General features: G+C 40.5%; 5 protein-coding genes and 2 pseudogenes across 17 annotated transcripts in view; 3 read left to right on the forward strand and 4 right to left on the reverse strand.

Annotated features, from left to right (window-relative positions):
* Positions 1–62,958, forward strand: part of Cadps2 (calcium dependent secretion activator 2) — a 525,569-nt gene extending 462,611 nt beyond the window's left edge. For all 12 annotated transcript variants that reach the window (XM_032906883.1, XM_032906888.1, XM_032906885.1 and 9 more), the window contains 6 exons: positions 3,430–3,504; positions 14,051–14,134; positions 14,233–14,265; positions 36,550–36,657; positions 56,178–56,282; positions 62,029–62,958. In XM_032906883.1, coding sequence (XP_032762774.1) covers positions 3,430–3,504; positions 14,051–14,134; positions 14,233–14,265; positions 36,550–36,657; positions 56,178–56,282; positions 62,029–62,202 — 579 coding nt within the window. In that variant the 3' untranslated portion in view covers positions 62,203–62,958. The remainder of the gene's footprint in view (positions 1–3,429; positions 3,505–14,050; positions 14,135–14,232; positions 14,266–36,549; positions 36,658–56,177; positions 56,283–62,028) is intronic.
* Positions 62,959–77,332: 14,374 nt separating this feature from the next.
* Positions 77,333–80,640, forward strand: Fezf1 (FEZ family zinc finger 1). Of its 2 annotated transcripts, XM_032905257.1 has the most exons (5): positions 77,621–78,049; positions 78,200–78,421; positions 78,641–78,775; positions 79,032–79,164; positions 79,581–80,616. In XM_032905257.1, the coding sequence occupies exons 1-5, from the start codon at positions 77,621–77,623 to the stop codon at positions 79,940–79,942; spliced, it is 1,281 nt and encodes a 426-aa protein (XP_032761148.1). In that variant the 3' UTR covers positions 79,943–80,616. The 2 variants fall into 2 exon arrangements, with proteins under 2 accessions (XP_032761147.1, XP_032761148.1); XM_032905256.1 differs by having other exon boundaries at positions 77,333–78,421; positions 79,581–80,640.
* Positions 80,641–93,564: 12,924 nt separating this feature from the next.
* Positions 93,565–94,033, reverse strand: LOC116902932 (60S ribosomal protein L27-like). The gene has a single exon (XM_032905258.1). The coding sequence runs from the start codon at positions 94,004–94,006 to the stop codon at positions 93,596–93,598; it is 411 nt and encodes a 136-aa protein (XP_032761149.1). The 5' UTR covers positions 94,007–94,033; the 3' UTR covers positions 93,565–93,595.
* Positions 94,034–158,312: 64,279 nt separating this feature from the next.
* On the reverse strand, positions 158,313–159,123 carry LOC116902933 (annotated as a pseudogene).
* A 27,765-nt stretch (positions 159,124–186,888) lies between these two features.
* On the forward strand, positions 186,889–236,319 carry Aass (aminoadipate-semialdehyde synthase). Its single transcript, XM_032906898.1, has 23 exons — positions 186,889–187,099; positions 190,621–190,797; positions 193,474–193,558; positions 197,320–197,387; positions 197,488–197,634; positions 198,712–198,790; positions 198,913–199,040; positions 203,303–203,451; positions 206,117–206,239; positions 206,607–206,718; positions 216,496–216,555; positions 216,795–216,862; positions 219,593–219,714; positions 219,903–220,029; positions 221,104–221,214; positions 221,307–221,415; positions 222,404–222,544; positions 228,943–229,110; positions 231,069–231,164; positions 232,435–232,550; positions 233,317–233,405; positions 233,872–234,048; positions 235,751–236,319. Exons 1-23 carry the CDS (start codon positions 186,890–186,892, stop codon positions 235,867–235,869), a joined length of 2,781 nt encoding a protein of 926 aa, XP_032762789.1. The 5' UTR covers position 186,889; the 3' UTR covers positions 235,870–236,319.
* Positions 236,320–247,448: 11,129 nt separating this feature from the next.
* On the reverse strand, positions 247,449–428,873 carry Ptprz1 (protein tyrosine phosphatase receptor type Z1). Its single transcript, XM_032906900.1, has 30 exons — positions 428,642–428,873; positions 378,935–379,000; positions 342,349–342,528; positions 339,940–340,091; positions 336,227–336,322; positions 335,688–335,754; positions 327,692–327,849; positions 327,398–327,548; positions 316,105–316,289; positions 314,984–315,110; positions 308,136–308,182; positions 300,622–304,180; positions 296,091–296,235; positions 285,775–285,866; positions 278,574–278,659; positions 276,076–276,096; positions 275,785–275,881; positions 273,098–273,180; positions 271,712–271,846; positions 270,363–270,497; positions 267,735–267,898; positions 265,147–265,282; positions 263,338–263,484; positions 257,598–257,691; positions 257,196–257,269; positions 255,820–255,948; positions 254,338–254,484; positions 250,577–250,719; positions 249,775–249,910; positions 247,449–248,383 (listed from the first exon to the last, which is right to left on the reverse strand). Exons 1-30 carry the CDS (start codon positions 428,697–428,699, stop codon positions 248,243–248,245), a joined length of 6,951 nt encoding a protein of 2,316 aa, XP_032762791.1. The 5' UTR covers positions 428,700–428,873; the 3' UTR covers positions 247,449–248,242.
* A 97,613-nt stretch (positions 428,874–526,486) lies between these two features.
* On the reverse strand, positions 526,487–527,739 carry LOC116904429 (annotated as a pseudogene).
* Positions 527,740–576,716: the final 48,977 nt, after the last annotated feature.

Raw genomic sequence — 576,716 nt, forward strand, 5'->3', positions numbered from 1 at the left:
CCCAGACCAATGACAGGCCCCATATCAACAAACAAGGTGACCAACTGCTGTAGAATGGCCAATGTCCTCTAACCCATACATGCATGTGTACGCACACCTATACACCCAAATGCACACACATATCACACACACACACACACACACACACACACACACACACACACACACCATTTATTGAAGCTTCTATAGTTGAGGACAAAAGACACTCCAACTTTTTATCAACAATGATGTCTGTTCATTGAGGTGGAAAGCAACATACCAGCTTGAGCTTAGGCAATAAAAATAGCTTTGCAGAAATATTATGTTTGTTTCTATTGCATAATTCAGAGTGTTACTTTTTAAACTTCGGAAGCTCCCAGGTCTACTGGATAACTTACTAGCGTTCCTTTGATTATATCGGCACACTCATACAAGCTATACATATGGCCTCTGTCTTCGCAGAACGGATACATAAAATAGGGTGTTCACACTGTACCCTGGCTCATGTTCCAAGATGCTGCAATGAGTTCATAGTAACAAATTCCCATACTGTGTAAATCTAGCAACCCCCATACTTGTTTACCTCTGGAGTAATACATTAAAGATAGACACTTCGTAATCCATTTGTTTTTTTCAGTTTAACTTCATTCATGCTTACAAATCTATTTTTTGTTTCTACTCCTTTCTTTTCTGTTCCTGCCCTATGTCCAGATTGGATATCAAAGAAAGTTAACGGCCTATGACTGTACGTTATCAGAATGTCATAACTACTGAGGTCCATTGACTTTCTGAGCCTTTCAATAAAATGAATAGAAATGGCTTCTTTAGTGGCTATCACTGATTTAAAAATTGCCAGAATTAATCCAATGCAAAAAATTTAGTGTGTAGACCTCTATTGTCTGACATGTAACAGCATTCTGAGAATATTTTGTTTCCTTAGAGTTAAAATAGGGAAACTACAGAGACCACTCAGGGGTTAAGCATAGGCTGCACTTCTAGAGCAGTGGTTCTCAACCTTCCTAATGTTGCAATCCTGGAATACAGTTGCTCATGTTGTGGGACCCACCCCCACCATAAAATTTTTTTGGTTGCTGCTTTTATAACTGTAACTTTGTTATTTTATGAATCATAATGTAAATATCTGTTATTTTCTGATGGTCTTAGGCAACCCTGTAAAAGAATCATTCTATACCCAAGGGGTCATAACCCACAGGTTGAGAACTACTGTGCTAGAGGATCCATGCCTTCTATTGGCCTCTTGCAGCCCCAAGCACGGAAGTAGTGCATAGGCATGCATGTGGTATGGGTATACCCATAGGAAGAGTTCATAAAATAAAATCATTTCTTAAAGGTTTAAAGGGTTAAACTATGAGCTCTATAGCAAGCAGGGCATTGAGGCCAAGGCATGTTTAAGAACACCTTTGAGAGTCTAGATGTCTCAGTAGCACCTCCCTGATGTACAGTGCTTTCCATTTTAGTGGGGTGTAGGGAGCTGCATGCCGATCTCCTGTGTTGCTTTCCACTTGGGCTTCACAGTGGGGCCGTGACTGCCATTCCCTTCCTCTGTGCCACACAGACACGAGTCTGGAAGAGGAGATGTGAAAGGGGAGAGGCAGAGCTTCTTTGCATTAGCTCCCTCACCACCTAGTTATTTGAGCTGCTTTTGACTGGCTCTGGGAGAGCCTTATGCACGGGTTATCTGTTGGGTCTCGCCCTACATATCACATAGTCTGAATGCTGAAACTGTTCCATTGACTCTGAAGCCTGTCTATGACGCAGAGCATTAACTGTTGAAGTGGGTCTTGACTACCGACCAGTCAGCCCTTTTGACTAAACTTCACTCTTCTGCTTCAACTTGTCTTTCTTTACTCTCCCATTTTCAAGCCCAACAGCCAAAAGTCCAGCTCTCCTGCAGTATAAATATACCCACTGTGTCCATTCCCTTTGTCCTCTGGGGAACAGAACTTTGGGAGTCAGCAAGGCTTTAGGTGAACTCAACAAGCAGTGCACAACCAGAATGTCCAGTGGTTATGTGCATGCGGCTAATATGAGACCAGTGTCAATACACATGCATGCGCGCGCACACACACACACACACACACACACACACGGCTACACATAGAGAAAGGAAAGCAAGCAAGCAAAGAGAGAGAGAGAGAGAGAGAGAGAGAGAGAGAGAGAGAAAAGAAGCAAGCAAGAGAGAGGAAGGAAGGAAGAAAAAAAGAAAAGAATAAATGAGTGAATGAATGAATGAATGAATAATTTAGAAGCTCCTATTATTTACGCGAGTAAATGATTACCACTCTATTAGAGCCCTTGAGGGCGTGAAGATCATTCCCAAGTATTCCTAGGCATGAGTTGATGTTTTGTTTTGTGTGGAGACTTTGACATGTGTTTTCAGAAGAAAACCAGCTTTCAAAAACGTAGACCTTAGGGAGCTGTTGAGCCAGCAGCCGTGCAGTTGGTCTAGTGTTTACCCTGCCCTGAGTACTTTTAGTCAGTGCCTTCTGCTCCCAGTTCCTGGAAGCCTTGAATCATCGGGACAAGGTTAGTCCTTACAAGCAGTCACATTTTCTGTGAAAGTGGCCATTGGGGACAATCTGCTGTCAGATAAATGCTTCTGAGGAAAGAATTACCGTTTAAACAGATGTACCTAGATATGCCATGGAAGCCACGTCTCCTGCTAATTTAAGAACTGAACCATCTAGTGATCGCTCTGAAGAAGCAAACACAGGGCTCCTTCAGGGTTGTCTCCTTTTAAATACATCTTTTTTTTTAATATTTATTTAAAGATGTCTTGTTCATGAGGAAGCAGCAATAACACTTTGGGGAGTAATGCTGTCTCGTTATACCTCTTATGGCCTTTTAATTTGTTATCTTCTATTACCTTTTGTTGATGAAGTTTTAATTTTGCTCTTGCTTGAGCATGTTGTAAGAATTGTATACACTGCAGCTCCCGGGACGACAAAAAAAGTCCTTTCAGGGAGAACAATTAGGAGTGCATTTTATTTCTACGGCACATTGAAAATAACTTATGAATGAGCGTTGTCAGACATGAAATGCTGTATTAATTAAATCTTTTTCCAGTCTTTTTGCTTCTCTGGCTAAACCAACCCTTTAGAAAAATACAGGGCCACCTTCATTACAGAGGAGAAGACAAAAAGTACCCTTCACATTCCTTTGCCTGAATAAGGATAAGAACTCAATTCATCCCCGTAATAACCCCATTAGCTGCTTAACTCAGCGGCGCACATGGGAAAATTTTCCAACCGCAATGTAAAAAGTGTTGACGGGAGGGATCCTTGTCTCAGCTTTGTTCTTTTAATGTTCGAAATGATCATTTTTAAGTAAACTTGATATGCCGTAACTACTAGCTTTAGAGCAGTTGTGATTTCCAACAAAGAATTCATGTCTGTAACCACTGATGCATTTTTGTCTCTCAAAACCTAGCAACAGTACCATTCAAAAATAGATGATTTGATTGACAACACCGTGAAAGAAATCATTGCGCTGCTGGTTTCAAAGGTAACGTATCATTTATTCACCTTTGCGGGTACAATTAAGACATAGTCTTCAAGTGAGAATTCATAAACGTATCTCTTATATTTCTAAATATCTGAGTATGAAATTGTAGTTAAAAAAATAAATGTGAGTTGGGGTGTAATTTAGTGTCAGGGTGCCTGCGTGGTATATATAAAGCCAGCAAATAAATACATGCATGCACGCATGTACACGCATGCACGAATGCACGCATGCACACACAGTTGTTTCAGTTTTAAGAAAAACTTCAAACAAGAAAATTGGCACTCTGTCAACAATGTGGAGGTTGATTGGTTTGATTGAATATGTGAAGAATTTTGTCGTTTCTTGGAAGTGATTCCCTTTGAAAAACAGTTCTTTTCCAGAATAACGTATATCCCATCCATGCTCTTGGTTTTACTTCCAGAGAAGATTTGAGTATCCTCAGTCTTTGAACTTAGCCTGTGTGTTGGGATGACATCCCTAGAGCTGAATATCTATCCTTAAACTCAGACAGGAAGGGTTGTATCTCAACTTCACTCCAAATAATGTTCTGCACATTGTTTGGAATACCTTTGATAGAGGCAATGACACCTCATTGTATACATGAAAATAAAGAATTGACAGCTTTGCCGGTTAGCAGCTATGTGACTTATATGCAGCTGAAGCAATACAGATGGCCGTGGGTAGCATATATAAGGCCTGAGGCATGGCTACAAGCATAGATGTGTATTTAGAATCACAAGCTTACTAAGAAAGATAGCACCAAGGACTTAAAGAGGTCAAGAAGTCTGAAGGGGCTCGAGACCCATATGAACAACAATGCCAACCAACCAGAGCTTCCAGGGACTAAGCCACTACCCAAAGACTATACATGGACTGACCCTGGACTCTGACCTCATAGGTAGCAATGAATATCCTAGTAAGAGCACCAGTGGAAGGGGAAGCCCTTGGTCCTGCTAAGACTGAACCCCAGTGAACGTGATTGTTGGGGAGGGGTGGTAATGGGGGAGGATGAGGAGGAACACCGATATAGAAGGGGAGGGGAGGGGTTAGGGAGATGTTGGCCCGAAACCGGGAAAGGAATAACAATCAAATGTAAATAAGAAATGCTCAAGTTAATAAAGAAAAAAAAAAAAAAAAAGAGGTCAAGAAGTCATTTGCTAATGGGTTCAAGGTCGCAGCCAGATGAGAGAGATAAGCACTTTACACTGTTACACTAAGAACAATCACAGTTATGGTTATTTAACCATCTAACTGGAAACACCTAGAATAGATAAACGTATAATGGCCTCATCAGAAAGAACAGAAGATGGAAAAATTAAATATCTCATGTTGATAACATACAGTGAAAGAGAAAGAGTCTTTGCACCCCCTAAATTCTTTCATACTGTCCTTTGCTCTCTGATTGGATGCTGTTTTTCAGATGACTTGGGCTTTTCCTAGTTTGACAATTTTGTTTTGTCCTCTATTGACTGTTACAGATAGCTGTTGAACTTTCATTTCCGATTCAGCCTTTCTAGATCTCTATCCTAGGGTTTCTTTTTATTATTTCTGTCTCCTTATGAAACTTACTGTTTATGTGGTTTTCCTGATTCTCCTAACAGATCGCTTGAACTCAAGGCCAGTGTGGTCAACAGAGTGAGTTCTAGGGCAGACAGCACCATGCAGAGAAACCTTGTCTCAAAACAACAAACAAAACAAAACAAAACAAAACAAAAAGCAGAATCTGTCTCCGTGGTGATGCCCAGCACCAGGCATTCGGGCATGGTGATATAGCAGCAGCATAGTTTGACCACTGATAGTAGGCCCGCCCACCGTCAGATAGAGCACTGTAGAGATGATGCCAATGTCATGGGTCTCTACCATGAAGCCAGGTCGTGCTGCAGGGAGTACATGGCAGATCTCTGCACTGGCTTTCAAGCCTGTAAGACTGAGGTTGTCCTTTGACTGGGACCACTCTTGTTCCTGGGCTTTCTGGACTCTCTGGGCTAGTTTGATGCTTACAGTATAGGTCTCCTTTCTTTCCTGGGCATCTGGAGTTGGGTTTGCAACCAAACTGGTTTGCTCTCTGGTTTGCTTCCTGCTCCTCTCTGCTCATCTCTGCTCCTGGCTCTCCCAGCACTTCTCCTTGATTCTTAACGTTCCTTCCCTCTTTCCTGAGAACGGAATATCTCAGACTCCTCCCACTCACAGGAACTTGTTTCTGTTTCACTGCATACTGCAGAGCTCTCTTCCAGTATGTGTGTGATTCTCTCTGCGTGTTAGGTAAACACGGTTCACGTGTATCAGGCTTCCTTCCTTTGTGCTGCCTGACTTCAGTTCCACGTCTACATCCCCTTATCCGATGTCTTCCTGCTCTCACAGCATTGAGCACGTGTGTGTGTAGGAGAGATCCTCCTCCTTTTTGTATACTTCTCTCTGCTTAGCGACTATTGCTGGTTTCCTCGGGCTTCCTTGGTCTCCTTCTAAACTTACTCTACACATTTCTGGGACTTTCTTGCTGCATTCTTGGTGAGTCCGACTGCACTCATATGTGAAGGGCAGTATTGAGTCATGGCTAAACTCGAACCTCAGACCTGCCCTGGAATTCTGACTCCCCCTGTTAATTGTCACATCTTGACGTACACAAGCAGACTCCTCGTGGCTTGATTTCTTCAATTATAAGGTAGAAGTACTTATTAGTATATGGTAATATCCTTTACCAGAATTGCTCATATTTACTAATATGATTGGTACAGTATTATGAAGGAGCATCGTTAGTATAAATTTATGCAGATAGTCTTAGGGCAGAAGTTGGGATGCTTTAAGTGTTATTTAAATATGAATTCATGCTACTATTGTTGCTGGTAGTTTTACCTACAAGTTCACATTCCCAGTGGCCTCCTCCACATACACCTCTAACCTAAGTGTCTCTCTTCTGCATTTCCTGAGTCCATTGATATCGCTGGTTGCCCCATTGTAAAAACATCCTGATCCCAGGATCCCTACCGTCTTAGAGCCCTCTGACCCTCCTCACATGAGAGCAGACTGGTCAGTCTTCAGAACGTTCTCTCTTCTGCCACATCTGATTCCCTGCTTCCCTCTTTTCAATGCATGTTTAAGTCCACACCTTGCCAGTTGATACCATGTTTCCCCTCTGCTCAATAGATCTCCACATTGTAGCTAAAATGATCTCCACATTGTAGCTGAAGTGCCTTTCAGAACACAAGGTAGGTGATATCCTCACGTGTGTCACAGATTCGGGGTACTCCCTGTTGCTTGTGCCTTGTTGATTTGCTATCGTTTTCTAGATTGTACCTTGCACTTGATTTTAGTTTTTGTTAACGTCCCACAAGAAGTGGTTCTTGGTGCATTTGGACTAGAAGTAATATTCACGACAAATGCAGTGTGTGAGACTACATCGTCCTTATCGTGACCTGGCCCGGTATCCTTTACTACAAATTCCTAAGAATCCTTAGAAGATACTCTGGGAGAGGTACACATAGACATATGCACACATGCACACGCACATGCACATGCACACGCACACACACACACACACACACACACACACACACACACACACACACAGGCATGCACGCACGTATGCACGCACACCAGGCATTACCTCCAAGTCTGTTCACTCTAATCACTTTTGTTCCTGCAGCGCTCTTACTGACATCCCAGGGTCCTAGTGATTTCTCAGTTACCTGATGAGGCTCTGTGCCTTTTCACAAGCCAGATCCCTACTCTGAAGCTCTTTCTTCCTTTCCTTTTACAACTCTGCTGAAATAGCCTATGATCGCCCTCCTAGAGGCCATCTCACCATCCGAGGCAGATTTAATCTGTCACCCGCACTTTCCTCCGTCGCTTACCATGCGTTCATATGCAGTCTTTTGAAATCAAGAAGCTCATTGTCTCCCGTTACACTTTATGCTCTGCAGAGTGCTTCTCATAACAGTGAGTGTTCATTGAGTGAGTTAGAAGGAGTCTGTTCTGTCTATAACCCGGAACATTAAATAAATCGCCTTCCGTGAGGCCGCGTAGTGTTTTAAAAGATTTTCGTGCAAAGGGACAAGAGAAAAGGCACTGAAACTCATGACCCTGAAGCATCGCAGATTTTCACGATGCACCTGCATGCCAGGCCGCATGCTCGATGCCAGAGTTACAGTGCTAGCAAAACAGCCAAAGTCTGGTCTTTGGGGAGCTTCCTGACCCCTCGGGAGAGACGAGCTCACAAACATTAAGGTACAATCTAGACAAATGCGGGCTGTCTCGTAAACCACATGGCACCGTGCCTTGTGTAGTTGGAGGACAAGTTTTCTCAAGCAGAAGAAACGGGATTCTCAACCATGAAGGAGTCAGCCAGAAAAAGAGGGGCCTAGCGGTGAGGGAGGAGACACTGCAGGCACCGGGGCCTGGTGTAAAATGAAGCTGTAAGAGGTGAGGAGAAGCTGATGGGATGTGCTAAGGAGTTTTGAGCCTTGATCCCAAGAGCAGTAGGAAGTCACTGGAAGAAGGGAGAGGTGCAAGGCAGGGTGAAGAATTACCTGGCTCTCTATTAGGAGATTCATCTGATGGCCTGTAGCAAGCAGCCTTGACAGAGGGCTGTTACTTTGACCTCTAGGAAGCTAATCCCAAGCACTTAAGATACACCGCGAGCAGGGTTTTTAAGTCCAGCGCAGAGGCAGCAAACAGCGAGAGCGAGGGCTACCCTTAGTTCCAGGACATGAATCACAGGAAAGAATAAAGCGTCCTTCAGTGGTTCGGGTGCCCTGCAAAGAGAAACAGAGGCGGAGGGAGAGATCGTGGGGGCGTTATGCACCACAGCACGACTGAGCTTGCCTTTGAGGTAGGCAAGGTAGATGCCAGCAGAGATCCTTGGCTATCAAGGAGGGAGGGGACATATTCCGGCTGAAATTATCCACGTGATAATTTGAACTGATAGCACCCTCCGTAGCTGTTGCTCCCAGGCCTGAAGTGCTGTAACTGGAGCCCTCAGAGGAGAAGGGGGAAAGCAGGCTTAAAGGAAGAACGTGACACAGATGTGCTCCCAGCAGAGGGGAATTGAGAGCATTTTGACCAAGGGGTGAAAATGGTAGGTGGAATGGTAAATCTAAATCGAACACTAAATACTATGTTTATGGCCAATTTGAGATAGTAAGAGACGCAAAATATAACGCTCACTGAAGTTAAGCTGCTCGGACTGAAAGGGGGTCTGCAGCCCCACCTGTGTGGCTTCATCTCTCAGGATGAACCCAACACCCATATCCCAGTTTCCCCATTCACAGATGAGAAATTAGGTGGGCGAGGTTACAAGGTACATACTAGTAGACCCCTGGTGGCCACTAAACCTGTAACCCCTCCACAACACCCTACAGAAGTAACGAAGGTCATGCATTGAAAGAGTGATGAGTCCACACTCTATCCTGCCTATGGGTGTACCAGTCAGCCCAAGGGCACGCCCACTGGGTGTTTGTTCCACCGAGGCATGCATGCCATGAGACTGGTTTGGACAGTCAGCTAGAGGTAGCAAGGAGAGCGTCTGTAAGTTGAGGAGATCATGATGAATTCATTGGGTGTAGTGATGAGGATACCAAAGAAAAACTAAGGGGTGTTGGTCAGGACGAAGAATTAAGAGAGCCAATAATAAAGAAAATGAACAACTGTCGGGACATGTCCCCATTATTGAAGCACTTTTAATCTGGGTGTGAATTAAAAGAACGGCGTGATAATGCTCGACTTCCTTGATCTTCACATATGTTTGAGAAGGAAAAAAGGAGGTATTGGAGGAAAATACCCTGTCATTGTGTATAAAGTTATATAAATTCATAAAATGGTGTGTGAATGAATACATAGATATATGTATATGTGTGTGTATATATATATATATATATATTCTTTCTGAGACCATAGAGTGCTTTATCCTAAACTCCTCTGATAAATAAGGTAGGCAGAGAATAAAAACATGACCTGACTGCCTTGATGATATAATGAAACTATCTTGCCAACTCACCGTGGTAAGATTATTTCGATTAAATTTACTTCTCAGGATCAATGCCATATATGCAGAAGGTACTTGGTTAAATCTAGATGTGTGCTTAAAAGGAATGGCTTACTCGGTTAAGGGCTAAGAGAGGTGGAAAGTAAGGCCGGTCACTGCACTGGGGAGAACAAAGGAAGAGGGAACAATGGGGAAAGGCCGTCTAGGGAGTTTGATCACAGCTGGGCTAGGTGTGGCGTTTTGGATGCTTGCAGGGCAAGGTATTTACAAATGCGTTCTGTCAAGCACTAGTCATCCTTCTCACAGCTGTCTGTGATCCAGATGTTGTCAAAGTCAGAACAAAGCTGCAAGGACCTGATTCACAGTTCCTGAGAGAGGAGAGAAAACGAGCCATCATGTTAGTGGCATTCTCTTTAAAGAAGAAAGCCTATTTTCTTTTCCGGCTCTGATTATCTGGTTGCATGTGAAATTTGAATACTGGTTAGTCCCAATCTTAACAGCAAAACTTCTACTAGCTGACATCCTAAGTCTCCCTGGCTTTTATCTAGAATAGCATGCATTTCTTCCGAGATCACTCTTCCTATGAATGGCTATGCTTTCTATGGAAAGTTTTAAAGTTTGCTGTGTAAACAATGCATCCCCCACTTGTTTACTTCATGGCTGAAAAAAACAGTAACCCTGTGGGGAACCCCAGCAGTCTGTAGGCCCCATCACTTCTCAGGATCCACGGTTTTTATATCCTGCTACGAATATAGGAATCATGCAGCCTGTTGCAACAACTCTTATGTCCTTTTCACTCTTATATCCTGTTCTAACAGGATATTTAAACCACCATATCTTATGGCACTCCTCGTTCTATTCCAACAGTCATTTCAGAGTGCTTTTCGTCTTGCATTTCCTTGGGAGTAGGCATCATGAGACAAAGGCAGTAATTACCCAGACAGACTCCAAGTGTTAAATGTTACTCAAACAAACCCAGTGCATGACATCCACAATAAAGAACAGGGAAACAAAGAAATTGCAGCCTTCCATTCCAACCCATCACCCTCAGGAGAGCAGAAAGCACAAGGCAAAGCCATAAGTATTTATAATCTCCCAGCGCTGTGTAGAGAAAGTTCACAGGAAACAGTTAAAGATGCAGCAAGGAGGCGCAGCATTTAACTGCATTTCTTTGGATCCTTGCTGTTTTGTGCAATTAAAAGCCAAGGGGAAAAATATGCTGTTACTAATCTAGATTTTAATAAAGTCTGACTCGGAAGGTAGCTTTTCCACCATGTGGGCCTTGACAACAATCCTACAAAGAAAACCTTCCTGTAGGAACTGTGGGTCTCACTTAGTTGGTCCCAGGGGTGCAATCTCGGTAAGCCCTTGGAGTCTCTCCTGTGTACGTGCCTCCTTGGGGACCATTTGGGACAGAGAGGAACCCAAACAGAGGCTTCCTACTATTGTCGAAATAGAGGCAAAGAACGCCGTGTGTGACGGGGCTGAGGCCCACGCACAGGATTTACTCTGCTGTAGTCCAGCAGTGCTGTACATGCAGAGAAGACCAGGCTGGCTACCACACACCTCAAGAGAAAAACTCCTTCCCTCAATTCCTATCCAAGAGACCTCCCAAGGGTCAGTTCCATTTCTGCTGTTACACAGTCTAAACCCTACACCATGGAGTTATCTCCCTTTTTATTTTGAACTGTGAGTCCTTCGATTAGTCTTTCTCTCCTCCCACTCTGCATACTGTGTGTCCAGCCATATCAGCCACATCTGGCTAATGTCACATTCGGGCTCATGTCATTTTCTTCCGCAACTTTGTATACGCCTGAGAAGGAAAGCCTAGATCTCTTTCACGTTTGTCTTTTCTGTCTTGGGGGCTTAATGATAATAATAACAGAAATGACATCCAGCCAACGCACGTGCCGAATCATCTCAAGTCTCAGCTCTGTGGCACGCTGGTGAAGAACGAGGGCTCCTGGGCAGACCACTTATCTTCAAAGCTCTTCTCCCATGTTATCCACCCAGTGTGCTCAAAGCAGGCAGGACTCAAGAGGTCGGACAGCCTCGAATCCGTTCCCACCTTTATGGACACCCACATAGATGTCACTAACTCACACCTATCTGTGAGCCAAACCCGTTGTTATCCATTGTCACTGAACAATCCTACTTAACTTACCTAGATGTTCAGAAAACTCGCGACTATGATATAGCTAATCACAGCAGTCACGCTAACTCTCTCTGTTCAGCAGCACTTGGGAAGCAGAGGCAGGTGGATCTCTGTGAGTCTGAAGACCATCCTGGTCTACATCGTTGAGTGCTAGCGCATCCAGAGCTACACAGGGAGATCCTGTCTTGAAAACAAAACCCAAAAACTTCCTATTTAATATTTTCTAATTTTAATCTTTTCATACTAATGACCTCCACATTCTTGGTGCTATCCTTGTCAGTGAGAATCTTCATCTTCCCCATGAGGCAAGAGAAACACAATAACCTAATATCCAGACAGCGGCAGGGTTTGACTTGACTCTTCATCTTCTACATCCCTCTGTAGGATTTTTGTCTCTACCTTACCCTTAGCCCTATTCACCTGTGTGAACAGAGTGAATGCACACACCAAGGATCAGGTCTTTGATGCCTCTGGTTGTCGGTAACCATAGTAGTTGTCTCTCCTCATGGCAAATGAGATCACCTGGCAAACACTTGCTCTTACCGATTTGAGCTATAGGAGATGAGGCATTTTCCACAGAGGGCCATTAAGTCTGGAATTCCGTTCCCGTGGTCTGACAGAGCCCTGGAGGATTGGGGTTCTGAGCCTTGGCAAACCACATTAAGTTAAGCTAGGCAGTCGGTCCCACTTACTGGTCAGGAGGAACGCAGTAAGTAGACTTTGAGTCCTGAGTGATTTATAGTTTTGTAGTTTCCCTGTTTAGAACTCTCAAGGTCGCTTCGCAGCCGAGTGCAGTTCTCTTTGAGAAGCACTTTGCGCTGCGGTTTGCACGATTGTGTTTCTGCGTTCTTACATCATATCACAAAGGATGTGGTGAAGAAGCCTACAGGGAAGTTTCCGTTTCTTTTGCATAAACTATTTTGCAGTAATTGATCAGCCATAGAGAAAACATGATCTCCTGTGCACTCGACGTGAGTTCTGTGGTCACCAGAGACTAATAAGTCGTGTCCCTGGAACTATTATCACTTTGTTGCAGAAGCTGCTATGTGAACAAAAACCAGCCTTCGTTAATTTCCCTTTTCGTATTTAAAAAACCTTGTCAGTATTTTCCCTTCGGGAATATGTAATTTGTCAATAGTGCATATTATTTTAGATATACTGAGGAAAGAAGCAGGGTAATGTGTTCTTATTACTTTATTTTTTCCATTGATCTTCATGTCAAATATGTTTCTAGTCATTAGAATAAGATTTTCCAGTTTTATATTGCTGATTACTTTTTTTATATTCTAGAAATAAAAAAAAAATGGCCAGTGAGATGGGTCAGCAAGTTAGGATGCTTGCAGACAAGCAGAATGACCTGAATTGAATCCTGAATGAGACCCATGTATTAAATTAGATGGGGAGAACAGACTCCCACAAGTTGTCCTTTGACTTCCATGCACATACTATGACATACCCACACACACACCCCAACAATGAATATATGTATGTATGTAAATGTTACGTGTGTGTGTGAGAGATTGGGGGTGGGGAGGCTAGGGATGTAAGTCAGATTGGTAGAACACTTGCTTACCATGCATGCACAAAGCCTACTTTTGATCCTCAACATCAAATAAAGTAGGCATGGTGATGCATGCCTGTAATCCCAGCGTTCAAAAAGGGTAAAAGGAGGAAGATCAGATGGTAAGACATCTCTATGACATAAGGAGTTCAAGGTCAGAATGGGACATGTAGCACACTGTCATAAAAACAGAGAGGAGAGAGAGGGGGGAAGGAGAGAGAAGGAAGGAAATGAAGGAACAAAGAGGAAAAAGAAAAGTTTTAGAAATGTGAAATTTCTCTGAAGTAATTTGGCTCCCACTTCTTCTCTATCTGCCCACCAACATCCACATGTAGCTAGTAGAAGAGGTGATGTCTGCCTTGGACCGATCCTCAGGAAACAGGGGTGATACTTGAGTGTCACAATTGGAAAGTTCGATAAGTGCTTAATTTAAGGAATGCTAGATTTGTTCTAATATTGTAAAAGCCCTGAATGCCACACCTCTCTTCTACTGCTCAGTCTTCACTGCTCAGGCTCCTCTGTATATGTAGAAAAAGTTGATCTCTAGGCAAGTCATGCATGATGGATATTTGATTTATTTGCCATGGTTTATAAGCGTCTGTGTTAAAGTTGAAAGCAGTTCTTATTTATGGTTTAAATCAGAGGTGTCCAACCTCTTGGCTCCTCTTGGCCATACTTAATGAAGAACTTTCTTGGGCCACATACATGGATACCCAACTCCCAATCCGTGGGTTACAAGATTGTGTGTGTGTGTGTGTGTGTGTGTGTGTGTGTGTGTAAAAGTTGGTTTACAAATTGTCCTCCCTGCTCGTAGACTGTGTTCTCACACTCACCATGAACTCTCCTGCAGTTTGTTTCAGTACTGGAAGGGGTGCTTTCGAAGCTGTCAAGGTATGACGAAGGCACTTTCTTCTCATCCATTCTGTCCTTCACTGTAAGTATGAGTTCTCTTGTGTTTTCTTTTAACAGTTACCGTAGTACTTGTGCACCAGTTAAGAATTCCCCTAATTATTCTCTCCTTTCCCATTTAAGGTGAAAGCAGCTGCAAAATATGTCGATGTCCCTGTAAGTATTTTTAAACTCTGTTTTCCTCCCCCACCTTCCATCCATCCACCTTTCCCTTCCTTCTCTCCCTAAGCCCCTCATAATTATGAGTCAGTGCTGGTTGACTTCAGCTCTTTAAACTGGTTCCATCCCTTGGGGAGTAGCTTCCTTTCATTAAGCAAATACTAACCCTCATAATAAAATCTTGGCAGCAGCATCTCAACAGATCTCACTTTTTCTTCTATAACTTGGGAGCTGTCCGAAAGTTCGCCATGAGAACTTGGCATTAGAGCTTCAGGGAGAACTTTACAACCCTCTGGGATGGAATAGACAATGCCTGACCCTATATAGATAAAACAGTACTTGGTCTTCTTGATCTTTATGTGAAGGTTCTAACCAGTTTCTAGTAGCAATTAAAAGAACAATAAAGGTTCAGTAAACTGTTTGTAAATACAAAGGTAGCAGATCAATTGTAACTTGTTTAAACACTGGATTTTTCGAAGACCTCTTTGGAAATAATGTATGAAATCATGGAATAAAACCAAAAACCAATTTAGCATTGTGTTTTTAAGATGTATTGAGTTAACTTGGGTTTTGAATTCTATTACTATCACATTCAAATATATGGGCTATAGATAATTAAAGCATATGCTAACCTAATTATGTTTTCGAGCGTATGTTATCAATTTTTGCACAATTAGAGCGTGGCAAATGTCCTTAAACCTAGATATCCCTGTGCCTGAGCATCCTCAGAGTGGAGCACTGATGTGAGTTGTGATTGGCACGACTGCTGAGAATCCTTGAACAATGGCTATGGGTGGCTTAGTTTTAGAATGCTTACATGCATCTTGTCACCGGTATGACTGATGTCATAATCTCTTTTGAAAGTAATGTATTTATTCACTTTATATCCTGGTCGCAGCCCCCTCCCTCTTCCCCTCTCAGTCCCACCGTACAACTCCTCTATTCCTCTGACCCCTTCCCCCTCTCCTCAGAAAAGGGGCACACGCTCCCACCCCTGGTACCAGCGCTGGTCTAGCACCTCAAGTAGCATCGTTACTAAGTGCATCCTCTCCCACTGAGCAGACAAGACAGCCCAGCTAGGGGAAAGAGATCCAAAGGCATCCTCTGGGCAACGGAGTCCATGTCAGAGATGACTCTGATCCAGTCGTTACGGGACCCACATGAAGACCAAGCTCACATCTACTACGTATGTGTAAGATGCCTAGGTCCAAACTCTACATGCTCTTTGGTATTAGTTCAGCCTCTGTGAGATCCCACAGGCCCAGGTTAGTTGGCTCTGTAGGTCCTCCTGTAGTGTCTTAGACTCCTCTGGGTCCCACAATCCTTCCCATGACTCTCCTACAGGACTCCCTGAGCTCCTCCTAATGCTTGGCTGTGGTCTCTGTATCTGTTTTCATCAGCTACTGGATGAAGTACCTCAGAAGAGAGTATGCCAGGCCCCTATCTGCAAGCATAGCAGTGTATCATTAATAGAATCATGGGTTGGCTTTCTCCCATGGGGTAGGTCTCAAGTTGGGCCCATCATTGGTTGGCCATTTCCCTAGGCATCTTATAGGCAGGGCTAATTTTGGGTCAAGGAGTTTGTGGGTGGCTTGGTGTTCCCCTTGCCCCTCTGAAAGCCCTGCCTGGCTATAGCAGGTGGCCATTTCAGGCTCCATATTCCCTGTGCTAGGAGTCTTAACTAGAGTCACACCCATATCCTCCCAGGAGCCTCCCCTGTCCCAGGACTCATGCTAACTCCAGAAATTCTCCCCACTGATTTTCCTTCTCTCTACCACCCCCTCCAACCTCCTCAAGCCATTTCTCCCCATACCTGATCTTCACCCCCTCCCCCTCTTTGTCCCCTGCCCCATCCACTTCCCTTTGTCCATTCACTTCCAATGTTATTTTATGTCCCCTTCTATGTGAGAATCAAGCATCCTCCCTTGGGCCATTGTTGTAACTTAGTTTTTTGGGTCTGTGGATTATAGCATGGTTACCCTGTCCTTCATGGCTACTGTCCACTTATTAGTGAGTACATACAATACATGTCTTTCTGGGTCTAGGTTACTTCACTCAAGATGATATTTTCTAGTTCCATCCAGTTGCCTGCAGATTTTATGATGTCCTTGTTTTTAATGGCTGAGTAGTATTCCACTGTGTTGTTTCCATTTTCTGGCTACTAAAAATAAAACTGCTGTGAATGAACATAGTAGAGTTCTGGTATGGTGGAGCATCTTTTGGACATATACCCAACAATGATATAACTGGGTCTTGAGGTAGATCTATTCCCAATTTTCTAAGAACCCACCAAATACACTTCCAAAGTGGTTGTACAAGTTTGCACTCCCACCAGCAATGGAGGAGTGTTTCCATTGCTCCACATCCTCACCAGCACATGCTGTCGCCTAACATTTTGCTATTAGTCATTCTAAAGTGTATAGGTGGATTCTCCAACTCGTTTTGATTTGTGTTTCCCTGATGACTAAGAGCATTGAACATTCCTTTAGGTGCTTCTTAGCCATTAGAAAATTCTCTGCTTACCTCTGTACCCTAATTTTTTAATAAATTTTTATTTACATTTCAAATGTTATCCCCTTTCCCGATTTCCCCTCCAGAAGCCCCTAGCCAATCCCCTCTCCCCCTGCTTCTATGAGGGTATTCCCCCACACCCACCCAACCCTTCCAGGCTCCCTGCTCTGACATTCCCCTACACTGGGGCATCGAACCTTGGCAGGACCAAAGGCTTCTCCTCCCATCGATGCTCAACAAGGCCATCCTCTGCTACATATGCAGCTGGATCCAGGGGTCTGTTCATGTGTACTCTTTGGATGATGATTTAGTCCCTGGGAGCTCTGATTGGTTGGTATTGTTCTTATGAGGTTCAAACTCCTTCAGCTCCTTCAGTCCTTTCTCTAACTCCTCCATTGGGGACCCTGTTCTCAGTTCAGTGGTTGGCTGTGAGCATCCGCCTCTGTATTTGTCAGGCTCTGGCAGAGCCTCTCAGGAGACAGTTATATCAGACTCCTGTCAGCCTCCACTTCTTGGCATCTGCAATATTATCTGGGTTTGGTGGCTGTATGTATGTGGGTTGGATCCCCAGGTGGGGTAGTCTCTGGATGGCCTTTCCTTCAGTCTCTGCTCCAAACTTTATCTCTGTATTTCCCCCTGTGAATATTTTTGTTCCCACTTCTAAGAAGGACTTAAGCATCCACACTTTGTTTGTCCTACCTCTTGAGCTTCATGTAGTCTGTGGATTATATCTTGAGTAATACGAGCTTTTGGGCTAATATCCATTTATCAGTGAGTGCATACCACGTGTGTGTTTTTTTGTGATTAGGTTACCTCACTCAAGATGATATTCTCTAGTTCCATCCATTTGCCTATGAATTTCATGAAGCCATTGTTTTTAATAGCTGAGTAGTACTCCATTGTGTAAATGTACCACACTTTCTGTATCCATTCCTCTGTTGAGGGACATCTGGGTTCTTTCTAGCTCCTGGTTTTTATAAATAGGGCTGCTATGAACATAGTAGAGCATGTGTCTGTGTTATATGTTGGAGAATCTTTTGGGTACATGCCCAGGAGTGATATAGCTGGATCCTCAGGTAGTACTATGTCCAATTTTCTGAGGAACCTCCAGACTGATTTCCAGAGTGGTTGTACCAGCTTACAATCCCACCAACAATGGTGGAGTGTTCCTCTTTCTCCACATACTCGCCAGCATCTGCTGTCACCTGAGTTTTGATCTTAGCTATTCTGACTTGTGTGAGGTGGAATCACACAATGTGATTTGCATTTCCCTGATGACTAAGGATGTTGAATATTTCTTTAGGTGATTCTCAGCCATTCGATATTCCTCATTTGAGAATTCTTTGTTTAGCTCTGTACCTTATTTTTAATAGGGCTATTTGATTCTCTGGAGTCTAACTTCTTGAGTTCTTTGTATATATTAGATATTAGCCCTCTATGGAATGTAGGTATTGTAAAGATCTAATGACACTGTCCTTTGCCTTACAGAAGCTTTGCAATTTTATGAAATCCCATTTGTCAATTCTTAATCTTAGAGCATAGGCTATTGGTGTTTTGTTCAGGGAATTTTCCCTAGTGCCCATGTATTCAAGACTCTTCCCCACTTTTTCTTCTATTAGTTTAAGTGTATCTGGTTTGATGTGGAGGTCCTTGATCCACTTGGACTTGAGTTTTGTACAGGGCAATAGGGTTACTTAGCTTGTTGCTGTTTGATTTCTTGAGTTCTTTGTATATTTTGGATATTAGTCTTCTGTCTAAAATAGGGTTAGTGAAGATCTTTTCCCATTCTGTAGGCTGCCATTTTGTCCTATTAAAGTTGTCCTTAGCCTTGTAGAAGCTTTTCTGTTTCATTAGATCCCAGTTATTAACTGTTGATCTTAGTGCCTGAGCTGTTGGTGATCTATTCAGAAAGTTGGCTCCTGTACCAATTATTTCAACACTGTTCCCTACTTTCTTTTCTGTTAGATTTAGTGTATCCAGTTTTATGTTGAGGTCTTTGATCCACTTGGACCTGAGTTTTGTACAGCGTGAAAATATGGATCTATTTGCATTCTTCTACATGCAGACATCGAGTTTTACCAGCACCATTTGCTGAAGATACTTTCTCTTTTTTCATTGTATGGTTTTGGCTTCTTTGTAAAATGTCAAGTGCCCATTGGATTTATTCGTTTCCTTTGCCAGTTTAATTGTATTTTCCTGTATTTCGTTAAGGGATTCTTTCATTTCCTCTTTGAAGGCTTTTTATCATCTTTATCAGATTGTATTTTTAAGGTCACTTTCTTGTGCTTTGGCTGTGTTAGGATATCCAAGGCTTGCTGTATTAGGATAGCTGGGCCCTGGTGATGCTATATTCTTCTGTCTTTGGTTGGTTATGTTTGTGAGCTGGCCTTTAGCCATCTGGTTGTGTCTGGTGTTGGCTGGATGTTCCTGATGCCAACTGGACCCTTTAGGGAGCCAGGCAAAGCCTTGGTTCTCACAATGGATCTCAGGGCACAGCATGCTGTTCACCTATGCTTGCTGTGCTCCAGGTAGAACCAAATCTTCCTGAGGCCCCCCCCCCAGAGACCTCCTTGGAAAGGGAGGCAGAACAGTGAGCCTGTTGTTAGAGCTTGGGGACAGAGCATGGTTCACCTCTGCTGGCCACGCCCAGTCGGACATGCCATGCAGGGATAAGGCGTGGGGATGTATAACTGGGTACTCCCTCCATTTGCTGCGGCTTCTTGGAATCTTTTTGCTTACAGTATGACTCTCAAAGAAGGCTTTGCACTCTGTCCATCTGGTACTTAGAATCAGTGCTGAGAAATAAATACGTGCATAAAGGCGAGAATGGGAGAGCTAAGGGGAAGGTTTTATATTTTGTCTCCAGAAAGGCAGGCATTCATACACACGTGTGTACTTCATTGGACTACTTATGCATCTCATATCATGAATTTTTTTTTATCTTGTATTTCAGTAGAATAGGATATCATAAGTATTTGTGTCTCTGGAGCTTTTGAAGCTTTCAATTTGACTATGAACTAGATGGTCGTTACTTCATAAAATGTTAGCTGAGAGAGGCAGAAAGTGCTTAATTCATTCTCCTCAGAGCAAAAGGATCATCCTTTGACATCTTCCTCAAAGAATCTCGGAGGTCTCTTTAGCTATTTCAGAGATTGCAAACTGGCGGTTAGGCAGCCTCCTCTTCAGCATCATAAACTGACCTGCATTTCCATGAACGATGCCTATCAATCCTATTTCTGCCATTTCTTCATCAGGGAAGTCCTTAAAATACATGCTGATCTTTATCACCACTCCTCTCCCCAAGAGCATCAGTGCTATTCAAATGCACTTATTATCTGAATAATTCATATTATTAGGATTAAATCCCTTAAGTATTCACTGAAACCACTGTTAAGATTGTGTTTAGAATGAATCAGACCATGAGCATTCTTTTTCTTTTTTAATATTTAAATTTTTTAAGTTGGACATTTTATTTATTTACATTTCAAATGTAACACCCTTTTCCGGTTTCCTCTTCAGAAAAAGCCTATCCCCTACTCCTAACCCCTGACTCTATGAGAGAACTTCCTCACCCACCCACTGACTCCTTCCCACCGCCCCACCCTGACATTTCCCTACACTGGGGCATCCAGCCTTGACAGGACCAAGGTCTTCCCCTCCCATTGATGCCCAACAAGGCCATCCTCTGCTACATGTATGGAAGGAGCCATAGATCCATCCCTGTGTTCTCTTGGGATGGTGGTTTAGTCCCTGGGAGCTCTGGTTGGTTGGTATTTTTGTTTTAACGGGGTTGCAAACCCCTTCAGCTCCTTCAGTCTTTTCTCTAACTCCTTCATTGTGGATCCTGTTCTCAGTTCAATGGTTGCAAGCATCTGCCTCTGTATTTGTCAGGCTCTGGCAAAGCCTATCAGGAGACAGCTATATTAGGCTCCTGTCAGCATGCACTTCTTGGCATCTGCATTATTGTCTGGGTTTGGTGGCTATATGTTATATGGGTAGGATCCCCAGGTGGGACAGTCTCTGGGTGAACTTTCCTACAGTCTCTGTTCTACATTTTAACTCCACATTTCTTCCTGTGAGTATTTTTGTTCCCCCTTCTAAGAAGGTCTGAAGGATCCACATTTTGGTCTTCCTTCTTGAGCTTCATGTGATTTGTGAATTGTATCTTGGGTATTCCAAGGTTTGGGGCTAAAATCCACTTATCAGTGAGTATATATCATGTGTGTTAGTTTATGACTGGGTTTCCTCACTCAGGATGATATTTTATAGTTTGCCTAAGAATGTCATGATGTCATTGTATTTAATAGCTAAGTATAAATGTACCACATTTTCTATATCCGTTCCTCTGTGAAGGACATCTGGGTTCTTTCCAGCTTCAGGTTATTATAAATAAGGCTGCAATGAACATAATGGAGCATGTGTCCTTGTTATATGTTGAAGAATCTTTTGGGTATATGCCCAGGAGTGGTATAACTGGGACCTCAGATAGTGCAATGTCCAAGTTTCTGAGGAATTGCCAGACTGATTTTCAGAGTGGTTGTACCAGTTTGCAATCCCACCAACAATGGAGGAGTGTTCCTCTTTCTCCACATCCTCGCCAGCATCTACTGTCACCTAAGTTTTTGATCTTAGCCATTCTGACTGGTGTGAGGTGGAATCTCAGGGTTGTTTTGATTTGCATTTCCCTGATGACTAAGGATGTTGAACATTTCTTTAGATGTTTCTCAGCCATTCCATATCCCTCAGTTGAGAATTCTTTGTTTAGCTCTATACTCCAATTTTAATAGGGTTATTTGATTCTCTGGAGTCTAACTACTAGAATTCTTTTTATATATTGGATATTATCCCTCTATCAGATGTAGGATTGGTAAAGATCTTTTCCCATCTGTTGGTTGACATTTTGTCCTATTGACAGTGTCCTTTGCCTTACAGAAGCTTTGCAATTTTATGAGATCCCATTTGTCTATTGTCGATCTTAGAGCATAAGCCATGGAATTCTGTTCAGGAAAATTTTCCCTAGGCCCATATGTTCTAGGCTTTTCCCCATTTTCTCTTCTGTTAGTTTCATTTTATCTAGTTTTATGTGGAGGCCCTTGATCCACTTGAACTTGAGCTTTGTAGAAAGCAATAAGAATGCATCTATTTGCATTCCTCTACATACTGACTACCAACTGAACCAGCACCATTTGTTAAAAATACTGTCTTTTTTCCACTAGATGGTTTTAGCTCCTTTGTCCACAATCAGATGACCATATTGGGTTCATTTCTACATCTTCAATTTTATTCCATTGATCTACCTGCCTGTCTCTGTACAAATACAATGAAGTTTTTATCACTATTACTCTGTAATACAGCTCAAGATCAGGGATGGTGATTCCCCCAGAAGTTCTTTTATTGTTGAAAATACTTTTCACTATCATGTATTTTTGTTATTCCAAATGAATTTGCAAATTGCTCTTTCTAACTCTATGAGGAATTGAGTTGTAATTTTGATGGGGATTGCATTGAATCTGTAGATTGTTTTCAGCAGATGGCCAGTTTTACTATATTAATCCTCCCAGTCCATGAGTATGGGAGATCTTTCCATGTTCTGAGATCTTCTTCAATTTTTTACTTCAGAAACTTGAAGTTCTGTTCATACAGATTTTTCACTTGCTTGGTTAGAGTCACACTGAAGTATTTTATATTACTTTTTGCTATTGTGAAGAGTGTCGTTTCACTAATTTCTTTCCCAGTCTGTTTATCCTTTGAGTAGAGGAAGGCTACTGATTTATTTGAGTTAATTTTATACCCAGACACTTTGCTGAAGTTCTTTATCAGGTTTAGGAGTTCTCTGGTAGAATTTTGGGGAATCACATAAGTATACTATCTTATTGTCTACAAATAGTGATATTTTAACTTCTTCCTTTCAAATTTTTAGCCCTTTGATCTCCTTTTGTTCTCTAATTGCTCTGCCCAGGATTTCTAGTACTATATTGAATAAGTAGAGAGAGAGTGGGCAGCCTTGTCTAGTCCTTGATTTTAGTGCTTCAAGTTTCTCTCCATTTAGGTTGACGTTGGCTGCTGGTTTGCTGTATATTGCTTTTACTATGTTTAGGTATGGGCCTTGAATTCCTGATCTTTCCAAGGGGTGTTGTAATTTGTCAAATGCTTTCTTAGCATCTAATGAGACGATCATGTGGTTTTTACTTTGAGTTTGTTTACATAGTGGATTACAATGATGGATTTCCATGTATTGGGCCATCCCTGCATCCCTGGGATGAAGTCTATTTGATCATGGTGGATGATCGTTTTGATGTGTTTTTTTACTCAGTTTACAAGAATTTTATTGAGTATTTCTGTATTGATATTCATAAGGGTATTTGGTCTGAAGTTCTCTTTCTGTCTCTGTATCCTGTGGTTAGTCTGGCTAAGGGCTTAATTATCTTGTTGATTTTTTCAAAGAACAAGTTCCTGGTCTTTGATTTGGGTATAAGCATAATTGTAGCTTCATAGAACAAATTGGGTAGCCTTCCTTCTCTTTCTGTTCTGTGGAATACTTTGAAGAGTATTGTTATTACACCTTCTATGAAGGACTGATAGAATTCTGCACTATACCCATCTGGTTCTGGGGTGATATTTTGTTTTGTTTTGTTTTGGGGGGATTGTTTTGGGTTTTTTTTGGGGGGGGGACTTTTAGTGGAGGTTTCTATTTCTATAGGGGCTATGGGACTGGGTAGATGGTTGATATGGTCCTGATTTAACTTTGGTACCTGGTATCTGTCTAGAAAATTGTATATTTCATCCAGATTTTCCAGTTTTGTTGAGTATAGGCTTTTTGTAGTAGGATCTTATAATTTTTTTTAATTTCCCTGGTTTCTGTTGTTCTGTCTCCCCTTTCATTTCTGATTTTGTTAATTTGGATACTGTCTCTGTATCCTGTGGTTAGTCTAGCTAAGGGCTTAATTATCTTGTTGATTTTTTCAAAGAACAAGCTCCTGGTTTTGTTGATTCTTTGTATAGTTCTTTTTGTTTCTACTTGGTTGATATCAGCTCTGAGTTTGATTATTTCCTGCCACCTACTCTTCTCGGGTGTATTTGCTTCTTTTTGTTCCACAGTTTTCAGGTGTACTGTCAAACTGATAGTGTATGCTCCCTCCAGTTTTTGCAAGCACTCACAGCTATGAGTTTTTCTTTTAGCACTGCTTTCATTGTATCCCATAAGTTTGGGTATGTTGTACCTTCATTTCCATTAAATTCTTAAAAGTCTTTTAATTTCTTAATTTCTTCCTTGACCAAATTGTCATTGAATAGAGCATTGTTCAGCTTCTGGGTGTATGTGGGATTTCTGTCGTTATTGTTGTTATTGAAGAAAAGCCTTAATCTATGGCGATCTGATAGGATGCATGGGATTATTTCAATCTTCTTGTATCTGTTGAGGCCTGCTTTGGGACCAATTATATGGTCAGTTTTGGAGAAGGTACCATGAGGTGCTGAGAAGAAGGTATATTCTTTTGTTTTAGGAAGAAATGTTCTACATATATCTTTTAAATCCATTTGGTTCATAACTTACATTAGTTTCACTGTGTCTCTGTTTAGTTTCTGTTTCCATGATGTCCACTGATGAAAGTGGGTGTTGAAGTCTCCCACTATTATTGTGTGAGGTGCAATATGTACTTTGAGTTTTACTGAAGTTTCTTTTATGAATGTGGGTACCCTTGCATTTGCAGCATAGATATTCAGAATTGATTGTTCATCTTGTTAGATTTTTTATAATTATGGAATGCCCTTCCTTATCTTTTTTGATAAATTTTGATTGAAAGTTCATTTTATTCCATATTAGACTGGCTACCCCAGCTTTTTCCTTGGGACCATTTGCTTGGAAAAATTTTTTCCCAGCCTTTTGCTCTGTCTGTCTTTGTCACTGAGCTGCATTTTCTGTATGCAGCAAAATGCTAGGTCCTGTTCAGGAATCCAGTCTGTTAGTCTGTCTTTTTATTGGGGAATTGAGTCTACAGATGTTAAGAGATATTAAGAAAAAGGAATTGTGGGTTGGGGATTTAGCTCAGTGGTAGGGCGCTTGCCTAGCAAGCGCAAGGCCCTGGGTTCGGTCCCCAGCTCCGGAAAAAAAAAAAAAAAAAAAAGAAAAAGTAATTGTTTCTTTCTGTTATTTTTGTTGCTGGAGGTAGAATTATGTTTGTGTGGCTATCTTCTTTGGGTTTGTTGAAAGAAGAATACTTTCTTGCTTATTCTGGGGTGTAGTTTCCCTCCTTGTGTTAGAGTTTTCCATCTATTCTCCTTTGTAGGGCTAGCTTTGTGGAAATATATTGTATAAATTTGGTTTTGTCATGGCATATCTTGGTTTCTCCATCTATGTTATTTGAGAGTTTTGCTGGATACAGTAACCTGGGCTGGCATTTGTATTCTCTTAGGGTCTGTATGACATCTGTCCAGGATCTTCTGGCTTTCATAGTCTCTGGTGAGAAGTCTGGTGTAATTCTGATAGGTCTGCCCTTATATGTTACTTGACCTTTTTCCTTTACTGCTTTTAATATTCTTTCTTTGTTTTGTGCATTTGGTGTTTTTACTATTATGTGATGGGAGGAGTTTCTTTTCTGGTCCAATCTATTTGGAGTTCTGTAGGCTTCTTGTATGCTTATGGGTTTCTCTTTCTTTAGGTTAGGGAAGTTTTCTTCTATGATTTTGTTGACGATATTTACTAGTCCTTTGAGTTGGGAGTCTTCACTCTCTTCTATACGTATTATCCTTAGGTTTGATCTTCTCATTGTGTCCTGGATTTCCTGTATGTTTTGGGCCTGTAGCTTTTTCCACTTTACATTATCTTTGACAGTTGTGTCGATGATTTCTATGGAATCTTCTGCTCCTGAGATTCTCTCTTCCATCTCTTGTATTCTGTTGGTAATGCTTGGTAATCTACGGCTCCTTGTCTCTTCCTTTGGTTTTCTATATCTAGGGTTGTCTCCCTTTGTGCTTTCTCTATTGATTCTATTTCAATTCCTTCACCTGTTTGATTTGTTTTCCTATAATTCTTTCAGGGATTTTTGTGTTTCCTCTCTAAGAGCTTCTATGTGTTTACTTGTGTTTTCCTGCATTTCTCTAAGGGAGTTCTTTATGTCTTTCGTAAAGTCCTCTATCATCATGATCAAATGTGATTTTAAATCTAGATCTTGCCTTTCTGGTGTGTTTGGATATTCAGTGTTTGCTTTGGTGGGAGAATTGGGCTCTGATGATGCCATGTAGTCTTGGTTTCTGTTGCTTGAGTTCCTGCACTTGCCTCTTGCCTTCAGGTTGTCTCTGGTGTTACTTGTTTTGCTATTTCTGACAGTGGCTTGACCTTCCTATAGGCCTGTGTGTCAGGAGTGCTGTAGACTTGTTTTCCTGTTTTCTTTCAGCCAATTATGGGAACAGAGTGTTCTGCTTTCAGGCGTGTAGTCGTTCCTGTCCACTGGCTTTCAGCTGTCCCTGTGTGTGGGAACCAGAAGGGCCTGCCCCTACTTCTCCTAGGTCCCTGTGTGCAGGGGTCCCAGCTGGCAATAGGCCTTTTCCTCTAGAGTCAGAAATGTGGGCAGAGAGTAGTCTCCTCTGGCTTCACAGGCGTGTCTGCCCCTCTGAAGGTCTAGCTCTACCTCCCATGGGATTTGGGTGCAGGGAGCTGTTTGACCAGGTCCTTTCAGATCCGGGAGCAGTATGGACCTCAGGGCTCCTGCAGCATCAGTCTTCCCACGCCCAGAGGCACTATACAGTTTTCTCTTGGACCAAGGATGTGGGCAAAGGTGGGCAGAAGTGGCAGTCTCTCCTTCGCTGCGGTCTCAGGATTGCCAATACTTCTGGGTCATCCGCTCCCTCTTCCACAGGGTTTGAGAGCAGGGAACTGTGGGCCAGGATCAGCAAGGTCCGAGAGCCAGAGGAATTTTGCCCTTGTGTGTCCTGAGTCCACCAGGCAGGTGCCTTGGAGCAGAAAAGTTGGCCTCTGGTCTCGGGCCTGAAGTCCTTTCCTAGGTTTTCTATCTGCAGGGTTGCCTCCCTTTATGCTTTCTTTGTTGTTTCTATTTCCATTTTTAGATCCTGGATGTTTGTTTGTTTGTTTTGTTTTTCTAATTCCTTCACCTATTTGTTTGTGTTTTCCTTCAATTCTTTAAGAGATATTTGTGTTTCCTCTTTAAGTGCTTCTACATATTTACCTGTATTCTCCTGTAGTTCTGTAAGGGCGTTATATATGTCCCTCTTAAAGTCCTCTGTCATCATCATCAGATGTGATTTTAAATCCAGATCTTGGTTCTCTAATGTGTTGTGGTATCCAGTACTTGCTACGTTGGGAGAACTGGGTTCTGACGATGCCCAGTAGCCTTGTTTTCTATTGCTTATGTTCTTGTGCTTGCCTCTTACCATCTGGTTATGTATGGTGTTAACTAGTTTTACTGTCTCTGACTGGAGCTTGTCCCTCCTGTGAGCCTATGAGCCTGTTATCTTAGGTATGTCAACACTCTGAGAGGGATTTTGGTAAGAAGAGCTGTGGCACAGCCTTACCTCTGGGTAACGTAGATGGTGACTGGAATGTGACCATTGGCATTTTTTTTTTTTTTTTTCCCGGAGCTGGGGACCAAACCCAGGGCCTTGTGCTTGCTAGGCAAGCACTGTATCAACTGAGCTAAATCCCCAACCCGACCATTGGCATTCTTAATGAAACTATGCATCCCAAACCTCCATCAGCTCAGAGTCTGAGAATAAATTAGTATGTAGACATGCTAAATTAAGCAATGTTATGTGGCCATTCCCAATTTCCTCAACATACCTACCACTGTCTTAGATGATTTGCAAGTGTCATAGTCACTACCCAATCAAGTTACTCCTTGGAGCAGAGCTCTCTGTTTCATAGAGGTGTCCTGGCCAGTGGATGCATTTTTCCCTCAGATCTGGACCTTGGGATTTTATTGCAAATGCCTATTAAATTTAAAATTATGATGTTCTGCTATTATTATTATTATTTATGCTCATGATCCAGCAAGTTTATCTATCTGATTAAGAAAAATCCATAGAGAAAGGGTGGTACTCGCCCCATTTTTATAAAAAAAACCAAGACATCATAGAACCATATACAAATAACAAATGTATGTATCCTTCAAAGGAAAATATAAAAGAAAATATAAAGGGCCGTGGGTTTAGTGGCGAATATCTAAAATACAACACCAAAATCATAGTCTATGGAAGGAACTGATGAGTTAAACTTTAAAAAGTTGACAAGTGAGGGTGGAGAGATGACTTGCCACTGACCCCAAAATCCTGAATCCAGTCGCTAAAACCTACATGGAAAAAGAAAAGAACTCCCCCTGCCGTGTTTTCCTCTGACCTCAAAACACACACACACACCCGCACATGTGCATTAATGTTTTTTAAAAATCCTTTAAAAATAAAATGTATGTCAACCTATGGCATCGGTGAGATGTAGCTAAAAGCACTGTACGTTTTCAGTGGCAGGAAGGGCAACAAGGTGACTCGGTGGTTAAGGCAGCTGGCATCAAGCCAGATGACTTGAGTTTAATCCTCAGATTACACATAGTGTGGGAAAGAACCAGCTCCCAAAAGTTGTCCTCTGACCTGCACACGTGCGTGCACACACCCCGCACATATACACATAAACACATGCATACACTATAAATAAGCTAAGATGTAATAAAATGAAAATTAGAACGGGATGGGAGGCTAGGCTACACCCCAATCGGTAAAAGCACTTATTTCTCAAGTGTGGGGACTTGGGTTCCATCCGGATCCCTAGAACCAACATGAAGCCAGATATGATAGAGCTCATGTCTTATCTCAGCATTCCTACTGACCGAGATGAAAGTCCCCAGAAGAATGCAGGCTAGCTAGCCTGGCAAATCCAGCAGTGAACACCAAAAGAGGGACCAGGCCTCAAATAAGGTCGTGAGGGTGAGAACCAGTGCCCACCACTGTCCCCTGACCTCCACAGGAAGTCATGACCTCCACGGCAGTCAGCAGCCCCATTCATTCTCAGGAGCATGCACACACAGCAAACATACCAAGTTAAGTAATAAATAAAAGCCTTTGTAAAGTACCGTTTAAAGCAATAATGCAGGGAATTTTTTTTTTAATCAAATAGCGCGGTTCCTTAGGGGAGCCAGACTGCCTGTGCCTGGCTTCTCCCTCCAACACTCTGCTTATAATATCAGTGTAACCCTGGGCACCGATTTCTTTGTCTATTAAATGAAGATATAATTATACCTCTTACAGGCTTATTGTGAGTAAGTACTTCCCAGGCTTCCTCGAGTGCAATTAGTACTCAGTAAATGTTAGTTATTATCATACATTACCATTGATTAGAAAATAAAATCTAGTGGCTACATTCTACAAAATCGGTGTTCATGGGTGCTAGCTGTATGGCCAGGGACAGATACCAGAAGTCATTTACAAACAGCATACCTTTTTAACTTTCCTGTAGAAAGTGGCCATAAGAGTTAAGGGTCTCATCCAAGAAACTTGGAAACAGTAGATTGTGAGGATAAAAGGGGGCTGGGGGAGTGTGTTTATCCCGAGAGGAACTGAACATAAGAGACAAGACACCCAGTTTACTGTCAGCGTTCTCTTCAGTAGCGATTCTTTCTAACATTCCCTCTTTATGGTCATTGCCAAACGTGTGGAATCTTAAAGCTCCCCAAATGTGGTTTAAACTTAGCTCTGGATCACAAATGACATAAAGTCCAGCATCTGGTTTCAGGTTCCTCTTTAGGCCACTGTCAGTGCCGCACCTGTGGCTTCCATTTTTCTTTCTTGGCACTGAGGATACTAATGTCATCTCTGTGCCACTTTGTGGGGCCATTATGAAGATCCAAGTTGTATGCTAGCTTGCTTTGTATAGCCCAGGCTGGCCTCAAACTCGTGATCCCCCTGCCTCTGCCTTCTTCAGCAAATCCTACCAGCAGGCATCACCACAATCAGCTGCTAGCTTGCTTTGTAAATGTAGGGCATATTTGAAATATCTGCGATCAGGGGCAGGGGCAAGATCTTAGTAAACTGTTTACCATGCAAGCATGAATTCCTCAGTTTTCTTTTCCAGAACACCTATGAAAAACCCATGTACAGAGGCAGTGACTCATGACTGGAAAAAAAGATAGGTTGATAGTTCTTGAAAAAGAATACTAGAATACTAGTATTCATATGCAGTAGAACACACATGCATACACACATACAAATATATGTGTGTGTATATACATAGGTACATGCATATATACATGTACATACATATAAAAAGCTGTCAGTGTATGTGCATACATAAAATGTCAGTGCTCCATATATGTGGGTATAAAATATACATATATGTATACATACATATACATACATGCATGTATACATACATGTCTATCAAGCACTGACACTGTTCCTCTCTTTTCACATATGTGTTTCTGATAGGGTATACTATTTAGATGAGGTCACCTAAACATTAAGTCCTTTACAACAGAGGGAGAGCCAGGCAGGAGTTGGGGAACACCCCTTCCCTGGCAGGACCTGTGTGTTCACAGGTGTGTGTGTGTGTGTGTGTGTGTGTGTGTGTGTGTGTGTGTGTGTACACATATATAAAACCTTCTCTGTGTGCATGTGTTTCTAAGTATATAAATACACCCTGCTCAGTCCATATGCTGGCTGTATGTATATGATATCAGGGCTGACCAGTTGATATTGGATAATCAGTTGGTGGGCTCTTCCCTGGGAGGCCGGTTTCTCCAGCCGTCAGCATTCCTTGGTTGCTTGTAGTTCTTTGACTTTTCAACATGGCTGCCTAAACAGGATCTGAACAAGAGCCACACCAGTGAGCAGGCAGACACTGAAGGGGACGAGCTCAGGGTGCCTCAGCCAGGCTATTCCTCTAACATTTTAAATGACCTGTTCTCGGAAAGATTTTCTCCAGGAACAAATCAAAAATGCTGATGTATAAGCACACACGCATGCTCATGACTGTGTCTAGCCATGCTGGAATATAAATCGTGTCCCTCCTTAAAAGAAACGATGCAGGGCTTTCATCTGAGCGACACCAGTGTGACCACTTCCACTACAGTGGCTCTACACATAGCACATCACAGTGTCCGGTGCTCTCAGACTTTGTGGGAGGCTTTTAACTCTTATTGACAGCTAGGGAAGCACACGAAAGGCCTTCAGAGCACACGCACCCCAGTCAAAAGATGTCCTACCTCTGAAGTCCAGGACTGCCTAAAGTGCACATTCTTAATATTTTGTTATATGCTTCAAGCCTCTTCAGGTCTGGAAGAAATGTTTTAAGGTTGTGTTGTGGCATCCTTAATTCAGATTCTTTCCATTCATGTGTTGTGACGTGTGTGCGTGCGTGCGTGCGTGCGTGCGTGCGCGAGCACGTTTTGCTAGAGACGGAACCTAGGGCCTCACATATGTTAATTAGTAGAGTTTAAAAGACTAGAAAATCTATTCAAAGTCCTGAAGGAAACAGATCCTCATAAATTTTGTTATTTAAATTTCCTCCCTCTGCCCCCTTCCGCAAGCCAGTCCTCGCTCTACAGATAAACGTAGTACTTAAGTTGGCATCAATCTAGTTTGAAGGGTTTGACTTTGTTCCTTTTGGCTTTCTACACAGGTGCAATATAATCGTGCTACTTCATAAAACAATTAAGTCTCTCTTTTTTTTAATGGTATCATCTCAGGAATACTTAACTACTTGTTGTCTTGAAATTTTTGAGAACATATGTTCAAAGCTAAATGCTTTTGAAGGCTGTAGAGTGTTTTTCACTGGAATGCAAGAAACAGAAATTGATGTGTAAATACATATATTAAACAGTTAAAAGCTGGGTTTTTTTTTTAATCAATTGCCAAGACACTTATATGTCCTCTATTAATCAGTTTTGAAGTTATCCAGCCTTGCATGCCTGAACTGGGCCACAGAGAGTCCCAGCCATACTTCCACGCCTTTCACTGTCAGTGGTAGCATTGCACCAAATGTGGAGATTCCATTTACAGAACCTACAGATCGCCATACACAAGGGTAGCAGTTTCACACACGACCGGCTCTCTAAAGCGAGGTTCGTGTCGGATTTTTTTCTTTTAGGATCTGAGAAGTGCACTTTTCAATTAAGTCAATTACACTGCACTGTACCTTCTAGTTCATCTTTCAGACAGGAAGGGTACCTTTAAAACTGCGTCTCCCTGTTAAACAGACACGGTGACAGCGTTTGCATAGGGTAACCTCCAGTGGAAGGTTAAGCAGCTTCTTCGACATGTAAATCTGTTGCTGTGGAAAATGGTGGCCACGTCTTACCTACCTACCCATGAATGGGGAAGTGAATGCCTGCACCTGTGGGATTAGCTAGAGCAGCAGGAAGTAAGAGCGTTTGCAGCATATAATTAGCAAGGAATCTTTTTTCCTCTCTCTTTTTAAGTGGTGTGTTCCTCTTGTTGGGTTAACTAGTAATTAATGCTTGGGGGGCGGGGAAGTGCAGGAGTGTGCACCCTTACTCGTTCCCTCACCGATCTATTCAGCTGCTTATGCAACCGATGTCAGAACCTCATTTCTCCTCCGTGGATACGGATTTCTCCATGTTCCTGGAGGAATCTTTAGTGTCTTAATGTCCCTGTACTATAGCTTTGATGGCCAAAATTTGCCTTTCCTGATCAGAAAATTACTTTAGGAATTCTTTATGTTTGGGGAAGCTATCCTAATAAGGTGGGAAAGTGTATGTAGTGAACCAAAGGTTTCAGAGGTTTAAACTGAAAATATGATTAAAAAAATAATTTTGGTTGGGGATTTAGCTCAGTGGTAGAGCGCTTGCCTAGCAAGCGCAAGGCCCTGGGTTCGGTCCCCAGCTCCGAAAAAAAGAAAAAAAAATAATAATTTTATATTCCTGAATTATACTCAATAGAGTGCTCACCATGTGTTTTTTTAATTGTTATGTGCTCATATTCATTAAGGAGGCTATAATTTAATTACCAACACAGGAAAGATTTCTAAACATGGCTCTGTAGGATACAATATTCCTGATTTTTAGGCATGAGAGCCCATCATCACTGGAGTTTCACAGGATACTCTGCTGGTGGAATCGGAAGACACAGCTGCTTGTGGGAGAATTTGGGGCTGCCTTCTCCTCCTCCTCTTCCTCCTCCTCCTCCTCCGAATCCTCTCTCTCTTCCTCCTCTTCCTCCTCCTCCTCCTCCTCCTCCTCTTCCTCCTCCTCCCTTCCTCTTCTCCCTCCCCTCCTCCCCTCCCCCCCCCTCCTCCTCCTCCTCCCCCCTCCCCCCCTCCCCCCCCCTCCATGCAGGGCGATTCTGTAGCATTGGTTTCATCTACGTTCCAAACCATACACAAACAACGAACACGAGAGCGCTTAGCTTGCAGGCTTGTTAAAGCATTAACTCATAAGATAACAGTTAATGGTGCAACTAGAGGCAGTGACTTCCCGAATGTGTAAATTCCACCGCCACGCGCAACAAGAGCCTTGGCGCAAAGGAGCACTGAGCCAGCGATAATGTCCTCCATCCAAACACGTTTGTTACTGAAGGTAGAAACTGTTTAAAAGGAAAATTGCGTCTTTTTCAGCAACTTATCAGAGATAATTACCCTTCGTACACCAAATGAAGGATAAAGTGTTTCAGAGAACTAGAACTCTAATTGGAACGTGTCACCAGGTGCTGCAGTTACACTCTTCCTTGTGTATATTCTTTTAATGATTATAGTCTCGTGCCACAAACTGCATGAAAATATGTTCACTAGGTGTGAAATTCCCATATGTCACAGTTTCAAGAATAGGTAAACAGCGCCAAGATAAAGGAAGGAGTAATGCTAATGAGAGTGTTAAGAAGTCCAGGCTTTATTTTCCAAGCACGTGCACCTTCGTTTGCCAAAAGAGAAGACAACGCGGTTTCGAAAATGCAAACTCGGAGGAGCCTTTCTCCACACACTCAGCAAAGTTGGCGGAACTCGATTCCGGAGTTCAGATTTGAGCATTCCATTGCTGGAGTTTGCCAGGGAGGAGCCGAAACTTAGAACTCTTTTATGTTTTGAGCTGCAAAGTGTTTGCTGGTTTTAGACGATGGAAGATAAACTCTTCCCGGACAGTGCTTTATGAAGTTCGAGAACACAGGGATGTCTATGAGAGCAAACAGGCTAGCCATCACTACTCCCCGTTCTATGTGACCTGGATCTGTTGGGGGGGGGGGGGAGTGACTGATTGGATTAAACGTCTAAGCGCCATTTTCTTTTGTGAGGTGGAAATTAAGGAAAAACAAAAAAAAAGGCTTGGGTAGGGAGACATGATGTATGCAAGGCAAGCCCCACCCCACACCCCTTCAGATCCAGTGTAGCCAGCTTTGCTTGGTGACTTGCTGTTCTGGGTGGCATAGCTTCTTGTCTGCGAGCACCTACATGAAGCTCACATGCTGAGCTCCCTCAGTAGTTAAGTAAAGAAAACCTGCTTCTTGTCACTTTCATTCCTCGGGCCCCATGCCTCCTGAATGTTCTCGTTTTTCAGTGTTTTGACAAAGCTTGAGTGGCGCTGAGGAAAATACTTATCCTATGAGTCATCTGCCTCTGTGGAACCACAACGGGTAATCTCTGAGCAAATGACCCCACCTCCTCACTCCGAAAACTAATGTATAAACTTCACTTCCCCAAAATAAAAGCAACTTAGTTTTTTTTTTCATTCTCCTTGGAGTTATTTACATGTTCAAACACTGGTTTTCAGGATTATACAGGAAAACTAGGGATGGATGTGATCAGTCCCCGCCAGGTTGACAGTGCATTTGTTGCCTACACTGCTTATGGATGCTCTTGGCTTGGGATGACATTGGTCTAAGTAGTTATCTTAGACTTTAACATAATTTGGTTGTGTCAGAGTTCTGCTGTAAAAACTCGTGAGGTTTCGTTTCCGGTACTTTAAGGTGAATGTTTGTTAACAGGGATGGAGGAAGAGCCGAGTTGAAAGAATGTTTGCCCAGCAGGCATGAAACCCTGTATCCTGTTCCCAGCACCACATAAACTGTCATGGTGGTGCACAATGCTAATTCTAGCACTTGGAAAATGGAAGCAAAGAGGAACAGAAATCAGAAGTGATCCTCAATTACATAGCTGATTCAAGACCCTCTGGGCCACAGGAGACCCTGTCTCAAACAAACAAATAAAGCAAAACAACAACAACAAAAAAAAAAAAACAGTTATCTTTACAGCACAGAAAAATAATCATCTAACAAAAAGCCTGCTGTTTGTCATTGAAATTCAATAACCTGGTACCTATAAGCACAATGGTTTAAGATAGGCAGTCCATGGCATATACGATATCAATCCACCATCCTCAAAAATAGCAGAAAGCAGAAGGCTTTCTCCCTCACAAAGAGATGCTCTGCCATGTCAGTTGGTCAGAGCTTTACCGTGTGCTGCGTTTGCAGACACAGAATAGTTAAAAAGCTCATGTCCTCTCTGGCCTGATTTTCTCTCCGTGTTCACTTCTGTACGTGAGTCTGTTGGTAAAGGCTGTAAGCACATCCTATGTCCATGAGACCGTGTAAGTCTAACTTATCTTACTTGGCCTACTATTATGTTCTTACTAATGCTATATATATATATACACTAGTCAGATAATTCAATACAGGGTGAGTCAACCCCAGATGTAAGTGATGTAAATAATGCTTTCCATCAGTCAGCCTCGCTGATGAAACTTGAGAAGGAGCTAATGATAAGTGGAGAAGGAAACCTCTTTGGCAGCCATGAAGACTTTTGACCCTCATCCTAACTTTTTCTTTTAAGTCTATAGCAAGAAGGAATAATGCTAACTACCCTGCCCCTTCTAACAGGAGAAAATACAACATGCTAGATAGTATAACTAATTCATCTCTTTGGTCCTATATAAAAGGCAAATTTATTGATATCCTCACTGTACTTCTGTAATATAATAAATCTATAAAATAGTATTGGGAAGTTAATCAGTGCAAGCAACAGAAAATCCAAAAAATGGTTTGTTTTACTTTGTATTAAATGTTTCCCCATTTCTTAGTATTTTATTAACCTTAATATAAACACTGTGTATTCCTGAGCACCCACGATACTCAAAAGAGACAAATCTAGTACAATTAGTGGTTTTCATATCACCGATGAGCCAATAGCAGGTAAGGAAAAGTCACTTGTATAGCACTTACAGTTAAGAAATAGTGTTTCCATTAAGAAATTTTCTTTTGGTCACATTTATACTTCTTGACACATTGACTTTTCAAAATACTCATTCTTGAGAAAAGAAATATGCATGGAAAGCTGGAGAGATTTCTCCACAGTTAAAAGTTACGTTCTACCCTTCAGAGAACCTGAGTTTACTTGTCAACAGCCATGCTGGCCCACTCACAACTGCCTGTGATCTCCAGCATCAGATATGAGAGGACAATCCAACAGCTCTGGTATCTGAGGGCACCTCCACTCAACTGCACATACACATACCCACACACATACAAATAACTAAATGTCAGCTAAACCTCTTCTAAAACGATGTGCGTTGCCTTGCAACCATGTATTCCCAATCATCTTAACAGTAATGGCTGTGACCTTTAGTAGTAAAGATCGCTGATAAACGTTTACATGTGTTAGTCATTATTGATCTGGTCTAAACATATTTCACAGGGGTGAACAACTTCAACAGCTATCAAAATCGTTTCCTGAAAATCAAAATTCCCAAAATCATTAAAAATCAAAGTTTCGGGAATGAGAAATGACTTTTTTTTTTTTTAATTTCTGTGTGATTTTTCCCCATACAACAGAAACCAGGGATGGATCTGGCCGACACCTACATTATGTTCGTTCGGCAAAACCAGGATATCCTTCGAGAAAAAGTCAATGAAGAGATGTATATAGAAAAGCTGTTTGATGTAAGTAGCCACCACTGGTCACTGAACATTTTTATCTTGATTTAAAACATTGGTGTGTGTACAAAAAATATATGTGATTACTTCTCTTAGGACTAAGGTCTTCATTTTAGCATAACAACTAGGCATGAGGGGGTTGGTTGTAGATACCTGATCCGTTTACTGTAAAGGTAATTAAGAACGCACTCGACTTAGTATCAGTGTTGTTGGTCACTCATAACTACGAGCTCTCAGCCCAAAGGGAGCGATACCGTGCTAGGGACATAACCCTACAGCTTGCCCAAGTGCCGATTCCTTGAAGTGTATTTACACGCATCTTCTCTGCATTTTAGAAATGCTTTTCTGGCAGTTTCGTTTAATTATGCAAGTCACTGCAAATGTTTTCATAACAGCAATTCACGGGCTTCATGGTGACACTTCAGCTGTGCAGTTGCGGAAGGTCCCACTACACCATCCTCTCCGCCATGGTCTGTCGCGTCCCCGCGTGCGCCGTTTGTATGACCGGGTGGTCAAAGTGAACCTTACCTCTCTGACTTTACGTTTCCAGGCCCCTTTTTTTACCATAAAAGTATCATCTGTTTTAATAAGCTATGTGTTAATATGTGTGAAGAGAATGATTTTCTAAAAGCTTTGATGCCCTGCAGGGGTAGAAAAATTATCATCTCTCCAGCTGGCTCTTGTACAAAATACTGAAACCATATTAGCAACTTCTGCTTCCATTTGGAAGTGCTCTAAGTTGATGGGCATATGTTTTATTTCCAACTTTCTCTTTTACTTTTTTTTTTTTTGCTTTGTGGTGATTTTCAGAAATGTCTAACAGAAGAGCAGTGAGTCGATGCTACTTCTGTCACGTTTCTTCTAGCCAGAGAACATAACATATTTCATGGGGGGTGGGGGAGGGGACAAGGTAAAACCATTCTGCAAGTAGACCCTCTTAAGACGTAGGCATCGCTGGAAGGTGGGGCTGTTTTCTAAAGCTCTTCAGTGCCTTTGTCTTGGTCACCTAAGTAAATGGAGAAAGTTTTTTCACCTCAAAGCTATTCCAGACCCTGACTCCTCTGAAGACACTGAAACTCAGAAGACTTCAGTAATTATCATAGCTTGCCGAAGCAGACCCAGGAAGGCCAACATTCACATACAGCCTTAATTGCCTGTTACCTATTCTTTCCGTCTGAATCTTAAACATCTATTTTAGTCAAGAAAATCTCGTTTTTATACGTCCACAGTAGAGCATTGGACTGGTTATTTGTACAACAATTGCAATGTCCTCAAACATTCTGGTTTTTTTTTAAAGTTGCACATATGTATTACTTTAATTAAAAATGAAAATGAACCCTGACTCTATGGGTATGTCGTCGAGAATAGCATATACGAGGGGGTACTAAGAGCCCCTAATTAGCCAGGGCTGAATTTGCCTCAATTACAGTTAGTAAATGAGAGGTTATCAAGCATGTGTTGAAAGGTAAGGTTGACTGTGTAGCTTAAGCAACAGATCGTTGCTGAGAGACATTATATAATTATTGGAAATCTACTTGGCTGGAGCTTAAAATAATATTGTCAGGTGTCAAGAAACAGTTGAGAATAATGACCCAAAATGCACTGTTAGCAACCATAGCCTATTACAGATAGAAGATTGAAGAGAACAATAGTACTCTGGCATAGTGGCAAACTTTCACTCCTCCAATTAGACTACTTCCTATAAAAGTAAGTTAATGGAACCCTCTAAGTTCATGTACAGATCAACACACACACAAATTATGATGTGTTTACTCGGAGTGGTGTTATCCAACTTGGCATCCAAAATGCCACAGGCTCCATTTATGCTCAGATAAGGCCCAACACTTAAAGAATGAGAGTCTTTTACCCAAATGAAATTCACTTAGTTTAGGAACAGGCCAACACAATGCAAAACAAAACAAAAAACTATTAATCTGCGATACACACATTCATTTAAATTTGTCTCTGACACTTTAAAAGAGAACCCTTGCGTTATAGTGTATAGTTTTCTTTCGAGATGGTTCCCTAACCATGAAAAGGGCTGTCAAAGGATTTGTGGGACTTGCTAGTCTCCTTAAGATATCCTTGATCTCTGATACTTTTTCATCAGTTAAACATCTTAATTGACCCTACTTTATAGTGAAATGCCCCAGAGCTCAATTTAAACAATGGTACCACTGACTAAGGCACAGGATGACCATTGCCCTAGATTTGTACCCACGGTTCTGGGACATCCAGGAATGAGAACAGCAGCATCCCCACTATTCCTGCATGGCCATACACTGTGTTGAAATGTGTGACTTGTCTACGTTGCACTGCTATTCCTGTCCCCACCTCCATAGACAAGCAGTTTCGTTTCTTGACTTTTTAAATATATGAAGAATGAAAATGGTTTAAGTATGTATTAGCCCCAAAAACATAAATAGTATCAATTTAGATTTTTATATTAAATCTTGACATTTCAAAATTCAAAGTGCCCTGTAAAGGTCAGAAACTACTAGTACAAACATTATGCTGTTCTTTTTTATCCTGTAAGTGCTCAAGCTTACAGAACACTTTCTACTTAGAGCAGAAATGACTTCTGTAAAGTATAAATGGTGGGAATGTGCCAATAACAAACAAAACTGAGTTTAAGATACGTCTCTAATCCAGGGCTAGGAAAATGGTTAAGTTGGTAAAGTGCCTTGCAAACATGAGCACACCGGAGTTCAAATCCCAGCACAGATGGTGAGCGCCTTTGATCTTTGATTGCAGGGATGTAGAGGTAGAGACAGGACAGCCTCTGGGGCTTGCTGAGCAGCTATCCAGCCATCTAACTGAATCCATGAACTCCAGGCTTAGTGAAAAACTGTCACAAAAAAAGGGGGTGTGGGGGGAGACTGGCAAGGGGGCTCAGTGAATAAAAGCACTTGATCCCAAGCATAACATCCTGAATTCTATCCCTGGAACCCACACGGAAAGGCAGAACTGATTCCAGTAAGTTGTCCTCTGACTTCTATGTGCTCAGCATGTGGATAGAAACGCACGCGTGCGCACGTGCGCACCCCCCCCCCACACACACACACACACAGAGAGAGAGAGAGAGAGAGAGAGAGAGAGAGAGAGAGAGAGAAGAAAGGAGACAGAGAGAGACAGACAAGAGACAGAGAGACACGAGACAGAGAGACAGAGACAGGAGAGACGGGGGGGGGAGGAAGATTCCCCTATCTCTTTGAGCTTTCAGAATAGTTTTACCATTTTTATTTCTCCAACTAGACGCTCCAGCATTGTGGGTGATGTGCCTTTAGCCTATTAGATCTTTATTTTGGAATTAAAGGATCTCCTACTCAGAGAAAAATAAATGATCTGTTGGTGTCCTCAAACTCTGAACTTGTGTCCCTTTTCAAGATGTTTCCATGAAATCCCATGTTTCAACCATATCTCAGACAGACAAAATTTGAAAATAAAGTCGTGTTCTGTGACAGGCACAGATTCCAGAAATCTGAGTTCCAGCCACGGTTGTGCCATTCATTGTGTAGGGGATTTTCCAAATGTCTACCTAACGTTCAGTTTAGTGAGCCACAACAAACTGAGGATCAACCAAAATTTCAAATCATTTCTGAAAACCAGATCCTTAGTCCATCAATCGTTGGTGTTTTTAATTTGGCAGAGGTAGTAGGAATCACTTGGTTGGTGCCATCGGGAGTCTTCCTTCCTCAACGGGGTAACAATTTTTCATCCTTTTCTGTGAATCAGATGAAAACAAAGTGTCCTAGCTGAAAAGCCACATCAAGTACAGGAGATAAGTAGAAAAGAAAGTCTACGTTAAAGAATAGCTACGGATTCGTAAGATGGCTCAGTGGACACAGGTGCCTGCCCCCAAACCAGACAACCAGAATTCAGTTCCTGGGAGCCACATGGTAGATGGAGAGAACTGACTCCCGTGAGTTGTACTTTACTCCACGTGTTGGCTGTGGCACTCACACACATGCACGCGCGCGCGCGCGCGCGCACACACACACACACACACACACACACCTCTCTATAGTCTGACATTCCCTTTTTAAAGCTGCCTGTGAGTCTTCCTAGGCAAAGTGTCTACTTCCTTTCCCAGGCTTCAGGGCATGGAGCACAAGCTGCAGGTGCCTTTGTATCATGAGAGAGCATGGGGACATTCATGGAGGGTATTGGTTCTCTCGGCCAAATAATGCAGACAAGAAGTCAAGACTACATCCCCCAGTAAAAGCCACCAGGGTACTCATTTCCTAAAATCCAGCACCTAGAGTTGAGGTGGAAGGCTCACCAGTGCATATCTTATCTCCCTGGACACCAACACTACCCAGTCCTCCAAACCTTCGTGCATTTATTGGGTGTGCCCAACTGGAATTCCCTAAACAACCTTGTTCCGGTTTTCATGTTGAGGAAGGCACACCAGGGTGCAGTATCTAATTGGCAAATCATGCAGATTAAGCATTCTCCTGTGTTATAAACTGATTAAATACTTAATTGTTGAGGAGATTCATCCCTATGCGAGTTTTATTAAACATTGTTGTGATGCCTTATAAAATTAAATGAAGTTCTTTAAGTGATAGCTAGTCAGTTATACTCATCCAGCTTTGTAAAGGATTCGTTTCCAAGGACAGGGCATGAAAAGGATTTTCCCTAGTTCAACAACAACAAGAAAACAACAAACCTCAATTAAACATTTTGAGCCCAACTAACCTTTATGATATAAATAGGTTCCATAACCTATTGGTATTATCATAATAAGCAAAACATGAAAATAACGCAAGGAAATAGGATTTCCAAATGAAATTAATTTTGGTCATAGGGTCTCTTGTCTCTGGACTCCTAAATAAGGAAGGGAGGACACATAGATGCTCAGGATGTTTTTATCCAGGCTGTCACACCATTGCCTACATGTTTTGGTATAAGAGTGTATTTGTGCTCAGTAACATCAGTAGTACTGCTCCTAATTTAATTAAAGATTCAACTTGTTACTATGTGAATGTCCCAAAAACAATTTAAATCAACAAAGCATAGATAAGAATGACTTCTGAACTGGGTGTGATGGTATATGCTTGCAATTTCAGCACTCACAAGGATGAAACAGGGGGACCTAAAGTTTAATGCTACTATGGGATAGATAAATGATAGATAGACAGACAGTTAGATAGATGCACACATACATACATATGTACATACATACATACATAGGTAGATACATACATACATAGAGATACATAGATAGATAGATAGATAGATAGATAGATAGATAGATAGATAGAGATAGATAGATAGATAGATAGAGATAGAAAGAGATGAATGGGTAGATAGATGCATACATACATATGTACATACATACATAGGTAGATGCATACATACATAGAGATACATAGATAGTAGATAGAGATAGAGAGATAGAGAGAGAGAGAGATGAATGGATAGATAGATAGATGCATACATACATATGTACATACATACATAGGTAGATACATACATACATAGAGATACATAGATAGAGATAGAGAGATAGAGAGATAGAGAGATAGAGAGATAGAGAGATGAATGGATAGATAGAGATAGAGAGAGAGATAGATAGATGAATGGATAGATAGATGCATACATACATAGGTAGATACATACATACATAGAGATACATAGATAGAAAGAGATAGATAGATAGATAGATAGATAGATAGATAGATGAATGGATAGATAGATGCATACATACATATGTACATACATACATAGGTAGATACATACATACATAGAGATACATAGATAGAGATAGATAGATAGATAGATAGATAGATAGATAGATAGATAGATAGATAGATAGATAGATAGATAGATAGATAGATAGATAGATAGATAGATAGATAGATAGATAGATAGATAGATAGATGAATGGATAGATAGATAGATAGATAGATAGATAGATGAATGGATAGATAGATAGATAGATAGATAGATAGATAGATAGATAGATAGATAGATAGATAGAGACATAAATAGATAGATCATATATGGCAAGACCCTCTCTCAAGAAAGAGGAGAGAGGAACACTGCCAATAGATAAAACTTCCGTTCCATGACACCTTTGGTCAAGTATATTTAGAATTGACTGCACACATTTTAAGCCTCATCTTTCGGTGAGGGCTTTTTCTTCCTGTAAGCAGCCTTGAAAAATGGTATGGGATGAGACCGAGTCCAGTGAAAACGATCTCTGTTGCCTGACATCCAGTCTCTTACTTAAGATCTCTTCTCCGATGTGTGAGTGTCAATTTAAAGGTAGCAGCTTCCCTCATTCAGTGATCTTTTGCTTTCAGATTGACTGGGTGGTGGTTCTAGAGTTGACCTCATAGACTTCTACTGGCAAAGATCTTCTTCACTGTTATGGTTTCTCTGTAAAAGGTAGACCAATGTAAAACATTCCGTCTGGGCCCATTATGCCTGACCAGGACTTTCCTAACAACACTCTGAGATTAAGCACTCCATGACACCTGTGTCATAACTGCTCCCCCTTCTTCACCAGCAGAAAGGATGATAATTGCCAAGTGCATCGAGGTAGTTGAGGATCTCTGAAGAAATTTATTTCTATTGTTATGCTGTGCACCTTTGGTCTGCCTCGCTGTATGCCAAAAGCAGATTTTCAAGGTGCATTGTGTGGCCCTGAGAAGCAGTCTCTTGGCTCTTCTCACGCCGTGTGTCTCAGTGCCCCTCGCAGCTATTGCAAAAATTTGTTTCCCAGAGGTTGTTCTGTGTCTCCTGCCTTGTTTTGCCCACTGTATTTGAACACTTTGAGCACTTTTAAAGCACTTTTAAGTCTCCTCAGCCTCGGTAGATATGGCTCAGGGCCTGCTCCTGACCACTTTCCTCCCTCTGACTCTGTCATGCTTTAAAAGGCGTTCTCCTGTCGCAGCTGCACGGCTGTCTCCTTTCACTTGGGCGAGTAATCCTCATTTTAATGTTATTATTTGTAAGTGTAAGAATTGATGGAGAAAGCGTCCACGTTTGATGTACAGCGTATGCCAAAATAGCTTTGGCAAGCCCGGGCACTGTTCTGGGGAGGCCAAAGGCCCTCATTTGAATCTAAGCTGCGGTTGAATTAGAACGGGGGAAACTTGAGATGAGCGTGCCTAATTGCCTAAGAGAAATTCAACAAGGGAGGGGGAGAAAAAAAATGTAGCTTGTTGATCTTATTTCTTTGATAATTCAAAAGGATCTTCAGGACATACGTGGACTCCTTAAACTTCAGCTCTTGAAATGCGATCGGGGTCCACAGTTGTCACTTGGCACATGCCCAGGAACACGCATCTTCGCATGAGGCACCTGGACATCTGCGACAGAGCCGATAGAATCAGCTAATTAACAACACAGGCTTAAACAGGCACCTCATCTGGCCGTGCAGTTAGTTGCCTGATGGTGCCCAGCAGGACTTGGTAGTGCTTTTTATTTTTCCATCCTAATGGTCTGCCGCCCGCCTAATTTTACCTTTATTGTCAGTCACTACTTACCGCAGCTTGGGGCCCTCCCAGGAGGCTAAATTATTATCAAAGGATTAGGGCCATGTAGCCTTGCAGTTCTGACATTTCTGATTACTCGTCTATGCCAGAACACTAATTAGCTGTGACTAATTAAGAAAAATGCCCCCACCATAGAAAACCATTTAAAAGAACCGAGAAGGAGAAAAAGCAATTCAAAAGCTGAGCAGTGCTCCGAGTGGCTGACGCTCTGTGCATTCCCACCAGAGCCTTAACTCACCTTTAATTGTGCTCGGGCTTCCGAGGGGAGGGGGCCCTTGCAAAGGGATGGGAGGTTTTTGGTTTTTGTTTTTTTTTGTTTTTTTTTTGTTTTTTTAAGAAAAAAAAAAGAAGACGAGAAATGTTGCCGATACCTTAAGGTGTCTCAGCAGTGCTGGAACTGCCTCGGACAAACAGAAGGTGGCAAGGTTTCCGTGTTGAAGAAATGTTTCTAAACACGGTGTGCAGAGTCGTACATCTCCAGCATACCTCGAAGCTGCTAGCAGAGCCTTGATGGATCGATGGGGTGTTGAAGAAATTAAAGAGGCGTTCAGTTTATGTACCAGCGAGGGATGGGTAGCAAGCCGTATGCGGAGCCACACCAAAGTAACTTAGCGTTGGTCTCCTGCTTCTGTCACCTCAGACTTGTCTGGAGGGTCGAACCTACCTGCCCGTAGAGTCTGGTACAGACTGGCTTCTGACAGGCCGCTCGGCATGCCTGCACAGCATCCGGCCACTGGTGGCTTATTATTGAAACGCCCCGGCTCCCCTAAGACCAGCATCTCTACCAATTGGCCAGTGCGGGGGCGGGGGTTTGCGCAGAACTGATAACTACTCTCCTTCCTTTCAGTTCTAACTTCGTAAGCAAATGGCAGACATGGCTTCAAGGCCAATTTCTGTAGTCGCGTTGTGGATTCTCTCGCTGTGAGTCAGCCCCCTCGCAGGTCCTCCCGCAGCCCCCTCTGCGGGGCTGGCACCATTCACTGGCGGGCACAGCAGTGTCAGCTAGGTTGCCAATATTGACTAAATCCAAATTTGGAAGGGAAAGAAAAAAAAATCTGTGGGGCAAAGTAGCCTTTTGGTGAAAATCGTCGTTCAGTCTAGTCATTGGACGTCTTGTCAGAAATCTAATTTTAAGAATGATTCGTGAACATGCTTATGAACAGTTAACTTATCAAGAGCCTATATTTCCTAATCTCAGCCTGTGCCTCGAGAAGATAAAATTCTAAATTCTGCTATTTTAATATAGGCAAATAACTTGGTTTAAAAAAAAAGGAAAGTTCCAACACCCACATCTTCTAAATCCTGCATGCTGCATTTTAAACTTCCTCCCCCTCCCCTCTCACTGGAGAACAAAAAGCAGGTACCAGCGTCCTCTCAGCAGTAATCCTTCCTATGCATGAAGACTGTTATTAAGGCACCTGTCATACATGTCTCCTCCTGGAGAAATAATCCTTATTTGTTTAACTTCTCATCACGGGTCCCGTTCCTAGCCCTTTAATCATTGTCATGGCTGCTCTTTGAAATTTCTCAAGGTGTTCGCTGTCGTGCTTAGAGTGGAGATAAAGCGCAGTGTCTGAATGTGGCTGGGCAAGATTCCTTCAAATCTTATTCCTACATATGCACTCTGATCCTTATATACACACTCTACGGTCTCCTTGAACTTCTACTCCTATAGTTCCTTCTCTTGACTTTCCTCTTAGCCTCCTACCTGCCCTTGTTTCTTGGTAGAGAGCACTCCCTGAGATGTATGTTGTGCACACAGGGAACGAGGAGACAAACCTAGTACATTATCCGATGACTACGTGTAAAGAATGGTGGTGAACACTGCGAATCAAACGTCAGATGCTAACTTTATCTGATGTGGTTGGATTCTAAATAGAAGATGCTCCAACCTCTCTTTTGACCCGTTGTTTTTATGGAAGCCTGCATTTATTGATCACCTCTAAAAAACCATTCTGTGCAAACAGCTGGAAGCCTGATGCTACCACGTGCCCACCCTAAAGAGCACACAGATTTTCCTGAGATGTAGTTAATTTCCACATAGAATGCTCTACCGTTTCGTCATCAGAGTAGATATTCACAGGTATAGTTACAGATGGAAAGACAGTGCAGGCCAGAACTGAGTCTCTCTTCAGTCTACCAAATGGTAGTGACTTCCCTATACTTCAAGTAGATGACTAGAAAACTGCCTCAGAGTTAGTTCCAACACAATTCACACTGGGGCTGAGTGTTTCTCCACCCACTGAAGAGACCAAAAACTCATGCCACGGTCTCCCTTCTCTGACCTCCCTGGGTTCTTGGCTCAAATTCCAAGAGAGCTCTCGTGCATCCTCGAAGAGAAACCCACACTTCTACAGCTCACAAAGTCAACAGGCACAGACATTTCCCAGACATGTTGCTTTTCCAACTCCATCTTCAGAGATGCCCCAGAGCCTCAGATAACTAGAAGAACAGGTCTCCAGATATCCGTAAGCATTCTGGAGAGGCAGTCTGATGCTTGGCTGACAGTCCTAAAGCCAGTCTAGAGCTTAACACATCTTACCATGCAGTGCTAGTGTACCTCCATGTGTGAGTGCACATAGATGGGCATGGAAACTGTCTTAGTTTGCAATGCTTCCCCTTCAGTCATCAGCTAACATGAAATGACTGTCACAATCTAAACTCCACTTTACTAGTACGTACCATTTCTTTAGAGGAGCACAATTACCTCCTTGATGATTCCAACAGCTTTAATACCTATCGGATTTTTGCAGTGCAAGGGTCAAACCAAGGGCCTCACACATGCAGAACAAGCACTCTACCAATGGAGCAACTTAATATGACCCTAATAAATTCTTTTTCTACTAATAAAACATGATTCAAAACAACAGTGACTCCAACTCTGACACAATTATGTCATTTTTCTATTAAAAAAAAAGCCTCACTTCTATTTTGTATACACAAATAACATTTTATATTTCCAAAGAGGAAAAAAAAAAGAATTGAAAAAAAAAAAGAATCCACCAACAATTTTGTAATATGTGTTATGTTCCAAATACACTGCCAGGGGCTAAAGATAGCGATCAAAGTAAGGTTCTGTGAATACCTTGTGGCTACTCACACCCTGAGATAGACTTGTAACACATTGTGTATCATCATCATCATCAACATCATCAACATCATCATCAACATCATCATCATCATTATCAACATCATCATCAATATCAACATCATCAACATCATCATCATCATCAACATCATCATCATCAATATCAACATCATCAACATCATCATCATCATTATCAACATCATCATCAATATCAACATCATCATCATCATCATTATCAACATCATCATCAATATCAACATCATCAACATCATCATCATCATCAACATCATCATCATCAATATCAACATCATCATCATCAATATCATCATCATCAATATCAACATCATCATCATCATCATCATCATCATCATCAATATCAACATCATCATCATCAATATCAACATCAACAACAACAACACCCACCTAGAATGTAAGAAGCATAAGGTAGGAGGTGAGTACCCAATTCTCCCTGGTTGGAAATGGTATTGTTTTCATAGCAGACAATGATGAACCTCACCTTCAATACGAATGTGAACACATATAGCCAGAGAGAGATGGAGTTGATGATCCAATTCCAGTCCAATGATACCGGCAAGCTCTGAGAAACCAAAGGCACAGAGAAACTCGTCATAAGGCAGAGCCATTGGCTCTGTGGTTTGCTGCACACCCCCTATGGGAATTGACTGAGACCGAGGCAGAAAGGCAGCCGCTTACTGCATTCCCTGTGCACTTTGAAGACTGGATTTTGGAATGTTTCCCATTCTCTATTTAAAAAAAAAAACCAACTCAAGTAGGAAGACCCTCAAACAGCAAACTCTCAAACTTAGCTCTTATCTTGAAGCATTGTACCATTTGGTAGCAATTCCTGAAGATTACTGCATGTTTTTAGGTCTTATGTATTGATTTAAAATATATAATATTGACTAAAATTGTATATATAGTGTGTAAATTGCCATCCAACCAGAAAAAAAAAGGTTATAGTACCCAAGAAAACCATTCTTAAATGATTCGTGTGTCTGAGACTGTTACAGACACTATTATGACTAAATAACATACTGATTTATGCCAAACCATTCATTTGTTTTGTGCAAATAGTAACCAAACCAGTATGGCTCCCGTCTTTGGGTCCTAGGCAGAGAAGAGTGGAACAGCCACCTTTTACATTATAATCACTAGCCTTTTAGCATCAAGCAAGCTACAAAATAAACACACAGAGGCACCTGCCTACTTTAAGATAGTAAACAATATTAAATGATACTGATTTTGATACCCTTTATGTAGTATAGAGTGGCTTTTAGGTTGCCTGAAATGAATGAAGAGGGTCTGGGATTAATTCTAGAGCAGCGAGCTGAACAGAGCCTCTGCACCTTGCAGTGTGTGGAGCTGGTGCTCTACCCTGGGCTGATGAGGACCTAATTCAGAACTTCCTCACCTGGAGTCTTCACAGACGTTTAAAAGGAGGGACTCTGCAACTCCAGTAACAGAGAAGGTTGTTTCTGAATTTAAAAAGTGTCTAATAGATGCCAGCACTCTCTTGTTGGCACGTTTTACTTTTTTCTTCCTTAAATAAGCCCAGCATTCGGAAGGAGTAAGCAAGAAGGTCGGGGGTTCAAGGTCACCCTCAACTATAGGTGGAGTTCAAGGCCATCCTAAACTTCATGGGAACCATTCTCTAAATAAGTAAATTAGCCAAGGAAAGGCTCATGATTTGCAAAACATCAGTGTCCTGTCATACTTAAAACAAAACAAAACGAAACAAAAACCCCTGTAATCATAAAACATCAAAAAGTGTGTATCATATGTTCTGTGCTTAAAGAGAACATGCAGAAATCCCCATGTATAGAGTTCTCCTATGCAGATCGTTTTTTTTTTTTTCCTGTTCACTGTTCTCTTACAGTTTTAATTAAAAAATTAGGTTGTAGGGTTTTTGGGTTTTTTTAGTATTTGTAAACATTAGGCAATAAAAAAATTGCAAGGGGAGATGATGTCAGAGTTTTATAGCAATCATTTGATTTTTCTTTTTTTTTTTTTTTTTTTTTTTTTTTTTTCGAGCTGGGGACCGAACCCAGGGCCTTTGCACTAGGCAAACGCTCTACCACTGAGCTAAATCCCCAACCCCATTTGATTTTTTTCTAAAGGAATACGGCTCTTCAAAGAATTCCCTTAGATTGCACAGTACATTAGCAGATTTATAGATGTTTGGCATCTGACAGAGTTCCTCACCTTGCAAGAAACTGGTGGACAGCAAGTACTATGTTGCGATCAGTCGGTGGCCACCAGGAATTAAAGGAATCGTTTTCTTTTATACTATAAAAAAAACTCAAATTGCCTTAAAGGATTGGAATGTTTTGCTAACAGTACAGAAAAGCTAGCTTGTTTTCGAGAAGGAAATGCAGTAGCAATTACAAACTTAGACTTTGGAGCCAAAATGTAAATTTAAAATCTTCTATGATATATAGCTCTGAATAAATTGTTTAATCACAATCCAGTTTTCTACTTAATTAATATGTAAATATGCAAAATTGGTAATAGCATCTACTTCATCGATGTTAACAGTTGGCCTCAGTTCATTTTATTTGTACTTCATAGAAAAAGTGTTTGAGGATATAATCAAAATTATAATAACAGTATAAGGCTAGAAAAGTAGTTCGCATAATAGAGTGCTCGCCCAGCATTCACAGTTCTGGGTTCGACCCCCAGCACTATGGTGGCACAGCCTATAATTGTAGCACTCAGGAGGAATAGAAGAGAGAATCAGAAGTTCAAGTTTACCTGTGGCTACATAGCAAGCTCAAGGCCACCCTAAAAATTAGAAGACCCAGTCTCAAAATAATTAATGGTAATATAAAATTACAGCAATTAAAAGATCAATCCAGACTTCCGTAACCCTACTCACCTCTTACTACACTTCATAGTTTCATTCTTGTGTCTGTATTTTATTAAGAGAAAAAAATATTAAAACAACAACCAGTAGAAACCTCTAGAACTCAAAAGTTTCTTGTTTCTTTATTCTAAAAGAAAATAAAGCAATATCCAAGCAGCATCAAAAAGAAAAAAGAAAAGAGCCCTGAAAGAATGAGAATGTCGTGGTTTAACTTTCTCTTTAAGTTTAGTCTTTGTGCCTTTTCCCAAAACAATCAATCTGATTTCACAATATTTTTCTTCCGTCGTTGGGAACAGAGTACAGGGTCCCATGCATGCTAAGCAAGTGGTCTACCTAGAACTGTGCTCCCGGCCCCCAGATGACCAGCATTTCTACAGAGCCATTGTGTTAGATTAGTTTATACAATCTGCACCTCCTCATACAGGTGAGAAAACCGAGGCACTGACAATTCATCAGACCAGCTCACTTGAGCGAACAGATTAGGGGCTTGCACTGCCTTAGCTCTGCCCCCCTTCCTGGGGACTGTTTTCTTTTCCTCTGGTGCATGAACACCAGCCCTCAGCTACCATGCCCAGGAGATGTTCTTACTCCATCCCATCCTCCGTGACCATATCTGTGCCTGACAGCGATATGTGTGCGGGTTGGGCCGAACACATCCTCCGTTTTCAGCTGTAATACGTTGGTTTCAGTTTTCCTTAAATACAGCTCTTTGCCCTTTTCCAGGCTAACACACAACTATAAAGGGCTCTGCCTGAGACTTATAATCATGTTTTGGGATCCGTTCTGTGACCCTGGATATGATAGTTTCTGTGGGATGCCTTGAATTAGAGGTGGGGATGGGATTAACGCGTCCGGTTTACATCAATGTTACATTTGCATTTGAGTCTTTAGGAACAGGAAGTGAGTGAAATAGAGCCATAATTTAGTTATTAAGTAGAGGGGCTGCTGGCAGAAGTTACAATGGACAGCCAATAGAGCGTGCACGTTTTCAGTGTGCTGCTAAAACTGTAGGGTATCAGTGTGTATAAATGTTTGTTTCTCTGGTAGAGCCAATCAGTGGTTCTAGAGGGTGGCTTATAGTTCACTCATACCAAAGCCTTCAACATTAAATAATAATAATAATAATAATAATAATAATAATAATAATAATAATAATAATAATAATAATAATAAAATAATGTTCTTTAATTCAGTTGAGCTACTGGAGTTTAAAGATTACGTTTCCGAAAATGAGATTTTGTGAGGTTTATTCCATTTCAAGCGAGTGATTGAGCTCTTTAAAACAGCTTCTCTTGTTTAAACAAAGAAACACATGCTCAGTCCGGGAGTCTAGCCATTCCATCACTCCTTAGCGCCCTGAAAAGTGTTGGTCCTTCCTTCCTCCTTCTTCTTTCCTCCTTCTTCCTCCTTCCTTCCTCCCTCCACCCTCCTTCCTAACTCCTTCCTTCCTCCTCTTTTCCTTCTTCCTTTCTCCTTCCTTTTTTCTTTTCTGTTCTTTTTTTTTTTTAAACCTATTGAGACAAGCCTAGCTGGAGAAGGGTGAAAATATACCAACTAGTTGCGTCAATTCGTAATCAATAAGAAAATCTAAACACTTAAGCAGAAAGCACATCCCAGATCGGTGCCACGCGAAGCGGCGGTTTTTGCTCGGCCATCCCCATCAGAAGCTGCATTCTGCCAGAAATCATTTGCTTGGAGCAGCCTCACTCTGTAACCCCTATGGGGTCTTGTGATTCAGATTTAGGAATATCAGCCACAGAGGGTCTAAAGGCATTGTGCATTAGTATGTATTGAGACCTCGTTCCAGGTGGCAAGCAGCTGGAGTTTTGAAAAATAAAACTTCCAAAATAAATGTGAAGTGCTTGTTCCCAGGCTATAAGTGTTCTACTTAATGGAATCATCCTCCAAATGTTATAAATGAGGCCAAAAAAAAAAAAAAAAAAAACGGGAGGGAGGTTGTGCATATTTAATATATTTGTTTTGTATCTCCTCTAGTCAACAGAATAATGACATTCCTTAACTACTTCTCTTTAACTTGCACGAAGAAAGCACGGTATGTTGCTAAATCTCTTTTCACCAGCTCTGCGGAGAAACAACTTTAATCCTTGTTAGAAAATTGCCGAGTCTCAGGCTGACAAAGAGCTCATGCCTGTTCCATTGTTAGTGCTCCGGGGCCCCAAGAGCAGAGCCCTTTACAGCTGCGTGGATCCCGCCCGGCTCAGCTGCACTATTTAGGAGCGGAGGTTTGTCAATTTCTATTGACAATGGAGAGAGATTTTCAGGGCCTGTAGCAGTGCTGACACAGTTGGGGATCAATGCCAGCCATTCAGACTGCACCCTTTTTCATTGCTTTGGTTTGTTAATTCAAGACTAAAGGTCCACGGAGGGGGTTCAGGGTGTTTAAGAAAGCTGATGAACTGCGAGCGTTTATGGCCCCGGTGTGGCAATTTCCATAGTCAGTGGCGACTCCTGGCACGGAGGGAGCTTGCGCCCTTGTTGACCCTCTTGTTATTAAAAATGCACAAGTGCCGCGCTCCTCAATATTTCCACACTCCTTCATTGTCAATACCACCTTCTGAGCCCTTCAGCTTGGTGCTTGCTCTAAAGATCTTCTTAGATTGGGTTTGAAAACTTCACCTTAAACACTAGATTAGACTGATGTTCTGTTTTCCGTGCTCCTGTTGATTTGTTGAACCTTCCCAGGGCTGGAAAGCAAGTAGCAGCTTGATGGGGAGACGGGCTGCTAATATGATTTACCAGTCTACAGTCATGCACAATAAGTGTGAATAAATACAGGGGTCTCACAGAGTCAACCCTAGCCTTTCCTTTTCTTTTATTTTTGCTTTAAAAGAGATATCTCAAGAAGATGAAGTGAGTGGTGATGGTGCGTGCCCTTACAGGAGCTGAATGAACCACAAAAGAAAAAAGGAGCTTTTTTTTTTTTTCTCCTTTCCTTTTTTTTTTTTTAAAGCGGTAGACTGGTATCAAGGATTGCTGCAGAGAGAGAGAGAAAAAAATGTAAAATATACAGTTACTGCTTTATCCTTGGGTAGACCAAAGCGAAGGAAAACACCATTCCCTGGGCTTCCGCGTAGGCGGCTGCGCCTTCCTGTGAGTCCCTGAAGCAAAAAAAAGCAAATAGTCACAGAACTTACTTTAGAAAATTAACTTTTCGCAAGACGGGAAGGATTTTTTTCCTAACACCTAACATTCTGACTCTGCTTCGTGGTCACCCTCTCACGTTTTGGGGGTTTTGTTTTGCTTTTTTTCCTTTGTTTCAGGCAAAGGCTGGCTTGGGTTTGAGTTGGTGGGGCAAAGGAAGCTTGCCCAATTTGGATTCTTCGAAAAATGAAAAAAAAGAAAAGCCGGGGAGGGGGACCTACTGTATTCTTCCCCCTCAGGAGAGGTGTGTTAACGCCAGTACCAGAAGGACCAGACTGCAGGCAGCTCTTCCTTGGTGGCTTTGTTGGGGTGGGAAGAGGGAGGGCCCCAGTTTCCTCCCAGGCAGGAAAGTTGCAAGTGTTGTCATTAGCTTGCTCCTCCATGGCCTCTTAGCCGAAGCCCTGAGCCACCACTGTCCCTAACCATTCCCTGGATTTAGCCACAGTTACTCTCCAGTCCGCCTTGACTTAAATCGAAAGCACCCATTCTGAACAGATAGGATGACGTTTCTGAGAAACTTTGCTTCTAGGTCCGGATGTTTGCCTCCAAGGGAAGATGAGGAAAAATGGCTTAGCCTTTTCCTTAGCTGCCTGCCGCCCTCTTTGTCTCTCTGGCTCCCGTTTAGGTTATTTTTATTCCCAAGTTCATTTCCTCCCAATCTATACTTTGAGTGCTATGTTAGAAGTCTTAGAGTCACAGTAATGTCTGTGTTCTGTTAAATGCCCTTGCCATTCTGGCATCGTCGTGAGCACCGTTTATACAGGATGGGAAATGAAGTTAAAGTAACTTGAAATGGGATGAGGACTCTTTAAAACATAAAGGCACATGTCGTGTGCTTGTTAAGGGAGGACTTCATTTCTCTCAGTTTTATACAACTCAGCACATATACGTGCACACTCACGTAGTGGCTGCTGCACTGTGCTAGCCTTTTTATGACGTATAATATTTTCTCTCCTTCAAAAAATTTTCTATCCCAGACAAAGAGTAGATTTTTTTTTTAAAGTTTAGTCAGTTTTGACAGCATTTTAGGTTCCAAAATACCTGTTCAGTGTGGTATAGGAGTAGGATCTTAGTGCCCTATGCTAATTCACTGTTACCAATCATACCCAAGTGTTCAGCTACATTAAAATACAAGCAACCAAGGCTAAGTAATTGGGGGGGGGGATGAATGTAGAATTAATGTCAGAAACAAACGGTAACTTGTATCCATAAAAGACTTTGAGACGTCACTTATCAGTTGAAGCACTGAATCAACTAGTAATAAAAGAATTTATGAGTGTGGGTATCTCACTTTTTAAAACTTTCTAGTATCATTTTGACAGCACTAAAACAGTAAACAAAGTATTCACTCTGAAAGAACAATAGCTGTTTAAATCTCAGTCTACTCTGAAATGTAAAACGCAACATTTTCAGTAACTTGTTTGGTTCTATTTAGTAAATCAGATCACTTTAATTTGCTTGTCACATTTTAAGCCTGCACCTTCAATAGAGTAAAGAATTAATAGAAATAAAGTGTGTGACTAATTCATTTCATACTTAAACTACCATTTCTGACTCTGTTACATCGAGTCACCATTAAATCGTCAGTAAGTCCAAGTCTGGATGAATTGTAGACTTGTAGCACTTATGATTTCTTAGAAATTAAATTTTATTGTGTCATTATATGGAGAAAAATAAGATTTTTTTAAAAAAAATCTGTGGATACCTAAAAACAGGTACATATGTGGTGTGTTGTCATATTTATGTATAGAAGCACACACACACACACACACACACAAACTCTTTCAAAACACTTCTCTCACTTTGTAAATGCCAAATCATTGTTGATATTTCTGTTGCCCTATGAGTGGCAACATTATTACACCATTACCAACCACCTGGATCTTAAAATCACTGAATCACATAATCACCGAATCTCTTAAAATGACACAATTAATATCAGGTGCCCTTTTTGAACATAGGAGAGCAAAGTATCTTTTAATTTTTTTTCCTGCTCAGTGTGCATTACATTGTACAGAGCAGGGAATTGCTGCCAAAGAATTTCAGTTTCTTTCACCGTCAATAGAGTTGTAATAAATGGAAAAAAGATGAAGCCCCCAAGAGTACTTGCAAAGCAATGTAGATCTTTTCCTTTCCTGATCTGGGTAACAATGTGTGCTTTGTGATTCTTGCTGCATACAAGAACTCCATCTTGACAAGGCTCCTTCCTGTGATCTCAGTAAATCTTGATTTAAGTCATGTAAAGCATCTTGGCACTTGTTCCATAAGATTCCTACAAAGGCATCATGGATCACCATTTAGTAAGCGGTGGATACGTTTTGCCACCCTTCAAAACATTATATGTAGGCATAGCATCAGGACTTGGGTTCTAACACTCCTAACTGTTTGAATTCTTCATAGCATGGAGACCAATAGGAAATTTCCCTTTGAAAATGATTTACCTGGTGGGTTTTCGTTATTGTTGTTTTGGTTTGGTTTGGTTTGGTTTTTTGTTTTGTTTTGTTTTGTATTATTCCCTGCAGCCTGGCCATCCATTCAGTCCCCTAATGTGTAGTTAGTACCTATTGTTACTTACAAATTGCCAAGCAGGCCACTAGGCTGCAAAGTGCAAAACCATGATTTCCCATGAATGCATTACAGCTAAACACTGTAATGCTAATTCGTGTAAAGAACGGCCTAGGTCAGCTCAGCAGATTTGCCAGCAAAACATACAATTCCGTTAACAGGAAATTATAGCATTATTGACTTCAAGTGCTGATCTGTGGTCATTTCAGAGTGCTTCATTACCCTCTCATTACTGAATCTGTTAAACGAATACTGCAGACATTGTTTTCTTTCTCTTTTTTTTTGTCCTCCTGCCCCCCCTCCCCTTCCTTCTTTCCAGCAATGGTACAGCAATTCCATGAAAGTCATCTGTGTGTGGCTGGCTGACAGACTAGACCTCCAGCTCCATATTTACCAACTGAAGACGCTCATCAAGATTGTGAAGGTAAATGAGGTGTTGAAATGTGAGCTGCCTGGCAAACCATAAAGAGTAGTGGTAAGACACTGTCCCACCAAAAGAAAACAAGCGTCGGTGGACGTAAGTACTCATAGGGAAAGGCGGTGACACAAATCCCCCAGGCGTGTACTTGAATGTGGTAGGTCCACGGTGATTTTTACACTCATTGTCAGAAGAAAGTACATTCTTCGCGTTTGTGAGGACGATGTATTAATCATGAGGGCTTTTGAATTGGACTTGACCATAAAATAAGGGAAATGCACGATTTGCCCAGGCCCCGTTAGGAAATTATACACTGTGCCTCTTCAAACCTGTAAACGACGTCGACTGTTAGGGAGCATCCAGAACTGTTAACACAGATCTTACAGGCGTTCGACAGAACTCTTGGAGTTTTGTTCTTCAAGATAAAAAGGTACTGGCCTATTTTTATCTTTAACAGCTGGGAGCTTTAAATAATATATCTACCCAACAAATTTTTGTGGGGGGCAAAAATGTACTCTGCTTTCAAAAATCAAATTTTGTTGATATAGCTGAAAGTAAACCAAGAATCAAGCTTTTAATGCAGTAGACCTTCCATTTGGTGCTATTTATTAGTGATATATATATATATATATATGAATGTATGTGTATATGTGTACACATACTACATATGCATGTAGGATGTCAGGCATGCATGACCACACACAGTGCTTCTCAGTGTGCCATTCTAACCTAAAACTATCAGTACCCCCTTCGGATTTGTCAGAACCACAGGGTCCTTGGGCAACAGCCTAAACCGGTGGAATCAGGAAGTAATGATAAGACCCAGCGATCTACAGATTATCAGGCCTCCAGAAGAGTCTCATATGGTGCTGAAACATTCAGAGCGCCACTGAATTACATCATTAAAAGAAATCTCCATTCACATTTTAAAATTTACCGCGGAAAAACCGTTTTCCTGGTTCCTAGAGTCTAATTCACAAACCAATTGTTTGGTGCTACAGACACTCAAGTTACTACAAGTCAGAGCCACAGATGAATTGTGTTCCAAAATCAGATTAGGGCGATTTGCCTCGAAGTCGGAACTGAACGACGCTAAAATGATAGCAATGACGATCAGTGACCAATAACAAGGAGTGATTGCCACACACCCACACATTTCATATAAAAGCGAAAATGTCCTCAATCCCTCATAGGAGGAACCATTTACTTTACAAAGAACTGGAACCACACAGGGACACCCGTTCCGATGCGCCCTAGTCCACCATCATGCCTCCTTTGTTTCTGTGTAACTTGGACTGCTTTCAGTTTGTTTTGCATAAAGGACAATCAGGATGCGGCCTTTACATCACATGTGCATGTGCATAACATCCTATACTGTTATGTGAATGGGGCCACTGGCTGTCTTCTCCAGCGGCCATATTCCAAGCTTCTGTCTATCGTGTTCAATATGTCAGAAGCCATTTCAACCCTCAGTTGAAAGATAGCTAATCTCTTTGTTTGGGGAATTAAAATTTTCTCTCTCTCTCTTTTTTTTTTTACTTGCCAATCATTTGTTCTTTAAAAGTTTGAAATGCTTTCAACTTACTGAGATGTGGCTTCCAAAAATAGTCTACAATCAAGTGTAAACATAAGGACAGCTAACGACATTCTATGCATAGACTGTGCTAAGAGACCACATCTTCTCATTGACTATGTTCACATGAAAGAAGAGTTAATAAGTTTGTAAATATTGCAGCAGCTTTTTCCTATTGCTCTAGTCCAGTGTCCCCTTCTTTTAAGATAATCTCCTCTCATGGCCATGAATAATGAACACCAATAAGTGTGCAATTAAGTTTCATAACATTTGACTTGTTTCATTTTTACTTTTTTCTCTGGGCCAAAAACAGTGTGCTAGGCACTCCATCACTGAGCTATGTCCCCAATTCATCTTCTGCATTTCTTACCCTGAAACGTGCTGTTGCTGAGTTTCCTAGGGTGACCTCAGACCCTCTCTGTCACCCAGACAGATCTTGAACACCCAGGAATCATCCTGTCTCAGCTTCCCAAATACCAGAAATGACAGGCCTGTGTCAACAGCCACAGCTCTCCATGAGCTCTTCTGGCTAATACGTCTAATCAAGTATTAGTAAAATTATCGTGTTCGTGGTGAATATCAAGGGGAAGTATTGATTGAACATTCTAACATTTCCAACTTTGACCATAAACAAACTTAAACCAGCTTCATGCAATGAATCATCAGATCCTTAAAACTGATTTTGGTTTTGTTCATAAAAATCATTTTTACTCATAATTGTGGTTTTGTTTTTAGTAACCATTTTCCACTGAGTTTTTTTTTCTTTTAAGTCCAGAATAGAGTTTATTCAGGCATGGGGAGGGAAGTTGAGACAAAGGCAGAGACAGACAGACAGACACAGAGAGATAGAGAGCGGGAGCAGAAGAGTAGAGGCTGGTGGTGAGCATGTGGAGAGACTGGGGAGGGGAATGAGGAGAGAGGGGGAAGAGGGGAAGGGAGCAAGAGGAGGAGAGAAGGGCTAAGTCTGCTGAGTTTCTTTCTAACAAGGTCTAAACATCATGCATGTAGAATTGTGAAGACTGCTAGGTGCCCCTTCCTTCTACCTAGATCATTTGGATTTGGCCTGCCTGTTACAGCTGATCCCAGCATTCGATCCAGGATCCTCTCAACCTGACTAGACTCAGTCTACTTCCTCTCTAACTACGCATAAGCATGGCCATTATTCCAAGCTCAGAAAGACCTGAGAGTTATCTGTGTGAAAGTCAACAATGTTCATTAACAGTACACAGAAATCCATTCAGTTGTTTTAAGAAAGAGAAGGAAGGAAGGAAGGAAGGAAGGAAGGAAGGAAGGAAGGAAGGGAGGAAGGGAGGGACCAGTAAGGTCAGTAAGTCTGGCATTAAAAAAAAAAATCAAAGTCTGTGAAATTATGTATGAAGATTTAACATCAGAACGACTTCTTCAAGAAGGAGAAAAGTAAGATCCCCAAATAATCGAAATGGTTGTTGATTTATGTTCTCCCCGGTGGCCATAAAACATATTAAAGCAGGTAATATAAATGAGCTGCTTGTTTTGCCAGGAGAAAAGAAGCAAGCAGCACCCTGTGGCAGGTCCTTGTCTTAATGAAAAGCCAACCTTGCCAATGTGGGCGCCCGAGAAGGTCCCAGGTGTTGGCAACATTTTATGAATTGGAGTTTGTAAGGATCTGCCCTGCACCTCACCTGCTGATTGTTATTTGCTCACAGAATAAGGAAACGGGTCTTAAGTATATTTAAATGTGAAAGCCTTTGGGACTTTGAATCCATGGTTTAAGCCCAGTCAGAGCTAACTTAGTAATCACTGAACTAAGACTGAAGGAAGTCATTTCAACCAAACCCAAAGGGCAAACGTAGAACTTAGTAAGTAATTGTGGCACGATACAGTGTTCCATTATTCATCTGTAAGTGAGGGGTTTGTGTGTCGTGTGCTTAATACAATTTTAACCTAACTAAAACGACAACTATAGGATGTAACTTAAATGTTTGTGGCCATAATGCCATGTATATTCATTATCACATTTTCTAGGCAAAAGTCACATTTCAGAGTTCCTTCCCTGGTTGTCAATGTTAACGATGACTTTTGGTACCTCGAAGCAGTGTCGCCTTCATGGTACTTGTGAATAACTTATGAATCAGAAGGCAACTAAGGAGTGCATCATAGTAAGTTTATTCCAGTTAGGGAATATGAGGGTGGTAGACTGTATATGATTTAGGATAAACTACTGAAATGGTAGTGGAAATAGATTTAATCATCTAAGAGAAGTACTCTCTGAATTTAGATCAGATTTGCTGTGGAGACGCTGACCCTAGATGCCATGCCATGATTATCAGGCTTCAGCTCATTTGTAGACAGTGGCGTTGGTTTTTAACATGAAGTTTATTCCTGTCAAGTGATCAAATGAGAAAGAGTACGTTGTCCTCCACCCTGACATCTACATGTCACTTCTAGAGACACCATGGGCACAACTCAAGGAAAGAGGGCAGGAGGGTAAACTGAAACAGGTCCAGAGCTTCCAGGAGTTTCCATTACTGTCAGTGCTCCTGCTTTTCCCAGAAAGCACATGTGCTGAATGGGGAGACGAGTATGCACTTCCTGACCCATGTGATAGGTGTCTTTAGTGCCAGTGTTGGAGTTTGTGGGATTGTCTGTACGTTCTGATAGAATTGTTTTGACAATGTCTGCTGTATTGAACAGAACCAAGCTTCTCCTCACTGTGTTTCCATCTACTGGGGTTATGATGTTGCACAGTGTGATACAATATTCCTCCTGATTTGACTCTTTTTTTTCACCTATTACTTATTAAAAAAAAAAAAAAAACAAAGCAAACAAAACCTACCCGTTAGCAATCACTTAACAAAATGGTATATTGGCATCAACTGACACTTTGAGAAATCCACTGCAGTCTGTCTGCTTCTGATTCTAAATTCTGCAACCAGCAGAATTGTGAAAGGCGCCTATTTAAAAGGCCTTTCAAAGTTCCCCCGTGGAATGAAGAATCTCTATGAGTTCTTGGTTTCTCCATACGAATAAGTAGACATTCTTCTCCCCCTGCCAAAGTACTATACTAGTAAGCAGTCTTATTGAGTCGTGAAAACAATCACACTTTAAGCATAAGAGAAGCTTTATAGGTTAGATATTTTAAATCCTACAGGGAGAAAAAAATTTGAAGAATTGCTATAAATTGGCCAATGTGATGGCTCAGTGTATAAAAGGTGCTTGCTCTAAAGTCTGACAGCCTTGAGTTGATCCCGAAAGATCCGTATGGTTGAAGGAAAGAGCCAACTCAAACTAGTTGTCCTCTGATAGTCACACATGCACACAGACAAACTAGACACACACACACACACACACACACACACACACACACACACACGAAACAAATAAATGTAATTATAATTTTAAAGAAGAACCACTATAGAAAGAAACAGTAACATTGAACTACATTGAGATACTAAACACTGAATTCTATTCATAGGTAGTCCATAAAGCACAGCTCTAACATGTTATATGATGCCTTATTATCTTACCAAAAGATATGTTCATTTTACTTTTCCTAATTATGGAAAACCTTCCCCAGAATTGTGACACTTACCGTTCTAGGAGCATTGCAAAGGAAAAAGGTAAAACTCTTATAGGCATAATATAAACATAACTTTCCAGTAGCATACCATGAGTAAATACATTTTGTAATTCATAAGTGCATAAAATGTGAACTTCTTTTACTCGTGATTTTCTCCTCCAATGCCTGCCCCCAACACTAACATATTATATAAAATTAAGTATATTTTTTCAGTATTAAAGGAAAAACTTCCTTATTGAAAACCTAAGAAGTTCTTCCTATTGCAAATGCACATAAACATCCTGTTACCTTTGATTCGGACTCTTCAGTACTAAACTCAGTGCAGTTAGTAATGTTTGGAGCAGGGGAGTTAATTCGTCATCTGGTAGTCACAACATTTTGATCTATCCATGGGATGGGAGTTTGAGTAGCACCATCCCAACTCCCTCATTCTGTTTTCTCCCCAGAAATACACTGTCAAGATGATCGGTATGAGCAGCCACAGTTAGAATCTATTCGTGCATTCCTCCCATATTTCTAAAATGCCCTTTAAGAACCCAAACATACCATCTGCACACATAGGCCCATGTGTATGCGCGCATGTCTCACTAATCGAAGCAAATACTCTCTTTTTCTTCTAGAAAACCTACAGGGATTTCCGATTGCAGGGTGTGTTGGAGGGAACGCTGAACAGTAAGACGTATGATACTCTGCACAGACGTTTAACCGTGGAGGAGGCCACAGCCTCTGTCTCAGAAGGAGGAGGACTTCAGGGCATTACCATGAAGGATAGTGATGAGGAAGAAGAAGGCTGAGGACACACAGTTCCTCAAGAGGAAGGAAGGCCTCTGCATCGTTTTGCGCACCTTGTCTTTGTAGCTGTATTTACTGTCTTGACCAAATAAAAATGCTCTAATTTCTTTAGAAAGCGAACTTGGAGATAAAGAGAGAAATGCCATGTATTTTTGGAAAGAAAACCATATTCATATGTATAGCTTCACCTAGAACTTGGCTGTGCTCGTGACTGGGCTATGAGCTACTTTTGTTGTTTTGTTTTTTAATTCTGTTTTCTTTTGTTTGTTGTTGTTAGTATATCTGACTTTGCTTTTCAATAGTCATATCAACATAACGTCCTATGTGGTCCTATGAGAGAAGCACCTCCCATGACACAGCATTGTGAAGAGAAGCCATTTCTGGTCACAGCGCCAACCCTATTGTACTTCCGTCAAAGTGGTGTGCCTCCCAGTTACCATTCATGTACAAAGTTTGTTCTGTAGTTTGCCCGTGTTGTGATGTGGAGAAAACTTGGTTTTCATAACTCTGAATTTGTCTGCAGGTGTAATCCTGGACTTCAGAGAGTATCATACCCAAATGTAGACTAGATTATTCACAGACTTACATCCTGTTTCTGAACATTTTTTTTCCATGCGTACGACATCGCCAGGTGTGCTTCTGACAACAAGTGTGACAGCTTGCTGGCAATAAAAATCCATTCAGTCAGAGCAACTTCTATGTTCATTAAATAGATTAAATGCAGTAAAAGATGTTTGCAGTATCTCAAACATCCCAGCTACCTGGCTCTGTGTTTTGGTTTTACTCCGTGATACTTTGTTTTCAAGCAAAAGTTATGAACAGCTCGCTCTGTGCTATCAGGCCCACAATCTGATAAAAGAATTATCACAAGAACATACATTCACAGCAAAAAAAAATGTTAAGGACCTACTCAAGTACTATATATTAATGGTAGTAACTATCAATAGCTGGTAATATTAGTAACATCCTAATGTTAATTATTAGTTGGCACTACTGCGAGTAATTCTCCCAATGTTTTCTTGGGAGATTGGAAGGATATAGTGTTATGATTTGTAATTTCCCTGAGTCTTTATGTTGCATTTTTCCTAAGATAGACATTTTTATTTATATTTACTAATTTACTAATATTATTATACTGATAGATAATATATTAATATGTACTTACTGGCATACTATTCTACTGCACTTATTCACAAGTAAAGGTTTGTTTGATGTGGGGTTTTGATATGTTGCCCAAACCGGTCTGGAGCCCTTAGGTTCCCATAATCCTTCTCTCTCAGCCTCTCAAGTAGCTGTTACTATAGGCATATACCAACCACATCTGCCCATACTGACAAGTAATTTCTTCAGTGTTAGAAAAAAAATGAGTGTATCAAGAGTGATGTGATGAAATACCGGAAATGCCTTGAACTTCCAAACTCCTTTCTCCACTCATGTGTCACGCAAGCCGTGATTAGGGCACTCAAAGTAGTACACAAAATCTGATTTATCCACAATTACTACATAGCAATCGTTGGGCGTGATATTTAGGTCCTAAATGTAAGATAGCAAGATAAACAAAAGACCGTTCCCTCCCTTGTCCTTGATGAGAGAATATGGACTCACTGGTTTGGGAAGCAGTTTGCCCACAGACACCTTCCTTCTTTTCTCCATCATCAGTGCCCTCCGCCTTAAATCCCTAAGTATCCAGACATGTGACCCTTAACCCTCCAGAGGCACTTCCTCCTCAACACAAAGATGGTCTCTATGTGGAAGCCAGCGTGTGCACGCACATACATAGACAGTGGGACACTTACTTGGTCTTATGAGTTCTGATGGCATACTGAACTACTGACCTATTCCGAACACCCCCTTTTCTACAGTGAATATCCATTTTTTCTTAATGGTGTATCAGTGTAATTGACTCTGGTTGTTCTATGTCCTAACTGAAGGCTGCTGTCCCCTTAACTCTTTGGGAACTCTTTAAAACAGTGTTCGAAGGGAAGGTCTTGTTGGCAGGACTCACAAACAAGGAGGAAAGCAGTTGATGCAGGGGCATTGTGTAGGGCACTTACCTATAGCAGCCTGGGTCTCTCTGCCAAAGGTGACACTTTCTGCTGTTATCTAATCCTCCGTTCCCTCCTTCCTACCCAATATGCCCACAGGTGGGACAACAGCAAACCAAGTTATGACCTTGCTCAAATTTTGTCTACTCACCCTGACCTTTGAGTCACAAAACTGTGCTAAAATCTTTAACGAAGTAACCGAAAAGGAGAGAAAAGTGCTTCTGTGCACTTTTGACCAGAATTTCTCTTTACCCTGTATAACTTCATGGTTCACTGATGTGCAGAATCCTTGGTTTGGACACCCAAGAAACTATGAAAGCAAACCTAGTTTTAGATGGTATTATTCTTTCAAAAGTACTTTTAGGAGGGAAAAACAGAAGCAAGGATTTGAAAACCCTATCAAGTCTGAACATTTTTGAAGTGGGATTACACACATTGTGAACTAGGCAAGAGTAGAGAGTTATAAGGCCCATCGGAGAAGGGTTATAAACCCATCTGCGGAGAACGTTCGTTCAAACATTTATTGAAGAAAGCATGTCGATGTTCTTTCCAACAAGAAACAGTGCTACACAGCCCAGAGGAACCCTCTGTGCGCTGGCTGTAGGTAGTCCCGTGCATTTGCTAATTTTTCCACTTGAATTCCCTTTAGCCTGAGCTCATTGTCCCTGGCTCAGGAGAAGAGATTTCCTGCTAGTTCTCTAAATGCCCGTGCAAAGAGGTTTGGGGGCCCCTACTCTTCTCCCCACCAGGTCGCAGCCTGGCCTGGGGCCGTCCTCCTTCGCCCTCTATGACCGGGTCTACCGTTTCTTCCAGGTGTCTAGAGGAGCAAAGAGTTTAGGAAATCTCTCTCTTAAGAACGTCCTTTGCCTCTCAAAAGGGCCTCGCAGGGCTGCGGGGAGTCCAGGCTGCCACGGTGACTGCGGCAGGGTGCAGAGTGCGCTGGGAAATCACAGCTCCAGCCTTCCTCACAGAATCTGGGAGAAATGTCTCATGGAGAAGGCGATCAGAGGAAGATCCGAGTCAACTTTATTTCTTATTCTCAACACAGAAAATGGAAATTTGCCAGTCTGGATCTCTGAAGGGAATTGACGGATCTGTGATCCTGAAAAAAAAAAAAAAAAAAAAACGTGCTCTAGCTCAGTCACCGCAGCCCAGTAGGTCTCTGGCTCCGTGCCTTAGCTCACTCAAGCTTCTAGCCCACATCACGCACCCGGGAACACTCATACACACACACACTCACACACACACACACACACACACACACACACACACACACACACACACCTCCCCAAAACCCTAGAGGGAAGACAGGTTCTCCGCCCCAAGCCCCAATTCAGGATGAGGTTATCCCTGGGCTGGCTACCCCACTGTTAGCTGGAGATGGGATGTGGGCCTGCCTTAAAGGAATCCAGATATTGAAGGGAACAGAAGCCATCTATCTATATAGGCTGGCTTGGAAGTGGGGATCACAATCAGAAGAGCCTCAACCACGGACTTTACCTCCATAAACTATTTGATGATTGTTTTCAGGGAAAACGTGCAGGCACACTAAGAGTCGGTGAAGGAAGGTGTGTGCCTAGAGCCACAGCTACTTAGGAAGCTGACCCTGGAGGAGTAGCAGCTGAGGGCTAGCCCTGGCTACTTACCAAAAAAAAAATGTGATTATACACATACATACATATACATATACATATATATACATATACATACATATACATATGTACGTACACACATATGTATATATAATCACAATATATATGCATATATATATATATGAATGTATATATAATTAATTAGTGGCAAAGCAATATCTTAGTGTGTGTGAAGCCCTGGATTCAACCCTTTATAAGGCATAGGGAGGAAGGTTCCAACTATTCCTGTCCCCCACCCCAGGGTCTCACTATGTAGCTCTGACTTCTGGAACTGACTCTGTAGACCAGACTGGCCTGAACTCAGAGATCAGCCTGCCTCTACCTTGTAAGTTCTAAGATTAAAGGTGTGCATCACTATGCCTACCACTTACTAATCTAAAGGGCAGTGAAAAAGTACACCAGGAATCAGCTTAAACCCCTGCAAAAAAAAGCCCAACTTTACAGTCAGAAAAACCAGTCTGAGTCTGAATAGGGTGGACAACACCTTCTTCTCACATCTAAATTCTGCAACCTTGAACAGTGAAATAAGGAAGGTTATTCTAAGGATTGGAGTCATGTTAAGAAGTCCTGCCTGTTATTCACTATTTCTTGATAGAGCGATGGATTCCCAAAACATGGTGGGAAGCCAGTCTGGACCAACAGGCACCACCAGTTTCACAAGTCATTCGTTCTGCCCTAGGCTGGCACAGATTCCATTTGGCTGCTACTCAGCTCTGAACCTCCAACCGCCCCTGGGATGAACTGGGTAGGACGTCAGCTTCCAGCTTTGCAAAGGAATCGGGAAGTGGAAAGAAGTCCCAGCTTTTGAAGGGGCTGCTGCCACAGCAGCCCCTGAAGCTGAGGCTGTGAAAGGAGCCCGGGGGCACTCTGGGGCTACACTTGCAAGGGTGGTAGTCACAGAAAGAGGGAAAGGGACGATCAATCTATGCTGGACTGTAAAACTGGAGACCCCAGGACCGTGGTCCATGCAGTTAAGTTCAAGGAATGTCAGGAGTGAAACTGGAGGTGCTTAACATTTCTAAGGGTAAGAGATGAGCACTTCTGAATCCCTAGAGCACAGTTGCAACAGGAGCGACTACTTGGAAACTGAGAAGCCGCAGAATAAAAAAGAAGGAAGGGATGAGGGGGAGGGGAGGGGGGGGGGAGGGGAGGGGAGGGGGAGGAGAGAGACCCTTTGCAGTCCCCACCTCCAGCACACGCACTGTGGACTCCGGCTTAGAGAAAGAACAACAGATAGTGTCAGGGTGAGGCAGCATCTAGCCCTAATGTGTTGCTAAACAAAGCATTTCTAGGACATAGGAAACTCAAACATCATTGAGGCTCAACACAAGGTAGAGGATATCCCCACTGTGAATCCTTTACTCTGATAAGACTGGGACACAGACACAGAGTAACCATGCAGAAACACATGCTCCTGACCCACCAAAGGGAAAAGCAGGCTTGGGATGAGAGCAGTTTTACCTGAGGATTGTTCCCCAACCCACCCATCCCTTTTTAAGCTAACCTATAACCTTCTGAATCCCAGTAGTGGGGTCTGAACAACATGATGTTTTCAGTCTCCCATGTACTTTGCAACATGAAAATGAAGGGTCTTGTGTTTGTGTACTTGTTTGTGAGTAACAGGAATAGTCTAAACAATGACAAACATAAAAATCTTTTAGTCCTGTCCCCTATTTCTGTCTCTATTGAATGTTCCTAGAAGTGATTCTTACTTCCAAGAGGATGCACAGTTATTTCAACTGAACAGTTGACGTCAAACAGCTTTAGACACAGGCAGTGCAGTGCAGCCTGGCCTATATGTTTACAGTACCCATAGCACAGATGCCACCAGTATGTTCCCATGTAAAAATTGAGGGCACGGCATCAAGCTATTTTAGTGTCTACTCGCATGGAGTCTGGTGGACTTTTTAGCACCAGCTCCCATCCTCAGCCCTTCTCCCATAAGGAACTCTTGAGTGTAACTGAAAGAAAGGAAAAAGTGTTGCAATTCTGAAGTTTACTTTCCTGGCCTTTTCTTTTGCACAGCATTAGACAGTGCTAGGTGTAGTCTTTTCAGGAGAGGGTGGTAGGGAAGAAGGGAAGAAGTTTTAGTAAGGAGTGTCACACAGCAAAAAGACAAAGCCCAGTGAGAATGTATCTCAAAAACAAACCAGGAATGGCCAGGTAAGAAAGTACTGTGCGTTGCTTTTGTTAGGTCTTCCTGGCTGAATAACCTGCTAATAATTTTTTTCCAGCTGCCTCAAAGTTATTCTACAGGAGAAGTTCATTCATTTTCATTTATTCAAACACTGTAGTTTTTTTGTTCTTGTCACATTGTATGATTACAAGATGTGTTCTTTCATAAATGAGACTAGTCTGTGGAAGGTTGATTAACTTTGGGAACGTGCTATGGCGCTGTAAGAAGTGAAATCTGCTGTAACTAAACCTGCATCGTTTTTAAAAGGTGGTTGTGAGTTAATTCTGAAGATATAGAAGAGGGTTCCCTGGGGAATCAGGAGCTAAAGATGGGAGAGGATGTCCCTAAGGACAAGAAAAATCCTTGAAGTTGTGAAAAAAATTTATAAATGCCATTCTTGTGTCTGTTTTTAACACTTCCACGCATTTGACCTAAAATCTACCTCTGAGATGAGAGGTCATTTTTAAATTCATTTGTTTAACAATTTAGAAAAATTCCTTAGTTTTGAAACCGTGGTAATAGTTTTTCATACATAAAATTATCTTACTTTGAGGTCTCTTTTCAATCTCGGTGTCTCTTGAGAATAAAGAGAACTTAACAAAAAAAGACAGTAACCCCATTTTACAGGGGAAAAGTTCAAAGTAAGGAAAAAAAAACACTCATCTCCATTCTATACCAGGTGTCCAACCAATGGTTCTGTGTTGTCTGGCTAAGCAGGAGCACTTGAATGAGGACTCCAAAGAGGGGTGTGTGTGTGTGTGTGTGTGTGTGTGTGTGTGTGTGTGTGTGTGTGTGTGTGTGTGTGTGTGTGTCCCAAAGACAAATTGGTTTGTGGAAATGTATGTATGAAGAATATTTTAAAAAGGAAATGTTGGCTTTTGCTTTGCTGTGAAGTGGAAGAGTCTAAGCTTCTAGAAGGAGAATTACAGGATCTATTCTGCTAAGTAGAGGCCCAGGATGAAGGCAGCGGCAACTGGGGGTGAGCAGTTTTTCTAGTAAAATTTCCATTCCTACAATTCTCATCAGAGCCTTGGAAACTAAAATATAACTGCGAACTCTACATGGATTACATGCTAGAGAATGCTGCCTATCTGCAGATAGAGCTTTCAGAGAAGAGCACAGCAGTAAAATATGAGATGTCAGGGAAACCATCACCGGTTCCAGGCTCCAGGGATCAGAACTCCACATCTAAGCAGAGAAAGGAAGACTCGGTAATTTACCCAAGGCTGTGGTCTTGTGCTTTCCAGGTGACTACAGACCCTAGACATAGTTGGAAGGTACAAGGCAGCTCTTTCCTGGCTGAAATGCAGGAATCCCTTGTCCAGCTTTTCCTTCTGGGTATTCTATGGGGAACCATTAAGGAGGTACTCCAACAGGGCTCTACAGTTTATGTTCCCTGTGTCACCTAAGTCAAATTCAGAATGAACACACACATACACACACACACACACACACACACAGACAGACAAAGACAGAGACAGAGAGACAGAGACCGGGGTGGGGGGGTGCGCTTCAGCAATCCCACACGTTTTTTGTACCTGCCCTGCCCTGCTTACTGTTTCTCTATCCTGTATTAAGTCTGAGCCCTTTTGACACTCAGTTCTCTTGGTAAGAGTTGAGATCTTCACTTCCTTGGGGAAAGGATAAACTGGAACTTTCTGTTCATATTAAAGGCTGTGTTGCTTGAAATAAAGCATCAGCCAAATAAAATGACACGAGGTCCCTGAAAGGAAAAGACCCAATTATTACCATTCTTGTCTTTTTGTATGCAGCAAATTCTTTAATTTATAGGGGAGGGGGCAGTCTTTGCAGTGGAGAAATCTAGACCAGCACTGTGAAAGCCACTTCTCTTCCTCTTCCTCTTCCTCTGTTTCAGCAGTGGTGTATAAAGGTTCAGCTACTCAGCGTGGCGAATAAAGAGCCCCAAGAAGCAGCGATGTGCCAACACCGGGAACACATCCAGGTCGGCGGTGCGAAAATGAAATATGTGCCGTTGAATTATTATTTTTGTCCTTTAGGTTTACAACTACGCCCTTGTATTATGTAAATTTCTGAGAAGCTGTGAATCACAGGGTTAGGTAGAGCCCCCCCCCACACACACACATACACATGCGCTTCCTTCACAAGCAACAGGAGCCGACCTCATTCAGTCTTTGAATGATTCACACACCCTTGCCAAGCTCTTTGAGCTTTTTACTCTAAACGCAACTTCCCTTCCAACTCTTGACCCAGACAGCCTTCTGAAGCCACAGGCTGCTGCCCGCACTGGGGCTCTGGCACAGTCTTTTGTGGCACAAAGAAGCCACAAGCTGCCAGCCCTTCCAGGTCATTCAGGGCCAACAAGATACCCGAGGTTCTACATGTTTCCAGAACCCCGGTCCTCTGGGAGACTAGTGGCCAGGTTTAACCGAAGGGAGTTCAGGGAGATTTCTAGAAAGACAATGAAAAACTTCTAAATCTAAAATACTGCTAAATTCAGACTAGAAGGCTATTTTTTTTTTTTTCAAATTTTGAGGCTGGATCTCTGTGGCCCAGGCTGACGTCGAACTTGTAGTGAACCTCCTGCCTCGGGCTCTCCAGTGTCGGGTTTACAGGCAACAAACACGGCCATCCAGCTAGATGGATGATCCAAACTGATGTTTGAAAAAGTAGTAAGAGCCCTTTAGAAAGCACCAAGCTTCGTTCTTCTAGGAATTTTCCTGGAGTTGTTAAACTCAAGTAACACACCCACTCTGGAGGGTGGAGCGAGGGGCACAGGGACGTCAAAGAGAGGCCACCGCTTTCCTGGGAAAGGAACCGCGCCTGCAGCTGAGCACCTTCTGCCCACGGGAGCTGTGGGGATGAGGTCTGGAACCACTGCGGCTCAGTATTAGTGGAGGTCTGGGGAATGACTTATTGGAGTGTGTAACTAAGATAGTAAGATGTAAAAGAGATCTCTTATTAGGAACATTTCTCCCTTTCGCGAGGATCCTAAGTACCATAGACCAAGTCAATTACTTTTAACTACCAACCAATCGGTTTCAAAAGAAGGAATCCCCAGGAACCCAGACAAGAGTGGGGAAAACACACACACACACACACACACACACACACACACACACACACACACACACACACACACACACTTCGGGACAACGGGTCTGGAAAAAAAATGTTGGAGCATGTAACTGAGAAGTGCTAAGGTACTTTAAAACAATTTAAGAAAGTGACCAACAAAACTAACAAGAACAAGAACAACAACAACAACAAAACAAAACAACAACAAAAGCTTTCTTTCCTCCTGAGGCCTGTCCTCGAGCAAGGTCTGTTTCTGTCCGCCTGACTTGGAGATTGACCCTTCACGCACACCCTGAGTGGTCAAAGCCAAGCTATTAGCGAAGGTTCCGTTCACAAACTTTTCAAAGGAGCTCTCTGCCATCTGTTTCTGAGTCTCCTCAACGCCATCCTGCGCCCCCTCCCGAAATTTACGAGCCTCCCCCTCCCTCCTCCAGCCTTGTGGGCCAGTGGAGCGGGGAGGGAGGAGCGGGATTGAGCCAGGGAGGGGCTGCAGGGCTAGTGACAGTCCACGGGCCGGAGTTCGGAACCAGTTCCGCCTCAGTCCCGCTGGCCGACTGGGAGCCATGCCCTGGGGAGGCCCTGTGGCGGCTCAGACAGGGCGGGACACACGCAGTGCTACGGGGCAAGCAAGAAGGTCCGGCCCCTGGCCGCAGGATACCAGCCCCAGCTCGCCAGCCCGCTCCAAGCTCCACAAGCGGCACTCCCCAGCAGTTGCACCAGCTCCATCTCTCCCAGCCTTGGAGGCTTCGTTTTAGAAGGGCTTTGTGAACGGGAACCACGCAGAGCAGAACTCGGCGGGAACCAACTTTCAGCTTTCGAGCTTCTTCTATTCAAGGGCTGGGCTCTGGCGACCGAAGCGTGGCTGTGGCGGGTCGCCTCTGTCCCTACCGCAGGCAGCGGGAACACAGGTCCCCTGGGCAGCTGGGGCTCAGGGCCAACCAGGCCGAGCGGTAGTGGATGGAGACTGGAGCAGCCTAGGTCTGCGGGGCTGAGCAGGGCATTCCCGAACCCAAGCAGCTGTGGACCGGAATCCAGGAGGTAACTGACATCCTAAAAGGCTCTAGAGATTTCGGGCTCAAGGATGTTGATTTACCTCTATTGCTTCCCTGTTGCTGTAAGCTGTGTTATTTCAAATTCTAGCATCGCCTTTCATTTCACGAGATCACTTATGGAAGAAAGTTTGAACTTAGCACCGAGACTGCTTTAAAACCTTGGCCAACGTCAAGGAAGAGTCGCTCTTTATGTTGGATATGTTTCTTTTTATTGGCCAGACAATGACTTTAAAAATTGGGAACTTCTGCTAAATGCTAATCAGCCAACTTCATTAACCAGCTTTTGTACCACGGTAGACACGTTGTCGGTGTGGAAGAAAAAAAAATACTTTTGGCAGGTCCTCCTTTACGTGTTTGCCTCTCAACTTTCAACAACACCGTTGCAAATTACAAGCTAAACTTGGCTGGGTTTGATTGCTTGACTTTCAAGCTGCTCCGCGAAAAGATTGGGAAAGTTGAGTTTGTGAACTTCTTCCCACCAAGTCCAGGCCTGAGTCATAGCCTTGCAGTGGAGAGGGACACGCCTCACGGGCCTGTAAGGAACGGGTGAGAGAAATCCTTAGGGTAGGGGTAGGCACCAACCAGAGGCGGCTGACCGTGCTACCTGCCGCTGTTCTGGCCGCAAAGTCAGAACACTTCACTTCCGTCTATAAACCGATTTAACATGCAAATACTGTTTTGAGAAGAAGGATTGCATTGCATTTGAACGAAATCCTAATATGAAAGAAATACTAACAACAAAAACTCTAGAGACAAATAACAGAGAGTTTTTAGACCTCTCCATTCATCTTTAATTCACAGGGTCTTAATCAGGGACACTACCCTTCACGTGCTGCACAAAATCATCAAAAAATCCTTTTTTAAATATAATACTTTTATTCATTATGTGAGATTTATTACAATGTCGCTTGACCATATTCGTCTCCCAGGTTTTCCTACCCGCCCCCCAATCCACCCCCCCCAAGAATTCTTTATTTGCCATCAGATCAACTAAAAGCCATACTAGCAGCCTGAACCTGTGACGACATACATGTTAATGTGCAGCAAAGTTAGTCCCGCTGTGTATTCGTGGAGTAAGTTTGAAGCACGCAAGAAGTCTCTTTCCTTGAACCATAAAGAACCGATCTGTGTCCTAAGTGACTATCACACACCGGAAGAAACTACAAACCATCAACCAGAAACAAAGATTGTAGAGGAATTTAAATGCCTTTCTTCTTCCAAAAACAATTTGTATTGACTTTGGTGTTGTTTTGTTAGACAGAAAACGCTGCAAATGAGCCTAAATATCTAGACTGTAATAATAATGATAATAATAATAATAATAATAATAATAATAATAACAACAACAACAACAATAACAATAAAACACCAGTAATGCCTCCTGCTTCTTATTAGCTCACCGCAGCTCATACACTACAAGCTTGCTGTAGCTAAAGAATATTGACTGTGGGAAGTCAGGGATGTTTGTTGGGCCTGAAAACCCTAAAATTTAAATCAAGGTACTGGCTATAGATCTGTTATGTTACAATATTTTCCAATTCATTTTTAAATTAAAATAAGAAATGTCAACAGTACTTTGTGATACCTTAAAGAAATAGAGATTACAGAATACGTAATTTACAACTCTCTTCTAGCTCTTTTTAATTTCAGATGGCAATAATCTTTACCCCAAAATCCCTTACTTATGACAGGAGATAAGTACAAAGTCTGGGAAATGTGAAGAGCAGCAGTTACATTGTACAGAAATTTGTAACTTTCAATTGATATGTAGCAAGTCTCTTCTCAGTATTTGATCTGGCTTTGTTGTCAGGCCTCTTCATATCAAGAACTGTTCTGGTTTCTTGAGATACCTCCTGCTCCCCAACCCAAACACTTAAAGTCAACTTGCATCAGGGTTTAAGGCGGATGGATAGGTCAACTAAAATGTGCTTTAAACAAACAGAAGGCAGACTATAGGATTCTCCAAGAAATTCCAATGAATCTGTACATTTTTATTTTGCTATAACTAAACAAACAAAGCTCTTTTACGTTCTTGTAAGGAAATCAAACATTTGGAAGCTTTTAGAAGCTTCTAAATTTTCCAAATTTATTCTCTGTGTTGGTAACTTTTTTTCTGTAATTTCAAATGTTTGTAGTTAAATGAAGTTTTAGTTTCTGACATTAAGAAACTGCTTCCTAGATACATTTTGTATTTTAAGACTATCTTTACCTTATGGCGTGCATATTAAATGTTAATATATGTTTTGGTTATATACTGAGTGGAGAATATGAGCAAACATTGGCATATCAAGACTTGGATTTGTAAAATACATCTTTGGACTTTGAGAGTAGCAAGATCAGGGCTAGCTTCAAAAAAAGGTTGGGGGAGGAATAATTGATGCTTTGCTGTGTATTTACTCAAATGACATTTTCAAACACTTGGCAGAAAAGGAAAATCCCAAAAAGACCAGTGAAAAGCGAACTATTGAAATGTTAACTATAAAAGGCCCTTAGCTAATAGCTAATATTTGCCTTGTAGAAAGTTAGTGTCCACCAAAGAGGCAAATAAAAACCTTTTTTTTTTTTTTTTTTTTTTTTTTGCCGTTAAGGAGGGGGAGGGGAAGGGGAAGAAGAAGAGGGAGGGACACGCTACGTAAAAGAAACTGGTGGCGCTCAATCAAGAAGGCAGGTAACATTCCAGAGGCCGGTGAGTTGTTCAAGTCAGCTGGGGTCTCCAAACCTTTCCGAAAACCGAGCAGTTTCTCGTCTCTCTGCTTTCTTCTTTAAACTTGTTCCGGCGAGGGAGGAGTGCAACAAGAAGGGAGATTTTTCGCTGTTGGGAAGGCAGGTAGGAAAGGGAATCTGATCCGCCCCAAAAGGCAGCAATTAAAGTCTTAACCTCTACCCATCTGTCTTGGGACAGGGACACTCCCGCCCCCGCCTTTCCTAAGCAGTCCGGGTCGCCCGCACAGCACCCTTTGTCTGATCAGGGTGAAGGACTAAAGTCCAAAGCGAATCGAACGAACATTTCCAGTTGGTGGAAAACTGAGGCCCCAAAGGGTTCCAGAATGCCTCTGGATTTTTGCGTTGCCTCCTTCCCCTCTCCCCGGGTACCCTGCCCTCTCTCCCACTCTTCTCTGCTTCTCTGGTCTTCCGTGCTGCCTGGACACCTGAAAGGAGACACTCCCAGGCCTAGCCACTAAGGCGGGCCTCTAACAGCCAGACTTTTCCACCATCTGGCTAAGCCGCTGCAACTTTCAAAAAGACTTCTGTTGGCCCTTAGTTTTTCAGCAATTATTTCTCCAGAATCCATTCGACTGTCCCGCCTTGCTGACAGGCCTCAACAACTGGGTGTCTTCCTTTCCAACCCACTGGACTTCCCTGGCTGTATCCAAACTGGCTCTCACAGTCCGCGTGGGGCGGGGGAGCCTGGATCCCTGAATTGGTATGAACTAGAAAGGGTCTTTGGAGAAGGAAATAACTTGAAAGACAGTTGCCGCCATTTGAACCCCAATTTGGCACCTTTGAATACATAAGCTTTAGGCTCAACAATCCTAGGCTCCCACATCACCTCCCATTGCTGGCCCTTTCCAGGGTTCTCACCAGAGGACAGCACATCACACTCTTGGCCAGATACCTGGCACCGGCTCCACACGCCTTAGAGTTAACTCACTAGGAGGATGGTACTTCCAGTTTGCAGGCAGCTGCTTACCGCGGCCTCCAGACGGTGCGGTTCAGGGCTCCTCGCTCAGCTTCCTCCCGGAGCTGGCCCGAGAACAGCAGGGCTTTCCTCGGACCCGCAGCCCCAGGAGCGCGCCTAGCCCCAGGACTCTGCTTCTCGCGACCGCAGGCTCCGCGCTGACTGCTCCGGGGAAGGTGCGCGCCGCTGCTTGGGCGGGAGCCGCGGGAACCCGCGCAGTGGGAGCCTCAGCTTCTGGCATTTTAGTGGAAAGCTCGCCCAGCTCGGGAAACTTTGCCCCAGGAATTTGGGCCCAGGCGACACAACAGGAGGGCGCTGGGTGCACGCGGGGTGGGGGAAGGGTGGGGGGATAGGGAGCTCTCAGGGTCGCCAAACGCTCTTGGGGGGAGGGGGGCAGAAATGTGTCTGTGATCTGTGGCCACCACAGTTGCTTCGTCTGAGCGCACAGACACAGGGTGTCGGGTGCACGGGCTGCTACTGAGTGGCACGCAGACGCTGGCTGCCAGGGTAGAGATCGATAGATTCCATTCCCCTTCTCCGCTCCACATTCAACACGCTTTGCTCGGAGAGGGCAGTGGACGCGAGTTCTTTGGAGAAGTGCCCTTTCGGGGTTCCCTCTGTTAACTCGAGGAAGCGCGCTCTCGCGTGTGTTTGTGTGTGAGTCCAATCCGCGCCTAGGTTTCTTGCGGTGTGGCACCCGCTTATTCTTTGCAACTCAACTTTGTGGTGCTAGTGCGTCTTTCCCAGGCCTATTGCCATGGGCATCGCTCTGACAAAACCACAAACGCATAACAAGTCTCCCAAGGCCTTTACATCTCAGGGGCATTTTGGGAGGCCAGTTACCTGCTGGTGTCTTCCAAACGGTCCAGACGCGGCTCGAGCTGTGGAGACTCCTGGATTCAGGGAACGAGCATCACCTCTTACCTTCCCAGCCCCCACCCCACACCCCCACCCCAGTCCTAGAGGAAGAAAGGGTGCCGCGTAGGAGGCGGCTGGGACCGAACTGAGCTCAGGCAAGCCAAGCAAAGAAACCTCGGATTTTGTCAGAGGCTTCCTGGTCAAGGCTTTCTAGCGCCTGGCGTTTGATAAATATAGTCTGGCATTTGCCCCTGAATTAGACTCTGTTTCCTTATTTAGCCCTAGCACAATGATTTTAGATGATGTCACTTAGAGCTAAACGAGAAAATTGATCTCAGATTTGCTTGGCCTCTAAAGCCTGGTTAAGCAGATTGAGAATTAAAAAGACAGAGGAAGCTAGGGGGAGGGGCAGCTGAAGGGTAGAGGAGTGTGTGCGGGCGAGTGCTTGCGCGTCGGGGAGGGCTCGGCGCAGTGCGGAGAGCGCCCCCGCCTCTTCTGGGCGGGGGAACCTCTCTCACCAATGAAAAGTAGTCCCCGACTGCAGAGAAAAAAAAGTTTTCCTGTTGACTGTTGGAAGCGAATTGAGCAATTATCTAGTTTACCTTCTCCTCTTGGAAGTTAACGATTGGCGAGATCTTGGCTGCGTTATTGACACAACACTTTCTATTGATAGAAATAAGTAGTGATTGTCCCCGAGTCATTGGTGCGCCAAGAACTCTGCGATGGGCTGGCAGGAGTCCATTGGGCTGGGCAGGCAGGTTCGGCTGGTGATGCTGGGGAGGAGGAGGAGGAGGCTGCTGGTGGTGACGGTGCCTGTCCTCTCCGCAGGTCTGTGACAAGCCGGGGACAAGGCAACGATCGTGCGACTCAACCCCGGCGGACCGACGCTGGCGACTCAGACATGGACAGTAGCTGCCTCAACGCGACCACCAAAATGCTAGCGACTGCTCCAGCTCGGGGCAACGTGATGAGCACATCCAAACCCTTGGCTTTCTCCATCGAACGAATCATGGCGCGTACCCCTGAGCCTAAGGCCCTGCCGGTCCCCCACTTCCTGCAGGGAGCCGTGCCCAAAGGGGACCCCAAGCACTCTCTGCATCTCAACTCGTCGATCCCCTGCATGATCCCTTTCGTTCCCGTGGCGTACGACACGAACTCCAAAGCAGGAGTGAATGGCTCAGAGCCCCGCAAAGCGAGTTTGGAGGTTCCGGCGCCGCCCGCGGTGGCGCCCTCCGCGCCCGCGTTCAGCTGCAGCGACCTGCTCAACTGCGCTCTAAGTCTCAAGGGCGACCTGGCCCGCGACGCGCTGCCACTACAGCAGTACAAGCTGGTAAGGCCGCGTGTGGTGAACCACTCATCGTTCCACGCCATGGGCGCCCTGTGCTACCTGAACCGAGGTGACGGCCCGTGCCACCCGGCTGCGGGCGTGAACATCCACCCGGTGGCCTCCTACTTCCTCAGTTCCCCTTTGCACCCACAGCCCAAAACATACTTAGCCGAAAGGAATAAACTGGTCGTCCCGGCGGTGGAGAAGCTACCTTCGGGAGTAGCTTTCAAAGACCTGTCCCAGGCTCAGCTACACAATTACATGAAAGAAAGCGCCCAACTTTTGTCGGAAAAAATCGCTTTCAAAACCTCGGATTTCAGCCGCGGCTCTCCTAACGCCAAACCCAAAGTTTTCACTTGCGAAGTCTGCGGAAAGGTAAGTCTTATGCTAAAGGGAGTTTCTTCTTTCCTTCCTTCCTTCCTTCCTTCCTTCCTTCCTTCCTTCCTTCCTTCCTTCCTTCCTTCCTCCCTCGCTTCCGTTTTAGTATTTGGGGAGTTGGGGTATAAGACTTGTTTTGCCCCCTCCCTCCCTCTAAACACTTTGACTTCAAATCTGCAGTTCCGTTAACCTGTTTCCCGTGTGTTTAATTTTAAGGTCTTTAATGCGCACTATAACTTAACCCGTCACATGCCGGTGCACACAGGAGCCAGACCCTTCGTGTGCAAAGTATGTGGGAAAGGTTTCCGGCAAGCCAGCACCCTTTGCCGGCATAAGATCATTCACACCCAGGTATGTTCCTCGGTCCTAAGTTTACCCGGAAGGCTTCGGAACTCTTTGGGGTGAGGAGAAGGGGTCGATAGAGCCTCACTCTTCAGCATAAGGTCTGGTGGGCCGTGGTGGCTGAACCGAGAGGCCTTGTGCTGTTATCTTTGTTCTGATTAAAAGCTTCGAAGTGTTAGTGTATTGTGCTGATAGGATTCCGCATCACAATAACAAAGTACCTTAAATGAAGTTCTCTAATCTTCTCTTTCTCTCTGCTGTTTAGGAAAAACCCCACAAATGCAACCAGTGCGGGAAAGCGTTTAATAGAAGTTCCACGTTAAACACACACACCCGAATTCACGCGGGCTACAAACCATTCGTGTGTGAATTCTGTGGCAAAGGATTTCATCAAAAAGGTATTGGGCCCAGGAGAAGGCTTCTCAGTGTGGTCGCACGAAAGCCATACTGAATATTCTCAGGATGCTTTTAAAAAGTGATCTGTAAAGTGTACCTGCTTACCCGGGCGACTGTCACTTTTATTCCCTACTCTCAGGTCTCAGCAGTGTTAGAGAAGGCAGCCACGTTTGTTATGTCAAAGGATATTTCTTTGTCGCCTCCAGTTTTCATTTAGTATGACTGGATAAATAACGTGTATTAATATGTAGAAGAAATAAATTCAGTGCTTAAAAACAAACGTAGGGGAATCAATGCCCTGAACCCTGGGTCAAAACTGGGGCGGGTCTTCAGCCTGCCTCCTTATTTTTTTACACACCGGTCTCTCTTCTTTTCAAGCTTTGTTCAGAACCTTATCCGGGCCATTTTTCTGTTTCAGGGAATTACAAAAATCACAAGCTGACCCACAGCGGGGAGAAGCAGTTCAAGTGCAATATCTGCAACAAGGCTTTCCACCAGGTGTACAACCTCACCTTCCACATGCACACTCACAACGACAAGAAGCCTTTCACCTGCCCCACGTGTGGCAAGGGCTTCTGTAGGAACTTTGACCTCAAGAAGCACGTCCGCAAGCTACACGACAGCAGCCTGGGGCTGACCCGCACTCCGACTGGGGAGCCAGGCAGCGATCCGCCGCCCCAGCTGCAACAGTCGCCGCCCGCGCCGCTGCCGCCGCCGCTGCAACCTACCTTGCCGCCTCCCGGGCCTCTGCAATCCGGGCTTCACCAAGGCCACCAGTGACGGCGGCCAAAGATCTCCCTAACCCCAACCGGAGGGCCCTCACTGCGGAAGTCCGCAGACTAGAGCGGACCTCTTGGTCCAAGCTCGCCTACAAAACCCGGGGCACCGGGCGCATAAGGGCCCCGCACTTTCGGGAGGACCCCATGCCTCTACATCCCTTGGCCTTTCGCCTCTTGCATGCACCTGCTAAATGGTTTTGTGTATTATATTCTATATAGGCACTAACAATTATGATATATTTGGAGGGACTTATTTCAATTTTTTTTTTTTGAGTTGAGAAGACTTTTCATCTCGGGTGGAGAGATGGTGTTTGTTTTGTTTTGTTTTTAAACGAATATCTGCTGTATTTATTGAGATCTGTATTATTCTACCGGGGAATGCTGCATCGTTTTAATTTTATTATTGTATATATTTCCATTGTGTCGATTCTGCCATCTCAAAATGCCTGCTGACCGTTTATAATTTTCTCCTTCCCCGAAGCAACAAAACGCGGTGTGTATGTTCTATATACACACAGAGGTGTGTACTTGTGAGGATGCGTTCACCATTTGTGAGCCCATACATAACACACACACACATACATATTAGATAAGAGTGGCTCATTACGAATGAATTTCAAATTTTGCTTTTGATCCTTGCACGTCGGAGTTGATTCATTGACTGTTGGAAATAAAAACTTGGAACATGCTTATTTAATCAACAAACCTGAAGACTTACTATTATTCAGCTAAAAATCCCTGTCAACAACTTTCTCACCCATACTCTTGTTTTTTGTTGTTTGTTTGTTTGTTGTTATTTTGTTATTTTTTGAACCAGCCTTTGATTAATAATGTCTACTGATTTGATCAGAACATTTACCACAGGCGAATAGTCTGTCCCCATGCTTGTTCCTTTGGGCAAGGTTATGAAATATGGTTCATCTCTGAGACAGAAGATGTGTGTCTAACAGAAATACAACGTTGACATGGGTCTTCTGGTAGATCTGTGTGGTCCGAAAGGCAGGGACCTTCTATCTAGAGCCTGTGGTATGTGGACTGCCACCATTCCAAAGACACATACTGACTTGTGCATAGCTGGCAAAGAGGGCCTCGTGTTTTTAGATGTGTACAAATGTTTATAGCCGAATATACTTCCATTCAAGGAGGAGACATGGATGAAAACCAAACCGTGACGAGTGCCAGGTCCTTGAAATGCTTTAAGTGTTAATCAGCAGCTCCACTGTGCGCTGGAGCTCGGCTGTTTTCTAACTGCAAGTCTCTCCTGTTTTCTTGCCAAAACAGTGAAACAACTGCTAAAGACTTTAATTAAGAGGGGTAATTAGTTCAGATTTATCAAAGCCGGGTTGTTATACTATTAGCTGCTCAGTAGAAGCTGCCAGACAAACTCACAGCCCTGCACAGAAGTCTCGCGTTAGCGGTCCATGTCCTGGGGGTGAGGCTGCTGGGGGCCGGGAGTAGGATGGCTACAGGGGTTCCTGAACAGAGGTCACAGTCCCCACTGCCTTGCCCCCTCCCCCAATGGGTGCGTGAGTCTGGGCTCCTCCTGGGGTATGTGTCCCAAGAACACACCCAGGTTCCAGACAGTAGACTCGAGTCTCCTGAGAGCCAAGTAGTCTCTTCTTGGAGCAGGGTGACCTTGCCAGTCTAGGATCACCCAGCAGACACTGGGTAGACTCGTGCCCCACTTTCGACCGGCCATGGGGCACATAAGAAAAAAATGGCCGGTGGGGCATTAGGGAGACTGGCTGGGAGTGTGCAGATAGGGGGTGAGCAGAGAGCAGCTCAGAGGCACATCCACTTTCTAGGTAACTGGAATTCCCACTTCAATCAAGGCCACAAAGGGCACAGGATACCAAGAATTGGCTATGAGCTGAAATGTGGCAAGGGAGCCCTTGGGCATTCTCAGCGAAGGTGGTGTTGGAGCTCCTCTGGGACCCTCAGACGACACCCTGCCTGAAAGAGAGATGGGGGGAGGTGGGAGTGCTGGGGTGAGTGCTAAACTGAACTGAACTCTCAGGGTTTCGCAGAAGGGCACTAAGGTTTTAAGGTTTAGTCTGAGTTTCCAGGGCTTGCCCCAATGGGCACATTCAATGTAAGTGCAAACAAGCAACACCATAGATCAAACCCGGACGTCTACACACCCCCATTTCGTTTGGACGTCTACACACCCCCATTTCATTTGGACGTTTACACACCCCCATTTCGTTCTCGGTTGCCACACATTCGACCCACGTTAGGTTTGACTTCAGAAGGCATGAGAAAGTCTAGTTAGATTCCATGCCTTTATGAATACGCCATCGGACTCTATCTTCTCGACTCCATCGTTCTGAACATTGGCTGCATTCCCTCATGGTTGCTAGTGCAGCGAAGAGTATATTGAGAAATGTCTCCTAGGTGACCGGCGACAGCCTTTTCCAAGTAGCCTCCTCGGATTCTGAAAGCATTTGTTCCTTTGAGGAAGAAGAATGAGATCAGAGGTCGTTATAACTTGCAACGTATATATTTTAAGTTCAAGGGCAGAATGCAGCCTTTGCTTCTTGAACTTATCCTCAATTAGTATTTGGACTTCCTCTCAAAACTTGGGGTGAAATGTCCTTTAGACTTTCGGGTGATGCTATTGTTCTGTGGCGGAAAACCAAATGAACATTGTTGGGGAAAGTGTCTAAACCGCAGGATACTTCTTGTCAGGAGATATTTCTCTGTGCATTTTCATCTCCTAGCCCACACCAGCATGCTTTGGCATAGGAAATAGAGATGTGTCTCACCAAAGAAATGAATATGTTTGTGATGTTGAAGGAAGACAGGGGAGAGGAAGGAAGGGGGTGGGGATGAGAGGGGGTAAGGGGGAGAGAGGGGGAAGGGAGAGGGAGAGGGAGACAGAGAGGGAGAGAGAGGGGGAGAGGAAGAGGGAGAGGGAGGGAACAAATAGACGCTAGGTTCAGTAGCATGGAATAGTTTAAGGTTGCTCGTAGATGCTGCAGTATTTCTGGTGAGGTTTGAAGGGGGAAATGGTCATCTGTCAGCTTATAGGTTTGAGCAGCCTGGAGCGTTGGTGATGACACAGAGACCAAAAGGAAATTCTCTAAAATCAAGTACTCAAGAGAGGCCTTGCCAGAAGATCGGCGAACTTTGCTTTCTGACAAAGCTCTGTGAGGTTGCTATGATGGAAGAGTATCCATTATTGGGGGGGGGCTTAGTAAGGTGGGACACTTAACCAATAGTCATTGGAAGGCCTCACCATTCTGTTTCTGGTAAATATTGAAAGATGACCTCTGTCCACGTGGGCTTACAAAGACTTTAATTCCTACTCATAGAAAACAAGTCCCAAAACGTGTGTACAGCAACATTTGGCTTTGTTGAATCTCATCTTCACCAGGCTACATGTTAGCTAGCAATTTTTTTCATGTTTCCTGGGGGGCTGAGGCCAGTGTTTAGATTAGGTACTAGAAAAAGAATGGCTTCTCTTCATCTTGGTCCAGAGAAAGATAGTTTAGACAAGTACTGGGATGAATTGTTGAAAGTTCTGACCCTCTGGGGCTAAATGTTTTTCTTCGTTCAGGTTTTGGAAAGCAAAATATTATAAAGCAGAATTAACCATGTAAGTGGTGAAGTCCCATCTCCTTAATACAGAACCCAAACAGAGGTTTCCAAAGATCTCTTTCTAAAGATAATTTCTCCAGGCTCCCAAAAGTATAAATTATGAGCAAGTTCTTCTGCAAAACTGGGACTAAGTTGTCACACTTGGCAGTGAGCAGAAACACTGCTTGAGCCCTTATCAAAGCCATTGCTTGTTAGTGAGGCCTGAAACTTAACTTCTTACAGATCATTTCTTCCCAAATGTGGAGAGAAAGCAGGGCATGGTGATGATGAACCCTTGGGCATTCTCATCGAATGCTAGGCAGGCAGAGGAAGATAGATTTCTTCTATGTGCGTTCTAGTCCAGCCTGGTCTATTTAGAGAGTTCAAGGCTGGCCAGGGCTACAGAGTAAAGACCCTGTCACATAAAGCAAACAGACAAATAGAAAAAGTGGGAAACACTGACCAACCAGGAAGTAGAGTCTTCACTTCTAGAATCTGGGCATCTTGCTTGACAGATTCCTCCCTTATGTTAGCAGCAGTTACGTAAAGCATCTTTAAAAATGACTGACAACAGTTTAAAGACCTGACTAGCACATAGCTGGACCGGGCCTGTCCCATATTTATAAAAAGTGTCACAAAACCTGCAATTATAAGATAGAGGTGATCTCAAAATTCAAAATAAGATTTTCGTTCTCACTCTTATTAGATCTTCTATTTAGGTAAATTCTGATGTGTGTGTGTGTGTGTGTGTGTGTGTGTGTGTGTGTGTGTGTGTGTGTGTGGTTGTGGTTTGCTTTAAAACAACATTGCTTGCAGTTTTACCAGAGTGCATTGTGAAGAGTGCATGAGCCGAAAACCTGAATCCTCAATCCTGAGGGGTTGACCACAATAAAATATCTTCCAGTTTTTGTTTTTGTTTTTTTTTCCTGTGTTGCTGTTCCTTGTTTGTTTTTTGTTTTGTTTTGTTTTGTTTTTTTGCTGTGCTATGCTAAAATGAGGTTGCTTTCTATGCTGGATACTCAGCTTGACACAAGGTCAAGTCCTCTGAGAGGAGGGAACTCCAATCAAGGAAACGCCTCCATAAGATCTAGCTGCAGGCAAGTCTATAGGGCATTTTCTTATTTGGTGATTGATGGGGGAAGGCCCAGTTCATGGCGGGTGGTGCCACTCCTATGCTGGTGTTCTGATCAAGCCATGGGGAGCAAGCCAGTAAGCAACACTCTACCATGGCCTCTGCCTCAGCTCTTGCTTCCAAGTTCCTGCCCTGACTTCCTTCAGTGATGAACAACAATATGGAAGTGTAAGTCTGAGAAACCCTTTCTTCTCCAACTTGCCTTTTGGTCATGATGTCTCATCACAGCAATAGAAAACCTAACTAAGTCACTTACCCATAAGAAGTTATTTGATTTTATTAGATTAGCTAAAAACTGAAAAGTAGACTATTTATAAGTAGGAGATATTTTGCTATTAATTTCATTGCCTTTTGGCAATGCATATCTCTATTGCAGCTCCAGAACAGAGCAAAAATAAATAACAAAATGCTGATAGATACACCGGGTAGCTGGACTTGTGATGATTCCAAAATCATTAATTTAAGCATGTGTAGGGCATCTCACTTCATTCCATGGGGGGGCGGGAGTCTGATATCTTTATGACCTTGCTAGGGGAGAAAATAAATCCTTCTATTGTTATATTTATCTTCAATTTTATGGCATGTTATAATGGAGTCTGAGGAAAAGTCAAAACCCATCATGGCACAACACAGGCACAAAGTGATCTCAAATAGCTCGATACAATTTTTTGTTCAAGACTGGGGCAGTATTCATGTCAAATGGAAGCTCATTGCTATTGATCTTAATGAGTTTAAATTACTAAGTAAAGTTGAACAAAATTCTTCTGATGCAAGTTTCCTGCGTTACTTTGCTGTCAAACAAACACGTGTTATTCATGTGCACTAAGTTGTAGGAGCAGGGGCAGTGAGCACCCAGCATCCTAACAGGATCTAGAAATGTATCACAAATGGAAGAGGGCACATCAAACTTCTTTTAAGTCTGTTCTTGATAGGAATCGTAGACTATGTTTCCTCTCAGAGAAATTTGAAAGTTCAGGCCAGTGTGTGGTCCTCTAGTCATAGTAACAAATAAGACAATATATTTTGGTGACTCAAAATAGAAATGTAGTTGGTTAGTAAAATGGGAACCAAATCTGGAGTGTATGCACTTGTCATTTTGGGAGGCAGAGGTGGATGTATATCTCTGAGTTTGAGGCCAGCCCCGTCTTACAGGGTGAGTTCCAGAACAGCTAGAGCAAGACAGAGAAACCTAGTCTCTGAAACAAACAAAACAAACAAAAACAAACGAAAATCTCTTCTGTAACCTGGTTTTGTGTCTTCAAATTCCATCATTTCAAGTCTGGTCTGTTGCTGTAAAATTATTTAAAAAAAAAGCTTTCTTTTATCCCACACTAGATCTGGCATCGTAGTGCCCCAAGATATCTGGTAGATATCCTCATCTCAGTCAGCAAAGCGTCTCACCCACTCTGCTCCATCCCATATCACACTGCCGATGGCTTCTCTCTGAGCCTGGCAACAATCTGTCTACCCATCTAGTTCCCAAGGCAGGTTGCCACCATGCCAGACATATGCATCCCAATTCCGTGGAGGCCTAGTGTCTACAGCGTCTACGTACTCTCTTGAACTTACATCGCCACATGAAAGAACACACAACACAATAACCTCTGATCTAATTGATAAGATATAATTGACCACCTAGACATACAAAGCCCTGTATATAGCCGTACCTTAAGAATATTCATAACCTATAAATGTGCAGAGAGGAATCTTAACATCAGCTTCCATGTTCTCTCCCCTGCTTCTTCTGTCTCCTCTACTCTCCCCCTCTCTCTAAAACTTTTCCCCTGCCCATCCCTCCTTCTCGTCCAATGACAGGCCTCGTTCTATCTTGTACCTGCCTTCACCTGTATGACATCCTACACTGGTCAAACAGTCCAAGGCCTCTTCATCTTCCTCCCCAAACAGGAACACTAGTGGATGGTTGGCAAATGTTGTTAGCCAAAAGTTTGGAATTTTGATGATCAATTATGACCTCTTCTGATAAAAAAAAATTGTCAGTGGAGTTTGTTACATTTTTGTTCTACTTTCAAAATTTCCTCACTGGCTTCTTCAACAAGTGTTTTTCATTCTGTACCTCATCCAAAAGTTCAGTTGCTTCTTGCTGTTCATAGTCTCCCTTCAACCGGCAGGGGGAGCCTGATGTGTACTGGAGCTTTGAGGCAGGAACATCAAGGCAGGGTCCCCAGTCTTCGATTCTTCAACTGATTCAGGAATGCAGATTGCTGTTTCAGGGCCACGGCAAGAGGGAAGTGGCCAGAAGCCAGAGGTGTGTGTGTGTGTGTGTGTGTGTGTGTGTGTGTGTGTGTGTGTGTGTTCGTGTGTGTGACATCAAGTGTTGGGCATCCCATGTTCACAGCAGGGAGAAACTCACAGGAACTCACAATTGACTGTTTTGAGATTTGTAAAACAAAAAAAGGGTTTCACAAGATTTATTTATTTAATGTGTATGAGTGATTTTTTTTTGGCTTGCATGTATGTGCACCACACGTGTGCCTAGTTCTTAGTGTTCCGAAAAGATTCTCAAATCCCCTGGATCTGGAGTTGTAGATGATTGTGAGCCGATATGTGGGTACCAGGAGTGGAATCTGGGTCCTCTGCAAAAGCAACGAATGCTCTTCACCACTGAGCTGTCTCTCCAGACCAAGGGGTTATGAGGATTTGACTCCAGTCCAACTAAGCCAACTCCGCAGCTCAAGGGCTTTCCTTCTGGTTGGCCTAAGACTTTCTTTTAACTTAAAATGCTTAAAATATAGTATTTCCTTGAGTTTTGAGAACACCATACGCTGTATCCTGATCCTGTTCACACCCTGCTCCTTTCAGATACACCTCTCCACCTCTCCCAACTTTGTATCCTCCATTTTCAGTTTATTTAAGTTTTTGTCATACAATGCATTATGATCACATGACCACCTTTATGGGGCAGAGTCAGAAGGAAGAGAGCAAGCTTTCCTTTGTCTCTTATGGAACACAAATCCCATCAGGACAGAGTTCTTTCCTCGTGGTCTCATCCATCCGTAATTAGCTTCCAAAGACACCATCTCTAAGGACCATCATACTTAAGGCTAGGACCTCAACATATGTTTTGAGGGGACATAAGCATGAGAACATACTAGTGGATGCAACATTCTAAAAGTGTGCTTTATTTATACAAATCTTTCATAAAACATGGATTTATGTTTTTTTTTTGTTTTTTTTTTCCTGTTTTGTTTGAGTTTTCAAGACAGGGTTTCACGGTATGCCTCTGGCTATGCTATCACTCTCTCTGTAGATCAGGCTAGCCTTGAACTCACGGAGATCTGCCTGCCTATGTCCCCCAACTGTTGAGATTAAAGGTGTGCACTACCACCACCTGATTGATTTTGTGTGTTTTTTCTTAATTGCAAAATAGAATTCAGAGAGCAGCATATGCAAAGCTTCAACCCAGTTTGACCAACAAAGAAACTGTAGGGAGGTAGGTAGAGAGATAGGAAGAGAGACAAGTAGAAGCTGGTGGAGGGAGAGGCCCTAACGGTTGAGAGTTTTAAAACACGTTTCAATTCACCGTATGCATCTTCTATCACTTCTAATTCCATCAATACACTGTGAAGCAGAAGTAATTTGTGATATCCAGTACCACAGGAGTGAGCTTTGGCTGGATACTTAATAAAAACCTTTTCAAATAGGAGAAAGTGTCACCGTCTTACTAGAAGAGTGTATGCATTAGAGGCATCTAGTCAGCACTTTCAGGTGAGGTGGTAACACGTATAGGATTTACTCAAAAGTTATATTAGAACAAGAGTGTGGCTATCAATAAGAGACAGGTAGAACTGGCCATGAATTGGTGATTATTGAAATTGGGCGACCGTATACCAGATCATATACATACTCAATTCTTTCCAGCTTCATAATTGAAGTTGAAAACGTGAAGGCATATCTCTGTTCCTTATTACTCCATTGTTGTAGGAGATAAACATTTAGTAATTTTCTTTCAGCTTATTTGCTGTAAAACATGTGGGGCGTGTGCAGATTGTATAGATTGTGTTCTTCAGGAAAGGTCTGCCATAAGGCAGGCAGATGATGACTTCAGGTTACTTAGCCCCCAGATGTAAGTACCTTTAATGGGTGACTTAATTCTTCCTCTTTGAGGAACACTTACCTCTTCATTTGGGGCCTTTTCGTCTTGCTTGACTAGTACTCTGCGACTGTAGGAGCGTTCTTTCACACCAGGAAGTTAAGTACAGCTGAACATTTACCAGATCAGCACACACCGAAAATGAATGGGAGGAGAGAATGAAACCAGTTTTGAGAAAGAAAGAGTTTTAAGATATTTAACTAAAAAAAAAACTTTTTATGCTGCTCTATATTTTAAGGCTTTTGTTTGTATGTTCTTGGTTGATTCTCCACAGACACTTGCGAATTAGGAAGTCTAAGTTTAACAGCATTTACAGGTGAGAAGTTTTAGGACCTCTCTGCCATCCCCTGTACTGTAAGAGAGAAGTGGAGGTAGGTAGGGAGGGAGGGAGAGGATGAGAGATGGAAGAAATAATAGAGAAAGGAAAGGAAGGAGGGAGAAGAAGAGGGAGGAGAAGACACACAAAGAGAGACAGAGACAAAGACAGAGAGACAGAGACAGAATAGAGAAAGGCAAGAGTCAGGCTGGGGTGATTATTCTTAAGTGTAAATGGAGTATTAAAGGTTTATATGATAGGAATATTTTCCGGTTAGTATGAATTTCAACAAGTTCTTTGCCTTTTATTTACTTGGGCCAGTGATTTTTCAATTAGATAGTGAGACTCCATTTCCCCAGTAGCCTTGTGGCAAAGACTAGAGATTTTTAGTCATCTCACTGAAAGAGTTGAAACTACTATTTACAAGAGATCAAGGATAATGCCGAGATTGCTAAGTGGGAGTAGGACTTTCTCTTTAGCAGAGACTATCTGGACTTCAATATCGGCGGGTCCTTTATGTAGTGGTTCTGGTTACTGAAATAGGTTCTGATCCAGTGAGTTCTTGGTCTGTTCTGCTCATCTCAGTAGTAGTTTATGTACTAAGCTGTGATTAGATTGTCTGTTTAGGTCTCTCTTGAGTACTTGTCTTAAAATTTGCTGACCTCTTCCTCTGCAGTGTCAACATATTGTCTAACTAATTGCAACATTGTTGCCATTGGGGTTTGTTTCTGCTGTTTGTTTACTCTCCCAGTTGTGTGCTATGGCTTCTTTCTTTTCTGCATGTCTATTAATTTTATATGACACATTAGGTATTATAGATTTTAGGTTTCTGGGAGTCTAGATGTTTATGATGATAACTTTGCATAGTTTTGTCAGTGAACAAATGGATATTTCCTCTGTTTTCCCTAGCTTTATAATTACAGTTTAAAATGTGACAACATGTCTCTGTTCCTTATTACTCCATTGTTGTAGGAGATAAACATTTAGTAATTTTCTTCCAACTTATTTGCTGTAAAACATGTGGGGTGTGTGCAGAAAGTATTGTATAGATTGTGTTCTTCAGGAAATGTCTTCGATAAGGCAGGCAGTTGATGACTTCAGGTTACTTAGCCCCCAAATGTAAGTACCTTTAACAGGTGACTTAATTCTTCCTCTTGGAGGAACACTTACCTCTTCATTTGGGGCCTTTTCGTCTTGCTTGACTAGTACTCTGCGACTGTAGGAGGGTTCTTTCACAGCAGGAAGTTAAGTACAGCTGAACATTTACCAGATCAGCACACACCGAAAATGAATGGGAGGAGAGAATGAAACCAAACAGTTTTGAGAAAGAAAGAGTTTTAAGATATTTAACTAAAATATAACTTTTTATGCTGTTCTATATTTTTAAGGCTTTTGTTTGTATGTTCTTGGTTGATTCTCCACAGACACTTGAGAATTGGGAAGTCCAAATTTAACAGCACTTAAAGGTGAGACGTTTTAGGACCTCTGAATTGGTTTATTCAGGCTCGCCCCATTAGGAAAGAGCAGGAAAAAAAAGATTAGACCATTGGCTTAGTCTTCTAACTTCAAGGTCATTGCAACACACTCTAAGACAAATAAATACTGGGATCAGCAAATCCCAATAATGAGAGCTATAAGATATTAAAAGAATAGTGGATTTTAGACCCCCACCTAGACTCTGACGTAATATCGCCCTAATCAGAGACAAAATAGTACTCTTAAACCCCCAAATTTAATGAAATATGATGTTGTACCTCTTGATTCTACATGGGCATAATTAAGGAAGTATAGGGTTTCTGCTGATAATAGCAGATGGTTGAACAGGATGTAATTTTGTTAGTTAGGTAATCTTCACCTTTGAGATAATGTTTACTAATTAGTTTATGTGTTGTAGTCCCCTTTGAGGTGTGTGCTTTCACCTTGCATGCTGGAAGTTGTCTATGATAAGAGAGGGTCTGAAATAGTACGTGGAAAATTCCAGAAGCCAGTAACTCATGTTTTAAACTGCACACAACTTCGCGTACATAAAATTATTTTTACAACTTTAAAATAGGCACAAGACACGAATCATTCTTTGTCCGCAGCATCCATGATGTGTGCAGTACCTGTTAGTCACCTAGTAGCTCTCTCAGTTATCCTAAAGGACCACAGTATGGCAGTGCCTGAATGCTAGTAGACCTTATATTTAACCCTGAACTAAATGCTGTATGACTGTGGTGTAGGGCACAGGAGAAAATGCATAGCCTATGTTGAGGTTGGTACTATTTGCTGTTTCAGGAGTCCAGAGGGAGGCCTTGAAACATGAAGGGAAGGCTACCATAGATTTAATATGGTGTAGAAAAATCAGAAATGGGTTATCAATAAAAATAAGTAGATCAGAAGTCAGGAGTACTAATGTCAGACTGTTTTATCCTTCCAGACAAGGAGTGAGGTTAGAATATAAGAAATTAAATACATTTGGAGTAGACAAGGGTTGTCTCAGATTCTTTTCTTAAAAATCTGATAGGACTTTTAGATTAGAAGCTTGAGGGGAAAGAGGAAGTGCTGTGTGTGTGTTAAATCAACTGATTTCATGTGTGCTCGGCAGAGGACAAGAACGCTCTGTCAATGGTGAGGAAACAGGGGGCATTGCTCAAGCCTTGGAAGATTCCAGTTACAAAATGTGTGTTATGAATACTTAATAATTGTAAGTTCAAAACTGCTGTTCAAGAGAACCAGGCCTTCAACAGAAAAGCACAGCAAAGCTCTGGACTAAAGAAATGGTTTGGAAACCTCTTCCTAAGGACGTTACTCTAAGGGGGAATATCTTTAATTGCCTTCTTTATGTTTGTTGTCAATAAACTAGATTTTTCCCCAGCATGGGGCTTAATCCTTGCAAAGAGAAGAATGTAAAATTCTTGAGTCAGGGTCGACTTTTAGAGCTATGTCCTAAAATCTGGGCTTACATTGGTTTTTTTTTTTTTTTTTTTTATTAACTTGAGTATTTCTTATTTACATTTCGAGTGTTATTCCTTTCCCAGTTTCTGGGCAAACATCCCCCTAATCCCTCCCCCCCCTTCTTTATGGGTGTTCCCCTCCCCATCCTCCCCCCATTGCCACCCTCCCCCCAACAATCTAGTTCACTGGGGGTTCAGTCTTAGCAGGACCCAGGGCTTCCCCTTCCACTGGTGCTCTTACTAGAATATTCATTGCTACCTATGAGGTCAGAGTCCAGGGTCAGTCCATGTATAGTCTTTTGGTAGTGGCTTAGTCCCTGGAAGCTCTGGTTGCTTTGCATTGTTGTACATATGGGGTCTCGAGCCCCTTCAAGCTCTTTGAGTTCTTTCTCTGATTCCTTCAACGGGGGTCCCATTCTCAGTTCAGTGGTTTGCTGCTGGCATTCGCCTCTGTATTTGCTGTATTCTGGCTGTGTCTCTCAGGAGCAATCTACATCCGGCTCCTGTCGGCCTGCACTTCTTTGCTTCATCCATCTTGTCTAATTGGATGGCTGTATATGTATGGGCCACATGTGGGGCAGGCTCTCAATGGGTGTTCCTTCTGTCTCTGTTTTAATCCTTGCCTCTCTATTCCCTGCCAAGGGTATTCTTGTTCCCCTTTTAAAGAAGGAGTGAAGCATTCACATTTGATCATCTGTCTTGAGTTTCATTTGTTAAGCATTTGGGCTAATAGCCACTTATCAATGAGTGCATACCATGTGTGTTTTTCTGTGATTGGGTTACCTCACTCAGGATGATATTTTCCAGTTCCAACCATTTGCCTACGAATTTCATAAAGTCATTGTTTTTGATAGCTGAGTAGTATTACATTGTGTAGATGTACCACATTTTCTGTATCCATTCCTCTGTTGAAGGGCATCTGGGTTCTTTCCAGCTTCTGGCTATTATAAATAAGGCTGCGATGAACATAGTGGAGCACGTGTCTTTTTTATATGTTGGGGCATCTTTTGGGTATATGCCCAAGAGAGGTATAGCTGGATCCTCAGGCAGTTCATGTCCAATTTTCTGAGGAGCCTCCAGACTGATTTCCAGAATGGTTGTACCAGTCTGCAATCCCACCAACAATGGAGGAGTGTTCCTCTTTCTCCGCATCCTCGCCAGCATTTGCTGTCACCTGAGTTTTTGATCTTAGCCATTCTCACTGGTGTGAGGTGAAATCTCAGGGTTGTTTTGATTTGCATTTCCCTGATGACTAAAGATGTTGAACATTTCTTTAGGTGTTTCTCAGCCATTCGGCATTCCTCAGCTGTGATTACATTATTATCTATCAAAAATAATAATAATTTTTTTCTAAATTCAAAAGATATTTCTTAAGAAAATGCCCTATGTAGCTATAAAACATAAGTAAAACTATAATTATTTTTGTGGATTTACCTGCTGGTTGTACTAAAGATGAGTTGACCTGGGAGAAGACGCTTAAGTCATGAAAACGTATTCCTGGGAGATTTTAATTGTAACTCTTGTCACGGTCAGGGCTTTTTATTTTTTAATTTTTTTAATGACGAAAACAAAAAATACATCTAAAAGCGAAGCTTCTGGAAAAACCATTTGTTCTTCCCTGTCTTGTATTGCTCCTCAAAGTTGACCTTGGCCTCCTGCCTGGCCTTGCGTTTCAGTGCTGGGTCTCTGAACACATCCTTGTTGACAACAGTTTTGTCCAAGGGGATATCCACAGAGTACCTTGTGGGCGTGAGGTGGCTGTAGTTATAAACTTTCACAAAGGACTTGATCTTGGATCGCTTGGCGATCTTCTTCTTTCTCATGGCAGCTGTCACTTTTCTGGGATAGCGGTCAAGTCCAGCCACCAGAGCATGGCTGTAAGGGCGGTCGGAGGTGCCATCATCAATGTTCTTCACGATGACGGCTTTGCGTCCGGAGTAGCGTCCAGCCAGGACCAGCACCATTTTCCCGGGTTTCATAAACTTGCCCATTTCGACAGCAAGCAGCCGGCACCCTGCAAAAAGGCCGGTCAGGGCTTTTTAAATCTAGCCCTTGGGCTGAGCATACGCCCATCTAGAAATGTTCTTTTCTCCTGTGATGATGAACAAAGGCTGTCTGAAGCCGTTCGTCCTCCTTGGCAAAGGCAGCAGACTATTTCCTCTTCCTCCTTCCAAGGTGAGTGACTTCTCCCGTCCTATGAATGATCTAAACCACAGAAAGCCATGTTGACCTACTAAATGAATTACCATCGCCTAGAAATATTTAAAGCATTTTTTCCCGTTGGGAACAACACAATGAAAGAAGTAGAAAAGACAAAAAAAAAAAAAATGCCGCAGAAAATTATTCCATCAGCCAAATGATTAAAAATAAGTGTAAAAACATTAATCCAGCCAAGAAATGTTGTTAACCCAAAGGGTTTCTGAATTCTTCTTAGCTTGCATAAACTCTTAGAATATGATCTCAAAGTGGGAAGAAAAAGCCACCACCTACGATTCTCCGAGTCTATAAGCAAGTGCGCTGCGTGTCGTTTAACCTGCCACAGAGGCGGTTCTACTGGGTGGTTTTTCTAGCTGCAAAGAAAATGTGTTTGCAGCTCTACGGCCATGATCCTGGCTTCTTACCATTCAGCATCTAAGTCGCTTATATTCATCTCACAGTCGTGCCACAGATGTGCCTAACGCCAAAGTTAGCTGCAATTTCATTATCAGTTGAAGTAGATACATTTGATCAATAAATATCACCCCCAAATCTGTAATAACCAAAATGCAATAAGCTTGTCTGAAATCCAAAATAAGAACAAAGTAAAGGTCTCAGTAAAGGCTCCTGATAGGTCAGTAGCTTAAACACGGGCAGTAAATGAAGGAGCTCTCGCTGCATGCCGTGTCGCCTGTCATCTGCCCAGTAAGCACACGGTTTCCTGGTGGAATACTTGCTTATCAAAACTGCTCAGTAGGAATGAAACACCGAGTTTCACTTGAAATTTTTTTTTATTCTTCTATGACTGAAGACAACACCTACCTGTCTCACCGAACATGGAGAAGTTGAACTGTAAAAGTTAATAGTTATTGTCGGTCATGTTTATGCAAGTAATTTAAATTTATGCAAGCTCAATTTAAATTAAGTAGTTCGCCAAAGTTTTTTGTTCCGTGTTTCATGATATTCATAAATGTTGATTGTAATTGCCCATAAGCATTCCTAAAACTTACTTTGGAAATATGTGGACAATGCCGATTGCCAATCTTTAGCTATTTTCTGTTTTTCTGGGCTAAAAATGGCTTGATATGGACAAGGTGTTTATGTTTTACTTATAATTCAGAGGTATTTTGCTTAATTTATGTTTCTGTGCTTCGTTTCTCTTGCCAGAGGGAAGAGGTGGTGTGTGTGTGTTGATAAATGTTTAACGACTGGCTCTCAGAAAACAAAAGCCAAGAAGCCCTGATGGGTAGTATTTAGCAATACCCTGGTGTAAATAATCCCACTGTGCCCAATTCAGACCACCACTGTGACATCAACTGGGTCACAGGATTCCTGGAAATGGAGTAATTGGCTTTTGCTAGCCAGTTTGAGGGTGGACATCTGTCGGAGTCCCTGCCACTGCACAGCGAGGTCAGTCTTGTTGGAGCAAAGTGTCATTACTCACCGAAGGCAACTCGGGACAGTAAACCAAAGTTCCTTTTGTCCCCTCCAACATTTTGTTATAAATTATTCAATATATTGGAAGTTATTTCATGGCAAATGCATATGCCCATCACCTACGTTCAACTATTTTTTTTTCTTTATAGCAGAACACATATCCATCAATCCATTTGGCCAAATAATCCATCTTCTTTCACAATACATTGCTAAGTGAACTTCAGACATCAATATTCTTCCTATTAGATACCACACCATGTGTAGCATTAGCTAGGATTCACTGTATGTTTAAGGCCGTCTGAAGTAAAAGCTAAATAAACTAAACATAACCATGTAAGAGGCACATGCTCAAATTCCCACTGTCCTTGTTTGTCCTTGTTCATGTCCATGAACGACATGACCGCGAACAGGTTAAGGAAGGACAGACAGGTTTCATTTCATCTTACAGCTCCAAACTCACAGGCTAGCATTGAAGAAACACAGGCCAGGAACTCAAGGCAGAAACCTGGGGGCAGGAACTGAAGCAGAGTTCATGGCAAACACTGCTTTGGGGCTTGCTCCCCATGACTGGCTTACAACCCAGAGATGGCACTGCTTAGAGTAAACCCTGAAGGGAGGGTCCTTTGTAATCCCAGCTCTCAAGAGACTGAGATAGGAGGGCTTCAAGCTTAACACACACACACACACACACACACACACACACACACACACACACACAGAGAGAGAGAGGGAAAGGGAGGGAAGGGGAGAGAGAGGGAGAAAGAGAGGGAGAGAAAGAGAGACAGAGAGAGACAGAGAGAGAGAGACAGAGAGGGAGAGAGAGAGGGGGGGACAGACAGACAGAGAGAGAGAGACACACACACACAGAGAGGGAGAGAGAGGGAGAGAGAGGGAGAGAGAGAGAGACAGAGACAGAGAGACAGAGAGACAGAGAGAGACAGAGAGACAGACAGACAGAGAGACAGAGACAGAGAGACAGAGAGACAGAAGAGTTACAATTGCTTTGTATTTGGCTAGGATTTGTGCTTCTAGTCACTTTGACCTTAGCTCCTATGAAGGGTTTGATAGCCAACAATGTTGAGCAGTTTTGCATGGGACTGTTGACCATTCATGTGTTACTTTTAATGAAGTGTTTGTTCAAAGATTTAACCTATTTCTACTGGACCGTTTATCTTTATATTGAGCTGTAAGACTAACCACCCATATATTCTAGATAATATAAACCCAGTCTCTTATCACAAATGGGTTGTTTTATTGTTAATATTTTCTTCAGTCTAGTTCACCAATTCATTTTCTTCTTGGGGAGGCTTGGGAAACAGCTCTTAATACTGAGGAAGTTTACTCATCTTTGCTCTTTTAGTCTCCTCACTGAGAACTTTGTTCTTACTGCTCAAATGTAATAAGTATTGACTGCACATTGAGGTCTATAATCCATCTTAATAAACTCTGGTGTAGGATGAGGCTAATTTTTTACCCCATACATCCAGTTTTTCCACTACCATCTGTTGAAAATTTCTGATTTCTGAGGGTTGCTTTGGTGCTTTTGTTGAGGATCAAATAACCATATAATTGTGGGCGTGTTCTAGGTTCCATCTACTGCTCTACTGATGGGATTGGCTCCCTTCATTCTAAAGGTGAGCTGTTCTGATCCCGGTAATGGTAGCATTATAATAAACCGTTGCTTAGTTCTTTTGTAAATCACTATGAACATTGTAGCAGCTTTATATTTCCATACTCACTATCGAGCTTTTCCCTAGTAAGCCTGTAAGTATACAATTGAGTTGGACAGATAGGTGACCTATTATAGATGACAGTTATGTTGCATTGTGTTTGAGATCGTCTTAGACTGTAGCCCTGGCTGCCCTGGGACTCACCATGTAGATTAGGCTAGCTTTGAACTTGTGGAAATCCTTCTTCAAGAGCCACTTTGACAGCTTTTTTTTTTTTTTTTTTAATTTCTTTTGTCGTTTTTTGTTTGTTTCTGAGAACAACTGCTTATTGGGGCTGGTTTTTTTTTTTCTTCTTGTAACCAATCACTAGAGTATAAGGGTAAGAATAATATTCTTCCCAGAATACCCACTACCTCACGGTTGTCTCCTGTCATCTGGGCTTATCCTGGAGTTTAGATCTGAATTGGTATTTATGAGAGTCTGTGCAGATTGTAGCTTGATGGCTTCCATGTATTTAAAATATGAGGAAAGATAAAAACCCAGAGTATATAAGAGTGGTAGCTAGGGCAGGAGCCAAGACTCTAATGTTATAGATTCTCTCTGTAATAAGCACTAATTGGGAAACTTTCTTTGGGAAGTTTTCCTTTGCAAGCCTTAAAGAACAACTTCCGGGAACTTTAATAAGGACATGTGCGGCTTTAGAATGCGCTTATACATTCAATTCACTGTAACTTACAACCATGTTAAAGTTGTGTTTTCAATTTTTTACCAGCTAAATAATTGGCTTTCTAAGGAATGGGTGCCTCTGACCTTGATTTCATTGGGAAGCCCTCAGCTTCATTCTGCTTTATTATCTCTTTAGATGGTTCAAGATGGAGATATTTTTAGGGCGTTCAAGATGGGAAAAACTCTCTGTTTTCACTCTTCTCAGGATGGCATGCTCTGGGCTTCTTGACCATGAAGACACACATAATTCATATGAGCCCCCCCTTCTCTCCTTAGAGAGTCTGCCTGTTCTGACTTCAGCAACCACCTCTCCCTCCTAAGACCTTCAAACTACTTCTCCTTGAATTTTATCTTTTGAATCTCCTATTAAATAACAATACTCCAATGAATGAAATGTTTTGGCTTATTAACACTGTAGTGTTACTTCTTTATGATTTTACAACACCCAATGGTTTCATTCCATAGCACATCCTATCACAAAGTGAGCCAGGTAGTGGTGATGTACGCCTTTGACCTCAGCACTCCAGAGGCAAGGGGCAGGGGCAGGGACAGGGGGACAGAGATGCAGAGAGGCAGAGGGGCAGAGGGGCAGAGAGGCAGAGAGTCAGAGAGACAGAGAGAGAGGCAGAGAGAGAGACAGAGAGGCAGAGAGGCAGAGAGGCAGAGGCAGAGGCAGAGGCAGGCAAATTTCTGAGATAGAGGCCAGCCTGGTCTACCAAGCAAGTTTCAGGTCATCCAGGACTGTGCAGCGAAACCCTGTCTCAAAACAAGAACAAGATCACCTTGCCTCTGCCTCTGCCTCTGCCTCTGCCTCTGCCTCTGCCTCTGCCTCTGCCTCTGCCTCTGCCTCTGCCTCTGCCTCTGCCTCTGCCTCTGCCTCTGCCTCTGCCTCTGCCTCTGCCTCTGCCTCCCACGTTCTGGGACTGAGTGCAAACTTCAAATCTGGTAAATTGCTTGCTTTCTGGATATTTGCCAGACTTGGGGTTTTGCTAGTTTCTTGATTGCCGCTGGCATCCATAACTTCTGCACATCTTCACTGAATAACCCTCTCACTATCTGTTCTTCCCCTAAACTTCTCAGTTCCTTTTCAACGGTTGACTGCCATGAATAGCGCTAGAAACTGGTCATTTGGTGGTGCTCGGCCTGAAGCCCACAGCAGAGGAAGTAACACTACACCCTCATAATGGAGTGCCCTAGCAAGAACAACACGCAAAAGCTCTTGGAGAAGTATAGCCAGGAGTGATATTTTACACACATATATGTGTACGATGAAAAGGAAACCATGAATTTGAAAGGAAGGAAGAGGTATATGGGAGGGCTTGAAGGGAGAAAGAAAAGGGAAAGGTGAAAGGATGTACCTATAATCTCAAAAATAAAAGAAATAAACAAAGAGTAATACTTTGCTTAACAGTAATCTGATTAATGTTAACCAATATTAATTCCATTAAAATGGTCTCTCATAGGCTCAGGACAGAAATTATAATGCGAATGAGACGAATTGCTCCTGATTGCCTGGCCCCCTTCTTTTTAATTTTAATTTTTTTATCCTGTTTTAAGGGTATGGGTGTTTTGACTGCATGAATGTTTTTGTATCATTGGTATGCCTGGTGCCCATTGAGGCCAGAAGAGGGCATCAGATACCCTGGAACTGAGTTACAAGCCTTGTAAGCTGTGGTGTGGGTGTTGAGAATTGATTCTGGGTCTTCTGGAAGAGCAGCTAGTGCTCTGAACTGCTAAGCCATCTCCTCAGCCCCTGTCAGACCCTCTTCTACGTGTGTGTTTATGGGATATGCACATATGTGCATGTGGGTGTGCATATGAGTGGACGTATATGCATAAGCATTGGTGAGTCTGTAGAGGCCAGAGGCCAAAGCTGAATGTCTTTTTCAAACACTCTCTGCCTTATTGTTTGAGGCAGTCTCTTGACGAACCTGGGGTTCATCAATTAAGCTACACTGGTTGGCCAGCAAAACCTGTGGGATCCTTCTGTCTGTCTCGTCAGTACTGCATTGCAGATCCCTTTCACCCCACCACATCTTTGTATGTGGATTATTGGCAATTTAACTCAGGTCCTCACCCTCTCATGACAAGTACTTAGCTGATCATGCTATCCCTCCAATACACAGGCTCTGTTACTCTCAATTATTCCCTATCTGTGGAAAATTTAAATTGGTGGATGTGGCCCCAGGCAACAATCTGAAATTCTCCTGCTTTTGGACTTAGGTTATATGACTCCCCTTTGAATTATGGTCCTTAACTAGTCATTATGACTAATAATCTCATCTTTCAATACGCACCCCTCAAATTGATGATGACTTCAATCTGCCTCCTCCTCATCAATTCTGTGTCATTCCTAATACTTCCTCTAAATTGATAGCTGACAGATATCAGACCCCTAATTGATACCAGAACCTTTTAAAACAATATGGATCGTATGGTTCTACAGCCTCTGTGCTCTGGGAGAAATGGACAAACATTTTAAATCCTCAATCCCTTTATTCTGTATCTCCATGGTAGGCGCTGGAAACAGGTGGGGTGCTAAAAGTGCATAGAGCTCTTCCAGTGAACTCAAGTTTGACTCTTAGCACCCACATCTACTGATGCACAATTACCTGTAACTCCAGCTCCAGTGGATCTGCCACCTCTAGTCTCTGTGGGAACCGGCACTCACACGTATGCACTCTCCCAGCATACACTCATAATTAAAAATAATGAAAATAAGCCTTTCACATATATATGCATATATAGTTAGTAAACATTTATTATATAAAAATTGAGCAAAGTAAAAATAGCAAAAACTGAGTTTTGCATTTATGGGAGCCATTGTTTAATATTGATTTGCTAAAAATCTTGAGAGCCAAGGAGATGACCCAATGGGTAGGACTGCCATGAAAGAAAGAGATGTGAAAGCAAGAAGTCCTCGTGACACATGTGAAAACCTGGGTTTGGTCACACAGACCTATAACTCCAGCATTTAAAAGCAGATACCAGAGGATTTCAGGAGCTCACTGGCCAGTAGTTCTAGCCAAAAGGGCAAGCTTCATATTCCGTGAGAGATGCTTACTCAAAAAATTAAGGTGGACAATGACAGAGGAAGAAACATGATGCCCTTCTCTTGCATCTGTATGCAAGCAACACACCCACAAAAACACATGTGTATGAGTGCACCACCACATGCACATACACACATCATACATACCCTGTAACAGCAACAGCAACAGTAACGAAAATAGCCGAGAATGGTGGCACATGCTTGGGATCCCAGCATACGAGAGCCAGTGACAGGAGCCTGGGAGTGCAAAGCTGGCCTGAACTGTGTAAGGAAAATGTGTTCCAGGAATCCAAAGGTTTAAACAGCTGTTTGAAAAGGAAGAAGACAAGAATGCTTAAAGTTTTATTTTAGTCTTTTAAACAACAGCCAAAAAAAAAAAAAAAAAAAAAAAAGGAGTATAAACTGTGTGCTGGAAGTACCATCAAAGGCTTCATTCATTAATTCGATAAATGATATTGATTACCCGCCACAGGGTATGGATACTGCTGGAAGTAAATAATTGAATAGTTCTGTACCCCTACAGCAGTACTTATGCGTCAAATGCTCCTAAAAATTTTGAACAAACAACAAAAAAAAGTTCCGTTCATAAGTAAGAGTAAAGGGGAAGAGGTTTGTGTTTTCAAAAGGAAGAACCATCACCTAAGAGGGGAACTCAAGAGCTAAGTAAAGACCAAGTTAGATTGATCCATGTTGTCATGAGATTCATGTGAAGGAAATACAAACAGCATGGAGATTGAATAGGCCAAAAATGTTCATACACATGCGCACATGCCCATACACACAGATGGGCGCGCACACACACAAACACACACACACACACACACACACTCACACACACACACACACACACACACACACACGAGCTGAGACATTTTCAACTGGACTCAAGGTCAGAGAATAGGGAGGATGCAGAAAAATCTAAGAGCATTAGGGACAAGGTACAGGAGCCTTATTTCTCATCTACCCTTCCCTCCATCTACCCACCCACCTGAAGTGACATTCCCGTTGGTGAAATTCAGACAGAAAAGTAGCAGAAGAATAGATTTTGTTATAGAATAAGCAGAATGCCTTTGAGAATATCAACTGAACTGTATTTAGCTGAACATGGCAAGTTTTCCGAGGTGTCGAGAGATGGTTTGCCTTTCCTACTTCAAGGGATAGCCACTTAAAAGAGGATCTTCTTAAAGTGAGGCTTCAGACCCACAGGCAGTGCTCACTGCTGCTGGTGTGTTTGAGAAACAACAACAACAACAACAACAACAACAACAACAACAACAACAACAACAGCAGCAGCAGCAGCAGCAGCAGCAGCAGCAGCAGCAGCAGCAGCAGCAACAAAGTAGCTTCTCATGGAGGTGTATTTGGGCACTCTCATCAGATTCGATGGTGCCCACGTGTAATTCCAGCACTTGTGAAAGTTGAGGCACATAGAGCTCTGTGGGTTCTAGGCCAGGTTTGTATAGAAGTTCAAAATCAGCCATGGCCACTTAGTGAGGCCCTGCCTCAACAAACACACAAACACGTGAGGTGGGGCAACTCCAATTGCAGCTCCGCAGAAGCAGACACATTGTCCCTCCCGTCTTTTAATTTGTCTTCTCAAAACACCAGAGGCATATGCTTGGGATCCAGGCTGAGGAGAGAACAGAGGCTGATATCAGGCCTTTAGAGCCTCTAGTAAACTTTCTGAAGTTCTCAGACTCAAAAGCACCCAGTTGTGCTGACTTCTTACATTTCCATCCTTGTTGCACTCAAAATGTCATTTTGCTCTTTCACTGAGTCAGCCTCCCAGGCTCCGAGTTCCATTTTCAGCCTCCACTGCATTCCCTTCTTTGGGAAGGACTCGTCCTTCCTTTCTTTTTTTTTTCTTTTTTCTTTTTTTCGTAGCTGGGGACCGAACCCAGGGCCTTGCGCTTGTTAGGCAAGGGCTCTACCACTGAGCTAAATCCCCAACCCCGTCCTTCCTTTCTTTATGTAGGTCCCGGGGAGTTTTGCGTGGTGTTCACTTTCCCAGGTCAGCCATAGTTCCACAGGTTCAGCATCTAATACCCTTTCTCATTCAATTGTATCCTCAGTTCAAACCTCGTTCTTTCTTGCTGAATCTGTATTCTTGCTCTCTCTCTTTCTATCCACTGACTGTCAAAGCACAGATGTTAGTGAAGTGCAGAATAGAATGCGCTAATTCTGAAGCTTGGGCCTAGTTTCTAACCTTAGCTGAGGATCTCACCTTTTCAAAGACAAGATATTTATATACATTACTTGTAATTCTTCTTTGTTTTGTTTTTTGAACTTGCAATTTTTTTTTTACCCAAGAGCTTTAGCTCCCCCTCCACCATCCCTTTCTTTATTCAGTTATTATTTATAACAACATAGATTTACAGATGTTTACTTTATAACTTGAGCTATTGTAGCTTTGGCCCTGGGTAAAGGAATTTGTTCAACATCCCTTTGGCATATGCCCTTGATTGCATCCTATATAATTTATATAACTTCATATGTGCATATATTTGAGTGATCCCTTACATACCAACCTTATAAATTGTTTAGATTCATTTGCATATTTTCTTCCTTACTTTTTATGTTGGCTAGCTTCTGTCAGGTTTATATAAACCGAAGTCATTCGGGAAGAGGGAACATCAACTGAGAAAATACATCCAGCAAATTGTCTGCTTCTGGGTCATTTTCTTGATTAGTGATTGCTATGGGAGTTGCCAACCCACCATGGGCAGTACCGCCCCTGGGGTAAGTAGTCTTGGCTTGTAAGAAGAAAACCAACCAACCAATCAAACAAACAAACAAAAACAAGCTGAGCAAGACTGAGCATCGATACTCCATGGCTTCTGGTTCAGTTCCTGCCTTGGAGTTCTGTCCCGACTTCCCTTCACTATAGAATGTAGGACAAAATAAGCTCTTTCTCGCCAAGTTGCTTTGGGTCATGGTGCTTGTTACAGCAATGGGAACTGAACTAAAACACTCCTAGATTCAACTGCTATTTTTCAAGCTCTCATTTTCCTCCTCCTCCTCCTCCTCCTCCTCCTCCTCCTCCTCCTCCTCCTCCTCCTCCTCCTCCTCCTCCTTTCCTCCTCCTCCTCCTCTTCTTCCTCCTCCTCCTCTTCCTCCTCCTCCTCCGAAATGATATTACTGGGCTGTGCCTACTTTTAGTTTTTTAAGTCCAGAAAGCAAAAATAGACATGTATGCATAGTAACTGATACATGGAAACCATGGAACAGTTCCTAATCAATGGACACACATTACCTTCAATCATGTTAGGTTTCTTTAATTTCTGTCATCAATGTTCCAAAATTGTATACACATGACACACACACACACACACACACACACACACACACACATATGACAAAAAATTAAGTTCTGATGGCATTGCAAGTTGTATGTTAGGTACTTCTTAAAAATTTCAGATAGCTCTGTAATGTTCTGTTAAAATTAATCTATTTTCAATGTATGGACCTTGTATCATGTGGTTTTGCTACCATAGTGTATTAAGTCTAGAAAGTTTTTGTTTACTTGTTTTGTTTTGTTTTTCATTTAGTTCTAGTAGATCCGTTTTCTCACTAGATTATTTATGACATCTGTGGATAATGAGATTCATTTCTACTTTCCCATCTTTTAAGAAATAGTATATTTTGGGTCTTATTGAACTAGCTAAAGAAACAATAGCGCGTTGAATAAGAGTAACACATAAGAATGTCTTAGTTTTGTTGCAGATCTTCAGAAATTTCAACATGAAGTTGATGTAAGCTGGAATATTTAATTTTTAGATGTTACTTAGCGAGTTGAAGAAGTTCTTTGTCCTGTTTGCTGAGCATCTTGTTATAAGTGGATGTTAGATATTGTTGAATGCTTTTTCTGTGTCAGTTGATAGAATTAAGTGATTTTTCCTTTGTAATCTACAAATGAAGTAAATCATGTTATTTTTTTGAATATTCAGTCATTTTTCTATACTTGGGATACGTCCCAACTGACTGTAATATGCTATTATTTTTAATACATTTTTGGATCACAGTGAATTGCTAAATGATTTTGGAGATACATATACAAATAAAAATGATACTTCAAGGGGTATTATACACTACTTCAAATGAAAACATAACATAGTCTCAAACGGAGGGAAATGTTATGGGTTTCTAATGAGGGAAAAGACTTTATGTTAGTGGGAGGAGCTAAGAAATGCATAGATAAAATACGGCTAATGTGGACAAGGATTCAAGATCTCGAAAGGAACTGAACCATCTAATCGAACCTTTCCTGCCTTTGTAAAATATTTTCAATTTATTCTTTCTCTTTCCATAAACAAAGAGCTAGGGTTTGATCTTGGCTCCATCATCGTTGTGTTGTAAGTGTGCCTCACACAGTCACCCACTTAACTAAGTAATATAAATTTGCCTTACCTGACTTTTAAGTTTCTTATTTAGAAAACGAGCAAGCCCTTTTCATTGAATTTCCTCATTCCTTCGATAGAAAGAAAAACTGCCATACAACGTGGGTATGGAGTTGCCTAATTCTGCAATTGAGTAACTCTATCCTGCTCTTGTGCTTCAGCCCTGTAAAGGCAAACAAAGAAAACTTAATCCCCATCTGCTACAATCTGGAGCTGCCCCACTCCTCCCTGGGGGAGGCAATTCCCGGTTGATACAGCCATTACTGTGTGTTCTGTGCATAGACTTGCCTTTCACATGTGAGTTAAGTCTCTTTTCTTGATCTGGGCCAATTTTTTTTTCTCCTCCCACAGAAAATTTGCAGGGAAACTTAAGGTGAAGTTTGCCCGTGTTTATTCTTGGCAATTTCAGTAGATAAAGTTCACTTTGCCCTAGGGATATTCTAAGTTGGTACAAGGCTTACTCTAAGAAGGGCACAACTTTTAATGGCATTTGGAATGAAAACAGTACATGGCTCTGCTGCGTTGTGTCATTGCTGATAATGTCTTTCTGTTATGCTGAGGATCAAACCCAGGGCCTTTTGTGTCAGGTAACTACTTTGCCACGGAGCTTCAACCTCGCCCCATAACCAGGTCCTCATATTACAACCTTGTGCAAGAGTAATGGATATTTTCATTAATCTAATAGAGAGAATGAATCTAGAGAGGTGATGATTATGCCATGATGATAGTAACGATGATGATGACAGTGGCTAATCGTTACATTTACAACATGCCCAGTACTGTATACATGCTTTATCTCATCGTTTCAACCACACCGGTAGAGTAGGGATTTCTCTTCTCTCTCTCTCTCTCTCTCTCTCTCTCTCTCTCTCTCTCTCTCTCTCTCTCTCTCTCTTGTTTTCTTTTTTTCAGATAAAGTGTTATGTAAATCAGGCTGCCTTTGAACTTGAACTCTTGGAAATCCTCCTGCCTCTGCCTCCTGAGTACCAGGATTACAGGAAAGTGCTGATATGGCCAGCTTTAGGGGTTATTAATATCTACATTTTAGAGAGAATAAGGTTATCTTATACAATATTTCCTGATGTTAGTAGGGGCAGTGTCTTGGCTGCAGTCCTTCTGATACTGGTACTTCAGTTATTGCCTCTTCCTGGTTATGCTTGGTTATCCTGAATCCTTGAACAGCACCCACCCACTATTCTCTCTCTGTCTCTCTGTCTCTGTCCCTGTCTCTGTCTCTCTCTCTCTGACACACACACACACACACACACACACACACACACACACACACACCCTGCTTTTGCAGCTTTCAGTTTTCCAGACATACAAATACTTCCAGAAGAGTCTGCCTCTTCTATAACCATTTCCCTCCTTGGATATTTAAATACTCCCCATTAAAAACCTAACCTTTACCGAAGCAACATCCTTCAGCCCACCGTCCACCCCCACCTCCCCATCAACTATCTACACTCTGGCTGGGTCAGCTCAAAAGAAAAACTTCCAAGGATGAAGGGAAGATAGGCAGTGGGTGGCTGAGCCCAAGGTGAAATAAAATAATGTTTTCCTTTATTGATTTACCAATGTTTGTTTTTTTTTAATTTCTAGAGAGCCTCTACTGCATGCAAAATGTTAATAGGAGTTGAAGGTCTTTTGTTCATACAGTTCCAATCTATTCTGCAAATAAAAAGCAGGGAAAATGATTCATACACGAATAATTCCCCCAAACCTTTGCTTATTGAAATGGATCAGAGATAATTACCAGGTTGGAGAATTCGCATCCACACAATTTCCTAGTCTAACAAACATAATTTTCTTTAGAGCGAATAGAAAATATTTGCTCTTTTAAAAGCTGTCCTGAATGGTGGACGGCGCTCTGGCTCTGTGGCAGGGTGGCTGCACTATCCGTTTGCTTCTGCCCCTCAGAGCTGGGGGCTTCCTCTCCAGTTCATTTGCTTTGCTATTTCCATGTACATCTGTCTCCGTGCAGCATCTGAGTATTCATCAGCCATTACCTCCACCAAGGAGTCGGTGCAATCTTAATATTTTGGAGTGTTTTTAATTTTCTTCCCAAAAGGTGCACTCGCATTCACATGCAAATTTGGCGATAAAGGGCACCCCGGACGCATGGCAGTGACATTCACCCGCTTAACTTTTAGTATTTAGCTGGAAGTCCTAGGAAATTTTAATCAGAGTTGCTTTGAGAAGGGGGGAGGTGGGGCGGGGATGGGTGCTTTTTGTCTACGATCCTTCAGAACCATCTGGAACACACATGAGATTCATTTTCTGCCATTGTCTCCTGAAAGCATCGGGATGATGTTCCAGGTGTGTGAAGTGTCTGTGTGGCCGAGGTTTAACACTTGCTTTTCATTATGCCCAACAGCTTGGTCCTTTATTCTCTGAGGGATGTGTTTTCAATACCACAGGAGAGTTCTTTATGCCCAAGCAAATGAATCTTTACAAACAGCTCAACTGGTGTAAGGTCTCAGGTGGGCTTAAGGGAGACACGAGAACAAGGTTTGTGTGTAGGACAGGGGTTATTCAAATGTGGCATTGTTATCGAAGGCACTTTGAATGTCTCTGTTCTGGTTTTATAGAAAAACAAGCGCTGCCCCGTCCTGTGACTAAACACATGATTCCAGGGTTCCTTGAAACTGCTGGAAAAAGAAAAGGCAAGGCATGTACCTGCACAAGGCTAAGTAAAGTGCGTGAAGACGTCGCGGGATAAGCGGGGAAGAAAGATCTTGTTTCAATTAAGAAACCGATAAGGGGGTGGCGGCTGTAGATAAATATTCAGAAGTGCTTGGAATGTTTGTATTGCTTAGAGTTAACGCCTTTTCCTTAAAATATACAAATAAATAAATATGCAAATAAATAAGCAAAAAGAAACAAACCATTTTCTTCCCAAAAGGTGCACTCCCATTCACTTGCAAATTTGGTGATAAAGGGCACCCCAGACGCACGGCGGTGACATTCGCCCGCTTAACATAGGGCAATATGACACAGGGCAATATGAATAAATCTTAAGGGTTTTAAGTTAAAACGTCCCAAGAGATGACATCGTGCTCGAAATCTACCCATAATCCATTTTATTAGAGTATTCAATACACAATGGGTAAAACGTACCCTATGAACTTTAAGACAACCTCAAATGTGCGCTGTTAATAAATACACGCAAGTAGAAGAGAATTGTTTCAAAAGGAAAGAAGGCAACAACGAAATCACCAATCTAAGCTTCAAGATGGGAAGAAGGGGAATAGATGAGCGGTGCCAGGGAAAAGCATATGTTACTGTCGTCGTCGTCGTTTTAATTTTCTATAAGTCAGTGATTTCGTGATTGTTTATTTTAGTATTAAAATCAACAAGTGGCCAGGTATAGTGGTGCATACCTAAAATCCCAGTACTCAAAAGGCAGAGGCAGGTGTATTTGTAAGTTCAAAGTTCAAAGGCCTGCAGAGCAAGTTACAGGCCAGGGAGAAGGACATAGTGAAGCTCTCGTTCTCACTGAACAAGAAGTGTGTATCACTCATCAAAACACAGCCTTTTCTGCACAAGCGGTAAGAGCTAGTCACTGTTTTACTATCCAGTTGGGAAGTGATTTCACAGTGGCTTATCTTAACATTGAAGCCAGCAAGTACACAAGGAAGGAGTCTAAAAGCAGCCTTTTCTCATAGATGCTGAAAGTGCTGACTTGAATTTAAGGTTATGATTGCTGTCCTCCTGTGCAACTGAGGTCCAATAAAAATTCTAAGGAAAATGGAAAAGAAATGTTGGCCCTTTGAGAACGGCCTTGTAGAATGACTCTTCCTATGTTGTGTGTGGCTCTCCACCCCACCCCCATCCCCTGCTCTAGTATTCAGTGTTAATTACCCTCCTTGCCTTTAAGTATAGATATATGTTTGCTAAGTAGATCTCTAGAGAACCGCCAGTTCCTCCAGCAAGCATTAGCCTTTTGGGAGCTGCTCTCTCCTGCCTGCAGAAAAACACTGAAAGCCATTTGTTCTCCCGTGTTCCAGACTAAAGCGCCCTCTGCTTTCTGGTAATGGAGTGGCTGTCCCATTAGTACAGGAAGCCTAGACTAGAACTCCCCATTTTCAGAGAGTAAATATAGTAAAACGAGTAGCTTGCATTTCTAAGAAGGACTATATCCTTCCCTCAGAAACCTCACAAGTTTCAGAATCTTTTTAACAGATGCATGTTGTTTTGTTTTTATTTTCTTTTATGTGTTCGCGCGTTTTGCCTGTATGCAAATCTGTGCGTCATGCGTATGTCTTGTGCCCTTAGAGAACAGAAGAGGGCATTGGGTCTTCTGGAGCTAGGGTTCCAAAAGGTTGGGCGCTTCCATGTGGGTGCTCTGGAAGATCCTAAGATAACACCACCACTTAACTTGACTGCAAAGAAGCAGTACTGGGCAAAGGAGAGGTCAAGCTGCCATATAGCCGCGACAAGAGGCCGAGGCCCATTTCACAGGATGAGACAGCGAGGCAGAGTGCAGGTGCTCTCTCCGATCCACCGCTGCTTTTGCAAATGATTTTCCTGTAACCATTCCCCTTTTGTTCTCCTAAGAGAGGATGCAGTGCCTCACACACTGAGACAGCCCATATATGAAGCAAGCCTGGCCTTTCCTCACCTTCGTAACCTGGGCGTAGGCGACCACTGACTGTAGGTGAAAGCTGAGGGGGCGGGGTGTCTGAAGCATTGAAGGCCAACATCTACTGGCGTAGCTTGCCGTGTCTGTCTTTTTGCCCAGGAGTCATATCCTCTGTACCACTTCCATCGTCTGGATACTTATTTTCTGCTGGCGCATGACCTTCCTCTAGATACCTAAGCTTCTACCGCTCTGATTCTCCCGTTGCCATGATGTCCACACAACCATCGCACTATAGATTCCTTTAGTCCCAGAAGATCTTCCGAGTTAAATGGCCCAACTGTCAGGGCCGCTTGCATGATAGCCCAAGCCTGCGGCAGACCCCGTCCCTTCTCTGATCTCCTGGAAAGTGTTTGGCTTTCCACTTCACTTAGTGAATGGCTTTCTTGTTCTAACTGTGAATCATGCTGCCACCCAGAACATAATAATGATAATTCTGGCATGCTCCAGACCGTTGAAATCCAAAAGATAAAACAACACTCCCCTGAAACAAAAACAAAAACAAAAACAAAACAAATCTTGCTGATGCGGACAACCTTTGCATCTTTGTATTTATCTCAAATCCTCTAAAACCTGTTATTCCAGAAAAGATTCCCACATACAAGGTACTTTTTCTTATGTGGTCTAATTATCATGTAGTAGCCTAGAATCATTGTTGTCATTGTCGTGTCGTCATCATCATCATGGTCACCACCATCATCACCACCATCATCGTCACCACCATCATCACCTTCCTCTTCCTCTTCCTCTTCTCTTTCTCCTTCTCCTTCTCCTTCTTCTTCTTTCTTCTTCCTCTCCCCCCTTCCTCCTCCTCCTCTTGATTTTCTTCTTCTTTTTCTTCAAGATTTACTTGTTTATTTTATGTGCATAAGTATACTGTCACTGTCTTCAGACACACCAGAAGAGGGCATCAGATCCAATTACAGATGGTTGTGAGCCACCATGTGACTGCTGAGATTTGGACTCAGGACTTCTAGGAACAGGAGTGTGTTAGTGCACTGAGAGTGTACACTTTTGTAAGTGCTCTCAATTGCTAAGCCATCTCTCCAGACCCCTAGAATCTTCTTAAAGGACGTGTGTGTTAAAGATGTAGACTCCAGTGGTCACAGTTAGCTTCGGCTGTGAACGTAACACAGACCTAGACTCACCTGGGAAAAGCAAAGCTCAACAGAAGAGACGTTTAAATAAGATTGACTTGTGGCCATGCCTTCCACTATACTGATTTTTCACTCTGTAACACCCAGTTCTCAGTCAAGCCTACAGATTTAACCCCTAACTTTAATATGCTTTTCATGTCTATCCATTTTATTTATAGTTTCCACCTCTCTTTTAAAGTTCTTCACATATCTATACATGTCTTCTTATTACTTTCCCCTTGAAACATTTTTTTCATGATATTTACTTCAAAATCTCTTATTTAGTTACAAGACTTTTGGGGTATGTATGAGGAGTTACAAAAGAGTCTTTTGTAGATTACTCCTGACTCTCCTGACTCCAGCATCCATACGTGGCCCTGCTGTGAAGTATGTTATAATATGAATTTACTGTTCTCCTCAAATCAGGTGCCATGTTTTTCTGTTTTTCTCCTATGCCTCACAATGGCTGCACGCCCAGAAATTACATGTAAAAGCAGAGTAAACATTAAGCTAACAATCGTGACGATGTTTCTTCTATCGGACCATCAATACCGGGTACTGGGTACCCTAATTTTAGCTGAACTCCACTTGGACTCTTTGCAGCCTTGGTTCAATTCAGCTCACTTCCGCATTCAGACAGTTTTCCATCAGCATCACGCCTTCAGCAGCCCTTAGTTCGGAGCTAGGCCAAGGGTCCTGAGGTGTCTGTGCTTCTCATCTCGATTGCCAGTTACTGGGGTGTAGATAGCAGCCTGTGCCAGACTGGAAGATATTACTTGCTCTTGAAGAAAAGGTTGTCAGCCTTTCCTTTGGTGTAGCTCCCCACAAACTTGGTAGAGTATGCAGAGAAAACAGTAGATCTGGAAATTCACCCTCTTTACTTAAAAAGTGCTATATATTTTTGTTATATGTTTGCATCTGAGGGCTTTACCTGTATGTAAGTGCGCTGAGAGTGTGCATGTGTGTAAGTGCACTGAGAATGTGGATGTGTGTGAGTGCACTGAGAGTGTGCATGTGTGTAAGTGCACTGAGAGTGTGGATGTGTGTAAGTGCACTGAGAGAGTTGATGTGTGTAAGTGCACTGGGAGTGTGGATGTGTGTAAGTGCACTGGGAGTGTGGATGTGTGTAAGTGCACTGAGACTGAGAGTGTGCATGTGTGTAAGTGCACTGAGAGTGTGCATGTGTGTAAGTGCACTGAGAGTGTGCATGTGTGTAAGTGCACTGAGAGTGTGGATGTGTGTAAGTGCACTGGGAGTGTGGATGTGTGTAAGTGCACTGAGAGTGTGGATGTGTGTAAGTGCACTGGGAGTGTGGATGTGTGTAAGTGCACTGAGAGTGTGGATGTGTGTAAGTGCACTGAGAGTGTGCATGTGTGTAAGTGCACTGAGAGTGTGGATATGTGTAAGTGCACTGGGAGTGTGGGTGTGTGTAAGTACACTGAGAGTACATGTGTGTAAGTGCACTGAGAGTGTGCATGTGTGTAAGTGCACTGAGAGTGTGGATGTGTGTAAGTGCACTGGGAGTGTGGATGTGTGTAAGTGCACTGAGAGTGTGGATGTGTGTAAGTGTACTGAGAGTGTGCATGTGTGTAAGTGCACTGGGAGTGTGGATGTGTGTAAGTGCACTGAGAGTGTGCATGTGTGTAAGTGCACTGGGAGTGTGCATGTGTGTAAGTGCACTGAGAGTGTGGATATGTGTAAGTGCACTGAGAGTGTGGATGTGTGTAAGTACACTGAGAGTACATGTGTGTAAGTGCACTGAGAGTGCATGTGTGTAAGTGCACTGAGAGTGTGGATATGTGTAAGTGCACTGGGAGTGTGGATGTGTGTAAGTGCACTGGGAGTGTGCATGTGTGTAAGTGCACTGGGAGTGTGCATGTGTGTAAGTGCACCGGGAGTGTGCATATGTGTAAGTACACTGAGAGTGCATGTGTGTAAGTGCAGTGAGAGTGCATGTGTGTAAGTGCACTGAGAGTGTGCATGTGTGTAAGTGCACTGGGAGTGTGGATGTGTGTAAGTGTACTGAGACTGAGAGTGTGGATGTGTGTAAGTGCACTGAGAGTGTGGATGTGTGTAAGTGCACTGAGAGTGTGGATATGTGTAAGTGCACTGGGAGTGTGGATGTGTGTAAGTGCACTGGGAGTGTGGATGTGTGTAAGTGCACTGGGAGTGTGGATGTGTGCAAGTGTACTGGGAGTGTGGATGTGTGCAAGTGCACCGAGAGTGTGCATATGTGTAAGTACACTGAGAGTACATGTGTGTAAGTGCAGTGAGAGTGCATGTGTGTAAGTGCACTGAGAGTGTGCATGTGTGTAAGTGCACTGATGTGTGTAAGTGCACTGAGAGTGTGGATGTGTGTAAGTGCACTGAGAGTGTGCATGTGTGTAAGTGCACTGAGAGTGTGGATGTGTGTAAGTGCACTGGGAGTGTGGATGTGTGTAAGTGCACTGGGAGTGTGGATGTGTGTAAGTGCACTGGGAGAGTGCATGTGTGTAAGTGCACTGAGAGTGTGGATGTGTGCAAGTGTACTGAGAGTGCATGTGTGTAAGTGCACTGGGAGTGTGGATGTGTGTAAGTGCACTGAGAGTGTGGATGTGTGTAAGTGCACTGAGAGTGTGCATGTGTGTAAGTGCACTGGGAGTGTGGATGTGTGTAAGTGCACTGAGAGTGTGGATGTGTGCAAGTGTACTGAGAGTGTGCATGTGTGTAAGTGTACTGAGAGTACATGTGTGTAAGTGCAGTGAGAGTGCATGTGTGTAAGTGCAGTGAGAGTGTGCATGTGTGTAAGTGCACTGAGAGTGTGCATGTGTGTAACTGCACTGAGAGTACATGTGTGTAAGTTCACTGAGAGTGTGGATGTGTGTAAGTGCACTGAGAGTGTGGATGTGTGCAAGTGTACTGAGAGTGTGCATGTGTGTAAGTGCACTGAGAGTGTGCATGTGTGTAAGTGCACTGAGAGTGTACACTTTTGTTAGTGCCCTAAATGTGTGCCTGGTGCCTGCTGAGATCAGAAGAAGGTATCAGATCTCTTGGCACTGGAGTTAAAGGTGGCTGTGAGCTGCCATGCGAGTACTGGGAAATCAAACCTAAGTTCTCTTCAGGAACAGCCAGTGCTCTTAACCTCTGAGCCATCGCCTCAGAGTCCACACTCACTCTCAACTCCTCAGGAATCCAGTCCACATACGCTGCTACTAGACCCACATTAAAGCTCTGACAATCTGCCATGCGGCTGCCCAGGGTGGGTTTTTTTTTTTTTTAATTTTTTTATTTTTATTTTTTGTTTTTTTTGTGCTCTGTCCAAGTTTGGAAACTGCTTAAAGCGTTACATAGGCTTTATGACGACTTAAACAAATAAATCCATGATTTATTATATTATTGTTTATTTCATGTTGTGAGACAAGGTCTTGCCAACCAACCCAGGCAGGTTTGCAACTGAGAACCTCACGCTGGCCTCATACTCAGGATCGTCCTGGCTTTCCCTCTCTAGGGCTGGGGTTATAAGTATGAGAATCATGCCCAGGAAAAGCCTAATTTAAGTGTTCCTTGGCTTGTCTTGGCACCAGGATAGCAGCAATGGCCTGTTCTTCCTTTCTGTAACATGACCGGAAATACAAATCTTGCCTTGGTTCACTCTCTTGGCTTAAGGAAGGTATTAACGTCTTCACTTGCTTTTCCTTTCTCCAACAGCTCTTCTCTCCCTGCAACTAATGTGGTGTTAGCTATGTGCAGTATCAAGTCGGTACGTTCAGAAATCAGAAAAATAGTCAATGGTGGGAGTGTGAACAAAATGGACTCAAGTTGAGTCAAACTCAGGAGAGGACTCTTATTTCATTTTCAAATGTTTCCATTCTCACGACGGGCTCTAAATGACATAAGAATAGGAATATCAACAAGACGAAACGGGATGTATCTGTTTGCCAAGGCATGGTGACCAGCGATTGGCTGTTTGCCAAGGCATGGTGACCTGTGATTGGCTGCAGGACTCTACAGGGAAGGGGCCGTATTTTATTCTCTTGCTGGAATCTGAACGACTTTCTCCAGCCTGTATTATTCTTTGACCCTTCAAGTTGTGATGAATGGAAACTTAAAGGCTACCCAGGAATAGAATATGCTAAAGAGATGTTAAGTCAGTTTATCCCCTCATCAAACAGAATAATGGGACACATTTCTTTCAACTTTTACCCAAGGTAGGACTCTTCAGGTATTTGGGCTATGAAGCGGTGTGACTTTGTCAGGTTTGGGAATAATCTACACACTTGAGATTCTTGAAGTTGCTATTTACATCTCTGACGAAATGCTACCACTGATTGGAGATCGGTTATTTTCCATGTTTGTTGATTTGGGGGGGGCAATTTTAACAAATGATTTGTGTGACAATGACTACAGATAATTCCCATTAAACATGACAACGGAACAAGCTTATAGAGTCCCCCAGAAGAAACCAAAAGACTAGGATTGCAAAAAAAAAAAAAAAAAAAAAAAAAAACCTCTGTAAAAAGGGCACATAATAGAAATTTCATAATTGTTATGTGCTTCTTCTTCTTTTGGTTTTAATACTTAGCACAGCTTCTGGAAAACTGATCCTAGTCCTGATCAATCTACTGATCCCATCTCCACAGGAGTGCCATGATAGCTATATGAGTTTCGAAAGATGTCTACTGATGAACAAGCACACACTGAGAGTCAAGTCGCCTGGGCAAAGCTTTAAGAGCTGAGATACCTTTTTCCCAGTTAAATTCGGGCTCTCCTGGAGACTGCATTCAGGTAAAGGGGGCAGCCAATGGGTAAACACATCTGTACAATAGTGAGTGGCAAATGCTTTAGCATCGAGCACTAGGGAAAGAGATTTCTAGATTCCGGTTAGTGGTGGTTTTGGTTTTGTATAATAGAGTCAAGAAGTGGTTAATATCAACAGCGAGATGACACTGAATATTCTCTGAGGGAGCATCTCAGACAAGGGAGTCCTGCTGAGCGTCTCCTTTAACATCTAAGCAGCAAACTGAGACCAAACTCTAGGTATTAGGATCCTCTGCTCCATGATTTTTCCTTCAGGTGACACTATTTATAAGGGTTTGTAGAGGATTCGAGAAGCAGCAGCTCAAGCAATTGCCGTGTAGCTGGGAGCTGTTGGCAAACAGAGTGGCAAACAAATTAAGCCCAACACGTCCTTATTGATTGCCTACTACTCAGAGAAGATCACTAGCCCCCCAGGGACCAGGCAAATACACACCGGATTCCCCGCCTCTAAGAAGCTGACAACATGGGAAGAGACCCGGAGGAAGGCGAGGGTGGGGAAAGCAGATGCCTCAAGACGCCATCTGAACGGTGCGGAGTCAGAGATGCGACCAGGGATGCTGTTAGGGTAGCGCCTTTTGCCAAAACCCAAATGACATTCTCCGCAGGCTTGCCGAGTGACAGAGAAGTCTGCTCGCTCACCTTCCTTCCAGCCTTGACCACACACGTGGATTGTCACACCGGCAACCGCATAATCTAATAAGAAAGATGGCAATGCATTGTCTTTTGTGAGCTGGCGGAAGCCCAAGGACAGTGCTGTCGAACACAGAAGGGCAGACAGATGGAAGTTTCACGCTGTCCCGTAATTGCAAAGTAGCCTTGCCTCGGAGAGTCCTTTGCAGAACAACGTCTATTACCCGTGGATAAGTTGGGATGGTACATTTAAAACAATATGGAGTGGACTTGTTGGTGGGATTTAATTGTTACCAATTAGATCTAGCTGAGGGAGACCGTGTATCAGGCACTGTGGCTAACCTAATTAGGCCGTAGAGCAAAGCTCCATTGCATTCAGGAACACTGAGGCAGCTACCGGGTTGAAGGGAGGGTTTGTTTCAAATACCAGTTTTTACACTGCCAAAACAGCTGGGGCTAGAATCATGGCATTGTTTTGCCTGCCAGTGTTGTTGACTACAGTGCTAGAAGGAACAAAAAGACAATTGAAAAGGTGTTAAAAGGTACCTCCAGTTTACAAAAGAAAGCAAATCAGAAAGCCCCAGATATCGCTGTTTTGTGGACGACTGGGCTGTGCATTTGATCAAAGAACTCCATTAAGGAAATATTCAGCCGGATCAACTCTTTGTCCTTGGGTTATCGCAAAAAGTCTAGAGTTAAGACTTTCTGCTTTTGCCTTTGATACTTTAAAAAGAATCAGTCTTAGTTTTAAAAATATCTAGTGTTTTGTCCTCTACTTGGAAATTTTATTGCTTCCCTGTCAGTTTAAAAAAAACACGTATTTACGAGAGTCTAGGGGTGTATGGAACATTTAACCTCTCCTCTCATCATATTTCCTGTTCATGGGAATTATGAAGGGCAAGTCTGATGGGCATATTCTAGCTTCATCAAGCATTTGTGGAGAAGCAATAAGCACCTAGTATTTGGCATGTTAAGTGTAACCGCACCCCTAATTTGGGGTTTTTCTCTTTTTTTCTTCAATGAACATACAGTAAGTACTATATGGAGTCCTACTTGGAACCTACATATAACTTTATATACACAGATAGATAAGTTTGCATATATTATGAATGTGATTCCCCCTCCCACTCTGTCACATATTTCTCAATTGGGGGGGGGTCAGGATGTGCAAGGTTTCCCCATTACCGATCTGTTAAGTGCCCACACCTTGAACTTTGGGCTGTCTGTTAGTTAAAAGTCTTCACTTTTGTCTTTCAAGATTTATTTTACTTTAAATTATGTGTACGTGTGTTCTTCTGTGGGTAGGCACGTACACATGACCACAGATGCCTCCAAAGGCCAGCAGGGGCGTTGGGTCCTCTGGAGTTACAAGCAGTTGTGAGCTTCCTAATGTGGGCACTGGGAAATGAACTCAGGTCCACTATGAGAGCGGCAAATGCTCTTTACCACCGAGTCCGCTCTCCAGCCGTTTTGTCTTTTATTTTATTCATTTACTTTTGTGAAGTCCTGGGATTTGAATCCTTTTGCATACGCTAGGTAAATACTCAACTACTGAGCTCCGTCCCTAGTCATTGCTATTGTGTGTGTACGTATGTGTATGATATACATATGTGTATATATTTCATGTATATGTATGTGTGTCTACTCGTGCAGATGCACATGCATGTACATGTATGTGAAAGCCAGAGATCAATGTTGGGTATCTTTCTGCATTCCTCTTTACCTTGTTTTTTATGACAGAGTCTCTCACTGAACCAACAGCTCACTGATTTGACTAGACTGGCCGGCCAGTAATCCTCAGTGACCTGCCTGTCTCTATCTGCCCAGTGCTGGCCTCACCAATGTACTCCACTACTCCTGGCCCTTTATGCGAGTACTGAAAGCCAGAGCAGATGCTATGTGACAGACAGTTCACCTACTCAGCCATCTTCCCAAACCCGTGGTCATTTTCATACCGTCTTACTTTATAGCTTGGACTGGCCTTGACCTCACTGTCCAGTCTCAGTTAGTCATGGACCTATTTCTACCTCCTAGGTTCTAGGATTTGCAGGCCTGTGACATCACACCCTGAAAGTCTCTGAAGTTCCTAGAAACCGATAACCAAAGGTTTATTTGTCTATAGCACCAGAGAGTTATTTAAACTCTTTCAAAGGAGCCCATAGCATGTCTCAGGAAAAGCAGCTTCTGCCTGACTTTAGATAAGATTAGATCCAGAAAAGCTTTCACCTGTGATTTATGGGATCTGGCACCACTACCCCTGACATTAGTTCCTTCCAACTCTGTAGAAGCTTAGAATGTGCCAGAAGTTAATTTGCTTTTCCTACCACTGCTCACTGCTTTAATGAATCCTGGTGCACTGGAATCAGTGCACAGAAAGACCTTTTGATGTCGCCCTTGAAATGTCTCTCAAGGAGAGAGAAATAGCTTGGTTACCCACCCAGGCACTAGTTAGAGGTACAATTAGCTTGTGTTGCTGTGTCACAACTAAAAGATTGTGATCAGACAAATTCATCTACGGCAAAGTGCCCATGGTGAATGCCGTCCATTTTGAAAGAACTGTTAAATGTGGTGGTGGTGTTGGGGGGTCTATGATTCTCTTGAGAGTAGACAGTCTAGAAGATCCCGTGAGTCTCCCTGTTATGGGTGCATGGATAAGAGTGTGGGTAGGTGCATTGTTGGAAAAGAGAAGTGGAAAGTAGACAGGCATTAAATAAAGGATTAGAGAAGTGGGCTAACGAGACGAGTGTAGGCTTTGCATAATAAATGCTAGGCTACTTGTTACCGTTCATTTAAAAATAACAATGTCCTATAAAATACAGTGTTGTTGTAAAAATATAAAAATAAAAAAAAGTATGGTTGTCTTTTACCTCGCTGGGTCCATACTGTGGTGTCCCAAGATATCTGCTAGATATCTTGGCAGAAACACATCCCAACTCCGGGGCAGCCCAGTGTCTCCTGCCGCTGCACACTTTCCTACACTCAAACTGTCACATAAAAGAACACACAACACAATAATCTTAGATGCAATTGGTAAGATATAATTGCCCACTTAAACATGCAAAGCCCGGTACCATCCATCCCTTAGGAACATTGATAACAACCTGTAAATACACAGAGCAGAATCTTAACATCACCTGCCATGGCTTCTCACCCTCTCCTCTCCTGTCTCCTCTCTTTCTGTTCCAGTCTCCTCCTCTTCCTTCAAACTTCTCTCCTGCCCATCCTTCCTTCTCCTCCAATGACAGGCCTCCTTCTATCCTGTACCTGCCCCTCACCTGTACTTTACAAATTCAATGGGGAGGTGGTTCTGGTGAAGTTACCTGATTCCTGAGTACATGACTAGGCAGCTGTCCTTGGGGCAGTGGAATTAGCGTAAAAATACAGATAACTTCAGGGCAAACCACAACAATACAGTATGGCAGATATGGTTGCTCTCTAGTACCCATATACCAAAAGAGGTATAGAGAAAGTCAATAGCTTGTTCAAGATCTCATAAGCCATAGTGATGAGGACCAAGGATTAGGAAGCAGGAAATCTGTTTCCACCGCCATATTTGCAGTCATTCTCCATACTGCAATGCAGCAGCAAGCCACAGATGTGGATAAAAGTGGTGCTACCCTGGCAGGAAGCAACTGGGATCCATCAGAAAGGAGCGCATAGGCAGTGGTGCACACCAATCCTCAAGGTTCTCATACATTGTGTTCTTGCCTGGTAGACCAACTGTATCAAAGGGCATCCAGAATCCTTCTGAGTGCAAGATTCCATGTCCTTATCATGGACCAGTGAAGGAGAAATTAAATATACACAAATGGAAGTAGACAGAAATACAGTGAACAGGGGATTCTCATGTGGGTGGGAAGCATGTACAGGAGGGGTCAGCATGTTTCTTAAAGGAACGTGTGTTCACAGGAGTATTTCCTGACTTTTTGTAAGTCTCAACCACACTGGCTAAGGGGTTAAAAGACCCCACTGAAGGACTGGGAAGATGGCTCAGAGTGCAAGAGTACTTGTTGTACAACCATAGCACTGGACCTCAAATCCCATCAACCATGTAAAAGCTGGGCATAACTACATAGGTACCTGTAATTCTAGCACCACGAGGAAGTGGAGATAGGGAGATCACTAGGTCTTGCTGCCATCAATTTAACTCTAAAGTTAGTGAGAGACCCTGTCTCAAAGGAGCATGGTGGAAGGTGACAGAGCAGGACATCTTCCTCTGACTTCAGTGTATATCATGTACAGGACCATATTTCTGTTATACACACAGATACATACAACAACAACAACAACAACAACACACACACACATACACATACACACACATGGGGGCGGGGAGGAGTCAGACAGACACAAAGATATACAAACACATGTAGAGGAATGTTAATCTAGCAACTTGGCTGCTCTGGTAAGTGATCATATATCCAAAGACCTTCTAGGTCAATGTAATCCAGCTAGAATGCCAAAAACCTTTAATCTCTTTGTCTGGAATACAGACATGCCCTTAGTACACACCTTTAATCTCTAACAATGAAAGTAGGATTAGTTTGTGAAGATACTAGTGATGTTTGAATGTGATGTTTCATTGAGAAGCAGACAAAGTGATGAATCAGAGAAAGATTTGACAGAACGAGTCAGAGATAGGATATGCCCAACTCTCATGAGAACAGACAAGAAAGAGAGAGTACTTAGGAGCAGCAAAGATAGAAGTGGAGAGCAGTTCAGTGAGTGCAGTTCAGTTGAGTTCCTTCAGGGGTTCACACAGTTCAGTGCAGGTTAACAGAGGGAGTTGAAGCCAGAGAATAAGGAGGAGTCAGCATTAGCTTGAGGCCAAGCAGAGCAATTCAATGAAAAACTGAGAGAAGCCACATTGACTCTGTCAGCTTGGTGAGGAGTTTGAGCCCCAACAGCTGAGTTGAACCAGCCATCCAGAGTTCAAAAAAGAACTAGAAAGGATTAGCTTATTCAGCAGTAAGTCTCTGAGATGACAATTATATCAGGAAAATAAATGTTACTTTTATAGACAGACACACACATATTCACACATAGACATGTACATGCACACAAACATACAAATACAAACAGGCACACATGCATACACAGAGAGAAACATGCGGATATGCACACATATAGACACCATACATAGACACACACATATACTCAGACACACATGTACAGACTCACAGAGACATAAACACACACACACACACATATATATATATACACAAAAATATGCACCACACAGACTCACAGACACATACATACATACATACATACATACATACATACATACATACACAAACACTCAAGGACAACACAGACATATACTTAAATTAACAACTTTAGAGGAAACTCATGGCTCTTGGGATATTCATATCTTTTGCTGTCTTTGAAATCTTCTGGCTTTGGGTGTGTTATTCAGGATTATTCAAAACAAGCCAAGAAACCCACAACAGGGTTTTCAGCCTGTTCTGACTCTTCTGGTAAATCTTTGTCAGTTTTTTCAGTGTTTTCCCCCAGGTGAAACTGTGTAAGGTCTTTGTCATATGATAATTTTCTTCAGAGTAGCCCCTACTTCCTCAGGGATCTTGGGAATGCAATCCCTGGATCACACTTGGCTTACCCATGGTTCAACCTGCGTGAAAGAGAGTGAGATCATCAACTCTTCCCATTTAGACTTAGTAAGTGGACCCAAGATCACCTTACATCCAGGGCAGTCTCTGCACAGTAGTCTCAGAATAAGCTTGCAGTCAACGAGAAGCCATGAGGTACTTTTACCAATGCATTTCTCAACTGTTCTCGAACTTACTTTAAACCAAGGGCACAGCATCACATTCCCGTGTGTTTCATCCTTTGGGGTTAGCATATTCGGTAGTCTGGTTTGAATCTTATTACAACCTTCCAAGATAGGTAGGCTCTAAGCAAATGTTAGTTGGTCTGAAATCTATGCCCTGCCTATATTATTGAAGCAAGCATTGCCAAGACAGGTTGGGACCTTGTGCTTTGACCCAGGGTACTTTCATCAGAAGTACCTTTCATAGATGTAAGATCTGCTGATAATTTAAAAATTTCTGGTTGACGCTTTTCAAAGAAGACATAAACGAAGCATGGTGGCTCATGCCTGTAATTCCAGTTCTTGTGCGGCTGAGGCCAGAAATTTGCCATGAATCTGAGCAGTCTAGCTATAGAGTGAGAAATTCACATTAATAATGCATTGTATTTATTTCAGATACAAAATATCCACATTTATCCCTCATATATTAATATATTATAATTTGTCGCGCCCAACCTCGACCGGCAAGGAAGACACGACCAGCAAGATCTTCTTCAAGCAGTTTTACTCAGGAACCTTAATACAATCTTCTGACCCCGGGAAATCCCTGCACCACACTTAAATAGCTAGCACTAGCCAATCCCAGCAAGCCATGTGGGATAGGTTGTACTTTGGAAACGACCAGGCCAAGCAGGAACAGCCAATAAGGACTTGTTTTTCAAGGACTTGTTTTTTCTCAATGAGCAGATGGCAGGAACCGGACTTGTTTTTCTTAATGAGGGAAGGCGGAATCGGCGCCCTCCCAGGGGCCCGGGACCTCGCAGCCCTCTACAGTTCCCCCTTTTTTGTTTTATTGGCACCCAGGCGACACTGGCATATACTGAGCGCGGTGACCCCCTGCCTTAGGATCGTCCTTTGTGTACCGTCATTGAGGATTACCTTGTCGTCCTCAAGGCTCCATGTCTTAGGTGAGAAGGGAAGTTGCCCGTCACTGAGTAGGGTCACTCGATATGCTCAGGGACGATGGAATATGCCAGGGGAAACAGGGGCCCAGTAGAGCAAGGGTGGCTATATATCTTATATGACTGTTAGCAACGCCTGGGGGGGACTGTCCTGCCTCAATGACTGCAAATGCCTGCACGACCATGGCCGCATGCCGCCTCTGTACGAACCTCATCCTGAACAAACACCACAGGCTCACTAGGGAGACCAGCAGCAAGAGTCCAGCTAGGGCTCCCATACCCGCCCACTCCCTAGATGATTCACAGCAGCAGCAATCCAAGATGACAATCCCGAAGCCAGTCCAGCATCCGTACGCGTGGAATTCACGGTCACGATGGCTACACGTAGCTGATGCTTTAAAAAATCGAATTCTCCAGTCCAATTACCCAAAAGATAACTTAACAACTGCTTAGACAAATTAAAGGAGTGGGCTTAACGGTCATGACGTATCAGCATGGGTCTCGGGAACATCGATAGTATCCCCCACCGGGGCTCTGTTTGGACTAGCACTTGGGTCACCCCGAGAGAAGTGTCAGCAACAGCAGGATCTTCATTCTTGTTGCACCTCCTGGTCAATCTTTCAGGGACCCACAACGGATCTTGCCGGTCCTGAGGAAACACACAAACAGACCCTCTCGCCCACGCCAGAACGGGATCTGGCCCATGCCATAAGCCAGTGATCACATCTTTCCATTTCACATAACCTTTCAACATGTCCGCCCGACATTGATGTCGGGCAGCGGCAGAAAGGCCATCATTATTCATTTGTAAATCTTGTAACAATCTTCACCTGTTTAAATTAAATTTTTTTTTTTTTTTTCAAATATGTGCGAGTTAGAATCTTGAGCCTGTCTGTGATCAAACTGTAAACTGTAGCCAGTGCAAAACTGGCAATCTTTAACCACAATCTTTAAGCTTCCCTTTTACACCAGAGCACAACCATAACTTTGGAAAACAAAACTTCAACCTCCAACAAACCATCTGTTCTCCAAAATCCAGTCCCTACAAAACCAAGTCACTTCCCCATGCTTTAAAGTTTGAACGCCAATTCTTGCATATGAATGGATGATGGTGCAGGCCCTACTTTCTCAACAAAGAGAAATTGTACTAAATTTTTATAAGCCTGGTTTATAGGATAAGAATTATATTAAAATATTATTCCAATTAAGACCTGTTTCCCTGGATTGGCTCATGCCACGTGTTGTCTAAAATTACTCTATCATGGGGTTTAAGCCAACTTTATGTTACCAATGTTATAACTTTTAACCATACTCATTAACTTAAAAGCCAGTAACCTTTTAACCAAGACAATGTAGAGGTATTATACACTTAAAACCAATCAGAAACAAAAATGAAGTGGCTACACATATCTTTAATATTTAAACCAATCACCATTTTTACTTTTTCTAGTTATAGTTTTGAGAGAAACACCTTGTCACCTGTTGAGTCCAATAATCCCAGTCAAAAATTTTACTAAGAGAAAAATTCAGTTCCATTACCCATAGAAGCTCCTAGTGCCTTTAGGATTGGCCAGTGTAAACATTTAGCCAGCCCCCTGGGGAGCTTCCTCAGCGGACTTAGGCTTCTAGCTACAGATGCAGGCTCCAAAAGCCAATTGAAACTTTGTATTTGTTCCTTTCTTGAAAGGAGTTAAAACTACATCAATGGGTGAATCAACCAGCATTTAAAGTTTTAACCATTTTTTTTTCTTTCAAACATGAAACACAAAACATTCAAGCAACGAGAAGCAAAACCCAGACATAAATTGACATACATGGACAACTTGGTGCACCAAGGACAAACAATAGACATAGAGGAAAAGAATTAGATGGTGTTCAACCAAAGGGACCCAGACATCCTAAAGGACCCAGAACCAGAAATAAGCACTTCTCCAAGAGGAGCCAGCAAGGAGGCAAGACGTCTCCCACCTCCTTCTGTTCCCAGGAGAGCTCCAAAAGGCTTAAGCTCATTTCCTTCTTTTGCCAAAACATCTGTGGAGAATCCGGGAGGACTGTTTCTCTCAACCCCATTCTCTCTCTGGTCTAGGGTGTAAACTGTCTCCAGTCAGGGTCCAAAGACTAAAAGCATCTATGAGAATTGACTTTGCTTCTCTAGATTTTAGCATGACTCTAAGAGAACACATACACAAAAACATTTTACCATTATTACCTTGCCCTCTTTTGACAAGGCTTACTCACCACTACCCCAAATCTTTATCTTTGTACATGCTTTTAATTTCTGTGATCCTTCTGAATTCTGTTTACTGGGGCCTTTCCTGGCCCATTTTCTCCCAATTTCTCAATCTCCCTTTCCAATCCGGAATATTCAAACCACCACTAGCTATAAACCAAGGACTGACTTGTTCTATTAATTCCTGTAACTCATCCTCAGTATCTGTCCCCTCTGTCTCTCTGTCTGTATCTGATCTTTCCATATCTGTTTCTTTCTCACTTCCTTGCTTTTCCGATCTTTCTTCCTGGAGCATTTCAAGAGCTGCACGTCCCTTTTCTAACACTTCCTGACAGCACCTCTGATCCTCCAAGCAACTTTCAACTAGACGCCAAACTTGGCGAACTCCTGGTTTTAAGGTTCCTTGGGACCATGCAAAGTCTAAGTCTTCACCTAGCTTGTCCCAACAAGCAACAGAAAGATTACCTGAGACTGTGAACCAGGGTGCAATGGCTTTACATTCACTCAGAAACCTCTCTATGGTGCTCCTTTTATCTTTAACTTTCTTGATTCAAACAGCTCCTGAAGAGCCAGAAAATCGGGTGGGATTGCGAAATCCTCTCACAGCTATATAGGCAAAAATGATTCCCAAATGAAAAAAGAGTTTTAGAAGCAGCCACAAAATAAAGAAGATGAACAAATCCATCGACTACAAGGCTGTCTGTGTTTACCTTCGTTTCTCTACTACCGCGAACTTTACCTTCGGTTCTCTACTACTGCGAACTTTCTTGCTTACTACCCTTAAACTTTATAGCCGCTAATTTCCCGCTTGGTCCTTATCGTCCCACCTTACCTTGGGAACTTTTCCAGCGCTGCCCTGACTGCAAGAAGTTCTGATCTCCATCCCCGTATGGGCCACCACTTGTCGCACCCAACCTCGACCGGCAAGGAAGACACGACCAGCGAAGATCTTCTTCAAGCAGTTTTACTCAGGAACCTTGATACAATCTTCTGACCCCGGGAAATCCCTGCACCACACTTAAATAGCTAGCACTAGCCAATCCCAGCAAGCCATGTGGGATAGGTTGTACTTTGTGGAAACGACCAGGCCAAGCAGGAACAGCCAAATAAGGACTTGTTTTTCTCAAGGACTTGTTTTTCTCAATGAGCAGATGGCAGGAACCGGACTTGTTTTTCTTAATGAGGGGAAGGCAGAATTCGGCGCCCTCCCCAGGGCCCGGGACCTCGCAGCCCTCTACAATAATTAATAATTATAATAATGAAGGATTGTTATTATCATTAATAATTATTTTATATAATTATTAATGTTATAATTAATAACTATAATAAGTATTATTAAGACACTTTGCATGATCTTTTAAACATCAAGTCATCAAATTTAGAGTGCACTGTATGTCTATGACAGATCTCAATCTGATCACCAGTCACATTTCAGGCAACCAGAAGTCACTGGTAGCCATAACCTACCATCTTGGACGATATAGCTTTACACTATGTCTGATTTGGTTTATAACTAAGCTCTATATAAATGAAATTCGAGAAAAATAATCTACAGAGTTCTACAACACCATACTTTTTTCTTTTCTCCTATATCTTAGAACTAATTTTCAGAACTCCATCATTGTTCCAGAGTGTGTATACAGTCATATCTTTTTATGCTCATTACCATACTTTGCCTTTTCTCATTTGTGGATCCTTTACAAATAATGTAGATTCTTTCACTGCTGTCTACAAATTAAAAAAAAAAAAAACAGCCATCTTTAGGCTGGGGAGATCGCTAAGGGGATAAAGTGCTCGCTGAGCAAACATTAAGGGAAAAACCAGGCATGGTGGCACAGAACTCATAACCCCAGTGCAGGTGGAACAGAAATAGATTCCAAGAACTTGATAGCTAGCTGATATAGCCAAAACGTCATGCTCCAGGTTCAGAGAGAAACCCTGACTCAAAAAATAAGTTATAGAAGAAAACATATAGATGCTTAAAGCACATACAACTCATACGTACATACATAGAAACACACACATACATATGCAGAGAGAGAGGGAGAGGGAGAGAGAGAGGGAGATGGGTTACTACTTCCAGAAATATTAGTTTTCACATCTGATATAATAAAATGCTGCAAATGACTGCATAAATAGAAATGTATGACCATATAAATATGTGAGATGAAGGGCTTTCTAAAGGTTATGAGGAAGAATCTGTTACATGCCTGCTCCCTCCTGTCTAGTGGTTTCCTGTAGTCTACTGCAATCATTTCTGTAGGAAAGTATCATCCACTCTCTGCCTACATCTTTACATACCTTTCTTCCTGCATATACCTGTTTGAAATCTCCCATTTTTATAAAACTGCGTCATCTTGAATTAAAGGCCACCTTACTTCGCCATGACTGTATGTAGATCTGCATTGATCCCATTTCCAAAGGAGTACTCTTCTGATGTCCTGAGAATTAAGCCCTTAATGTACTAGTGTGGGGAGAATGCAATCCAATACATATCATATATGAACCATGGACATACTGACTAGGCCCCTTGGAGATCCTGCAAATAGTGCTAGGTGATTCTGCAACAGCCATGTCTTTGGGAGTGCCCCAGCTGAATAGAACTGCCTTGCTCAAACTATGTGCTTCTTTAACAGTATGCTAACCAGTGAGCACACATTCCTGACCTGTCTGTCCCAACTTGGGTTAATTTGCAAGGTCCACACCAGCTACCGAGCTCCCTGGGTAGTGAAATGAACCTTTGTTGGGACCGTATCACAGCACAACCTTCCCTCTACCTGCTCTGGCTTGCACTACCTTTCTCCCACAGGTATTGATCCCAAGAGCATTGCCCAGGAACGTTATGTGTGTCATTCCTGTCCCAGAGTCAGCTTCTGATCTGTAACATTTTAACCTTTATGAGGGATCCTAGAATATCAAAGTATCTTGTTATGAAATGCTGTCTGATCACAACCAGCTTTGGTCATGAGCACGTTTTTTGTTTTTTTTTTTGTTTTTTTTTTTTAATTGTTACTTTTACCATTATTTTCCACTGAAAATAAGGCAGCTCGGCGGTTAGAAGCACTTGTTGCTCCTGCAGGAGACAGGAGCTTCCTTTCCAGTAGGCAGATGTGTGCAGCTCACAATCTCCTGTACCTCTAGCCTCAGGACATCCAATGCTCTCTTCTGGTCTACAAGAGCCCATGTACAGAGCCCCACTAGCGTACTCAGAAACAAGAATAAAGAAAACTAAATCTTAAAAAAAAATATTATCCGTGACGTGAAATAATAGTTTCTCTTTAAATTATATACAGTAATATTTTAGATTAACTTCTAACGCAGATGAGAAACCAAGATTTACACACGAGCAGATGCGTGGGTTATTAGAAAGATACGGTTGTGGCAATCAGGGTCGGAAGCTGGGGCTACCATTTTGTGTCATTGTGCAGTTCAATAATTCTGGTTTTTTATTTCCTCGTGAGGACTGTAGTAGGTCTCTATGTGGATAAGAATACTGCAGGAAGCACTTAGTATGTTCGGCTCACAGTAGGCAGCTTACCTATACGATGGCAGCATAATAAACGACATTTATCTTACCTGGAAGTATAAAGATTAAGGTTTTTCATACAGTCCCTATGTCATTCAAAATGCATTCCAAGGAACGTGCGGGTGGTCCACAAGCAAGGCGTGTGGTGGCTCTGGTTTCTAAGGTCCTCTAGCTGCAGCCACATCAGCACAGGCAGTGCGAGGAATACGCAAGGACTGGAGTGTTTCTTTATTATTTTTTTATTCTTTGTTTTTGTAGTGTTCCCAACAGCATCTTCACATCCAATTTCCTGAATTATCATTTAAACCGTTTGCAGTAAAGGAAGTAAAACCATCACTTGAGAAGACTCTATTATATAAAACCGTATTTCTAAAGAATGTGAATTTATTTAAAAAGTTCTGTTAAACTGACAAAACATTATTTCCAGTAAGTAGCTGTCGCGGGGATGGAAACTTCTCTTTTTAAGTGCTAAAAGATTCTGCACGGCACCAGATTATTGAGAAATGGGTTTTGAGAGAATACCTAAAAGTGCCAACGACGCGGCTTGTTCCGCGTTTGTGTTCAGAGTTAGAATGAGCCTTTTGAAGATGCTGTCAATGTGCTGACTTTATTATTAAAGGTCCTTAACCTTTTTATGGAGCGGTTGAACAATACTTTTTTTTGTGCGACTCAGAATCAAGTAGGAGAGATTTTTATGTGTCAAGGTTTTCAGGTGCTTTTTTTCTTTAAACCGAAAATGATGTTGACAAAGATAAAGGGGGGGAGTGATAAAAACAGACGGTCCCTGCGAGTTCTCCTGTGAGCGTTAGTGGTGAGAGGAGTCTCCAGCCATGGAACATTTAGTATACACTTTATTCTTAAGCAAAACACTCGCACAAAGTTCCCCTCTTCCTCTTAGAATTCTTACACTCTTCTTGAAGCTTTGAAATAGCCTGCTCCATGAACTAACAATAGACACTTCAGTAGTATCTCTTATTTCCTGGGGTTTAGTAGGTTTAGCCAAGGGCATCACTTCACCTGACGAGTCATGTTTTTGCAGGGGGCTGAGACTCAGAATCAATGCAGCTTTCAGAAAGTAATATTTCAGTCCATCCCCCAGTTACTTTTGGTTCTTTTTCTTTCTGAAACAGGGTCTCTATTATGAAGTTCTGGAACTTGCTATGTAGACAAGGCTAGTCTTAAACTCAACGATCCACCTGCCTCTGCTTTTCCAGAGCTGGAACGAAAGGCATGTGCCACCATCTCAGGCCTTACTTTTGATTCCTTTCTAATATTTAGAAATGAAAAAGACCCAAAAATGCTACAGTTGTAACAGTCAAATGAAAATTTTCGTCTAGAATAATCTGTAGTGGTAGCTGTATTTGAAATGAATGTGGTGTTCCAAGACAAGTGATTCACACGGTTTATGTTTTTGTTTTGTGTCAAAATATACTCAGTGTTGCATATATCTTTGTATGCATCTAATATTACATGATTAACTATCATTAGATTCTCCCACATCAAATAAATAACCAGAAATTAAAAGAAATAGAAGGCAAAGACCTTTTTCTCATTTATGTATATTCTCTTAGAGGCCACTGATATTTTATAACTTCTAATCTTTTATGAAAAATGTTCTGTGATGCAAATACATTTTTGAATATATATTAATTCTATAATCATCTACATTTGTGTCTAAACTATAAGAATAACATGCTGTTATCAGTCAGGCCTTAGCTAGAAACTTGGGTGGAAATTGATTTTCTCAGATGGCCACTTATGCAATTTCAGATACATTTAAAAATCTATCTAAACTTCAACTGCTTTATCTGTATACTGACACTAATCAGCTACAGAGGGTTATACATAAAGTTGAATATCTTTCATGCAAAATACGCTTTTAGCCTATAGTACTCAGTAAATATAAAGTATTATTTTTTATAAAAAGAAGTAATGCCCATTTTCAGTTGACTTTGTATAATAACCTTATGTATTTTTATTTTTAAAAGGTTTATTTTATGTTTACTTATATATATGTATGTGCATCCATGTGTATATTCATGTGAGTATGGGTACCTGTACAGGAGAGAAGAGGGCATCAGATTCCCAGGAACTGGAATTACAGGCAGTTGTTAGCTGCAGGATGTGGGTGTGGGGAACTGAGTCCTTTGGAAGACCAACAAGAACTCTTAGGTCTTGATCCATCTCCTCAGCCTCTAGTTTAAATTTTAAACTATTTCTGGATCATATTATTTTATAATCTCTTACACAAACTTTGTAAAATTAAAATTTTACCTAGGGGGCTGGAAGGATGGCTCAGTGGTTAAGAATTGACTGCTCTTCCAGAGGTCCTGAGTTCAATTCTCAGCAGCCACATGGTGACTCACCACCATCTGTAATAGGATCTGATATCCTCTTCTGATGTGTCTGAGACAGCATTACGTAAATAAATAAATAAATACATGTATAAATTTACTCAGTATGAGAGGGTTTTTAGTAGATGATTTTATGCCATTTATATTTATTGTTATATTTTTAATTTCTTGCTTTTCTAATTTTAAATTGGGAGTTTTACTAAAACTTTTAGAAGAAAATAATCAGTAATTTGTACCTGTCTCACTCTTTCCTTATCTTCTACTTTTCTAATGTTAGCTACGTTAATTTTATGAACATACATATGTGCTTTACATATATGTTTATGTGTGAATGTATACATACGTACAAGTTCCTGTGTATGGAGACCAAATGTCAAGAGTCTCCTGTGATTACTTTTCATTTTACTTTTAGGGACAAGACCTCTCACTGAGTCTGGAGCTCACCAATTTGTCAAGATGGGCTGGCCAGTGAACTTCAAGGATCCACTCATTTCTTTCTCTAGTCTGGAGTTTGCCATCACATACAGCTTTTATATGAGTTCTAGAGATTTGAATTCAACTCCTTATGCTTGTGCAGCAGGCACTTTACCAACTGAGCCATTCCTCAGCCCCTCTCCACCCTATGTTAACTACATTCTTATTTTAAATCTCTTTCCATAACTGCTTTGCTCTCTTTTTCATAGATATCTTGATTCCTTAAAATTATTATTGTCTTATTTACTGAGAAAGCTGCTAAAATTGTAGAATTAATATACTTCATTTCCTTTCTGAAAATTTGCCTTTATATATAGTTTTTAATTGAGCCAGTGTTTAAACTTCCTTCTCTGCAATCATATTTCTCCCTCTTGTTTATATTACTGATATATAAACAAATATATATATATATATGAAGACTTTCTTTGTTTATTAGAGTTATTTTTGTGTTTATTATATTCAAATCTTTTGTGTTATATTCTAATGATTTTCTATCTTTTGAGTTTGCTTTATAATCCTTATCAAATGTCTATTATTATATATTGATCCAAAGATGAATCATTTTTAATTGATTAATGCATTTTAATTGTTAGTATTATGGTTCTTAGATTTAGTAATAATTTTCCAGGGGTTTGATATATTTTTTTTCTTCTTCTTTTTTTAGGAGCTGGGGACCGAACCCAGGGCCTTCAAAGCGCTCTACCACTGAGCTAAATCCCCAACCCCCGGTTTGATATATTTTTAAGATTAAAAAATGGTTGTAATTGGGCATATGGCTATTTTGAGCTTTGAGCCAAGAGCTATGACTAGACAAATTTAGCATATATAATTTCCAATAAAAGGCTTCAAATAACCTCAGATATTTTTTTAAAGATTTATTTATTTATTTTATGTATGTAAGTGCTCTATTTTTATGTATACCTGCAGCTCAGAAGAGGGCATCAGATTCACTACAGGTGGTTGTAAGCCTCTATGTGATTGCTGGGAATTGAACTCAGGACCTCTGGAAGATCAGCCAGTGCTCTTAACCACTGAACCATCTCTCTCCAGCCTCCAACATCAGATACTTTAAAAACTTTTTTTTCTCACTTAAAATACCTATGTTTATTTTGAAGAATTTCTAATTGAGTATTATGAGTCTTAATAAAAAGAAATCATGGTAATCAAAATAAAAGACATCAGATGCCATCACATACTTGATACAATGGTGAACATAAGAATGATTAGTAACGTCAAATATTAACAGACGTATGCAGTGCCAATAGATGCCCCTGAAAGCATAAAATGGCGTTACATTGTAAAAATACTGGCCACGCCAATGGAAACAAACTTATGCTTACCTTATGACCCTGCAATCTCACTCCCAACATAAATGCCTCCTCATACACTTAACATTTATAGATTCTTTGTAGTGCCATTATCCCACATTACCACTATGTTAAAAATGTTTACAAGAACTCATCAACATTAGAATAGAAACATTAATCATGGTTTAGTCACACAGTAAAGTAAGAGCAATTGCAATGAGAAACATGATTAATCTTGGGATGCAACCTTTAAAGGACAGAAGCTCAACGAGATACTAAGTACTAGGAATTTCATTTATATCAAGTTAAAGAATGGACACAAATAGTCTGTGGGGTTAAAAATTAAAGCATAGATTACCTTTAATAAAAGTGGCTGTAAGATATAAGATTGTGAAACAGAGTAGACCTTTTGGAATACTGGTAATGTTCTATTTCTTGACTTTTGGTGCATAGGTATATATCTTTTAGCGGCCAGCTAACATTATGTCTGTCATATGTATGCATATGTGGTTCAACAGAATAAAATCAACACACTTGAAATTCATTTTCAATTTTAATGGGGGCTCAAACTGCCTTTATGGGTTGTACTCATCCAACATTTAACATTTACCCAGTAGAACACTAAGTGTGCTGTGTTTACTGTCCCATCTTCATAATCACCAGGGAAGATAGCAGTTGGGTCTATTTTGTACATCACAGATTAAGGGTTGAAGAACTAAGTTATTTTTCCAGGGTCACACATAATTATGGTACACTGCCCCGACAATGTTTAAAGTTCCCAATTAATTCGAAATGTCTGGAACTTCAGGTTTTGCCTTGTGCCATTTTGGAATAAATGGAAAGAGAAAAAAAATGCAGATCACAAATCACAATTTTATAGACAGGAAGCCAGAGGCGAGTTCTTTTGTATGGGCATTTATTTACTAGCTGTACCCAAAATTACTGTGACAAACACAGTGATGTGTTTTCCCCCTAATTTTTTGGAACTTCATTGAATGAGGGGAAAAAAATCTCAAATCACTGATAGCACTAAATATTTTGCGTAAAGGCATCTACCTATTGTTGACCAAAGAATTCCACCTGCTAACTGGGCTACCTCAGAAGCCCCGCTGTGATAAATAGTTGCTACTGTGTCTTTTGATGCCTTATGCAGAGAGGCAAATGCCTAACACGCCAAAAGGGTTCTCTTTCTACTCTGAAACATATTGTCTGACATTACATTAAGTAGCTTGAAAATACTGTAACCATTGATGCATAGTTGTTATTAAAGTATCTTCAAATCAATGAAAGAAATTAATAAACAGAAAACTCAGTCTTAGGCGAGATCTTCTCATGGTTTTCTAGTTAAGAAAAAATAAATTAGCACTCTCAGCAGGGGGAAAGCCACAGATTATGTGGGACTCTTTTGTCAAAGAAAGACTTTGCTCTCAATGTTAATTTAATTTGCATGCATTTCTGAAGAAATCGTTTATCACTTTACTTCGCATATACCTTGGATAATATTTATGCTTCCATATACGTTTTAATAAAATATGCTACTTTTCTCTGGAAGACTAATTTAGCATGAGCTAATACAGGAAATAACCAAAGGAAAATTTGATAATTTTATGTAAACCCATCACACATTATCTCAGAGACTATTTTTTTTTTCATTGTTATGATCAAAGTTTGAGACCAAGCAGCTTCTGGTGCATCTTTCCGTCTCCTTGTATTATTTATGATGCCCCCAGCTTCTCTTTGATTCCTCGGAGGCATGCTGTTTTCAGTCTGTTGCCTCCATTTTCAGCAGTCATGCGTTTGGGGAGCTCAGATAACATAAAAAGATGACGAGAGCTGATTAGCCTTGCAGAATGCGAGCAGTATTTCTGATGCTGCATGGACAAAGGCGTGGGCGTAAATACCCTTAGCTCTCAGATGGTCGCCTGGAACAGACAACTCAATCAGGAAATGAGATGCGCTCTGAACTTGCCACCAACTTTCCACCCTGGCTGAAATCATCGCTCAGAGGTCTCCACCCATCTTGCTCCCTTTACCTCAGCTGAGCTCTGCACTGCTCTCTGTGGACGCACGGAAGGGTGTAGTTTTTACTAGATATCTGAGTGGTTTTGTCTCTTTTTCTGCATAAATTGTGTCCATTGCAATTTTATTTTGTTGGGCAAGTGACTAGGGTGGGTTAACGCTTTAATTTCCCCATCCCATGCAGGTCTGGCTTGCCATTGTTACTTTTTTTTGAGACAGAGTCCCACTATGTAATTGCTCAGGTCTCAGTAACTCATGGCATGTATCACCATGTCCATATAGATATGAAACTTTATAAAGCCATGGCATGCTATTGAGTATGGATGGTTCAAATCGGAACCAAGTGTAGTTCCTTTGGGGTTTTCAGTTTTTATTTATCTGATGTAGCAAATCTCAAATGGTAGAAGGCTAAGCAGACTGACAACAGAGGAGGGCATGGCTGATCCCTTTCACTGGAAAAAGCCTGCTCTTCTTGTCTGCTATTGTCGCCAGCCACCGGGCTACAGAAAACTCGCCTCTTTGATTCACCATAGGATCATTTAGGTTGAAGTGTTCTGCTTCATAATTAACTAGAGAGCATTGTTTTGATTTTATCTGTCATTCATGAGTTTTTATTTCCTTGCTTAAGTGTTAAGCGAAAATGTGAACTCTAATGACAGTCTTCCGAGCCAGTGTGTGGTAATGCCGTCTGACTAATTGCCTTACGTGAAGAATCTGGAGTCTTCAAACATTTTCTCATGTCCATTTTCACCTGATGGCTCTCCTCCATCCAAGCTCAGTGCTCAGGTCTTGATTCCGAGAATAACACTTCCAGAAAACCTGCTCTCCCCGGGATACGCCTGGAGGGTGACATTTAGTAGTTATGATTTTGTTCTTTAACTAGTTTTCTGTTGCAGTCACACCCATGAGGGGTCATTGGTCATTCTAATATCTGGTCCATTCATAGTTTCTCCTCTCCACATGACAGAAAGCTGCCTGTATCAGAAAATGCTGCAAGGAACAGTGGGTTCTGTGCTACCTGCTGCCTTTTGAGTAAATAATGCTTTTTTTTAAATGAAAAGATTCGGAGATTTAAAGGTCACACTCTAACGACTCACTTTAGTCTTTAATGTGACCAGCCATTACAGACGGAACTAGCAGTGAGCTCTGGATGAGAAAGAACTGCACTTCTGATTTTCACCTGTTCTCCTTGGCAACCCTTCCTGAGAACAGTGTGAACAAAATTCCAAGACTAAGTAGTCAGTGCTATAATATGCTTTCCAGCACGCTGAGAACTAGCGAGCGAAGCAAATTAAAGCTCTGATGGTTTCCTATGAAATATTTAATAAATTATTTCCTGGAACAAAACTGAAGTTGAGAACAGCTGCCATGACTTAAAAAAAATAACTACTTGTACCAGGTTTAGACTCGAACAAAAATCCAAAATTATGATGTCCAAAATTATGATGTCCCTCACACTGACACTATAACTTACCTGTTTCTGATTATATGTATATGTATAGTATGTATGTATTTTTTGTTTTGGTTTTGACTTAGGAACTTGCCATGTAGCCCAGGCTATTCTTGAATTCAGGATCCCCTGCCTCAACTTCTCAAGCACTGGAATGGATAGACTTGGGTTACACACAATCATGCATGATGCATAGGACTTGTGTCCCGCCTTGGAGACAGGGAAGGGCGCCTTCCTGGAGTTAGCTCATTCTGTTCTCATGATGGTGCAAGTAGGTCTTCTGAGGTCCACTTCGCAGATGAGAAACTGTAGCAGAAGACTCAGAGCTTTAGCTGAAAAGAGTACACATGGAAGGACCCATGGCTCCAGCTGCATATGTAGCAGAGGATGACCTTATCCGGCATCAGTGGGAGGAGAGGCCCTTGGTCCTGTGAAGGCTTGATGCCCCAGTGTAGGGGAATGCCAAGGCGGGGAGGCAGGAGTGAGTGGGTGGGTAGGGGAGCTCCCTCATAGAAGCAGGGGAAAGGGGGATGGGATGGGGGTTTGCGGAGGGGAAACTGGGAAAGGTGGATAACATTTGAAATGTAAATAAATAAAATATCCAATAAAAACAAAAGAATGAGAGCTTTAGCCCAGTTCTTTTGACCACAGAGACTTGGCTGTTGGTGATGCTGTTCAGTTTCTTTTCCTTTTCTTTGTACATATCCACAAATGTTCTGCTTCCCACAAGTAAGCACACACTTTCTCTATTGTTCTATACATGTACACATTTAATTTTATTGTTTGACCTTCGGGAGGAAGTACTTACAGATTGGAAAGATGTCCCATCTAAACTAGATACGGAGACACTACAGTAAAGGACCTGTCCTTTACCTGGCTCCTGTCAATAGTACCACCCAATGCAGCAAGAGGAAATGACATCATTACTTCCATGCATATGTGACTAAACCAGTTTTACAAGCACTCTGCTTAGTTTGTGATAGGCTTGTGACCCTTCCTACAAATGGAAGCCAAATATATATATATATATGTGTGTGTGTGTGTGTGTGTGTGTGTGTGTGTGTGTGTGTGTGCATTATATATATTTATGACTCTCATGACATACTTGCAAAGACTTTTCCATACTCAAGTTATTAAAATTTTTTGATGATTTCTCTTAGTATCTATTTCTTTGGAATACATATTGGAATACATATTTTTATATTTGATGAGGTGGATTCTAATTTACTATTCCTGTTCCCCAAATGTATGGTTACTGAGATAGCTATGCACTAACAGTTAGTCCTCACCTACTGGTTAGATTATCTTATTGTCACATAACTTCACTTGTATTTTTTTTTTGGTTTTTTTTTTGTTTTACTCTAGTTTATTCTTTCTCCCTTTTAGTTTCTTTCTGATATGTGACCAAGATCGTGGAATTTAGATATAATTTCTAAAACTGTAACTATCACACATGTGATGTGGAGAAGACTTGAGTATAAGGTCCTAAAAACATGAATAGGTTTCCTTTCTCCAAGTACATCATGCTCCTGTGTGAGACCCTCACTGAAGGGCCTCTGCGTATCAGACATATCATAAACATGATAAAGCTGGTGGATTGATCCTTGGAGGGGTGAATATATGTCTCTCCTGAAGGTGTCTCCACTGGGGTTTTCAACACACCTTTCTGCCCCAAAACTTGTATGTCCTCCAAATGTTGACCTCTGGTCAAGTAAAAAGAACTTCTGCAAGAACATCCACATGCTTCATCATTTACTTGCTGTGACGCTTGGAGAAATTATTTTTCTTCAATTGTTTTCTTTATTCTTAAAAGGACGTGGCATTTACCTGCTGGGTTAAACACTATTACATGAAACAATGTATATAAAATATGATACTCTGTATCTTTTTTGATACTCTGTATCTTATATGTGCCTTTTATTTATTGGATGTTAGTGGATTTGGGAGGGTGGGATCAGGGTCTTTCTACATAGCTCTGGTTGTTCTGCAGCTCACCGGGTAGAGCACAGACTGGTCTCCTCTCACAGATCTACCTGCCTCTACCTCCTGAGAGCTAGGATGAGAAGCGTACACAACAGTGCTTGATTTTGCTAGTGGATTGTAGAGCAGTGATTTAATAAGGGAGAGAAGCATAACTTTTGTTTAAAAAAGGAGGACTTATATAACACATTACATCAAGGCATCTAGAAAACTGACACATTTATTTATAAACACTCACATTTAGCAGTTTTGAGGTATTATTTGGTAGATATAACTAACCATTAGATTTTTCTTTCTAAAGCTCTATTTATCTTATGTATGTGAGTATAGTCTCTTTCTTCAGACTCACCAGAAGAGGGCATTAGATCCCAATATAGACGGATGGTCCTGAGCCAGAGGTTGCTGGAAATTGAACTCAGGACCTGTGGAAGAGCAGGCAGTGCTCTTAACTGCTGAGCCATTTCCCCAGCCCCCAGATGCAGTTCTCATTCTTGATCAATGTGCGATCAGATAAGAACAGACATTATAGAATACGAGATATCTTTTTCTTCTTGCCTTGCAGTATTTGCACTCTCCACTCTCAGTCCTTATGTTGAACTGATATGCACCCAAGGTGAGCATTTATGTCATGGACCTGGCTTTTGAACTCTTACCAGTTCTTGGGACATGAACTGGACATGGAACCCAAATCAAATAAATGAATTCTGATCTTTTCCATAGAATCATTAAGAAAAAAACTTATAAATTATTATTTTGGTAAAACAAACCCAAAGGTGATCATGAGTCATGACCCACCCTCCTCAAAATCAAAACAAAATGCTTGAGGAGAAAATCCCAGAAAGTCCAGTTGGGACTGAGGGACAGGCCATGGCTGTTACCATCTGGGACTCCCCGAGTTCAGATGTGTCTGGCTGTCATTTGAACGTGTGGTCCCCTTCTTGATTTAAGTTATCTTGTGCTCTACTTAAGCTACTTTAAGCAAGCATCTGGATATATGCTAAGATTGCAGAGAGATTTAAAACACAACACAAGGGAGCTTAGGAAGCAACAGAAATAGTCCATTCTTAAGACATGAGGAAGTCCATTTATCTTTCTTAGCAGAACTCTTGTAGATCTGACTTAAAATCACATGTGTGTGTGTGTGTGTGTGTGTGTGTGTGTGTGTGTGTGTGTGTGTGTTTCAGATGGTGGCCAGAACTTAAATATGCTTTTTCTGATACCTCAGGCTTCCTTATGCTTTTTCCAAAGCCTGCCTCTCCAACACATGGTTGTCTGCCACTGTGTGGTGGGTCTCCATGCTGGTAGCTCAAATGGTTCTTGTCCTTTTCCTTCTCCTCCATTCGCCTCCCCTGGGTGGTTGCATCGACTTACAGATTGCCTGCCCTAGGGTCTATTTTTTTTTCTCTCTCTCTTAAATGTTAATAAAGTTATCCTCGAGAGTGAAAAAAAGAGAACGCATTAGGAAAAAATATTTCTGTCTGAGAGACTTAACCAATAAAATTTCCAAGTCTAGAGGTAAAATTTGTCAAGCCGTGACTTGGTGACATGGACAGAGATAAGGCGGCTAAAACATACCGAATGGCAAGCTCTTGTGGACTCCAGCCTCTCTGTGGCAACGCAAGAAGACACTTAGAATTAATCATGACCCTGCGTTTACCTCGCAGATTAATAAAGACTTAGTATTTTTCGCTACAAAACGGAGTGATAATAATATTAGCGATTATGATGCCAGTAGTCTCAAATTCTTTGTCTGGCCTAAATAAGCACACATTTCTGTCGCTTGGGTTTTCTTCTCCCTTACTAATGCTGTCATAAGCAAAAGCACCTCACTGCAAGCGCTGTCTGTGCCCTGACACTTTCTGATGTCTCCGCGGTTCTCAATTATCAATAAAATGCGAAGCACGCAGTCTGTGCTTCACCGCGGAATCCAAATGCTTCCTCTGTGGAAGGACTCCTGTGCTTCAACCTTTGTTTTATAGAGGATTCAGCGGGACAACCGAAATCTAGATCTGAGGTGACATTTAGAATCGATTAGTTCCCATCTTCGCAGAAACACTATTTATATTTGTGCAATTTACATGTGACACTACAGCACAAGATAACGATTGTAGTTTCTGGAGTCAAGGGGACTTAGGTCCAAATTTCATATGTACTTCTTAAGCATGTCCAATCGGCCAGGTTTCCATAACTCTTGAGATGAATTTGTCCAATTTGTAAGACAGAAATAACCTCTGCTGTGACCAGGGGACACGCAGATCATGTCAAAGCATGGTCACATTGGGGCATGATGGTGTTCCTCACAAGAAGAGTAGAAGCCAGACAAGGTAACTACGAAGCCGGAAGCAACAACTAACCTATGTCTCTTACCTTCTGTAGTGCCTAGCAATTCTACTTCAAGAGCTTTACCCAGGGGCTGGAGAGATGGCTCAGTGGTTAAGAGCACTGACTGCTCTTCCTGAGGTCCTGAGTTCAATTCCCAGCAACCACGTGGTGGCTCACAACCATCTGTAATGGGATCTGCTGCCCTCTTCTGGTGTGTCTGAAGACAGCTACAATGTACTTATATAAATAAAAATTTAAAAAAGAGCTTTACCTATATACATACACCCACATGCATGCAAATATACATAGGTAATGATCACCAAAGTATTATTTTAATATTTTCTGAAACAAACTCTATAAGCTTATTTTGGGTATTTAGATATTTTCAGAGAACTGCGGTGCTAATTTTAAAAGCAAAGTGAGTCCTTGTATAGTGAGCTGGGCTAAAGCGAAGGCGAAAGGTAAGCCAAGCGAGTAATTTACAGAAGTCCGTGGTGTTGTGATGACATCTGTGGAAGTGGCCCATTCACACCCCGCTCTCAGTAAGAGTTGCCACTGTAAAAAGGAAGTTGGTTTCCTACCAATTCTACTAACGTATCCATTTGGACAGGATGGAATTAATTACTTTGAGCCTGGACACATTTGGCAACAAGAAACCACGTGGATTTAACCTAAAATGTCACAAATCTCCCCAGTACTAGAGGCCTTTGAACAGCGGTGATGTATCACGCTGACTAAGAATGCTTTTCAGCTCTTCTGAGAGAAGATTGAAGACAGTAAGGTAGTAGGGGTAAGAAGAGTTACGAGGCCACCGATGAAAGCATAAAGGCTTACGAAGAGCTACTGCAGGGGATTGGGAAACGAATGACGGGATAATGTGTCTACGTTCAAGGTAAAGTCAGTGAGGCCCGACAGTGGACACCTCCTCAGCGTGAGGAAATCAGAAACCTCAATGATAACTCCAAGTATCTTTGGTCTGATCTCTCGCCTACATGTTTTTGATGCCCTCCCCCACCCCCCTTTCTCCCGTGCTCTCACTTGTTTGGTACACGAGGAGACAGCAATCTACGAACAGCCGGGTTATAAAATACAGTTGGGACTGCATGTGCAAATTGCCGTCAGAGAGAAGAGGAAGCCCGAGCCAAGGACGACCGCGTCTTAGATGTTCACTACCTTTGATATGAAGATCAAAAGCTAGCTTCGTAGCCCTGGGAAAGCCCGCAGAAAACCGTCAAGCGCATAGAACCTCCGTGTGAACACCCGGAGCAGATTATCCAAGAAAGCGTGTGGCTTCCGTAAGCTTCAGATCTTCTTCAAATGGATGCATGTAACTGGAACCCATGTGCGTTATGTTTGGTATCTGCGTTATGGGTTCCTAGTGTTCGTTGTGCCGTAGCGTATTTGAACAGTTTCTTTTGGATTAATCGAATTTCAGATTTAAGTACCCTATCGATGTTGCACACAACTTGAGTAAGCTCTTTTGAATTGTAGTAAACCCTTATGGTGCGTCAGCTGTTTCTTCAGTTACAAATACATGGTGCAAGGGTGGGTTTTTTTTTTTTTAAAGCATTGACATAGGGATTAGCGTACAGCTTTACCCGATTAAAGTATTTAATTCTTGACTAACTCCTGCCATTTAAATATTTACTTTACAACTGTGTGCCAAGTTCAAAGGAAAAAACGAAAAGGTAAAATCTGGTGCCACCCAGTGGCAAATTCGTAAATTGCAGCCAGGTCCGCTGGAAGGAAAAGAAAAAAGATTTTCAAATAGAAACTAATTACAATCCACAGACACAATTATAAGTGATTATACTTAACTGAAATGAGGAATTACAAAGTGAGTTACGGAATCTAGAGCATTAAGAGCTGGAAGGATGGCTCGGCAGTTGCAAACACTTGCTGCTCTTGTAGAGAACCTGGATTCGGATGCCAGCGCCAAGATGAGTCAGTCCGCTCACTGCTAACGCGGTCTGTGGCTCCAGAGCTCCGAGGGATTCCGTGACTTCTGCTAGCTTCTGCTCGGTCCTACATGCATGTAGTACATAAATACACATGCGTATAAATAAAATAAAATAAACCACAAAAGAAAGGTGACTTGCTATGGAATTCTCCAATGAAGTAGCAGCATGCTATACACATTATGAGCATGAAGCTGGAGAAAATTTTAATGTTTTAAGATGCAAACACCAAACACATTATAAGTGATTTGAAGTCACATTTAACTGAAGTACAGAATTACAAAATGAATTAAAAGATGGACTCAGGGAGCATTAAGGGTTGGAAAGATCCGGCAACTTCTACGGCAGATAAATACTATTTCACATTAGATTAAATATTTGTCTGTACTTACAGAACGTTGTGAATTTTGAGTTACTTAGAGAGAAAACTATGAAACATGCCTCCAGTTCTGAATAAGATGTGAAAATCTCCAGTAAGTAGAATGGAGACATTGGAATTTAGCTTCCCCAGTCGGACACTTTATCCAAGCACCAGGAAGTCTTTATCTTCTGGGGAGAGGAGTGACCGTATGAATTAGAGAATGCCTTTAGCAAGACTTCGAATTCAGGACTTGAATTTGTTTGGGTACAGCCTTGGTTGTTGAATGAGACAGCTAAAGGATAGCTCTGGTTTCGACCGTGTGTGTGTGGGAGGGAGGGGGCGTTCTCTCGTGCTGAAGTCTGGGCAGGCAGTGCAGGCCTGCAGTGGTAGAGCCCCAGTGCCGTCTGGGACCCAGGCTCCTCTGTCTGTGGCTCTGTGGCCTTGAACATGAAGCTTTCCCTCTGGATGTATGGTGGCTGCCCAGTTTCTCAACATACTCACAAATTTCTCTACACGCACCCACTTTGTTTTGTTTTGTTTGAGACGAGGCTTCTCTGCCCTACGCTTTTGCCTCTTCTCTATGAGAACTGTTGCTTCCGATGGCATACAAGACCAAGATACACCACAAACACTGTATCAATATTGTTTAATTTATTCACATTTATGTTTATGCTTATTTATATTGAGATAGAAAGAAGCTAATATGATTGCCCTCATCTTAGCAGTGGTTTAGAAGGCAGCAGTGCCTTGACTGAACACTGTGATGGTCTCCTAAGGAGCTTGAAGAGAATCCCACAGTCCAACCTTCTGTGTTCCTGGATCTAGGCTGTGGTGGGGACTTTGGTTTTTCTCAGGCTATTCGAATCGCAGCAAGACTTGGAATCATTGTCCTGGTCACTTGTAGACATCAGGACCACCCAGGGCCCTTCTAAAAGAATGTCAGTGCTCACTCTCCACTCTCCACCCTACCCCATTTCACTATGGCACAGAAAGTCTCCAGTGAAGTGTGGCTCTGTTCTCATTGTTCTCACCCAATGCCTTCCACACACGTGCACACACACATAAACACTCACACACATACACACACATTCATGTGCACATACACACTAACATACACATACACATATGTGCACACACATACACACACAGGCAAACATGTGTACATACACATCCATGTATATATACACACACACATACACATGCATACACAATGCACACTTATACACACACATAAACACACGTGTGCACACACATGCACACACACAGGCAGACAAATGTGCATACACACACTCACACACATACACCCTCACACATGCATACACACATGTGCACACACATGCATGCACACACATATGCAAACACATGCACACACATATACACATGCATGTGCACACATGCACAAACATAAACACGTATGTGTTCACACACATGCATATATACATACATACTCCTAGAATGATTCTAGTTATATAATTGTAGGTAAGAACAACTGTGCATTAAAGAGATTTTTTTTCTGGTGATTGTACATATACTGAGTTATACTTGAAATTGCACAACTATTCTGATTTATAAATTAAAATTTTGATATAGAAAAACTACAACTCTATTGCATCTATATTAAATTGAGCCCTTCCCACATGAGCATGTCTCTTAAAATCTTCAATTTCCTCCAAGTTCAGCTGGGATGGCAAAGTAGTTTCTAAAGTAAAGCTATCATTAATTCTTAAAAATAAAAAATAATTATTGTTTTATATATCATGTTTAAATGTCGTTTCCTAATGTTTTCTGTCATTAGGTATGTTTGAACTACATGGTCACTTTTAAATAGTAAACACTTCTCGTTTTGTCATTCAAAGATTGCAGAGACAGTTTGATCAGAGGACAGGCTCTTCAGAACCACAGATATCTCTATTCTTACCGATTTTAGACTAGTATGAAGGTTTTTTATTTTGTTTTTACACATTTTATTCCCTCTGTATACAGCATTATGCCCCTGACAGCCTGTGCTCACTATCCTAAGGCCACGGGGAACCTGGGAATTTGATCTGACAAGAGTTCAGCCATGAAGTCATGAGTATCCTTTTTGCTGTACCTAATGGTATTTTCTTACAGGGCTGTGCTTCCCAATCATGCAAACATCTTGACTCGTGGATGGTTAGGGACATTTTCACTTTAGAGACATTTAATCACAGACTCACTAAGTCCCATTTCACTCCGGTTCCACCTGCATGTGGTAGCATTTTATTTAGGAGGGAGGTTGACAAGGTCCATGAGGTCAGAAATCTGGACGCCGAAAGGGACATGGGGATGTATGTACCCACTGCTAATGACTTGAACTAGGTAACACACACACGCACTCGCACACACACACACACACACACTTGTACGCACACACACATGTGTGTTTGTGTGTGTGTGTGTTTGTATGTTATAATATTTCCCATCATTTCCCATCTCACAAAACCTGTCTTGATCCCACGTCTCCCAACAGTTTCTATTTCTTGGCTTTTTTTTTCCTTCTCAATGTAACATTTATTGGTTTCTAACCTTAGAAGAAATAGCCTTTTAAGACATTGAATACTACTTTTTTTCTTCCATCTTTATTAAATTGGGTATTTCTTATTTACATTTCAAATGTTATACCTTTTCCCGGTTTCCAGGCCAACATCCCCCTACCCCTCCCCTTCTATACGTGTTCCCCTCCCCATCCTCCCACCATTACCACCCTCCGCCAACAATCCCATTCACTGGGGGTCCAGCCTTGGCAGGACCAAGGGCTTCCTCTTCCACTGGTGCTCTTACTAGGATATTCATTGCTACCTATGAGGTCGGAGCCCAGGGTCAGTCCATGTATAGTCTTTAGGTAGTGGCTTAGTCCCTGGAAGCTCTGGTTGCTTGGCATTGTTGTTCATATGGGGTCTCAAGCCCCTTCAAGCTCTTCCAGACCTTTCTCTGATTCCTTCAACGGGGGTCCCATTCTCAGTTCAGTGCTTTGCTGCTGGCATTCGCCTCTGTATTTGCCGTATTCTGGCTGTGTCTCTCAGGAGAGATCTACATCCGGTTCCTGTCAGTCTGCACTTCTTAGCTTCATCCATCTTATCTAGTTTGGTAGCTGTATATGTATGGTTCTCGGCTCTTTTGTGATTTCTCTCAGTGGATTGCGGTGTGAGTCTTTGCCTCTCTCTCCCTGTGTTTTCATCTGTCTGCTTTGCCAGGCTCTCATTTCCCTCAGTTAATTTGTTCTCATCAAAGAGAGGCATGACCTCTCCATTCTTAAAGCCAATGGGATATTTCAAACCTTCACCTATGCTTTAAGAAATATTTTATTTTCATTAACTGGTTGACCACATGAGTGATAGTCTCTTGCTAATAAGGCGAGACACATGAGTCTCCTGCTTCAGCCTCCTGCATGGTAACATTGTAGGTTTGTGCCAACATGACCACCTCAATGAGATGCTTTGATTTATATAAATATTCTACAAAGGTTCACTCAGCTGGTTGTCTTAGTTTGGGTTTCTATTACTGTGCTAAAATACTATGTCCAAAAGCAACTTGGGCAGGGAAGGATTTATTTCATTTTACAGTTTTAGTTCAGCATGAAGGGAAGTCAGGGCAGGAACTCAAGGCAGGAACCTGAAGTCAGGGCCTGAAGTAAAGATTATGGAAGAATGCTGTTTATTGAATCACTCACGGTTTACTCAGACTACTTTCTAAAGTATCCAGGACACCCAGTCAGAGTGGCACTGCCCACAGTGAGCTAGTCCTTCCCGCAGCCATCATCAGTCAAGAAAAGGCTCCAGTCTTGTCCAGAGGACAATGTCAACCGAGGTTCACTCTTTCTAAACGACTCTACCCTAGCTGATACCCACGACCTCATCTATTGGCAGGTGTGGTGATGGTGAGGACAGTAAAAGTAAACTTTATCAAATTTGTAAAATACCGTAGTTAACTGAGGTCACTCCTCAGTGCAATAGATCAATAAATCTTACTCCTCCAGTTTGTTTTTATTTTTAAATACAATTTTTATTTTATGTATATGAGCATGTTGCTTGCATGAGCAGAGGAGGTCAGACGAGAGCACTGGATCCTCTGAAACTTGAGTTCCTGAGAGTTGTGAGAACTCGTGCCGCTTGGGTGCTGAGAACTAAACATTTGGGTTCTGCAAAAGCAGTAAGCACTCTTAAGTATTGAGCTGTCTTTCCAGCGCCCATGTTATTTCAGCTTAAATGGAACATTTGGCATTTAACCAATTCATTCCTTTTTTCTAACGCTCTCTCTCTTCCTTAGAAGTACTTGGCATGGTTGGATGATATGTTCAGTACCTCATTGGATGCTCTGATTGGATGATCTGATTGGATGCCCTCATTGGATGCTCTGATTGGATGCTGACTGGATGCCCTCATTGGATGCTCTGATTGGATGCTCCCTCTCAGTCTCATGGTGGATCCTATTGTGTTTCTGACTCTGCTTACTGTTTTCATTTTTCTACTCTCAAATGCTCTTTTTCTCCTTGTGCACTCAGTCCCTAAGTGAGTTTGGTGTTCAAGGCTTACACACTATCCCAAGCTCTTTCCCACTAGTCAAACCTTTATACCTGAACATCAGACTTATAAAATCAGGTACTCACCACGTCTGGAAGACATTTCAAATGCAACATTGTTACAGATACATTTTCATGTTCTCTTTTAGTTCTGTTTAATGTCAGCCTCTTCCTTCATCAAAGATAAAAGTCCCATTTTACTAGTTTTTCAACTCGAACACTTAGGAGACATTTTCAACTCATCCCTTTGTATCCCAAATTCAACACAATAAAAAAAAATCTGTTGTTTTTATATTGAATCATACTGTATCCACCGGAGAAGCCGAATCACTAGGACATGCCCTAGTTCTAAAAGGGCTTGTTGTAGTGATTTGACCTGACGTGATTATGGTGGGAACTGGTTAAAGCACTATGAGCCTGTTGGTGCTGGATCACATAATCCAATGTCAGGTGGCTATGGAGAGAAAACACACACACACACACACACACATGCACACACACACACATGAACACACACGCACATGCACACACATGCACACATGCATGTATGCATGTACACAAATGCATGCACACATGCATGTACACACATGCATACACACATGGATATATATACATATATGTTTATATGTATATATATATATATATACTCTCAGACATCTAGTTATCTAATATATATCATCTATCTGTTGCCTCTATCTACAGACAAATGTATAAATATATTCTGCCTCCCTAATTGTTTTTTACAAGAGTTTCTTCTGACCTACTTATGGTGAAACTGATGTGAAATGGAGTTTGGAAAACGTAATTCAGCCTAGCCAAGTAGACAGATCCTCCAGTCCTCCAGTCCAGTCCTCGGATCATGAGGCAGGATACTCACATGGGTTCTCTGACACCCAGACTGAATGAGGATAAGCAGGGGAAAGGGCAAGTAGAAGCAAGCACATAGCCTCACTGCGTTCCCTTCTAACCACGCCCATTCTTGCCGCCTAGTCTGACTTAGACTGTGGTAATACTTGACTCCCTGCTGCAACCCTTACCTGCAGAGGCCAGAATGACATTTTTAAAGTATAAATCAGTCCATGTCATTTCCCCTTCCTAATGCTCCAATGACCATTAGCTAAATTTAAGCCTCTATTTCTCACACCGTGTACTTATTGGTTCATGCAACTACATAAAGGTAGTGAGTTTGACTTTCACTGTTAAATTCTAAGCTTTTAACTATGTCCTTAGTAGACGTTAAACAGTTGTTTGTTGAAGGAATGAATAAGTGTTTCTGTGGGAAAGTGCCATACTTTTCTTTCATTGTTTATTGGTAAATTTAATCCGGGGCAAGTGTTAGAAAATTCATAGAGTACAAACATTTAAGTTACACACCCCATTCCAACTTCTATTAATCATAAGGTCTATGGTTTGATGTCTGTACAATGCCTACATCTATTGAGGAAAGAGAGGGAAGACAGGTTATTATTTTCAGAATTCATTTATGGATAGACACATTATTTTTAGTTCTTATCTACTGAGAAAAGTGCTGCTATGAACATAAAATGAAGAGGTTTTTTTTTTTTTTTTGGAAAGACTTTATTTCCCCAGATTACACACCCCATAGTGGAGTTGCTACATGCATGTTGTATGTTTAGGTTTTTAATTAATTTCTATAATGGTTATGGCAATATTGGGCACTTAAAATGGCCAATGTTGACATTTCTGTCTTTTCTTGGAAAGTATGACTAAACTCCCAAGTAGAATTCAAACATGTACAGGAGATTTCTGAAAACTTAGGGAGTGAGGTTTTTAATCAGAGAGAGGAGACAGACAGAAGAGAGCCAAGGCTGTGTTTTAGGGAGGAACATAGCTAAATGCCCCTGAAGCAGCTATGTCAATGATTGTGGGCTTTTATAGTTAAAATGTTGAAAGGAGGTAATTTCCAACTAATGTTGAGGAAGGAGAGAAAAATGTGCTGGTCTATTCATTTCAGTATTAAAAGATTTTTTTATTTAAATAAATGCAACCATAAAGTAATTTCTGAAGGTGTCAGATAGGCTTACAAATAAGGGGAAAAATGTAATTAAGACAAAAACAATGTAGATTAAAAATTTAAAAAAGGGGTTGGGATTTAGCTCAGTGGTAGAGCGCTTGCCTAGGAAGCATAAAGGCCCTGGGTTCGGTCTCCAGCTCCAAAAAAAAAAAAAAAAAAAAAAAAAAAAAAAAAAAAAAAAAAAAAAATCAAACTAAGTTTTTGTACATAGGTCACATGACATTAAAACATGGTTTCTAACCTGAGTATTATTCACTAGATATCTTAATAATGTTGCTTGGGAAAGGAATATAATTCTGAACACTCTTTTTTAGTGTAAAGACATTTCCCGTCAGTTGTGTAGAAACACCTCTCGGTCAACAAGAGACGCAAGGAAGATCCAGGTAGCAGATGATGGAGGCCTCCTTTCCTTACCCATTTATTCTCTCATGACTTCATCCTGCACGGTTGTGTGAAATGTGTGTCACGAGAGGGCTAACCACAACCCCAGCTTTCTGGCTTGAATGAAGAGTATGGCCCAGGGGGGTTGGAAAATATGAGGAAAATCACTGAAAGACGAAAATACTAATCCAGCTGCAGAGAACGGTTTATGAATTGCTGGGCTCAGATCTGAGGTACCTGTGAGTAAATCTATTCTGAAGTAACATACCAGATGTTGTCAGTTGGACTAAATGTGTGCCAGGCCGGCCACTGGGGGGCACACGTGTGACTTTGAAAATAGAATCATCCAAACTTGCAGCTTAAACCTATAGGGATCATTTGACAGATTAAAAAAAGAAATACGTGGGAGCCGGAGAGATGGCTCAGTGGTTTAAGAGCACTGGTTGCTCTTCCAGAGGTCCTGAGTTCAACTCCTAGCACCCAAATGGTCGCTCATAACCATTTGTAATGAGAACTGATGCCCTCTTCTGGCGTGCCTGTACTCACATACATAAAATAAATCTTTAAAAAAAAAAAAAAACGCCCTCTTCCAGGAATTAGACAAGACTTACGTTGTCATAACTTAGTATTGTCTACCTAATAGTATAAAAATATTTGTCCTACAAAGAACTGGGAAAGTCTCAAATTGCAGGATAAAAAACAAGAAACAAGACCAACTAATATTAACGCTGAGAGGACTCAGATATTGAAATTATCTGTCAAACATTTAAAATAACTGTTACAAAAAGCTTTGAGAGGTGGTGGGCAAAGTCTCTTAGAACAGAGTGAGAAGGTTGGAAGGCCACAAAACAACTCTCATCCCACAGAAGAACTGAATGGAAACGGTATGGAAAGAAAGAGAACCAAGTGTACATGGAGGAATGAATACCCCAGCTCCATCAGGTCATCTCTGGACAGCAGCAGAGAAGTAACCACAGCAAAGCTGAAGGGTCCCGTGGAGTAAACCCAAATGCCTCACTTTGCATGACCACTGTTACAGAGGTAAAGAGAGAAGTGTGAGGTACGGTGGAATATTTGAAAAAGATAATGGCCAAAACCTTCCCAAATCGACAAGATGAACAAACCCGTACGTAGAGTCAAGAGAGACACCGAGTTAACCCAAACAGAAAAGCTTAACAAAGCCCAAATCTCAGAGTCTTAGTCACTGTGGTTGTGAAGAGACACCACAGCTGGGGCAATGCTTATCAAAGAAAATCTTTAATTAGGGCTGGCTTACCGTTTGGTTTCAGAAGGTGGTTCATTGTCATCGTGGTGGGGAGCATGGTGGCATGCAGACAGGTGTTGGAGCATTAGCAGAGGGCTACATCCTGATCTGTAGGCTGAGAGGAGACCTCAAAGCCCACCCTCAGTGACATTTCCCCCAACAAGGTCACACCGCCTAATACTTCTAACTAGAGTAGGGCCACCCACTGATGGCTAAGCATTCAAATATGTGAGCATATGGGAGCCATTCCTTATGTTCTCACTCAAACCACTGTACCCTGCATAGAAGAAGGAGCTGGAAAGTCAACACAAAGGAAAAAGATCCTCTCTCTCTCTCCTCCCCCCCCCACTCTCTCTTCCTCCCTCCCCTCCCCCCTCTCTGCCTGCCTCTTTCTCACTATTTAGACCAGGCTGGCCTCAAACGCACAGAGGTCCTCTTGCCTCTTCTCAAGTACTAGAATAAAAGGTACACACCACAACACACAGGGAGGAAAAACTCTTGAAGACCTTTAGAGGAAAACACTACTATTTCTGGAAGCACTGGTATCAGGGACTATCAGAAATTCTGGAATGAAGAAAGGAAAATGGCCCAGCATCTTTTTTTTTCTTTCTCCCATCTCTCTTTCTCTTTCCCCTCTTCCCGCTTTCTCTCTCTCCTACCCATCTCCTTTTTTGAGACAGTATTTTACTGTGTAGTCCAGGTTGGCCTTAAATTCAACACTGCCTCTGCCTCTAGATCCCTGGCATCATATCCTTGTACTAGTGTGCTGTGCTTAGCAAGAACTGAAAGACAAAATTGTCAAGCCCGTGGGAATTAAGGTGACGTCAAGACATTCTTAGATGAGTGGTTACTAAGAACAATGTCATGAGAAAACCTCCAGAATGATAGAAAAAGCAGGGTTTTCAAATCAGAGAGAGAGGGAGGGAGAGAGGAGAGAGAGAGAGAGAGAGAGAGAAAGAAAGACAGAAAGAGACAGAGACAGAGAGGGAGAAAGAGAGAGAGAGAGAGGGAAAGAGGAGAGAGAGAGAGAAAGGGAGAGAGAGAGACAGAGAGAGACAGAGAGAGAGAGAGGCATGTGGGCATTTATGTCACAGTGACTGTGTACGTGTCAGAGGATGACATGCTGGCATCAGTTTCCTTTCCACAATTAGGGTCCCATGTTTCAAACCCAGCCCCTCAGGTTTGTCAGCAAGTGCCCCTCCGTATTCACTCAGCCATCCTCCTAGCCTTCGCTTTCTTCTAAATTCTGTAAAACACGTTTGATAGTTGAAAGCAAGACAAAGGGCAATGTACAAAATCTGTCATGTTTCTATGTATCAGCAATAAAAAGTTAAAAAAATATCTTTAGTAACTTCCTTTTTAAAACTGTGAAGCTAACAAATCACTTATTAAAATCTATAAGTGCTGGTCAAGAAAAAAGTTTTATTTTGTTTTTAATTTACAGCTCTTTTAAGTCTTTTTATTTTTTTAAAAAACAATAGATTCTTTTTCATACACTATATCCTGACTACAGTTTCTCCTCCCTCTATTCCTCTCAGTTCCTTCCCACTTCCTTTCCCATCTAGATCCACTCCCTCTCTGTCTTTCATTGGAAGAGGGCAGGCTTCTAGGAGATAATGACAAAATGTAATACAATAGAATATAATAAGCTAAAACAAAAACCATCACATTGAGATTGGACGAAGCAAATCAACAGAAGGACCCACGGATAGGCCCAGAAATCACTCTCAGGAGTCCCATCACAACACTAAATTGAAATCTGTCGCATACGTGCAGAGGGCATGGTGTGTGGTCCCTTGATCCCTGGTGCAGAGGACCCATGCAGGCCTTGTGCTTTGTTCTCCAGTCTCTGTGAGGGCATATCTATCACCTCTGCTCAGTGGATTTACAGGGAGTGCTTCTCTCGGTGTCCTCCGTCCCCTCTGGATCACTCACTCTTTGTGTCTTGAGTTCTGAGGGGTGGGATTTAATGGTGACATGCCATTTAAAGGTGTATGTTTCAAGATCTGTCTGTCTCTCTGTCTATCTCTGTCTCTGTCTCTCTCTGTCTCTGTCTCTGTCTCTGCCTCTCTCTCTCTCCTGTGTGTGTGTGTGTGTGTGTGTGTGTGTGTGTGTGTGTGTGTGTGTGTAATATCTGACTGTGAACCTCTGTATTTTTTCCCATCTGCTGTAGGAGGAAGGTTCTCTGTATAACTGAATAAGGCACTGATCTCTGTATATAACAGATTATCATTAATAGTCATTTTATTGTTTTATTTTCTAATAATTAGTTAATCAATTAATCAATCAATTAATTAATTTTTATACTCCAGACCCTGAACAATAAAAGAACTGGTAGAGATCTCACCATTCCTGATTTCAAGCTGTACTACAAAGCCATAGTAATAAAAACAGCATGATATTCACATAAAAATAGGTACATTGACCCATGGAATCAAATGGAAGACTCAGACATAAATCTATATACCTATGGACACATAATTTTTGATAAAGAAGCCAGAAATCCACACTGGACAAAAGACATCTTTAACAAATGGTGCTTGTCAGACTGGACATCTGCATGTAGAGGAATACAAACAAAGGAACTAAGTGTATAGAGAAATGCTTTTAAAGGAGGGGGCATAATGACAGATACATCAAGCCAGAACTTTGATCTACAGATTTGATACAGTTCGAGTCACAATCAGGGCAGATTTTTTTTTGAGATGTTTTCATTTGTATGTAAAGGGTGGAAGATTAAATAAACTGTTTTGAAAAGCAGGGGTTGATAAGAAATAGACCCACATATCAGCAGAATCAATTAATACAAAAATAAGTGCATCTAAGTGGTGTCATTTTATTTTTGACAATTGAGAAATCTCCATTAAAAACATCAGGGCTGAAGAGGTAGCTCAGTGGTTAAGGACACTTATTGCCCTTACATAGGGGACTTGGGTTCAATACCCACATAGTGGCTCATTAACTCCAGTTCCAGGGGATCCCACACTTTTTCTGTCTCCCACAGGTACCAGGCAGGCACGTGGTACACAGATGTATATGCAGGCAAAGCCCTTGTACACATAAAATAAATTTAAAGTAATCTATTTTTAATTAAAAAAAAACCTTTCTCTCTTTGAAAGTTGATTATCACAGTTTCTCTTAATATTTCAATATTAATGATCTTAATATTTCAATATTATCACAGTAGTCAGAGGAGAGACTATAATCAGGAAACTAACTCATTTAAACTAACAGTGCAACAGAAAAGAAGCTATTGGTTGCCAGAAATTAGGAATGCAAGCAGTATATTATTCAGATGAAAGTTTTGTGAGACACATAACTGTATTGCATTTTTACAAATTATGGTATAGGTTACATAAACCCATATATGTTTTAAAATTCATAGACTTGGAATAAAAAGAAGTCAAAATTAACTGTATATTTTTTTAAAAAATAAAATTGGGGTGGATTTTTTTTTAAGTCAGGTGACAGATCAGGTCTATTGGATTTATTTTCTTTGCTGACAAGCTACTCCAATGAATATTGGACACCAGAAGTTCCCAAACTGGTTTATTCAGAGACTCTGTTCCAAGAGGAATAGTTTTGATGAGGAAAATAAAAAGTCTCAGCTCAGTTCAGTTAACCAAGTTTCAACTGCTCTGTCTCTGTCTCTGTCTCTGTCTCTGTCTCTGTCTCTGTCTCTGTCTGTCTCTCTGTCTCTGTCTCTCTGTCTCTCGCTCTCTCTGTCTCTCTGTCTCTCTCTCTCTCTCTTCCTCCCTCTTAACCAGCTACTACCCATCTTTTTCCGCATGCTCTGTTCATCGTGGAGCTCCCTGAGAAAAATCTCATGTACAGGATTACCCAAGTTTCTGTGACCATATTGCCTGTTGTTCTTAGAGTATTAACATCTCCCGAGGTACAAATTAATAGTTCTACAGTTATACAAAATGGCACAGACTGGGTAAACAGCAAACGTTAATTTCTTATGGGTCCTGAGGGCATGGTCAAGGTACCAGTATGCTAACATCTCTTCCTAGCTTGAAGTCCGTGCCTTCTCCCTGACTGCAGAGCCTTTCCTCAATGTTTGCGGGCTCACATCTCACTCTTCCTTTGAAAGGGCACCAATACCATATACAACCAATCATACCTCAGACTGTACTTCCAAAAGCATCACGAGGAAATCTGGAACTTGAGGATATGACTCTTAAGGAAACATAAACACCTGGTCCATGACACCCCAACTTCAGACCATAACTGGGAAAGAGCTTCTGATTATTGGTTTGGAAGTTATCCTTATTGGAATGTAACTTAAAAATGATTATATGAAGCTAAGGAATCAGATATCAATACAGATGGTTGTGAGCCACCATGTGGTTGCTGGGAATTGAACTCAGGACCCATCAGTCTGGTGGTTCCTCAGAAAAATTGGACATAATACTACTTGAGGTCCCAGCTATAACACTCCTGGGCATACACCCGAAAGATGCTCCAACATATAACAAGGACACACGTTCCACTATGTTCATAGCAGCCTTATTTATAATTGCCAGATGTCCTTCAACAGAGGAATGAATACAGAAAGTATGGTATATTTACACAATGGAGTACTACTTGGTTTTTAAAAACAATGACTACACGAAATTCTTAGGCAAATGGATAGAACTAGAAAATATCATCCTGAGTGAGGTAACCCAGTCACAAAAGAACACAAATGGTATGCACTTACTGTTAAGTGGCTATTAGCCCAAAAGCTTGACTACCTAAGAAAAGATTCACAGGTCATATGAAGCCCAAGAAGAAAGAAGACCAAATTGTGGATGCTTCATTCCTTCTTAGAAGGGAGAACAAAAGACTCACTGGAGGAAAAGAGTAGAGGAAGGACTGAAGAAAAGGTTATCCAGAGACTGCCCCACCTGGGGATCCATCCTATATGCAGCCACCAAACCCCATCACTATTGCTGATGCCAAGAAGTGCTTGCTGACAGGAGCCAGATATGGGTGTGTCCTGAGAGGCTCTGCCAGAGCCCAAGTGATACAGATGAGGATGCTTGCAGCTAACCATTGGACTGAACAAGGGGACTCCAATGGAGGAGTTAGAGAAAAGAATGAAAGAACTGAAGGGGTTTGCAACACCATAGGAAGAAAAACAATATCAACCAACCAAACCCCACCCAAGCTCCCAAGGACTAAACCACCAACCAATGACTACACATGGAGGGACCCATGATTCCAGCCACATATGTAGCAGAGGATGGCATTGTCCAGCATTAATGGGAGGAAAAGTCCTTGGTCCTGTGAAGGCTTGTTTCCCCAATGTAGGGTAATGGCAGGGCATTGAGGTTGGAGTGGGTGAGTGGGCGTGGGAGCATCCTCCTAGAAGCTGGGGGAGCGGAGAGCATGGGAGAGGGGGAAAAGAAGATAACATTTGAAATGTAAATACATAAAATATCCAAGAAAAAGAAAATTATTTTTAAAAAAGCTAAGGAGATGACTCAGCGGGGAAGTATGAGACCCTATTTGGAATCTAGAACCCACATAGAACTAATTGTTTGCAGCAAACACAGCATTCCCATACATGGGAGACAGATGGGAGAATCTCCTGAAACTTGCTGGCTTAGTTAGCCTGGCCACAGAGGTGAACAAGGCACCTGGGCTCAGGGTGGAAGACGAGGGTTGACGCCTGAGGTCATCCTTTGACAGCCACATGTGGACTGTGACACATGTACACAAACAGTCATAGTCACACACACACACACACACACACACACACACACACACACACACACACACTCACACACATGAGAAAAGATTGTAAGACTGAGAGCCTTAGTAAAATGGCCACCAGTGTATGAGATTATGGAACCACAACCCAAATCAAAATACGAACTAGTTCTGTCAACCCATAATGCTTCCTGATGCTGCGGACAGTCAGTCACCGTTTACCTAAACTCTGGACACACTAGTTTGCTTCCTGACTCTGTAACTTCTCCTTACCAGAACTCTCTTTTAGTAGAATTTTTACCAGATGTAGCTTTTTAGGCTTCTCTTCTTTTCCTTGCTGTAATGCTTTTGGGATTCACAATGCTGTGTGGTTCAGGATTCCTTGTGCTTGGTGTTTTTGTTTGTTTTGCATTTTCAGTTCCTACATTGTAGTTCACTGACTCATTCAGAGATCAGCTGTTTCTAAGTTTTGGCTCTCGGGAGTGAATTTCCCAGGGACACTTACTTCTGAGGATGACCACAGGTCTTTGTTTTTCTTGGTTACTTAGAGGTGCGAATTCTAGCTTGTATGCTTTATTTCATCAGAAACCACAGCACTGTTTTCTAAAGTTGTTTTATAGTACGGTATTCTGGCCAGGAATGTTTGAGAGTAACAACAGTTCTACGTCTTGATCAATGCTTGGTACTGTAGTTATTCTGGGATGTATACTGGTACCTCTAGGCTTTATTTCCCCATTGACTTCTGATATTAAATGGATATTCATGCTCTTGTCCAACAGTAATGTACCGTGTGTGTGTGTGTGTGTGTGTGTGTGTGTGTGTGTGTGATGTTTGTTTAAATCTCTTATTCATTTTAAAGCATGGGTAGTTTTATTATTTATTAACTGTAAGAGACATTTGTTTATTTGTTGATTTATTTATTTATTTATTTATTTATTTATTTATTTATTTAGTGTGTGTGTGTGTGTGTGTGTGTGTGTGTGTGTCTTTGCTCGAGATTTTATTAAACGTCTTTACAAGACAACATCCAGCTTCCAGATGCAGCTGCCAAGACCCTGTTATGCTGTAGGCACCGGCTGAGGCATGGCGGGTGCCTCTGGCTTCCCACTCTCTGTTCTGAGATGGGGTGGTGGGCAAGATTTCATCTTCAGGTTCCACAATGCTCACACGATCAGGCAGAGGCTTCTTGGGACCAGTCTTACCACTTGGGTCCCAGGGTAGCATGATCATCACTTTGATGCCCAGCACAGCCTGTCTGAGGAGCACATGGGGCACAGCGGTGTCAACATAGCAGTTAACAGGGTCTCCGCTGTGAATCATCAGACCATTCACAAATTCATGGACTTGGCCCTCTGTCCTCGGAGCTTCCCAGACACCACAACCCTGCTGTCCTTGGCCCCGCTCTCCATAACGAACCAAAGCACACCATAGCAGGCCCTTCGAACTGCAAGCCCTCCTAGGAGTTTGTAGCTAGAGACTGCCTGGGCAATGGCACACAGACAGACAGACCTCGTGTGGCCACTTTTTCTGCATAAATCTCTACGCTGCCTTCCGGGAAGCTGAATTGCTTCTGGACAACTGCAGTCAACTCTGTGATCCGACGACCCTTCTCCCCAAGAACATTCTGTGTTCTGGGGGCTAAAATAATGATTTCTGTTCTGGTCGGCGTAACTCGGACTTCAACTCCAGAGCTGCCATCTTCAGCCATCTCCCGAGTGAGACGCTCATTCAGTTCAGCTTTGAAGATGCCATCAGCTGCAAACTTCCTCTTCTTGGAAATCTGTACCACCATCTTGCTGCCTGGTGCTGCTGAAAGGAAAGGCAAGAGCCCTTCATATACGATAGATTTGAGACTTTTATTAGACACGTGATGTGAAAACATCGTCTAGTCTATGCTTTGGATTTTTATTTTCTTGAAAGTTTGCCAGAGAATAGGAGTTTTTAATAGTTTGATATTTAGTTTATTGTTTTTATGATTTAAACTCTTTTTAATCCTACAAAAATTGGGTCAAAATCACAGACTTAACATGCTGACATTTAAACTTATCAGTTTACCACTGGGTTGTTATGCTGTTTATGCTTATATTTTTGACATTTCAAGATTTTATTCACTCGTAATTTTAAAGTTCATTAAAACTTGGAAAACAACACGTGGCATTCTTAGCTCCTGGCCCACCAGGTCTTTGCCTTTTGCTATCCCAGTTCCGGGCAGACAGTTTTCTCACTGCGCATGCGATCCTCAGCAACCTGATTTAACCAGACTCTATGATCATTTGTAGCCTGCTGTCCACTGTGGCTCCTTAGAAAACTTCCAGGAACTCATTAATGTATTATATTTTTATAAACACAATTTGTATAGTTTTTAAGAAATGTAAGAATGCTTTTAAAAGTGTCGACACAAGCTGACGTGGTGGTGAATACCTGTAATCTGGAGGCTTGGGAGACTGGAACATGCTGCCATCAGGCCAAAGCTAGCTCGAGCTACAGAGTACTCTGCCTCTAAGAACCAAACGACCAAAACAAACCACCACCACCATCATCACTACCAACAGGACATTAGCAAATAAATCAGTCTATCTCATGAAATAAAATGTTAACCAGTTATCAAAATATTATTACTAACTGTTGCAGTAAATGTTTAAAAACTGTCGGAATGGTTTTAACTCGGGTTAGCGCAGGCACCCGTAGGACCACACGGCACTGTGGGGTATCTTTATCTCAGCGGCTCCACGCTGCCCCCACGTACTCCAGGTGATCCACGAACCGTGCCAGCGTGGCCCCTTGCCATCCTGGTCCTTAGAGTTAGTTCCGACACCCGTGGGGCATGTGGAACTAACCATAATTTATCTCTGGTTAGTATCTCTCCCGGCAGTTCTCTGCTAGCCGTGAACTCTGGTTCCAGTAAAATCAGGGCTCAACAAACTGCAATCCAACAAACAGGCCTCGTTTTCTCTCGTGTCTGCATTCACCTGCATAACGACATCAACCTACCGCTCACCCTATGCCAACAAGGAAAACAGAGTAGGGTCGACCCTCAGCCTCTACTGAGTGTCTCTGCACGCTGACAGCCCTTTCATATTGAAATCTCCAGAACCAGAACACAAAGGCAAGCTGAGTCTCCATGTAGTCGTCTGTACAAAGCCTCCTAGTGCCGAAGGGTTGGCTCAGTGTTTAAGCTCACTTGCTGATCTTGCAGACGACAGCGGCTCAATCCTCAGCACCCATATGGCTGCTCACCGCCATCTATCTTTTGTAACTCTAGACCAGTGGCTCTAAACCTTCCAATGTGGGACCCTTTAATACAGTTCCTCGTGTCGTGGTGACTCCCAGTCATAACATTATTTAATCGCTACTGCATAACTGAAATTTGGTTATGAATTGCAATGTAAATATCTGATACGCAGGATTTCTGATATGCGACCCTCAGAGGGGTCATAATCCATACCTTGAGAACCACTGCGACCTCGGAAATCTGATGCCCCCTCCATGGGTACCAGACACACTCACGTAATACAGATATATATATATATATATATATATATATATATATATATATATATATATAGACAAAGGCATCAACTTTAAAGCCCTGTATTTGAAAGGGTTGTGAATAGGCAGCATGCTGAGCTCACCGAAGCCCTATCACGGTGTTTACACAACTCCTCCCACTCTAGTGCCTCCTTTTCTATCCCTAAGCTCTACGACTCTGTCTTCCTCTATCCTTGTTCTATACACCATCGAACAGTTTAAAGTTTAATTTCTACCTGTTAATAATGTAAGTCTATCATAAACATCACAGCTCCACAGATAGAGCATGCTAGCATCCATAAACACTCTTTAAAATTTATTAGTTTGTATGCATGTGTGTACATGTGTATAATGTGCGCGTATCAGTGCCTATGCACACGCCATGGTGTTCACACGGATGTCAGAAGACAACTTCTAGAAGTCAGTTTTCTCCTTACACCATAGGTTCTGGTGACTGAATTCAGGCTGTCAGGCAAGCACTACAAGCATTTACCCTGCTGCTTCTTCCCACCAGCACATAAGCACGCCCACAGTTAGTCCCATCCTTCCTTCCTTCCTTCATTCCTTCCTTCCTTCCTTCCTTCCTTCCACCCTTCCCTCCTTCCCGCCTGCCCCCCCACCTCCACCTTTCTCAATGCTTCTAATCAGTTCTAAGGCTTTCTACATGTTAGTCAAGTTCTGTACTGCTGAGTTACATCACCCAACCAAAAAATTTTTCCGTGTTAATTACATTGTATTTTCATTCTGTCTGTATTGTTTCTGTGTTCCCTGTGGTTTTTGGTCTTGCATACAGTCATGCAGGCCCTCCAAATCCACTAGAACTTTCTGTCTGTATTGTTTCTGTGTTCCCTGTGGTTTTTGGTCTTGCATACAGCCATGCAGGCCCTCCAAATCCACTAGAACTTTCTGTCTGTATTGTTTCTGTGTTCCCTGTAGCTCTTGGTCTTGCATACAATCATGTAGGTCCTCCAAATTCACTAAACCCTTTGTAGGGTTTTTGGAAGAGGAAAATGGAGCACTTCTATCACATGAGCAAGAAATTTCAGTAAAGGGATGCAAATAAATGCTAGAGGTCTACAGAACAACTTTCTGACCTATAGGCAACAATCATTTACTGCACACTAAAAGTCTCCTAGAGAGTAGATGCTATAGTGAACAGGGAGCAGTCTTACAAAACCAAAGAGTCATGAAAAATGCAAGAAGGCAAGAAAAAAGAAATTAGAAAGTGGACCGGGGAGCTGGGTCAGTGGGAAAGCGTTTGTTGCACAACGATAAGAATCTGGGTTTGATTTGCATCCATGTAAAAACAGGGCATTCCAGAGCTGACAGCATAGAAGAAATGAGGGTGGGCCACCCACTATAGGTAAAATGGTGAGCTTCAGGTTCAGCAAGTGTCCAATTTAAATAAGTACTGCTATTGAGGCCAGAGAGATGGCTCAGAGGTTAAGAGCTCTGGCTGCTCTTCCAGAGATCCTGAGTTCAATTCCCAGCACATGGTGGCTCAGAATCATCTGTAATGAGGTCTGGTGCCCTCTTCTGGTGTGCAGTCACACATGCAAGCAGAACACTGTATACATAATAAATAAACCTTAAATAATAAATAAATAAATCTTACTGATGAATGGATTTAGCACTAAACTGACTCCTAGTGGCTAATTGTTATATCTATAAGTTAATGCATCTCTCAACTCTCGTCTGCAATAGATCATAATTAACACAGAAACCCACAACTGGCCAAGGAGCGGAGAATAAGAATTCAGAATGCTCAGTCCTAAAGAAAACACACACACACACACACACACACACACACACACACACACACACACACACACACACACACACTTCCCTGCTTCCCATTATTTTGGAAGAGAATGTATAAAGAGTGTAAGGGCTAGAGGTTGTTGATGACTACAGGAAGCATCTTCCTGACACAGGTGCACATACAAATTCACAGTGGTTGTGACAGCATGCACAAAACCCATGCAACCCATGCAGCCGAAGCCCAGTCTAGAGAGGGCAATGGAGTAATTGGTCATCGTTAGCTGTTAAGAAAGGAAGAGTCAGTTTTCTCTAAGACTAGTAATTGACCTTATTCCAGAGAAAGACCACAACCACCTATATTTTGGAGAGTGCGAATTTGTTTTTAAAGTTTTTAATATAAAACTGTATGATAGAGAAGGAGAGTGGATATGGGAAGAGTTGGGCGGGGTGAGCATGGTCAAAACACATTGTACTAATCTCTCAGTGAACTAATTAAGGTGGAGAATGGTAGAGGACCTAGCATGGGCCTCTGGCTTTTATATGTGCACACATGGGTGAGTGCATCTGCATACGTGTGTATACATACACACACACACACACACACACACACACACACACACACACACTTCACACAGAGAGAAATAAAGAGTAAAAATCTTTTAAAGGAGCCAGATTAAATTTTCCAGTGTAGGACTAAAATGTAAGCATTCATCAGAGTCAGGAAATTACACATGTCCACATGTGATCCAGTAATTTTGCTTTCTCCTAAGGACATTAGCAAAGTTGTGTAGTATTATTGAAGGTTAATTATATAAAACATAATTTATAATAAATTGTATTTGAAAGCTGATAAATTCCATTTTAACAGAATTGCATTCACAAATTATCTGAACTCATTAAATCCCATCAAGGAAACACAAAGTAAAACATTTAGAAGGCGTATTAGTAGTGGCTGAGTAATCTTTGTGGTTGGAAGAGAATTTTAGTGAGTGGGGTCTCAGGTCTCTATGGTAGAGATTCATCCACATACATGTCCATGCTGTCTTTTTATTTATTTCAACAGTTAAATATTGCTATCCTTACTCTGTAAAGAACATTTAAGTTTTCTCAGCCTTAAATAAATAATTCCAGAGCATAACTTTTAAAAATGGCAGTGTGACCTTGTAAGCTGATTCACGTCTAGTTTTCCTATTGTTCCTGTGCCCCCAAAAGATGACTTTTATGAATAATATCTTTAGAGGATTCTCCTGAGTTAGGATACCAATGGATCATTAAGAGGCCTAAATTGTGAAATCAATGGATCAATAGGATTTCCTGCTGGGAATTGGTGAGATCTTCTAGTTAAAGTGTGGAGTAAGAGAAAGAAGAGCTGCTGTAGGACCCACGGAGTGAGTCATCTTGGTTCCACTGAGACCCTGACTCATAACGACCCCTGTAGAGGCTTTGGCAGGCAGCTGCTCAAAGTGAGGTCATGGTCAGGATGCTCACATATTTGAGTATATGGTTAACATCCTTGTGAAGAGGAAATGGGATGCTACATATTTGGAAATCATCATTCGCACTGATCAAACTACTGTGGAGGGTGGCGGGCAGTCATGTTCAAGGAGAGACTGTAGTGCTGAGACGAATTAGCTGGGGACACTTGGCTGTTACAATGCTGAGGTAGATTGTAAAGTTGGCTGGACAGTTCAGACTACTGCGGGGAAGATACCTAAAGAAAAGGGTAAGTTTACAACCTTGATCTCTAAGCTCAAAGCACCAAGCAAAGGAAAAGTCTAGTAGCTTTAGAAAGTTGAAGACACTGAGGACCGAGATTTCAAAGAAAACAAATCCTTGGCCACAGAATTCTGCTCCAAGTGCATGAAACTGATGTTGAAGGGAAGTTACTGTTGGGTCATTTCAGGCTTCGTGAGCATTTATGGGACAGCTACTTTAAAGTTAACTAGCTGTCTCCACTTGCCACCAGACATTTTCATAAAGACAAGTAGCGGCGGGTAGAGTATTTTATATTTCAGGGGGAAGTAAAACAGAACAGACATGACTCAGTTAGGATACAGCGGCTGCTGAGACCGCATTTTTTTCCTGTGCTAAGGTTGAAAGTTCTTTATCCAGGCAAGGGTTAAAGTGGATGCTGATTGAAAAAAAAAGAGGTGAGCTATGCTGGTTAGTCTGTTTGCTGCCCCATACCCTTGCTTCGATCCAGACCATGCCCTTTACCCTGTGTGCCCCAGAAGACTCACCTCTATGAATCCCATAACTACAATTCTTTGGCCCTTTGGCTTCCGGGTGTTTAGTCAAAGGGAGTCAGCTACAAACATAGTAAGGTGGGGGCAGGAAGAATGTCATGCCACTGTCCTCCTTCCTTACCTTTGGTTGGTAACAGTGTCAGCAATGACTGTATTGTATGTTTATAGTTTCTACCCAACAACTATTTGTCAATAGCTCCCAACTCTTTTCAGGTTTTGGAGAAACTGTTGTCCAGTCTTTGCCCCTTCGATTCCCAGCTGTAACTAATCCTTGAGCAGATCAGCAAGTCATTTTTGTTCCCCTAACCTTGCCGATAACTCTTTGGCTAATGCTTCTTTAAACATGGAAACAGGCTTATCTGGGTTTGGTTCTTAGCATATGGTAGCACACAACTGTCTTCGCCCTCACTTCGAGGGGATCTGACACCTTCTTTTGACCACTGAGGGTCATGTCCTCATACGGAGTAGGCAAAATACTCATACACCTAAAATAAATATATCTTTTAAAAAATTAACAAGGGCTGGAGAGATGGCTTAACAGTTAAATTAAATCTCAACTGGAAACAAGAGTTATGGCATGGAAGCTCCTTTCTCACGCCACCTACAGAGTTGGCTCCCTAGCTCGACAGGCACACACACCACCGCCCCTCCCTGTTACTCTACAATGCTCATCTATGGCTATTCGTTGCTGCCTGTGCCTACATTAGCTGACTTCCATGTTTGGCCTCCCTAGATGACCCTTTGTTAATTTTTAAAAAAGATTTATTTATTATATATAAGTACACTGTAGCTGTCTTCAGACACATCAGAAGAGGGCATCAGATCCCATTTATAGATGGTTGCCAGCCACCATGTGGTTGCTGGGATTTGAACTCAGAACCTCTGGAAGAGCAGTCAGTGCTCTTAACCACTGAGCAATCTCTCCAGCCCTCTGGTTGAGATTTTTTTTTAAAGATTTATTTATTTATTCATTTATTTAATGTATATGAGTACACTGTAGCTGTCTTCAGACACACCAGACCTCATTACAGATGGTTGTGAGCCACCATGTGGTTGCTAGGAATTGAACTCAGGACCTCTGGAAGAGCAGTTGGAGCTCTTAACCACTGAGCCATCCCTCCAGCCCTCTGGTTGAGATTTTAAACGCACAAGGAAAAGCATCAGTTCGTGTAGTTTAGTTTTTACATAGCTACCAAAACATGAGTTTATATACTCCATACTTTTGCTTGTTCATCATTCATCGTATGTTTGTTAGAGTTATTTATAGCATAGGCTAGGAACTACCATATTGTTATAAATTTATCCTAATTTGAGGTCAGAATTGGTTTTTATACAACAGAATGAGTTATCTCCAGTGGTGATAGTAATTAGTGTCTGTATGAAGAAAGAATTAAGTATTTCTTCATATTTTTTCACATGTATTTTTCAATATATTATTCATATATATTTCCAGGTTCCTTTTATTGGACATGTTAAAAACACAGGATGACTAGTTGAGTAACTCTTCTGGTGCTACTCAACTTTACATTTTTTTTTCTTTTTTTTTCGGAGCTGGGGACCGAACCCAGGGCCTTGCGCTTGCTAGGCAAGCGCTCTACCACTGAGCTAAACCCCCAATCCCTCAACTTTACTCTTATTAAATTGTAGGGTTCTTAGGGGCTGACCATGTAGAACTCAAAAGAAATAGTTTAGAGAGAGAGACAGAGAAAGAGAGAGACAGAGAAAGAGAGAGAGACAGAGAAAGAGAGAGAGACAGAGACACAGAGAGAGACACAGAGAGAGACAGAAACAGACTGACCACATTAAATGTTAGTGTATTAATTTGTAATAGTAATTACACACCACTGCCTTCAGTATAGTTCGTTTGTTTTGCCATATCATCTCTCTATATACATAGAAATGAGGGGGAAAACATCTTTAAATTTAGCCCTACTTCTTTAAATTTAAATCTTTTGAGGAGCTCGTCCATGAGTATTGTATTTACATCATTTCAACCCTCTTTCCCCAGTTTCTCCCATGACTCCCTCTACAATTATTATTGTCATGTATATTCTGCATGAGTCCTGAGGGTCCTGAGACTAGAATCCATGGAATATTCTAAAGGGTTAAAGGAAACCAGAATTGCAGCCAGGAAGGACTTCTATGTCAAGCATTTCTTGTTAATTGTCTAATATGAAGAGGATGGAGCATAAATTTTAAAATCGGCAACAAGTAATTTTCATTTATTTTTTGTAATTAATTTTGAAATTTTAAGTTTTACTATTTTGTAAGAGAAAATAGTCTAGAATCCAGAGACTATTTCAGGGTCCTCCAGTCTGGACCTGTGCTTGTATCTCTATGTGAGGATATGGATGCGTTACTGACCTGGCCAAGAATTCCCTTGTCTGGGCAGGACCCTTTTTTTGTCTTTTGAAAGATGGCATGCATTTCTCACCATCTCATTGCTTTGAGGAGAAAGCAAGCAACTAAAGTGTAGTTCTTTATGCTAAAAAAAAAAGAAAAATCCTTTAGATCACTCATTGAGAAGGCATTCATGGCTTCTCAGAAAACTGGGAGATTCCTGAGTGTTTTCCATAGTTAAATAAAAAAAAAAAACCTATCCAAGTTGGCTGCCCCTCGCTGCTGTCCATCGGTGTCATGTGACACTGGCATTTCCGTGACCTTTTCTCACATCTTAGGCGTCACTATGCCCTGTGTATCCTTGAACAGTAACAATGATGTCTTTCATGAGGTACAGTTCAGCAACTCTCTATAGCTTTTATCTGTCTTTCTCCTCAATTATAGCTGACTTGTCAGGAATTGGGGCAGCTTAAAACATGTTCTTACCAGTTTCTTTTCCTATAATTTTGACAGTGAGATATTCTTTCTAAGTAGATCTTTAGACATGAAAGGCTCTTTCTCCAAAACCATAGCCATGGTTATAAGAAGCCACAGTCCGGCACCAAGGTCTGGAAAAGTAGACAGTGACAGCTGTGGTATACCTGAATTTACAACTGATTTTGGAGCTAACAGCCAGCGCTCTACTCCAGCTTTGCTTTCTCTGGTTGTTGAAAGCAAGCAGAGATCAGTGTAGCAAAGGGATCTTGACTTTGAGTTCCTCCTCGTCTAGAACTTGCATGTGTTCCCCTCTCTCCTTTGCCCACTGAATGTTTTAATTTGGTCTTCAGATAACGGAGCATGAATTACATACAGTTCCTGGTTTCTCAGTGTTTAAAGATAAGATGAAGGCCTTAGAGACGCTGTACTAACTGGGTGGCTTGAAATAATAAAACTTATTTCTGAATACCGGACGTGTAAAGCCAAGGGACAGGTAGAGCTACATTGTTTCCAAAGCCACCACGGGAGAACCCTTGCTTGCCTCTTCCAGCTTCTCAGTGCTTGTGCAGCTCATTGGCTTTTGGCACCATAGCAGCAATTCTGCCTCCTTTTGAATCTGGCCTTCTTCTTTGTGTCTTATTTGGAAATTTTCAGTGGACTCGGTGTTCGTTGAAATCCAATGTAATCTTGGTTTACATCAACATTTGTGGGACAAATCTCAGGTCAGGATGGCCTTGAACTCATAGAGATGCCTCTGCTTCCCAAGTGCCAGCCTTGGTAACTCCTGATTTAAAAAAAAAATTCTCTTGTATGTAGCAGCAAGACAAGGCATGGCATGGGGAACCCTCACTTAAAAGCTGTGGGGCATCCCAGACCCATAGTCTATTTTCCTAATCAGCTGGACTCTGTACTCTCTGGATGGCCAGAGTGTTTATGAGATCACAATTAGAACAACGCTAGTGGATGAGGCAATTAAACTCACTCTGGGACACTGGTTCGAGGTCCTAACCCCTCACCAAGTTCAAAATGTCATCGGAATCAAAGGGCACCAATGGTTAACTAGGGGACAACTATCTAAATCCTAAGTCCTCTTCCTGGAATCAGCAGAAATTGTCCTTAAGTTGCCACACACTAAGCCCAGCAACTTTGCTCTTGTTTCTGAAGCAAACAAATGAACTCGCTTCTATGTGGGTCATAGAGAAAGTCTGCTGTAGCAAGCTTGCCTTGAAGGATAAGCCCTTGCAAACCCTCATGTATTATAGTTAAGCATGGGAACAGGTACATGAACAAAGGAATCTGAAGAGCAGGATATGTGCTAGTCAGCCTTCACAAGACAATAGAGGCTAAGCCTCTTCTAATACCTCAGCTCGCCAAGCTGAACTTTACAAATGGGAAACAGTAAGTGGATGCTGACACTGACTCTACATGTGCTCGAATAGTCCTTCATGATCACACAGCTAGATGGAAAGAAGAGGGCTTTTACCAGGAACAAAGTCTCTAATTAAATATGACCCTGAAACTGTATCTCCTCCAGGAGCTGTCTGGTGATGCATGCAGATAGCAGTTATGTACTGCAAAGGACATCAGAAATCCATCCCAGTATCACCCAGAGAAGTGAACCAACAGTTCATATGCCAACCAGGGGGCAACAAGGGATGGTTCAGCTATCTCTTCCTCCAGAGCTAAACTTTATACAGAAGCAAGGAAAGAAGCCAGCAAAGAGATAGGCTGACTAAAAGTGACTGGTAAGATTTTGTTGTCTCAAGCACATCAGTGAAGAACTATTAAGAGATTCTATGACCTGTGCAACTTGGGAAGTGAAGCACAGACTTCTCTGGTTACTTGTGCTTTGAGGGGAAAAAAGACTAAAGTCCACAAGTCCACAAGCAGGGCTTGTTTCCTCCGTGTCTATGGTAACCCAGGAGGTGGAGTCAAGCAGCTTCCTCATACCCAGGAGAAGGAGTCTTGGAGAAGAGTGGGAATTATATTTTATTCAGATGCCCTCTTATTGAGGAAAAACACTTTCTAATGTGTGCTGATATCTTTCTTCATGGGTTGGATGGAGACCTACAATGTGCAGATTGAAAAGCTCAAGAAGTTACTCAGGGATCTAATAAACAAAGTCATTCCTCATGTGGGTTCCCAGAATAACTTCAAAGTGACAATGGACCTTCTTTTATCTCTAAAATAACTCACAGACACTGAGCATAGCCTACGTTTGCCACAGCTCTTACCTTCTATTAATATTCTTACTCGCTCTCAATGACAAAGTGTCAGCACAAAACACAACTCAAAGATTAGGACCATGGCCCAGGCACACAGATTAAAGCCGAATTCCATGGTCCAATATGGTAGCACTTTCATAAAATTGTTACAGTAATAGAGCAAAGAAGTTCATAAATCAACACATTTTCAAATGTTTTGCTGTATACATTAGGTAGGTGAGATTTGACAAAACAGGAACCCCTTAGATGCTCTCTCACGCCACTGTTAAGTTTTGGATGAGTGGGAGCTAGGAGTCTATTTACATATTTCAAAAGATTTACCTAAGGATCACAGAATGTTAGATCACATTCAGAGGTGGCTACTAAGGGGGCTAAATCCGATCTAAGATAACCTGCAGTAATCTAGTTTCTCCCTGCCCTTGTTGTTCTAATCAGTGAATCAGAAATTGTAGTCACAGCTTTAATCCATGAACTTCTGCTCGCAGTTCTCCTGGTTGTCCAAGCATCACTTTATGCCCTTATATGGAACCAAACATTATTTTGGTGACCTTGGATCTTCTCTTATTTTCCTTATATAGGCTTAGATTTTTCAAAACCCATTTTAATAAGAGTTCTTAAATGCTTCAACATCCCTCCTAGCCCGTGACCAAATGTAGGGGAGAAAGATGATTAATAGGACAAGGGGGGGGTGAGGACCTGCTTAGAAGTAGTCTTTTTATATACCAATTATTTTGTATAAGAGTGGTAAAATGCAGCAAATTATTCCTATAGCCTAAGTATATATGAGCTTGAAAATTACCATTGTACCTTCCCAGCTGTAAAACTAACTTTCTGGGACTCTCAACACAAACACCACTTGCAGTGAATGGCATGTTTTAATCGTCTCATGCAACCTTTATGATTCTCGAGGAAGAAAGCCTGGGTCTTTTCTCCACAATCTGTCCTGTTGACTCTTCCCAATCTAATCCCTTAAAAGATTACACATGCTTTTTTGTTTTGTTTTGTTTTGTTTTTTAACCATCCCTCCATTTTAATCTTTGACCAACATTTCAAAGTATCTTCTTTCTTGAGACCTTTGTCATTATGGGTGGTTTAGAAAAACACTGGGTGTTCCTTTTTGATTTGAATACCTTATTGATTTGAATACATGGGATCTATTACATATCAGTGACACTATATGTCAAGTCAACTTCACCAGGTTTGGTCTGATAATACACAGCTCTTACACAACTCATTAAACACACATATATATTTAAAATTAAATTGAGACATACCTGGTTCATGTGTGAGAGCACTTACACTTACTAAATCTCACATGGTGTGAAAATGTAGTGAGTCTATTTCTTTGCACAGGTGACTGTCAAGGGATATGGAGGCTCCTGGTAAGAGTTTTTTAAACATTGGTGTGTTTTTCTTTTAAAACATTAGAAACCCATTGATAAGAACAGGAAAGAGAAAGTGATCAGAAGTTTTAGAGGCAGAAACCCTGAAAAGGAACAGTTCTAATAAAAAAAAAGGGAGTTCTTGTCTCACGTTTCTTCTCTCTTCTAAATGAGCACCTCTGATTGGAAGCTATAGGTGACAGTGTGACTAAAACTACAGACAGACACCCATTGCTTCTTGGGAAGACCTCTCTAGATTTCTCTAGCAGAAACGGGGCACATCCGTTATAATCTTTTTTTTTTCTTTTTTCTTTTTTTTTTTTCCGGAGCTGGGGACAGAACCCAGGGCCTCGTGCTTGCTAGGCAAGCACTCTACCACTGAGCTAAATCCCCAACCCTTTTTTTTTTTAAAGATTTATTTATTATATATAAGTACACTGTAGTTGTCTTCAAATGCACCAGAAGAGGGCATCAGATCTCATTACAGATGGTTGTGAGCTACCATGTGGTTGCTGGGAATTGAACTCAGGACCTCTAGAAGAGCAGTCAATGCTCTTAACCACTGAGCCATCTCTCCAGCCCCCGTTATAATCTTAATAGAGATACTATGAGTTTGGGCTCATAGTCTCCATTGTGTCTCCTCTTATTTACAACTGGTCAGCACTCAATCGGATGGTCCTGTGCATTCCAATTCAAATTGAGATCCCTGGATTGCCCTCCAAGTCTTAAATTTTCAAGAGTGGAAAACTCTTAAGTTGTTCTACATCTCAATTTCAGCCTATCTCCTAATTGGGTCTCAACTACTGAGGAGGGTATGTTATAGCGAAGACTAGGCTTAGAGAACACTTATGATAAAGCCCTTCCTCGTCATCTGTCTTGGACCCTACCTCCTGTTTCTCTGGTAATACTAGAAAGATAAGCCTCACCTTTGCCACTCCTTAAGACTTAAATTACCAGGGCTTTTTTTGAGGCCCATTAAGAGAAAGCTATTTTTTTTCCTTGTCGATCAAATAGAATCAACCCGTGACCTTGGGTAGAGACATGCCATTGTCATGTGTCCCAAATATTAGCATATCACATGCTACTGTCTCTTAATCCAGACTGCCTGTTGATTAGCTCACCAGGAGACCACCTTACTGGACATCTACTTTACTTGAAGACATACTAAGGAGATGGGAGGAGTAAGCATTTCCTTGGTGATATGACATGCTCATCTTGTCTAGAGGCCTTTCTCTGGGTGCAGCCCTCTGAAATTCCCATCCCAGCAACCCCGCTGGGTCTGCCGACTTCTCTGGAAGGTATGGGTTACCTTTTCTTTTTTTCTTTTTCTATCTTTTTCCTTGACATATTGGCCCAAAGCCTAAGCACGTTTTCCCTAACACTCTGGGATTTCTCACTCTTTTCCTGAGGCTCCTTTTGTTCTGCCCTGGAGCTGTTTGTCAGTCTTTATGAAGTAGGCCAGCTTTCCTGGACCCTGGACTCCGAAGACGTGGCTTCCCACCTCTTACCCAACCGTCTTATTTTGGCATCGGCCAAGATTTACAGTGCGACTGCTCTGATGTTTTCTCTCACACTCTAGGAAAGCGATCCTTACACTTCCATCTAAGTCTAAAAGAGTCTAGGAACTCTTTTACTAACAAATTTGTCTTTTTCACAAGGCAAGTGGGCTTCCCTCGTTTGTCCATTTGTACAAACGTTGTTCAAATGTGCAAAGCTGGTTCATACATTTGAACAATGCCAGTTGACCTTGGACACAGTAAGAGGTTTAGAATCTTCTTGTGTGTTTTCCAGGCAGGGGAGGTGGAGACTAATGTTCTCGGCTTCTTTCATCTAAGTGTGGTGGGTGGTAGAACATTCAGGATCTCCACCCACAGCTGGATCGGAAGATTCCAAACCAGATTTACCTGTGAGTAGTTCTGCTCCTGTCTCACCTGAAGGGATTCTTGAAGGTAGAGAAGGCAGGCTTTATTCTCAAGATAAACTGGGAGTTAGGGGCAATAATAATTGTCACTCAAAATTTGTAACTAATAAACTTCTTTTAAAAATTATACTTGAAACTTTTCTTTGAGTTAGAAGAATGACTCTCAACCTACTGGTTGTTAACTCTTTTGGGAGGTGGGTCACATATTAGTTACCCTGCATATCAAATGTCTACATTATGATTCATAAAAGCAGCAAAATTACAGTTATAAAGTAGCAACAAAATATTTCTATGGTTGGGGGTCATTACAACAGGCAAGCTCTGCTAAAGGGTCTGAGCATTAGGAAGTTGGAGAACTACTGTGTTATGACAGTCTACTTATCATAAGATAATAATTTACTCTTGCACATAGGTTATATGTGGTGCTGGAAAATTGCTGTTCACATAAGAATTTCAAAGGAGAATACATTTAGGGACATGTTAGATTCCCTTCTGTTTATCTCAATTACCTACCTCTTCCCTCAAAGAAGGAAACAGGGGTGAAATGAAAAACTAAGCCCATATATTAGCTCACATATACTGATTCTTTTTTTCTTTTTTTCAGAGCTGGGGACCGAACCCAGGGCCTTGCGCTTGCTAGGCAAGCGCTCTACCACTGAGCTAAATCCCCAACCCCAGCTCACATATACTGAGAACATGCAATATTTGATCTTTTTAAAAAGTTATTTATTTTTATTTTATATATGAGTGTTTGTTTGTATGTATGTATGAATGTATGTATGTATGTATACCATATGTGTACCTAGTATCCTCAGAGGTCAGAGAGGATGCCAGGTACCCTAGAACTTGACCAACAGATGGCCATAAGCTATGCTGTAGGTGCTGGGAACTGAACCTGGGTCCTGTGCAAGAGCAGCAAATGTTGTTAACTACTGAGTCATCTCTCTACCCCTGCACATGGTTTAGTTTTAGAGAGGTGAACCTGGTTAGTGTAGAAAGTGAGATATGTGGGGGAAATCAATAATTTACCATTTCTTAAGCTAGTTACTTGCGAGAACACTTGGGCTAGTATGACCCCCCTCCCCCCAAAATCAGGAGTCCATGAAACAGCTCTTATTATTATCCTGTTCTCACACAAGAGAACAAGAGGTTAAAACAAACAAACAACTAAAAATGAAACAACCGTTTCATGATTCACAACAGAACAAGAAAAGGTAAGGATTGTTTACCACACTGCGTAACTTATCAGATATCTTACATATCAGGTATTTTTCATTACAATTTATAGCAGTAGCAAAATTATAGTTATGACGTAGCAATCAAATAATTTTACAATTGGGGGGTTGCCACCTCATGAGGAACTGTATTAAACGGTCACAGGATTAGAAAGGTTGAGAATCACTGGTCTAAAACGTAGACAGGAGAGCTAATAGCTAAATGTATCTGAAGAAGATATGAGAAAAGAAGCAAGATAGAGTTCTCACCTCAGTGGGAGTAAAGGACAGTTTCTGTTGGGACCAGATATGAGTGACCATGCCCAGGAACACAGATTCAGGTTATCACCAATTCCATGTTCCAACATGGCAGCCATTTCTGGTAGAACAGAACAACCACCATAACAAAATGCACACATCAACATGCTTTTCACACACTCTGGTGGAAACATTAGCTGAGTTGTTTACAATGAGTCAGGGGACTCTCTGTAATAAATCTCGGGTGCTGTCTGGCTGCATTCTTTACGTGAGTGGTGAAGTTTTACCTATTAGTCACAGGCTGCCAGGTCAGAGCAGGCTAAGGAATGGCTTTTTAAGGGGGTGAAGACAGTAAGAGATAAACAGTTACTGGGCTGTGGACATGCAACACTGCAGTTGCCTCACAATCACAGCAGTCCTAACCACTTAGCCTGAAGAATGCTGAAGGTTTCTATTGCCGTGATGAAGCACCATGGCCAAAAGCAGTAAGGGGAGGAAAGGGGTTAACCTGCCCACAGTTCACTACCAAAAGCAGCAAGGGCAGAAACTCAATCAGGGCAGAAACTTGGGGGCAGGAGCTATGGAGAGGCCATGGAGGGGTGCTGCCTACTGGCTTGCTTTTCGTGGCTTTCTGGGCCTGCTCTTTTATAGAGCCCAGGACCATCAGCCCAGAGATGGCTTCATGTACAATGGGCTAGGTCCTCCCCTATGAGTCACTAAGTCAAAACATTCCCTACAAGCTTGACTATAGCCTGATGTGAAGGAGATATTTTCCTGATTGATGCTCCCTCCTCTCTGATAATTCTAGTTTCTGTCAAGTTGACATAAATTATCCAGTTCAGTTGACCCCTTGCCAATCCACACATGCGCACACACACACACACACACACACACACACACACACACACACACACACACACGCCCCACTATTAAGCCACATCTTTCCTTTCTCATTCATCCCTAAGACCTCACATTGAAAACAAAGAACTTTAAAAGTCCTCCAGTCTTCAAAAATTCAAACACATTAAAAGCTCGGCCCCTTTAAAACATATACTCTATTTTTTTTAAGAAAAAAAAAATCCCAAATCTCTTTTTAAAGTTCCAAGTCTTTCAGATGGGAGCTCCTGTAAAAATTAAAATTAAGTTAAAAAATATTTTCTTCAAGAGGGAAGAACCAGGGCACAGTCACAATCAGAACAAAGCAAAAATAAACCCCCAACAGCGTAAATAACTCAATGTCCAATAATCTTAGATTCATTCATGACCCTCTGGGCTTCTCCAAGGGGGATCGGGTCACTTCTCCAGCTCTGCTCTCTGCAGCACATGCAACATGTCTTCAAGGCTGTGTCTGGCTCTTCCCCATTGCTGCTTCCGTTCTCGTTGGTCCTCTCATGGTACCCGCATCTCCGAAAGTCTGGGAGTTTTTGCTGCACCTGGGCTGCACTTTCACCAGCGATCTCACCTGGGCTCTCTTCAGGGAGTCTAACCCAGCCACAAAGTGCCAAACCTCCGCTCCGTTCTCTTCATGAACACCTTCAAAACCAGCAGCCCCTGGGTGACTCTTGTACTACCGAGTTTGGCTGTCGGCGCAAGGTACAACCTCCGCCATGTCTGGAACGCATCATCTGTATGCCGACTCCAAGGAAACACTTTACAGAAGACTTCACCTCAGCGATGCTGGCCCCTTCTTAACCACTGCTAAGTTCTCAGCTCCAAGCTGACCAGCATCGAATATTCCAGCAAAGTAAAGGTTTCACTTTAATAGTTCTGGTATCTTGTTAGTTATGGTTGATTCTTCAACCCGAGCTAGCAAGAACCAGAGAATCTTATCTCAAAATAAGAAATGGCTCTGATAGAGTTTTTAAATTTCTCTGAAATGTCACAGCCAGATCTCCACTGTCTGCATTGTCTGCAGTGTTCTTATTTTCCAAGTTCCTACCAAACAGCCCACTGAGATCGCAACACTCAATGGCTTTTTTTAAAAAAATAGATTTATTTTATTTTATGTGTATTTTGCCTACATGGCCATGTATGTGCCTGCGTGGTACCATGGATCCTCTCGAACTAGAGTTACAGACTGCTGTGAACCCTCATGTGGGTGCTGGGAATTGAACCTGGGTCTTTGGACTAGCTGTCAATGCTCTTAGCCACTGACCCATTTTCCAGCCCCCTCAGTGGCTTTCTAGGTCAAAGTTCCAAAGTCTTTCCACAATCCTCCCTAAAACACATGGTGGGGTCGCTCACAGCAATACCCCACTATTCTGGGGCCAGTTTGTCTTAGTCAGGGTTCCTATCACCGTGCTGAAACACCATGATCAAAAACCAACGAGGAGAAAAGGGTTCAGTTTGCTTACACTTCCATATAACAGCTCATCATCAAAAGTACCGAAGACAGGAAGTCAATCAGGGCAGAAACCTGGAGGTAGGAGCTGATGCAGAAGCCATGGAGGGGTGCAGCTTCCTGGCTAGCTTCCCGTGGCTTGCCCAGCCTACTTTCTTACAGAACCCAGGACCATCAGGGTAACATTAACCACAAAGGGCTCTCCTCCATGAATCACTAATTAAGGAAATGCCCACCCACAGGCTTGCCTATAGCAGGATCCTACGGGGATATTTTTCTTGCCTGAGGCTCCCTCTCTGACTGATGACTTTAGCCTGTGTCAAATTGATACAAACTATTCAGCACTTGAGGCTTATTTCCAGAAACTTGCCTTCACAAGTCTAAATAGAGGGGAAACTCGTGAAAACAGAAAAGAATAACACCCTCTGGCTATGACGCGGAGGCTCCGAGGTCACCGCCGCTAGTCTTTACGAAACCCGCCTTTCAGCAATATTGGAATTTGTAATACCTTCGTCATCCCTAAACTTCTGTTCCTTGGATGGAGGTTACTCTACACTGTGCTTCTCAGGACCTCGGCTATCAGGATCCTTAAAACACGCTAGAACTCGCCTCGCGCTGAGCTTCCTAGGCTGTGAAAAGGCTGTGTAAAGTGCGGTTCGTAAAACAAACACGACACACGCGCGCTTGCTACTTTTTCCAGGAGATACGCAAATCTATTTAGTAGACACTGTCCAGACATTTTTTTTTTCCGTGCTTTTTTTTTCTGCCCTCGTAGGCTTACTGCCACGGGCAATTACAAACCTGATCAATAACCGTCTAGGGAGAACCAGATGCCATGAGCTAAGCTCTCTAGGGTCAGAGATCTTTAGAGCAGATGAACTTTAGGGTAGAGCAGGGGCAGGGCATGACCTAGTACCTGTCAGCACCGCTGATTGGTAGAAGAGAAGGTTGTTCCTTCGAGGCTGCCGCTGATTGGCTGCAGGAAGGAAGACTTGTGACGTACTTAAAAGTTGAGCAAACACCTCCCCCTTCTTCTGGCCCCCCGCCCCCTCCTAGCCAATTTTTGGCAGAGAAATCAAAGTCTCTAGGGTCCAGATTCAGAAGCTCTGGGAGGCTGGGGACTGATCCATAACCTACAAGGTGAGAGGGGGGCCCGGAGGGCGACTCCGGTGCAAGCGCAACCTCTGCCTGCAGGATGCACTTGGAGCTCCCAGCTCAACCGCGGGACTCCAGCTGTTAGCTGAGAGATCGGCCTCCCGCCCCTAAACCGCCGGGCCACCTCAAGGCTCACTGTGACAGAACTAGGGAGGTGGGACAAGCATTAGGTTTCGCTGCCCAGCTTTGCTGGGGATGGGGGGTGGGGTTGGTGGGGAGGAAAGGCTGCGAGCTTAGCTCCTTGGCTTCTGAATAGGAAGGGGTAGCAGGGATGCACTTTTTGGCGGGTGGGCGCTGGTGGTTGTGGGGAATATGGGTCAGTGTTAAAGTTGCAGAGTGAATAACTTATTTATTTTTGGACTGAAAGCTTCTTTGCCGGTGGTGGTTGATGGAGGGAGCAAGATTTTCTCTGAACCTCTCCTCCTTTGGCTCGGTGGAGTTCCAAACCTCCTATGCCTTAGCTGCAGGTTTAGGGCTGGTCACTGTGTCTGAGACAGAGACCTGGCTGAGGTTGTCCGTAATCCAACTGAGATAGGCGTGAGGAAAGTTAGGCAAGTTGTGTTTCTGGTGTCTAAAACTCTCTGGGCGGCTGTGCCAGCCAGGCCACGCCAGTGCTCAAGGAGAGGGGCTCTGTGGACACACTTGTTACCAACTCTGCCTGGTTGAATGGAGAGAGGGAGGGAGAGAGAGAGAGAGAGAGAGAGAGGAGGGAGGGAGACAGAGAGAGACAGAGACAGAATGAATAAATGAAATTACTCCTAAATCTGAAGAGACTGTCATTTCTTGGCCATTATGAGATAACTGTGATATTATGAGATAAATGAGATATTATGGATAATTGTGAATGGATAATTGTGAGATATGGATATTTGGATAATAGGGATCATTGTGAGAATGTGGGCAAAGTGTAGCTGTGGTGAGGCTCTGTAAGCCACACTGAATGACTAGTGATTTATGCAGTCCTTCCAATTCTTTATTCAAAACAGAGATAGCCTGGTGTGTGTGTGTGTGTGTGTGTGTGTGTGTGTGTGTGTGTGTGGTCTCAAATGCGTGTATTTTGCTATCTATTCCTCCCTGCCATGAAGGTGAGTGGACCTAGGGCTCCATAACTTGCCGGCTGTACAATCTGGTTGTCATTCCACGAAGCAACTTAGGAAGACAGAGGTTGGAGTTTATTATTTACTGAAGGTATTTCCTCAATATTCTAGCAAAACCATATGTCTTATCATAATTCCTGTATTCATCGAATGTAAAGTGTCTCCAGTTAAGATGGGTCCCTACTTCAGAGATCCTGAAGTGTGATGTCTTAAACTTGTTAAAATAAAGAGTTAAAATGGTAATGAATTTTACATGTCCACCGTGTCCAAAGAGGCTCTTTCCGTTTTTTCTTTCTTTCTCCCTGAGAAGCACGATTTACCACAATGTGGCAAGGAGCAAGGACAGGTAGTGTCTTCTACTAGGGGTGTGGCTATGCTAACACTGATGGAAGCAGCAGGCTGGGAAGCGTATTCCGGTCTTCACATTTATAGTCCATGGCATGTGAGGCTGGCTCAGCTCACGAGCTCGACGGAGGTTGGAACGGCCTTGAGAATTGGTTGGATTGTGCAGACGATGCAGAGACAGAGTGAGGCCAGGTGCTGCGATCATGCAGGGGGCAGAACACCTTGGCATCTCCTGTTGGAAACTTTGGCTTCTGGTTAGTGTGGTTAATGATACACTGCCGAGGACTGAGGTGAGAGTCTTAGTGCTTGGCTTTCCTGTTTAGTGTACCTCAGTGGGATTTTACAGGCTGATGTATGTTCTAAAACTCCCAATGTGCGCGTAGCTCACATCACCCACTCTCTCCCGAGCTTAATGGAATCAGAATAAAATTACTAAAGGGACATTTTCTTTTCTTTTAAAAAATATTATGTTTAAAGATTTATTTGGTTATCCTGATTCCCCCACCCCTGTGTGTGTGTGTGTGTGTGTGTGTGTATACAGGGGTGGAGAAGATAAGTTGACAATCTCGTTTTTACTTATGTATCCATCATGTGTCCTCTACTGCCTAGGCTTTTATGACGTCTATTTAAATTTTGTCATTATTTATTTTAAGTAAATTATTAAGAAAATTTAACTGGCTCACAAAACCATAGAACTATAGATATTAATAGGTATCACCTGGTACTCCTGGATGCATGCATGTATTGTGTACTGTTTGAATTCAGATAAATACATCATCACCTCAAACATCTGCAGTTTTACTGTGAAGATGGTAAAATCTCTTCTAGTTCGCCAAAATGCATAGTGTATTTCTATTAATTTCTAACTGTGCAATAGATTTACTCCTTTTTAAACTGCTGAAGTTTTCCAACGTGCCATTCACTTGGCATACAGAAAGGAGTAAGTCATATTTCCTACCCTGGACTATGAAGTTTAGCAAGGAGCTATGAATGGAGCAGATGAACATTTTGTATTGCACTGCAATTCAGAACATTGATTTCTATTTCACGGAGTCTAAGTCTGCTAGCTAGGAGAGTCAGCTTTTTGTTTGATTGATTTGACTGTTTTATTTTATTTTATTTTTTGAGTCCGGGTCGTACTATGTAGTTCTGGTTGTTCTGGAACTCACTAAGGATAGGCTAGCCTTGAACTCACAGAGATCTACCTGTCTCTGATGTGCTGGAATTAAAGGCGTGTGCCATCAAACCAGGCTTCAAGAGTCAGGTTTTTATATCACTGCATGACAGCTGCTGAGGCATGGAGACAGTATAAATATTCTCAGATCAGATAAATTAATACTAAGAGACCCAAGAGTTTACTGCATTAGGAAGACGTGGGATATGGAAATATACTAGTGTGTGTTTTGTTTTAAAATACTAATATATGTGGCTGGGGAGATGGCCCAGGGATGAAAAGCACTTGCAGATTTTTGCAGAGTTCGAATCCAACTCCCTAAAAATCTCCATATGATTAATTTTGTTCCTGTGACGTAAACAAACAAGCAACCCACTCAATAGAAACAGTTTGAGGGGAAAGAGATTTACGTTGGCTCACATTACAAGAGGGGATGCAGTCCATCAGGGAGGGAAGGCTTGAGAGAGTACGGTTGTGATCACGTGGTCCGTAGGGAGAGTGGGATGCTGGTGCTCAGCCTTCCTCCTCTCCTTTCTTTCAGTCCGGGATCCCATCCTGTGGGATGGTTCTGTCCACGTTCAGGGAGGGTCTTCCCTCCTCTGCTAAACGCCTCTGGGGCTGCCCACAGATATGCCAGAGGTGTGACTCCTAGGTGATTCTAAATCCAGTCAGGATGACAGTGAAGACTGACCGTCACAGTCTAGGTGCTTTTTAAACGTATTTCGTTTTAACCGTTTGGCTAGGTTATAATAGGTTCCACATGGAAGCATTTGAAAAATGTACTGGCGAAAAGGAAGTGAAAATCTGGGGCCAGTGCCTTTGCAGTTCCAGGCTTCGTTCCAATAAGCCTTGAGATGGGAGGGATTTGGCTTAGCTGTGAGTAAGCCATTGTCAGAGGCTTTGTTAACACTGGAGCTGTTTTGAAATTCCCAGGAACACTATGGACTGGAAAACGGGCTAAGAGGCAAAGCTATGGAGTCACTACGTTAGTTTACATGCACTGGGAAGATATGGCTTATGCAAATATACCAGTGTGTATTTTGCAAAGAACCGGAGTTTGGTATCCAGCTCCCATATCAGGCAGATAATAAATACCTGGGACCGTAGTCTAAGGGTTTGAATATCCTCTTCTGGCATCAGTGGCTGTACTAGCACAGACCCAGAAACACACACACACACACACACACACACACACACACACACACACACACACACACACACACTAAATAAAACAAATCTTAAAACCCCAAGTATACTTTAAGTACATCTGCATTTTTGAATGAACCAAAAAGACAATTTAAATAATTTGCATTTCTTATATATCAACTTATTTCTTCATCTGATGTCTACATTAACCCTTAATATTTAATGCAGGCGTATGTATCCGATTGCTGCAAATAACTTAGCATTGAAAACCCTCTCTATATGCGACTTAGCAGTTTCAGTCACTGAATTATGGGGAGGCGGATTGTTTTAAAGATTTAAAACAAATGGTCCCTAAAACAGGCCTGAGTGTGGAGACCAGAGATGGAACGTTTGTTCTTAATTTCTTCAACAATGAATGTGCTTTCCTGAGCTTCTTCATATCCCAGTGGAAGTGAGCAAAAGTTAAGGGAAGCCATGCTTAGGTGTTCATATTCTGTGCGCGCATTGGCCCAGTGATCCTCAAGTTTACAAAGCGTTTGGCTTGAGTAGATGTTATACAAAGGGTCGGAGGAACAGACAAGAACTTTTGACGTTTGATAGAATAATCACAAAGCTCTGTGAAAGGCCTGGGGAGATGGCTCATTTAGTAAATTACCTGCTGCACCATCAAGTGTGAGAACCTGAAAAAGAGCAGCTGGAGGTGCAGGTTCAGGTGCTGGTTCTGTTGCTACGGAGCGGAGCGGAGCGAGCTTTCTCCTGCTGTCAGACTATGTCTTTGCAACACACTGTGGTACTCTGGTGACTGTCAGAGGCATTTCAAGTTCCTGATGAATCCTATGTGGGTAGGAATATACTATAGAGCTGGTTTTTTTGTTTTTTTCACTAAGGCATAGAGAATACTTTTAAACTTTCATTTTTGTATTTGAAATGCTGGTCTTGCCACGGGGTTTCCCTGGCCCTTCCCTGTCTCCTGCCTCACATCTTAGTCGCAGTGCTCTCTCTCTCTCTTATCAGCATTCAGTAAAGTCAGCTGATCTCCCTAGAGTCAATAGATAAGCCGAAATCATTCCACCTTGCCGGGAAGTAAACACGGCGTTTCTTCCTAAAATTTTTGCAACGATCACAAGATCCTGGGCCTGGAACTCCCAAAGACCTCTCAAAGTCACTGCAAGTAAAGACCTCTCCCTGTCAGGGCCGTTCTGGAATCTCCACAATGCTTTACTTATTTCCTCCTATCTTCAAGGTGTTGGGGATGGGACCTGTTTTCATTCTAGGCATGTGCTCCGCTCTTGAGCTCCATCCTAAGCCAATTTCCTATTTCTTGATGACCTTCAGTGACCGGGAATCTCTGTGCTGAGTCTAAGTTTCAAAGTTCACCAAGTTATAAGTGACCAGTAACGCCTCCTATAATCTTGGCCCTTTTTGTTCCCAAACACCCAGAGGTCTAGAATTTACCTTGGCAGGAACTCAGGGAAGATTTTCAGTTGACAGAGGAATAAGGGTCAGGAGGTGGGAATTGATAATTGACTAAAGTGGACAGTGGACACTAGATTTCTTTTTTGAAGCCCGAGCTGGGGAGAGCAGCCACGTGTCAAATCTCCTCGGGGAGTACAATCTCTGGCCTTTAGCAAAGCAGAGGAAAAACCACAGATTTTAAGCTTTGTCCTAGCAATTCTGTTTCCACTCAAAAATGAGCCACCCCGGTCTGGGGTCCTACTCTTCATCCGTGTATGGGGAAGATGATACTGTCTACTTGAGATTTTGGCCAGAAGGAAATGGGCTAGTATTTGCAAAGGGTGCAGCATGGTGCTGTGCTTACAATAATCAATGGGAATTATTGTTTTGTTTATTGTAAAATGTAAATTACAGGAATTGAATGGTTTTAGAGTTCCTTACAAAAAGTGAATGTAGCTTAAGATTCAGTCTCTGATTTTGTTTTCTAGTTTCCTTAGACCAGTGGTTCTTAACCTGTGGGTCACAACCATTTGTGAGTGCACGTGTGTGCGTGGGGGGGTGGTGGTGGGGTGGTGGGGTCAAATGACTCTTTCACAGGGGTTCCCTAAGATCATCTGAAAACATAAATATTTCAATTATGCTTCATAATGGTAGCAAAATTACAGTTATGAAGTAGCAACAACAATAATGTTATGGTTGGGGGTCTTCACAACAGGAAGGATGTATTCAAGGGTCGCAGCCTTAGGAAGGTTGTGAACCACTGCCTTAGACTATATTGTATGTGTTATCTCCTGCTGTCTCCAAGCCCACCCCACCAACTTCAGAAAAGGAAAGGATGTCACTGTGTTTGGGAAGACATCTTTGGCTAATAATCAAGCTTGAACTGGTGCTTGCAAGAGGGGTACTAAGTAATAGGAGCGATGTGCACTGACCTCACTTAAGGCCAAAAAGGAAGTTCATAATATGGTCACCTATGAATTCAAGAAGTGCAGTGTGTGTGTGTGTTCGTGTTGTGTGTGTGTGTGTGTGTGTGTTTGTTTGTGTTCAAAGGAAACACTGTCTTTGGAGATGGCATTTAAGAAAAAGATGTTCAGGCTTTGGTTGGGGATATTAACTAACTATGCATTTGGGCTTGAGTTTAACTTAGTTCCCTTGAAAAAACAAAATTATATAAATAAACCAAAAAAAAATGCGTGTAGTGTTAGCAACTCCTTTTTGAAATGTTAGCACCTGGGTTTTCTCCTGTATGGTATGTAAAATGCTCACCTGTGCCTTTCTTGGCTCTTATCGAGCTTATTGGTCATTAAAGCTGCCCTGATCCATTGACTTTTGTATTTTGAAGTCAAAGAATGACATGCATATTACGGAAGACGAGTTTTGATGTTGTTTTTGTTGTTGTTGTATTGTTTTGTTTTGTTTTGAGACAGAGTTTCTCTGTGTAACAAGCCCTGGCTGCCCTGGGCTTGCTTTGTATCAGGTTAGCCTCGAACTCACAGAGATCTGCTGGCCCATGCCTCCTGAGTGGTGAGATAAAAGGCATTTGCTACCATACCCTGCTTAGAAGATATTTTAGCCAGAAGTTCATTATAGACTTATAGGTGGGAGCTTACAGTGATAGAAAGGGCTCTGTTTCTATGTAGTAAGAACAGGCCCAGGAAATAGACTACTTTCTAGCTGCTACTCTGGGAGCATGGGGAAGGGAGGGGGCTGGTCAATCCAGTTGGGTCACGCACAGATTTTTCAGGTACTTCCTCTCAGTTTCGTCTTCTGCACACAGTCTGCTCTGAAATTTCTGATCTCCAGCAAGAGTCCCGGCCAAAGTCAGGACTGTCCTCTTGCTGTGTGATTTCGGCTGTGTGTAGCTGTTTCTTCCTGGATTTCTTCCTCCTTGCTTTCTCCTCTGGTTTTCTTGTGAAGCGCTCTATTTATAGACAGCAAGTATTTGTGTTTGGCCATTTTCTCCATCTATGGGAAAGGTGTTCCTTAGAGCTTGAATTCTGAAGTAACGGAAATGTGTTTCATAAACGTTTTACTGTGTGCTCTCAGTAATGAGTAGGAATTTTCTAGAAGTATAAAATCATGCGTAGATTTTTTTTTTTGAGAAGATACAATCTCCATAATTTGCTGCCAACCCTACATTAAAAAAGTTGCATCTGGAAGATACAGAATGCTATCATCAGCAATATCTGGCTTTTTAAAGATGTATACAGAAGGGCTAGAGGGATGGCTCAGTGGTGAAGAGCACTGGCTGCTCTTCCAGAGGTCCTGAGTTCAAGTCCGAGCAACCACATGATGGCTCACAACCATCTGTAATGAGACCTTCTGATGCTTTCTTCTGGTGTGTCTGAAGACAGCAACAGTGAACTTATAATAAATAAATAAATAAATAAACAAATGTTTAAAAAAAAAGATGTATACAGACATTTAAAAAGGATAAAGTAAATGCTTCTAGACCGAGGGGTGTGTGTGTGTGTGTGTGTGTGTGTGTGTGTGTGTGTGTGTGTGTGACCTACATAAAACTTACTTGTATAGGACACAGAATTTATTTTGTAAATATCTTTGTTCTGACTGACTAAATGAGTGGGATTTTGCACACTTGGAACAGCAGTGAGAGAACTGGTTGAGACCCTCAGGGCTTCTGTGGGAAAAATATGCATATGGAGAGGGAACTGTGAGAGACAAACTGAGTCTAAGGTGCAGGCTCAGGCCGCTCTTCTTAAATGACAGGCTGCTGTGCTAAAGGTGTCCGTGTAATTGACTGGTCGGTTTTAGTAACTGACAGTAGCTGAGGAAACAGTACTTTTGGTAAATTCAATAACAGTAAAGGTCTAGAAAAATGATCATGAGATCTTGAGGTTTTTTGTTTGTTTGTTTGTTTTAAATCTTTGTTTGTTTTTCCTGTTTTGAGACCTGGCCTGATTGTATAGGCCTGACTGGCCTTGAACTCATGGTTCCCCCTTTGCTTCAGTCTCTGGAGTACTGGGATTACAGGTTTGCTCCACCAAACTGTGTGGATCATGTGGTGTTAAGGTTATACAGTCTTTCCTTTTGTTTCTGATGGTACGACTCTAGGCGGAGGGTTAAAAAAAAACCCACTAGCGGCCACTAGAGGTCAGAGCACACTGAGTGACTCCCTGTTTAGGAAGCATATGGGAAAACTGCAGGGCGAGCATTTGAAAACTCTTGCATACCATTACAGGAATTTCAAGCTTTATATTAGTAAAACAGGGACACTGATATCTGCTATCTCCTTTTGTATAATAGATTAACAAGTTTAAACTTTTCTGCTCAAAACATTTAAGAAGTTATGCTGGCCAATTTTAGATACTCTGATTCCGTTGGCTAAAGGCACATTTACAGACAGAGATTTGTCTTTCAACCGGGTTGGTTCTATTTTCAAACAGATTTCTAAGGAGACCAGAACTGATTTGTGAGCTCCCCACCCTTTTCTGTGCTACTGTTCGACCTTCCCTTTCCAGCTACCAGATTGAAGATGCTGAGAGTGCAGAGGCCGAGACTGGCCAGGCTGAGAGCCTGCCTCTCCAGAGGCCTCCACCACAAGCCCGTCATGGCGCTCCGAAGGGAGGACGTGAACGCCTGGGAGCGCAGGGCGCCTCTGGCTCCCAAGCACATCAAGGGCATCACCAAACTGGGATACAAGGTCTTGATACAGCCTTCCAATAGACGGGCCATTCACGACAAGGTGACTACTTTCACTTCTAAAATACCTGTGAACACAGCAGTGCTGGGATATAAGGCATGTGCCAACACCCCCGGGAGTTTTCACGTGGAACCACTGTACTAATTTCATTCACATTTAAGAAATTGTACCCAATAATCTATGCTGTTTTGTTGTCGTTTTTTTTTTTGACAGAATCTCTTGTAGCAAAGGTTGTCTCAGAAAGAGAGGAGAGAGAGAGAGAGAGAGAGAGAGAGAGAGAGAGAGAGAGAGTGTGAGAGAGAGTGTGTGTGTTGTGTGTGTGTGTGTGTGTGTGTGTGTGTGTGTGTGTGTGTGTGTGTAGCTGAGAATGAGCTTGGACTCCTGGCCCTTCTGCCTCTACCTCTCAAGTGCTGGAATGGCAGACATTATTAGGCAGCCTGCCTTGCGGTCTCTGTTCACATTGCCCGCTGACTCCCTATCCTTAGTGGTGACCTAGGGTGTCTCCTCCTTTCTTGATTTGACTCTGATGTCATTGATTCTTTTTTGAAGAGTCTGAGTAGGACCAGATTAAATCAAGATTAGATTTAGGCTAGATTTAAGGGTACGAATGTCAGTCACATACACCCCCCTCTCCCGCCCCGGTAGCCTCTCATTAAAGCCTCAAGAGCCTGTCAAATTGCCCCGCCACTAGCAACTTGTGACCACTTGGAGGTGGTAGTTCCCAGATCTCTCCAGTGTAACAATATTCCTCATCCTTTGTCATTTCTGTATAATCAGAGGCATACTATTTCGGCATCTGTGATGTTTTTGTCCTTCAGCTTTTCAACTGTCTGGTCAATTTTCCATCCCTTGGGGATCCTCACCTGAACCAGGGTTTGCACAGAGGCTTACAAAGCCACCCCTTTCTGTTGTGGCAAGCACCCTCTAGTTCACTTGCTTCTCCTTATTTCTTCTCTTTTGCTTTTTAACTATTATTTGGCACTTTTTCACTCAATCCATTTTTTAAAAGAATTCTAATTGTCTCAAGTTTGGTTATGGAGAGTTTCTTCAAGGAGTTGAACGCTTGAACGTGTTTCCTGAGTAGCTAATTCGCTTCTTTGTCTTGTCTCTTATCTTAGAATAACATACTATCCCAGCCTTACCTTGTGCTTTCCCTGCCTTATACCTGGGATTTACTATTTCATTAAGATACTTGGAATTCTTCTTCTTCTTCTTCTTCTTCTTCTTCTTCTTCTTCTTCTTCTTCTTCTTCTTCTTCTTCTTCTTCTTCTTCTTCTTCTTCTTCTTCTTCTTCTTCCTCCTCCTCCTCCTCCTCCTCCTCCTCCTCCTCTTCTTCTTCTTCTTCTTCCTCTTCTTTTCTCTTCTTCTTCTTCTTCTTCTTCTTCTTCTTTTTTTTCTTCTTCTTCTTCTTCTTCTTCTTCTTCTTCTTCTTCTTCTTCTTCTTTTTCTTCTTCTTTTTCTTCTTTTTCTTCTTCTTCTTCTTCTTCTTCTTCGTAGTGGTAGTAGTGGGATCTGGATCTGGTGTCTGATAATTTTATTAAGGTATTATTACCCTTAGATCTTTTTAGGGGACAGAGTTTAGAAGCCCAAATATGTGTGTGTGTGTGTGTGTGTGTGTGTGTGTGTGTGTGTATGCATGTGCGTATGCATGAATCCCACTATTGCAATTAACAGCCCAGTAAATGAAGAACGATGTTACTTCCAAGGGTTTTTTACTTTGCCTTTACTCTCATAAAGATTATTCAGAATGCTGATTTAGGTCTTAGGTTTTTTTCTATGCTTATACTATCAATGTGATATAGATACATTTATTGTAATTTCTACTCGATTGTAATGTTTGCTTTTATATTTCCTTGTATTTAATATTCCAAATATATGTGATATTTACGAATTTTAGAGACTCAGTCTTGCCTTCACCCTGATTTCCAACATTTCATTCTCACCCACCCCAAAACTTTCTTTAGTTTGTCTCTTTTGCAAATGTAAACACCTGTGTCTTTTTGTCTCCGTGTTCTTATTTCATGTACTGAAGGCCATAGGTCATATATGTTATGTATATATGTATGAGGGAGTGAATAAACATTATATATTATCTATACATAAACACATCTATTTTAGTTAGTCAATAGCACATATTTGGCCTTGCACCATGCCTTATTCTATTAGTGGCTGTGTGCTAATTGCTAATTGCTACATTGTATGAGTTTACCACCGCTAATATAACCAGTCTACCATAAGTAGACTGTTTTGGAAAGAAACCAGACAGAAAACATAGTTTGTTCATTACATGTCTTTTCTACCCATCTACACTTTGTTTGAAGTAGATTCCTAAGTGTGTCTTTATTTTATTTAACATTATTATATATGGTTTTATAATTTTTCCCTGGCTATGCCACTCCCTTATTTAAAAAGCTTGCATGACTGTCTGTGTGCTGACTAGGTTGTTTTGGTTAAGTGTGTAATCTTCAGGTGTGCCGATAATAAAACTGGGGGTAGTTCTACCTCACGGGAATTATATGAGAAATAGGTGAGGGAACTTATACAAAGAGCCCAGTGTAGCACTCACTAATGTATTAATAACAGTCAGCTAGTATTGTTGGTATTCGTTATCTGGTAGATCTCATATCAGCTGAGATGGCATTTTCCACATTGCGCTACCATTATACCCTTTCCTGTCTGTGTTTGCCTGCCTTCTGATTTCTTGATGATGTGTTTGCCTGCCTTCTGACTTCTTGGTGATGTGTGCCCTTGCCTTCTGACCTCTTCCTGATGTGTGCACCTGCCCTCTGACCTCTTGCTGATGTGTGCACCTGCCCTCTGACCTCTTGCTGGTGCTGTTGTATCTGTATCTCCACTTCTCACAGCCCACCCAACCTTTTTGATTAACTTCACCATCTGTGCTTCTTGAATTGCCCCAGCAGGGCATTGTCTTAATAACCACCAGCCTAGAATGCTCCTCAGATTCTTCTGACTGTAATGTTCTTTTGACTGTTCTTAGCATCTTATATAAACTCTTTCATGAAGGTGCCTTGCCTGCCTTTTGCAGGCATGTTCCTAGCACACATCTTCATGTTAGAATAATAATAGATGTTCACTGAACCAAAAACAATGAAAAAAATCAGTGTTGGACATATGTGAAATCTCTTAATACAAAAAGTAAAAATCACCCCTTGACATGCGATGTCTCAGCACAGTATTCATATAGAATAAACGTTCATGCTTTCTGTTTTGTTCTTAGAAGGGCCTCCTTCAGTTCAGACTAACCTGCAACTTACTAGGCAGCCAATGATGACCTTGAGGATCTGCTCCCCTGCTTCCCTTTGTGATCAAAGTGTAATCTGTTCTTAAATATGAGCACATATCAGAGTTTCCAAATCTTTTTCCTATAAATGCCAAGCCAGATAGAGTTCTCTTTTTCGAGGAAGCATACACGTTAAAAGTAGCTGCAGTGTTCTTTGTTCTCATTTATCTAACTCCATCCTTCCCAGGGTTGTTTGTACATGTTCTCTAACATGAGTACTGAAATCTATGGGAGTAACGTTTGCTCCAAATTGCATCCCCAGGAGTATGTCAGGGCTGGTGGCATTCTTCAAGAGGACATTACAGAAGCCTGCCTGATTTTGGGGGTAAAAAGGCCTCCAGAGGAAAAACTGATGTCCAAGAAGACTTATGCCTTCTTCTCCCACACAATAAAAGCTCAGGAAGCTAATATGAACTTGCTGGATGAGGTCCTGAAACAGGTAACTGTGATCGGTATTCATGAGTAGTAATTCAGCATCAAGCAGTAGGCCCTGTCAATCAGTAGGAGAGGTGGCCCATGGCAGGGCGCCTGATATAGAGGTATCCTCTGCTGTGCAGGTTTGGAGTGTAGATAAACATTGCATCTCTTTTATATATTCTGAAGTAGAAGGATAAATGGCACCCCCCCCAATAGTAAGTTATAAAGACAAGTACAGAGATACCATCATGTAGAATTATAGAGCTGAAAACAGCCTCAGGGATCATGTAGTTTAAGACCATATTTTTCAGATGGGTCTCATAGAGGTGTAGTAACCTAACCGAGGTTGCACAGTCCTATGGCATCAGAACAAGACTGGAAATGCTTTCTACAGTCTTTATGCATAAGAGACAAAGTATATTTTGATCTTTAAGTACTGTGAAAACATTGGCAGCCACTTAGAATGGGAATGTTCACTGAATGAAGTCTGTATTGAGTGCTTACAATGTGTGTGTGTGACAGAATTCACGACAATGAAAATACAGAATAGCACCTACCCTTGTATTCTTGGTGTCACAAACACTGGGAGGAAACAGGGATAAGCAATAAGGAGCCTATGTCACCAGGCAGTGTGGGTAATAGAGATCAATATAATACCGAAGGAAAAAGGAACAAGGACACCAGGAAGGGACAGTGCAAGTGTAGACAAGGTTTCATCCCAAAGATGGCATTTGAGAAGATATTTGAAGGAGACAAAAGAACAAGCCATGTCTGATGGTAAAGAGTCTCCTGAGCAGACAGCCATGTAAAGAAAAAGACCCAAGGGTCTTTATGAATGGTGGGTACAGTGGACCATGTGCTCAGCTGCCTAACATGTGGGTAAGGGTTGGAGGTGGAAGGAAGACAGCAACACCAATCAAAAGACTCCGTCTGGGGCAGTCTGGGCTATAGACCATAGATACAGGATGCCTACAGGATGGTAGGGTAGATGCTGTGGTATCTGGCTAATCCTACATGCATTTTAGAGGTGGATTCTACAAAGCACCCTATGACAGGAAGGTGGAGTTTAGAGAGAGAAGTCAGCAGTGATTAGAGCAGAGGCTTGAGCAGTTGAAAAGGACCATCGTAGATGATCATAGAAAGTTTTCATATGAGAACAGGCATGGATGGGAATGTTGGGAGTTGGGCATTTCAGCTTGTCAGATGACTACATTTTGACAGTTGTCAGAAAAGCAGATGGTATGTTGGACGTGGTAGCCAAGAAGAATAGCTTCCTGTGACTGGCATTTAGTCACCGGCAGAGACCAGGAGGTGTCTACAGTCAGGTGATTGGATGAGTGTGGAGAGTGAGTGGAGATATGGACCACAGCTCAGGCCCATAGCCTGGAGTAAGGATGTCATAATTTTGATATACAGTCTGAGAATAGAATAGAGGGCTGCATTTACCAACAGTACAAGCAATGAAGGAAATGCATTTTCTATGGGACAACAGGATATGTTCCTATTAATTTCAAAGCTAGTCATCCTGGGTAGTGGTTAATTTGTTTCTGAAAAGCAGATTCAAAGCAATTAATGAAAACCGTGCTGCAAAAGCATTTCACTTGAAGCAAATAAACTCTTTAAGGAAAACTTCAGAGACTTTATGTTATATGAACTTTTGGTCCTCATTAGAAAATTAATAAAAATAGACCCAGAGGGATGACTTTTAGGCAGCATTCTAACAAGTCATTCAGAGTTGTAGATAGATTAAAAATGTCCTTGTAAACTTGATTTTAAATTGTACAACTTTGCCCCAGTACTGGGGATGCAACCCAAAACCTTGCACATGCTAAAAAATCACTCTGTGTTATACTTAGCATTGTACCATAGGTCCTTAACTTCTACTCTGTTCAAAGAGTTAAATGACTGCTAAAAACACTATGTAATTGTACTATAGCTTTTAAGACTACATTAATGGGGCTTTCCTGAGAGAGGGAAGGCCTTTGAAGAAAGAGAGAGAATTTGTGTTTGGCAAAGATGAAGAAAAAAGATGTAAAGACAGAAAGAGAAGGGAGAGAGAGATGGGATAAAATACGAAAGAGAGAAGGAAGGAGAGAGTAAGAGTGTTGGGATATATTGTTACAGATTTTAAGATAAATGGTATTTAAATGACCCAGGAACAACTATGCAAGAAGAGTAACAATGTGCTCACATACATAAAATAAATAAATTGAAAGAAAGAAAGAAAGAAAGAAAGAAGGAAAGAAAGTAAAAGAAAAGAAAAGAAAGAGAAAGAACATTAATAATTCAAGAGGACTGGTAGGGAAGGTCTTGGGGTGAGCCAGGATTTACTCACACACAGGGATGTCTTAGGAAAGATGTTTTCTTTGGGATCAGAAGATTGAGGGTAAGTAGAGACATTAAGTGTTTTTCAAAATGATTGGGGCAGTTTGGGGAACATAAAGGAAATGTCTCAGTTATTTCCTTGCCTCAATCAAGGAATGTAACACAAAGTTTATTCCATTACCTCTCATTACAGCTGGCTTGTGACCAAGCATTTCCAAAGCATTTAATGATGCACCTGCTGGTAATGGGTTTGTAAGTCAACATGTATTTTCTAAGAGGAAAATATATAAAATTCTTACATCTTTTTATGTGGTTGACATGTTCAAAGTGAGTTGAATTTATCTGGTTATAACAGTTTCTTCTCTCCGTTTAGGAAATCCGGCTTATTGATTATGAGAAAATGGTGGATCACAGAGGGTCTCGGATAGTGGCTTTTGGACAGTGGGCAGGTGTGGCAGGTAGGTATGGCAGGATTCGAGGAAGCTTTCTAAGTGAGTCTCTGGAGTCCTTGTGTATTTTTTCTCTTTTCTGTGTTTATTTCCACTGGTAAACCAAAAACACAAAGAAAAGAAAAAGAAAGCAGGCAAAAGGTTAATACCTAGGAACAGCTTGTAGCTTTCTAGATGTTCTTGTCAGAGAAACAAAGCTATGTTTTATAATGGGACACCATAGGTAGACAATCTGGGGATAAGGGGAACATTTTGACTGAGTTATGGGTCAGCCCTGTTGACTACTGTTCCAAGGCCTTTTGAGACACATCCAGAGAATAAACACATCAGAAACAAGCTGAGTGATTCAGGAGTAATATCATGTCTGTAGATGGGATGTGGCTTTTATAAGTTAAAGAAATGGAGGTGAGGGCTGGAGAGATGGCTCAGCGGTTAGAGCATCCAACTGCTCTTCCAGAGGTCATGAGTTCAATTCCCAGCAACCACATGGTGGCTCACAACCATCTGTAAAGAGATCCGATGCCCTCTTCTGGTATATCTGAAGACAGCTACAGTGTACTTATATATAATAAATAAATAAATCTAAAAAAAAAAAAAAGAAGAAATGGGATGGATAACACTGTGTGGTTGCTGCTAGAGGAAAAGCATAGAGGATTGATAGGATTGTCTTTGAAGCTAGGACTCTGTGGATGATTAAACCTATTTGAGCAAGTAGAGGAGGGGGAGGTAGGCACGGATAAAACTCTGTTATTGATAAAAATGAAAAAAAAATCTAGATAATTACTAAAAGAGATGGGACTATGTGGAGGGAAGAAATGTAAGAAAGGACATTGCAACCTGTTCTGCAAACAGTGAAAGACAAAAAAGCACTAAAGCTGATGAGCTTGATGAACTCAAGAAGAATTTCCCTTTAATTCACAACTTTTGTGAACTTCATTCATGCGTGCTATATTTACATCATTTCTACCGTTCCCTCTAAACCCTTCCTATATTCGTTATACTCCTCCTCTTCTTAAATTAGTATTGTCACATACATACACACACCCTACTGAGTTCCTTCTCTGTTGCTTATTGTGCATGTGTTTATGGCTGACCATTTGGCATTGGATAAGCTACAAGGGAGCTCATTCCTGCAGAAAATGGATTCTTGTTTTGTTAGCACTCTTTGGCTCCCTGAAGTTCTTCACCTAGGGGTAGGCCTTATGACAGTTCTCTCCTATGTGTCGGCACGTCAACTGGTCTTATCGCTGCGCAGGACTTGTTTAGGTAGTCACACTACTGACACTTCATGACTGGAAGTGTCAGTAGTATGACTTTCCCGTCACATCTAGAAGACTTTATTTAGTAGCAGGTGACCTGTTCATGTCGCTCTTACAATCTTTCTGCCCTTCTTGCACAATTTTCATTGTGTCATAGGCATAAGGGTTATGCTATAGATGTATCAGTCAAGGCTGGGCACCCATGGTCAATTATTCCCTGCATTTGGACTGACTGTTGATCTCCACTATAATCTCTCTCTACTGACAAAAGAAGCTTTCTTGATGAGGGGTGAAAGCTACAGCTATCAGTGGGGATAAGTGTACATATTTACAATGTAGTTAGAAATTATATTGATTTTAGAAAATGGCAATAGGAAAGTCTCCAAAAAGTCTAAAGTCTATAAGCTATCCAGCCATGGCTGTTTTATATTGGTTAGTTTTACAGTGATAGGCAAGAGTCCTCTCCTACTGAGCAGGGCTTAAGTACAATTAGACATCCGTTGGTTATCCTTAATATAAAAGAGAATGCTTTGCTGGACCAGCCATTGTTGTAGTTCGTAGACTTTATAGCCAGATAGGACTCGTGATTGCTCTTCTCCCTTGGAATCTTACATGACCTTCCCAATCTGTCAGAGCTAGTCCTCGGGGAAGAGGCTTCCAGTTCAGCTCCATCTTGATTCCTTTAAGTCATGTGTCTGAAGTATATGATGTGTTCAGTAACAAGGTCTTACGTTCAGGTTCTGGGATGGAACCAAGGCAGTGGCAATAGCGTATCTCATTTGGGTACTGGGATGTTTGTCTGATAGTCTGTGGTTCTTAGGGAGGGTATTGTTATTATCCCATGTATCACTCCATTTAAGCTAAACACATACACAAATTGAATTTCGTAATGTAACATATTGTGTGTCTGTTCCATGAAAGGAATTTCTACAGAAATTTGTAGTAGTCTGGAAACAATAGAAATAGAAATAGATAAACAGATTGTGATATAACTGGAAAATTGGAATCAGTAGCACTAAAAAGAAACAAAATCATTTATGTAAATGTAAAACTATGCAAGATAGAGATATCATATGCTATGATAGATAGAAATGGGATAGACAGTAGAGTCTGTGCTTATAACTCCATTGACATAAAAACCAAAGAATCTAGTCTATACGGATAACAGCAACAATTCCCATCTTGAATCTGTGATACATGGGTGTGACGATTTGTAATAGTTAATAAACTGTGCACTTCAAGTTGCATTTCATTGCACATAAACAATTTATTTAAAAGTTGACTTCAACTAAAAAAAAAGAAACCTGGATAGAACTGTATGTGTGACCGAGGTGTTGGGAAAGGCATGGAGAATTCTAGTCCTATAAATAAGGGGAAATACAGAGTGAGCTCATTGCTATAAGCGTCCTGAGTTTTACATGTTTGAGGGCACCCCACTTAAGGCCTAGAAAAAAATGACTTCATCCTGAAATCAAAAGAAAAATCCATACTGGAAATATGGACATGGGGATCATCCATACCCAGAAAGCTTACATTTAGGATGTGATGAGATTAGCTAAGGGGAAATGAAGCTGTTAAGAGAATTAAGGAATTTAGATCATGGTAGAGTGCTTGCCTAGCAAGTGCAAGGCCCTGGGTTCAGTCCTCAGCTCCGAAAAAAAAAAAAAAAAAAAAAAAAAAAAAAAAAAAAAAGAGAATGGATCCCCAAAGTCAAACTTGAAGGTGATAATGTGATACACACAGATTGATTCTAGACACAGGTATGGCTATACCTGTTCAGAGTCCTAGTACTTGAGACTAAGATAGGAAACTGTGGGAATTGAGGATGGCCTGGGCTACACAGGGAGTTCAAGGGTATCCTGGGCTATATAATGAGACTAGAAGAAAAGGAAGGAGGAAAGAAGGATACAATTAGGTCGGGGATACTGAGGGGAATTAGGTGTCAATCCAAGAGAGTCTACATTGCCAAAAAATTCTGACAGGTAAATAAAAAATCTGAAAAGTCCATCAAGTTTAATGATGTAAGCCACGAAGTATCTTTTAGGATCCTTAGACCAATGGTGACTTTTTTTGTGTGTTTGCTTGCTTAGTTTTGGTATGGGAGACAGGAGTACATTTAAACTATGAAGAAGAAGAGTACATTTAAACATTCAAGAATAAAATCCTTGTTGTGAAGGGCCAGGTCAGGTTGCAATCTGCAGACAGGAGAAGATATTAACTCTTATGAAGGAGGGATTTTCTTTTATCAAGGCTAATATGAGAAAAAACAGATGGGAACCTAGGTGGGTGAGGGATTTGATAGAACGTAGAGGGTGTGGGCAGGATGTCCTGAGGTCCCTCATGAATCTGAGATAATTATGGTCTCTGCTTCTTAGGACACTAAGAAGGCTTAAAATAGACAAAGAGAAAAAAATTATCATTTCTTCTGGTAGATGCCTAAGAACAGAGTTTATTTTGTGCATTGTTATTCAACTCCACTCAATTAATGGTCTTTTTATTGTTCTGTGTCAGGAATGATTAATATTTTACATGGAATGGGTTTAAGGCTCCTTGCTTTGGGACATCATACTCCTTTTATGGTGAGAGATTATTTATTTATTTATTGGAAACATCCCACTTTCAGTCTAGAAACATGTCTGAGCTAGTGGACTGACGTGAACTGTGTATGCTTTTTTTCAGCATCTTGGCATGGCTCACAACTACAGGAACAGCAGTCAAGCTGTACAGGCTGTCCGAGATGCTGGCTATGAAATATCTCTGGGTTTAATGCCAAAGTCAATAGGGCCCTTAACGTTTGTATTCACAGGGACTGGCAACGTATCCAAGGTAACCCACCTGTCCTCTCTGGCAAGCAGTCTGACATGCAGAGCGTGTCACGGGCATTTCAAATAGGATGAATGGCCATTCAGTTTGGGCTGTATTTTTAAAATAATTTTATTTAATTTTTCTTTATGTGCATTAGTATAAAAGTGTCAGATCCCCTGAAACTGGAGTTACAGAGAGTTATCAATTGCCATGTGGGTGCTGAGAATTGAACCTGAGTCCTCTGAGTGCTCTTAATCGCTGAGCTATTTCTCTAGCCCCTGGGATAGTTTTGTTATTCTTCTAGCAAAAAAACAGTCACAGTCCAAGTATTTTCTTTGCTTTTAGTTGATTTCCTCTATTAGAGCAGCAGTTCTCAACCTAAGGGTCGTGGCCTCTTTATGAGATCCAACAACCCTTTTACTGGGGTAGGAAAACATGGATATTTATATTACAATTCATAACCGTAGCAGAATTATAGTTATGAAGTAGAAATAAAAATAACTGTATGGTTGGGAATCACCACAACATGAGGAACTGTGCTGAAGGGTTGAGAACCACTGTATTAGAATTTCAGGTGTCTAAAAGGCCCTTCCATGTCCTCTTCCTCCCTCCTTCCTCCTCTCCCCACTTCCTTTGATAACTCCTTGTTAATGATATAAAGTACTATTCTTCAGGTGATATGTTGTTCCTTCATTAACTACTTAGAGTCTTGCTAGTAACTAAGGAAGATTAAGAGCGGGAATAATGTTTCCTTCTGGGGTAGTAATCACCCTGGAGAAACTCGTAATTAAAAGATAAGATCTTTTCCTTCTATGGTAGACCATTCTCCCCTTAAAATGATCTCTATAGCAGATCAAAAAGTAAATGGACATATATTGCACCCTCATTTCTAAACACTGCTATTCTGAAGAACCAGTTAAATGAGAGTCCACTCTAAGGCAACTGAGACCAAAGCTGGCTTGTGGGATCTGTGCTTCTGTGTTGTGATGCTGGTTATAAGGCATGGCAAGTGGAACTGCAAAATTGTGAGTCCTTGCAGAAATCGTGTTGGCACTGTCCCTACTGAGGTTTGATTCTTTTTCTCATGCACATTTACAGGGAGCCCAAGAAGTCTTTAATGAGCTACCTTGTGAGTATGTGGAGCCCCATGAATTAAAAGAAGTCTCAAAAACTGGAGGTAAAAGGGGCGAGGGAGGACCTCAGCTCTCACTGTTTTAAAAAGTCTTTGTGTTAGCATTTTATTACCATAAATCGTTATCATTTGTCACTTACTTTACTAATTTCCTCTTTCTTTGTAAGACCTCAGGAAAGTGTATGGGACGGTGTTAAGTCGCCATCATCATCTTGTCAGGAAAACAGATGGTGTGTACGATCCTGTAGAATACGAGAAATATCCTGAGCGCTACACAAGTCGTTTTAATACAGATGTGAGTATCTACTTGGTTTTGACTTGGTTGCTGTGACACGCCATAGTTAAGCTGTTTTCTGAGAGGGGACTTGTGAATGTGCACCGTGATTCCTTGATTCTTGAGGTCCTTGTGTAGACTGACTGTGCGAGTCCTCTGGTTCTCAAGCATTGGTCTTAGTAGTTGGCTCCTGTTGGGTTTGAGGTGACCTCTGCTTAGTGGCTTTGGTGGGATGCTCATTGCTTTATGGTCTCTCTTTTTTTTCGAAGCTGGGGACCGAACCCAGGGCCTTGCGCTTGCTAGCACTGAGCTAAATCCCCAACCCTGCATATACTCATTAATTCTAAGCTAATTCCTGGAGAGCCTTGTTTTTTTGTTAGCCTATACTGGTTAGCACTGTTGACAAAAATGTACTTTATCTAAGGCTTGGTCTTAAAGTACACGTGTCCTAACCCATTTATTTATTTATTTATTTATTTATTTATTTATTTATTTATTTATTTATTTTCGATTTAAAAAAGAATCTAGCGTTTGTCACATCTCAAATGATGGTTCATCCTTTTTTTCCTATGGCCAAAAAAATGTGTAACCACAACCTCCCCTAGCATCTAAGTTGGCTTTAAAATGAAAGGCCACTGCTTGGGGAACAAAGAGGTTATTTAGCTTACCGGTTTGGAAGCCCGAAGAACAAAGCAGAGCTCAGGCTTTTCCATGGGTTCCCATTGGCAGCTACACATCGTGGCGGGAGGGCATGTGGGTCTCCCTCTGTAGTCTCTCTCCCTCTGCTCATTAAACCATGAGGGTACATCATGGTTGTTCTACTCTCTCTAATCTAATCACTTTCCAAAGGCTCCACCTCTTGGTAGCATGGTTGCCTTCCGTTTCTACTCTCCAAATACCATACCCATAAGTCCTTGCTGGTTGGGTTGGGGATTTAGCTCAGTGGTAGAGCGTTTGCCTAGCAAGCGCAAGGTCCTGGGTTTGGTCCCCAGCTCCAGAAAAAAAAAAAAAAAAAAAAACCTCGCTGGTTAATCTTTTCATGAGTTCAAGGGACAACTACATTTCAATCACAGTATTTTGTCCTGGGCCCAATAAAACTTATTTCCTCACATTTAACATATGTGCGTTTCGTCCCCAGCAGTTCCAAAGTCTTAACTCATCAGTTAATTCAGGTTTCACAGTCTCACTTAGAACTCATCTTTGGCTGTAAAGGCATGTAAAATAAAAACCCAGCTGGAGATTTCTAAGATACTGCAACATGTTTATCTTCACGGTATCCATTCCATTCCAAAAGGCAGGAACAGACAATAAGAAAGGAGTCTTTGGACCAAAGCAAAACCAAAACGCATTCAGACAGACGCCAACTCCTAACGCTCCAAGACAAGCATCTCGTGAGCAGCATGCCAGATTTTGAGCACCTTCACCCTGGCTTGGGAACCTTTACCTCTGTGGATCATGTGGCTGTTGTCATAGGCTAGGCGCAGGAGTCTAAAGCCTTCCTTGCCTAGGACGCATGCTGCCTGATGTTTCTTCCAGGAGGCGTTGTGCTTTTTTGATTGCCTTACCTTTCTGGGGTCCCTTCTTTGTCTCCATTCCCATGGCTCCACTGTATATCATTCATTTGGAGTACACTGTAGACATCGACTCTAGGAAACATTTGCCTCGCTCCTCAGACTCTCTTCTGAAATGTTCTACTTCGGACATTCTCTTCCCTTGCTTTCTTCTTTTCTTTCTTTCCCTTCTTCCCCCTCCCATCCCCCACATCATTGCTTTCTTTTTCTTTTCTTTTCTTCCTTCCTTTTTTTTTTTTTTAAAAGATTTATTTATTTATTTCATGTATGTGAGTACACTGTTGCTGACTTCAGACATGCCCATTACAGATGGTTGTGAGCCACCATGTGGTTGCTGGGAATTGAACTCAGGACCTCTGGAAGAGCAGTCAGTGCTCTTAACACTGAGCCATCTCTCCAGTCCCCCCCTCCTCCCTCCCTCCCTCCCTCCCTCCCTCCCTCCCTCCCTCCCTCCCTTCCCTCCCTCCCTCTCTTTCTCTCTTTCTCTCTCTTCTTTCTTTCTTTCATTCTCTTCATCGTTTATTATTTGTCTTTTGTTTTTTTGTCTGTTTTTTTTAGACAGGCTCCTTCTCTGTGGCTTAGGTTTGTTCAGAATTTACTTGCATTCTATGCTGTCCTTGAACTCTCAAGTTTTCTGTCTCTGTCTCCTAATACTGGCAGCATAGGCAAAAGCCACCCCTATACCTGGTCACAGACTCCTTATAACTTTGTTTATGGTACCATATTTTGTGTATAACAGGCAAGCATTTGTCCCCTGAGTGACACTCCCAGCTTGTTTGGGGATGTTCTTCTAGCCTGTTCTTCCATGTCCAACTTCTGCCAATCAGTTCCAAAGCACCCCAATATTTCACAGGATGGTAATAGTAAAGGTTCCTTCAATTACTGTTTTTAATTAGTCAGTGTTACATGTCTACAACAAAATACCCAAAGCAGCTGTATAAAAAGATTTACTTAAGTACACAGTTTTGGAAAAGAAGTCAAAGATCAGACAGTCTTGCTGCTTTTGCATCTGCTAAGGGTTGGGAATGACAGTGGTAAGGATCAGCGGTTTGGAGTAAGCATCTCAGATTAGAAGAGAGAAGAGAGGTAGAGGAGAAGCTTGCATTGTAATATTGCTTTACAGGGCGTATCCCAGTGACTTGAAGACTTTGCACCAGGTTCTACACTTTGAAGGTTTTACTTATTTGAATAGTGTTAAGGCTAGGTCTTCATGGTCACTCAACATCCCAACCATAGCAGTCAGCAATTTCCAAATGCTTGTGACTGATGCAGGACAAGAGGAGAAATGGTCCAGCTATAAAAGCACTGGGCTATCCTCTTTGCCCAAAATATGGCTTATAAACTAATCCCCCTGGTGGGCAAACAGCGATTTTATCTTCTAAGAAACACAATTAGTCATGTGTCAGCTGTCCTCAACATAAGTCAACAAACTAAACAGCAAATACTAACTCAAAATGCATACATGTATTATGAAAAGAAATGCTTTAAATACTTTAAATGTGTTCTCACGATGTAGCACTTGTAGGTCCTGGTGTGAAATTTATTTATTTCAGCGTGGAGAGTGTGCTGCAGAGCAAGCTCTTCCCTTCCATGTAAGAGTGTCTTGAGATGCTTAAGGGACAACATTATATATATATATATATTCACACACATACACACACACATATATATAACATATATACATATATACACACATATATACATATATACATATACATATTTCATCACTCCATTCTTAGTTTCCCATATGTTGTTTAGTACTCTCTTTCCTCCTCCCAACCCCGCCCAAGGACTGTGTGTTGATCCCTTTCAAATGCATGACCTCTCCCATTCTCCCCATCTCTCTCTCTCTCTAATGCCTAAATAAATAAATAAATAAATAAATAAATAAATAAATAAATACAACCTGCTTAATCTGTTCAGTGTTACTTGTGTGTATATGATTTCTGGGCTGCCCACTCTACTAGACAAAGAACTATAAGCAATAGGAATACGGAGAATAGGAGATAGTGTCAGTAATGATGAGCCCCCTTATTGATTCTCTGCCCCTAATTTTATCTCGGACCTTAAGTATTAGTGATTAGATCAAATGCATACTGGAACTAATGGTGAGGCACTTGTCACATGCGCATGTACGTGTGTATGTGTGTGCGTGTGCATGGGCCTGTGTGTGTGTGTGTGTGTGTGTGTGTGTGTGCATGGGCGTGTGTGTGTGTGTGTGTGTGTGTGTGTGTGTGTGTGTGTGTGTGTGTGTCTGTGTGTGTGTGTGTGTGTGTGTGTAAGCAGTTCCCCGGAGAGGTTATCTGATTAATCTTCAGAGCGTTCTTTTGAATATCATTATGCCATCTGGCCGATGAGGGCAATAGAGTTCAGAGAATGGAATTTGATTAAAGCTTTGTTCTCTGGGATTTGAACTGGAAATCAAGTTCTGGGTCATTTGATTCTCTGTTATTTTTTCCTAGCTGTGCAACATAGTACAGAATAAAATCTTAATGTATTTATTATATTTATATCTTATCATGGAGTAATATACAGTGAAAGTTGGGTGACTGTTATCCTTTTCTCAGAAGATGGCAGGTGACAAAATGTTCTGTAGAAGTGACACTGACGACTCCTTAGCCTTCACTCCTAACTCTGATACAGTGCTCTCTCAGTACGCGATATTAACTTAAGATGCATCCTGTTTTGTTGAACATGGAACTTGTATTACAGATTGCACCCTACACAACTTGTTTAATCAATGGAATCTACTGGGAGCAAAACACCCCTCGGCTGCTCACACGTCAGGACGCCCAGAGTCTCCTGGTCCCAGTGAAGTCCTCAGTTGTTCCTGTTGAAGGATGTCCTGAATTACCACACAAGTAAGGACTTGTACATCATCAAAAATGAAGGTTTTGTTGTTGTTTTGTTTTGTTTTTTAGCTGCAGCACCATTATTAGGGATCAAAACCACAATGTTTCTGTATGCCAGAGAGCTCAATTTTTAGTGAGGTCTGCCTTGGCTTCTCTGAAGCATTTTACAGTTACCCATCCCCTCTTGAGACTGACTTCTGACTTGTTTCTGGTTCCAACGCTCCCCTCCTCTTCAGAAATCTATTCATCATTAATCTTCTTCTCTAGTTCATTACTTTGTTTTGAAAAACTCACACTCTATTTTCCTGTGTTTATGATAGTTTTTATTCCTACTGGAATTTATTGTCATGAAAGATAGGACCCTTTTTGTCTTGACCTGAATAAGTACTTGGTATAAAATAGACATTTAAATAGTTCTTAAATAGTGAGTGAGTTAATTAATAAATATTTGTTAAACATCTTATGTACGAGGGATTCCACTAAGCTAAAATTCAGAGAAGCCTCGTTGGGCTGTTTGCTTCTCTGAAGCAAATGTCAGTGGACCAGGAGGAACAACAAACAATGTAACAAGAGATTAGATAATGTAATCTCACCGGAACAGAACGCACTGGTTGGGTCATTTGATCAGCTCAAAACTGATAAGCAAAACCCTGCAGTGACCGGGAAGCAAATTTTATTATTTGTAGCAAATACGGAGAATACTTGGGATAATCCTCAAAGCAGTGTCTACCTCAGTAGAGAAAACAAGGGGCTTTGGTCTGGGGAAACACCTCTATATTCATAAGGATCACTGACCCTGGGACCGGCATGTGGACATACTGCAGGATGAGCTCAATTCAAAGTAATGTTTCTCTATGCATCATATATTCAGAAATTGAGGAATGGGAACCTTTCTTAAGAGAATTTGCCATCTCAACAGCAAACTTTCTTTTACTTCAAAAGTATGGGTCAAAATGTATTACTAATTTTGTCCTTGCAAGTTTCAGTGAAAAGCCTGTTAGAAACAAAAACGAGTGGGAAGGTATGTAAGAGAAAGGACTGAGGGAGCTGAAGGGGTTTGTAACCTCATAGGAAGAACAATATCAACCAACTAGACACCACCCCCCAAGGTCCCAGGGACTAAACCACCAACCAAAGAGTACACATGGAGGGACCATGGCTCCAGCCGCATATGCAACAGAGGATGGCATTGTCAATAGGAGAAGAGGCCCTTGGTCCTGTGAAGGCTGGATATCCCAGTGTAGGGGATGCCAGGGCTTGGAGGCAGGAGTGGGTCAGGGAGCATCCTCATAGAAGCATGGGAAGGGGGGACGGGATAGGGGGAAGAAAAAATAGTGTGGTTTTTTTTTTGTTGTTGTTTGTTTGCTTATTTTGTTTTAATAAAGCAGTCCTACTCCAAGCTTAGTAGTTGTGCTTAAAGTGTCCAATGAATGACTAACTCTGGACGCAGCAAAACCTGTCAAAACAGGAGAAGTGGGGTGGGGGGTGAGGGTGGGGGGAGGTGGGAGCAGGAGGATAAGCATTTCAATTCAGGACTGCTACTTGATAAGTAGAGAGCCATTAACATGCAATAGTGCGCAATGTTAGCTCTTGGATACCACCCTCTGTGGGCATGTGATGACTGAAGACAGGACAGGATCACTATGACTCTTTTCTTTTTAAAAGACAATGACCGCCATTCATTATTCTAGAGGTTTCCATAAAAATATATGTAGAGTTATGCAGTACAGTCAACTCTTACTGCCTGTGGAGAATGGTTTCTAAGCCCTAGAAGAGAGCTGCATTTGCAGATCTCCAAGCTGCTCATACACTGTATACTTAACATCATCTCTGTATTGCTCCTGATGCCTAAGACATGAGTACAGCTGGATGGACCTGTTGGTGATGAGTATTCACTGCTGAGGTCACAGCTACTCGTGAGTAAGATGGAGCCTTACAAGTGTAAGCTCTGTCTGAGACAGAGGGACTTCAAGGCCAAACTGGGCAACTTGGTGATGCTCTTACTCAAAAAGGAAAAAATAAAAGAGAAAGATAGTGAGACTAAAATTCTAGGCTTAGTGCTCAACAATGGGGGGAAAAGAAAGAAGAGGATATGTTAAACTGTATACATGCATGAAAAAGTTAAAATAAAACTTACTTGTAGAGTAGATACATGCTAGTAAAATTCTTATTCAAGAGTACTGCTCAAATGGTTCTGCTATATTGTTTAGGTAATAATGAAAAGGAACATATTGTGTGTATGTTGACTACAGATGCAACATTTTCCTCAAGTGCATTCAGGTCTCAGTTGAATCTAAGGATGTGGAGGTGTGACAGAGAGGTAGCTGTACCATCTACATTAGTTATTTACAGATGACGAACTACACCACCTTGTTCTGTCTGCTATCAAATTTTTCTATTGGGAAAGGATTTCCCCTACCCCTTTTCTTTCTGATTCCTTCCCTTCTCTTTTTTTTTTTTCTTCATTATTCTCCTGGAAACTAAAGAACCCTCTGTCTTACATCAACACAGTGACCCAAAGACTGAACAGTAGAACAAAGATTCTAAGTGCCCGGGAAATATTTGCCACACACAATGCGATTTGTTTTGGGCACACTTGATTGTTCTTCATTGTTAGTCTTCCCGAAGGCTTGAGAATGACACTCTCTAATCTGAGTGTTGCCATTATTTTCAGACTTGTGGCAATATGTGACATTTCGGCAGACACAGGAGGCTCTATAGATTTTATGACTGAGTGCACTACCATAGAACGGCCCTTTTGCATGTATGACGCGGACCAGCATATTATTCACGACAGGTGAGTTTGTCATGGTTGATGCCTCTTTGCCTCGATGTACTAGTTTGAGGCACTCAACATTTCCCTTCTTTATGAAGGTGTGAAAGTGTGGGGGTATATGCTCAGAGTTAAAAAGTAGTGGAAAAAAATCACATTGAAATTTGAATGCTTAAAGAAATATACACTATAGTTAAATGGGAGGTAGGTTGCCAAGTGAAAAAAATAGTTTCCTTTGAAAATCAGTCTCATTTATAGTGATAGGCTTTTTCCCCCCCTCAAGACTACAGATATATAAATAAAAATGAAACAAATGTTGTAGTGGTGTAGAGTCTGGGAAAAATTTCAAGTCATATCTGTGCATTTGAATAAAGGATGTTGCTTCTCTTAGTGTGGAAGGCTCCGGGATTCTGATGTGCTCCATTGACAATTTGCCAGCGCAGCTTCCAATTGAGGCCACAGAATACTTTGGAGACATGCTTTACCCTTATGTCGAAGAGATGGTAAGGGGACCGGTAGGCTTCACAGCAACTCTGTGACTCTAGGTAGAACTATTAAGTGAGCTGATGAATGTTCTGGTCTTCTGTATCTAAGAAATCTGTTGTAAAATGAAATGCCAGCCCTTCCCTAAATGTCCTCATAGATAGATCCATTTTGATTTTCCATAATCTGTTACTTGTCTCCTGGCTCCATGCCCACAATCGATTACATTTATCTCATTATATACATTTTATTAAGGCTGTTAACAACATGGGAGGGGGAGCAGGTAAAGTTACTTTATCGATTCCCTTGCTGTGTAGATCAATTTATATTGGGGGTATTTTTACTGTGGTACAATTAATAGATCGGAACAACCGGAAATACACAAAATTTCACTGGGTGTCAGTCACTAGTGTTGTGTTTGGTGATGACTTACGCTGAGGTGGTGTTCGTCTCCTGGGACTAACTTCTGAATTGCTGGGTAATCTAGATTCCGTCCCGTTTACTAAAGAAGCTCTTTCTTCCATCAGTGTTTATCTTGGGTTCAGACTTACCATGTGTGGGATGTTTTGTTTTGTTTTGTTTTGTTTTGTTTTTGTTGCTAACAGCAGTGTCTGGCAGAGATTCCAAGCTTATGAACCGCAGGGCTTGTTTGTGTCTTCGTTCTCCATTTCTCTCCGACTGTGAAATGGGACCATCTCGAACAGTGGGAGAGTAGTCAAAACTTCTGCTCTGAAGTTGTCCTCTCTGAGTAACCCAAGGATTAATAAGGAGACATTAGAGAATGCACACATTAGAAAATACTGTCGAAGCATGTTTTATTTGTTTGTTGCGTGTTTGGATGTGTATGTGTGCATGCAGCAGTATGCTTACTCTGATATGCCTGGGGAAGTGTCAGAGGACAACTTGAGGGAGATGTTTCTTGCCTTCTGTCATGTGCCGATGCAGGCTAAGTCTGCAGTGTGTCTGAAGATGGCTCTGAGGGGAGGTAGTAGCATCAGGAGAGCACCAATAGTGAGACTGGGCATCAGCTGGACTTGTGACCCAGGGTATCACTCAGATACACACCTGTAAAATTTTCTGGTTGTATTATACAATCTTAATGGTTTTCCTAAGTTTTTATATCCTAGACGTGTAAATGTCTCAGTGCTTGTGTGTGTGTCTAGTGGGAAAAGGAACAATAAATGTCCTAGGTGCATTTTATATTCACTTTCCTTGACATTGTTTCTCTACTGACTAGATTTATTTTTAAAATAATATTTATTATCATTATTATTAATTGAATGTGTGTGTATGTATGTATGTATGTATGTATGTATGTGTGGCTATGTGTGTGAGAGTATAAGAGTCTTCAGAATTCAAAAAATGCTTCAGACCTGTAAATGCCACAGTAGTTTTTATAATGGTGGCAAACCTGTCTGTACACTTTTTAACTTAGGAGCAGTAATTATTTATTTCTTGATAGTTTTCTTTTTCCCTGTTGAGAGTCTCCATGATTTCACCACCACCACCATCATCCTCATTTTATTTTATTGGACTTTCATGGTTTCTATTTTTAATTATTTATCATTTAAATTTTGTTGATTCTTTGTGAATTTCACATCAGGCAACCCAATCACATTCATTTCCCTGTCCCTTCATACCCGCCTTCTTCTCTTGCAATGTCCCTCCCAAAAGAAAAAGAAAAATCTCATTGAAGAAGCTGTAGAGTGTCACAGTGTGTCCCACAGTGTACCCTCTTGTCCACACTTACTCTCTTGCAGATGTTCACTGCAATGAGTCATTGGTCTGGCTTGAAGCTTCTGGCTCCTACTACACGATCAATACTCACTATCAATACTGGATTTTTGAGTTAGAGTTTCTCTGTATAGCCTTGGCTGTCCTGGAACTTGCTCTGTAGACCAGGCTGGCCCCAAACTCAGACCCATCTGTCTGATTAAAGCGATGTGATTAAAGTTGTGTATCACCACCGCCCAACTCCCTGCTTCTCTTATTAGGAATGTATTTTTCTTTACCACATGGAACATAGTTTTAAGAGTCATTTTGTGATCTTTATGTTAGTCTCTCTATCTGCGGGACTCCCCAGTTACTGTCTGAAACTATACATAGTATTAGAGCCTGCATATATATCTTCTCTATACATGCATACTTACGACAAAGTTTGATTGAAAAACATGGTTCAGTAAGATCGATAATAACAGTTAATTACGAAATAGAACATTGATAATAATCATCCTATAAAATTTAGGTCAACATGGTCTCTCAGTCCCAAAATACCTTGCGAGTTGTATGCCTTTCTTGCTCTTGATAACTTAATAACAATGTCTATGTGATAAAAGAAAGCGAAGTAAAAATGGGATGGCCCTGGGCATTAAGAGACTTAAAAACCACCACAGCTGATTTGAGATCTAGATGACTTCTAATGTTGCCTGTGTGGGGGTAGTATATACAGCATGGATGCGCTGGTCAAATGAGATGCAGAAGGAAAACATATAATTATATCTGCTACTCAGAAGGACGTACACTTAAAACTTATTTATAGTCGATTTCAGGAAATTCTATTGATTGTTTTCAGACTGTAATTGATTGAGTAACCAAAACCATGGGAGGCAACTTGTAGAAGAGGGAACACTGCTGTCTCTTCTCCTCCTAACACTGGGCAAACTTGAGTTTGAAGTTTGTGGATCATTTCTACCTTTGAGACTAGGTCATAGGGCAAGTGTTCTGAAGGCTGTGAATATTGTGGGGAATCTGGAAAAAAATGGTGAATTTTTTTTAAAGGCCAAGTTTAGAATCAACATTAGACTCAAACTAAAAATTACATCTCATCTGTGGAGCCAGCCAGCTTAAATAAAACAAGGGTCTTTTATCTCTACTTGAATGTGTGCTATAGTCTGGCCTGCACTTACTCAGTGTGTAGGTCATGAGTCAGAAGAGACTTACATAAAAGCTGACCTCCTTTTCCTGAATCTACCATTTTTATGTCCCTACCACTCTGGAGTCTGTGTGCTTTGTGCCTGGTACGTTTCCAACACTGCTTTACCTCTCCACTTGCCCTACTTAATCTTAATTGTCAATTTGGTACAGTCTAGAGTCACTTGACAGGAATAAACACTTTGAGGAATTGTATTGCCTGAGGAATTGAAGAGGGCTGTCTGGTTTGTGGATTCTGTAGGAGGCTGTCTTGATTATCACTTGATTTAGTAGAGTCCCAGTGTTGTCAGCATCTCCGCTTGGGCAGGTGGTCCTGGGCTGTATTTCAAAGCTAACACAGTGCGAGCGGGAAAGACAGCAAGTAGCATTCCTCCATGATTTCTTCAAGTTCTTGGCCAGACTCCCCTATGTGATGGACTATATATCTGGGAAGCCAAAGTAAACTCTTTCCCCCATTAAGTTTCTCTGGTCAATATGGTTTATGAAATTTGAACATCACCCAAGTCTCGTCGTCAAAGCAATACCAAACCTGGGAAACTCGGTTATTCCTGTGGATGCTTCTCTGTTCTGGTGCTTCTCTCCAAACCTGTGGTCCCTCTATTTCTAAACCCCTCATGCAGCTGTTTACTGCCTGAACTTTTCCCCTAGGGTTTATTTACACCCAGTATTTAGATGAGGGATAGTTTGTCAAAGCTTAGTCCTCTAATCTAACATGAAACTCCCTGGTGCTAATAAGTGGATTGAGTCACCTTGGCTCCAGCAGAGTATTAGAGTAGCCAGCAGTACCGGCAAATCCCTGGCTTTAAGACATCCTTTCAGTGCAAAAATTATGTACTTTAGCCCAATTTGTATCCTGTTAAATGTTGAACATGAATTAGTCATGTGGATGAATATGACTGCTAGTATTTCTTTTTAAAATTTTTATTTATTCTTCTCCTATACAATACATTGTGACCTCAGTCTCCCCTCACTCTATTCCTCCCAGTACCCCCCACATCCTCTCCCCAAGATCCACTCCTCTTCCATTTCCCTTCAGACAAGAGCAGGCCTCCCAGGGATATCAACTGAATTCCGCATAACAAGATGCAGTGAGACTAGGCACAAACCCTCATATCAAGGCTGGATGAGGCAACCCGGTTGGAGCAAAAACGTCCCATGAGCAGACAAGAGTCAGATACCCCAAGGGGAGCATTGTTAGGACTCCCACAAAAACACCAAAGTAAAGAACACAGCATGTATGTAGAAGACCTAGTAAGACTCATGCAGGTCCCTATGAGCCCTTCTTAGTTGGTTCTGTGTCCCTTGTTCCCCTGCTGTCCTCAACTCCTCTGGCTCTGATGATCCTTCCTCCACCATCTTCAGTAGGGTTCCTCCAGCCCCACCTGATGTTTGGCTGAGGGTCTCTGCATCTGTTATCAGCTGTGGGGAAGCAGCCTTTCTGTGGAGACTGGGCTAGGCACCGATCCAATGAGTATAGCAGAGTAGCATTAGGAATCATTTCATTAACTTTATATTTTTTTTTATTTTGCTCAGTCTTGTTTGGCGCTACCCCCAAATCTCTGAGCTATCAGTTTCTGGATCCTGGCCACTAGGCTGTGACAGGCATTGACCTTCTCTCCTGGTGTGGATCTCAGGTTAGATTAGTCATTGGTTGGCCACTCCCACAAGCTCTGGGACACCTTTGTCCCTGAGCTTCTTGCATGCATGGTAGGTTTAGGTTACAGATTTTGTGGCTGGGTTGGTGACCCAGTCCCACCCACTGGAAGATGGCCAGTTCAGGATCCTTCCTACTAGGAGCCCTCCTTAAGGTCAACCTCATAGGTTTGGTGGCTGGGTTGGTGCTCCAGTCCCTCCACATTGTTCCCTAAATGCCCACCTATCTCGGTCTCTCCCCGTACTCTCCCCATGTCCCTCCCTCCTCCACCTGATCCCTCCTGTTTCCATCTGAATCCATCCACAGTCCACTCACAAAGATCTACTCTGTTTCCCTTTCCCAGGGAGATCTAAGCATCCCCTCTTGAGCCCTGCTTGTCACTTGGCTCCTATAGGTCTGTGAATTGTAGCATGATTGGCCTTCACTTAATAGCTAATATCTATTTATTAGTGAGTACATACCGTGTTTGACTTTCTGGGTCTGGGTTGCCTTGCTCAGAATTATTTTTTTTCTAGTTCCATTTGCCTGCAAATACTATGATGTCATTTCTTTTAAAAATGTATACAATGTACTTTTATTTTATCTACCCCCACCACTTCCAACTCTGCCCAGAAACCCACAAAATATCTCTCCTCTTAATTCATATATTAAAAAAAACCCAACTCCTGAGGCCTATTAATACTGGATATATATATATATATATATATATATATATATATATAATGATAAGCTAACTACTAAAGCGTGGGCATCTTACCTGTAAGAAAAATGACTCTCCCTCCTCAAGCAATCATCAACTGCTAATAGCAGTTGGCTGGGAATGAGGTCTTATGAACCCATTCCCCCATCCTTACTTGATTTGATCTTGTATAGGTTTGGGGCAGGTAACAACATAACCTTGGTGAAGGGCCTTTACCTGTTTGGCCAAACCTTGGCCTCCTACTCGTCTTTTAATAAAAATATCATTCAATGTAGTACATTTCATAAGAGTGTGTGTGGGTCAATTCAATGAATTTGCACTATAGCATCATGAGAGTTAGCCACTGTGACTTAATCATGACAGCATTTGTGAATAAATGTCTTATTAAAGGAAGTAATATAAATATAAAGCTTTTATATTATGTAAAATATAAAGTGTTAAAGTATCAAAGGTATGTGTTCCATAAGAGGGAAACATGCATATAAGTAATATTATCTAGACTGAGTAGGAATAATATATATATATATATGTATATATATTATAAAATACATACATATGCACATAATAACAATGATAAAAGAATATATGAATTTGAAAGAGATCAGGGAGAGGGATATATGAGGGTTTGGAGAGAGGAATGGGAAGGGAGAAATGTTATAATCTCAAAAATAAAATCTTCTACTATTAAGAAAAAAGTGAAAATGGTCTTTTACAATGAAAGTCATGGATCTAAAGTCAGACAGTATTAGCATCCCCATACTTTTGTCCTCACCCACTACCCTAGTCACTCTTTTTAAAAAGTTCTATATCTGCTGTCCTGATATCTAACCCTGAAGATTTTGGTATCTTTTGAAAGTTATTTGGGCTTTTATGGTGAATGAGAATAGCAGGCAACGCCTTTGCCTCTTTTTCCTTTTTTTTTTTTTTTATTTAATAGTAAGTTTTGTTCTTTAAACCCTCCTTGATTTTGATAGGATGGGGGGAGCACCCATAAAAGAAGGGAGGGGAGGGAAGGGGATTTTGTTCTTGGGAAAGGGAATATTTTAAATAAGAAATTAAGTTAATAAAAAAAAAAGTTTTATACATACATACTATGTAGTCTGGGTACCCTTTCTTCTATCTTCTGGAATGTCTCTCCTACCTCTACCAGTCCTGCCCATCTCTTTTCAGTATTTACTTACTTTGTTTTTGTTTAGTGTTCTTCAGAGTTTGATCAGAGCTGTGTGTGGTCATGTGTGGGGACTGTCAGGACTTGGTCTGACTACCAGTGGGCATACAAGTGATACCATGCCTCCCCTCAAGCCGTTGATTGTCAGTAGATCAACAATAGATTCTACAGTCCAGCGAATCCTTCCCTCTTTATAGCTTAGTGACACAAGGACCAACTTCTGTGGACCTAGTACCAGAACAATAGGCATCTACTGTGAGTTCATGGTTGTCATATCTGTGTTATACTCAGAAGTTGGTATTTTATACACATGGAGGGAGCCATGGCTCCAGCTGCATAAGTAGCAGAAGATGGCATTGTCTGGCATCAATGGGGGGGGGCCCTTCTTCCTGTGAAGGCTTGAAAGCAGGAGGGGTGGGTGGGGGAGCACCCTCATAGAAGCAGGGGGTGAGGAGGGATGGCTGCAGTAAGGAGACTGGGAAGGGGGATAACATCCAAAAATGTAAATAAATAAAACAACCAATAAATTTTTTTTAAAGTTGGTATTTTATAGCCTCTCTCCCCCATCTTCTGACTCTTTTGCCCTCCCCCCACTTTGGAAAATAGTTTCATCAATAAGCCTGCATTTACTATAAATTTTTCATATATTTTTATATATCAAAGACTTTTGAACTCTTATAATGGTTATTATACTTTGTGTTCATCAAGATTATATGACTTTTTGTTTTGCTAATATGATAATTTCTGTCAACTGACTTTCAGATCAAACCATCTTTACATTCCTAGAGTAAACCCAACTTGACCACAGTATATTAATTTTTTATTTGTGACCAAGGTCAAGTAGCTAATGGCCGTGTCAGCTTCTGTTGATTTTACCATTGGTCGACATTCGGATGGCTTTCTGTTTGGAGCTATTCCTAACAATTTTACACTAAAGATTTTTTTTTCTGATTTATCTTGAGTAAGTGTGTGTGTGCAAGTGCATGCACACATGTATGTTTATACATATCTATTAACCGTATTTTTATTGAGTTCACGTACCAGTTTATCTTGTTTAAGATTATTACATTTATGTTTATGAATGAGCTTAACCTAGTACTTTATCATTTGCTTTTATTTCGTTGAATTGGTATGTTCTGTAGGTTAATTTTAAATTTTTATTTATTAGTGTGAGTGCATGCGTGCGTGTGTGTATGTGTGTGTGTGTGTGTATGTGTGTGCGTGTGCTGCTGCCTGTGGGTGGAATCCACTTTCTCCTCTTTGTGTGGGTTCTGGGAATTTTTGCTCACTCACTCTTACAGTGACTATGGGCAAATATAGCAAGCACAGTAATACTCTGATGGGCACACACAGCCACACCATACTCTGAATGGTTACACGGTCTTCAAGCTTTTCTCCACTGAACAAGCAAGTTCATTACCTAATTTCTTACAATACTTATTAAGCTGTAAGCGTATAAGTTTCTTATAGATCGCTGTGAGCCATTATGTGAGCTCTGGGAAGCAAACCTGGGTCTTCTGCAAGAGCAACGAGCGCTCTAAACTCCCGAGGAATCTTTCTAGCCACCTAGTCCCTAGTCCATCACTTCTGAAGTTGGCTTTAGTTAAGATTTTGGGCTGGGACCATGGAGTTTCAGACACAAACAGGACAATGTCAGGAACTAGTCCGGAAGCCATTCACGTCACATTCTTGTAAAAGTCCAGTTGGGTTTATTTCGGCGCATGGTGGAAGGGATGGCCCTAAGTGGTGGTGGCAGGAGCATGAGGGTGCTTGGTTGTATTTGGGAGGATCCGGAAGTAAAGAAACCTAAGCTGTAGATGTCAAGGTCCACTCTGTGTTGCACACTCTCCAGCTGCACAGGCCCCAAAGGCTCCATAATCCTGCAAACCAGTGCTACCAAGTGTTCAGTCAGACATTAGAGCTGTGAGGAGCTCTTCCTTACAAACCGTAACAAGAACTACTTTAGAGTGTACACGCTACCATATTTTTTTACTTTTTTTCTTCATCAGATTTTTTTCTTTTATTGAAAATAGATTTCCCCTCTCATACAGTCTATTCTGATTACAGTTTTTCCTCCTTCCACTCCTTCCCACCCCTCCCTACCTCCCTTCTTTTCAGGATCTACTCACTTTCTGTCTCTCATTAGGGGGAAAAAAAAACAGGCTGCTAAGGGGTAATAATAAAATATAGTGAAATAAAATATAATAAGATAAAGCAAAAACTAACATCGGAATTGGATGAAACAAGTAAACAGAAGGAAACGAGTCCTAGAGAAGTCACAAGAAACAGAGACCCACTTGTTCATACACTTGAACCCCATAAAACCACTATATTGGAACCCAGAATATATACGCAAAGGACCTGCAGAGACCTGAGCGGGCCCCGTGCATTCCGTGCCTGTCTCTGTGTGCTCATCTGAGCTTTGGTCATGCTGACTCAGAGGACCATGTGTTCTTGGTGCCCTCCATCCCCTCTGGCTCTTATACTTTTCTGCCTTCTCCTCCACAGGGTTTCCTGAACCTTGCTGGGAGGGATTTGATGGAAATATTCCATTTAGGGCTGAGCGTTCCAAGGTTTCTCATTCTCTGCATGATGTCTGGCTATGGGACTCTGTGTTTGTTCCTACCTGTTGTTGGAGGAAATTTCCCTAGTGGTGGCTGAGCAAGGCATTGATCAATAGGTTTAGCAGAACGTCATTAGAAGTCATTTTATTGGTACATTTTTGTTAGATTTTTACTTTTTTTTTTTTTTTTTACAGACTCTGTGGTATTACAGGGCATAGGCTTGGGGATAATAAGTTTCTTTTCCCTTGAATTCAATAGCTATTTGTTGACTATCTGTTTCAGATGCACAAAAACAATGTTATAGTCTGTTTCTAGTACCCCCTATGTAATGACTTGTTTCTTATTTGGGTAAGTGTTCTAGACCTTAACCTAAGAAAGTCCTGACTGATACTCTACTGCTGACCTCTGGGTCTTGGGAAAAAGAGAAGGCTTCTCAGGTGTAGTGAGATATGGGCTGGGTGTGATGGCTTATACTTTTAATCCCAGCATTCCAAGACAGAGGCGGGTAGAGCTCTGTGAGTTCAAGGCCAGCCTGCTCTACAGAGTGAGTTCTAAGACAGCCAGGATTATGTAGAGAAACTGTCTGATGTTGCGGGTAGAGGAGGAGAGAGGGAAAGAGAAGGAAGAGGTGTCTTCTGTCTCTCTGATTCAATCTTCAAAGAAAACGGACAGCTTATAGATACCACTTTGAGCTCTACTTGGTCAAGTCATTATTCCTGAGTTTTGAAGTGTTTTGTTACCCATAAAACTAAAACTCTCCTCTGGTCTCATTGCTCACAGCTGTTATCAGATGCGTCACAGCCTCTGGAAAGCCAGAACTTCTCTCCGGTCGTGCGAGATGTAAGTTATGAGAATGTCTTCATGTGAACGTAACTTTTCCCTACCGTCCTTTTCTTCTCTTTGCAATGTGTCTTTTTTTCCCCCTCCTCTCCTGACATCTGTCTTTTTCCTTCCTACTCTTTCTTCCCTCCTGCCCTCTCCCACATCTCTGTCATTCTGTCGCTTCTGTCAGTCACATGTCCGTATTCCTAGGACTGAATGTTGAACACTAAAGCATTGTCTTGTATATACATGTCTAGGCAGTGATTACATCCAATGGTCTATTGACGGACAAATACAAATATATACAGAAACTCCGGGAAAGCAGGTACGTCCTGTTAGAAAATCTTCTGATATTGTTCTTTAATTCTTACCTCGGATTTGATGACTATGCCTAAAGATTTCAATGAGAGTTGTTAACATTAGATTTATATAGCATGTACATTCGGATAATGTTAGAAATCCAAAGCAAGCAACTGCTGAAGCCAGCACGAATGCTTTTTCTTTGAAGAGCAGCATAGCAACGCCACAGCAGTGGTTCAAACCCGGTGGGGCGTGGCCTTCCGGCACAAGAGTGAAACAGTGTTGCTGTGTGAATTGTTCTGTTGGTTCCTCTTCAGTTTGCATACCATGATTTCTAAGTTACTTTTTCCCCCCAGAGGAAATCAGCATATTAACCCTTTGTGTGGTGCTCTCTGTTTGGACTTTTTGCTGAAGGTTTGGGCTTTGATTTGTTCCATATAATATTTAGCAAAGTGGGATCATGAGTAGAAATGGACAGAGACAGTGAAGAAGACAGCTGATGAGAACAGAAAGGTGACTTTAAAAGCCCGTGAATCTATCAAGTCAGCCCCCTTGCCTCCTTAAATGAGTCTCCTGTCAGGGTTAGGAAACATTGATGTTTCTTGAAATTCTATTGTTTCCCTACAGACTGTACTTCCGCAGGTCTTTTCACATTTTGCAAAACAACACACAAACAATTGCTGACTGAAGCCAGGGAGAAAACAGAACATAATAGAACACTTACCTTACCTTTTATTTTATTTTATTTTATTTTATTTTATTAAAGTGGTTCTTGCTACAAGAAATAAAGGGATGTGCCAGAATCAGGCTTCTGTTTTTGTTTTTATATGTATGTTTTCTTACATAGTTTGCTTATATATAGTTAGTTTGCTTAGACCTGCTCAACGAAATGTGGGAATGTAATCTTCTGGCTTTAAACACTTGAGTATGTAATTCTTTCTAAAGAGTTCTAAAATTCTAAAAGAATTCTAAATTCTAAACTTCAAAAAGCCTTTCTAATAGTTCTGTGAGAGAGTTTCTTCTAGGGAAGCATCACATTTGCCTGTTCTTTATAATTCTGCTTATCCTTGTTACCTGGATGATTCCTTACTGAGATCGTAATGATGTGTCAACCAGTCTGTCATTTCTTCAGTCTGTGTGTCAGACTTCCTGGGACAGCTGAGCTGATTGGCTGCAGTTGCTGGAACTTCCTGCTAGCATTCCCTACTGTAGTTTTGTTTTTGTTTTTGTTTTTTTCTGGAGCTGGGGACCGAACCCAGGGTCTTGCGCTTGCTAGGCAAGCACTCTACCGCTGAGCTAAATCCCCAACCCGGCCCTACTGTAGTTTTATGGCAGGAATCTGATAATGGCGCTCTTACCTAGAAAGGGAATTTACTTTAGCCTTACATTCCTTTCATCGCATAGCGCAGTGACTATTAACCTGGAATTTGGGGTTTAGGGGTACTGTTGATGTGGACTGAACTGGAACCTTGGAGTGTGTTAAACATTTTATATTGGCGCATCGAAATAATGTTTTATTTATACAAACTATATAAGGTACTACTGGAAAGAATATGTAATAAACAGGTAATGATTGTTCAGTTAAATAGATGGGGGTCAGAGTTGAAGGAGATCTCTTATCAGTAGTGTGCATGTGTTTCTGGGTGAAGATGGATATGAACATTTTATGTTAGTATTTATACTATCCATTTACTACAAATGAAAAGGTTGGCAGATTGCAGTGCAAGAGTACCCTAAAGACTCTGCCATCCAAGCTTGGTGTGAAGTCCCCGGTACCAGACCATGCCCACAGATTCTGGGAATCTCAGTTAAAAGCATTTAATAATCACTCCCACACTCAAAACATAATGAAGCAAACAATAAAGGTTTCTAGTTGAGCAAGACCCCGGCACTACCATGGAGGTCATTTGTCAAAACAAAAGTTCTCTTTCCAAAAAGTACAAGTTTTAACAGAATACATGGGCCAAGAATTAAAATCCTTTCTAAATCTCTTACATAAGCCTAAAGATATCTGACAAAACAGGTTCTGGTGAAGGAACAGTAATCCATTGTTCAGACTGTTGTCTCCTCAGACTTTGCTGAGGAGGAAGTCAGGTATCCAGCATCCAGACCCAATATAGTCTGGGAGGACAAAGTATGAATCACGTTACTGGACTGTAAGTAAGCAAGAAAAAATAGTCCAATCCTCATTGTAGCCCCATGTCTTGTTAGAGTTTTCATTGCTATAACCAAGAACTCTTCTTATAAAGAGGACATTTAATTGGGGCTGGCTTACAGGTTCAGATGTTCAGTCCATTATCATCAAGGCAGGAACATGGCAACATCCTTGGGGCTGGAGGAGCAGAGAGTTCTACATCTTTATCTGAAGGCTGCTAGCAAAATACTGGTTTCCAGGCAGCTAGGAGGAGTGTCTTAAAGCCCACACCCACAGAGACACGCCTACTCCAAAAAGGCTACACTACTCCAACAGCCAACAGGGCTACTCCTTTTAATAGTGCCACTCCCTAGTAGAAACCATTAGAACTTATGAGTTCACAGAAGACTGTAGACCTTGAGCATCAAAATCTTTATACAAGATCTAAAATAATTGGTGAGAGCGCTGGCCTAAGGAATTCTGGGACATTCTTACTGGAAGCCGTGCAGAGAGATTTTGCGGCTTCATCATCTAAGTTGATGTTCCATGTGGGGATCTCAAGATTTTGTTATTTGAAAGAAATAAACTTAATTATCCCCTATCCCTTTCTCTTTCAAACAGAGAACGAATCCAATTCCTTTCAATGAGTACCAAGAAGAAGGTTTTGGTTCTTGGGTCTGGCTATGTATCTGGGCCTGTTTTGGAGTACCTGTCAAGAGGCAACAATATAGAAATAACACTAGGTAATGAGTTTTTTCATTTCTTTTCATTTTTATTCTTAAAGAAAGAAGAACAAACTAATTTCATTGCCTTTTGAATCTGAGCTTTAGCTGACTTTTATATCTAAGTTTTGAAAAGTTGTGGAGATACGGAAAATGTATCTAGTGGAAGGCAATCTAAAAAAAAGAGGAATTTTGTGTTCTTGAAATAGGCTCTGACATGACGAACCAAATGCAGCAGCTGAGCAAGAAATACGACATTAACACTGTCAATGTGACCGTCGGCAAGCAGGAAGAGAAGCTGCAGTCCCTGGTCGAATCCCAGGATCTTGTCATCAGGTAGGGGGCAACAGAAAGTTCCGGGCCCATTTTGCTGTTTTAATCTTCTCTTGTTTTCTCCTTGTCTCTCCTTCCTCCTCTGTCTTCTCTCTCATAAACATTTAATTGAAGAACATATGTATGAAAATATAAGTATGAGGATGGTGTGGTGTGGTGGTACTTTCCTGTATGTATTTCCAGCACTTTCTTGAGGCTAAGACAAGAGAATTAAAAGTTCGAGGCCAGTCTGGACTAATTTAGTAATACTCTTTCTGTCTCCGAGTCTCTGTCTTTTTGTCTCTCTGTCTGTCTCTCAATGTCTCTCTCTCTTACTCTACCTTGCAAGTATGCACATGCACACATGCACACACACTTGAATAAAAAATACCACATGTTGCTATAATGAATTGCTATAATGTTAATACATTTTCTAACCACTATCCACATCAAGAAACAATGTTGATAATATCCCACAAGCCCTCTATGTAAACTTATTGGTTCTATCCCATAAGCACTGTTCTTTCTTCTAACATCAAGATTAGTTTTTTTTGCATGGTTCTGAAGTTCGTAGAATTAACCATTCAGGATGTCCTTGTTTGTGACTGCCTTCATTATTTGATATTGTGATTATGAGAATCTTCTGTGTATGCTCTACTGTGTGAATACACCATTAATACTCTGGTGACTTTGATGGAATTTAGTTGTTTTGATTTGGGCTGTTATGAACATACTGCTAGACACACTTTAGTGTTTGCCTTTTGGCAACGGTATGCATATGCTTTTAGTGCTAGAAAACTAGAAATAGAATTTCCAATTGTGAGATATTTGTGATTCAGATATGTTACATGCATACATAGACACGTATAATGAGCGAACATAAAAAAATTTAAAAAAATACAGAAAGGGTTAGTGAAGATCATTGTGTGGTAGACAGCAGGACAAATTTGCTCTGTAGTTCAGAAGTCCTTGTTTATTTCTGAGAGAATTCTATTTGGGTGTTTTCTTAGGCCTGAGCTGTGTTTTAGTTCAAGCATCCTAGAAGGGAGGGAGGATTGGAAACCAGAGTTTCTGCATCCCTTCTCCCTCTGTTTTCAGCTTGTTGCCTTATGTGTTGCATCCTGTTGTGGCCAAGGCCTGCATTGATAGCAAGGTTAATATGGTCACTGCAAGCTACATCACACCAGCTATGAAAGAACTGGAAAAAAGGTAAGCCTCTGTGTCTAGTAAGGTGCAACTCCTCGGGATCGTTCCTCTTCTATGTCTGACGTTTCCATTTTCTTCTTTTCCACTTGTGGCAGTGTGGATGACGCTGGCATCACAGTCATTGGAGAATTGGGATTAGATCCTGGTCTTGATCACATGTTGGCAATGGAAACAATTGATAAAGCCAAAGATCTGGGAGCCACGGTGAGCCCAGTCCTATGCAGAATCCCACTCAGTAGATATATGATCATCTTTTGCTTCTCATTAGTGATTTGCTGGACTACAGCTCTTCCTTTGACTAGGAATTGCAAAAACTACAGAACCTATAGATAGATACATCTGGAGTAAAGCAAGAACTTAGTAACAGTTCTAGAGAAATAGAAGCTATTGTAATAATTTTAATTATTAAAGATTTTTGCCTTTGAGACAGATTTTTGATAAGATTTTGTATTTAGAACTTAGGAAAAAACTTTGGAATATTAGTCTGTTGTTTAAGTAAGCATTTATACATGACAAAAAATTACTATATATGTAATGTCACTCAAATTAAGTGCTTTGGTTTTTTGCATATATACATACACACACACACATATATGTAAATATATGTGTGTTTTGTGATATAAAACTTGTAGGAACTGACAAAAAGTCAGTTGAATAATAGTTGAATTTTTTTTATTTATTTTAAAGATTTCTTTTATTTTCATTTATGTATATATATATATATATATATATATATATGTTTGCATGTACATATACATACATGTGTAGATGTCCTCAGAAGCTATACGAAGGTATTGGATTTTCCAAGATCACTGGGGTTATAGGAGGTTGTAAGCTGCCCAGAGTGGGTACTGGGAATGAAGCATGGTTCTCTGTAAGACCAGTAACCACTCTTAAGTACTGACCTATCTCTGTAGCTCTAACAGTTGAATTTTTAACTGAATGAAAAATTTAGCCATTATCTCTAGTAGAGTTTATATTTTTTCATATACATATATGTGTGTGTGTCTGTATATATAATCTGTGTTAATAAGTCTTTGACTTTAAAGATATATATTTGAAAGCCTCAATAACTTCAAAAAATAAATGATAGCATATTCACCAAATTGATATCATTAACCCTAGTTAATAACTTAAATGATTAGTCTTCTTAATATTATTGATTCTTCCTGATTTATTTCTTAATTTGCAGATTGAGTCGTATGTTTCCTACTGCGGTGGTCTTCCAGCCCCAGAACATTCAGATAATCCCTTGCGATATAAGTTCAGCTGGAGTCCAGTGGGAGTCTTGATGAACATAATGCAGCCTGCTAGCTATCTACTCAATGGAAAGGTGCCTAGCTCTTACTGACAAGTATTAGTACCTGCTCCCCCTTGTCTCCTCTGATATTTCCCAGTGTATATCTTTCTCTTCTATTTAACAAGGTCACCTTTAATTTTTCAACCAATCCTAGGTTCGTTCTTCCTTCTTGGCTCCTTCTGGAAATGGTTGTCTCATCTTATTTACATATGTAAATACCAGTTATCTTTCAAGTGACTTCAGTATGAGACATATAGAGCATATTTATATTTTCTCTCAAGTGGTTTCAGTATGACACACCCCAAGTTAGACTTTGGAATAAGCACCAAAGATAGTTTACAGTAACTGACTGGCATCCCTGATTTCAGAGAATTCATGGCTCGATACATGTGGCCCTCCACATGGAATGTTTGGTGCATCAGAGAACGGAATTAACATTTATTCCATATATGCTATCTAACAGTATTGTTAGTGTTGTTTTCATTATTTTTTAATAATGAGATTAAGGCATAAACAGGATGGCTAAGGCCGTCGTCTGAGACTCAACCCTGGTTTCAACTAACTGCAATGCCAGTAAAATTGCTTTTACATTAAGTGTACATTGAGTGTGAAACATATGTGCACCATAACTGTGCAAGTCATGGTGCATGTCTAGAGTTTAAGAAAATAAGCAGAAGCTGATTCTCTTCTATGTAGATTCGAACTCAGGTCCTCAAGTTTAGTGGTAAGTTTCCTTACTAACCAAATCCCTAGCTTCTCCAAAGCCATTTATTTAATCAGATTACCCTTTTGGTTAGGGGAACTGGTAAGACAACTTGAAAATTCCTTTTCCAGGTAGGGAGAGAGGAATGAGGAAAGATTTGTCCAAGGTTATAAAATTACCGTGATCTAGGAGTAAGGAGTTTATATCCATAGGGGAAGTACAGTTAGTAACCACATAGTTTAGTTCTGAAAGGATTTACTAAGACATAAAATGAGTGCTTCTGTCAGCCATGGTCATTCATGTATGTGATATCATCGTGAGTGACAGATGTGGTGCATATTCAATGATAATGAAAGTTTGAAGATAATGGATCCCTAAACCTCATTCCTGAAGATTTTAATTTGCTCGACTTTGGGGGATTTTTAAATCTCTCCAAGTGATTTTAAGAAGCACCCTAACTTGAGAATGAGTTAGTAACCAGAGGATCACAGCGTGCCAAACATGACTAAGCCAGCAGAGAATTTTAGAAGCATGCTTTAAGATGAGCAATGGTGTAAATGTTGCTTTTATTTCCTCAGATGAAGGGATGAGGTGAAAGTTATACTCAAGCTCTATGAGTGTATGTATGGCTTAGGTTGAGCACAGAGCATTTCCTTCTCTGTTCTAACTTCCTCTAGGCCTAGAAGCTTCTATAGCAATCCTGTAATATGAATTAATGAAGCCATGTAGGTTGTGATTTGCCTAACAGCAGACTTATTGGCATTTCCCAAGTCCTGAGCAAATATTAGTGGCAGAAAGAAGTTAGTGCTCCAGAGAGCTCAGGAAAAACAAGTCTCTGGCTGTAGAACTGGTGGTTGTTAAATTTCAATTCCCCCATCCTCTCTTCCATCCTGAACTTGCTTTCTAAAATGGAGGGCATTCATCCCCCCCTTTTTTTTTCTGACATTGGAAGATTTGAAGAGAAAATAGGATGCTTTTCTTTTCTCTGCTAGAATGATACTTTTTCAAGGTCTTGTTCAGATTTCCTCTTGTAGAGTTTCCTGGCCACTTCAGCCTTTGTTCGCTATTCTTTTGTCTGAACTCAATCAGAGTGTCTGACAGGTAAATACTTGGATTGTCTGTGTCTAAGAGATTTCCGTGATTCGAGTCTATAGATCTGTTCCCCTATCTTTATTGTTAAATTCCTTAAAAATGTCTCTCACGTTCTTGCCCTTCTGTGCCTTCTGCCACAATCCCCTCTGCCACTGTCATCCTGAGTTACAGAATGAACCTTACAGAACTCAGAACCGGAATGATGAAGATAGGTGACCTCTCTGCAGCTGGTTTACAGTTGAACCCTTAAGCCTCTCTTGTAATTAGAAAGGGTCTATCCATGAGAGGAGATCACAGTGTTCTGTGTTCTTGTGGTCAGTTCTAGTCACTGATGTTGTTCTGATTCTTAGCAAATATGACTTCCTCCCCTGTGTCTGGCAGTAGTGACTAGTCATCTCTTTCTTCCATTCCTAAGTAGATGTTCGTACAGTGCCCAGCCTTGGAGAGTGGGAAATTCATACATGTGGAAAGGAAGCCCTGCCTCTTTTTTAAGAAATCAGGTTACCCATTGCTCCCTGTGCCCATAGCCACTCTAGCATGGCTTTTAGAAGATGCACACATATCAGGATCCTTTTGAAAATACTGATTGAGAAATAAGCAAAACCAAGAAGTTCATGTGATACAGTAGAAAGAACACAGGCAGTGTGTTAGGTAGCTAGGCTCAAATCTGCTACTGTGTGACTCACAGTCAGTTTATACTTCTAAAAGAAAAAAAAGAATAATTAACATGGACTAAAAATAAGCACATAATGTTACCTGAAAGACTGAGGTTCCCTAGTAAATAACAACTTGCCCCTTTACCATGCTAAATTTCTTATTAGTTTAATGATGAATCTTACATTAATTCTAAAGGCAAGAGAAAAGAGACCACTGACCCAAATCACCATGGCCAAATTAATTAAAAGCTATTAATCAATTAAAGCAAGTTTTTATTATTATTATTATTATTATTATTATTATTATTATTATTATTATTATTATTATTGATGTACACAGGCTGGGCTACCTCCTTCTAAGGCATGGTACAAGAGGTCAGCATTAGATAAAAGGAAGACAAGGTTTTCATAGCTCAAGGAGGAGTGGATTTCCAAATGAGGGACTTGCTAGGGAAAATTGGTGCTACGGTTACAGAAGCAGAACATAAGCTTAACAGATTAGTCATGATGACCTCCTGAAACAAAGGCATGATCACAAGGTGATCATAACAAGGTAGTCATAACCAACAACTGGTCATGACAAACTTTTGAAGCAAAGGTACAGTTCAAGATGGTTATAATAACTTTTTGAAACAAGGGCATAGTTGCCATTTCCTGGAACAGGAAGTAGAGCTCCATTTGTAGTTAAGGTTTTAAATGTGACAAAGCCCAATCTTCAAGAAACAAAGGTTTAATCATAAGCAGGAATGACCTAGTTTGTTTTTACTACAAGATGCCTTTCAAGTTCAAGGTAAGGCAGGCTGATTCATCACTTATTTTGAGGATTTGAGTGTTTGTTCTAAACTAGATGCCCGTGATTCTCATTGGTTGGGTATGTGTATGAAAAAGAATTGGTCTCAGAGAAGCCTTCAATCACAACATCTTGTGTCATGAGCTGTGCTTTTGCTGGGAGTGGGTCAGGGGTGCAAGCATTGTCTGAGCAGAGAAAACCGCATGTCTTCTGCAGAATGGATAGAGGTATTTTGAAATTCTAAACAAAATATAGAACTGGACAAGGCTCATTTTTGAGCCTAGAACACTGGACATTGTCTACTGTTATCAAATGGTGAGGGGAGTTACTATGGAGATTGTTTCAGTTTTATTTGCCAGTTAAAGAATTAAAAGGCAGGAAAACTCTAGAATGTAGAAGAGAAAATCTCAAACAAGGCAGACAGAATCAGCTGTAAGACTCAAACTTAAGGACAAAGGCTGCCTTAGGCAAACACCAGGTAGAATTTTGGGATAACACTCTGTTCCAGGAAATGAGCTAACTGCCCCAGCAGGGATCCTTCACCACCCCCTTTGTCACCACCCCCTTTGCATGCCAAAGATATTTCCCCAGCAAGGGCCTCCAATGAATTCGAAGGATAATAGGCGGCCACCAATGAATTCAAAAGATTATAGGCCCCACCAATGAAAAGTAACCAACTCATGCTGTAATCTAAAGCCTGTACCCTGAAAAAGTATAAGGGTGTGGGCCTTTGTTCTTCAGGGTTGCCTCTGTCCCGATTACAGGGTCACCCCAATGTACTGGATTATTAAACCTCTTGCTTATTGCATCGATCTCCATCTCCGTGTTTTCGTGAGCGGGACCTCCTAGAAGTAGATCAGGTCCTACACAGCCAGTGAAAGAAAGTCTTTTATTAGTGGTCAGGAACCCTGCACATGGCCAGGCACTAAGAAAAACACTCTACAAAGTGTGTGTGTGTGTGTGTGTGTGTGTGTGTGTGTGTGTGTGTGTGTGTGTGTGGGTGGGGACCATGGCAGCTCCAAATTCAGTCTTTTCATAAGAGAAGACTAGCTAATAGGAGAGAAAAGTCTACAAGATTTTAAGCTTTCTAGCTTTTGCCTCAGGTCAAGGAGGGTAATGAAGAAGCCAACATCTTGGAGAGGAAGTTACTAGCTGTCTTAGAAGTTTGAAATCTGTATTACCTGGCCATGGCTCCTCCCTTTGTCTGTCTACTATGAGGGAATCTATCTAACTCTTAGTTTCTTATCCTCACACTGTTAACTGTCAGGTTCATTGACTGTTAATTTATCTAAACAAATCAGTAGCAGTCAGTATATGTTACCTGCTTTTATTTACAAGAATTAAATGAAACTTGCTGATTTATTTTAGGTTGGTAACTTCCCCCCCCCCATTATGCAAAGTCTATTATACAGAGTCTATTATGTACATAATCTAGGCTTGCCTCAAACTTTTAGCAATTCTCCTGTCTCAGCCTTCCAAACACTGGGATTATAGTTTTTTACTACAATGCCTGCCATGATATTTTCTTTAAAAATTGTCCTGATCTTCAATTAAAGAAGCAGGACTTTAGAATCACCTTAGGTTAGAGAAGCAAGATGGATGTAGAGACCACCTCATGGCTTTTTTACTAGGTTGCTTTTAAAACTAGAATCCTATTAGAAGAAGTTCAACACAGTCTAAAAAGGGGGCTCTGAGCAAATTAGATAGGAAGCATTCTTCACATTCTTTAGTTTCTTCCTGAGGTATTCTTGAAAGTACTCTGCAAGTGACCTTTGCAACTGAAAAGATTTTACCTCACCCTTCCTGGGGTGGCTGCAGTCCTTTCTTTCTGGAGGTTATGTATAAATTAGTTTCCATTTTCTCTCTTACACCTTGGTTCAGGGGAGCTCATCTACAAAAACTATTCTGAGCACCACTGCTTAGCCCACTTTCCCTTGGGAAAAATCCCTCTGAACCCTGGCCACTCCCCTGTCCAGTCTTGGTTTGTGCAGCTTTTGAAACAACTTTGTTTCCACCAGGACAAAGTCCAGTTAAACAGTGGCCTCAGCCCGAAGTTTATCATTCCAGAATGCTTTTCATTATCTCAAGGACAACCACAGACTTCACGCTCTTAAGAGGAAATGCTATACTTTAAAGTTAAACACAAAATAGTGTCTCATTGCACTTTGTGTGCTGGGAACGGATAGGAGGTTCTGGGGAATCAAGGCTTAGCTTCTGACCAGAAGTACAGCAGTAAGTTGTATGTGAGCTTTATTGTGTAGTCTTGGCCTTGTGTCTGTTGTGAAAGGAGGTCCTCCTTCTGCTGACTGAAGGTACTGAAGGTACCCCCCCCCCACCCAGCTTATGGTCTAAGTTTTATGCAGATGCAGGTGATTGCTGAACATTCAGTACATTTTTTTTCTCCCAATGAATAAAGAATGAACAGAAGATTCGAATTGCACCTTCTTCACTGTTTTCCTTGTTCTCTCTAAAACTTGTGTGATCTCTGGCACATTCATAATGACTAGTCAGTTAATGATAGTTGGGTGACTGAAAAGTACAAGACTAGTGTCTGATATATTCAGAAGAAATGTGAGACCAATGGAAAGAATATTGCCATTGTTAACAGAGCATACAAGCCATTGAGTGCACACTTGATGTGATTATATTACAAAAAAGCAAAACAATCTACCAACCAACCAACCAACAAACTAACCAACCAACCAACCAATGAACCAACCAACCAATGAACCAACTAACCAACTAACTAACTAACCAACCAATCTACCAACCGACCAATGAACCAACCAACCAACCAACCAACCAACCAACCAACCAACCAACCAACCAGCCAGCCAGCCAGCCAGATAGACATCCAGCCAGGCAGACAGACAGACAGGCACCAGACAGACAGCCTGCCAGCCAGACAGCCAGCCTAATGCAGACAAAATGTAAGATACTATTTTAACCAGGAGCAAGAGCCAATTAAAAACAAAACTTTTGTCTAGAAAAATAAAGTTTATTAGGATTTAAAGGGATAGAGGAGCCTGACAAGAGGAACTGCTTAGCTAATGGCATGCTAAGTATCAATTGTAGTTTTATCAACATTTCCAAAGCTCTGTTCTATTAATTTCTTTTGTATAATTAATGCAAATATGCCCAGAGGAAACAGACTGTTGTGAACCCCAGCTATTTTTTCAATCTTCCTCAGGTTGTGAATGTGACAGGGGGAGTCTCTTTTCTCAACTCTGTCACACCCATGGATTACTTCCCAGGCCTAAACTTGGAAGGGTATCCTAACAGAGATAGCATAAAATATGCTGAGATTTATGGAATTTCATCTGCCCATACATTGTTGAGGGGAACACTGAGATATAAGGTAAGTGCTGTATTTTAAACACAGTGCTAGTTTTGATATAAGTAGTGCATATGCTCATTTTTTCTAGTAGTTAAAACGAGAAACCGAGTTGGGGGTCTATATTTTCTTTGGAGATCTCTATTAAGTTAGTTGCTTGACAAATTCATACTTTTATAGAATTTGATCAGGTTACACTCTTTCTGTAGTACTCTTTTTTTTTTTTTCTTTTTTTTTTCGGAGCTGGGGACCGAACCCAGGGCCTTGTGCTTGCTAGGCAAGCGCTCTACCACTGAGCTAAATCCCCAACCCCTCTATAGTACTCTTAATTGCAACTCTTATCCTTCCTAACTTCTACTCACCCACCCCTTTCTCTACTTGTCCCTTTCCAAGATTTATGACTTGATGTTTTTGTAATGACCCATTTAATTTAATCAGGGCTGTTTGGGTGGTCATAGGATTGGGACTACCCCTTAGGGAGCCTCTTCCCTTCTCCCTGCCCTCCAGCCCTTATATTCCTTTTGCTCTCTCTTCTGCAATGTTTTATGAGCTGTGGAGGGATGGAATAACAGCTGTCTTGTTTGGGGGTGAACACTCAAATGTCGTTTATTCTCATATTCTCAGAGCCCTGTGCAGCTATGACACATTCTCTCCCACCATAGTCCACTGCTTTAAAAGAATTTTTTTTTAATTAAATGCATTAGGAGACCCAACTCAAAGCAGCGAATTTATCATATTGACCCTTTAAGGATTGGGAGCACCTAGGAGGACAGCTTTAGGTATAACTGACTCCTTAGTTTCTTAGTCTTGTTAGAGTTACTGTGGTCTCAGGTTCTGTGCAGTAGCAGACAGCTACCATCTTCCTGTTATGGCCTAATAAGGTTTAAATCTTGATTGAGTGACACACTGCATCTTTCTCTAACAGCTAAAAGCATACATTTTGTCTTGTTAGTTGCAGTTTATTTCTGAGGTCAGTGTCCTTCCTCTGTTGTGTGCCTTGAGAACGTAGGGTGAGGTTTGCGTCATTTAAAACACATGGACTGGGCTGGAGAGATGGTTCAGTGGTTAAGAGCACTGACTGCTCTTCCAGAGGTTCTGAGTTCAAATCCCAGCAACCACATGGTGGCTCACAGCCATCTGTAATGGGATCTGATGCCCTCTTCTGGTGTGTACATTATATATTGTGTATTTATTATATATAAGCTACAGTGTACTTATATATAATAAATAAATCTATAAAAATAATAATAAAACAACAACAACAACAAAAAACAACAGATGGACTGAGGCTCGGGGAAGTGAAAGGGTTAGACATACTTCTCAGAAACAAATCTGAAATGTTTTCCCAACCAAAAAATAGTGATCCCAGGTGAGAAGTTATAAGAATGTTTAAAATTAGAAAACCAGATAAGAGAGCCCTAATATGGCATTCTTCTTTTCTTCTGTACTCAGATCTTCAATGTAGGGTGGGTTCTCTGCTTTGGGGGTATTATTGTTCCTCTCTTCACAGGAAAGTAAAATAGAACTAAGTTGATAGAGTAATTTCCCACCATGCATCAGGTCCTGGATGGATCCTTAGCATTGAAAAACAAAACGTTGTGATAAAGATGAAATCTGACTGTTCTATTAAATGATACTCTGTTAAACTGAATTGTATAACTCACCAGGAAATTAAGCCCTTATGTTGCTTGAACATACCATACAACATAGTACTGAGAAAATAAAAATAAAAAAGTCTTTTACACAAACCAGTTGAATTATCATGACAACTGTTAATATTGATCCCATTTCAGCAATGAAAATTATTACCAAGATAACCCCCCCCAAAAAAAAAACAAGAAAAAAAACCCCCTTAATTAGTTGTAAAGGCAGATTCCCTCTTCAAAAAAAAAAAAAAAAAAAAAAAAAAGGAGAGGGGCTAAAAAATGCATTTTGTCTTCAAAGGAAAATATTCATTTGCTGCTTATTAATTCTTGCTCCAGGGATATTCCAAAGCTTTGAATGGATTTGTGAAGTTGGGACTCATCAACAGAGAAACATATCCTGCCCTCCGACCTGAGGCCAACCCTCTCACCTGGGTGAGTATCTTCAGAATCTCGTGCTGTGTGAGGTGGCTAGACCTAAAGCTCTGCTTTGCGCTGGGCCAAGGCTTCCTTTCTCTAGCTTGTGTATGTTGATGAGTTCTCATGAATCTCTCCTCCCGCTTCAGTGCTTTGGATGATGGAGAAAGTGATGGGCTAAAGTACCTGGCCTGTTCCTACATTCACTTACTCCACAGGATCATTTCCTGAGCAATGGAGAAGATGTCTTCACTCTTTGCTTTGGACTCTGAGATTTTGTAGTTGTGTAGGTGGTGACAGGTCATTTGGACAAATTGAGCGTGATATTTAAGAGGATACTGGTGTGAGCCTTGTCAGTCCTCTCACTGTGCCATTTATGGCCGTGAGTAATAAGCTTGTTACTGAGTTTTAGGCATTTCTGTCTCATACCTAAGTCCTAGGAAGCAGGGAACTCCTGGGTCATCCCAGAATGTCCTTAGAATCTAGAACACATCCGACAAGCTTGTTGCACAACATCAGATTGTAAACATTTTAGACTTCATGGGCCAAGTAGTCTCTGCAGAATAATCTAGTACTGGCAGAAACAGTGCGTGAGCACTGTAGGTACAACTTCCAGTGAACTTTATTTGTTTAAAAAGCAGGAAATGAGCCATACTGAGCCTGTGAACCAACTGTTCAACTTCTGATCCAGACCATAACTTCCTTCGGGGACCCTGGAAAACTTTTTGTTTAGAAATAAGAAAACTCCGTGGCCACTCTTTTAAGTGTTCCTTTGAAATTCAATTCCCTGTGAGATCTTTCTCATCCTTTGAAGCTACAAAAGAACTCCGGTTGCCACTGGCAACCACAGCACTAAACCCCTTGTACTTTAACCTGCTTCACATTGATTGCTACAGGGTGCAGGGGTAGGAGTTTACAGTGGGGGCTTGAGTGGAAAAACGTGTTGGGGAAGATACATGACCGGAAAATGCATTAGTGTTTCTCCTTTTTAGCATTAAATATTTATTAAGGGTTTTTTTGTTTGTTTGTTTTTGGTTCTGGAATCCCAAGCGTTTGTGATGCATATATGTATGTGTGGGTGTATATGTATATGTATATGTATATGTATATGTATATGTATATGTATATGTATATGTATATGTATAATTTTGTCTTAATTTTCTATTTCGGTTATTTATAACAAACTTGAGGTATACTTGATGTCCAATGTCTTGGTTGGTTTATTTCTCAGATATCTGATGTTTTACTCTGTATGGACTTAGACTTTTCACATTCATTTTTCAACCAGAAACAGCTCCTGTGTGACCTAGTTGGGATTTCCCGCTCCTCCTCATGTGAGAAGCTTAAGGAAGTTGTCTTTACAAAGTTGGGAGGGGACAGTACCCAGCTAGAGGCTGCTGAATGGTGAGCACCAATGTTTTCATTTAGGTGAAAACATATTGGACCAATGATTAATGACTTAGTCATTTTTGGCTAAAGAAAGGCCATGACATGGACAGACCCAGAGCTCCAGCTGCATATGTAGCGGAGGATGGCCTTGTTAGACGCCAAAGGAAGGAGAATCTTTTGGTTCTGCCAGGGTTGGATCCCCAGTATAAGGGAAGGTGGGGTGGGGGGGATAGGGAGGGGAACACCCTTATAGAAGAAGGGGAGGGGGATGAATTAGGGGGCTTATGTCTAGGAAACCTAGAAAGGGAATGACATTTGAAATGTAAATAAAAAAATATCCAAAAAAAAAAAGAAAGAAAGGCCATGACAGACTTTGTATTTGTCTTTGATGAATTATCTGTTTATTGGCTGATTAATGGTCATTAGTTGACCTGATAGATTATAATTTATTATGTTTATATTGGGTTAAAAAGTAGACAGTGAAGAACCCTGATGATTATGACCTGGAAAATATTTATTTTAAAGCATGTTGTCACTCTGTTCCTGGATCAAGTGGGATTTCTCTGATTTTCTGTGACTGCAGAATATTCGTTTATGTGACTATGGTATACTTAATGTGAGATACCCAGTCTGTAAATAACTATAAATCAATCATAAATGAGCTTGTAACATGCCATGCCTACTCTGCTCTATGGAGCGATGTGTCAGGGAGCCTAGGATCTTGAAGCTAATGAAGAACATCCATAGGCTGTGTACTAACAGTGACCCTTGTGCTTTTCAGGTTGGGCTTACTGGGGGATGAGCAGGTTCCTCAGGCAGAGTCCATTGTGGATGCATTCTCCAAGCACTTGGTCTCAAAGCTCTCCTATGGTAGGTCATGAGTTTTCTGTAACATTGCTGAGGATGAATCAGAGGAAAGCTTGGCCAAAGGTTCAGTTTTGAAAGCAGCGGTCATGCAGTAAGTAAGAAGGAGAAGTGTGAGAAGAGGCAATGATAGAAAAATTCTTAGACAATAATGAATTCAGGAACTACTGGGAGGAAAAAGAGCTCTCTATTTAATGTATCAAATAAATACCAAAGCAGTATTTGGGGAACAAGTATCTGTTTGCCAGAGTAATAGCCTTGTCAAACGAACGGACTACTGAATACTGGGAAAGGAATACAGTCCAAATTCCCATTCCCTTGAGGTTTTCACTTGGTCTTCGTGTGTAAAGCATCATAAATAGTTGTCTAATGAGCACATGTAATTGGTGGGAAAACTGGAAGGACAGAGAAGGTGAAATAAAATTATAGTTGAGCTATGATGATGATTCAAGATGTCTATATTTATTTTAAGGCCCCGAAGAAAAGGATATGATTGTGATGAGGGACACCTTTGGCATTAGACATCCATCTGGACATTTAGAAAACAAGACCATCGATCTTGTGGTTTATGGAGACTTCAATGGCTTTTCGGCAATGGCTAAGACTGTGGGGTTGCCAACAGCCATGGCAGCCAAAATGTTACTCGATGGTAAGTTCCCTTTGCATCAGAGCTGAGCCTGTCTCCTCTTTATCTTCAAGTCACTTAGTGCCTGGACAGCAAATAATTTGCTTTATTGAAAATGAGCCATCTTGGAGGATACCTGGCTAGGGGCTACACTATGGTGAGGAAAGCGAGTAGGTCCTGGCGTGAGACCAAACTTTCATCCAGCTCAGTCACAGGACCTCAGAATGGTGGAATAGATGTAGCTTAACCCCTGTGGGCCAAGGTCTCTTCAAATTGAATGTCAGTTATGTCATTCCAAACGTGGGTTTGTTGCACCTTTTCAGTGAAGCAGCATAGAAGGCCGCCACCACACAGAGGGTGTGCTTTAGAGTGGTTGTTCTGAATTAGCAGAGGGTGTTCACTTGTAGGTCATCAGAATTATTGTCTGTGGTTTAACTCTTGTATGTTGGCGTTATCTACAATAGGCTTTGTGGTTGACTGGTATCTGTAACTCTGTTACCTCCTGGCACCATGACACAGTGTCATAAAGCATATCACTAGCTTGGACAATGTCCAAATTCTAAGTATCATGAGGCAACACGGACGAGGGAAAAGGGTCCCAAGAGCAGGCAAAGGAGTCAGGAACTCCCTATTCCCACCGTGAGGAGTCTCACAAGAACACCAAGCTACACAACCATAACAAACAGGCAAAGGACCTAAGGCAGACCTATGCAGTTCTGTGATTGCTGCTTCAGTCTCTACAAGCCCTGCTTAGTTGAATCCATATTCTGGTGGTACTCTCAACCTCTCTGGTTCCTAAAAACCTTCTTCCACCTCTTCTGTGGGGTTCCCCAAGCTCCAGCTAATGTTTGGTTGTGGGTCTCAGCTTGTGCTTCCATTACCTGCTGATTGATGCTTCTCTGATGATGACTGGGCTAGGCACCAATCCATGAATATAGCAGAATATCATTAGGAATCATTTCATTGGCATGTTTTCCTGTCATATTTAGGCCTATCATAAGTCTCTGGGCTATCCAGCATTTGGTTCCTGTACCTCCGGGCAGTGTCACGCATGGGCTCCCTCTTGTGGCATGGATCTCAAGTTAGATCAGTCAATGGCTGGCCATTCCTACAAGTTCTGCACTGCCGTTAGCCCAGCACATTTTTGTCGGAAGGACAAATTGTGGGTGGAAGTTTTGTGACTGAGTTGCTATCACAGTCCCATCACTGAAGGCTTTGCCTGGCTACAGAAGATGGCCAGTTCAGGCTCTGTATCCCCCATTACTAAAAGTTCTTGCTAGGCTCATCATTGTAGATTCTAGGGAATTTCCATTGCACTAGGTTTCCACATAGTCTCCCAAACACCCCCCCCCATTCCAGTCATCTCTCCTTTACTCTCTCCCTCCATCCCTTCCACACCTGATCTCTCCCGTTCTCATCTCAACCTTCTCCAGTCCAACCATGAACTCTACTTTGTTTCTCATTCCCAGGGAGATCCATGTGCCCAGCCTGCCCTCTTGAGCCCTCCTTGTTACTTAGCCTTTCTGGGTCTAAGTTGAGACTTTCTTTAAAGGATTTCAAGTTTTAATTCTCCATGCTCTCCCATTATGGTCACATACAGATTGAACAGCATTGCTTTGCAATACAGTACTATTTGGCCCGAGGGTTCTTTCTATGGATTCTTGCCATAGAAATAGACCTTTAACATCACCTTTAAATCAAATATCAAAACTTTGTTTTCTTTTAGGTGAAATTGAAACCAAAGGCCTAATGGGACCATTTTCAAAGGAGATCTATGGGCCAATATTGGAGCGGATTAAAGCAGAAGGCATTGTGTTTAATACACAGAGCACAATCAAGCTATAAATGGGTATTTATTTTCCTAGGCATCACAGCTGTTACCTTGTATATGACAAATGTGCTTGCTGATATACTGAAGCTGATGTGAAGAATGATATGTTTTCTGGAAGTTCATGCAATGGTGTTTTCAAAACTCAAGTCTCTAAAGCTTTTAGAGTAGAAGATTCCAGACATCAGAGAAACCTTTAATAAGTCTCCTGTGTACTTTTTGTGTGTATGTAAAGGTGAGGATGATCATAGCTTGTTAATTTATTGCACTTCCTTTTTCCTGAGGACATATCATCAGCAAATGCAGTTGTACTATTTTTTCCCACTTCGTGTAGTTATATTTTTGTATTTTTCAAATTGATTCCGCTATATACCTTTTAGACTGACATATCGAAGAATGGTCGCAAACGTACTGCCTTGTGCCTTTTGTAAAGTTATGATTTATTTAGTAAATTGTTTTGAAAATCATTTTCTCTTGAAGTTTTTGGAAAATGGAGTTGATACAATAATTTTAGTCCTCCTTGAAAATCTTTAACACCCTTCCATGATAGAAACAAAACAAAACAAAGCAAGCACCGCAAAACAAATAGCAAAACCAGAATGGAAAGGAATGCCCTTCTAAAAGATAGCTATGAAAATTCCATAATTTATATCATACTTAATGAAAAAATACTGAATGGTTTTCACTTAAGAACACAAGTATGTTGTCACTTGCCCTAGTGATTCAACCTGTATTGCAGGGTTAGATCAGGGCAATTAGGCAAAAAAGAAAAAAGAAACATCTACACTAAAAAATAAATTCTATTTGCATAGAATCTTCAATTAAACAGGAAATCCAAGAGCATAGTCAAAATAATACAAAAGAACATTTGAATTCATGAATTCAGAAAAAATGCAGATTCAAGAATAACTTTCTGACTTTTCATAAAGTATGAATGAGTGAGCCAAAAGTGGTTTTAGAAAAACAATATCAATGGCATCAAAAAAAAGTAGAACTGAGAAGCCAGTGACACTCATGTTTTTGTTCCATTGTCTTTTTTAAAGTGTGCTAAAACAATACAGCAAAGAAAAATAATCCTTTTTCATCAAATGAGGATTGAGAATCTGGACAGAAACAATGGAGTTGGATCACTAGCTCATACCATACATAAGAACTGACTAATGATGGGTCTAAAAAAAAAAATCTAAAGAGAGTTAATATTGTAAAAATCTTAGAAATAAATGTAGGCATAGGTCTTTATGTGTTTAAATTAGGCAATGGTTTAAGCCATTGAAGCAAAAATCACAAGCCCCAGAAGAAAAAACAATAGACAAAAAATTGGACATTAAAAAGAAATTGAAAACTTTTGAGTTTCCAAGGAAACTCATAGAACCACAGGGAGGGGAAAAGGGGTGAGGGTGGGGGATCAGGTGTATGGAGAGAGGGCAGGGAGAGTCAATGGAAATTGGGGATGGGTGCAGTTGGGGGAGGGGCACCGCTAGGATGGCCAGAAACCTGGGATAGTAGAGGCTCCAGGGAGTCTACGAGGGTGACTGTAGCTGAGACTTCTAGCAGTGGGAGATCTTGGAAACTGAAGTGGCCACTTCTTGTGGCTAGGCAGGACTCTTCAGAGGAAGGATAAGGACACAAACTCACCCACAAAACCTTCAGTCCAAAATATGTCCTGCCTACGAGAAGTGCAGTGACAAAGATGAAGCAGTGACTAAGGCAATGGCCAACCAATGACTGTCCCAACTTGAGACCCATCTCATGGGCAAGAACCCATCCCTGACACTGTTAATGATACTCTGATATGCTTGCAGACAGGAGCCTAGTCTAGAGGTTCCACCCAGCAGCTGACTGAAACAGATGCAGAGACCCACAGCTAAACATTAGATGGAGCTTGGGGGGTCTCATGAAAGGGTTGGGGGAAGGATTGAGGGACCTTGAGGGATATGAGGGATTCCACAAGAAGACCAACAGCATCAACTAACCTGGACACTTGAGGGATCTCAGACTGAAACACCAACTGGAAGAGCATACATGGGCTGCACCTAGCCCCCTCCCCCACATATACAGTATATGTTCAGCTTAGTCTTCATGTGAGTCCCCTAACAACTAGATCAGGGGCTGTCCCTGACTCTGCTGCCTGCTTTTGGATCCTCTTCCCCTAACTGGGCTGCCTTGTCTAGCCTCAGTGGCAGAGGATATGCCTAGTCCTGTAGTGACTTGATGTGGCAGGGTGGGTTGGTACCCAGGAGGGCTTCCCCCTTTTCAGAGGAGCAGGGAAGGGGGGATGTGGGAAGTAGGGCTGTGTGTGTGGGGGACTGGAAGGAGAGGTGGGGGCTTTGATTAGGATATAAAAATGAATTAATAAATAATGGAAAAAATCATGCAACCTGTCTTCCAAATAACCCATAAAATTAGATTTATTTTTTGGTAAGTCATTTATTAGGGATGCATATATAGCTAGCATATATAAAGAGCTGTTACAACTCAATATGAAAAAGATAACTCAATTTTCTTTTGCACATGTGAGTGATATGCTTGCAAGTAATTATACACATTTATGTGTGTATAGACATATTCTTTATGCATGTGTGTGCACACGGAGGCCTGACCTTGAAGAGTGTCTATCATGATTACTCTCCACCTTAGAGTCTGAGACAGTCTCTCACTCGAATCCAGAATGCCTTCATTCTTCTAGTCTAGCCAGCTAGCTTGCTCTGGGCTCTCTCATCTCTCCCTTTCTTGTGCTGTGATTACTTGGGGGCTGCCACACCAGCCTTAATTTTTTATTAACATGCTTTGATTGATTTAAATAATGCACCCCAATTAAATTCACTCCATAGTCCTCCCAGGTACATTCCCACTCTTATGCCGTCCCCCAAAACAAAAGAAAAAAATACCAAGTTCAATTGTGTTGCCTGTACACTCACTGGAGTGTACATGGTCACTCTCCCAGGGGCAGCCCCTTAAAGAATACTGAGTCTTTCCCCACCCCCACCTCTGCCAGAGGCTACCAACTGTGAAGACCTTTAGCTTCAAAGACCTCTTGTCTAGACTCTTTCTTTCTGTCTTCCTTCTTTTTTCTTCTTCCTTCCTTTCTTCCTTCTTTCTTTTTCTTTCTTCCTTTCTAAGTCCATGATCTGTGCTGCTGCCCTGGATTATAATGGACAAGGAAGTTTCTTTTGCACAGGTATTGATGGTTTGCAGGCTTACGGTTGAAAGAAACACAGGAAACTTCTTTAACAACCTACCCCCAGCCCCTACCCCCAGCCTGGATTTTATATGAGTATGGGGGATCCAAATTCTAGGATCAAAGTCCTCACCCTTGAATGACAAGTACTTGGCTGATTTATCTCTCCAACCCCAACATTGCATCCTTCTGAGAGTTTGAGAAAGGCATTCTTTAAGACACCTTTCTGTCCAAAAGTATCCCCAAATGGATAATTGGTTAAGGTAAATGATTCCCTTTCCTTTAATGGAAATATAGTTATCTTCATTATCTGTGGTGGGATTTTTCCCCACTTAGGTGTTGTGCCAAATCCTACAAAATCTCTCCTTTATTTTGTGTACTACTTTTCTTTACAACAACTGACATTTGTTAACTGTTTGCAATGTAACTTCAGGTATCTGCTCAGAATGCCACTTCAAAAGGCTTACAGGAAAATGCTGTTGTTTTTGCTGAAATAAATGCTAGTAGATGAGAATTAACTAAATGCTCTATTTTTTTATTTTTTTAACTTTAGTAATCTGTCCTGATTTTTATTAGCTATCAAAATTACAAAACACTAAAAGGTCCTAAATTGTTAGGTAAGTTAAATAGGATGTGTCTCTACAATCTAAGCTGTTACTACAGTAAGGTACCTTTCCAGTTTTGTTGATTGACACTGTATACAAAATGAACAGATCACACATACATAAACCCTAGGGTCTAAGAGACCCTGGTGAATTCCCCTCTCAGCTCTGAGTGACAATGATTCTGGGCTGTTGTCAAGCAAACCAGTCACGTACAGTGACTCTCGTAAACTCTAACATTTCTTCTGAGCCTGGTTCATGATAATGTTGGTAGAGACCAAAACAGCCCTGCATGGAAGTAAGAGAAAATTTACATCTTGTTGGCTTAGCAAATTGTTGGCAAACATTTATCCTTTCTTTAGACTGATAGAAATACTTGAAAGAGATAGAAACAAAATGGAGTTGATAAAACTAGAAGAGATGTCATAGAACACAGGAGAAGACCGAGAGAAGAGGTATGTGGGAGAGCAGGCCCCACACCTCCCTTGGTCATTGAGGTAGAGCTGGCTCTGGTGGCATGAGAGTGGGAAGCCTGGCTTGTCCCTGAGTGGGGGCAGTGGCGGAGAGCTGGTCCCATGACAGGAGAGCCAGAGAGCCCGTGCTACCCCTTGCCCTGCCTGTCACCTAGGCAAAGTTGGGAGAGATGGCAGGCTTAACTACACAGCCACCACCCAGGCCCAGATCTAGGGCTTTGAGTTTTCCCACCCCAACATCTACCTAACTTATGAACTCCTGGAGCTTGAAGGGCAGGTCCTGCAGATCCAAAGCTGCAAGATCTCCATGACACAGGGCAACAATAGGATATCTGAGAGGAGTCCCAGTGAGGATCCAGTATTGGTAGTGTAGTAGAAGCTGGAGGCCTCGGACCAGACTAATGACTCCTTGTAGTGAGCATTTGGAAGTTAAGCTGTTTGGGCAACAGGGTATACTGTGTGATACATTGTGACATACTTTAGCCTACACAGCAAGATGGTTCTATTTATTTGTTTGTTTTATTTTTTATTTATTTATTTATTCATTTATTTTTTTATGTTTTGGTTTCTTTGGGTGGAGGTAGGTTGCAAGTGTAGAGGAAAGATACAGAGGGAGAGGATGATGAGTGGATTGGGTACACAGTGTGAAATTCACAAAGAATCAATACAAAGTTAGAGAGACAGAGACAGAGAGGCAGAGACAGAGGGGAGAGAGAGAGAGGAGAGAGAGAGAGAGAGAGAGAGAGAGAGAGAGAGAGAGAGAGAGAGAGAGAGAATATGTTCTACTGATAAAATGGATGAATGTCAAGGGACATAGAATGGACCAAAGTCATGCTTTTAAAAACCAATCTGCCATAGGTTGGTGCCCTAAGGACAGTGGCAGGGATGTTTCTCTGAGCATCACTAAGACTCTAAGGGCTCAGCCTTTCTTTTTGGCTTCAATTTTATTTGTGTTCTCTCTAGACAGTTTCCTGGGTCCTTTTGTATGTTCTCTTGGGCTTCAAACCGGAATACCACACAGCTAAACTTGGGAAGGTTTCTCATTTAATATTATCTAAAAACAAGCAGACAGCACTCATTAAAAGCAGGAAGTGCATAATTTCAACAGTATATGTTATTTAAAGCAATTACTTGAAATGATAAGTATAATAATAACCTTTGACATTTTAGTGCCTGAATTTTGAGAAGCTTGATGCTGGTAGGATTTTTAAAAATATAAACAGACAATAAATAAGTGAGCAACAAAGATAAAAAGTCTTCACATTGGCCATCTCTCTGTGAATCGTTCAGAATATTACAACCGTGGTACTGAAATGAGAGCAGGAATGTGAGAGCCAGGGTGACAGCCATGTATACAATGGTGGAGGAAGCGATTCAAACGAGCCTCTCTGACAAGTTGCTCTAAGGTCAATCTATGTCTGGAGAACTGTTTAGAAACTCCAATGGTGATGGACTAGTTAGAATCTCTTAGGGAGTGAATGAGACATTTCTATTTTGTGCTATTTCTTCCTCCTCCCTCAAATCTTGCTTTTATTTTAAAGATGATTATCTTCATAGGGGGAAACATTTGTGGATTATGACTTAAGGCCAAGGATGTTTAGATTCTTAATACAGGTACAGTGTTTTTCATTTATTTACCTAAATATTTAAAGCTACCTACTATAACATCTCAACATAGCAGTAAGAAGGGAGTATTGTAATATATCAGAATATCATACAGTCAGCATATTGGTATTCCAGGTGAAATATGCAAGCTTGACAATGGTAGGCTAATAAGAGATGTGTAATAAAATACAGTTAGGAATATCAAAAGAACATGTCATCAAAATGAAGTCACAGCTGTGTTATAAGCTATCACATTAAAGATGTGTAGAACAACAGCTACAGATGTAATGGAACAATAAAGTTTTAATAGAGCTGACTGCTGAAGGCTCACCTGACCTACTCAGTCCAGCTTCATTATTTCTGTCTTGTCTTGGAATGGACTGTTAACTCAAACGTTAAGGCTGGAGAGATGGGGAAAGCTTGTCATATCTTACTGGAACTTTTGTTTTAGTCTGTCTCACGATGTATGTGTCGAAATCTTTGTAAACTGCTTCATGTATTGGACAGATCGTGGAGGGTACATCACTACTAAATCAACTTAAAGGGGAAAAAAGAAGACTTTGCATCGCCTCTAAAACTTCATCGGTGGAACAAAGGCTAGGCAGAAACCAGATACAATGACAATGGAAGGGACAGGACTGGGACAGAGGACTGGGAAAGCAGTCAAGGAACACAAAACTATCCTTGACTGTTCCTGCCCAAGGCTGAGGATGATGAGCTTTAATCCTGTTCTCTCTTTTCTTTTTTCCCATTTATTAACTTATTTATTCACTTTACATCCTGATCTCAGCTCCCCTCTCCTCCCAGTCCCTGCCTCACACAGTCCCCCATCCCTCTCTTCTCCTCTGATAAAGGGGAGCCCCCTCCTACTGGGTACTTGGCACCTCAAGTCACTGCAGTACGAGGCACATCCTCTCCCACTGAAGCCAGACAAGGCAGCTCACTTATGGGAACAAAATCAGAATCCACAGCAGGCAACAGAGTCAAAGATAGGCCCCCTGCAGTTGTTGGGGGACCCGCATGGAGACAAAGCTGCACATCTGCTACATATGTGAGGGGGGCCTAGGTCCAGCCCATGTATGCTCTTTGGTTGGTGGTTTAGTATCTGGGAGCCCCCGAGGGTCCAGGTTAGTTGACTCTGTTGGTCTCCCTGTGGAGTTCCAATCCCCTCTGGGTCTCTCATTCCCTCCCCCAATTCTACCTCACCATGTTATCTCTCCCTGTCACGTCACATGCAATCCCTATATGCCACCACAGTGATGGGATTATGTGTGTGTGTGTGTGTATACATATACATGTATATGTATGTATATATATATATGTGTGTGTATATTTACATATGTATATGTACACTAGGTGTATGTATATATATGTGTGTGTGCACATACATGTATACACACATAAATATGGAGAAAATTGCTTAAATGTTACTTCTTTAACTTTCTGCTCTAGGCTCTGAGCTTGAGTTTGGAGCCAGTGTCCTCCAAACACTTTTGGCTGAGGCAGGGGATTGCTTCAAGCATCAAAGTTGGCTTACTTATGATTCTGCTTTCCTCTCTCCCAGTTCTGCATAGCTCTTAAACCCTAACGATAACATAGATCTCTCTCCCTTTTCCATTTAAGACCTATGACCCTCTGGTCCCAGGCTGTCTTTCTGGCTCCCATCCTCTAGACTAGGTTGGCCTTTGCTTAGACTGGAAATGCTTCTAATTCCCTGCTTGGCTTGGTATCAAGAGCTCCATCATTTCTGGGCACATGGTACTCTTACTTTCTTGGCAACGTTTTGTGAATTCTTCATAGCCAGCCTGAACTAATAGAACAAAACACCATGCTGTGGGCGTCTGTATACTACACAAGTTTATTGCTCAGTTAGAGAAATCGCTTGGTCAAGGCCAAGATGCTGGCAGGTTCAAAATCGGGGAAGACCTTGCCCCCAAACCCCCTGCTCTTTTTTATCGTTTCATTTTATTTGTTTGTTTTCACATTTTATAGATTCTTTGTGAGTTTCACACTGTGTACTCCATTCCCATCCATCTTACTGCCCTTTCTTTTTTGTTTCTTTTTAAAGATTTATTTATTTATTATGTATAGAGTGTTCTGCCTGAATATATATGCCTGTAAGCCAGAAGAAGGTACCAAAATCCATCACAGATGGTTGTGAGCCACTATGTGGCTGCTGGGAATTGAACTCAGGACCTCTGGAAGGATCTGAGTCTCAGGACCACAGTCAGTGCTCTTAACCACTGAGCTATCTCTCCAGTCCTCTTACTGCCCTTTCATATTTACCCTCTCTCCTTGTAACCTCACCCACAAGAGAAAATTAAAAAAAATAAATAAAACAAAACAAAGTATAGAAAACATCTTGTCATAGAAGTGTAGTGAGTCACAGGCTATCCCAGCACATACCTTTTTGCACACACATTTTTACTTGAAAATGTTCCACGCAATGAGTCATTGGTCTGGCTCAAGGACTCTGGCTTTTTCTATACCCTCCATCTCTATCATCAATACTGGATCCTCACTGGGACTCTAGTCCCTGTCGTTGTCCTGTGTCATGGTGATCCTGTAGCTCTGGATGTGCAGGATGGGCCCTTTCGTATGTTCTCACAGTCCATGGATGAGGTGGATTTCGGGGCAGGGTCTCAGCCTGTGCGGTAGCTGAGCTGCTCAGTCCACCAGCTCTTCTGCACCCTCAGTACCAGCGTAAGCTCATCCAAAGCTCCAGTCAGCAAGGGGCAGGGCTAGCTCTCCTGCTCTCATGCCGTCCTGGCTGGCTCACCCATCCCAACCCCAGCAGGACCAGCTCTACTGTGTTGCCCAGATGAGGTACAGAGCCTGCTCTCCCTAGTGCTATAGCCAGTGAGAGGCAGGGCCAGCTCTCCTAACTGTCTCAGGTGACAAGGTAGGGGTTCCCATACCACCTCATGGCAGGGGAGTGGGGGGGGGCAGCCCTCCTGAGCTCAAAAGAACTTGATATTTTTATGCACAGCTGTAGTCTTTCATTGTCATCTCATGTAATGGAAAAATTGCAGGGATCTCTCTCAGCTTCCTTTTACTTAAGGTGTTATTATGGTTTGAGTGTAAAATGTTCCCTATAGACTTGTGTTAGAATACTTTGTTGCCAAGGACCAACCTGGGCATAGAGAGGGGTTCTGAGAGAATGGGTGTCTGGGAGTGGAAAAAAGAATCACTCAAAGTGGGTCAAAGCTGATGATTTAAGTTCTGCGTTCTCTCTCTCTCTCTCTCTCTCTCTCTCTCTCTCTCTCTCTCTCTGTGTGTGTGTGTGTGTGTGTGTTCTGCTCTGTTCTAGTCAGCATTTTTTTTTTTCTATTCAAAATACTTTCTGGTTGAGACAGCTCTACTAGCAATAATTCTAAAAGGTATCCAGATAGCTCAAAGTCAGAAAAGCTGTTGTAAACAACTATTGGATCAAGACAGAAATCATTATTGACCAAGTCAGAAATCATGGTAAGAAAAATTCTTGAAGAGCTGTTTTGCTCTCCAGAGATCTCCAGAACACTCAGCTCTCATTGGAGAAAATTCTAGAGAACTTTCTTTTTGCTAGCTCATCTCATGCAGCCAAAAGCCCAATTTTATTTATATATTAATTCAGTTATTTATTCCAGGTTCTCTTTTGTTACCTTATGAATCAGCATCCTGTGACCCCAGCCCTTTTATTCTTAAGTGATAGCAAGCATGCATAATTTTCTTAACATTTCAAAAGAATCCAGAGATTGGTCTGTCTTTGTTACCCACTGATGATAAGTTAGTTGTGTGGGACCCTGCCCTGAAATTACCATTTCTACCACCCCTGGTCCTAACCTTGCTCTGTCCCAGGCTGACCTTGAACTCAGGAATCTGCCTGCCTTTGTATCTTTCTGACCAGTTGGCTCATAGTATAGCCGTCTTTGTTCCTTTAGATTAGTGAAGTCCCTTATAATTCATATTTCATTCTTATATTTTGAATAGTTGAGAAATACACACACATGCATATATATACATATTCATATATATATGTGCATATATATATATGTATATATATAAATGAACTCATGTATTTAGAGCTCTTTTCCATAGCCTTAAGAACTGTTCTGGGGCTGGAGATGGCTCAGTGGTTAAGAGCACTGACTGCTCTTCCAGAGGTCCTGAGTTCAAATCCCAGCAACCACATGGTGGCTCACAACCATCTGTAATGGGATCTGATGCCCTCTTCTGGTGTGTCTGAAGACAGCTACAGTGTACTTACAAATAAATAAATAAATAAATAAATAAATAAATAAATAAATATTTTAAAAAGAAGGTTCCAGTGTTTATCATTTTGTTGAGACATTAGCCACACCCTTGACTTCTGGATGTATGCTGTGCGATTGTCATGGCCTCTTTAACATTAACATTAACATTCCTTGGAGGAATGTGAAATATGTGCATCATAACACAAACAAGTCTTATGCCCACAGCAGCCATCAACACTCCTGGAGGCTCACACCAGGGACCTGTCCCAGGGGCAAGAACTATGTCACTCTGTCCCCACCAGGGCCATGCAGGGCTCAGCAATTCGTGGTGCTGTTCTGAAAGGTTATGGGACATTTAGGAGGTGGGGCCTTCCTGGAAGAAGTAAGTCAGGGGACAAGGTCTTGACATTTTATAACCAGGAAAAAACTTCCTGTTCTCTTTCTTCCTGCTTAAAGATTTGAAGTGGCTAGAAGCCTCTTGCCCCTGTCGCTATGCTTGCCCTACCATAATGAGCCCTTTTTTCTTTGTCCTTCTAGGGGTGAATATGTCAGCACATGGGGGTTTTGTAGTCATGCACATCCAGGTCATGACGATCCTATAAGGCAAAAGAAATAAATAATGGTTCTGCTTATTAAGCAAGTGGATCCCAATGGTTTAATGATTCATTTTGTAGTGGCAGCATCGGCTGCTGTGTTGAGCTCAAAACCACAGAATCTTGTGAGATCCTGATGTATCACCGAGAACGCAATATGGGAACTAGAGCTTGACTGTCCCATTTCTTTGGCCTTTTCACTTTTTCTCAGTGGGATCCACAATCACACTTTTCTACCATGTAGAGGAATTTTAATCCAGCAACATGGCTGCTCTGGCAAGGGATCATGTCCAACAACTCATATCTGTGTAATCTGGCTGGAATACAGACATGCTTTAATACAGACCTTTAAGGTAAAATTAGTTTGTAGAGAAAGCAGCCATGTTGGAAAGTGTTATGTAATTGAGGGGCCGACAAAGTGATAAATCAGAGAAAGATTTGACAAAATGAGTCAAAAATAGGATATGCTCGACTCTCAGGAGGAAAGCTATTTAAGAGCAGCACAGGGACAAGGAGTCAATAGGTAGAGAACTGAGACAGTTGGGAGTCTACAGTGCAGTGCAGTGCAATGGAATTTAATTTGTTCATGAATTAATGCAGTTCAGTGTAGGTTAGCAGAGACAGTTGAAGCTAGATAATAAGGAGCCTGAAGATTAGAACAAATTGCCAGAGTTAGCTTGAGGTCAAGCAGAGCCAAGCAGAGCTGAGAGAAGCCAGATTGAATCAGTCTGCTTGGAGAGGAGTTTTGAGCTAAAACAGCTGAATTGAACCAGCTGACCAGAGTTCAATAAGAACTAGAAAGAAAGAGCATATTCAGCAGTAAACCTCCGAGAAAACAATTAAAACAGGTGAATAGAAGATAACTTTACATACTACACATAGATCAGGACAACATTCCACAAATGAACACAAGTTAATGGCAATATTTATATTTATTTTTGCAACTTCTCAGATAAAAACCATTTAAGGAATGTTTGGTAAGGTGTTATTCTCATAAAAACATCTTTTAAAACAAGTGGTTTCCTATTTTCACAAAAGTTAAAATGACATGCAGAAACAAGGTTAGTTTCTTGGATAACACAGTACAGTTTTAGAAGACATTTAGAGTAAGTTAAGACCAGGGAGTAAGCTAATTAAACTCAAGTACACCACTAGAAAACTCACACAGTAGTAAAATATAAAAATCTACAATTATAAATATAAATTTGGTCCATGGAGACACCAGAGCAGTATTTACATAAGTTACTGTCACTCCTACTTCAGGTGAATACTGCAGTTGTAAAATGTTGAATATCATCGGGGATAAAGTGGTTTACTTACAATCTACTATATTAAAAGTAATATTTCTAGCAAACCTGATGATTGCTACAAATACAGCTAAAAATCTGACAAGAACAAATATCTCCCAAGGTTGGTGTTTCCTATTATCTACAAATTTTTTTTTGTTGTTGTTAAAATCAATATGGAAAAAAATGCCACAATTCAATTCTTAGAAACACTGTAAAATTCAATCATTTTAGTTCAAACATAATAAGTGGATTACAAGAAGTCTTTCAAAAAGGCACACGTTGTTAATGGTGTCAATTTGGCAGCAGAATGAGTTACCATCAGGTCACGGGAAGTAAACAGATAACACAACTGGACTCATTTTTCTAAGTTTAGAAAGAGACACTGCTTGGATGAGGGTGGTCCTACACCCTTTCTGCGTTAGACTAAAGCCTCCAGGCTTTCGGCTATATTTCCATCAGGCAAAGCTGCACCATTACTATCCAGAGAGGTGGATGGATTCTCTTCCTGCCTTGTGCTGACCAGGCTGAGGACCACTTTGTAGAGAAACTGATACTGCTCCTGGAACACACGGGGAGGGAGAATATAGACAGGAAGCTCAACAGAGGCACGGGTTTGCAAAAACCAGGCATGATTTCAGATACACTTTAGCATGGCTCATATAAGGGCACGAGGCTGATTTAACGGGCTTGTACTCAGCCAAGGCGCACATTCTATATTGCGTTGTATCTATTTGGTTAAACCCAAATCGCTTTGCAATGAGCAAATGGTCACTGAACGTAGAGAGGAAGGCCCTGCACATCTGACAGTGATAAGCTCTCAGCTCTTATTCCTTTGTTTCCTGGAGTTGGAAGACAATGCAGATAAACTTCATCTGTGCTCGGCATCCACAGCTTTTATAAAAGCGACATCTTTCCCTTTTCCCTCCTCTTCTATTATACATCTGAGGCTGGTCTCGAACTCACTATGTAGATGAAGATGACCTTGAACTCTGATCCCCTTGTCCCTCTCTCCCAAGTGACAAGACTACAAACAAGTTTTCTTTATCTGATTTATCTGATGTGGGGAATCAAAACTAGTTCTTGTGTTTGTTAGGGAAGCATTCGACTGAGTTATATCCCCAACCCTCAAATCTCAGGGTCTTAGTTTCCTTTCTTTAATTGCTATGTAATCAAATGTTTCTATGGAAAGTGCTCAACAATGGCTGTTTTCTCACCAAGGAACAGCACTTACACAGACACACTGCTCAACAAATGTTTTTCAATCCCTGTGATTTTGTCTGGCTTGATGGTCTGCCTTGAGAAAAGGGGTGTCGTGCTCCCCAGGGATCTCCCTGAGTCCCTTCTCTGTACCCAGCTAAGAAGCCGACAGTGACCCTAAGACGCTGACATCCACCCAGGACATTCACCAAGCTTTCTATTCTTTTGCCACAATAATAACAACTTTCAGGTTATTTCTAAGCGAAACCTTGAAACCAGCAGTGCTGGCTGTGTCTCATTCTTTACTGTACATGTCTTTTTTCTCCTAAAAAGCACCCATGAGTTAGTTATTTGTTGACTTCAGAAACTGGGTTCGGCTTCAGGAAGAAGTGAATAGGTCTTTGAGATATATCTTTGGCTGTTCCCGGAAGCCTCAACTTGAACCTCAGGAATATAACTCTTCAGTTTGCTGAACAAACCCATTCATTGGTAATTCCACTACAGGCATTTTTAAGCGTCACAATGAATCTTATAAAAAGGGTACCGAGTGACTAAAAGTTGTTTTTTTTTTTTTATCTGCCAGTCTTCTGTAAAGTTCATACTTGTAATTCAACTTGAATGCTACAAGTTAATAGTACCTACTGGCCTCTGTGACCTTCCTTTTGTGTGATTAAAGAAAAAAAAAAAAACAAGAACTTTAGTAACATCTAGGGAGTGATATTTCAACAGTGAAAGGTGAGGTCCATCACTTACAATGTCAGTGAAGACTCCCGGCCTCATCAAATTGATCATCTTGGCTACTTGGTAAACATCCATGGAGTTTTCTTTTTCTAGTTGGTGCATAAGGGTTGTGAGAGCACAAAATGTCCCTGCTGTTACTCCTCCATGCCTTGCAGTAAAGAGACAGCAAAGACTCCATCAGACGTATCAGATACATTCGGAACCCAGAGCACACAGCCTTGAAATGGCTTGTCTTTCTTTTTATTGTGCATAGAATTATTGTTGAACTTGGGGCAGAGCCAAGTGTGCCATTAAAAACCAGATCCTTTATAAACTATTTTACTGTTTGATTATGCAGGCAGGCAGAAAATGTTTGGCTGAGGTTATAGTATATAAACTACATACCTTACAGAATAGGTATTTAACACACAATGCTGGCCTTTCTTACTGTTATAGACGCAGAAGAAATTATGAAGTAAAGATTGCTCTCTTAGGCAAAACATAAACAACAATTACCAAACAATAGTCATTTTTACTCCTTTCTCAAAAGAGCTACGATGTGTCCTACATTAGTTCTTTCATGTCCAGTACTGAAACACTGTCTCATCTCAACAAACGCTCCCCCATACAGCCTAAGGGCAGATTCCAGTGTCCAGACACAGGAGTTCTGCCTTCACCAGGAGTTACAAGGGAGGCACAATGTTCTCTTTTGATGATAAGCAGCTAATCCACCCTGGCTGGATCAACACACAGACACAAAGCATCAGGCTGATCTGCAGACAATAGAGCCATGCACATATCCAGAGGTATCAGTGACTAAGACCATGAGACTTACTCATCGTGAACGATCATGGGCCCATCTCTGTTAGCAGCTTCTTCTTTGATAATACTTATAAGTTCAAATGTTTTACTAATGGGACTATCCGGATTTGGCCATTTCGGGCACTGAAAATGCCTTACTTCCAGCACATAATCATCCTATGAGAAGAAAGAACAGATCAATGTTTTTAAAAGAGTAAGGCTGGGCTAGTGACAGTTTATCGTGAGTCGGAATAAGTGGAAAATTTAGAAACCAAAGCTGGATGATAAAAATAGTGAATGCTTTATTCGTAGTTCATCCTGGATTGTGGAAGGAGAAAGACAGTGCAGTGGGACATTAACCAAAAGTAGATCCATTCACCAGGGTAAAACATTATCTCCTGTTTAGGCCTGTGTATGTGGCTGTACATGTGTACACATGGAGGTAAAAGGTTGATATTAAATGTCTACAATTTTTCTCTAGCATACTCTCTGAGACAGGATCTTTTATCTGGAGCTTACTGGCTTGGACTAGACTGGTTGGCCCAGCAAACACTTGGTATCTTCCTACCTCTACCTCCCCAGTACACCTGGGCCTGGCTTTCACGTTAGTGCTTGGAATTGAACCCAGGATCTTATGCTTCAGGGGCAAGCTCTTTACTGACTGATTCATCTCTCAACCCCTCCCTTCTAGTGTAATGGGGGAAGGGGATTGTAGGGTGGGACTGAGAGGAGAGGAGGGAGGGGGGGCTTTGATCAGGATGTAAAGTGAATAGAAATAAAATAATGAAAAATGTTACTTGTGAGTGAATCATACTAATACTAATAAACCATGAAAGTGTGCCATAAAGATGTGTCTGCCCTGCTCAATTTTAAGTTACAAAAAGGGAATCTTCAGTGTTAAAATGTGTTTGGAGAAGAGCACAGAGAGTGTGTCAAACATCAGCAGCACTCAACAGAATGAGATTAGACAACACAATAAGAAAACCTCTGGCAAGCGGGTGGATGTCTGTTTTGAACTTCAGTCTCGATTTCTTTTTGTGGGATTAACCAGATTGTGCCACGGTGAAATAAACCTCTGATCTCCAGTTTCCTAAAGTGAACTTAATGAGATGCTATATTTAAAAACAAGTGTCTCAGAATCAAGTTTATGTCATAACTGTAAACTTCCCAAACTACCAAAGTATTGCTAATGAAGAAAATCATGACGGGAAATTGGCTTATCTGATATCAAGAATTATTATAAGCTAGAATGAAGGCATTTCCAGGTCAGCAGAGAGATTGACAAGGAGCCCAGGGAAAAGAAGTAGTAATGCTAGAAACAAGTCCACACACATAGTCATACCAGATGAGTGCCTGAACGGGTACTGCTGATCTGTGAGCACGAGGTCACTAGGACAATAATAATATCACACGGCAAATAATGAAGGCACACTCTTGGCTTGCACAATGCAATACAGAAACTATAGGAATATTAGAAGACATTTAGCAAACAATGCTATGTAGGTAAGTATCTTAACTTCAGACATATTTTATTTTGGTTCTCAGTTTGGTTTTGGTGCAAAGACTAGAATTCAGGGATCCTTGAGGGCTAAACGTTCATTCTGCTATTGCACTGCTTCCTCAACCCCCAACAGGATTTTTGAACAGTGAATCCTAAATGGTAGATTCTTCCTAACAAAATGGAATGGGGAGGGCAGTAAAATCCACATGGCTTAAACTTGTACATTTTCATTTACATAAAATTAAAAATGTTAAAATTACATAAAAGAATATTTGCAACATGTGTAGCTGGAAAGGAATTGATATGTAAAATATAAAAAAACCCTCGTGCAAGTATGTAAATAAAATTTTTAAGGTGCTAATGGAAATTTGGGCAAAACCCCTGAGGACCTACCAGTAGGAATGAGTTATCAATGCCATGGGCAATACATTTTGGAAAGATATTTACCTTAATTTTCAGTAAGGAAAATTAAAACTAGTGAAGAAAAATAAATAAGCAAATAAATAAATGAATGAATGAATAAATAAATAAAAACCATTTCAGCCTCAACATAAGCAGTGCTGAAGAGGTTCCAGATCTCTCATGAGCTGTGAATCAGAAGGTATCTCATAGGACCACTTTAGAAACAATCGTAACACTGGAAAACTGAGGGACTTCATTCTCAGTAACTTATAAGGGATCCCTAGGTGATCCCAAGAAACATTTTCATGTAGGTGAACATATTCAATCAGGTACCATTTGAAATTGCAAATTTTTGAACAAAACAAAGTGAAGCAGAAAGAGAACAAAACCAACTTCAAACAAGTAGTACCCCGATTTTGGATAGGAAAAAAAAAAAAAACGCCCTGATTTGTTAACAGTGGAAGCAAACAGATTTGACTTCTGCCCAATTGTGTAAATAAATAGCATCAATATTATAATGAGGGAAGGCAGCAAATATTTGAAAACATCCACATAATTTACACAAGGGTCAAAATATAAAAATAACACAGTCTTAAAGAAAACAGAGATAGAAGAAATTATTAAGTAAATCCAGAGATCAGCAAACACTAATTCGAGAAGCGGCCACTATATTTGAAGAGAGGATAGGATGACTAAGTAAGAGCATAAAGGATCTTGGTCAAAGGTCAAGGCTGTGTTCCTTTATTGAACTCGGTAGCCAGCAGATCATCTAGTGTATCACTTTGATGTATTTTATATAACTTATGAATATTATTTTATTATGTTATACTAGATATGTTAAAGATAATCTTTACAAAAAATAATTAATGGATTCCCAGATTTTGACTTTAGACATTTTAACAAACTTCCTGGAAGTTGAAATGAGTCTGGTCCACAGCATAAACTTTTACCTCTTTACTGAACTCAAGAGCTATGACATGTAAGACACAGTTAGCTACGACATGCATGAAAATGCCTACTTCATCTTGCTTTCCTGACCACTGCTTTAGAACTACCCCTCATTCCCGGTCTGGCTTTCTGGAAATTCAGACATCAATGTCATTTGATTTATATAACTGATGCATTGAACTGGAATCAATCCCGAATACTTATTGTATGGTGTGTTTTCTGTATAACACTAGGAAAAAGCACTATTTCCTAAGGCTGAGGTAGGTAATGGGGGTGGTCAGAATAATGCATATCACAAGCAATGGGTATCTACTGAGTATCATCTTAAAATAGCCTTCTCACTACATGGATACCTATGGGAGAAAGAACCACAAGGTAAGTGCTGGTTCTAAAACAAGAATTAGAATAAGAGCCTGAAAAGATAGGTCAGCAAGTACAAGCACTGACTGCTCTCCCAGGGAACCTGAGTTCGATTCCTAACACACACGTGGTGGTTCACAACCATCTGCAGCTCCAGTTCTAGTAGATCTGACACCCTCTACTGGCCGCCATGGGCACTGCATGCATATTGTACATAGACATACAATCAGGCCAAAGACCCACCTATAGAAAAAGAAAATCTCAAAGAGAATTAGAATTATTTCTGTTAGTTTGTTTATTTTTCAACCTAAGTTCTATTGGCAACCAATCTGAAGTAAAAGAGAAATCTTTGCTTTTCTGTGTACACAGAAGTCAAGAATTGTATAGTTTAGCAAAAACAATTAGTAGTTTGATGATTTTGTAAGATTTTTGGAAGTAAAAATGATAAATACAGGACTATCTCTAGAATTGCCTCACTTTGTAAGAAATCGTAGTCATTTCCACTTCTAATAGATTCCCAAGTCCTCACACGTCTTACACATGAGCAGGAGGGAAGTTACCCTCTAACCCATTTCCTTCCATACCTGTGTCGCTTCCAAGATGAAGTCTTGAACTATCAGTTTTTCCTCATTCGAAAGACATTTGTGTTCTTCAGACATAAGCGTGACTTTGAAGCTCTCGCAATTTATGGACTCATCTTTATTTGGCCAGTAAACAAATTCATCCTCTGCCTGAGAAAGACCAAGGGAGAATATATAGATTTTCTTGAAATAGTTCATTGGTCTGATTGGGAAATCAGATCAAATGCTCGGCAAAGAAATTTCAAATCAAAATTTTCTTTGAAGAACAAAATCTACCATTAAAATGTCCGTGAAATCTCAATGCAGATTGGATTTATGTGTGAAACAAAATCTCACACAACCCAAATGATTGCCGTGGCATTTTGTGCTCTTGGCTCCTGGGTAGCATTGGTTGCTTCTGTAACTGCCAACTGAGTAGGATGACTGAAGCGAGGGCTCACCAATTTCTAGCATGACTCGGAATCTCTATGACTTTAGACAAATGAACTGAGTATGAGAGATGAGGACGACAAGTCCAAGTCACCGATTAAGTTTGACTGACTCTTTTGGTTTACAAACACAGAAGAGCGGATGTGTCAGTGACATTGTGATCCTGAAGAGTTCTAGCACAGCGAGGAGAGGAAGTCCTGGGGTGCCACCTTAGCTGATAAGCTATTGGCAGGTGAGAGCAGCTTGGAGAGGGAGATTCATTCTTCTCTGGGGCTATGGTCACTTGTAGGATGCACACGTTCCCTGCATACTGCTAGAACCATGCTTACAGGGTCAACAATAATTGTATTAAGTTATTAAAAAAAACACATCAAGTTGGAAGAGGTGTGTGACTGCTAGACCCACGCTTACAGGGTCAACAATAATTGTAGTAAGTTATTAAAAAAAAAACACATCAAGTTGGAAGAGGTGTATGACTGCTATACCCACGCTTATAGGGTCAACAATAATTGTAGTAAGTTATTAAAAAAACCACATCAAGTTGGAAGAGGTGTGTGATGGGAAATACATGAAGAGTTGGGGGGAGGGATGGGCCTACTTCATTGTATACATGGATGAGATCCTCAAAGCATCAATTTAAAAGTTTCCTAAATCTCTCCTTCATAAAAGAGCCTTGGTTGGCACTATTAAGAGGATGGAACTACTTCTTCAACTATGAATTTCGTGAAATTGTAAATAAAATAATAAAATAAAAAATGAGAGGCTTAGGCAGAGATTTCATTACAGTACTATATATTTTATCTTAAACATGCAAACGGACGTGTGTAAACTGGTGTCATTTGTGTAGCCTTCCTGGTGTGCTTAAGCAGTGCCAAGAATATATATTTACTTCTTTGACCCAATGGAACTGCTTAACCAATCCAGTCTAGCAGTGCATGACTCCAGTGAATCTATTAGCTATAGAAAAAAAAAAGAATACTTTTCTTGTTTGTATGATAGGCTTCTGGCTATTGTAATATATTTTCCTTATAAGTAAGGAACAGAAAAATGACCTACCATGTTTTGGCCATCTGGAATCATAACCACCAGCTGGGCATTATGATCCCATATCATTCTCCAGAAGTCCTTGATGGTGTGAAGAAGGGGATGCTGGGTGATGATGAATTCATTGCTCTGGTAATAACCCTACAAAACCAAAGAACATAATAAAGAGCCCTGACATATGACTATGCAGAGAATGTATTTTCATGTTAAAGTATTATATTTAATTGTAGACTGAATGTTGAAATAATAATGTATTACAACCAACATTTACTGGTCAGTATCTACATGCTAGGTTCAGTTTTCTTCCTATTCAGGAATCTGTGTGAGAGAACTATCTTCCTCATTTTAAAGGTGATTAAACTGGGGTATACGAAGTTAAGTGCTGTGGACACATTTACCTCAAGAAGTAGCGTGACCCCTAGAAGTAGATGTACTAAAATGGCTTGTGAAAGTGTCTTTTGCACTAGATAGAGTGTAAATCTATGGCAGAGTTTACAATCCATATTGTCCACAAATCCTAGGCTTCAGAATACTGAATCTTATATCTCTTCACCCAAGCTCACCTTCCATGTCCTGTCCCCTGGCTGCCTCCCCTATGAGAAGGATCAGGAAAGGTCCTTCCTGACTGTACTTATGAAGCCTGGAAACTGGTATAACTGGATCAAATGATTTACATGCTGTTTACTGAACTTGAAACCTTCCTCTTACAGTGCGATCTTTCGCTACCCCCATGGGTTCATTTGAAATGTAGTGGGTGCTAGAGAGTAGTAACCGCACATCTTCCTGTTTCCGGCATCTCCCTGTTTCTTGTATCATCCTGCTTTCCCACATCTTCTTAGGTCATTTGTTTGCTGGCTAACTAGAACAGTGGTGTGGGAATGAATATTAGGATTCGTTCGTTTGAAACCAAGCTGTGTGATTGACAACCCTAAGATGACAATAAAGTGCACACAAAAGCCACCAAAGCACTGTTCTGTTCCTCAGACAATCTAAATGCAGAAAGTTTTACATATTTTCTTTTCCTGCAAATTAACCCAGTGCTTAGGGAGGAGCTGTGCTGCAAACCTAGGGTGCTAATTTGTATTCTGTTGAAGTTTACGTCTGCCCCAAATCTGTGCCTTGGTGAATGAAAATACATTTTATGTCTACTCATCAGCTCTGAATGGTGAATTTGGGACCCCGTATTTCCTTATGGATTTCGAATGAAGTTTCTTCAGTCCCAGCACATATGAAAACAGCAAGGTATGCTGCTATTCCTCCGGCCATTAAAGACCGTGTGCCATCGTCATTGTATCGGACTGACTGTATTGGACAGATGCTGTTCCTGCATCCCGGAGCCCACTCTACTATTAATTCTTGTAGATTCTCTCATGATGTCTGTGACTTACCATAATATAGGATGCGTTGATGTAGTCTGTGCCTTCCCCACTCAGGGATGAAATGCCCACCCTCGATCTTTCCACTGAAACACAGAACATTGCAGGTAAACAAGCATACTCACAGCACGGAGCCATCCCCACCCCCAGCGACAACTCCCAAATGCAAAGTGCAATTGCGTTTGTCAACGAATACCTTCGGTGGCTACTAATTGTTCAAGTTAAAATTTCCAATTTCTTATTAGACTTCAGGAATTCGAGTTATTTTTAATAATCAAATACTGGGTATAATTAGAACAATGTGACAGTAGACATAACATAATTAGTATACATAATTATGACTGAGAGACATAGAAGTGTTTTATCAGTAAACTAAGAAACCCAGTTGGTTTTGCATGATTCTGTGTGACTTACCGGGGATAATGGAGGATGTTCTATTCTTCTCCCTGTTACACTGCTTCAGGGCCGTAGAGTAGTCACTCTGAAGAATATTTGACTGACTCAGAAGCTGACAAGAGAGGCAAGGAAATGTACAGGTCATTTCATGCACTTCACCCAGATCCCCAAGGACACTGACACACCTCAAGGAAGAATGACATTTAATGTAAACATAGCCCACTCTTTAGAGCCCAGGAGATTTTTGAAGGAAGCCCCTTTTGAGTGAAGTCCCAGAAGCCTCTCTGCTGGATTTCAAGCCCTTTGATTTTGAGAGGATCTTCTTGACAGCTTCCTCTGTGGGTGTGTCCTGATGACTTCCTCTGTGGGTGTGTCCTGATGGCTTCCTCTGTGGGTGTGTCCTGACGACTTCCTCTGTGGGTGTGTCCTGACGACTTCCTCTGTGGGTGTGTCCTGACGACTTCCTCTGTGGGTGTGTCCTGACGGCTTCCTCTGTGGGTGTGTCCTGACGGCTTCCTCTGTGGGTGTGTCCTGACGACTTCCTCTGTGGGTGTGTCCTGACGGCTTCCTCTGTGGGTGTGTCCTGACGGCTTCCTCTGTGGGTGTGTCCTGACGGCTTCCTCTGTGGGTGTGTCCTGACGACTTCCTCTGTGGGTGTGTCCTGATGACTTCCTCTGTGGGTGTGTCCTGACGGCTTCCTCTGTGGGTGTGTCCTGACGACTTCCTCTGTGGGTGTGTCCTGATGGCTTCCTCTGTGGGTGCGTCCTGACGACTTCCTCTGTGGGTGTGTCCTGATGACTTCCTCTGTGGGTGTGTCCTGACGGCTTCCTCTGTGGGTGTGTCCTGACGACTTCCTCTGTGGGTGTGTCCTGATGGCTTCCTCTGTGGCTGTGCACGTTACATTTCTTCTACTTATTTTCACTAGTGTTAGTTATTGAATTGTTGGAACGAATCCTACAAACTACTTCATCAGGACAGGTGGTTTTCAGTCACTGAAACCCTAAATTCTATTTTACTGATACTACTCTATAAGCGTTTTATGCACACACTGTCTTGGTATCAAATATTTTACATATTCAATAAATAGACAGGGTTGGTTTTCCACTGAGATTTGTTTCTTTCTGCCAATGTTTAGAAGTTTTGGTTTCTTAAAAATCTGGCAAAGCCTTGTGTCCTCCTCCACGATCTCACTTACAGTATGTTTTTAAATTTAGAAAATATTTCTAAATTATAATCATGATCCATTTCCTCAACGCTGTGGAAATCCTTACGCCTCAGCATCCTGAGTGTTGAGATTCCAGGTGTGTGCCATCACCCTTAGCATGGCTCTGCTGTGTTTGTGAATGCTTACCCCTCCCTGCATCAAGGACATCTTAGAGGGTGTCTATCCATTTCTAAGTACACACACACTGCAAACCACTAAGGTCTTCCTGTTTTAGAACCCATTCCTTCCCCCTGTGTTCTCAGTCTTATCTCTTTACACTAACGACTTTCGCTAATTTGAATTTTCTTTCTTCCCCTCATTTTAAAGGAAGCTCATATACCTCTTATTAAAATACACTGAAAGCTGGGCATGGTGGTGCATCTCTTTGAGCCCAGTACTTGGGAGGGAGAGGCAGGCAGATCCCTGTAAGTTCAAGGCTAGCTTGGTCTACAAATAAAGTTCCAGGACAGCCTGAGCTACACAGAGAAACCCTGTCTTGAAAAACCAACAAACAAAACAGACCAACACCACCATCAACAACAATATCAACAAAAACCCACAATAAAATCAAAATAAGCAACATAAAATCTGTCTTATTCTCTAAGCTCATATTTCTTAGCAGGTATCTTTATTATTTCTTTCAGTGCCAAGTCATTCATATATACATATACATATATATATAAAATTATTTGTATGTGTGCATGTGTTTATATGTGTATCTATCTCTTCTCTCTCTGTGTGAATGTTACATACATTTAGGAGCCCTAACATCAATGTACTTTGCTCTAATTGTCTCTTCCTCTAATGGCTTTCTTGTTCCCCTGAGCTTGCTTCTTCTTCTTCTTTCTTTTAAATTAATTTATTTTATGTTTATGAGTACACCATGGCTGTCTTCAGACACACCAGAAAATGGGGTCAGATCTCCTTACAGATGGTTGTGAGCCACCATGTACTTGCTAGGATTTGAACTCAGGACCTCTGGAAGATCAGTCAGTGCTCTTAACTGCTGAGCCATCTCGTCAGACCTCTGAGCTTGCTTCTTGCTATGCTCTTTTCATTGTTTTTTTAACTCAGTTATCTGGCTTCAACGCAGTGACCATTGGAAAGGTCATTGGGGCTCAGGCCTGAGCCCTCCTACCCTTTCCACAAATGTTATTAGTATTTGCTGTTTCTGTTCATTTTCTCCTCTTGAAACCTTACTTTCTTTGGATTCTTTTGTTTCTCACCATCTGTTACTCTATCATGCCTTCCATTTACCCCTCTTATCTCCCCTCAGCATTGCCTTTTCTTTTTTTCTTTTCTTTCTTTTTTTTTTTTAAAATTGGCGTTTGAGCCCAGGACATGGTGTGTGCCAGGTAAGAGCTCTACCACTGGGCTGTATCTCCATCCCTTCTCCCAAGCCTTCTCAAACACCTCATCTTTAGTGACCATCTTACCCAGTTCAAAGGCTTCAAATAATCCTCTCCAAGCTGGCCAGTCTCTTTTTCCAGGCCCAATCTTTTACCATTCAGATGCATTGAGTTGCCTACTACCCAAGTTAACTGAGGCATATTCTGTTGTGATTTGGCTATGATTTGAATGTGCTTCCCAAGGCTTGATGTGTTCAAATTTAATCTCTACTGAGAGGTATTGAGAGTGTGAAAGCTGAGGTCACCTAAGGTATACAGAGGTGCAGATTTGGGGAGGTGACTAGAATTATATTAAGTCATTAGGTTAGAGTTCCTATGAATGAATCTTCATAGCTATAAAAGAGGTACAGAGTTTTATACACACACACACACACACACACACACACACACACACGAGAGAGAGAGGGGGGGAAGAGACAGAGAGAGAGAGACAGAGACAGAGGCAGAGAGAGAGAGACAGAGAAACAGAGATATACACACAGAGACACACACACTTCCTTGCCATATTGTCACATGATGCTCTGAAGAACCTAAGACTTCCATTTAGTAAGAAGGCCATCACCAGAAGTGGCTGCTTGACTATGCGTCCTTAGAGTCACTGTTCCAAATATACTTTTTATTTGAGGAACCCTGCATCCCAGTCGGTCCATTTAACCATACAAGTCTTGCTACTATGCTTCTAGTACTCCAGAGTTATCTGGTTGTAGGTGTTATCTGACCATCTTATCCTCTACCACATCGTGCAAACGTGCACCTTCTCTCTTGAATTCTCTGTCACAGGAAATGACATCATCCCCTCCCAGTTAACAGAATCTGAGCAGCTATATTTGCCTCTTTTCCTTTCCAAATGTATTGCCCTATAAGCTAAATGCCAAGTCCTCTTACGAATGTAAACATTCTTCCCTAAATTGTACCTTTACATGGGCACCCACGGCATCCTTTTCTGCCACAGTGGTACATTCCATAGTTTTGTGTTTATCTGTTTTCTTATCTGTATCTTTCATCAGGCTGCAAGCACCTTGAGAGTGGGAGTTGAGTGTGCTCTTTTAATTGTTCTAAGATATATTTCAATATATATATATACAATATACATTAAATGTAATTCATTTTATGTGTATACATTTTTATGTCTGTGTGTGGGTATGCATACATGTGAGTTCAGGTATCCAAGGATTCCAGAAGTGGGTGCTGGATTCCCTAAAGCCAGAGAGGCACAAATAGTTATGAGCTGCCTATGTTGATGTTGGAACTGAGCATGGGTCCTCTTCTAGAGCAGTTCAAATCTCCTAACTGCTGAGCCATCTTTCTAGCTCCTCCTAAATGTTTGTTTTTTGAAATGCAAGCTTATATTTTATGTGTGTATATGCATGTGAGTGTGTACCTGCGTGCATGTGTGCGTGCGTGCGTGTGTGTCTATGCGTATGCGTGTGCGTGTGTATGTGGAAGTTGGAGGTTGACATCAGGCATCCTTCTCAGTGTTTCTCTAATTGTTTCTTTGGACAAGAATTCTCTATCTGAACCTGGAGCTCACCAATTCAGTTAGACAGATGAGACAGCAAGCCGCAGAGATGCATGTGCACGTGCCACAGGTCTGGGATTACAGGTACCGCACTATTTGTGTGAAACTTTTTTTCCATGAAGCTAGGCATCTAAATGCATACTCTCATGTTCATGCAGCTGAGTCATTACCCAGCCCATAAGTTTACAGTTTAGCATTAATCCCCAAAGCCTGACAGCTAATGGCTATCTGATAAATACTTATGGAATAGGCACACAATTGGTTTCAAGGAAATTTTCCTTTGTATAAACTTGAATGAACATTGCTTTTAAAAATAAGATAGTATGCCTTTATACCTGCCTTCCTATTTATATTGTGAGCAGGAATAAAAAAAGTTAAATCTCTCTTTTAAATTCAATGTTTTGTTGTATTTCTTTTTAAATCCTGGATTATTCAGCTTAAGCCATATCAATGCTCTTAAGTAACTGTGTAGTGGGTAAATCATATTAAATGAGAGCTCTATTGACAACAGGTGAGATAAATGTAAATTGGGTTGCTGGGATGGCCTTTCATTCTTGCATAAGGTATCCTTTAAGCTTAGTTCTTACGCTTTACTTGTTCTTTTTAAGAACCTGTACAGCACACTTTCTCCAAAGCATCCTGTGGGGTCTGCATAGCACTGCTGAACAAGGCCTGACATCTTTCCACAAACAAGCTCTATGATTAGAAGTCACCCCAATCTCCCTTTTGTATTCCCAGAGCACAGACAGCAGCTCCAAGAAGGTCAGAGGCAGAGGATTGATGGTAGTTATTATACTCTGCTGTAGGTTAGACAAATAGCAAGGAGAAAAGGATCTCGAGATTAATGCCCCTTAGCCTTTCCCCAGGATTTTTAAAATCCTTCTTAGATATGCTCTCCTTATAAATTAGCCCTGTTTCTCCTGGAACTCTCAGAAGTTTGAGAATAGCATGGGGTTGTGTGCAGAAAAATCATAGCCCTCATTCTGTACTTTCTCTGAGATGAGAGCCAGGTCTGCTAACACCCACTTGCTGAAATCTTTGCAAAGTAATTTCTGAAAGTCAGAAAGCTTGTGTTTCGGAAGTTTGGGAGCAAGGCATGCCTCCCCTTCACAAACACTCTGGTTTTCTATCTCAAGACAGGTGAGTGGGAGAAACTGAGGTTGAGGAAGCTATTGTAAGTGGGTGGCCTACTTTAGTCCGAGGGTTTCAAGTGAGACACAGGCTGTTTCAAAGAGTAGCAGGAACAGCCTGAGCCACTACACTTGTGCTGAAGTGGTCTGGTTTTTTTCAAAGCAAAAAGAGCACTTATCCAGTTTGTATTGTAAGTCCCGTCTGTTCATTCCGTTATTCTCCATGTCCTTCTTTCCTGGGCGGTGTCTGCATTTGTCAAAGTTAGTCTAGGGTTTCTGACAACTTTTCCTCTTGCTACTCAGAATTAAGCATCTCTTTAAAATTTACCATGTGGCACTGTAACCTATTGTAAGGAGCAAGGGTGGTTGGAACACAAAGCCATTATTCTAGAACACTCCCAGCTCTTCCACTTGGCCTTGTCTAGTCAAATGAGGAGCTACAGTGACGTTCCATTCTGTGGTGATATTTGAGGGGCATTTGAGTGAGCAAACTCACCTGGAATTGTTTCTCTAGTTTCGTCTTGCCTGATGGTCCAGGTATGAGGAGTGTATTAACATAGGAATGGATGTGGCTGTCAGGCACCTCTGTCTCTTTGCTGAGTATGGCCTCAACCAGTGTGTCGTGAATGAAGACGTATTGCTCCTGAGGAAACAACCACAAGAGAAGCACCGCTTTACGTTTTCTGACAAATGTAGAGACTTCCGTTTGGGCAGAAAGCTAGAGTTCAATAAAATGGTTCTGAGTGGCCCTGCCAAGGGTTGCTAATGAGGCCTGGTAGGAAGATGGACAGGAGGGGAGGAGGCCCAGGCAGAAATACTCTCTTATTCCTCTTCTGTGTGTGTCTCATTGGTCTTGGTGGATTGGAAGGAAGACAGAAGACTTCGAAGGGCAAAGCCAAGTCCTCTGCCTTCCTGTCTTGAACCCCACTTTCCTGTGAAGAACGCTCCCTTGAGCAGCTTCTGGTGGACTTGCTCTTGTGGCTATAGTGTCCTGTAGCCTGTCACACAGGAGCAGAGTGGTTTCCTGGTTAGGTACCAGGAAACTGAGCATTGCTGGGAAGAGGAAATCTCAATCAAGGAATGTGTGTGTGTGTGTGTGTGTGTGTGTGTGTGTGTGTGTGTCTGTGTCTGTGTGTCTGTGGGGGCATTTTCTTGATTGTAAATGGATGTGGGAGAGTCCACCACACTCCGCTGTAGATGAAACCATTGCTGGGTAGGTGGGTCTTGGTGCATAAGAAAGGTAGCTGAGGAAGCCAGCCTCTTTCAGAGTTTCTGCTTCAGTTCCTGTCCTGTCTTCCCTGCATTGGGGGGCTGTAACCCGTAAACTAAAACAAGGCCCTTTCTTTCTTAACTGGTTTTGCCCAGTGTCTTGTCACAGCAACAGAGAACAAACTGGAACCGCTGGGTTCAAGCTTGTCTAGTTTATATCTAATGATTGTCTTATATCTCGCTAATGGGACTTCTTTCTGGTCCTATCTGATGGAAAGTCACTTCAACGATGGATGTGGTTTTTTTTTCCCTCTTAATTATTATTTTGTCTCAGACTCGTCACATATTTCTGGTTATTCTTCGGGTCATGTCATAGTTTTTAATCTATGGTCATTTTTATTTGAAAGAAGGAGAGAAGAACACAGATTTATGAACTCCTGCCTTGTATATGACCATGTATTTTAAATAGAAGAAACCAAATCCATTAACTGTCTGTGCTGGGCAGCTGTAGGTTTGTGGTAACATGTTCACTGTCCTGCTGGTTCTGGATCTTTACCAGAATTAGTGCCATCTGAAAGATAGTCTTCATTTTTGTCCCCAGATGGGCAGATTTTTGCTGGCTTGGGATTTACTTGTAACTTAGTATTATAGGCTGAATTGCATTCCCCCAACAGATAAGTTGTAGCTCAACACAGGAATACCTCTAAAGATAAATAGGGCCACTACAAATATAATAGACTTTTTTCAATTCAGCCGTCAAAGCACAGTGGCTGGATTCATATCAGCAGAGGGAAATTTAGACACAGGGAAGACAGCTATAAGGAGACTGAGGGAGTGATTAGACTAATGCTCCCAAGACTAAGGATACATGTGGCCAGCAGAATCCAAAACAAAGCAAGAAAGCATGCACCTTTTCAAGCTTCCAAAGGATGACTTCGCTCATGGACTTCAGATTTCAGACCATGACCGATGCATTCTGTCATTTTTATCCTCCCTAGAAGTAGTCCCTCCTTATTGGACTCAGAGAATAACATACCTAGATTTCAGTGTCATGCCCACACCTTAGATTAATAAAGATATATTTAAGAAACAATACCTCTGTTTGCACCAAATAATTCCTTTGAGAACGAATGTGTTTTAAGAAGCCAAATATGTTGACGGTTCCTTCATGTTGAATCTGCTGTAGCATACTGTCTAGTACAATGTATGTGCCCGTTCTCCCCACACCGGCGCTGAACAGAACAGAAAGGAATACTTCAATGTCACGAACAAAAGGGGTCTGAAAATTGGTCATTATTTGCTGTAATTTGACAAAAGCAGCTTCCGTCTCCAAGCCAATAAACCATACACAAACTTAGCAATTTAAAATTATAAGCAGTGTGGCGGTTCAGATTCAGGGTAAGGGTTATACGAAGTTTGCTTTGGTGTTTGTTTCTGCTGTGAGTCAAACAGCAGGGCAACCTAACTATTTCTAGGGGATGTTTTAAAAGTAGTTCCAACAGTTATTGGTGATTATCAGCTCTACGGTGCACAGTAAGTAAAGTAGACAGTCTGAGAAAAGCAGAAGCGTCAGCTTTAGCAAATTCTGAAAGGCAAAGGTCTTGCCAGGTAGGCATGTTTGCAAAGGTTTTGTCGCTAATGAGAGAAACGAGTCCAAGGGGGCTTTCAGCTGAAAGTTTCATTTTAGTGAGACCACAAGGAATAAAGCATAAGCCCTGTCATTTCTAAAGAGCCATTATAGCCTTCTTCAAAGCCTCCGTCTGAGGGAGAGAGCTCAGGCAGGACTTCTTTTCAATGTCCCTACAAGTACTGTAGAGAGAACTAGCACGGGCTCTGCACAATAGTCAGGTCCTTGTCCTTTCGCTGGGAGACAATCTCTGACCTTCGGAAGCTTGTTTTCTGTATTCTTTGGCTTTCCTCAGTTTGTTAGGGAACCCCCACCCCCACCCCCGGATCAACTTGTCCCAACTTTATATCTGAGAAAAAGTCCAAGTAGGTGATTAGAATGTGTCAGATGAGCTGGCTGTTTTTCAAAGGCAGACGACCGATTCTGTGGAAACACAGGCACTGCCCCAGCACAAGCACGGAGTAGAGAAATGAACGCCATCTTTGCGGTCAGGGAGTTCCCCACACTTGGTCGGTATTAACTGCTATAATTTTAACTACAAACCACAAGAGTGGCATAGCTCCTTAAACTCTTCTCTCTCTCTCTTTTTTCCTTAATGGCGTTATTTCTATTATCAGCCTCCTCTTGGGTTCTGGGGCAGCAATGAATTACTTAACAGAGGCAACGTGACTTTCAAGAAGTTGACAATGGAGTACTACTCAGCTATCAAAAACAATGACTTTACAAAATTCATAGGCGAATGGATGGAACTGGAAAATATCATCCTGAGTGAGGTAACCCAATCACAGAAAAACACACCTGGTATGCACCCATTGATAAGTGGCTATTAGCCCAAATGCTCAAATTACCCTAGATGCACAGAACACATGAAACTCAAGAAGGATGACCAAAATGTGAATGCTTCACTCCTTCTTTAAAAGGGAAACAAGAATACCCTTGGGAGGGAATAGGGAGACAAAGTTTAGAACAGAGACTGAAGGAACAGCCATTCAGAGCCTGCCCCACATGTGGCCCATACATATACAGCCATCCAATTAGATAAGATGGATGAAGCTAAGAAGTGCAGGCTGACAGGAGCCAGATGTAAATCTCTCCTGAGAGACACAGCCAGAACATGTCAAATACATAGGCGAATGCCAGCAGCAAACCACTGAACTGTCAATGGGACCCCCATTGAAGGAATTAGTGAAAGGACTGAAAGAGCTGAAGGGGCTTATAACCCCATATGAACAACAATGCCAACCAACCAGAGCTTCCAGGGACTAAGCCACTATCCAAAGACTATACATGGACTGACTCAGGGCTCCAACTGCATATGTAGCAGAGAATAGCCTTCTTGGGGCACCAGTGGAAGGGGAAGCCCTTGGTCCTGCCAAGGTTGGACCCCCAGTGTAGGGGATTGTCGGGGGGAGGTAAGGATGGTGGATGGGGAGGAACACTCTTACAGAATGGGGGTGAGGAGAGGTTAGGGGGCTGATGGACAAGAAAACAAGAATAACATTTGAAATGTAAATAAGAAATACCCAACTTACAAAAATGGAAAAATAAATAAATAAAATAAAAAAGAAGTTGGGAAAACAACAAGAAAGGGATTTGGGGGCAAACTATTTTTAAAAAGTCAGGTTATTTTGCTTAATTTCTCCAAGCCTGAATGCCTTGCTTTCTCTAATATAATCCTGGCATGATAACTGTATAACAGATTAAGTTCAGACCAGGGACAATATTTTTAGCGTTTAAAGTCTCATCCTACGGTGTTGTGTTCTGCTAATAGATACTTAAGAACAAACCAGTGCTGTGCCGATCTCACAGTTAAGAAGCCGAAATCCAATTCAACAATCAGATGGACCCAACCCTGCTGCTCTGAAGCCTTTAGCCTTCCAACTGCAAGTCTAGTTAGTACACGCACCCTTCCTGATCAATACTTATGAGGATGGGAATATCATTTCACTGCTCCTGTTGCATGAAATCACTTCTAGCTTGGTGCAAGTTGTTCCTGGAACCCTCATGTGTCAGCATAAGGAGTTCAGTGGGTTTGGGAGAACATCTCTGAGACTCACCTGCAGTGGACAACAACTGGCCCGACTGCATGACGCTTGGCCTGAGCAGTCTTTCTCACAAAGGCCAGCACGGGTAGGGAGTACTCAGGAACACCCATATCAGGCCACTGGGTGTAATGATACTGAGTGACTAGGCGTCCACTGGATCTTCCTTTCTGAGAGCCCTGAAAGAGTTCAGACAGTTGGTAGCAGCAAATAAAAAATTATGCATATTTATGTTGTCCAACATATACACATGTAATTGAAGCATGGATACATTGTGACATAGCTAAATGAAGCTAATTATCATATGTTTTACCCTACATACTTAGGTTTTACTTTGGTGAGAATATATATGTCCATAGACACATACATTTATGTTATTTATGATAATGAACTTCATATGCCCTTTGAGCTAGGCACTTGTCATCAGTTTGGTGAAAGTCGTTGATTTTATTGTGGTTTTTCATTTTATTGGATGTGGCTAGAATTTAAAGTCGTAGGTTGAGTAGAAAAGCTCCTCTTCCATGAGGTGAGATTGACCCAATAAGCTGAAGCTCTGAAAGCCAAGACATGAGGCTTCTTCAAGAAGAGTTGCTTCTTAAGACTTCAATACAGAGAAACCCAACTGGAATGTTAGTGGGAGTCTTGATGATTTGGGCTCTAACCCAGACAACCCTTACCTGAATTTCTACTCTCATCCACAGACATCACACTTGGTCATTTCCAAAATTACATGAGTCAGTCCAAACCCAAAATTCCATCTGACTAACCATACTCATCCACTAATGTCCATCCACCCACTCATCCATCTCTATCCATCATCATCATCATCATCATCATCATCACCACCACCACCATCATCATCACCATCATCATCATCTCTCTGTGTATTTACGTGTGTATTTATGCACCCACCCACTTATTTGCCTTTATTCATCCATCCATATCTATCATCCATCCATCCATCCATCCATCCATCCATCCATCCATTAATTATTTGTATTTATCGTCTTTCTTGTGAAAATCTCGAGAGACACATTGTTTCTCTGGTTATATTTGCTCACTGATTTTAATTCCTACCCATTTTAGTGGGGTGGTAGGATTATGTCAGGGCTGGTGGAAGTGTCTCTATGGGTCAGGAATTGTTTTTCACCTACCAGTCTACTGCACCATGCCTTTTTGGTTCTAAAGTATAACCACGTGAAAGAAATCACTGGGATTAGCATGTCATTGTGTTAAGAGCTTTGTATCTTTAATTATCCAGATTTAACTCTGATTTGGTTTTATCACCGTGATGGCTAATCTTGGTTGTCAACTTGGCACAACTGGGAAGAGAGAACCCCATCTGAGGAATTGCCTCACTAGACTGGCCTGTGGACATTCTGGGGGCATTTTCTAATTGATAATTGATGTAGGAGGTCTAGTCTACTGTAGCCGGTGCCAGCCATGGGCAGGTGGGCCTAGGCTGTATAAGAAATCTGGCTGAGCAAGCAAGAGGGATTTCTGGCAAGTGGTATTTCTGTGATCTCTGCTTCAGTTCCTGGTCTGGTGTCCCTTGATGACAAGCAGTAAGCAAACTATCCTCTTTCCCTTCCAAGCTGTTTTTGGTCAGTGTTTTATCACAGCAACAAAAGTCCAGCAAGGACAATCACACGTTTATTTAAGTAAAGATTGAATCCATCAAACAATGATCACCAGATGATAATCCATCATTTATTTTACTTTTGAAATTACTCTATTGGGCAGATAGGAACGTTGATGTATATGGAGCATAAACATCTTTTAGCTTTGGATACCTTGTGGGTCACTAATTAAGCTGATTAATATACGCATTATCTCACATACTTTTTGGTGAGAATATTTAAATCTACCCCAAGAATATTTTCAGTCTGTAATACCTCATTTTAAATTATAATTTCAATATTATACAATAGCTCCCTCAGCTGATCTGTTCTTGCACCTTTGGGTCAACACTACTATGATTCTCTCTACTCACTTTGGGAGCTCCATTCTATTCTCTACTTCTAGGAATCTAACTTCTTGGAGTACACATATAAATAAAATGACGCCATGTTTGCCTATTTCTGGCTTACATTACTTAACATACTGTCTTCGAGGATCATCTAAATTGTCCAAAATGACACATATCATTATTTATTAGGGCTAAATAATACTTCATTGTGAATATATGCTCCAATTTTTATCAGTTCATCTACTGGTGGTATATTCCCATTAGTTATAAATTATTGAATAGTTTTTATGTTAACTTGACACGAGCTAGAGTCATTTCAAAAGAGGGACCATAAATTGAGAAAATACCCAACCAGATTAGTTTATGGGTAAGGACTCTGGTATATTCTTTAATGATGATTGATAGAGAAGGACCCAGGTGATTGTGGGCAGTACTACCACTGTGTTGGTGTTCCAAGGCATGTTATAAGAAAGCAGTCCACGGAAGCCATAGAGCAAGCCAGTATACAGGTTTCCTCCATCGTCTCTGCATCAGGCTCCTGCCTTGAGTTTCTGCTGGTTTTCCTCAATAATAGACTATTGAATGTAATTGTAAATGGAAATAAACCCTTTCCCCAGCAAGCTGCTTTTGGTTCTGGTGTTTTATCACAGCGAGAGATACCCTAAAACACTTACCTTTTTTATCTTTGTGTTTCTTAGGGTGAAATTCCTCACAGTATAATAAGCAAGCACCTGAACATTCTTCTGGTTGACCAGGAAGCTCCCGTATTCTTCACTACCATCAGTAGGCCAGTACTGGTCACATTTTCTCTGTAAAAGAAAAAATAAATATGTAACCTTCATGTTTCCAACATCCAGTGCACATTGGATCACTCTTGAAATAAATAAAAGTTTGGGACCATGACATGAATGGACTATTATTATTGTATATCTTCTGTATATGGGATATATATATATATATATATGTATGTATATGTACACACACACACACACACACACACACACACACACACACACACATCACTTGTGTTTCTGGTGCCCACAGAAGCCAGAAAATGGCACTGGATCTCTCAGAACTAAAGTTATAGATGGTTGTGAGCCGCCATGTAGATTCTGGAAATTAAACCTGGGTCCTCTGGAAGAGCAGCCAGCACTTATAACAGCTGAACCATTCCTCTAGTTCCATCCTAAACTTTTTGACTAATGTCTCTTTTTTCTCTACGTTATGATAAATTAATTGTAGATGACACAGAGATTGCAGGTCTGAAAAAAAAAAAACTCAGATTATCTAGTCCCATTTTCCTCCCCTCAGGCAAGGAGAGTAAAGCAGGGAGCTCTGAGATACTTCAGGTTCTGCACTCAAATCTAGGTTCCGAGCCCTGAAGCCTACTTTGTTCTTCATTGCTCTTCTCTGAAGTTCAATTCACTCTTTCTTACACTATGAAGAATGCACTGAGGAAGCAGATAACTTGATTCCTAATGATGAAGCATTTTTATTGATAATGTCAACAGTTTCCTTTGAGTTGTCATGATATATACTATGGGGGTGGAGAAATGGCTCAGTGGTTAAGAGCAATTGTTGCTCTTTCATAGGTTCAAATTCCTAGCAACCACATAGCAACTCACAAACTGTAACTCCAGTATGTAGGGATCTGATGCCCTCTTCTGGATTCCACAGACAGGTATCTGGTGCACACATGTACTCACAGGCAAAGCACCCATACATATAACACAAGACACAAATAATTAAAAAGACTACCGATTGCCTTTCCTAACTTTTCCTGCTTCCTAATATTGCTTGTACCAGAAATTAGAAGTAGCTGGAAATGATTGCACAGCTCTGTCCTCCCAGCACTTGGGAGGCAGAGGCAGGGCGATTAGAAAATCAAGGTCAACGTTGTAGAGAGTTGGCAGTCAGCCTAGGTTACATGAGACCCTGTCTCAGAAAACGAAACAAAATAAAATGAACTAATTAAAAGCATTCCCAACTGACGTCAGAGATGTCCTGACAGATGACTACGTACTCTTCCTTTCTCCACGAGGTTTGTTATCATAACGATGACTTCCACATTATGCTCCCATATCATTCTCCAGAAGTCTTCTGCTGTGGACTTCAGTGGACCCTGGGCAGCAATGTAAGCCTTTGGCCTGTTGTAACCCTGAGGAAACAAGTCACAAGCATGTCTTGGTACCTGAATTTACATGCTTATTTAAATCTGTGGAGTCTAACGTCAGCACCCCGTTTCGGTATCAGAAAATCACACAAAGAAAGTGCAAAGCTGTAGAACGATGCTAGCACTAATAAAGATAGCAATTTGCCTTCGACTTTAACTTTTGTACAAAATATTGAGTTGTCTTCAAGATGACCACAGACTCGCATGTCTGCACCAGATGCATTTGGTCCAAAACTATTTACTGCGCTTAAAGTCTAGTCCTTGACTGTGTCATTTCAAAATGGTTTTCAGCCAATGAAGCTCAGTTGTCTAGAGTTCAGAAAGTGCTAGAATGATGGCCTCTTTCCTTTCCTTGGGGACACTGAGCCTGGCTAATCATTACCAGCCCTCTCTTAAGGAACAAACACTGCTTTGCAAACACTGCTCTGATCTATCATCTGTGTAAAACGGAAGCATCATTCCTGACCTGGTGCTGAGGTGAAAGAAGCTGGGAGGAGTTAATGACCACCTAATATCATTGCTCGTCAGTGACAGAGCTGGAATTCGAGCATTTATACCTCCCAAGTCTACATTCTTTTGGCACACAAATGGCTTCCTCTGGAAGCGGGAAGTGGATGCTCTTCTAACAAACCCCCTGTAGGTAGGAGTTCACTTCTCTGAACTCCGTATTGAAGGTACAACTAACATAGACAGACTGTGAGACCGGAAGCCAGGGAAATGACAGTGTTCGACTGACATTCAGTTGTCCATATTGGGGAAAGTAAATAAAATTTACATAATCTACTGCTCTAAAGAGTATGGCGAAGCTGACACATGAAGTTGTCTGAAACAATAGAGGCTGAATAGTGGCTTTATAATCTCATTTGCATACTGTTCAGTACTACCATGAGAAATTTACAATTTAGATTTATTGATCATAGTGATGCTCATTACATAACATTGTGCCAGGAACTGTGGGAAAATTCAAACTAAGTTCTGGGCCTATACCCTCCCATTTATGGAGGTGTCAGTTTATGTGAATATCTATATTCTATCAGAACATACATTTTAGCCTGAATTCCCTCCCTCTCTTATAAAATAACATAAGAACAGTATTATTTAATTCAAAGTCCTGTAGCCACAGGATCTCCTACAATTTATTCATTGTTTGCACTTTCGTTATGTATCAGATAACGTTTATTATACAATGGTATATGTACATCCTTGTACATAAGAAATTCTCATAAAAATGCTTACATCAACATAATTGGCATTGATGTAATCAGTCAGTTTTCCATCTTTTTCAGCAAGTTGTGTGAGCTTAACCCTGCTATGGTCATCTGAAACAAAAAGAGAATATATTTCACTAAAGTACATACTGCTCTTCATAATGAAGGTCTACCATATTTGTATCATAATTTTATCATAAAATCAAACTCAACACAAAGTAATCTACTTTAGTCGGGCATATAGGTTTGACAAACATAACAAAAGCAGATGGGCAATGACCTCAAATTTAAGAAAGTTTTCAATGCAGTGAGATTAAGCTATCCAGGAAGTGATGTACAAGTCCCGAGAGGGAGGAGCCAAGAGGAATGTGAGGCAGAAACAAAAGTGGTGTAATAAGGCAATAACTAAAGTTTTTAATGTGGCTGGAATCTGAAGTTTGAGTCTTAGACGGATTTTGGAAGTGGCACAGGGACTAGGGACAATGACGTTCTAGATGAGAGAAGTATGGCGGGAACTTCACAAAGCCGAGGAAGGACGGCAGCAGACACCCTCTGAATGGGAAGTTGGAAGAGGAAGAGGAAGAGGAAGCAGTGAAGGAAGCAAAGAATCTTGGGAGTTTCTGTGATGGGTCACAAACAAGGATGAGGAAGGAGATGCTGACCAAGGGCGAGCAGGTCCGTCAATCCACCCAACGGTAGCAGGCTACATGCGTCCAGACACATGGAAACAGATTTGTGCCTCTTGAGAGATGGGTCTGGATGCCAGGCTGACTTCTTTCTATGTTGAGACTAATACACACTCTGTAAATTAGAGTTGTTTTCTTCACTTCTAATATAGTTAATGCCTATTTTTCCAGGTTGTTTTTGGTGGGAAATAAAAAAGTGGGAAACCTCCACCCCTTCTTAACATAACCAGGATGAGTGTGGAAGGTGAAGAAACAAATCTATAGCTTACAGAGGAATCATTGTGAAATAGTAAGCGCTGGTGTGAATCACATGGTGAGGAAGGCAGCATCAGTGCAAACTACTGAAGAGAACATGGTAATTAAAGGGAGGAAGATGTAGCCCTGTATGCTCCTACAACTGGACTGGAACCAGCATTTAATCAACCTTCTGGTAATGCATTTGTTGGGAAGCCATCCAATGATCACAGAGGAAAGGATCTAGAACATGAAGCCAGATTTCAAAATGAGGATCTGCAGGCTACCAAAAGCAAAACATATACACCTACATAGCCACAAAGCCTTTGACCTACAATGTTGTCCTGCTTACAAAATATATTAGGGCAATGGTGACACAAAGCTTGTGGGCATAACCAACCAAGGTCTGATCTGACCTAAGGCCCACTCCGTGAGATGGAACCCATACCTGACACTGCTTAGATGACCAAGAACCAAGTACTAGAGAGCTCAGAGACCTACAGCAAAACCAAATTCTATTGGTCTTAAAAACAATAAAGTAGTAATAAAATGAAATTCTGTTATATTCATAGATCACTGCCCTATTCAGCCATCATTAGAGAAGTTTCCTTTTGCAGTAAGCAGAGACAAATACAGAGACTCCCATAGCCCACACATGACACACACACATGCAGAGAGAGAGAGAGAGAGAGAGAGAGAGAGAGAGAGAGAGAGAGAGAGAGAGAGAGACAGAGACAGAGAGGGACAGAGACAGAGACTTTGGAAAACTCAGCTTTAAATGAGATGTCCTCATCAAATCCCTCCCCTCAGCCCCAAGAAAGAGGAGGTAGGAAGATTGTAAACGCCAGAGAGGATGGAGGGTCCTAGGAGAATACGTCTTTCTGAATCAACTGAGCAAAACTCACGAACTCACAAAGACTGAACAGCAAGCACAGGTCCTGCATGGGTCTGCACCAGGTCCTCTGTGTATGTATTATGGCTTCCAGTTTAGTGTTTTTAATGAGACTCCTGAGTGTGGGGGTGAGTGGGTCTCTGAGTCCTGTGGCTTCCCTTAGATCTTTTCCTTCTGTTGGTTTGCTCTGTCTGATTTTGACGTGACAGTTTTTGCTTTATCTTATTGTATTTTATTCTGTTTTGTTTTGCTGTTATCTCTTAGAAGCCTGCTCTTCTCTAATGAGAGACACACATGGGGTGCGGATGGGAGGGGGGTGGGGAGGAGCAAGTGCTGTAACCAGAGTGGAGAAAGACTGCAATAGAAGGAAGATAGAAACCAAACTGCATTAAGGATGGAAGCCCCCCCACCCCCCCGCTGCTCGAGGATGAGGCAGAACACAGCTAAGAAAACGTGGGAGGGGGGATGCAGAGAGAATCTTTAGCAGATCCCGTGCAAAACCCCAGGAAGAGTTCTAAGAAAGGCTGGAAGCAAGCACAGGTGGGAGCAGAAAGAGGAAGCCCAGAGATTCTCAGCTGGTCAGTAAATTCCCTAAGAAGTTGGGCTGTGAACTATAAACAATGGGCAAAACCACAGTTAGAGAAATACAGGCGATGGGGCCCGAGGAAAGGACTAGATTAAAACTGAAGATCCTTCTGCAAAAAAGAAACCAATGCCACCGATGATAGCATGTGCAGAAGTGACCCTAGTGTCATGCTAGTGCTAGCAGGCAGAAGAGTCTCTCCCTGATCACACAGGTCTCGAGACCACCCCGTTGAAGTCCATTGGCAGACAGCGCAAGGACACCAGTCGACAGGACAGCAGAGATGAGGCTGTAGTCTGCTGAGTCAAAAACATACTTACAGGCTACGATGTTGACGTATCTGTTCTTGTGCTTGTTGTCTGGGTGATTGGAGCTGTCTGCTGTAATACCTAAGTCAACAGTGCAGCTCTGCACTTCCTGGAAAAAAAAGGCATGCATCGCATTTTAACATAAATTCTTTCAAAACAAGTGCCTTTAAATATAAGGAAGACAAAACAAATAAAATGGTCTAGCAAAAACTGTATATATATATATATGTATATATATATTACGTATTTACATGTTACAACTACTTCTTGGCTAAAAGGAAATGCAGTGAAATAATGCCTTACCTGGTAAAACTCTTTCAGTGTCTAATGAGGAAATGAATGCCAAAAAAGTAAAGAAATCAAATTCCACAGCACACGACAAATGAGAAAAGAAAGTGTTCATATTAGGTTTACAATGGAAAACTATGATCATGCAATAAATACATTTGTCACATACTAACACAACAGAATGTTTCAAACAGTTGCATGCAAATCAAAATGCCACATAATTTGGAACCTTAATTATGTAAATGAAAAATAAACCAACACGTTTAAATGGGGATGCGGATGTAGTATGATGAATATTTAAAATGCTAAGAAGAACCACATATCCCATGACCCCTTCTGTATAGTAATTGGATTGGCTAAAGTATAAAGATAGTTTGAATCGACCTCAGTAGCACTATTTGAAACTCCGAATTAGTGATGCAGTTTTTGAGTTATTTCATGGAATTAAGAGCTTCCTGTTAGGTGGTTTATAACAGATTTAGGGGTGTCAGAACATTAAATACTCCTAGAAAAGTCTTAATCTGTGATTAAATGACACCTTCACTTCGAAACAATATTTACAAAGCATTATTTGTCTAGATTTAGCTAGTAGAACTGTTAAAGATTAAAACCGTCAATGAGCGTAGCAAAAAACAGTTGGGCTAACTTTCTATTAAAATGGATTAAAGGCTTGTCCAGAAGTGTTTCCTATCTAAACAGTGAGTTTATGATCTATACATATTTAGAACTGAGATAATAAAACCAAAGCCTCATAATTTCAGACAACATAAAACCCAGATATGAATCTAACCTCCTGCAAGTTCTCTAAACCCTCCCCCTCCCTATAAAAGCTCTTAAGGCCTCTCTGGGTACAAGACATTCTGAATGGCTACAAACAGACTGATATATGAACCACTTAAAAGGTGTAGCATTATTAGTTATTAAGGTAATTATTCAGTTAATGGGAACTTTTCTTAAATCAGACTGAGTTAAAAAAAAAGCAGTGGAACTAAGAGAAAGTTTTGAGTAGAAGCGTGGTTATTAGATATTTAATTCTATGGACTGTTTAATAATTTCAGGTTTGCTTGATAGGTGTGAATCAATGACTGACCTTTAGACAATTTTAACTATAAATCTTTTCTTTTTCTTTTGCTTAGGATTTGCTTTTGTGCATGTGCATGTAGAAAGCCACAGCTACCTTTTGCCCACCCCCTCCCCCTGTTGAATTATACCTCTGTTTGATGGCAGCCTGCTGTTTTCCAACAGGAGTAAGTGTCTCTAACAGCACAGTTAACACTGTAGCAATACTTTGTTACACCAGGCGCCCTCTAGGTTAGACTAAGAGAGCAAATGTGATGTTTTAAATACCAGACTCGGTGTGCTATAGCACATTTCCCTTCTATTCTTCTGAAAGCTTCCTAGTCTGTGGCCTTTTCCTTCCCTACATACGTCTTGATTGACAGGACATAGGAAGTTGTTGCTGGGTACACAGAGAGATCAAGAGACAACGATTCCTGTGATCTGGGCCAGAGCTCCAAAACCTTTAAAGAGGGAGTTCTAGGGGATGCTGGGGAGGTGGGGAGGGAGGAAGAGATGATAAGGTAATATAGAGCGTGGTGCTTCCTAGCTGGGGTGACTGGGTGGTGGGAAGCAGAGGCCCAGCACTGCTTACTGATGTTAAGGTTAATGAAAGGATGTGAGATCCCAACTTTGCTATTTATCGGTTGCTAATTAATTTCCATGACGTTTAATTGCATCAGTTATTTTTATATGATCCCATATAATAATACAGAACTCCTGGAGTCCAATAAATGTTGACTATGAAGCCCCTGGTTAGTAACTGGTAACCCTCAGAGATGGCTCTGTGTGTGTGTGTGTGTGTGTGTGTGTGTGTGTGTGTGTGTGATCTTTATTATTTAACCTGGGACACACGACTCCTAATTTTTAGAAGTATGCTTAAATGACAGGTCAGTGGGCACGACACACTTGCGGTAAAATTTTCCACCTCTCCTAAGAGCATTTAACAATGTCGTTAGAAAATTTTGATTGATTATAAAGTTCAAACGATTTTAGAAGGGTATGTTTTCTAGGAAACCACATGTGATTTTACCTCGGAGAACAAAAGTTTCTGAGTGCTTATGAGTTTGTGTTGGTATAGGCTTCATACTTACAGTAAAGGATTTGTGTTCAGTGTTGCTGAGAATCATCAAGTTTAGTATAATTTATGCAACTTAGAAAATAAATCACTGTTACTTATTTAGGTTTTATGAAAAGAATGTTAGCAACAATATGCACTTAATGGGAGAGGAGTCACACTTACGTCTGTTTCTTTTACTATCAGAAAGTCAAGTTTCTAAGTTCTATCGCAACTAAAACACATCTCCTATGCACACATGTAATTATAAACTGGATATCATATATTTTCCTAAGAACAAAAGTGGTTTCAATGCCTTCGCATCATGAATTAGCTTTGTGATGAATCATAGAAATGCATTGTATTTGATATTATTAGAACAGACATATTTAAATCATACCTCAAATTCTTCAGTGAACCCATTACTTGCATGTAAGTCTGCAACGTGCTTTGGAAAGTGCTTTATTGGAATTGCTCCAATATCATCTAAGTGAATAAAATAAACACATTAGAGAGGATAACAGTAGAAATTACTATCTCTTCTACTATAATGTATTGTTTAAAATAACGTCAAAATTCAGCCATGATGATCCAACTAAATTGCGATTACCAACTTCATATATTTTATTGTAGAATTGGATTTGATTATAAATTTTGTCCTCATATACTCTAAAGAGAAACTAATTTCTTTTCAATGTTAGTTTATAAATAACCCTAAAACCATACTTCTTAACATTATGGTCATCTCGTTTTGGACAATTTTGTTTAATGTGAATAAAAGTTGTATATAAATTCTGACAAAAATATGCAGAAGTCGTATATTAATTTACTCATTTAACACATGTTTATTTATTTGTATTTATGGTTTCAGGGTATAAAAGGTGGCTTAAATTTGTTATATATTGCACTGGCTAGATTGAAATTTGCCATTGTGCTTCATTCTCCCAAGTGGAGGATTTGAAGCATTGTACCAAAATCTCCAGCAAAATTTTCAATCGATTACAGTGCAGTTACAATTGTATAAAGTTACATAGTTCAATATCTTATTATCTTATTTTTATGATAAGATATGTACGTGTTTATACATGAAAATATTTCTTCCCTCTCTCCACATGTAAGAAAAAGCATTGATTTGAAGGGTATTCATTAATAATCATACATGGGATAATTGAAGGAAAACTTTGGAATCTTTTCACCTGTAAAGTTTCAAGAATTTTAACTTGAAAATGTACTATGTACATGAAGCCGTGAATCTGTTAACTTATTTGTAAGGGGGCGAATTCTTTTAAGTAGCCTTGTACTTTCCTTTTCTTTTCTGGGAAAGATTTTTTTCTAAGATTAAACATAGTAGTTTACCATATACAGTTTCACAAGCGATTTTTCTAACAAGGAACCGTCAAACACATTTCACTAGAAATAGTTATTTACAGTAACAGATGTTCAGCATTTCGGCCTTCTAAAAATTTTAAGCTTCAGTTAGTAAGAATTTGTTGATTAAAAAAAAAATTAGAATCCATCTGCTCTTCCTCTTAGGTGGGTGGACCTGAATACTAACGTTGAATTAGCCAGTGAAGCTTGAGAAGTACCTAGGTGTAATTTCACCTTCACACCTATAGAAAGAGCTTGCTTGAAAGTAGCATTTATAATTAGGTAAGAAAACAAAAATGATTTGTCACCCCTAAATCATTAGTCTCTACGAATGTCCTTTAGACCCACCAGTCCCCGAGCCTTGTGCCCAGCCAACCCATCACTGCAGATACATCAAGCATTTTGGTAAGTCCCTTAATAATTGGTCTGAAGTGACACTGGGATATCTCTTCATTTCCTAGTTTTACACAAAGACAAAAACACTTCCATGATCAAGGGTGGGTGACTGTTCCAGACCTGAACGAGTGAGAGGACCTGTCTTTGATTACTGCTCTTTTGAAATCCAAAAGGCAGGATTTGGGAATTCTTAGACAAGTCCTTGATTTTGAATTGCTGTATTTTATTGATAGTAATGCATCATGCTGGACTCTGGCTAATATTAGAGCTAATCTGAATGCCCATGATAATGGGGTAGGTAAAGCAAATGTTTGGAAGTGAGGAAAACCACAATTCCACAGACAGCTGGGAGTTTGCAGTCTCAAGATCCTAAAAGTGTTCCAGGGTTCTACGCTCTATGAAAGCAACCTCATAGTATTTTATTGATAGTAATGCATCATGCTGGACTCTGGCTAATATTAGAGCTAATCTGAATGCCCATGATAATGGGGTAGGTAAAGCAAATGTTTGGAAGTGAGGAAAACCATAATTCCACAGACAGCTGGGAGTTTGCAGTCTCAAGATCCTAAAAGTGTTCCAGGGTTCTACGCTCTATGAAAGCAACCTCATAGTCTTAATATAAGCTAGAAGAATAGAAAGCTACTTCTATGTATAGCAAGAACAAAATTAACACTACATATTCTAGGTAACGTAAATGCTGGTAGAAAGAAACATGTAAAGAAAACAATCGTTTTATATTTTGTTAATGGGATTTCAGAAGATAACAACATGCAGAATCCAGGTCTCTGGCAGCAATGTGTGGAGCATTTAAACAGTCTGGAACAAAACTTGTGCAAATGACCACATGAAAGACAAGACTCTTTTTGTTGCCCTGGTTTAAAAAACCTTGTCACTATTATTGTCTCTATCTTCATATTCTTCTTCCTCTGCTTGCATATTTCTTTAAAAAAAATCCCCCTTTCTTTTAAAATATTTTTCAAAGTTTTTGAGATTATAATATTGTTTCCCATCCCTTTCCTCCCTCTAAATCCTCCTGTGTACACCTCCCTTGCTCTCTTTAATTGCTTTTGTTGTTAGTGGTGGTGGTGGTGGTGGTGGTGGTGTGTGTGTGTGTGTGTGTGTGTGTGTGTGTGTGTGTGTGTGTGTGTGTTAGTATTCTTTTTTTTTTTTTTTTTTTTGGTTCTTTTTTTTCGGAGCTGGGGACCAACAGGGCCTTGCGCTTCCTAGGTGGCGCTCTACCACTGAGCTAAATCCCCAGCCCCGTATTAGTATTCTTAAACACACAGATACAACCTGCTTAGAATGTACAAAGTTACTTGTATAGATATATTTTCATGGTCGACCAGTGTTAGGATAACACACGGATGTGATATGCTCTTCCCTGGAGAAGTCTATTTTACCAGGTTTCATTGTACCTTGCTTGCCTGTAGTTACTTTTGTAGGACTGAGGCCCCATGAGCCCTCTGTCATCCATGTTATCATGCCTATTGCTCTTCTCCTTGTTCAGCTCATGCTTAGGCAGTCATGTTGATGAGGCGCTTGTGTGTAGCTTCTGCCATGAGACATGGTCTCACAACAAGCCCCCTGTTCCTCTGGCCCTTCCAGTCTTTCTACTACCTCTCCTACAATGATACCTGAGCTTTAGGTGCCAGAGTTGTGTGGTAGCCCTGTCAGTGGGAACTGGGCTCACAGCTCTGCATTTTGATCAGTTGTAATTCTCTCTAATGGTCTCTATCTGTTGCAAAGACAAGTTTTCTTTCTTTCTTTTTTTTTCTTTCTATTTTTCGGAGCTGGGGACCGAACCCAGGGCCTTGCGCTTCCTAGGCAAGCGCTCTACCACTGAGCTAAATCCCCAACCCAAAGACAAGTTTTCTTGATGAGGGGTGAGGATTCCATTTATCTGGCTAGCTTCTGGAGAAAGATGTGACTATTTTTCCTTAGCCCTTTGTATTCTGAAAAGTTATAATGTATAATGTCATCACACAAATGGCTGTGATTTTGGCCGCAGAGGGAAAAACCCTAGGGTCAGGGAGTGTTTGCATCTAAATGATCTTGTCTATGTAAATGTTGATATAATAGACAATTAAAAAAGTTCAATTATTCAAGATGTGGAAACTTTCAAGCAACTATACATTCTTAGTATTCCTGTCCTTCCCTTCCCTTAGTACAACAAATACGGTTTTATGGTGTTTGTGTCTGTGTGCACTCCAATGTTAAGAAACATTTTCACATAAACACAGATGATCAAGAAATGCTCTCTCCTCTTAAGTTTTATGCTAACTAGACACACCTAGCATCATTTGAGAGGAGGGACTCTCTGGAAAAACATCTCTATAACATTGGCCTATAGACGGCAAGTCTGCCAACACATTCATGATTGAAATGGGTGGGAGATCACAATGGGTAGTTGGACTGGTTGTCCTGAGCTGTAGAAGAAAGCAGGCTGAGCATGCTATGAGGCACAATTCAGTAAGAAATGTTTCTCCATGGCTTCTACTTTAGTTCCTGCCAACAGATTCTGGCCTCGAGTTCTTGCCCTGACTTCATTCAGTGATAACTATTATTACCTGGATGAAGTAAACCCTTTCCTTCCCAAGCAGCTTCTGGTCACAGTGTTTGTCACTGCATTAGAAACTTCAACTAAAAAAGAAATTGGTACCAGGTTCATGAGATTGCTGAGAGAGGCATGACCATGTTTTGGGGAGTCTTGGGAAGGGTTTTGGAATTTGGGGCTAGAAAAATCACTGAGTGTTCAGACCATAATGACCTATTGTGAGTATTGGCTGGTTATGCTGGGAGCCATGTAGACAATGGAGGGAGGTCCGGCTTGTGAAGTTTCAGAGGGAAATTTGAGAGCCCCTCAAGGACTCTTTGAAGAATGTTTCAACATTTTGAGTGAGGTATCTGAGGTTCTGGTCATCTCAGGCTGGAAAATTGTCTGTGATTAAGAGGAGACCAGCATCACCAAGGCAAAAAATCTTCTGGAAAGGGTTTTCTTGGATCAACAGGCAGGAGCTGTAGTTCAGAACAAACCTAGGCTCTGCCTTTGCTGGCAGCCCAACTTGGTAACATGTAAGAGTTTCCCATGTGGTCCTAGTTGTGAAGAAATGAAGGGGTCAAAAAGAGAAGTTGAGGCTTGGCACAGTGAGGGGACCAGATGAAGATGTAGCCTTAGTTAGAGCAGAGACTCTAACATGTTGGAGACACCATTACCATGAGATGACCTCCAAGGGCAGCAGCAGGTGGGGATGAGAGCCAGAATGAGCCTACAAGACAAGTTGCATGTGCTACGGATGACAGAACCAGAGAAATGGAGCTGTGAATATCCTTTGGAGCCCAGAACAACATAGTCCCAGGAGTTTGACACTGAACTTTATACCATTAGACTTGGATTTTGCCTTGATCTAATTCTAACTGTGCCCTGATCTTCTTTTTTGAAATAAAAATGGAACTTATTTTTTAATTTTCCAGGAGCCTACAATCAAAAAACATTTGGGAATTTAGAGATATTTCGAATATTTTAGAGTGGCTTTGAACTTTGAAAGAGGCTGAACTTTTTTTTTTAATTAACTTGAGTATTTCTTATATACATTTCGAGTGTTATTCCCTTTCCCGGTTTCCGGGCAAACATGCCCTAATCCCTCCCCTCCCCTTCTTTATGAGTGTTCCCCTCCCCATCCTCCCCCCATTGATGCCCTCCCCCCAAAAATCACGTTCACTGGGGGTTCAGTCTTAGCAGGACCAAGGGTTTCCCTTCCACTGGTGATCTTACTAGAATATTCATTGCTACCTATGAGGTCAGAGTCCAGGGTCAGTCCATGTATAGTCTTTAGGTAGTGGCTTAGTTCCTGGAAGCTCTGGTTGCTTGGCATTGTTGTTCATAAGAGGTCTCGAGCTCCTTCAAGAGGCTGAACTTTTAAAGAGTCTGAGTTTTTAAAGACTGTGGAACTTTTAAAAGTTAAAATGTTTTATATTGTCTTATTCATATGAACATGATGTCTTGGCAATAACAAGGAAGAGAATGTTATAGTATGATGGTTATGTGTTTGGATGTCAAGTTGAAAAGGGGGCAACTGTCCTGGTTAATTTTATGGTATTTTGACTCAAACTAGAGTCATCTGGGAAGTGGGAACTTAGATTGAGAAAATGTCCCTTTAAGATTGGCCATTTTCTTGATTGATGATTGAAGTAGGAGGGCTCAGTCCACTGTGGGTCATGCAAGCATTGTGTAGGTGATCTGAGCTGTATAAGAAAACAGGTTGAGGAAGCCATGAGGAGCAAGCCAGTAGGCGATGTCGCTGCATGGTCTGTCTTCAGTTCTTGCTTTTAAGAGCTCCTGCCTTAATGGTTGGAACTGGAAAATATCATCCTGAGTGAGCTAACCCAATCACAGAAAGACATACATGGTATGTACTCATTGATATGTGGCTATTAGCCCAAATGCTCGAATTACCCTAGATGCCTAGAACAAATGAAACTCAAGACGGATGATCAAAAAGTGAATGCATATCGCTCCTGAGAGACACAGCCAGAATACAGAAAATACAGAGGCGTATGCCAGCAGGAAACCACTGAACTGAGAACAGGACCCCCGTTGAAGGAATCAGAGAAAGAACTGGAAGAGCTTGAAGGAGCTCGAGACCCCATATGTACAGCAATGCCAACCAAACAGAGCTTCCAGGGACTAACCCCCAGTGAACTAGACTGTTGGGGAGAGGGAAGCAAGGGGGGGAGGGTTGGGAGGGGAACACCCATAAGGAAGGGGAGAGGGGAGGGGGATGTTTGCCCGGAAACCGGGAAAGGGAATAACACTCGAAATGTATATAAGAAATACTCAAGTTAATAATAATAATAATAATTAAAAAAAAAAGAGCTCCTGCCTTGATTTCTTGCCTGGACCTCTCTCAATGATAAACTGTGACCTGAGCATTGTTAGATAAAATTAATCATTTTTTCCCCAAGTCGCTTTTGGTTATGGTGTTTTACAATAGCAATAGATACCCTAACTATTACAGAAATTACATTTTAGCTTTATTCCTTTTTTTTTCTGTCCAGATTTCTGACCATTTTGCTTAGGTTTCCTCTAGTGCAGTAGAAATGAGTGTGAGCTTTCTTGTGCCGGTTAGCTTTTCTCTACTTGACGCAAATGAATCACCTCGGATGAGAGAACTTCCTGTGAGGAATTGCTTCCATCAGACTGTGCTCTGGGCAAATCTATGGGGAATTTTTCTAAATTAATTATTGATCGGAAAGAGACCACCCTATTATGGGCAGTACTTCCCCCACCCCAGAGGTGGTCTTTGGTTGTATAAAAAGAAAAGGAAGAAAGAAAAGTGAGCAAGCTGGGGCAAGGGAGCCAGTAAATGGCGTTCTTCCATGTTCTCTGTTTCGATTCCTGCCTCCCAGTGACTGCCTTGGGTTCACATCCTGATTTCGCTCAATGATGAACTGTAAGCTGAAGTAAACCTCCTCCCTCCATTTTTTTTTCTGTCATGGCTTTTAATCTCAACAACAGAAACCCAACTAGGAGGATATTTTCTACTAATATTAATTGCTAGTGAATTTTTCTACATATTAAACAAGAATGATTACAAATTAGTTTGCCATATCGCCTCTGTGGCTAAGAATATTTGAAATTAATGAGGACAATCTATAAGACTGGTTGCCTGATACATGATAGAACACTTCTTTTAGTAACAGATGTTTACTCGCGTACATTATAAATATTTGGAAAATATTCCAATAAAGGCAAACCTTCCTTCATCATTCTTTTCTTTCAATACATACTGTAAAAGAATATATACCAGAGAGTTCATAAATACTCGCTAGGTCATTACCTGAAATTGGAAAGATGGGTGTTGGTGGTGTAGATATTACTCGAGGGGATGTATTGTCTTCTAAATAAAAGTGAGCCGTCTGGAAGCATTTTCTGGAAAGAAAGGAGAAAGAGCACATAAGACGGTGACATCTAAGATTCTTGAAAATTTCAGCAGAATTATCTAGATTGCAGCAAACATGGATCCATGGCCAGGGGAGTAACTATTGCATCTACGTCTGTTTTCATAAAGCAGAAGTAAGGAAGAGTTTCATGTCATGGAGTTTATCTCACTTTTACCAGCACCAGATGCAGAGGAGTGAGCAGATACCAGACAAGCAGAGGTAGCATTTGAGGAGGTGCTTGGTACCAAATACTACTTGGCAGATGCAGGAAACATCAGTGCCTCAGGCGCTCTTCCCTATTGGCATATACCAAAGCATTTTGCCAACTTGGCAGGACATGGGTTGGAAGTAAAGATAGTGCCCATGGAATGTTCCTAAAACCACTGTATCCTCCGGAACATATTCAGATGGGCAGAAAAGCTATGTCTGGATAGAAGTGCAATTCCACAGTGGCATCACTTTGAGAAAAGAAGGCAGCTTTTACTGTTCAGTAATGCGGCAGTGGTGGAACTTAAGAAGATAATGAGCACACAAGCAAAAGTAGAAGTGATTTTTACTTCTGACAGATGCTAGTCCTGTTGACGAGCATGTGGAGAATGAATATATTTAGAATCCATGTCAATTGTGACCTACAATGTCACCTGCATCTATTTTCATTCAGATAATAAGAGTAACATCTGGTGAGAGCACACTACACAGTGCCGAGCGGAGCAAAGACACAATTGCTGCTATACAATAAAGCAAACCATCCCGTAATTTGAGAAATTTAGGTAATTAAAGCGGCTAATGACTCTTTTTGACGTGCGTTATTTTATTTAAGTTAGTCACGAATGGTTGAGTTTCAACAGAAGTATCTCTCTACGGGAAAATGTTAATCTTATTTTCCATTTTAAAGCTTCAAGGTACACGTTATTAATCCTAACGAGCTTTAACTTGACATTTGTTCTTATTCAGTGACCTCCTAAATCTCAGTATTTTTCCAGTAAATCAGTTTCCTGGATACAGTTCTTGAACGGCCTCCCGCCATTATTAGAATCATATTGTTATCTCGGCAAGGGCTGGAAGGTCCTGGCTCTCACCAATCTTTGTCACTTCACTGCCAGTAACCCCTTCATCCAGCAGGTTTCCGTTCTCTCTCTCTCTCTCTCTCTCTCTCTCTCTCTCTCTCTCTCTCTCTCTCTCTCTCGTCTCAGAGAAGCCATATTTGAATCACTTTAGAAACTTGGGTACTCCCTCTTCCTTTGCACACATGCTTCTTTCCTATTATTTTTGCATCCTCCCAATTCCCCTGAGGGTCCTGGATATCTCTGTCACTATTATTCTCCCCTTTGTTTGCTCTGTGGCACATGTTGCTATTAAAAATAAATAAATAAATAAATGAATGAATGAATGAATAAATAAATAAATAAATAAATAAATAAAAATTCTCCTCTACTTAGAACGGGACTATATCTGGATACAGTCATTGTTAAGTTGAAAAGCATCATGACTTGAAAATGCATTAAGTACACACCCACGCCCCCGTGCAGCATAACTTAGCAACGGTCCAAGCTAGAATGTTGCTTATGTGCTTCTGTGCTAATGTGGCTGACTGGAAATTCTGAGTCATTATCACTGCCCAGCAACGCAAGAGTAGAGTAAACTTCATGGGACAAGTCCAGCGGGATAAATCAAATTCCTAATTTAAGGTACACTTTCTACTGAATTTGAACTCCCTTGTCAGTGTGCTAAAGACAAAAATGGTTGAATCACCTGAAGCTAGGAAGCTTATGCATTCGGTTTTATCGTCTTGTTCTGTTTTTACACGTATTTAGTATCCTCACCAAAATATAAGCCAATAATCCAAAATAGGTAATTACTACAAAGTTATTCATTAGGGCCATCATGTTGTAGCTACCCCAAGATAACCTTTTAAATGAATGTCGTGTAAAAATGTGTATTTATAACGTCTTTTGTAATGTTAATGCCAAGAGAAAAGAAAAACATAAAGCGACAGTGTTCACAGCAAGGCGCTTGGCTCTGAGAGTAGACGCCCATGAAAACAAACACACCTGAGAGAACAGAAGAGCATTTTCCAGAGGAAGTAGTAGCATAAGAAAAAGTGCATAAGGAAGCAGGTGTCAAAGGCACCAGGAGACTATTTCATCTTGGAAAGCAGAGTCTGTACAGTCAGATGAGGAATAGGAAACTTGGCCCGGGATAAAGAAAGTGTTAATGACAGCCCACATGAGTGACTCTTAATCCAAACTGGAGCAGTTGGGCAAGCCTGTTGTGTATGCAACTATGGCTAGCATGTTCTGACCCTGACACGGAGAGAAAGGACTTGGAATGTGTCTCTCCTAGGACTTCCTGCAGCTCACAGTGGGCACACGGATCGTTTAGCACCATTCCTGGTATTTAGTTCAGGTTCAGTTTGGGATTTTCAGTAGCAGGAGGCTCGATGCCACAAACCATATTTAGGTGCTAAACATTTCTTTCTTCTACTAACTTAAAGTCCATTCTCCCATGAGTACTACTAAATGATACAAAAAGAGTAGGTCTTCCTGCTGTAATGCTGTGCCTACCTTTCTATTAGAGCCATCTGCTTGCTAGATTTATCTACTGGTTCTAGTTCAAATTTTTATATAGTTTTCCGATTATGTGATCCATAATGCTTTAATACTTAAACCTATTTATGTATTGTCCTTTCTTTTTCTCTTACTTTCTAATTTGACGTTTATAGTCTAATAATCTGCCTAAAAGGCTGGCACTTGAGATTGCCTTGTTCTTGACAACTGGTATCTCTTGCCTGCTTTGAACATGATTCTCCTTGGGACCCAAATGCCTTACTCATCAATAGGCCACCTACACATTGTCTTCAAGCTTCAGTACAACTCGGCGGTATCTGCTCCGTGAAATAGCTCTCATCTCCGAAGCAGGTCCCTGAACCTCAGTCCTTCCATCCACTTTACCGGATACAAATGTTCAGTTTTAGATCTCTATAATATAAAAGACTACTTTGAAAAAAAGAGCTATTGAGTCCAAAAATGGCCTTGAGTTCCTGGGCATTATAGCATTTTAATTACTTTAAATAACTATTCTTTAGGAATAATTATTTTTGTAAATGATTGTTCTTTGCTATATCGTTATTAAAAGATAGGGCTGTGGCCCTTGATTTCACACAAACCCAACTCTTAATATAGTGACAAGAACATAATGGTACTCGGTGTTTGTTGAATTAGATGGATTTGTAGTAGTGACTAAATCCTATCAAATGTTATTCGGATGCATGCTTGAGTCTGTTGTCTGCGCCTCAATTAAAATAACTTGAAATTTCAAAATGTTTGAAGGATACAGAAGGAATATATAGCGTTTAAAAAGCTGGATGGAAAGACAAAACAAAACAAAACAAAACAACAAAAAGCTGGATGGATAGATGGTTAAGTAGATGAACAGAAGATGTGCCAGTTACTGAGAGGTTGTGGGAAAGGAAGCATTTAATAGAATATAAAAATGTAAATAAAAACGTTGACCTTGCAATTTGCCATGTTGCTAATATATGTTATAGGAATTGGGCTAATACCAATTCTGCTAACTCCAAATACATAATGAAATCTTCACTTATTTTTGAAGTCAAGTGACCTGATTATAATACTTGGTGTTAATTTCCTCAAAACTCTTATAAATCATACCAAAAAATCTTGAATGAGAAAAGAACTAAAATCGCATAGTTGTTTAGGTACATTTCACACTGCAGTCTTAGGTGGACAGTGAAGTTCTACTTGAAGGTGGTATGGTAGGGAAAGCCTATATTTAGGGTTGTTGGTTATCTCTAAGGTCCCACAAAAATGAATTTAGGGTCAAGAGATAATTTATATTTCCTAGTTCCATTTTTTTCCCATGGAAAACAACTGTTGTCTATGGAATGTCCTGATCCTACACAACTTTTGATGCTATATCCTTCTCCCACACATAACGTTGGTGTTTTTCACGGTCTAACTCCTTTAAAATGCTCTATTTTTTGTAGTTTTCCTTTATTTAAAAAGGACTATTTACACATCTTCCCCATGGAAGTAGTTTTACATCTTATAAACTTATGGTGTGGCTCATGTAAATTATACCTTAAAACATCTGGAAAACAATTTCAAGGCATATTACTTAATGTACGACAAGCCCAAGTCTCTATATTCCATCTGTTCCAAACAAGCAGTGAGTGTCTTCACGTTTATGTGCTAAGTGTTGATAACTGTGTCTCCTGCTAATTATCACTCCACCATGCTGAAAAAAGTGATGACTGTTTTAAACTTGTAGACATAGGTTCCATCAATCAATGGTAATCTGATTATTTAATTTACACCTTTCTTTCACAGTATTTAGAATTAAAACCTGGAAATGTGTAATTATGTCCCTTTTCAGAGTCCTTATACAAATACAAAATAACATTCAGAAGCGTTCACTGACAGACCACCTAAAGAAAGTCTCACGGCACACTTAAAAATGACCCTACAGCCATCACCACTGGAAACAGAGGAGGCACATTCATAGGTCAGAAGTGACATAATCAAAGCCTTCTAATAACTAGAGGTGAGACTGGGAAGGGACTCAGGTTTTACCATCTATAATTTGTTGTTCTTCTGATAAACCACTTCCTCCCAGTATCTGTACAAAGCACAGGTAGGCACTTAGGTGAATTTAGACAAAGGATAGAACTCACTAACTCCACTTTGAGGTTAGTTTTCTACTAAAAATTATATTAGAGACACATTGAAATATTTTTCAGGAACTTTATGACTTTCCCTCCCACATTTAAGTCTATGATCTTGTAAATTTTCTTCACTTATTATTTTGCATGCGTATGCAGGGAGCAGGCACGTTGGAGGTCAGAGGACAAGTAATGGGGGTCAGTCCTCTTTTGTGGATCCCAGGGATTGAAATCAGTGTCTGCTGAGACATCTCGCTGGCATCTCTGATGATCTTTCTTGAGTTCCTGTGTGTGTGTGTGTGTGTGTGTGTGTGTGTGTGTGTGTGTGTATTATGAAAAAAGGGCCAACTGAAACATCTCCTATTCACTCGTTCCATTTGGTGAAATGACATTGTCAGTTCATGAGAAAGGTTTGGAATTCTTGTCTAAGAATTTCTTGGTCACAAATGTAAGAAATCCTTTCTGGGGTCTTCATCCAACTACATTACACTGTCTGTTCCTTCTTAGTGCCACAACTAGACTCTTGATCCTTCTGGCTTGGGAAGAAACTCTCAAGTCAGGGAGTGTGAGACATTCATCTCTGGAAAATTCTTAGAAGAAAATCTACATGGTAGGTCTTTATGACTTCAGCTTAGGATCTGCCTTCCCAGACATAATACCGAGTCATAAGCAGCAACAGAAATGGATGGGGGGGGGCTTCATCAAAATAAAAACGTTAATGCCTTAAGAGGTATTTTTAAAGATATATCTGCTAAAAAGATGTCTATACACAGAACAGGAAAAAATGTAAATCGGATAGTGGTAGGCGTGGTAGCCTGTAGGTAACCCGAGAACACCAGAAGGCAGAGACGTGGAAATCCACAAAGCAAGCTGAGCTGCACAGCTGAACTGGGAGACATGGGTTCCACAAAACCTGGGTTCAACTTTGTCTCCATATTTGAGGGAGGAAGATTGAGGAAGACACCAACCGTGAACCTCGGATCTTGCCACATATGCATACATTCACATCAGCATGGATATCCGCACACATACATGAACGCACAGGCATGTAAATCTACATGCACAAATGCCTGCATAACACATACACATACACTTTCAAAATAAAATAAAAATAAAATAGCTTGATTGAAAAATAAGCTGAAAATGGTTTGGACATGCAGTTGTCTAAAGATATGAAATTGTTGAATAAGCAAAAGAAAAGACCACCTAGTACTATTAGTCACCAAGGAAATTATTTTTTGTTTAATTGGACATTTTATGTATTTACATTTCAAATGTTATCCCCTTCCCCAGTTCTCCCTCCCATCCCCCCTTCTCCTGCTTCTATGAGGATGCTCCCCCTCCCACACACTCACTCCCACCTCACTGCTCTGACAGTCCCCTACACTGGGGACCTACACAGGACCAAGGGCTTCTCCTCCCATTGGTGCCCAACAAGGCCATCCTCTGCTACATATACCGCTGGAGCTATGGGTCCCCCCATGTGTACTCTTTGGTTGGTGGTTTAGTCCCTGGATATTGTTTTTCTTCCTATGGGGTTGCAAACCCCTTCGCTTCCTTCAGTCCTTTCTCTAACTCCTCCATAGGGGTCCCTGTGCTCAGTCTGATGGTTAGCTGCAAGCATCCTCATCTGTATCAGTAGGGCTTTGGCAGAGCCTCTCAGGAGACATCCACATCAAGCACCTGTCAGCAAGCACTTACCAAGGAAATTCTTAAAAGCACTAAAATGTATGGCACTGCCCACTTTAAACAGATGGCTCTTTTGGTCTAGTGGTTTTTTGTTTTTCTTTTTGTTTTTTTTTTTTTAAGTTTAGACACACTAGCTTGGAAAAGCTCACAAGGACTGTGAGTACATTTGTTTTTGTTTTTTGTGCCTTAGATTCTCATTTTTTAGTAAACAAAATAATGTCTTTATTTCTTCAACTTAAAATCAATTTGAGAAGAATCTTTTCCTTAAAAGAAGGGGCCCTAAGACTGTAGTGAAGCACATAGCAGAAGCCTGCCTGCTCCTGCCTGCTCCTGCCTGCTCCTGTCTGCTCCTGCCTGCTCCTGCCTGCTCCCTGCCTGCTCCTGCCTGCCCTGCCTGCTCCTGCCTGCTCCTGCCTGCTCCTGCCTGCTCCTGCCTGCTCCTGCCGGCTCCTGCCTGCCTGCTCCTGCCTGCTCCTGCCTGCTCCTGCCTGCTCCTGTCTGTCTGCTCCTGCCTGCTCCTGCCTGCTCCTGCCTGCTCCTGCCCGCCTCCTGCCCGCCTCCTGCCCGCCTCCTCCCGCCTCCTGCCCTGCTCCTGCCCGCTCCTGCCCGCTCCTGCCCGCTCCTGCCTGCTCCTGCCTGCCTGCTCCTGCCTGCCTGCTCCTGCCTGCCTGCTCCTGCTTTGCTGCAGTGAGGTTTCTTTCCTGTGCTCCTTTTAATACTGTCCTTCACCTGTACAGTGCTTTCCTCTGTGTGAGCGTATTCTCCCTCCCCATCGGCTGTGGCTTTCACAAATAAAAAAAAAAAAATGCTCCCACTTGGTTGATGAAATTATATTATTAATACATGTATCTAGATTGGAATTTGAATAATTCAGCCAAACCTTGAACAAGAAAATGTTGTGATTTGGCACAGTTTCCCACACCCAAAGTGTTTTACAATCAACCTAAAAGTTAGGTTTTCTAGAGAGTTGCTTTCATGCAGACATGAGCAAGACAGATATCTCACAACATGGAGTAGGTTTTGAAGGGGATTGGCAAAGGGCAGATTCTTTTTTTTTGATTCCACCACATTTAATAGACAAAATACATACACAAAACCCCCAATGTGTTCATCTTTTAACTGCACCCTGTACCCAAAGTTCATGAAATAACGTTTGCGAGGAAAAGAGAAATATCCGACGGATAAGGATAAAACTGTTTTGACCGTTTTATATGTTTTTCCTGACAATAGATAGGGGACGATCCACACTAACAAGTTAAAAACACTCAGATTTTAGTTTCCCAGGAACCATCAAACCATATGAAGCCCAACGAATTTAAATTTGAGCAAGATAGCATAGATCAATTGGTAGACATTATGAAACGTACTCTAATTCGTTTACGTAAAAATCCACTGCCATTTTATTAGAGTTCAACATTAGCACTATTTAATATGAAACATGATTTGTTATAGCTTCCATCTTTTGTTGAATTTGTCTAAAACAAATTCTTATTTATCCAAATAGTTCTTTTCGTAGGGAAAGTCAGATCAGACAAAAAGGAGCAAACTGCATAAACTGACTATAAAGATATGCTCAAAATTTTGGGCAGTAAGTCTAGTGAGAGGGATTGAAAGCTCAAACGAATGCTGGTTGAACAGCGTTAATGGCTCTGTAAGACGCTCAGATTCTGTTAGCCAAGGCATCGCTATACAAAGTGACAGTAGTCACTAGAGCACTAGAGCTTTGCATCTTGTGGACTAAACGGGTTTCTAACAAAAAGCCCGATCTGTTAGCATATCCTGAAGTCTGTTGCGTAAAGGGAGTCAGATGTGAGACACAGTTGGTCTTAGAAGTGTTCTGTTGTAGCTCCATACACCAAGCTACCTGCAGTCAACAACATCGAGCTGTGTACAATCAACCTTGAGCTACATAAAATGACAAGCGTGCGTCATCACTGACTTGGGCATATTCGGTTCACTTTATTCAGCTTCCTGGATGTGCTCGTGTCCCCTGACCGGAATGCCCTCAACTTCATCTCTAATTCCAAAAGCACATGCAGGGCCAGTCCAACATTTTGTTTTCCATTTAACTCTGCAAGTCCCCATGGCTTAAGGTCTCCCGTTCTCTGATCACTCCACGTTAGATTTCAGCCGCTAGCCATGTATGTTTGTGTAATATTTAAAAAGTTTTTTCACAGAAAAGTATTGTTTCTCAGTAAGCATGAGTTCCTTAAAAGCAATGATACTTATTCAAAATTTACTATTTTTATATTTCCCGACAGTAGTTGACACAGTCATTAACCAGGCACATGGGAAACAGTTAATAATTATACTGAGGAAAAAAAAAAAACATTTGTGGGTGACAATTAAAGAGCAATTTGAAATTATAGAATGATGCTGCTTAGCTGAAAGAAGTTAATTTAGATCTCCTGAACACAAATCTCTCCCAGAACAGCATAAATTACTAAGCAGGGCAATTTCTTGGCTTATAGATGGGAATTCCCATACCACCATCGAGTTTTTGTTTTCCAAGAACCAGTTTTTTGACTTGTGTCCTTGGTAAATTCATGAATTAGTTACCTGTTCTGCTTGGGACAAGGGAAGGAGCTTTTTAAAGGGGCAACTGCCGTGGTTCTTTAAACATCTTGAAGGATTAGTGAAAATCACGAAGGCATATTTCATCTTCAAAGCCAATTAAAAAGATCTTTTTAAATAAATGCCTTTGTATCTTACCACAGTCATTTCCCATGGCTCTGTATTTTAGTTGCTTTTGTGTATAGGCTATTATTCTTCATTACTATTTGCAGCTGGCGGTTGTGTTATATAATTTTATTTAAATATCTTTTCATATAAAATTGGTTTCAGGACTGACCCTGGACTCTGACCTCATAGGTAGCAATGAATATCCTAGTAAGAGCACCAGTGGAAGGGGAAGCCCTGGGTCCTGCTAAGACTGAACCCCCAGTGAACTAGATTGTTGGGGGGAGGGTGGCAATGTGGGGAGGATGGGTAGGGAACACCCATAAAGAAGGGAGGGGAGGGGGATATTTGCGGAAACTGGGAAAGGGAATAACACTGAAATGTATATAAGAAATACTCAAGTTAAAAAAAAAAAAAGAAAGAAAAAAAAAAACCAAACAAATAATGTACACCAGGGAAAATGATGAAGTACTTTTTGTATCAGCTAAATGCTTGAGATCTGTTTAAAGTTATATTGCCCTTTGGTTTTGAGCATTAGAACCTCAGAAGCTGCAGAATTTCTGAATTCCCAATAACATAATGTCAGCTTCAACATGCCTTACACATAGACAATGCTCAAAGAACATGATCATTTGTTAGATTAGATTCATCGATAACCAACACAATCAATTTAGCCTCTTTTATTTGTAAGCATTATTTTCTTGAAATCAACCACATTATCTGAGTTTTGAAAAACTAAATATCAAAGGTTTCTAGGATATTATTATTTGGTCACTGTCTCACAAAATAAAAATTGCTGAAAAGTAAAAAAAAATTGGTTTCATAAAGAATAACTTTTGTATTTGTAAGAATTGATAGAAAATCTTCTCACTTATGGTAAATGCTATGATGATATTCTGTTGTTAATTTGATTAAAGTGAAAATACAGCTGTCAAGACATCCTAATAAACATGAACTAAAAATCAAAGTTCCTCCATTTACCTTCAACCCTTTAAGTACAGAAACATCAACCTTTAGGTTCATATGTTTATCTTATTCGGAGATGAATACATCAATGACAGATTTAATGTAAAAAGAATTTTGAGAATTTGGAGCTCTTTCAGATTAAATATAGGCAGAAGTCTGAGCTTTAATAATGCAAATTTCCAAAAACACTCAACTTACCTCCAGTAGATGAGAATACCAACAAGAACCACTAGACAGATAAAAGTCAGGGCAGACACGATCACAAGGGGTATAACCGCCTTCTTCTCAGACTCCAACCCCTCAGCTAGACCAATACGAGACTCATGGCTACTATTACTGGCCTCTGTAGTCGGAGAAAATTGAGAGAGTTGAGTTTTAAGATGAAGGAAAAATCACGGCATTTTCCAAACTGATTAAGAGCAACCTGCATTCTTGCTACTTACCTTTAAAATTATGACTCTATGGGGCAAAGGCTGTCTATATATCAGTTTAAGTAAAATAAAATTTAACAGTTAAGGCAAGATATTAGAGATATTAAGAAAAATAAACTGAAATGGTTAGATGTGGGGGTGTTGTAACAGGATCTGGAAACAATGCTGATTGGATAAAATTGCTTGAAGAAAAACTGAAGTGTCAGCATTAGAAAATAACTGTTAAAAATAAAGGTTAGGAAAACAGTGTTATTTACTAAGTTATCGGGTATAACCTCGATGTTCTAACATTAATTTAATGTGTTTATTTTAACCTTGTAATTTAGTAAACAATTAAAAAAATTGATAGTACCTCTTCAATCAAGCAGACTTTCGATTTTAAACATGGGTTGATTTTATGTATTTTCAAAATTATTTTTTTAGTTTTCATTGTGAATTTCATGCACACATATTACGTGTTTTGATCGGATCTGTTTTCAAATTCTTTTCTGCATGAACGTTATTCCACGTGAACTTAAAAAAATTAAATGCCCTAGTAAATTGCTTTCAAACACACGTGTGAACTAAAAAAAAAAACTGAAGACAACTTGAATTAATCTAAACGGTGGGGAACCACTAATTTTATGTCCAATTGAGTACTGATTGCACAAAAACAAATTACTGTAACTATGTTACCTTTCCAGGTTGTCAAAAAACAACTTGAGAACTGCGAACGCTTTCCTCTGCTTTGAAGGGTGTTTGGTGGAAAGCGAAAACAATTGTTCACTAGAGCTCTTCCAACTCTATGTGACCCTGGTTGCTTTCTGTACAGGTGCTTAGAGAGCCAAATTGAAGGTCCCATCAAAGTCTTCATATTTCCAGCATTTGATACAACTCATATTTTACACCAAATGCTTTACTGACAGGAAACACGAAACCTTAATTTCAATATATGATACCATTTAAAATTTGGGAGAATTCCTATAAACGCACACATATACATTAACAACATAGCTAACTGTGGTTTAACACAACAGCTTCCCTCTGTAACTAGAGTTGAGGACATAGGGTTAAGAACTGAATTCATTCGTTTAGAATGGACACCAAAGAAATGTAATGATAGCTGTGTTTCTCCGGAACTGACATTCATAGATGTATTTGCTAAAAATATGGAGTTCAAGGATGTGTATATAAAAGTCAAAATTATATATATATATATAGTAAAATATCTTAAACAACCAATATTTATGTTGTAGTTAATATTCTCATGAGAAAGGCCAAAGTTCTGATTTTTAAACTTAGGTCATTGATATGTTCTTAGGTCATTGATATGTTCTGGTTATTATGTCTGTGGAAACTGATGTGGACCCACAAATAATCTGATGATCAATACAGCAAAATGTCCTATAGCATTTAGAATAACATCTTCCTTTTCCCATGGCTTTCCACATTTTTTCCTTTTATAACTATTACCTAAATGGACAGAGTTTATGAGGAATAAATGAAATAACCTGTTTTTCAAAACCTTTGGGGCCCAGTAATGACAAACGATGGTTACTATTCTTTATATCATTGGCTCTAAACTATAACCCACAGGACAGGAGCAACGGCGTTACCTGTAGTTTTTAAGCATGCAAATATGGGGCCTGCTGAAACTCACTAGAATGTCTGAATCAGGTTCACGAACAAAACAGTATGTGTTAATGAAGTTTTATAACTTTAATGGCCATGTAGGTACATTGTAATATGTATTATATATAATTATATATAGATGTGTATAGCTAAATATTTAACTTATACATATGCATAGCCACATATGAAATATGTCAGATCATACATGTGATGTATATGAGAAATATATAACTTGAAAATATATAACATAAATGCACATTCATATGCATGGATTATAAATATACTCTCTATCATCTATCAATCATATATCTATTATCTATGTATCTAACTATGTATCTATCTATATATGTAACTTTCTAGCTCTCTAATATATTATCTATATCTATCATCTATCTATCTATCTATCTATCTATCTATCTATCTTCTATCTATCATCTATCTATCTATCTATCTATCTATCTATCTATCTATCTATCTATCTACCACCTTCTCTGTGGACTTTTCTCATATGTTCTCTGGAAGATGTGAGTTTGTACTCTGTTACTGAGTAGTTAGAATGAGTCTATGGTGTCTACAAATTATTGAAACCTAGGCATTTTGTAGAGGATGGCATATTTTGTGAAAGTACAGTCTGCTAGCTGCTTTGTGTGCTATTGAGTATAACATTTATTTCCATTTATCAGAGACTAAAATGTTTGCCTTGATAGAACTTAGTAGGTGGGTTATTTAAATGACAATGATGCAGTTAAACAAATAAAGAGTAAGATTAACATTTTAAAGGGCTGAGAATAAAACAGCATAACTTTGGTGTGAAAATTTAATCATAAAATATATTTTATTGTTCTCAATCATGTAAGCATGTTCTAAGAGACAGACACTAATAATACATTCCCAGGGTTAGTTTTGCATGGACTCTTTATGTGAACCAGAGCAAGTATCTTACAGTCTTTGTTCACTCTCATCTATATTTGCCCTATTTATATTAGTTTAGGAAACATCATGTCAGTTTTTCTACAATTTAGAAGTACCATAAATGATGAGTTTCAGACTAGGGAATATTCAATTATTGGATAAGACTGACTTTGAATTAGTTTTACAGATACAGTTTTAAAAACAGGTAAAAATTGTTTTCCCTAATTCTATTTGATCCTAATCCCTTCATTAACTGTACTATTTCCTGAAGATGGATGTTTTATCCATATTGCTTTGTTTTCATTAGTGGGGGAACTTACTCTTAACAGTTAAATAAATCTAATTAGTACATCTAAGAGAAATAACTTTCTTCGATAATTCTAGATATAGTGCTTTGTTATATATGTATATGCATGGTCTTTCCATTAGAGTATATTCACGATAAATCTAAAAATATAGAAAGAAAAACAAGTGCTATAATTGAGGACAGATAACAATTCACATATGTAACAACATTCCTGACTATAGTGACCCATGGACTCATTACTCCTTCTCACACATCAGTTCATACATTGAACTGAAATGCAATGTTAAGTGGAGATCAAGTCAGAATACAGAAAAAAAAGAAACTGTCTTATCTAAATATATAATCTCTTAATTGCTGCCATACTAAAGAGTTTACAACTAATGTGAATAATGAAAATAACAAAGAGAATACATATTTTAATGAGATTGACTCTATACTGTGGATTTTTAATATTAAGCTCTGTGCAATTATTACCCAATGTCACATTATACATTAGCTTATCTTTTGACTTGCTAAGATTTAAATACTTTCCTTGTGAATTAAAAAAAAAACCTCATCGCTTAATCAAAGCAAATTATAAAATTCTTGCCGTGAATTCAATGGAATCACCTAGTTTTTTTTTATACACTTAATGGAATTTTGAATTTTGTTACCATTGACATTTAAAGCACACATCTGTATTCCATGTTGCAGTCTGCTCCAAGAAACATCTGGCTAATAAACCCATTTGCATAAAATATATTAACAATGAAATGCATCTCTACAGAAAAGGCTGTAGGCTTTTTCTTTTACATCTTGTCACACAATACCTATGCATCTTCTGCATATTCATGTCGATTAGTAAGTTGGAATACTGTAACGAACACACAGTTCGTAGAATGTATTTTGCTGGTTTATACTGCCCTCTTTAGGCAACAAAAAAGAAGCTCAAGGATAGTTTAAAAGCAGTATGATGTTTATAAAAACCTTCCTTAGCTATCAAATCTTAGCCCTGTAGTTCTTTTGAGAAGCTCTCCAAGCTGATGTGCACATGTGAAGTGTCCACCATTGGTGGACGGGTGCTTATAGCATATTACTGAGATTTTAAATCCAATAGAGTTTGTGTACAACTTGTTTCAGAATACAAGTATGAGCATTTAAACTGTCTTAACACAACACACTGCGTTGTAATATTCTAATGGCGTATTATGCATACATAGTTGATACTACACACAATAGGAATAGGGATTAGTAACAGCACACAATGTATTTCGAAGATAATAAAAATCAATAACCAAAATATGTTGGATATTCATTCGAAATCATGAGTAAAACCATATTTATAAGAGCTATAAATGGTTGAACGTTCTGATTAGAAAGTGAAGATCTGCTGGTGGACCAGAATTCTTTTCTTCCGTGACTCTTCTATTTTTACTTTCATAGCAAGAAAATCAGCACATCTCGTTCTATCCCTTTGCTCATAACTAACCTGCCTCTGAACTGTTGGATACTCCTGAGTGCCCACTAGTAACAGATGGTGTGGAGGACCGTGGAGATCCCGGAGCTATGCCTGTGTCATCTGCTTCCAGGACACCATCAGCATCCTTGTCATTAACATCTGGGAAACTGAAATCTGTGGAAGTCTCATTATCATTAAGGCTATCTGAGGTGCCTTGCCCTGACCCACTCTCTTCATCACTTGTCAAAACTGCCCACGCTTTAGATCCTGGGGTGTGAGGAAGGACAGCACTACCCATCTGAATGTCACGGTCCTCTCTTCCATCATTGTGCTTCTGGGGTAGCATACTTGGTGGTGGTGACTTATCAGAACTTTTATCCACCCTAGTTACACCCGTGCCTCCATTTTCTTCTTCGGTATTCTCAGAGAGCAAATGTGAAATTGGGTCACTCTGATCCACAAGACTGCTTTCCTGGGTGTCCGAGTCATTCATTACCTTTTCCTGTGATTCTCTATAGGGTGAACATGACATACACTTATTCACGGGAAAGCGATCACTATCTATGTCATCATAATCGTCATCATCATAGTCATCACCATCTTCACCACCTCCTACTAAATCGGCATCAGATTTGGCACTATGAGTCGGCTTAGAAGTAGCTTTAGAAGGAAGAAGCAACTTGGCTGTGGTCACAGAATCATCTCTGTTGGGAGAAACAGTTGTCATGGAAATGGGCCCACTTCCTAATGGAACAGAATGGTCAGTAGCTATAAGGACATCAGAAACGGTCGTCGGGAGACCAGAAAGTGCCTTATCAGTAATAGAAATTTCAGGATGCATGAAAATGTCCTCAGAATACACAAGCTTGTTTATAAGGGTATTTTGTGGTTCATCGATTGATAAAATAGGAGTAGCAAATGCATGCCTTCCTGTTGGAGGGTAGGCCTGGCTAATGTCCAGATGTGCAGTTTGGAAAAACTCGTCATGGCTGTGCAAGGACGGCAGCACTTGCTGGGGACTTTTGCTCTTAAGTAAACCTTGTTCAAAATATTCCTCCCTCGAGTGAGGAACTGTCAAGCGTTGAAGTGAAGTGGGGTGCACATCAGAAGGTGACCTATCGAGAACTGGTACAGATGTAAAGTGCAGCGTGCTTTTGCTTGAAGCAGACGCTGATGCCAGGGGAAGAGACACGGAAGAGCTACTTTGCTCAGCCATGGGGGTTTCCATCAGCACTGGATCACGAGGCCCAGAGGGAAGGGCAGTTTTAAGCAAGGTGTCGACATCAGAAGCCGGAAGGGAAGGTTGCAGCAATGCTTCCGTATTAAAAGGAGATGCGGCCTCATAGAGCAAGGGCTGTGTTGAAGGGTGTAATACTTCACTAGAAGCAGTGTCAGAGAACGCAGGCTCTGAGGTTGTGCTAAGCCCGGGTTTAAGCCAAGTGTCACCAGATGCTTGAGACGCTGTGTGTGTAGGTTTAACTGGGAAGATAATCTCTGGAACTTGACTAATCTCCTGATCAAAAACCTTCGTTATAGGATAGACAAGAGACTCTGTAAACACGCTGTTTATGCTAGATACGGAAACAGAGGTTTCTTTTAAAGATTCACTCCACTTATTTACAATATCAGACATCTTTGGCACGACTGTGCTTTTAGAAGTGTGTGCCACGTCACTGAAAGAAGACATTTTCAGTTCAGTCTCATTTCCATACATCGTTTCACCTTTAGAAAGCGGCTTAATACCATCGCCTGACACAGATGTCGTGTATGTAAAATCAGCTACAGAAACAGGTGAAGACACGTTAAGAGTTCTCAGCCCATCTGTGTCGGGTAAAAGCAATTCACTATCAGAGGAGGCTCCAGACCACTCCCCATCACCAGAGAGGGCAGGAGGAAGCTGCAGCAATGATGCAGTTGGAATAATAAATGAGGACTCAGGCAGTGATATATGGCTAGGATTGATAAGTAAGGACCCCTGATCAGCTACACCGACAGACTCATGCACAGGTATTGCAGAACTGGAAGAAACAGTGAGCACGTGGTGGGAGCCCTCAATGGCATAAGAAGTTTCAGGCCCTGACGAATATGCATGCATAACGACATCACTGCTGGGTGATTCGATTTGAGAAACCATAGACGTTTTATAAAGGACAGCAGACTCACTACCAAACTCCAATGTGTCCGAAGCAGCATGAATAGTGACCTGATGTGACATGACATCAGAATACTGAACAAGGCTGGGCTCTAACAGCAAATCACCCCCAGCCACCAGCAGAGAAGCATGCAAAGACAGCTCATCCCTCTCAGCAGCTGAAGTAACTTGCGGAAGGGTTTGAGAAACCGTATGCAGATGGTGAAACAAGTCACTACTGAAGGAAGCAGAGGAAAATGGGAGCAGAGGTGCATCATCATAGGAAGACAGGATGGAGTCAAATGACACACCAACACTGGGGAATACAGGCGTAGCATGCAAGGCCGAATCACTACTTGAAGCAGCAGGGGTAGTGTTGAGGGTCTGATTGTCAAGCAACAAAGGGGTGACTAGAGGAAAGACTTCACTACTGTAGGAAGGTTGAAGAGGTGTCTCACCATTGTATACTGGTTGAGTTGTCTGCGAATGGAGGATGTTGCTAGTAGGAGCCAAATCAAGTGGTCTGGAGGACGGAGTGAAAGCATGTGGTGTTACTTCAGTCGGGGGGTAGGCAAAGGTAGAATAGTGTGGCATTTCCATATCTGTGACCGAAGGACCCCGGGACACGGTAGCATCTGGAGAAAATGTCTCAGTTGTCTCCCTCGATGCATCAACTTGGAAGTCCGTGGAGTTAACTTGGAGAAAGCCCTCTCTCCCAGATCCAGTCTCAGACTGTGTTGTTAGGTCTGTGGAACCAGGGAACCACACACTTCCTTCGAGAGAGGGATCCTTTAGTGATTCTTCTGAACCTGACGGAGCCGAATCCTCTAGAGCATTTCTCGTAGATTCTGGCCTAAGGACATCATACGTGACTGCCTCGGGCGTGTCTGAAGACGATGTATATCCATGGGATAGATTATCTGAGGAAAAGGGGACAGTGGAGGATGCAGGGCTAGAGCCTGACGAATCATCTGCTCCACTATCGAGCTTGAAGTCAGTCAGTAAGTTTTCTTCCTCACTGATGTCAGCAGACACCTCTTTGTACTCTGTTATGGAAACCATATTTAAGGATTCTGCAGTCCCAGACAAGTTCATCTGTGGGAAGACAAGGAGAGTTTTAGAGCCACTGTTTAAGGAGGCTGAGGTGCCTTCCACACTGTGTGGTGGCGGGTTAGTTCCAATCTGAGAAGGCAAGGACATTTCTCTTTCTGGATCGAATTCAGCAACCTGTTGGGACGTAGGATTCAGGGATGTGTTGAGAACATCACTCTTTCCGGAGAATTCAGATCCTCTCGTTGGAGATCGGTTAGTCTTGGCTTCATTATATTTAGTCCCCATGTGATTATAGTGAGTTGTGGTAGAAACCTGGGGTTCCTTTTTCCTTATTTGGTTTGTGGCACTGTCTCTACCGGGATTCAAGCCAGTGTCTTCTTCATTGACTTTTCCATACTCTTCCTCCTGTAAGAGGCAAACAAAATTTAAAGAATTATAAAGAAATTAGAGAAAAACAAAGTCTAAATATTTTATACAGCATTATACTACAAATTTTTCACTGGTGTGTCCTTCATGACTTCTGACCCTCATAGCACATCATATTCTACTCTATTCTATTCTATTCTATTCTATTCTATTCTATTCTATTCTATTCTATTCTATTCTATTCTATTCTATTCTATTCTGTTCTATTTCCCTCCCCCTCCTCTCTTTCTGTATACACACATATATATATACATATACATATACATATATATAATTTTTATTGTATATTCACTATGGAAAGCTATTAATCTAAATGAAGGCACTTTAGTTATAACTGTATACATTTCAATATTAAAGAACCAAAGGAATCTCACAAAAATATTTGAAATAATACCTCAAAAGATATTTGCTTCATAATCTGACTCAGTTTTTCTGAGCATGTATGTTCAGCTTAATAGAATGAATTTGTTATCTTATTCCTCTATATTAAAAGTCTAAGAATATGCCTAGCTCTATGATGTCACGCCACACTAACTCCCAACACCGAGCACGATTCAAGCCTTCCATCTTCTGTTCTTTGTCTCATTCTCAGCAGATGCCAGTTTTGTTCCCTTGCCAGGGAGAACAGAAGTCAACTGACAAAAATCACATGTGATCCTAATATTGAAAACACTGTTCAACTAAGTCACCCCTACCCCTTCCTTCCTCTCATCTCTAAGACCTTGTTAGTCTTCCCTTCAAAAGCTCATTCCTACATCTGTCTAGAAGTTTACCGTCTAGGGTCTCCTTACAACTTAATGCAGTAGAGCATTCTGCATTTTCTCAAATCCCCAGATTATTCTAATGAGATTAAGTGGATTCGGGTCTCTTCTGTTGAAAATGAACATAGAACATCTTTAATTTAATCTGTTATCCTCTAATCTTTCTCTTCCCATTCTAAACGGAATCTCCTCAAAGATATGTCATGTGTTGTTATGTATGAGCTAATAATTTCCATGGACCCCACAGTAATATTCATCTTTGTATATGTTCCACATTAACACACTATATCATATCCTTCCATAAACCATGTAGATTCCCATAACAATTTTATGAGAGCCTTGCTGATCCTCATCTGTTTTCCCATTGCATATATTGGGGCAAAAGCTATATACCCAGAATAAACCTATACCCTAGGTGATTCATTTTCTGGCAGATTATAAATTTTATGACGTTCAATAAGACGCCTCTTGGAAGCTGAGGAAGATGATTGACCATTCTCTATGCTGTGCTGGATTTTGTTAGGTCACACTACCTTGTGCACTGTTTCAAGAGTTTATGATCTATGATGAATATATGTATTATATGGCTACAAACATTTTAACAGATACCCTCTTCTGTAAGTTCTTGCAGAATTGTAATTTGTCTTCCCTTTTTTTTCCTGCACCATCACACCTGCTTTCTCAACTTTTTCTTTTTTAAATTTAACGCTCCAGTCATGCAGAGACCTTTGCTTTTCAAGTGACGGTGGTTTTCTACCTGGGGAGGATCTACTTTTCATTTCAATACCCAGGACTTAAAAAATCCTCATGGATACAGTCCACACAGTTCTCTGTTTCTTTTGTTCACACACGAAGTATAAGAGCAGACGTTATTAGGAAGTAGACAGTGGATGGTTGGGCAATATTCTCAACCCATCTCCAGGTCACATTGTAGAAAAACACACTATTTAATGCATCTGTTCTGACCTGACCATATGCTATGAGAGTTGATATCAATAGGATGCAATATTCTGACTTGTACAGTTAAATTGGCTGATCAGGGTACTTGGACCTATCATTTTTTTCTATCATTTTAAGGCCCACGTATGTCTGACTCCTTTCCCTCAGCAGTGAAAACGGTGTTCTAGTTTTACTTTATAAAATGGTATTTCTGTTTCTTTGGATGCTACTGCCATGGGACCCACAAATACTATAGATTTTTGTTTTTTGTTTTGTTTTGTTTTTTAAATAAATCCTCTTTTTCTTCCAGGTCACAAACTTCCTCACAAAGAAAACTTTTAAGTTCTACTGTGTCTTCGAACAGGTCTTTTTGTCTATGGACTATATAATTCTTTCCCTTTATTTCCTGGTTCTCCACAATTTTCCATGCTGTAGGGCTAGGAAATAGGAAGTAAGAGAGTGAGAATATTGTCCAGGAGCCTTGCCACCCATATTGTCATCACAGGATGGCCCTCTCCCTCTACCCAGGTCACAGCATCTGCTGGAAGACAGTCTGTATACTTTATCTCTGACTTTCAGGTGTGGGTAGAGCAAACAGTCTCTGACAGCTGTAGAAAACCGCCTCCTCTAGACATCCATTCACCTTCTCATGCGTCTTTGAATAGAATTTTTTATTAAATCAACTTCAGTGAGTACACTTGGCCATGACATCTGTTTCTGGTTGGAACCTGGGCAGACATGCTGGGTTATTTCTCCTCCTCCTGTGGAGGAACCTTTAACTACAACATGACAGACCGTAATAGATATAATCTGAAAACATTGCAGTTTACTTCTCTACCACTTGTGTTTGCAGAACTCACAGTTGGTGACACTTAAGTAACATCCCATATACGTATATGTGTATGTGTATAGGATGTATATGAATATGTATATACGTTAGCATCTCTAATGTTATACTGGGAGAATTTATAGCTTATTCACACAATTAAATGCTATAGTAACTTTAACACTGTAGTTTTATATAAAAAATTGCTTGTAATTAGCATGGGGAGATTTCAAACAACTTTTGTAAGCATCCCCTGAGATCACTTTAGTGTCAATATTAATTCAGAATAAAAATAAATAGGGAATTGGAATTATGGTGATTATAATGAAAAGTAATTACCGACTGTATTTCATACACAATGGAACCTAAACAACATCATTTACTAAATTACTAAAGCCAGGGGCTTGCTTTAGTTTATCAGATAAAAAAAAAGAGTTGATTTAGCCGCAAGGCAAACATTTTTTCTTCTTTTGATTTGATTCTGTAATTTTAGTAATTTCAATTGTAAAACTGACTAGTAATTTTAGGCATTATTTACACACAGGTGGACATGAACAATGTGACCACACACACAAAGCTATCCCTAGATAAATTGTGTGAATACTTGTAATATAGAATAAGTATTTGGGTAAGACAATCCATTGTAAGAAGGACCAGTCATAGATAGGTCGATCACTGAGGTAGGTAATTATATATGTAAAATGATAACGTGATTTCAATTCATACTGGATACTGGCATTAGTTGTCACGTTTTCTCTGCTCCTACACAATTTGCACATATTCTTATATCTATATAATTTAGGGTACGTGGTTTGAAAACACAGTTTCAGTTGTGATGAACAACACATTTGCAGTTAGATTGAAAGACACATTCACTCAACTCTTTTCTCTCATGTCAAATTGTAAGATGTCGTTAAAATGTTTATATTCTCATATGTTTACTTCACTGTGCTAGAAATGCATGCTTTCTATGAATAGCTCAAATTAAAAAATATTCTGTTTACAACCTTGTTCATATTTATTATGAATCCATCAGTCATTGATTATTTATAAACTGTAGCAATATTAAAAGTTAGGACAATATTGCTAGAAAAGATTGAATGCTACCAAGTTCCAATATAGCTATAGCTTATACGTACAATTATTTGTAAAGTTGATGAATTTTTTCATTATAACTATTGTTCTGGTATTACACTAATCAAACACCTTCCAAGTTTTTCACAAATCATATATATATATATATATGTATATATATGCACATATATATATATATGTGTGTGTGTGTGAGACATTAAAACATAGCAATTAATCCAACAGTAAATCATAAAACAATATCTAAAATCCAAGCAATAATTCTAGATAGGCTTTTAACTTTTAAAACATTGAAATATAAAAATGGCTATGATACCTTGATTATTTCTTCAGTTCCAATTAATTCAGGAAAGAGGTCAAGTTCTAAAAAGTTAAAAACAATATCGTTAATGGTTTTAATTCAACTCCTGAAGCCTCATAGGCTCATCTTTGGGTGGAGAGAGAGAGAGAGAAAAAATTAAAAGAAAACAAAGAAGTCACTGCTATTCAAAATATCTCAAAGTAAAAGTGTCAGATTCTAGTTTCAAAACCACAGTCAAACTGGAGACAACACAAGGAAGTGATGTGTGACAACATTTACGTTGATTTCTACCTTCTGCTCAGATGGTCTTTCCAGATCCCACCCCCATCCCTATGAAAGCAAAGAAGGAGAAAAGACGGCACAATAGTGAAAAAATTAATAGCCAAAACGAGCCCAATTTCTTATCTGTTTATCTTCAGGGCTGATAGAAATAGAACTGAGGAATGACTGGGACTTTCTAGGCACTTGGCCAGGATTAATTTTCTGATTTGGCTAATTTCCTGAAGTTCTTCTGATTAATGGCCAAGCCATCCATTCGTGCTCATTCGTGCTTGTAGTTATTTGAACACAGGAGCCTGCACCATGCAAGAAGGAGACCTTATTATCAGTATGCTCCAGGCTGACCACAGAGAAACCTAGAGGGAAAGATTTTATGTGGATTTTTCCCCAAGGAAATTGAACTAGTAGCATTTAGACTACTGTAGAGAACTCTTGTCACTGTGTTCATTCAAGTCTGCATTTTATTTTCCCAAACCAATTAGAATCAATGGATTTTTATCATTGCCTAAAAGAAAAAAAGACCTGTTAGCAAATGTTAGAACAGGCTGAGAGCACAGTGATGTAGCTCAGTGCTTGAGTGCTTGCTGGAAAAAGATAAAGGTTCTTGGTGTCCAGAAAGGAATCTAGCACACTGACAAATTACCGAGAGCTGGTGGATATTTCTCAGGTAAGCGTCTGGGTTATCCAGAAGGGATAAGCACAGTAGTAGTGAGGGCTTGGGGGAACTGCTATAATGTTATTTTTCTTATGTTCAGGCTTTTCTGAAACTGCACTCCATTGGCATCTCCATCTTGAGGTTGCTTATGCTCCATGTGTAAGTCTTTACACAGTATGTACATCTTCTAAAGAAATCCCATGGCATAACTGAACAGACATTAATGCATCCTATTTTGACTTTCCCTTCAATATAGACTATCATGAGTTGATTCTTATCACCAGAAACTCCTTGGGTATTAATAACTATAACATAAAAGCCATGGTTGGGCACATAAATTCTGTTTAGAAGAAAAATCACATAATGTCTACAAATGTCCTCAATTCCTAAGATTTCCTTGCTATCCTTAAAAGCTTAGCTATTCTGAAGGTAATTACCCTCACTAGTTTTCTCTGCCATCAAAGTGAAAATTTTCACTTGAAATACTCCTAGACTTAAGTGAAATTCTCATTTTATTCATAGGCTGTTTGACTGTGAGAAAGTTGGGCCAATTTTTCTATGGATCAGTTGTTCTGTTCTTATGTAATCATCTCCCCATGTCTTCTTTTCAAGCTCTTTAGTCATAATGGGTCCAAGTTAAAGTAATTTCAATTTTCTCAAACACCTGAGTCTTTGCAACCCTCAAGAAAACCAACACGTGGGAAATTTATAACATGCAATGCACCGTGGCCAAAACAACTTACTCTTCTGAAAGCTATAGCCAGAGTAGAAAAGTCTATGTGTGTAGTAATCTTCAAATTCAGTCCATGAGACACTTCCTGGGCTTCCCAGAAGCCCTGTCTTCTCCTCTGCTTTGAACTATTTTAATTATAATAAAGGCAGACTATAATAAAATATTTTTAACGATGCCTGTGTTGTATTTTTTCACCTGCATAAAACTCCACAATTTTATTTCATTTCAGCATGCATCAGGAGATGTTTCAGATTTTTAAGGCTGTTTACCATCATCTGACCACAGATTCTAATTATTTCATTTATTTGACAGAGTTGGAGAGAGGCTTCATATAAACATTCTCAGTGTGTATTGCATTTGATAGACTTTACCGTTTACGAGTGAGCAATGTTAACTATATGAATCATGATTCTCCCAATGTGAAATGTGTATACTAATTCAACCACACTACCCCAGAGTCTGAGTGACTACTGTTGTTTGTGAGTTTGCTCTTTTCTGCAACAAACAAGCCTTGTCTGAACAGCCTTAGGCTCTGGAGGAGCCTGAGTGACCTCTCAATCCCATGTCAGTCTCTTGGATGGGGACCTTAGGAGCCTTCACATTGCTAAGTATGAACTCTGTTTGGAAGATCTTGACTTTGGTTTCCAACTGGATTCAGATCATTTTAATAGAAATCCTTGGGTTTCATAAATAGGACAATTCTATACACCATGTTTCCTTTAAAGATTCTGAAGAAGTTGCACTTCTGAGTATGAAGGATTAAAACCCCCACATCCAAAGTAGAGCTGAACAGCAACAGCTCTCATATTCATCTCCCCTTGCTGGTATTTTCTTGAAAAACAGTAGCTGACATTTTAATAATTGCCAGTTGACTTGGGTATTTACTGATAAATAAAAAAAAAAAGTTTACAAATGACCTTGGTTTATGAGTATCTTCACTTCAGCAAAATAGGTTCCAAGAAGGCTGAGAAAAAACATATGATAGCAAACTTGTGTCTGTGTCCTATTTTATTTTTTCAGTGGATACTTACAAGTGACATTTGTGTAATAGCTGAACAGATGCGGGTGACGTATGCTGTTTCCAGGCACATGCACTCTTATGTATACTTAAAAGTGATACACTGGCAGACCATTAGGACCTTAATATTTCATAATACAAAGAAGCAACAACTGATAAAGGTGGACAGCAGTGTTATTTAATTGTTTGAAGGTAAGCCAAGTTTTACAGTGCAAAATGAAAAAGTAATGTAGACTCCAATTGCTTCAATGTGTAATTTAAAATCTAATGGTTCCATAGCATTAGTAGCATGGAATGATGCAGGAGGACCAACGACAGAGGCAGCAATGCAGCAACACACCATGGAGACAAATTGCAAAGCACATGGTGCATGGAGACTCAAGCGTGTGGGCTTATTCTGTCATGCACTTACATTTAACACATACAGTTATTAAAACCTTAAAGCCTATATGTGAAAGTGTCCTCTATATTGTATAACCTTCATCAGAGAAGAGAATTAAACGTGCTTATGTTATAATGAAATAAATATACTCATGAATTATTCATTTGTAAAGATAATTTCCCACCATGTCTCTTAAAAGAATACTTCTTCTCAACACTAAAAAGGTATCCCTGAAACTTTTCAAATTGTTTTTCTTAATATGAATTTATGTGTGCATTTTAAGATAGCGCTTGAAATCGAACTTAATGGATATTAGTGTCTATTAATATTGTTGTGAGTAGTGACAAGTAACATTAGGATGTGATAAAGTTGTAAAATTATTATTAATTTAAATGCACAATTTCGTCAACTTAAAAAGGTAAAGAGTAGATTGAGAAGACTGACTTTTCCTTAGCTATTGAGCGATTACTTGAGATCCGTGCAATTGCGAGGGTGATTACTTATTTTCCTCTTCATTTCATTTGAACAAGATCAATAAGCTATACAGCACTTAGAAAACAGATTACTTTAAATAAAAACAGAATAATTCAATGCTATGTTTCATCACATCACCAAGGAAAAGCAGTGCCATGCTAAACAGGATGAGAGGGTCAACCTAACACGTTCCTACATTAGCCACAAAAATAACAAGACTCACTTATTAGAAAGCAATTTATTTTGCCCACTTAGAAAGTAACATCATGGTCCAAACTGAGATATGTTTACTATAATAATATTTAAGCTAATGTGAATTGTAAGCAAGTGAACTAAAACGCAGCCTTTAAAATCAGGGATAGACATCTAAAAGAACTAAGGTTTTCTTCATAGTTAGTATGAAAATTCCAAGCGTGAAATAAACTGGTTCTTTGATAAAGGGAGTTTTTGATGGGAAGAATTAGGGAGTAGTCTACCTACTATGTTCATTTGCTTGGGTTCTTACATTATCCAGGCAAATGCCACCCTCTAATAAAGCACCAACACTGTCCGAAACACTTTAGGGGACTAAGACATCCATGGAGATTAAATGGTAGTTCCGACCTAGTGTCCCATCATGGAAATGTTCAACAGTGTCCCGATCCTTTGAATAAATAGAGATTCAGTTGTAATACTGATTTTGTACAAATAAAAACATACTAAAATAATTAGCAATGTGCCAACACAGATTCATTCTTAAAACAAAGCACTCAGAGATAAGTTTATACGGAAGACATCCGTCTGATCCTCTTCATATGCAATAAGCATCTCAAAATGGACAAAAGAACAAAAATTTTCAAAAACTTAGACATGGTGACATAGTCACCAGTGTAGAACAGGATTAAGGAGGCAATCCATCTGACAAATGCCTTGGGATCTGCTTTAGGGACAGAGATGAGAGTGATTTCACTAAGGAAGATAGTTATGTGAACGTGCCCTATATAATTCATACTCAGGTGCAGCAACAGGCGCAGGAGAATTTTCATATAATGCATGCTGGTCTATTTATATACGCCTGTCCAGCTTGGACAATGCTATCCTGTTACTGATATTGATTTCTGGATAGACACACATGGGGGAACTTTGGGAAAAGCTGTTATTCCCTGCAACAAAATGACATAAAATATAAGTGTGGTCAGTTCCTGTGAGTCTCACCTTTAAGATTGAGCATTTCCATTCTGAAACAACCCAATTTTGAACATAGAAACCCTAAGTAAAGGCAACAGGAAAAACGATCATAGAGAAGCCATGAGGCAAAACATTTAAAACCAATGATGCCATCACAGGCATAAGCCATCGGTGGACAAGAGCTTGATGGGCGTTGTAGCGTTTGGTTGAGAAAGGAATGAATGTGATATTCAGCGGTCAATCACACAAGGTGAGGAAGCATGCTCATCCTGTGAGCTCACATTGGATTAAACTCCTGTTACAGCCTTTACATAATGAAAGCAAGGCATTCTCCCCTCTGCACACAAAACATTAACTATTCATTGATATTAAAAACTTGTAAGCATTGTAAGCATTCATGGCTTGAATCATGAGAGGGATGACCAAAGAACATTTATGTATGCATGCGTGCATTTATGTGTTTACATTTATTATGATGTATATCCATATATACATGTGCACATACACACATCAATGCTAACACTTGAAAAACTTTCAGAAACAAAAGCAAGGCTATGTAAATCTGCGAATGTCTATATCTTGATTTGTTTATTGCATATGTTTGAGATCAAAAGATTTTCCCTTAATCTTTAGAAAGATAGCATGCAGATAAACACAATTAGAAACAACGTTTGTTTCTGTGAAAATAAGACTGGTATTAACTTAAGGAAGGGAAAAGCATCCCCTGGATCAAATTATAAAAAGTGGAAAAATATTTAAAGTAAACTTTGAGATGCTTTGTATAGATATTTGAAAATACCTGTCACGGTCCTAGGATGGAGTATACTTACTACATGCTTTGGGGGCTGGAAAGGAAATAAGTACAAATGAAATTAAAACAACTCTTACGTTTACGTCTCAAAGAAGTCTCAATATCCACTCATCCATTCCCATTTAATGACTTTTGCAAACACAAATAAATCTTGTTTTCCTTATCTTGCATGTATTAAAATTTTGGAATTAATAATAAATTTATGGATTGCCTCGTGTGTTAAAACTTTGGAATTAATAATAAATTTATGGATCGTCTCGTATTGGGTTTGCTAAATGCCAAGCCTCTTGGGAAACCAGATATAATGGAAGGAACTTTCCCCTTCATTCAAAAGGATGTGAAGTCAGTCTATGCTTAGATTTTTGGAGAACTCTCCATGCTGGTTTTGACGTTGGCTGCTCCTGTTTTCACTCCCACTGATAGTGAATATAGGTGCTTTCCCTACATTCTCACCAGCACTGGCTGTTCTTCCAACCCCCACCATGAGGAAAGCCATTCTGATTAGGGTGAGATGGAATCTCAGACAGAGTGCTTTTAATTTGCATTTCCCTGATGGCTAAAAATGTTGAACACTTATTAAAATATGTATTGGGCATCCATCTGTTTTCCTTCCTTCCTTCCTTCCTTCCTTCCTTCCTTCCTTCCTTCCTTCCTTCCTTTCTTTCTCTTTTCCTTGTTTTTAGAACCCTTCCCTTAGTTTGCTGTACTACATAACACATACACATCGATTGCTGCTATTCAAAGCGCACTATGACTGTTCACAATAGCAGCAAAAGGGACCACTCTAGATGTCCATCAGCAGATGAAAGGCTGACAAAGAAATGTAGTACCTATACCCAACAGAACTGAAATCACTCATTACAAAAATATCATGACAATGATGTGAAAATTGTTGAAGCTGGAAAATAGTGTGTGAGGCTAAGTAACCCAGACCGCAAAAGATAAAAACTGTATTTTTTTTTTCATTCACATGTGAATCTAGAGTTTAGATTTAGGTATGCGTAGGGATAGGTAAGTACAGGTCATAAAAATAGAAAGCAGTCCATGAGAGGGAGGAAAGAGGGAGTGTGTGTGTGTGTGTGTGTGTGTGTGTGTGTGTGTGTGTGTGTATTCCTATGAGAATATACATGACATGGAAGCAGAGAAGGGCAGGAATGAGACCAGGGAAGGAAGGGGCAGAGAAGAGTTTTGAAGATCAACACAAGCAAGTATGTATGAAAAGGATGCTAATAAAAAAAAATAAACTTCATAGAAACATTTAAACACAACAAAGCCAGAAGAAAGCATGTGTTCCCCATAACCAAATAGCTCAGAAGGTAGAAGGGCATCTCGGGAGGCACTCACCAGCATCCTCAGTAGGCATGTCGACTATCAGTTGGTCACTGTACTTTCCATAAAGGCCATTAGAGCATATGGCCACTATTTGGAGCACGTAACTCATGTTAGGTATTAAGTTATTGAGAATGGCACCCTAGAAGAAAATGGTATTCTCAGAAAACTATTAACAGTGAAAAATTAATCCTGACTATTCCTGCCTGCATGCAAGTGCATACGTGTGTTCACATGTATGTGTATGTGCACATGTGTGCTCACGAAGCAGTAAGTTATTTTCTTTATAAATTGTGAGAGGAAATATTTGCTCCCTTATTCAGTTCTCCTAGTTTATTTTCTCTATATTCTAGAAAAATGAATTTAAGAGTAGTTAAATTTTTATCTATTTTGTCCATATGCTATCAAACATATAATAAAGACAGATTTATTAAAGTGGGTTCCCGGGACCTGTCTTGCCGCCTGAATGTAGAGCTCAGAGATTTCCTGGTGTGGCGGTGTCTTCCTATACTTGCATCCAGATGAGAAGTTGCTAACCCTTCCCTACCAAGTCAAAGTCTGTGGCCCAAACCATGATGTTTGGCTCACAAAAGGATTCTGAACTGTATTTTCTGTAATTCACAGAATGGCTAAGAGGGTCTTTTATATTATTCTGTCCTCCAAGTCATGACCCAGTTGTCACTTTACATATGTCATCTAGAAATTTGATGCAAAGCAAAAGACTTTTAAGTCTGCTACCTGTTTTTGTTTTTGTTTTTTTTTTTTTTTTTCTTGAGATAGTATAGCGTACACAACATATATAAGGTGAGATTCTTCGGCCAAATGTGAGGTTTTAATTAGAGTACTTAATTATTCTTTACATTACCTTATTTGTAAAGGAGGGGCACACTAATAATGCCCAAATGCCCAAGTTTTCCAAATGTATCCACCTTCCAACATGGTGTTGACAGTGTCACGATCTCGTATTTAATTCTAACTACAGACAGACATTATTTCCTATGCCCATGTTCCCTGGGAACACCTTCACTCAAAATGTAAAGTGACCAAAGGTAAAAATACATAATTATTTGTAAGTTCTTACCTTGGAAGTCAAACTATAATGTTATCAGACAGAAAGTAATTCATCTTATAGTTACCAAGTCCTGATAGCCATCTGTTAAAAACTCATGCTTGGTTTGGTCGTTTCCCTCCAGCGGCTGGTACAGAACCGAAAACTTCTCAATCATTGTGTCATAAACAACCCGAGGCCTTTCCCATGTGACCAGAAGGCTGGTGTAATTCTCAGGGTCAGCTTGCACATTTTCTGGTTCTGAACTGCACACTTCAGGGGGAAAAAAATAAAAAGTAAGTCACTGGCATAGTCATCGTTGGCTTCCAGGATTTATATTAAGTAAAATGTTCTCTTTGAACATTTTTTTATTATATTTTAATTCAATATGAAGTAAGATATTATGTCTTTTTTGTCATGATACTTTCACTTGTGATGATTTTTTTGTACCTAATGTTGGATTCTGTTCATAAAAAGACGGTTACTGTGGCTCAAAGTTCTGGAGGGTAGAAGTCCTGGTTGAGGACCCCTTGACTATGATGCATCTTGATGAGAGTCTGTGGAGACCTCACTGTCCATATGGTCTTTTCCTCTGTCCTTATGACATCACCAGGATTCAGGAACAGGCGCTCCACCCACAAACCCAATTTCCACTTTCCAAAGTCCCACTTGAAAACACCATACTCTGATTATCTCCCGCCCTCTCAATCCCATTAGAATATAATAAGAACCCTAACTCCCTCCCTTTTCCTTTGCTATTGCCCAGAACACGGTTTTGAGAGCATTTGACATGGACATTCATTTTTAGAAACATCAAGATAGGAAATCTGCAAACTCACGGTGTCTGTATATGCCTTGTTTGAGACTTGATGAACATATTTAGCTCAGGACTTCGAAAAAAGAAAAAAAAAACCAACAACTATAAAACATGGCCTATATTTGGATATGTTTGCTATTCGAGAAATAATTCAAAATTCCCAACCCTAGAAAGCCATATCATAACTACAACCATCAATCTGGCCTTTTTGAGAACTGGTGATTAAAATCCATCTCTGGCATCATTAAAAGATTAAATAAATAACACAGGAAATTTGGATATTTGTCTCATGTGGAAATAATATTGTGAAAAAAATTTCAAATCTTCTTAAAATAACTTTAAGATCACCATGGCTTGGAACTGAGCAAAACTTCAGTCCTGTCAGGAGCAGTCTTGATGCTCTGCAGTGTGTACAGATATGTGATAAGCTTAGGGTAACTTACACAGGAAAAGTTAGATCCCACAGACAGAGAGAAAAGTCTCTCAGGACAAAGATGAATTGACGAACTAACTGGCTAAAGTCACCCCCATTGAGTCCTGGGAGCCTCCAATCAAAGAGCAGACACAGGATGATGGGATATACCCCTCCCTCCCCAGCATATATGTAGCCGAGGATGTACCTAATCCTGTACAGACTTGATGCTCGAGGAAGGAGGATGGGGTTGGGGGGAGGGGTGACCGCTCTTTCAAAAGCAAAGGAGAGGAGGAATGGGGTGAAGAACTCTGGGAGGGGGCAACATTTGGAATAAATAAAATAATTAGAGAGAGAGAGAGAGAGAGAGAGAGAGAGAGAGAGAGAGAGAGAGAGAGAGAGAGAGAGAGAGAGAGAGAGAGAGAGAGAGAGAGAAAGACAGAGAGAGACAGAAAGACAGAGAGAGAGAACAAACTCACTGGCTGGGCACTGTTTTCAAGGGATATATGAAACTACAAAGTTGTGTCATGTAAGTCTGTAGGTGTCTTAGATAAATCAATTCCCATGGGTAAGAAATTTGAAAATATGCCAGCAGCCTTTTCAGAATGTGATCCTAATGGATTTTTTTTTCTTTTGTCTCTTCTAGTTTGTAATTCATCTCATAAACACATGAGGGCAACCGCGACTAAGAGTTCCCTGCACAAGTAGGCTGCCTTAAACACGGTATTAGCAATTTAGCAGATCAACGCTGTGCTTGCCGCACTACATTAATTACTCACAAAATACAAGCAGGTGTTCCGAATGAATACAGGGATACATTTGAGGTTTGTTTCTGCAAACAAGTATGCTATTTTTTGTTTGGAGGGGTAGTTAGAGTGAGGTGTTCCTTTGAGGTGGGAATGGATGGGTGGGTGGGAGTGCACCCTCTCAGAGGTGAAGGGGAGGGGTATGGGGTGTGAGGCTCATGAAGGGGGAGCCAGGAAGGGGGACAACCTTTGAAACGTAAATAAATAAAATACTTAATAAAAACGTTAAAAAGAATAAATAAAATATTCTTTCATTGTGAAAAAATGTGAACTCAGACCAAAAATATATTACCTTAGTTATGTTTAGACTATGTGATATAATGCTATCCGTGACTGTTCTGTGATTTTCCACCAGATGGCAGAAAACCATCAACCAATCTCTAAATAAAGGCAGCACTTAAGCTATCAATGGAAAACTGAGATCATCTCCTTCTTCCTGGTAGAGGGAGTGCACCTGTGGAAGGTATGAGGAGGATTCCTGGCAATGTAATTCACAGATCTTCTCCTCTAAAATAAGTCCCTCTTTCTGGAGCAAATGGATACAGTAAAGTGACAGACATTCTGTAAGACGTGCTCTTTAAAATTCAGTTAATTTAATGAGGCACACTAAACAGAAAGGTCTTAGAAAAGTAGGAAAGTGTTACTTGGGATACACCCACGACATTTTTTTTCTTGTTAAGCTTATTTTTTAATTGGATAGTTTTATTTACATTTCAAATGTTATTCCCTTTCCAGGTTTCCTGGACACAAGCCCCCTATCCCATCCTCCTCCCCTCCCCAACCACCCCCCTTCCTGCCCCCTGACATTCCCCTACACTGGGGGTGTCCAGCCTTGGCAGGACCAAGGGCTTCTTCCATTGGTGCCCAACAAGGCCATCCTCTGCTATATATGCAGCTGGAGCCATGGGTCAGTCCATGTATAGTCTTTGGTACACTCACAGCATTCTTATCTAGCTTCTCTGGCTTGTCCATTTCTGTCTGATCTTACTGGTGACAAAAAGGGATGCTTCAGATATTAACCATCTGGGTCAATATGAAATGAGAATTTTCAAAGGAAGTCATATTTCTTTGATGTCAGGTTTTCATTTCCTAGCTATCTTACTTATGAGTAATATGGCTATATTAATTATTTCAACTAATTATATTGGGCTTATCTATTTCTCTTTTATTTTTTCATTCTTCTTTCTCAACTATTTGCAGATCATCACCTTCTTAACCACTCCATGTCATGTTTTCTCTCTCTTAGAATTGTGAAGGCCTGTTTCTGTTGACTGATTACGCCTGAGCCTGGGACCTGTCTTAGAAGTAGTACAGTGCACAGTGTCACTCATTAAGAAAACCGACATTATTTTTCCTAGCAGTTTTCTGTTGGCAATAGATACTTGGCTAGAAGTGGGATTCATGCTCATTTGCACTCCTTTAGACTGGGATTTTGTCTGGCTCAAGTTTGTGCAGGTCTTGTGTGCACTGACACAGTCTCTGTGGGTTCTTAAGTGCACCTGCTCTTCTGGGGCTGAAAGACTCTGTTTCCTTATGGCCCTGACTCTCAGAATCTTTCCTCTTCCTCCTCTGCATAGATCTTTGAGCCTCAAGTGAACAGTGTGGCAGAGCCATCCTATTGAAAGCTAGGCATCCCAAAGTCTCTTGTGCTCTACAAGTCGGCCACTTGTAGATTTCTATGTTAATTGTCATGCACTACAAAGAAAACGTCCAATGCAGGTTGAGTCATTCACTGGTCTATGCATATGACGATGTGTCTTAGGAGTTGTACTATTGCTATATTTATTTAGCAGAATAGTATAAATAGACTTTTCCTCAGGGGCCAGGGCCTATCTAGCTATAGGTTCCTGGTCTTGTTGACAGTGTAGGGTATGGATGAGTCCCATCTTGTGGAGTGGGCCTTAAATCCAGTTTGTAAAAGGTGGTTGATTACACCTGTAACGTTTGTGCCACTATTGTACCAGTGGGCCTATCTTGCAGTTACGTCATTATTGTAACTCTCAGGATTCAGAGCTGGGTGAGAATGATGATTACTTTTCTCCTTTGGTACCTTCAAGCAATATGAATGCGTGCCAGAGGGCTGAAGCTTTCAGTCGAGTACCAGCTAGATTCCTCTATATTCCATGACATAAGCACACGGCATCTTCAGCAATAGGATCTTACTGTTAAAGTCTGGCGTGTAATCAATAGCAATGGCTATGACCCATAAAGTTTAGAAATCCTATCAGACCCTGCTAGTGAGCCACTCAAAACGATGGAATTCATTCTTAATTCTTGGTTAATTGGTAGCATACAATGTCCAGTTGGAGTTATTGTCACCCCCTCATAATATGGTTACTCAATTTAACCTCCTTTTAAATAGGTATGTATTTTAAGAGGCTACTATACTACTAGGCTTCCATAAGCCTTTTTAAAAATAAAAATGCTTCCCTTCCAAGGAAGATTTCCCCTTGGCTTACTAACTCACCTCTATGTGTTGTGAATCAAATACATCTTGAGCTTTATTAAATAAGAACATTATTTTTTAAAATATCCCTTTTATTAATTGATAACCAATAATTTAGTAATATAAGCCTTTAGCTAATATATTATTTTTATTTTAAATTACATGAATATGTAGCGTATGTGTCTCTGTGTGGAGTTGTACACATTCCTTGAAGGCAATGGTACAGTCTAGAAAAGAGTGAGGACGCTCTACAGCTAGAATTGTAGGTGGCTATGAGCAGACCTTCACTGGACTGGGAACTGAAACCAGGGCCTCTGCAAGCCTATTAGGCACTCTTAGCAATGGGTTCTTGTAATCACTGAATAATTTCTCCAGAAATTTGGATAATTATTTTAATAGAAATAAATAAACTCTACTCAGCCAATTATTTGGGCTGAAAGTCTAGAATTCCTTTTTAGATCAGTATGTATTTAGATATTAAAAATGCTAACACAAATTTAAACAGTAAGAGAATTATAATTTCCATGCATGGGTCTCATCAACTGTACTGGAAGCAAATGCTGCCGTTCATTTCCACAAGTTACACTCAGTCTGGATCATAGCTATCCATTCGCTAAGCAACAGTGGCTGAAACAGGGAACCTGGTTCATGAAGAACATACAGAGTTCTAGAAAGTACTTAAGTGCCATTCAGAAGTGAAGGGGCTTCTTACCATATCAACTTTATCAGAGACCCATATCTGTTCTGGATTAAAATCAGACCCAATCTTCCACCCAGGTTGGTTCTGGTTGCTACTGGCATGTAGGTGCAGCTGTTGTTCCTGCCTGTTGGAAGCTCCTCCCTGTCATAGATTTCTAAGACTGGCGTTCAGAAAGCTTCATGTGTCTTTAGTTTCTAAATTTTAGACTTCACTCATAGAGAAATGCTCAACAAACCAGAACCACATAAACAACTGTTACTTGGGCCACATGGGATTCATCAAAAGCCACCTATATCCACTTAAGTTCATAGAGTGTCATGTTTAGCTTGCATAAAGGTCGGCAGTTAATTAGTTGTTATTTGTATGGAAGAACTTGTACTCCATTAAGAAAGAACTACAAAATTGTCAATCAAAGTTCTGAGTATCTTGAAGGCAAAGGGAAAAGGCAGGGAAAGAAAAGATGGCAGAAAAGACGTGGAGGAGAAATACCAGTGACCTTTTTGGTTGTGACAAATCTCTGTTTACCAAGAGGGCACAGCTAAGTTTGAGTTTTCTCTGGCCTTCCTTGTTCTAGGGTGTGTCCCGAAACACGTGGAGTTTGCCAGGAGGGAGGGAGCATATTCTGAGTTGCATGAATTACAGCTAAAAATGTAGAAAGGTAAGGAAGTTCAGGCGGGTGTGCCTAGGGCAGACCCATCATTTGCTGACTGTGCATGTAGATATACTTCACGCTCTTCTCCAGGGATTGAGAACAACTTTATCAGCAGTTTAATTTGTACTGCATGATCGTCTGAGAAGTAAATGATTTTTTTTTCTTTCCTGACTATAATTGGAGCTAGTCCTATCTAGGTGTGATGCTAAAACCCACTATTTACAGCTACTGACTTCCCAGAAAGCAGGGTTGCTAATGTATAATTCATAATGACATTTCCCAGGAATTGGTAGAAAATATCTTGTAGTTCATTGCCTTATGCTACATTCTTTGGATACATTATTCTACAGAGATACTCCCAACATGCTCTCTGTCTTGAAAAGCACACTATATTCTACTGCTTTTAAATTTTTTACATTACACTTATTATGGTGCTAGGGAACACTTGGAGTACAATCCACAATTATTTGAAATGCTCGCCATGCAAATTTTGCAGAGCTCTATTTCTTCACCGTGATTTCTTGTTTCTTCATGCATGCAACACATGACAACGATATCAGTCACCGAGTGTGTAGCTCACTCATCTAAGGTGTGGTAGTACCTTGCAGATTTTAGCTCACTTTGAGTCTTACAGCAGCCCTCTGAAGGGACCAGCTGTAGTCTCTCTTATTTTATGGGTGAAGACATGGTGGTTTATAATATCAACAACTTCATGATTTTTATGTCATCAAGTTACTGGTGCTGAGTTTGGAAGTCAATGCTCTCTGGTCTTTGAAGTTCAGATTGTGTGTTCTGAATGCTCTGCTCTTCAATGGGAGAGTCTTGCTAGTGTGCTAGGAGCAAGAAAGCATATAGTACTCGAGAGGATGGGAATAAACGTGAACCTCTCCTACTCTGTTCATGTTTAAACTGTTATCTACAGGACTTATTATTTAGAAGACAGCGTCTACTAAAGCCTTTCCAATCAGATGGTTCAACTACATTCTAGGATTCTTAGAATCTACAATGTCTACTTTATGATGCCCAAATGAAGTGCCTGTCTAAAAATGGTAGCCTCACATCAGAGCAGAAACGCAGAGCATTGACGTTCTGATGACATGAATACTGAGAGGCTGCTGTCAGTGTGAAAATGAGTATGGTCTGGGCTTTCGCCTCAGAGTGAACCTGGAAACAGGGAGTCACATGCTTTGTGCCATGATTTGGTATGTATGCTGAAAAGACACGTATCTGTGATGGATGTATTGAGAGCAAGGTTCTGACAATTTCTACCATTCTTTTTACTTCTGCTGCAGCCAAAATGACAATGTTAGATAGTTATAAAGGTCAAAAGTAAAAATAAAGTGAAAACCCTGAATGTCCAAGATTGAGGAAAAAATTCTTCTTTACAAATTTTCACTAAAGAATAGAATACTATATGACAGTTTAAATGCCTTCTTAGAGGTTCATTTAATATCTCTGTGTAACATATTTACCATTGTGAGGTGCAATGTTTTTGATTGGAGTGAAAAGACTAAAAGCACATTGAGCTTTCAGTGGCCAATTTTGAATGATGACATTAAGAAGTATTTTTAGTGTCTTCTGTGAGCTTACTCAGACTTTCTACTTTAACAAAAGCACCCATGAAATGCCTTCTTTTCAGAATAAATTTGATACAAATCAAAACCTGAATCTACCCTAAAATTGTTCTCAAATTCAGCTTCAAAAAGCAGAGAGATGGTCCATTCATTTTTAAAATAATTTTTAAAAAAGATTTATTTATTTATTATATATCTAAGTACACTGGAGCTGTCTTCAGACACACCAGAAGAGGGCATCAGATCTCATTACAGATGGTTGCGAGCCACCATGTTGTTGCTGGGAATTGAACTCAGGACCCGTGGAAGAGCAGTCAGTGCTTTTAACGATGGAACCATCTCTCCAGCCCAGCTAGTGTATTCATAATTAAGAGAACTATCATAAAGATGTATATGTTCAGCAAATGCAATAATAGTGAATGCTTCCTGAAATGCAAACTGCTGTGATAGAAGGAGAACAGATCCAGCTCATAAATAAATGCTCCAGTTCTAAATATTCCCAAGTCTCCCTTCTCAACTGCGGAGAGCATGCAGCTCACTCTTTTAAAATAAGTTCAGCAAATGCAAAGCATTATACAATGAGAATCTGTGAGATTAGTCTATAATTATCTTTATATGCTGAATACACACTATTGTCAAATATAATAACTGTTGCAACTGAATAGCGACAGAGTTCAAGTGAGGGGACCGAATAGATTCGCTGTATCTTTTTATCAGTCACCAAGAAAATGACTTCTTAATTTTATTATGACACAGATACTGTTTTTAAAATTAAAAATTTTTTGAAACTGTCTTTTTATCGTGAATGTGGACGGTATGTTATGCACTCCTTTGAAGACTTTGAGCATTAAAAAAAAAATCAAAGGATATTAAATAAAGAAGATCTTGGCTCTGCCTTGTCTGGAAATCTAAGGCTTCTCAACCCTGCTGTGCCCGTTGCCAGTAGCACGTGCTCTTTGCAGCCCCAAAGGCTAAGGAACAAGTGAACCTCAACCTTTCTTTAATTCTCTCTTTTGTTCCTCACTTATCAAGGGAGAAGAAGTCTGCACCCACAGGACAGTGGCTGTCCTTTATTCCATGACAGCGAGCCGTGACAGGTGAAAATCTACCAAGGACGTGAAGCATGTGACTAAGTTCTGAAGCGAGGCAATAAAAACGGCCTGACTGCAGGAAAAAGACCAGGATGGCTCGCAGAAAGGTCCCTTTGCAAGGATGGAGGAAAGGCTCGTTGAGTAAGACGGGGAAATAGAAGATCCCTCCAATTTAAAGGGATAGATCTATTTCCAATAGCACCCTTTCCTAGTTAGTAATGCCATTATAATTATTTTCAAACAAAATGACAAGTATGTGATATGCATCACTCTGTCAGCCAGGACAACGCTGCAACAGAGCTGTGGGGTAGTGAGGCAGCATCCAGGAGCAGCTGCCAGGAGTAAGAGTGATGCCTCCGTGTTCCATGTGCGAGCTGCCTGCCTTCCGCAGTAACCTCTTCACTGACTTATCGTAACTCAGGATACCAAGGGGAACGGAGACTGCAGTGAGTGTGTCCATCTGACCTTGTTTTTTAAGGTCATTGATTTTATTACAAAATTATATTCCTTTCGAAATATTAGGCAAAGTGGAAAGAGCTATGGCAGGCTTTAAAGTCGGAGACACCTGAGGTCAAATACTGACATCACCTCTTTCTAGCTGTGTAAACTGGGACAAATCACTCAGTGTCAGCTTCCCGAACTGTAAACCATGAAAATGTTGGCCAGCATCCTGAGCTGAGTGATGTGAGGCTTAAGTATAATACACTTAAGTATAAACAGACTTTGGTTCAAGGTAAGGGAGTGTTACCCAATAGCAGGTAGCTGTTATTGCTTGCTGTGGATACTCAATTAAGCCTTTAACTTAATTATGTAAACTATATTGCCCCGTGGCAATTCAGAACTACATGTGGGTTGCACACTGGACAGTGCAGAGTACACTTCTCAAGCATCATCATGCTTTTACTATATGGAAATTGATTCCTTCAGTCATGCAGTGAATATTCAGCGACTGGGCTTAGCTCAGAAATGCACATAAAGAGATAAAATACGTAGTTGCATCATGGGCTTAGAGGGCTATGGGAGAGTCATGAGCACAGGCAATTGCTATAGTCGGGTTGTTACTGAGAAGCACAAACTTGGGCATAATGAACAGAGACCAGATGAGCATTATTTACCTTAAACTTTCTGGTTATGATGTTACCTGAGAGTAGTCCTGTGCCTGGACAAATTCAGACATAGTGGGGATAAGAGACAGTCTCTGAGTGGAGGAATGTCTTGTGTGACTTTGAGAGAACAAGGAGTGAGCAAAGATGTAGACAGCAGGGAGTGGCCTGGGGCACAGAGAAAACTTCTTCAGTGTGACCTGTGAGAATGGGTTTCCCTGCTTCAGAGGACCTCAAAGAGTACAGTGGGAAAGAAGAGAGCTTGCTGATGAAGGGTTAGCATTGGTATCACTGAGCACCAAAGACCTATGTTAAGTGACAGATTATGATCTTATTCCTAAAGACCTGAGGTTCCTTCCAGAGTTTTGATAAGATGTGATTTAAAGTACAATGTAAAAGAAATAATATATATTAAATGTATTTATTCTTTTATGAGTTCACGGTAGCTGTCTTCAGACACACCAGAAGAGGGCATCAGATCCCATTACAGATGCTTGTGAGCCACCATGTGGTTGCTGGGTATTGAACTTAGGACCTTTGGAAGAGGAGTCAGTGCTCTTAACCACTGAGCCATCTCTCCAGCCCAGAAATCACATTTTTTAATTTGTCATTCTGTCTACTGTAGTTTAGAAAGGGAGGTGGTTTAGGTTCATTTCCATCTTTCTAATCAATTACCTATTATCGACTATAAAGACCATTAAAGACTTTGTTATGGCTATAGAAATTAGTTTTACCTGGAATCAAATTTTATTTTGAATGCTACTGTCACACTAGATATAGTTATTTGACAATGTTGTCATGCCTTCTGTTGGATAACAAACAATTCCAAATATAATATTAAAATAATAAAAGCATGAACATTAATGATTCACTTAAATTTAAACATAAATGATAACATGTAATTAAAAAAGAACTTGATTATTAAATTAATATCATTCATAACAAAAATTTAAGAGCAGGGCAGAATCAGAGAAGAGAATCTCGTTTGGGAAATCTTAATACCCCAAAATGAAGGCAACTTCAACTATCTCTACATGGATTGCTACAGTCTTATATAAACAGAAAGTTAGAAGTTATGGATACCTCTGGTTGTGTCATCTGGTAGTAAGGGCTTCTGATTCTGTGTCAGTCAGAAAAGGCACAAAACACACGCAAGGATCCCAAACACCCACCCCTTTTCTATTAGTTGGTTATGACAAAGATAAAGTTATTTCCCCCCAAAGAAGGACACCAAGGACATCTTTGTCTATGAACAGCAATTCAGTAGTACAGTAGGTTCTTAATTTTTGTCTTGGAACTAGCAACACAGGTGTGTGTACCACAATCTCAGGTTGAGATTCAGTTACTGTTTCTGTCTCCAGCTCAAACCCTCGATCATCCCTACCAGACATGAAACCCCAATGTCTGAACATCTTGGTTTCTTACTCCTCTTCTTTCTATAGCGTTTAGTCCAGCATATACTTTAAAGGGAATTTGGATTGCCTAGGTTGCTACGTTACCTACTGTCGTGGGATTAGGAAAACTTGCTTCTATTTAGCAGCTCTTATTTTTTTTCCCCTCGCCCGTAAAATATTCATAGAGGAAGAATGGAGTTTTTCAAATTCTCATTTGTAGATGTGGGAACCATGATTCGGGGCAGCTAAATTGCTCGCCTACAGCTAGAAAAGTTAATTTAAACCTTTCTAAAGCTGTGTGTGTCTTGTGCATTTTCCACCGCACCAGAATAACCATCTCTGCCGAGTCTGTGAGGGACGTGAAAAAATGATATTTCAATCCATACCTGCTTCATGAATCTCTTCCTTCCCAGTGTATGAGGAAAACACCTGCCTGGAAAACTTGTACTGTTGTTCTCGGAAATTGTTTTGTAAGTAATCCATCAACATGACATACCCGGACTGTTGCATTGTGAGAACTTCACAAAATACAGCCAGCTGGAAAGAAGACCAAATCATTTAACGCGCCTGCTTCAAAAGCTTCGGTAAATGCTCTAAACCGACACACGGCAGCAGAGCTACAAAATAACGCTTTCACAAATGGCTTCCAATCACTTCATTACGTGAACCTCTGAGAGTACCTGGCTTTCAGAGATGCTAACTGTATCCTTAAAAACAATCCATTCGACGGTGTCTGTGCAGGGAGGGGATGTCAGTGATCCGTTGTAAATGTAGTACTTGTCAGTGGAGTTTGGCAGGAGGTTCTGCAAGATGAACGGATCTAAGGCAGCCTGCTTTCCTGTGAAGTAATGAGACACAGCTCAGCTGGAATCCCAATGCTGGAACTTAGTTATTAAATCTGTTACAATTAATATATATATATATATATATATATATATATATATATATATATATATATATATATATATATATATGGAGGGGGGAGAGCGTGCTCAAAGGAAACCACATTCTACATATTGTCTTAAATATATCTTTGTAGATTGTTAGATAGCTCGTTTTCCAACATGATGCTGAAAAAAGATCATTTCATATAAAAAGACAAAGAAATATATGATTGCCTCAATAGAAATCAGCTACATCTTTTGAAAAAAAAATTCATTCTAGTTTACAGAATGAAAAACAAAGACCTATACTGCTGTTATAGATTAGTTTTGAAAGCCAAGAGTGAGCATTGGTTTAAGGGCAACTTCCTGAAAGCTTCCCCCAGAAATCAAGAATGAGACAAGGGTGTCTCAGATCATCACTTTTGTTTGATATTAAACACGATGAAAAGGGATCAATTAAGGGTGCTGATTGAACGGCCCCATGACTTCATCCCAGCAACTGCGGAGCTGAGGGAGGGTCAGGAGTTGGAGGCCTGTGTGGGTTACTTAAGGGGATGCTCTTTAACTTGGGGCTGGGGTGTTGAGAAAAGCTGTTAGGATTTAATGGGAATTGCCATGATCACAATTTGCAGACAGAGCATGGCTGTGCATCTGCAGTTCAGGGAACATCACAGAAGAGGAGGCAGAGAGATTTTAAGATCCAGAATACGAGGATGTTGGTTGGGAAATAGTCTCTCCTAGAAATGGCTGTAGGAAAAAGACTATAATGACGATAATATCAATGATCATGTTAACATGAAAGGAGGACAATTTCATGGACTCTTATCCCCAGACAAAGAACCACAGGCAGCCATGAGTGCTAGGGGATGGGAACAATAACCTTACCCTGGCTTTAGCTCCCTCATTAGTTGGCCAATGAAGAGTGGTGAGCCCTCAAAGGCATATACACACAAGCAACAAAGCACACTCATCAGGTTGTATTTATATGCATTTTTGCATACATACACATACATACACATACATATATACATATAGAGGTAAATGTGGGTAACAGTAATAATTAAAAAATAAGAAAAAGAGGCTATCAACTTGAGAGTGGAGGGGAACATGAGATGGCCTGGGGGAGATAAAGGAAGGAGAAGGGAAAAAGATGTAATTCTATTTCAATTAAAAACTATTTTTTTAGGGTTTTATTTAGGGCTTTCTAAATAAATATCCTCAAAATGGCTACCACTCCCACAGCAATTGCAAAATGAACTATGTAATCACTCTGAAAAATATTTTTAAAGGAAGCGGGAGACTGGGAAAACTCTTGGAAAAGTAATTAAGTGATTATTGTCGGGGAAATTGGGAAAATAAAGAAAGCCAAAGTGTGTTCAAGCCAGCATTCCTTGGACTCTGAATTCTTTGTAATTTCAAAATCAATACCAGTGAATGTTCCTCTGCTCTTTGTTGGACTCGTCTCATATATTAGGACATTTCCATTCTTTTAACACTTTGGTATGTGGGAAGCACAACAAAACACTATTAATGACAATTAAGGAAAATTCAGTCGTAGTAGTAGTAGAGGACAATCTCATATATTGTGAAAAAGAATAAATAATGAAAGTATTACTATTATGAAAAGAAGTATGTGTTGTGTTCTGAATAAACAGCCGTCTTTTAAGAAATGCTTTAAAGAATAAAAAAGAAAGAATTAAGGGCACAAACAAAATTGCACTGATACGAATTTGTAAGGCAAGGAAATTAAGTAAGCTTATCTGCAGATGAAGAACATTTATTTTCTTCACTGACAATATAGAACCAATTTAATGTGCTTGAAGTGTCTTCTTTTTCAAGTTTAGTGTTACTTTTACCATATACCAAACTTGCATGCTTCAAAATTGAATTAAACATGTATATTGGGAAACATATTTAAACATATTTAAAAGGCTATTCAATTTAATAGATGAATTTAATCAAAGTCACTGTGCACAATCACAATACAAGAAAAATACCAATTGTATTTCTACACCAGTTTTGAACAAAAATATTGTTTTTCTGCAACATGATTTTTTCCTTTCTCTATTCTTTTTCTTTAAAATTTTCTATACAATATATTTTGGTCATATTCTATCCCTGTCTTACTCTAACTCCTCCAGATTCTTCTCCCTCCTATCGCCACAATCAACTTCATGACCTTTCCCTCTCTTAAAAACCAAAACAGAAAAACCAAAACCCAAACCAAACTACCACTAACAAAACAACAAACAAAAAAACAAAACTGGAATTTTGTGTTGGCCAGCTACTCCTGAGTGTGAATGCGGTTGATACTGAGTCACTCCAATGAAGAAATCTGATATTCCCTTTCTCAGAAGCTATGAATGGCAGAATCAACATGGTTTAAAATAGCCACAAATTTGAAATACAAATAGAATCTATGTTGTAAGATAGTCTAGAGAGAATGAGGAAAAAAAACTCTTCAAAAAGGTAGAAATGATCATGGCCTGGCTTTGAAAATTCAATATTATGGTAGGGTGCATATGTGTGTGTGTATGTTTGTGTGTACCCTTTGAGTGTGTGTGTGTGTGTGTGTGTGTGTGTGTCTGTGTGTACCCTTTGAGTGTGTGTTTCTGTTGTTGATGATGTCTACTTGTTTGTCTCACTATATAGCTCTGCCTGTCCTGAAACTCACCATGTAGACCAGTGCCAGGACTAATGGCGTGATCCATTCTCCATGCTATTTATCTGAACTTGAAGACTGGTTGTAAAGTTTAAATAAAATACAGAGTCTATAAATCAGATAATCTTGAATAATAAAAAACTAGACAAATGTCATTGTCAGATTGGAAGTCTTCCTGACAATATGTGACCATGAAAACCATAAGAGTATCATATTTTGCAGAAAAAGAAAAAAGAATAAAGGAGTATAAAGATCTGTATATACATGATTAACTGATAGCTGAAATGGTAATAGGTAGAGTAGAGTTAATAGAATTTTCAATGAGCAGAACTGTATTAATTATCCTTGAAGAAACAAATGAATTTCAAGCACTCATTCATTCATTCATTCATTCATTCATTCATTATCATTTGTTCATTCATTCATTCATTCATTCATTATCATTTGTTCATTCATCATTCATTCATTCACTGAGTGCTAGGGAGTGAACTTAGGACTTTAAGCATGCAAGTTCGCACTTTGTCACTATGCTACACTCTCACCTGTAACTGTGCTGTAGATTACAAATACTGTCCAATTCTAGGTGGACTATAGGTTTAAAAGTGTCTTCCCTTCTAAAAGCAATCATTAGAAGTTATCTTCATACAGGCAGCTTGGAACTTCTGTTCTCAGTTACTTGTGAAAGGAGAAATGATACAAACTTTAAGGATGCTACTATCAAGATTTAAAGAGTGAGGATTTAGGGGTGAGGATATACTCCACTTGCTAGACTGCTTACCTAGAACATATGCTGTCCTAGATCTGATCCCAAGAACCTAATAAAACCAGTGTGGCCATGTATACTTGTAATCTTTGCTATAAAATGTAGAGTCAAGAGGATAAGATGCCCAAGGCCATTCCAAGTGGCACAGTGAGTTTGACGTCAGCCTGGTCTTCATGCGGCCAGTCCTCAGAAAAGAGTCATTGTGAACACAGTCAACTCAAAAATGGAAAATGTACTGAGAATATTTTATGCATATACACATTTATAATTATGTGCAAGCTATTCTTACATTTATCTGTATTATGTATATTCTTGTACATGAACTTGCATGCAGGTTAGAAAATCCCTATACAATTATGGAGGCATTCTATTTTGGGTCTTCCAACAGTGCTTGTCCACAGTACTACCTTGGGCATCCAGCTCTCTCTGCTCTGCCATTACTCACAGAGGTAGTGATTTACTCGTTAGTTAAATGCTCATCTTTCTCACTCTGCAGTACAATGCACCTCTTCTGCTCTATCCAGGAGATTTAGTTCATTACACGGTAGTTCCTGAAGCCAATTGAGTTTATGTGAGGTGGCACATTATTAGAATAACCGAAGGAGTTTGAAAAATCACACCAGCATCACACTCTCCGCCACTGGAGATAAAACTTCTAGGGCTGGATCCTGGCCACATGCATTTTTAAATCTCTTCCCAGATGATGCAGGCATTAACCAAAGTCAAAACCCAGGGAAAAAGGAAGTGTTTGCAAGATTTTCAACTTCCTGATCACACTATTCATGCGTATTATTAATAATTAAAATTAGAGCTTATTGATTATGCTTGAGCTAAAAGCTAAATCTTATAAACAGAAACCTATTTGACTGAATTACATTTCTCCAAGATCAAATAAAATCTTATTTTAGTCCACTAGAAAGTTTACATTTTGTTTGGCTTAATGGACTAATGATGTCTATGAAATGTCCAATGTCAAGATGAGATTATCAAAGTTCAGAGTCGAAGTGGGACTGGGAAAAGCCCATGTGACCTTAGTCCTACACAAAGAACTTTAGACAACTGAGGGAAGCTATGAACAAGAGAAGTGGTCTTCTCCAGGAAAGGGCACATCAATTGGTTGTCCAGTGCTAAGTAGTCAGGTCTGAAAACATACATATAGGTAGCATTATATGTATCGAATAGGTTATATTTAGGAATACACACACACACACACACACACACACACACACACAGATATATATGCATGAAATCAAAATTAGTGAGAAAATAGGCCATGGATTTTATGGATTATGCGGGAGGGTTGGGGGAGGGAGAAAATGGAAGAGAGAACTGTGATTAAATTATAATCTCAGAAATGAAAAAGATGATTATCAGAGTTCAGATCTCAATTCAAGTTCTCAGGAACTGATCAGAGTTTTCCTGTTACTCTGTGGGTATTCACCAGTTTCTGATTCCTGATTTTAAGGCTTGATTGTTTGGTGATTAGATAATCTACTAAAGATAAAATTTCTTTTATGCGTGTGTCTTATGAAAATGTGATTTTGGTATATACTAATTAAATAAAGAGGCAGAAATTGATGTTCTGGTACCCGGGAGAGATGAATTAATGCCAGAAGATCTCAAGTCAGGGTAGAGAGGACAAAGGTTTGAGGTCTCTGTGGAGATGTGGAACACAGAATTTCTTTGGAACATGAACAAACACTAAAGGTAAAGAAGTTTAAGAAGAAAAAAGAAGAAAGAGGATGTTTATTTCTTTCTCATTAATCCAGAATCCACTCTTCCTTTTCTTTTGTTGGCCACATTGTGGCGACTACTAAGAGGGGGCACCCTGATGTGCCCTATATAATGAACACCAACTGATTGCCATTGAATGATGGCCCTTTTCCTGGCTACTATATCATCACTAACTGTGTGATGTTCACTGTATGATAACCAATGAGTGCTGGTTAGTTTGTTATGCTCACTCTGTCATAGGCATTCTGTGATGGTCATTGTACGATGCTCAGTAACAAGCATATTTTCTGGCTGAAGGGCTAGAACTTCACCGTGTTTGTTAAAGCTGATATTTGCATGTTTGTCCCAAAACTATGTTCTAGATATCACATAGAATTTTCAGTTATGGTTCTTCTTTTCAATCATGCCACCATCTACTGGGAAACTGGACTATGGTGACATTTTGTGACTTGGAAAAGGAATCATGAATTTCATCTGAGTAAGTCCATGAGGGCCTTATACTTGGGCCAACAGCACTTCACTAGTCCTCCAGCCTTCATCTCAACCCCAATCCCTCAAACACAGATGGTCAACCAACTTGCTAGATCCTTCCATGGGATCTCTTCCAAAGAGAGGAAAAAAAAGAGATGAGGGAGAGAGACAGGTAACCGAGAACCATAGTACAGCCAAGCACTAAGGGAAAGCTCCTGAGAATTTAAAACCAACTATTACTTATAACAACGGCACTTAAGGAGCCACCTCAGAACCTCTTGTAATGATTCTTTGGTATACAGATCCCTGGGCCTAGTTTGCAGTTGAGTAAGCAGCAGCATAAGTTGTTCTGATGAGACCTTCCATTCAAGAATCACTGATAACATTCCCTGGAAGTTTCTCTTCTTTGCAGTTGGAAAGATTTCACTAATACTTTTTGGTGTGTTCTGCTTGAAAAAACATTAATATTTTATCTTTGCATCACTGCAAAGTCCCCACCGATTCCTCTATGTACAAGTGCAACAATGTCAAGAACAGAATAGCTACGGTGAGAGGAGGATCAGAAAGAACAGGTTCTCAACAAGAAATGAGGTTTCTCTTTTAGAGAGAAATGTAGGAGATGAGAAACCAGCCCATGACATAGTAAGGAGATTTTCCATTCTGAATGATGTTTGTAGTTTATGACTCTACATGGAGAACATGGATCAGAGTTTGGAAGTCTGAGCATTCTCCTAGAGTCTCTTTGTCTAATGGTAAGAACTGCTTTCAATATCTAAGATTCTCTATAATAATAGCTTAGCAGCCCAAGATTAGAATTCCATAGTTTACTGTACTCTAGGGGATGGTCTAGTCTTCAAAAGAACATAGAGAAGGTTCTAGAACTTCACAAGTTAGAGTTAGTAATTTGATTTCTCTTGTCCCATGTGAGCTGATGTAAAACATGAAAATAATTTAGGTTTAGCTTTTCTACCCTTGAAGAAAGTGTTGAAACCCATCTGGTTTCCTTCCTTCAGTTGGCTACAATCCACTTTCTGACTTATTGAGAGAGAATTAAGTGTGGCTCATGGTATTCAATATTGCGTTTTGCTTTCTAGGTGGACTGAGCGGGCCGTCAGCTGGACCTCACTTTTGATGACAGGAGGAGGGGTGGAGCAGGCTTCTCTGCTGCAGGAGTCCCCATGTTCCTGACTTCTGAAAATGTCAGTCAATTCTGATCCTTACATGTAAGTGACAAAGATCAATCAATCGCAGGTTGGACTTTTGCCTTCAAGAAAAAAGGTCTACCTGAGTCTTGTTTCTCGTTTTTGATTTGGTGGCTTTCTAGAGAGTAATGATTTTCACTTTATTGATGACCAGGGGTGGATGAATATTGTTTGTGTGGGTTGTTACTAAAAGTAAAATAGCAATCACGGGTTTCTAGCTTGTCACCACTGTTGTCAATAGCATCTGCTGTGACAGATGACAAGATCCACCTAGTTACCCACCAGGCAGAATAATATAAAGGAATTCCATCCCGTTTAGTGTTAGCATCCTTCCTCTTGTAAATATCTTACCTCTTTGACATACTCATTTGCCAAGAAAACCACCAAGGCATAGGTGTCCACTTGAGTACAATTCTCTTTTCACTTCATAATTTAGTATTTGTAAAATTAATTGGTCTCATACAGTCTTTAAGGTGATGTACAATGCCGACTCAGATTAGATGAATGTTTTAAAAGCTACTACAATAGGGTTATTTTTAAAGAATGAATTTGGAGAATAGCAGACTCCCTTTTACATTGATAGCCTATAAATTAAACTTTTAATTAATCTATTAAGAATTTATTCATTTGAGACAGGACCTCTCCGTGTAACCCTGGCTGGCTGCCCCAGAACTTGACACATGGATGAAGACTGCATTGGGTTCACAGAGATCTACCTGCCAAGCTTCCCAAATGCTGAGATTAAAGGCATGTTCCACCATGCCCAAGTTTTCATAGTTGTTATGGCACAAAATTCTCTTATAAATGGTTCTTTACTTCGTGAGAAATATACAGAGCGGTCAAGTGTGGGAAGTGAGATAACATTCGTCTTTAAAGACACCATCCTCCCCATGTCTCCCAAGTGATCTGGTTACGGTGCAGATACTCATAGGTGTTTATCTCATAATCTTAACGGCTTACCAAAACGACTAACACTTTCAGTCCCATCAATAATGGCTTTGTAATCCAAATTTTCTTCAACTCCAATCTGTCAGGGAAGAATGGCACTATGAAAACAGGAACCAACAACTGACTAAGTGCGTAATAATACATCACAAATTAGTATAAAGAACAGTATGTCCCAAGTACTTTTTTTTTCAACAGCAAGGTTAAAAACAAAATAAATAAAAATCAGGTAACTTTACATTTTACACTATGAAAAGAAAAATGGGAAATGCCATGATTTACAGTTACTACTCATGAGTTAAGGCACGTCATGGATAGACAGGCAAGTCTGTGTACTTATAACTGTCCACTCTAGCAGGAAGAAACATATTCAGTTATAAATATGAGCTCTTTTTAAAACATACCAGATGAGGGCAACTCTTAATGGAAATGACCGCCAGTGATCATTATGGGTGTGGTCTCTTCGGCTTGTGAAAGTATTTATATTAATATAATAACTGGTAGTTGCTATAATTTAAGAAGAAATCAATTGTAAACCTATGTCCAATAATTACCTCAAATAAAATGGATAGAGCCCTTAACCTTCCTTTTCCTTTAACTGCTTCCTCAAAACTTGAAAATCGGTCCGCATCGAAGCAGTAGACTTGCATCTGTGAACGTAATGGTAGTAGCTTTATTAGAAGCATTTCACAAAAGCCAGTGACGAGATGTACCAGAGAAGCCAACCAGCTTAGTACATTCTACTGAAAAATTCTACAGACTCTACAGTTCTAGAGTCTCTGAGTTTTCCAAACGATTTCTCAATTACAGATATACTTAAGTAAGTTTGCTGCCATTTGTCCTTGGACATAGAAGGAAACACAGAATCTTCCCTAAAGCAGTATGCACTAGAAGGGGAATAGTAATAGCCATAATAATAATAATAATAATTCACTAAGTAATTGTTGAATGTAAAAAAACCGGACAAAGTTTCTTTTAACTATCATGCATAATTTGTACAAACCTGGGGATCACTGTTTCTTGAGCGAACATTCCTAACTTGATGGAGCATTGTTACAATTTTGGGCATTGTCATGGTGTACTTACTGTTCTTCCACTGAAATTACAAAGAACTCTGCTTGTATCTAAAAATGCCAAGTGTTTTAAGCATCCTATTGTAGCTTCTACTGTGAAGCTAGCCCTTGTGAATATCTATTCCACTTTAGATGCTCAGCCATGACAGGCTCTATTCCAGCTTTTAATGTGCTCCTTGCCCAGGGATTGAAATCCAGGTACCATCAGTGTATAAAGGTAGAATCAGGCAAGAGTAGAAAACCTCTGAGAACACTTAAGGATTGATAGTGGGAGGGCACCATATTCAGCAGGATGGCAGTGGCCGTGGAGTGCCACCAGTGCCTTCTCAGAGAAGGTATCTCAGTTGACCTCTAAAAGTCAAGTAGTTTTGAGCAGGTTGAAATCAGAAGGGATGGGGGGTGGTCTCCTGAGAAGGTGTACACAAAGAAAGTATAGGCATGGGAAACTGAAAAGTCATTTTCTGTGATAGCAGGGGATCATTGTAAGGGAAGGGGCTGGAGGAGCAGGCAGTGGTCACACCAAGGAGCCATGGGAAATCACCAACGCCCTTTAGAAAACAGTCAGGAGGATAGGCTAGGGATAGGAATGTGGACAGACTGAAGGAGGTTAAGATTAAAGAGAGACTAATATTTTGTCATTTGACAAGTATGAAGAAAGAATGGTAGTTCTAAAGCACATGTAATTTGTAAAAAGAATTCAGAAGACTTGTTATGGGATGTGGGAGAAAAAGGAATACAGAGATGGAGAAAGACAGATAGGAAGAAAGAAAGGAATATAAAAATAAAAAAGAAAGAAAGAGAGAGGGTCAGAGGGAAGGGACAAGGGAGGAAGGAGGAATGGGTAGGTTCTAGGATGCTCCTTTGAGGTCCTATTTGCATAACTGCATGGATAATACTTCTAATACTATATTTTGATTTTATGTGTACGAGTGTTTTGTCTGCATGCTTGTCAGTGTGTCCTACGTATGTCTGGTGCCTAAGAAGGACAGAAAAGGGCAGCAGACCCCCTGGAACTGGAGCTACAGATGATTGTGGGCCTTCATGGGAGTGCTGGGAACTGAACCTCAGTTCTCTGCAAGAGCAACACATGCTCTTAACCACTAAGTCAACGCTTGAGGCTTAATTTATTTTTATTTTTAATTATGTGTTTATGTGTATGTCTTGGTGGAAGGATGTGCACGTAAGTGCAGTTGCTGTCAGAGATCTTTAGGGGCAGTAGGATTCCCTGGAGACCGGAGTTAACAGGCATTTGTGGGTCATTTCATTGGTGCTGGGAACCGAACGGGGCCCTTTGCAAGAGCAGTACACAATTCTTAATCCCTGAGCTGTTTCTCAAGCCTAGAATAAATCTTTAAAAAGCAACAGGGAAAAGAAAAGGCAAGCAAGCAGACAAGCCAACAAACAACTTTTCCAAAACAATCTTTTGAACAAAATATTTATTTAGAATTTAACTCTTTTGTATTTTTTGATTGCTTAAAGCTTTTGATATGGAGAGCTTTTTAAAAAATGTCATTTAAAAGTAGGTAATATTGCATGAGAGCTTAAATCTTTTTTTCTTTTTTTTCATCTTTATTAAATTGGATATTTCTTATTTACATTTCAAATGTTATTCCCTTTCCCGGTTTCCATGCCAACACTCCCCTAACCTCTTCCCCTCCCCTTCTATATGGGTGTTCCCCTCCCCATCCTCCCCCCATTGCCGCCCTCCCCCCAAGAATCCCAGTCACTGGGGGTCCAGCCTTGGCAGGACCTTAAATCGTAGAAATGAGATGCTATGCATTTAAAAAGTTGGTTTTAAATCTCTGAAAACATTTAATGATTATGACTTTATTCCTGGATAGTTATTAAATAGTCCTTCCTGGTTATAATTCCTAGATGTAATTATCAACATGTTTAAATGGCCTTTTGTTTCTTTGACAGAATTCACCCTGATTTGCTGTGATTTTTATTATTAACAACTACTTTGGATTATTGAAGTAATACAGTTTCATTGTCTATACTTGTGGATTTTTAAAAGAAGAAAATCAGAGGCATTTGCAATGCCATCAGCACAAGAGAGCTACTGTTCACCCTTTTATGGTTTCTCTGGATGATTTTAAAGAATAATATACTTAGTCCCTTCTTTAATTAACTTCATAGAATATGTCTGTTTCATAGGACAGAAGTTGTAGCAAATCAAATAATTTGTACAAAATCATGTCATTAAGGATAGAGTCTTGGCCATTTAACCCAATCTCTGCATAGTTAGTTTTCATGCTTAACAAAGTTGGAAAAATAATGCTGATTACGTCATATTCAAATTATTATTTTTAATGTATTAATTGGATAAAACATTTTGAAGTGGGAAGGGTGTGTGTGTGTGTGTGTGTGTGTGTGTGTGTGTGTGTGTGTGTGTGTGTGTGTAATGGCCTGCCATGGTGTGGGTATAGAGGCAAGCCAGGTCTTTTCGTTGCTTGCCATTGCTTATTCCAAGGAACCTGGCCCAAGAGCTTCTGGGGAGTCTCCTATCTCCTCTTCCCATGTTGCCACAGGAACATTGGAATCACTCGCTGAGTCATCTTCCCAGCCCCAGCATACAACTCGAAACATGATTTTTACAAGGTCTAATACTCCATCATAATGTATTTAATGACATCCTTTGTTTCAATATTTAATACTGTAAAAACTGTTCACACATAAAATCTGACTCACATCTATAATTATTATTGCTATACTTTGAATAATAAAATAATGAAAGTAAACAAAGTTTTTAATACAAAATAAACTACTGCCCAGAAAGTTCAGCACTTTAGAGAAACATTTGAAAATGTTTACCTATATACATCGTTTATCATACTTATAACTCTTTTCTAGTTTAGACATGAGGTTCCTTGCTAGAAATTAGAGGACTCAACTGAAAGCATCCTGCTGTACATTGATGACATCGCCCCTTTTATTATTTCATTCATTCAGTTCCTCGTCTGCATTTATTGATAAGCTAGGAAGTCACAACCTGGGCATGTCAAAGTAGAAAAGTAAAGATGGTTCGCATGCTCACTGAGTTTACAGTCTTGGAAGGAAAGCATGTATTGATCAAGGCGTCAAGACACAACTGTATGTTCTAAATTCTCAACTACACAGCAAGTCAAGTTCTGCGTGAGGGAAACTCTCAAAGATGCAGAAGCTAAGCCTGAGAACAGCAGCTGCCACCGTACCTCGAGTGGAAACTTCTGCCCTTCCAGGCTGTGTTCCGATCCTTCCGACGACACATTGCATTTGCCCCAGTGAAAAGTTATCTTGCTTGCCTTGAAGACCTTTTCTGAAAGTCCTCCACTGAGATAGTAGTCATTGGTGAGATTGATTTCCACTAAAGCAAAAAATAAAAGACCAAAATATTACATCTAAGTTTGTGAAAACCCAAATTATGAATTTAACTGAATCTCCTACTTCAGATAAAACTCACTTGACAGATTCAAGAGTTTTAAAGTCGTTTGCATTTCAATTTTGTCCACATATTAACATACCTAATGCATGTTATTGTCACAAATCAAGGACCCTGAAGATACGACTCCAGTTTGACGCTCACCACGGGACAGCCAGCCCACTTACTCTATTTGGTCAACTGAGACCGCCATTCCTCCAAGGCTCTCTGGCCTCAAAGTGCTTGATGAGAGAGGAACACAGTAAAGGTGGCAGAAGAGATGGTTAGAGGAAAAGTCTTTCCCTGGGAGAGCTCTCATCTCTCACTGATAGCCTGTTCCTGCGCCTTGCCCCTGATAGCCTGTTCCAGCTCCTTGCCCCTGATAGCCTGTTCCTGCGCCTTGCCCCTGATAGCCTGTTCCAGCTCCTTGCCCCTGATAGCCTGTTCCTGCGCCTTGCCCCTGATAGCCTGTTCCTGCGCCTTGCCCCTCATAGCCTGCTCCTGCGCCTTGCCCCTGATAGCCTGTTCCTGCGCCTTGCCCCTGATAGCCTGTTCCTGCGCCTTGCCCCTCGCCCCCTCCCGACCTTTTTGCTCCGTCTAATTCCTGCTTTCTGTCCAGACTTCATCTGGCTCCCCAAATTGTCTTAGGCAGGCATTTGAGGAGACCCATCATATGAAAAACTTTTGCAATTTCATATTCGAAACTGGGGTGTCCACCATTAGAACTGGAAACTTCCCCAAGTCCCACAGATTTTATTGGTTGTAATTTTACAAGTAATCGGAAGGATAATGATTCTCTTGAGAGTCTCGTGCAAAGATGATGATGTCTCTCATCAGGTTAACTAGTCCTTGTTCTGCAAGTCAGAAACCATGGCTGGCATAGGCAGTAGTGATGAAATCCCATACACTGGCTAACTAGATAGTGATGTAAGCTTCCATTGACTATGATAATAATAATGTCAAGTACAGTGTCAATCATGCAAGCAATGGCAGTCAACATGTATCACTTATGAAGGACCTCCTAGTAGAATATCAACTGCTTATACCCCTTGGCTACTTGATTCTTATGTAACCTTAGGGAGCAAAAACAACTGTGACCTCTGTTACACTCAAGGCAACTAACAGACAAGGCAAGTTGCTTCCTCCAATGTTTACATTGTCATCTGAATGACCACTGATAAAACCAAGCAGACTGACCATAAGGAACAAGTACTTAACCATTGCACCTTAAAAGAAACAAAGCAGAGATCAAATGTTCAAAGCACAGCTTTTAATACTCACAAAATTGTATTAAATTGTCAAGATTCGGAATAATTTACTTTTATTATATTTGAATTATAGAATAACATACCAAAATTTTCTTAGGTATTCATTCAAATAATAGTAAATGCTTTTCAATTAGTCACTGATAGAGAAAAACCCTTGCTCTACAGAATACAAAGTCAAATTATCACATTTATTAATTATATTATCTTAATATGAAATGGAGATGAAATTTGTTCATTATAAATCACACTAACAGGTCTGTTATTATAATTTTTATTATTATTATTTTTGCAAAGATGGACACTTATGTTTATACAATTCCCCCCTGTTTCATGTCAAAACAAAATATCTAAAAGGGAAACATGTCATATTTTGAAAATTATTGTGTCTATATATACTGTTCACCAGAATTTCCTTAAATTTTAAGAAATTTTACATTTTACATGAAAGAGATGCTCTCACAAAAGATACTTACAGAAGTACCTCCTTAATCTATAATTTTAAATTTCTCAAATAAAAGAGTATTACTTGGTTTTCTTAAATTAAGTTATAGTTGATTATCTTGTCATGGTCAAATATTGACTATGGCATGAGGCTGAACATCTAAGATCAAACTCTAATGCCCAAGATATGGAAATACTGACCAAGTGTCTGACTATGCACCAAGTGGAAAAATTTCATTACCTCTAATTTTATTACCTTTTTTTTACATTATCAAATGGCAAGACCACTTTCATTGCACAAGGAGAAAACGCTGCATGTTTTTGTTACTTTTTTTTTTCTGTACAAACTCTCAAAGTGCTGATTCTGTTCTATTTGACCTATTACTATCAGCCTCTGTTCAGTTCCTAGCATGTTAGTAAAAGGAAATGAATCTTATTTAAAAAATATTCTCAGTATGAAAAAGTCTGTCAAAAGCAAAAGACAAGGAGGTTACCTGTTTTCCCAGTGTTGTGAATAAACGTGTTTTCCAAGGATGGTTTTTCCCAACCCTGAAATTTCAGTTTCTTAAGATTCACATTGACTTGTGTAAGATCTTCATCAATATTAATAGGAGACTGCTTTGGGCTATTACATATTGGATATTTCTTTCCCCAATTTTTTTGATTTAGTGCTCCTAGGGAAAAGAAAGAAGAGAATTAGTTTCTTGAATTACCACGTAAAACCTGAAATGTGACATTATCAAATAATATATTATAAAAGAATAGATCAGAATGGTAGAAATGGCATATCTTTAAAATAAGTTATACAATAATTATGCCTCAATTAGAGGGTGGGTTTTAAATAACTCATCATCTCCCATGTCACAAGGAGAGTATGATGTAGACTGGGCTTGCACTAAAAGACGTGTTTACTTAGAATTTCCTAAAATTCCAAATATTGTAAACCATAGGCCCACCCATATACCTGTCAAGTTCAGGGTTCATCAAAAGTTGTTCCATTTGTCACCTTATCCAAATCTTCAGAAAGCCAAGGTGTATTTAAGGTAGGCAGTCATGCTCAGTTGCAGACTGAAAGGCCAGGCACTCAGAGCTGATGCTGAAATCTTTAGCAAATCACGTGAGGTGGCCCTTTTCAGACCCTTTGTCACTGCTGCCACCAAATGACTTGCCTTGATTTCCATCTGTTCAAGTTTTATTTATGAAAAAGTAATCATCAAAAATCCCTGTACTATGTGGTAATGCAACCAGGTCATATTACGTAACCATGTTAAATCAAAACACCCTATCAAGACTTCTGATAGGGTTCGTTTCACTTCTTTCACAAAATGAACGGCCCTCTGAACCAATAAGAGGCCTTCACTGCCCCTTCCTCACTCCCACCTGGAGACACACATCATCTCCCACTTTCACTGCATCAAAGCTAAGAATGGACATTTATTTAACGTCTCATTCAAATGTCTGTAATATTTATTTTAAGTCCAAGGCTTAAACTTTTCTCAACTTTTCTCCAGTTACCATAAGGAAAGACAAATGGCAGCACAGTTTCAGTAGACAAAATTTTAACAGCTTTTCTTTCTCAAAAGGAGTGTGGGTGAAGCTGAGTTCATATTACTAAAATCTGGGGGAATCCCAAGCAAACATTTGTGGTGCAACCCCAGCCTACACCACAGTCTCCTGGAGATGTGAAAGGTGGTGCAGGCTAACATCAGTGTCAGCTGGATTGAAAGACCACCTCTTAGCAGTGTGTCGAAGCTAATTTGCAAAACATCCCTGTAAAGAAAGAATCATTAGTCACACCACGATGCTGCCTCTGAAGTCCTGGGGAAAGCAGATTAATACCTCACAGTGAGGCGTCCATCGAAATCAATAGGTGCTGAAAACATACTCTTAATGCTGGCCATACTTCTTGGGAGGAGTTGAACACAGTGTGTTTTGGGTATGTACGGTGACACATATTTTGACTTCTAGGAAGAGTTTTATTGATTTCGGTAATGATAGTTTGATTTCGTTTCTAAGACGCTTGGGCATGGAGACAAGAAAATGCTGCTTATTTTATAAATGTCAGTGTAAAAGAAGCGTAGAAGCATGAATCAATAAGTCCTTTTCGTGCCTCACACTTTAAAATAATAGCACAGTAAACTCACGTTAGAAGAATCACATGGCCACAGTTTACAAAGCATACTATTTTAGGTCTCAGCCAACACCGCATGTGACAAAGAAGTTGGATGACTCTGGTCCATTTCACCTTCACTCTGACTTGGATCTTAGATCTTAATATATACAAGATAGATTTACTTTTTGAGACAGGGTCTCTCTATAAAGCTTTGGTTGTCCTGGAACTCCCTATGTCCAGGCTGGTCCTGAACTGTCACCTATCGACCTGCCTCTTGTCTCCTCAGTGCCAGAATTAAAGCTATGTGTCACCATACCCATCTTCTAAAATGGAACTCTTGATTTCTGCTCTGAAACAAACTCCTAATGCACTTTTGCCATTCTCTGAACTTACGAATCACTGGTAGGTCTCAGTTTTACACCTCGGTTAGTCATGTTGGATCTGCCTTCAAAATATATTTCTAGTTGGACTGTCTTTCATATCTACCATGGCTATACTAGCTCAAGCTACAGTCATCCTTCCTATACTCAACAAAAAATCTCCTGAAAGAGGCCAGTTATCAATAGCTTCATGAAGTCAGATCTGTGTTTGAACACAATCTCTAGGAAATTCATCTACATAAATCTCCACAGTAGCTCAGAGATTTCTAGTGCCTTTCCACCCATCTACAGTTTGGTCCCTTCTACAACTCTGTTCTCCCTGTAGCAAGCACAATTGTGAAAGGACCCTCCAAATTCTCAGTGTATTTTTTACCTGTCTCATATAAGCAGTGTGTTAATAGAGGGCAGTCACTCTTTTGCTAATTCAGATTCTATGGCAAAGGCAATAGAAAGTCACTGCTTGGCCTCGGTACAGAAAACTCCTCTGCAATTGTGCATTTTAATCTCGCTGGCTTTGAAGAGTTGTGCGTCCAGATGGTAAGAGGTCACAGGCCTAGGAACGAGGAGCCAGGGCTAGGAGCTGAGGGTGCACACTCCCAACCAGAGCAAGCAAACTAATGAAACCAGGCACCGCCATCTTGCCTCTCAGAAGTGAATTCTTCTAACACTAAGAGGCAGCCAAGCTTCAAATGAGACACCCTGTTGCTACACTTGTGAGTCCCTGAGCAGACAGCCCAACAGAGTGGGCACTCTTCACAACTCCTGGCATAAAGAAATCGTGAAAAAAAAATCTGTATTTTAACTTCTACCTATGCAATAATTTTCTCTGACATCAGAGAAAACCAATAAAACCCAGTAGTAAATCTTTTGATATTGTTGTTTTCTTTTGGTTGACAGATGCCCAGTCACTGGGACAGTCCTAGAATTTACTTTGTAAACCAAGCTGATCTTGAACTCAGAGGTCTGCTTGCCTCTGCCTCCCAAGTGCTAGAATTAAAAGATTGCACCACCATGCCTGGCTCAGTAGTAAATCTTTAAAAAACACACACCAGTGCTCGGGTCACTCTTTCCCTTAAATCCTCCCCATGCCTGTCTATCTCACTCAGAATACAAGATCTTTGCCTAGGCCATTAGATCTTGTACATCATCTGTACTTTTCTTTATCACTAACTACTCTTGGAGACTGTGCTATAGCAACGATCGCTTCCATTCTGTTCACAGAGCATCAAACCTTGGCTCATCTCCTGGACTGCTTGCCCAGATATTTGCAAGGCCCAGGTACCTTACTTTCTGACTTCAGTTGTGTCTCTGCTCAACTACAACTGCCCAGGAACACTTTCTCCTAGCAGTCTCGCAAAATGGTTTTCTGCTTTTGGTCATGCCCAGTGCCTTTCCTTTATTTTTCTTCTTCTAATACAAAAATGTTTATTTCTTTGTTGTTTCCACACCCTCGTATCTATAACAAATAGTTATAACATATAACAATAAACACTCATAGAACCTTACAAGATATGGTGGGAGTTTTATGTATTTGAACTCATGGGACTAGAACTCAAAACAATAAAATTAAAGAAAACAAAAGGTCAGTTACAGGGAAATTCCTAAAATCAACGATAGCTCTTGCCATTGCTATATGAGAGTGGAGTAGCTTCTGCTGAATGATACCGGGAGAAAATATCAAGGTGTGAATTCTATGTTTTCTTGTTATAGCACAACAGGACTGAACAGCTGGATTGTGTTTCAAATGTGTGGCAGAGGGAGTGTGAGTCAGTCTACTACCCTTGCCACTAGGATTTCTGGAGCAGCACAGGACCTAAATGACGCCCTAATATTTATGATGGGGACACAAAAGAAAAGAGGGCAGGATAAGGTTAAAGATTTTATTTTTAGCAGACAAAAAAAATAGAGAAAAAAAACAAAGCCCAGAAAAACCTATCAACTGAAGACTCTACAGGGTAGGTCATTTAAATGACCAGGAGTACAAAAATCAAGAGAAGTTAGCCCATCAATGTTAAAGTGTACACACATGTGCACGAGTGGGCACACAGATATACACGGACACACGAACACACACAGGTACATACTACAAAGGTAACAAGCATTAGATATATTTCATCTGTCTTTAACACTGACAGATTAATCTACCCTTATACTTAAGTATCATTATATAAGTTCTCAAAATTATCATTAGAGCAATTGGAGACTTTATTCGCTGTAGTGGATAAAGCCTAGGATTGTGCATCTGAAAAAACAAGTGGATAGAATCATTAATGAGACCAAATCTATCTGAGTTGCATTTGGACAAGTTTCAGAAGATCATTCAAGATTTACCTGTTGTAAGCTTTTCAGAAGACTGAATGGGAGCTCTAAGTGATGTAGGTAAACTATTCCTTTATCAAATCTTTCACTCATTCATTGACAGACCTGAATTAACCCATAGATTTCTTGTGCTCATCTACTGGGGGCATTAAACAGATGGTAAGTTTACAGTTAATGTGTCTGCTTCCTTATACACTATTGCCAAATCAAATCTAGCAGACAGAAAAAGCAAATTAAGATTTTGTGAAATAGTCTTTGCGCATCAGAGTATTTCTGTGTACCCTTTCTTCCAAGTGGAAAGGAAAAGCAATTCCAAACTCTGTAGGGGACACACGGGAGTTCAAGGTTGTTTCCTTGTTTGTTACATTCCAGAAGAGGATGCGTGGGGAGAGTGTTAAACATGCCTGCATACGTCTGAAAGAATGTCCATGACGAATGAAAGTGACCAAGCATGGTGAACGTGTACTGGTGCTGTCATTGATGGATAGATAGGGTCATGACAGAGGGAACCCACACTATGCTCCTCTGAGTGATAAGCCTGAGCAAATTTGGGTGGCAGAGAAAGTTAGGCACAGCTCAGACAAGCCATGAGCAGGGACATGATTTGTATGTGTGTGTGTGTGTGTGTGTGTGTGTGTGTGTGTGTGTGTGTGTGTGTGTGTGTGTGTGTGTGTGTGTGTGTGTGTGGTGTGTGTGTGTGTGTGTGTGTGTGTGTGTGTGTGTGTGTGTGTGTGTGTGTGTGTACAGTGTCTGCTCACACATTCCGTAGAGGCTAATGGAGAAGACAGCTGTGGACCAATGGATCTGGGGCAAGGGAGGTGGGAGTTGGGAGCATAAAGCTTTCTTATTAGAGATTATGGTTGCCAATCAGTAAGGCAAACAGAAAGGAAAAGGCTGCAAAATCGATGGCTATTTTCACAGGCATTTCCTACTAGCATGTGAACTACATTTTATAATATCCTGGACTTATCTGGATGGCCATACATCTGTCTCTTATTTAGCATTTTTCTTAGCCTCTGACATATAAGGATTAAATAACTATTTGCCAAATGAAGACCACTCCAGTGCCATATCGTTACCTACTCCCAATGTTAACATGCTACATAGATTGACCAGTTGCTGTTCTAGAGAGGAGTACATTTTATAAAATGTTCTTCATGAACTCTATTACTTCATTAGTCACTAGCATTAAAAAATATGAAGTGGGAAAAGTAAATACAAAACGAAGTGGGAATGAGTACAATAACATTCATATGCAAATGCATAACAGCTTAGAGACACACTCTCTCTCTCCCTCACTTTCCTGCTCCCACTGCCTTATTATTCTTGCCTTGAAACATCAAATAATTCACAAAATGATCAGAATATTGGTTGAAAATTGATATGAATCTGACAAAAGTCTCTCTCTCTCTCTCTCTTTCTCTCTCTCTCTCCCTTCCCTCCCTCCTTCCCTCCCTCCCTCAAATTGCTATTAGTAAGTTTTGAATTTTAAAACGAACTGAAATGTTCTGGGGCAGGTCCCACACCCGAGTACTTAGGCAACACAAATTCTATCCAATTGTGTTTTGTTGTTTGTTTTTGTTTTGTTTTGACTTGATTTGATTATTTTTAAGAAAAAGAACACAAAGTTGAGTGTTTTTTTTTTCTAGTAACATTTCAGCCTTTAGTAATCAAGTTGCATGACCCTACCCATAACCAACAGCCTCTTGGTTTTAGATTCCATCAGAAGGAGTCTCATGATCAAAGGGGTAATCTTATTAAAAAGTAGCATTACTGTGGGAGGAAGCAGGGCACATTTCCAAAGGGATTGAATAGTTGGGGTGAGAATGGAAGATGAATTATATTATTTATATTAATGTCTTTCATTGGCTTGGAAAATTATTTCTGGAATGAAAAGACTAGGGTGAAGGCATTTTATAACTGTTTATAGTTCCAACAGAGTATGACTTTATTCTTTTGTAGTTTGGATATCAAATACAATAAATAAAATACTTTATCCAAATAAATGCACCTCTCCCATGAAAAATCATTATTCACTATAGCATTTGTCTCTTTTTAAAATTTGAGCACAGGTATATAAGACTGACTAATATTTCCAATGGTATGCTCATTATTCTTCCTCAAAAGAGAAAAACTATGCTTACCACGTAAAATTTAAAATTAAGTTCATTGTATGGTTCTTAAATATAGCTAACTTTGTAATCAGCAGAAATGAATTCCTTCTGATTCCATTTACATGGAGAAAACCTGATTCTTTCTCTCCCAGAAACTCTTAATTGTGCCTCCGGCAGAGTGGGACATCATGGCCTCCTCATTTGGCCCTCTATACTGAGATTTTGTCTGTCTTGAGCTTACATAGGTCTTGTGCATGTAGAGACAATTGCTCTGAGTTCATATATGCAATGCTCTGAGTTCCTATCGGCAATGACTGTTTCCTTGTCGTTCCTCTGGGTCCTACAATCCTTGCAGCCCCTCTTCCAGAAGATCCCTGAACCTGGGGAGGGGGTTATGGGGACATCCCATTTAGGACTGAACACAATTCAGGCCTTATTTCCTGCATGATGACCAGCTTTGAGTCTCTATATTAATTACTCTCTGTAAAAAGTAGCCTCTCTGATGGAGGTTGAGAGATGGACTGGTCTATAGGTATGACAGTAAGTCATTAAGAATTGTTTGGATGCTCTGTCCATTTAGCAGAACAATGAGAGTAGGTTCTTTCCTAAGGCCTGTGACCTCTCTAACCATTGATTTTTGTCCCTGATAATGGTGCCTTGTATGAGTTCCACCTCATGGAGTGGTCCATAATTCCAAACAGAAAGTGGTTGGTTAATCCCATAACACTCAGACCACTATTGTACGAGTGGAGAAACAATCAACATTTTAAAGTAATTTAAATAGTATAAAGAGGTTGACAGTACAGTGACTCAGATTCACATTTTAAATTATTCTGACATACAAATGAAATAAATCAGTTTCTATGAAAATATAAGAAAGAATTTAGAACCCCAGCCAAATGGAAGGATGATTTATGTAAGAAGCCTTTTTGTTTATTTGTTTTCCTCAGATGTAGCCCTGAGCCCTGGAGCAAAGGGATCTCTTAAAAGAATCTGCAGCCTAAAAATCATTAAGTAATATATATCATTCTAATAAGTATCATCACATATAAGATGTCTGAGAGAATGCCCCATTGCAAAACAAGAATCCACAGAGACATTCTGGTATGGTTCTAGCCAGAGAGGCTTCTGGAGCGAGAATACAGGTCAGCTGCAAGCTAGCTCAGTATTAAAGCCTACTTCATTAGGGCTGTAATTGCCTTCGTTATCTCTTCCGATAGATCCTCCTATCAACCAAGTAGAAAAATCTTTGCAAGTCTGGTTGAAATTTCTAATTGATAGGGGCTTCTGTGTCAGCAGTGATGTTTACCTATGTACCTAGGACAGTTCTAAACCAATGTCCTAGTGCCACTGTGAAATGTAAGGAAATCATTAGCTGAAATTCAGCATGCACACACAGACTAGAAACTTTCCCCAAGCTTCCTCTTTAAAATCATATACATTTTTCAATTCGGAAAATGTCTCCAATAGAAACCTTTCAAGACTTAGTGATTAAAAATATTGTTTTGCAATGCAATAACTCTAAATTTATAACAGACTTTTGGAGAAAACTACAACATAAATGAATGTGAGGATATTGAGGTAGTAAAATGGCATCACTCTAGCTATGAGCTATCAGACCCTGATAATTTTGGCAAGTATAATGACATCGCTAAACAGATCAAATAAGATCCATGGTCTTAAGCTACCACTAGTGCACTGTTTTCCACAGTCTCCATAGCCTGGATCTCCTGATGGATTCAAGATTTATACTTCTGATTGCTGGTTAAAATTATTCCATTACATTAGTAAGAAAAAAAAACTTATTTTAAAAACCATTTAGTGATGGTAAGAAATAGTAAGAACCCAAACCCTGAAACAGAACTGAGAATCAAAACAGAAAGTCATTCACAAGGCTCTGGAACTATTAGAAAAGATTCATTCACTGAGAAGTAAAGAGGGGAAGAAGAGCAAATACTACCTTAAAAGTTACAAACATGGGCGCATAATAACCGCATAATACCCGTCGCGGGGAGGGATAGGCGTAGGCAGAGAGGGTTTGAATCTGACCTCTCATCACTGAGAAGCCTGTAGATGTTCACTAGACAATTAGAAATATGGCTCCGAAGCCACCGTGAGGTCTGAGCTACCGATAGAGACTGTGAACCATCAACACAGATTTTATCATAGATGTGTCTGAAGCATTTTTGTTACATTTGGTAAATGAGCAGAGGATCAGTGACAGGACCTCTGAGACTAGTGACACAGAAAATTTGAGGAGAAAAGTTAGAGCCAAAAGAACTTAAAATTTAGTGACCTGCAAGGGAATTGCAAATCTAAGTACAAATGGTTTTAAGAACGTCACAGAACGATGGACTCAACAATGAGGGACTATCCTAAACTAGGTGTTACACACAGACCACAAAGCCCAAGGCGTCACGACTTAAGAATGATCTTTAGATGCTATTCCCTAACTCAAAGTTTATTGTTCCTGGAGTAAAACAATTCACAACCATAGACTTAAATTCACAGAGCTAACCGTAGTGGAACGCATAGGGTTTTCAGCAGCTTGCGGTGAAGAACAGTGTGATAGCTGGTACTCCAAGACAGAGACAACTATAAACAGAGAGCTAGTCCTCATCGGTGTGTGTCTTCGCTTTCTTAAGCTTTAAATTTCGGGGTGAGGTCAACAGTCCTGATCGACAATCGGAGGGCATGTGTTTGCAGGACGAGGCAGTGATCAGCACAACGGGGTGGTGAGAAGATAAAGATCTGGAGAACCGGAGGTTCTGGCACTTGTGTTGAAGGCCGTGTCCTGGTTTGAACTTGAAATGTCTCCATAAGCTACCGTATCTGAACGCGTGCTCTCCAGCCGCTATTGCTCTTTGGAACCTTTAAGAAACTGTTAGGAGGTTGGAACGCTGCTGGAAGGAGTGGGTCACCTGGGGGTGGAGTGCAAGATTTATAGTCTGGCCCCATTTCCGGTTTTCTCTCTCTGCTTCCTGTGTGAGGGCGCATTGTGTTCAGCCGGATTCTGGCTCCTGCAACCGTTCCTTCCCTGCCTGTTGCCATGTTTTCCCTGCCAAAAAGGACTGTATGTCTGGAACTGTAAGGCAATACCAACCCTTCTCCCCTGAGTTGCTTTTTATTGTGTATGTTATGGAAGCCAAAGAAAAGAAACCGATAAGCTCCCTTACTGTGGTCTCTAATCTGTTCCAGGAAGAAAAAAAGTAAACGTTCAAAAAGCTATTGGACAATTGCAACCAAGGCTTTCCCTGCAACTCTTCCTTCTAAATTTAAAAGGAGAGATTGATACTTCTGAATCCAAATATTGAAATGCGTTCATTGCTTTAGTCTGGTATGAAACAGTAAATCAGAGATGGAAAAGAAATCACAGAGGAAATTTAACAAGCTTACAGAATTCCGTGGAGTTCTTGTTTCTCTAGCTTCTATGAGAAGCCACCCTTTCTCAAAGGAAATTGAGGCTCAGAGATTAATAATTTTGATTAATGTTATAGCTTCTCTATTCACCTATATTATCAACGTGTGTCCATTGTATTTTCATATTCAGGGTTTAGATTGAAGGCAGTGAGAGCTGATTCACTGTAGCGATTTTTCCCCCAGTCCAGTTGTGGTTAACTAATTTCTCTCAATGAAAGGCAAGCAATCTACGTGAGGAATGACTGAGAGAAACAGGAATATTTGATGCTGCAGCCTTGTTTATACCAATGAAATAAGCGAATACACAAGACACAGCTCTAGAAATTATTCCAATTTGAGAACGGGTGGTGGCAGCGATGAAGATGATGATGATGATGATGATGATGATGATGATGAAGATGACTTATAGACATTGAAAACTATCTTGTTGTGGTCACCAACTTTCCTCTTGCTTCTGTAACTGATCAGCCATGTACTTAAAGTAAAAAAACTAGCCAGATAGAAAATAGCAGCATAAGTCTCTGACACGACACACCATCATGCCTGTTTTCCATGCTTATTATCCACAGGTTTATTCACACAAGGCATGACTGTATCTGTGATCTTTAAGTCTGGTATGCTGGTCAAAAAGATTCAAGTTTGAAATCTGAGACATGGCCCTTCTATCATCCTTCTGTTCGTGACAGGACCTCTTTTTCGCACCACTGCACCACCGTTTAAAGAGCATGCTGCTTAAAAGGTCAATGCTTTCTTTAATTCCTATATAGAGCACCCGGCTTATCCATTTGCTAAATATTAGTCAGAAAACAGTCTCCTGTACCAGATCTCCTACAGGCAGTTTACTGACCACATGTGAAGGCCAGAAAATAATCTGTGAATCTATCGTGGTGGCAGTCAAATTCATGGTTTAGAAGTCTGTTGGATTACTTTCTGATCCTGTCCAGTTGCCGGGCTCCGGAAGGCAGTTTTTATTGTTCATGTGCTTACTCATTCACTAAGTACTTATGGAGTGATGCTTACTCATTCACTTAGTACTTATGGAGTGGTGCTTACTCATGCACTTAGTACTTATGGAGTGATGCTTACTCATTCACTTAGTACTTATGGAGTGATGTTTACTCATTCACTTAGTACTTATGGAGTGGTGCTTACTCATTCACTCAGTACTTGTGGAGTGATGCTTACTCATTCATTTAGTAGCTGTGGAGTGATGCTTACTCATTCACTAAGTACTTATGGAGTGATGCTTACTCATTCACTTAGTACTTATGGAGTGGTGCTTACTCATTCACTTAGTACTTATGGAGTGGTGCTTACTCATTCACTCAGTACTTGTGGAGTGATGCTTACTCATTCACTTAGTAGTTGTGGAGTGGTGCTTACTCATTCACTCAGTACTTATGGAGTGGTGCTTACTCATTCACTTAGTACTTGTGGAATGGAGTGGTGCTTACTCATTCACTTAGTACTTATGGAGTGGTGCTTACTCATTCACTTAGTACTTGTGGAATGGAGTGGTGTTTACTCATTCCCTTAGTACTTATTGAGTGGTTAGTCTGAGCTAGTGTATGAGGCTCAATACAAAAAGTTTCAAAGATGAACAGAATGGGTGCTATCAAGGAACTCACTGGCTTGAGTAGGCAAACACAAGTGGTTACAGTTCCTCATTGTCAGCACAGGAGAAATATGTACACAGTATTGTAGCAACACTAATAGTACATAGCACACACTGGACAGATGACAAATAGGACTTCCTGCAAAACAAGACATTTGGCATAAGTCTTAAAAGAGACAAATATCCAACTGGAGATGAGGAAAGAATTCTGGGTTGATGCTATTCGGGTAGAGAGTACATGGCTGTTCGGAGAGACATCAGGAAATGCCATGCTAAGATGAGATACAAGACCTAAAAGTCACTGTCAAGAGATACACTTGCATGGACTTAAGTGTGTTTTAATTTGCATCTACGTTTTTAACATCCTGGTTAAAATGTCTTACTGCTCTATTCAGTAGAATAGAACTAAGCAGAGTTTTACATGTAGTTAAAGAGTAGGTTCCTTGCTTCTGCATAATTGCACATAAATGTCAAATGGTCAGGGCAAGGGAAGTGAAGCAGGTACTGAGAAGTGAAGTGTGGGGAGTCACAGAATCCCAGGCAAAGCTTAGGATCATCTCTGATAGTATAAATGAAGGAGAGGGGAGGGGTAGAGGTGGGGGTAGGTAGGCTGGCCACAGACTAAGCCAGATCTTTGAAAGTTTGAATGGCCAGTGAACCTATGCTTTCATGTACGGCACTACCAAGCAGTTATGGCCACACTATCAATAGGTGTTCATAATGGTCAGACCAGTAAAACTCTACATAAGTCACTCTTCTTCCCTTCTCAAAACAAAAACATATAAATTATATTAGTCATATCCCAAAATACAGCTAACCAAATTGCTTCTCCTGTGGCAGTTGAGAGCCTAAAGTAGCAATCAGTGTACTTTCATGCCAACTCCTGGAAGACATCGCTATCCTCCACTTAAGTCATCTGACCAAGAACCGGACCCTTCTGCATATCTGAAAAAGTTGACTGTCTTTCCAAATAATGTTCATTTTCAGTGAATTTACTGATTCCATTGACTCGAAAGAACTCCAAAACAGAACATGGAAAAGTCCTCTGATTCTAAAATCCAGTTCAACCATAACCCATCACATCTTATAAAGAACCATTTGGCTCTTACAATCTTCCAAATCAAAACTGTATTTTGTGAGTTATTTTTAAGATACGATCTCCACAGAGTACACATTTAGAACCTTGCTGGGTATCTGGGAAACGAGTACTATATTTAACTGTCGTTAGCTTTCTTATCCTATTTTTTTTAGACTGGCAGAGGGCTTCTACTTGCCTTAGTTACAGACTGCCCCCAACTCCATTTTTATCGTTTCCAGGCAGGAAAACAGGATTACAAATTGTCCTTGTCTAGGTACCTTTGCTTCTTTACTGTGCATGCGCACGCACATGCGCACACGAGCATGCCCTGGTACTTCCTTCCCTGACTCAGTTTTTCCTATTTTAGGTGACGTCGTTGTCCTAGAGCTGCCGTCTTACTCCGCTGTGTCCAGACTCACAACACTCATCATAGGGCAAGTTTCTTCTTCACTCGTGTGTTTTCATCTTTCTTCCATAATAGAATCTGAGCTTATTCAGAACAGGAACCTCGTTAGTCCTGTGAAGAGCGGAACAAGCTTGCATAGCACCTACTGCTGTTTCAATCACTGTGCGGTTAGCACCTATCGTTTCACCTGGCGGAAGTGCTACTTGAAGCAGGCAAAAATCAAAGCTGCATCTTTAGAAAACAAAAACATACAAAGAGACACATTTCATAAGGGTGTACGGTCACCAAAATACACAACCCTCCCCACAGTTCCCAGGGACTGGAGAGCTCAGTTTATTGTAACACGGAATTGTATCCTGCGTGCCCCAGTGTGTCATAATTGAAAACATCAGCACGTGCCTTTAGAAGAAACACAGTTACAAACCAACACAATAATGCAATGCCAGAATTATTTAATTTGGCTTGGACTTTTACCTCAGAAATAAACATTCTGAGGGGATAAGTAACAAAATCCTGAATGGTTATGAAGCATATTCTTTTAAAATTATATTTATTTATGTTACTGTGTGCTTATGTGCATGTGCATGTATGAGTTTCTATGCAGTGTTGTGGATGTCAGGGTCAGGGGACAACTGTGTAGGAGTGGTTCACTCCTTCTGTCCAAATGTAGGTTACAGATTTAAGTTGCCCGGCTTGCCCAGTGAGTTCATTTATCTGCTGAGCCATCTTGCTGCTCCCACAAAGCATATTCTGTGACACCCCACTTCCTCTTGTTTTACCCAGAACCCTCGGCAGGCATAAGGAAGCTCACATTAGGGTCTGAGACTCTTGTGTTGCTTTCTGGTGGAATAATTTTGATAGAGAAAAATGTGAGTACGCCTAGCGCGGACTAACTCCCCGAATTATCAGTTTCCAGTTAAACTATAGAGTAAAGTATAGTGAAAACTTGTGGAATGCAGCTTCTGTTTCTGTCAGCACATGCTGGTGAATTCAGTGATGTTTTTCACGCCTTTCTTTTCATAAATTGTATGGACACCTCCCACCACCACCAATGTGTCATGGTGCTAGGGCATGTGTGTGCAGGCTAGAGGACACCTAAGGTGTCAGTCCGTACCTTCTACCGTGTTTGAGGTGGGGGTTCTCCTGTCCACCAGATGAGTGGGCAGTCAGCTTCTAGGAGTTCTTTACTTCTGCCTCCTGTCATAGGACTGCAGGGATTAACCGTGTGCAGCACCAGAGTTCTAGAGTCCGAACTCAAGTTTTCACACTTTTGTGGCAAGTGCTTTCCCCACTGGGCCATCTCCTTGACTCTCTCTTCCTTTGTGTATTAATCAATTAAGATCGTCATGCATGGTCAGTGCAGTATACCAACACCAAGAGTAAAATATTGAAAGGCTCCATTTTTATCTTCTTCATCTACCCTCGAAATAAAAAGAATCTACCTACTAGATGTTTTTGAGCCCTATCTTTCGAAAAAAGTCTAAATTCACAGGAAAAGTGCAAGCAGAGGAGAAAAATCTTATCCATCTGAGAGCCTAGTCGTAACCTTTCATTGGTTTGGGTGCACCTTAGTTTATGCTTCTTAAATGCAAGTGTATTTTCCCACACAGTCACAGCACAGCCATGAAAGTATTTGCCCTCTCCCTTTCCAGTAATTACAGAACTGTGGACAACACCTCTCGACAATGTCCTTAAGGGCAAGACTCAGTTTGGTTAGAGCGCTTTTATTGTCGTGTTGCTTTAGTTTCAACTACTAACATTTCCTGCATCGCTCTCATGATCTCAAGCTCTGGACACTGTGGCTTCTTCATCTGGTCAGTTTGAATTTGTGTGATGCTTCCTGGTGAAAGATCTAGGCTGTGCATTTTCATTACGAATGTTCCCCCAAAGGATGCTCATTCATCCTCACCCTTTGGCACAGGGAGTCTTTGTGACTCCACATTGCTGGTGTTTACTTTGCTCACTTGATACAAGCGGTGTGTCCAACAAACGTGAGCTCTGTCACTACAATGCCATGCTCCTTCTCTTCGAACTGGAAGAGTTATATTTTTGTGGGGGAAGTAATTTGAAACCGCCTCTATATCTGAAAATCCCCTGTCAAATTTAACTTCCTCGGTTCTTGATTTATACTGAGTGAAGCTCATTTCCTGTTTTACTCATTAGGTACAAGTGGTTGTGCAGTTATGGAGCGCTAAAGGATCAGGATTGTTTCCCCCTTTCTTTTACTGGCTGATCCTTCTCAGGAAATGGGAAGAGCGCCATGTACCTACCCTTCTTAGGATGAACATACAAAATCAATAGTTCCTAACTGGCAATTCCTGAGGGCGGCTTTGAAATTCTTCTCAGAACTGTATTCACTCTCACCATACCCACTGTAGCTTCACGCTAGGATCCAGAGAAAGTTCTCATGCCTTGGGTTAACACTGAGTATGGGAGCACACGAGAAGGTATTATAATACTCCCCATGGGCAAATGGTGGGTCCAGGGAGTTGGACATTCTTCCCTAACATGAAGGTAATCTTTAGGCTTCTTCCTCACTTCTTTGTTCAGAGCGAAGTTTTTGGTTTGAACTCCGGGAGTTTGTCTACTCCTGTGAGAAGTATTTCTAGACTTTTTCTGTTATCAACATGTCCAACATCAAAGAGTATATACGTGGTGGGTGGGGTGCAGAATTCTTGGTGAGTAAGGGAGCTGTCATACTCAGGGCAGGATGTCTGTAGAATCCTCCCCTGTGCTTAGCTATGCTTCATGATAATAAGTTGGCCAAAATGACAAGCTGCCTCTTGTAAACCTCTAAGAAAATTACCCTGTTAGTTAAGTCTAACATGCTTTAAAGGGTGGAGGAAATGAGGCACCTACTAAGCTACAAGGGCATCTGCATATCTTATAAGGGATGGATAGCTCTTGCCAGCACTGAATATGGATTGAGATTCTGAACCTGGTATTCTGCATCCAGAGTATGGAAGGGACAAAGTTCAGAAGGCAAATGAGGAAATATGACTGACTGCAAGGAGTAGTGAGAAATAGTTTGACTTCAGTGGTTTCTGAGGAGCTTGTACATGGCGCAAGTCACTACTAGCTACAGCATGGTAGGCTTTTTCAAATTCCCTGGTAATATACAATGAATCTTCTTAAACCGGTGACAAATTGATTTCAATCAAATTAAATGGGGGCAGGGAAATATTACGAAACTTTTAACTTTGGAAATACATAGATAATTATTCTTCAATTAAAACAAACTGGTTTGGTCTTAGAAATTGTTTATTTACTTAGAGCAGTGACTTTAATCCCTATACTTTTGGAAAATCCCCAGAGGATAATTATCTAAAATGACTGTCCTTGACACTCACTGTAGACAGTCACCGTAAGTCATTTCTTCTCCTGTAGGATTTTAGAATCTAAGCTCCATGAGGGACACTTAGTATTTTTCTTTCTCTTATTTGTGTTGCTATTTCCTTGTGCTGACATATAGGCATGCTTAATTTAGATGAACCGAATGAATAAATGAATAGAGTCATTATGCAACAGATTCGGGCTCTAACATCCATTATCAGCCAGTCATGCTGGATGTGGTGGCTCTTGCCTGTAACCCCAGCACTCGAGAAGCTGAGGCTGATGCAGAAGAAGTGCATACATTTGAAGCTGGGTAGCACAGTGAGTTGTAGACCAGCATGGGCTACAGTGTAGGATATGCCCAAAACCGAATGAACAAACCAAAGACAACCTCAAAAAAGATACCCTAAAACGTTCTCTGCTAAAGTAATGAGAACCAACCTACCTTTCTAAATGGACAATTAGTACAAAACTTCAAATATATCCCTAAGGCTTGGAGACGGAAATCTGAGAAAAATCTAATTCAAGCCAGTGATGGAAAGTATAATTGGCTTGTGTAGCAGTAAAACCATTTGTCTTGGGTCCTTGTCAGCAATGACTTGAAAAGTGATGGCGAAATGACTAACTCAACTCCGAGCTGCTAATGCAGAAAAGAATGAATAAGCGCCTACATAAAACAAAAATCAAGAAATACTTGGAGAGTTTGAAAGGTACCACTAAATTTCAGTAGTAACAAAGCAGACTGCTAGAAGGTTCTTACTAATAAAATACAGCATAGGAGACTATGTTGGGATTTAGACACTAAAAAAGAAACAAAAGAAGAGAGAAACCCACGGTAATAGATAATCAGTGTGTGTGTGTGTGTGTGTGTGTGTGTGTGTGTGTGTGTGTGTGCAACTGTGGGCATGTAGAACATGTGTAGCAGTCAGAGCACAACCTTGGGAATTGGTTCTTACTTTCTACCTAGTTTGAGATAGTTTCCCTTATTCTCTTCTGCACATGCTAGCTAGCTGACCTGGGAGCCAGCAGGGATGGATGATGTAGTGTTCGAGCCCAACATAGAAGCACTGTGACGACAGGTGCACCTGGGATTGTCTCTCTCTTTTCATGGATTCTAAGGCTTCACACTCAGGTCCTCATGGTTACAAAGCGAATGCTTCACTGGCCCATCCCCTAGCCATAAAACATAATGTTGAAATTATCAAGGAGCACGATCTCTATAAGTCAAAGAAGTAATTTTTAAATGTTTAAAATATCTATTTTACATTCACTCTTTGAGAATTTGTTGAAGCGGATAATGAATTTATTCCTAATCATTTCCACTCCTCCTCTGAACTCCTCCCAGACCCACCCTGCACCCTCTCATGCCCTCCCAATTTCTTGGCAGATTTTTTTTTCCTTTAAGGCCCACTGAGTCCAATTTGTGCTGCGCATAGACTCACAGGTGCGAAGCCATCCACCATAGCCTGGCTGATGTACCAGGACCGACAGATACCCTTAAAGAAAACTGCCTCCTGAATTTGTTTGCCTAGACCCACAGACTGCTGCAGCTCTCAGACAAGCTTCTTGGTGCAGTGGACAGTGACTCACAGAGGCTAAAGTGCAGAGGATCAGTGCCCGTGTGATGTCCCACAAATGGGACATCTGTATCTCACCTCTCACATGATGGAACAGCTACACTCACGAATTCAGTAGCTATGGCTGCTTGCTTTGCAAGGTGGCTGGTAGTCTAGCACAAAGGGGGAGGGGCTGACAAACCCCGACGCCATAGCTCAGTAGCTAATGACTATTGATAGCTGTTGGAGGAGGTAGAATCAATTCTCTTTAAAGGATCTTTAAAAGGGTTTGCTTTAGTTGATATTTCTATGTACGTGTTTGCCTGAATGTGTTCGGGTACCAGGGGAGGACAGAAAAGGGCATCAGATACCCTGACAGCTAGAGTTCCAGGGAGTTGTGAACCAGCAGATATCAGTGCTAGGAACTGGGGCCTTCTAATGGAGAAGTGAGTCCTCCTAACTGCTGAGTTTTCTCTGCAGCTAAGACACTCTTCTCTCAAGATGAGATTTGCTTAGAAATCACTGGCCATAAACAAGCCAGAGGAAATGAGCATAAGGACAGCTCATAACAGACTCACTGATGATAGATGCTTACCTAATGCAATTAGGCCAGGAAGTTCCCCACAAAGAAGGCCCCATCCTGATGGGAAAATATAGCAAGTGGCAGCACCAAGTGTTCATCTCTTACCGACACAGAGAGAAGGCTTGAGAAATAACGCAAGATCCCTACCTACTACACAGAAGCAATCAGATTGTCTCTTACATCCACTCACCTCACCCACAGAGCTAAAGCCCTTTCAGATGCACAGAAACATCAGTGTATATACCCTTTCTCTTCTACACTTGGTCATTTCCTCACTTTGCAAGTTATAACAGCAGAAGCTGGATGGATCCAGTTTCTAGACACTGAAAAGCTGAGGTTTCTCCTATCAGCAGCGTCAGGTGACCTAGGACTTTTGTTAGATATTAAAGTTGTGACCTCTATCTCAACTTCGTGAATAAGAAACCGTGGCACCAGGCCTGGCAATCTTCCCTCTTCAGTAATCCCTCCAGGTAATTCTGATGACTTCTGAAATTAGATTATACAATATCTACATTTAATCTTTCCTTCATTTTTTTTTTACTATTGTAATTGCTTTGGGGGAAACTTCACTCTGAAGAGAAGGAACAAGCTATAGAAGTTTAGGATTATTCCAGCTAAGAAAACAAAATCCTCAGGCACACTGTATTTTACATGTCCCATACATGCAGTATATTTTCCTATGACAGCCCACAAGTTTTTACATGGCATGCCCATATGCTGTGCAGAAACATTTATTATGTAACTGTCTTCAAAACCTTAACAAGATTTTAACATGATTAAAGATGATAAATCACTGTCAAGTGAGAACATATATAATACTAACATATACAGATTTCAATACACCTTATAATTCAAACATGGGGAAATTACACACACACACACACACACACACACACACACACCCACACACACACACACATATATATATATATATATTTGGCAAAGTTTAATACTTATCTAGCCAACAGCTGCTGTCTGAAAATTGGAAAGAAATGTGATTATCTATCTAAGGCCAAGTATTAATTAGGATCAAATAAATATAACTCCTTAGATCTCCATGGTATCTAATCTATATCAGCATCTTGCAGTGAGAACTCATAAATGATTAAAGGCAGGGCAGATACATTAGAGGACTGCATCATATGCCAGAGCTCAATTTTCTACTCAATTTACTTTTAAAAATATCGGTGGCATAAAAACACATCAGTGGGACTTAGATTTTAAACCAAGGCTTCTCTCCTGTGCTCAGGCACGAACAAGCAATCACCGGAATGGAAGTAATAGAAGTGTTAGTATAATTTACCTACTAATGTGTGTCGGGAGGGGCTTGAATCATAACTAAGGCTTAGGAGTCTCTCCCTAACTATGCTCTGAAATTTCTAAATTGCCTTTCTTCCTTATCACCGTAGAAATTAAAGATGGGATTTTTCTGCAAATAAAGGATAGGGACTGCTCCGTAAACATGAATTCTTCCTGCAAAGGCAACAGAGTCTTTCAGGCTGAGAGAGGCAGAGAACAGTGAACCAGGATGCTTGCTGTGGGAGAGGCAGGCATTTTCTTCAGTGGTGTAGCCACTGTTAAGTTTCCCATGCTGTAAATACAAGCACCCGCGCCTGCCCTGTAAGCAATCCTAATTAAATTCTGTAGGACACACACACACACACACACACACACACACACACAGACACACAGACACACACACACACACACACACACACACACACACACACACAACACACCATAAACCAACCAAACCAAGACATGAATATAAGGGCCAGGGCTTGTTAGAACTTGTAAGATTTGTTGGAAATTGAAGAGGATGAGAGACACTAATGTGATGTGATGTGATGTGATGTGATGTGATGTGTGTGTGTGTGTGTGTGTGTGTGTGTGTGTAAAATTATCAAAATACTCCATATACATGTATAAAACTATCAAATAATAAAAAAATAAACATTCTTACATGGGGTGCATGTCTATAATCCTAGCACTTGGAAGGCCAGGGCAGAAGTATCAAAGCCAGCCTGAGGCAGAATAAGAGTCTGTCTCAAAAATTAAAGGTAAACAAACAAAGCAAGATTCTCCCGATATTTGTTTTGTACCAGCTAGGTACCAGAAGGATTTAGGTAAGCCGGCGATATTTGTATTTGCAATAATTAAAGACAGAAAAGTGTTGAAGAAGATGGAGACCCAGTAGGTCAGCAATATTGTCTATTAATGTGCAGAAAAGCACTAGCTGCAGGGTGGGATGGCTCTGAAGCATTTTTCAGATTCAGATTGCGGGTCCCTGCATAATCGTTCTGACTTCTCAAAAACCTGCACTCTGTGGTAAATGCCGTAGAGAATGTGGCTGAGCTGGCAGCGACTCAGACAATCAGTGTGAGAGGTTGGTTCTTAGTGAGCAGGAGTAATGACTCCAGATTGTGAAACGAGGTTGGAGCCAGGTTACTGCGCCACAGCAGAGAAGAAAATCAAGTCCCGAGATCCTGGAAGTGGCCTGGGTAGAGTCCTAGCCGGACCCAGTATATTTACAATATAAAATGGTATTTATATCGGTAAAATACTAATATTCGGCATGGCCATTTTTCTAAGTGAATATTCTCATGGGAAGTTCTCCCCACTCTGCAAGGACATGCACGATCAACAGTTTGGTCTTGATTGATCACTGAGTTAGTTCACAGTTACACAGTTAGAGCAGGGAGCTAAGAGGATGAAGAAGACTTTCTGTCTTGTTTATTTTTTGTAATTAATTAATTCACTTTATATCAGAGCTCCTCCCCCTTCTCCTCTCAGTCTCATCTTATCTCTTCCATTACCTCAGGGAAGGGGAAGCCCTCCCCTCAATGGGTACCAACCCACCCTGGCACATCAAGTCATAAGGGAATACTCTCCCACTGAAGCCAAACAAGGCATCTCTGTTGGTGGAAGAGGATCTTAAGGCAGGCAACAGGGTGAATTGAATTCTCCAATTGTTAGGGGACCCACATGAACACCATACTGTACACCTGCTACGTACATGTAAGCTGGACTAGGTCCAGGCCATGCATGCTCTTTGGTTGGTGGTTTAGTCTCTGTGAGCCCCAGTGGGCCCAGTTTAGTTGACTCTGTAGGTCTTTCTATGGTGTCCCTGACCCTCAGTCTCCCTCAACCTTTCTCCCCACTCTTCCATAAGATTTCCCAAGCTCTGTCTAATGTTTGCCTGTGGGTCTCTGCATTCTGTCCTGTCTTAAGGTCAGGAGAAATAAAATAAATTAAATGTATATTGTATGAGATAGACATTTAATTACCTTTCTTTCAACTTAGTAATAAAATGAATACATGTCTGGAAAAGCTAGAAAAATGAGGTAAACAAAAAGACAAGAAAGAGAAGAAGCTAAAACTGCACTTTCAAGAAATGGCTGCTTTTAACACATTTCTTAAAACAACACACTGACTGACAAGGCAGAAAGCTATTGCATATGGTGGCTCTGGAGCAATCCCATTTTATGTTTACACAGGAATTCAAAAACTATCAGCTTCCCAGCATCCATTTACTTCTCAGTCGCCAAGCAGAATTAGCCCCTGTGTCTGCAGGGATGCTCTGGGATGCTTAGGATGAGTTGATGGAACATTAGAGCAAAGGGTCTTCCCAATATAGGGGACAAGAGCCTGGAAAACTTCTCAGTAGTAGACTACTGAGGTCTAGTACTTAGGCAAGATAGCCAGGAACAACTAGAGTTAGATTCTTGTTTTCAACAGGGTTTGACACTACAGCAGGGTCAGGGAAAAATCATTATGAGGACTGGGGAAGCTTAGGTGGGCTGGAACTAGATCATTAATAACCATTATGTAGTATGCTATGGTGAGGAACTCATTTTATCATTCTGTGAGTAATGGGTAAAAGAAAGGATGTGTGTGTGTGTGTGTGTGTGTGTGTTTGTGTTTGTGTGTGTGTTTTATGTGGGTACATAAGGGTACACTCCCCTACCCATGCATATACGGAGGCAAGAAGTAGGCACCCAGTGTCTGTGTCATTCTACATTTTAATTTTTGAGATAGAGTCTCTAACTGAGAAGTTATAGTTTGGGTCAGCATGACTGACCAGCAAGCCCTCAAGATCTGTGTGTCTCTGCCCCTTACCACCAGGGTTCAATTGCATGATATCTCACTTGATTTCTACATGGGGGGCGGGGCTGGGGATTTGAACCCAGATCTTCATTCTTGTACAACAAACACCTTACATACTGAACTGTCATCTCTCCAGCTACGACTGAATGGATCTGAAGAACCATATATATATATATATATATATATATATATATATATATATATGTTCAATAATTAGGTTCAAGACAATTCCTGAGTAGTAGATTTACGTGACTTTATTACGTTTATCAGGTACTTTCTGCATGCCAGGTTCATTCCCAAGTGTTTTGTGAATACAGACTCACTTAACCATGCTGGCCCCTTTGAAGTAGGCATTTATGATGATTGTGGAATCAGAGAGTTTAGAAGGAATGAAGGGGAAAGCCAGATTTAAAGTTGAGCAATTAGATCAACTCTATAGAGTACACTCTCCATACCAGGCAAACCAGTAGAAGGACACCCACTAATCCTGCTTTGTTAGAATACAGCCAAGCCAATAATTATTATCTCACAGTGAACTCCCTGCAGAGATGTGTGACACGCCCATTAGATCTGTCTACTTGAAATCCTCCCACAATGGGAGCATGCAAGACTTCCTTATCCCATCCTTTTGAGCTCTCTCTCTCTCTCTCTCTCTCTCTCTCTCTCTCTCTCTCTCTCTCTCTCTCTCTCTCTCTTCTTCCATTAGCTTACCAATTGAAATGCTGGTATAAAATCAATCCAAGCATCTGCTAAACACAACTGTCAGTAACAACAAGTTTAGGTCATTGAGAATAAAATAAAATTATGTTACCTAGAATCCCAAATGAAATAAGGATTATAGAAAGAATTCTTATATCAATAAGATCATCTATTCTGTTCCTAATTTGGGTCAGAAAGCAAGGAGGCCAGTAGGAGTCTGGAGATGCCTATCTCTCCTGTAGCTCAGCACTGTGGCTAGCTTTACCTGGGACAATCCTCTGCCAGGCTAGCATGACTATAACTTGTTCCCTGTCTCGATTTAAATTTCCTTTCTCCAGCCGCTTTACCTGAACTCCCCAGGCTATTCTATTCCAGAGACTGCAGACCCTGTGCTGCCTCTGTCCACCATGGTGGCACAGATCACACTTTTAAAATCTCACTGTTATCACTGTCATCACCCTGCTGACTGGTTCCATCGCGGCTGCCTCCCTGATGTCCTGCAGTTCCTGGCTCTTGGTGTACCGCCAAGGAGTACTGATCAAACTAATGACCTCAACACTTTACATTTCCTCTGTTAATGAGGCGGCAATGCCATTAAGGCGGGGGCAAAGCCTGGAGATGTGATAAGATACTGATGCTGACTCCCTCACAGTCTAATACCGAATGATTAAATTAAACACCCCAGAAAGAGAGCCAAGTGTGTTATAGGCACAAATGCAGTTGATTTTTAAAAACAAACTCGGGGGCTTTGGAACCATAGAGCCATGCAGAATCTGTAAATCGCATGCTGCAAGCAGATCTCACTTTCTAGAGACACTCATGAAATATGTAAAGGTGGGAACCATGCATGCAAAGGCTAGATAAGCCATCTACCTGCAGGCTATAGGCTGTCTAGGATAGCACACACTGTGGTTGGTTTCCTGTTGGCACTAGTTCAGGCAGGAGTGCCACTGGTTTTGGTTTTTGTTTTATTTTTTGTTTGTTTTTCCAGGTTGCAAAGGTCTACAAAATGTAGCCCTTTTTCTTTTCTTTTCTTTTCTTTTCTTTTCTTTTCTTTTCTTTTCTTTTTGAGTTCTCTGTGAATTATAGTGGCTTCTCCAGTAGTCACTCTAATATATATATATATATGTATATATATATATATGTGTGTATATATATGTATATATATGTGTATATATATGTGTGTGTGTATATATATGTATATATATATATATATATATATATATATATGATCCTTTTTGTTCTAAGGAGGATCTGAGAGAGTCATTTGAAATCAGGATATTAGTGATCATAATTTTTACAAGATGAAATTAATTCGATGTCCCCAATGACAATGAAGGAAACAGACTAGTAATTACTAACTATGTATTGGGGACTGTAGGTGAGGCTCTGTTTCAAAAGGAGAAATACAGTTAAGAAGACCGCCCCATAGGGACAGATGCTCTCTGTTGAGGTACAGACTTAACTATAATACCTTTACCTGGATCAATAACCACAAACTGCTAGTGAGATAAACGCAGTTAGAGAGCAGTACGTAGGGTGAGAGGCTCTAGGACGGTCAGGAAAGGTAACTTAAAGTATAAGGACAAACAATGAAATGGAGCTTAATTACTCCTGTTGAAAATAGGGAGGAGAATGCTCCCTTTCTTAGAGCATTTTAGAAAATGAATCATTGTAAGTACGTTCTAAGGATGCTCTTTGTAATGTACCCAAGTCCTTATAAATACCCGAGAGGCTAACTGTGGGACAGTGGACCATTCCAGGAAACTTGGTAAGGTTAAGTGGGTTGGAAACCCTAGAACCTCTAAAAGGATGATAGGAACTTCACTGGCTTCTGTCCAGGCCCCTGTCACATGACCATACTCCCTACATAGGAACGTGACCTATGGTCACATAGATCAGAACAAAGTTCTCCATGCTAAAGAGGTATCTAGAGACCTCGAGGGTTTAACCAATAAGGTTCCCTTCCCGGACATTGCTTCCTGTAAAAGGTATTTAATATCTGGTCCACCCTGAGGAGATGGTATGTATAAATTTTCTACAATGGACAATCAATGCATAGACTAGAACTAAGGACTCTCTTTCTCATCAAGAACCAATGTAGGGAGCATGGCGGAAACCTTTGTCTACAGATCCGTGCCATCTAAGCCCCTCAGAAAGCCCCTCTGTGCATCTAAAGGCCTGGGGCTTGTCTTTAGCCTGTAGGCTTCCTTCATTCCTAACGCTCCTTGGCCTAATGGCCTCTAGATGTCCAGGAGTTTGGGAATTCCTGGCCCTGGTCTCCAAGCAGACCACAGGCTTTCTTTGTCCCTGACTTCCTATGGTTTCTATCAGCAAATGAACACCTGGGAGCTTGGGAACCCCAGTTTCCTCTGGACAAAGCCAATCTATCAACATAATCATTGCAATTGCCAGGTAACCATTAGTTGAACTACATATGACCAAAATTACTATCAAGTCTTCATACATGAGGGCTAATTATTGCTTAATTTCAAAATATGAATATAATATGAAATAAATAAGTTATGGCTGCTTGATTATGAATGTGAGAGTCCTTTACAATCTCTTGAATAGACTATATTTAATGGCTACATTCTTCATCCTCACACCATAATCAAACCACTGTCTTCTCTACTACCCTTTAGAAAGAATTTCTGAGTTAAGACAAATTTTTATTTTAGCTATATTTTTCTAACAGAAGACATAAATAGCATAAGATATATATATATATATATATATATATATATATATATCTTAAGTGAGCATGTTTTCCTCATGGACAAACATATACCAAACTGACACTTATGGTGCTCATCAGGAAATATAACCTGGATGTCACATTTCATCGGTATCAGCATTGAGAGAAAGTAACTAGAAAGGCATCCACAGTCTTTCCCTGCAGGGGCTTCCAATGCTTGGTTATGCTCTCTTGTTCTATTTATCAGCAGAACTTACTCTACTAAATAAGAAAGTTGAAGAGCAGCCCCTAGGGAAAAAGTGTAGGCTTGGGTTCAAGAGTCTAGTTTTAAGTCCAATGGTGCTGACCCTTCCTTGAGACCATCAGTTGTCACCAGGCTATGGAAATTGTATTAGCTGTCACAATACCTCTGTACTTTGGAACACTGAACATTTTAGTTTCTTCCCATGCTTATTTCTGTCTTATCAGAGAAAGCCCCATAGTAGAGTTGCTTGGGTGATTTTGTTTGGAAGGCAGAATGTGCAGGCATTTTAGAAGGTGTAGTCTCTGCATGAGGGGTGGTTGGAAGGGCAGCTAGGAGCAACATAATGATCCTAGACCTGTTCTTATTGACACTAGGCTATGCTTTGCACTCGGCCTCTCTTGCCAGCTTTTTTCTCCAGAGCAGTCTTCGTAGGGCTCCATCCTGTCTTTCTCTGTGTTCTGGTTTCCATCAGACTCACTGTGTATAGTTTCTCGGATGCTAAATTCAGATCTAACTCCTACCCTTTCACTAGGGCTCAAGTTTCCTTCTCTTTTCATGGAAACCTAAGACCTTGGCCTATGGGGGTGAATTGAGCCAACTGTTACAGATGCATCAGAATATTCTATGATAATTAGGGTGCTCTCTAAACAAGAGACCACAATATGGATGCTAGAGTCTATGGGACACAAGAAACACACTTTGTATTCCATCTAGGGGAAATCCTACTTCTGCTTCAGTCAAGGAGGCCTTCAACATCAACAAAACAGTCTATATGATTAAAGCAGTAACCTAGTATTTAGAGATAAAGGGATAAACCATCATACATGCATATACACATACATATACATGATTACACTAGGTTATATAAAGGTGTGGTCATACATGTACCTGGTGTACCATGAACATATTCCACCATGCCTTCCTATTTGTCTTCTTCTTATCTTTCCTCCACCCCTTTAGTTCTTTCTATCCCCAGAGACTTTCATGTAATCTCTCTCTATGCTCTCTCTCTCTCTCTCTCTCTCTCTCTCTCTCTCTCTCTCTCTCTCTCTCTCTCTCTCTGCGTGTGTGTGTGTGTGTGTTCTCTCTGAAAATATAGAGGGAATAAAACTTAGTAGCTCTAAACTTATTTAAATATATTCAAAAACCATTTGGGGAATTATATTTCCCATTCTTTAAAGCACATTTCACTTAATAAAAAAATCTTTCTGGACCTATGAAACCAGCCAGGTATGTTCTATCTTTCCTTCTCTGACAACTTTTGGTTTAAAGAATCAGAGTTACCATGGTGAAGACATGGGAAATTAAAATTAAGTAAACCTTCCATTTGGTCCAAACTGGTACATAACATAGGAGGGGGCCAACCACAGGTTAAATTATGGTAATCAAATTTGACATCAGAGTTTAGCACAGTCCAGTTCTCATGACAATATTAAACTATGGCCTAACCTTGGATTTTGTTGTCTTGGCTAGTCACACAGTTTCTCTCCCTCCCCTCTCTCTCTCTCTCTCTCTCTCTCTCTCTCTCTCTCTCTCTCTCTCTCACACACACACACACACACACACACACACACACACACACTTTTGATGCAGTGTATCTCTGCCATAAAACAGATGATTCCAGTGTAAAGTTGCATGGACTGAAATAAATGATGTTCATTACAGTAAGAGGCGAGATCCCCTGAAATATAGTGCAGATTTCTTAAACACAGACCCAGGGAGAAGCATCCAAAACTTCTCATCTTGAGTTTGCACAGGACTAGCCCAATCTACTGACTTGATTAGATGTTGTCCATAGAAACAGTTACTAAGCTGGACCAGATGATCAGTGCAATTTGCTTTATAGATAGGTGCAAAGACATTAATGCCCCTTTAGGCTCATGTGTTGAATACATAAGTTACTAGCTGGTGGCTCTATTCTGCACAGTAGACTAGAGTCACTAGGAGATGAGTCCTAGCTGGAGGAAGTCATCACTGGGATGGGCTTCTGAAATTATACCTTATCCCCCAGCCGTTCCTCTTTCTCCTTCCTGCCCACCAAAAGAGGAGCAGCCTGGCCACAGTCCTAGGGTCAATGTAGTCAAAAAGTATAGGCCTCAATATGGGAAACCAGGAGCCATAATAAAAACCTTCTTCTTTACAACGTTGCATTCTCGGGTGTTTTGTCAGGAATGGAGGGCCTGACTAGCACAGGGGAAAACATGGCAGAGTCCAGTTCTGCCAGTGGACAAGAGAAGAAATGATTATTTGTAGTGGTATTCTATAGCCATTTCTCATTTCCTCCTGCTTTCTCCTAGATAATATTTTCAAACATGCTTATGGTGTACTTATTTTGTGTTTAATAAATTAAAAATTACATATACCAATTGCACTGTTTTGATGTATGTATATATTATATAATGGAGAAATTGAGCTTATAAACACTTGCCTTACCTCATCTATCATTTTATGACAATGAGAACATGGAACCTCCATTGTTTTAGTGATCGTTGAGAATACAGTACAGGAAGATTCTAAGTTTGACACCACTACCTGAACCGTATTCAGCCTCCACAGTGAAACGTTACAAGTCACCACATTTACCATGGGGAGGAATATAAATCTTAAGAAAGCTTTCAATAATACCCAGAGCATAGGAAATACCTGTCTATAATATGCATTTTAGATGATCAACTCTTTCCAAATCCTCTTGTGAGATTATCTGATGTTCCCCGGCTTGTTCGATCTGTGTGGGCGCAAGTTAAAATGCTGCCAAACAGTAATCACTTGGATCTGTCACTTACAGTCCTTTCTCCAAGAGCGTTCTTGCAACAATGGGAGGCGTTTATCTAATCCATACTCAATTAGTAGGGCATTATTAAGAACCTTCTACAGATGAAAAACCTGAAATAAAGAGCAATTAGCAGCCTCTCTGTGTGCAGGTGAGATGTAGCCAGGGAGCTGGATGCAGAGATCGGCAGATGCTCTGGTAAGCGCACCTCTCCGCCAACAGAGACTCAGCCATTCAGAAATGCCACGTGACAGCGAGTGAAGACACAGCTCACCTAACAACTTTGCCCATTCTAACTAAAATTAAGACAGATACATTTAAATATTCCATAACGTTTTTTCAAAATATTTCTTTGTCAATATAAAGAATGCTCTGTGAGCTATGTATAGTAGGAAGTGACAATCATGTTGCTATTTTCATGTTTCCACTGACTTATTCTCCAGAATGACAATCCCAAGGGTCTGGTGTGATTTTCCTCCAGGCCTTTCCTCTCTGCCCACATATATGAGCAATTTTATACAGAAATGGGCCAATTCTTTTACTTAAATTTTTTTCACAACGACGCTCGAGATGAGGATAAACAGTCTCTTTAATATAAGAAGTTCAAATATGAGGGATCAAAGAGGATATAACAGATTAAAAAGATATTACAGAATCAGAAAAAGACCCAGACAAATGAGACCACATAGATTCAAATATTCTTTGAGTTGGGTATGGTCTACTTAAATACTAAACTGTATCCTTGTTCAGACACCACACCACATGGTCCCTATGACTCTATATTCTCTGTAAGTAACATCTTCTAGTCTATATATTTGCCAAGCAAGAAAAGACATTCTACCTAAAGAAATAGGATCACTTTAGTATTTAAAATCTCCGTCCTTTTGGTATCTACACAAATCTAACAGTGGTCAGAGAGTTGCATCTTCTGGCTTGTGCCAACTGCAACCCTTTAACTAAACCTTAACAATATAAAGGCACTTAGAGGCAAGAAAATGTAAGAATACATTGCTATGAAGAATTCGATTCCAAGTTTCTTTAAAGAATGCTCAATGAGAAATAATATAACATTTATAAGTCTAGGAAGTAAAGATATGTCAGTAGTGTGCTTCTAAGAATGAAACAGTTCAAATGCATATACTTCCGATAATCTTATTGTTATTCAAGTCTCTAGGTAGGACCTAAACAAGTCAAGGAGAAAGAAGATTCCAGTAACTCTTAGGAGAATCCTAAGCATTTGTAATACTAAAAATGAAAGACAAAAATGACATATTTTTCCTCACTATACTGTCTTTATCTGGACTGACACAGAAAATTCACTGTTGCACTGGTAGAGAGGGAGTCTAGTCTTCTGACAGCATGGAGCGAAGCCATGAAGTCAGGTACTTAGTGCTGACACTCCCAGGTTTTCAATCTGTCCATCTGCTGCCACCACACCTTACCTATCTTCCTCAAATAAACTTTAAAATGCAACTTCACTGAGCAACCCTGTCCTTTGTTAGCCCAGCGACAGCAGTCCTGAATGGAAAGGTTGTTTTTAATCTATATAAAAAGCACAATTAAGAGAGTAATATTCTTTTCTGCCCTGTTTCTCCACCCATCTGGTAGCTTGTAGGGAATTGTATTGTTTCTTCGTCTCTTACAGTCGTATAATCGTTGATAAACAATCTCAGCTTAAGTGATTCCATTTAAGTTATGTTTGATGTGTCATGTGTCTGAAATGACTTACGGTAGCCTAAGAGTAGTCTCACTGAGAAATGTCAAGCTTAGAGTTTTTCTTAGTAGAACAGTCTATGTGCAAACACTTTCCGAAATACTTTTCTAAGAGTTCAGCTCCTTGGATAAATTCCAATACCACAACACAAAAGGAAGCCCACACATGCAAAGTTGAATGAGAATTAACTCCTTTCTACCACTTACAAAGTTAGCTATATTTAAGAACCACACAATGACATACAATTTTGTTCTTTTTTTTTTTTTTTTTCGGAGCTGGGGACCGAACCCAGGGCCTTGCGCTTCCTAGGTAAGCGCTCTACCACTGAGCTAAATCCCCAGCCCACAATTTTACAATACAATGACAGTGGTACTATATGTTAAGCACAGTTTTTCATTTTTGAGGAATATGACAGTATTAATAAGCACAGCATTAGACACATTAGCCAACCTTAAATATCTGTGTTCAAATTTTAAAAAGAGACGAATGCTATAGTGAATAATGATTTTCATGGGAGAGATACATTCATTCGGATAAAAAAAATTATATATATATATATATATATATATATATCCCTTTCTGTAACAGCAACACCACTTCTTAATAAGATTACCCATTTGATCATAAGACTGCTTCTGATGGGACCTAAAACTGACAGGCTGTTGGTTAAGGGCAGGGCCAGGCAACTTGATTAGAGAGGGAAGAACTGTTCATTATGTATGCACAGGACCATTCGATCCAAGCCTGGCCAGGTGACGTGCCATGTCTGGCTCAGTCAGGCCATTCAGAGGAGTAGTTCTGCGGCTAACTTCCCAAATAATAGTCTACTGTACAGTGGCATTGCATTGTTGCTAATGTGTCTACTGAAACTGACAGGTAAAATTGCTTTCTTCTTAGCTCACGAGGCACACCCAGCTTTTCTGGAACCAGAGGAAGATGGTAACATCTCTATTGTCTCTCCATTAGTCTATCTGCTGCCCTTGCTTGGAGAGCTGGGAATCCTAGCTCCCCCTAACCTAAAAGAACTCCTTTCTCTGATTCTACATTTGGGGAATGGAGGGTGCACAAAGGCTTGCTGCGTGCTTTACGTTAATAGCCCTGATCTTCATCTGGGTTCTTCGCTTGGAAGTTCATTGAAGGAAAATAACCTGTTCTCATGACCTCTGAAACTAGGAAGTTTGTTGATCAGTAGACTAAGCCAGATTTACTCAGTACGTGTAGTTCTGTGTGGTGAGCCTTCTATAACAACAGTGGATTAATATTTGTTTACAAATTTTTTAAAAAAAAACAGCTAAGTGGAAAAATTTTTGAGAGGTGTCTCCTGAGTTTCTTTTCTACTTTTTATCTTTTAATTTTTTATTTAGTTATTCATTTTATTTTTTTCCCTTTTTCTTTTAAAATTGGATATATTTCTTTATTTACATTTTAATGTTTTGCCCTTTCCTGGTTTCCTGTCCATTAAGCCCCCTATCCCCTCCCCCTCCCCCATAAGGGTGTTCCTCCCATACACTCCCCCCTTACCATCCCCTGGGATTCTCTTGCACTGGGGAGTCCAACCTTGGCAGGACCAAGGGCTTCCTTTTCCACTGGTGCCCCAACAAGGCCATCCTCTGCTACATATGCAGTTAGAACCCTGGGTCAGTCTTTGCGTAGTGGTTTAGTCCCTGGAAGCTCTGGTTGGTAGGCATTGTTGTTCTTATGGGGTCTCAAGCCCCTTTAGCTCTTTCAGTCTTTTCACTAATTCCTTCAATGGTGGTCCCGTTCTCAGTTCAGTGGTTTGCTGCTGGCATTCGCCTCTGTATTTGTCATGTTCTGGCTGTGTCTCTCAGGAGAGATCTACATCCGGTTCCTGTCAGCCTGCACTTCTTTGCTTCATCCATCTTATCTAGTTTGTGTATATATTCCACATGTGGGGCAGGCTCTGAATGGCTGTTCCTTCAGTCTCTGCTCTAAGCTTGCCTCCATATCCCCTCCTATGGATATTTTTGTTCCCCTTTTAAGAAGGAGTGGAAGCATCCAGCCTGTGAGTTTCTTAGGAACTGAAAGGAAAAATGCAACTCTAAAAGCCAAAGCATGTAGAACTTTTAAACCTCATGAAGAGCCCTTGGCAAAGAGCTCATGCCAGAGGCAGCTTGTTAAAACTACTACGAGTCACATTTAAGAAGTACTGGGAAGATGGTTTGCCTCCACACCGTGCAGAATCTGAGGTCAGCAGACGTTGTGCAGAACAATCATTTGCCATGGTGAATAATTTCTCTGGCATTTGCCTTTCCCACTTATTGAGGCTTAACAGTAGCAATTCAATATAAAACATAGGATTCATCTTTTGGATGAAAATAAATCCAAAATGATTGCAGTTGTTAGATATAAAGTTATAAAGTATACAAAATTATAGTTTTTGAAAACTACCTTTTATTCATTAGTAAACTTATAACTCAATCAGTAGCATAAATAATTCATACATGAAAAAGATATTTTATAGCAATACAAATATATTACCTACCTAAAATCAACTTTCAACAATATTCTTCTTTAAAGAAGAAAGCATAATAGTAGTAGGAATTAGGAAATTATTTAGTTTTAATCACTATAACAAAAGTAATCTTAGGAAAACTTCCTAGATAATCCTTTAGTAGTATAAATTTATTCAGACCATATAATCAGAAGTTACTTTTGGTCACTCAGTACTTTCTAACATTTCAGAAATAGAAAAGTAAGCAATTATTTTCCAGTATTTAAAATTTGACTGTGATAATTATGTTATTATTCATATATTTTAGCCTCAATATTATTTTAATAAGGTTAAAATAAGTTAAATTTCTTGAAAGTACTAATTGTAATGCAATTTAAAGATGAAATGCCTTCATCTTTTACCTACAATAGCTTACTTTAAAACTTTTATGGTGTCTGAGTTATGAATGTGAGAAAAACTAGCCCACATCCTAAAATCAAATGCAGACCTAAATTCATTCAGATGAGCATCACATGAATATGCATAAAAGCACAAGTAAAGTTACAGGTCGATCCTAAGGCTCTCTTACTTTTGATTTTAAGTCTTTATGTCATACATTATTAATTGGACATCACCTGACATTATCATGTCCCCAACAACATAACCTAGACAGACAGACATTGAACACACATGTAAAATTAGTAAAGATCTTCAAAACGCCCAGTCCTGAGCAGCACTCAGTGAGATGTCTCTCATTTCTACTGAGTGATTTCTTCAACAACAAATCAAATACTTCAGTTTGGAAAATATTAAAAATGTGATCTTTTTACTAACAATTTCATTGAACTTTTAAAATTAACACTAGTGAAAATGTCGGAATGAAATGAGTGGTATGACTTTTAAATGTTCGTTTGGCTGTATCTTATGATGAATGTAAAAATATGATATTATAAATTAGAAAAGCCCTTTGATCAAGCAATTCTTTTAATCAAAGTCCATTTTAAAGATGCTCAGGTGAATAGTTGTGGATTTCAATCATGATGTTGCAATGTAAGAGCAAACTCACGAAAGAAAACTAAACTATTTCAAATAGACAGAACTGTGGATAATTTTTGTTCATATATATTTTACTGTGTTTATAAAATAAAAACCTATTTTCCATAGGTTTTTAGATTATTATTATATATGAACATTAAGGACAGGTCTTTGGTTTTTTTTGTTTATTGGATATTTTATTTACATTTCAAATGTTATCCTCTTTCCTGGTTTCTCCTCTGGAAACTCCTATCCCCTCCCTCCACCCCCTCCCCCTGTTTCTGTGAGGATGCTCCCCCACCCACCTACCCAGTCCTGTCTCCCTACCCTGGCATTCCCCTACACTGGGGCATCAAGCTTTCACAGGACCAAGGGCCACTCCTCCCATTGATTGCTTCCCATATTCCAACTGAGAATTTTCTCCTTGTTCTCATTCTTCCCCACCCCTCCTCTTCTCTTCTCTTCTCTTCTCTTCTCTTCTCTTCTCTTCTCTTCTCTTCTCTTCTCTTCTCTTCTCTTCTCTTCCCTCTCCCCCTCCCCTCTCCCCTCCCCCCCCTCCCCCTCCCCTCTCCCCTCTCCCCTCCCCTCTCCCCCTCCCCTCTCCCCTTTTTTTTCTTTCTTTCTTTTTTTTTTTTTTTGAGACAGGGTCTCTCTATACAGTCCTGGCTGTCCTAGATCTCACTATGTAGACCAAGCTGACCTTGAACTCACAGAAAGTCACCTGCCTCTGTGTCCTGAGTGCTGGGATTAAAAGTGTGGGTTACTATACCCAGCTTTGATTATTATTTTTTTAAAATATGATTTCAGAAACAATCAGAGGCAATTTAAAATAACAAATGTCATTAAAAGAAAGAAAAGAAGCAACAAGAAAGAGAAAGGAGGAAAGAAAGAAGGAAAAAAGAAAGAAAGAAAGAAAGACAGACAGACAGACAGACATTGAACACACATGTAAAATTAGTAAAGATCTTCAAAACGCCCAGTCCTGAGCAGCACTCAGTGAGATGTCTCTCATTTCTACTGAGTGATTTCTTCAAAATGAACTTCAGAAAGTATGCACTGGGTCTCTTCAAAACCCCCATTCTTTTTTTTCCTAGTTAGAAATTGCATAAATAAATGACAAAATTAACTGTCCACAACACTTATTACTTATAAGACTTAGCTATATGAACACAAAGGGAGTAGCTAAATAATAAAACTTCCAATCACTTCAGTTTCAGGCCTACTTTAAGAACTGTTAAGGCCTGGGTAAAATATTAAGGCCTAGATGCAATGTTAAGGCCTAGGTAACTGTTACGTGGCTAGCCTGCCATTTTGTCCTGTTACTAATATTAAAAGGAGATGCTACTAGGACACCTTCTCATGTTCAAGTTGATTACATATTCTGTTATGTTCTGTGCCCTTCAAAACCAATCACGATAGCAGTCAGTGGTACTGCTTTGTATAGTTACCCACAGTAAGCTTGGACCTGAACCAACCACACAGAAGCACTTCCTGCTTCTGCGTTTAAGCGTTTGTGATATTGTATGGGTGAGTATAAACAAGAACAGTTCATAGTGAGACCCATTGTTTTGTATACTAACAAAACTTAATAAAAAGGAGAATGCCTGTCTATCTATAAAATTTAACATTTTGCTGTTTTGTTTTTTAAGTGAAATCAAGCCCCAAATTATGGTCAGTGCCTTGTTTTCTGATTTCATCTCATCAACTAGTTTGTAAGTCTATTCAGTGCCCAACTACAGTGCTTGTCCACAATAGCCCTACTGGTTGCCAAATGTGTGGTCCGTCCAGATTCTTCTCGTGTTCTCTCATCAACACTTTACTTTCTCTTCTTTGTGAAGCTTTGATTATGACTTGTGGTTAGTATTCTTTCTAACCTACTTCAGGTATTTATGATGACTCAAGTCAAGTACAGTCATCACACAAAATAATTTTAAAGTTTGGGTCCAATGAGCTCAATCATAGACATGCATAAGGAAGACCTTACTCAGAAAAAAATGTACATTATCAACCTTTGTAGAATGAGTGAAAAATAATCACTCTCAATGATAGTAGCTAGTACTTAGTGGAAGTTGTCTTTTTTTTTTTTTAAAAAGAAAAAGGTTTAAGAAAGTGTTTTCCACTCCATTGACTCATTTCATGCTCAGCCTAGCCCTCAGCTTCACAGATGAAAAAAGACTGGTACTCAGGTAGGTTATGCATATTTCCAAGAAATACAGATAAAGGTCTGAGAACGAAGTTCAATGCTAGTCAATATGCTATCATACCAAATTCATGAGAAGCCCACTAATAATAATTTTCTACCAATAATATTTTATCAATTAATAGGACCACATGGAAGTAGACAAAAATAATATGCCAGGCTGCAAGAATTCCTTTTATATGAGGTAAAAATGCAGGGCAAAGGAAGTTTTTGTTACTTCTCACTGTGTAAGAGACATCCATACCTGTATAGGACCAGCCAATCTCTTCAACAAGTTTCCTCTGCTGTCTGTAGTATCCATAAGCCCAGTCTAGAACCAAGAAAAATAAAAATGATTAATTTGAAGAAAGACAGGTGGCTAAAACTTAAAAATGATAAGTTGTCCAAATCTTTCACGCCACTGGTGGTTACCTTTAACAGTCTTTTCTACGTTTCCCTCCCAATATCTCCATTCAGCCACATCTCCACCATTATCAACGTCAACACATCTGGAGCACTTAGCGAAAAGTATATGAAATGCTTGTAAAGAATGCTAAAGTTTAGGCAAAGGCAGAGAAAGTTCCCAGCAACTGGGAGGCATCATCCCAAAGAAAACACGTCCAGAAAGGACAGCCTGTCTCCGAGTTCAAGATCTGAAATCCTTAATGTAGGACTATGACAAGGAGAAAGGCTATTTTGGACGTTGAAAGTGGATTCATCTCCACAGGAAGGGCAGTATCTGGTGGAGGTAAGACTGTGGGAAGCTTGGAACATTGTGAAAGAGGCAGATGCCTCATGGCTCAAGGAGACAGGCTGTAGGGAAATTGTGGCACAATTCATAGAGGAAGAAAAGAAGCTTCTGCTTCTGATCTTCATTCTGTGTAACTCAAAATGTGCCTGGACCCATCTCACCATCCAGGCATCAGGGTTCACAGTACTAATTCATGTGCCATAGTCCCCGACTACAGGAATGCCACTGCTCTGTTTCAGCCTCAGTGTAGCTACAGGAAATCTTTGCAGGCTGTGTCTGAGACCTGATCGGTACAGTTCACAGAACTCCTTATTCTTAAAGGCCACAGTTTACTGGCGAACTTGGGGAGCTTGTCCACTCTAAGATGGGGTTCAGACCATATAGCTCTCATCTGAGTATTGACACATAAAGGTACATGTTGTATATTGATGTTTTTCTTATTAAAGGGGAAAAGTATCGCTTACTACCTACTCTCTATGTATTTAAATATGACTAACATTTCATGTAAACCTAACTATACAATGAATGACTCTGTGATCAGTCTCATTCACTTTACATGTTTTTATTGCTCCTGTACCAAAGCTTTTATGCATTTTTAACACCAGCGGTATTCCATTATATGGTAGCTGAGACAGGTTCCCCTAGGCTTGACTAAACATTGACCAGTTAGTTCCTGGTACTTGGTTCCTAACCTCCGTTGTCTGAGACTACCATTTTACCGCAGAAATGCTGGACTGTAAGATCTTTTCTCTTCCTGTTGAGATGCAGAAATCTTTAATTACCAACCTGGAAATAAATTTCCCATGTACTGGGAACCAGGTCTGAAGAATACAGCCATAAAGGGAAATGATATTCTTGTCACGAAGCATCAGTGGACACTTGCAACACATGGTAAGTACCTGAGTTTATTACCTGAGTTTATTACCTGAGTTTGTTTTTCCTTTGGATAAAAATATGTTAAGAAAGTTGGGTGCTGGTGGCATATACCTTTCATCCCAGCACTCAGGAGAAAGGTAAGTGGATCTCTGAGTTCAAGGGAAGCCTGGTCTACAGAGCAAGTTCCAGGACAGGCAAGGCTACACAGAAAAACCCTGTCTCAAAAAACAACAAATAAACAAAACAAAAAAATCTGTTAAAACAAGCATAGGGGCCCTAATTTCCCCAGCAGCTAGCGCATCATAGCCCTTAGAAAACCTTACCCCAAGAGTTGAAGTGAGATTGGCTCTGGGTGTTCTCTTTGACCACAGTAGCCTTGAAAACATTGTTTCTAGAATGTTTATATCTACTTGCTGAAAACTCTGTTTTGAAAACTGACACACCCTGTTTTATTTACCCACTCATCATCCAATGGGTACTCAGGTAGTCTCCATTCGGGGTATATTATGAATAATGCTGTTTTAGACAGTTCTGTGTGCATTTGGCTTGCTTCTTAAAGATGAGATTAGACTCACTGTTAATTGTGCAAATCAATTTCTCTTAAAATGGTAGTTATGTAGACTAATTTAAATGCTGAGGATAAAGGAATACATATGACTGGGTATTGGAAAACACACACACACACACACACACATACACACACACACACACAACCACTAGACTTTAACAATTGGGGGGATGGTGTGGATTCTGTTTCATTACAATACAATTAGCCAGAGAAATAGTTTGCACATGTAGTCATTGATAAAAGCAAAGTTCTAAGGCCTAGTTTCTGTTTCCCCATTCACTGATCCTGCCCCAGGGTTAAGGGGCTATTCATGACGTTCCTAAGATGCTGTCTCCTGATCAGGATCCTTGTATCACTTCAAGGGAAGTAAAACAAAGTCATGTAGCAAGCCAGAGGTCTGCGCACAACTGAAAAGAGTCAGTCGTAGAAGATTGACTGGACACGTGATTTGTCCTGGCCAGCAACCGGACGTCTCCCCCTAAAACTTTGTACCCACACTGCAAGAAGCGATTTTCTAATCTTTTGTGCATCTTAACTGTGTCATTTTTAATGGTAGGTATTTTTTTTTTATCACGTAGAACCATTTTGATGATTTGCCAAGATCAGATACTGTGCTAAAACTAACTGTACGTAGGCAGCGGTCCTTTGAAGTAAGTGTAACGGTAAACCCTTGCTTTAACATTTCGTTACAAAGAATGACAGCAAAAGGTGAGCCAACTTTTGGCTTTCCTCACAGGGCTTCATCACCACACAGTGCGTATTTGTCCTCGGTTTCTAATTACATACATTAGGGAAGCAGTTTCAATACAGGATTCCCAGGTGTTGGTAGCTCTCATCAGCCTCTTTCTGTATTGTTCCCTTAATTGTTACTTCAAACAATGCCGTTATACATTCACATGCTAATTACACAGACCTCGGGCGTGAGAGAGTACCCCACTTTAAGAACTGAGCTCCGAGGTCGGATAGATGAGATGTGATAGCTCCAGTGAGCAGGAAAAGAGGAACAGGCTCTTATTTTTTTTTCCTGGCATAATATATACTGAAGCCAGTAAACCCTACATAAAGTACAATTTATCAAAGTGCTTACACATTTGCCATTCATGAAAATTATAAATTATAGAGTTGTTTTCTTTTTTGTGTGGATTTCAGTTTTTTAACTTTGACATTTTTATTTTTATTTTTATTTTACCAAGTAAGCGTGTACTGGCTAGTTTTATGTCAACTTTACACAAGCTAGACTCATCGGAGGAAGGAAACTTCAACTGAGAAAATGTCTCAACCCTACCTAGTACTGTCTGTTTAAACCTGGATTGCAGTTATGAAAGTAGGAGAGAAATTCTAAGGGATGTACACGCGAAGTATAGGTAAATAAATATATTCGCGGACAATTTTTTAAAAGGTTACTCTGAAATTTGTTATGGAAAATATTTTCTTAATGAAGTGACGTTTGACCTACTTAAAACCTTGAAAGAGATTTGGCTTATATACTCTCAGATAAGTTTAAATATTTATTTTTCAGCCCATTTCATCTTAGTCCTGCCTTAGGAATCAATATAATGGGCTCAGTGGATAAAGGCACTTGCTACCAAGAATGATGATCTGAATTCAATCCTGGGAATTCACAAGGTGGAAGGAGGGAAACTCCAGTGACTTATCCTCTGACCTCTGTACATGGACCATGGCACAGATAAAATTCAAGACTATATATTTAAAAAAAAAAACTTTCAAACAACCTAATAGATGAAAGCAGGAATATACATATAAGCATATACACAACTATATATTTATTACTCTTCATACTCATGTAAAGCAAAGTTTTACTCTCCCTGATAATTAGCATTACTGTTTTTCTCAAGTTTTAAAAGCCCCTCTTTCCAAATAAAAATGCGATGCTCATTTCCTACTAAAGTATCCTTAATATTTTAATTATAAAATCACTCTGAGTTTACTCTGAGAAAAGCCTCTGTTACATCTTGATCAATATTACGATCTGCCTCCTATTATAGATTGTAGGAACAGTGTTCTATGGTACACATAAAGATATGTGGATATTTACTATCATAGAGTGTCCAGAATATGAAAGGGAACAGAACTAGAGTGGTTCTCAGAATGAGAGCCGGGGACAATATAGCACCACAGATAGAAACTTGAAGTTTAGCATTCATGACTTCTGAAGATGGACGTGCCCAAGTAGAGACTATTTCTACACCCCATAACCTTTAAACACATCACTGAGGCTCTTCAGCAGAGTGAAGAACCCGGAAGGGTGGGGAAGTAGCCAAATAATTAGAATGAAGTTTGGAAGCTATTGAAAAAGGCTGACAAGGAAAGCCATGACAGGAAGGACTGCGTGTTCCGGCAGAAGAAAGGGCTGAGTAGGACAGACAAACAACAGAGCTTTCCAAAAGTTGTAGGGCCAGCCAAACTCTCACGTAAGCCTCAGGTCATTAGAGACATATTCTTGGGAATCTTTACTGTGACGAAAGGTCATATGGATCTCTCCAACTCTACTTTTCACCTTACTTTTCTTTTCTTCCTGGGGTGTCTGGTTTTAATGAAATGCAGTCTATCCAGTTGATGGAAGTGTACTGAATGTATTTCATGTATGGGTAAACTTTGATGTCCTTCAAAATAAAAAGATGATGGAGTAACAAGATAAACATTGTATCCGAAGTAACAGGGTGGAAGTATGTTCATGAAGAAAATTAGCTGACTTGTAAAGCTTGAATAAGGGGCCAGAAATCTGGAGACAGTCTAGTATCACCAGAGCAATTATTCACTAAATATTTTGACATGAAGATATTATGCAGCAATGATTTTTTAAAAGATCGACACTGACAGCAGTCATAACTATTGTCACTGAATATAAAACAAATTTCTTCTTTGAGGAACATACAATAAAATAAAAACCCACAACGAGAGTTTAAGAAAGAACTCCCCTTGTGATGAAAGAATTCCCATGAACATAACACACAGAAGTAAGTCCTCTCTGGTAGTGGACAGTACATTTGCATAGCTGATAGACTCCATGTAAGAGGGGGGATTTGTTTTAGCTTGTCCCCAAGTACGTGGGAAGAACATCCTAGCTGTGGGAGAGCACAGACTCATTTATCTTCATCAGAGGCAGGAAACAGGGCACCTGGCAAGGTCAGGGAGGCTATATCCTAAAGGGCTCAGTGATGGCGACCTACTCTCCCCCATCAGATCTCACCTTCTAACATTTCTAGAGCCTCCCAAAATAGTGCTACCAGATCAACCACCACTGGCCCCAAAACACAAGTCCAAAGAGAAGAGTTCATCTTCAGACCATAATGTAGTGTGTGCTTAGCTTTCCCTGCTGGGATTGTCTTTCTTACAAGAAGCTTGAATTCATTATCCAAGCGATCAAAGGTCAGCAGCCAACTGTTGCAAACTTTCCATATGAAATTAAATTCTCCTGGGAGTAAAGAGTATTTGGTATCATTTTAATATAAGTCACATTAACCCAATTCTTTGCTTAAGGCTAACCGATTGATGCTAGATTTTCTCTGCACATCTTCTTGACATTCATTTCTAATAATCACGCAGCTTGTCCTTTTTACTTCATGCAACATATACACAAACATTTGTGGATATGACTTGCCTAATTATAGTCAGTCACATAATATAGTCTCCTTGGGATATAGTAATCGATCAAACATTTTCTTACCATTAGTTACTATCAATGTAACCCAACTCTCTAAAAACACATTTCTATATAAAATGTATACATCACTGGGCCCTACTCTAACTCTTCAATTTCAGCCACCTTCCAGCGTTGAAAGGGAGCACTTCACTGGAGAGCCTTCTCCAGAGGCTTAAAAGCATTGGTAGAATTGATAGTTTCAAGCTTTAAGAAGGAATACAGTGTAAAATAGGAGGGCTTGTTAATTTATATTATTAACGAGGAATTCTAGATTAAAAAATAACGTTTATAGGCAGGAAAAATTGTGGGTCAAAAGTTTTGTGGCTGTGTTGGTATTCCCATCCCTCCATTGGAAGTCTTGCTTAGTTACAGGTGGTGACTATTTCACAAGGATGGGACAGACTACCCCTCCTACACATATGTAACAGATGTATAGCTTAGCCCTTACATGGGACCTCTAACAGAAGGATCAGGGGCTGTGTCTGACTCTGTTGCCTTTGGATATTTCCCCCCTAATTGGAAAGTCTTGTCTAGCTTAAAGAGAAGAATATGAGCCTAGTTCTATTACAACTTGATATGTCAAGGCAGACTAATAGCCAGGGAAGGTCTCTCCTTTTTTGAGGAGAAAAGGAGGGGGCAGAGGGAGAGGTGACGTGAGAGGGAGGGACTGGGAGGAGAGAAGGGAGGGGAAGCTCTAATCAAGACTAAACAAAATAAATGAATGAAAAAATAAACATAAGTTTTAAGTTCAAGTGATCTGTTTTTAGATCGTAAACTTAAAGAGACAAAAAATTCCAGATGTTTGAATAACTCTACGAAATAAATATTTACCAACTCCATTCGTAGTTTCCAATGACAGCTCACAGGCTTTCCTTGGATAGTATTTAGTGTATTTTCTTAAACACACACTTGTAACCTCCCATGACTTATTTATATTTCTAAGATTGAAAATTTTAAAATAAAAAAAACATGCTCACAGTAATCTTTATCACATAAGTGTTCATGCATGCTTGTTTTAAATAAATTAGAAAAATGTAGATACGCACAATAGTTTTTAAATCACATAATCTCTTCTACTTACAGACAGTTGCAGCTTATGATCTTATGTGTTCATTTTATTTTATTGTTTGAGAGTTTCATATTCGCACATAATGATCAAATCCATCCCCTTCTCATGCATTCCTATACCCCAACACACAGTCTTCTCTCCCGAATTCCTATGCTCCTTTTGTTAAGCCCATTGCGTCCACTTAGAATGGCTAGTATGTGCATGGAATAGACTCATTTTCTGGACCATGGGTAGCCTCTCAGGGACTATACATCCATGAAGGAACCTGAATCTTTCTCCCCAATCAGCAGTCAACTGCCAATCACTCTTCAGCTAATGGTGGGACCTCATGACCACCACTTCTATGGATCCCAGTATTTTAATTGGCTTAATCTTGTGCGTGCAGTCACAGTTTCTGTGAGTCCATATGTATAATGACCCTATCACATCCAGAGGACCCTGTTTCATTGCAGTCAACCATCATGTCTGGTTCTTACAGTCTTTTTACCTCCTCCATGATGATCGCTGGGTCTCGGGACAGGGATATACATGTGTTTTGTAAATGGTGGATATTCAGATTGGACATAACCTCACTCACATCCTTTATTTAGTTAATAATGTCTATTTTTCACAAACAAATTACTGATCTATCTCACGGTAATGAATACGCTTCTACAGCATCATGGGAATATATTTAACTCATTCTCTGTATACCAGTTATTGATACTTAAAGTCTGGGATTAGAAAGGTGGCTCATCTCCAACTCCATCTCCAGGAGATCTACCTCCCTTTTCTGGCCTCTGTGGCACCATACTTCATGCACATACCCATACAAATACACATAATCTTAAATAATGTCAATAGTAATAATAATAGTAAAATATTTTAGAATCTGCTTATGTCTGAAACTCTTATCTCATGGATTTAACTGAGTGGTGACAGTTTTCATTATTGCAGCCTAGGGTAAGTTGATGTATAAAATAAAGTTTATGGATTACATATCATTTTTTTAAAAAAAAAAGAGAGATAGACAACTCATTTCATCATCTAAACAAGCATAGCTACATACTTTATACCAATAATTAACACTGAATTTGCTCTGCCATAAAAGAAGCATCCAGTGTTTGAAGGCATAGTAATAATAAAGCTAGGGATAGAAATAACAATGTATTAAAGATAAATGAAGTGAAAGTATGAAAAGTAGGAAGAGAAATTCAAATAAAAAAAAACGCAAAGACAGTCAAAACACTATAAATCATTAAACTGCTATTGTATTTGTATTATATATCACTGTGTCATTATGTGTTGTCAAATCATGTGTACAGTAGTAGTGTATTACCAGTTAGTAATATAAATTGGTCTGTTTCCAGGAAGATTTTTGCTCTCCGGCTTACACTGAAATTCAGCCTGGAAGAACATCTGCTGCCCCATTCTATGATGGATCGCTCAGGTTTCCCAAACAACTCGCACACTAATATGAACAGCTTCAGAGTACAGTGCCACCTGTGAATAATGCACAAAATAACAAGGACGCACATAGAGAAATCATGCTGGAAACTGCACTGCTCCTTAGTTTTCAAGGTGCTGGAAACTTCTTTGCAGGTTGTTGAGGGAGACGTCAAGAGTCTTACCAAGCTGTGCGCTCTAATGACACATGACTGGCCTGAGAGTCAAGGCGGCTCACTAGTGCAAGAGTGGCAAGACTGTTATACAGGTAACCAAGTGCTCTCTGGTTGGATTGCTCCACAGGAGCGAATTCATGCCAAGTAGCATAAACAGTACCAAGAGCTCACGGATAAGGAGTCCTAGGCAATATTGGGTGAAACTTGTACTACTGTTTTGCTAAAGGGACATATTTGTCCCTTTGACAAGTTCAGTCCTGTACAGCTAATCGGAGCTACTGTCAGTTCTTCAGTCAGCAACAGCGTTATGCCTGGAAGATAGCATTCTACAACATTTCTTCCCCTCCTTCCTCTGGCCCTTATTTCTAAGCCTTATTCAGTGATGGTCCCTAAGCCTTGAAGGCAATGATAGAAGTGTTCTATTTAGGACTTAGCAATCATCGGTCACTCTCAGTACATTAGCAGTCTCTGCAACAAGCATCACCCTCCTGCACAAAGAAGCTTCTCTAACTAATGCTGTGGATTTGGGGGGGCAGAATCATAAAAAATAAATACATATTTAGGAGACAGTTTGATATATAGATATATTAATTTTTTATAATTGTTAAATTCAAGGCATAAATTTCTACACCGCATACATTTCTACACATCAGTAAGAGCAAAATATGGACAGAAGAAAAAATTAACTGGGTGAGGATGTGGAGCAAGGGGAACACTCCTCCCCTGCTGGTGGGAGAGCAAACTTGTACAGGCACTTTGCAAATCAATATGGTGGTTTCTCGGAAAACTGGAAGTCAATCTACTTCAAGACCCAGTTATATCACTTTTGGACATATGCTCAAAGGATGGGAAAATGGGATAGATTTTGTTAGTGGACTGGGGTTGCTGGAGATGGTAACAAGAGGGATCTGTTGGGGGAAATGGAGGGAGAGAGTACTGGGAGAGACAACTAAAATTGGGAGGAATTTGGGAGGTGATGTGGAAACCTGATGCAATGGGAACACCCTGGAATTTATGAGGGTGACCCTGGGGAAGACTCTTAGTAATGGGGGATACAGAGACTATGATGGTTTGTAGATGCTCACCTCAGGGTGTGGCACTATTAGAAGGTGTGGCTTTGTTGGAGTAGGTGTGTCACTGTGAACGTGGACTTTAAGACCCTCATCCTAGCTACCTGGGAGAGAGTCTTCCACTATCAGCCTTCAGATGAAGATGTAGAACTCTCTGTTCCTCCTGCACCATGCCTGCCTGGATGCTCCTACCTTGATGGTAATGGACCTAACCTCAGAACCTGTAAGCCAGCCCCAATTAAATGTCTTTTAAAAGACTTGCCTTGGTCATTATGTCTGTTCAAAGCAGTAAAATCCTAACTAAGACAGAGCCTGAACTGGGCATTTTCTGTAACCAAGCAAGGCTTGCAGTGCTACTACAGACACAATATCTACCGAGAATTGCTAGATTGGGGCTCAGAAATGAGCTCAGTTGGCAAAGTGCTTGTCTTACAGTACAAGGACCCAAGTTTCCTCTCCAGAACTCCTGACTTTAAAAAAAAAAGGCCTGATGCCAAGAAGTGCTTGTTGACAGGAGCCTGATATGAATGTGTCCTGAGAGGCTCTGTTAGTGCCTTACTGATTCAGATTAAGATGCTTGCAACCAACCATCAGACTGAGCATGGGGACCCCAGTTAGAGAAAGAACTGAAGGAGCTGAAGGGGTTTGCAACCTCATAGGAAGAAACAACAATATCAACCAACCAGGCACCCCAGAGCTCCCAGGGACTAAACAACCAACCAAAGAGTACACATAGGGGGACCCATGGCTGCAGCCACATATGTAGCAGAGGATGGCATTGCCCAGTATCAATAGGAGAAGCCCTTGGTCCTGTGAAGGCTCGTTTCTCCAGTGTAGGGCGATGCCAGGGTGTTAGGGTGGGAGTGGGTGGGAGGGAGGGGGAGCATTCTCATAGAAGCAGGGGTAGGAGGAATGGGAAAGGGGGAAAACGGAAAAGGGGGTAACATTTGAAATATAAATACATAAACTATCAAATAAAAAATATAAATTGTAGAAAAATGCCAGTTGTGATAGTGCACTCATAAGCCCAGCACTAAGAAGCTGGAGACAGATGGATCCCTAAGGCTCACTGCCCTGCTGGCTTAGCTTGCTAGGAAAGTTCTGGGCTGGTGTGAGACCTTGCTTGAAAAGATACTTGGAGCACCTAAGAGACAGCACCCAGTACTGTCCTCTGGCTTCCATGTGCATGTGCACACTCATACACCTGTAGATATGTCTAAAAGCACACGGCACTCACATTACAAGTTAATAAAACAGACAGCGTGAGTTCAGTGAACAGACTGGCAAAGGTTTGCTATTATTTTAAAGCTTACTAATGCTCAAAGAATCTTAATCTTTTTTTTCTTTACATACAAATGTGAGACTGACCTGGTTTGAACTTTCCTGAATGTGAGTTGGAAAGAGTTCATCGAGAATCTGAACATTTTTCATATCTCTTGACACTATAATCATATATTTTAAAAACAACCAACATGGGAGACATCAAAGGGTGAGGTACCAAGACGTTGATAGCGCCTCAAATAAGAGCTAGTTAGAAGAAAATAAGTTAATCTGCAGAATAGGAGCGCTTAAACTTTGGTCAGACTCTGGAAGAATATGAAGCTATTGAGATTATATTTTCAAAATACCCATACTCTGCCAACCTCACAGGACTGAAACTATTATCAGCAATTATGATATGTGTTTGTAAATACTACATTTACAGAGATGTAAATTTCACTACACAGTGTCCTGGGGAGCTGACTTTGACCTTTTCATATGTTCTTATGACTTGCCTATGTTTGATGTGACTAGATCTTTAATTTAATACATTTACACTTGCAAAACAACATTGAAACAACGACCAAACAAATTAAAGATGGACAACTCTTCTGAAGACTGTAAAGAACATCGAAAAACCATTTTAACTTGTCACTTTGGGCTTAACAATTAAAGCTTACCTTTTTTCACCAAAAAAAAAAAAACAAAAAAAAAAAAAACAAAAACAAAAAAAAAAAACAAAACAAAAAAAAAAAAAAAAAAAAAAAAACCCAAAAAAACCCAAAAAACAACAACAACAAAAAAAACCCCACTATGTACAAATGCAATGTGAAGAGCATTTTAAGGTTAAATTGAGGAAAACCACACCCAAGTCTATACACAATGGGCAGGGTCAGACTACCAAGACCCACAGCTAACTATGAGAGCCACAGACTGTCCCCACGGCACTCTGGTCAGATGGAGAGTGTCCTCCATGAAATCCTTGAAAGTGCCTTATCCTCATCTGCATCTTAGTTCTAGGAGATTCCTTAACAGGCAAAATTAAACCCCTAAAGTCTATACGTTGAGTGGGAAAATGGCGGCTTTGTGTGCTAACTGATTCTGAACTAGGCGTGGATTGAACCACTGCCAGCGGGTTTATAGGTTCTTCATCCAGTTACGTCTAAGCACAACAGAGAGCTTTCCTTGACTCCCTTCCCGGGGATGGACTGGAAGCCCATTTTTGTCATCAATACCATTTAGACTGTTTCCACTGGTCTAGAAAAAAAATTATTCGTAGGAAACATTTCAAAACAATTAACTTCTTGTTGCCTCTGCAATGGAGTTTTAATGATTTAACTTTTTGATTTGCCAGTATCTTTAGCAAACTAAATAGACCATGTGTTACTGCTCATTAAACCTATTTAAGACCAGTCAGTGTGTCTCAAAAAGAGATCAAGGCAGACATTGTGACTTGTGTAATTTTAATTCTATGCCTATGGAAATATTGGTGCCTCACTTCATTCCTAGGGAGAAGAGTGACACTTTGAGAGCTGACCTTAACAATGTCATGTCCCTTGCTTCTATTTCCACAAATGCAAAAGCACCCCTTGACCCACGATGTCAGCAAGGGACAGCACATGTCATGTTAAGATCTGTGCTGCTTTTTTTTTAATTCTTATGTCACATATATCATTTTCTATTTCTTTTAGGCTCTTGAACTTCTTTCATAATAAAGCAATATAAAAAGATTTGACATTGATAAGATGTGTATAGTACATCCTGGTTCAATTGCAGAACTGTTCACTTGTTTATTGATGCTACCTGGTTTTAGCTCACAGAGCTCTGGATCATTACAACTAGACATGCAATACACAGAGAAACATCAACATTTGCAAGCAAATAGTAAACTGCTTCATCTGAAGAACAGTGTGAACACCAGGACGTACGATATTGAATCTTAGACTTAGAGGGGCTATCCTCATCTAACTGTCCAATGCTCCTCAAATTAAGCACTTTCTTGGCTTTTCTCATTTGAGACAGAGTCTTCTAGGGTACCACAAGGAAGTCTCCAGTCTTGACTCTTCTGTATCAGTCTCCCAAGTAGCGGAATGAGCTCAGTACTATCCCCCACATACCCAGCTTTCAAAATAAATACAGCATTAACAGCAAGACTTCTAGAACACTGATAGTCTCCTTGTTTGAAAGGAGGTAGAAGATAGCATAGCCCCACTGTTTGTTAAAATTTCACACCTTGTACATTTTTTCCAACCACTTTGCCCATTGGTAAAGTTTTTTTTTAAATGTGTTTAATGATGCCATTAGTGTTGCTTTCCACTGTTATTGGATACCAATTCACATTAGACACTGGTGTTTTTTTAATAAAAAAAAAAGACGACAGCTACTACTTCCTTAGTATGGTTAGATGTGTCACTACCTGGAGATGATTCGGTAGTAATCATTGCTCGTCTTAATTTTCTCTACTATAAAGTGTGAGGCAAGCAGAAGCTGCAGATCTTATTGTGGCCTTCTGGACCATTGGATTGGTTTCATCTGTGTCTTGTTTCTCTGCTTGGCATTTGGATTCCTCTCTATCCCGCACCTTTACTCTCTGCCAGGCATACCACTTTCTCTTCCAGGGACATGCCTTCCTTTTTGGATCTTGGTATCTGCACAGTCCTCATTCCCCGAACCAGCAAAGTTGTCCCCCCCCCCCCAGTAAAAGGATTTAGTTCAACCGCCCATCGCAACACGCTTCTTCAAAGCTTCTAGTCAGCGACCTATCTTGACTAACAACAGAACTGGATCTTACTGGCTCAGTGTTGCGACAGCTGTTCACAAATTTTGCCCACAACATGAATGCCTACTGCAATGGCAGATGCTCAAAAATGCTCATTAGATGTCCTAGATAACACAGATTATTGTGCTTATAGGACCAAAATGTATAAAGCACTGCTGTTCAGTGTATAATTAATAGCCTTGGAGAATAGATCTCACTAGCTACATTTTACACACGATCGCGAATGGTTGGCTAGGGGTTCGATATTATTATCCTTGGACTAGCTAACTCGGTTAGAACAAATATGTTTTCTCCCCAGGTTTACCATGTCATTTGTGAGGCTATGAAGAGATAGAACAAGCTAAAACCGTATTAGGGAAGTGAATTACAACCAGGACTCTGCTGGCACCTAGCCCTGAAGTTATTAGGCCACTGGGACATCTCAAGGTAATTAACACACTCCTGCAGGGTGATAATGGTGATGGTAAAGGAGAAAGAGCAACTCACAACCGACCAAAGGTAGCATTTTTTTCCACCCCTAGGGAGCTAGCTCTGCATGCAAATTAAGGAAAAGAAAAGGTGTTTTCATGAAAGGATTTAGGCCTTAAATTTATATAGGCTATACTACAAAGACACAAGATACTGAAACAGAAAGATGACTCCTTTCAGGGATTAAAAAACTTATTAGCATTTATTGGGGGAGGGGGTCAAGGCACATGAATGAATGTCAGAAGATAACTCTCAGGAGTTGATTGTGTTCCACAGGTGTGTTCTGGAGTTCACACTCAGGGTGTTGGGCTTAGTGGCGAGCACCTTTAATCCTTGAACCATGTCTCTGGCCCTCATGTGACACTCTCCTGCACTTTACACTTCTGGCATTCATATCACTAAAGCAAAGTTGTTTTGATGGGAAACATTTGATGGATGATCTGCCACATCAGACGAAATACACACTGATTCAACGTTCAAAATGAAATCTCACAGTAAGTATTTTGTACTCCAAGAGATCATAAACTAACAGCATGCACCAGGACCTGGCTATGTCAAGTCAAGGTGCTCTCAAACACGGATATTCCTGCCCCCGCATCCATTCTATTGAGAAGCTTGACCACAGTGTTAAAATTTTAAGCAACCTTTATTTCTGTAGAAGGAGGTGACAGTACTGACTTGGTTTTAAATGATACATGCATCTTCAACTGAATGAAAAACCTGTGTCTATATTTAATGAATGCTCTTTATAAAGTTTGGATTCTCAGAAGCCTCTCTGGTCTCACATCAAGGAATAGGAGTTATTTGGCATTAGGAGACCCTTTCTGGGCACATAGACACTTCGGACATTCCTTGGTGATACAGCAATGGGGTTAGCTAGTGACTCATGACGGTGGTCCCATATCCGGAAACCACGGTGGTGCTGTCACAGGTTTCTCATCTCTTATGATGGCTGTCATCCAGGAAGAAGGCACTGTGGCATACCCTGTGTTGGAGAGAAAGATATCCCCTTCTTTCATGGATATGCAATAAGAATTCATGTACCATCTCATCTGATTTTCACAGGATGGTCAGTCCATCCAGCAGCCCTTTTTGAAATAGGAAGAAAACCCCAAGGGGTGTTTTTATACGTAGAACTAGCATAGTCCTGGGACATTAGGAAGTAAATGAAAGATACCGATCAGTTTCAGAGCTACAGAGAGGGAGCAAGTGTTCAACAGAAGCTTCTTAAGGCAGAAGATCACCAAGGGGGTTGATTTTAGTGACTCCAATTATTCCGTCAATTTTTTTTTAAAGAAAAATTAAACATGTTTTGTCCTTTAACACTGACTGCCAAAGGTATTTCAGAGGAAGGAGAGGGGGAAGGAGTGAGGAGAGACTGATTCAGCAGATAATTTATGATTTTAATGAACTTGACTCTTTGAATTCAAGGCATGTCTTGAGGATTTCTCGCAAAAACAATCAATCCTTTTCAGGGCTTAATGCCACAGTAACTTCCTGCACTCAGTCAGCGGATCGCCATGGACACACTCGGATGCCTTTCACTCTCTGCCTCTCCACAGGGTTGTATTTCTGATGAGAAGAAAAAGCCATGGTGCTTTCTGTTTCTAAAGCATTCTCGGGCCCTTAGACAACATTGATTGTTGTATTATGAATGATTATCAGAAAGTTAGAGACCGACGAAAACGATTTCCATGTACCAGACAAGAGAGGACCACTATAGACTCCAGAAAATACCAAGCAACCATAAATAAAGGGTGTGATTTAAGGCAGTGGTAAAGACATAATGCTCTCAGAGTTGGGGCAGCCCAGGGGGAAGCTCCAGGTTTGTGCTTCTCTTAAATGGACACCACGTACAAAGCAAACAGGGTAAGGATGTAACTAAAGCATCAATCAACCGCACAGCTGAATAATTCCAAACCCTGATTCCAGATTGTCCCAGCAAGTGAACCAGATTATTTTTGTCTGGACATTATGAATGATTTCTGAAATGCTTTCATTCGTGTAAACAAACCTAGAATCCTTTGGTTGAATGTTTGAAATTTCAATCAATGTTACATGATTGTACTGATATTAATAAACAAAGAGAACATTTCCCCCTCAGTTGCTGAGGTGAGGAAACTATGGCAATATCCAGAGAAACCCCTCCCACGATGTCTTTGGTTTTACAGGACCATCTGTAGACTAATTGGAATACTCATTAAGTTAGCACAGGTTAAGTGCAGAAACATCTTACTAAATCTGTATTTGCTAAACAAACAAATTTACTCCAAGAAATAATCATTTAAAAACTTCAAAATATCTCCTTCCTGGATTTATTGATCTTACAGTTAAAAAGCTTCATGGGTCAGTTTGCAAAGTTCTTGAACCATTTCAGATCTCAGCCTAGTCAGAAAATTCTAATTATATAGCGTCCATGGGTAGAAGGTAATAGCTAAGAAAGTTTTGGTAAAGAGATAACCCAAAGTATCACAGAACACTGAGTAGAACACCTTGCGGCTCTCAAACTTTATTCGGCCCCCAAAGCTCTGACTCAGCCATTGTTTGGATATCTTGACTTTCTTCCTTCTCTGCCTCCCCAACACACCCCAACCCTCAACATCCATGGCACCTTAATGACGGCATATCTTTGACTGTTGAAGTCTTTCTCAGAGTTGTCACTGATCACGAATCGTCTAACACATTTTACTATTATTATTTATTTAATGTTCAGTTCTAAATTCCTCAAGAATTCAGAAAGTGCACATCATGTTCCCGACACCTACCTAGGCATTCCATACACCTAACTATGTGCTTGGTAGGGGCTCATTAAATATTAATTCAATGAATAAGCAATGGATTCTCAGAGGAATGTTTTCTGCCACTTGCAAATCTGTCGCCTTTGTTGCTAGAAAGAAGTACTGAGGCCTCCCTCTTAAGATGTGAACTGGAAGTCCAAGACTCGAAGTGGTCAAAGGTCATGGTTCTTTCATACATCCTGTCTTTCCTTTTATATATCTAACAGGTACTTCTGTAATATTTGATATATGCAATACTCAAAAGCATACATTATTTTAGCTTAAGATACATTTTAATTAATGCTGTATACACCAACGATGTAATGAATCATGCCTGATGTATTAATAAAATAGTATCATTAAAAAAAAAAGAGTAGTGTTCTAAGTCGAGCCCTTCGTGATTAGGAGCTGATGTTGTTCTGTCCTGTTTTTAATCACAGAGCAAACAGTAGCCGTTGCTCAGCCATTGTACAGCACTTGCACACTTCCTTCTCCACCTTTCAACTGATTTCCATCCTCACTCATTGACTGCTTTCCCTCTAGATTTCATGAAGACCAATGTCCACACTTTTCTATCCTCCTCCCCCTCTAGGATTCTTGAGAGTCAATCTCTTTCTTCACTGATCTCCTTGGGCCGGATAACATAATAGAGCCTAACTACCCTAAAAATTCTCTTCCATTGTCCTCCTTTTACCGAATGTCTTAGAGACATGCACTTCCGTACATTTTTCTAACAAGCCCTGTCATCTTCCTGTGAACATTTCCCTGTCTTCTTTCTGTCCACGGGTCACGGTACCAGCCGAAGCCAGGGAATCTGTCACCTCAATGGGCAAAAAGTTATGTGCTTGATGAGCAATATGAAAATGAATGAAGGGTTACTGAATATAGAATGAATGGCTAATGATGCAAAATGCACTTCTAACTTAATAAACATCTCCTATTTCCTGTTCCTAGTGTTGGCTGATGTCAAAGAGAGCAGCACACATACAATGATGTATTGGTGTAGAAAAGTACACCCTGTCTTCCTGTCATCCTCATAGAAGACACTTGCTGCTAGCCATACATATATGAAGTTACTTCAAACTTCCCCTAGAATTTATCAGGGTTTATTGAACTTAGCCAGTGCTTCCTTCTGTTCAATTATTGAAACCTTCAATTATCTATTAACACCTTAAGATTAAAAAAAATCCCAGTTCTCGGGCCAGTAGAAAATGCCTCACCATAAGTTTCAATTTCAAATATAATTTTCATCTCCCTTTTCAGAAATAGCTTTACTTTTTGATTAACAGGTCATAAAGAGAACTTCAATTAATTTCCCCCTTATATCCTTCCTGTGCAGATTTGCCATTTAAATAAATGTAATAACTGACCTTATGGTTGTCTAGGTGCCTACAGTACTGAAAAATCTTAATGAAATACTTAATACCTTATTAAAACAAAAACCATTTCACATGGGCACATAAAATGTAAAGACTCCTAATTTTTTTATGATGTATTTGAGAGGTCCTATGGCTTGCATACCCAGCTATGAATGAGAGATAGAAACAGTTCCTGAGAGGGAAAATTGGATTTACTTACAAAGAACTCATTAATGGAATTTGTTCCTTGGTAATGTTTGCCTTTCATTTTGACACTTACCCTTGACAGCCCTAGGAGAGGTCCTAGAAAGTTTGGTCATTTATAGGCAGACCCTTCTACCATCCCCTTCCACCCATCTAAGCAAAGGGAAGGACAATGGAAGACAAGAAAACAGTGTCAGATGCAGAGCATGGGGTCTGAATCAGAATTTGAGGATAAAGACATTTAAATGTATTCAGTGTACAAGCATATGCTATTATTATGAAGCAAACCATAGTGCCTACTTATTTATCATTACAATTCATATGGTAAAAAATATGTTTTATTTTTAACTGGCTGGTTATAACACAAATCAATAGGTCATCAGTGTGTTAAACTATGTAACAGCACGGGACTTCTAACTAGCTCAAAGCTTAATTCCATGAGGTGCATAACTGTATATATCACACAAAATAAAAACAATTTTAAATATTGCGTAGGCTAGTTAGATTTAGCCATCTGACTCTTAATGAATAGTAAAACAGCGAATGAACTCAGTTTTGGTGTAACTGAATGGTATTTATCAATTCTCCTTGGAATAATCGTAACAGAAGATGGACGGTTCACAGTAGGCTGCCCGGTCTCCCTCTGTTGTGTATGTGATCTGTCCTTCTAGGACTGAAATGCAGGAGTGCAGGGAAAGGCTCCCATGTTATCCTCAGACCTGCAGTACCTTCCTGTGTGTTTGTTCAGCCCCATCACTCATTCTTAACCCACACCATGCATAGATCTGAAAGGCATGTGATGAACAACAAGGTGAAAGCTAATTTGAAAACAGAAGAAGAGCAAAGAAATCAGCCAAAAGATAACACGAACAAAATTACTGGCCACATAGAGCAGTCAGAAACATCTCAGAACCAAAACCTCAGAGTGCCTGCCTCCTATACTGTACGCACTGGACACATTTCCATGACATGAATCTTCGGGTACCCGGAGCCCTCTATTTCCTTTTTAACATCCCAGAATATTTATTTTGGAGCTGCACTTTTCCTAACCCAGAGGACCTCATATTATTTAAAAAAGATGAGGCACACTATTGTTATAGAATGCCTTTCTGACCTTAACACAAAGATGGAATGTTTAAATATGATGATAACTTTGCCATTGGACGGCTAGCTATATTTGCAGATAAGTCAGTTTCAATCAAGAACACGGAGTCTCCAAATTGTAGTTTACATTCATTTGACAAAGAACACTTAAAAAGGTGATCTCAAGAACTGAGAATCTTATTAAGTTACACATCTGAAAAGAAATAATCATGGCATTTTGTCAGCGATTACAAATTTTATTATTCAAATTTACTGATGTTTATTTTTGAAACTTGGAAAAGAATTACATATGACATTCGTATACTTTGTTCATTTTATTTAAAAATTCAAAATAATGTATGAAATGCATAAATTTAAACTAGAATAGACACATATATGAAATAAATCAAGTTGCTAAGATATGCTAATTTGTATCATAATATATTTTGACCTTCAACCACTCCACAGATATTGACATATAAATAGTCTATAATATATTGTGACATTTTCTAGGCTTTTAAATTATTTCTCTAAATCTATGACTAAATAAGCTATGTGAAAGCTTAGATGCTTAGATAACTCTTTAATGTATGGTCTTGGGCCATCACTAAGAAATCAGAGAAAGCATTTGGCTCATACATACAAAGTCATACAATAACATGAGGTTTATAGTTTCCATTTATAAAATCCTTATTCCTAATGTTTATAGAGACATGACAAAATAAATTAAATGTCTTCAAATTAACTTCCATATTTAATTTGTTTTGAACATAGTCACTTTTTTTTGCCATAATACATAGTTCAGTAAAACTAACAAGAATTTTAATAACCATTCCGGTCAGTTCAAAATCATTTATCATTCATTCTTAATAATAGCCATATAATGTAATTCTGGCTTTTGGCTAATTTGATATTTATAAGTAAAAGTATAATTTAGATTATATAAATTATAATCCTTCTTTTACCATGTATTAGTTACTTAATTATTGATGGAACTAAACTCCAGGGATAGTATTTATTTAGATAATGAGATTTTAGTTATTCACAAAGAATATTCACATGGAGACCTTTCAATTTTTCAATTTCATTATCTATATTATACAATAAAAACTGAGAGGTCTCTGAAAACAAAGCATAGATTGCTTGATCAAACAGTAATCTTAAAGATCTAATAACATTGTTCCATATGAATAGTAAACATAAGTCAAGTTTATCTTCCAAAATCGTAGACCATAAGCTTCAATTTCAGAATAGTGTGAGAAACCTGGCTCATTCCAGGAAAGCGAGATCCAGATAGCCACTGTTCAGAGAGTGTCAAGTCAGGGCATGCTGTTTACATGCATGACATGTGTGGTCAGAAACCCCTGTCCTTTCTCATCTACATCAAGCCTCTCTCCCTGAAACAGAGGGAAGCTCAATTACCTAAAACTCCCCCAAACAAACTTTACTTGAAAAAAATTTGTTAGCGCCAAACTAGTACCTAGCCAACAATGACAGTCCTCAGATTAGTTATCATTCCTTCTGAATCACGAATCTGAAGTTGAATTATGACAGATGACACTGGTTATTGAATCATATCAGACTGCTATGGTTGAACAAAATGGATACAGTTTAATTGTTTTCATTTTGCCTCCTGAAGACAATCCATACAATTTTATTATAAAAGCCTGTTGGATAACATTAAAAAAATAAAACAACCATTAAGACATTGGAAAGTGACCATTACCCATCTGTGTGCTTCCCTAAATGTGAAATTTATATTTTTAATTCAAGAGATTTATAGGGCAGGAAAGAGTTCTGACATGAAGTTTTTCATCTCTGATATACTCTGTAAGTCAGCCACAGATTTTTTCCTTTTCAAATGATTGTTCTCTTTAAATGGAGGCAGTCTTTTAAACCCTGTGGTCACTAAGCCACTAATAAATTTAAGTTTTCCAGTTTCCCAGGAACATCTACCCTGAAATGCTATAGAAGGATAAGAAAATCACCACATGTACAAAGGTCATCCCCTGCAGTAGGCAAACCCGTTAGCCTTTTGTATGGTGCAATTAATTGAGAGAAATGTACTAGCAAGGACTATAGACATTATCTTCAATAAATCATGCCAGTTATCTTGGAACAGTGTTCCACAGAGTGGTGGAGCAATAGGAATAGGAAGGTGGTAGTCACGTGGTTAGGAATGTCACCACAGAATGTTGTCAGGTTCACTTGTAATGTTTCATTTGAATTAGTAGCATGCATAGTCTTGCTTTTTCCCCTCTCCTAATACAAGCCAAGATGGCCTCCATTTCTTTGTGTGCATGTGCACATATGGGTGTGCATGAAGCTATAAACACATGAATCACTGTGAGCAATGACTTTAGATTAAAGATGTCCATCATCACTTTTTGAAGATTTCCCACTTTTTCAAAATGGCATCCATGCTTTGATGCCTTTTTCTGTTTGTCTTTGTTGTAGGTTGTGATCTAGACATGAGGTGAAGCATCTGTCCTCATACATCCTTTAAGGAAGCTGTCCTTGGTGACTAGTGACTGCCTGTACAGAACTCTCCCTACGAAGGCTGAAGAGTGGAGTGAGGGATTCTGGGTAAAAATTGGTTGGTGCCTCTTCTCTTGGTTAATGCACTGTAAGGCATTGCTTCACATTATTGTTCTAAATATTGTTGGTACACTCTGTGGAATGTGAAACACATGGGTTCATTGTTCTCTTTACCCAAGGACTGAGAGCAGAAATGCCAATTCAAGAGAAAAAGTCTTTCTCAATATCTCTTTACTAGGGGAATTATCTTCCTTGGGGTAATCAACATAAAAAAGATATCCTGAAGTTCAATCAGTCAAAGAGCTATGAAGTTGATTACATAGGCATAATTCTACATAATTATAGTTCATGTAAAAGATTTTTAACTGAACCACTTGTGAGGATAGCAAAAATGAAGTTTATTTTTAGTCTATCGAAGTAAGCTAAAACTGCACCTATAATTGTTACCACTAAAAGATGATGGGCAGTAGACTGTGCCAGGAAACTTGGTAAGGTCGAGTGGGTTGGAAGCCCCAGCACCTCATCCATACCAGCAGATGGTAGGAACTTCACCTGCTTCTGGCCAGGCCCCTGTCACATGACCACAGCAACCCCTGAAGAGTCACGTAGGGGCAGTGCCCCAAGTCTCTCCACATGCAGATGAGGCATCCCTAACATCTCAGACCAAGTCAAGAGTACAAATGGAGGGACCCATGGCTCCAGCTGTATATGTAGCAGTGGATGACCTTATCTGGCATCAATGGGAGGGGAAGCCCTGGGTCCTGGGAAGGCTCAATTACCCAGTGTAGTGGAATGCCAAAGAGGTGAATGGGAGTGGGTGAATGGATGAGGGGGGCATCCTCATAGAAGCAGGAGAATGGGGGATGGGATAGGGGGTTCGTGGAGGGGTAACAGGAAAGGGGATAACATTGGAAATGTAAATAAATAAAATATACAATAAAAAAGCATCTGCTCTCAGACCTCCAACCCACCCCAAGATGTATATAAGATCCTACCCAGAAGGAACAAAAGTGTGAGAATTACTCCACCACAGATCATCTGAGAGCTTCTGTCACATAAGAGCTGTAACAGTTCCTGGGAAGAGGGCTCTCTCCTGAAGCTTTTGATGCCAGTGTCCCTGGTTCCTGACAGTTGCACCTCGCTTACTAGCAGAGCCCCCTGCTGGCTCTGGGCAGCACAGTGTCTGTCTGCTTAGGGCAAGTTGGCCACACACACACACACACACACACACACACACACACACACACACGGTTTCTGAACTTAAAAAGAAAAGTCTAATAAAAACAGAAGAAAAAGAGAGAAAAATCACAGTATTAGAGTGTGCGGGTCCCTTGGGACATAAATTACCTTTTCTAAACCATTCTGCTAACTGAGTATGCCTTGAAGCCTTCACTATAAATTTCCAAATTTATTTCCTTTTCTGAGTATATACGTGCTTGTTAGAAAGAGGGCATGCTGATGTTCCACTTCCTCCTGGGCAGCAGGAAAGAGAAGGATGAAGATGAAAGATGGTTTCTCACTTGGGAGAAGCCCACTTGGCTGGCGGCTGCCACATGTGGCACCACAGAAGAAAGAGGGCATGGAGGTATCCACAGAGTGGTAATAACAGGGAGAAAACAAATGAAACCTTTGTGACACTGGACTATAATAGGTGAAAGGACACCAAGGACATAAATCACGAATGTGATTTCTTCACTACCTGATGGGCATTCTGGAGTAATTTCTAGGGAAGTCAGTTCAACAAAGCGTATCAGGAGACCAAATAATTGATATTTTATCAAAACATAAGCTCACATTGTTTTAAATTATCAAGAGATTAATTGATTAAATTCTCACTTATGTGATATTTCCATCAAGTTTTAGAATATCTTAACTAGTGAAGACATTTTCATAGCCAGAGAATTCTGTAAGTCCCACTGCATCACTTGCTTAAAAAGTGAACTGTATTCTATATTCTAAGTCAAACATACAAAAAAAAAATCCTGTTACTATACACTTTCTTGGCTATGAATCGTTTTTAATGAAGTGTAGCATTTCCACAATAACACTTACTTAAATTTAACTTCTTTATAAACATTTTTATTAGCTCTTCGAGGATTTCCTAGACTGAGTTTTGGCCACATTCACCCCTTTCCCCTTCCCCCAACTCCTCACCCACCTTCCCTACTCACTCAACTTTGTGTACTGATTTTTTTTGTTGTTTTCTTTTTTCTTTTTTTTAAACCTACCAGGTTCAATTTGTGCTGCCTGTATATTCACGGATATGTGGTGTTCCATTACAGCATAGCTGACTTGTGAATAGCAACACTTTCAAATAAAACTAATTATTCCTCTCTCAGAAACTGCCCACTGTGAATAGTCCCTTGGTCAGGGTGGGACTTCATGTCCACCTTTGTCTCCACGCTGCTAATTGGTCTGGCTTGAACTAGATAGGGTGTGTGATGCGGACATAGCCTCTGAGTTCATCGATGGAGGTGCCCTGTCACTGTTTCCTTGGATTAATTCACCTCTTTGGTTCTTACATTCTTTGTAGCCCCTCCTCTGCAGTAAGCCTTAGGAGGAGGGGATTCGGTATACATGTTCCTTTTAGGCTAAGCATCCCACAGCTAACTATCCTCTGCACCTTGGCCAGTTGTGGGGGTCTTCTCATTAATCACCATCTACTGCAAATAAAAGTTTCTCTATAAGAGTTGAGAGCTGGAACAATCTATCAGTATACCACACAACTAGAAGTCAGTTTGTTATGTTCATTTAGCAGAAATTAGTAGTAGGTTGCCTCGTAGGGCTCATACCTACTACAAGCCTTATAGAACATTGTTTCAACTCTATTTTTTCCACCTTAAGTGAGTTGTAAATACAAAATTAAGGTTTCTGTCAAAAAAACATGTTTTGCCTGAATTATGGAAGATGTTTCCTAAAATACCACTCTTGCTTATTTTGTTCTCATTTCTCTTCTTTCATTCTCAAGAAAAAGATGTTCATAATGTAATGGTGTGCCTGGCAGTAAATATGAAAAACAGACCCAGGTACAGACATGAGGATAAAGGAAGATTACTGGTGAAATCTTCCCCACTGCATACTCTGGACCTCTGAACCAAGTCCTCCATACTTACCAGCTACATTGTTGTTAGGGTTTGGAAGTGAACCGCCTTCCTCAGGACTGTTTAAACTCTTAATTTCCAGCTGATGGCATTATAGAGATTGTGGAACTTTTAGGAGGTGGGAGGCCTAGCCAAAAAGACAGCAAGGCCGTTTCCTTTGCTGAACCTCAATGTTCTCTAATCTAATCAAGACAACCCCACTGAAAGAATGTGATTCCCCAGAAGAAGAGCAGCCGTCTTCAGCCAAAGAGACAAGAATCACACACAGGACTTGTTCTCGTTCCCAGTGAGAAGCCTTGCCTTGGTTGTGCCGGTTTCTTCAGTGGCCAGGGATGTGACCCCATGGCCACTGATAACCTTACATCTTTGGCGTTCAGTTTCAGCTTTCTCCCTTTATCTTCACCCTAGTCATGTTTCCTACCTTCTTCTAGCCTCCAAACTTGACCTCTCCACCCCGAGAATCAATATGAGCTTGACACCTGTCTCTCAGGTTTCAAAGCCTGATCATGTATCCTGTTCTGCTCTAATAAATGACCATCTCAACTCTGCTTAGACTTTAGTTGTGACACTAGCTACTCACTGGGCTAGAATATGCTTCAGGAAATGGCTTGAGATCTGTTTCAGGAGCAATGCAGTTCCCAGTTTTCATCTACTGACACCACAGTGGTTAAACTATTGAAGAACTAATTCCCAGGAGCAGGTGGTATTTCTAGATCTAGCTTATACTTTAATTTTCTCTTGTCCCCGGTTCTAAATGTGGTCTCTAAAATTAGGTAAGAGACATCTTTAATCCATCCCCTCCACTTTATATTATCTCAAGGGCATAGCCAAGAGGCAGCTGAAAGCTGCATCATAGTCCTGGCTCAGAATTCTCCTACTAAACGGGGTCCTTCCCCAGGTCTAGGATAAATGTCCTCCCTTGTCTCAAGTCCTCAGCTACTCTATTTCTCTTGCTCTGATTTAAGGTGTTCCAGAATCCAAATTTCCCCCTTCTTCCTGCTGGAGCAGAAAGAGAAGTTTGGGAGAGGAGAGGGGAGGGATAGAGAGAGGAAGAGAGAGAGACAGAGTGGCGGAGAGCCACCAAATCAGCACTCTGTTCAAATGAAATCCATGCTTTTTGTAAATTTAACAGTAATAACAAAACTTCCAACAACAGAAAAGCACATGAACTCACAGTCAGGTGAATTTATCTCACATATATTCAGCATTGCATATAAAATGTTGAAAATAATAGATAGCAAAGCAAGAAAGATGCAAAATGTGTATTTGGGGGCTCTGCAACTCACACAGAAATGCATCCCCAAGCACTAGGGCTTGAGTCATGACCAGATATAAGTGCAATTAATGTGAACTTGGATGTGAATGTCTGTGGCTGCTAGGATTTGCAGAAGGAACATGAGATGTTTCTATAACTACTGCTTCAGTTCAGTGAAGGTCACTAATATTGAGTACCTTTTAAAGCTATAAAAATGTTGCTACCTTGTAAGTTGAAAAGTAAGATAGTATGAAAGAGAGGGAAAAAAGTGGTATTGGAATAGTATCACCTAGGAAAACAAATTATAGCCATGAGTTGAGAATTTATGATGGTAAATCTACAGACTGTACATCTTGGACTTTCTGGGTTCTTTCTGGACCATTATCACTTGAAAATTCCTTGTGTATTATGTCATTTGCTACACTATCTCATGGTCTACTTTACTTATTAGTGTGTGTGTATGTTTGTGCTTGTGTGTGCACACATGTGTATGTAGACATTTGTGTGTGTGTGTGTGTGTGTGTGTGTGTATACCCATGCCCATGGAGATATAAAGTTAATGCTTTATGTTTTCCTCATTTACTTTCCACTTTAGTTTTGAGATAAGGTTTCTCGCCAACCCTAGAGCTAATAGGCTAGAAACTTCCAGGATCCTCCCATCTCTGCTAATGGAATTACGAGGTAAGCTGATACACTTGGCTTCTTTTACAAGTCGTGAGAATCTGAACTCAGGTTCTCATGCTTGAATGGCAAGCACATTACCTACTGAGCCATCCCTTCAGCTCCCCTAATTTACTTCTTACTTATGGCTTTGTATTAATTTTTGCTTAAGGCTATTTAACATCAAGTACTTGCTAAAAAGTTCTCATTGACTTTCAGATAGACAATTTTGGCAACAGTACCAAAAAGGTGTGTGTGTGTGTGTGTGTGTGTGTGTGCAGAGAGAGAGAGAGAGAGAGAGAGAGAGAGAGAGAGAGAGAGAGAGAGAGGCAGAGTTACATGACGAATCTCAGGAGATCAGACTGTGGAGATCAGCATCAGAGTGCAGATCTGAGTTATTGCCCAGCACACATGCTTAGATACAGTGTTTGAGCCAAACCCAAGTCCCTAAAGCCTTGGTCAATCCTATCTCACACCTTCACCATGCTCCAATGAAATCCCTTGCCTAATGAGGTAACTCAGAAGAAGTGGGCTTTGTATCTTCACCTGTGAGGATGGTGGAAGCAGCCATCGCCCTGGCCTCAGTTCCTTTCTACTGTCTCACTGGTTTGCCGGGAGCCATCTTAGCTCTAGTAACTGACTCTTCGAGGAGTCACAGAAGCCTGTGGCGCCTTGATCTCCATCTCATTTTTTTCCTTCACAAGGTTGACATCCCCCACAGATTATAAGTAGGTGCTTCTCTTTGTAACAAACATTAGTTTTTAGAGTTGCGTCCACCCTGTCCTAACATAGATTAACAAATCATCCAGCATCATTATTTGAGCTGATTTTACAGTTCCTTCTAAAGAATGTATTCAAATGTATTGCCCCATCAACCTGAGGAAATTGCAGCAATGTAAATGAATTTAGCACTATGCTAGCGTAGAAGTCAATAATATTTTTAAAAACATTCTATTTTTTAAAGATTTGTTTATTTTATTTATATGAGTACACTGTACCTATCTTCAGACACACCAGAAGAAGGCATTGGATCCCATTACAGATTGTTGTGAGCCATCAGGCAGTTGTTGGGAATTGAACTCAGGACCTCGGGAAGAGCAGTCAGTGCTCTTAATGACTGAACTATCTCTCCAGCCTGACAATAGTATTTTTTAAAAGTTAGGGTTGAAAACAAACTTTGACTTCCTCTGTTCTAGAAAATATGGTTTGGACACATAGCAAGCAGATATCTCTTTCAGTTCTATCATGGCTACCCAAACCAGTGGATAACAAGATTTCCCAGAAATTCCTCTAACATTACAACTACCTTCTGAAAACGTGAGAGTGGAGGTCGGAGCAAACATGAGTCCATCTTCTGTTGAGTTCTTCTATACAGTGCATGAATAAACTATGAGACACTCAGGACTTTCTTTCTCATGGTTAAAGAAGTTCCTCTGAAGGGGATTCTTGTTGGTAGGATGAAACCTATAATAGCTGAGCATGTTCTTTGACATGCCACATGCTTCTGTGGATTATTATTCTGTTGAAGTTCATACTTCTTTAGAAGTACCATTTTCTGGAACTGTAGCACTTTAATGTGTCATCAGAGTGTTCTACACTGCATCTAAGAAGATGTTACTTTCCTAGGAAAAGGTTTTATTCTTAAGATGAAAAAACAGATTAATGGGTCTTTAATGTCATAAGATTTTAGAGAAAATAGTAGGAGCTTAAAAGCCTTAGTTGAGTGACTGAATGAAAGTCACACGTAAAAGTATTGACCTTGTTACTATCATGCCTCTCTGCATTCCTGGCCAGACAATCATTTAGCAATTTGTGATCACTAAGACTTTTGCCCAGGAAGCAGCACACAGATTCTATGTTGCCATGGGAAAGATACAGGGAAAGCTGCTGATCATGGACCTGTGACAATAAGGAAGACTGAGGATCATGGCATCTTTGTGACTGACAAGTGTTAAGACAGACAGTGGCCAAGAGGCTACACAAAAATCTGAGTGGCTAACACGATCTAGAGGAAAGAGGAATCTACAGAGGGATGTACAGAAACAAGCACCCACATTTCTGGACACCCACACACTTGAGCTCACTGTGGACACTCACACTCCTGAACTGACTATGGACACCCACACTCCTGAGCTCAGGTTGGACACACACATCCTGAGTTCACCATGGACACCCACACTTCTGAGCTCACCATGGACATCCACATTCCTGAGTTCACCATGGACACCCTCACTCCTGAACTCACTGTGGACACCCACATTTCTGAGAGCACCATAGTAGCACCAAGCCAGAGACCAAATGTCATCTTAAGCAACACAAGATTCTGAGTTTTCAAGAAAAATGCATTTTCTGGTATAGAGGTCAGTTCTTAGTTATATGTTAAAATGAACTGTGTCAAACCAATATCAAACCCTAATTCCTCCTATGATTTTCTGAGAATCTCATTACCCCTGAAGGTGAAAGAGGTTAAAGATAGAGGGCTTGAGAAGAAACAGATTGAGAACAGATTTATACTCTTCCCAATAGTGAATGAACAGAAACTACAGTATTAACAATGTAAAATGAAAACAACAATGTCCACCCCGGTACTATAAAGATCATATGAAAACACAATATTAAATTAATGTCTCAAGAGATCATTTCTAATGTGACGATATTAACCAAGCTATTTCCTCTCCACATATAGGAAATACCCATTTTTATGAAATAAATCCCTGCCAAATTAAAGACTGTAACTTATTGCCAATGGTAAGAAAAATACAGAGTCCATGAGTAAGAAGTGGAAAATGTCTCATCCCTCACAGCCTGTTTCCTATGCTCAGTAAGATATCTACTTTATATGAGTAGAATTATGAGGTATTTCTCTTTCTGTTAGTGACCTTGTTTCACTCTCTAGAATGTTCTTAAAATTCATCAGTGCCACAGCATATGTGATGTGTCCTCTGTTAAAGTTTGAATGAAATTCCACTGCATGCATATGCTAAGGCTGCTCTGTTCTTTTATCATCTGTGAATACTCTTGGCTCAGTAGCTAACATACTCACACTCTCAGATGTAGTGAATGGAAGGGTAGCTTCTGAGACTTTGAGGAGAAGAGCACATGAGTTGATATTTTCTGAGAGTTTCTGAAATTCAAGGTGAAAAGGTTCTGTAGACGTCCTGTGTATAGCATGCTTACAGTGAGGAATACTATCCTGCATAACCAGAACTTTCAAAGCATATGCTTCATGTAATGTAGTTTAAACCCTATTTTATTTTCATAACAAGCACATAATTATTGATATTAATATACTCTTCAAATATATGTGTCATTAGCTGTAGCTATTCAAAGCTCTATTATAAATTTTATTGATTTGGTAATCATTAAAGACATCTACAAGTAGTCAAGGAAAAGATGGATTTGATTGAGAAAAAAAGCAAAACAGTTGACTTTCAAAGAGCCCAGGACATTTAGAGAGTAGGACCCAAACAACGTGTTGGAAACAGTGATACTGACCTTCCAAGGGTACCTTGAGTGGAATGTGTCTGGGGACAATGGGAAGGAACACATCAGGGATGCAGAAAGATAAACTTTTTTGAAGTTTACCTGGCCATAGGAAGGATCTAGTGTTTTGAATTTCTTTGAAAAAATTGTTTTTCGGTCTGATGCAAAGATTGTAGGTTGTAATATGGCCTCTATTTCTCTACATATTAGCCTCTTGGTCAGTGGGTCACAATCCATTTGTGGGTTAGAACAACCCTTTTATAGTGATTGCCAAAGATTGTTGGAAAACACAGATATTTACATTACGACTTATAACAGTAGCAAAATTACAGTTGTGAAATAGCAATGAAAACAATTTATGGTTAGGGGTCACCACAATGTGAGGAACTGTATTGAAGGATTGCAGCCTTAGGACTGTTGACTTAGGTCAATCTGAACCATCTCCAAGTTTCTGAAATCATCGTCTTGAACGAAGAAATCTTTGTTTTTGAGACCAGGAGCACGCAACACTTGAAGGCACATAAAAACGCACCCAATTACAATAAACCCACATCCAGGGGAAGCTCCCACAACATATTAAGAACTAAATATGTACTCTCTCATCATTCATATTTCCTTTCCATGTTTCTCAGTGAATATAAAAATGCCCTGCTTTTTTTGGGCAGGTAAATAGTCTGTAAGAATTTGATAGTGATAATGGTTTTCTTCTTCTAACCTAGTGAACTATTCATATTAAAACAAAATTTTCTCTCTTGGCTTGGGAGGTGTTTCTGTGGATAAAGCACTTGTTGTGCAAGCATGAGGACTTGAGTGTGGATCCTAAGAACCCAGGTAAAGCCAGAGGTGCTGGTCACTTCGTTCCTACAGAAATGGGGGGAGGGGGAACAACCCACAATTGACTTCCTTGGTGTTTCCATTCTCTTCCATAATTAGAGTTTAAATATCTGTCTCCCAAAAGATAAAACTATTGCTATTTCATACTTATCTATAAGGAATCAGGGTGGACAAGATTGAAGCAAATGTGAAGGAAAGCTGCCAATGCTCATTTCTCCCACTAGAATCCATTGTTTCTGAACAGTGTCTGCTTTTGCTCACCCTACTGCCAGGGACACGTGCTATTTTAGTAGAGAAAGGAATAACACTACACCCCTTCAGATGTCTGAACCTCAAAATAAAAAATCTCAAACAAAAGAGAGGAACAATTCATGCAAATGATGTCCCCAGAGTACATAGTTTGCTTCTGTCTTCTACAGTTAAGGGGAGAGATTAGCATTTTAAAAGCGAACGGAAAGCTCAACTGAGAGCTATTATAACATTCAGGATATCTTTTTCTTCTAAGGTCTATTCATGTTCAGAGCCTAAAATTAAACCAGCTTACACGTTGTATGTGAGAGAAACAAGGAACATAAATGATCACCCCAAAGCATCATCTAACACTGGATTTCCAATGTGCTTCACCAATCTGCGTCAATGTGTTAGTGATATAGATGCTACTGTAGTCAAATGACTTGTTTAACAGTTTATTCTGAGCAGTGATTAGAATTTAGGATAAAGACTTTGAAGTTAGGAAGTATTAGAACAGAGTATCATGTCGGTCAACCATTTATTAACCCTGGGAATTTGGCCAAGTTATGGAAAACCTTTTTCCTTACTGTCTTCTAAGTTCAAATTTCTCAGTCACAGCATTAAAGGAGGAAAAGGAAGATCCACTGACTACAAGCGTCACCACACGTCATTGAGAAAACTTATATAAAAGTTATCATGTTATTTGTCATTAAATATGCAGATGCTTTTAGTGAGGAAATTACTAATAAGGTATGTTTATAGGCCAGTGAATATATAGAAGTAGGGAGATGTTCATTAACACATGGTGGACATGGCAAAAATTTGTTAGAACATCGTTGCCTAGATTCCACAGCAGCGAAAGTTAGCTAGGTAGCTGGCCATATTGAATAGATACCACAGTGTCCATTCTTCCTTATAGAAAATGGCTAAATGCTGGCAAAGTGAGGGGCAGCTTCTATACCGCATTTGAAGGGAATCTACAGACCCTCTTGTTTCTCATTTGATGGAGTACTGGTGTGTCTGTGAATCATGCAGCATGTTTGGACAAGGATAGAGCTTGATCCGGAATGGAAGAAAGATCAGCAGATCAAATTAAAGTCTACTGAAATAGTTAAATGATGTCAGTATGGTGTTTGTGTCAGAGTTCTGGCCTACAGACATAAATCCTAGAGACATCATGCAGAAATGGAAGGGTGAGATGGTCAGGCAAGTGTGCAGACAAAGAGGTCTATGTTACTTATCTTTCCGATACTATAACAGAGGTCATCAAAACCTAAAAGGAGAGGTATACTTTGACCCACAGTTTCAAAAGTTTCAGAATATAGTCAATCGAATTCATTGCTCTGGGCCTAAAGCCAATCGGTAGACATGTCAGAAAGAACATGGCGGCTCACGCTGACTTTCTCACAACAGAGGGGTAGAAAGGAGAGGAAGAACAAGAGGTGAAAGTTTAAGCATCACCTGTAAGGACACACCCCCAAGGGCCTCATCTCTTTCCATTACACCTCACCCCATAAAATTTCTAGCCCTTCCCAATGGTGCATATCCTGGAGATCAAACTTTTAGCATACATGCCTTTGGTGGTCAGTTAGGATCCAAACGATAGTACAGCTCAAAGCATGAGCTCTTGGGGTTGTCATGCTAGTGCTGAGGTTATAAGCAGGGTTGAAGATGCTGAGAGATTGCCCTGGGGCATAAGGAAAGGCCTAGGAGACATTTGGGCAGTCAAGAGACCAATGCATTTCCAGAGTTACAATTGCACACTGTGACTCAGCTAAATCATGACAGACAGTGCTGCCCATTACATGTAAGCATGCCAAGGGCACTACTGAGATGGATCAGGGAAGGTTCTTGCAGTGACAGGAGCAGATTTTTGTTCACGATAGGCTCACGAGCAAATGGAAGGAGAGAAAACCCAGATGCTAACTGGAAAATTCTGTCTAAAAGGTTAGCAGTATATGAAAGGCCAGAGATGTGGCAGAGGCAAGGAGAGGAATATTGCTCTCTTTTGTTTTCAGGTGTTTATGTGTATTCATGTGTGAGTGCGGGCACGTGTCTACCATGGCATGTGCATATTATGGCATGTGAATGGACAGCCTTGGCAGTTAGTTCTCACCTTCTACCTTGTTTGAGACAGATGCTCACTGCTTGTTGCAAACTCGGGGCTAGCTGACCCACACATTTCTAGGGATTCTCTGTCCTCCCCTCCTTCCCCCATCTCTCTGTAGGAATTCAGTGACTACAGATGCCTACCAGCACATCTGGCTTTACCTGGGTTCAAAGGATCCACACTCTAGTCCTCGTGCCTGCATTGACAAGGGCTTTATCCACAGAAACATCTCCCAAGCCAAGAGAGAAAAATTTGTTTTAGTGGAGACAGGTCAGCATGTTAAAACTAATCATTAGCATCATCAAATACTAAGCTAGTCACTTGAGGGGAAGCATCCATGCTTTGATTGCTAATGGACATAACGAGTAGACAAAAAGAATCCCATACCTAAAGAGCTACTTCTCCTATGTGAGCATTTGCTCCATGATGACAAGGACCCCCTCCCAGTAATTCAAGGCACTCTTGCTATATTCTCTCCTATTGAATAGTTGCTTCTCCTTTGACGAGAAGGTCATTCAATAGCAAATACTTCTAAAAACAGACTATTTGTAATTTCACAACTGATCTACTTGTCTCTGAACTGTAACTAAAGGTCGGCAAATTTTTCCGAACTCCTCTTACTGAATTTAAGTGGGGCTTTTATTTTACATAAGTAAAAAGCTAAATTCTTCTGGAAGCAGAATAAAAATATTCATTACTTTAAAACTAATGTTAAACCTACCAAATTCATCCCCGGGCTCATGATTGCAAAATTTCAATAATTGAATTCATTCCCTATGTCACTGTGTCTCAAAGCCCAGTTTTTTCCCACACAACCTTAATCATTGCTTATAGATACTAGGCAATTCTTTATTAGCACAAATACTGCTGCTTTTAGTGACTATTTAATGAAATGGTGGCTTTTAAACTTTTAATCACCTCGTTAATATTCTATCAAGCATCACTGTTCCATCAAGCAATCTGCTTTTGAGTTTTACATCTGAGTATTGTAATTATTTCCCTCTGATGTGCTGTTTCCTATTCATTTATATTCCTTAAGGTTGTAGTGGTTGCATTTGAACTCATTAAAACCTACGTTTCAAGTTCTTAAATCTCCTGCAATTCAATATCAGTCTGATTCACACTGAGTTAAAACTAATGTTTTTTACCCCCTGTGTGATTATGTACGCTAGAGAAAATTCTCCACTTGTCCATTAGCCTCCTAACTACTAAGTCACTTGTATGAACAGAATGCTAACTTATGATTCTACTAAACATTTGCCCTGTCTTGGTGGATTTCTATTTGCAGCCATAGAGACCTCTCTATCTATGCCAGAGACACGATGCCAGCAGCTCAGGAACTGAGTAGATGCAAAGTGTGGTGGTTTTAGAATGTCTCTCAGCGCCCCTAAAAGGAACTGGGCACAAGTGTACTATTCACATTTTTTAAAAGACATTGAAATGTCAACAACCCCAGTCCCCTGTCCCATGGAAAAATCAGTTTTGCTCTATAAGTCTCTTATGCTGCTTTAAAAAAATTAAGTACAAACCCAGGACAGAATGAATGGTGACAATACCACTATTGACAGCTGCAGGTAACCCATGGGCATGAGATACACCGCGGTTTCTCTATGCTTGAATCAAACAGGATCCCACATATCTCTAATCTTGTTCTTGGGAAAAAAGGATAAAAGAGGTTGAGGGAAATGCTCTTGGCTGGCACTGACTGGGGTGTTGGAGGGATGAAGAGGTGTTACTGAGAGGGATCCGGTATCGTTTTGTTTCATTAAACGCTGGCTTGACAGGAAACGTAGGGGAAGCTTACCCAAAGAAATGGTGCATCCGCTGGGCAGGCCAAAAAGTAGATTCTCCCACCACTACGTAGAATAAAGAAACTTCTAGTACTCTTTCTCTCATGTTTCTGGCCACAGTGTCATTCTGCCTGTCTTCTGCATTCACTATTGTGCTCTATTCCAATCGCTTAATTTTCTTTCTTAAAAGTCTGAATGCCAAGAGTAAAAGCCCTTAGGAAGTTGTCCATGATTGGGTGCCAATTCGGTTCAAAACCTATATAGATTCTTGGACCTGTTAAAATCAGAATGTGATTTGATTGGCCCACTTTCCATTTACATTTTGATAAATTAGAGGAACTGGGTGAAGTTGAGGGTGAAGTGAATTCTAATTCCCCAGTGCTAAAAGTTGGATCCCAAGTTTCTTAGTCTGCTAAGGAGTGTCTTGAATGTGTTCCTGGGGAACCATCATTAGCTAGATTGTATTAGGTTTTTCTGTCTTCAGTATGATTGTTTGGAAAGAATTGCACTCATATAGACTGCAAAGATATACTAGGTACCTCTTATATAGGCAAGAGGTACATCCCTTATAGCCCAGTGAATGTAAATCTTGAGTTTCCTCAAGAGAAACCAAACTGGAAACAACTGGAATGCACAGTTACGCTGTGAGTGAGTGAGGCAGTGTCCTGAGGGAGCAGTGATGTTCTAGAAGGTTGCAAAGAGGACACAACCAGAGAGATTCAGAAGGTCAGAAGCCACAGAGTGGTAAAGATCTTGAGTCAAGGGGAGCCAGCAACGTACGAGGATTGAAGGAAAGCTTGAGAAGTAACTTGAGTTCTTCAGCTTTGGACGGACTGTGGATACCCTGGGAAGAGCATCACAGGACATCAAAAGTCATGTGAACCTTTGTGTCTTTCCCAGTCTCGACTAGTGTAACATAAAATCTTACCCAATGTCTCCTCAAAGGCTTCTGTGGTCGGAAACTCTGCAAACCTCATTGTGTTTCACTACTGAGGCGGGTTGCAGATTTTCTCCTTAGACTATGAAAGCACAAAGTCTTCTTAGGACATGAGTCCCTTAAGGGATTCCCAAGGCCGTTGCTACACACTTGCAAGAAAATGTTTTTAATGTTGGTCTTGGAGAAACAGTGATTTACATCAAGACCCTAAGATGGATGGATGTTCACTGCATTGCGTCCATTTCCCAGGACGGAAGCAGGCAGATTTCTGATATTTTCATGGCTCTGAGTTGGTTATGTTTCCTACAGTGAAACTTTCCATCTGTGTTTTGGTTAATTATTATGTATTTCTAGGATTTTCAAGTGACGAATAAAGACATACATAATGCATATGAAACCTTTTCATTTCTTATTCCTGAGTCCCTACAAGAAACTTGTGAGGGATAATGGATGGAGATTTCCGCTCCAGTCTACAAGTTCTAAGTTTACATGTGCACATGTTAATATTTTCTCATTGAAAGTTCATAGTTCATCCTTTTAGGGATCAACAGCCAAGCATAATAACGTTGACACAGAAAGTCTGTCAACCTATCTTTGATGACCTATTTTCTATTTGTCTTCTCAAGCAGGGCAATCACTCACACAGACCTCCAGATTTCTACAAGTTTCCATCCAAAGACTCCCGTCAAATATCCAGCCTTCCCATGTTTTTATAGGTGGAAACTTACAGCACAGAAGCACACTTTGCCAGCAGGAGACCTAACTGCCTCATAGGAGAAGGACTTAGCAGTTAAGCTCACAGTAGAGAAAGTAGGCGAGCATTTCATCTTCGCCTGCCTGAATACCATCGTGTCTAATAAAATTTCAAAAGTTGAAAGAGATAAAGACACCCCCCTCCTGGTCTTCCAGTTTACAGGTGCTGCAGGATTTCCACTTTTCAATGTAGAAAATGAGGATGCTGAGAGAAACTGCTTCCAAGCAGTGAACCAGAAGGCTGTCTTATAGGCATCTTGCCATGGGCAGAGAGGTTTGTATAAAATCCAGAATCCACCGAGGAGCACGCAAGCATTTTGTGTTTTGATTAATCCTGCCAAGAATCCTGAACAGTTAGAAAGTGCTGAAAGATTAGCAAGAAAATATCATGGAATCACTGTCAAGATGGCGGCATCCCTGGGCACTTTATCTGGTGGAATAGATGGAGTCCAGATTGTGCTGTGTCTTATAGGATTCAGGGCAGCGTGCCCTAGTCACTCGTGCCTAATTAAATGTGATTTCACTCTTTACAAAATCTACGTAGCAGACAGCATTGCTATCTATGTTCATACTTTTTCTAGAGAAGCCTAAAATTACAGGTTTCCTGGCCAACTGTCTAACATCGTAGCATATGGAGCTGACATTCGTGGCATAAGGGCAGCTCCCTCTGTCCACAGTTAGGCTTCATGATAGAACAGGTCTAACCTTACAAGTCATGTGACGTGGGACAGAATGTGCATGAAGAAGGTTTAACTTCTACATTTATTTGAATGTATTCTTAGCTACACAATTATTTTGAATGTGATGGGAGGAATACTGAAAAATAAACGCATTTCAGGGTACAGATGCAAAACTCGGTGAACTTTTGCTCAAGAACAGGAGTATACAAGCTACATATGACATTAATAATGTATATTTTTTCTGTTTTTCCTCTCCTTCCCTCCCTCCCTCCCTCCCTCCTTCCTTCCCTCCCTCCCTCCCTCCGTCCCTTCCTTCCTCCCTCCCTCCCTCCTTCCTTTCCCTTTGCTTTTGGTTTGTCGTTCTTGTTTGTTGTTTTTGAGACAAGGTCTTATGCTACAGCCTTGGCTGGAGTGGAACTTGTTATACAGACCACGCTGGTCTCAAATGCATAAACATCTGCTGGCCGCAGAAAAGACAGAGGGACGCAACAGAGGCTTATGTTATAAACTGAAACAGCAAACCGTCTCGTACAAAAGAAGGAAAGAGGGGCTGCTCACGAACTCGCATGCCTTTTACGAAGTGTATTTACATCTTTTATTTTTACTTCTTCTTTTTCTGACACCACCATATTACATTTTGTATCTGTAACCAGATTTACCCCTTAAAGATGGAAATACTGATTCAAGCCCAAGTGTGTTACTGAGCACACAGACTCCTCAGTGAGCTCTTGCTAAGTACCACGTAGCTTCACTTCTCTAACTAGACCCATCCCCTGTGGAGATGGCAGGACTGACTCAGGTCACAGGGAGCAATGGACATTCTGCTTGTTTTTCTTCCTCTTAGGTCCAGGAACACTTCAGGCCCAGAACTATCAGAGCATGGCTAGAGAGATAGCTCGGCAGTTGACAGTACTTGCTGCTCTTTGAGAGGACCCAAGTTTGGATCCTAGCACCCACTTCAGGAAGCTCACAGCTGGCTGTAACGCCATCCAGCTCCAGGAAATCTGATGCCATCCTCTGGCTTCCACAGACATGGATATAAGAGGCATAATTTTCACACAGATACTCATGCATACATATAAATAAAAATAATAAAATGAAATCTTTAAAAGAAATCAAAGTGTGTGCTAGAATTAATCTGAATAGTTTTCATAAAAATACTGATTTAATACTTAAAGACTCTTGAGTAACAAGAAACATACATATGTAATTATTCCTCTTCATAGGAACATGTATTTATAGATCTTCATTAATTTATGCATGACTACATATGTCTATATAACCATATATTTATAACATGGTTGGATAACTGTAAATATATGACTATTATGTACTACTTTCCATTATGAAAGTCATCAAACAAAAACTGTCCACAACCAAACATATCTTATATACAGTCAATAATTTTTAATAGATTTTCACTTTGCAATCAAATCCTATATAGCACAATATACTATATTTTTAATTACTTATGGAAACATGAGCTTATATTTCAATTACCTATGGTAAAATAAACTTATATTTTGGTTTTGCTACTACTTTCTTCCTTTCCTAAGTTATAAGATTCCTCAGCTTATTATTTCATATATCATAAATATATCTTAAAGAGACATACAGTAAATAATAAAATTTGATTGCATTGTTCAATAATTAACAACCACACGTCAACCTTGATGTGCAAGCGTGAAGTTTTGAGCTCGAATTTCCAGAAAGAATCTACATCAAAAGTCTGCATGATAACATGGTCTGTAATCCCAGAGTTCCTTCCGCAAGAATAGGAGGCAGAGATGGAGAATTCCCAGCAGCTTGTGAGCCAACCAGACTGGATCGTGCAGGAGCAAATAACAACAGCAGAAAGGATTCACTCACAATCAAGGTGGATGGAAATAAATGCTACCCCAGGTCCTAGGTTGTCCTCTGACCCTTTCCTGCGTGCCATGGCGAGCACAGACTACACACACAGCATTGCGTGCTCCTCTCTTCCTCCCTTCCTTCCTCTCAAGAATAAACTTCAAAGCAAAACCAGGGAAGCACAGTCTATAGATTGTTTTCTCTTACTCTGTCTTCAATGTGCAGCCTGCACTGTAAGCAGTTTCCAGAGACACGAGTTTATGAGAGATGGCTATGATGTACGTCAGTTCATGTGAACTCATGGATAATTATGAAAACTACTGTACCAGCAGCCTACTGGCTGCCCCACTACAGGAGTGTGTGTGTGCTCACTGTGGAAAGGACACACACGTGGGTGTTGGAAGTCCATAAACGGAACTGTGTTGAGATGGGTGCTGCAGATGGACCTGACGCCATCGATCTGTTCGCATCCTTTCGCCCCTAAAATGGTGTTTGCTTTGGTAAAGTTCTAACTGTGATCTCCACAAGCAGCAGACTCTGCCCAGATGGCTGCCCAAGTCACCGAGCTAATCAGTTTGGAGGGATGTCTCGCCTCAAGGCCCCAGGCTCATTTTAACCTTAGTTTTACTATTTAATCAATACATAAGCTCATGCTATGACCCTCTCTCTCTCCCCACTGTGTCTTTATCAGCAGCTCCTATAGAGCTGTGTCAGATTGCTGTCTGCACATTTCCTTCTTGCCTATCTCTCTGACTCCCTCTGTTTCTTGCTACATCTTTACTTTCCCAGACCAGACACTCCCTCAAGGATCACGAATACCTTGTTTTCAGACAATGGCATCATATGCTATCAGATACACCGATTCTATTTAAGTCAAGTGAAGTGATATGTGTGTGTGTGTGTGTGTGTGTGTGTGTGTGTGTGTGTGTGTGTGTGTGTGTGTGTGTGTGAAAGTGCTTGCTAGGCCTCAAAGTGGCTTGTGAGGATGCTATGGTCCTGTCACACACTGAACCACCAAGAAAATTCCACAGTAATGCCACTGAAGCAGCCTTACGTCCTGTCTCAATGTGCTTCAGTCACCCTCCTCTGATATGTGAGTTGTCCCATAATTCTATAGACCTGAGCAGGGGCAATGGGTCAATGGGGAGCTTGCTGTAAAAGAGTGAGATCTCCAATATCGACATCAAAGTCTGGCGTGAGGGTGTATGCCTATAACCCCAGCGCTGAGAAGTAGGCAGGTGGAGCTCTGCGATTTACTGACCAGCTAAAATGGCAAGAACTGGGCTCAGTGAGAAACCCTGTCTCAAAACAGAAGGCAGAAAAGTGAGGTGAGAAAATATCCTAACATCAACCTCTGGCTCCCACATGTGTCCATGAAGGTGAACACACCCGCCAAGGGGGCCAGGGAAGCATACTACATACAAATAACCCTCCCTACCCCCACACACCTCTCTCTCTGTCTTCTCCTCCTCCTCCCTCTCTCTTACATACACATAGAAATATAGTAGTAGTAAGAATATTTTTAAAGTCTAAATTTAAAATATATATGGATTTCTCAAGCAATTTTATTGTTCGAAATCCTGCGGTCACGCTCCATTGTGGTAGATAAATGTCAGTTCCAAACTTTTCAAGCAGCTGTGGGAAATCTTCCCTACTATTTGAGAATGTGTATTGCTATTCATCCACCCAAATCATTGTTTCTTTCCAAATACCACATTTTGATTCTCTTTTATGCTTCTGTGAATTCTTTGTTGGCCCTTATGCCTTTTTGCTCTCATAGTGACCCTGAAAGTTCATCCTTCTGCATGGTGTACAAAGGGTTCTGTCTTCCTAGAGGTGGATTAAAACCATATATATATATATGATATATATATATATATATATATATACCCACACAATCCATATGCAAAGTTTTCCATGCTAGAAAGCTCCTTTTATATATTGTGAAATTTAGATTAACCAGTATGAGTATGTAAATTTCATCTCTCTGGAGGAATCTTTATCTCAAAGAATATTCTTCGTCAAGACCCACTGCATCTGTTTGTGCTTATGTTATCATTACTGAGTATTAGTGTATTGAGGAAGGAATCTGACCATCTAGGTAAGCCCATTATTAGCTTTTAAGTGGAAGTTACTAGGGCTTTTCAAACACTGTAAAATGCAGATAGCCAAGACATGATAAATAATTGATATTTTTATAAATGTTTTCATTTATAATTCATACAATGATAATTTTTAGAGACAACATAAAATAGATAAAATAGAAGAGGGATATAGCTAAATCTTGTAGTAACTTAATGAGTAGAAAACACTAACACTAACTAGTTCTACTGAATAATTCATGAAGAAGACAATACTGGTTACCACTAAGAATATGCATCATTGGCAAATGAAAAGATAATAGACTTGAATCTTTGTATCAACTCCAAGGCTCTTGCCTTCCTAAGTCTGGCTTGTGGATTCTGAGGTCAATGCTTCAGTCCATACACCTCTTCTAGGGTTACTCTGAAACTGAAACTACCTTCAGAAGAGGAAAGAGGGCTGGGACATTTTCCAGGGCCTTTGTCCCTTGCAACTGGTTTTGTTTTAGCAAGCACATAACGTGCCAGTGTCTCGACCTGCAGAAAAACGAACTAAGATTAGTAGTATCATGAGGTTGGCCTAGATCTGTGGTTTTCGAGCCCTGACTGTGTCCTCCAGTCACCTGAAGTGTTTTAAGAAAACATCTATACTTCACTAAGGTATTCAGAAGCTACAGTGTGCTGAACTAGAAGTTGTTTGCATGTGTTGCTTAGCTCAGGGTACTGTAACAAAATACTTTAGGGTAGATGCGTAAAACAACAAGCATTTGTTTCTTGCAGTTTTGAAAACTAGAAAGTCCAATATCAAAGGGTCAAAAGATTTGATCCTGATGAAGGCTTCCTATGGCTTACAGATGGCTGACTTCTTGCTGTGCCTTTACAGGATGGAAAAAGACACTGCTCTTGTCTCTTCTCTCTAAGGTCATTAATTCCTTTTGTGAGAGCGTGGACCTCATGACCTATTTACTCACCAGAAATCTCATTTCCAAGTACCACAGTCCTGACTGGGATTCAACATAGAATTTGGACAGGAAGCACACAATCATACCTGGCAAGTCTAAAGTGTGGCCAAGATTAAAAGCTCATGATTTCAGAGAAGGTCTGTCAACACTTTTACAAGGAGATAAACATGAGACTAATGTCTTACCTGTTCCTCAACACCATGCTGATGGCTCCTGTGGGAAGACCTTGATTTTAACCCAACTCTACATAGCAGGCAACACCTTTACGTGTTCTATTCAAGAAAATGTGTAGATGAAAGTGTATGACAATTTAGTTGCAGAAATCAGATTTAATCCAGTGATGATGTGATTGAAAACCCTGAGAACATCGGGAAGGGTATTTGTAACTATCCACCCAGCATTTCAATGTATGTGATCAGAAATCACACAGGAACAATGATATCTGCTTTAAATGGTCACTTTTTTTTTCAAGGATTTTTTTCTATTTATTCCTATTCAAGATACTGAGTTAATGAGTTCCAGTAAAGGTCTAGTAGTAAGATCCATGCTTAGAAAAAGAGAGAGAGGGGGTGGGGAGAAACAAGTCTCCAAGAATGAAAACCTACCTGAAGCCTAGTCACTCTTATAAACACTTTAACCCAACTTCCTTCCTTCCAACGCATGAGTGAATTGTTCTTTCCAAAAATATAAAGAACATTATTTCCAAGGAAACTTATAAAATGCATGCCTTATGAAGATTCGCACAAAATGACTCACTCTTATTGAATCAAACCAGCAAGTTCACATCAACCAAGACCTGAATAATCGAGTTTACTTTAACATCTGAGCAAATATCAGAAGAAATAAAGGACAATGAGGCCTATTTTTAACATACAGGAATTTTGAGTAGAAGCATCTGTTGACCTATCCTTTTAAGATTATGCTAACTACCAAGCCCTCCAAATTATATTAGCAAAGGAAAAATATGTTTGCTAATGACATCAAATACCATCAATTTCCTCCCTAGCCAACTCTTCATCAATATGTGGGGAAAAAATGTGCCAAGTGTATTTGATTATTTAAATCCATGCTCAAAGGAAGTAAAGATTAAAGAAGAAATACCATCAAAATGAAAAAGAAGTAAAGAGGGAGGGGAATATTGAGAAGAATATCAGAAAAATATAAAATCATAAATTTCATAAAATATCATGAAAGATCAGATCTCCTTAACTTCTCCTTTAGAACCATGTGACAACATCTCCCCTGTCCCAAATCCCACCCAACTGAATTTAGCTCCATTAAAAAAAAAAAGAAGCATACTCAACACAGGCTATGTGTAGGGCTAAGCTATGCCCTATAATTCATCTCCAGGATTAATAAGAAACTGATAGAAGAACTGTTAAAATCATATGTCTTGAGATGTTACTATACTTCCTGTCCACATTTCTATTGTTTTGTTTTCGAAAGTATCTTGGGCCACCAACCTTTCCCTAACCCTAACCCTAACCAACACTAATCCTCTTTATGATTTATCCAATATCATGGTTTGGTTTGATAGAAAGTAAAATTCTTATGCATAAGATCCTTTTTAAAAAATTCCTGACCATTCTTCATCCCCTTGTCCTCTTCTCAGTAACACGAGCGCGCGCGCGCGCACACACACACACACACACACACACACACACACACACACAAACTCACCCTGAACCCTGGAACACAGCCAGGCTCGCTCATATCAACTCATTCACAATTAAATGCTCACTTCTGGCTACCCTGGCAACTGTCCATGCACTATTAAGCACAGGTACTTTACTTTCTATGTACATATAGTGTCTGGATCTAGGTAATCTTTAAAGGACATCTGAGAGAATCATGGAAAATTGGGCTCTGGTGCCAGAACAGGCATTAATGATGAACAGGTCAAGATGATGCTGACCAAAGTGTTGACCTAAAAGAGAATCAAGACAGAAATCAGCTGATCTCGAGAACATAAAGGTAACACGGCCTTGAGCATTAAGGACTAACTAAATATGTCCTCTAGGTGCCCTGTCTAAGAAGCTAATGATGAACACAACACCGTCTTGAGAAGCTGCTCCAGTTGGGAAGGCAGGCAGACTATATAAAAATAGAGGACGTAGTAAAAAAAAAGATTTTGAAGAACGTAGTGTGAGAACAGATCACTCACACGTAAACCACCCGTTGTGAATTCCAATTTATGAGGAAATGGACATTTAAGTTTCTTTAGCTGTTACGCATAACCATCATCATGTCTCAAGTTGTTTGTCCAGTTGACATAATGCAGCCCAGAAATAATCACCATGAATCAACAATTCAAATAATTCTAATGACTTTAGAATTCCTTTCTAGTTGAGTCGATAACTTCTCAAGAGGCCAAAAACATGATTTTGTTTATTATTGTCTTAAAACAGTGCTTTTCTGTGGCTATTCTTTATATTGTGTGTTCAGGTACACACAAGCACATGTGTGTGCACATATATAGAGGTCAAAGGATAACCTCAGGGGTCATTCCTCTGACCTCTCACTTCCTTTTGAGACAGGGTCTTTCATGGCCTAGAGCTTTGTGTAGTAGGCCAGGGTGTTTGTTCAGTAGGCTCTAGGGTTAGGCTCTATCTCTCATCTCAACCATCACTAGGATTACAACCACAAACCAGCACATGTAGCTTTTATATGGACTCTGAGAATCCAAACTGGGGTCCTCACATTTACGAGGTAAGCCTTTTGACATCTGCACGATCATCTCCCAATCAGTAGATTGAGAAGACTATCAGAAAAATATCATAATGAAAGACCAAATCACCTTAATTTCTCCTTTAGAGCCATGTGACAATATCTCCCCTGTCCCAGGTCAGATACATACATATATGTATATTACTTAAATAGTAGAATGTATTTATACATACTTATATTACTTGTATATTTGAGACTTAACACATTTAATGCATTCACAGACTGTTCTTCTCAACTGGTTGTCAATATAGAGTCTGAGAAGCGAGAACTAGCATTTGGGGAATGTATTTATTGATGCTGTTGCTGTATTGAGACAGTTTCATACCCCTTGGTAGAAAAGGCTGTTGTCTTGAAGTTCACTACCTAACCAGAGGTGGTCTTGAACTTAGAGCAACCCTCCAGCCTCAGCCTATCAGGTGGTGGGATTCATGCGTCACTCAAAAATGAGATCTCTTAAAGGTCTTCGGTATGGGTTGACTCAGAACAGGTGGGTAGGGGGCACATGTGTCAGGTCTCTGTGCTTAGCACTGTTGGGATCTTAGTATGCAGCCGACGACAGTGAAGGAAGATAGACAGTAGTATATGGGGGCTGCCTTCCTTGTGTGATCTACGGCTTTGTTACTATTTTCAAGATTGCATTGAGGCAATTGTCATTGTTACCTAAAATGATAGACTGTCCTTAAATAAAAAAAAAAAGGCTATATGGGAACATATGAGAAAAGTCACTGAGTACATTTTCAAGACAGCAAACAGGACTGAAATTCTGCATTTCCTCCTGGGAAGTAAGCCTGCAAATTCTCAACAGGAAAAGCTATCCTCCAGAGGGAACACAGAAAATGTCACCAAGGTGTGACTTGGAAGGTAGAGGCAGGGAGAACAGGAGTTCAAGATCATCCTTGGCTACAGTAGTTTTAAAGGCCTGCCTGATTCGTAAGACCCTGTCTAAAACAAAACTAATAAACAAAAAAGTCAAAAGACAAACTGCAGAAAACAAGGTCTCTGACTTGGAAGAGAAAAAGATCGCCTAGGCTGTGTGATGCTAGAAAAGTCATGTTAGTTCTGTGTGCCTGTTTCCTTATCTGTGTTGAGGAAAGCAATGGGAAGTTGGATGCTACCATCATGGGGATGGCACTGAGTGAATGCTGGAGCTGTTGGCAGGTGGATCTAGAGCACAAACTTCATGTCCACAAAGCCTTTCCCCAACGTGCTGATGGCTTGGCTGATGGTCCCTAACATACTGTAGGCTTGACTGACAGAGCCATTTCAAAAAATAAAAAAAGGTTAGCAAACAAGCACTCAAATTGAGCTCCCAAGACAGATCTACTCAGAGCTTCCTGAAGTTTGAGGGCTGGGGAAACAGCTTGTACTTCCAGGAAAAAAAAATAAGTCTTTTACCAGAAGCAAAATTGTCACAACATACACTTTTAAGCAAGATCCCTCATTTCTCTTATAGACGTGCAAGTAGAAATGAATTTACTGATGAAGTGATCTCTCCTACAAACTCCCTCTTTGAGAACAGTCTTGCTGTGCAGAGAAACGGAGATCCCAAGTGCAGAAAGGTATTCTCATGCAAGCCAAACGTAATACATTTCCTGAATGGGGACCAGTTATTATTTGGGGGAAGCAGGAGTGTTTTGTGTTCACGGTATGACTTGCTATAGAGGACAAATGGAGTCAGAACTGAAAAGACCCCTGGAACCACACCCAGAGTGACTGACGTCATAATTGCTGCAGGGGCCATAAGGCTAATCCATTTTTAATGTGGCCCCACATTAAAATGTGTCAGGCAGGTCCCACAGCAATGAGATCTGACAAGGTTTAGAATGAGGTACATTACCTGTTTGACAAGAGTGTGTGTGTGTGCCTTGATGCAGCTCTAGAACTTGCTTACTTCTAGATCTCAAGGTCTCACGAGTGAAAAACCCCTTGGTTCCCCCCCATGATTCACAATCTTACCTTCTTATGGGAAACTACCCTGATTACAGAGGTGTGTGTGTCATTGTAAACAATAAGTACCTTGGCGAATTCTCAAACATCCCTGGATAATGGTGAGCAAGGTGGTCTAATTATGTCAGAATAGCCACCTGCACCACCACCTCAGCCAGTCCTCAGACCTTTTATTGAGCACCTCTAACGGGTGGCATGGTACCTAGAAGGCTCCAAAGACACTGAAGATGAGAAATAGTTACATCCAGGAACACTGATGTCTATATGGGGGGGGGGTGGCATTATAAAGGGGAGGCTGAATTTTTCATTCATAGATAATGTGCCTCGCATTCCACAATATGCCACCCCCAAGGTCAATATTTCCATCCAATTTGCCAATGTCTCTAGGACAGCTTGTTGATAGCAACGTAAAGGGGGCTGGTTTAAAATGGTGAAGGATACGACGTATGCATCACATAGTAGTAGTAGTAGTAGTAAGAGGAGGAGGAGGAGGAGGAGGAGGAGGAGAGAGAGAGAGAGAGAGAGAGAGAGAGAGAGAGAGAGAACACTAAAGCATATTTCACTTCGAATAGACAGGCTTAGATTTAAATGCTATTGCATAAGCTTATAACAGTCGAACGGTGCACTCGGTTCCTTCCCCGTATGTTTTATATCGTCAAAGGCATGTGTCCAACCAGCCAAAATGTGTGCAGTCCTAAGCAGGCTACAAATAATGCCTTACTATGGAAAAATAAAGAGCAACTTTGCAAATACGTGATTTGCATATAGTGGGATCTGTCTCAGTCATAAAAACGGACGAGGGCTGATACATGCTAAGACATGAGTAAACCCTGAAAACATTCTGCTAAGTGAATGAAGCCAGGCAAAATCCCACTGCAGGTTTCCTGATTCTGTTCAGATAAAATGCCCAGAGCAGGCAGACCAATAGACACAGAACCTGAGCAAGAAACCTCAGTTAACGTGAAAGGAGGGCTGATTACATGCTCTGGGGTCAGAGGTCGGCGATGGCAGACAACTCTGTGACTGTGGCAAATACCAATGAACATCATGCTTCGAACAGATAAATTGTATGGCCACTGATGTTTTTCCTCAATTAAAGCCATTCCTGATGTAGTCTTGGGCTTTGGGTTTTGCTGAAGCGCAGAGTAATACTGTACATTGCTTCCCTAATTCTGTGAGATCTCTTTAAAAGATAATTTTAAGTAGCAAGAGGACCTGGCTTTGTTGCTACAATGTCTGTGACTGCAATGAGGAAATGTCAGTTCAACAGGTGTGGATTGGAAGCAGACTCAACAATCGACTTCAAGTCTCCCCAATCCTGGAAGATCAGGGGCTCCAGCCGCTGAGTGGCTACCGGCAAGGCTATGACCAAGTCAGCCTTGAGCATTTTCACCAAGCCTTAGGGATTGAAGTTAGGTGAATACACGGAGTGAATCACGAGCATCATCACCATAGTGATCTACACAATTCTTTTTTTTTTTTTTTTGCAGCAGTCAGAACTAGAAATGATTTCTGTTTGCAAAGGTTATGGTGCTAAGAGGAGCACCACCCATTGGGTTGGAAATGCATATTTAATGTATCCTTTATTATAAATAATCTAAAATTTAAAAGTAGGGTTATAGAACTGATAGGAGCTAAACAGTTATACTCACAGATCGAGGTACATATTCTAATTTTTAGGTTAATGGCTCCATTTGAAAGGGGCTTTTAATAATTAAAATAACGAAACAAAACAACAAGAAACAAAAGACACGTTTTCCTTTTTTTCCTTTTGGAAACCTGAATCTGCATCCCCATCCCAAGTAAATATTCACAGTGCTGACTACAGAGTGTAATCTCTATTTAATATGTGTATAGTTCGGAAGGCTGCGAGAAGGCACTGTGTACCGTAAGCCCATCACCTGCAGCTCTTCTCTCTGGAAGCTGGGGCACAATGCTCACAGAGATTTGACTGGAACTTTTTTGTAAGTGACTGTCTGGACTTGAACGTGACTAAATTGAAAGTACTAGAAAAGTCAGGTTGGTGCTTGTTCAGCTCAGTGCCTCTCAGGTGCGTATGCGTAATTCAAGTCAGACACGTGTGCCTTCCGTTCAAGTCCACAGTCCTGGCAACGTAAAAATGAACGCTGAGGTCGCAGCCCCTCGCCACCGCTGTATTGTATTTCAAGTCACTGACTCATCCTCTTATGTAGGTCTACAAAGGCTATTCCCACAGTTTGCAACATGGAGAAGAGCGCGCGCGCGCGCGAGAGAGAGAGGGGGGACTCTGACTGGGTGACCTCCCGTGTCCAGGTGTCCTGACCACACGAGTCTCAGTAGGGGGACTTAGCAGGTGGTGGCGGCGCAGTTGGGGGGGGGGGGGGAGCAGTCCGCGGAGGTGACATCGAGAGGTTCAGAGTAACTTCCTGGGGTGCTGCCGACAATTCTGAATCCACCCCCCCCCCAAAGCCGCGTCCCAGAGACTGAGCCCCGCGCGGCCGCCCCACCGAGGTCCTATCACTTACCCAGGCGACACACGCACAGTAGCTGAACGCACGCGAGGAAGCTCTGCAGGATTCGCATCTCCAGCCGGGTCTGCGGCCCCTCGCCAGCCGCAGGGGTACAGCTTAGGGTGCAGAGAGTGGGAACACGGAGACAGGGGACGCCGGTGACTGGCCAGGGTCTAGGTGGACGTGTGATCGAGGGAGAGAGAGAGAGAGAGAGAGAGAGAGAGAGAGAGAGAGAGAGAGAGAGAGAGAGAGAGAGACCATAGAGCCAGGTGACGAGGGGCGGGGGACTGAGCCCGGGCCAAGCGGGCTTTGGGGGGACGCTGTCCCTGCCTGAGCGGGCTGCAGCGGCCAGGATCTGAGCGCTGGCAGCACAGCGGCGCGGGATTGCGGGGACGCGCTCCGGGCTGGGCACGCGCAGCGCGCGGGGGCCGGGGTCGCGCAGCGGCAGAAGAGGGGCGTGGCGGAGCCCAGCCTGTCCCAGCCCCACGCCCCTCCCCCGCCCGGGGCTGGAGGTGGAGTGGAACCCGCTGGGGCTTAGAATCTTCGCGGAGAAAAAGGTCTCTTCATTAAGGCTCCTTCATCCCCCTAGGAAAACACAAGAGCAGGCTGGGTCCCCATTGTCCCGCACAGCTTGGGGCTGACCTTTTGGCTTCACCCCTGGGAAAGTCTTTTTTTCTTTTGTTTCTTGTCGTCTCTGCAGTTACCAAGCAGATCCTATCAGGAAGGGGTGAAGGGAGCCTGGGTAAACTGAGCTTCCCCCAACCCCTTTCCATTTCCTTAGTAAGTAAAGTAGTTCCAGCCCCCATTACCATCAGGGTAGTTAAGTCCAATCATTTCCAGCCCTGTTGTGACCATTCGGTCCTGGCTGACCCTTCATTAGACCCCAATCATTCTGCCATGCTGTGCACAGCTGTGGGGAACTCGCAACACTGCCCTGGTCCTGCTGGACAGAACTCCCCAAGTGTCTCTTTGCACAGGGTCCTCCTGCAGGAAGATTTTTTTAATTGCTTGATTGAAGGGTACATAAAATAAATATAATACACACCTTGTGCTTTCGCAGAGCTGAGCATGCCTTTTTCTCCTTAGGAGCCTGTTTCTATGGAGGTGTTTGTTTGCTGTGTAGGGCTGTGAGCGCTATAACCTGAACTCCAGGCTTGGGGGTAGGGAGTTTTAATAGGTATTCCTGAAATGTTTGTTAAATTATGTTGAGGTCCACGTGAAACAAGTTAACTGGTGGTGATGTCAGCCAATAGCCTAAACATATTCGCGAGATTTTCATATACATGATGTGGTTTAGTTATTGGTCCATTTTACACTGATAAGAGATTCTATTCGTAACCTTTCAGGAGTCACATTCAAAGGCACAGAAAACCAAGTTCTGGAATTATCCCCGGTACTCAGTTTGATGTCGGGATCTGTACAGCATGTACTCTTGTGTTCTGTTATTGTCTCAAAGCCAGTGCTGTAGCTTTATAAAATTCAAAGGATGCTTAATGCATACAAATTGGAATTCCAAGTCCGTTTCAGCTGTGACTCCCAGTTCTCACAGAATTCCCACTGCCTCTGAACACTGGGCTCAATGTACAGGGCTAATGATGCAGCTTGCTATCGATTTGTGGATGGTGAATGCACTGTAGTCCTGAAAGGACAGATCTCGACGCTAGAGTATTTGTTTAGGAACGCATATATATCAGTATAAGAAGTTGACCCTTGATCCTGTTCTTCCCATGCATAGAAATAGAAATGCCCCGAGGATTACAACAGAGATTGAGAGTTTCCATAAGAGAAGAGAATTTCTGGTCATTTTTACTAACATAACAACAGGTGTGTATGTCCACTGGAAATGCACCCAGAGTCCAGAAAAAAAAAAAAGTATTTATTGAATGTGAGCTGGAGTGAACAGGGACATTTTCTTAGAGATGCGCAGAAAGGACTGTTGGAGAATCCGATTATCAAACAGGCTGGAGACCAAACTGAAAGTCACTGAAGCCACATGCATATTGAAGGCACTGCGATTTCCAGCAGACCGAGAATGCTCAAACTACGGCAAGCATTGATTTCCTTGTGAGGAAGCTTGTTAGTTGAAATGCTGAGCCTTCTCACTTGGAACGCCTAGGGAACCACAGAAGGAACTTCAACTGCTTGGTAGAGGTACATGCGAGATGGCTCAGTGGATAAAGACACTAGCCCCACAAAGACGTGACTTTCATAGATCGCCCTCTTTCTATTCAAATGCTGTGGCATGCACCCCTCCCAAATAAATAAATAAATAAATAAATAAATAAATAAATAAATAAATAAATAAATGTAAAATTAAAGTAGAGTAGAAGCTAAGTTCGCACGGGGACAACATATGTAGTATAGTACATCTCAATTATCAAGTGTTGTCCACTAGCCCGGGAGAATAGTCCAGGAATAAGAACGACTGTTAGCCTTTCATTAGCTGGCATTAGAGTTGATTAACCAAACCAGGCCCCGGTAGAAGCTAAAGGTTCTCACGAAGAGCAAATAGGTAAATCTATGATCCCTGATAACTCCATTCTCATAGTTGAGAATATGGTCAGTCACCTGTGAAGGCACGAAAGCCAGCACTGGGGTTTGTAGGGGAAACAGAATGTCAACTAATTCTCAGAGTGACAGCAAGGAGAAGTTGAGCTGGAGGAGCAGCTGCTGTGGCTCTGATCGTTCTGTGGAGGGGTGATGAAGAGGAAGGTTGAAGTCCTTGAGAAGCAGGCCATTGAGGCAGCTCAGTGGGAGGAGAAGACATGGAATGAGCATCAGGAACCTACTGTCTCATTCCACAAATTCTGACAAGTATCATCTGACTGGTGTACATTAGCTGTTGCGAGTCCATTGCGAGGCATACAATCACATGGCGTCAGGTCGGGCATCGTGGCACACGTCTTTAAAACCAGCACCTAGGAAGCAGAGATAGGCTGATCTCTGAGTGTTCGAGACCAGCCTGGTGTACATAGTGACTTCCAAGACAGCTAGGGCCACATAAAGGTATTCTGTCTCAGAAACACACACACACACACACACACACACACACACACACACACACACACACCATATGCCTCATATAGAGTCTGAATATATGTTGATATATGCATATATGTAATATATATGCACAATGCCTATATGAAATATATACATACAAACATACATTTGATCAGAAATAGACACAGAATAAAGATTCATTTGATCATTGTTTATATATAATCCTAGAGGATGCTGGGTAATCCAAAGCCCTGGAAGCATCATCATCGTCACTCTCAGATGTTTAACCTACCACTGAATGTTGAAACAAAAGAAGGAATCATGTCATCTGATCTTATCAGATTAAGGATTATTTCTGCAAGGAAATAATGTTTACTTGGTTGAAGATGGCCAAATATTTCTGAACTCAGAATCTAATAGGGAGGAAAGAGTTTTGAGTGAATCGCGTGGTCACTGGACACCCGTCCCCATTAAACATCAGCCACTGTTGAGGAGGGAATGTCACCATCCCTATCACAGACTGATAGTCTAAGAGAAGATGATGTCTGTCACTAGAAGACAATCTTGCATGCAACTGGTAGTTAAGTGGATGAGACTCAGCTAAATTCAAATATTAACGATGAATAATTTTACAATGCAAAGTAATCTTAGTGCACTACAATGTACTAAATTTAATGAGGTACTTTAGTATGATGAAGCATTTTTCACTATGAAAGGATCATTAGGATACCTCAGCTGAATATTTGTGACATATTTATAGTTATTAGGGACCATTTGTATGAAATTCAAACTTAAGAAAATGCTTCGCATTTTCTCTACAGAATCTTGAAAGCTCTGTCTTGTTATGTTTTTGAGTTGCTGGATGTTAAGGTTGATCGTTCACAGTTAAGAAATAGCCATGTTTAGAAGGGACACCCATTCAGAGCCTGCCCCACATGTGGCCCATACATATACAGCCACCCAATTAGACAAGATGGATGAAGCAAAGAAGTGCAGGCCGACAGGAACCGGATGTAGATCGCTCCTGAGAGACACAGCCAGAATACAGCAAATACAGAGGCGAATGCCAGCAGCAAACCACTGAACTGAGAAAGGGACCCCCATTGAAGGAATCAGAGAAAGGACTGGAGGAGCTTGAAGGGGCTCGAGACCCCATATAAACAACAAGGCCAAGCAACCAGAGCTTTCAGGGACTAAGCCACTACCCAAAGACTATACATGGACTGACCCTGGGCTCCAACCTCATAGGTAGCAATGAATAGCCTAGTAAGAGCGCCAGTGGAAGGGGAAGCCCTTGGTCCTGCTAAGACTGAACCCCCAGTGAACGTGATTGTTAGGGGGAGGGAGGTAATGGGGGAGGATGGGGAGGAATGCCCATATAGAAGGGAGGGGAGGATTAGGGAAGATGTTGGCCCGAAACCGTGGAAAGGGAATAACAATCAAATGTAAACAAGAAATACTCAAGTTAATAAAGAAAAAAAAGAAATAGCCATGTTTTTCATGAATTTACCCCACAAATTATTTCCATTGAAAAGTATACTGACGCAAAGTTGGTAAGCTGAATCGAGCATTGACTGTAATCTGGTAAGGAAGCAGTGGTTCTCTACAAGGAAAAGATGGAGATGTTCTCAGAAGCAGTTCTCATTTTACAAGAAATGTGTATCTTAGATTATGGAAATAGATTTAGCTTTACGGATTTTGGTCACATCTGAAGGGTCATTTGACTTTCGGTGGTGTGGTTAGGTGATTTATTTGGATTTGTCCTAACTTTCTGTTCATTCTTATGCGTGTGGGCTTTACGTCTTTGCATTTGTGACTTTTGGGAGTGTAGGTTAAGTTCTTTTCAGGGTCTCCCTGAGAGCTCTAGGGTAAGAGGGAATTGGCCCTGAGACCGTCTGGAAGAGACAAAATTATACTTGAAAGAAAAACTTAGTAAGTTACATGTGTACTTTTTGTATTGTTGTTGTGGTCCACAATAAAATTATTCAATTTAAACTTAAGAAATTCCAAGTATGCAATTGAGTGGTGAAATTGTAACAATGAACACAGGACAGTAATCTTTCCTTCCTTGTCCAGAGCATTTGGCATTCTAGGGATTCTGGTAATTCTTCCCCTGGGTGCCATTGATTAATCTATTGTACGGTTTGAGCTTAAAAGAGTGGTAGGAAATAATCATACATTTGGAGCAATAGTTATGGTTGAAATTCCTTAAATTCCAATTTTTCTCTCTTACTAAAAATCATTATTGTGAAGAGTCTACCTTTTTCGTCAAGCTGGGCTGCTAGAGCAAGACACTATCCTGGTTTGCCATCAACAGAAATATATTTGGAGGTTGTGGTCCAGAATTAGGCACTGACAGCATTTTTTGAATACAAGAAGACCTGGTTCCTCCTGTGCTGATGTCTGGCTCCTTACTGAAGCCTATCATGGTCAGTGGGCAGGGTCACTCTCCAGAGCCTCATTGATAAGGGCACTAATCCCGTTTGGGAAGGAAATAATCAGCTCCCAAAGGTCCCACCTCCAAAAGTTCCACATGAGGACTGGGTTTCAGTGCATAAGATTATAAGGAATAAGAAGACTCTTTAAGTGTTTGTTCTATTATGATTCCATATTGGTGGATGTGTCAATTTTTTGGTGTGCTTTTTAAATTAACTGTATTAGGAATCTTTCAGAGCCTAGTTTTATCACAAACTAAACTTTTTTTTAAAATTGGATCAATCTTCTGTGAAATTATTTTGATCTTAAGTAGATTGCAATGTTTAGAATAGTTTTAAGCTCAGATCGAGTGATTAATTATAAAATTCAGAGTCCCTACATATTTCCTGCATCTGGAGGTGCACAGTCTCCCATTATCATCATCCCGCTGGTACATTGTTGCGATGAATTTACACAAACACACTATTTTTCAAAAAAAAAAAAACCCAACATATTAGGCTTACTCTCAATCTTATACATTCTATAGATTATGTCAAAACCATAATCATATACAATGGATTGATTCATAAATACGTGGAAAGATGACAGACATACACATATACACACAACATACATAAGGAGAGATACAGATATTGATAATATAGCATCGTACAATATTATCATTGCCCTAAAAATCTTTTGTGCTTTGATATTTACTTCCCATAATTTTCATTTTTCCAAATGTCTTGTGGTTGGATATTATGCAATATGTATCTTTTTCAAGTTACCTTCCTTTTATTAACATTTTTTTCTGAAGTCCCTTCAAGTCTTCATAGTTTGGTAGGTCATTTCCTTTAGCACTGGATAGTATATTTTCTGGATGTGGTAAAGTTTACTTGTCCATTGCCCAGGGGAGAGTATCATGGCTGCTCTTCTAGCAGTTATAAGTCAGATAAATATAAGAATCCATATGCACACTCTTCATAGATGTAAGCTTTCAACCAATTTGGGTAAACACCATGGAGAAAGGGTGATTGCTGGGTCATCTAATGGTGTGTTTAGTTTTATAAGAATCTTCCATACCCTCTTCTAAAACGGTCTTCTATTTTTACTAGCAATGAATTAGAGTTCTTGCTGTTCAACATACTTACCAAAACATGTTTGCATCAGTGTTTCATAGGGTGACTATTTCCATAGGTAGATAGTAGTCCTTAATCATTTTTTCAATTTGAAATTTGGAATGGCATAAGACGCTAAAAAAATAGAAGTAGTAAAATGAGTTCCTGTGTACACATTGTCCATGTTCTCCAGTTAATTTTACATTTACTATTTATTCTTCCTGCCGTTTTGCTTCAACATCTATAATCATACCCACATCCAAAAGCCAAAAGGTTCTCTTGGCAAAACAGCTGGATTAATGTAAATTGCTTCATCACCTCCTCTTGGGAGAAGTCTTGCTTTCCTGGATTCTTGACAACACTAAAAGGAGCTTTTGTTCTTTGTATAGTATTGTATTAAAAGCCTAATTTATAATCACTTAAAAGAAGAATTGGTGGCCACCAGGAGCCATCTTGTGCTATTTAAGAATAAGCTGTGTTGTTTCATGTTGTCTCCTTAGAAAAGTTGCCTGATTTTTAAAATATTTATTCTCAGCGGTAACTTTCTACCTCCCATTTCTCACTCACCTTGTTTCTGGCTGGATGTTTTCCGTGCCCAGTTCTTAGTCCTTCTGAACTACTCCATGTTCAGTTTTGGCGTAAGTTTCTAAAGCAAGCATCTTAATGTGAGCTACAAGCTAATAAACAGGAACCCGTACCAGTGGCTGCTTCTTCAACTTGACATATTATTCAGAATGCATTCATTTTTTTCTTATAGTAGGAGCTTTTATTGGGGAGGGTCATGGTAGTCTGCAGTGTGCTGTATTAACTGTTGGAGTATCAAGGTGATTATTTTATTTATTGTAAATTTAGAGAAGGGAGGGCAGTTCCTCTTGTCCACTGTGTTGGCTGTAAGCAGTAACATCTTTAAATCTTCCTCTCTCTACTCTACCTCCCTTATGGAGATGATGGAGAAACCATACTCTATCCACCAGCTTAATTAAAGATTGCTTGCTACATAAGCATTAAAAACAATGTCCATGGTATTGTAAAATTCAAAGATTGTGTAAAATAAGTTTTGTGAATCAGCGAATGAACATAAGCTTCGGGTAAAACAGTTTCAATAGTATCCAAAAGTTTAACCCATTTTTAATTAAACACAACTCACAGTCACCCTAAATGATCCACTATGTATGTCTATGCGTGTGTTGGTATATTTTGTTTTTGAGAGAGTTCAGCTTGGATACAAACTTACGACTGCCCTTCCTCGACCTCACAAGTTCTGGGCTTACAGAAGGGCAGCAATCGCAACTGTCTATCAATGATGCTGTTTTTTAAATCACAATAAAACTATTATTTAATCCATGTATTTATCAAAATATTATCTCTCTATAACTGCCACCCATTTGACTTAGAAACTCAAAGTAAATAGCTTCTGTATATTCAGAGAAGGAATTTCTGTTTTCCTCTAATTCTGTAATGAGGTCCTTCTGCTCCCAATATATTCTAATTCTTCTTTATTTGAACCATCTGGCTTTTGTCGGGTCAGAGGTCTATTAAGCCTTTCCCTCTCCTATGTCTATTTATTTGCTCCCCAACCAAACCATTACAGTATTTTTTTCACTTAGAATTTTCTCTTCACCTCATGTTCTCATTATAATTAGGGTCCCAGTGATACCTTCTTTTACAGTTTTCTTGTAAGACCAGACTATAATCATTTTGTCTACTTTTTCATTTTCTAATATCCCTTGAAACCACTGAAATTAGGTTTCTGACTTCATGTCAAATATAGTGATCTTAGTCACTGTTCTATTCCCGTGAAGCGACACCATGACCAAGGTGACTCTTATGAAAGAAAGCATTTAATTAGGGGCTGGCTTACAGTTTCAGAGGTTTAGTCCATTATCATCATGGTGGGGAGCATTGCAGCATAAACTGGCAGGTCCTGGAGCAGTAGCTTAGAACCACATGTTGATCTGTAAGCAAGTAGAGAATGCCCAGGCATCGGATCGGATTTTGAAGCCTCAAAGCCCAGGCCCAGTGACTCATTTCCTTCAATACCTCCTCCAACAAGACCCCAACTCCCAATCCTTCCAATGCTTTCAAAAGTATCACTCTGTGGTGACCAAGCATATAAATATTTGAGCTTCTGGGGGCCATTCAAACCACTGCAAAGGTAACCAACATTACTTCCTAAAAACATTACTTCCTAATGTTTTCGCAAATGCTGTCTACCCAAAGCTAAAGATCTCATTTTCCCAAGTCTGGTGCTTTCTGTGGTCTACAGAACCTGGATAGTCTTAGGTCCTCTTTCCTTCCTCCTGCCCTCTACCTCATCAGACACCAGGTTGACTGACCACTTTTCAATTTTATTCTGTTATTATCATGCTTTTTAATGTAATCAGTGGGCTTGACTTTATGATCATTGTTCAATAATTCCTCAAACACATGGACTTGTCTGTCCAAGAAGTGAAGCTCTCAAAGTAGTATTGCCTGGCTCTTCTCTTGTCTGATGATGACAAAGTTCCATTCAGCATCTTCGATGTTTCTGTCATTTTCTGGACACTAACTGATTCCCTCAGACTAAGAAAGGTTTTCTTCCCTTGGTTTCCTTGCTTTTCCTGCTGGGGGATAGTAGACACACTGTTCATAACCTATTTGTCTTGACTTGTAATGTGGGAGGTTTCAAGTTTTCAGTTCTTCAAATAATAGCATGCACTAGCAGGCCTAAACCTTGTAAGGTAAGCTGATATGTCCCTTCCTTGCACATAGAGGCCCAACCAAACCTGGAGATTTGTTCCTTTCTTTGAAGGTCCATACACCAGTATTTGGACTTATTTATTTACATTTCCAACATGTTTACCAACTTTATTGTTAAGAACTTGCAAAGAAATAAAAACATCACAATTTTGAGAGTTGAGAATCATTTCTATTTCTGGGACTCTGTAAAATCCTGGCATTTGCCTCTAACCATTTTCCTTAAGTATCTACTGCTACTACATTATTTCTAGCGAGCTTCTCCTGTTCCTAAAAATAGGAAGAGAAGCTGAGAAAGTCTACTGCTCTGGGGAACTCGCTCACCATTCTCATAAGAAATAGGAAATGAAATGTTGAGAGGCTGGTATGAAGCAAGATGTCAAATCACCATCCTCCTAGTTTATATCCTGTACTCATTAAAGGAATCTGTTTGATGAGCACTGTGTCAATGCTTATGCAATCCTTACATCCTTGGCTTTGAGGGAGCTAACATTACTACTGTCCCAAATGTCACTGGAAAATAGAATGATATCCCAAAGTCATGTAATCATCTCTGCTGTTTCCTTGCAGACATCAGTGAGATTCAACAATTCCTGTCAGACTCCACCTAGGTGCCTTTTACGGTTGAAACTTGTGCCTCCTTTTGTTCCCTAAGACATAGTACATTTAGAAATGTTGATTCAGAGTCAAATGTGAATAATATAAAAGGTATGTGATATGAGAAAGAAACACCATTCCAAAAATTCAGATATGCTTTCTGCTCAAATAAGATGAGCATTGTCCTGAGAGGAATTTCTGGCTTGTGTTTTTACTCAGTTATTCAAGCAGAGTTATTTGGTAGCATAATCCCTGAAAGAATCTGGAACATTAATGGAGAATAGAACAGAGACACCATGATTAGAAAATTGAGGCTTTGACCAAAGCTTTGCTTCTTGGCTGACAACATGGGCTAAAAGCAAACAAAAGACTGTCTCGTTGGAACCCATGTGACATTGAAGGGTTCAGCTTTAGTGTAGGATTCCCCTTTATTAATGAAGAGGATGTGAGTGTCCTTTCTGTATGACTTCCCTGAAAAGCACATTCTATGGCTCTAAAGTCTACCCAAGATTCGGGGAGATTGTAAGGGAATCACATTGTGGACAGGATGCTAAAACGTGATGTTCATGTATCAGCGTGTTTTCTGTAGCTGTACATAGAGAGTGCACAGTTTGATGGCTACTTGGTATGTAGCCAAGCTTTGTCTTTCCTTACCATTTGTTCTATTGATTGTTTTCAGCGCTACCTAGCACTAAAAATTCTAATCACAGCGGAGGGAAATTTATTTTCTGCCTGAAGGAGCTTAAAAATCAGAGAATGTTTTAATTGTACTTCAACTTGTACTAATTAGGATTATTAATTACGCCTCACAACTTGGTCTCAGACTCCTCTTCCAATTAAGCCATGGGTCTTAACTTGTCAAACCGAAAGAATCTAAAAGTCTGTAGATGGGTGTGTATGCTATGCGCATTTGACTGTCTGCAAAGGACAGAAGAAGGCATCAGATCCCCTGGTGGTGGAGTTTGAGGCAATTGTGAACCACCAGGACATGAGTGGTGCTTGCTCAGTCCTTGGCAAGAGTATCTAGTGCTCACAGTGACTGAGGCATTTCTCTAGCTCCTACAGGGGTATTTACCAGTCAGTTTCTACACAGTCAATTCTCCTGGTCAAATTAGCTGAACAAATCTTTTGAAAGTCTCCCACTATGAAGTGAAAAGAACTCCAGATAGAGTCAGGATCTGATATCTATTAAGGGCTACAATCTAAGATACAAAAAGAAATATCAAAAAGTGACAGTGTTAATGTACAAAAAAAAAAGATGATAATGAAAAACACTTTTAAGATTTTCACCTTAAGATAGGAAAAAATAGGACTAGAGAAATGGCTCAATAATTAAGAGAGCTTGTTCCCACAGAGGACCTGGGTTCAATTCCCAGCGCTCACATAGCAGCTCATAACTGTCCATAACGTCGGTTCCAGGTGATTTGCCACCCTCCTCTAACCTCCGTTGGCACCAAGCACGATGTACCAAGTATGGTGCATAGACATACATGGTGAGAAAAACACTTGTACACATAAACTAAATATTAAAGTTTTAAAGAGATAAGAAATATACTAAAACGATAATGATACAGTAAACTCCAAAGAATAAATTAAACATCATGAATATGTTAAAAAAGAAATAAAGTACGTAAGTATGATATCCACAAGACACAGAAGTGGTGAAAGAGAAGGACTTTCAAGATCCACATGAAACAAAACCATAAAATGTCACATGCTAAAATAAGGGATTAAGGAATCTGAAAACAATAGCAAAGCTTGTAAACCTTCTGGGTCTCCCAGCTTGCAGTCATCTCCTGAGATGTTCCAAGGGAAACAAAATTGTCATTTCTCCTTTAATGTCTACTGTAGTTGATCCCATTTAAATTTGTCCTCGTCTAGCTTACAAATGAACAAGACTCAGATTATGGTTATCTTATTTGGCTTTGACAATTACTGGGAGGTCACCCGCAACGTACATTTCTCACTGTTAGCCTATCTACTTCCCCAGCTGTGTATGCCAAGTTTCTCCTGACCATGTGCTCATGGTCCATGTCCTCTCTTGGCAACTTCCTCCTCCCACCATGTCCTTTCTTCTGCCTCTTACCTGCAACCCCCAGTCAGATAACAAACCAGCCTAGCTCTATTTCCTCAAGTAATTGGCTGTAGCCCTTTTTATTCAACCAATAGTTTTAAGTTAAGGACCAAGGTTTGCACAACGAAAGTTAGTATACATCTTGAGGCAACTAGCCCTTGGCATACAGGATTTGGCGTTACAATACATAGCAATGGACCACACCTCAACAGTGTGCTAACTCTACTCACTATGTTTGCATTCTAACCTCAGCCTCTCCCAAATGTCACACACAAGCGACCGTTTCCCCATTTTTATAAGGTGTCCCCCAAGCTCAAAGAGTTCAGTATTACTAGACACAGGGCTTTGATGGTCACATTGGAACACAAGCCTCAATTCCTATGATCACAGGTTATATCATCTTAGAGCTGGTCAGCCATTGGAAGTCATTTTGTTATACCTAGTCAACCATCAGAAGTCATCCTGTTATAGATGGTCAGCTATAGGAAATCATCTTTCCTAAGCACTCAGGTTAGTCAATATCATCTAGGGAGCACTGGCCATAGAAGCTGGGTCTAATAATCCATGCTAGTTTATCGTCCAGTAAAACTACTTCTGCATAGCACTTATGTCTGTGTAGTTTACATACAGGTCAACCTGAAATTATAATTTGAAGCTCAATCAAGGTCTTTAATAACACGAAAGAATGCCTCTGAATAAAGGCAAGTTAAAATGACAATAGGCAATATGAGACAGTGAACCCATCAGTTAGGATGGGCTAGATTATATTGCAATAATAAGGAAAATTGGATTTACATCGATTTCTTGTTCACTTGATGCCTGTAATGGGTTTAATTGACAGATTCCCTAGGGTAGGTAGCTGCCTTACAAGTGGTTGGTCAGCAGTCTGGTGAGCTATGAGGATAGGGGCAGCTTCTTTTCGGCATGCATTTTCACAGTTTCTGGGAAAGAGAGAGCTGGCCAGGCTTGCACTGACAACTTAATTATCTCCACACAGGCAAGAGATATCTGTATATGCCACCGTTCCCTTTGCAGTGTGTCTAGAAGGAGATGAGAAACAAATATGAGTAGTGATAAAATTATACACTCTTGGGGTGCATGAAGGAAAGAAGCAGGGACCAAGCAGGAAAATGAGAAAAGAATGTAAAATAACAGGAAGAAACCTGGCACTGGTATGGTATATTGTTGTGGCTATGTAATGATTTTACTGTCTTTCCTCCTGGGACTTAAATACTAAATGTGATTCTAAGATCTTCATTGTCAATGATGAAACGTTATAGGAAATATTCACCCCTGTCTTCTGTGAATCACCCAGATGTTGCTCCCGTGGTGATGGTGTCTGCAGGAGGTTGAGCAGGGAGGTTGATGAAGAGGAGTGAAGTCGTGGGTGATGGGAGCAATAAATAGCAGATCTCTTCTGAGTCCTTCCTTTTCATGTTGAATGGGTTTATGTGCTTCAACATCATGACATCATGGGCTTTCATCTGTCTGTATTTACAACAGTCCCAGTCTTTATACCAGTGTGTATAAAATGAAACAGTTTTACAGTTCATGACTTGGGTTATATATCCTTCTTTTTACTGATATAGGATAATTAAAAATACCTTATGGCTAATATTCATTTATAAGTATGTGCCATGCCTGTCTTTCTGGGTGTGGGTTCCCTCACTCCATATGATATTTTCTAGTTCCATCCATTTGCCTGAAAATTGATGATGTCCTTGTTTTTAATAGCTGAGTAGTATTCTGTGGTGTAAATGTACCATATTTTCTTCATATGTTCATTGACTGAGGGACATCTAGGTTGTTTCCAGCTTCTGGCTATTATGAAAGCTACTATGAATATAGTGGAACAAGTGTTCATGTAGTATGTTGGAGAATCTTTCCACCATGTGCCCAGGAGTGCTGCAATCCACAGACCCAAAGAAGCTAAGCAAAAAGGAGAGTCCAAGGGAGGATGCTTGAATCTCACTCAAAAGGGGAAATAAAATAGACATGGGAAATGGAGAAAGGGGGACTGGATGGGAGATGATGGGGATAGGGATAGGAACTGAGATCAGGTGTGGGGAAAGAGGGAGGAGAGGGCTGGGAGAGAATGGAAACCAGTGGTGGGAGGCATCTCTAAATGAGCCAGAGACTTGGGACAGGGGAGGCTTCCAGGAGTCTGTAGGGGTGACCCTAGCTAAGATTTCTGGCAGGAGGGGGAATATAGAACCTGAAATGCTCACCTTTTGTAGCATGGTGGGACTTGAACTAGAGGGGAGGGGAACTAACTCACCTACAGACCTTTGACCCCAAATTTGTCCTGCCTATAAGATATGCAGGAAAAAATATGGAGCCAAGATTGAGGAAATGGCCAACCAATGACTGACTCATCTTGAGACCCATCCTATGGGAGAGAGCCAACCCTTGACACTATTAATGACACTCTGTTATGCTTGCAGACAGGAGCCTAATGTGACTATCTTCTGAGAGGCTTCATCTAGCAGCTGATGGACACAGATGCAGAGACCCAAAGGCAAAACTCAAGGAGCTTTGTGGAAGCATTGGGGGAAGGATTCAGAGAGTGAAAAGGGACATCACAAGAAGACCTACAGAGTGAACTAACCTGAACCCATGGGGGCTCCCAAAAGTAGAACTACCAATCAAAGAACACGCATGTGCTGGACCTAGGCCCCCTACATATATGTAGCAGATGTATAGCTTGATTTTCGTGTGGGGCTCCTAACAATTGAAGCTGGAACTGTCCCTTACTCTGTTGCCTGCCTTTATCTCTTTCCACTACCTGGGCTGTCTTGTCTGGCCTCAGTGAGATCTGATCCTCTTAGACCTGAAGAGATTTGATGTACCAGGGCAGATTGGTACCCATGGGAGTCCTCCCCTCCTCCTCAAAGGGGAAAGAGAATTGGTGGAGAGGTATGTGAGAAGAGGACTGAGAAGAGAGAAGGGAGGGGGTTTTATCAAGATGCTAAATTAATTAATTAACTAATTTATTAATTAAAAGAATTATCAACAGTGGAATCTCTAAGATTCCTAGATGAGAAACACTAAAGAAATGCTCAACATCCTTAGTCATCAGGGAAATGCAAATCAAAATAACTCTAAGATTGCACCTTGCACCTATCAGAATGGCTAAGATCAAAAACTCAAGGAGCAGCATGTGCTGGCAAGGATGTGGAGCAAGGGGAACACTCCTCCTTTGCTGATGGGAATGCAAATTTGTGCAACCACTCTGGAAATCAATTTAACAGTTTCTCAAAAATTGAATAGTTCTAGCTCAAGACCCAGCAATACCACTCCTGGGCATATATCCCCAAGATGCCCCACCATCCCACAAGGACACTTGCTCAACTATGTTTATAGCAGCTTTATTTGTAGTAGTCAGAAACCGAAAACATCTCACATGTCCCTTAACTGATGAATAGACAAAGAAAATGTGGTTCATTCACACAATGAAATACTGCAAACTATTAAAAACAAGGACATCGTGAATATTGCAGGCAAATGGATTGAACTAGAAAAAATCACCCCGAGTGAGGTAACCCAGACCTGAAAGAACATTCATGGAATGCATTCACGTATAAGTGGATACCCATAATGTACTTGATAACAGACCCAAAGAAGTCAAACAACAAGGAAGACCCAAGGGAGGATGCTTGAATCTTTCTCAGAAAAGGAAATAAAGTAGATATAAGAGGTGGATGGATAGAGAGAACTGGTTGAGAGAGGGGTGGGAAGGGGAATAGGTTTGGGGATATCAGGTGGAAGGGAGAGCAGGGGAGAGAAAATGGAAACCATCAGTGGGCAGTGAGGGACATCTCTAGGATCTGTCAGAGGCCTTGGATGAAAGGAGGTCCCACGGAATCTATGAGGATGACTATAGCTGAAACTCATAGCAGTGGAGAATACAGAGCCTGTGCCTGTGTGGAGCCTACCTTCTGTAACCAGGCAGGACTCCCAGTGGAGGAATAGGGTTAGCAACCCATCCCCAAACCTTCGACCCAAAATGTGTCCTTCCTATAAGGTGTTCAGAGACAAAGATGGAGCAGAGTCAGAGGGAAAGACCAACCAATGACTGGCCCAAATTCCGACCCATCCTACAGCCAAGAACCAATCCTTGACACTGTGATACTCATAACACTGCAAGTTATGCTTGCAGACAGGATCCTAGCATAACTATCCTCTAAGCAACTCCACATAGCAGCCAATGGAAACAGAAGCAAAGACCGCAGCCAAACATTAGCTGATGGAGCAGGACAGTCTTAGGGAAGAGTTGCAGGAAGGATTGAGGGACCAAAGAAGATAGGGACTCCACAGGAAGACAACGGAGTCAACTAACCTGGACTCTTGGGAGCTGCCAGAGGCTGAATCACCATCCACAGAGCATGCATGAGCTGAACCCAGGCACATATGTAGCAGATTGGCAATTTGTCTTCATGCAAGTCCCTCAACAACTAGAGTGGGGCTGTCCCTGACTGTGTTTCCTGCCTGTGGATCCTGTTCCTCTAATTGGGCTGCCTTGTCAGGGCTTAGTATAAGAGGATGTGCCTAGTCCTTCAGAGACTTGATGTGCTAGGGTGTGTGTGTGTGTGTGTGTGTGTGTGTGTGTGTGTGTGTGTGTGTGTGTGAGAGAGAGAGAGAGAGAGAGAGAGAGAGGGAGTGGGGGGCTACTTCCTTCTCAGAAAAGAAGGAAAGGGGGAATGAGGGAAGGAGCTGTGTGAGAACAGACTGTGAGGAATGTGGTGAATATTGGGATATATAGAGAATAAATAAATACATTTTAAAAAATATTGCTGGAAAAACCTGAAGAAACAGTACAGTCCTTTAACTCTGCTTACAGGTGTGCTTTACTTGGCTGTAACTAGATTACATGTAATCTAGACTAGATTTAAAATTAAACTGATACTAGAAGATATTCTGCATGCTACCAAAGGAGAAAGATAAACACTATCTATAAATCCTTCGGTCTATCATGGTGAACTGCATGCGAGATGCACTAGTGCCATAGTGGCATGAACCTCTGTCAGGTAACCAACCACTCTGGGTTTTAAGGCCCATTCCATGAATGGAACCCATCCATGCCTAACACTGTTCCAGTGGCCAAGAGCCTGAGACTAGGCAGGTCTGGGACCTATCTAGACAAAAAAAATGACTACTAACAATATTCTGTTATATTCATAGATCAATGCCTTGCTCAACCATCATCAGAGAAGCTTCCTCTTGCTGCAGATGAGAACAAATAAAGAAATGCACAGATAGACAAATAGGCAGAGTGAGGGGCCTCCATTCTGAACAGGCTGTCTTTTTTGCTACCCATCTCATCTCAGGCAACCCTTTGGAAGAGGAAGCAAAAGTATTGTCAGAAACAGAGGGCCATAATCTTTTAGCTGACCCATGAGAATCCCTCTTGGGTAAGTACTAGCAAGATGGCCAGTGTCCTGCCTGGGAGGAGTGGGAGTTATTCATTGTATCTAGGTATTCTTGAACAGAAAAATGACCCACCAAAGGTTTCCATACTCCAATATTTGCAGCCTGCTAAGATGTTCTGTCGATCTGGCAAATGGTGCTGTTGAAGATGAATTAAGGTTTGCTGATCAGCTGTCCTCAAATTAAGTAAATTGTCCTGGATTATGTGAGTGGGTTTGTGTAATCGTAGGTATATTAAAAGTCAGAGAGGGAGTCAGAAGAATGAGTCAGACTGGTGATGTGATGTGAGGTAAAGGTCCCCAGAGCTAGAAAAGGCAAGGGGACAGATTGTTTCCTAAAGCCACTACAAGGAAGAGCATCTCTACTGTCCGCTTCAATGTTTGGATCCTTTGTTCATTAATAACATATCTAAGCTAGGCACAGTATATTCCTGTAGTTGAGAGATTGAGACCAGAGGGTATAAAGCTCCTACCAGGGAAAGCCAATTTCAAAAGATCCAATCCGAACAAGAACATAAAATATCATTGCCCTGGTGTTGATTACAAAATCTGAAAATGCTTTTAGTTCAGAATTTTTTGTGGTTGATGAGAGTGTTGAAGAGACTCGCAAAGCCTTTGGAGTTCCCAATAACCCAGCTTCATTCCTCTCTCTGTTCTTCCTTTCTTTCCCTCAGGTCTTCCCATCTGTACGTTCCGAGTCTGTAAAATGCTGTTAAATTATTTCCTTGTTAGCTTCTTGCATTCTGTTTCCATTTCCATGGTATTCTGAGTCTCTGACTACTGGGCTTCTCTTGACCCTCTAATTTATATTCTTTCCTATCCATTTTGTTTTCTGTTTCCTGAGAAGTTTTTCTCAACTCTGTTGTGACACTTCCATTGGTGTTCCACCCTCCAACATTTTTAACTTTCAAGAGCTCCTTTTTCCCCCAAATGTACTTTTAAAGTAGTGTCCTATTCTGCTTGAATAAGTGATGTACCTTCCTTCCAGTTCTAGTTGGGGTACGACTTTCCCTCTCAGCTGGGTTGTGGAGTAGGTAGTCATCTGGCAGGACTGGAGGAAAATATTCTACTTAAACAGGTTTAAAGCATTCTGTTGCGTCTTTAATTTTAATTTTATTTTTGCGTGGTTGGAACACTTAAGATGAGCTCTTCCCTGCTGTAGTTTGAAGTTTACAAAAAAAAAAAAGTATGGTTGGTTCTAAGCATAAGGTGAGTTACAAATACTTGGAACTTGTTTTCTTTCCCTTCAACATTATGGTCAATGATGGATTTTTATCCCTCTAACAACCACAGTTTCGTTTTGACTCTGTTCGTGTAATTATTCTACATAGTTCATATGGATGGAATCGGGTAGTTTTTGTTGATGACTGACTTATTTCAGTTAGCAGAGTGTTTGAAGTCTTACCTACACTACATTGGGCAGATGCCCAGTTGGGCTCCACTCCATTCTATGTGCGCTATATTATTTTCTTTTTGGTACTGGTGATTGAACCCAAGGTCTTGTGTAATAGGTACCTACTCCCGTGATAAACTACCACTATGACCATCCTCAACATTTTTTAAATTCAAAAGTTAGGGAATATTGATGGTGTGATCTTTTCTATTGCAAATAACATTCGAATGAATACAAGAGTACATATATTCCATTTAAATTCTCTGAGATAGATACTAAGAAATGTGATTTCTGAATAGTGTTTGTAGTTCAAGCATTTTGTAGAACTCTCCATTTTTTTTAGTAGTGACTGAAGTCTTTTGTATCTTCATAATGGTGTTCAAAGGATTCTTTTCCATACATCCTCCCCAAAATGTATGTCTTGCTTTTCTGTCTTCTTATAGTGGTTGATATTTTTCTTTGGTTATCTTCTTTTTTATATACTTGTTGCCATTTATATATTTTCTTTGAAGATTTATCTGTTCATGTTATGCCTTATGGCACTTTAAAATTTTGTTATTAGATTTATCAATAGTCTTTTGTTTTCGAATACATATTTTCCCATACTTCTGAAAGCACTTGTTGCCGTCAGAGCCCACAATGCTTTCCAAGCTCCACCCCCAACAAAGCTGCTTCTTCGGCTTTCCCACCATCAGTTAGGATCAGGCACTCTCAAGATGGCTAAGCCAGTTGATAGTGCCCTGATTTATCTATTTTGATTTTTCTCAACATATTCAATTTTTGAATGGCTTTCTCAATCTTCTTTATTCTATAATACTTTTCCTTTAGTATTTTCGTATTGTTTGTATAAGGTTTTCTTTTAAAGAGTGGAGATGTATTATGTTCAAGGCACCATACTTAGTGCCTTTAATTGAGATAGCGAATGTATTCTGATAGATGGTTGACTTGGAATTCTTCTCTCTATACGGGTCACCTGACTTTGGAAAGACATGAACAGAGAAAGAAAGCTTTTTTTCAGAACATACATTGTGCTCACTAAAGAACTGAATATCGATTGCCTTTTCTCAACAGGCAGTTCTAATACAGGCTCTACAGACAGAAAGGACTGATACAGGGCTGGTAAGATGGCCCAGGAGGTTAAAGTACCTGCCACCAAGCCCAAAGACCAAGTTTCATCTCCAGATGCATGCGGTGGAAGGAGAGGACCCACTCCCAGCAGCAGTCCTCTGGCCTGCATGTGAATACAACACATGAAACAAAATTTAAAAATCACAACCAATATCACAAAGGTGTGTGAGGTGATCTCTTTAGAATGAAACATTTAATTTTGATCATCACCTGTGAGCTAAAATTCTGATGTAACAAGGAAAACTATATCCCATGTCCTACTATATGCTGAATTATATAATTCCTAAGAAAAGTCTATGCCCCTTCCCCCAGGTAAAAATGCAAAGTTGCCCCAAGGAATGTAGGATTCCTGAGAATTGTTACTCTGTCTGTCTGCCCTCCTACACCTTTGCCCTTTCCTTACTTATCTGCATTCTCAACTCTAAGTGTACAAGCAGACATTTTTGTTTTCTTTTGCTCTGAGAAACTCAGGCCGGTCTTCGAGTGCTAATTATTCAGACACAAGAATGTTTAGCTCTTCAAATGAATACACTGCTTGGTATATTTCATAGCATGTGGTACTGTGTGATAAAGAATGGAGGTATTCAATTAGAACTTGCCGGAAAATATATTAAACCATCAATCAAATAAAGCACAGCTGTTATAGTTTGAAGAACTTCAGCACTCCCTTCTTAACCTTTTCACGGTCAATAGCTTTAAACAATTTGTTTTAATATAATATTTTACTATTCATTGATTTTATTCAATATTTTCTGATCAGATTCATCCTCCACTCCTCCTTTCTAACTCCTTTCAATTCCATCCCCTACCTCCTCCCAAGTTTTGCAGTTCATATACCTATGTATGTATGCATATATGTATGCATGTATGTATATATGTATGTATGTATGCATTTTAACTACCTACCAATTCCAACTTATGCTTCCTACATACATATACATTTGAGGCCATCTGCTGAAGAATAGTCCGCATCCTCAATGAAACTGTCTCCATCCCAGATGCCTTCAACCATCAGTAGGTCTCATGCACAGGGTTTTGTGAAGAGCTATCTTTCAAAGCTAAAATGTTGATTGTCTTGATCCCATGCAGGTCTTGTGCAGACAGCCACAACTGCTGTGAGTGCATGAGTCCAACAGGTCTGTCATGCCCAGAAGCCACCATTTTGTTCTAGTCATCCCTGACCTCTGGCTTTTACAGTCTGGCCCCTTCTTTCACAATGAACTCTGTGGGGTGTGAGATAGAGGTCACATTTGTGCCTGAGAATTCCACTGACCCACATTCTCTGTACTGCGATCAGTTGTAAGTTCCTGCTTTACTTTCAGTTCACTGCACAAAGAAACTTCTTTCTTAGGCGTGTTTCATTAATGTCTGTGTATAGACATGGATATCTCAAGGGCAGATTGATATTACTGTGCTCATTTAACAAAGTAATAGTGGCAAGTCAATGCCTGGGACTTGGGAATACCCAACTGTGGGATCTCGACCTAGTGGAATGGGCCTTGAATCCCACTCGAAAATAGTTGGTTCTTCCCACGGGGCATATCTTGCTGTGCTGTCTTTAGTACATAAAACAAGAAATAAGCAACTAGCTTTAAAATTTTTTTTCAAACTTGCATTATAACTTCACAGGCAAATGTACCTGTCAATGCTTTGCAAACCCCTAACATCATTTCTTTTCCTAATGTTCTCATTCTGTCTGAGCAGCGTGTGTTCCCACTACATCTGCTTCCGGCCACGATCATTTTCAGTCCTACCCCGCCTTCCTTCCTTCCATCATTCGGAAATAAACTCAAGTACAACTACATTTTCTATGTAATAGAAAGACAGACTTTTTGCTCTCTTAACTTTTGCATGAGGGCTTCCTATTTATTTCGGAATCCCTAACTTATCTACTGTTAGATTTTTCCCAATGACATGATTGTCGATGACAATGCAAAACTAGGGACATGACTCAGGAGCTAGGAGTACTTTCTATACAAACAAGAGTGTCTGAATATAAACCCCCAGCACCCACTTAAAAGCAAAATATTGCTACCAATAGCCTCAACACCGAGGGGCAGAGGTAAGTAAATCCCAGAAACTCACTATCCAGTCATCCTAGCTGAGAATTTCAAGTTCAGTAAGGAACCCTATCAAAAACCATGGTGGTGACAGAAGAAAACACCTGACATCATTCTCTGGCTTATGTGTGCATCCGTGAGTGTACATAAACCACATGTGAACACACTCACATACATGACCCCGTACACATCCTACCCTACAAATGCAAATTAGAACAAAGCAGACAACTCCACTTGTGCCTAGTGCTAAGAGTTCATTTTCACCACCATGTCTAGGTTCACAGTGAGTGTGATTTTTGCAGAAGAGGGCTTCCCTGCCAATTATGTCTTATACGTGTCTACAATCAATAGTTTACATTATCGTTTACATACAGAATTTAAAGTTGAATGGAACTTAATATCTAGAAACCATTACAGTGACCTAAGACACGGTGAAGCTGCGCTACTGTGGATTCTTTAAGTTCTATTTGGGTGGTTATTCGTCAAGGTGAAACTTCAATCTTCGTTCAGGGTGATGATGTCTATATTTTGCGGACATTCAGTCAGGGAAGGAATATAATGAGAATCCATGCTGCCTTAGCCTGTCATTGAGCCATTCACACTATGAAGATAATAGAAGAATGAACTCAGGCTGGCAGAATGGTAGCAGCTCATGTTCTTTCTTCAAGGGCAGCAGCCAGGATGCGATAGCTAAAGCTCCATTATGTGGTCTTTGACATTTAGCGACCTCTCTGGACTTTGGCTTTGTTATTTGCTTGCTGTAGTTCAGGTAACATATCTAATCTTTGGTTGGCTCACTGGTAAAGTGAAAACTGATATATATATTATATATATAATATGTATATATTATATATATAATATATATATGATGTCCGTGAGTCCCTTTTGTAAGTTTCAGTGTCTTCATCTATGGGAGAATGGATGACACAGCCCTGTGGATGTTGTTACTCAGTGCCTGACAATCATGAGCCTGGCATAGTCATCATCAGAGAGACCAGAGAGGCTTCATCTAGCAACTGGTGGGAGCAACTGAAGAATCCCACCACCAAATATGTGGAGCTCAGGGAGCACACTGGAGGAAGGCGAGGAAAGACTGAAGGAGCCAGAGAGAGATACCACAAGAAGAAGACATGGCCAACAGAATCACCTGACTGGGACTCGAATGGGCTCACAGAAGTCAGGGAGCCTGTGTGAGTCTCTCCTCAGTCCTCTGCATATATGTTATGGTTTGTAGCTTGGTTGTTTGTGGAATTATTAACAGAGGGAGCATTTGGCTCTTTTACCTGTCTTTTCTCTTACTGGGTTGCCTCATCCAGCCTTGATATAGAACTGTCTACCTGGTCTTACTGTAGCATGTTATGCTGTATTTGGTTGGTTTCCCTGGAATGTCTGCTCTTTTCTGAAGGGAGGTTAAGGGGATGTTGATTTGTGGAAAAAGGGGAAGTTGCAGGGAACGCTGAGGAGAGGGGAACCTGCAGTAGGTATGTAATATGTGAGAGAAGAATAAATTACTATGTTTTAACACATATTATTCTTCTGAACCAGGAAATATATGTATACATGCTTGATCATGTAGGGAGAACTATGGTGATACACTCTAAAATTTGGCTCCTATGATGGTTTGAATGAAAAATGGTTCTCACAGGCTTATACAGAGAAGCACTATTAGAAGCCGTGGCTTTGTTGGACTAGGTGTAGCCTTGTGGAAGGAAGCGTGCCACTGGGGCTGTGATTTGAGGTTTCAAATGCTCACAAGCCCATTGTCACTTCTCCAGCACCATGTCTGCCTGTTCACTGCCATGATTCCCTCCATGACAATAATGGACTGAACCGCTGAACCTGTAATTTGGTCCCAGTTAAATGTTTCCCTTTATAAGGATTGCTTTGGACATGATATCTCTTCATAGCAATAAAGCCTCAACAGTGATAGCTTCTATTTCACTGTATTTTATACAAATCACGGTGGGAGACTCCTTACGGAAAAGTTATCTCTTTGTATAAAATAGCAGTTTTATATCATTTACTTGGGACATTCTCAGTGCAATGCGTTATATGCCTGGATTTAGATAGTTAACATGTTTATTGTTTTTCCTGGGTGTGTTGTTAAAAATTGGCCATTTTGTTTTAGAACAAAAAGCAGTGGTCTTTCAATTCATCCACCTTCCTCTTCTGAAACTACAAACAAATTTTAAATATTAGTTAATATAGTGAGTTTATCACATCATGCTTTATTTTAAACTTTGTGATGAACTAATGTAATAACTGATGTGAGAATTTGTATTATTTCCATGCCAACCATTCCTAAAGTTAAGTTCCCATTTTATTTTTAGATTTGCTATTATTTCTATTTCAACTGTGTACAACTAAAAGGGAGGTTAACTCAACGAGGCGCTCGTAGCTGAAAGCGTGCTCTGTGGTTTCTGTCAGTGATGGCTTCATATCGACTTGATTGGATTGTGAAAGAAACGAAACGTGGCAATTCTTCTGTGTGGATTGGGAATCACTGTGACTTGATTCTTTATACCTTGTAAATCATTCTGGAAAATGTGCCATCAAATCAGAAATTAAGTTATTACCCTGCACTTTAGCCCAATTTGACAAATTTTACACTTTTGAACACAAAATCTGCGCTCAAAATATTGTTATTACCGTAGTACAAATATAAGGCTGCTACATTTTTACTGTAACGTAGAGTGCAGAAAAGAGCTGTGGCTTATGAGTCCAGAGAGAGATCTAGAGATAGATACGCAGAAGGGGTGAGTGGAGTGAGTGCTGAAATATCCAGTAAAGAACGTGCCCATTTGTATTTGCTGATACTGCAGCATAAAAATGAGCCCCAAATTTGTCAGCCTAGAGCAGCCGCCATTGCTTTCTCACATGGTTTCTGAGATCAGAATGGAGACGTGGCTGTTCTACAGCAATTACACCGTGAAAGCACTGGCTCGGGGCTTTCACGAAACTGAAAGCCATGTTATTTGTCAGGGTCAAGGCTGTGGAGACCAGGTAAAACGTCTCCAGGGAATGGTTCTGGAGAGTGGCTATCATCAGCCTTCACCATCCCATTTATTTAATGTTCTTTAAGTCTGAAAACACTCATTAATTCCCCGCTATGTCAACAAGGCTCAGAGATCATCTCATAGTGTCTCATGGTATATTGCATGTATTTACCATGACCCAAGTTCTTTTCTGAGTCCTTATGTGTAAGGGTCTTTCTTTTCAAAATAAGTAAATCCATTCTTCTGAAGATTTCACTTTTATTCTACTATATCACATGTTGATCATACAGCTATCACCTAAAGTTGCTTCATATCTATAGTCATATAACCCCAAACACCTCATCTCTTCTAAAGTTACTTCCCTCCTCAAAGCACTAACTTAAACATGTCTCTCTTCAATCAAACTAATATGATGAGCTTCCTTATTTACCAATTATATTCCAGTGATTCTTGTGATTTTTCAGTTCATTTACCCTCAGGTTTTCTTCTTTTATTTGTCTTTCCTTCCTACAATCTATAATCTTAAATATCTTGTTGTCAACAGTTCTACTTCTGGTCAGTCAAAGCTCCAAGTTGGGGTGAGATGACTATCTTATTTATTTATGCATTAAGCTAAGAGAGTGTAGCAGGAGAGATCCATCACAGGGTAAATGTGTTTCTCCATAAGCATACCATCCTAAAACTCAAATGTATCCCCACTCTGCCTGAAATCCAATCTAATTTGGGGGAAATGCATTGATCTGTTTCATCAAAGAGGAGACATTCAGCTTCACCAGACCACATCTCTTGCTGTAGCCCCCCATCCCACATGTTATTAAGATACATCTTTCCCATCATCACAGTTACTTTTGCATCTATAATTTTCTCTTAAGTTTAAAATAAATAAAACAAATCTTTGTCTATGCATTTCCCCTTCCTATTTCTGCTGCCTTTCTTTTTCATTTTACTGCAGTTTCTAAATAGTTGGGTGTAAATGTTTGTTTCTCTCATGCTCAGGGATTATAAGAATTAATATTGTGAAAATGGAAATACCAAAGAAATCTATCGATTTGATGTAGTTCCAATCAAAATCCAAATGCCATTCTTTACAGAAATTGAAGATACAATCTTCAAATTCATATGGAAGCACAAAGGTCCTTGGATAGTCAATCCAATATTGAGAAAGAACAGAAATGAAGGCGCCCTTATACCTGATCTGAAGTTGTACTTTTAAGCTGTAGTAGCAGAAAGAGTGTGGCACTGGTCCAAAATGAACATGTGGGTTAATAGACTAGCAGTAAGGACCAAAATATAAAGCCATGTCTCTCTTCAACAAAATGACACTAGAAGTGGCTGTCCACGTGAAACTGTGTTCTCACTTTTCTTTTCTTTTTTTAGTATAGAATAGAGTTTATTCAGGGCATGGGTAGGGGAGTTAAGAGGGTAGTAGGGGCAGAGAAAGGTGGGGAGAGAGACAGACAGAGAGAGAGAGAGAGAGAGAGAGAGAGAGAGAGAGAGAGAGAGAGAGAGAGAGAGACAGAAGCCATGAGCACATGGAAAGAAGGGGGAGGGGAATGGGAGAGAAGGGAAAAAGGGAGAAGAGGGGAAGAGAGTAAGAGAGCAAGAGAGAACAAGAGAGCAAGAACCTCACTTTTCAACCTGTACAAAACTCAACTCAAAGTGAATCAAAGACTGTAAATAAAACTTGAAACCGAAAATGCTAGTGGGACACACAAGTACGGGCAAAGGCAAGTTTTGATTTTTGAGTAGGATGCCAACAGCTGGGAAATTGGCCAAATGTCAACAAATGGGACCTCATAAAATGAAAATACATCTGAATGGCAAAGTAAACAATTAATTAAAGTGAAATGACAGCTTAAAAATGTAGCCAAATTACATTTTTTGGAGAAATTTAATTCTGTACTTATTTGATACCTCAGCTTCTCTCTGTGTCTGTCTCTGTGTGTCTCTGTCTCTGTCTCTGTTTCTCTGTGTCTCTTTCTGAGTCTCTGTGTCTCTGTGTCTCTGTCTCTCTCTCTGTCTCTCTCTCTGTCTCTCTGTCTCTCTCCCTCTCTCTCTCTCTCTCTCTCTCTCTCTCTCTCTGTGTGTGTGTGTGTGTGTGTGTGTGTGTGTGTTGAGAATTAGGTGACTACTACTGAGACCATGGAAGCCCTGTTCTCCCTAGCAATTTTAGAATTAGCATTATTACAGTAGCCCAGTGTGAAATGGCTAATTAGCAACATGCTGATATAATACACATGCTGAAAGAACATATTTTCATACATGGAAAATGATAGACTGTAATATTTGAAGTAGCTATACAACTTGTGTTATATCTGGGTCCTTCCCTCAGGGCAGGAGTGTAGGTGAAGTCTGTTCAACAAGGCACAAGCCACAGAAATGATGAAAATTGATGACACCATGATGCCAAGCACAGAACTTAAGAATTCTATTCCACATTTGAAAGATTGTGAAACGCAGTTGTACACCGGCCTTGCCTAGACTGTTTAGTTTTATTTTGAACTTGTTTACAGAGGTAAAGCTGTTAACAAGACATTATGCAGTACTGAAGAACAACCAAAGGAAATTTCCTAGTGATCTTGGGATATGAATAGGACCATTCAGTACAATTTTGTAAAAGGTCTTCTGAAGTTTTATTTGGAATGACTACAATACCTATTACGAGTGAAATGGGACTACAAGTGGGAAGGAAGACAGGCACTTTTCAAACTCTCCGTAGCTCAGCATTAATTTAAAAAGACGACTGCTAAGATTCTGTATGGTCGCATTTGAGTCATTGGAATTCACAGTGAAGTCTCATTTTATTACAGTAATATAATGGTATAAGAAATACAATTTCTATGTTAGACTGTGAGTTTCCTACTTAGAGTTGATGAAATTGATGAGGTCATTTGTATAAATAGAAGATAACCTGATTATGATATTCAGGCAGAGAGCCTTTGTATAGGACTCTTTGCAAAATTCTCATCACCTGCATGAGAGTTATGTTGAAGGTCTCCAGGATAATCAGTTATTGCATATAGCAGTCTTATCCAATAAAATTCCAATGGTGCTGCAAATGTCTGCACTGTCCCATATGGTAACCCATATGGTAACATGCTGCTCATGTGTACTTGAAATGAGTCCAGCGTATCTGAACATCAAATTTCTAATTGAATCCATTGTCGTTTAACTTTGATGTTAGAGGACCACATGTGACTTATGATCATATTATATGCAATATTACTGCTTCTCAAAAGGACTGATGGGGAAGCTGATATTAAAAGGATGACATGCGTTTAAAGTGGCTGGCATCAGTAGGGAGTAGGTATAACATAGCCCTAAATCCATTTACCAAGGACACCAATAAAAATGTAATGGGAGCCCCTCAACAAGGCTTGGGAGTGAGGAAGAGGCTGAGGCGAGTAGTGAACAAGCAATTCAAAACCTCCAGGATATAGAAAATCAAACAACTGTTATAGAAAGAGGAACTTAATTTCTTGGACCATGGAGATTTGATTTTTAAGAGATAAGTTGCAATGGGCCACTACCCATGATCTGGGTGAAGAAACACTTTTATATTTGTATTAACATATGGAGCTATCGATAAAGTAAAAGACATTTTGTCTCCAAAGATACTTTGGACAGCACTTAATCTCTGAACTAGTATATGCTGAGACAAAGAGTGTCAGAAACACTAGAGCAACAATAAAGTTCTACCAGGAACAGGAACACTGCTGACCAGCACCTTACACTGTCCATAAATGTTCAATAACTCATTGCCTTAGTCAACTGCTTCCTTGTTATTCTAACGATGACTCACCACGCTCAAAGGCAACTTGGAGAGGACAGGTTTTATTTCTGAAGTCACAGTTCATCATCAATGTCAGTCAGGGCAGCAACTCAAACAGGGTAGCAACCAGAAGGCAGGAGCTAGTGCAGAGGCCGTGAGGGAGTGCTGCTGACCTGCTTGCTCCCTATGCTCAGCCAACTTTCTCACAGCAGCCCAAGAGTAGCACTGTCTGCAATAGGATGGGTACTTCCGTATCACAAATTGAGAAAATGCTCTACAAGCTTGCCTGCAGCCAGCTCTTGTAGAGGCAGTTGCTTTATTGAGGTTCCCTTCCTTTAGATGACTTCAGCTTGTGTCATTGACACAAGATTAATCAGTCTTATGTACTAATAGTCCTACAATGAAAAACTGTCCAAGAAATACAGGTGAAATTTATTTTTGTTATTATTAGACTGATGGATAAATGAAGCATCCGTGTAAGACAGTTCAGTTTTCTAGTATAAATCTTGTCAAACTCTAAATAATAATAGTTTTATTCCTGTAGTAGGAGTGACATTTCTTCAGTGAATGTTGAATTCACCCCTCCCATCATTTTGTAAATAAATGAAAGGTAGAATGTACTGTACTTAAAACGCAGGAACATTTCAGGGGATTCTTACCATCGTGATATTATGTATTTAAAAATGCACACATTTGACAATGATAAGATAAAATAAAGATTTTAAAAATGGAAGAAACAAAACAAAGAAGTAAAGGAAAGCAAGGCATTATTAAAGAATACAAGAATTTGAACACAGGGTATTTCTATAAATGAAAATAATACTCAAAATTAACTCAAGTGGCTTAGATAAAGACTAAATAGCCAGTAAAAGCTATAAGTTATGAGAATTTATTTGAATATATACATGTATAGTTGAAGATATTATAGCTCTATAGCTAAAAGCATTTATTTTTTGGAGAATATCAGATTTCTGTGCACGCACACACATGCACACATGCATGCACACACACACACACACACACACACACACACACACACACACACACACACATTGGGTTACCACCATTTCAATACAGGGAATATGATGGCCTCTGCTTGCCTCTGCAGGTCTCATGCGTGCACATGGTACACATACATACATACAAGCAAACCACTAATGAACATAAAATAAAATAAGAACTATAGGAAAAAATTTAAAACCTAAAATAATTTTAAAACGTGGAACTGATGCATGGCTTGTTCAAGCAACTATAGAAAGGTAGGTGTAACCTGATTTCAGTGAGAACTACTATACAATAAATATGAAATCTCAAATTATTTAAAAGATGACATCAGAAGATATTGGGACAACAGGAAGATCGTTTAAACACATTGAAAATTTTAATCCATAACTTATATTTGATAAAATATAAATGAGTTTGATATTTAAATATTGTTTTAAATGTAACCATTAACATCTTCTAGAACCAATGGGAAATATTTTAATAATTGAAATCTGGAATTTTTTCTCTAATATTAGTCCTACCTCAGGTGCATGTTGAAACTAACCAGAAGCACGTGTTTCTATGTAAAAGGAGATTCTCATCTTAGTGCAAATGTGAATGACAAGAGAGAAAGCAACGGCTGCAGCTCACACCACAGACTAAAGTCTGTTTCCTAAATTTTCTTCCCACTTCAGGGAAATGAACCTTAATCCTTGAGAACAAAGATTTGTGCTATGGTTTCGAGAAGTGGTCCCTAAGAGCCCATATAACGAAGGCTTGATTCTCAACCCACAGTGCCCGTGGGGGCAGCAGAAACTTGAGGAGGTGGAGACTGGTGAAAGGGAGTTAGGTCCAGAGCCTTTGAGGGAGTTTCTAGGGTTCAAGTCTCTTTCTCTTCTGTCTTTGCTTCTTGGCTGCTGTGGCGAGAGGGATGTTTCTGCTACTGTGGTATCCTGTTGTACCACAAGCCAAAAGCAAAGAACTTTCTGGATCGTGAGCCGAAACATCCAATCCCGAAAGTCAAAGCACAATGCTCTACTTCTAAGTTGATTTCCATTAATTACAAATGGACATAGCTTGATAGAGTGGCAATCATGTGGACAGACAGATCACAGAACAGGAAACAAAAGTAGAACGGACAAGAGCTCCAAGTTCATTTTCAACTTAGCCATTTTCCTCGGATACAAGATTTTTTTCCATGGGTGTCATAGGCAAGAGGAGTCTTCCCTGTGGTACTTTATCTTCGCTTGTGCTACATGTGGGTAAATGGAGTCCCCCTTTTGGCCTTCCATTACCAAAGGTCACACCACACACTAGCCACAATCACCCTGAATCCTGAGGTTAAGGTAAAACTTAAACTCAACCCTTGAATAAATACAGATCTGTAATAATCTACTACCATCTCTAAAGGGTCGGCATGGCAGAGAAGGTAATGAGTGGTACCGAATTCCAAGCTAGCTTCTCTATTTCCCTAGAATTGGACAGCCAATAAGGTCACTTCATCCTACTATTTAGTGAGGTTGGGTCAGGTTTCTGGAGAGAATACCCTAAAATGGAAACAAACAAGCAAACAAGAAGGAAAAGCAAAACCAAAGTCAGCAAATGACAAGAGAAGGTTAAATTTAGTCCATTAATGACTTGATACATTTTACATTCTAGATTACAAAAATTACATTTGTTTAAGGCTGTAGAAACCAACAGGCCTTTATGTAAAGAAACTAAAGGTTAAAATGTTGGAAACTAGTGAAGAATTTAATTTTATCAATTGTATGAGCTCAGTTACTGCTTAATAATATTTAACATAATTGAAACCTTCCCCATAAGTTGGGCTTATTCTGGTTTTCCTTATAATTTTTTTTAACTCCATTGAATTTGAATGTATGTATTCAGTGAAGTATTTGTATTGGGTGTTTTACAATGGTCTTTATAGTCACTCTTCCAGAGCATGGCTAATTAATATTATAAAAAAGACTTGGATTGTCTATTATAGACACACGTGGTCTAGTGACAGAAGAGGGACTAGGTGGAGGACTGTGACAACATACTTGGAACTACTGCAAGCGAGTTAGAATCCGGGGGGACTTCAGTTTTAATTTGATTAGCATGTGCTTGTATTAAGCTACGTGTCAATTTTAATCTTATTGGATTTGAAATAATATTCATCCTAACTTTACAAAAATGTGATTTTTGCTCCCCTGACATTGAAAAATTAGTAAGCACTGGGTGTCTTGCTCTAGTACCTCAATTGCGATCTGTTAGCTTGTGGCAGAATGTGGGATTTTACTGTGTCATGCACTGACCAGCTGTTCCTTTATAATCTAGGTATATTCGCTCAAAGGAGCAAATAATTTTTTAAAAAAGATCATTAAAACATTCCCAATGGAGTTGCAGCATACAGCCTTCTATTTGTTGCCTCTGACTTCATGTAGGGGAGACAGAGTCCATTCCTGAATGAACAATTTCATGCACTTCAAAGTTAGTTTTCGTAGGGGTTGTCAAAGGAAACACAAAAGTACACTTGCAATTCCCATATTGTATTCTGTAGCTCAAACATAATTACTTTAGAAGTATGTAGGCAAAAGTGCATATTTCTGAAATCTTCCTATTAGTACAGAATTTTTAAAATGTGTACCTTACCTGTAAATCCAGACTTGGAAACTTGGTTATGTTCTCTTCGTTTTTAAGCTTGCTACTCAGTTAAAAACCTGTGCTTATATGAACTTCATATTTCCATCAAAGTTCTTGTTCTATATTTAGGGGAAAGGGCATATCTACCACAATCAACATGTTTATATCAGAAGGTGACTAATCATGTCCTCCTCTTCTTGTTCACACTTTTCCCTACGTAGATGAAATGTTTTGCAAATTTAGAATGTACGAGCCATCTGGCTCTGGCGTACATAATTCATGCACTGAGAGGTGTACAGCTACATGATAAAATATGGACGTCCTTTAGAGGCAGAGAGACAGACCTTCTCCCTTGCAAACAGTATTGTGTAGGCTGGTTCTTTACACCTCTGACCCCAATTTTCTCATTTGTAGGATGACTACAGCAATACTTACTTACGAAGTTAGGTTGAGGCTCAGCTGACACATGGTCAGTATAAAAGCACTACACATGTCTTTCAGATCTAAACTAATCTGATAATTGGCTCACATTTACTTGTATATAGAGCAAGTATAAAGATTCACCCAAACCAATCCTTTGTAACAGGCTGGCTTTCAACTCATAGATCCACCTGCTTCTGTCTTGCAAGTTCTGGGATTAAAAGCATGTCCTACCATGTCCGGTGATACTTTATTTCTTAAAATGTAACGATCTAAAAAACTCAGGTGACAGCAGATGCTGGAGAGGATGTGGAGAAAGAGGAACACTCCTCCATTGTTGGTGGAGTTGCAGACTGATACAACCATTCTGGAAATCAGTCTGGAGGTTCCTCAGAAAATTGGACATTGAACTGCCTGAGGATCCAGCTATACTTCTCTTGGGCATATACCCAAAAGATGCCCCAACATATAAAAAAGACACGTGCTCCACTATGTTCATCGCAGCCTTATTTATAATAGCCAGAAGCTGGAAAGAACCCAGATGCCCTTCAACAGAGGAATGGATACAGAAAATGTGGTACATCTACACAATGGAATATTACTCAGCTACCAAAAACAATGACTTTATGAAATTCGTAGGCAAATGGTTGGAACTGGAAAATATCATCCTGAGTGAGCTAACCCAATCACAGAAAGACACACATGGTATGCACTCATTGATAAGTGGCTATTAGCCCAAATGCTTGAATTACCCTAGATGCCTAGAATAAATGAAACTCAAGACGGATGATCAAAATGTGAAGGCTTCACTCCTTCTTTAAAAGGGGAACAAGAATACCCTTGGCAGGGAATAGAGAGGCAAAGATTAAAACGGAGACTGAAGGAACACCCATTCAGAGCCTGCCCCACATGTGGCCCATACATATACAGCCACCCAATTAGACAAGATGGATGAAGCAAAGAAGTACAGGCCGACAGGAGCCGGATGTAGATCGCTCCTGAGAGACACAGCCAGAATACAGCAAATAGAGAGGCGAATGCCAGCAGCAAACCACTGAACTGAGAATAGGACCCCCGTTGAAGGAATCAGAGAAAGAACTGGAAGAGCTTGAAAGGGCTCAAGACCCCATATGTACAACAATACCAAGCAATCAGAGCTTCCAGGGACTAAGCCACTACCTAAAAGACTATACATGGACTGACCCTGGACTCTGACCTCATAGGTAGCAATGAATATCCTAGTAAGAGCACCAGTGGAAGGGGAAGCCCTGGGTCCTGCTAAGACTGAACCCCAGTGAACTAGATTGTTGGGGAGAGGGCAGCAATGGGGGGGAGGTGGGAGGGGAACACCCATAAGGAAGGGGAGGGGGAGGGGATGTTTGCCCGGAAACCGGAAAGGGAATAACACTTGAAATGTATATAAGAAATACTCAAGTTAATAAAAAAAAAAAAAGAATTGAACACAAAGTTAAAAAAAATGTAATATCTAGAAAGCTATGGCATACGAACCAAATACCATCAGATATCAATATAATTTTCAACTGAGATCCATCAAAACCAAACAATTCTATCTAGACCAAAGAAAATGCAGTAAATCAGGAGAGCTGTCTTGAAACACTTGCAGAATTCAGAAAGCAACACAAATGATCTGCTAAATTTATATCTGAGCATTTCCGTGGACACCTCCTCGGCTGTCGGTTAAGTCTAAGGACAGAATTGCATGTCTGTGGAGAACTGGCTTCCTTTACTTTCTCCCAATAGGGAGAAACCTTAAAGTACTTCATTTCCTTATGTCGTGGTTATAACTCCGTGTCTCCATCTCCTTCTAGAAAAAGCCCCCACCTAAACACTAGGAGTTTATCCACATTCAATCTGTAAAATCTCCACCACGCTTGCTAGCCAAGTGCCCAGCAGAACTGTCTTGTTTGACTCTGGGCTGAACTGGACAGACAGACTTACACTGACTCTTTATTTCCAAGACAGAGTCTGAGCTCTACAACTTCATACCAATCTGAAAGTGTGGATGGCCTCTAAATGATTTCATTAGTGAAATAAATCAGTTGAAAAAAATAAATAAAAACGCAGAAATAATGTTGGCTGAATGATCACATTATGAATGGGGCTACTTCATCTCTCAAACCTTGTCCAAGTTTCCATTTTCATTTATTATGCATGTGTTTTTTTTAACATTTTTCAACAAATATGTTTTTTAATGAAGGCAACTTTCAGTTTGTTTTTTTCTTTTCTTTTTTTTTTTTTTCCGGAGCTGGGGACCGAACCCAGGACCTTGCGCTTGCTAGGCAAGCGCTCTACCACTGAGCTAAATCTCCAACCCCTAACTTTCAGTTTTTTGAAGTGTCAAAAGTATAGAAGCACATGATATGTTAGATAAAACAATTTTAGTGTTATTTTGTTGGTGAATCCCTAAGAATATCTGTCGTATCAGGGAGAAAAGAATTAAGATGTAATTTACATATTAGCACAATAGTAAATGATAAATTGATACTAAAATGTAAAAGGACCAGTTTTGCTGCAAGCTATTACTAGGCTTTGGAGTCCTATGAAGCCTCAATAAGAAAACAATGTGGATTAATGCAAACAAGGTCCTGTTTATCCATAGCCTATGCCCTACATTCTTACTTCTGAAGGTTTCAGGAAGTGTTATAATATCTGACGACAGTAATATCTTTTCTGCAAAGAAAAGGTTTAAATGAATACCTACATGCTTCCAAACAGTTCTTTTCATCTTATATGCCAAATAGAAATCGAATACAAGTGTCCACTATATCACGTCCTAGAGCAGACATCAGGTATATGCGTAGATCATAGAAAAGATCAAAGAAATGGAACAGTTCACCTGTGATTGTTATTCATGCTGTTCTTTCAAAATGAGAGAAAATAAGTCATGAGATAAAGACTTTTGAAGTACCAACAAAAACAGAAACTAAAACATGTGCATATATATGTATGTTTATATATTAAGGGAAATATGCATATATATTTAAATTCTTGTGAATACTTGATGTATTGTATCATATACACATGTTTATCGATATATGTGCATATATCAATATCTGCATATACATATCTATACATCATGTGTTCACATACACGTTTATATTTACATATACATAGTTATTTCACATAGAGAAGCTGTGCACTATTGCATATGTCTAAAAGGTATCATGGGTCAGGCTGATCGTTTGTATGGCCACTTTTTATGTAGATTACTTGGAAATTGTTGCTTGCCTCTCTTGTGCGACTTCCACGAAATCAGCATTCAGCACGTCTGGCTTCCTGGCAAACAACAGAACATTCAGCTCCTATGTAAGGGAAGAATCCCACCAATGAGAAGGGAGGGCCCAGAATGGGGAGAGTGACAGCTCTGGCACAAAGGCGCAAAGAACGTTGGTTCAGAAGGAGGGTGGGAGAGTGGAGCCCGCATCCATGCTGCTGCCTCGGCAGAGATCCGCAACTGGCACTTACTTGGCCCCTAACTGCCTGGGCACTGACCTCGGCCGCTTCACAGAGGCAACCTTCATGCAAGCAGGAACTGTTTCTCAACAATGCCTCCAATACACTTGCCACAGAAATTCTTCTTTTCCTCTTGTAAAGGGAGAAAAATACATGGGAAAGTGCATTCTCTTTTTCCATTTACCTCTTTTCTCCTTGTAAGGCCAGCATGGCTGGTTCACTGTGGGAGATTTCTTATATGCCTCATGTGCAGTTCACAGTTCTCTAGAATGTGTGTACAAAATTTAATTATAGGACCTCACAACAATGCCTTTTATTAGGTCACTGCAATTCTTTTCAGGTCAAGGACACAAAATAACTAGCTTTCCCTAGAAGCTTTTGTGCCTGATGTCATGTGAGGTAATGTCACTCCCAGTGAGGCAGTCTCTCCTCAGAAGGCTATCTTCTGTCCTAATGGCCCTTCTTCATCCACACATCACATTTTAAAAATGGCTGTGATGCTTGCTTTCTTACTTCCGTGTACATGGTCATTAATTACCTGTAGTTTAGTATCCTCATTTCTCATGTGCTGATAATCAGAGGAGCCAAAAATATACATGATATATTGTATTTGGAGAAGAAAAAAGAAAGAAAGTTCTTGTTTGAGAGAAGGGGAGATAATTTTATTCTCTTGTGGCTTGAAGCATTAATTCAGTGGGAGAGAGCAAAAATGAGAAAGTAACCTCGTTTGGCGATTAATGCGGGAAGACAAGCAACAGTTTCAGTTCTGGAAAGAAAAAGTATATTTGAAGAGTTCCCATGCCTGCGCATGCATGCATAGTAGGCTGCCGGCTGCGGCTGGTGGTCAGCCCATTCAAACATTTCAAATCGGAGCTCCTGTGAGAATAATGTGCTTTTGTGCCTTCTAGCTCCACGTCAGAAAGGGCTTTCCCCCTCCCAGCTGGCCTCAGGCTTGTACTGAATCACTCACTTTTTCCCTGCTTTTCTTCTTCCTCTTGAGACCTTAGTGGTGATTATCAGTGGCTCGCTGTAACTGGTTTAAAAAAAAATATGGGAGGAGTTAATGGGAGGAGTTGGAAGGAGGAGTTAAGGGGAGGGGTTGGGGGTGGATATGATCAAAAGACATTGTGTGAAGTTCCCAAGGAATGAATAAAAATATATTTCAAAAGAAAAAGCTGTTCTAGGATAAATTATCAAGGGATGTGAAGGTTACCCCTCTGCTTAGGTTTGAGCTGAACTCATTGATTATTGCTCCCAGAAGTAGAAGTTAGTGTCCTGGTTCATATGTCAGACGCCATTGCTTTTATTGATGATAACCAGATTATGCTATGGACCTTGGAAATTTGTTTCTACTACATAACCAAATACTTTATTTTTTTTGACCTTTAAGATTATAATTACATTATTTTCTACCTTTCCCTTTCTCCCTCCAAACTCTTCCATATCCTCTCTTTTCTCTCAAATTCATGGCCTCTTTTTTTCGTTAATTGTTCTTACATATGTATACAGGTGTAATTTTAAATAAATAAATACGACCTGCTCGGGCTGTATAATGTTACTTGTCTGTATATGTTTTTCAGGGCTGACCATTTGGGTAACTGATTGGTGTGTTCTTCTTCAGGGAATTCTATTTCTTCTCCTGTCAGTACTTTCTGGTTGCTTGTGGCTCTTTGTATAAGATAGAGACCTCATAAGCCTTTCCCCAAACACATTAGCACAACCATTGTTTCTGCCCTCCTCATTAGCAGATTAGCCGTGTTGGCGAGACTTCCGGAGTACAGCTTCTAAGGAAACCTTAAAAGCAAAATTCCAATTCTTCTGGCTTTTATAGTCTTCCTGCCACCCCTTATGCTATGAACCCTGAGTCTAGGTGTATTAGTGTGCTATAAATATATCAGCTATAACTAGGGTCTACAACTCTGCACTTGGAATCCTTGGGGTTTTCTGTTATGGTCTTCATCTGTTGCAAAGAGATATTTCTTGATGAAGAGTGAGGACTACACTGTTCTGTGAGTATAAGGACACATATTTAGAATGTAGTTAGGGGTTATGCTGCTTTAGGAAAGTGGTAATTTTAAGTTCTTCTCTAAGATCCGTGAGTATGCTAGCCCTAAATAGCAAGCTAGGTTTCCAGTAGCAGGCATGATTTCCATCTTGTTGAACTAGTTTTAAGTCTATTTAGAGAGCTATTGGTTACCATGAAGGCATGTGTGCCACTACTGGACCCTTAGAACTGTGGGTCCTAAGCTGGTCATCATTGTGATTCAGAGGTATCATATCTGGGTACTACTGTTGATTACATCCCTTCTTTGGGAGCTTGGGTGGTGGCACCTTCCGGTATCATGAAAGATAGTCCTCAGGGAGGGGTATTTGGGTCAGTTTCAGCTCAGGGGTTCCTAGGCCCTGTGCCTAGGTGCATACATAGTGCCTTTTGCAATAGGGACTTACCTTCCATCTATGGGGTCAACCAAAGGCAATAGCAATAACCTGTAATATTTTGGGAGTCTCTTGAACAGCCATAATGAAAAACTCACAAGATGGTTTCTCTTGCCTGTTGGTACCTTTATTAGATATTTTTTCTTGTTGAAAGAGAATCTTCAACCCACATGGGAAATTTTCAATTAAGTTATATGTGTATATTTATACATTGACTGTGTATAAGTATTTTTAGGTAAATGTTACAGGGTATTTGGACATGTTTCTGTTAGGATGTGGCCCTAAGCACACAGCTTTAATCCCTCAGGCTGGAATACAGACATATTCTTAGTACTTGTCATTAATCCCAAACAATGAAGGTAAAGCTAGTTTGTTGAAGGAAGTACCCAGGTTTAAAAGTGATGTCTAATTTAGTGGCAAAATAAATCACTAATCAGAGAAAGATTTGAGAGAATAGGATATGCCTAACTTTCATGAGAAGAGAGGGAAGAGGGAAGCTACTTAAGGGAGAGACAGACAGAACTGGAAGAAGAAAGTACAGTACAGGAATCCAGTAGAGTTGAGAGGGAGAGTAGAACACCACAGGGAGGAAGAAGGAGGCAGTTTTACCAGGAGAGTTTTACAGACACAGTTAAAGAGAGAACAAACTAGACACGGGTAAAGACAAAATAAGCAAAAGCATGAGATGGAGCTGGGAACTTAGAAAAGATTGCCAGTTAGTTTGAGGCTAAGCAAAGTGCGTTAGAGGCTGAGAGAAAAGCCAGATTTAATCAGTCAGCTAAGAGAGGAGTTTGAGCCAGAAGAGCTGAGTTGAACCAGCCAGCTAGAGTTCAGAAAAAGGAAAGGGTAAATTTATTCAGTGAAAAAAATTCTAGGCCTAGACTAGATCGCACAGATGCTAGAAGCTTCCAGGACCAGGCCTAGGTTAGAAGACAGAGGCAGTAAGATGCCCAGACAACAATTACAACAGGAGACTAAAAGTTACTGTTACAATAAATAGTTAATAACATGATTCTTTATGACTTTTTCAGATGTCTTTACTGTTGCTTTTCACTTTTACATCCTCCTTCCCCCTCTCTAGCTATGGCCCCTCCAGTTTCCCTATTTTCCCCTTCAGATGTCTTGTACCCTGATGTTCACCTCACTACTGCTCCTGCATGCTCCCCACCTCCAAAAGGATCCTGGTTGAATTTCCTAATACCAGAGTATTTTTAACTGTCCTTTAAAATTGAGATTGTAATATGACCACAATGCTCCTTCCTTCCCCTGCCTCCAAACTCTCATATATTCTTCTCTTCACTCTTTAAAAATCCATGCATAAGTTTAATCTTCACCCCAGATCAAGGAAACTTCTTTTTGCATCAGACAGAGACCACTACCGAAGACCACAGCCAGTTATAATGTGGAGCTGTGGATTGCAGTTCTAATGAATATATCTAAAACTATTCCCACACCTAAGGCTCAAGGAACCTTGAAGAAGACAAGGTGGAGAGTATGTAAGACCCAAAGATCTAGAATTTTTTTATGAGTTGTGTCTCCTAGTAACATCAGAAACTATACTTGTAAAGCCTCGCCAACATGACTGCCCAAATGTAAGATGAATAAAGTATTTCTAAACCAGTTTGAATATATCTGCATTTCAGAAGACCAGTTTGCATAATAATTCAATATTATATTATGTTCTATCTTATAGAGTAGATATAACACTATGCATTTTAAAAATATTCACCACAATTTAATTAATAAATGACACAGTATTTGTCTATCAATATAATTTTCTCTTTGAAATAAATCCCTGCAAGTCAATACAATTGTATCTAGGTCACTACTGTTCTCTATGACCTATTAGGTACTCCATCATTATCTTGTAATCAATGACTGAACAGCTGGCAAGGATGTACAATGTAGTTTATTATTTAATGTTTCTAAAAGACTATTGTAATCCTGAATAAAACCACAATCATGGAGATGTAAAAACAAAATGAGCTTAGCTACTGTGTCTAATGGAGAGGGTGAAGATCTAGAGCAAGGAATGCCATTCAGGTGAATGTGGATGTATTCAACTTTTATGGGCGGGTTAATATGTCTGCTTCATTAAAATCAGAGCAACATAGAACAATGAGTACAGCTGCAATTGTACGTGGGAATATGTAGGAGGAGATGGAGACAACTCCAGACAATGATATCCATTTCTGCTTTGAAATTTTCTGTTGCAGATAAGGGGATTTAATGATTTCAATATCATAGATTCCATTTGTATGAATATGCAGCACTTATATTTCTGTATTTGACTTGCTTCACTTAGTATAATGTCCTCCATTTTGTGGCAAAGAACAGAGTATTCATTTTATAGGGGCTGAAAAATAATCAATTATACATATGTGTATATGCACATTTCATGTTCTCCTTATCTATCCATCTACTGATAGATATTGCCATCTCCTGAGTAATATAAGAGCAGAGAGTCTATATCTTCAACATGTTGATTTAATTTTCTGTTCATTTATCCCCAGAAGGTGAGCAGATGGATCTTACGGTAGGTAGTTCTATTTTAATTATTTGACAGACCACTGGGCAGTTTTCCATGGTTGCTGTCCCCAAATACATTTCCACCAGTTTTGTCCACATTCTCACTAGTACTTGTCATCGGACTTTGATAACAGCTATCCATACACAAGCTCGGTGTTTCTTTATTGTTGTTTGGATTTTTACGTTTCTCTACGTATTTGAGATGTTGAACATCTTTTCTCATCTCATGTTATTTAAGCAAATACAATTTTATTTTCAGTAAAAATTTAAAATATACGAGTTGAGGATGGAGTGCGCAATCCCAAGCAGCTTTGTTCACAGAGGTTTGCTTCAGAGCCTGAACTTCTTGTAGCCATCTGGACTCCTCTCTTTTGGGACTACTTTTCAAAAACATACCATTCTACAGGGAGACTGCAGTTGTGCAAGTCAAGTCATCATTCTTCAAGTTCTTCTCTCGCTGCTCGGGATCCATGTGATGCTCAAATTAGCCTCGTGGTGATTTCTGTACTAATCATTTAGAAGAGAAAGTAAAAAAAAGCTAGAAGGTTCAGGCCAAGGTCACGTGTCAACTCCTTAAATTAGGGTTGGTGGTGGCTATCCAAAGATTTTAATAACTTTCATTTTAAAAAAAAGAGAAAGAGAGAACATTCAGAGGAAGCGCAACTCCCAGGTTTTCTAACAAACCCAGGATCACAGGTGAGGAGGCTACAACATCTGCCTGAACACCCAGGAACCAGGTATGCAGGAATCCCCAGTTGTTTGAGAAAATCAACAAGATAGGTAACCCCTTAGCCAGACAAATCAGAGGGAACACAGACAATATTGAAATAACAAAATCAGAAATGAAAAGAAAGACATAACAACAGAAACTGAGGAAATTTTTTAAAAAGTCATCAGAACCTACTTCAAAAGGCTATACTCAAGGAAACTGGAATATCTGGATGAAGTGGACAATTTTCTAGACAGATATCAGGTACCAAAGTTAAATCAGGATCAGACAAACCATATAAATAGTTTCATAACCACTAAAAAAATAGAAGCAGTCATTAAAGTCTTCCAACCAAAAAAAAAAAAAAAAAAAAAAAACAAAAAACAAAAACAAAAACAAAAAAATAACTCAGGACCAGATGGGTTTAGTGCAGAATTCTATCATACCTTCTTAGAAGACCTAATACCAATACTCTTCAAACTATTCCATAAAATAGAAACAGAAGGAACACTACCGAATTCATTCCATGAAGTCACAATTACATTTATACATAAAACACACAAAGACTCAACAAAGAAAGAGAACTTCAGACCAATCTTCCTTATGAATATTGATGCTAAAATACTCAGTAAAATTCTTGCAAACCTAATCCAAGAACACATCAAAACAGTCATTCACCATGATCAAGTAGGTTTCATCCCAGGGATGCAGGGTTGGTTGTATATGTGAAAATCCATCAATGTAATCCACTATGTAAACAATTTCAAAGGAAAAAAACACATGATCATCTCATTAGATGCTGGGAAAGCATTTGACAAAATTCAACACCCCTTCATGTTAAAAGTCTTGGAAAGATCAGGAATTCAAGGCCCATTCCTAAACATAGTAAAAGCAATATACACCAAACCAGTAGCTAACATCAAATTAAATGAAGAGAAACTTGATGCAATCCCACTAAAATCAGGGACTAGACAAAGCTCTACCTATTCTCTCTCCTACCTATTCAATATCATACTTGAAATGCTAGCCAGAGAAATTAGAAAACAAAAAGAAGTCCAAGGGATACAAATTGGAAAAGAAGAAGTCAAAATATCACTATTTGCAGATGATATGATAGTATACTTAAGTGACCCCAAAAATTCCATCAGAGAACTCCTTAACCTGATAAACAACTTTAGCATAAACAACTTTAGCTGGATATAAAATCAACTCAAACAAATCAGTAGCCTTCCTCTACTCAAAGGATAAACAGGCTGAGAAAGAAATTAGGGAAATGACACCTGTCACAATAGTCACAAATAATATAAAATACCTCAGTGTGATTCTAACCAAGCAAATGAAAGATCTGTATGACAAGAACTTCAATTCTCTGAAGAAAGAAATTGAAGATCTCAGAAGATGGAAAGATCTCCCATGCTCATGGGTTGGGATGATTAATATAGTAAAATTGGCCATCATGCCAAAAGCAATTTACAGATTCAATCCCCATCAAAATTCCAACTCAATTCTTCATAGTGCTAAAAAGAGCAGTTTACAAATTCACTTGAAATAACAAAAAACACGGTATAGTCAAAACTATCCTCAACAATAAAAACTTCTGGGGGAAATCACCATCACAAACCTCCAGCTGTAGTACAATAGTGATAAAATCTGTATGGTATTAGTACAGAGACAGGCAGGTAGATCAGTGGAATAGAATTGAAGACCCAGAAATGAACAAACTCACCTATGGTCACTGGATCTTTGACAAAGAAGCTAAAACCATCCAGTGGGAAAAAGATAGCATTTCAACAACTGGTGCTGGTTCAACTGGAGGTCAGCATGTAGTAGAATGCAAATCTATACATTCTTATCCCCCTGTACAAAGCTCAAGTCCAAGCGGATCAAGGACCTCCACATCAAACCAGATACACTCAAACTAACAGAAGAAAAAGTGAGGAAGAGCCTTAAACACATCGGCACTGGGGAAAATTTCCTGAACAGAGCACCAAAGGCTTATGCTCTAAGACCAAGCATCAACAAATGGGACCTCATGAAATTGCAAAGCTTCTGTAAGGCAAAGGACACTGTCATTAGGACAAAACAGCAACCAGCAGTTTGGGAAAAGATCTTTACTAATCCTCCATCTGATAGAGGGCTAATATCCAATATATACAAAGAACTCAAGAAGTTAGACTTCAAAGAATCAAATAACCGTGTTTAAAAATGGGGTACAGAGCTAAACAAAGAATTCTCAGCTGAAGAATATTGAATGGTTGAGAAGCACCTAAAGAAATGTTCAACATCCTTAGTCATCAGGGAAATGCAAATCAAAACAACCCTGAGATTCCACCTCACACCAGTCAGAATGGCTAAGATCAAAAACTCAGGTGACAACAGATGTTGGCAAGGATGTGGAGAAAGATGAACACTCCTCCATTGTTGGTGGGATTGCAAGCTGGTTCAACCACTCTTGAAATCAGTCTGGAGGTTCCTCAGAAAACATTGGACGTAGCACTACCTGAGGACCCAGTTATATTACTCCTGAGCACAGACCCAAAAGATGCTCCAACATGTAACAAGGACACATGTTCTACTATGTTCATAGCAGCCTTATTTATAATAGCCAGAAGCTGGAAAGAACTCAAATGTCCTTCAACAGAGGAATGGATACAGAAAATGTGATGCATTTACACAATGGAGTACTACTCAGCTATCAAAAACAATGATTTCATGAAATTCTTAGGCAAATGGATGGAATTAAAAAATATCGTGTTTCTTGAGGTAACCCAGTCACCAAAGAACACATGTGGTATGCACTTACTGATAAGTGGATATCAGCCCAAAATCTCAGAATACCCAAGATACTATTCACAGACCACATGGAGCTCAAGAAGAAGGAAGACCAAAGTGTGGATGCTTCAGTCTTCTTAGAAGGGGGAACAAAATACTCAAGAAAGAAATGCAGTGAAAAAGTGTGGAGCAGAGACTGAAGGAATGGCCATTCAGAGCCTATTCCACTTGGGGATCCATCCCATATATAGACACCAAACCCATACACTAAGGGGGATGCCAAGAAGTGCTTGCTGAGCCTGATATAGCTGTCTCCTGAGAGGCTCTTCCAAAGCCTTACAAATACAGAGGCGGATGCTCGTAGTCAACCATTGGAATGAGCAGGGGTCCAAAATGGAGAAATTAGAAAAAAGACCGAAGAAGCTGAAAGGGTGTGCAACCCATAATAAGAGCAACAATATTAACCAACCAGACACCCTAGAGCTCCCAGGGACTAAACCATCAACCAAAGAGTACACATGGATGGACCCATGGCTCCAGCTGCATGTGTAGTAGAGAATGGCCCTGTTGAACATCAATGGGAGGAGAGGCCTTTTGTCCTGTGAAGGCTCAATGCCCCCGTGTAGGGGCATGCCAGGGATGGCTGGTGCAACCGAGTAGGTAGGTAGGTGGGGGAACACCCTCAGAAAAGCAGGGGAAGGGAGGATGGGATTGGGGTGTGTGGAGGGGAAACAGGGAAAGTGGATAACGTTTAAAATGTAAATAATGAAAATATCCAATAAAAGGAAAGAGAAAATAATGAGACATAGATGCTCTATTGCCTAAGCCAAATAAATCTGTAGCACAATCTGCCGCTGTCTGTGTATACAAATGAGAGCTCACATGCGTGGTTGCTATCAGTCCTTGCCTAGAAAGGTACCCACATACATATAGATGCAATTCTGGGAGAACTTACCATGTGCAATTTTTTAGACAGTAGAAAATGTTGTCTTGCAAACCTATGGGCTGTTGTTCAACAGTACATTACAACTACTTTTTCATATGACAATGCACATAAATTCAGGTTTCCCTGGAATCTGACATATGGTATATCATAATTTACTCACCCATTGCTTTGTCCAAAATAGCATAGTTCTTCACATGCTTCACTGAAATAATGAAACCTATCAGTGACATCCTTCTATTAATTCACTTACAGAATAAAGTTAATATAGAATGTCTTAGATTCAAATATTCAATATATTTATAATAGCTTTTCCATTTACTTATTCAACTTAATTTTTGCACTGTCGTAGATTATAATTTAATGTTCTTTTATTAGCTAGTTTTCTGTGACTGTAATCAAAACACTGTAAGGAAAACTCTTACGGGGAGAGAGGTTTATTTTGACTGATAGGACTTCACTGTATCATTGCAGGGAAGGCAGGTCGATGAGGCTTGGTCCACATCAGGTAGTGCAAGCACATAGAAGATGCTCTACAATCACAGCCAGCCAGGCAGCAGGAGGAAGGAGAATGCTGACACTCTCTGTATTTCTTTCTTTCTGCACTGTATTCCTTCCAGGCTCCCAGACTATGAGATGGTACCACTTCCAACGGGTGTGGGTCCTCTCTTCTCAGTAAATCCTATGAAAATGACATCGTTGACATACCCAGACATGATTATAGGTCTGAGTCGCATCAAGTTGACAACTAAGACTAGCCATTGCACTTGTATACACCATATAGCCTTCTTCCTAACTTCCAAACCATTCTCCTTTCTGCATATTGTACAAAACAGAAGCCGGGCGATAGCTTGATGTCCAGCAGTTTTTTGGTTGTTGAGGAATCACAAACAAACTCTCATGAATTATGGCTTGTCTAAGAGAAATGCTGAGTCAGTGGCCTTTTCCCTTTCTTCTCTGAACACTGCATCATTTCCAAGACCTTCTTGTCCATTTGTTTTTACCTTGAGCACATCTCTAAGGTTATTTCTGCGATCTATCTGAGCATCATCTTGCTTTGTCTGTGAGAACAGTAGTTTTCCTAACGCTTTTCTTAACGTTCCGACCGATTGATCTTAGCCTTGGTCATAAGTCCACCTTCCGTGGATTTCTTGTCCTGTGGATTTGTTTAGTTACCTCTCTCTTCAACTGAGCATTGAGTTTAATTATATGGTACAGTGTCTTACTGGGCTGCAGAAATACAGTCTGCTGATCTTTCTGAATTACTTAGAAAAGAGTTATTTTCCTTTTTTTTCCTAGTCTTTCTTCCCACAAAACTTTGGATTTCTCTGTCCCTTCTCTAAAGTCCCATTGTCCACTCCGTAGTTGATCCTCGCGCTAGCTAAGTGGCATGAGTCTTTTCCACCTCTTCTTATTTCTTTTCCATGGCCAATTACTTGTCTCTTCTCCAAATGTTTGAAGTATCGTTTTCCTTACTGAGGTGGAAATTTTCATTCCCAGGCCAGCTATGGTATCTCCCGCTCCTCACAAGTGGGAAACAGAGGCAGGCCAATCACAGCAAGTTTGAGAGCAGCCGGAGGTACATAGTAAGAATCTGTCTCAAGCGAAACAAAACAGAGGGAAAATGTTCTTCAGTTACGCAACCCCGTTGAACGCAGAAACTTTCACTCAACATTATTGGCCCTTCTGTAATGCCAGTTAGTTCTCCTGGATTCAGCACCTACAGGAGAGTGCTTTCCCATCCTGCTGTCTTCAGCTATGCCCATGCTGAGTGAACCCATCCACATCAAAAGTTCAGTTTTACAAACTTGCTTGGTTGAATGTTTACATAAATTCTATGCTTTACAATGTCTTATCGGTAGCATTTTCTTCTCTCTTTTTCCTTTCCTCTTTCCGTTAGTCATCTTCATTCTTTCCCTCTAGTGTTTCTCTTTGCTAGTTATGATGTGGAAAAATGAATATTAATGTGTGGATTCTATCAAATCTCAGGCCTGGAAAATGTTTCTGTAAACACCGACTGTAACTCCATGGTTGGTCTTACAGGTAAAGCGTGCTGGTGTCTCTCAGTATGTATTTCCCTAAAGACAGGTCTGGCCAGAGATGGATGATTTCAAGTTCGCTGAATACAAATGAAGTCACTCTGTGACAAGGAGCTGAAAAAAAAAAGGCACTATACTTGATAAAGAGAAGATGAAAAGGTCTTAAAATATATAAGAAAGAATGAAAAAAGGTGGATACCAAATGGCAGTACAGGAATTATAGACATAGAACTCACTGAGGTCCCCCAAATGGCTCCAGATGTGTTGCAGATTGTATATGGCAGGAACTAGATGGCAAGAATTAAAAAGTGCCTGGTTATAAAGACAGGGTATTAGGACAATATAAACTCTATTGTAACTTCTGAAATAAACAGTCCTACCGGGGAAAGAAGGAATCCATGCAGAAAGAAGTTCAAGCACCATTAGAAAGGTGAAGGGATGGGAGAGACAGAACTTTGGAGTAAAATGATACACACACACACACACACACACACACACACACACACACACACTCAGAGTCAATGGTAAAGAAAGAAAGATACATGGAGGAAGAGGAAGATTGGTATAATTTAATACTGTTTCTCCTTTTGTTCACTTAGCTTCAGAAATAATGTCCTGTGTCTTAGTCCCCGTGATCACCACCTCAGTTGGCGATTTAGGCTTGAACATGGACTGTATATAAGTTTTTTTTTTCTTAAAGGAAGCTGGGTTTGTGGGTTAGCATGTTGGGACGACACAGCCAGGTCACGATAGAGCCAGAGTCTGGTTCCAGGTTACTCTGTCTCCAGATACTCAGATTCTCCGGCACAGTATCTGGCTCAGCAAAGTTCTTTGTATAAATTGTCAGAGAGTAGAGATGGAGAGCTCGTGGTATAACTCCTCTACTCTGCCACAGCCCAGGAGCAGCCGTGGACTGTATATACATGGACGAGTATATCTGGCTTCCACAAACACGATTAGCAGATGCAAAAATTTGAATTTCATGCAATTTTCACATCACAAAATGTTATTTTTCTTTTGGTACTTTTCCAACTATTTGAAAGAGTTTTACCTTTTAGGCTCGACAAAAACAGGTGGTGGGACAGATTGGCTATCAAGCTATAGACTGTCAACTTCTGGCAGAGAGCAAGCTTGTCAAATTCACACTCTCCTCAACAGTGTTCCCAAACAGACATTATCCAATCAGAGGGAAAATTAAGGCTTATTAGCCATCACGCATTGTGGATTAAAGTCTGAAATAATCACTGACTGTGTGTTAGTTCTGTCTAATTTTGATTGCTTTGGTCCACAGTCAGAAAAGAAGAAAGCAGACAGTATTGGGGGCTATGCTATGCATTGATGTTTTGTCCTAGTGCTTTATTTACTGTGTCTCAATGGATGTCTCCATGGGCCTAGAATGTATTTGGAGGTGGCTAATGGAGGCAGCAGGAGAAGATTCTGAGGCAAAGAGGGGCATGCCGACAGGGCCGCTTTTCTCCTCAGGAAGCAAATATTTTACCAAAAGGACTCAGTTGTCCTGGAATCTCACTATTTAAAGCACAGCACAACCCCAAGTTTTAGGAAACATTCCACTCCAGTTCTCGTCTAGACAAGATGAGGGAACAATCCTTTGTATTTTATCATATATTTTACATCATTCAATATAGTCCTTTATTAATCTCTTCTCATGTTTCACAATGTAAATATACACTGGGTTTACTCTAAGGACTCTGTGGTACAGAAAGATGCGATTAGGTTTAATAATAACTTTTTAACAGACTCTCATGAGCTTTTCATCTATTGCAGGAGGAAAATGCCATTTTCTCTTATGTTACCTTGTACCCTGATATTCTTTTAACAGATTTTTAAATTTTACTTGGCATAGAATATATTCCGTAAATTTCATGTGCTTATACATGTTTAATTTTTCATTTTAGATAATGCCAAACACGTATGTAATATATTTTGGTCATTTTCTTTCTTACTGCTTTCTTTCCTCATCTTTCCTCTCATACCAAAATCTCCCTTTATAGTTTGATGTCCTACTTTTGTGTGTTGTGTGTGTGTGTGTGTGTGTGTGTGTGTGTGTGTGTGTGTGTGTGTGTGTGTGTGTGAGAGAGAGAGAGAGAGAGAGAGAGAGAGAGAGAGAGAGAGACCCACTGAGTTCAATTATCGTGGTTTGCACGAGCATGAGAGCAGGGTTATTTACTGAAGCATGGACAACTAATTGATGGCTACACCACTGAAGAAAACAACACCGTTCCCAGCAACCATTAATTACTCACAGTCCCTCAGTGAGTCTCCTGAACTTTCCCTTGTATGTTGGAATGTTGACAGGCTCAGTATTAGGCAGGTAACCATAGCTACACCAAATCCATGAGTGCAGTCACTTCACTTTTATAAGACACTGTTTCATAGCACTCTTCCCCGACTTCTGTCTCATGCTTTTTCATTCATTCATCCATGTCATTCCCTGAAGGAGGTGAGGTAGATATTTTCTTAAGGACTTAGCAGTCAACATTTAATTCTCACCACTTTGACCAATTGTGAGACTCTTAACCACTGGCCACTGCAAGAAAAGTTTCTCTGTTGAAGGTAGAGAGTAGCACTAATCTAGCAGTTTATGCATAAGTATTTAGAAGTATTGCTAAGTATTTGAAAACATGGTCATTTAGCAAACAACAACAAACAAACAACAACAGCAGCAACAAAAATCAGCATTATCTTTCCTCTTAGTCTTATGATCTCTCCAGACACCCGCTCTTGACCAGGCTTATAGTAGCAGGCATGAATTCCTTCCTTTCAAACCTAATTATATAGAAGTTAGTTACGACTGTAACAGTCACATAGCTACTGCACTAGTAGGCACGTGTTGCCAAGCAAGTTGTTACCATAGCTCATGGGATTCATAGGTAAAATCACTGGGGACATCTCTACCCCATCAGGCAACATAGCACCTTCCAGCACTATAAAAGCTGGCCAGCAAAGAGTAAACTCACATATCCACTCCAGCTTGATTTCTCCATATCATATAATCAAAGTGTGTGATATCTTGATCAGTAAGATCTTACTATCTAGTTCTGGTGAGTAACCAAGAGCAAGGACCTTAACCTATGTGGTTGGGAGGGGGCTCTAAAGCCTCCCTTTCCAACAATTCCCAGGGAACATTTCACTATATAGCATTGACTGGTCTGATAATACGTAGTTTAGGCTGGCCTTGAAGCCACAGCAATACTCTTGGTTCAAACTCATGAGTGTTGGGATTATAATCATATACCATTACATCCAGATCAAGGTACACATTTTAATGAACTCTAGTATATGTGTGTGTGTGTGCATGTGTATGTATAATATGTATGTATATAAGTTTATACATACATATATATACATACATACATATAAATAAATGTATATTTAAATTCTTCCCTACTATGAATATAATTGACAAATGACTCTCAAAGTTTTCTCACACACCTTGGTAATCATTCCGCATTCTTTTTCTATTCCCACAGATCTTTCACCACATAATTACCAGTCTAGTTTCTATCACTGAGAATTATATTCAATTAAATTTTCTGTATTTATATATCATTAAAATAATATCAGTTCTTGTCTGACTTAGTCCCCTTGGTGTAATTATTTCTTGCAATATTTTCAGTCAATGCTTCAATGTCCTCACTGTTGTCATCATACATGTCTGTATTTAGGCTGTAAGTCCTTAAATGTCTGTAGTCATGCCCCAGAACCTACTATGTTTCCCGTTCATAAGGAATCCAGTGATATAGAAGGACGGACAAAGGATAGATGTGGGATTATATGAAACCTCTTGCCTCTAAGGGATATTAGTTTATGGGGCAATAAACCTGTTAAGATTTCTCTGTGAGTCTTCAACTGAAATCTCTCCTGTAGGGACTGGAAAAATACCATGGTGTTTTGACTTTATTCCTTTTCAGGGTCACAGTGATTACTTTTATTTTAGGATAGCTGAATTTCATAGACACGTCCAGGATGTGTGGAACAGTTGTCAGCAGGAGTTGACAAGTGATGCTGATGCTGAAGGAATATGTGACTTAGGACAAATTATAGACTTTGCAACAGTACTGCCTCCAGTTTTTCATACATTAACAGTCAGAACCATTTATCTTGACACTAGGAAATCTTTTTACAACAGCACAATTAGTAATATATCAGAGTTTCCTTCGACCCCCTACTTTGATAAGAATTGTGGCTTTTAAAAAAATCATGTGACTATTACATTTTTTTATTCAATGGACATTATTATATGATTGTCCTCTTTAGTTATGGATTTGGGTTATAGCACTAATAGACCTTTAAATGCTTTAAATGTTAAAAGAAACCTTGTGGGACTAGAGATATGGCTCAGTAAATCAAGTGTGTTCCATGGACAGTTTGAGGACCGATGCTCAGAATCCCAGAGCCCAGGTAAAGGCTCGGCAGCTTGGTGGCCACTGCTAATCTCAGCACTAGACACATAAAGACAGGATCTCTAAGCACAATGGCCAGTTGAACTGGGCAAGTTTGGAGTTCGGGAGAGAACACGTCTCAGTAAATAAAGTGGAAAGTGATGGTGGAAGAAACTTGACATTAACTTTGGACCTGTACTTGCATGTATATGTTCAAGCATGCAGGCAACCACACACGTGTGTGACAATGCAGGCACACAAACTCCCCATACATCACACATGCACACATGCAAGTTTATAAACCCATCGCTGTGTTCCTAGGATAAATTGCACTCGATCGTGATGCATTATTTTTATAGTTTGTTATATTTGCTTTGCTGTTGCTTACAGGAGGAGTATCTCACAGGATTATGTGTCTGCATTTCTTCCTTCCGGCTCCTGTGTAGGCTTAGTGTTAGAGTAAGGGTATACCACAAAGGATTGGGGAAATAGTCACACCCTTTCTGGAAAAGGTTGGGTAAAACGTTTGTTTCTCCTTCAGTGTTTTTGGAAACTCAGCATTGAAAATGAGCCTGTTCTTTTCTGTGGGAGAGGCTGAAATGAAAATAAAATGTCTTTCTAGCCAGGTATGCCGGCATTTGCCTATCATCCTGGTACCTGGGAATATCATGAGTGCTTAGTGCTCCTGCCTTCTGCTCTGGTTAGCTCTATTGCACTGTCCAAATCTGTTAAGTAAGCTTTGTTGGAAACCTACTTTTAATCTGGCATTTTCAGTTTGTGATTTCCAAACTACTTTCCTCTGTTTACCCAGCTTCTTGAAACAATTGGTATAATTTCTCTACCCTATCCTCTTAACTTTGGAATATCTTCAGACTGTGTCAAGAGTGATAACTCCTTTCCTGATGACTTCAGTTAACACTGTTTCCCTCCAGTGCATCTGGACAGAGCCTTATCGGCTTTTATTTTCCCTCAGAACCAGCTTTCAGTTTTATGTATGGTCTCTGCTGTTTCTTTCCCCCAAATCTTACTGGTGTGCCCCACTGAGACTCCTAATCTCCTTTGGCCTACCTGTGTGCTCTGGTGAATCTCCTCATTTTAAGTTGGAGGCTGAGGCCATCCGTTTGACAGTGCTGCTCCTTCCTCACCCAAGGACTTAATTCTATTTATTTTCCTCTAAATATTTCACCAAAGGCAGCCCACAAAATTTTTATATGTTTTGCTCTGATTTTAATCAGCTTACAATTTCTAATTTTATTTTCCATTTATTTTTGGCAGGCAGATTATTCAGAGAGTTAGTGACTTAATTCCCAAGCATTTGGGGGATTTCCCAGAGAGCCTTCTGTTGCTGATTCTGAGTTTGAGGGACCTGTGGTCAGACAGCATGCAGAAAGTGGGTCTTGAGTACCACTCTCTTCCCTCTGCAGGCCATTCTTTTACATCTCTCAGCAGGAATGAGTCTTGTGAGCTTTCATGCCTCCAAGTCTATTTTTTTCCCCTTATTTTCGGGAGATATTTTCTAGGTTAAGTTATTTTTCTGAACCCATGTTGTTCCACTCTGATCTCAGTTTTTTACTTAGTGTGTTTTGTTTTCCTTTGGTGATTTCAAGGTCCTCCGTTTGTCTGTCTTCCTGGATTTGAATGTACTTACAATCCTGCCTTATTCCACTGCTTGCCATGTGAAACTCATTGAGTTATTCAAAACGTGCTATTACAATTTTCATCCCATTTGGAATATTTCCAGGCATTTTTCCTTTAAAATGTTCCAGTCCCATCATTTCCTTTCCCCGGGAACTCTTAATTACATGTATTTTGTTGTTTGTTATTGCCCTGTAACTCATTAAAGCTTTGTTTACTTTTTGATTGATTCCTTTTCCTATGTGTTTACTTTGAAGTTTCTGTTGCCATGTCTCTAAGTACTACTCATCTTTTCCTTTATTGTTTATATCATCCAGGATATTTATTTTTACCTCCAGAAACCTGATTGTGTTCTCTATTACTTTCCATATATCTATCTAACTTTCTAAATACATGAAATGAAATTATAATTATTCAAAGTTCCTATTTGATAATTATAATGTATACCAAGTTTTGAGTTTTGTCCTTGACTAATTCTGTTCTTTTAAAAGTATTTTTGAGATTATAATGCAATTACACTATATCCCTTTCCCTTTTCTCCCTCCAAAGCCTCATGTATACCCCTCCTTAATGTCTTTCAAATTCATGGCCTCTTCTTTCATTAGTTGTTATTGCATACATATGTGTGTGCATATATGTATGTATCTTAAATATAGCATTGTAGTATGCATAATGTTACTTATATGAATGGTTTCAGGGATGACCACTTGCTATTGGATGACCAATTACAGAGTTCTTCCCTGGAGAAGATGATTTCTCCTACTCTTGTCTCTTCTTCTTCTTCTTCTTCTTCTTCTTCTTCTTCTTCTTCTTCTTCTTCTTCTTCTTCTTCTTCTTCTTCTTCTTCTTCTCCTTCTTCTCCTCCTCCTCCTCCTCCTCCTCCTCCTCCTCCTCCTCCTCCTCCTCCTCCTCCTCCTCCTCCTCCTCCTCCTTCTTCTTCTTCTTCTTCTTCTTCTTCTTCTTCTTCTTCTTCTTTTTCGGAGCTGAGGACCGAACCCAGGGCCTTGAGCTTGCTAGGCAAGTGCTCTACCACTGAGCTAAATCCCCAACCCCTCATTTCTTTTTTTATATCTCATATTTTTCTGCTTTTGTGAGGGAAATAAATTAATTAGCTGTTAGGCATTGTCAGCCTCACATCGTTGGATGCTACAAAACATGCTTCTTAATAAACATTAACTTTGTTCTCCATGTATCAGGGAAGTTGTCTCATTCCTTGGTGTCTTAATTTTGAGATTTCCTAGAGACTAAAATAATGTACATCTTTGGGCTAATCATTTTTCATCCGTGAGGTAATGATACTTGTACGTGCTTTAGCCATCTCCCTTGATTCCTGAGTAATTTTAGTTTGGTTGATGGGAACAGATACTATTCCTGGCTTGTGTGACTGTCAGACATTGTTACTTTAATCAAAGGGTAGTGCTTTTCCCAAAGTCATGTGGATTTTGCAATGCATAGGTGGATCCTTAAAGAGGAGTCTCACTGATTTTAGGTTCTTAGCCGTTTTCCCTGTTGGAAGCTTGATCCTTGTGGTGTATGGTCCTTTGTGGTACATGGTCCTGAGCCTTGTTCATACCTTAGATTCTCTAGACTCTCAGCTATCTGCCAAACTCCTCCTGGAATTTTCTTCTCTATAGGACATTGTGGGAAGTTGGGGATTTAGCTCAGTGGTAGAGAGTGTGCCTAGAAAGCACAAGGCCCTGGGTTTGGTCCTCAACTCCAGAAAAAAAAAAGGACATTGTGGAAGCTCTCTCGAGGTCCTCAGAGAGCTTTTCTATCACACAGGGATGATTGTCTGATACTACTGCTTGCAAAACACTATTTCATATGTAGGCTTTCTATTGTTTCAGGTAGGAGAATATTTCTGCTTATTCCTTAAGCAGAAACCTTTAGATTCTGTAAAGGAAAAACAAACTCAAAAGTAGCCCAGAACTGGGGAAAATTTCCTGAACAAAACACCAATGGCTTATGCTCTAAGGTCAAGATGGATAAATGGGACTTCATAAAACTGCAAAGCTTTTGTAAAGCAAAAGACACTGTCATTAGGACAAAACGGCAACCAACAGATGGGGAAAAGATCTTTACCAATCCTACATCTGATAGAGGGCTAATATCCAATATATACAAAGAACTAAAGAAGTTAGACTCCAGAGAGCCAAATAACCCTATTAAAAAATGGTTCAGAGCTAAACAAAACATTCTCAGCTGAGGATTATCAAATGGCCAAAAAGCACCTAAAGAAATGTTCAACATCCTTAGTCATCAGGGAAATGCAAATCAAAACAACCCTGAGATTCCACCTCACACCAGTGAGAATGGCTAAGATAAAAAACTCAGGTGACAGCAGATGCTGGCGAGGATGTGGAGAAAGAGGAACACTCCTCCATTGTTGGTGGGACTGCAAACTGCTACAACCACTCTGGAAATCAGTCTGGAGGTTCCTCAGAAAATTGGACATTCCACTACCTGAGGACCCAGTTATACCTCTCTTGGGCATATACCCAAAAGATGCCCCAACATATAACAAAGACACATGCTCCACTATGTTCATAGCAGCCTTATTTATAATAGCCAGAAGCTTGAAAGAACCCAGATGCCCTTCAACAGAGGAATGGATACAGAAAATCTGGTCCATTAACACAATGGAGTACTACTCAGCTATCAAAAACAATGACTTAGTGAAATTCATAGGCAAATGGGATGAACTAGAAAATATCATCCTGAGTGAGGTTACTCAATCACAGAACAACACACTTTGTATGCACTCGGATATTAGCCAAAAAGCTCAAATTACCCAAGATGCAATCCACAGACCACAGGAAGCTCAAGAAGAAGGATGGCCAAAATGCAGATGCTCTCACTCCTTCTTAAAAGGGGGAAAAATATCCATAGGAGGGTATATGGAAGCAAAGTTTAAAGCAGCGACTCAAGGAATGGCCATTCAGAGCCTGACCCACATGTGGCTCATATATATACAGCCACTAAAACTAGGAAAGATTGATGAAGCTAAAAAATGCATGCTGAAAGGGACCGGATATAGATCTCTCCTGAGAGACACATCCAGAGCATGTCCAATACAGAGGTCAATGATAGCAGCAAACCACTGAACTGAGAACAGGACCCCCTTCGGGGGAATTAGAGGAAGGATTGAAAGAGTTGAAGGAGCTTGCAACCCCATAAAAACAACAATGCCAACCAAGCAGAGCTTCCAGAGACTAAACCACTATACATGGACTATACGTGGACTGACCCAGGCCTCCAACTGCATATGTAGCAGAGAATAGCCTTGTTGGGGCTCCAGTGGAAGGGAGGTCTTGCCAAGGTTTGGCCCCCAGTGCAGGGGAATATGGGGGGGCAATAAAGGGGATGTATAGGGGGAATACCTGTATGGGGGAGGGGGAGGGGAGGAGATGGGGGACTACGGACAGGAAACCAGGAAGGGGAATAACCTTTGAAATGTAAGTAAAAAAATATATCTAATAAAAAATTAAAAAAAATTTTTTAAAAAGTAGCCCAGAAACAAATTTTGAAAAAATAAATTAGAAATCAAATATTTGCTGTACACATGAACTGTATTAATTTAGAAATCAAAAATGGGAAAAATAAAATCTATGTAGGTTTTATTGTATTAGACTCTGAGAATTTTTAAGTATTAACAGTAAGCAGAAATAGCTCTCTTTTTTTTTTCTTTTTTTTTTTTTATTATTAACTTGAGTATTTCTTATATACATTTCGAATGTTATTCCCTTTCCCGGTTTCCGGGCAAACATCCCCCTCCCCCCCCCTTCCTTATGGGTGTTCCTCCCAACCCTCCCCCCTTGCTGCCCCTCTCCCAACAGTCTAGTTCACTAGGGATTCAGTCTTAGCAGGACCCAGGGCTTCCCCTTCCACTGGTGCTCTTACTAGGATATTCATTGCTACCTATGAGGTCAGAGTCCAGGGTCAGTCCATGTATAGTCTTTAGGTAGTGGCTTAGTCCCTGGAAGCTCTGGTTGGTTGGCATTGTTGTACATATGGGGTCACGAGCCCTTCAAGCTCTTCCAGTTCTTTTCTCTGATTCCTTCAACAGGGTCCTGCTTCTCAGTTCAGTGGTTTCCTGCTGGCATACGCCTCTGTATTTGCTGTATTCTGGCTGTGTCTCATGAGCGATCTGCACTCACATTTTGATCATCCGTCTTGAGTTTCATTTGTTCTAGGCATCTAGGGTAACTCAAGCATTTGGGCTAATAGCCACTTATCAATGAGTACATACCATGTATGTCTTTCTGTGATTGGGTTAGCTCACCCAGGATGATATTTTCCAGTTCCAACCATTTGCCTACTTAATTTCATAAAGTCATTGTTTTTGATAGCTGAGTAATATTCCATTGTGTAGATGTACCACATTTTCTGTATCCATTCCTCTGTTGAAGGCATCTGGGTTCTTTCCAGCTTCTGGCTATTATAAATAAGGCTGCAATGAAACATAGTGGAGCACGTGTCTTTTTATATGTTGGGGCATCTTTTTGGGTATATGCCCAGGAGAGGTATAGCTGGATCCCTCAGGCAGTTCAATGTCCAATTTTCTGAGGAACCTCCAGACTGATTTCCAGAATGGTTGTAGCAGTCTGCAACCCCACCAACAATGGAGGAGTGTTCCCTTTCTCCACATCCTCGCCAGCATTTGCTGTCACCTGAGTTTTTGATCTTAGCCATTCTCACTGGTGTGAGGTGAAATCTCAGGGTTGTTTTGATTTGCATTTCTTTATGACTAACGATGTTGAACATTTCTTTAGGTGTTTTCAGCCATTCGGCATTCCTCAGCTGTGAATTTCTGTTTAGCTCTGAACCCCATTTTTTAATAGGGTTATTTGTCTCCTGCTGTCTAACTTCTTCAGTTCTTTGTATATTTTGGATATAAGCCCCTCTATCTGTTGTAGGATTGGTAAAAAGATCTTTTTCCCAATCTGTTGGTTGCCGTTTTGTCCTAACCACAGTGTCCTTTGCCTTACAGAAGCTTTGCAGTTTTATGAGATCCCATTTTTCCATTCTTGATCTTAGAGCATAAGCCATTGGTGTTTTTGTTCAGGAAATTTTTTTCCAGTGCCCATGTGTTCCAGATGCTTCCCTAGTTTTTCTTCTATTAGTTTGAGTGTATCTGGTTTGATGTGGAGGTCCTTGATCCACTTGGACTTAAGCTTTGTACAGGGTGATAAGCATGGATCGATCTGCATTCTTCTACATGTTGACCTCCAGTTGAACCAGCACCATTTGCTGAAAATGCTATCTTTTTTCCATTGGATGGATTTGGCTCCTTTGTCAAAAATCAAGTGACCATAGGTGTGTGGGTTCATTTCTGGGTCTTCAATTCTGTTCCATTGGTCTATCTGTCTGTCTCTGTACCAATACCATGCAGTTTTTTATCACTATTGCTCTGTAATACTGCTTGAGTTCAGGGATAGTGATTCCCCTGAAGTCCTTTTTATTGTTGAGGATAGTTTTAGCTATCCTGGGTTTTTTGTTATTCCAGATGAATTTGCAAATTGTTCTGTCTAACTCTTTTGAAGAATTGGATTGGTATTTTGATGGGGATTGCATTGAATCTGTAGATCGCTTTTTGGTAAAATGGCCATTTTACTATATTAATCCTGCCAATCCATGAGCATGGGAGATCTTTCCACCTTCTGAGGTCTTCTTCAATTTCTTTCTTCAGTGTCTTGAAGTTCTTATTGTACAGATCTTTTTTACTTGCTTGGTTAAAGTCACACCGAGGTATTTTATATTATTTGGGTCTATTATGAAGGGTGTCGTTTCCCTAATTTCTTTCTCGGCTTGTTTCTCTTTTGTGTAGAGGAAGGCTACTGATTTATTTGAGTTAATTTTATACCCAGCCACTTTGCTGAAGTTGTTTATCAGCTTTAGTAGTTCTCTGGTGGAACTTTTGGCATCACTTAAATATACTATCATATCATCTGCAAATAGTGATATTTTGACTTCTTCTTTTCCGATCTGTATCCCCTTGATCTCCTTTTGTTGTCTGATTGCTCTGGCTAGAACTTCAAGAACTATATTGAATAAGTAGGGAGAGAGTGGGCAGCCTTGTCTAGTCCCTGATTTTAGTGGGATTGCTTCAAGTTTCTCTCCATTTAGTTTAATGTTAGCAACTGGTTTGCTGTATATGGCTTTTACTATGTTTAGGTATGGGCCTTGTATTCCTATTCTTTCCAGGACTTTTATCATGAAGGGGTGTTGAATTTTGTCAAATGCTTTCTCAGAATCTAATGAAATGATCATGTGGTTTTGTTCTTTCAGTTTGTTTATATAATGGATCACGTTGATGGTTTTCCGTATATTAAACCATCCCTGCATGCCTGGGATGAAGCCTACTTGATCATGGTGGATGATTGTTTTGATGTGCTCTTGGATTCGGTTTGCCAGAATTTTGTTGAGTATTTTTGCGTCAATGTTCATAAGGGAAATTGGTCTGAAGTTCTCTTTCTTTGTTGGGTCTTTGTGTGGTTTAGGTATAAGAGTAATTGTGGCTTCATAGAAGGAATTCGGTAGTGCTCCATCTGTTTCAATTTTGTGGAATAGTTTGGATAATACTGGTATGAGGTCTTCTATGAAGGTCTGATAGAATTCTGCACTAAACCCGTCTGACCTGGGCTCTTTTTTGGTTGGGAGACCTTTAATGACTGCTTCTATTTCCTTAGGAGTTATGGGGTTGTTTAACTGGTTTATCTGTTCCTGATTTAACTTTTGGTACCTGGTATCTGTCTAGGAAATTGTCCATTTCCTGTAGATTTTCAAGTTTTGTTGAATATAGGCTTTATAGTAAGATCTAATGATTTTTTGAATTTCCTCTGAATCTGTAGTTATGTCTCCCTTTTCATTTCTGATTTTGTTAATTTGGACACACTCTCTGTGTCCTCTCGTTAGTCTGGCTAGGGGTTTATCTATCTTGTTGATTTTCTCAAAGAACCAACTTTTGGTTCTGTCGATTCTTTCTATGGTCCTTTTTGTTTCTACTTGGTTGATTTCAGCTCTGAGTTTGATTATTTCCTGCCTTCTACTCCTCCTGGGTGTATTTGCTTCTTTTTGTTCTAGAGCTTTTAGGTGTGCTGTCAAGCTGCTGACATATGCTCTTTCCTGTTTCTTTCTGCAGGCACTCAGCACTATGAGTTTTCCTCTTAGCACAGCTTTCATTGTGTCCCATAAGTTTGGGTATGTTGTACCTTCATTTTCATTAAATTCTAAAAAGTTTTTAATTTCTTTCTTTATTTCTTCCTTGACCAGGTTATCATTGAGTAGAGCATTGTTCAGTTTCCACGTATATGTGGGCATTCTTCCCTTATTGTTATTGAAGACCAGCTTTAGGCCATGGTGGTCCGATAGCACGCATGGGATTATTTCTATCTTTCTGTATCTGTTGAGGCCTGTTTTTTGACCAATTATATGGTCAATTTTGGAGAAAGTACCATGAGGAGCTGAGAAGAAGGTATATCCTTTTGCTTTAGGGTAGAACGTTCTATAAATATCCGTTAAGTCCATTTGGCTCATGACTTCTCTTAGTCTGTCTACGTCTCTGTTTAATTTCTGTTTCCATGATCTGTCCAGTGATGAGAGTGGGGTGTTGAAATCTCCTACTATTATTGTGTGAGGTGCAATGTGTGTTTTGAGCTTTAGTAAGGTTTCTTTTACGTATGTAGGTGCCCTTGTATTTGGGGCATAGATATTTAGGATTGAGAGTTCATCTTGGTGGAATTTTCCTTTGATGAATATAAAGTGTCCTTCCTTATCTTTTTTGATGACTTTTAGTTGGAAATTGATTTTATTTGATATTAGAATGGCTACTCCAGCTTGCTTCTTCAGACCATTTGCTTGGAAAGTTGTTTCCCAGCCTTTCACTCTGAGGTAGTGTCTGTCTTTGTCTCTGAGGTGTGTTTCCTGTAGGCAGCAGAATGCAGGGTCCTCGTTGGCCATCCAGTTTGTTAATCTATGTCTTTTTATTGGGGAGTTGAGGCCATTGATGTTGAGAGATATTAAGGAATAGTGATTATTGCTTCCTGTTATATTCATATTTGGATGTGAGGTTGTGTTTGTGTGCTAATCGTTTTTTGTTGCCAAGACGATTAGTTTCTTGCCTCTTCTTGGGTATAGCTTGCCTCCTTATGTTGGGCTTTACCATTTATTATCCTTTGTAGTGCTGGATTTGTAGAAAGATATTGTGTAAATTTGGTTTTGTCATGGAATATCTTGGTTTCTCCATCTATGTTAATTGAGAGTTTTGCAGGATACAGTAGCCTGGGCTGGCATTTGTGTTCTCTTAGGGTCTGTATGACATCAGTCCAGGATCTTTCTGGCCTTCATAGTTTCTGGCTAAAAGTCTGGTGTGATTCTGATAGGTCTGCCTTTATATGTTACTTGACCTTTTCCCTTACTGCTTTTAATATTCTTTCTTTATTTTGAGCGTTTAGTGTTTTGACTATTATGTGACGGGAGGTGTTTCTTTTCTGGTCCAATCTATTTGGAGTTCTGTAGGCTTCTTGTATGCCTATGGGTATCTCTTTTTTTAGGTTAGGGAAGTTTTCTTCTATGATTTTGTTGAAGATATTTACTGGTCCTTTGAGCTGGGAGTCTTCACTCTCTTCTATACCTATTATCCTTAGGTTTGATCTTCTCATTGAGTCCTGGATTTCCTGTATGTTTTGGACCAGTAGCTTTTTCCGCTTTACATTATCTTTGACAGTTGAGTCAATGATTTCTATGGAATCTTCTGCTCCTGAGATTCTCTCTTCCATCTCTTGTATTCTGTTGGTGAAGCTTGTATCTACAGCTCCTTGTCTCTTCTTTTGGTTTTCTATATCCAGGGTTATTTCCATGTGTTCTTTCTTGATTGCTTCTATTTCCATTTTTAATTCCTTCAACTGTTTGATTGTGTTTTCCTGGAATTCTTTCAGGGATTTTTTGCGATTCCTCTCTGTAGGCTTCTACTTGTTCTCTAAGGAGTTCTTCACGTCTTTCTTGAAGTCCTCCAGCATCATGATCAAATCTGATTTTGAAACTAGATCTTGCTTTTCTGGTGTGTTTGGATATTCCATGTTTGTTTTGGTGGGAGAATTGGGCTCCGATGATGCCATGTAGTCTTGGTTTCTGTTGCTTGTGTTCCTGCGCTTGCCTCTCGCCATCAGATTATCTCTAGTGTTACTTTGTTCTGCTAATTCTGACAGTGGCTAGACTGTCCTATAAGCCTGTGTGTCAGGAGTGCTGTAGACCTGTTTTACTGTTTTCTTTCAGCCAGTTATGGGGGCAGAGTGTTCTGCTTTTGTGTGTAGTTTTGTCCTCTACAGGTCTTCAGCTGTTCCTGTGGGCCTGTGTCTTGAGTTCACCAGGCAGGTCACTTGCAGCAGAAAAAGTTGGTCTTACCTGTGGTCCCGAGGCTCAAGTTCGTTCGCGGGGTGCTGCCCACGGGCTCTCCGCGGTGGCAGCGACCAGGAAGATCTGCGCCGCCTCTTCCGGGAGCCTCCGTGCACCAGGGTTCCAGATGGCCTCCGGTGTTTTCCTCTGGAATCAGCAATGTGTGTAGAGAGCAGTCTCTTCTGGTTTCGCAGGCGTGTCTGCCTCTCTGAAGGTTTAGCTCTCCTTCCCACGGGATTTGGGTGCAGAGAACTGTTTACCCGGTCTGTTTCCTTCAGGTTCAAGCGGTGTCTCAGGCAGGGCTCCTGCGCTCCTGGGCCCTCCCCACAGGAACCCAGAGGCCTTATACAGTTTCCTCTTGGGCCAGGGATGTGGGCAGGGGTGGGCAGTGTTGGTGGTCTCTTCTGCTCTGCAGCCTCAGGAGTGCCCACCTGACCAGGCGGTAAGGTATCTCTCCCACGGGTTCTGGGAGCAGAGAGCTGCTGCGGGCCGGGATCCGCGGGTGTGGGACTTCCGGTAAACACAGGAAGTGCCCGGTCCTAGAGGGATTCTGCCTCTGTTGTCCCGATTCCACCCGGCAAGTCACTTGCAGCAGATAATTTAGTCTTACCTTTGGTCCCGAGGCTCAAGTTCGCTCGCGGGGTTCTGCCCACGGGCTCTCCGCGGTGGCAGCAACCAGGAAGATCTGCGCCGCCTCTTCCGGGAGCCTCCGTGCACCAGGGTTCCAGATGGCCTCCGGTGTTTTCCTCTGGAATCAGCAATGTGTGTAGAGAGCAGTCTCTTCTGGTTTCGCAGGCGTGTCTGCCTCTCTGAAGGTTTAGCTCTCCTTCCCACGGGATTTGGGTGCAGAGAACTGTTTATCCGGTCTGTTTCCTTCAGGTTCCGGCGGTGTCTCAGGCAGGGCTCCTGCTGCTCCTGGGCCCTCTCCCACGGGAGCCCAGAGGCCTTATACAGTTTCCTCTTGGGCCAGGGATGTGGGCAGGGGTGGGCAGTGTTGGTGGTCTCTTCTGCTCTGCAGCCTCAGGAGTGCCCACCTGACCAGGCGGTAAGGTATCTCTCCCACGGGTTCTGGGAGCAGAGAGCTGCTGCGGGCCGGGATCCGCGGGTCCAGAAATAGCTCTTGAGATATTAAAGACACATCAGCTTTAACAGTTTTGTGCTAGAGAGTATATTTCCAAAGAGCTTTCATTTTGATATTCAACACTGGTATGGCACATGCTCACTGACGGAGAGCACTTGCATGAGTCTTTTTATGACCTTTCGTGAGAAAACACCCAAACTTTCTGTCCTAAGCACTTTAGTTGTTGGACACCCCTTACTAACAATTGTGTATGCTTCCTGCTTATCCTGTGTAATTGTATTGGCTAGCACAAACAATTAAAATGAAGATCACACTATTTAACTTTTAGATTTCTTGCCTTTCCTTTTTCCTAAAACCATTTTGGGGCTGGGAGAGGTGGGGCTTAATGGATAAGATCTCTTGCTTTGCAAGCATGAAGACTTGAATTTGGATTCCCAGCATACACAGAGAAAGTCACAGGTAGCTGTGTGGGCCTGAACCCCAAGCATAGGGGAGGGGCGGAGACAGGTGATCCTGATAGATCCCTGGCCAGCCGTCCAAAATGACTGCTTGCACTTCAGTGAGTGACTCTGTCTTAAGGTTGTAAGACAGAAAACGATAAAGGAAAATACCTGGTATCCTGCTTTGGCTTCAGTGTGTATGTGTTTAGACACACACACACATACACACACACACACACACACACACACACACACACACACACCACAGAGTCCTATCATTTTTGACATAGTATTTCCTTCTAAGTGTTTTTATTTAAAAAAACAAAAAATTATATTTTACATGGCTAATACAAAATGGTTTTTTGTGTATATGTCTGTGTACATAATTTTCATTGCTTCATGAGAAGGGTCACTGTGTTTCTCAGCAACAATGATCATGTAGTAATATGGATATAAAATCCTAGTGTGCTCTAGTTTTCACTTCAGCCTTAGCTTTTGGAGGCCAAAAAAAAAAAAAAAAAGATGTTCTTTAAAACAAAGTAAACACATCAATAAAACACCAGAGCAAATACAGTGGTTACCATATTTAAAGTAATGAAATTAGATGTTCAAAACATTACACAAATGTTTAGATTCCTTTCCATGAGTGAGAAGTGAACAATCCGTAGCCATCTTGTGCAGAGATAGCCCTTAAATGGACATCAAGGCATGTTCTTCAAAACTGTCTCTCTAGAACCGCTTACATAGATGAGGCCGTGCATTGCTCATATTTTGCTTTTATACATCTAAGGTTCTACCTAATGTGACTCAAACTTCAGTGTGAATTTATCATAGTTACTGCCCCTATAAATCACTAAGACCTGTTTCCTTCACTCACATATTTGGAGACTCGCAGAGCTTCTTAAACTGAGGCAATGAATTAAGATGAAGAGGTAATTTTGTTCGTGTTTTCAGGAAAGAAAAATCAATGCTCAGAAATTCAAATTTGTTGATTGCATCACCAAAATAAGCAGAAGAAACTCAATATAAATGATTTAAATATCAACAAAAAGTGTGAACTACTGACTGGATAAAATTAGTTCTTTATTAAAGCTTACTATTCTTATTTTAAAATGGGGTATTATCAAGTGATTATGAAACTTCATATCTAAACTCAGTCTTCAGATGATTTAAGAGATACTTTTCAATTCATTTATTACTTATTTTGAAAATCTTTTGTAGCCCAGCCCAGGCTGTCTTCAAGCTTGTACATTGGCACTCTAAGAAAAAAAATCATCAAGTAAAATAACGTTTACCTTGTTTATCTTGTTTATCTTGACCACAACACACAAACACACACACATAACACATATACACATGTACTACACAACACATGCGTATACACACATGCAGAGTGTGAATAATACCTATAGAAATATCTTTTTGACAGAAAGTCGCATAGATAGCAGAAGTCAAGACTGAATATATTTGCTCGTTGAGGGTGAAAACTGGGATTGTCAGTAAATTGTAAAGGTGAACAGCAAACATCAAAATGTTCTGGAGTCTGATATAAAAGCTGCCTTATAACAGAAAGTACTAGTAAAAGGACAATTCAAATGACAACCCACATCTCTTCCATAACTTTTAAAATTCTTATGAAGAATGCATAGAGAGATAGCATCTAATCAAACATGGTATCTTTTAGTAATGTCTTCTTTATTTCTACAGAAAGAAGAGAAACCGAATGCATAATTGCTAAGGTGGGGATGCTCTAAGATGGGAATGCTGTTTGAACATTGCTTTTCCAGGCATGTTGGAGAGATCTTCTAGGGTCTGCAAGGTATTCTGGGGATGATGGTGTGGTCCATCAATGCTGCCTTTGTGTTAAAGTTATAAAGTTTTGGAATTAGACTAGGGGATTACTTGACAGATGAAGATGAGATCATTGAAATGGGTACCATACTGCTTAGGTTAAAAGACTTTATAGTTATGTAAATTTAGATTATAAGTAAAACTTCACTAAGCTTCAGTATCTTCATGAGAGAAATTTTTATCATGCCAACTAATGAGGTTTTATGAGAATTTCAATAACTCCTCTAGAGCACTCAACACATAACATGCTCAGTTTGAATTAGGTATAATTAATTTTCAATCTATCTAAATTATATTTACAATATTTTATCAAATGCCAAAATGAGGGTGGGGGAAAAGTAAATAAATAACTTTTCTAATATTCGTCTCTTCCGTAAACAACTTGAACATCTTTCCCGGTAGGAACACATCTTTCTGAGAGCTAAAAGACCTGGGGGAGACATCACAGCATATGGTTATTATACATAAAAGAAAATAAGATACATTAGTGAGTGCAGCCAGGGCAGCTTTGCCTCATTGCTATTGCTCCCCCCCTAAGTCTGGTTAGTAGAGAGAAAGACACTGTCTGGGGTAGATAGAATCCTAGTACCACTCTGGCCTTCGGGTGATCTCCTCAGCCCATGCCAGGAGACCCTGACAGTGAATTAATCCTCACAGAATTGCATTGCAGAAACGCTTTTGAGACCAAATATCTAGACACTCCCCTGTGAAGTAAGATCTCATTTGTCCACTTTTAAAAAAGGGAAAAGGGGGGGAAATGATGTGATCGTATTAAAATCTCCAAAACAAAAGGATTTTTTTAAAGTCAAAGAAGCTCCCTCATTCCTAGACCTGGGAAGATTGCTCAGTCAGTAAAATATCTGCTGCACAGCCAGAGGACTAGGGTTCAGGTAACTCGAATCCACATAAAGGGCCAGAACACTAGTGATGTGTGTAGTAAAAAGCCTGGAAACTCGGTGGCCAGCAAAGCTAGTCAATGGTGGGAGCTGGGTTCAGTGAGAGACCCTATCTCAAAACATAGGTGGAGAAGGATAAAAGATGACATCTGACATCTTCCTTTTGCCCCTTCACTTTTGTATACACACACCACACACATACACACACATGAAGATCAAGATGTATATCTGTTACATATGTGTAGGGAGCCTAGGTCCAGCCCATGCATGCTCTTTGCTTGGTCGTTCAGTCTCTGTGAGCCCAGGTTAGTTGACTCTGTAGGTCTTCTTGTGGTGTCCTTGACCCCTCCAGCACCTTTAATGCTATCTCCAACTCTTCCGCAAGTCTTCCTGAGTTCACCTTGATGCTTGGCTTTGGGTCTTTGCATCTGTTTCCATTGGCTGCTTGGATGAAGCCTCTCTGAAGACAGTTATGCCAGTCTCCTGCCTGCAAGCTGAGCAGAGTATCATTAACAGTGTCAGGGGTTGGTACTCCCGTGGGATGGGTCTCCAGTCATTGGGACAATCATTGATTGTCCTCTTTCTAAATCTCTGCTCCATCTATATCCTTGTGCATCTTGTAGGCAGGACAAATTTTGGATTGAAGGTTTTGTAGGTGGATTGATGTCCCTCTCCCTTCACTGGAAATCTCACCCTGCTACAGGAGGTGTCCATTCAACCTCCATATCCCCAGCTCTTAGGAGTCCCAACTACGGTCACTCCTTTAGATTCCTGATGTCTCGCTTGTCCCAGGTCTCAGGCCAGCCCCAGAGATGCCTCCATTGACTTCTATTCTTTTTCTTAGCCCTTTCCACCCCCACTTTAAAACCTACTTATAGATGGCTTCATTTTGTATATTAGAAACCTTAAAACTTTTATAAAACTTACTAGAAATAAATCTGTAAATTGAGGAAATAAATCAACATTCAAAATTATCTTGCTCATTAATATGCCATATAAAATGAGGTAAAAGAATTCACCATGTGTAAAAAATGTAAAACATGTAGGAAAAATAAAAATAGAATAAATTATATCAACTTGGTAAAGCAGTTTTACAATGTAACCTGTCAAATAGCCATGAAATAAATTGACTAAAACGCAAGTAAACATACCTTGTGCTCATGGCTTGAATTAGAATCATTAAACATTATCTCTGAGGATTGGGACAATGGATACGTTGAAAAATGCTTTCTATACAAGCGTGAGGACCTACTAAAATCCCTAGCATGGGTGGGAAAAACAAATAAACAAGCAAACAAGCAAACGAAAAGCTAAGTATGGCATCGTGTGCCTCTAACCTACTCTAAGGAGATGGAAACAGGAAAACCTGGGAGGAGGAGCTAGTCCTTCGAGTTCAGTGAGAGATCTTGTATGGAGGTTTGAATAGAAATGGCCGTCATATACTTATGTGTTTGGACAGTTGGCCCATAGGGAGTAGCATTACTAGGATGTGTGACATTGTCGGAGGAAGTGTATTACTGGGTTGTGAGGTCTCAAGCTAGCTCTAGTCTGGAAGTCTCCTGCTGCTGCCTGAGGTTCAAGATGTAGAACTCTCAGCTCCTTCTGCACCATGTCCACCTGAATGCTCCCATATTTCTCACCATGCTGACAATGGACTAAACCACTGAAAATGTAAGCTGGTCTCAATTAAATGTTTTCCTTTATAAGAGTCGCTGTGGGCATGATGTCTCTTCACAGCAATAAAAAATCTTAACTGGGACATCTTGTCCCCCTAAAATAATAATGATAATGAAAGCATACATACATATATACATATACATACATCCACACATGCACACACGCACACACAAATAATAAAAATAAAATTCTTTCTTAAAACAATATAGACCAACCCAAAAGAGTAGGAAGCCCAGAAATAACTTCATGCACATACGTAAAGTTGCTGAAAATACACAATGAAGGTAAGATAGTCTTTGATTAGCAGTGTTTGAAGATCTAAATATCTATGTGCAGAAGGAAAAGATTCTCTCATATTATTTTTAAAAATTAACTCTAAATGAATTGAAGATTGAAAAACAGGACTGAAACAGTTAATGTACATGGAGATATCATAAAAAAAGAGAAGCTTTTGGGTTTTGTTTAAGCAATGATATTTTTGTCACTCCTAAAGCATAAATAACACAAGTTCAACTAGACACTGGTGGTAATGTTGATTTTAGCTTCTGCAGGGCAAAAGAATATTAGCTTACCACGTATTTCTTTTTCCTCTTTTATTGAAAATAGTTTTCTTTTTTCTTCCTTCCTTTCTTCCTTCTTTTCTTCCTTCCTTCTTTCTTTCTTCCTTTCTTTCTTTCTTTTTTTCTTTCTTTCTTTCTCTCAAATAATATATCCTGGCTATGGTTTCCCCTCCGTCTACTCCTCCCAGTTCCTCCCCACCTCTCCTCCCATCTAGATTCACTCCCTTTCTGTCACTCATTAGAAAACAAACAGGCTTCTAAAAGCTAATAATAACATAAGCTAAACCAAAAACTGCCACCTCAGAACAGGATAAAGAAACAAACAGATGGAAAAGAGCCCGAGAGAAGGCAAAAGAAACAGAGGCCCACTTGTTTGCACACTTAGGAATCTTATAAAAATACTGAGCTGGAAGCTATAATACGAGTGCAAAGGACCTGTAGGATAAAATAGGGAAGAGAATAAATATAAATAATGTAAAATAAAAATAAAACATAATAAGATACAATTAAAGGAAAACACCCTGACATGAACCTCCAAAGACTCCTTTGAGTTTGTTTTTAGTTGGCCATCTATTGATCCACTGCTAGTAGACAAGCAGCCCACTCTTAATACCTTAATACCACATATTTTCAAATCACACTCTTAATTGATTGGTGGATGAATTGGTTAATGGTTAACGGTTCTGGAGGTTGAATATAGGCACTCTTCCACTGAACTTTATATATCCTTAACCCACATCCTGTCACACATCTGATAAGAGGATATTCAAAATTCACTAGGAACTCAATTCAAAAATGATTTTAGTCTTAAAATTCAGATGGTCTGAATAAAGATTTCTTTAAAAGGGCAAACAAAAGGTCAATAGGCACAGATCTTTTTTTTTTAATGAGGAAAATGTAAAATAAATTCTTAGCGAGATACTACCCTGTTAGAAGAGCAATTTCTAAAAAGTCAAAGATAAAAGAAGTTGATGAGGATGTGGGAAGAAATAACCCTTGAATTCTGTTGTATGGAATGATGAGCATTATGAAGAAGAATATGGAAGCTTATTCAAAATTAAAAATCTTACCTCTTTCTCAGGAGGACACCAAATGGCAGATTATGACGGGGCAGTATAGGAGGTTCCAGAGAACTGGACCCAGGTGCAGGATGAGGTGGCAGAACCTTGATGGAGGACTCAGCAGTGGCTTTAGGGGCCATGGGACTTGTGGAGGCAAAGCTGAAGACAAGGCATGGGTCTTCATCAACAATCTGGGTTGCCTGGTGAAGGAAAAAAAAGGTAAAGTCCCTGGAGAGCTGTTCTCCCTTCTCATCAGGTAATCTGACATTACTGAGTTTTTTCCTGGGAGAACATCTCAAAGATGAGGTTCTAAAGACCATGCTAGCACAGAAGTAGATTAGGGATGGCCAGCCAGAGAACCAGGATCAAGGTATTTTTGGTCACCATTGGGTCCCCAATGACTACATTGGTCATGTTTAATTCCGGTTAATTGCTCTAAGGAAATGGGCACTGAAGCCCAAGGGGCTATCACTTTGCTAAGCTTTCTATTCTCTACACAGACAGGCTATAAGGGAAACAAGATTGGGAACCCTCATACCATCCCATGCGATGTGACAGCTACTGAAAAGAACTTGGTACTGGTGTGCCTTACCATTGCCCCCAGAGGCACTGGCACTGTCTCTGCTTCTGTGCCCAAGAAGATGCCGCTGCTGGCTAGTATTGACACAACTTTGTCAATGATGCCATCCCCAAATCTACTGCTATCTGACCCATGACCTCTGGAAAGAGGCTGTGTTCATCAACTTGCCTTATCAGGAATCCACTAACCACTTGTGAAAGCCCACACCAGAGTCTCTCTTCAGAGGATCCACTCTCCAGCTCTTGCTATCACAGAGGGATGTTATATCAGAAAAAAAGTGAATTAAATCTGAGAAAAATTGAAAGTAGGACTACCATATGGTCTCACAACCACATTATATAGAATGTACATATATTAGTTTGTTTATGCTGCTGTAAGAAAATTCCGCAGCTTGAGTAACTGCTGGATGACAAGTTTTAGCAACTGGTAGTTGAAACCAATTTTGGAGAACACATCCAAGCCATAGCATGTTCAAAGGGAGTGCAGCCTGTAGGAAAACAGTCTGAATTCTCATGTCCACTGTAGGTTTACTCACAATAGGCAAGATATAAAGTAAACGTAAATGTCTATCAACAGATAAGTGGATACTGAAAGTGTGGCATACACACAGGATGAAATCCTTTCAGTCTTAAAATGAAGTAATTCTTATTTAGAACCACATGGATAACCAGAGGGCATTATCCTAAGTGAAGTTAAGAGACATGTAGAAGGAGAGATGGTAATTGGCCTCACCAACATATGGGATCAAAATGTTGAGTTCAGAAAAGCAAAACATCCAACGGCAGTTGTGGATAAACTGAGTGGGAGGAAGGGGTTGTTGAGGTGATGTTGGCAAGGACTGTAACATTTCAGTTAGAACAAAGATATGCCAAAGAAGTCTATTGTCCTGCATGGTGGCTATGTTAATAATAATTGATGGTGCACTTGAAATTTTCAGCAAAGTAGGTCTTAAATGTTCCCACCCAAAAAAGCAATACAATGACTCTGTGAGGTGATGAAATGTTTACTATCTCGACTGAAGTATTTCATAATGTTTACATAGCTCAGAACCTCATGTTCTACAGCACACACACACACACACACACACACACACCCCACCACACACACAATGTTTTAGTTATGCTTCAGTGAAGTGGAAAGAGAAAAATGGCACCGTAATAAGGAAAATGACTGAAGAGACTTGCAGGTTTGCTGAGTACTGCTGACAGACCAGTCAGAACGTGCATTTTGTGAAAGGAAAGGAGCCCTTCATGCTCCCAATTTGCACCTTGCATAAATAGACACTTATGAGAAGGTGATAAAATTCTGCACCTTGTGCTGGTAAACTAAACACTTCAGAGATACAAGGCCACAAAGCCGAGACTCAGTAAATTCTGTGACTACAGAGACAAGCACAGGTTCCTCTGTGGAGATTTCCTGCTAGACCGTGTCTGGAATCAGAAGACTGAAATTACTCACTGGTCACTCACCAAGATCCCTTGTCGGGTGATTTCCTAAATGTTGTAACTTCAGGAAAATATCTTCTTTGCTCTTAATAATTCACTACATATGACAGGAAACTGTTGTCTTAAGAGGTAGGAAAACAACACTTCCTGAGAAAGTGTGATAGCTTTCGATTTCAAAGGTTACATCACAGAACGAGTATCTCTGGACATAGATCCTACATCAGAAAAGCAGTGCTTGGTACCTGCCCGGGAGGAGGCTTGTTCAAGGGCTTAAAGCTAAATGAGTAATCGCTGAGCCAGTAAACAGGAAAATCTCAACAACACCAACTTGCATTTGGTACCAATAGAGTCTAATTGGAACTAGCCCTAGGCAGATACAACAGGTGTGGGGCGGTCTTAACCGCCTAGAGCGAGCCAGAGGGGGGGTGGGGAGGAGGGAGGGAGGGAGGAAGACTCCTTCTTTCCATTATTCAGGACCTCCTGTATTCAGAAACTAAGTTCACAGGAATCAGCTTATGTGGAAACCATTTTATTGCAGGGTATCACACATAGGGGCACACACAAAGTTCACCAAGACCAAGGGCCCTTGCTAGGTCCTAGTGCAGCAAGAGCAGCGGGTTGAAGTGAAGGTCTTGCCGCACTGGAGCACCTCCTATTGGCTTTCCTTGGCTTCCTCACTGTGGCCAATATCCCTCAAACTGCATTTGCGCTGGTGTCTCTAACCCCTGCTGTGCTCTTATTAATGTGATTCGGGCTCGGCCTCTTTGCCAGCTTACTCCAAGGACTCTTTCGCCATACAGTTAGCCACACACACCACATTTATTTGAATCATCCTCCCTTTTGTTCTTTCCGCAAATGAGGTTGGAAGAAGCTTGAAAGGATGCTGGTTTGAGTTTCTGTGTCACCGCTGAATAGAAAGAACTGTTACATCCAGTTACGTAACACTGAGAGGCCACTATTTCCTGAACCCGTTCTTACCTGTACGGACAGACAAAGGGTGTGCGGGAACTGGGCTGAGAACTGGCTGCTTTCCTGAACTGAAATTGTCCAAATGGCACTTCCTGATGAGTCATGGAGAGTGCACGGGGAGGGGCCTCTTGTGTCATTACCAAGGTTACTGAAGCACTCTGCTATTGCAAAATAGCCCAATGGTGTTGATTCTATATAAAGTCAGACATGTTGGCTGCATCGTTCAAACTGAAGACCCTTAGAAAGTTTAGTCTACGTACACATTTTATAGACATCCCCTTAGTCTGAAATTTCTGTCACAAATACCTTTGAGAGGTACACATCTTCTCAACAAATGGTTTTTATTCCTCCAAGCACTAGAGTTACAAATTAGCTAACTGACACATTAGGCAGGCTTCGTCACCTGATCAATAATTAATCACATCGCCACCATCCTGGAAAGCACCAGCGTCTGCCAGATGAATGAAAAGTGGCATTTATTATGTGGCTTGAATAAGACATGTGTACAGCACTTGGAACTTAGAAGGTGCTGAGCAATAGCCGTTCTCATAATTAGAAATAGAAACATCTAGAATAAATGAATATTTGGTTGCCAAGGCAGTCTAAAAAAAAGGCTTGTTTTATAAACTTGTTCCTGAAATCTCATGTAGTTGTGATGAACATGAGGCATGTGACTGCCATGTACACCCTGGCGGTTCAAGCAGCTCTTTTAAGAAGCCTGAGAGGTTTTTATCACATCATCTCTAATCCTCAAAATTATTTACTAGGAGATACACATGAGTAGTGTCATCACTCTTGGGGAAGGAGGAGGAAACAAAAGAACTCAATAACCTTTAAGACACAGCCCTACTCTCTTTTCTGGTTTTCCCAAGTATTTAGAAAAGTGAAAGTACTTCTACGTAGGCTACTAAATGGAGCCCATTCCTTATGAGAGGCACAATCCAAATCCTTCTGGAAAATGACTGAATCCAAATTCCTTCTTCGTCACTTTTGGTACCAGATATGCTTAAAGGAGTTGGTGGAGAGTGTGTTCTTTGCCTTCTGAATTCTCCCTGTTGTCCAGATCACTGAATGATGAGTCTTAGTCTTAGTTCCCTAACTATAAAGTGGGTATGATGGTGACATTATCCTCTTCACCAATTGTTGTGAAAATCAACTGGGAAAAATGTAGGAACTTACTCAAACACATTTAAAAAACAAGCTGCTTCAGGAAATCTTCTGGATATAGACGGCACAAAAACTTAGAAGACACAGCCCCCCCATCTCTGCCTCAGTCAGAGCAGGTCCACTCATAATAATGTTCCTTTTGATGGAGATGTACCCAAAACCCACTTAGACATACATTAGAGGGCAAACAGAGAACAGGCCACCCAATCGTTTATTTTTAAGTAGAGTGTCATAGGAGCATGTGTATATAATTATACCTTAACTCATGCAAGTATATTTTCATCGTTCAATTCTTAGCATTTCTTGTTTTTCCTTCAGTGTGGAGCTACTGATTGGAGGTCTGAGTTCTATTTTTTCACAAAGTCTACCTAGAAGAGGTCATATATGCTTCCCAATAATTACAGTTTTCCTAAAGTAGAGTGGTTCCTTGAAGACACTTGGAAAGCAGTTAAACCTGTGAAGATGTGTAGTGAGCCCTGCGGTTTAGGGAGGGTAGCCAAGAGGCTCTATCATTGAAGCTGGCACATAGGCAGGTCAACAGGTCAGAGGGGGAAAGCATTACTGACGGATGGCAGGGAGGAGGCTTTCAATGCACAGGGAACTGTGTATGCTAAAGCAGAGAGATGCCTTAGCAGTTGGGGGCCATGCTCTCCTGTGCAGAGGAATCTGATTCCAGCATCCATACTGGGTGACCTGTGACTCCAGATCTGGGATCTTCTGGCCCTCTGTCCTCCTCGGCACCCTCTCACATGTGCCCATACCCACACATGATCACATGTGCATACACGTAATTTTTAAATCATAAATCTTCTCTTAAAAATCAGAGAGGAGCAAATTGTAAAAAAAATAAACTTTTGATGTACTTTCCTAATGCATCCTTGGGAAAGGTGATTCAAATGCAGGTTTCTCAAGATCTGCCCACTGTGTCCAACCTGTGACTGTGTCGTCTAAGTTTGGCCTTGTTTTCTAAGTTTCCTAAGCTTCCTAAATACTCGGCTCATCACTGTGCTACCTGTTTAAAATTTCTCAGCAGGCTCGCCCGCAGGCTGTACTCCCACATCAGCAAGGACAGAGATAGCTAAGAATGAGCACACTTCTAGCCCAGGGGTGAGGCTAACTCCAGTAATGACTGGCTGTGAGGGTGAAATGCTCACTTACCACAGCAAAGCAAAGCACACGAGAGAGTTGCCCTCAGCTACTCACCCTGCCGCAAACTGATTGCAAAAAGGGTACTGCCTGGTGCCTGTCGATGAGGATGGCTTTGTCTAGCATGTCTTCCTTCAGGTATGGCTCCTTACCTCACAGTCCTCCTCTTTGGTCATTTTCAAATGTCACCCACCAACCATGTTCTTTGCCTTGATTCCCACCATCCTTAGGCTGATGGTCGTAGGCTTGCTTTTCCCTCTCAGGACACATTTCCTGAGCCTCTGTTCATATGGTTCTTTGCTTTTGCCTGGAGCCTCTATCTGCACATGCAAGAAGATTTATTTCCTGTTTGAAGTTCAGTATTCCTACCATGCAAACAGCATCTCCCACGGTACAGTCAGCAGTTCACATTAAATAGTCAACTGAAAAAAAGGACCATTTGAAGATGAAGAAAATATGGCTACAGTTTTGGAACACACTTCCAGAGACAACAGAAAGCTTTGGGAATATAAAGAATTTGAAGAAAGGAAGGGCTAGGAAGATAGCTTAGGCAAGCACATAGAACTTGAGTTTGGTACACACCCCTCTCAGAACACATGTTAAAAATAAAACATTCCCTTGGCTTGGCAGTGTGTGCTGATAATCCTCAGGCCTGGGAAGCAGAAACATGCAGATCCCTGGGGCTGGCTGACCAGCCAGTCTCTCCTACTTGTCAAGTTTCCAGCCGATGAGAGATTGGATATTGAAAGAAAAACGATGCTCAAGAAGTGACATCTCATGTTCTCTTCTGGTACAGGGACACATGTGCAAATGCACACACATCAGCAGGAACACACGCATGTGATTTTAGAGGAGCTGTGTCCTTGTCTGGACTTGTCTCCTACAGAGAGATTAGAAAGGCTGAAAGAGAAACTTTGAGGAAAGATCATAGGAGCTGGGATATGTGATATACACAGGGAGTACTTACGTGCTCAGTCTATGAACCATACACTGAAAGATTTCCAGCTGGTTTGTGAATTCACTTTTTGCTGGGAATAAAGCTAAAAGGAGCACTATACACTTTGTCTAGTTTATTTCACATGCAGTTTAACATCCAAGCATTTTCTTCACCTACAATAGTTTTGCCATCAACAGTAAGTACATCAAGATCAACAATGTGTTGTAAAACATTAGAATTTCATTAGGCGGCTATGTGAAAATATAAGTTTGTTAATGTTTGGGCCATTATCCATGAGCCTTAATTTCATATAAGAATTAGTTGGTATGACATTGTCTTTCAAAGATCTTCTCAGTGCCATTCCCTGGTCTGCTGTGAGTGGCTGGACTTGTTTTTCATGGATGTGTGTGCTCCATATGTAAATGTGTTAAGAGCCATGCAGGTTTGGTGGCCCATCCTGAAGGTATCGTTGGTCTAAAGGAAAGGGAAAGACAACCAAAAATGCACATGTGCCCAGGACAACAGCAATGGCCCCTGAGAACCTTTCCACCCATAAGAAAGACAAAGATGATTAATCTCTTGGGAGAATGGAGAAGTAGGTAACATTGTTAGGCCACTAGTTGACTATTCACAGGCTTGAAGAATATTAGTGCTGGACGTCCCTCCTAATCAATAGCTCGTAAAACTAAAGATTGATCTGGGTTTGATGGCATACATTTTTAATCCTAGTAATTTGGAGGCAGAGGCAGGGGACTTTCTGTGAGTTCAAGACCTTATCTGCATTGAGAGTCCCTGGCTAGCCAGGATGTATAGCAAGACCTTGCCTGAAAACAATAAAGAAATGAACCCAAAGACAGGGACTTCAGGACTCTACAAAACTGTCAGATTGAGTTGTATCCTTTACTCGGGGAAGAGGTCTAGCATTCTGAGCTTCTCCAAAGGTTGGCGACTATCTAAATCTAACTTCAGGGACGCTACATTTTATACATCAATCTAGGGCAACACTTTCTGATTTTCTTTTTAAAAAAGCAGTATTTCCTCATCCTGTAAAACAGTTAAATGGGCTTGTCAGTCACCTGGACAGGACAAAAGACTTCCCCTTGGTAAAACTGACAGTTCCAGAGACTTTAGAAAAGGTATAAAAGCTAGCTAAAACACAAATTGACACAATGGTCTTTTCGGTTCCTGTTCTCTGTCACTCCTTGAGTGTGGCCCACTTTACTCTCTAATGAGCTCTCTCTGTGTTCTATACTGTGGCTCTCCTCTGAATTCTGGTCAAGGAGATCACAAGGAGTACAAGCTCAGAGGAACCCAGAGGAAAAGCTTAGTGACAGAGTCACTTAATTGAAAATTCAAATAGCCTACATTGCACCGAAATATACAAATATACAATACAAAAAATACCCTCCAAACAAACAAAAATGCATTTAGACAATATTCAATGAAAAGACATAACCAGTAGAAAATTCAGTTTTGCTATTACATAAGGAGGAATCAGTCTGGTAGAAAATACTGTTTTGCTATTATAGAAGAAGGCTCACATCCGTGTGTGTGTGTGTGTGTGTGTGTGTGTGTGTGTGTGTGTGTGTGTGTGTGTGTGTGTGTGTTTGTGGGTATCTGTGTGTATATGTGTGTGTATTTGTGTTCCTGTGTGAATGTGTGTGCTTGTGTGTGTTTTTGTATATGTGTCTCTGTGTGTTTGTGTGGGTCTGTGTGTGAGCATATGTATGTATTTGTGTGTCTATGTATGTGTTTGTGTGCCTATGTTCCCGTGTGTTCCTGTGTGTGTGTCTATGTGTGTGAGCTTGTGAGTGTGTGTGTATGTCTGTGTGTGTGTTCATGGACACAGTGCCAGTGTGCATGCCACAGTGTCTGTGTGCAGATTGTATCTTGTCAGAGGACGAAACCACAGAACAACAAATAGAATGGATTGGCTCTCCTGTTAGACAAGCACAGAAGAAAATCATTTGTGCGAACATTTGTCCCTGGCCTCAGGCAGATTTGCAGCTTGTCCCTAAGAAGCTGAAGTGGGAAAGATGAGGAGAGAGAGAGGGGGGTTATTTTCTCCACTTCCACAGTGTGCTGACCTCACCCTTCCCTTGAATGGTTGAGTCTGTGATTAAGCCAGCATTCATGATTTCCTTCAATCTGGGTTACACAGAGAACCCCAGCTATTTTCCATAGACTCGGGCACCAGCTGAGTCTTCCACTCTCACAACCTTTCCCCATAATTCTGTTAGTAAAAATGGGACCTTGACCTAGACATAGGGACACACTTTCTTGGGCTCTCTTGTCCTTCATGGTCACACCAAGGACAGGAAGAACATATCTTATTGTCCCTTCCTTTGCTCCCTATAGGATTTGCTGCTGAATGCCTTGGGCTCTGATAACAATGAAATTTGACATTCTAGAATTATTTGATTGGAAATAGGTCTATATTTTTAAATGAAGATCCGAACAATAATTGGAAATAAAACTCTCTTCTAAAACCCGAAGCCCCCTAGGAGTGATTAATTTAAAGCACAGGACAATTAGTTAAGATTCCTTCTTGATTCACTTTGAATTTTCCAAATGAGGAATGTTGTTCATGAATGTTTTAAGACTCACTTTAATGCATGTTTCATCAATGTTAAGTGTATGGACAAATTTCCTTTTAATTTTACCTTTTACAAGTAAAATTGAAAGTGTCCTGCTCAGACTTCAAGGGGCATTAGCTCTCTCCTCGCATCTTCTCTCTGGTCTTATGAGAGTGGTCCATTGTGCCCCAGGACAACAGTCTCTTTGCAGCTCTGAATCTTAGACACTAAAGACAGCCTCTCTTCAATGGGGTTACTACAGGGGAAAAAAAAAGAAATTTCAGTGCCTCATAGAAGGGACAATCTAATCCTCTTTGCTGGTACATCTGCTGTGGCAGTTTTGCTCTGCAAATCAAAAGGCATCCCATTAATTGAAGTTCCTTTTCCTTTCATTTTTATTCAGTTTGTGAAATGTGACCAGTATTCAGCAAAAAGGAAGAAAAAAACTTTCAGGCCACTTTATTCACAAATTTCCACCCGAAGGGTGTGCACTTGGACTTGTTGTCTGATTTCCGCTTACTGTCCTCCCCCCTCCCCTTCTATTCGATGGAAGGAACCCTTCTCTGGCAGACTGCAGTACATTCAGAGGGCTTTACAAAACAAAGCTTTGAGCTCTGAGTCAGCAACAAACTCATCTTTGTTCGTGTGCTTCTATTAAGGAAAGAAGGCCAATTTTATGCAGGTTTCTATGGCTGGCCTCACAAAGGCATCTCTCTGTGTGCAAGCTCTCTGGCAGGGGCAGCCGACTCTGAGATCATCGCTTTCAGTAATCAGCAGCTGCGATGAAGATCAGAGAGGGAAAATCATAAACTGGTTTATAGAGTGATTTTCCTGAGGAGACTGAAATATAAATTCATTCGAGGGTTAGCAGTCAATAAAGGCAGCCTGTTGGCTGCATGCGTGTGCAGAGCTCAAAGCCGCCTCTGCATTTTCCTTCAGCACCAAACATACTTGGATTGGATATTCCCATCATTCGTCTTGAAGAGGAAGTGAAACTCATTTGCATTTCCCTGGGTTTCCCTGGAAATTCGCAGGAATTCCTCCCCATTTAATGGTGTTTAGTGTGTTGGGGATTAGGTTGAATTGTAATATCACAGTGTGTCTCCAGGCTGTGAACACTTGTTGAACAATATAGTGCAGGTTCCATAAGATTCTCAATCGGACCACCTGGAGGTGGTTTAAGACTTCTGAGATATATGACATACTTTTAGAAGAAACGAAATACTTCCAACGGGCTCCTGAGGCAAACATTTAAAAGTCAACAACACAAAAGCATGCCCATTTGTCATGAGACTTTCGGAGAGTGGTTGTCAACCTGTGGGTTGAAGGACCCTTTTGCAGGAGTGGCCATCAGAAAACACAGATATTTACGTTGTGATTCATAACAGCAGCAAAATTCCAGTTCTAAAGTAGCAATGAATGTCAGTTTATGGCTGGGAGGCACCACAACATGAAGAACTGTGTTAAAGGGTCTGAGTACTAGGAAGGTTGAGAACCACTGCTTCAGGAGATAGAGAACTACATAGAGCAATCTGTGCTCAAGTTTTTTTTTTAAGAATATTTCAAGAGGTTCATGTATGTTCGGAATTTTAATTTTTCATATTAATTAAGACTTGATAGAAAGTTTCGAACTTAAACTTCTTACAGTTCCAGGACATCGCAGAATCTAAAATATGCTAAGAAGGGGCATCATTTATCCCTTCTCCCTTCAATATACTTTGCTCCAAAGATTGTACTTGGAGGCAATTCTGACCATGGCTGACAGTTAGCACAGAACAGGCTTTGAAGGGATCAAAAACCCAGACTCCCCAGGACTGTGATGTATTCTGAAAAAATAAAAGGAACATATTTGATTTTCTGTGGATAAATAAAATATTTGTGATTTGAGGGTATCTGAAAGTATGTATTCATAAAACAATTACAATATCAACTAAGAAGAATGCTTACTACCTTTTTGTAAATAGAAAACATTTGGAACCTCCAGTTGTGAAAGAAGAGTTTATGATTCTCCTTCAGAATCCCATAGCATAAAGCCAGAGCTGAAAGGGGCACTTAGACATTATTTTCGCAACCCATAGGAAGAACAACAATATCAACCAACTAAACCCCTCAGAGCTCCCAGGGAATAAACCACCAACCAAAGAGTACACATGGAGGGACCCCTGGCCCTAGCTACATATGCAGCAGCAGAGGATGACCTTGCCAGACATCAATGGAAGGAGAGGCCCTTGGTCCTGTGTAGGCTTGATGCCCCAGTGTAGGAGAAGACGGGCGTAGGTAGGTGGGTGGGGAAGCACCTCATAAAAGCAGAGGGAGGGAGGATGGGATAGAGGGTTTCTGGAGGGGAAACTAGGAAAGGGGCTAACATTTGAAATGTAAATAAATAAAATATCCAATAAAACAAAACAAAACAAACAAACAAACAAAAGAAGTTGCTTTTCGAGACAGCCTTGACTCCTCAATTGGGTTTACTACTCAAAAGCAGAATGAAGTTTGCCACCGCTGTCTTAATTTTCTTTGTCTGTTTCCTTTACTTTGGCTGAAGGCACAGAGATAAGTCATCGTCCTTAACCTTTCCTTGTGAGCCATCTTGAATTCCTAGGAGAACAAAACTCTGTGAGACAGACCACCCTCAAATGAGAGTACCCAGGAATGGAAGCATGTAAGAATCAGATTGAATTCAAGTGATGAAAACAATAAGAACTTCTTCAGTACACATTGCGGACCCAGAACTGAGACATTGACTAGACCACCTACTCCGATAAGTGTGCATATCTCTTGTCCCAGTTTTGCCTCTATTACAACTACAGCTCCTGTCAGTTACCTGACAATGGTTTACGGTTTCTAGATCCCTAGAAAGAGGTCAGACTAAGTAAAGTCCTTCTCAGTTTTGCCTCCTTACTTATGCCATACTGAGGAGAGGTGGCCAAGCCTGCTGGAGCTGCTGGAGCTCTGGTTTTTACCCTCATGACTCCATGTATAGAACCATGATGGGATTAAGACATGAGAATCCTGTGCTGTTCAAGTATGTGAAAATTTAGCCTAAGCTACCATACTGACCTTTCCCAATTCATTGCTACCAACCACAGATTTCAGAGAAGGGAAAAGCCATATTTTCCTTACATCGTACTTTCTATTGTAGACTGAAATGTGATAGCAAAGGCTTTTTCATTCTTGCTTTTTGTTGCTTTAGGCAAAATATACTTACAAGTGGCAGGTAGAGTGTAAATGAGGTAAATGTGGGCACCCACTTTTCCGCAACACAGAACTAGAGGGGAGAAACAAAGCAATGGGCTGTGTGCTTTCCAGTCGTGATCCTCTCCCCTACTAAAGGGGAAGAAATGTACCTTCAGATCTGATCATACAGAGGAGAAATTACTGATATCCTGAAAGATAGATGCGACAAGTCTATCCTGAAAGATGGAGGCCATCAGTCTATTCTGAAACTTGTGTGGCTCAGGGAAGTCATCTTCACAGGCGATTAGCTTGATACTTTGTTGTAAATGTTTTGCACTTGGGGATAATAATTCATAATGAGTGAAGATGATCCTCTGAATTTTTGCCCAGGATTTCTGAGCAACTGTTTCTGTTTGTCAGTGACTGATGAATCATAGTTCACAGGAGATCTGGTCAATATGCCAATTGTTGCAAGAAAACAAGAAAGATTTCGACTTTGGAATCCTTGTCACAAGTCTGAACTTCTCTGGGTTGGAAAAGAACCCTGAAGACACATACCTCAGTACTGGATATACCACAGCACATAAAGAATATTTTTGCATTCTCCATACAAGTTGAGACTTGGCTAAAGGGTGTTTCATATATACATATATGTATATATGTGTATATATATGTTTAATATATGTGAAACATAGTGGTTGAATTGAAGAGAAAGATGGTGACAGAAATTGATAAAAATCAATACATGTCAGAATGCTTGAAAATTTATGCAAATTTAGAAACTAATATTCTAGTTTTGTCCTTCTATCATTGGCTGTTTGTTGATCTCTGCTGCAGGTTACTCTTTTTATGTCTAGCTCTAAGCTTTAACTGGTGAGAATGAACATATACAGTGGCATCTTAGATAACTCGAGCCCTTCCAGCAAACAGCTGCTCCTGGGCCACTTCTTACTTCTAGGATGTGAATGTCTACAGCTGGTCTTGCCTCTAAAGCAATGAATCAAATGGCTAAAGGGAAGAAAACCCTATCAATAGCTTTACAGACAGTGAACAGCAGATTCTAGACCTGTTGAGCACATACTCCACAAGGAAGCCTCCATTTTGCACATTTCCTCACAGACTTCTAATTTAGTGTTTATTGTGTTGCGGGCAGGAGATGGCAGTGGAGGTGGAGAGATAGTTCAACACAGGGCCTTCTACAGCACACCCTTCCAAGCTTAGCCCAAGTTGTACCAGCTTACTATACAAACTGTACCAAGTATTGGGCTTTCAATGTGACAGATATGAGAAGGTATTGAAGTGTTTTGATATTCAGATCTTACCATGGATGCCAGGTGATGGAGTCACCTAGAAAACAGCTGGAGAGTTGTATACAAGAGACCATTGTCCCTGTGGGTCCCTGTGAACGGCATCAGTTAACATTGAATACAATGCTCCCACATTCTTCAAAGCCCTTAGAGACACTAAGAAACAGATTTGTCTGTGGGAGCAAGCCAAAATGAGATACAAACTCCCACTACCATGCATAAGTGATAACAACTCAAGTTTCAAAATAGTAAGGATTCTTTAACATCGGCCCTTGCAAGACCTGTTATAACAATTGCCTCACGAAAAGAAAACAACAGATATATTTGTGCAGTAAGAGATGTATTAACATGAGTTTAAACTTTGTGTACTAAAAGTAGAGCCTTGTAATTCTTTCCTTGAAACAACCATAAGTTAGTCAGCAGCAATAAGTGCTTAGAAGTGTTATGTTTGCTTCCTATAAATAACAAAGAATGATGATTTCATCTTTAAAGGATTCATTGATAGCAAGGGGGCCCAAATCTATACCAACTCATGAGAATGCCAAATGCAAAACATTGGCTGTGAAAGGCAAACAGGAGGATCTGAAGATGGCTCAAAAACTCAAAAGTTTAATAGGAAAGCAGAACTATCTAGAGGGATCCATGGGTGTTTAAAAAAAATAAAAAGATCTTTTAGAGACTATTTCAAAGTTTTGTTAGTGAAAAATGAATGGCCTCTGAGCTATTCCCATTGGTCAGGTAAGAGTACTTAAAACAGATTCTTAAAAAAACTCACGTAACACATCTGAATTCAAAGGTAACATGTATTTACTCCTACTGACTAGTATTCATGGTACTGGAAGGTAACTCCTAAGGAGAAATATAATCATTAATATCACCCAACTACAAACCCTGAGACCTAATACAATGACCTGTCTACAAGGTATACTGGCACAGTAGTGGCACAAATGTTATAGGAGTAATCAATCACTTAAAAAAATCCACAGGTCCATTAGATATAACCCACACTTGACTGTGCTAAAGTGACCAAGAGCCCTAGAATAGATATGTCATGGGCCATATAGGAATACCTACTACTATTATTCTGCCAAGGCTGGCCTTGGTGGAATGCACCTTTAATCCCAGAACTATGGAGGTAGAAGCAAAGGCAGGCTATGAGTTCAAGCCCAGCCTGGTCTATATAGTGAGATTGAAAACAGTCAAAGTCTCTTAGAGACACTGTCAAAAACAAGAGAAAATGAAACAAAACAAAGCAAACAAGAACAACAGAAGGAAATGAAGCAATAAACATAACAATAAAATGACTTCTAAAGACTTGCTATACTCTTACACCAGAGTCCAACTCAACCTCCTTCACAGAAGCTTCTAACAATAGACAGCAATTAACCCAGAGATCCACAACTGGACAATGTGCCCGACTCTGGACCCCTTAATCCTTAATTAGATGTTTGTATCAAACTTTTCCCCTCCAAGCTCAGAGATCTATGTGAAAGAGGAGGCAGAAAGATTGTAAGGGGCAGAGGTGGTGGACAATTCCAAGGAAAAAATATTTTCCAGAAAGAACAGGACTAGTATACATGTGAACCCAAACAGACAATGACAGATGCACAAGACTTACACAGGTTCAAATCAGGAAAAAATACCAGTTCTGATAAGGAGAAGTGGACACAAAGTGCCACCTCAATGATGCCATTTTCAATTGATATATGCTAAACGGGAAAATCAGTTTTCGCCAACGGAATATCATTGCTATTCCCAGACAAGCCAAGGAATAATTGGCCAACATGAAAAGAACTCTGTGTATTTTTGTATTTTTTGTGGTTTCTTTTGTTATTTTGAATTTTATTTGTTGTTGTTTGTTGTGAGGGTTTTTGTTTTATTTTATTTTATTTTCTGAGAGAAAGAGAGAAATAGAACATGAAGTTGGGTAGGTGGGTAAGTGATTATACAAAACTTTTGGTTTTCTAGATGATAGTATGTAATTGTTACTTCATATTGTATACTGTTGTCCTTGGGGAAAAACAGACACCACCTATATTAGGTCAGTTATGCCTGTTTACATGAGTTAGTCAATCAGCTCTAAGGAGTATGGACATTCCTTCACAGAATGAAAGAGTATGACATTCACAGAATTCTCATCGGAATGTCCAGCTACCCTTCCCAGACAATTCTGTACTTTGGACCTCAGGAAAAGCCTAGAGGACATAGGTTGGGAAAGTTTCGAGGAAGGAGACTATCTATGTTGCCATGGATGTAGAAATAATTATTAATAAATCTGGATAGTGGTTTGCTACCTGCCCCAACGGTTTATGATCCTGGATGAAACACAAACACACAGCCTTTATATTTTGATATTCCTTAAAGAGAACAGTAGCTGATCTCCAATGCTGTTAGAACCTACCTCCCCACTGATAATTCTGAATTGCTACTTACTAAATTCTATGTTCTATCTCAGCTGCTCTGGGCCCACTTGGGCCGTGCTTTCTGGCTCCTTCCCATGGCCAATATGCCTCCCTGTCTTGTACTCCTCTCAGGCATGGCAAAGCTCTCCTCCACACTCTCCCAGCATGGCGGATCTCCTATTCTCATCTTCCAGGTACCAAGCCCAAGAATCCTAAAATCCTGCCTCTGTTTGTCTTCCCTAGCTATTGGCTGTTGGCATCTTTATTTACCAATCAGAACCAACTGGGGCAGGTTCCCAGAGCTATGTGCCAACCCTCTCATGCAAACAGTTGTTTGGGGAACATAATCTGCATTCGTAGTACAAGCAGCTACATCTGACACGTAAAGACCTGGCAATACATTTGTTTTAGGGGTACCCATACCCCTTTTGGTAATACCCTCCAGTCACGCTCCATAAGTAAGCCTAGTAAACTCACTGGATCACCATGGTAAACTTTAGTAAGGATTTCTATTGTTGCCATAAAACAATGTCCAAAAGCAACCTAGGAAGGAGGAAGGGAGCATATTTAAAGACACATCTCAGGTCCGTGCCAACAGCGAAAGAAGTCAGGAACTTGAAAGCAGGAACTGAAGCAGAAGCCATAGAGAAATTCTGTTTACTGGATTTACTGGATCACACAATTTTCATGGCTTGTTCAGCCTGCTTTCTTAAATAACCAAAGACTTGCGAAGGACCAGTCTCAGCTTAGAGAGGGGGTCTTATGAAGGGGTGTTCAAAAGTGGCAAAAATAATGACTTAAAACAAAGTCAAATCATGGATACAATCTGACAACTTGTGGTCTGTTCAAGACAGCTTTCTCTGGAGATCTCCACACAACTCATCCAGATAGCTCAACTCTTACAGACCAAAGCCAAGTCTTCTATTTACATATCAATTCAATCACTTACTCCAAGTTCCTTTTTGATTTCCTATGAATTATTCCATGACCCCAGCCCCTTGATTCTTAGAGACAGCAAGCACTTTTTTAAGCATTGCAAATGAGTTCAGAGATCTGCCTGCCTTTGTAAACACAGGCAAAAAACTTAGCTGGGTGGTGACCACCACTCCCCAAATCTCCTTCCTTAATATCTTTCTAACAAGCTGGTTCATAGTGTAGCTGCCTTTGTTCTTTTAGGCCTGTGAAGCCCCTATAATTTGTATTGCATCCTTATATTTGAATAGTTGAGAAAGTATATATTTTTGAACTCATGCTTTTAGAGTCCTTTCCCACAGCCTTAAGGGCTGTCCTGAAGGATTTTTGGTAAGGACATAGACATAGTCTCATCTCACGTATGCCTGCTGTCTATGATTATCATGGAGTTATTAACCTTGGCAGAGAGGATATTCCCTGATAACTTTGGCAGGAAGAATATTTTCTGAAGGAGGAACATGAAATAAAATATACACATTTTTATGAACAAATAAGCCTTATGCCTAACAACTGTCAACACTCATGGAGATCCATGTCCTCCTGGCTCTGTTCCAGTGATGGGACCATGTCATGCTGTCCCTTCCATAACCAGGCAAAGACTTGGCAAAGACCACTTTCCTAGGGTTGGCACCATCCACAATAGGCTGGGTTCTCCCACATCAATTATTAATCAAGAAAATGTTCCACAGAGTTGCCTTTAGGCCAATCTTATGGAAAACTTTTCTCAATTGAGGTTCTCTCTTTCCAATAGACTTTAGCATGTGTCATGTTGACATAAAACTAACCAACAGATATACTTTGTTGTTGGGATGTCATAAGGAGGATGTAATTATTGTCTATATCTCCTCGGGGGATGAATTCTCATAACACCTTACTTTCTATATTAAAACGATAAAACAAAAACAGAAAACAACCCTTGTAATAGTCTGGACATCAATGATTCTGTAATTCCCTATCACCTTCTACTTAGAACACGGAATTTCTTCCTTGACCGATATAACAGGTGGGGATCTTTTTTTAAGGGTGGCTTTTAAATCAGTATATAGAAATTAGAAGCTAGAAGAAGACTAGAGTTCATATGGTATCCATTTAGAGTATGAGTTTATAGATAGAGCGTCCAAATGCACACAGTATTTTTTTTTTGGTCTTAGTTTTATTTTTAAGATATTAAATATTATAAATTTTGTTGCCTGGTGTTGAACCAATTTTATCAATGCCAGCAAAACATTATAAAAGAATTTGACAAGCACTGTGGTTAGAGTAATCAAATATGGACTGTTGACTAAATAGGGATTGATAATGAATCGGCAATAAAAGCTTTTTGGTCAGAATATACTGTGGCACTCAGGGTCTGCTTTGGCCTACCACTTCTTTCTTTTCAGAAGTTCACCTGAGTTTGAAGAAGCATTGAAAATGGGAATCTTCCTGTTTGTGTATAGTACCTAGATTCATGAAATAACTAAAATAGTGCCACAAAAAAGATCATCAGATTGGACAGGTACACTGACAGCAAAGTTCCTCTAGCTTTCACCCTCTAGGGAATACCTGTGCTTCTCTCTGGGAGGAACTGGGAGGCTAGGCATATATTCATATAATATTCTTTTGATCTTTTGTTTGATTAAACAGTGTGAGAAAGAGTAAAAAAACATAATATTGCCAATTTAGTTATGAAATTCCTCTATGATGCTGAGGTGTTCGGTCTAGAGATGGGAATCTATAAACTTGACCTGATTTGAGTTCCCCTTGCTGAGAAGTAGAATATATTTTTAATCACAACACTTCTCTTGCATTTTTCTGAGTAATAGCATTCAGACTTGTGAACTTTTTAAACATAATTTTATTTTTTGGCAGTTTTACTCACACATGTCACTTATATATTCATATATATGTAATATTTTATATGTTTATATGTGTACTATTGTGGTTCTATTCTCCCCCATTAATCTCTTTTTTCTTTCTCTCTAAAGACCCTTTTCTTCTCAAGTTGTCCTCCAGTGGGTACATAATTGTCAGAAATAATACCCCCTTCTACAGCAGTCATTAACAGTAAAGGAAGGGATGGGGCCATCATGGGGTACCTTTTCTAAGCATGATAGGAAGTTGAAGTTCTCAATTTTATGCAGGTATCCATTGCTGCTATGTGTTCATGATTATAAAAGCTGTTGTATCTGAATTGCAATGTTTTAAGAAATTTCTCACTACCTTTCTCCTCTTACATTCTTCCTGTATTCTCTACCATGATATTCCTTGGACCTAGCAGTTTGCAAAAGGAGTGAGAGATAGATAGATGTTCTATTTAGAGTTAAGAACTCAACAGATACTTATTTTTTAGCACTTTGAATAGATAGGAGTCTCTATATTGACCACAGCTCCCTGCAAAACAGAGCTTCCTTGACCTAGGATGAATGCCAAACTAGTCTATAGTTACAAACATAAATATTTAGAAGGAAGTCTGACAGTGTATCAATTTAGGGAAACAATAATTGTATGCTTCCTTCTCCCAACCATGAGGTTTTGAACGGGTTTATAATACAGGATGTGTATTCCCTGTCATGAAGCAGGCTTCCAACCCAATCACAGAGAGATTGGCTGTGCTTTACATAGCTGACCACTACTGCACCAAGTGCACAGCTTGTATGGCAGGTCTATTTTGTAATAACCATGTTCTGTAGCTGAATAAATTCATTAGCAAATTTTCTCTTCTACTAGTCTGCATAAAGCCTTCTGAAAATGTCAGCAACAAGAAGGTTTCCAGCATTGTCACAACCCGATTTCTCTATGTCCAGTATGATGCCTCCAGAACCTTTTCCTCTCTAGTTCGAGTAAGCAACCAAGAGTGATGGCACTGGGCAGTGTTCTCTAGGAGGCCTCCACAGTCTCTTTAGCCACTAACTAATAGGGAACCACCCTGCACTGACATTGGGTTTTTATTTAAAAGCACATAACTTCTGAGAATAGCATTTTCTACTCCTGAGGGGCACCTTCTGTCCAAGCTCATAACTAGTATTATCATCACTAGGCCAACTTGAAAAAAATAAACTCAGATAACTGCCATGAATTCAATAGTAGCTTCTGGAAGAGGTATAAATTTAGTTTCTCCATATATATCATCTGCTAAATGACAGTATTAACTGTCACCTCATCTTGAATGCAGCAAAGGAACCATTATAATGCTGAATGCTTCAACAAAAAAATGGAAAAATTTGATGCCATAGAGACGGAATCTGTCATACTTGAAAATGATATATACTTATGACAAGGGAATTTGGAATGATCATATCCCCAGATGTTACTGGACCTCCTGGCAGCTTACACTGAAGAATAACCATATGTAGAATTGCTACAGTAGGAGCTGAGGGCATCTTCACTCACACTGGGCTACACAAACTCATCTTTATCATTTGAGTGTTTTTATTTATGTGCTTTAACTATTTTTCATCATATGGATTCAGTATTCTTAGACTTTATTATTAGAAACAGGAAAGTCGTCATTAACTTTGATTCTAGGGCCTTCTTGAAAAGTACATTTAAATAAACGTTGAACTATATGGTTATTTGATAAATAACATTTTAAAATGTTAGTATCCTATACCCTTTGAAATCTATGTTTCAGAATCTTCATATTATTGTATCTACCAAGACTAACTTAGAAAGATCTGCAACTTCATTAAACTGTTTAATTGACAATTCATGATAAATGAATATCAATCCTTTTAGCTCTGGTCTTTGGTCTAAGAGATTCCTAATGATAGTTTAATCACTGATTCTTCACATTTAACAGCACCCCACATTATTTTATATCCCACACCTATTTAAAGTTGGAATAAAACACACACAGAAAAGTGCATAAGTTTTAAGGGCAGTCAATGAATTTACCCACACATATACACCAATCCAGAGTGGCTGCTGTCCAAATAAATATGTTTTAGTCCACTCTTTCAGTTCCCCAAGCTCCCAACCAGTAACTGTTGCACAAAGACAACAACGACTTTCTGTTCCCTGAGAGAACAGACCAGAAAAAATTACATGTGAGCGTGTTCATATATATTTATCGTCATCTATTGTAAATGGAATCACATATAAGTTAGTGTTTGCCTTCTTCAACTTCATAGCTCTGGGAGATTCACCCATACCGTTTTGTATGTGATTTATCCTCGTACACTACAATATCTTCTGCATTGCATTTCTAATGTACCTTCCAACACAATTATACCATATTTTTATAGAGTCTCCAGCCAATAAACATTTGAAGTGAAAATTGACAACAGGTTTTTATCATTTCATGCTCTCACCAGCAAAGACTGAAATTTCCATTACTCCACATCCAAAAGAATTCTTATGCCTCCTTGTTTCAATCCACATTGGTGTGGCAAGCATATAATTTTGATTTTGATTTGGACTTACAAAATGACTGTTGACATCAATGTTCTTTTATGTACTTATGGAAACCTGCATTCAAAGTATAGGGAAGAAAACAAATAGTATACAAAAGAGGTTGACAAAGATCAAGTAAACTAAATGATAATATGAAATTGGGGACAAAGGAATAGCAGCAAGTGAATGTTGTGACTCATTAATAACCCAATGCTAATTAAACACAGGCAGTTAAGCTTCCTAGTGAAATGCTGCACTAAGGCCACAGATAAATGTTTCTAAGAAGGCGATTTGCATTTATGATAAATAGAAAGTATTAAGAAGCCATAGTAACTAATTAGGTTTCAAAATAATACACAGTTCTTTTATATCAGCCCTTGAGAAATCTAACAGCTGAATCCCCAAAGGAATTATTAGAATATTTTGTCAAAGAGTAACCTCATTAGTATGCTTTCAAACTATATGTCTTAATAAGGCAGAATTTCAAATTTCTCACCTTTAAATGATCTGTTATCTTATAAAATACAAATTAGCTATTCATTTCCTGTATGTTTTACTAAGAATGGTAATTCCATCTTTATTTAGTAAATAGTACAGAGATAATACTACTCATAAGCATTCCATCAGCCACTGTGTATCTATTAATAATAGGCATCAAGAAAGAACTGAGCCTATGGAAACTTGTAAGAAAGCATATGTTAATGTAGTCATTATTTTTCTTGAAGATTGTTTTCCATAACTTTTAGCTACCAAATAGCTATATTTTTACACAAGAGATTTCCAACTTAAAAAACAAAGTTTGCTTAGGAGTTTTCACAACTTGGCACCTGATGATAAAAGTTAGAATTAAAGGGTTTTTTTTTTTTTTGCTTTTATTTTTAAGATACATTTATTTATTTTATGTATGGGAATTACTCTCTTCAGACACACTAGAAGAGAGCACCAGGTCCCATTACAAATGGTTTTGAGCCACCATGTGGTTGCTGGGAATTGAACTCAGGACCTTTGGAAGAGCAGCCAGTGTTCATATCCATTGAGCCATCTCTCCAGCTCCCCTTCTACCCCTCAACCGCCCCTTCTATAAACCATGACCAAATCACCCAAAAGTTTCTTAATAAGGGCCAACATGTAAATTCATACATGTTTTCAAGATCTATAAATCAGAGGCAAGGAGGCAACCTATCAATGTGCCTTTTCTAAGTATCATTCCTAAAGTTTGGTATGACTGACACACTGAGAAGTAAGTCACTTTCACTATTCATAAGAGACAGTTCTTAGTACCCTAGATTAATATTTGTAGCACCTTGAGGACCCAAGCTCTCCCCCCCAAATAATGTGTTTGTTACTATAAAATTTCAGATATTTAAAAATGGTAATGTAGTTTTATGTAAAACTGGGGTATTTGACAGGGTGTTCTGTGGTTCTCTAGATAAAAGAGGGAAAGTAATTTTGTTTTGTTTTAGTTAACCGTCTGAAGTGTGTGTGTGTGTGTGTGTGTGTATGTGTGTACATGTGTGTACACCTGTGTGTGCATAATCATACACCTGTGAGTAGGTGTGCCTGTGGATGCCAAAGGACAGCTTCAGGTGTTGATGTGACTTCCACCTTGCTTTTTCTGTCTATTTTCCTTCCTTCCTTCCTTCCTTCCTTCCTTCCTTCCTTCCTTCCTTCCTTCCTTCCTTCCTTCCTTCCTTCTTCCTTTCTTTACTTTTGCATTGACTCTTTCCTTGGCCTGGCACTTGCTTCTTGGTTAGGCTAGGCTGGTCATCGAGTGAGCTCCAAAGATCCACCTGTCTCTGCCTTCACAATACTGGGGTCACAAGTGTGGACAAGGGATTTTTTAAATGTGTGTTCTGGGGATTTAACTAAAAATCTCATGCTTGTATGGTGAGCACTTTATAGATCAAGCTATCTTCCTAGCCTCAAAGATACGTTTTGGAAAACCTTGTCTTTTTGTTCCTGCTTTTTTCTTCAGTAGATGTGCATCTGAACATGATCTTGGATCTGCTGCTCTGATCTCCACTTGGAGGGACTCAGGTTGGGCTAGAAACTTCAGTGGGTCTTGTGGAGATGTAGCCCTGCATGTCTTGCTGATGGACATGGGGTGCTTTAGAAAACAATGAAGACAGAAAAAGGAGTTGAAACATTCCAGTTTCAATCTGGAAACCACAGGTGCAACCCCGTTACCCTCGGATGCTGATTGCCTCTGTCTCAGAAGAGGAACAGGGAAAGCTTAGGATAGACATATCCCCAATAGCTCAGGGATGTCATGTGCTGCGTCCTAAACACTGGTGTGTTGTGGATTGCCATCTGGTTTTTCTGCCCCATCCAAAGGGGTGCCTGAACCCAGGAGAGGTCAGGTGAAACCTTATTAGTCAGGTAAGGCTAGAGCCTATGAATGGTCAGTGGAAAAAGAAAGCAGAGTAGAAAGTTTTAGAGAGGAGAGAGAAGGAGAGGAGAGGGAGAGACTGAGACAAGAATGAGACAGAGATGAAAGAGACAAGACAGTACCTGAAGGAAAGGATGATGAGCTGGAACCACTTGATCCTAGGAGCCATAACTAATTGGGAATTTCACAGATAGACGATTGAGTAATGTAGGGCACATTTGTCCAAGCTAGGTGTGCCCCCTTTGTCTACATCAATTGAGTTTTGAGTTCTTTGTGTGGGCATTTTGGGGGTTTAAGTTTACTGGTAAATTACAAGCCTCTGGAGTTTTTATTTCAGGGGGCTAAGGAATCAGAAGGAGTGACAGACAGTTTCGATGGGCTAGCCTCAAGGGGCAGACGGCTTAGGAAGTATAAGCAGTTCGGTAGCAGCTAACCCTATGGGAACCTGGGTAGACCAGCACTTGGGGCTCCCCATGGGGGCGGGGAGACTGCCTCTGAGGTTCCTAGCTGGAGATATATATATATATATATATATATATATATATATATGCATGCTACATGGGTGTCCTTAATAGGAGGAGGAGGAAGGCGAAGCAAGAAAAGGGGGGAAGAGGAGGAGGAGGAGGAGGAGGAGGAGGAGGAGGGAGGAGGAGGAGGAGGAGGAGACATTGACATGGAGACCCAAAAGATACTGAATATTAACAGAAGGGAAAATCTAGAAAAGAAGGAACTACCTGAAGGTTATTAAGGTTTTCTTGTTCATTCCTCTGTGTTGCTAATAGAAAAGCAAATTTACCATGCTTTTTATGAATTGAAGATTCAAGGTACTTTACCGGGTTACTGAGTACCTGGAAATTCCAGTGGTCACTGTGAGCTATAGATAGAGGAAGAAAGCCAGGCTGCCACTAGGAAGCATTATCCCATTGCTGGTCCTAAGTAGCTCAAGAGATCTGCAAAGATTAGACGTTATATGTGATGAGTCACCCTTATACAACTCTCCACTTTAGTGCCCGGTGTCATCAACGTACTCCATTATTAATTATTATTAAGTGTTTGTAATATTGTGTAAGCCTTAACAAAATATATGAAGCCAACCATTTATTCTGTTCACAATTTCCACAAGACAGCTAGACTCCTATCTGACCACTTCACAAATTCATGTCCCGTGAATAATTTATGAAACATCCTTGTGACTGTATTTGAGTTGGATGTTGAAAGATCCACTTGAGAGTCAAGGTTGTTAATGGAAAGAGGTTTGCCAACACAGGATCTTCTGAACATTCTCATTGCACATCTGTTCTTTTCTTTTTTAAAAAAAATGTATCTTTTTGCATTATGTATGGTATGTACACACATGTCTGTATATGATGTGCATGTATGTTTATGTGCATAAATGTGGGTATGTGCATGCCATGGTATGCATGCAAGCAGAGAGCAGAGGGCCAGCTCAGGTATCAGTACTCACCTTCTACCTTGTTTTGAGATGGTGTCTCCTTTTTGTTGTTCACCCCCTGCTGCATACTCCACATCTCTTGTCCTGCTAGGTTTCAGAAATTCTTCTGTCCCTGTCTCCCATTTTGATGTACCAGAAGAAGAATTGTAGATGGGTGCTATTAACTTTGGTTTAACTCACATTCTTGTGATTCAAATTCAGGTCCTGGTGCTGACAAGGAAAGGACTTCTCCCACATCTGCCAATCCTGTCCATACATTCCTATTCAGTCTCTGTCCACAATGAATTTTATCTCCTCCCAAGTTGTCCCCTTGCTTTCACAAGTACACCTTGTGAAAGCATGCATGTGGGAATGCACACACACACACACACACACACACACACACACAGACAAGCACAACTGTAATTTAAATATTTAAGGGCATGTTTAACAAACTAAGAATTTCTTTTTGGGATTATTGACTGGAATTATCATTATGTAAGTAATTCGATAATATAAAGGAAAGGAAATATGGTGTCCTTGCTTTCTTTTATTTCCGGTTTCTTTCATAAGTAAACCACACTGCATGTTTGCAGCAATACATGGGTGGAGAGTAGGTAGAGTTTTAAAACATATTTTAATTGAAACAGAATTACATTACTCTTTCCTCTCACTTCTTCTCTCCAGTTGTTTCCATGCCCCTCAAGTTTGTAGCCTCTTTTTATTATTATTATTGTTACATATGAACAAGTGTGCATGAATGTGTGTGTACAAAATATGTAAACAATACCCACTGAAACTATTTTTGTGTGTGTATGTGTGAGTATGGTGTCAAGGCTGACCAAAGTGGGTAAAATTTTAGTCTGCCGTTGGCAAAAATATAATGATATTTAGGTCCTCGATATCCACCATAAACATGATATTTTGAATTTTATTGACATTACTAAATATACAGAGTGGTTTTTAATGCTTCCTATGCTTTATCAATACTTTATAGAGTAAAATATATTTCCACTGAGAGGATACAGTAAAATTTTAACTTTCCCCTCATTTGGAGCTCATCTGGCTTCTAGTACATCCCCAATAGGTGTTGGTTAAATCAGTAAATTCTAACAGAAACACATGATGCTTCCTAGATAAAAGCATCGATATTTAAGAGACACAAAGATAAACTCCAAATATTATAGTATTGGCCTTGGGATGAGAAAATAAATTTGATAAAAATAATTTTAACTGAACATATTTTGACCTGAAGAAAATTTTTAAATACTTTTTATTCTACTATGCTGACATAGCCCATGGCATGTGGCAAATGCTAAAGGCCATTTGGTGGCTGCATGGGTCTATCTATTCATTAGAAGTTATACTCACCTGTTGACATTTATGATCACGGATTGCTTGGTTAGGGATATGGTGTAGCAAGCGATATAGAGCAGCCAACTTTGAATACCTGTGAACACCCATCCTCAAGGATCTGCAACTGGGGCACTTTGTCTTTTCAGAACAGATACCCCTGCTGCAGTCATCACAGGGCCAAAGAGAGCCGTAATAAACATGGCCAGTAATAAGCATGGGTGAGAGAAAAGAACAAAGAGAATGTGAGGTTATGGGAAAAACAACCCATAAAGAGGGTGATTGAGAGGTATGTAGGAGGGGATGGCTTATTTGAGTTAGAGGAAGCAGGGGTATCCTGAAGAGTAATAAGATATTTGGTTAGAAAATTTATGGAGTGAGGACCATGCTGATGAAGGGCTTAGGTACCAGACTCTAGAATTTAAGCGAGATGACATGGGAGGGAGAAAGTGATTCTAGGAGATGGCTCTTGCGAAAGACAGTGCTGGCAAATGCGCATGATGAAACCGCTGGCTCGGCAACTGGAGATGTAGCTGATAACTGAGGGGACAATGTTCCTGTGAAGGTGCTGGGGGCTGAAATAAATACAAATGCAGAAAGTGTCACAACAGTAGTTAGGGACTAAGATATACTTGGTTGGATTTTGTTGTTTGTTTTGATTGGGTTTTTTTTAAGGGTCTTTTTTTAAAAATTCAAGACAAGTAGATTTGTTTACATCCATTCTAGCAAAATACTTTAAAAAATATGATCAACTTTGAAAATTACAGACACGTACTTCATCTGTGACCATCTAATTTTTGGAGGACAGTATAAGATTAGGCAGAAATAGTCAAGCTCCTACTAGAAGATTAACTATTAAACGCTCAGTCCAAACTCCATATCACTCTTGATCATTTTCTGTCCCAAGTTAGTCTTCTACCATCTTGCCAACTTCCTGAGACTCCTGCTAACTCTGTCTACCTGATCAGCTACCAGATCAACCACCAGGCTAGCCTGAGTGGTCCAACATGCTGCCTGACCACTCACTTCTCTGTCTGGGACTACAAGCTATGTTTATATCATAATATTTTTCAATTTCAGGTAATATACCTGGCCTTAAGAGTATCCTGTCTGAATCATGCCACTCGGCCTTTAATCTTTCTGACTCAGTTGTAGGAACATCAAAATAAACACCCATATTTCATTTTAGAAGGCGGTCTCTTTATTTGAGAGACAGCATCATTCCTCAGCTTTCTGCTAAATTCTATCAAAGCACAGCAGCTGGTATCCTGTACTTCTTGTGGGCTTTCGAGAGTCATGGTCACAAACCCCTTATCAGAGGCAATCAACTATTGAGGTTTGAAGCTTAATGGAGCAGAAATGTGAGCTAATGCTTCAACCCATGCATCCGATGGCCCTTTCTCTTCTATCTGACTTTGAGTTGATGATGGGGAAAGCAACCGGCAGCAGCATAAGAAACAGAAAGCAGAGACCTGGAGGCACGCAATGCCTTTAGATTTAAGTAAATCCATTGTAGAAGGAGCACCTCCACATTTAAAAGTAATTTCTGTTTTCTGTTCCACATAGCTAGTTGACTTCTTTCTCTTGCTTTATAAAAGCATGTACAAATTCCTGTCCAGCCAGCTCTACCTGTACATCAGATATAGTCGCTGGAGCCTTTCAAGGTCATCTTTTTTTTGTAACTGAACAATGTCCCCATGCAAACAGTGAGCATTCTGCTTTATATATGGAGTCATGGCCATTTCTGTAACATTTTTTTCCTGGTCTCACAGAATATAATTGCCCTATAGACTTGAAGAACTTCTTCAATAACTGCTCATCTTTGAGAAGGACAGCACCGACTAGCCAAGTGTTCCATCGGTGACTGCAGCTTCTTGAGTCAATTTCCAACAAGGCCAACATGTTTATATCTTCTTGACTTATGAGATGGGGCTGGGGTTCATCTGAAAGTCTATTGCGTCCTTCTTTGGTGTCTCCATTTAGTGTCTCTTTTGTTTTAGCTTCAGTCAGGCTTGGGAGCATCCAGGTCATCTGTGACACGATTTTCTCGTTTCTGTTTACTCATCTGACCTTGATCTTGATAATGGTACCTTCTTCTTTCATGCCCTGCATTTTCTTAACATCTTAAGATCCGATATTGTTTTGGGTTTTTGTTTTTTGTTTCTTTTTCTTTTTTCCAGATGAAGGTTGAAGTAGAACCTTTAAAAATCCCATTACAGAGTCCTGGAGGGCGTGGACCATTTCGCATACTTAATTAGCTTAAGCTCCTTGATACTCAGGACAGTCTGGCACAAAACAATTAGGCTTAATTAATACAAGTTGAGAGGCTTCCTCTAGTACCATTATGGTGGGGAGCAAGGCAGCATCAAACAGGTGTGGCCGTGGAGAAGTACCGGAGGGTTGTACATGATGCTCATCAGACAGAAGGAAGGAAGCTAGATAAAGAGGGTGGAGTTCATAAGGGAGGGACCTGGGTGGGAGAGGGGAGAGGGAAAGGGAAAGGGGAACTGATCAGGTATGGGTGGGGGGCAGGAGAGAAGCCCTAAGGACCAGCAGAATGAATGGAAATATCCAACCTCAGTGGGGGTGGGAAATGAGAGGACCCTCCAGAATATACCAGAGACCTGGGAGGTCAGAGACTCTCAGGACTCAAAGGGAGGGACCATAGATGAAATGCCCAACAGTGGGGAGAGGGAACTTATAGAATCCATCTCCAGAAAAAAGGTAGGGCATCAAGCAGGGGGATGGGATTGCCATACCACAGTCAAAAACTCTGACCCAGAATTGTTCCTGTCTAGAAGAAATTCAGGGACAAAATAGAGAAGAGACTGAGGGAAAGGAGGTCCAGGGACTGGCCCTAGTGGGATCCATCTCAAGGCCTGACACTATCACTGATGCTATGATGTGCTTACAAACAGGAGCCTAGCATGGCTGCCCTCCAATAGCCCCAACAAGCAGCTTCCTGAGACAGACACAGAAACCTACACCCAACCAATGGTCTGAAGTCAGAGAATATGGTTGAGTTAAGGAAAGGCTGGAAGAAGCTAAGGAGGAGGGTGACCCCATAGGAAGACCAGCACTCAACTAACCTAGACCGCTGGGATCTCTCAGACACTGAGCCACCAACCAGGCTGCATATACCAGCTGGTACAAGGCTCCCAACATATATACAACAGAGGATTGCCTGGTCTAGCCTCAGTGAAAGAAGATATGCCTAACCCTTGAGAGACTTGAGGCCCCAGGTAGTGGGGAGGTCTGGTGGGGGTAGGGGTGTAGAAGAGAGTGGGAACATCCTCTTGGAGGAATAGGCATGTAGGCCAGAAGGTGGGTAAAAAAAAATAAAAGTAATTAAAAAATTAAATTAAATTAAATTAAATTAAAAATAATAAATTAAGACAGGTTTATATTGCAGATATTAGAGACCACAAGACAACAAGCTCTCTTGAACAAAGATCAAAACTTAACAAATATTTGCAATTGTGGTGAATTAGTTGGCAAAAATGTGATAGCTGAAGCATCGAGAGTAAGTATATGAGTATAAAAGGTATGTAGAAAAGGAAGAGGGAGGGGTTGGGGATTTAGCTCAGTGGTAGAGCGCTTGCCTAGGAAGCGCAAGGCCCTGGGTTCGATCCCCAGCTCCGAAAAAAAGAAAAAAGAAAAGGAAGAGGGGACAGGATCTGGAAGTGAGGCTTAGTTGGCTCTTGGACTTTGATTAAATGAGGGGAGGAGATAGAAGAACGTGCTGCTGAGAAAAATAGGAGTATAGTGTGCTGAGAAGGAAGACCTCAAGGGAACACACCGACCAGGTTATTCCTATAAGTTCTTTTCAATGACTTGTTAGATTGTGCTGTGTGTTTCCTGTAATAGCCGACGAAAATGAACAATGAATGCAAAATCTATAACTCTATTATTATAAATATTTCAAGGTGAAAATGTGACCTAAATTCAGTCTTTTAAAGTGTGCATATGTAAGTTCTATGAGTCAAGGAAGATAAAACTGGGATGATATTAAGATCTCAAGCTGTGGAACACATAAACCTGTAATGCAAGGTGTACACTTGCATGTGTGCAGCATGGGATTGGCCTAGTTTCAATGGAATTGGCCTAGTTTCAAAGGAGATTAAGGGTGGGCATGATCAGTTCATAGTCAGTCCTCATTTATTCAGCCCTCTATTTGATTCCAGGTACTAGATCCTTTTTGTATTGTTATGTTTTACATAAATACAAGGTGACTTAACTCCTAATCTTGGAGTGATGGCTTGGCTTATGGTGCCTTTGCTGCTCTTCCACAGAAGGAGAGTTCAGACCTTAGCACCCCCATCAGGCATCTCGCAAACCCCTGTAACTCCATCATCAGGGCATCCAATACCTTCTTCTGATCTTTGGACACCTGCACACGCATGCATATAGATACGTACAGATAAGTACGTACATAAAATTTTTTGAAAAACTTTAAATGCTTTTAATCTCACTTATCAGACATATCTTATGGCTGTGAAACATTTTCTATGTGGACCTATGAAGATTAAATAGGAACAAATATAGACTCTTTCTAGCTCTCCTTCATTTGACCTTGTCACCGTAATATTGACATTGGCTTAGCTATCCATGTCTTTTCCTCTAGGAATGAAATGTATGGACGTCATATTGTTTAAGAAAATCAAATTGCCCGAAGGTGGTTTTTGTGTGAAAGAACAACCAAACAGAAAAAGAAAACAAAAACAATTTATACAAATTGGGGAAAAATTGCCCCAGTCAATAGAAAGACATAGCAGCTATTTTGAGACTTCCCAGTTTCACATTTTTAAATGTCAAATTCAAGTAGCAAATCAATAAAAGTTTCTTTAGCAAAAAGAAAAGCAAAACAACAACAACAAAACCCATTGATTAGAGGATTGGGGGTACTGCTCTGTGGCTAAGTATGAAGCTTGTCTAACACAGTCAGGGTTGAGTTCCAACCCCTGTAGCACAAAACCAAAGAAGCCAGGAAGAATATCTTTGCTCAAGGAAAGGAGTATCACACTAAGAATTAGAAAGCTTGGGTTTGAGATCTTCTTCTGACTCAACACTCCTTTCACTTCTCGAGGTCTTGTTTCTATGCTTCAACTATATTATTTCCTGATACATTAATATACAGATAATATTATTCCAGCTTCCAAACCAATAAACAATTAACAAAAAGGTATCACATGGCCAGATATGGCAAGCACTGTGTGAGGTGCTATTCATGGGAGCTTAGAAAATCAAAAGATATGGTCCCAACTGTATTGACTTAAAAAGAGTAAAATGTCAGTGCCAATTGGAACTGAGTAAAATTTGTAACTGATATTAACAAACTACTAAATGAATGGCCAGTAGCTTTTTTCTCCCTCTTGACGAGGTGCTGAAGATGTGGCCAAATAGATAGGTTTTACGAAGTAGTAATTCAAGCTATGAATTTGTGTTAATGAGAAGCCTTGCACTTTTAAATTTTTTCCAAAATTATTTGCAGCTCTCTTTGAGAAGATTAAAAGAAAATATTAACTTTAATAGTACCTAAAAATTCTGGTATCTGGAATAAATGAATATTCATTTCTTTGAAAAGATATTGACCTAGTAACTGTCCTAGCCATTAACTCATTAAAGTAGTGCTTAGCACCAACATCAAAGCAGAGTCTTCTTTTACTGTCCAATATTTCATCAAGTATCCCAGCTCTCCATCACGGACTTGAAGAGAAAAGTGAGGTCTCCATGTGGCTTTCAGATTCCCAGCTTCTTGAGTTTGTGGTATACCTAGCAGGAAATGTAATGTAAAGAATCCTTGTATAGCAGAGAAAATAGCCTTTTAACATAATTCTGTTTTTATTTAAAACTAGGCCGCATTTGCATTTGCTTTTAACGATTTGAAAAACCTTGACAGTAATGTATTCCTTTTCTAAATACTGTGATAAAATACCTGCTGAGAAGTAACTTAAGAGGAGGGCCTTGTTTTGGCTTAGTTTGTGCTTCACCTCTGTGGTGGTGAAGGCATGGCGGATAAGCCAAGAAGGGCTGGTTACCTTGTTCTGTGGTTAGACGGCATAGAGAAATGAATGCTGGTACTAGTGGGAATCCTCTCTCTGTCTCTGTCTCTGTCTCTGTCTCTGTCTCTGTCTCTGTCTCTGTCTCTGTCTCTGTCTCTGTGTCTCTGTGTCTCTGCCTCTCTCTCTCTCTCTCTCTTTCTCTCTCTCTCTCTCTCTCTCTCTCTCTCTCTCTCTCTCTCTCTCTCTCTTTCTCTCTCTCTCTCTCCCCCTCTCTCTCTTTCAGTCCATGATTCCAGTCCTGGGAAGGCACCACCACATCGAGGTTATATCCTCTCTCCTAACATCCAGTTAGACTGCTCTGGAAATGTACTTAGAGACATATTCAGAGGTGAGTCTTCTGGGTAATTCTAAATCCAGTCAAGCTGCAATGAGGATTAACCATCAGAGAGAATAATTGTGAGGCACACGAGCAGGCATTACCAGTGTGTGCACACACGTTCCTTTACTTCTTAAAAGAAGGGGAAATGTACAGGAGCAATCTCCTATGCAGTTGTCACAGACATAGATGGACCGCTTTCCTTACATGGATGTACGGATAGAGGAAAGTGCTGCTCTGGAAACAGCATGCACGATGCTCTGGTGAGGAGGAGCAGAAGAATGTAATTAGCTAGAAAGAAGGCAAGAGAGAGTTCTGTGTACTAAGAATGTTTCAAAAATCTAGACCTTTCAAGGTATTCAAGGAAAGAGGATTCTAATCAGTCTAGCCACAAACTACATAATTAATTATCTTTCAAAATGCCCAACAATGACTGGGCTGCATGTATATGTTCAACTTCCCAGACCACAGTGAAATCAGTTCTGCACATATTCCCTGACAATGAACAAAAGTGTGTTTTAAAGATTTGGCAAAAATATGCACTCTCTATATAATAGTAATTATTACTAAAATTTCTTTAGCTTTCTGTATGGCAAAGAACACCACCATTCAGAAAAATAGGCAAGATACAGAATGAAAAAATATGTTTACCAACTACACATCAGATAAAAGGCTAATATCTAAAATGTATATTTAAAAAAACTAAAAATATCCCTGACCATTAAGTAACAAAATAACCTAATAAAAATGAGATACAGAACAAACTACAGAGTTCTCAAAAGATAAAGCACAAGTGGCTGAGAAACTTTTATTAATGTTTGACATACTCAGTCATCCTAGAAATGTAAATCTTAAACACATAAGAATGTCTACGATCAAGAAAATGAGTGATAGCTTTTGCTGGCAAGGACGGGTGGTAGGGCAAACACTCATCTATTGCTGTGGGAGTGCACACTTGTACAGTCACTATGGAAACCAGTGGTAGCTCCTCAGGAAGAAGAATTTATCTACCTCAAGACCCAACTATACTGGTCACTCACTCAAGACCCACTCTTCAGTATATAACCAAAGGACTCTCCTTCCTGCTATAGAGACACTTGGTTAAACATACCCATTGCTGCTGTACTCATCATAGCTAGAAATTAGAAACAGACTAGATGTTTATCAACAGATGAATGCATAAGGAAGATGTGGTACCTTTGCACAATGGTGCATTACCCAGCTGTTAAAAATAAAATCAAAACATTTACAAGTAAACGGATGGAAGTAAGAAAAGAATAATATTGAGTAAGGTATCCCAAATCCAAAAAGACAAATATGATATGCATTTGCTTAAATGTGAATGTTGCTTTTATGCCTTTCATAGGCTTGCAGAAATCCATAAAACTACAGGTTAGGTATAGAATAAAGAACTGTGTAGAAGAAAGAAACTTCTAATTTGGTGAAATAGCATATATGGTTATGGAGAGACAGGAGGGCAAACCTGGAATGAGAGGATTAAACAGAAAGGAGGAGATAAGAGGAAGCAAAGGAGGAATACAGGGAGGAACAGCTCATATTATGGGTTATTTGAGAAGTCCTTTGGAAACCTACTCCATTAGGAGCTTCTTAACATATTTACATATACAAAAGAAATTGAAACGGCATCACCAAATAACAGGAGAGAAAAAGCCCCAACTAGACTCCATCTCACCACCAAGTGAAAACCTCCAGTGCAAGGAGTGAGTTGTATCTAATTGAGTTGTTGGCCAGTGTGGGGGCTCTGTGAGATTATACAAGCAACCGAAGCCATTAGCAAGGCTATGGTTGCTATCCACAAACTAATGGTAAGGCTCTTTTGCTGAAGACAACACCTACATATCTCAATCATCAGGGAGAAATTGAGCTGGTACATAACTAGGGCTTTCACCCCTGCTGACTAGTGTTCATGGTTCTCTGCACACTACCAGAGGAGATATCTAAGCATCAATACAGTTACAAAACCCTTGCTATATAATGGTAACTGGTCTACCTAGTAGATGGCGTAATAGTGGCACAAAAGTCATAGTAACATCGAAGCACTATCTGACTGGATTGAAGGCCCACTTCATGAGATAGACCCATACCTGACACAGCTTAGGTGGCTAATGACCTGAGACAAGACAGGTAATAGATATAGGGGTAGACTAAATATTAATGTTATAATGAAGGAACTTTGCAATAAAATGTCTTCTAACCATGTTCTGCTATACTCATAGTGTCTTTCCCAGCTAATGTGGAAGAAGGACATTTCTTGAGATCTACCCTGAGACAAAGAACTGTACGTAACCAAGAATTGTGAAGAGAAGGAGAATTAGTCTTCCACGGGGATGAACTCCTTAATTAGATATCCATACCAATTGGTCAGTCCTGAAATATATATATATTTGGTGCATTGGAGCTGGGCATCCTACAATCAGTTTTTAGCCAGTTATGGTTTTTTGTGGTCTCTATTTTCTGTAAAGAGAAGATTTTTTGATGAGGGGTGAGAATTACTTTTTTATGCTTTTTTATTGGATAGTTTATTTATTTACATTTCTAATGCTATCCCCTTTCCTAGTTTCTCCCTCTCCCATCCCCTCCCTGCTTCTATAAAGATTCTCTCACTCCCGCCTACCCACTCCCACCTCAACACCTTGGCCTTCCCCTATACTGTGGAAAAGAACCTTCACAGGATCAAGAGCTTCTCCTCCTATTGATGTCAGACAATGCCATCCTCTGCTACATATGCAGCTGGAGCCATGGGTCCCCCCATGTATACTCTTTGGTTGGTAGTTTACTCCCTGGGAGCTCTAGGGGTTCTCTGATTGGTTGATATTGTTCTGCTTCCTATGAGGTTGCAAACCTCTTCAGCTCCTTCAGTCCTTTTTCTAACTCCTCCATTGGGGTCCCTGTGCTCAATCTGATGGTTAGCTGCAAACATCTTAATTTGTATCAGTAAGGCTCTGACCTCTAAGAAGACATGCATATCAGGCTCCTGTCAGCAAACACTTCTTGGCATCAGCAATAGTGACTGGGCTTGGTGGCTGCATATGGGATGGATCCCCAGGTGGGACAGTCACTGGATTGCCTTTCCTTCAGTGCCTACTCCACTCTTTGTCCCTGAATTTCCTTCCAAAAGTATATTGTTTCCCCTTCTAAGAAGTACTGAAGCATCCACACTTTGATCTTCCTTCTTCTTGAGCTTCATATGGTCTGTAAATTGATTGTATCTTGAGTATTCTAAGATTTTGGGCTAATATCCATTTACCAGTGAGTACATACCATGTGTGTTCTTTTGTGATTTAGGTGTTGTAAATTTATAAAAAAGGCTGTCTTTTGTCCCCACTTGGTCGTTCCCAAGGCAGGCTTCACCATGCCAGAAATATACATCCCAACTCTGTGGCGGCCCAGTGTCACCAACACTTTCCCAAACTCAATTCTCTCTGCAGCTTCTGTCCAGTCTCCTCCCATTCCAGTTTCCTCCTCTTCCCTCACACTTCTTTCCCGCCCATCCTTCCTTTTCATCCAATGACAGGCCTCATCTATCTTGTACCTGCCCTCACCTGTATGACATCTTACATTGGGGTACCTCACTCAGGATAATATTTTCTAGTTCCATCCATTTGCCTAAGAATTTCATGCAGTCATTGTTTTTTTTATAGCTAAGTAGTACTCCATTGTGTAAATGTACCACATTTTCTGTATCCATTCCTCTGTGGAAGGACATCTGCATTCTTTGAAATAAAAAAATAAACACTAAAAACATGAACATGATTGCTAAGACTTGTGAGGAAATTCTCAATATAATTCCTGTGATGATTAATATTGATGTCAACCTAACAAGATATAAAATCACCCAGGAGAGAAATATCTGGGGATTCCCATCAGGAATTATCTAGATTAGCTTTTCTTTCCTCTGGTATGCCTGTGAGGATTTTCTTGATTAGCTTCATTGAAATGAGAAAACCCATTCTTAATGTGATACGCATCCTCCAGCAGTTTCAGCAGCCAAGATATGAGAAAATCTGAGTGGAAGGCTTTTGCCTTTGCCTGCTTGCCATCCTCTCTGCTGATGAGTACATCTATGCTGCTTCCGCTGTCCGTTGCTGACATGACAATCAGACTCCCATGGACAGATCTGTAAGCACATTGTGTGGAAGGATTTCTTTTCTTTACTGTTTTGTTTTCTTATAATTTGAGCAGATGATCACAAAATGTTCATTGGTTGATTTTTGTAATTAAAATATAAGTGGGGAAATGTATGGGTTACATGAAGCATTACAATACCTCTAAACACTAGGAGGAAATATGTAAAAGTCTTCTTGGGTCCTTAGGTCAAACATGGTTTCTGGATCCCACGTAGGTTTGTAGGTTGTTTCTGTGATTATCACTAAGTAATACAGTAAAAACAAACAAACAAACAAACAAACAAAAACAGAGAACTAGGAATACCATAAAGATGGTTTAAGTACAGAAACGCTAGAATGATCTCAGTGATTGACAGTTATAATAAAAGCAGATGGATTTTTTTTCCCACTAGTTCACTGATGACACTGCATGGTGAGTCAACTGTGGATATAGAATCTATTATTTCTGTGTCAAGCTACAGAGTATTAGATCTTGACTTTAAGATTTAGAAGCTAAAACTCCTTAATGGCATTAACATATAACCTTGTCATTCACAATGACAGATTTTGAAGTTTTATTGCTATTGCTGCCTTGCAACACTAGACACTGAGTGATAAAACTCTTAACTGAATTCATCATAATCATGCTGTGTGTATGTAGATAGATGATAAATAGATGATTGACTGATGATAGAGAGATAGAGAGATAGACATAGAGAGATAGATAGAGAGATAGATGTGTGTAGTTTTGAATATTCCTGCATTACATATACAAAGGGTAAATGTTATGACTTGATATATTTTTGAGAGTGTTGGAGGAGGTGACAGTTTGAGCAGGTCTGATAATGTGTAAAATGCACTAAAGAAATCATCTTTTCTCATTTTATGATAGAATACTAGAGACTTGATAGCTGTCTATGAACCTAAGGATTTTTGGCCAATGTGTAAATGTGTAAAAGGGCTTACTTTATCTGAAATTTATCTAATTACCATAAGTAGACTCAGAGACTCGAGGTATAGTACAGGGGATGCAGTATTGCAGAAATAGTGTGGCCCCAGATAAACCTGGGTCATAACCTGTACTGCATTCAACTCTGTGAACTACTGGGCAGGTGAGCTAGTTAACCTTTCTTGAACTCATTTCCTCATATTAAAAATAGGGCTTATGTGACTGAGCTTACAATGATGCTTGTTATCTAACCGAGTGGCCTATATACAGAAAGCATATAATACTTCATACCCCCATTCTTTTAATGAAAGATAAATATTTATTTCCGTGTCAGTTTCTCTTAAGTATTTGTTTTCAAAGCTCACTCGATATGACTCTCCTGTTTCATTCCTCAGTCAGAGTGATGTGTAATGACACCATCACACAGGACCTTGTAAAGATCTATATGCTTGGTGAATTAACGAAGCTGTGTTTACTTCTACCATTGAAATGTGGCTATGCCTTCCATAGCCACACTCTATGTCACTTATGAGTACCAATTGTTGTCAACCGTAAAATAACAACAAGGTATCAATTAATGCTAACATTTGGTGACTAGTAAGACTATGGATAACAGCTTTTCCTCAGGATTTGAAATGTTCCCTTTCTCTGGTCCATTTGTGGGCTCTGGAGGGACATTTGGGGGAGCATAGAAGAGCATGGAGAAAGGGAGACAGGAAACTTGATGCTAATGTACAACAACTAAAGCAAATCCCTTTGCTGAGGAGGAGTTAGGCCTTCCCCATGGTCTCCTCTAAGGAAACGTTTTTCCAGATCAGTATGTGAGACTGCACATTTCACAGTAGCACTGTGGAGAGATGAGGGGCTTTCCCTGTGGGGTCTGCGTCACTGAGACTGTTTTCGCTGGTGCTCCTCTGATGCTGCATCTTCTCTTAACACATTGTCTACTGAACACTGCATTTAGTATCTTCAAATGTCTGAATGATCAACCCTTACAAAAACTTAAAGGACAATGGAGTTGTTATGCAGACTCTGTCAGTATTATTAATCGCTGTTGATTGTGCATCCTTCTGTGTGTCTCGGTGTATTGCCATTGTGCCTGATGGCCACTGGGAACAGCGAACATTCTTCTCCTTCTTATTCACAAGTTCTCTATTCAATCCATTATTATCCCTTCTCAGTGATAGAGTACCTCCCTTGTAATACAGTATTCCCACAAGATTACATATTGTCTTGTTCAACCAGTCTCACCTTGGGCATGAAACTCTGGGAAACTCTGGAAGGAAGTGTAAAATACATATTAGAGTCGTTTCTCCTCCCATAAAGGGTTACAGTCACCTCTTTCTACAGGCAGTCTCAACCACCTGCACAGGAGAGAGTATGCAGCTTCCTTGTGTGTGCCAATAAACATGCTCCACCTCCCATTTCTTTAAGCTGCCTCAGAAATCCGACATCAGGCATTCCTCAATGTAGTATGACAAGGTTAGGGGCTTTAGTTTCCTTCTAGTCTGACTCTAGACAACAGAATCCATTTTGTACTGAGCTCTATTCTGAACACTGACATCTGGGCAAATGCTGTTACACTAACTAGCCCAAATTCTCATGATGTTCTCTTCACTTGGGTCAGATTAATTGCTGATTTTAGGTGATGAACCAGCCTACCTCCATTTTAGGTTTAAAAGCCATCTTATACTAAAGACAAACTAGGCTCACTCTTGTTTCTGATTTAATAATCATAAATTAAGTAAAAATGTTTCTTAAAGATTGGGCTATGCTTCATCTGTAACCTTAACTACAAATGGTTTTCTATTACCTTTTCCAGGAAATGGTAACCATGGTGTTGTTTCCAACAGGTATTAGGAACATTTTGAGCCCTACCTTTGTTTCAAAAGGTTGTTATTACTACCTTATTACGACCATCTTACAATCGTGTCTGTTTCAGGAGGTCACTATGACTAACTTACTAGGTTTATGTTCTGCTCCTATAACCTGGACTGTTTTGCCCACCAAATCCCCCATTTGGAAGCTCCCTACCCCAGCTAAGCTATAAGACTTTCTTTTTATCACATCCAATGCTGATCTGTTGAAACATACCCTTAGGAGGAGGCAGCCTATGCACACAAATAACAAATTTGCTTTAATTAACCAATTTGGCTATAGTGATTTGGGTTGATCGTCTTCTTCCTCACATCTTTGAGATTAACAGTTAGGCTCTTCCATACTCAAATTATTTTCAATCCTTCTTCAGCCTTGAAATTCTACCATACACTCACAGTCATTCCTAGACCAGCTTCCTTTCCTTTCCTTGCCCCTCAGTCCCCTAGAATCAGTGTCACACTTCTGCAGAGATCCAGCTCCCTTCTAGGAACTAGACTGCAAAATGATAATAAAACAGATCTAGAGAGAAGACAGCAGGAATGAAGTCAATGAGGACTGTGGCTGTAGCTCAGTGGTACAGCCTGCCTAACACATGAAGCCCTGCTTCAATCCCTAGCCTTGCTCCTACAGCTGAAATGCTAACATTTTAGTAGAATCCCATGTCCATGGCACCTTGAATGAGTAAATTTACCACACCTTTTTCACCTCTGTCTTTTGACACTGGGTCTCCCGCCTTGAACTCTGCTGTTAACATAATTTCTTCATTTGTTTTTTGACCCTGGAACACAGGCTACTTCTTGAATTTCATGTTTCTAAGCCACAGAAAACAACTTGTTCTGGCTTTTAGTTTTTCTTTATTTGCTTTTATTTTACAAGCTAAGATATGTATTCTCTCCAGTGCAGTCCTTTGGGGTAAGCATCTTCCTTTCCTAGATCTGAGACCAACGGAACAATGTCTTTTTAGGAAAAGATACAGCAATAATGCCTTCTCTGTGAGATAGTTCAAATGTTCAGGGGTAGTATGTGTGAAGGAACTTAACCATGGAATACTATAGGAATCTAGGGAGCACATGTAAAGACTGCTTCCTGGAGGTGTTAGACCCCCTCCATTAGACTGTTCTTTGTGGAGACTGTAGATACATCATGACAGGTGGATATCGTGTAATAAAGTAAAATTCAATGAAGTGAAGGCTTCTATATTACTTCTTCATGACATGTTCTTATTTGGCTCTGATCTCCTATTGCTTGCATGATACTTCAAATTAAAATATTTTTAGTAGGTTTTAGGCAATTCACTATTAGAAAAAAGGGACTGTTTTTACTGGTAGAACACAAGCAATGAGAGAAAAGAGTGGTGCTGCAGAAAAGGAGAACATCGCATTAGGGGTGGAGTCACAGCTGGTAAGAGCCATTGCAGATCTCTGACTGATGTGCTTTTATCTTCTTTTCCCTTCAAAACATATTTTCCAAAGGGATAAAGTTGCCACCACTCATTCTAATTTGCTCGGCTAAAAAGTCTTAGACACAACTTGTGACACCATTATCACCAGACAGACATTTTGCAAAAATCTGAGCCTTTGAGGGATGGTCTGTTAACAATGTTCATCTTGACTTACATACACAACTTAGGTAAGATAATATGTGGTTAAGTGTTAGGCATTATTCTTATGAAATAAATTTTATTTGTTTTAGACTCAGTTTGTTTAAAAAACATTATTGCATTCTGAAGAAGCTTTGGTGCAAATACAAACAAATGCCCCAGAAATATAATAATTTGTTTTCCTGAATATTAAGACAAGAAAATTATATTCAGGATAAGACATGTCTATAAGCAATTACATTATTCTAATATTTGGTAGAAATCTTAAAACTTATTTTTATTTTGAAATATGTGCAGTGGTGTTTCTTAGGTTCTAATTTTTAGGATGTGTAATTTAGGAGTTTTGAATGAGTCTATTGTACAAATTGGTGATGGCAGTTGGTAGTAAGTTTCTTAGTATGGTGTTATAAATTATTTCAATGAATTCAGTAGGAAGAATTTGATAAGATGTGATGATTTTTCTACCTCTACATAAAACTCCTTTTAAACTCTGATTCTGTGTTTCCTTTAACATCTTTAGAATGTTGTAAAAGTTATTGTTTTCTCCATATTCCAATTTCCTTATCTGTCAAATGAGATGTTTTTGAAGATGGGGTAATTCAAAGTATGCAGAGTATACAGTAAGCATGTCATAAATACCAGCCATTGGGTTTATTAAAGACACTTAACTTTCACATGAGACCGCATATCATTCAATCAAATTTTTTTTTTATGTTTTAAAGACTTAAAAACAATGAAGATAATTTTAATTTTACGTTCAGTGATAAATATGTTTTTTACCAAATAAAATCTATTTAGCAAATGGAAACTATATTTCTAATTGTTTGTAGCTTAGTGCTCTTTTCTTACTTTTTGTTCATTTATAAAGGCTTTTTTATTTAAACATTTTAAAACAATATGTCGATAATATTTACTTCTCTCCTGCAATTTCTCTGAACTCCTTATCACTTCCACACCCAGTCAAGTTCTTGCCTTCCCTCTCTTAAAAACAACCCCCCCCAGTCCCAAGAAATCCAAAACTAATTAAAAGAAAATTAAAATGACAAAATTTATTTTTGAAAATTCACAGATAACCAGCCAACCTTGAAAACATAATGTACAAATAATATTATATGGACTGAGCAGGTTATAGTTAGGAATATGTATGTGTATGCATGTACATATATGCATGCAATAATAATTGGTGAAAGAAAGGTCATGAATTTGAAAGACAAGAGGGAAGGCTTGGAAGGAGAAAAGGGAAGAGAGACATGTAATTAAATTATAGTATCAAAGATGAAAAGATTAAATAAATAAATACACAAATAAGTAAATTAACACATGGAATACATTTTGTATTGTCCAACTACTTCTGGGTATGGGACCTGGCCAGAGTGTGATTGATTTAGCCAGTGACACTCCATTAGAGAAAACTGCTTTTCCTTTTCCTAGCAGGTATCAAGTGTACTTCATCCCTTCTTATTTCCTTCCTGTAGTTGAACTAAATTTCTTAGCACTTCGTGATGCTTTGATCTTTCATCTAATATAAGAAACACATTTCCAGTATTTAAAATGTTAGCTCATAACATCCTGCATAATTCACTAAAATGTTTTTGAAAGATGCTTCCAAAATCCTCAAATGTATTACTCCAGTCAAATCTGAGGATGGAATGTTATTTCTGGATGGACAAAATTTAGCTTTTCTCCTTTGGTATACCAGATGTTCTGCAAACATTTATTAAGCATTGACTGTGTTCTAGGTACTGAAGGTTAGGTCGAATAGATCGACTCACCTTAAGTGGTCTATAGTATAGTGAATTTTTACATGAGTGTTGTTTTAAAACATACTCTGCCCCCAAAGCTTTTATTTCGGGTCTTGAGATTCTACAACTTGCTGCCTACAAACACTTTTGTTCCACAGTTAAAATTGTTTTCAATTAATCACTGTTGTTTTCCTTTTTGATGATTAGGATGTGATCATATCTACATACTTTCATCCTCTCCATACTCTCCTGAACAGGACCAATGTACAGATTTCTAAAATCATGTCGTATCTAGTCACCTTGCATATTTGGCTTCTTCTCCGTGTCTGCTGTGAACTATGACATGAGCCTGTAAAGTGTAATCTAAGTGTCTTTTAAAAATCATCCTACTGGAATTTGAGAAAGAGTTGGAAAATTTTGACTCTTCTCTGCCTTTGGAAACTTTACTGAGAATTGTAGGATCAATGTGATATATACAGAGTGGAGAGATTGTTGCCTATGTCTAGAAGGTTGAACACAGAGGTGTGATGGTGAACAAATGGAGGGTGCTTCTGCAGAAAGGTTCCCCATGGGGCAGAATGGTGGTGCCTCACTCTTCACATTGGCCTTGTACACATTAGGGTTCCTTACTGTGCTCCTTTCTCTCCCCTGAAGATACCATTGATACTGTTATTGTCTGCTCATCTGATTTAAAGGGCGAAGGTTTTACAATTCTTATATTAAAATTCTTGGTTCGTTTCTTTCTACTTCCTCTTTAAATCATTTCATTAGGGAATATGATAAGCAGTCAACTGTGGAAACCAAACCCTCCTTGACTTGAGCACAGCTGTAAAGAAAATGAGGCAAAGGAAAATCTATAAAGAACTCAAGTTTGTAGCTTTCATTAAAGTATATCAAACTTCTACACTGCGACTATGTTAAAATATAATATTTGAGAAGAAAATGACTTTCCCAGCATGGTGCTAACCTCTGTTGCTCAAAGACAGCAAATTCAACCTTTCTCAGCTTCTCCAACAACTTGGCTACAAAGTTCTAGAATGGACCCAAAGACGCTGCCTAGACTGTATTTTTATTTTCTCATTCAATCTCTCTTATTACATATTGATATTTAGAGTGCTCTATGATAGTTGTTTTAAACCTGAATTTTTACCTTGATGTTAACATTACACTAAGAACTCATTTTAGATAGACCATTGAAGTAGTAGATTTGAGATAGAATGTTTAAGTCCAGGAAACTTTATTTTTAATTTCACTGATCCATCTTCAGTCTGTGTGATCATGAGCACATGCTTTAAAACTGCCTTACACAAAAATTCCTATTTTTTTTAAAAAGGAATTATAATGATTAATCTACTTTTGACATGAGATTACTGGGTGAATCAAAAACTAATGCACCAGAATACTTTTAGGAAGTTATTGCTACCAATTAGCTGAAAAGAATTCCTTAGCTTACATCTGTTCAGAATTAGAATTTGGATCTGAGCCTATGTTTAGGAGTGCACTATCTATAGAGATATTATCAATTAAAAGGAATACATGACAGAATTTCCTGTGGAGTGGTTTGAGTAGAGATGAACATTCACTTTATTGCTTATTCCATGGAACCCTACTGACCCCAAATCACTCTCTGCTTCTAGAAGAAACTATGGCCCCATTCCCTTTTGTCAGGTTTTGGCAGAAGGAAAATAAACAAGGATGGGAATAAAAGCTTGATTAAGACACTAAAAAGTATGCTCATTGTCTTGCTTGTTTGTGGCATGTTAAGGTAGGGAGTTGGCCATTTGCTTTACTGGTTTGTGATATTGCTGGAAGGATTCAGGTAAAAATAAAGCTAGTTTCTGAAGTGTTTTTCCTTTGAGCTGAAATTAGCAGTGAGTTGAGAGGAAATAATTGGTGTAAAATAGCCTCTTTTTGTTTCATTGTCTGTATAACTGAATCCCTCTAAAGATTCCATTATCTCTGAGTTTCAGGAGTAGGGTGCTAAAATGGTTAATGGGAATTGTTTGCAGTAGGTCCTTAGTGCAGACTGCCCTGGCTTACTGACTCTTTGGAGGTTCCAGGAGGGATACCAATATCTGAACTAAAAGGTACTGTGATTTCTGATCCTGGGCACATTTTCATCAAGCCCTGAGTCTATAACTCATTGTGTGTGTGTGTGTGTTGTGTGTGTGTGTTGTGTGTGTATGTGTGTGTGTGTTGTGTGTGTGTGTTGTGTGTGTGTGTGTGTGTGTGTGTGTGTGTGTAAAACTCACCTATGCTTCTGTGCTCATTGAAAGGAGTTTTAGGGGTTTGTGTTGTTTAAATTTAATATTTTTAAAACACAAATTGTCTTCCATCATTTCAACTTAAGTCAGTCATTGGCAATTTTAGAAAATGTTAAAAATTATTTTTTGTCTGTCTTAACGCGCTAAGTTTTTGCACTTTAGCACATGTGGTAAGGAGGACAGATGCACACAGGTTAAAAATTATTGTGAGTGGAATCATACAAAATCTTCTCTTTGACCAAATGGATGACAATGTTCCAGGACAGATGTTTCTGTTTCCTTTGTTCTGTGTCTTGATGGAGTACAACTGTGTCATAGAAAGTTGACGTTGCCATCTGCTCAGTGATTCCTCATGCATCCACAGCATAGCTCCCAAGGATGCTCGTTAGTTAGCTAGTACCCACATACCATATGCTAGCACAGAATCTGGAACTAGAACTTAGCTTGGCATTGGGTCCTGTTGACCTACACTGAGGACCCCCTTTCAGAAACTCTGGTCTTCCCTGTAGCTTCTTGTCACCTCTGAGCTGCTCTCTAGCTTCTGAAGCATACTCAGCTGTCATAGATGAAGAGAGAAAAGCAGGGAATCAATGCTCAACCGTGATCATGGAAGTGGTTGTGAAACTGATGACCCTTACCCCTCCATGTATAAACTGAGAGATGCATATGTTAGCATCTCAGAGCAGTCTCAGAGGTGAACCATTGACAAAATTGTTCATTCATGGCCCTACAGTAGCCATGAGTCTTGTCCTGAGTTGCCTCTCCCATCTGCTCACTGCCTTCCATGACTCATTGACAGATAAATGAGCTACAGCTTGTCTTTCTCAGGATGGGACTGAGGAATCCAAACTAAATCAGCAAGTTAGAATTCATTCCCTTCTGACTTGCATACATTGTTTCTGTATACCTTATGAATTTTTGTTGTTAGAAGCTTAGATCAGTTAAACTATAAATAGTATCTTGCACTGAAAACAGAACAGCATTGATCTGTGCATGGAGACTATGAGAATAATGGGAGGGTTATGTTCTGTGGTCCATGAGTCCAGTGCATCATGCCTTTGACAATCCTTAGAGGACATATCAATAGAAGTGGCATTTACAGGGAACTTGTTATAAAATTTTCCATTTAAACTGTCCAAGCAAGATATTAAACACCAAACCCACACTTTTTTTCATGTTCAGTGAAATGTGTCCTTATTGTGATTCATATTATGACTTCTGTTAGGAAAGGAAAAAATCATACGCTACTGTACAATAATTCAATTTTTGTCAATTGATACATTTTTCTTTGAATTGTCTTCCTTTTGTACTAAGGAATTAAAAAAGTCAGGTTTCAACTACTGGTCTATTGCAATTAAGAGAACAAGGCAGCTCTTTAAAATGAAAGCAAGTAATTGGAGGCTGGCTTACAGTTTCAGAGAGTGAATCCATGACCATCATGGCAGAAAGCAGACAGGCATGGGCACTGGAGCAGTAGCTGAGAGCTTACATCTTGATCCATAGGCAGCAGGCAGAGAGAGGGACACTATGTCTGGCATGAGCTTTTGAAACCTCAAAGTCCAGTCAGTCCTAGTGACACACTTCTCCAACCAACCCACACCCATTAATCCTTATCAAACAGCCCATCAACTGGGAACCAGGCATGCAAATGAGCCTGGGAGGGCCACTCTCCTTCAAATTGTAGTGACTCCTGCCTCCCATTGAGCTCTTAGTACATGGTATGCTAAAGCAGGGGTGGGGGTTGTTATAAGTTTGAGGCAAACCTGGGATCTATAGTGAGTTTCAGGTATAGTAAGAGACTGTGTGGGGGGAAAAAAACTTTTCTTTTTAGCAGGCTAAGAAATAAAAACTTAAATGGTACATATATTATAGATGAGGTTACATAAATACTAACATACCTAAACTGACAGGGCTTTATTACGAAAAGTTATAATTTTGTTCTAAAAAGCATTCAGTAAGAAAATATGAACATTCAATTAAAAAATTTAAAGTTTAATCATGCATTTTCAAGATTATAATTAAATGCTATCACCATATCTGAGTTGTTAATTTTAAAAGGAGTTTGTTAAGAAATAGTGACACTATTGATCATCTTCCTGGTCCTACAGACAAAGAATTTGTAATTGGGCTGAAATTTTCATAATAATAAATTAATCATATTAAATGCATATTCAGCAGTACCTAATGGGATTACAATGACATACAACCAACCTCTATATCTAGTTCCAACGAATGTGTCTTCATTACCACAGTTAAAGACCCATACCCACTAAGCGGTCTTCCTCCCAGCCCCCTGATAATTACCATTGTGCTTTCTCAGTCCCAGACACCAAGAAAGCAAGAGCCTCCCAGGACCTAACGGGGATGACATTAACTGACATACCCAACAGAGGGGAGAGAGAAGCTGAAAAGACCATATCCAGAGGCTTAGGCATGCCCCCAGTTGAGGGATGGGGCCACCCACCCCTCTCAAAATTTTAACCCAGAATTGCTCCTGTTTAAAGGAAATACAGGGACAAAGAGTGGAGCAGAGACTGAAGGAAAGGTCATCCAGAGACTGCCCCACCTGGGGATCCATCCCACATGCAGACACCAAACCCAGACATTATTGCTGATATCAAGAAGTGCTTGTTGAAACCACTGAACTGAGAACGGGACCCCTGTTGAAGGAATCAGAGAAAGAACTGGAAGAGCTTGAAGGAGCTCGAGACCCCTTATGAACAACAATGCCAAGCAACCAGAGCTTCCAGGGACTAAGCCACTACCCAAAGACTATACATGGACTGACCCTGGACTCTGACCTCATAGGTAGCAATGAATAGCCTAGTAAGATGGCCAGTGGAAGGGAAGCCCTTGGTCCTGCTAAGACTGAACCCCAGTGAATGTGATTGTTGGGGGAGGGCGGCAATGGGGGGGAGGATGGGAGGAACACCCATATAGAAGGGAGGGGGGAGGATTAGGGGATGTTTGCCTGAAACCGGGGAAAGGAATAACACTCGAAATGTAAAAATAAAAATACTCAAGTTAATTAAAAAAAAAAAAAGAAGTGCTTGTGACAGGAGCTTGATATGGATATCTCCAGACAGGCTCTGCCAGAGCCTTACTGATACAGATGTGGATGCTTGCAGCCAATCATCAAACTGAGCATGGAGACTTCAATGGAGGAGTTAGAGGAAGGACTGACTTAAAGAGCTGAAAGGGTTTGCAACCCCATGGGAAGAACAACAATATCAACCAACCATAACTCCTCTCCTCACCCTGCCAGAGCTCCCAGGCATTACACCACCAATCAAGCCGCATATGTAGCAGAGGATGGCCTTATCTGGCATCAATGGGAGGAGAAGCCCTTGGTCCTGTGAAGGCTTGATGCTCCAGTGTAGGTAAATGCTAGGGCAGTGAGGCTGGAGTGGGTGGATAGGTGGCAGAGCACCCTCATAGAAACAAGGGGGGGTGGGATAGAGGGGTTTTGGAGGGGAAACTAGGGAGGGGGATAACATTTAAAATGTAAATAAATAAAGTAACCAATAAAAAATGTTTTAAAAAAGAATTTACCTCAGGAGATTTCACATAGTGTCATGTAGTATGTGGTCTTTCTTTCAGGTTTAAAGCGCTTAGGATACTGTTTTTGTGGTTTCTTCATGTTGTAGCCTGTCAGAATTCCATTCCCTTTTATGAATGAATACCTTTCTACTACATTTCTTATGTAAATAGCATTTCTTATGAACATGTGCTGATAGGAATCTGTTTGGATCTTTGTTTTCAATTCTGGAGGGCATTTATTGAAGAGTGGAGTGCTGAGTTAGAGTAATTTTATCTTTAACATCCCAAGCAACTGTCAACCTTCCACAGCTGCTGCATCCTTCTGCGTCCTCACCAGTAAAACACAAAGATTCCCTTACTCTCCCTCCTGGCTTTCTTTTGTAGCCATTTTAGTGGGTGTGAGGTGTTATCTCATTGTGAGTTTGTGTTTTGAGTTGATTTTTGTTTTTGAGATAGAGTCTTACTATGTAGCCATGCGTTTTGGTCACTATGGCTGGCTTGGAGTTCCTTAGTGATCTATGGTAAGCACTTTTGTATATGCTTTTCAGTATTTTGTGCCTTTGAATTTTCTCAAGTTCTTTCTCCAATGTTCAGCTGATCTGTCCTGTCAATTGCTTGTTAAATTGTAAGTGTTGTTATTGTGACCTAGACCATAAACCCTTGTTAGGTATGACTTTAAACACATGTTCTTGTAGTTGGTAAGGTGTTCTTTCAATTTCTTGATAATGCCATTTAATGCATAAAAGCTTTTAGTTTTTGACAACATCTAATTTACCACTTCTTTTTCTTTAATTGCTTGTGCTTTGGGTGTCATACTTAAGAATTCATTATCAAATCCAAAATAAAAATGATTTAGTCAAGTTTTCTTCTAAATGTCTTAAGTTTGGGTTCTTATATTTAGGTTGACGATGCATTTTCAATCAAATTTCATACATGGTAGCCTCCTAGTCTAGTTTCATTCTTTTGCATGTGAGAATCCAACTGTTATTTGATTTTCTTTATCTGCTCTAATTGATATATTCACTCACCTCCAATAATTCCTCCCTTTTGCTAGATTTGGGCTTGTTTTAGACGCCTTCCAGTTCTTCATAGAAGAAAAGTGTTAACCTGAGATCTTGCTCCCTTTGAAACAAGACTGCTGCTGATTTCTTTCTCATGATCTCACTCACTTAGGTACAGAGGGATAGTGTGATTCATATTTTAATCTGTGAAAGAGAAGAGAGTGTAAATGCAGCTTTGGATACATTGACTTGGGTTCCCTAAAAGCACTGGTATAGAAGTAATAGTTCGAAAAAAATGTGTTTATGCCAAGAAATCTGAAGAAAGACATAGACCGAAGAGATAAATTTGAGAGCAGGAAGCATAAATAGAAGTCTGAGTGATGGATGTAATTAAAACCATGGATTGCAGGAACTATACACAAAGAGGGAGGGGCTCTTCATAAATACAGGAACATGAAGATAAACACCATGAATGCCAGGAGAGACGTTACCTAAGAACTAACATGGGGTTGATGGGAAGCTCTGTCTAATGCAGTGACTTCAGGAAAATGTATTCAATAGAAATCAATATAAGTGGTGAGATTCCAAAGATTATGACTATCGTTACCATGACATTCCTATGAAGCTATTAGTTTGCTTCATTTTCTGCAATTTCTTCACCTTAATGTCAGTCCTTCGCTGATAGGTTACTTTGCTATTTGGTTCTGGGTAATCTTGGCTCCCAAACTCAGCTCTGTCATTCACACAATCACCATGTATCACTGTGGTCACATGCTCATCGTAGAGAGGTAATTACTATGCATATCAGGAGCATTTGCTTTTCACTTGATGAAGGAAACTATAGATTCATAATTTATCGAAAACATTTCTCAGTGACTCTGTTAGTGGCTTCCTCTCCCGTTGTAGTAGAAAACAATACAACAGGTCAGCATTCTCTCATTACTGTTCAACAGTAAGAGATGAATGCAAAATACTCACTGAATAATTTAGCTAGAAATATTTAGATTCTCTGGAAACACACGAAGCAAGTACAGGCCAAGATAACACATAGGCTGACAGCAAATCTCCACCTCTCTCTCCTCTCCAAATCAAATCCCCTGGTCTCACCTCCAGCTCTGTAGAACACGTACTGCATCATCCCTACCCACATCTGCTGCCCTTATCTCCAGTGGATCACATCGATGTTCTCCTCCAAATTTCCCTCCCTCATTCATTGCTTCATTCCAGCTCCCAGCTGCAGTAGATTCTCTGGAAACCCTCTGGCAGCTCAAGCCAGAGAAGCCCACCTTCTCCAAATCTAATCCCTCTGTCTCACTGTCATCTCTGTAGGCATCTGCTGCAGCCTCCCTCTCAAGCTCTGCCGCAATCCCCAGATGTTCTCCCTAAACTTTCTCCCCACTCTCCTGTTTTCTGAGGCCCAACTCCTGCAGGTATTCTCTGGCCATTCACTAGGAAGTGAGCTTCAGATCCCCACTCTCCCTCCTGTCCTCTCTTATCCCCAACTCCTAACTATACTGCCTGCTGTAGATTCTCTTCACTCATCTGCTCCAATTTCCTGGGGACTAAGCATATCTTGGTGGAACACCCTCTTTTCCTCTCTCCTATGGACTCCTTGATCTCCTTCTATCTTCTAGCCATCCTCATTACTGAGTGTCAGCTTCTAATATCTAGAACACATTTCATCCAGAATGCACACAATGGACCCACCTATCAGAATCCAGAAGAATTTTCTGCCAGACCACACAGCCACCATCCTCTCCTGAGAAACAGAGTGGGCAATAGAAACCAAGGACTAAAACTCCCACCCAGCAAGGACAAGACCAGATATCAATGCCTAGAATTACAATCTCCCCAACCCAGATGCTCAGACACTAGTATTAAAACACAATCAGTAACATTCTGAGCAATATGTTTTTACTATAGCCAGCAATCCAACCACGGTAGTCCCTGAGTGTTTGCTCATAACAGAAGCAAAGACAGAAGCCTTAACATAGCTTTCATGGGAATGATAGAAGTCTTTAAAGAGAAACTCAATAAAACACTTAAAGAAATGCATGCAAGCACAAAGATATAGTGAAAAGAAATTAATAAAATAGAATCCATAAAGAAATCCCAAATTGAAGAAATCTGGAAATGAAAATTTTCGGTACTGGAACAAGTACCTCAGAGGAAAGCTTCAGCAAGAGAATACAAAGATGGAAGAGAAAATTTCAGGCACTGAAGGCACAATAATATTTTTAACGAAATCAAAGAATAAAATTCTCCTAACTGAAAGAAGGATGTGCCTATCTAGGGATAAGAAACTTATAGAAAACCAAATAGATTGGACCAGAAAAGCAAGTATCCTTCGCACACAATAATCAAAACAGTAAAAGTAAAGAACAAAGAAGGAGTGTTAAAGACTATGAAGGTAAAAGAGCAAGTAGCATATGAAGGCAGACCTGTCAGAATTATACCTGAATTCTCAGTGGATGCTCTAGAAGCCAGAAGGATCTGGACAGATGCTCTACAGACTCTAAGATGCCAACCTGGACTACTATACCCAGCAAAACTTATAATCACAATAATGGCGTGAGTAAGACATTCTATGAAAATAAAACAAATTTAGTCAATATTACTGCAGCTGCACATCACCTGAGGGTAAAAAATGGAAAAAGTTATTAAAACCAGATGAACATAAGAAGCACCATCTTAATATCAGACAAAACAGACTTCAAACCAAAATTAATCAGAAGTGATAGGACAGTACGTCCTTGTGCTAGTAGTCATGAGTTCTATAATAATATAGCCTGGTCCATGGGGAACAAGCCAGTAAGCAGCATGCTTCCATATGATTCTATGTTCCTGCCTATAGATTCCTGCCTATTCTGACTTTCTTCAATGATTAACACTTATATGGAAATAAACCCTTTCCTTCCCAATGTGTTATTTGTTCATGGTGTTTAGTTGCAAAAATAGAAACTCCAAGACAGAGTCCCATGGGAACTTCAAACAACCCAGGTTGTTGCCAAGACAATAAATTGTTCTCTACAAACTCACAGCAAGGCACCATATCTGAAGACAACATCTTCATTGTACATGGAGAAGTAAGTTGGTACCTGTATAGAGTCCTCACCCTTATACGTTAGCATCTTTGGTAAGGAAAGTACTCTACATGCTATCCAAGGAGTAAGGCAAACAGCAAACAAACCCTTAATCTATATTGGTATCTTGCCTGCAATATATGCTAGTGCAGTGGTGGCACAAAACTTGTGTGAGTAGCCAGCCAATATCTGATTTGACTCAAGGCCCACTCTACAAGATAGAACCTGACACCGCTTGTATAACCAAGAATCTGAGATGAGACAGCTCAGTGGCCAAGGGTAAAACCAAATACTTGTCCAATAACAGACAGACAGTCAGGCAGGCAGTCAGGCAGACAGACAGAGAGACAGACAGACAGACAGACAAAGGACTCCTAAGGACAGCCTGCTATACTCATAGATCAGTGCCTTGCTCAGCCATCACTAGAGAAGCATCTTCCTGCAACAGATGGGAACAAGTACAGAGACCCACAGCCAGACATGCAGAAATTAAGAGACCATGAAACACTCAGTCAAAACTGGGATGTTTCCATAGAATCAGGGCTCAAGGAACCCTGTAGAAGAGAATACAAAAGAAGTATAAGAGCCAGAGGGGATAGAGTACATCAAGGCCCTCTCTAAATCAGCAGTATTGAAGCTCAGAGGAGCTCACATAGCCTGAGGCATCAGGCACAGGCCCTGCATGGCTTTTTACCAGATGGATTCCTAGACCTGAAAGAAGTGAAAATGCTCCCATCCCTAGCCCAGAAACTATTTCCCATCCCTAACCCAGAAACTATCTCCAGTTGATAAGGACTTGCAAATGAAAATTCAAATTCCACCAAGGATGTCTCACTGAGGAAACAAAAGACTCTGCCTGCCCAACCGTAGATGCCAACAGAAAAGGAACTCAACAACATCTCTGGAACTTCCTTATCTCATAATATCATTAGAGCTTTCTCTTGTACATCTTTTTAAAATTTTATCTTAATTTAACTTATTTGTCTTATTTGTCACATTTTTAACTTTCTTAATTATATATGTAAATATATTTTATTATATAATTACATATAATATACATAATTATATAACTCTACACACACACACACACACACACACACACACACACACACACACACACACACACACACATATCCTAGAGGTCCTTTACATACATTTTATGATGTCCAGTTCAGTTTTTTTGGGTTTCTTGAGTGTGTGAACCAATGGATCTGTTTCTTGTTATTTCTCTTGGGTTCTTTCCCTTCCATTTATTTTGTTCCATTCCAATGTGTTAGTTTTTTGTTTATTTTACTATTTTTTATTTTATTTTACAAAAAAAGAAAAAACCCTCTAGTTTATATACTGAAAAAACAATTACCCTTTGGTGTAAAAAATTAGCACTACTAGAAAACTTCATGGACTGAATCCATTCTCAGAAACCATATTTTCAGAACATTTAACACTTTAAATGCCAGGGAAAACCCCAACTACAGCTGGAGTCATGGGTCTAACCCTGTGTACTCTTGGCAAGGGGGTTTAGTCCTTGGGAGCTCTGGAGGGGCTGGTTAGTTGATATTGTTGGTTGCAAACCCCTTCAGCTCCTTCAGTTCTTTCTCTAACTCCTCCATTGGAGAACTTCTTCTCAGTTCAATGGTTGGCTGCGTGTATCGACCTCAGTACTTGTAAGGCTCTGCCAAAGCCTCTCAGGAGACAGCTATATCAGGCTCCTGTCAGCAAGCACATTTGGCATCTGCAATAGTGGCTGGGTTTGGTGTCTGTATATGAGATAGATCCTCAGGTGGGGCACACTCTGAATGGTCTTTTCTTCAGTCTCACTCCAAAATTTGTCTCCATATTTCCTCCCTTTGCGTATATGCCCAGGAGCTGGGTCCTCAGGTAGTATAATGTCCAATTTCCTGTGGAACCTCCAGACTCATTTCCAGAGTGGTTGTACCAGGTTGCAAGTCCACCAACAATGGAGAAGTGTTCCTCTTTCTCCACATCCTTGCCAGCATATGTTGTCACCTGAGGTTTTGATCTTAGCAATTCTGACTGGAGTGAGGTGGAATCTCAGGGTTGTTTTGATTTGCATTTCCCTGATGACTAAGGATATTGAACATTTCTTTAGGTGTTTCTCAGCCTTTCCATATTCCTCAGTTGAGAATTATTTGTTTAGCTCTGTACCCCATTTTTAATAGGGTTATTTGGTTCTCTGCTGTCTAACATCTTGAGTTCTTTGTATGTATTTGATATTAGCCCTCTATTGGGTGTAGGACTGGTAAAGATCTTTTCCCAATCTGCTGGTTGCCATTTTGTCCTAACAACCACATCCTTTGCCTTACAGAAGCTTTGCAGTTTTATGAGATCCCATTTGTCGATTTTTGATCTTAGAGCATAAGCCATTGGTGTTCTATTCAGGAAATTTTCTCCTGTGCCTATGTGTTTGAGGCTCTTCCCCACTTTCTTTTCTATTAGTTTGAATGTATCTGGGTTTATATGCACGACCTTGGTCCACTTACTCTTGAGCTTTGTACAAGGAGATGAGAATAGATGGATTTGCATTCTTCTACATACTCACCTGTTGAAATAATACCATCTATTGAAAATGCTGCCTTTTCCCCCCATTGGATGGTTTTAGTTCATTTGTCAAAGATCAAGTGACCAAAGGTGTGTGGGTTCATTTCTGGGTTTCCAGTTCTATCCCATTGATCTACCTGCCTGTCTCTGTACCAATACCATACAGTTTTTATCACAATTGCTCTGTAATACAGCTTGAGGTCAGGGATGGTGATTCACCAGAGAAGTTCCTTCATTGTTGAGAATAGTTATTCTCTATCCTGGGATTTTTATTTTCCAAATTAATTTTCAAATTGCTCTCTCTAACTCTATGAAGTATTGAATTGTAATTTTGATGGGGATTTCATTGAATCTGTAGATTGATTTTGGCCATTTTTACAATATTAATTCTGCCAATCCATGAGCATGAGAAATCTTTCCATCTTCTGAGATCTTCAATTTCTTTCTTCAAAGACTTGAAATTATTGTCATACAGATCTTTCACTTGGTTAGAGTCACACCAAGGTATTTTATATTTGTAGCTATTGTGAAGGGTGTTGTTTTCCTAATTTCTTTCTCAGCCTGTTTATCCTTTGAGTAAAAGAAGGCTATTGATTTGTTTGAGTTAATTTTATACCCAGACATTTTGCTAGAGTTGTTTTTTAGGATTAGTAGTTCTCTGGTGGAATTTTTGGGGTCACTTAAGTATACTATTATTATCATCTGCAAATAGTGATATTTTGACTTCTTCCCTTTCAATTCGTATCCCTTTGACCTCCTTTTGTTGTCTGATTGTTCTGGCTAGGACTCTGAATACTATATTGAATAGCTAGGGAGAGAGTAGGTACCCTTGTCTAGTCCCTGATTTTAGTGGGATTGCTTCAAGTTTCTCTCCATTCAGTTTGACTACTGGTTTGCTGTATATTGCTTTTACTGTGTTTAAGGATGAGCCTTGAACTCCTGATCATTGTCTTTGACTATTGTGTCAATGTTTTCCATGGTATCTTCTGCTGATAGTTTCTCTTCTATCTTTTGTGTTCTGTTTGTGATCCTTGCATCTAGGACTACTGATATATTTCCTAGTTTTCTCTCTCCAGGGTTGTCTACCTTTGTGATTTCTTTATTGTTTCTGTTTCCATTTTTAGATCCTGAATGGTTTTGTTCAATTCATTCACCTGTTTGGTTATGTTTTCCTGTAATTCTTTAAGGAGTTTTTGTGTTTCCTTTTAAGGGCTTCTACCCTGTTTACCTGTGTTGTCCGTATTTCTTTAAGGGAATTATTTATGTCCTTCTCAAAGTCCTCTATCATCATCATGAGTTGTGATTTTTAAATCTGAATCTTGCTTTTTTTGGTATGTTGGGGTATGCTGTGGTGGGAGAACTGAGTTCTGATGATGGCAAGTAGTCTTGGTTTCTGTTTCTTTGATTCTTGTGCTTGCCTCTCAACTTGTGGTTATCTTTGGTGTCAGTTGGTCTTGCTGTCTGACTGGAGCCTATTCCTCCTGTGAGGTTGTGAACTTGTGAACTTAGGAGTAACAGCATTCCTATGAGGCCAACTCTTTCCAGGGGGGATTTGGGTATGGGGAGCTGTTTTACAGGGTTAACTCCAGGGTGCTGATGGAAACCGAAAGGATCCTGTCCCCAGTTGCTTCAGTTCCTGAGCCCTGTGGTCTCCTGGTGGGTCCCTCTTTGTCTAGTTATTGGAGCAAAAGTGTTCATCTCACTTGGAACTTGGGAGTGACAGCATTCCTGCCAGACCAGCTCTTTCCAGGAAGGATTTGGGTATAGGGAGCTATGTTACTAAGTTGTTTTGTTTTTAAGCTAATGTATGCTATGCTGGGGAATGAGAGACTGGACCCAACATATTAAGTTTATGGGCTGCCTTCTAAAAATCCAGTACTGAGCTGGAGGGGTGCAACTCATTGTTGGGATGCTTGCCTAACATATGCAAAGCCCTGAGTTCCAGCCCAGCACTGCCAAAAATTAAAAATAAACACTCCCAGGCTTGAACAAGATGCTCAGACTGATTTCCTTATTTTAAAGTGATAGTGCCTTTACTTAGCTAGATACTCAACCACCACAGAATTAAAATTAAAGAGCTGGCATGCACTGTGGCTGAATATAGGGCTGCAGTGTGCTGGAATCAGGAAGGGTTTCTCTATTATATTTCTTCCTACACCTATATCAGAAGAGTTGTGTAATTTCTGCTCACTCTGTCTCCTGGATTCCTCACATGGGCCAATTTTCTGCTAAAGTCTGTGATGTGCTGGAGGATGGCCCTGGGCCATCTTATTCCTACATATGGTGATGAATGGAATGTGTCTTTGGGATTCACTGACTATAATTACAGCAATTGTACTTGGCAGCTGATCTTGTTTTGCTCTTTTATCTTGTAGTGATGTTTATTAATATTTAACTTTTATTGAGTTGCCTCCTTGATAGTGTGTTCTACATGGATAATGCAAACATGCCTATTTTCTGGTCTTCAGGAGCCTAATCACTAAAATGATGGTTCCATTCATTCTCTGGAAGGGTAAAAAGTAGACCAGCAATTGAGCACTGGCCGAGGTGCCTGTCTGATCCATTGTGCTCTCTGTCCCAATCCTATGTGTACTTGCAGTCATGTGCTCACTCGCGATTCTAGCAGTTCCATGTAGACGCATTACTTCAACCCATAGTGCAGCCTGAGAACCTTCAGTGTATTTTGCAAACACTGGAATGGTGGGATGCCAAGTCCCCACCACCACCACCACCACCACCACCACCACCACCACCACCACCACCTTTGATTCTATTTCTATTGGGTTGGAGGGTAGAGTTCTTGTCAGAACCCCCCAGAAACAGGCACAAAGTAACTGAACAGAAGGCTGAGAAGACTTGAGGCATCAGAGTTGAGGACTCTTGGGGACTTATGAAACAAGCCTGACTCCTCAATGCCTGGCTGTGGATACAGGCTAAAAGCAATTGAGAACTTGTTACCTAGCAACGTAAGACCAGTTCATAAAGGAGTTGGAGGCTTTTCATTTCCCACACTGCAGGTAATTTTTTTTCTAGGAGAGCTTGGAAAGTGTGCTCTTCTAGCTTTTGCTTTTCTAGAGTCTAATATTTGTTCTGCATGCCAATTAGATGACAGAATTTAGTGAGTTCTCCCTGGATGCAATGTGATATTTGGGGAGTGTGGGGAGCGCCTGTCTCTCTAGTAGCAGGAGCATAGATGCTATTTTTAAAACCAAGAGTTCAAAAGTGAGTTGCATTAAGCACCACTTAATACAAAGGAGTCACAGTGGAGGCATATATTTCTGAAATAACAAGGCAGGTAGAGGAGAAAGTGGTAAATAAAACATTAGCTGAGCTCCTTAAAGGAAACACTTTCCCAAAGAGTGATGGGAAGGCTCGATTTCTATGTTTCATAGTCCCATGACTAAACAAGCCACTGCAAACCAGTGGAAAAGGCAAGGGTGCAGGTTTTGCTCTCTGAGCTGCAGCCCCTCAAACAATACCCACAAGCCAGTGCTCCTCCGTGGGACGTTCTCAGTCAAACACTTTAGCTATTTGATAAAAGAATTTAGTATCTATTGAACATAGCATTCTCAATGAAGGACTTACATGTATTTTTTTTAATTTTATAACAACTCATTTTTAATTATATGTAAGTACTAGAGATACCGGTCCATAATGGATCAGAAATTATTTTTTTTTAAATTTGTCCCTCGAATATAAAGAAGCATAAGCCTGAAGCACATCAATTAATCTTCTGTAACTATCTAAATATCAAATCTGCTTTAATTTGTGGGTCATTCAGTCTCACCTGCAACTAGTAACTCAGCTGAGAAAATAGCCACAGACATTGTAGTTGTATCCCGATAAAACTTCATTTACAAAAGCAGCCAGCAACCTTTGCTTTAATCCACTGCTCATTAAATTTATGGTACCATCAGTCTGCGGGAGTTCTGATTTAGCACTTGTAGGGCATCCCAGAGGGTCTGTTTCTGATAACCTCTCTGAAACTGCAGGTGGTGATCCATAGAGTCACTCTACACCAAGCCTTGATGAAGATTTCTGAAGTGGAAATCAGACTGGAGTCACTAGGAGAATACCCTGAGAGAGGTCAGAGAGCCTTCCAATCCAGGCTTCTTATCTGAAAATTGGAAATGACTTCTATCCTACTTACTTCCTGGGAAGCTGCAATAGAAGTATGTATTTCATAAAGTGTTATGAGAATGCTAAGATACAGATGGATACAGATGTAAGGTTTTCTTTTAACTCCTTTTCTTTAAACAGCAAGAACACGTGTAGGTTACTTTCTACCTGCGCCTGATATCGATTAACTTTCATTTGAATTATCCAAGAGTCAGAGATCCTCACGCTCATCTGTGGCTAGTTACATAAGTTGTTTTATTATCAGGTCATGCTGCAAAAGTGGCAAAGGGAAACAAGGCAAATGTGCTGCACACACCTTGGAGGTCTTGTTTACATTGCTGTTCAGAAACAGTGTTTATTGCGGAGTAACGTTCGATAACTAGTTTTAAGATCACATGATCAAAGGTCCATGTAACAATTCCATTCGTACCGTAGTCTGCAATAGAACATAATGAACCCTGCATCTAGAACATACAATCTTGCACTGGATGAGAGAAGTCAGCTGTGTTCAACATAGAGGTCACCTACGATGGGGCTCAGAACAGTTGTATTTTTTTTTTCAGTAAAGAGACTCTTTCTCCTTGTCAGAGCCCTAATACAACAAGGAACCAGAAGTTCCCAAATTACAGAATTGGTAATGTGACTGATTCTGTTGTTTCTTTTATACCTGCTTACAAATAAATATTTGTGTGAGGGCAAAGAGGAAGACTTGCTTATGAGGAGAGGAACATGGACCGCCTATTCCTGACTTCCCAAACTCAATAATTATGAATGCCAGATTGCTTTAAACTATACATTTTTAAAAAATTGTTAGACCTGGTCCATGAACTTGTAATACCAGCAGTGGGGAGCTGAAAAGAGTCAGATAGAAGAAAATAGGTAGACTTTGTTGTTATCGTCATATCACGGGATTATGCTAAGCGCTAACATAAGGAAAGGAAGGTATGAGGAAGCCATCCAGTTTACTGAGAGAAGCTATACTTAGCTCAATTGGACAGGACACGGATTTTCTATTATGGAAGATATTATTCTGAGAAGGGCAGAGCAGAGCAAATGCCTCTTTTATCTGTAACCCAAAGTTATAATAAGACTCTTTGTGCTTGGCTTCTGTAGAAAATGGCTTTGTCTACAATGGAAAAATCAATGATTCTCCAGCATTTAAAATGGAAAAATTAGTATTTCTGAGAGAGACCTCTTTGGGAGATAAAAATGGGACCTAGGGTCCTACAGGTGGAGGGTGCTGAACCGATCCTGACAGTGTTCTCTAGACGAGAAGTGGCATCAAATCATAGTACTGGGTGGGAACAAGAGGATTCCGCTTGCCTATGAGCAGAGTCCAGAAGGTAGCAGGCTGTTGAGAACTCAGCTTCCATCTGTGCACCCTAAGCTTGATTTCCAGGTCTCCTCATGAAATACATTCCAAATCCTCTTGTGCATGTATGTATACACATGTGTGAGTCTGTGTGTACGTATGCATATATTTATGATGCATATGTATATGTGTGTGCATGTGTATGCATGTGTGGTATATGTTTGTGAGTACATACATGTGTGCCTACATGTATGTGAAGGCAGAACCCTGGTTGCTGTATGTCTTTTCTTTTATTCTTTTTATTTAAAGTAGCCTGGAGCTTGCCAAGTAGGTGAGGTTTGTTCCCAGCATCTGACTGTTTCCATCTTCCCAATGTTGGGATTATGAGTGCTTGTCATTTGGCCTGACACATTTTTTTTTGAGACAGAGTTTCTCTGTTTAACAGAGCCCTGGCTGTCTTAGACTCACTTTTCAAATGCCAAGAAGTGCTTGCTGACAGGAGCCTGTTATAGCTGTCTCCTGAGAGGCTCTGCCAGTGCCCGACAAATACAGAGGCGGATGCTCGAAGCCAACCATTGGATTGAGCACCCAGTCCCCAGTGGAGGAGTTAGAGAAAGTACTGAGGGAACTGAAAGGGTTTGCAACACCATAGGAAGAACAATGTCAAATAACCAGACTACCCCGAGTTCCCAGGAACTAAACCACCAACCAACGAGTACACATGGAGGGACCCATGGCTCCAACTGCATATATAGGAGAGGATGGCCTTGTCGGACATCAATGGGAGGAGAGGCCCTTGATCCTCGGAAGACCTATGCCCCAGTATAGTGGAATGCCAGAGCGGTGAGGTGGGAGTGAGTGGCGGGGGGGGGGAGCACCCTCATAGAAGCAGGAAGAAGGGGGATGGAATAGGGGATTTGCAGAGGGGAAACCAGGAAGGGGATAACATTTGAAATGCAAATAAATACAATAAGCAATAAAAATCTTTTTAAAAAGACATCTAGGTTAATTGAGTCTAAGAGAGTAAGTTCTACCTACAAAGACAATATCCTAAGAGGGGTCAGCATGGCCAGAGTTGGACAGATTCTCCAGAGTGACGGTATGTGGCCATGGAAAAACAAAACAGCCATGATCAAAGTCTCCTGTAGCCTCGTAGTTGAGGTAAATCTAGACTAACCCTTTCTTTTAATCACATCAACTGCCTGTCAGTTGATGACTTATGGAGAACCATACACCATGAAAAGAGAAATGCCTGATAAGAAGAGGAATGTGACTTTGCAACTAGAAAACAAGAGAGATGACAGGGACTGGAGTATATCTCATTTGATAAGAGTTCTTGCCCAATATGCATGTAATCCTGGATCCAATCTCCAATAACAAACAAACTAGGCATGATGACACATGATTGTCATTTCTGCATTTGGAAAGTGAAAATAGGAAGTTCATGGTTGTCAACTCTGCTATATTGGTAGTTCTAGGCCAGTTTGGGCTACTTGAGACCTTGTCTCAAATAAACTAATATATAAAATCAAGGGGCTGGGGAAATTGTATGGTGGTTAAGGGCTGTCACTTCTCTTCCAGAGGACCACAGTTCAATTCCCAACACTCCTATCAGTCAGCTCACAGCTGCCTGTAATTCTACTTCCAAGGTAAGCCACACTGTCGCCTGGCCTCTACAGATACACACATACATGTGACACATATGTATGCTCAACCCATACACACACACACACACACACACACACACACACACACCTTTTTTAATCATAAAAGCTAAGTAATGAAGTAAAATACAGATGTGACTATACTAACATCATTTATGAAAGAGTTTATACATTTTTTTTGTAGAAATCAAACAAAATAGCAAGTGCACAGTCCCTTAAAAAGAAAAAAAATTTTGATTTAACTGCGGAAATTGTCATCATGTATAGTAGAAATCACAATAGGTACCATAGATTGGCATAGGGATCTTGACATGACTATAGCCATGTTGAATTATAATTGCCATGAATGTCTTATCTCTGAACAACACTGGTAGGATTTCCCAGCATAATTTCAGTCAAATATCTTCTAACTTGCATGAAATCACATTTGTCCCAGGTATTTTGTAAAGTCCTTTCATCGAACCCAAATTACAAGCCCACTGTCTTCCTGCCACCTGGGCTCATGCTTCTGTCAGATGGCCCTCGATAAATTGCACCCTGCAATTCTAGATCTGCCTCCCCAACACAACCTCCCTGTACCTTGTGGTTATATCTCCTTGTGGCATCCAGAGTGAGTTTCTCTGTAATGTTTGGCAGTTTTGATTTCAGAAGAAGAAGGAGGAAGAGGAGGAGGAAGAGGAAGAGGAAGAGGAAGAGGAAGAGGAAGAGGAAGAAGGAGAAGGAGAAGGAGAAGGAGGAGAAGGAGAAGGAGAAGGAGAAGGAGAAGGAGAAGGAGAAGGAGAAGGAGAAGGAGAAGGAGAAGGAGAAGGAGAAGAAGGAGAAGGAGAAGGAGAAGGAGAAGGAGAAGGAGAAGGAGGAGAAGGAGAAGGAGAAGAAGAAGAGGAGGAGGAAGAAGCAGCAGCAGCAGCAGCAGCTTAGGAAACCATCATGTTTGCTCATCAAGTACAGTACTGCTGAGCTATCTCACCATCCCAAGACAGGTTCAATTTGAACACACAATAATTATTTTATGTATCTTTACCTGGAAATAGGACATTGGCAAATAAAATTAAGATGAGGTCATTAGGGTGCACTGTAACGCAATACTTTTATGAGAAGAGAGAAAGCTTGTTTCTTTAGAGAGCACAATGTGATTAGAAGTGAGTATTGGAAGGAAGATGCCTGGAGCCCTGAGAGGGCGGGGTTTACAAGGGAAGATTCCCACAGTATGGTCCTAATTGTGTGATTGCAGGATTGCAGCTTTTAGAGATTTTGAGAACTAACTTTTGGTCATTTCTAGCAACGGAGTACTCAGTTACGACAGCTCTGGGACACTAACAATCAGTTACAAGGCCTAATCCATTTTCCTATAACGCTGAGAAAATGTCGCAATCATAGACAAGTTACTGAAGAAAGGAAATAGTTCCCAAACAGCATGAGATGGAGCCCGAGGGTTCAAATACATAAACCCATTAGGGACATTTTGCATCCATATCTCAACAGAGAATACACTAGACAATTGTCGTCTTTTCCTGATGAAACAGCCAGCTCTGGGGTACTTGTAAAGAGAGCTAAATAAGCCACTATAGATGTTAAACAAGCTGCCCCTCAACTTGTACTTTCCAAAAACAGGATTTGAAATCTGTGGGTGGAGGGGACATGTAGCTTCCTAGAGAGAGAATAGTCCTCACCTCCCTGTACCCTGACACTGACAACATTCCAAAACTGTGGCCTAGAATGAGAAGGGAATCTCTGAGGAAAAGAGAAATTGAGAGATAAGTTCTCAGGATCCAAATGGAAGTACCATCGAGAAAATCTTCGAACTTCGTTTCCTAGCAACAAAACTCAGTGTGCCTAAGCAACCTGTTGTCATTCCTTGGAAACAGTGACTCCTGAAGAGCCTGAAGAACAAAAGGCAAAGATAAGTACACTGGTGAAAATCACCCCATTCGACTCTGTACCTTAGCAAAAGAATTTCACAAAGCACCTACGAGCTTAGTGGTCCATGTGTTTCAATGCTGTTTCAATCAAAACCTGGCCCTGAAGTTCATAAATGATTAAAGCGATGTACTGTTATTTGCGGCTTTGTGGTTATAAACTGAGCTAGGCCATGTTGTACACTCACAACTCTGAGATATTGGAAGCAAACTGACCCTGGGAGAGATGCTTAACTTCTCTCCCCTTTGCTTCTTGGAGATTGCCATTTTTATTTGACTCGCTAAATTATTTTGATTATTCTTGCAAAAGGAGAAACGATAATAGCTTTGAGACTGTACAGGGAGGAAGGTCATCAACATAAAAATCATCTTTATTTTAAGACACTATTTTAAATATAAAACTTATACTTGGGAGTCAATTTGATTGTCATTTAACATGCACCTCCTCCCCCAAACCTAGAAAATTAATGTATTATTGCACCTGATGGTCCAGTGGAGAAAAGAAATAGATGTACCCCAAGGAACTTCTGGTACCTTTCTTTATAGTATTAACACATCTAATTGTACAAATGGGTGAAGTTCACTATGACAGTTCTAGTATATCATATATAATTATATATATATATATAATTTATATAATGTATCATATATGCATACATCATACAATGACCATGCCCATCTCTCCTCAGTGTTTACTTTTCAAACCTTACTCATTTCTCACAATGCTTTCAGGATTATCGGTTTTGTTTGGTGCTTTCTGCATATGAAAGGGAGCACACCCGTGACACTCATCTTTGTTTGGGGGAGGAGGTATCTATCTTATGTTGCTATTTTACTGCCCTCTAGTTTCACTCATTTCACTACAAAAGGCAGAACTTCATTCTTCTTTATGGCTCCATTGCATAAGCATCACCTTATCTCTCAGTGTTCACCTGCGGAAGGCACTGATTCCGTCTTCGCTGCTGTGTAAGACACCATGAACCTCTCTTTAAGGCGAGTGTGGACATTTCAGAGGTAGCACAAGAGATGAAGCTACAGTTCCATAAGAAATGGCTGCAACCAGAGCTTCCAGGGACTAAGCCACTACCCAAAGACTAGACATGGACTGACCCTGGACTCTGACCTCATAGGTAGCAATGAATATCCTAGTAAGAGCACCAGTGGAAGGGGAAGCCCTGGGTCCTGCCAAGACTGAACCCGGCAATGGGGGGAGGGTGGGGAGGGGAACACCCATAAAGAAGGGGAGGGGGAGGGATTAGGGGGATGATTGCCCGGAAACCGGGAAAGGGAATAACAATCAAAATGTAAATAAGAAATACTCAAGTTAATAAAAAAAAAAAAAAATGGCTGCCACCAAACCTCACAAACTTATTGAGCCTAAGGACAATTTATGAACCTGAAGAACTCAGAATTTAAATTTCCCCTGATCTGGAATTGGTTATGTTTAGGAATGTCCATGAGGGTTCATTAAACAACCCACTGACTGACAATGAATTCACCATTAAAAGCATAAATGTTAACTAAGGATGATATTGGTGCTAATTTGACTGGTGCAGTTTTCCCTTCATTGGCAAAGCTTTGAGAAAATCAGAAGTAAAACTCCAGCTTGACAAGCAACTGAAAGTGACCGGCTTGGTTGTTTGACAGACATGCTTTGTGTCATGAGGCTCTGCTAGGGTGACTGGTTTCCATTAGAAGTTTATACCTGCCCAAGGGCACTACTCCATTCTCTTCATGACCTGACAGGTGACCTCATGCCTACTCCCACAGAGCTTGTATGGGCAATGACAACTTCTGGGAAAATGCCTTTTCTTTCTTCATGTCTAAAACCCCTGTTCTAAGAAATAATGCCTTCAAACCTAAACATTGATATGAAATCTGATGGGGTTTGGAAATGAATGCCACAGTATATCCACTCTGTATAGAGTTTAGTTTTTAATTTACATGAGAAATTTTTCCTTTTTTAGGAACAAGGGAGTAGGCACTTGGTGCGGTACATGTTATATTTAGTGGCAATGATGACAGTTCTCATCAATACGAACAAACATAAACGTGGTCTGTGAAATCTTAGGAGAATATTCGGAGACAGAATTTAGCACACTGATATGAGGGGGGTTGATAAATGAGTGGCGGATGCTCAAATCACTTCTGGAAACAACTAGAAACAATGCTATAAGGAAGGGGAGTCTTCAGCTCACCAAGGTAACTGGTATTGCCATCCTTGGCTGAGTCCTGTCACTCCCTACACTTGCCATTGACTGAGTTTTCTTGCTGTCAGAGGGGAGAGATCACACCCAACAACTTCCTATGAGTCAACTGGTGAATCACAGGGAAGGAAGGATCTGGGGAACACAGTACAGCATGAACTGATGCCTGTAGTCTCACCCCTAACCCCGAGAAAGGACCACTTGTCCTGTCCCTCTCCCCCACCACTAACACTTAGCTTCCCATGTTCTCTCTTACCAGGAGTAGCAAAAACACAGCATAGTAGTAAAAGAATGGATGATTGCAAGATGGGAGATAAAAGTAAAAAAAAAGAAAAAGAAAAGAAAACAAAAGAAATACAATAAGCAAGATGTTTCAGAATTAATTAGAAAACAAGGGTAAATAGTTTTGCTAACCCCCAGAGCTGTAAGTAACCTACTTTTGATGACTATGTGTTTAAAATCTTCTGTTAAATTGGGTTTATTCCATCATGCTCTGATTATTTGCTTAGCTTTTGAGACACAATACTCTCTTTAGAGGCTTTTGCATCTTTCGGCGTCTTAACTACATTTTCAAGACAGATTATGCTCTCAGGCTTCTCTTTGCTTTGGCTCTAGAAAGAACTGTAGTAAAAATGCAGCCAGTTTCTTTGTTTGTTTGTTTTTTTGTTGTTGTTGTTGTTTTGTTTTTGTAGCCTAGTTTGTTTTAATATACATTTTCATCTTTAATACCCATCTTGGGCACTGTTATGCTTGCCCAAGATGTGTGTTTTTGTTAAAGTCATTTATTCAGATACTAGATAGAATTATACAGTAACACCATTTTTTTAAAAAAAAATAATAAAAGTTCACAATTTTCTAGAGAAAATAAAGGTAACAACTTTCTCTGCAATTCAAATGAAGGCAAAGGAATGTTTTAAAACACATGTTATCAGTGCACTGTCCTGTTTTCCGCTCTTCTGAGGCTACCCAAGTGGTCCAGAGCCAGACTCACTATCCTGCTGACCATCCCAGCCTTGCTCTCCTATCAGATCCTGTTCTGTGCTCAGACCCGCTTTTAGTGGATAGAACCACAAGTTTCTGCATGCTCATTTGCTCATTTAATATCACAGGCTTTGTCCCTGCATTCTGAAACTTGTGTGCCAGTAAGTTCCTACAAAAGTTTTTGTATTTGATACTCTCCAAATACCACTTAACTAGAAATCACAAGCTTAAGCTCAGATTCTTTAATTAAACCTAAGGTTTAACAACCTTTAGCAAACTGGATGATCCAGTGGTATTGTTTGAGATCTACTTGTCGTGAGCATCCTGTCCTCATAGATCCTCGTGTTTCTCTTCTGTCTTCTTTCAAATTGTTCTATACTGAGAATCTCATACAATAATAAAAATAAGTGCAAGAAAACACAAATAAAAGTGTGCCTATCAACTTATATTATTTTCTAGTAAAATACATTGTAAAGATAGTTGACTAGGCTATTTTTGGAAGAGGTGTGGGCTGTTAGGATACCAACCTAGAGATTATTAGTAAATATTTACCATGGGAAAAAAAATCAAATGCTAGTGAATGGATTCACTTTCAGCTAACTATTCTATGTGTTGAAATATGGATCTATATTTATACACTAAAAAAGTCTTATCATAACTTTTTGAGGAGTAACTAGTAGTTGTAACCATTTCCTTTTGGTTGTGACCTAAATTTATGCTTTCTGTTTTCTTATAACCCGTGCCATCTGAAAACCGATTTGAACATAAATATCCTGATCCCAAGATACCATTTTGAATGGAGAGCCTAGAACACTGTCCCCCTGAATGAATTCCCTGATGGTAGGGCACGCTGCTCTTTTAGAATTTTAAAGGCAGAAAACAGTACATTTTGAAATCAAAGATATAACAGGGTTTTTATTATTATTATTATTTATTTCTTGCAGGAAATCAAACTTCATTTTGTGGTCCTTGATCCACAAGTAAATTCTGTAATTTTTTTTCATTTAAATGTGTGGGGCAGACAGCAGCAATTTTAGCTGCTTTCTAAATAAGACTAAATGAAGGGTTTGCTCTCTCCCCTGTGAAGAAATACCAGCTCTTCAAGTGGTGTCACCAGAATCTCTTGGTCTCCTGTCTGCCCAAATACAGGCCTTGCTTCCTCCTGGCCAACCTTTCAGCGTGGGTATTTTGCTGTCTATTCTTGACTATGGTGTATATTTTTTTCCTATTTCTCATTTCATCTCATTTATGGGCAAGGCTCAGGTAGAATTTCCAAATGGAGCGAGAATATTACTGTTTATGTATCACGATGACTTAAAGTTTGGTTGATTATAGTTCCCACCTTTCATTTCACACAATGGGTGGTTAATCAGATTAGTGCTTCATCATTGCTTTAATGCTTTCCAGAGTGGCTGTTAAATGGCCAGTCACACCAGAATTTCTTAGTACTGATTCGAATGATGATCCTGGGACTGCAAAAATGGCTAAGCATTTAAGAGCACTTGCTGTTCTTGCCAAAAACCTGAGTTGGGCCACTTAAAATTCCAGGAGATCTTACACCCTCTTCTGGCCTCTGTGGGGATCCACACAGATATACACATGTGACGTATGTATACACACACACACACACACACACACACACACACACACACACACACACACACACACACATATAAATTGGGCCAAAAATAAGAAATAATGGTTCCTTGGCTCAACAGCAACTGTTTATCTTTAAATATCACAGGCTAGACCCTGGGGTAGGTTTTCTAGCAAGTTTTCCGGGAGATTCTTTTGAACACTGATGTTGGATAAATTCTTTCTACATAATGCAGCATGAAGTCTAGTGCTAGAAACTGTCTTAGCTTGAATTTCCTCTAAGAGAAGGACAATTTTAATTAAGCTAAGTGGTTCAGCTATTTCTGTTCTGGCTTCCTTTTGGCAAAATTGAATATTAGTGCTTCCCATACAAGAATGATTCCAGACAGAACGAGTCTGTGAATAGCACTTAAAGCACTATTTGTTATGTCTTAGAACCGATAAACATGGCTTTGTTAATATTCAGAACAGCAAAAAGCAGACATGCTTTTAACAAGATTCAGCGAGGACCCACACCAAGCATGCATCCCAACCCCAAACTTCTTGCATTCTATCAAAAGGCTGAATGCCAGCAAACAGACTTAGGATAGATATGTCTGACTTTCTTCTCAATACTAATGGGGGTAAATATCATCCCCTTCCCTTTGCACAAAGGAAACAAAGTCACATGGTTGTTAAGAAACTGGTCAACTCCAGGCAGCCTCTGGTGATGGAGTTGTTAGTAAACCAATCAGGTTCAAACCACACTGAAATAATTTCACTGCTCCATTGTTCTAGGGTTACTTCAACATAATGAGCACTCCACTGAACAAAGCCATGTAGACTCTTGGCTAAACAGGGATATATCTGGGGCACAAAACATCCAGGCTTGGTAAATAGCTCCAGTGTGCTGTATACAGCTGGACTTCTTACAAATGTGAGAGTTGGGGGACAATACTTCTTCCCCTGACTGTTTACTATAGATGCCATATTCACAGTGAGTTAGAGAGTTTAAGATTCAAGGTAGAGTGACATTTAAATGCTGTTTAAAGTCTAGGAACTAAATGATAAGACAAGCTGCTGGTGCCAAATAGCCAGGTAAAGGCCTCTTAAGTCTAATCAGTTTCACCCAATAGACAATCTGACGGACTGGCTTTGTGGGTTTGGGCTGTTTTTCCTGTTTTTCCTCTTGAAAGTAGAAAGCTATTTAAGGTGTGGTACTGTGAATAGTACCTTGTATTTACAGGAAACCTCTCCCTAAGGTGTTGGCAGATGTTATCCATGTTGGCTCCTGTTCAGTTTGGGATTCGTGGATAGAGGTGATGACTAAGAATCAAGAGAACAAAATAAAATTATATCTAAGTTCTATAATGCCATTTTTTTTTCACAAGAAGCATGAACTTTAAAATTACAGCAAGAACAGACCCCATCAGGGAACACATCACTTTGCTCCCAAAGAGAACTTTCTTCTTTGTGGCTCCCTTAACTATACTTTGGTAGGATGGTGAGACAGGATATCTTTAGTAAAATTTCTGGAGTAGAGTGCTTGAATAAGGATGTGTCTATAATAAAAAACTAAAATGTAAGAAAGAGATAAGACTATTAGAATTCCTATTTGTTGTAGGAATTAAAGTAAAATATATGACATCCTTTTATAAAACAGACTAGTTCACTTTAAAGAATGCTCTTAGGACTTCTAGATATCTGAAAAACACTTATACATAAACACGTTTCTAAGGTTTAAATTTAATGTAAATGAATGCTTTGAAATATAGATACTTTTAAAATATTTTCACTTATTCTTTGAGAATTTCACACATGAATACCATATCTACTCCCATTCCTCATTCCAATTCTGACAAGATCTCCTCACCACATCCCCCTCTTAACTTCATGCCATTTAAAAGAAACCACTCCACCTAATTAGTCTGTCCATACATGCAAGGCTATAGGACCACCCACTAGAACGTGGTCAACATATCAAGGGCCACATCCCTGAAGAAATTGATTCTCCAGCGCCATCAACTCCTCAGCTATGGGTGGCGACTAGAGACGTTCTTTCATTTGTGCTAAAATGTTGATGAGTTTGCTATTGTGCGGGTGTTTTGCAGGCAAGCTGCTGCGAATTTAGGTGTGCAGTGGCCCAGTTGTGTTCAGAAGACACAATTTTGAAGCAGGCCACCCAGCCTCTGTCCCTTAGAGTCTTCCCATCTCATTTTCCATGATGTTCCCTGAGCCTTGGGGAAGGGATTAACATAAACACTTCATTTAAGGATAGGCCATCAACAACTACTTACTCTCTGTACTTTGACCAGTTGTGAGCCTTTTTATTAACCTCCATCCACTGCAAAGAGACTTTCTCCGATGAGGCTTAGGGGATGTAGTAATCTTAGGATATAAAGGTCAGTGTTTAGAAATGTGATGGTTTGGATGAAAATGACTCCATAGGCTCATATGTTTTATTGCGTTGTCCCCACTGATAAACTGTTTCTGAAGGATTAGTAGATGTGTCCTTCTTGAAGGATGTGTGTAACTGGGAGTGGGCTTTGCCAAGCTCAGCCACTCTGTGTGTCTGCTGCCTATAGGTCACAACCTATAGTTCTTAGTTACTTTCCCAGCATCACGCCTGCACTCCACCATTTTCCCTTTCGTGATGATAATGGATAATCCTCTGAAACTATAAGCAAACTGTTAATTAAATGTTCTCTCTCACACACACACACACACACACACACACACACACACACACACACACACACCACATTACACATAGTGCCTCCATGCAGTCTTGACTGGCCTGGAGTTTTCTATGTAAATTTGGCAAATCAACATCATAGAGACCTCTGCCTCCCCCTTGAAAGTAGAAAGTTATTTAAGGTGTGGTCCTGTAAATAGGACCTTGCATTTACTAGGTTAAAGGTGTGCAACTCAGTACCCAGCCAGCAACAGGATCTTAACATCAAGTTCTGGTGAGAAGTCAAGAGCAACAACAAACTACATTTTTTAAGGGTGTTTATGGGACCCCCCCACCCCCGACCAACAACTTAAAGGGAAGAACCCAATGCCTTATACTGGGCTATTTATTTTTAGATTTATTTATATTTTATGTATAAGTAGATGCGCCTGCATATTTGCATGTGTGCTTGGTGAATGGGGAAGTATGAAGGGGGCATCGGTTCAATCAGGAGTTACAGACTGTCTGCCATCACTTGGGTTCAAGTCTTCTGTAAAAACAAAAAGAACAAATGCTCTTAACTATTTAGCCGTCTCTCCAGCTGTATATGTGTATACATATACACACACAATCATATACATATATACAATCATATACATATATATGATTATTTACATATACACCATATACATGTGCACACACATATGCATACAGACAAACAAATATATATATAAAATTGCTGAAGACGTCATGTACTTAGATCGTAGGATGTGGAGAATCACTATGGTGATGATCTGGAACCTTCTCCCTTACTGCCTTTCTTGACCAGCTTTCACAGTATTAAAGAAGGTGCTCTACAGGCTGCTGGGGGAGAAAGTTCATCAATGTATCTGCTTTCATCTAATAAAATAGGACCTAGAAATATGTATATTGTGTATCATATATAAACAATATGACATATTCTATTAATTTGTCTTACAAGGCATCCAAAAAAAGAAACATTTTAAGAAGAAAATGAAAATAATGAATATTTTAAATAATTTTACATGTCTCGAAACTATACGAGTGTCACTAAAGTGATATTTGTCATTTTGATGACACTGTGGGTGTCCCAAGATCTTAGGAAATGTTCTCTGTATAGATACACTGAGTTTGGCCAGTTGTACCCCATTGTACAGTCTTCTCTGCTTCACTCTGATACTATCTTGAATGCTAAAGATGACCAATTTTCCAAACACTTAAAGTATTTTAGAAAGCCATTTTCATGTGAGCTCCTCGGGATGTTAAATTTATGGATTTTAAACATCAAATGAGAGAGACAAAGTATACTTGCATAGTAGGCAAAAGTCACTGACCACATTCCCTTTGGCTTAGTTTGGTTTAGTTCCCTCTGTTTCCTATAATTTACTCTAGGGGGAAAAAAGTAAACATTGCCTTTGGTCCTAAACACATTCTTTCGTCTCTTTAATGCCTACAGTTCATTTTCAAATAAATTCCAATCAGCTCTTCATGGATCTTTAGTGCCCACAACAAAGTGTAAATTCTTTAATACAATTGCAGGACCTCTTTCTGGTTTGATGCTCCATTCTACTTTGGCGTAGGGGGGTCTTTTACAGGATGCTATATTTGCTTGTGCCCTCTGTTGATCTTTTACTCTAGCTAGAATGTTGCTTACTGTCTGGAGCCTTCTAAAGTATTGTTTATACAGCTTACCGGAATAGAGAGTACAGGAAGAACTTAATCATAAAACTATTGTTATAATTTATACGGAGTGACCGCCTTTGACCCACTGGTTATTACTGAGGCCTTCCTGTGTGCCACTCTGCTAGGCAGTAGAGTTAGATTTAAAACCTCTCTACCTTCCAATTGTTTGAACCTCACTTAGATATGCCGTGCACGGGTGGAACAGGAATGCTTTAGGCTTCAAGATGCGCATGGAGCGGAGGGTAAAGAAAGAATAAAAAACTAATTCGGGAGGAGATACATGAGATGATTGGACGGGGAAGGTAAACACTGTCCATGCGAGGCAGAGAAGGTGAAGACAAGTTAGGCAGAAGGAAGGAATTTCAAACAGAGGATTATTGCCTTACATAAAAAAGACTGCAATGAGGCTGATACATGGCTTCCTAGGGGCTTCATTGGGAGCTCCTGGACTTAAGTTACTTAAGTTCACAGGCTTAAGTTACTACTGTCACGCTATGCTAGAGCTTACATGGAATTTGGTCTTGGAAGCTATTTTTCTGAGGATTCCTGCTATGAGCTAGGAGCCCCTTAGCTAAACCATCAATGACTGAACTGGTATCCGGTGCTCTTAAAGTCCCTCAGCTACAGCCAATTTAAAGAACTATGCCATCCACTGAACTCTTGTAGTAGGAAAGGGGTATATCATTTTTTGTAGAGTCTTTTTTGGCCAGTTCCTTTGCTCAGCCTACCTGTGCCCACACCCCTACCCCTGCCCACACCCCTACCCCTGCCCATAGCCCTACCCCTGCCCACAGCCCTACACCCGCCCACACCCCTAGCCCCGCCCATATCCCTACACCCTGCCCACACCCCTAGCCCTGCCCACACCCCTAGCCCTGCCCACACTCTTAGCCCTGCCCACCCCCCAGCCCCGCATGCTTTTGTGTAAAGCTTCAGTGTGTACGTCACATTTTTAAATTAATAAAGATTTGTTACAGATAATTGGTATAACTTGGATATCTACTTAATGTTTTCTCTTTACAATATGTAAAAATCTCAATTAATAATCATTCCTGGTCATTCTATCTCTAGATAATATTATATTGTAGGTGATAGGGCTTATTATACGTCTGTAAAATTTTCCACTGCTGTTCTAAAACCCTCAGGAAGGAATTGTGTTTTCATATAGAAAACAGCATCCTGTCTACTGATACAGGCACATAGACAAACACACGAGAATAATATTATAAAGTAAAAAACTTTTGAAATATGAACATATACAATTATATGTAACTGAAAAGATAAAAAAACTCGCCATAGGTCTTTGGTGTTTATCAAGATTAAAGCTGCGTTAAAAGCCCTGTTTGTTTAGTACTCAGGTGGCTTCGCCATCAAAGCAAGCCTCCTTGGGGCTGACTGAGTCAGCTCTTGAAAAGGCGGTGAGCCATGCTTTTGCCATAAATTCCTTCTCAGAATTAGGTCATACATGGGCATTGGCTGAGCAACGATAATTGTTGGTACTGTGTTACCGTGTCTGCTCTTTCTTCTCTCCTCTTTCCATCGTTTCATATGGTATTTTTCTTTGCTGATATACTCATTTGTCAGTGCAACTGTGGGCATTGATTTGTTCTGACAGTCACGTGGGCTACAGGCTTTAACATGACAAATCAAACGAAGGTCAGGATATACTGCTCAATCTTGACTACCTATGTGTCTATGTACTAGCAGGGGCCCTGCCATGCTAATGTTCAGCAACTCACTAACTATTTCATAATTAAGTGTAAATTAAGATGTCTTCATGACATTTAACAGACTCGAAACACTGGATGAACTTTGAATGTGTTACTTTACGTGAGTAATAGTGCTTTAATTGCAGTTAGAATGCATACATTTTAACTTAGCATGTAATTGTACTGTATATAATATTTATAGTATGTGTATTATATTTTATAAATATATAACCATAAATGGTTTCAGCTATCATGCAGGTCTCAGTCTATAGTAGTTGTGGAATGAGGAAATAGAAGCAACTTTCTAAATAAAGGAAATTTATTGCCTCATAGAGTTATGCCTTTGTTGTAAGATATGATATCCACTCTTGGCATTTTTCAAGAATACAATATATTAATTGTAAGCATCATGTTGTATAGGAGATCTCAGCCTATTTTTCCTAACTAACTGAAATTTTGTAACCTTGGACCACTAACTCTTCAACCCACCAGTCTAAGCAGTCTAGCCCATGGAAGCCACCATATTCAAGTTCTGGCCAATCAACTATTAGAGATTCCACTCTGAATGAAATTACTCAGTTTGACCACTCCTCTTTCTGGAAGATAAGCCTCTTTCAGATTTTCTGATATTTCTTCTTTTTCCAGATGGTCTCTGAATTTACAAAGAGACTAAAGTGTTATTGTGCTTTACCACATTGAGGGTGGAACACATTTATTGGGCAGCTGCTGGTGAGCTTTAAGGTATCTGGCATTGAAGTCCATGGGTGGGAAGAACCAACAAAGTGCCAGTGTCATTGGACAGTCTCTAGTGCCTCAGCAGCAGCCCTGCCTCTTTCTGGGCTGTGGATCCCTGTGGCTTGGAAGGAACTTCTCAGTCAGTGTGATCATTTCTGACATTCCATTCTTGCCATGTAATTCTAGTGTGACTGGCCCTTAGGGTTCCTCATAAGGTGACTTCCTTCCGGAGCGGTTAAGTCTTTTTCTAAACTCTCTTCAATCTCCTCTTAAAAATAAAATAAGTGCAACTCCTCAGTATACCCTTCATGATTGAATCTTGTGGGTAGCAGAAGAGAAGAAGGGGAGACCTGACTATTCTTCCGCTTCAATGTGTTCTTGGCCTTTTCCTGTGTCTAGTCCAAGAGACCTTCCCCATTATTATATGTCAGACACTCCCCCCAGGATCATCACCTCTTCTTTCCAGTAGTGACATTAAAAGAACATGATTAGTAGAGAGGAATAAAAACACATCGATTTAATATTTGCCAAGTATCATATACATCAGATTCATTTTACCCAAGAGAATGCTAAAGCACAAAGTGTTAAAGTAGCTTGCAAAATAGCAGAGCCTTAATTCAAAGCCCTATTGTAAACCACAATGACGGACCAGATGGCTTGGAGGTTTTTCATGTTTTAAAGCTTCTCCTATCGCCTCACAAGTCTTAATCAACAAATATTGCTTATCAAATTTAAAACACAATTTGGTAGGACCTCTCCAACCTCATTTTAATGTTCAACCCGTGAGACCGGAAGCAATTGACCTAATTAATTAGTTTTACAAAACACATTGTAAAAATGAATTAATGATTAGATGAAATTAAAGCTTAACTGAAGCAAGCAATTCTGCCACTTTTACTCATAGTAGGGAGAATTGTTTCAGTGGAGTTGTTATCTGTAATATCAGAAATGCACCATTATCATTTAAAAATGTGTTTGGCTTAATTTTTTAAAAGAGCAGAGAGGCAGGCGTGTTACATTTAAAACTACTGGCTAAGGATTAATGACTTGGAATCTATGTTATTTAAACCATAATTGAGTTTGAGTTTTTAAAATAAGGAAGATAAAATTTTATTTCTAAAATGAAGTTATAAATACAACTTTTCAATGTGCATAGCAATTATTCAAGAAGGATTTTAGTTTTCCCACCAGGTGGTCCCATATAATGTCACAAAATAGCAATGGAGTGGACTGTGTCTAGCTCTTTGATCACAGTGTTCAGTGCATGTTGATTCCTCTTTATTAGTTGCACACGTCCTACCTGCAAGTGTCTTGCAGCAGCCAGTCAGTCATCTTAGTAACTCTAGAGCACCCACTGCTCCCCTGGCAATGCTTCTAGCCAAGGCCACCTTGTCTAGCAAAGCTCTGTTGCCATTAATGCTCTCTCTGGAGACACCCTGCCTATCAATGGCCATATATACAGAGTCAAGACACACAGATGCCCAATACCCCTGCCCTGGGT

Source organism: Rattus rattus, chromosome 6 (assembly GCF_011064425.1).
Source record: "Rattus rattus isolate New Zealand chromosome 6, Rrattus_CSIRO_v1, whole genome shotgun sequence".
NCBI lineage: Eukaryota > Metazoa > Chordata > Mammalia > Rodentia > Muridae > Rattus > Rattus rattus.

What these genes read in the sequence shown, in the direction of transcription:
- LOC116902932 (XM_032905258.1), bottom strand. Translation starts at nt 94,006, where the DNA reads ATGGGCAAGTTTATGAAACCCGGGAAAATGGTGCTGGTCCTGGCTGGA.
- Aass (XM_032906898.1), top strand. Translation starts at nt 186,890, where the DNA reads ATGCTGAGAGTGCAGAGGCCGAGACTGGCCAGGCTGAGAGCCTGCCTC. An exon ending in ACAGTGGGCAGGTGTGGCAG is followed by an intron (nt 193,559 to 197,319) that starts GTAGGTATGGCA and finishes GTTCTGTGTCAG; the next exon opens with GAATGATTAATATTTTACAT. An exon ending in AGAAGTCTCAAAAACTGGAG is followed by an intron (nt 198,791 to 198,912) that starts GTAAAAGGGGCG and finishes TTTCTTTGTAAG; the next exon opens with ACCTCAGGAAAGTGTATGGG.
- Fezf1 (XM_032905256.1), top strand. Translation starts at nt 77,621, where the DNA reads ATGGACAGTAGCTGCCTCAACGCGACCACCAAAATGCTAGCGACTGCT. An exon ending in CTTGCGAAGTCTGCGGAAAG is followed by an intron (nt 78,422 to 78,640) that starts GTAAGTCTTATG and finishes TTTAATTTTAAG; the next exon opens with GTCTTTAATGCGCACTATAA. An exon ending in ATAAGATCATTCACACCCAG is followed by an intron (nt 78,776 to 79,031) that starts GTATGTTCCTCG and finishes TCTGCTGTTTAG; the next exon opens with GAAAAACCCCACAAATGCAA.
- Ptprz1 (XM_032906900.1), bottom strand. Translation starts at nt 428,699, where the DNA reads ATGCGAATCCTGCAGAGCTTCCTCGCGTGCGTTCAGCTACTGTGCGTG. An exon ending in TCACAACACTGGGAAAACAG is followed by an intron (nt 340,092 to 342,348) that starts GTAACCTCCTTG and finishes TTTTTGCTTTAG; the next exon opens with TGGAAATCAATCTCACCAAT. An exon ending in AACATCCTCCATTATCCCCG is followed by an intron (nt 257,270 to 257,597) that starts GTAAGTCACACA and finishes TCTGTGTTTCAG; the next exon opens with TGGAAAGATCGAGGGTGGGC.